At 56.7% G+C, this 550,251-nt stretch overlaps 19 protein-coding genes, 1 long non-coding RNA gene and 1 other non-coding gene across 55 annotated transcripts in view; 12 read left to right on the top strand and 9 right to left on the bottom strand.

Moving 5' to 3' along the window:
• The window catches only part of RAI1 (retinoic acid induced 1), a 103,659-nt gene extending 20,645 nt beyond the window's left edge, over positions 1-83,014 (top strand). Inside the window, exons 2-8 of one of the 7 annotated variants that reach the window (XM_042255737.1) lie at positions 14,523-14,656; positions 55,096-55,248; positions 55,347-55,434; positions 70,664-76,169; positions 79,842-79,935; positions 81,339-81,388; positions 81,684-83,014. In XM_042255737.1, the coding sequence (XP_042111671.1) occupies positions 70,680-76,169; positions 79,842-79,935; positions 81,339-81,388; positions 81,684-81,698 (5,649 nt within the window). In that variant the 5' untranslated portion in view covers positions 14,523-14,656; positions 55,096-55,248; positions 55,347-55,434; positions 70,664-70,679 and the 3' untranslated portion in view covers positions 81,699-83,014. Of the gene's footprint in view, positions 1-14,522; positions 14,657-15,239; positions 15,422-16,331; positions 16,468-55,095; positions 55,249-55,346; positions 55,435-59,555; positions 59,606-59,825; positions 63,415-70,663; positions 76,170-79,841; positions 79,936-81,338; positions 81,389-81,683 lie in introns of those variants that run through there. The other 6 variants (XM_042255738.1, XM_042255735.1, XM_042255741.1 and 3 more) reach the window with 6 other exon arrangements.
• Positions 62,409-62,481, top strand: TRNAE-CUC (transfer RNA glutamic acid (anticodon CUC)). The gene has a single exon. It is a non-coding gene; the product is annotated as a tRNA-Glu (tRNA).
• A 472-nt stretch (positions 83,015-83,486) lies between the features above and the next one.
• On the bottom strand, positions 83,487-99,598 carry SREBF1 (sterol regulatory element binding transcription factor 1). 3 transcript variants are annotated; one of them, XM_027974786.2, is made up of 20 exons: positions 99,337-99,598; positions 92,633-92,686; positions 90,914-91,345; positions 90,366-90,553; positions 90,144-90,281; positions 89,826-90,044; positions 89,094-89,208; positions 88,702-88,922; positions 88,270-88,471; positions 87,979-88,157; positions 87,475-87,736; positions 87,230-87,396; positions 86,924-87,092; positions 86,317-86,425; positions 85,968-86,077; positions 85,737-85,869; positions 85,422-85,587; positions 84,775-84,975; positions 84,571-84,679; positions 83,487-84,241 (listed from the first exon to the last, which is right to left on the bottom strand). In XM_027974786.2, the coding sequence occupies exons 1-20, from the start codon at positions 99,482-99,484 to the stop codon at positions 84,012-84,014; spliced, it is 3,552 nt and encodes a 1,183-aa protein (XP_027830587.1). In that variant the 5' UTR covers positions 99,485-99,598; the 3' UTR covers positions 83,487-84,011. The 3 variants fall into 3 exon arrangements, with proteins under 3 accessions (XP_027830587.1, XP_042111678.1, XP_027830585.1); XM_042255744.1 differs by having other exon boundaries at positions 92,633-92,727; positions 99,394-99,598; XM_027974784.2 differs by lacking the exon at positions 92,633-92,686 and having other exon boundaries at positions 99,394-99,598.
• A 4,662-nt stretch (positions 99,599-104,260) lies between these two features.
• Positions 104,261-176,830, bottom strand: TOM1L2 (target of myb1 like 2 membrane trafficking protein). 5 transcript variants are annotated; one of them, XM_027974787.2, is made up of 16 exons: positions 176,699-176,830; positions 136,438-136,522; positions 132,227-132,305; positions 128,629-128,778; positions 126,777-126,911; positions 125,738-125,872; positions 124,885-125,001; positions 120,023-120,156; positions 117,908-117,956; positions 117,572-117,695; positions 116,840-116,957; positions 115,934-116,009; positions 113,868-113,933; positions 109,594-109,653; positions 108,139-108,175; positions 104,261-107,575 (listed from the first exon to the last, which is right to left on the bottom strand). In XM_027974787.2, the coding sequence occupies exons 1-16, from the start codon at positions 176,748-176,750 to the stop codon at positions 107,427-107,429; spliced, it is 1,566 nt and encodes a 521-aa protein (XP_027830588.1). In that variant the 5' UTR covers positions 176,751-176,830; the 3' UTR covers positions 104,261-107,426. The 5 variants fall into 5 exon arrangements, with proteins under 5 accessions (XP_027830588.1, XP_027830591.1, XP_027830589.1 ...); XM_027974790.2 differs by having other exon boundaries at positions 113,868-113,957; positions 115,937-116,009; XM_027974788.2 differs by lacking the exon at positions 113,868-113,933.
• A 545-nt stretch (positions 176,831-177,375) lies between these two features.
• On the top strand, positions 177,376-196,922 carry DRC3 (dynein regulatory complex subunit 3). Of its 4 annotated transcripts, XM_004012739.6 has the most exons (14): positions 177,376-177,567; positions 177,890-178,000; positions 180,693-180,854; positions 181,625-181,741; positions 183,170-183,336; positions 186,258-186,404; positions 187,859-187,978; positions 188,504-188,616; positions 189,782-189,956; positions 192,072-192,203; positions 194,296-194,366; positions 195,520-195,643; positions 196,522-196,653; positions 196,758-196,922. In XM_004012739.6, exons 3-14 carry the CDS (start codon positions 180,698-180,700, stop codon positions 196,869-196,871), a joined length of 1,569 nt encoding a protein of 522 aa, XP_004012788.1. In that variant the 5' UTR covers positions 177,376-177,567; positions 177,890-178,000; positions 180,693-180,697; the 3' UTR covers positions 196,872-196,922. The 4 variants fall into 4 exon arrangements, with proteins under 4 accessions (XP_004012788.1, XP_012041198.2, XP_012041194.2 ...); XM_012185808.5 differs by lacking the exons at positions 195,520-195,643; positions 196,522-196,653; positions 196,758-196,922 and having other exon boundaries at positions 177,376-177,457; positions 194,296-195,135; XM_012185804.5 differs by lacking the exons at positions 195,520-195,643; positions 196,522-196,653; positions 196,758-196,922 and having other exon boundaries at positions 177,376-177,823; positions 194,296-195,135.
• A 500-nt stretch (positions 196,923-197,422) lies between these two features.
• On the bottom strand, positions 197,423-210,052 carry ATPAF2 (ATP synthase mitochondrial F1 complex assembly factor 2). 3 transcript variants are annotated; one of them, XM_027974792.3, is made up of 8 exons: positions 209,748-210,052; positions 203,458-203,502; positions 203,070-203,215; positions 202,259-202,356; positions 200,853-200,933; positions 199,056-199,168; positions 198,561-198,676; positions 197,423-197,840 (listed from the first exon to the last, which is right to left on the bottom strand). In XM_027974792.3, the coding sequence occupies exons 1-8, from the start codon at positions 209,878-209,880 to the stop codon at positions 197,703-197,705; spliced, it is 870 nt and encodes a 289-aa protein (XP_027830593.1). In that variant the 5' UTR covers positions 209,881-210,052; the 3' UTR covers positions 197,423-197,702. The 3 variants fall into 3 exon arrangements, with proteins under 3 accessions (XP_027830593.1, XP_027830594.1, XP_027830595.1); XM_027974793.3 differs by lacking the exon at positions 198,561-198,676; XM_027974794.3 differs by lacking the exons at positions 198,561-198,676; positions 199,056-199,168.
• Positions 210,053-210,234: 182 nt separating this feature from the next.
• Positions 210,235-224,560, top strand: GID4 (GID complex subunit 4 homolog). Its single transcript, XM_027974796.2, has 6 exons — positions 210,235-210,661; positions 215,133-215,192; positions 218,831-218,938; positions 219,014-219,115; positions 219,782-219,912; positions 221,828-224,560. The coding sequence occupies exons 1-6, from the start codon at positions 210,473-210,475 to the stop codon at positions 221,889-221,891; spliced, it is 654 nt and encodes a 217-aa protein (XP_027830597.1). The 5' UTR covers positions 210,235-210,472; the 3' UTR covers positions 221,892-224,560.
• A 3,317-nt stretch (positions 224,561-227,877) lies between these two features.
• On the top strand, positions 227,878-236,631 carry DRG2 (developmentally regulated GTP binding protein 2). The gene is made up of 13 exons (XM_027974797.2): positions 227,878-228,028; positions 228,726-228,886; positions 230,450-230,539; positions 231,027-231,087; positions 231,357-231,447; positions 231,961-232,033; positions 232,148-232,238; positions 232,370-232,467; positions 232,707-232,783; positions 233,752-233,840; positions 234,427-234,485; positions 235,543-235,596; positions 235,881-236,631. Exons 1-13 carry the CDS (start codon positions 227,965-227,967, stop codon positions 235,965-235,967), a joined length of 1,095 nt encoding a protein of 364 aa, XP_027830598.1. The 5' UTR covers positions 227,878-227,964; the 3' UTR covers positions 235,968-236,631.
• A 5,731-nt stretch (positions 236,632-242,362) lies between these two features.
• On the top strand, positions 242,363-288,768 carry MYO15A (myosin XVA). The gene is made up of 65 exons (XM_042255733.2): positions 242,363-246,022; positions 247,961-248,043; positions 248,567-248,630; positions 249,219-249,328; positions 249,653-249,727; positions 249,855-249,945; positions 251,738-251,743; positions 251,915-252,018; positions 252,104-252,167; positions 253,060-253,173; positions 253,678-253,839; positions 254,825-254,938; positions 255,469-255,527; positions 255,601-255,724; positions 256,582-256,677; positions 257,101-257,232; positions 257,744-257,869; positions 258,567-258,644; positions 259,109-259,257; positions 259,351-259,396; positions 259,551-259,675; positions 260,153-260,270; positions 260,570-260,745; positions 261,197-261,281; positions 262,109-262,162; positions 262,260-262,341; positions 262,417-262,547; positions 262,969-263,064; positions 264,443-264,678; positions 265,950-266,113; positions 266,353-266,425; positions 266,580-266,768; positions 266,938-267,050; positions 267,200-267,294; positions 267,476-267,590; positions 267,782-267,849; positions 267,936-268,013; positions 268,169-268,349; positions 268,434-268,566; positions 268,863-268,968; positions 269,072-269,144; positions 270,171-270,292; positions 270,401-270,460; positions 270,883-270,958; positions 271,239-271,354; positions 271,455-271,573; positions 272,902-273,043; positions 273,506-273,617; positions 273,706-273,780; positions 274,182-274,360; positions 274,894-275,009; positions 275,244-275,316; positions 275,597-275,669; positions 275,890-275,963; positions 276,183-276,265; positions 277,970-278,100; positions 279,097-279,191; positions 279,333-279,410; positions 279,721-279,817; positions 281,410-281,570; positions 282,541-282,674; positions 284,382-284,515; positions 284,799-284,932; positions 286,081-286,221; positions 288,198-288,768. Exons 1-65 carry the CDS (start codon positions 242,495-242,497, stop codon positions 288,297-288,299), a joined length of 10,443 nt encoding a protein of 3,480 aa, XP_042111667.1. The 5' UTR covers positions 242,363-242,494; the 3' UTR covers positions 288,300-288,768.
• Positions 288,769-293,564: 4,796 nt separating this feature from the next.
• Positions 293,565-311,544, top strand: ALKBH5 (alkB homolog 5, RNA demethylase). The gene is made up of 4 exons (XM_004023544.5): positions 293,565-295,062; positions 302,452-302,532; positions 309,024-309,179; positions 309,922-311,544. Exons 1-4 carry the CDS (start codon positions 294,293-294,295, stop codon positions 310,097-310,099), a joined length of 1,185 nt encoding a protein of 394 aa, XP_004023593.4. The 5' UTR covers positions 293,565-294,292; the 3' UTR covers positions 310,100-311,544.
• Positions 311,545-319,981: 8,437 nt separating this feature from the next.
• On the top strand, positions 319,982-334,798 carry LLGL1 (LLGL scribble cell polarity complex component 1). Of its 4 annotated transcripts, none has more exons than XM_027974802.2 (23): positions 319,982-320,111; positions 323,283-323,380; positions 325,173-325,254; positions 325,345-325,475; positions 326,502-326,660; positions 326,754-326,916; positions 326,997-327,129; positions 327,418-327,472; positions 327,563-327,717; positions 327,789-328,012; positions 328,178-328,245; positions 329,202-329,355; positions 329,438-329,542; positions 329,912-330,204; positions 330,331-330,475; positions 330,550-330,703; positions 332,017-332,312; positions 332,717-332,981; positions 333,063-333,177; positions 333,381-333,490; positions 333,682-333,802; positions 333,948-334,034; positions 334,238-334,798. In XM_027974802.2, exons 1-22 carry the CDS (start codon positions 320,031-320,033, stop codon positions 334,024-334,026), a joined length of 3,186 nt encoding a protein of 1,061 aa, XP_027830603.1. In that variant the 5' UTR covers positions 319,982-320,030; the 3' UTR covers positions 334,027-334,034; positions 334,238-334,798. The 4 variants fall into 4 exon arrangements, with proteins under 4 accessions (XP_027830603.1, XP_027830604.1, XP_014954163.2 ...); XM_027974803.2 differs by having other exon boundaries at positions 326,994-327,129; positions 333,387-333,490; XM_015098677.3 differs by having other exon boundaries at positions 326,994-327,129.
• FLII (FLII actin remodeling protein) lies at positions 334,759-346,705 on the bottom strand. Of its 3 annotated transcripts, none has more exons than XM_042255729.1 (30): positions 346,615-346,705; positions 344,994-345,104; positions 344,534-344,643; positions 343,366-343,446; positions 342,963-343,048; positions 342,719-342,880; positions 342,469-342,572; positions 342,075-342,250; positions 341,834-341,991; positions 341,194-341,278; positions 340,704-340,851; positions 340,408-340,544; positions 340,056-340,268; positions 339,742-339,921; positions 339,061-339,143; positions 338,871-338,945; positions 338,573-338,656; positions 338,297-338,468; positions 337,700-337,804; positions 337,418-337,609; positions 336,961-337,149; positions 336,744-336,883; positions 336,425-336,656; positions 336,157-336,311; positions 336,005-336,065; positions 335,800-335,928; positions 335,568-335,674; positions 335,371-335,476; positions 335,196-335,261; positions 334,759-335,110 (listed from the first exon to the last, which is right to left on the bottom strand). In XM_042255729.1, the coding sequence occupies exons 2-30, from the start codon at positions 345,058-345,060 to the stop codon at positions 334,976-334,978; spliced, it is 3,738 nt and encodes a 1,245-aa protein (XP_042111663.1). In that variant the 5' UTR covers positions 345,061-345,104; positions 346,615-346,705; the 3' UTR covers positions 334,759-334,975. The 3 variants fall into 3 exon arrangements, with proteins under 3 accessions (XP_042111663.1, XP_014954162.2, XP_027830601.1); XM_015098676.3 differs by having other exon boundaries at positions 344,534-344,605; XM_027974800.2 differs by having other exon boundaries at positions 340,408-340,541; positions 344,534-344,605.
• MIEF2 (mitochondrial elongation factor 2) lies at positions 346,304-351,597 on the top strand. 2 transcript variants are annotated; one of them, XM_042255732.1, is made up of 4 exons: positions 346,304-346,408; positions 349,026-349,183; positions 349,338-349,518; positions 349,905-351,597. In XM_042255732.1, the coding sequence occupies exons 2-4, from the start codon at positions 349,037-349,039 to the stop codon at positions 350,957-350,959; spliced, it is 1,383 nt and encodes a 460-aa protein (XP_042111666.1). In that variant the 5' UTR covers positions 346,304-346,408; positions 349,026-349,036; the 3' UTR covers positions 350,960-351,597. The 2 variants fall into 2 exon arrangements, with proteins under 2 accessions (XP_042111666.1, XP_004012785.2); XM_004012736.5 differs by lacking the exon at positions 346,304-346,408 and adding an exon at positions 347,417-347,492.
• A 1,922-nt stretch (positions 351,598-353,519) lies between these two features.
• On the bottom strand, positions 353,520-373,753 carry TOP3A (DNA topoisomerase III alpha). 5 transcript variants are annotated; one of them, XM_027974804.2, is made up of 19 exons: positions 373,486-373,753; positions 367,633-367,692; positions 366,506-366,579; positions 365,675-365,750; positions 364,866-364,974; positions 364,214-364,357; positions 363,942-364,112; positions 363,685-363,785; positions 363,207-363,281; positions 362,068-362,150; positions 361,341-361,548; positions 360,310-360,495; positions 360,102-360,231; positions 359,027-359,140; positions 358,779-358,944; positions 358,044-358,184; positions 357,329-357,451; positions 356,092-356,780; positions 353,520-355,051 (listed from the first exon to the last, which is right to left on the bottom strand). In XM_027974804.2, the coding sequence occupies exons 1-19, from the start codon at positions 373,663-373,665 to the stop codon at positions 354,873-354,875; spliced, it is 3,009 nt and encodes a 1,002-aa protein (XP_027830605.2). In that variant the 5' UTR covers positions 373,666-373,753; the 3' UTR covers positions 353,520-354,872. The 5 variants fall into 5 exon arrangements, with proteins under 5 accessions (XP_027830605.2, XP_060250826.1, XP_060250828.1 ...); XM_060394843.1 differs by lacking the exon at positions 359,027-359,140; XM_060394845.1 differs by lacking the exon at positions 366,506-366,579 and having other exon boundaries at positions 373,365-373,570.
• A 177-nt stretch (positions 373,754-373,930) lies between these two features.
• SMCR8 (SMCR8-C9orf72 complex subunit) lies at positions 373,931-382,894 on the top strand. The gene is made up of 2 exons (XM_004012734.4): positions 373,931-376,793; positions 379,034-382,894. Exons 1-2 carry the CDS (start codon positions 374,431-374,433, stop codon positions 379,485-379,487), a joined length of 2,817 nt encoding a protein of 938 aa, XP_004012783.2. The 5' UTR covers positions 373,931-374,430; the 3' UTR covers positions 379,488-382,894.
• On the bottom strand, positions 382,722-409,419 carry SHMT1 (serine hydroxymethyltransferase 1). Of its 4 annotated transcripts, none has more exons than XM_027973956.2 (12): positions 409,311-409,419; positions 391,638-391,752; positions 390,604-390,749; positions 388,997-389,112; positions 388,527-388,687; positions 388,072-388,153; positions 387,455-387,667; positions 386,382-386,498; positions 385,440-385,562; positions 384,448-384,564; positions 383,865-383,975; positions 382,722-383,642 (listed from the first exon to the last, which is right to left on the bottom strand). In XM_027973956.2, the coding sequence occupies exons 2-12, from the start codon at positions 391,731-391,733 to the stop codon at positions 383,470-383,472; spliced, it is 1,455 nt and encodes a 484-aa protein (XP_027829757.1). In that variant the 5' UTR covers positions 391,734-391,752; positions 409,311-409,419; the 3' UTR covers positions 382,722-383,469.
• A 20,629-nt stretch (positions 409,420-430,048) lies between these two features.
• On the bottom strand, positions 430,049-433,413 carry LOC121820593 (uncharacterized). The gene is made up of 2 exons (XR_006061180.2): positions 433,364-433,413; positions 430,049-430,220 (listed from the first exon to the last, which is right to left on the bottom strand). It is a non-coding gene; the product is annotated as an uncharacterized LOC121820593 (long non-coding RNA).
• A 200-nt stretch (positions 433,414-433,613) lies between these two features.
• On the top strand, positions 433,614-454,076 carry PRPSAP2 (phosphoribosyl pyrophosphate synthetase associated protein 2). 3 transcript variants are annotated; one of them, XM_027974810.3, is made up of 12 exons: positions 433,614-433,712; positions 438,150-438,244; positions 438,467-438,617; positions 439,475-439,527; positions 440,038-440,104; positions 441,892-442,064; positions 443,723-443,838; positions 446,434-446,489; positions 447,595-447,743; positions 448,777-448,847; positions 450,039-450,185; positions 453,330-454,076. In XM_027974810.3, the coding sequence occupies exons 3-12, from the start codon at positions 438,499-438,501 to the stop codon at positions 453,486-453,488; spliced, it is 1,110 nt and encodes a 369-aa protein (XP_027830611.1). In that variant the 5' UTR covers positions 433,614-433,712; positions 438,150-438,244; positions 438,467-438,498; the 3' UTR covers positions 453,489-454,076. The 3 variants fall into 3 exon arrangements, with proteins under 3 accessions (XP_027830611.1, XP_027830612.1, XP_060250824.1); XM_027974811.3 differs by lacking the exon at positions 438,150-438,244; XM_060394841.1 differs by lacking the exon at positions 438,150-438,244 and having other exon boundaries at positions 452,931-454,076.
• A 4,587-nt stretch (positions 454,077-458,663) lies between these two features.
• Positions 458,664-515,253, top strand: SLC5A10 (solute carrier family 5 member 10). Its single transcript, XM_027974813.3, has 15 exons — positions 458,664-459,949; positions 462,902-462,973; positions 463,225-463,329; positions 463,632-463,691; positions 464,330-464,434; positions 468,966-469,071; positions 469,335-469,415; positions 470,959-471,164; positions 476,580-476,715; positions 508,250-508,357; positions 510,765-510,915; positions 514,107-514,275; positions 514,392-514,607; positions 514,752-514,809; positions 514,926-515,253. The coding sequence occupies exons 1-15, from the start codon at positions 459,836-459,838 to the stop codon at positions 515,030-515,032; spliced, it is 1,794 nt and encodes a 597-aa protein (XP_027830614.1). The 5' UTR covers positions 458,664-459,835; the 3' UTR covers positions 515,033-515,253.
• FAM83G (family with sequence similarity 83 member G) lies at positions 468,754-500,012 on the bottom strand. The gene is made up of 6 exons (XM_027974812.2): positions 499,975-500,012; positions 498,919-499,517; positions 486,366-486,533; positions 479,114-479,238; positions 477,214-478,459; positions 468,754-471,708 (listed from the first exon to the last, which is right to left on the bottom strand). Exons 2-6 carry the CDS (start codon positions 499,423-499,425, stop codon positions 471,301-471,303), a joined length of 2,454 nt encoding a protein of 817 aa, XP_027830613.1. The 5' UTR covers positions 499,426-499,517; positions 499,975-500,012; the 3' UTR covers positions 468,754-471,300.
• Positions 515,251-536,389, bottom strand: GRAP (GRB2 related adaptor protein). 3 transcript variants are annotated; one of them, XM_012186735.5, is made up of 5 exons: positions 536,226-536,389; positions 530,259-530,356; positions 525,656-525,778; positions 518,158-518,326; positions 515,251-516,389 (listed from the first exon to the last, which is right to left on the bottom strand). In XM_012186735.5, the coding sequence occupies exons 1-5, from the start codon at positions 536,301-536,303 to the stop codon at positions 516,204-516,206; spliced, it is 654 nt and encodes a 217-aa protein (XP_012042125.3). In that variant the 5' UTR covers positions 536,304-536,389; the 3' UTR covers positions 515,251-516,203. The 3 variants fall into 3 exon arrangements, with proteins under 3 accessions (XP_012042125.3, XP_060250825.1, XP_014954160.2); XM_060394842.1 differs by having other exon boundaries at positions 515,251-518,326; XM_015098674.4 differs by lacking the exon at positions 525,656-525,778.
• Positions 536,390-550,251: the final 13,862 nt, after the last annotated feature.

Genomic DNA, 550,251 nt, shown 5'->3' with positions numbered 1-550,251 from the left:
CCCACCAGGTCCGTGCGGGAGACCGTGAGCCGTGGAGGAGATCTGGCAGAGAGAACATTGTCACTGGCCTGTTCCTGGAGTCTGTCCACTCACAGTCTGATCTGTTCATCTTCTCACTAGTCATTTCAGTCATTCATTCATTCAGCAGTGTCCTTTGAGCACCTGTCCACTGGTTCAAGGGAGCCCACAGGACACTGGGGAGCTGGAGATCGTTGTGTGGAGCGACAGTGAGGGATGGGTGGAGTGGGGAACCTAAAAGGGTGGTAGGCACCAGACTCTCAGAGTCAGGCAGCGGGTTCTGTCCCAGAAAAGGCTGAGAGGTGGCAAAAGAACTGGGCAAGTTGGGTGTGGCCAGCAGGGCTGGAGCCAGGTCACGGCCAGGCTGGAGGAGACTTTGGCCTTTGGCTGAAGGACGAGACTGAATCTTGGGTGAAACAGAAGACCAGCTCTTGGAGAGGGAGACCAGGTAGGAGGCTGAATGGAGGACCCAGGTGGGCAGGGGCCAGACAGGGTCTGAAGAAGAAAGGCAGGCAGAGCCAGGGGGGTGGCCAGTGGGTCCTGGGGACACCCTGCACAGGGACAGGGAAGGTTGGGGGGCCAGTGTGGTCAGTGCCTGAGCAACGTCCAGGGGTGACGTCCAGGATGCAGGTTCGTCAGTGGACTGAAGGGAAAGGGTGACCACCCTTCCAGGCCCAGATCTGACCACTGGTTTGGGGACAGGCCTGGGCTGGGAGGGGCAGCACATGTCTTCCCTGGGCCGTCTCGGGAGAAAACCGATTGGTCCTCCGGCAGGGGGAGCGTTATAAAGGTTTGGAGTGGAGGCTTTCCTCTCCCAGAGAGCAGGTGTTCTACCTGTTCCCATGTATTTCTTGGGGCTTCCCTTGTGGGTCAGCTGGTAAAGAATCCGCCTGCAATGCGGGAGATCTGGGTTCAAGCCCTGGGTTGGGAAGATCCCCTGGAGGAGGGAAAGGCAAGCCACTTCAGTATTCTTGGCTAGAGAATCCCCATGGACAGAGGAGTCTGGCAGGCCACAGTCCATGGGGTGGCAAAGAGTCAGACACGACTGAGTGACTGAGCACAGCAGAGCACGTGTGTTTCCTGAGCCCTGCCCTGGGCCAGGTGCCACTCAGGGTGCACGCTGGGAAACAGAATGGGGGTCCTGCTCTGCTGGAATGTCTGTTTTAGGGGGAGGATGTCAGAAGGTGATAGATGCAGTGAGAGAAAAGCAGTGCAGGGAAGGGGCTCAGGACTGGGGAGACGTTTGCAGCGTTAAATTCAGGCGTCAGGAAAGGTCTCACTGAGCAGGTTGCTCGAGGGAGGCCAGTGGGCCTGGGGAGATGTCTGGGGGGAACGGCCAAGCAAAGGCCCTGAGGCAGGAACGTGTTTCCTGTGTTGCACAAACGAAGGAGCCAGTGTGATGGGGTGGAGTGTGGGGGCGGGGGGTCTGGACTTGGGAGCGGCCTCCAGGCCCTGGCTGGACTCCGGCTTTCACCCCAAGAGCTGCCCTGGGCTCACAGGCTCCCTGGGGACTAGAGGGGTCAGCAGAGCCCAGAGAGCAAGAAAAGGTTCCTGAAGCCCTCAGGCCCTGTGGCCACCCCGTTCCCCAGCAGGGACCCTGCCCTCCCAGGCCTCACCCCACCACCTCGCCCCCCTCCAGCTTCCCTACACCCTCCTCTCTGCTCCCTTTGACCCCAGGGCCATTCAGCCTGTGGGTCTGCATCCTCTCCAAGTGTGCCTGACCTGGGGGAGGCAGCAGGGGTGGGACTGGCCTCTCCAGGAGGAGACCCCTTGATGAATGTGAGTACTCACAGCCCAGATCGCAAGGCTGGGCTCCTGCATCTTCCTGCCTGCTCCTCCGGCTGCTCTCCCTCCCCATTGAGGCTGCAGATCAGGCAGAACTGAGATCTCAGTGCTCCTGGGAGGGTCTGTGGAAGAGGGGGCGGTCATGGTCTCCCACGTCCTGCACACCTGCTGTGACGTCCCCAGCAGATCATTGTTTGTCACGCTTGAGACTCAGAGAGGTTCTGTGTCCCTGTGTCCCTGTCTTTCAGGGGTGGCTGTCTCTACCACACTCCCTTTTAGGGACCAGGGATTCCAGACATGGTGAGGGACACAGGGCGATGGCCCAGAGCCTGGAAACCGGGCCCCTGCCCTGGGCCGGGTGCCAGCCCACTCACCCGAGCCTGTGCTGTCTCAAATCCTTCGGCCCTGACAGAAGCGCCCACAGTGTCCTGACCTTGCAACTGTGGGAGGTGGGGTGAGCCCTGGGCCCCTGCCCCCAGCTCCAGGCACGGGGTAGCACTCGAGATGGGCTGGGCTGGGCTGCCCCTTCTATGAGAGGGGAGACAGGTCCAGGGAGAAGGGGCTTGCGGCAGGAGTGGGGCTGCAAACTGGGGTTTCCCCTGTGCTCCGGCCTCCACCTAAGGACGGTCCTGTCCCAGCCTTTGTGGAGCAGAGCTGGGAGTACCCCTGCCCCTCGCAGTTCCTCTGGTTCAGCCATTCCCGCTCCCTCAGAAATGCCCCTTCTCCACCCCAGCCGCCTCGGCCCCCACTTCCTCCTCCTGTGGGCCTCTTGGCCTCCAGCTCCTGTTACCCCTGTTTCACCGCACCTGTAAGCTGACCCTCCACCACATGGCTGCCCCCCATCCCAGCCTGGAGCAGTGGCTGAGCACCCCAACTGCCCCCCAGTCTCTATCCTGTGCAGCCCTGGGTGTGTACCCGCTCTGTATGCCCTTGCAGACCCTGACTTCCCCACTCTGGACCAGGCTGTGGCCTCCAGGCCTGACCGAGGACCAGCTGGACTTTGGGAAGGCAAGTCGCTTCTCTGGCTCCTTGAACCCTGGTATCGGGTCCAGAGTGGCGTGTCTGTGGGGTGCCCGAGCACAAAGCCTGCAGCTTTGCTCTGAGTCTCAGGGGCCCCTGGGTACCAGCCCTGGGCCTGGGGCATACGTGTGGCTGAAGCTCCTGGGGAGGGGATCTGCTTATCCTGGAGCCAGAGGGTGGGAGCCTGAAGAGGCAGTTCCAAGACTCGTTGTTTCAGGAGAAAGCCCTCCAGCCCGCACTCCCCTGGTCGCCAGCTGTCCCCTGCCACTGGTCAAGCTCAGGGACACTCACACCCCTCCCACACCCTGCAGGACTTTGTGTACAGACATGCAGCTGGCCTTGGCCACACAATCACACGCACACTTGCTGGGCTCTGTGGCCCCTAGAGCCCAGGGAGGCCTGGTGGCCGCGGTGAAAATAACTCAAGCAAGCTGGTCACTGAGGAGCAGGCCTTGGCTCGTGCGGGTGCTGCTCTGCCCACAAACACGTATGCACACCTACATACAGCCAGAGGCTTGCTCCCTGCTGCTGCTGTGGGGATTCTTCCTCTTGGCTTTGACCGTGTCTCATCACCCCCTCCCCAGAGCTGGGCTCTGCCGGGAGACCGCCTCATGCCTGGCCCATGGAGAAGACCTGCCCAGCGTTCTTGATGTAGGAGATGGGCCTTTTGCTGGAGGCCCCGCTGGCCCCATGTTGGGCGCGACAGGCCTAGGCCCTGTGACTGGCACGGGCTGCTCCGCCCTCACCTTGGCACCTGCCCAGCAGCACCTGTGCCTACCGAGGACTTGCCCCCCCTTACCTCGGAGGTGGAGAGACAGACAAGGAAGTGGGGAGAGGCTGCTTCAGGGAGCTGGGCACACCCCCCCCAACCCTGCCTCCTTTGAGACTGCCCCCTGGGAAGCCTGTGCGTTCTTAGATAGGACCTTCAGGGCCGTTTTCTCCAACTGCCAAGAGAAGGCAAGTGTCTTGCCGAAGGTCACACAGCAAGTCCATGGCACAGCTGACCAGACTTACACCAGAACTCTGGGGGCCCCGTGTGTGCATGGTAGGGGTGTGGAGGGGCAGCAGGCGGGAGGGAGGAGGTGGGGCTGGGTTCCCAATGAGCCTCCCCTCCCCTCCCCTCCCGTCCCCTCCCCTCCCCTCCCCTCCCCTCCCCTCCTCTCCTCTCTGCTGCTCTCCCTTCTCTCCCTCGCACGGTTTGTTTGGAGAATGACTCACAGGAATGCAGCAAAATCCTGATGGATGAGGAGGCAGGGCTGCAGTACCGGAAACCTCTCCAGGATAGGGAGGCGGACTGAGCTGGGGGGCCAGGGAGGCTGGCAGTCAGGGGGCCCTGCGTGCAGGTGGGGAGACCAAGGCCCTGGGAGAGCTCCAGGCGCTGGCCACCGTGGAGCCTGCTGTCATGCGTGTAAACACGTGCATGTGTGTACATGGACACACTGGCAGATGCATGCACAGGCACATGCATACACTGGCACACATACACACTGGCACACAGGCGCACACATGCACACACACAGGCACGCCCACACACATATGTGTGGGCCCAACTGCAGCAGCACCTCTGGGCTCCAGCCCTCCCACCTCTTCTCTAGATCTGACCCCCCCCACCCGCCGGGCACCAACCCCGAGTTTTCCAACACTGTGCCTCCCACTGGCGCACAGTAGGTAGTTGACAAGTGTGGGTGCTGAGCTTGACCCCAGCTGGACCCTTCTCACCCACACGTCATAGCAGAACCCTCGGGGCAGGAAGCCTGCCTCCTAAGGAGCCCTACTGTGCTGGGCGTAGCTGAGGCCAGGGGAGGCCAGGTGGACAGGGTGCCCCCAGCTCTGTCAGAGAGGGTGTGCGGGGGGACCCGAGCAGGCAGGTCAGGTGGACCCTTTAGCAGGGCTGTAAGAGCAGGCACAGGGCACAGCAGCCACCAGCGTGGCGGGGGCTCTGGGGGCCTGGGAACGGACTGGGCTGCATGTCCGGAGGCCCTGCGGCCCAGGCGACCGGATCCGAGGTGTCAGGAGAACCCCTGGCAGGGTTAGGAGGGGCACTGCGTGGTCTATACTGGGCGTGCCCACCAGCAGAGACACTGCCAGTTCATCCAAGTGCCCTGTGGGTGTGTGGGCTTAGCATGTGCCTGTTTTACTGGAAAAGTGAAAGTGAAGTCACTCAGTCATGTCCGACTCTTTGCGACCCCATGGACTGTAGCCTACCAGGCTCTTCTGTCCATGGGATTTTCCAGGCAATAGTACTGGAGTGGATTGCCATTTCCTTCTCCAGGGGATCTTCCCAACCCAGGGATCGAACCCATGTCTCCCACATTGTAGACAGACGCTTAACCGTCTGAGCCACCAGGGGAGTTTTACTGGAAACAGCCCAAATATTCACTGACCTCTGACTCCGTGCTAGGTGCAAGCTGCCATTTTAGTGGAAAAGGTGGGACAGAAGGAATGTCAGACGATATGTCCTGGTCAAGGAGGGGAGGCAGGCGGAGCTACTGGGAGAGGTGGGGAAAGCAGAGACCAGGAGACACAGGTTCTAGGTGGGACCTGGTTGACAGAGGCCAGTGTGGCTGAGGCAGAGGAAGCCGGATCACACAGGACTGGGAGCCACTGATGGTTCTCGGGATCTGACTTGAATCTCAGTGGATCCCTTGGCTGATGGAGGGCTGGAGGGGGCGCGGTGGGCACTAAGAGGCTGGAGGAGGGGGCGCCCTGGCCCCTAGAGATAGAGAGCAGATGAGTGGCTGTGGGGGGCTGTGGCACTGGGGAGGAGGAGGTGACTGCTGCGGGGTGGGGCTGCTTTCCTTCTGATGAAAATGTTCTGGAAATGGTGGTGATGGTTGCAGGACTGTGTGCAGACACCAAAAACTGCTTTGACGGTGAATTTTACAGTATGTGGATTCTACCCAAGTTTTAAAACTTTGGAACCCGTCAGGACTCTAAGCAAAACTGACTTAGTGATAATTGTCCCAGGGCGAGGGGAACCCTGGATTTTTTTCCTTTCTACTTTCACATACCTTACAACTTCTAAACTAAAACTAGGAATTTCCCTCTGAAAACTAAGTGCTCTGTGATGAGGTTAGGGACTCGATGGAGGGCTGCTGGGTGCCTTTCTCTGGCCCACTGGGCGCCATCTGTAGTTCTGCGGGCTTTCATATGGCTGCTCTGGGCTTCTGGAATTCCATGCCTGCTCACGTGGCCTTGGTCGAGTCACAGGACTGGAGATGCCCACGGCCCTCCCCTGGCCTGCGTGGTGTCCCCACCCGGAGACCCCCTTCTGCTTGCACGCTGTCAGCCGCAGGCGGCTCCCCACCTCCAGAGGCAGCCCGTTCCGTTCCTGGGCAGCTCTGCTTGTGAACAGACTCTTCCTTATATGGAGGGGACGCTGTCCTCCTGTTGCTTCTCCTCCCCCTCAGCTCCCTCTCTGAGCCCCCGTTTCTGGGTCTGTGGCACAGGGGCCCCCCAGTCCCTCCCGGCCCTCACTGGGCTGCCAGAGGCCATGAGGTTCTGGGGTGAAGCGGGGCTGAGGGGCCTCTGCCCCAGCAGGTAGCTGAGTAGGGTGTGCAAATTGCAGCCTTTGAATGTCACTGTGAAAGTGGACTTTGATCCTCATCCCAGAGACTGAAAACTCAGCTCTCTCCATTGACCAGAAGGGGTAACTATCCCCAGAGATCAAGCAGGCAGATCCCCCGGCGACTTCCACACGCTCATTTCCATTAGCTGGCACAGCCGGGCCCTGCTGCTCTCCCTTTTGAGAGGTGAAAAAACTGAGGCTGAGAAAAGCGAGGGGAAGCAGCCAGTGGTCTCTTGCCACGTGTCCTGGGGGTGCGTGGGACCATGTTGGAGGCTGAGCAGCACTCAGCCTCCGTTGTGGCTGCTTCAACTCTCTGGGCTCCGTCAGCCTGTGGGAGGGGCTAGTCCTCGAGTCTGCTGCAGCTGCTGCGGAGTCGGGGTGATTGTCCGGGTCACAGACCATGAGCTTTGTGCTCAGTTTAGGGAGAGAGGCATCAGCAGCCTGCTGTTCAGCCCGTGTCCCCCCACCCCATCCACCTCTGCCACCTGCGAGCAGGAGCATCACCCCTCTTTCTCAGCTGTGGAAACCAGGCTCAGAGAGGGTGTGGGGCTACCCAGGGACACACAGCCAGCATGTGGCAGAGCCAGACTTGCTCCTGGGGGCCGGCAGGGGTGGTGCTGTTCCTGGTTCAGGGTATGTGGGAGGGTGCAACCTCAGCCCCTAGTAAGGACATGCCACCGCCGGCCTGGTCTAGGTAGGCACGGACAGGAGGGCTCGAGAGGGAGAGCAGAGGCCCCAGGAGCCCTGAGCTGAGCTAGGAAGGGGCTGGAGGGGTCACGTGAACCACCAGAGGTAGAGACACCTGTGCGCGTGGGGTAGGAGACGGGTGAGTCAGGCGGGTGTGGGCGTGTGTGCGCGTGTTGCCTGCACAGAGAGGAGGCTCTGCGTATCCTTGCTCTGTGCCCCTTGCATGTGTGTACATGCTTCGTGTGCGTCTCCTTGCCTGCATACAATGCATGTGTGTGTCTGATAGGGGTGTGTGTGTGTGTGTGGAGGTCTCGATGGCCAGGATCTACTGTGTGATGTGGGCAGCTTCTCTCCTGGAAGTGGGGGGTCTGAGGGAGGTTGCAACGCTCAGCCTCTTGCTGGGCTCCCACCTCAGCAGGCAGAGGAAGCCACTGGGGCCCAGGGAGGGCCCGTGAGAAAGTATGGGCTGTCTGGGGAACCCCTGGGCCTAGGCAGGAGGGCTGTGTGGCCCAGGGAGCGGGACGAGGGGCAGAGACAGTCTGTGTACACACGTCTGTGTGTCTTTGCATGTCTGTTGGGGCTGTGCCCCGGGCCTGGTTATGTGTGTGTGTCCAGCCTGCACTCACTGGCCTGGGCAGGTCTGGGGCCTTATTGGGGGGGCCACTCTAGTTGATGGTGCTTCTTACCTGGGGGGTGAGTGGCCCTGAAGTGGGCCTTTGCCCTTCATCCCACATAGTCCCTGGAGGAACGTGTCCACGGGACGGTCACTATGGTTTGCCTCTGCCAGCATCTGGGTTCAGGCTGGAGTGGGGTCAGAGGTCAGTCTGTGGCTGAGGTTGGGTGGGGGTGCTGGCACTGTGATGGGGGTCAGGGGTCAGTCTGCACTGGAGCAGAGGACTGGTGAGTCCTTGGCCACACCGCTGCCCCTGCCTCTTGCTGAGCCCCGCTGGGCACCAGGCAGGCATGAGGCTGCAAGGTGCTGCTCCCAGGACCAAGTCGGGACCCCAGCCAGGCCAGAAGCACTGGGGGCAGGTGACCACGGTCATAGTCAGAAGCCAAGAGTGCCGTCTCCAGAGAATGCAGAGTGGGATAGGGGCCTGGAGACCCCTGCCCGCCCTCTCCTCCAGCCTCCCTTCTCCCTGTCCCCACTGCCCTCCACTCTGCTCCCGTCTCTCACCCTCACTCCTTTCCCCACCCTCTGGCCTTCATCCATGCTTCCCAAATGTCTGTCTGTCTTCCCTCTTTCCTTTCATTCTTCTACTGATTCCTGTCCTCAACCACCAGCCTCTGCCCTCAGAAGGCAGGGCCGTGCAGTCTCCAAGCTCAGCGAGATGGTCCAGCATCTCAGGTGCTCTGGACGCTGAGAGAGGATGGTGGGGGAGGGGTGCTTCAGGTGTGCTGGCCGAGACCCCCCAGCAGAGGGAGGCTGGGGATCTACCAGTAGGGGTGTGTGTGTGAGAGAGAGGTCAGGGGCCTCCCGGCTGGGTCCCATGCCCAGGGGACAGTGTCCGCAGCAGGTGATTCTGCCCTGTCTGAGTCAGAAGCTATACTACCTCATCTGGTAGGCTCTAGTCTAGGAAGGAAGGATGGACAAACAGAGCGATAGCAGAGAAAACCCCAGCCAGCAGAGATCAAAGGTTGTTCAGAACCAAGTGAAAGTGAAAGTCACTCAGTCGTGTCTGACTCTTTGCGACCCCATGGGCTATACAGTCCTGGAATTCTCCAGGCCAGAATACTGGAGTGGGTAGCCTTTCCCTTATCCAGGGGATCTTCCCAACCCCGGATCGAACCCAGGTTTCCCGCATTGCAGGTGGATTTTTTATTAGCTGAGCCACAAGGGAAGCCCAAGAATACTGAAGTGGGTAGCTTATCCCTTCTCCAGTGGATCTTCCCGACCCAGGAATCGAACCAGGGTCATCCTGCATTGCAGGCGGATTCTTTATCAGCTGAGCTATGAGGGAAGCCCTTATAGATCAAAGGCAGGGGAGAAAAAACTGGCCTTTGGCCTGACATTCAGCAAACAAGGTGAGCAGACCCCAGCCCAGCCAGCCCCCAGGGCTGTGGGCCTGCCCACAGATGCATGAAAGGGGGAAAATGAGGCTCAGCATGGACACCGTGGTAGATCAGGCAGGCTTCCAGCACACCCACTAGAAGTGAGGCTGGCTAAGCTGACAGATGGCCAGGAGGGTCACTGACAGTCACAGGGGTAGGAGAATGGTCCGCCTATGGGAGAGCCCACTCCACATGCCCACCTGGCTGCCCACTACAGCTAATGCTGTCAGCCCTTCCTCCAAAATAAACCCAGAACTGGATGCCCTGTTGGCTCTCTGAGCCCTCACCCTGGCCAGGCCCCACCCTGTGAGGCGCCACCCCTGTGAGGCCTGCTCCAGAGATACTTCATCTGTCGCCTCAGGAGACCCGGGGGCCTCACAGATACGCACAAGGGCCTGTGGGTGGCTCCTGTCACTTGTGTCCCCGTCTCCTCCCACGTGCCCCTTGGCTCCTGCACTCCAGCCTTGGCGGCTCCATGAGGGCTCTCGCCCTGCCCCAGCTTCGGGCTCCACCTGTGCTGTCCTCTCTGTCTGGGCAGCTCTGCCCCCAGGTAGCTGCTTGCCTCCTGCCTTCGTCTTTCAGGTCTGCTGTCACCTGTTTCAAGTGCCAGTTCCTGGGCACCGACTGGAAACCAGCTCCCCCACCCCGTACTCCCAGCCCCACGCTCATGCTCAGTCACTTAGTCGTGTCTGACTCTCTGTGACCCCATGGACTGTAGCCCACCAGACTCCTCTGTCCATGGGATTCTCCAGGCAGGAATCCTGGAGTGGGTTGCCATGCCCTCCTCCAGGGGATCTTCCCGACCCAGGGATCACACCTGAATCTCTTATGTCTCCTGCACTGGCAGGCAGGTTCTTTACCACTGTGTGACCTGGGAAGCCCTCCTTTATTTATTTATTGCAGCACACCTCACCTAAGTGACTGTGTCCTAACAAGGAAGAAGGGGAGCTCCATTTTGCTCCTTGCTCTGACTCCTCACACGTAGAACGGTCCCTGGAACATAGGAGGTGCCCCATAAATACTGCCCAAGTGGTTGGGTGCCAGGGGCCAGTCAGCCATCTGGCCCTCAGAGACCTGGCTCTGAGATGGGAAGGGTGGCCGAGCTGAGGACAAGATGGAAACTTGAAATTGCTGGCGCACCTCTGACCCGAGGCCCACGCACCTGCAGACCAGGCGTCCAGTGCCGCATCCTTTCCTCCGCGAGCCACAGCCCTCCAAGCCCAGTAGGCCTGGGAGTCACCACACCAGGGCTGAGCTTGAACGAGACATCTGGGTCTTGGTAGCACCTGCCGGGCCTGATGGCTGGAGTCTGTGTCCCTCTTCTCTGCCTCTCGTGCCCACCAGGAGGGTGGGCCCTGGCTAACCCCTTCTCTGGTGGCCTGTCAGTGAGCCCAGCATCTGGCAGCCCCCCGACTGCATGATCTGCCTGGGCGGCCCCCCTCCTCGGCCCCTATTTATTATTTCACCCTGAACAGCACCTGGACACTGGGTCTGCAGGAAAGTGGCTCTGCAGACAGTGCTGAGCAAGCGAATGGGCACCATCCTGGCCCAGGCTCTCAGGCTCTGACCACATCTCTCCCCAAGAAACAGCTTCCCCTCACCAAGACCGTGAATGTTCACCCTGGCCCATGGGACTCTCCCGCTAGCCAAGTGCAGGGTTCCCTTTCCCTGCCAAGCCTGGAGCAGGACTCACATGGCAGGGCATGGACTCAGACCCCTGGCTGGAGCAGGGAGCCAAGCAGCCAGGCAGCCTCCCCTCAGCATGGACGAACAGACCTGCTGTGTGGTGGGCCCAGCCTACCATCCTGCAGATCCCGCTGGTAGGGGCTGAGGGAACAAGCAAGGGGTCCAGGGCTGGGCACACCTCAGTCTGAATCTTGGTGCTGTTGCTTCATTCATTGCTTTGCTAAGAGCATCCTGAATGCCTGCTCTGGGCCTGGCACTGAGCCAGAGTCTGGAAATTTACAGTCAGGTGGGGATCAGTTGTCCTGCTGTGTGTTCTTGACAAGCCCTCTGATGGCTCTGATCCTGGCTTCAATCAGAGATGGGCAGAGCCCTGCCTTGACAGCACTGGTGGAAGGGCCTTGGCCAGGTGGGGGCGTCTGTTCTCTGCCTGGGAAAGGGCTCCGTTCTCCTTTGGGATGAGCAGCAGCTCCGCCATCTCCTTTCTCCCAACCCCTTGGACACGTGATCGGAATCCAGAATCTATGAAGGGCCCTCGAGTGACCTTGGATGAGTCATACCACCTGTCCTTGCCCCACTGTTCTTCATTCTCTCCCATTGTTCTCCAGAGGGGCCCTAGGTTCAGAGAAGAGGAAGCGTCTGGATCAGGCTCAGTCGTTCAGTCACCAGATACTTATTGAATCTGTGCCAGGCACCATCCCAGGGATGGAGGAGGCGCCAATGAGCAGACAAACAAAAGCGCCTACAAAATACATTACATACGGTACATTAGAAGGTGGGGAAGAGCATTCCAGGCACAGGGATCAGCAAGTGCAAAGGCCCCGAGGTGAGAATGAGACAGTGGTGAAGGGCGCAGGGGAGTGAGTGTGCTTGTCCTTAGGGAAAGTGGGCATCTACCACCACCCTTTCCCCCACCTACCACCTGGCCTGTTGGGGGGCTGCCTGGAGGAGATGGCTGAGTCAGGATGTGACAGAGACAGGCTGAGGGTCAGGCAGCGCTAAGGTTGAGTCGGGGGTCCCAGAAGGAACTGGGACTTTTTGTTTTAACGGTGCATGCAGTGGCCTCAGGACTGAGTAACCCTGGTTCCCAGGCCAGATAATTGAAGACTAAGCATCAGCATATTAGAAGTGGGTGGGGCTAGAGCCCAGAGGTGCTTGGGGTGCTCAGGGTTGGCTGGGGGATCTGGCACCTGCAGGTTTTGCTGCATCCTCACCAGGTGAGCCCGGAGTCAGCAGAGGGTCTGTCTCTGGGAGTGGTCTGCTCTTGGCACCAGGCAGCCACCCTCAGGACTGGGCAGACTGGAAGCTGTTCCTGGCCAGTGCTTCCCACGCCTGACTGCTAGATGCTGATTCCCAGGCAGAAGGAACAGCGTGGAGGGGCTCTGGCCACTTGGATGGATGAGGTCTGGGCTAGAGACCAGGAACTTATTTTCTTCGTCCTCAGTTGACAACCTACAAATGGCAGGTTTGGGGTGACTGTTCTGGCCCCTGGGGTCCTAATGACCCCTGGACCACTAGGACCTGCACAGCCTTCTGCCCAGGACCTGGAGGCAGGGCAGTCCTTCATAAAACCCCTTCTCGATGTTCTCTCATCACCCCCACCCCGACTTCGCTGCTCCCCACCACCGCCTGCCGAGCCCAGAGGGGCTGGGCTGAGGAGGTTGTGGGCTGAGGAGGCGCTCCAGCAGTGGTGTGATGTGGTATTGGCCCCTGCCCTCCAGGGAGTCCGGCAGGGCGGGGAGAAGCCCTTATGTACAAAGCCCTTAGTGGAGGGGCGGTTAGTAGGTGGGGACAGGGGTCTGGCCATCACTGAAGAGCAAAGACCAAGTGACAGAGGTCGTGGGGTGCGCTCCTCCCTCCCGCCAGACAGACAGGGGCCTGGGGGGACGCGAGGTGGGGGCCAAGGAGAGTGGGACGGCCAGGCTGGCGGGCAAGGAAAGTGGAGAGAGCCAGCGCTGACGCGTCAGTGTGATCCCTGGCGCGATAATCGGGTGGACGGACGACAGGCCGGACACGTGTTTGGGTAGAAGGTGGGTGGATGGAGAGAGAACGGATGAATGAATGAATGGCTGCGTGGGCGGTGAGCAGCCCGGCGAGGGGCGGGCCGCCAGGCGCTCAATCACAGCCCCGGGGCGCGGCGCCCGCCGGCTACGCGCAACCCTCCCCCCGCAACCGCTCGCCCCACACCTTGGCCCCGCCCGGGACGCGTAATTCCGCGTCCCTGGGGCTCTGGGGCCGCTACGGCGGCGGCCCGGGACTGGGGCCAGGAGGGCCCGCCCCTCGGCCGCAGGGGAACCGGAGGTACGGTCCCGCCTCGAGGCCCCGGCCCTGCGCTTCTTTGTCTCGGCCTGGTCCTCCACCGTCTCCGGACCGCCACCCGGCTTGGCGGGCAGTCCTCGCCGCGCGCTTCTGGGCTGCTCACGGATCTCCAAGCCTCGGTCCCCGCTGCCCCCAGCCCGTAGGCGTCTCCCCGGCCCGGTCGAGTCCTCCAAACCCGGTGCCTCTAGGACCGCGGGGCCGGCCAGTGCCAGGAGCTCTAAACTGCGTCTGTGGAGCGGGGGCGGGATGCGGGTCCCCGGGTCTCCGCCTTCTCTCCTCCGCCACCACTCGCCGCGCTGTGCTGGGACCCCTGAGCGGCCTGTTCGTGCCTCTGCGGCGGTGCGGCCCCTGACGCCACGCGGCCCCCTTCCTCCAGCCAGGCCTCGGCCCCGCACGCAGAACACTGCCCCGTTGGCCCCACACAAGACCGCGTGCGGGCGCTCCCCAACCCCTCGCTGGTCCCCCGCCCCTACAACCGCAGCTTCACGCAAACAAGCCCTCACGGAGACACGACACCCCTAAGACACACTCGGGCCCACGCAGACACAATCCCATACGCGCACACCCTCACGCAGACACGGCCCACACAGGCGCAGTCCCGCAGCCCTTGATAAACAATCGCACACAAACAACCCCACGCAGGCAGCGCATCACTCAGTCCCCCCGAGATCCAGAAGCACATTCACAAGCTCGCAGCAGGCCCCCCCGCCCTGTGACATTCACACGGGGGGCAGACCAGAAATACACAGCCACACTAATAAACACACGGACCCGAGCGCGCAGCCAGGAGCTCACCCACGGGCTCGTAAGTCACTGGGAAAATATTAAAGCGTCCCCTCCCTCCCCTTCCTTCTCTGACACGCGCGCGCGCGCGCGCGCGCGCACACGAAGACACTTACCACCCCACCAACCCCCGCCCGCCCCGGGTCCCTAAGCGCCTCGGAGCTTCCTAACCAGTGACCCCGAGCCCCGCGGTGAGAGCCGCCGGAGCGTCTCCCCGGCGCCCCCTCCTCCCGCTCCCTTCAGTTCCTAGTCCTCCCCCGCCCCCTCCCTCCTGCCCCCTCAGCCTCCTCCCCTCCCCCGCGTCTGGGGCGCGGGCTGCGCGCAGCCAAGCCCCTCATCGCGCGCCCCTCCCCGCGCGCGCCCCGCGCCCGCATCGCGCTCGGCGAGTGGATGCGGCCATGGGGCGGTCTCTACCTCCTGTCCCCCGGTGGCCCGTGAATAATGGCTACTGAGGGCGCTCGCAGGGGCTGCTGAGAAGGAAACACGGGGCGCGAGAGGCGCGGCGCGCGCGGGAGCGCGAGGGAGAAAAAAGCGAGCCCCCGGCCGCCGCGAGCGGCGGGCGGAGAGAAAGGAATCGTGCGAACGCTCACATTTTTTTCTCCCAAAGATCTCATCCGGCCGCCGCGTTCTGGAAGAGACGAGGGGACAGCGCACGCGAGCAGAGGAGGAGAGGCGGCGCGGGGAAGGGAGGCGGCGAGACGCGCAGCGCCCGCGCCCGGGAGACCCAGGAGGAGCCCGCAGGTATTGTTGGCGGCGAAGCTTTGTATCTTGGTGGGTGGGGGGACGATCCGGGTGCGAGGGCTCCTGAGGCTGCCGGCCGGGGTCTCCGCCCGCCCCCGGCACCCCTCCTACCGCGCCGCAGTCTTGGCTGGAGTTGCAGACCTGCCTGTTTGGGGTTTTCCACACCCGTTGTGGGAATCGGTCTCAGAAGGAATTTCTTTCTTTTTTTTTTTTGGCCGCAGTTTGGTTGTACCGGGGATTTCCCCCTCCCCTTCTCTCCACCACACACTGGTGAGAGGTCTTGGCGACCGTGGCACTGGCCGAAGGCTGAGGGCTGAGATGGCGGGGCTGGTGGCCGCGGACCGGAGGGAGGGACGCGGGGAGGAAGGAGTTTTGCTCAAGTTCTCAGTGTGCGCCGCGGAGCTGGTCAGGCGGGGAGGGTCGGCTGCGCGCCCCGTCCTGCTCCGGGCCACCGGTGGGAAACTTCCCTAGAGCGCAGCCTCCCGGGGGACTCGGCGCCCCCGACGCCTCGGGCGCTCACTCCGGCCGCCTGGGCCCCGCCTCGCTGCTCGCGAGCACCGAGGTCGCGCTCTCCCCGCCCCCGCCTTCCTCCTCCCCCGGCGGCTTCCGGATCTGGACTGGGCAGGAGAAGCGGCTCCGAACACTTCCCCCGGAGACCCCTCCCCACTGGCCGCTATAGTCCCCTGCCCTGGCACCCCCGCCTCGCGCGCGCCCCAGTGGACAGGCTGACAATGAAACCTCGCGCCTGTGCGGTTGTGGGGAGAGGTCGGAGCTTGGTCTCTCGGGGGGCTACTAACCCCAGGAAGCCGGAGGGGGGACTCTTTGGGGGTGGGGCTTGTTTAGGTTAGAGACGTTGACATCGGGTGGGTCGGGCGGGGTGGGGTGCGCGGTGGCGGCCCGAGGCTCGGGTTCGGGGGCCGGGGTCGCGGGTTCCAGCCTCTCTTGGGGTTGGTGATTGGCTGGTGAGTGCAGGCATGTCGAGCCTCCCTCCCCCCATCAGCCACTCCCCCCCTCCTTCCCGTACAATGCGGGCTTCAGAGGTGATCCTGAGGGTGGTGTGAGTGTGTGTGTGTGACGGGGTGTTTGTCTCCTGCGGTCCACAGCAGGCGCTGCTCCTTGACCCGGAGATCCGACCCTCGCCCCTCCCCTAAGGGCTGGGGGCGGGGAGAAGGGGGTGGGAACTTCTCCTTTCCCGCCTGGGCACTGCCAAGCGAGTGCTACCCCTGAGAATTTCTGGGGACCGCAGGCCTGGGGGCACTCAACGCAGAGTGGGGGCCGCGGGGTCAGCGGGGTCTCTGCACACAGAGCGCTCCATCCCTCTGTGCCTTGCGGGGAGGGGCGGGGTGGAAAGGGCCAAGGCTAGTTTGAGTGTGAGTGGGGGCAGAGAGCCGGTGGAAATCTGTATTCATTACGTTCCAGGGAGCGGCCCCCCTTTTCTTCCTGGGGTAGGGAGCAGGCCCAGGGATGGGACTGCCAGCCCCGGCAGGTGAAGGAAATCCTTCTATTCAAAGAGGGGATCCTTGCGGGGGTGGGGGGTAGCACAGGAAGGCTGTTCTGTGGCTCCATCCAGGCGTGGAGAGAGTTAATCCTCCCCGACCCTGTCAGCCCCCACCCAGGAGGCTGCAGTGGGGACCCTCTGAGCTCACAGCATGTTCCCACCCTGTATTCCCACCAGGTGGAGGGGTGCCTTCTCAGGACCCCCCTCTGAGCCCAGAGAAGGTGCTGCAGTGGGAGAGCCTGGGAAAGCTGGTGCAGCCGGAGCCTATGGCCTCGTGGGGGGACTCTCCCCACTCCACAGCCCCACCGTGAAGGTCGGTTTCTGACCGAAAGGCTAGACCTCTGAGGGCCAACCTGGGAGGTCACAGGGAGGCAGGATTGATTTCTGCTCACTAGAACCCCTGTAGGGTCCATGTGGGTGCATTCCTCGGGCGGGGGGGGGGGGGCTTCCTCCTCCCCTGGTTCCCTTTCCTGCAGGTGAGAGCCGGACCTGGCCACAATGGACACTGGGCTTTGGCTGGACAGACACAGGGATGAATGAACCAGTATTGAATGAATGAATAAATGAATGGAAAGGGAAAGTTTCTCAATTGGAGGTGTTCATTTTTAAGAAATAATTTTCAATATATATGTTTTAAAATATGATTAATGGGAAAATCTGAAAAATCGAGAAAAATAAAAAAGGTTGTGGACAGTCTCAGTGGGCTGTGACAGTGTTAGTATTTTGATGTCGTTTTCCGCAGTCTTTTCAGCTTGGTGGCTGGGTTGTTTTTTAGAGACTTGTCGGCACTCTCTCTGTTCAGACGTATATCCTGCTCTCTTCGTTGGCGCTCATGGGAGCCTTTTCCTGTTTTGTAACCAACTCTTCATAAACACCGCGGTTAATGTCTTCAGGCTTTTCCAATCGGGTGGATGCACCACCATTTACTTAATATTACCCTTTTGTTCCATGTTCTGGTTGCCCCTGATGAACGAGGTAGTGGATTTCTTCATGAGGACAGCTTTTTTTTCCCTTTGATGTTTAAGACGATTTCCTCAAAATGACGCTGCTCACGCCTGCAGTGGGAGAAACAGGCTCCTCATTTTTCCCCTGATAAGTGGGACACTGTTACACTTCCTCCCCACGATCCAGAACCTTCTTTCAGAACTGAAAGAGCCTCGGCAGTGAATCACCTGTCTGAACCCCCTCCTTTGACAAGAAGGAACGGGAGCCCAGAGAGGGAAGTGAATTCCAAGGTCACATAGCAGCCAAGAACAGGCTGCTGATTCGCCTTTTGGTTTCCAAATTCAGGAAGAGTGGGTCCTGTAGGCTGGCCTTGCCCATTTCACAGACGGGGGCACTGAGACCCCAGGAGAGGAGGAGCACCCACTCGCCTCTGATGTTGATGTCTGGAGCACCAGACAGGCTCCTTAGCCCTTGTGTCTCACACACTGGCTATGGCCATGATGTCCGTGGTGCCTGGGGCCACCCAAGGTGCCAGCCTGTGATTGACCAGCAGTGGATTCCCTGCTGCCCCTGCCCCATGGCTCCCCCTTCCTCTCTGCCATCCCATTTTCCAGAAGAAAAAGCTGAGGAGCCAAAGCAGATGCAGAGAGAGAGTGGGAATGCAGATGTCAGAGGACGCCCTTGGTCATGCCCCTGCCCTGGCCTTCAGTCCTAGTAGTTCTGTGTCTTTTCTGGGGCTGGGGCGGGTGTTGGCACAGACCCTGCAGTGGGGAAGAGGGGAAAGACCAGCGATGTCTCAGCTGCTCCCTCTGGCTCGGCTTGACCCCAGGAGGTCCCTGGGGAGGAAGGGAAAGGGAGGGGAGAAAGAGGAGAGGGAGCAGAGATGCTTGGAGAGAAAGGAAAGAATTAGAATGGTGGGGGAGAAAATGGGGAAGGAAGGGATCTGGTTAAAGAAAAAGGAGAGAGGAGGTCCCTGCCCCCCCCAGGCCCATTGGGCACCCTTGGGAGCGACTGGGGGCAGGGTTCCCAATGGGGGAGCTAGGGCTGCTCAGAGCTGTGTGGCCTGGGTCAAGGTGGAATGGAATAGCTCTTTAGAGGGGCCCAGGAGGATCCAGACCAGGTGGGTGGAAGGGAGGTGGCAGCTCCTCTGGTCACGGATTCCAGTGGGGCAGGTGGTGAGGCACCCCAGGTCAGAGGCCAGGGCCAGGGGTGTGCGTCAGGTGAGGCGATTATGGCTCTGACTTCCCATCGCCAGGACAAGGGCCTTGTGTCCCCCCTGGAAGCAGCCCTTCCGTGAATGTGGGTATTTGGGCCTTTCTTTGGTGTCTCGACTTGGACGCCTTCCCATGTGCCTGCGTGTGCATATGTCTGTGTGTCTGATCCTGTTTGTGTATTCTTGGGGGTCGGTATGCCTGCCAGCCTGGGTGTGTACGCCCGTGTATTCTGTGTGCCTCGGGCCCTGTTTTTATATTCTTGGGCATGTATGCTTGCATGCATACCTGTGTGTGTGTGAATCTGTGTGTGTCCCTGTGTGTACATGTCTGTGGGTCTCTGATCCCATGTGCGTTTCCGGGGGACAGTGTGCCCTCGAGCTCGGGCACGTGTGTGTCTGTGTGTGGGCACACACTGCTCCTCCTAATGGCCCCCAGAGGGATGCAGGCACCAGGCTTCTATGCCGTTTTCAAGGTTGCAGCTGGGTGGGTGAAGTGGGGGGCGGCCTTCGACTGGGAGGGGGGTGGGGGGAGGCAAAGAAATTCTTAAAAGACCATCTTCCCTCCGGTCTCCAAGGAGATCAGCCTGTGAAATGATCCGCACGTTAATTAAAAACGATTATATCCTGATTGAGCCATTCCTGCTCACGTCCCCCAGCCGGGGAGAGGCCGGGGCTGTGGCCAGATAGGCAGGACGTGGCAGGGTCCCAGGGTCCCACTGCGACAGGGCCGGCTCCGGCCCATGGCCCCTGGAGGGGGCAGGTGGCAAGGCATTGAGGGTACGTGCCCACAGCCAATTTGAGCTTCTGGTTTGAATTTTGAAGACACCCACTCCCCGGGTGTGTCCTCTGAGGTCCGTGGAGCTCCTGCCAAGAGGTTGAGGTTAAGAGCTGTCCTCCTGTGAGTGTGGACATTTGGGCATTTTTGTGCTGTGTCTTCGTGCTGTGTGTGTGCACACCTATTTGTGTCTCTCTGTGAGTCGGGATGGCACCACCAGCCCTGTGGATCCGTATTCCTCTGTGCCGGGCACTGAGCCTGTTTGCCCAGATCCTGCGAGTCAGCGTTTGTGGTTCCGGCTTTTTAGAGAAGTGGCATGCTTGAGGTCACAGAGCCAGAGGTTGGGGACCAAGTCCTCTGATCCCAAGACCCAGACCCCCTTCTAGCTCCCAGCTGCCCCCAGACTTCCATGATGAGCGGTGTTCCCTCTGCATGACCCCTGGGAAGCTGAGGTGCCCAAGGGTAGGCCTTGTCATTCTCACAGTGCTCCTGATGTTGTTCATTCGGAGGTCCGAGCTGCATGGGGTGCAGGGCTGTGGTGTCCAGACATGTGGCAAGCAGATGACTGGCCAGCTGGAGTGGGCTGTGCTCCTCTCCTTCCCACGGCCATCCACTCTGGCTGATGACCAGGGCAGACCAGCTACAGGTGCCCTGTGGGACTGCTGGCCACCAGGTACCCACACTTCTGGGTCCATGCGGCCAAGCCCTTTCTGGAAAGGTCTGGATCAGGTCCCACTGCCTGGCCTGGTTGTCTGGCTCCCATTAAGCCCTGCAGTCATGGAACAAGTAGTCATAGGAAGAAGAAGGCATGAGACCCTCAGTCCGCACCCCAGAATCAGGTGGTGGTGTGGTTCACGAGAGGGAGGCACTCAGGTGAACCAGGACACCTGGTGTTTGTGTCCAGAAGGTGGCCTGCCATCCTGCCCCTTCCACTCCACGCAGTGGGCACCAGCCTATGTGCCCAGGAGCCGTGAGCACACAAGCCAAGGCCTCTCATGCTTCCTTGAGCCTCAGTTTCCCCTTTGTACAGTGGGAGCATAACTCTTTCCTGACCAGACTGTCAGGAAGGTAAGAAAAACCAGGGCAAGTCTGTTCAAGACTCATCCCGCAGAGGGGAGTGGACCGGAGGGTACTTGGCTGCAGCCAGATGCACAGGGAGGCGCGTCTGCCCCTTCAAGGCACCGGTGTGTCACCTCGGCAGGGGCCCTGGGCGTGGTGGCCTCTGGGAGGGAGATGCACTGCTCCTCCCTCAGGGTTTCTGGGAGGCCGACTGGGGTTGAGGTGGCTGTCGTCTCAGTAGTGCCTCCAGGGGACTCAGACGTCGCTGGACTCACCCGAAGCTCCATTACCAAAGGGAGAGAGTCTGCAAAGGGGGGCGGTTCCTGCTGGATCAGGTCCCACAGTCTGAGGGAAGCCTGGCCAAGGGAGGGTTGTGGGGCCAGAAACGGCGTCATGAGGAGTTAGAGGCACGGATGGGACCAGAAAGGTTCTCTGTTGTTTCTCAAGGGCAGCACTCAGGGAGACAGAGAGAGGCAGATGTCGGCTCCTCCCAGGAAAAGCCTTTTGTCCCAAAGCTGGAGGAGACCCTGCCTGCCTATGTGCCCCTGCGGGGTTCCGTCCCCTGAGCACCTCACCCCACGTGGTATCAGCCTTCTCGCCTCTCCCAGGGCCAGAGGTGCGTCCTGTCCCCTCCGTCACTCTCGCGTGGAGGCCCTGCTCATCTGCAGGCGTGTCACCCCGGGGGAGTGACCAAGGATGAGCTCGAGTCTGCATAGCTCCGGGGTCTCCACCCTCCAGGCCCCACGGGGACAGTGGGTAGAGCTACTGAGGGCGGGGGCCACAGCTCAGCTCTCCCAGGTGGCCTTTGGGGATGCAGCCCAGGAGCTGTCCCCCACCTTCTTAGGAACTGGAACTCAGATATTCACGTGATGTCTGGCTTGGGTGTGCTGTCACCTAGTCTGGAAACTCACCTGAGGCCAGATTCAGAGCGCAGGCCCCGTTTGCAGCCTCCAGGTTCATCGCTGTCACCCAGGGGTCACTGTCACTGCCCCCTGTCCAGCCTTGAGAATGGTGCCAGCCTCATGCACACGCGCCCCGCTCCCACGTAGAGTGAGGGTTTGTGAGTGGAGGGCACACTGGGACCGGACCAAGCGCCCACCTGCCCTGTTCTCCTGCACACACAGCTGGGGTCCCAGCTGCTCCCCCAGCCAGGCTGGGCGGGCATCTGATGGGCGCCGGGGTCACAGGTCAGGCTCATTTGCTTCCTCGGGCCCTGCCCCCAAGGAGTCAGGATGGTCTCCAGGAGTCGGGAGCACACCTTTCAGCCGGCCTGGAGGTAGGACAGGGCCTGGAGCAGAGGGCTCTGGCAGCAGGAGAGCTGGAGGCCGGGGTGGAGGCTGAAAGGAGCCTGGGCCCAGTGGGGTCCCGCTGGAGCAGAGCGAGGACCAGAGTGACCCGCCAGGGCCTGAGTGTGCTCCCTCAGAACGCCGCCTCCTGAGTCCTTGCTGGTGGCACGCGGACCGGAGGGAACTTCCTCCTCCTGCGGCCTCCTGCCCCCGGAGCTGGGAGCTGCTGTGCAGACCTGGGGCGCCGTTCCCCAGGGAGGCGGAGGCCTGCAGCTGAGCCTGTGCCCTAGCCAGAGGGATTACAGAGTCTCGGCTGGCGAGGGAGGTGGTGGGCCTCCGGGACCAGTAATTAAAGCCCAGCAGATGATAATTCCCTAAAAGAAAGCTCAGCAGGAAGAGGGAGGAGGGGCCCAGAGAGGGCAGGCGGAGGCAGGGTGGTAGGCTGGGGGAGTGGTCAGAGGACTGGAACCTGGAGTCCTCCCGTTCAGAGCATCCTCTCTGTGAGACCTCCCTCTCCTGGGCCCCAGCACTTAGCTGTTTCCTGTCTTCAAACTCCCTGTGAAGGAAGATTTCCTGTTGTCTGCATCTTACAGAGGAAGAAACCGAGGCCCAGAGGAGGCCCCTATGGGACAAGGTCCTTGGGGCCAGTAAGAGTCTTGGCACGGATAACCAGGATGACGTCCAGGCCAGGCAGATCTTCCCACCCCTCCCTGTGTCTGGGGAGGGGCAGGGGTCCTGGCATCACGGCTCACAGTGTGGTGGCTGGAGGGGGTTGGCTACCCAGCATCGCCTGCCGTGCAACAAGGCAGGATCGCCCCTCCGTGGGGGGGTCTACACACCTGTCCGGGGCTCCGATTGTCCTGGGGTTTCCTGTAGCCTAGACAGTAGGGGTGGCCAACAGGGCAGACCCTGCGGTGAGGGGGGCTGTGACCTCTGGGACTTCCTCCCCCACCCCCACTCATCCTGCAGGTCCCTCTGAACCTCTCGCGCTGCGTGGGGGGGCTTGACTGTCACCCCATCTGACAGAAGAGAATCCAAGCCATCTCCTAGAGGTGAAAAGCTTTCTGCTGTCCTGCCCTGCCCACCCCCCACTTCATACCCACCCCCACACTCGTCTGAGCAGACTGCCTACTCCGGAGGGGCCAGAGACTCAGGCTGAAGACCACAGACCAGATCAGAGCTTGTCCCCGGTGACACCTTCAGGTGGGCACTATGTGGCCTGCCACAAGGCTTAAAAAATAATACTGGGCTTCACATAAAAATCCCACTTTCCGCTCCTCTTACAATTGGAAATCATAGAGCTGCAGACAGAGTTGAGACAGGGCTGCCCACCCCTTGGGCCTCTGCAGACCCTTCCCAATCTAGTTAACCTCCACCCACCCCCACCCCACCAGGTTTGCCCCTCACCCCATTTACATCTGGGGCTTCTCTGGTGGCTCAGTTGGTAAAGAGTCTGCCATGCAGGAGACCTGGGTTCCATTCCTGGGCTGGGAAGATCCCTGGAGAAGGAAATGGCAACCCACTCCAGTATTCTTGTCTGGAGAATCCCATGGACTTAGGAGCCTGGTGGGCTACAGTCCACAGGGGGTCACAAAAGAGTCAGACACAACTGAGTGACTAACACACACACACCACTTAACACCTGGGCTCCCATCCCGGCACCCCAGCTTTCGCTTATCTTGGGTAGATTATATCTTGGAACTCCTCTGTAAAATGTCCAGTGAAAGTGTCTCCAGAAATTCTCCAGGTGAAAATAAGTACAATAAAAGGAAGGGGGTGCCAGGAGGAGGCTGCCAGAGAGGGCCGGAGGTGGCAGGGGCCCTGGGGAGCGTCAGCGAGCTCTTCCTGCCCTCACGTGCCTGCTGGGCAGCACCTGGGCACCACCCTGCCAGCCTCTGCTGGCTCTACACGTGACCGTGACCCTTGGTCTAGCCTCAAATCTGCAGCACCCCCGCCCCGCCCCAGGGCCTCTCTGATGGAGGGAGGAGGGCTGCAGAGAGGTAGGGGGCTCCGACAGCACCCTATTCTTGACTCCCATTCCAGCACCCGTTCTCATCTCAGATACTGTAATGTTGGCTGCTTGTTCATGTGCATTTAAAAAGAACACTCTTGTAGTTAATATGCGGGAAGGATTTTGATGTTCTCGCACATAACCTTTTGCTGAAGTGACATCGTGCGGTGAAAGGGTCCCGGGAGAGTCGGTGTAATTTGGGCTGTGAGGGGCGGAGAATACCAATGCAGAGACCTCTCCAGAAAGCCCGGAACCAGGAGCCCCGGGGACCCCCACCTGTCGTCCCACCCGAGGCCTTGTCCCCTACTCTCCATCCTGGCCCCAGGGACTACAGTTCTTTCAGATTCATTCATATTTGGGCTTGGCTGTTGGGCTTTTCCCTCTCATGTCTCTGGTCTCTGAGTGGAATGAATTCCGGGGGAGGGGTCCTCCGTGGAGAGAGAGGGATGGAGTTCAGGGGGGACAGATGGGGAAGCCCCCATCTGAGCAGGAGCTGGCCAGTAGGGGCGGCAGACAACCGGGCCCTCGCTTCGGGAAATCGAAGGGCACGCTGAAGATCTGTCGTGTCTGCCCTTGGCCCCAAAGGATCAGTAAGGGGGTTTGAGAGGTTCCAGTTAATTGAGGCTGAGTCTAAATCGGAAGGCTTAGTAAATGGTAATTATCCTCCCGTGGGAGTGGCCCAGAGCTCACTGATGCCACAGCAGTGGGGACCGGGGTCGGACCCCTTCCTCTCCTGCCCACCTAGAGGCTCTGAGAACGGCTGTCCGAGGTCTCAGGGACAGACCTGGTATGGATGGGCCACCTCCTCCCTCCCCCAGGCGGGCTCAGGGCCTGGAGGTGTTTGGCATGCCGGCCTTCCACCCATCTGTCTCCAGTACCCTCCCATTCGCTGGGGATGGGTGTCTCCACATGGAGCCTCAGCGGGACATAGACTCTGGGATTCCAGAGAGCAGCACCCGGCCGTGTGGACAGAGGTGACTGCGAGGACTTTCAGTCGTACCCCGAGGGGAACTTTCTGTCATTTAAAGTGGCCCAGAAGCAGCCAGGCTGCTCCAGAGGGTCTGCGAGCAGATCCAAAGTGTGCCTTCCTCTCCTGTGCGGTCCTTCCTGATCTCAGAGGCCTGGGCTATGGGCTTCCCTGGGTGACCACACACAGCAGTTAACTGAGGCCACCGTGGCCTCCTGCCTCTCCGGGTCCCCAGACCTGCCCAGAGAGGCAGGGAATGTGGGTGAGGGTGGGAGGGTGTGTCTGTGTGCCCAGCAGGGTGGGGTTGAGATGACACGATGCTGTGTGCGTGTGTGGCTCCCAGGGCTGGGAGGGGGGTGGCTGTGAGTGTGGGCACCTGGGCCAGTGGACACATTTGTGCCGAGGGGAGGGGTATGCCAAGGCCCTGCCCACCCTTCCTGGTTCAGACCTTCCCACCCAGGCCCCTCACTGCCCCTTCCTCCAGATCAGACCCGGGAGGCTCCCAGTCTCTCCAAACACTGACCAGCCATTCTCCCCTCTCTCAGGGACCTCTACACCTGCCAGCCCGGCTCTTACTTTATCCTTTTTCCCAGGATGAGAGCAGGTCCTGTGGGTGGCCGGGAGGTCCCAGGGCACCATGGGGACAAGGAGGGGGAAGGAAGAGGCCACCTGGTCACTGCTCAACTCGCTCCCCGCCCAACCAGGAGAGCCTGAAGAAAGTGGTTCCTAGGTTTTCACAGCATCTGGGCCAGATGGGGAGGCCTCTGTGGATGTACTGTGAGCGTTTGCAGACGCAGATGGAGCGTGTCCAGAGGTGGGGTGTTTTTAGAATTGAGACATGGCGTGTCTGGGCCAGGCTTTCTGGAGGAGAGGCATGCAGCTGGAAGGTGAGACAGGGGCACTTGGGGAATAGAAGGCATTTTCTGGGGTGAGGATGAGGCCTTTCTGGATTCCAGACATTGTCAGAGCTGAAACATTTCTGGAAAGGGACTGTTTCTAGAGACAGACTGTAGTACTTCTGGAAGCGGGGTGTTTGGGGGGTGATGCTGGAGTATTTCTGGACGTAAAATAGGGCATTTCTGGATCTGAGGTATTTTGGGAGCTGAAGTGGAACGTCTCTGGAGAAGGGATGTGATATTTCTGGAAACGGAGCATGTCTGGAGCTGAGAGGAGCCTTGATGGAGAGCACTGTCATTTCTGGAGACGGAACATTCTGGATCAGACAGAGGGTTTCTGGAGAGGACATGGGCCACCCTCAAAGTGGGGGCTGGAGTGCTTCTGGAGATGGAGTTCTTGGAGGTGACGGTGGCTCAGTTAGGGCAGCCATGGATACCTCTTGAGAAGCGGGTGAGGTGGCCTCGGAGCCCAGAGGGCCCGGCCTGTGACCCTGGTGTTGTGGGATGGGCTCCTGCCTAGGCCTACCCTTCCTCAAGCCTCCAGCCCTGCTTGTGGGGCCCCAGCCCCACCCTGTGGGCCCTGGCAGTGTCCAGGTTCACTGCAGGCACAGGCTGTGGCTGAATGGTTAATCTCACTTCACTCAGCTTCCTGGGAGCCACCTGGGCTCGCTTCCCAGGCCTCCACTGGGGACCCCCCACCCCCTACTTTTGAGCAGCCCTGAGGTTGGCCTTGTTTCAGCAGAGGGGTCACAGGGTATGAGGCCTGAAGTGGGGGCAGGCCAAGTCCCTGCTGGGCCCAGGGTGACCTCAGGGTCCTGGCCACCTCCCCCCACCCCCCAACTCCAGGGGCCTGGATTTTGAGGACTGTCACCACTTGAGCTGGCCCGGAGCTCTGAAGTAATTATTTCTCTTCCTTAATTGAAATTTCAGCCTCAGTGATCCCGTCTCTGGATCCCAGGGTGGGAAAAGGCAGGGAGGCCCTGCCCAGAAAGAGGGAGCCAGTGCCTGCCCTCAGGCTCTGGGGGCCACCCCACACCTCGGATGCCAGCCATGGGCATGGGTGGAGAAGCTGCAGTTTAGGGAGACAGGGGTCTCAGGCGGTTGTGGGAAACTGCAGTTAAGAGGCTGAGCCTTCACCCCTGACAGTCTAGGGGAGAGCTGCAGGGGGCCTGACCCAGGCAGGTGTGGGTCTGGGGTGGCCTGTGTTGGGGCCCTGATCCAGGGTAGCAGGAGGGGCCAGACTACTGGGAGAACCATCTCCTGGGGTCCGGGGGTGGGCCAGGGGTCTGGCTCATGCCGAGGCAAGGAAAGCAGGGGACCAGGTAGTGCCTGCTTCAGGGCTTGGTGAGGTGCTGGCCACGAGGGGTGGGCTGTGGCTGGGGGAGGGGCGCCAGGGAGCCTGTTTTCCCAGCTGCGGTCAGCTGGGCGGACACACACACACACACACACTCACTCTCTTGCTCTCTCCACCTGGGTGGTCCCTGCCTCCTCATGGGCCCTGTGGGCCTGTCTGCCAGAGGGGACAGCCGGCCCCAGGGCCAGCAGGAAATGGGGAGAAGGGTGGGCTTCCAGGGGGAGAGGGCCTTCTGAGGTTCTAGGAAGCAGGCAGGCCTGGCCTGGTTCTTGCGGGCCCTGGGGATCTCAGTCTTCCCCATCTGGGAAGTGGGGTTTGTGGGCATTCTTGGGTGCGGTTGCCCTCCTCGCTCCTGGTGTTAACGTGCGGGGTCAGTGCTGGGGGTGTTTTCCTGGCACCCATTAATGCTTGGGCAAGGACTCCCCCACCCCCAAACCCTCAGACAGGCTATGACAAGGGACAGTGGGGCCACTTGGAGTGAGGATGGAGAAAACATTATTAGGATGAGAACCACGCTCAGCAAGGTTGCCTGAGCCCTGGCTCTAGAAGCACACAGCCGCCTTTGGTGGGAGACACCTGGGCTGGGCTGCCCTCCAAGGGTAGGGGCCAGAGATGGGTGGGAAGGGGCATGCAGCCCTGGGAGCTGGGGAAGTGAAGACGGGGTGCTTTCTGAGAGTGAAGAGTGTCCAGGCAGGGGCAGCAGGGGCTGTGGCCCCTCCGCCTGCTGCCCTGTCTCAGCCCTAGACCATCCTGCTACAGCACCTCCCCGCCTGACCCCCAGCTGCCCCCACTGGCCTCCCCTTGCTTAGGAATTTTGAGGCCTTACACCACCACCCACCCTGAGCGGAGTCCTGTCCTCCCTAGGGTGGGGGGCCTGGAGCCCCAGAGGCTGCCTGGGGTGGGTTCCTGGTGCCTACGCCACTGGCCAGTCAGCTTCTGAGCTGACCTCCTTACCTCGGGCCAGATGGGGCAGCCCCTCCCCCAGGCACAGAGAGCTCAGTCACCTCATCACCAAGGGAACAGGGGGCCTTCCTGATGCTGCAGCTCCCCAGGGATTCAGATGCCAGGTGAACCCCTTCCAGGTGGATGGCCAGGGGCCCAGGCGTCAGTGCTCCAGAGGGCATGGGGACTGCTCACCGCAGGGGCTTGGAATTGATGTCCACCAGAACCTTGGGAGACCCTCCAGGGCCTCCACCTGGTGGGGGGGCACATGGACTTATGGGACGCCGACTTTTGGCACCTGGGCCAGGGCCCCTGCCCACCCCTCGCCATTCCACGGCCTCCGTTTGGGAGGACCCTGGCCAGGGGGGTCCCAGCTCCTCCTCCACCTAGAGAAGCTCTGGGTCCCCAGCTCAAGGACCTGCCGTCTTCTTCAGAAACCTCCCAGAGGCTATGGACACTGCGCATTCGCCCCTGGGGAGCTGGTGTCATTGCGCCGCATGGAAAAGTGGCCCCTCCACTGTCAGCCCGGGAGCTGGCCGGGGGCTGGGGGCGGAGAGACCTGACGCAGTGCCAGGGCTTCCTACAGGTGAGGCCAGCAAGTTGGGCAGAAGAGCGAAAGAATTTGCCTTAGGCCACAGCCCGCCCCCCATGGTGCCCAGGCAGGGATGTGACTGGACTGCAGACAGGTGCCCTTGTGGCGGTACTTCCTGGGCCCAGACGTCCCAGGAGAGAGGTCTAGGCAGCGCAGGCCTGTGGGCCACATTCTGCATGTGTCTCTGACCCCTAGGCTGTGGCCCGTCCGCAGGCTGGGAACGGGCCCCCATCTTGGCTTCCCCAGAACAAAGCGAGATGAGCCACAGTGGAGGCTGCATCTGAGCAGGTGGAAGGGGCTCCATCTGCCTTTTGTTACCGGAGGAAGGAGGGCCTGTTGGATGTGCCCTTGAACAGGGAGCGGAGGAGTGGGGAGGGCTGGGGCCGTGGGGAGGGGGCCGGGGCAGACACACCTGAGACAGACATCACCCCTGCCCCCACGCCCGTTAGCACATCGAGAGCGTGGTCACCATCTTAGCATTCAGCACACACACACACACGCTCACACACATGCCCCTGTGCGCACATACACACATGCTCACACATGCCCCCCACCATGTGTGCGCGCGCACACGCAACACACCCCTTCACGCACATCACTCCCAGCTTCCTACACCCTCCCCTGAGGTTCCCTGTAAACCAGGAAGGTAGCCTCTGACCAGCAGAGAAAAAGAAAGAAAAGAGGAAGGGGGCTTTGGAGGAGAATTTGGCCCTGGAGTTCCCTTAGTTCCAGCTCCAGTGACTCGTGGGGCGGGCTTGGCCACCTTCCTGCTCAAGAGGACCCTCCCCCCGGCCCCTCCATCACCCCATTAAGAAGACGGGGCCCTTGTTCCTGAGTTCTGCGGCAGAAAGGGAAGAATCAAGGACTCTTCAATAAGAGAGAGCTCCCTGGGTGGCTCTGAATAGTTGCTTTTTGTGTGGCGGCGAGGGACGGTCCTCTGCTCGGCGCGCTCTGCCCTGGCTGCCTCGTTCTGTCGGCAGCCGCCACTCCTGGGTCTCCAGGTGACTGAGCTGGTTCCTCGGGAGCCTGGTCCTTCATTGTTCCTCCCTTTCCCTCCCGACACCCTCTAGCCTAGCCAAGGCCACGGGTGCCTGTGCATCTCAGGAAGGCAAGAGGAACACCGAGGTGATTGTCAGAAGGCTGAGACCTAGGGAGGCTCCTGCCTTGTTCCAGAGGCTCCCCGCATCCGGGTGCTGGGCCGGCCACCTCTGCCAAGCCCAGGGCCAGGCTCAGTGCCCATGGAAGGGGCTGGACTGGAGGGAGGGCTGGCCCCGGCGGGGGTGACGGTGGGAAAGGAGGCAGACAAGCAAATCCGTTTCATCAGACGCTGCATATCTTAGGAAAGCACATTTCAGCTCTTTTGGCTTTTGGCAAGCTGGTCCCAGCCTTTAATTTTCTAATAAAAAGGAATTACGTTTGCTGAAAAGACAGTAACCAGTTCATGCCAGTGTCTCTCCCAGAGACGGTAGTTCTGTTTTGGGTGCCTGCCGGGCCTGTTGGATTAGGGGTGGATGGTGGGCTTTTGTGGCCACAGGGATCTCAGGGGAACATTGTAGGGGCAGGTAGGACCTGTGCATCCCAGGCTGCAGTGCCAACCCTACCCAGAGGCCCAGAGACCCACGGCAGTTGTTCAGTCGACCAGTCATGTGCAACTCTTCGCCACCCCGTGGACTGCAGCACTCCAGTCCTCTCTGTCCCTCACCAAGTCCCAAAGTTTGCCCAAGCTCATGTCCATTGCATCAGTGATGCCATCCATCCATCTCGTCCTCTGACGCCCTCTTCTTCTGCCCTCAGTCTTTCCCACGGCAGACAGGAATAAATACTTGTGAATGAACCCTCACTACTGAGGCCTGGGCTGCTGGGTCAGACCTTTGCCCTGTGAGTCACTGCACGTGTACACACGCACTCCCCAGAGTCTGCGGTCACCTATCTGAAAGGACTTGCCAGCTCCGCACCCCCCAAGCCCCTGGCACCGATTCATTGGAAGCTTTGCCAAAAATCATATCCTTTAAAAAAAAAAAAAAAAACCAGCATGCATTCATTGTTTGGGGAAAAAAAAAAAACAGAAGTGTGTGAACTTGGAAGTTTATGTTCCCACAGCTCCAGGCCCGAGCTCCCCAGGGGGATGGGGTCCACCCTCCCATCACTGGAAATTCTGTTTCTCAGTCCCCACTGGGGTTTCACTCCATGTGACCCTGAGGGCCCCTCCACTGTCCACTGCCTGCCATGTGGATGGCTTTTCTGCTGTTAAAAATACCTTCATTCCTGTCCCAGTTTTATTATTTAAAAAACCTTTTTTAGATTTATTTATTGGCTATGCTGGGTAGTTTGTGGGATCTTAGTTCCCCAACCAGGGACTGAACCCAGGCCGCTGCATTGAAAGAGCCGAGTACTAACCACTGGACCACCTAGGAGGTCCTCAAGTCCCAGTTTTAAAGGAGCCCAGGTAGGTGGAACACATGATAAATGCAGCCTTTGTGACTCGGAAGGACTCTGTACTCAGTTCCCTGCCCCAGGCATTTCCTGTGCCCTTCTGGGTGCCAGGCCCCTGGCCCAGGACCCCATGGTTCCAGAGGGGTGAGGAGGACCCTGAGCAGCGTCCAGGGGCCCAGTGTTCCCGCCCCTAGTGTGGAGGTGGCCCCCCTGCCCGCGTCCGCTCCGGGCACCAGGCCACTGCTCTTCAGCCGGCCGACTTGGGAGCCGCCTCGGGCTCATCTGGTCGGGCCCTTGGGCCAAGAGGCACAGGAACGCCAGCACAGCGTCCCTGTCCTTGGCCTGCCTGCACCACAGTCCCCAGGGTAGCCCTTAGGTGCTGCTGCCAGCCAGGGCCCCATCCGCTTGGCAGCACCCTGGCAGGGCACTGAGGCATCCCGTGGGCATAGGGGGTGGAAGGGAGATGCAAGTGAGAATGGCAGTGGGACCAGTCACCTGTGCCCCCTGCACAGTCCTATACACAGTGCCTGAGAGGTGGCTCACTCATGTCGTGATGGCGCGGGTGGTCCTACGTGCTGCCAGGACCCACCCCTGCCCCTCACTGCCACCAACTTGCCCGAGGGAGACCCGGGCCGGTCAGGGTCGCAGGGGATTGGGACCCACCTCCCTACACCTGGCCTCTGAGCCAAGCTGCCCCATTCACCTAAGATGGCCTGAGGGCAGGGTGCAGTGTGGTTTTCATTCATGAATTTTTAATTTTCGAAGGAATGGTAGCTCTAACTAGAGAAGGAAAAAGCAATAGAGGTGTATCAGACAATAGGTAAGGTCCGCCCCAGGTTTCCCCAGAAGTCATTCCTTTCAGTTTAACGTGGCCCTTTGGATTCTTTTTTTTTTTTTTTTGGTGGATTTGCACACGCACACACAAGCCCCTTCACTGAGCACCTACTGTGTATGGAACCCTGAGATCTAGGGTTGATGTGGGCCTGGGCCCTACCTTTAGGGGTGCCCTTGTCCCGCTGGGGGTGATGGGGATAAGGGCCTCAGGGAAGGGGCTGCAGGGGGGCATCAGGAAGGGCCTCCCGGTCTTCAGGAGGGGAGGTGGAACACCCGGCTGGGAGCTGGTTTGGGACACTAAACCTAGGGGTCAGCCCTTTTGCGCACAGCATGGGGGACTTGGCAGCAGGACATGGGAAGGCCAGGGGGGTGGCGTGGCCTTCGTCATGGGTGGGAGGCCCTCTGCCGACATCCTGGTTGGCAGACCAGTGGGTGGTGATGGAGCACCAGGTGCCTCGCTGGTGCCACAGCCCCCACCTGCCACCCTTTGCTGCTCTCCAGACAGACAAACCTTGGCACAAAGTTGTGGGGGGGGACGCGCCTCCACAACGCGGCCCATCTGGGAGCCAGCGTTATTTTCTGATTCAAGGAAACATCTGTTCCTGCCTCTCCTTTCAGAGCGGGCAGGCAGCAGACCCAGGGCCCAGAGCCCCGCCTGCCCGCACTGGGCTGGGAGTGGGGATTGGGGCCAAGCCCGGAGCCCTGTTCTCTGTCAGACTCCCACCCGCCACTGCCACCTCCAGGGACTCTGGGCCAGGTGCAACCGAGTCCTCCCCTCCGCCCCCCACCAAGATGCCTGAGGCTGTCACTGCCTCCCACCAGGTACAGGGGCTCCTGGGGCAAACACACAGCTGCCCCCGGAGTGCCACGTGTGTTTATTGAGGGACCCCCTCTGCTATTTCTCACACACAGGAGCCGTGTTTTTGAAAGATATGGCTGCCAAACAAGCTGCATTTATTACATAATGATTAATTCATTGCCCCCATTTCTTATTAATCAAAGACATCCATAACTGCCTCCTGAGCTTTGGGTGGGGCGAGATGGCCAGTGGGGCCTCAAGCTGACAGCCTTCTGGCCCAGAGCAGGGCCCTGCTGGATTTGTGTCAGCCTGGCTGTGTTTGGGGTAAATGCACAGCACCCTTGAGGTTTCTAGAAGAAATGGAGACAGCTCGCAGACCCCCACCCGTTGCCTCCCTCGGCTCCTGGGGCCACCTGGGATATTTTATCGCCGCCTCTCCAGCCAGCCCTGAGCTTGGGTTGGCCGCTTGGCACTTGGCCACCGCTGATCGGCAGCGGTCAGGGTGAGGGGGTAGAGTGGACTGGCCCCCCCTCCACGGAAGCCGCCATCAGTGCAGCTTAGTGGGGTGAGTCAGGGCCTGGGCCGAGGTCAGCACTACTCTGTGCAGGGGACTGCCTGGCAGACTGGTCTGAGCGTGGAGGCTGAGAATCCTGGGGTTCTGGGGCACTTGAGAGGCCTGTCCTCTCACCTTCCAGGGCAAGACAGAGGAGGCTGCTGTTGGGCCTGTGCCATTCAACGCTTCTTTCAACTTCTTTGTCTGACACTGACTGAGGGGCCTGGCACCCGCCGGGGAAGACACAGCCTACTGGGGCTGGGGCAGAAGCCAGACAAATCATTGCCATTCTGTGGGGTGTCAGGCCAGGGGATGCCCAAGGAGTGAGGGACCAGCAAAAAGGCTTAAGCCAATACAGGAGGTGTGGTCAGGGAAGGCTTCCTGGAAGAGGTGCTGCTGCAAGAAGTTGGTTGTGTTTTGTTTTGTTTTGTTTTTTTTGCAGGGGGTGGGGAACTTTTAAAATAACAATTGTGTTGGCCAAAAAGTTTACTGAGTGACTGAACTGAACTGAGGGGAAACGAATGAACTTTCTGGCCACCCCAGTGCTTGATGCCGTTTGCTGTCAGGTGCTTTTCACATACGTTGTTGTGTTTAATTTGCACCACCAACAACAACCCTGTGAGGTAAGAAATAGCATCCACATGTTTTCAGTGAGTAAGCCACGGCTTAGAGGGGAAGTTGCTCGGCCAGCTCACTCAGCCAGGTTTAGAACTCCGAGTGGCTCTTAGAAAGATGATAGGAAAGGTGGAAAGGGATGGGAGGTAGCCTGGCACGCTGGCAGAAGAAACAGTGAGTGCAGAAGCATGGCAGAGGAGCAGCTGTGGTGCAGAGGCAGGCTGGGGTCCTGGGAGCCTAGGTGCTGGCAGCAGAGAGCTGGGGAGCCCAGGCGGGTATGTGAGGGTGGGAGGCTCTGGTCGCACCTCCCTGCCTGCCTGGCAGCAAGCACACCTCCCAGACCTGCCGTGTCCTTCCTGCCCCCGATCTCAGGAGACAGCAGCCAGGCTGGCATGGGGCAGTGAGGACGTGCCCGAGACATGAGCCCCCCGGGACCTCCTAGACCTTCCCCTAGACTCTGCTTCCCATCCCCTGTCCAGAAGGAGGCTGAACGGCTGCCAGCATCTGCCCGTCAGCAGAGTTCCCGCTCTCAGCACCAGCTCCCTGAGCTGCCTCCAGGGACGATCTCACCCGCCTCCCTAGAGAGCCAGCACTTCCGCTGCTGCCTGATAGCTCTAGTGGCTGGAGACGCTCCTTGACGTTTAGCCCGTGTGGCAGGAGCCTTAATAGCAGCAGCCCTGGCCCCTTGACCAGCCCTGCCTACCTCCTGAGCCCATGTCCCTGCACTGTGCAGCTGCAGGCAGAGACCTTCCTCCCGCTCTGGGTGATGTTGGGATGAAAGGGCATCCGGGGACATTTCAAGTGGCCTTCTCTCCCCTGAGATCCAGAGATTCCCTGTAAGACCATGTTATTAGCACCATGTCCATTTTAGAGATGAGAAAACTGAGGCTCAGAACTGGGAGATGTTGGGAGTCAAACAACTTTGGCCGCTTCTTTCCCCACCTGGGTTCCTGGAAGTGGATTGTGTTCCTCAGGCAGAAGGGCTCCCACCCCTGCAGCCTCTCCCTTTCGCTCCCCTCTCCTTGAGACCCCATCTCAGGGAAGTCTTTCTGCCCCCAGCTCCCTGCCCTAAGCACTTGCTGAAAACAGCCTTTGTTAACTAGGGAGCTCCACAACAGTGTCCCCAAAGACCCTCATGATATTTACTGAAGAGGAAATGGGTGAGTGGGTTCCCAAGCTAGTCAGCGTGAGACTGGTTGTAGTAACACACAAGCCCAGACATTTCCAGAGCCCAAGAGTTTCTGGTCAGCAGGTGGTGACATGGCCCTGCCTTTCCCTGTGGCCTGGGCTTGGTCCCCCATCTGGATGGGGCACCTCTCCAGCGCTCATATGCCATTGGCTGGAACTCAGTCCTGTGCCCATCGCTCATTGCAAGAGATGCAGTCCAGCTAGGGCTCCAGGAAGAAGACACAGGATTTGTTGACTTCATCAGTGCGGTTTTCACAGTGTTACTATTGACCCTGTTTACACGCTAGGAGGCTGAGGCTCACGTGACCTGTTAGGGCCAGAGCTGGCTCAAGGACCCGCGTTGTCAAGTGCTGCCCTGCCCTGCTTCATCCTAAAGGCCACCTGTCCAAAGGATCTGGCTGACGCTCTCACCCCGAGTCTTGACACACCAGACACGTGGCCATTTAAGGAGGCAGCTGTGTGCAGCCTGGGCTGTAGGTACTGGCTTCCCCTTTTCCTTGTCTTGTGAGGCTTTGTCCTCGCCTGGGGTGGGGGGGGGGGAGCGGGGGACATTTTAGCTGTGCGTGTTTGGACAGCTTCTGCTTGTTCCTGAGTCACCAGCTCTGGGCCCGTGGGGGGGCTCCTGTGCGTGGAGGCTGGAACAGAACCCACCCTTCCACACCGGGGAAGGTGCACACGTGCTACTAACCACTGGCCATCAACTTCAAGGCCTGTCTTCCCCGCCTGTTATGACTTCAAGGGCTTTGCTGGCCTTTCTGCCACTTGGCAGCCACCCCCTGCCTGCCACCCATGCAGAGAAAGGACAGAGGACCCACGAGAATGCTGAGGGAGGGTGTCGGTCAGGGTCCGAGAGGGTCTGTATGGGGGAGAGTTCCTGGGCTTCCTGGAGGAGGTGACATTTGTTCAGGCCTTGAGGGCTAAGGCGGGAGTCTGTCAGGTAGAGCTGGGAAGAGCGTTCCTGGCAGAGGGAACAGCTTATGCAAAGGCTAGCAGAACCCCAGAGCTTGGTCTGCTGCCCAGACCAGTGACCCAGGTCTTTCTAACCTGAGCTGAGGGAGTGTCTTCTGGTCCTGGAAGGAGGAGAAACAGAAGGACAGCAGGAAAGGAAGGAGGGGAAGGAGTGGGCAGCGGCTGAGGGAGCACCTGTCCCGGCCTGTGCTGGCACCTCTCGGCTGGTCCCTCTCCTCCCGGTTCTCAGCTACGCACGCGGGCCTCCTTGCTCTCTGGCCAGCTGGTGACGCTCAGGGCCTTCGGGCCGGCTGCCCCTCTCTTCACCGCCACAGGGCCGATTCCTCCCCCGAGCCTTCCCTCAAGTGTCACCCGTGTAGGACGGCGGGCCCTGACAGTCCCGCTTGCTCCAATCTGTTTTACCCAAAGAGGCGCTTAGTCACCTGGTCTTGTAATTTACTTATGTCTTTGCTCATTGGCTGCCTCCCTTGTGCACTCTCTCCCGATTTTGAGTCTGGCCTATTCAGTGGCGATCTTTAGCCTCTGAACATAGTAGGCGCTCAATAAATGTTGACTTAATGAGCAAATTCAGCCCTGGGCAAAACGTGAAGCTGTGCTGAGCAGGCCGCGGGGGGGGACCCCTACGGGCCCCGGGCTCGCGGGCGCGTCCCCGGCTGCGCGCGGGGCGGCGCGAGGGCGCCGGTAGTCATGGTTACAGCGCCCGGGCCAGTGTGGGTTTCTGGCCTTTTGTGTTCGCACAGGCCTCGCCCCCATGTGGTCGCCACCCCTGATTGGCCGGCATGATGCGGAGGGGCGGGAGTATCCCGGGCCCGGAAGTGGGCGGGGCGGTCTGCCCCTCTGGCGCGCGCGCGGCTGGGATGGGCGTGGCTTCCGGAAAGGCTGCGGAGGTTGGGCGGGTCGGGGGCGTATTGATGGAGGTAGTGAGCGTGGGCCGCGATCCGAACAAAGGCAGCCTCGGCCCGGCTCCGACTCTGGTCGTTTTTTGTCGTCCTAAGGGTCTGGCATTGAGAGGGCCGACTCCTTATCCTGGTCTGTGCACTTGATGGTCCGCTCCGCCGACCTGGCCCCCTTCCTGCCACAGGGCCTTTGCACGTGCGCTGTCTGTTCCAGGACTCTAAGTCATTTTTCCTGGCCAACCCTCACCCCTCCTGGGCAAGCTTTCCACACAGACCACGTGTCTGGTCTGCTTTAGGCCATGTCTCCCGGACGGTTGTACCTTTAATTGTGCATCTCCCTCCCATACCCAGCTGCCATCCAGGCAGGGCCTACATGTGATCTGGCACACAGTAGGTGCTCAGTTTATACTTTTGAATGAATCCATTCATCTGGCTGCCCCCAAGGCCTCCTTGGTAGGCCAAGTGCTGGACACTAGGACTCAAGAGGAGAAACAGACGCCCCTTGACTCCCAGACACAGAAGGGTTTATGTCCAAGGCCAGACTGCCTGGTGAGTGTCTGGCTGGACCCTGGGCTGGAGAAGCCTGGTTTGGTGTGTGTCCGCTGTCAATGGTCCCCTGTTCTGGCCACATGAAGAGCCGTAGGGCTTCCCTGCCTCAAGAGGCAGCGTGGTACAGAAATGGGCTGGTGAGGGTTACTCAGGGGACACCTTGGGGACAGAGACCCTGGGAGGCCTAGGGTCCACTCACTCTGCCCGGAGTGGGGGTGACAGAACTCTGTAGCCTCTGCCCGGGCACTCCCACTGCTCTACACACTGCCGTGAACACTGCTCTGCACACACTGCTATGCTCACATTGCTGTACACAGATCCACCTTTTGGGGTTTGGATGAGGTGTGGACATTGTTCCCCACCAATACCAAAAGAAAAAATACCATGCCCTGCAAAGCCAGTAGTAGCGGAGTATTAAACCAAAGCTTCTGGAGCATTGGTTTGATCCAAACCTTGGAGTTTGTACCTCAACGGATTCCTGGGCTCAGGCCACCCCTAAACCACAGATCTTAAGGGAAGCAGCCCAGAATCTGCCCCCTTTTCAAGCCTGTGTGGTTTTAGTGTTTGAGAAACAGAATGTCAAATATTTGTGTCCCCAGGCTGTCCTGAGACCCCTGTCTCACACTTCATCCCAGACCCTGGGCCCAGTCCAGATCTTAACTACAGGGCTTCTGCACACTATATGAATTGGAAAAAACTCTTGTTCTCCTTAGAAAAATGTGCTTGTACATGCACAGATACACACAATTTGCATTTGATTTCAGGTAGTTCTCACACCTGGGCTGAGTGGTCTGAAAGGCTGGGGAAACCTGTTTGGGAAAGGTCTCCATGCTGGCACTCACTTGAACCTAGGGCCAAAATGTACAGTTGTATAGGTTGTATACTGCACAAGAGTGCCCGACAGAAATCCAGCCTCCATTCCACTGAACAAGATGTGCAGCCTGGCACCTAGAGTGTCTTCTCTTATCTCGTGCATACGTAACATATGGCCTGCCCCCAACTCCTATCCTCGCCCTCCTGCCTCTCATGATAACTCAGGTTAGGAGCAACAACCAAGTGACAGAAATTATGCTCATTATCACTGATTAGCTGGCTTTCGTAAATTCCATCACTAAAGGCATGACGAATGACCTGGCAGCCCTCACATGCTGATGCTTGGTTCCTGGTGCTCCCAGAGTCTTGGGCTTGTGTTGTGTAGTGGTTGGGGCTGCCCACAGGTCTCGCTTGGGGTAGGAAGATGGTCCATGAAGTTGACCTCTCAAGAGAGTGGGGGAGAAGATGAGTAAATATTTCTTCAGTTGACATGAGTGATACATTGGGTCCATTTTATGGGTCAGGAAAACTGAAGCTCAGGGAGCTAATCATTTGAAGTGGAGAAGGCCCACCTCTCTGGGGAGACTTGATGAACAGAAGCTTTGCAGTAGGACAGGGAGGAGGTCGAGGACGGGGAGAGGAAGTAGACAAAGCCACACCCCACAGCACCTCACATCATGCAGCTGACCAGTCTAAGTGACGCCACCTCCTGGAAGCCTCCCCGATCTTTGGGCTGGCTAGAGGCCTCTGGGCTCACACAGCCTGGGCTTTTCCATCACAGTGCTGTCACCTTGGTTTGGCGGCCTGTTTATGCAGCATGTCCCCACAGCCTGGCAGCACCCAGTTCTAGGCTGTCAGCCCTAGACACAGGGCAGGGCACACCGTGTGAATGATTATGAAAGATCAGTGGCCAGTTAAGTGGGCTCTTGGCTCCTCACAGCTTTGCTCCTAGCCCACCACAGGCCCTAACCTGAAATGGGGTCGGGGAGGCTGGGAGGCCTGGGTATTGGCAGCTGATGCAGAGAGGAGGGTTGCAGGCTTGGAGTGGACCAGGGGAGTCAGCACTCAAGCCCACTCAAGAGTGAGCTGGAATTTCCTGTTTGCCAAGGCCCAGCCTGCAGGCCACCTTTGCTGCCCTGCCCTCCAGCTCAGCCTGGCTGGCAGGCGGCTGGCAGAGCCCAGCAGTGAAGCTCCGGAGAACAGAGGCTGCTGGACGCTGAAGCAGAGGTCCCCATGCAGGGATCTTTCTCCACTAAAGATCCTCGGGCCCTCAGAGGAGCGATGCCCTTCCTGCCCACAGGCTGGACAGAGTCCTCTCAAGGGACACCTGCCTCTGGGGAGCGAGCATCCTGGAAACACTGGGAATCCATGACCCTTTAAAGCCCCCTCCCCAGGAAGCACTCTGAGTCCCTGTCATCCAGGGTTCCCCCACACCAGGGGTGTTTCTCTGAGCCAGAAGAGGGGGTATTTCCCAGGCCCCTGGACCTGCCTCTCGGTGTCCAGTCCCTGTACCCTCAGGTGTGACTGAGACTGTGGCCCCTGGCGCCCTGCAGACCTGCTCCCCACACTCTCGTGTAGACAACAACTTAGTGTGTCTCCTGGGGCTCCCACGTGGGGACCAGGCCAGACTCCCACATGTCCCCAGTGTGTCCCCAACAGGGCCTGCTCACAGAGGGGCCTTGGTGGGTATCTGGTGACTGGAGAGCTGAGTGAAGAAGGGGCTGCTGCTCCTGGGTCCTGCGGGGCTGACCTAGAAGAACACCTCCCCACCTCACCGTGGCAGGACTTCCTCCCACTGGGCAGAGCCCCCCCTAGAGACCTCCTTATTGCTATAGGTGCCCTTCTTGATGCAAGTGCCCAGCAGGACAGGCAGGGGCTCTATGCAGGATCCAGGGGAGCAGCCCTCCATCTGGGGTACTGGGGGTATTCAAGTCCTGCAGCTGGGTCTGTGTGTCCTGGCTCTGGGGCTGCCTGGCTCCAGCCTGGCGGAGAGCCGGTTGGTAGTGAACCAGGTGGGCGGCGGGCCGGGTGGGGGTCCTCCCAAGGCCATGGTCTTCTTGCCTGCCCACGGGGTGATGTGCCCACCCAGTGAAGATGGTCTTCTGGTGGTGACTTTTGTGTCATCGCTCTTAGCAGGGTGCTCATAGCCCCAAGGGGTGTTGGTGGCAGGGTGGTGCTGGGGGTCCTCCACATTTCACCTGATTCCCGAACCAGGAAATGAGGGCCAGAGAGGGTGGGGCTCTCTCATGTTCTTGGAGCAAGGGTCTGCCAGGACTTTGGGCCTGAGGAGGGAGGCGGGAGGACCCCCTGTTTGAAAGTGGGAGATGACGTGACTTTGGGGGACAGCTGTTGAAGTGAGGGGTCACAGTCTGGGTGTGAGGGTGCCTGGCCCAGGGCCCCATTTCTTTGGCCCAAAGACTGGGGTCTTGGAAATCCAGGGAGGACAGGGCCTGTCTGAAGACCTTCTGGCTTGGACAGAGAGGCCGTGGAGGGTTGGAAGAGGCCGGGCAGGGAGGTCGGGGAAGCACCCTTCTGAAGACCAGCACCAAGTCGCCCCAGTGGGGGGCAGCCTGGCCCAGGGGAGGCCTCTTCTGCTCCTCCTCCAGCCTTTCGGGTGGGGTGGTGGGCCCGGCCAGCAGCCCTGCTTCCTGCCTGCAAGGCCCACTCCCCTCGGAAGACTGTCCGCCACTGGCAGGAGAAGGGAAGTTGGGGCTTGGATTTGCCTCTGTGGAGCCAGTAACCGACAGCCCCTGCCACGGGCACCATCAGCACAGCTTCCGGAGCCTACTCGAGACACACCTGCTCGCGCTAAAAGGAGAAGCAGAAATCCATCAAAACAACCCAGGGCGCGGGAGGGGCCCAGACCTCGGCTCCCCTCTTGAAGTCGGGGCTGCAGGCATCTGCAGGCCCCTGGCGTCCCCACCTCTGGGCCTTGGTTTCCCTGTCTGGCCAGGTGACAGGGATACGCTCCCAGCTTGCACCTCTAGGCCTCCTCCCTTGCCCCCACCCTCATCCTTCCCTTTTCAGAGACATTATAAATCAAACAGCTTAGAACGTAAGGCATCAAAAATTCTGAAACCTTCATCTATTATTAACGCTGACAGTAAATCCCCCCTCCGAGCGTTTTACATAGCAACTGTTACCAAGACTCGCTGGTGGGGCTGCGGCTCCAGCCCGCCGCATCCCACGGCTCTGGGCGGGATAGCGGCCGAGCCTGGACCCGCCAGGCCGCCACCTGGGCACCCACCTGCCCTCCCCAGGAGTCGGGGGGTGCCATTCTGGCAGGGGAAAGTTTCCTTCCTGCTGAAAACAGGAGGAGGGGTCCAGGCTGCTCCTGGTGAGATTGCTGGAGGCTCCCAGCGAAGCGAAGCTCCTGCTCGGGTGGAGGGGAGGGGCCTGGGTCCCCTAGGAGGCAGTGCCCATGTTCAGGGCTGGGGTCTGGGGCCTTTGCTCCCTGCTGCCCTGGTGGAGGAGCCCAGGAGACACAGGACGGGAAAAGCCTTCGTAAACTGTTAAGGGCTGTGCAGATGTTGTTTACCGACCCATCCACCTGTCAGCTAGACATTCCCGAGTGCCTGTTTGTCTGCAGGCAGTATCTGGGCATCAGGGACTTAAAACAAAGACAAAAGGCCTGGGCCCTGTCGCGTCCAGTTTGGAAGGAGACAGACGTGCCAGCCTCTAATTGCATTGAGTGCAATGATCAATCTGTGTACAAGATGGACTCGGTGGGGCGGGGATAGGAGGCCTCTTCCCATGGTTTTGATCAGAAGGATGAGCAGGGGCCAGTCTGCCTGCTCTGGACAGAGGGACTGGCATGTGCAAAGGCCCAGGGGCATGAGGCAGCCCGGGTGGCAGGTGTGCTCTAGGTCAAGCCGTTTTGGTAGAGGAGGGGACCTGCAGGAGGGAGCAGGTGTCAGAATGTGCAAGACTGTGGATACAGAGCTGAGGGAGGTGATTCGGGGACACTGAGGGGCTGTGGAAGGTTTTAAACTGGGGAGGAAGAGAGTTGCATTTGGTTTATGAGAAGCCACGGATATTGTGTCTTGTTGCAGTGTTTCAGGGCCCCAGGCTGGGGGATGGCATCGCCTGTAAGTGCCGGAGAGGAGAGACCGCCTGCATGGGTGGGAGGCAGGGGAGGCAGCCACTGTCTGCGAGCTGTCACTATGCACTTGCTGTGTGCCCAGCCCCATGTCACGCTTGTGGTCCCTGCCCAGGGGACTTTGCCATAAGTGGGGGCCTGACCAGCGCAGACCCCACAGGGAACAACATGGACCGGGAGGGGGTCTGGAGAAGCGAGCGGGTCACAGGGCCCACATGAGAGGAGTGGTGTCCCTGGTTGTCTGCCACTGGAAAGCAGGACACAAACCAGGACAGACCTGGGCCCGGCCGAATGGGGGCGTCGGTGGGAGACTGTCCCCCGCCAGTGACTAATAATATATGTTCATTGTGGGAAACTCAGCAAATAAGCAACGACCCTGAGAAGACGAGGCCCCCCTCACCAGGATCTCACCACCCATGGATGCCCTGGCTGCATCATGGGTCCAGTTACTCTGGAACCAGACACAGTCACATGTTTTTTAAAAGCAAGCGGCATCCTTCCCTCCTGCACCCCTGGGTGACCGGCTGTTCCCGCTGAGTGTGCTGGGAACAGCTCCTGTCTCCCCATGTGTCTGGGGGTTTGTCAAGGGCGCAGCTCCCCAGAGGGGCCCGATTGGACTAGGATGTCCAGTGCTTCTTTGGAGGCCAGAGGCCAGGGCTGTCCTTCTGCCGCATCAAGTGGCCAGAACAGAGGCTGACACCTGGTAGGTGCTCACTCTTCTAGCTGTGGGGAGTGAGCCCTCTGTCCCCAAAAGTGAGTGAGCAGAGGTTGGGTGGAGGCCACAGGGATGCCATGAACTGGATCTGGCATTAACTGGAGGTTTGGAGTGAGATCTGTGCTTTAAGGGTGTGCCGTGGCCAAGGTAGAGGGAACAGGGTGTTCAGAGAGGGCTTCCTGGAGGAGGTGAGCCGTGGGATATTACAGAAGGGCACACTTGCATAAGGGCCTCTCCTGTATGGACAGGGCTGGGGACCCAGTTAGGGTTCTAGCCACACGGGGCTGCCAGGCTTGGGAGAGACAGATAAATGCCTGGAATGAGTGGTATGGGTTCAGTGCTATGATGGTGGAGAGATGGACCGCAAAGGCCCAGTGATTCAGGGCAGGCTCACCATCTGAGCCAAAGGCACCCAAACTGTAACCAGAAGTTTGACTCAGTCCCTTGTCCCTTGGTCCAGGGGCTCCCGGATGCTGATAGCTGATGGCAGCTCAGTTGGTGCCTTGGCCTCAGGTTCGCTGCTTTGCAAAGTAGCCCCCAAACACAGGGCCCACACCCAGAGTCCTACCCCAGAGTGATCCCACAGCCCTCAGCCGGCAGCTACCCATGGACCTTCTTGGAGCAGAGGTGGGAACTGCCTGGGAATGTCCCCCAGCCTGGCTGAGCCTGGGTCGCCTCAGCTGTCTATGGTGACACAGCCCACTGGGCCCACCCTGCATGGCCCAGGCCGCCTGAGCCAGGCTGGGAAAGGCTCCTGAGGGGTTCCTACCTCCCGGTCAAAGGATTTGGGGATGGACTGAGGGAGGAGCCATCTGGCAACAAGGCGGGGCCGTAGAGAGCAGCATGGGGCAGTTTGGGAGGGATGCCTGACAGACAGCCCCTCTCTGCAGCCTTCCAGAGCCTCCTGGAATGGCCAGCTTCAGGGCTCACAGCTCCTCATAACTGAAGAGCATGTGTTTGAAAGTCAAACAGACCTGGGTTCACGTCCCAGCTCCTCTGCTTCCTGGCTGTGTGACCTTGGGCTAATTCTTTGTTCTCTCTGTGCTCAGCATCCTCACCTCTACTTTGAGGATAATAACAGCACTGGTGTTGACTCGGGGCTGGAAGAGGTGATCCACGTGTGAATGACTGGCGTACAGCGAGCGGATGAAAGTGGCTACTGTCACCCTGGTGCCCAGGGAACCCACAACAGAGTCCTTGCTGGTCTCCTTAGAGGCTCGTGTTCATCCTCCAGCTCCGGCCTCTGAAATCACAAGGCCCTGGTCCACTCACCAGCTCACATCACTCTTTTTCTGAGCACCTACTATGTGCCGGGTGCTGGGTCACTCTGGGAGGCAAACGGTTGTCAGTCCTGGTAGGCAGACTGCTGGCACAGTGGACAGCAGGGTCCAGGGAGGGAAGTCACACGGGAGTGGAGAGGAGGTGACCCTGAGCATTTGTTAAGATGACTGAGTCCAGTGAGTGCAAAGTGGGGGTTGGGGATGAGAGAGCTGGTGGGTGCATGTAGTGCCCTGTGGTTTAGTGCTGCTGGTGAGGCTTGGGAATTGGAAAGGTGGGCAGGGGGCACCCCTGGAATCAGGCTGGAAAGGTGAGCCAGGAGGGGTCTGAGCATGGGGAGGGCTGGGAGTGAGGGAGTGGGCTTGAGAGGAGGGCAAGCAGGTGCAAGGGGAGGGAGGGAGTGCTGTCGGCAGCTGGGAGCCTGTGGGCTGTGAGGGTGGCCTGGAAGCTGGAAGCAGCTGCAACCTGGCCTTTCAGCATGACAGGCGGGACCCTATGCTCATGGCTCACCGTCCATGGGGACTCACCATCCATGAGACTCATCATCCATGGGGGGCTCACATCCACAGGGTACTCACCATCCATGGGGGGCTCACATCCACAGGGGACTCACCATCCACAGGGGACTCACCGTCCACAGGGCTCACCATCCATGAGACTCATCATCCATGGGGGGCTCACATCCACAGGATTCACTATCCACAGGGGACTCACCATCCATGAGACTCATCATCCATGGGGGGCTCACATCCACAGGGTACTCACCATCCATGAGGGGCTCACATCCACAGGACTCACCATCCACAGGGGACTCACCATCCACAGGGGACTCACCATCTACAGGGGACTCACCATCCACGGGGCTCACTATCCACAGGGGACTCACCATCCATGGGGGCTCACCACCCACAGGACTCATCATCCATGGTGGTCTCACATCCACAGGACTCACCATCCACGGGGACTCACCATCCATGGGGCTCACCATCCACGAGACTCACCATCCATGGGGGGCTCACATCCACAGGACTCACCATCCATGGGGAACTCACCATCCATGGGGACTCACCACCCGCAGGACTCATCATCCATGGGGGGCTCACATCCATGGGACTCACCATCCACAGGGGACTCACCATCCATGGAGACTCATCATCCATGGGGGGCTCACATCCACAGGACTCACCATCCATGGGAAACTCACCGTCCATGGGGACTCACCACCCGCAGGACTCATCATCCATGGGGGGCTCACATCCATGGGACTCACCATCCACAGGGGACTCGCCATCCACAGGACTCAACATCCACGGGGGAGTCACCATCCATGAAACTCACCATCCACGGGGCCGACAGACAGAAGGGAGTCCACAAATACAGGAGGGAGGTGATTGCAGAGAGCGGTGAGGGCCATGGGGGCAGGGGCTCCTATAGCTATTGAGTAATCACAGAGGGCCTCCAGGAGGAGGTGGCTTTGGGCAATGAGAAGGTTCAGGGGACTAGTTATCCAGGCAGAGGGAACAGTGTGTGCAAAGGCCGGGAGATGCCTGCTGTCCCCTCACCGCCCCCACCCACCCCCGCTCCCCGCCAGCCTGTGCCGGGAGGGCAGGGTGGGAGATCACACAGGAGAGGAGCGCCCCCACGTGGGCAGTGCAGGCCCAGCTCAGGGACTCAGTCTGAACAGAGGGGGTGGGTCTGCCTGCTGGCAGTGAGGGGACCCGCCCACCAGGCAGGAGAGCAAGCCCCCAGCTTTGCTTCCCTGTGTGACCTTGACCATGTCACCCACCCTCTCTGAGCTCCTGAGTTCTGTGTGGTGCTCAGAGGCAAGGAGAGCGCCCCCTGCTGTGGCTGCTGCCATCACCTTTGTGCCCCTGGAGAGGAGCTCCACAGGGCCTGTTCTTTTGGCAGTGGGTTCGCTCCTTGATGCACTCAGAGTCCTGCCCACGCTGCCCCGCCTTGGTTCTCCTGTCACCACGACTGGAGACTCAGCTGAGGCCCAGGGTGGATCCCAGTGGTGGCCATTCTGAAACCCTGCTGCTCCAGGCGGGTCCCCAGCCACTACTGGGTTTGCAGTACTACTCAGTTTGCAGCTGAGCTGAAGTCATTTCTCTCATGGCCTCAAACAGAGTCTTCTCTGGAAAAGATGTTCTCTCCCTAGAACTGTAACCCGCATTACCCAAAATAGGCTACTTGGTGGTGCCATCTCCCCTGAGTGCCCCCAGATTCTTCCTGCACCCTGACTTTCCCAATGAGAGGCCCTTGAGATTATGGCCATCCTTAGACACCACAGGACGGAGGGTGGGTTTAAGAGCACGCTCACTGGCTCTGCAGGTCTGGGAGGGGTCCCAGAGCTCAGCTGGGGTGTCCGCAGCCTCCTGAGCCACCCCTGGCTTTGTGGTCAAGACCAAGCCTGTGTGCCTTTACCCCCTGCTGCTCCTGGGGGAGACGATGGATGCCTGACCGCATGCCTCCCCACGACGGAGCCCCTGAGAAGATCAGGAGAGGATGATAATGAGCTGGGGCCATGGTGTCCAGAGGGAGCAGCTGGTGCTGCCCAAGTGCTGGGGCCGCAGGTGGCAGTCCTCTCAGGCAGAGCAGGCCAGGGAGATGGGTGCCGGGTGGAGGCACGAAGGCCTAGGACAGGAAGGACCTGGCTGCGTCTGAACTGCTGAGATCACAGTGTGCCTGAAAGAGAGGCCCCGTGGGGTTCACGGCCAGCGCGTTTCTGATTCTCGGAGCTAAAGAACTTGTCAGGGACCAGACCACAGAGGGCCTGGGAAGCCTGGAGTGTTAGTGAGGACCAGAGGGCTCCCGCGTAGTGAGCATCCCCAAAAGGTCAGCCCCTGGAGACAGGGCTCCACTCCCTGGAGCTGTGTGTTGCAATTGGATGGCAGAGGGATGGCTCTTGGTGGTCACTAAGGGGCCCACCAACCACAGAAGCCTCGTGAGGGCTGCACGGCCCAGAGGGAAGAAGACACTTGGGCTCACAGAGCTTCTTATAGTGACATGTCACTTTCAGTCCAATTCCACTGACTAAGGCGGGCCTGTGGCCACCCTGCCTCCTTGGTGGGGTGGGGGATGGGGCATGCAGGCTACCATTGACCGAGGAGAGCAGGGAGTATTTGGAGGTGAGCTGACCTTGACCCCCAGGCTGAGGAGGGTCCTATACTTCATTCCGAGTAAAGCAAGGCACTTCTGGAGGCCTTGAGTAGAGGCTGAGGTCTCATTGGTTTTGTTTTTTAACTGTTTATTGATCCCGTGCAGAGAAGGGCACGTATCCTGAGTGGCCGGCTAATGAATTACTACTGACTGGACACACCATTGTCTGACCAGCATGCACATCAGGAGGGGGCATCACCAGCCTCGTGTCCCCCCAGGCCTGGCCTACCTGGGATCCAAGTGTCAGCTTGGGAACTTCGTCTGTGTGGTCTCGCGGGTCCAGTTGTCTGACACGCCTGGGCTGCATGGAGCCAGCGTGGTTATTTCCTCCTGCGTAGTGTTCAGGCGCGCTGTGTGGCACCCCAGGAAGTCCAGGCAGTTTACAGCCTACGACTAAGCCTGCCGGGAACGTCCAGGAGCATTGGGAATGCAGGGTCTGGGGGCGGTGTGTGGCACTCGTGTTGCTGTGTTTCTGGAGGTGGGATTGCCATGATCTCGGGGTTAAGAAGGTGCCCCCTGGGCTCAGGAAGAGAGGAGATCAAGGGAGGACCCAGAACAGGAGAAGAAGGGCTGGAGGGTGGGTTGGACCCTCAGCCCGCTTGGCCTCAGAATGGAGAGATGTCCCCAGTGCAGTCTCATCTCCCGTGGGATTGGAAGGTGAAGGTCACATGTGGTCAGTGAGGTCACATATGGTCAGTGCCCCCAAAGTCCCAAGAAGCAAGGCCTGGACATGGGCTGCACGTTCAGCCCCACAACCACCCATGGTGACGCACAGGCCTTCCAGTGACAGTGCGCGCTCGAGGGTGGCAGGGAGGTCGTGTGTCTTAGTGCCTGGAACTCTCTTGCGCCAGTGCACATGTGGGGAGCACCCGAGCCCGTCTGACACTTGGGGAGACTGCGGCTGGCCAGGAGGTTGGGGTCCCATGCACTCCCTGACCCTGGGTGCATGGGACAAAGGTCTGGGGTCATGGTTTACAGGGTCACCTCTCCAGATGGTATTTCTTAAAGGGGCCAAGAGAGGGTGATTCTTTGCCCAGATTGAAGCTGGGAGCACAGATGGTTAGGCCCCGGCTTGTCTGGGACCCTCACCTAGAGCCACCCCAGCCGTGAGAGCAGACACTGCAGCAGGGGCCGAGTAGTGAGCCTGGGTGGTGGTAGGGAGCAGAGTCTGGCTCCCAGGCCGGGTCTGCAGCGTGGGTAGGTGACTCGCTCTGTGGGGCCACTGTGTCCTGCCAGCCCCCAACCAGCCCCCTGTCCAACCGTCTGCCAGAGCAAGGCTTCGCTGAGATCCTCGGGCCTCTGGGCCCGAGCCCTTCAGGGTCGGCTGGTGTCAGGTTTTGTTTTAACAGACACAGTGTGCCTGTTCCTGTGACTGGCCGCCCCTGGCCCCATGTCCGGGTGACCTCAGCACAGGGTGCTCCCTGAAACCCACACTCTCAGGGAAGCATGCCAGGCGCCAGCGGGGCATCTGGGGAGGCTGGGGCCATGGCCAGTCGTGAGAAGAAGCGTCTTTGTCGCAGATGCACGTGGGGCTCTCTATGAAACCGTCTCAGTGCCGCACAGGAAGAAGAAAAATGGGGCTTTGATGTGGGCTGCCTCTCGTCGGCCGCCGCGATGTCACTCAGGCGCGTCTGTGGCAGCTTTTATTAAGGAGCTGTCAGCTCTTCTCAGCCTGAGACCCAGGGGCTCTCAGGGCAGGAGGCGGCCCAGAGCTGTCTGCAGGAGGCCTGGCATCCACATGGGTGGGAGGGACCCTGGTCCAGTCCCGCCTCCCGGGGGCAGGCAGGGCCCAGGTGGATCCCTGGGCACCACTCTGGGCCAGGTAGGGTGGCGGGGGTGACCTGCTTTGGTGTGGTCCTGATCCCGCTGTGCAGCTACCACGTGGCAGGGAACTGGGTGCAACCCCTGCTCCGGGCTGAGGAGAGGGCTTCAGAGGCCTGGAGGCAGCGTCCAGCACCAGATGATGAGGCCAGAAAGGGTGGCTAGGGGCTGGAGGGGAGCCTGGTCTTGTGGGTATTGGGGTGGCTAGGATCCACTGGGCTATGAGCAGGAGTGCAGGGTAGGGAATGTTTGGGGGGGGCCTCAGGAATGTGGGGACCCCTCAGGGAAAGGTTGGGACCAGCAAGATCTGGAGTAGGGGTCCAGCAGGACAGTAGTCCAGTGGATACCAGCCCTGCTTCCTGACCGGCCAAGGGGATGCCAAGACTTGCCGTGAGCACCCTCCTCAGGGCCTATGGCTTCCTGAGCACTCAGGTGTCCCCAGAGAACCAGGCGGGGTCATCCCAGGGACAGCCCAGGACCCCCCAGCTTCCATGAGCCCTCTAAACCCTCAGTGACGAAGGGAAGGAGACCCAGACACCAGGGGCCCGAAAGCTTTGGGCCTTAGGAAGCAAGTAAACCCCGCTCTGTATCCACAGTATCTCCATTAACAGGACTCGGTTCCACAAATCTCTGTTCCTCGTTCATTCCCAAAACTGTGAGCTGTTGATCATTTCAAAAATCTCAGCTTGCTGGAGAAAATACAGAAAATAACCAAGAGTGCAGAGAGAAGAACAGACGTCACTGCCCGGCCCTCCAGTGCGGCATCTGTATGTGCCCCCCTAGCTTTCACATCCTGCCCAGTTCCTTGTGCACCAGTTCATGAGTGTCTGCCTGGGTCTTTGGAAACAGGGCTGCTGAGGCTGGGATCTGGGGTCGTGCCATGCTGTGTGACCTTGCAGGAGTTGGACACCCTCTTGGAGCCTTCGCTTCCGCATCTCTGCACGTAGGGAGAGGTTACGGTGGTTTCTTGGGCTCCACTCAGAGCTGACATGGGGGGTCTTAGTGGTTCATCAGCACGGGTTCAGTTGGGAGCCTCATCCTCAGAGCAGAGTTCATCGTGCCTTTGGAGAGGGGTCCTGGGCAGATCACACCTCCCTGAACCCCCGTGAGCCGTGGAGTCTGGCGGTCTGCTGACTTAACATGTTCATTGCTCTCAACACAAAGCAAGTGCGCAGTTGATAGGAGCCATCCTTACAGGCGTGACCAGCGGGTCAGACCCTGGTCTTCATGCTGCGAGAGAGGCGGCTGGCCAGGTCACCTCCTCGGGCTGGCTTTGTGGGCTTGTGTTCAGAATACCCTGCACTTGCTCTTGTATGGCTCTGTTGCTTTTTGAGCTGGAACTGGATTTTTCATCTTGCACTGGGTCCCTCAAATTACGAAGCTTGCCCTACTCTTAACAACAGGATTGTAGGGAGCAGAGCATACGATGGCCTGGGCCAGCACCCCACGCCGTGCTCCAGGGCTGTGTGTGAGGGAGAGGCGGACCAGGGGCTGCCCGCATGGCTGTGGAACCTGCCAAGGGCAGGAAGTCTTGGTGGGAGGTGGGAGGTGGGAGGTGGGTGGGTTGGGGGGACCTACCAAGCTGTGGCCAGACACCCCGGGGGATGCAGAACAAGGTCAGAATCAACTGAAACCGAGCCGAGCGCCTGTGAAGAGGAGGATGGGCTGCAACATCGGCACCCACGCCCCGGGGATGCGACTCCCCCGCCTCGGGATGCAGGCTCAAACGTCCCAAAGCACCCACCTGGGGAGGGGTGGCGCCTCGGTGCCCGCAGGTGCAAGGAAGGGGCAGGTTGGGCAGGAGGCCTTTGGTTGCAAAGGCAATTCAGCTGAGAGGAAAGTGGAAGTTAGAGGGCCAAGGAGGAGTGGCTCTACCTCAGGAGGTGGACAGGGCATCAGGCAGGTGGGGGGCCACCCCTTCCTCTCTGTCACTCCTGGAGGGCAGGAGAAGGGGGTCTGGAAGGCTCTGCTTTCTGGCATCCCGAGTTGGCCTCTTTGAGGAGAACTGGCCTTGCGTGGGCCCTGGGGCACTGCCCTCACAGCGGTGGGGGAAGCCGGCTCTTGAGTGGCAGCTGCCTGCCCCAGGCACTCAGGGAGCCAGGCGTCCAAACTGGGGCAACCAGGGGCTCCATGATCCACAGGGGCCACGGGAGGGCATTGCGGGCACCCAGAGGCAAGGGAAGGGCTGCTTCTTGCTGACGAAGTCCTCCCGCCCTGGGTTTGGCCTGTGCAAGTGGGGGTGGACGCCCCGGGAGGGCTGAGCGGGCCTGGCGAGGGGCAGCCCCCGCTGGTCTCATGCAGGAGGCCAGGGCAGTGGGAGCGGCGCACTGAGCACGGGGACTAAGCAATGGGGAGCCAGTGAAGGCTGTAGGGCCAGGGAGTGCCTGGGGCTGGGCTTGTGAGAGGCCATGTGGTGGGGAGGCTGGGAACCCGTGGCCAGACCTGGGCTGTGGTCGTGGAGACAGGAGGGGGGCCCTGAGGACTCTGAGGGGCCTCCTCACAGATGGACCATGAGGAGACGGGGCAGAGGATGAGGTGTGTACGGAGGGGGTCCTTGGGGTGACATGGGTGCGCTGAATCTGGGGATCTGGAGCTGCAGAGGGGGGTTGAGGCAGGGGGCTTTGCCCTCAGGAGTGGCCGAGGCTCGGGGAAGAGCAGAGCCCACTCAGGAAAGGAAGCCAGAGTCTGAGGGAGACTGGGCCTCACCAGGCTCCCTTGCACCCTGGTGTCCTGTGTCCCTGGGGACGGGCAGGACGAGCCCTGTGATGAGAAGCCACAGGACTGGGACGGGGATGTCCAGAGTGAGCACTCAGCCCCCCGTCCACCTGCTGGGGGAGGGCAGCCCTTCTCCCACAGGGCGGTGGGGCGGCCAGGCCTCAAGGACAAAGGCAGGCGGGGGCAGGGGAAGGAGCTTGTGGCTGGGAGCTTAATGGCCCCGAAAAAAAAACATAAAACTGGAGAATTATGGGGAGACATAAACAGAGCTGTCAGGCATTAGCTGCAGGGCGACGGCTCAGCCCGGGAAGAGATGCCGGCGGCTGAGCTAGGTTCTTGCGTATGCACGGAAGGACAGAAGTTATCAAAGGAGGGAGATTAGGGAGATGCTGCCTGCACGCTCAGCTCCCTAGCCCAGCTCTTCTCACGCTCTGGCTAAGGCCCGGCCACACGCTGACCCTGGGGGCTGGGCCGGGGCGGGGGTTGGGGGGGCCTCCAGGGGCTGGGGGTGGGGGGTGGGACTCAGGCCCAAGGACAGAGGCGGGCGCCGGCCCCACAATTTATGGTGCTCGCACACCCTGCCATCTTCATTCTCACTATCGCTGCTGATGTCATTAGCCAGGCACTAATGGGCTTAAATTTCACCTTAAACCGTCCCTGTGTCCCCGTGGATGACAAGCATCCTGCTCTCCCCAGCTCTGCAGAGCTGCTGGGCGGGCTCAGCAGGCATGCAGCCCTCCTCCTCACCTGCCTTCCGGGTCCCCAGCAAGAGGTCCCCAGGGACCCTGGGCACACTTGTGGGTCAGGGGATGCTGGGAGCCCCAAGCGCAGGGACAGGGCCCAGGAAAGGGGGCTTCTTGATGAGCTCTGGAGGCCCTGGGATGACCCACACAGCAAGGTGCAGCTGGGGTCCAGCACCTCTCCCCGTGCCCCTCCATTTCTGGGCCCAGGTGTCATGACAGGGGTGGTTGCAGGGGGTCCCTAGGACCCTGGAAATTGCCCGCCATGTTATTTTTCTTCTTTGACTGCACCCGGTCTTAGTTGTGGCATGTGGGATCTTCCTGGATGAGGGATAGAATACGTGTCCCCTGCACTGGCAGGTGAATTCTTAACCACTGGACCACCAAGGAAGTCCCTGCCTGCCATGTTCTTTAAAGCCTTGAGGAAGTCTTATTTCGCTCAGGCTAAAAAAAGGTAGCAATGGCATTGCTTGGGGTTGGAATTCCACCCGCTGCCTGTCTGCCCACCCACCCATCCATCCATTCATTCACTCACTCAGTCATTCGACAAACACAAGGCCCATGACCCCTGGCTTGCTCATGTCCATCAAAGGCCTAATTAGCTTTCCTTTTGCACCTGTGAGAGGGAACACATGGTGATCTTTAAATACAGGGTGTTTGGAGGACAAAACCTTCCTCACGCTGGCTCTGCAGATGGAGGGAACTGCTGGGAGCTCTGGGGCTGTGGGGGTGTCGCGTGGACCTGCGGGCCTGTCCAGTTCACTAGGATCAAGTTTGCCTGAGGAGCCAGCTGGGGCTTATCCACCATCAAAGCCGGCTTGCAGGGGCCTCTGCTGGAGCCAATCCTTTCCCATGGGAATCTCAGGCCCTTGTATGTCTCCAGGGGCCTGTCCTTGCTGTGCTGGAAGCTTCGTCCATCCATACCGAGATAGCAGTGCCAAGGAGGTCTTGACTGGAGGGAGACCACCACCCCCTTGGTGTCAGACAGTCCCTGCACTGGGACAGGGATGGGGACGAGGCTGGTGCAGGCCTGTAGGCATGAGAAAGGAGGCCAGAGATGGGGGCCGGGGGAAGCGGTTCCAAGCCCCTGTGCTGTGTCAACCCCTGCCCTTGCTGGGCCTCAGATGTGCAATCTGTCACACAAGGGTGTTGACCCTGCAGCCACTGGGGACGAGCTGGTGGATGTACTGGAGGTGGTGTCGCCTGGTGGGTTGGAAGCGTGGGCTCTGGGGAACCCCGAAGCTGTCCCTGCTTCTCCCCGTCAGTGTTTGGAACCTGCTGCTGAGTCGGTGCTCCTGCCTGACACTTCCAGACCCTCACCGCGGCCCCCAAGGCCTCCTGCCACGCTCCTGCCAGGGAGGCCTCTGGGAAGCCTCCTCTGAGCCTGAGTTCCTGCTCAGGTGTGATTAGGGCCCTATCTGCCCCGCCTGCCCTCCCGGACTAGCCAAAGCTGCCTCGGGAAGTGTGCAGCCTGGCCATCCTTGACCCAACCCACAGCCTTGAACTATAATAAAATCAGGCCTCACAGCACTTTGCTATCATGGTGCTTCTGGTCCTCACAAGCTGTGCAGCTCTGGACAAGTGCCCTAATCACTCTGAGCCTCTGTCGCATCATCGGTAAGAGGAGTTAAAATACGTAGACTGCTTCTTTGAACAGGGCTCTGCACACGTAAGCATCGTGTGAGAAGCAGCTACGAGGGTGACGATGACAAAGCACTTTTCTGTCCATGTTCTCATTGGCTCTTGCTCAACCCCGTGAGGTGGGCCCAGTCTCCTGGGTGAGGATATAGAGGCCCAGAGAAGTGGGGTGGGGGGGGGGGGGGGGGGGTGGGCGGCGCTCACCCGAGGTCACACGGCGAGTCAGTAGCAGCCTTTGGGTATTTGATGCTCTTTCCAAAGACACAGGAGGCTCTGGTCTGGAAAAGAGCAGCCCAGAGCCAGGCAGACAGAGGGGCCTTTCTGAGTCCTCTTTCCACAGGCCCGGGCCTGCAGAGGCCTCCAGCCAGCCAGCCAAGTCTCTTTTACCCAAAGTGCCAGCTTGAGAACTCAGACAGCCAGGCCTCACTCTGGCCACTGCCTGCCGAGACAGCATGGCCGCCCACCCAGGCAGGCACCAGCTGCTCCTGAGGCCAGAGCCCGGTTCCTGCCACCCTAGACAGCTCCCAGCTTCCTGACCCCACTCCTCAGCCAGCACTAGGACTGGTCAAGGATTTTCCCAAACTTGCCCTCTATTATAAAAAATCATACAAATGTTTTCCTCTTAGAAATAACAACTTGCTTATTGGGCCCTGCTCTGCCAGGCACTGTCCCTAGACACGCTGCCCTCCAGGGACTGACCCCCACGCCTGCTCACGACTGAGGTACCGAGGCCCAGCCCCAGGGCTCGCAGGCGGCCCAGCTGGGACTCAGCCCAGCATTCCCAGACGGTCAGCCGCGTCCTCACAGCCCCTGGGAGCCAGAGACGCCTCTGCCCTTATCACGAGTGTTGCCTTTGTTTTGGTGATTGGAGGGGAGCAGAGTGCTGGTAGAAATGGAGTGAGAAGTTCGGTGTCCCACAGACCAGGAGCCATCCCTGTGAGCCCCAGGCCCCGTTCATCAGGGGCCCTGGCCGTGGCAGCTGCCCCCGAGGCGGTGCACCCAGAAGCAAGGTCATGGCCTCTGTGGGGGTTCAGGCCTGTTTTCTCATCGGTAAGATGATGCATGATCGCCGTGCTGCCTGTTGCAGGACTCAGTGAGGCTGCCTCCTCTTGGCAGCTGGGCTTGTCCCTCCTGCTGATGGCCACTGCCTGCTGTAGCCTGGCAACTGGAAAAGCGCCGGGCCAGACGGGAGCCCGGCATGGGGCGCACTCTCCAGCCATCTTCAGAGCCAGCCTGGAGGGTAGGTATTTATCCACCGTGTAAGCTTAAAATCTTAAGTGCGTATCACAGGCTCATGGTGAAAAAAGAAAAATCAAGTACCCCTCCTCTTTTATACAGGTGGGGCCTCTCTGCGCACTGTCCACACTGTGGTTTGCTCACCAACCTACAGGCTGCACCCCATCCACACACGAAGCCCGCATCCACGGTACAGACCTCCGCACATGTGTGTCCCTCAGCCCCTCACGGGGACACACGTAGGATCTCCTGGCTTTGGCTTCTGCACACAACACTGCAGCTCATGTTCTGCAGACCGCTCTGGGCCTGGCTGGGCCGGGGCAAAGGCATGGCTGGTTCCTATTTACCAAAGAGCTCTCTCAGTGGCTGCACCGGCTTACCCCACCTCCATAACTCGACCAGGGCCTGCTGCCGGCCAGGGAGAGACAGGCATCATATCCACACCAGCACTGGAGGGGCCAAAACGAGTGGTTTCCCCAGAGGAATCCTCCGTGGTCTGGCACGCCTCCGGGCCAAGCTGGCCTGAGAGAACCCAGGTCTGCCCCCGGCCCCTCCTCCAGAGTGTGGCCCCGGGCGTCAGGTCTCTGGGCTCAGCGCTGTCATCTGTGAAGCAAGGGTGGTCATGGGACCCACTCGTGGGACTGGCATGAAGATGAAGTTTGCTGTGAAAGTGCTTACTAGGGCAGCGTCGGGCACGTGAGGTGGTGAGGATGGTCTGGGTGAGCCCTGTACCCACCCCAGGTCTACAGCTCCTGGGGTCGGTGCTGGGGTCTGAATCTGTTGCCCCAGGGAAAGGGATAGGGTTTGGAACCATCAATGGAAAGAGGGGATGAGTTTAGCCCAGTTTCCCACTGCCCTGACAGGGACACTGAGGCCCAGGAGGCCTGGACCTGAAGTGACCGTGGGTTCAGCAGCATGAGCTGCCCTTCAGTGCCGCCAGGAAGCAGGGCTGGGTGCAGAGTCTGGGGGGCGGGGGGCAGAGCTGCAGGACCCCGGCTCTGAGACAGACGGCTCAGGAACATGGAGCCACAGGCTAGCGCCAGGTCCTGGACAGCCCTCGTTGGACAAGACAAGACTCAGAGGCCCTCGCCGAGCCCAGCCTCCTCCAGGGGCTGAGAGCTTGCTGCCCTCTGCAGCCCCCAGGCCAGCAGGCAGCCTCACCTGGGAGCTCGTTAAGAGTCACAGAAACCCAGACTCTGCCCTCCACCCAGCTCACGCACAACAGCGGCACTCCAGCCGAGAGGACGGCTCATCTGCTGTGGGTGTCGGGACACGTCTCAGCACAGACCTTAACCCTGGGTCCCAGCCCCCGGCCCTGACCCCTTCCTGAGGACCTGCTCTGTCCCACCCTTAGCTCCCTGGGAGGCAGAGGCAGTGCAGGGTCTGGCTCTCGCCCCGTGGGCAGCGCTGGAAACCGCTGCCACTTGTGCTGCCTCCACCAGGCACCAAGCACGGTATCTCCGCCAGTCTCACAGACCCATGTTGGCGTGTCAGGGAACGTGCAGGCGTCAGCTGGGGAGCATGAGGCTCAGAGAGGTGAAGTGAGCGGCCCAAGGTCACCCAGCATGGTGTGCAGAGCTGTGTGGCATCAGAGCCCAGGTCTTTACGAGATCGGGACCGAGTTGGGCCAGGTGACAACTCCCAGTGCTCCAGAGCCACCAGCGAGCCCCCACAACTGGAGGATGTGACTCTGACATCTCTGGAGCCCCTGTCTTGGGAGAAGACTGCCCTCTCCCTGTGGTCAGCACAGAGCTGGCCAGCAAAGATTCTCCCGCAACTTTCCAGAACAGGCTCCCTGGGGTCGGGCTGAGTTCACTGCGAACAACTGAGAAAGGCGCTTCCTCCAGACACCTAGTGACCGGAATCTGGGACGGGCTGGGAGATCTGGTTTAGTTGGAGGGGAGGCCTGAGAGGGCCAGGCCTGGGGAGAAAGAAACACGCTTTCAGCTACAAGCACAGAGAATGGGCAGAAAGTATCCTGTCCGTCCTGGGAGAGAAACAGACTGCTGTTCAGAACAGCTGGACGCTGGACTCAGACAGCTGCCCTCCCCCGGTTGCGCCCCCTCCCCCCCCAGCACCTCCACGTCTCACGGCTGCATGGAGGAGAGGAAAGTCAGCCAGGACAAAGCAGCAGCTGAAAACCAAAGGCAAATATTTTCCATCCTGAGGAGAGTGGTCCCGGGCTGCCTCCGGATTTGAGCTGGCAGTGCATTCCCCAAAAGCCAGTGCTTCTGGTCACCAGGCGATGTGTTTAGGGGAGCTGCCCAGGATCCACTTGGTTTTGGGGAGAGCCAGGAGTGGGGGGCAGAGGGGGCAGCAGCTCATCCATCCAAGCCTTGCCCAGAAATGGAAGCTCCCTTCCCAGCAGAGGGGCAGCAGGGGAGCCCGGAGCACAGGGTGGCCCCAGCTGTTCATCTGGCAGAGTCCCCCCAATCCAGAATCCAGCCTTGAGATGGAGACTCCCTCTCATATCAAAATAGGAGCTGCCTGTTGTTTGGGTGATGCAAAACTGCCAGGCCCTATGTGAAGTTGTGGTTTGTCCTAACACAGCCAGACACGTGTGAAGAGCTTGTGACATTCACATCTGGGCTGCACATGAGGTTCCTCCTGGGACCTTCAGTAAGACCCCATCCCCAGAGTGGTTGGGTCTGAAGGGGTTGGGAGGGGCTTGAGGGGAGGAGATGGATGGGGTAGTTGGTGGACGGTGTGATTTCTCTCCAGCTCTTCACCACACCAGGCCCCTGCCCTTTTTTTCTCCCAAGAAAAACAGTTTTCTGACATTTTCAAAGGAGCAAACCAGGGCCTCCCTTCTCATCCTTGGCCCTAGAATGGGAGGACTCCTCCCACAAGCTGGGGTGGGAGGAGCTAGGAGCCCTCTCCCCATCCCCCACTCCAGGGCTCAGTTTCCCCATCCGTGAAATGAGAGGTCACATCACCCTCCAGATGGCAGCTTGAGGGTCAGCGGTATGATCTGCCAAGGCCCTAGCAGGGGGCCAACACGCTGTCCTGCTGTTATACCTGCTTCCGGGGTCTGAGGGTTACTGAGAATTTTCAAGACCTGGGGGAAGCCCCAGGCTCTGTATCCAGGCTGGTTGAGGAGAGAAGCCCCGTGACAACCCCCCTTTGCCCTGCTAGGCTGTGTGTGTGCCCAGGGGATCCCTGCTCTGTCCTCAAACCTCCTCCTGTCCAGGCCAGGCTGGGCCTCCCAGATGGCCCAAGGGTGTCAGCAGACCAGCTGTTCTCACATCTGTATTCCACCCCAGCTCCAACCGGCCAGGCTTCTTACCTCTGCAGTAATTTTGGTCAGAGGCTGCTACCCTAGGGTGGGAGCCTCGCCTGCTTGCTCCCCCCACCCCGCCCCCCATCTCCGTGCCCCACCCCCACCCCGCCCCATTCAGCTAGTCCTGGGAGAGAAATCTGGCCCCAGTTCCCAAATATGCCCTGTAGTTTGCTGCTACTGGGCCAGCACTCCCGGCGGGAAGGCCCTTTTCCCCCTTCCCAGCAGGCCAGACCTCCAGTCTACCCCCCACCCCTGGAGGCTCTGCAGCCGTTTTCTCTCGCCCCCCGCCCTCCCCTTAAGGAGGGAGGTGGTGAGGGGGTCGATGCCTGAGCAGTCTGGAAAATGTCAAGTGACTGATCCAGCCGAAGCCCCCAGGGGTTTCTGGGTCCAGCCCTATCCTTAGCCGCCCCCCTCTCTGGGGCGAAGGACAGGCTGGGGTTTGGGTGGGTGGCCTTTTGGCGAGCAGGGTAATGGGAGTGGACGTGGACTTCCTGTGCCTCAGGCCTCTGAGGAAGGGGGCGGGGGTCTGGTCTGCTGGGCCTGCCGGGGAAGGGGCCGGGAGGAGGGGGGAGGCTGGGGGAGGAGCGCGGCCCCCCCCCCCCGCCCCGCGCCCCAGGCCCGGCCTGGCGGTCCGCCTTGAAGTCGCCGGTGTGCAAGGCCGCTGCTGTGTAAATGGTGTGTGTGTTTGGAGCGGCTTAGGGAGGAGGCTGGAGATGGGGGAGGCAGCGCCCCACTTGGCGCCGCCGCTGCCGGAGGGTCCGCGTGTTAGAAGCTCCAGCTTCGTCGATGATTGAAGAAGGGTGGGCGTTGAGGAGAGAAGGACGAAATCCAGAGGGGGTCTAGGCGCCCTGACTTGGCCGCCGTGCGTCTGCAGAGGGAGAGCTGAGCGAGCGCGGAGGGAGGCGAGGGGACGAGCGCGCTGGGCTCCCCGCCCCCAGCCCAGCCGGTTCCAATATTTCGCAGAAAGGCACGCGGCTCCTAATCGGTCCTTTCCAGGCTGAGATTTAGCCGCGCGATGCCCGTGCAGGGGCGGGGGCCGCGGGCCGGGGGAGGCGCTCAGAGTCCGGAGGCGCTGAGCGAGGTGAGGAGCCTGCGTCCTCGGCTGCTTGGGCGTGGGGGGGGGGGGGGGGTAGGCGGACGGGCGCGCAAACCCGAGAGGCTGGGAAGGAAAGGGGGGCAGGTTAAAAATAACCCTCTCCGGCTGGGAAGCTCGCGCGCGCTCTCGCCTCGTTCGGTGCCAGAGGACTCCAGGGGAGGTGGCGTTGGGGAGGGCAGAGCGGGATTCCCCCTCCTCGGCGGGCGGGGTGCCCGCCTGCGCGCCGCGGCTGCACGTGTGCGGGGCCGTGCGCCCGGGCCCCCGCGCCCGGCCGGGGCGCCCCCTCCCCGGGACCGGGCGCAGCTGGCGGCGGAGGGAAGCTTCGCTCCATTATTCATTATTTACGAGCGTTAATAGGTTTGAGGCGCGGCCGAGGGCACGGTGGGGACCAAGGCACTCGGGCCCGGGATGCGGAGGGAGGGCCGTGCCGCCGCGAGGAGGGGGTCTTCACATAGGCCTCGGTGTTGGGGGCGCTCCTCTGCCTGGCTCCTCTCCGCCCGCATCGAGGCGGCGCGGAGCGCCGAGAGGGGAGTGTGTGGGCCTTTGATTGCGGCCGTCGGCTTCTGTCCTTAGCGTCCTCGCCCTTCCCGGGGCGCTGGGAGGGGGTTCGGGTTGTACGCCCCGCCCTGCGCGCCCCTCGCGGCCGCCGCCGCCGCGTTCCCGACGCAGCCCGGGCCTCATTTATCATCATCTTTGGTCAAGTGGAGTGTGCAAGGAACAGCTGCTTCACTCGGCTGACTTCCGAGGGCGGCTACAGCGGGAATCAGGGAGATGAATGATGGGGGCCGGGGGGGGGGGGGCGCAGCCCCCGGGGTCCCAGCGCGGGCCGGAGGGAGGCGCGCGGTGTCTCCGCCGCCTCCGCCTCGTGGCGAGAAAAGCGCCCCTTCCTTGCTCCCGGCGCCTGCGATCGCGGGACTGCGGCCGGGGCGCCCCAGGAGGGGCCGGCGCGCGGCTGGCGGAGCCCGAGGTCGCCGCGACCTTGCTGGGGTCAGCGGGTTGGGCGGCGGAGACGGCGGCGCGGCGTCTTTGGTGGCGCTTTCCGGATTGGCGCAGAGGCCGGGAAATCGGGCGGGGGCGGGCGGGGGAACACAAATAGAAGGTGAAATTTTACCTGCCCCTGAGGGAGTCCTGCGGATTTTCTCCGGCAGCGGCAGGAGCTCTGCCTTTGTCTTACACGCCTGAAACATCTGTTGCGGGGGGAGGGGGGGGGGCGACGAGGCCGCAAGCGCCCCCGCACGCCCCCCATCCTCGCCCCATCCTCCGCTCGGCGGGTGCCCGCGCCGCGTTAACCCTGCCGACGCTGGGGCGCTCACCCGCCGCCCCCAGGGCTGCGTGGGAGCCGGGGGCGGGGGCGGAAGGGTTAACGGCCTAGTCGCAGACCCTAATTGTCAGACCTGGGCCCCGCTTCGTTTCAATTACCCTAAGTAGAGACTGAATGCGCAATTAACGAAGTCAGCTTGCCAACTGGAAAGCCGGGCCGCGTTCACGTTGAGAATACTCCACCAGCTGACTCGGACTAAGCAATTTCCTTCTCTCACTCCCTTTCTCTCTCTCTCTCTCTCCACCCCCTCCCTCTTTTTCTCTCTCCTTAATAATAAAATTATACCAAGCAGTTTGCGGTGTGGCAGGCGGCCAGAAAAGCGTTTCTTTAAACGCCGCCGTCTCACAATTAGGCAGCAAGAGGATTTGACACGCCGCGGCGGCCTGACAGGCGGCTTCCTCCCCTGGGGCTGGGGGAGGGAGGGGCGCCACTTCCCGGCTTCCCCAGGTGGAACCGCGCCGGGAGGGGCTGTCAGGATGCAGCGGAGAGGGGCTGTCAGGCAAGGAAGGGATGGGAGGTTCCTGCCCAGGCCGGGAAAGGAGGGGGTGTTCTAGGACCCCTGGGATGCTGGATGTCCAAAAGAAGGGTCTGGACCCCCACTTCTGGCCTCCAGCTCCAAGTTGGTTTTCTGGTGGCTGGGCATTCTGGAGCCAACGATCTGTAGAGGTCTCTCAGCCCAGAGGGACCTCCTGGACAAGTCACGGCCCCTGTCTAGCCCTAGACGGCTTCCACTAACCCTCTGCAAAACGAGGAGGTGGCTTGACCTGGAAGGCTTCTGGTGGCTCACTGCTCACAGCAGCTGGCCTTGCTGGCGGTGCGGTAGAGGGGGATGCTGGCGCCCTGGTCAGAAACAAGCCGGGAGACCCCACTCCAGCTTTGTAGACCAATGGGCCCCACAGAGTGGGGAGAGTGGCCCTTCCCTGGGAGCAGTGAGCAGGCAGCAGCTATAAATGGCAGGTGACTGAAGGACTGCTGGAGGGCAGGGGAGGTGGTACCAGGTGAACAGTGGGCATCTGACTCCCCATCTGGGAGGGGTGGTAACTGGGACCACCCACCTGGTCAGCCCTGCCTCCCATCAGTGGGCCCCCTCCTTCTAGCTGGCCCTGACCACCTCATTTCCCCACCCCCAGAGCCCCTTGTGGTTGTCACACCCCCACAGTCATCTGCCTGTCTGATTGCCTCAGGAGGGCAGAAGTCACTGCTTTTTCCTCTGGATCCTCAGCACCCAGCTCTGCCCCTGCGCAGCCTGTAAGAGACAGGCTTGGTGAGCGAGTGAGTATGGGCACTCAGGGCTGTGACCCAGAGGCTGTGGAGGGCAGAGCAGAAGCTCTGTCGTCCCTTCCTGGTTGGCTGCTGCACGTGTCCTGGCCTCCAGGCCTGCCATCCACTGTTAGGGCTGTGGTGAGGGTTAGGTAATGTACTTTTGCCCCTCTGTCCAGGCAGCATTTAGTAGGCATCTACTGGGACTTCCTGGTGGTCCAGTGGCTAAGACTCTGCACTCTCAATGAAGAGGGCCCTGGTTCAATCCCTGGTCAGGGAGCTAGATCCTGCGTGCCGCAACTAAAGATGCCGCCTGTTGGAACGAAGACCCAGCGCAGTCAAATAAAATATTTTTTTAGAAAGGCACCTACTTGGAGCAGTTTCTAGGTTTAGAGCCTAGGACGCAGCAGATGAAGCCCTTGCCCTCCTCAGGCTACTTTCCAGCAAGGCAGACACAGGTGAAGTGGCTCATTAGACCATTAATTATGTAATTACCACTGTGATGATGCCATCAGGGAGCCGGCAGGGACCCAGCAATGTTGCGGGGCGGGGGAAGACGGCAGGGCCTCCCTAATCGGTGCTGGGGTGGGGCTCCAAGGAGTGTTATAAGCACCTCTGTGGCCTTGGGCCTCCTACCACCAGCCTTTGCAGCCCCCAGAGCTCTGGTCCCATGGGGCCTCCCGCTGCTCACAGTGCTGCCCTCCACCCGGCCCCCAGTGCTCCACTCCACAGCTTAAGTGGATAGTGCTGGTCTCAGGGCTTCTCCCAGAGTCCAGGGAGTGTTCTGGGGGCTTCTGTTCCCACCTTTTCACATCAGGCACCCCTCAGGTGCCCAGCATTGCCCAGGCCAAGTGCTACCTTGGTCTGACACCGGGGAGCTTGTGAGCAAATACAGCCTGAAGCCCGGTTCTCTTGGATCTCTAGGGTGTTAAACTTTTTTGCTTGGTTGATAACATTTTATTAAATTTTATAGAAGTCTAGTTGATTTATAATGTGTTGATTTCTGTTTTACAGCAAAGTGATTCAGTTATACATATATCTATTTTTCAGATTCTTTTTCATTCTGGTTTATCACAAGATACTGAATACAATTCCCTGTGTTCTACAGCAGGACCTTTGTTTATCCAGCCTGTATGTGATAGTTTGCATCAGCTGATCCCAAACTGCCGATCCATTCCACCCTTACCTTTTGGCAACTACAAGTCTGTTCTCTGTGAGTCTGTTTCTGTTCCATAGATACGTTCGTTTTTGTCATATTTTAGATTCCACATGTAAGTAATATCATGCTGTATTTTTCTCTTTCTGACTGACTTCACTTAGAATGATGATCTCGAGGTCCATCCGTGTTGCTGCAGATGGCATGATCTCATTCTTTTTTATGACTGACTAGTATTCCATTGTGTATATTTGCCACACCGTCTTTATCCATTCCTCTGCCAATGGACATCTAGGTTGCTTCCATGTCTTGACTGTTGTGAATATGCTGCTATGATCATAGATAGGGGTGCATGTATCTTTTTAAATTAGAGTTTCCGTCTTTTCCAGATACATGCCCAGGAGTGGGATTGCTGGATCGTATGGTAATTCTGTTTTTAGTTTCTTGAGCAGCCTCCATACTATTCTCCACAGTGGCTGCACCAATTTACATTCCCACCGACAGTGTAGGAGGGTTTTCTCCATACCCTCTACAGCATTTGTTATTTGTAGACTTCTTAAATGATGGCCATTCTGACAAGTGTGAGGTGGTATTATACCTCATTGTCATTTAGATTTGCATTTTTATAATAATTAGCAATGATGAGCCTCTTTCCATGTGCCTGTCAGCCATCTGTAGGTCTTCTTTGGAGAAATGTCTATTTAGCTCTTCTGCCCAGATCACATTTTTTAAAATGAGAGATTCTTCTATGAAACACTCAGAGGCTCTGGCACCTTGGATCCTGCATCCCACAGGCAGCAGTCAGCTGGAGCAGCTTCCCTCCCTCCTCACCTGCGCCCTTCACAGGTTCACTTTCTGCCACCCCCCAGGGAGATCTTTGTCAAATGAGTGAGGAGGTGCAGCCACAAGCCCCTCATCCCCACCCAAGTGTGCTCTGTACCTGTACCCAGCCTTGTTCTGGATATTTTCATACTGTGACACTTTATGTATGTATTTATTTTTAAGCAATTAGACATTGGATTTTGTTTTATTAACTGGCAGCATCTGAGATCTTAGTTCCCCTACCAGGTATCGACCCTGTGCTCCCTGCAGTAGAATGGTGGTCTTAACTACTGGACCAGCAGGAAAGTCCCATGTGACATTTTAAATAATATACATTCAACAATTATTGTTCAGTCATGTCCAACTCTTTGTAGCCCTGTGGGCTGTAGCCCACCAGGCTCCTCTGCCCATGGGATTCTCCAGGCAAGGATACTGGAGTGGGTTATCATTTCCTTCTCCAGGGGATCTTCCTGACCCAGGGATGGAACCCACATCTCTTGTGTTTCCTGCATTAGCAGGTGGGTTTTTCAGCACTAATGTCATCCACGAAGCCCTAGCTTGGGATATGGGTGCAAACAAAACAGGCAAAATCCCTGCTTTCATGGAACTTCCTTTCTAAAGAGGAAGCCAGCCAGCCCTGTGGCTAGTTACCTTAGAGAAGTAGGGGTGGTGTAGGGGAGATGGAATGTGAGTTTCAAACACAGTGGTGAGGGTCAGCCACCTGAGAAGGTCACATGAGCAAAGGCTTGCAGCCCAGGAGCCAGAGGAGCCATGGAGATCCCTGAGCATGGTCTTCCCAGCAGAGGAAAGGCTGTGCAAAGGCCCCGAGGCCTGGGGAGATGCTGGACTGACTGCCAGTTCAGTCCTTTGGTACTTGCTCTTCCTCAGGAGGTCACAGTGGGTGGGGCACACAGGGTGAGAGGACAAGACTGGGTTGAGAGGTGAGGCTCTCTCCTTGCTGCCTTTGGTTCCCCTGAAAGCCAGCAGACAGACAGACTCTCTGGCATCCGTAGCGTGCAGCCACCTGCAAGACCAGCAGGGCACCGGGCAGCTGGGGAGCCCCCGACGCCAGCCTCTGCACCAGCCCCTTGTACTTGAGTGCGTGGTTGACTGACCCCGGCCCTCTTAGCTGTCTGCATCCCAGCACCACCCCGTTTTCTTTTCCTCATTTTGACAGAGTTGGGGAAAGGGGGTTGCTTTTTGTTGAGTGGTGGATAAAATGATGCAAAAGCAGCCACTATCTACAGGAGACCGATGGACGTGGAGCCCCCTCGCCAACTGCCTCCTCCCCCCAGAGGGCTCCAGGAGGCCAGCAGCACAGCGGCTCTGACCCCTTCCTGCTGCACTACACCTCACAGCGGGGAGGGGGCTGGCTGGCCATCTGCCTCTCACCCCCTGGACCATGGGCCCCTCCAGCCCAGCTGACCCAGATCTCTGGACCCACTGGCCCTCACATCCCAGAAGCTGCACCAGGGGCTTCAGCAGGCATAGCTTTAGAAGTCAGGGAACGGAGCTGAGAGCTTAGCTTTGCTGCCTGTGGGCTGTGCTGTGGGAATTCAGCAGGTTACTCCTGAAAGTGGGGTCATGGCTCCCTTCCTGGGCAGGGTACCTTAGGGAACTAACAGAGCAGCAGGCCCACAGGCAGTGCCCTGAAGTGCCCAGGATAGTAGAGTGCTCCGATGGGGCACTACATCCTCCTGGTGGCTGAACCCCAAGCAGGGGCTCTGGTCTGGTGGCTTAGTAGGTCATGGCTGCTCCACCGGGGGGTCCTTGGAGGAAGCAGCTTGGTGGGCTTCAGGAAGTGCTTTCCAAACATCTGCAGAGTCCAGAAGCCCCACCCCCCCATTCCAACATTCTTCAAACAGCCCCCTCCCCTGGGACCCCAGCCTCAGCAAAGGGGCCTGGCTGTCTGCCTGCCTCTCTCTTGGGCCCATAGAGTGGCATGTCAGACCTGAGGGGCTCTCCCTTGGGTGCCAGTGAGCGAGGGCTGCACAGCGTTTATGGGGGTGTTGCCCACACGGGGCGGGGGGCTGCCTTGTTCTCTGTAATTCCTTTTGCCCCTGGATGGCCCCCTCTTCCCCAAGCAGACCTCCCCCAGTGACTGACCCAAGGGTCTTCCCTGTCCAGAGGCCTGGGGGCACTGGGCTGTCTTGTCTTGGGGCCTCCTTGGAAGCTCATTCCCCCCCATTCAAGCCAAGCCCTTGGGACTCAAAATAGACCCCATAGAATAGCCGTAAGTTTGACTAGCGACTAATGGTTTTAATCAAGGTATCCTGTTCACAGTCTTCATCACCTACAACTCAGAGGGAGGCCCAAGGTGGTCCCACCGGCTCTTCGGACACCCCCACCCCAAGCCTCCTGGTTCCCAGGTCTTGAGGGGGTTGGGTTTTAAAGCTTTTCCCCTGCAGCTACAAGTCAGAAAACCAGGTCACAAAACCACCCTGGGTAGGCAGGTGGGATGCTGCAGCCCCAGAGCCAGCTGGGGTACAGAAGCTCCCTTCTCGCCGCCTCCCTCCCTCCCCAGCCCCAGCGGAGCTGCAGTAAGCTCCTGCCTACGCTGTCAGGCCCATCTCCCTGACCTGAAGCCTGACCCTGGGGGCTGAAGAGGCCGTGGACCCAGTGAGTTCTTTCTGAGGCTGCTCAGCGTACAACAGGCAGCCAGGAGTGGACTCCCTTGGGTGGGCCCAAGCCGGCTTCTGGGGCCTCAGAGGTTGCAGAGGGGACATTGGAACCCCCTTACCTCGTCGTGCTCCAGCGGCCTTCCTCTAAAGTGCGAATTCTCAGTCCACACTGCTGCAGCGTCCATCTGGAAAAGCTTCCTGTGGGTGGCTCACAGGCAGGTCCTGGCTTTTCTGAGCCTCCCATTCTCTGTAACAGGGCAGGAGGGTCAAAGCAGTGAGTATACAGAAGGGGGGAACAGGCCTCATGGCTAAGGCTGCCCCTGGGCTCCACAGTGCCTGCAGGGGGACCACAGAGACTTCTGCTCTTTGCCAGAAAGAAGGGCTGAGCCCTGGCTCACCTGCTACCAAACCCCTTGGGGGGCTGCTGGTCTTGTGCCTGGGGTGGGCTCTGGGGCTCATCGCATCCCCTTGCAGGGCAGGGATACCTGTCACTGAGGTAGAGAAGCCCTGGGGCACAGGGTGGGCAGGCCAGCTTGCAGGAGTCACCGTGGCAGGTGATCTGGAGCTCAGGACTGACCTTCTCCCTCCCTCCTTTTCCCTCTTCCTTTGCTTCCCATTTGGCTAGAATTTCAGAGATGTGCCTTGACCTAGTGTCTGGGAGAAGGGGGAGGGGAAGCAGGGATGGGGAGGCCAGGCTGGACTGGGGAGTGAAGGAGTGTTGGCGGGCGCTCTCCTGACCCCCAGCTGGTGCCCTCCTGCCCGCTCCTTCCCTCCCAGGTTCGGAGGTCACCATCTACCTCCCGATGCTGCCCACCCCAGCTCTCTGCCTGCCTCTTTCCCTCCTGTTCTTTGATGGTGCTCTTGAAAAGTAATCATAATCACAATAATTAATAACAACAGAGCCTGTGGCAGGCCAAGGCAGCTCTTAAAGAGGCCGAGCCCCACTTTGTCCTGGTGGCGCTGGTGGGACAGGGCCTAGTGACAGCCTTTGTTCCTACACGGGTGGCAGGAGCCCACCCCCACCAGGCTGGGGGGCGGTGCTGGGGTGAGCGTTCTGCTGCCTTCTTCATCAGGCGCGGGGCTTCTCGTATTTTAATTGAACTGTCTTTTCTTCGAGATAGATGCTCTCACCACGTCCAGCTGCTCCTGTGTGTCGGAAAACCCGCTGTAACATGGCTTGGCGACATTAAAAGATGCGGCAGCTGGACTGATTAAACAGGGAGGGGGCGCTGGTCAGAGCATGCTCTCTTTTTAAATAATGTTTCTGGTAATGCATTTTGGGGGAATGTGAAAAAAGTATATTAAAAAAAGCTGTAGAAATGTTAATGATATCCACAAGACACTCAGCGGGAAATGAGCGCGATCTGGGACTAATAAAAGCCGGGATGTAATTTGTGCAGAGAGACGAGGCAAAGCCTCCCAAGCCAGCCTGGGTGTACAAGTTCCGGGCTTGTAACATGGCCGGGGAGGGCGGGGCAGGGCCCAGGGGCCCAGCCAACCTTGCCTGCCCACAGGGGACACCCTGAGCAGAGGCGCCTCCACCTACCTCTGACAGCCTGGGCAGTGGGGGCCGCCCGCAAGTGCTGCCTGAGGGCAGCAGGGGGCGCCCACCTGGGAGCCCGGTGTGGGGGCCCCAGGGCTGCCCACCTGCAGGAGCCACCCGTTAGAACCAGCACTGCCTCCAGCTCTGGGTCACAGCAGGCACTCCTGTCATGTTTGATCCAAGCCGCGGGATGGACTGAAGTGGGTCAGAGGGGGGCCTCCACATCAGGGCGCCTGTGATGAGCCAGGGAGAGGCCATGGCCATGGGGCTGGCCCTGGAATGGGCTGTGGGGCCCTGTGGTGGGCTTGGGGCCCTGGGGCTGAACCAGCCAACTGCCAAGGGCAAGGAGGGCCCTGGGCTGGGCTAATGGGGCTCCTTGGGGCTGTCCAGCTGCCCTAGGCTGGACTTGCTCAACTCAGGCCCCTCCCAGGTCAGCTGCCCTCTGACCCCCACAACTGCATGAGGAGGTGGGAGCTGGGTGAAGACAGGGTGACCGAGACCCCCGGGGGAATGCTTCTTCCCTTTCACATCTGCATGTCGGCCCCCCTTCTCTATGCCCCCTCATTTTCCGTGCCTCACAAGCCCTGGAGGCTCAGAGCACACGCCAGGCCACCCCTTCCTCTTGGGTTTGGAATGGGCCCTGAAAAGTTTCCTGTGCCCTCCTGGGGGCCTGGGCCCTGCAGGTGAGCAAGGTGTGGGTAAACCCAGAGGCCAGGATGCAGGCTGCCACCAGCCCTTGCTGTGCCTCCCTGTGAGCCAGGGGTGTCCTTGCTCCTTCCTCCCTCCTCGAAGGGTCTTAGGGGAAGGGAGGGGGGCCACTAGCCTGGATGCTACAGCCGGCCTGTTATGTGACCCTATGGTTCTGCCCTGAAGGGCCCCCCCAGCCCCACCCCCACCCTGGGGTCATTTCCTGACCCAGGATCTTGCGTTGGTGCAGGCTGGACCCCTTGTGTGCCCAGCCCCGAAAATCATAAACAGATGGGCTCTCGGCCCGGCCCTGACCCGGTGCAGGCAGGCGAGGCTGACCTGGAGGCCCAGGCGCCTCAGGCAGCGGGACTGCAGCTCTGCCCCATCTCTGCCTCATCAGGGCCGCACAGCCTGTTTACGTGCCTGTAACACCAACACAGAAGGCAGGGCCACTGCTCGCACCCCTGGGAGGGACAGCTTATGCCCACAGTGGCTCGGTGGCCCCTCCTCAGCGTCTGCCAGAAGCAACAGACAGCTTCCAGAGGGCATAGCAGTGACAGAGAGGGGGAGTATGTGTGTGTGTAATAGATGGGGAGTGTGTGTGTGCACTGATGAAGGGGTGTGTGTGTGTAATGATAGACAAGGGGAGTGTGTATGTGCAGTGATGAAGGGGTGTATGTGTGTGTGTATAACAGACAAGGGGAGTGTGTATACAGTGATGAAGGGGTGTGTGATGGAGAAGGGAAGTGTGTGTGTGTAATAGACAAGGGGAGTGTGTGTGTGCACTGATGAAGGGGTGTGTGTGTGCAGTGAAGAAAGGGGATGTGTGTGTGTAATAGACAAGGGGAGTGTGTGTGTGCAGTGATGAAGAAGGGGTGTGTGTGTGCAGTGATGAAGGGGGATGTGTGGGTAATAGATAAGGGGAGTGTGTGTGTGCAGTGATGAAGAGTGTGTGTGTGTGTAATAGACAAGGGGAGTGTGTGCACTGATGAAGGGATGTGTGTGTGTAATAGACAAGGGGAGTGTGTGTGTGTGTGCAGTGATGAAGCTGTTTGTGTGTGTGCACTGATGAAGGGATGTGTGTGTGTGTGTAATAGACAAGGGGAGTGTGTGTGTGCAGTGATGAAGAAGGTGTGTGTGTGTGTATGTGCGCGCACGCATGCTCACGTGCGCAGACTCCAGGCCTCAGTGAGTGGTTTCTGGGGCAGGGCAGGCCACCCCCCGTGCCATGCACACACACGCACACACTCACGAGCTGGGTCACGCCTGAACACTGCTGCGCTGGGGCTAGATTACCGGATCCAGCAGCCCCAGGGGACAGGGGAGCGGGAATGGCTAAACGATTCTGAGCCGGCGGGGAGGGGGAGGGGAACTGGTGGCAGGAGGGGGCAGCTCCCCAGTGGCTGGCGCTGGGCAGCCGGGCTGCACCTCCCTGTCCCCGTCAGAGCAGGAATTACAGAGCACACGGCCCTGACACACAAGTTGTCAATATGTGCACAGCTGGTGGGGCGGCTGCAGGAGGGGGCGGGGCGGGAGGGGGCCGGCTTTCCAAGGGAAGGAAATGGCCTGTCTGAACCCCGCCCGCTCTGCCCTCCTCTCCCCGCCCTCCCTCTCGCCCTTTCTCTTTTCACAGATAACCAGCCCAAGTCATGCAGTCTTTTCGAGAAAGGTGTGGTTTCCATGGCAAACAGCAGACCTACCAGCAGACCTCACAGGAGACGTCGCGCCTGGAGAACTACAGGCAGCCAAGCCAGGCTGGGCTGAGCTGCGACCGGCAGCGTCTGCTGACCAAGGACTACTACGGCCCGCAGCCCTTCCCCGGTTACGAGGGCGGCGCGGGCACGCCCGCCACCGCGCGTGCCGGCAAAGGCCTGTCCTCGCCGCAGGCCCCGCCGGGGAGGCCGGCCTTCGCGGGCTACACCGTCCAGGACGGCAGCCCATACCCAGGCCGCTACTCGGGCGAGGAGGGCCTGCAGGCCTGGGGGGGCCCCCAGCCACCCCCGCCTCAGCCGCAGCCCCTGCCAGGCGGGGTGGGCAAATATGATGAGAATCTGATGAAAAAGACGGTGGTGCCCCCCAGCCGGCAGTATCCAGAGCAGGGTGCCCAGCTGCCCTTCCGGACTCACGCCCTCCATGTCCAGCAGCAGCTGCCGCAGCCCCCACCATCCCTGGCATACCCCAAGCTCCAGAGGCAGAAACCCCAGAGTGACCTTGCCTCCCCCCTGCCCTTCTCCCAGGGCGGCCACTTCCCCCAGCAGTCCCAGTCCTTCCCTGCCTCCTCTACCTACTCCAGTGGCCAGGCCAGCGGGCAGGGGGCCCACTCCTACAAGAGCTGCACGGCCCCCTCCGCCCAGCCCCACGACAGGCCGCTGACCGCCAATGCCAGCCTGGCCCCTGGCCAGCGGGTCCCGAACCTTCACGCCTACCAGTCCAGCCGCCTCAGCTATGACCCACAGAAGCAGCAGCAGCAGACCCTCCAGAGCCGTCACCATGCCCAGGAAAGCCTGCACTACCAAAACCTTGCAAAGTACCAACACTATGGGCAGCAAGGCCCAGGCTACTGTCAGCCGGACGCAACTGTCAGGACCCCAGAGCAGTACTACCAGACCTTCAGCCCTGGCTCCGGCCATTCACCCGCGCGCTCTGTGGGCCGCTCACCCTCCTACAGCTCCACCCCGTCACCACTGATGCCCAACCTGGAGAACTTTCCCTACAACCAGCAGCCACTCGGCCCTGGGGCTTTCCCCGCCGGCCTCACCGACCACAGCCACTTCATGCCCCTGCTCAACCCCTCCCCGACGGATGCTGCCAGCTCTGTGGACACCCAGGCCGCCAACTGCAAGGCCCTGCAGAAGGACAAGCTTCCTGAGAGCCTGCTGTCGGACCTCAGCCTGCATAGCCTCACGGCCCTGACCTCCCAGGTGGAGAACATCTCCAACACCGTGCAGCAGCTGCTGCTGTCCAAGGCGGCCGGGCCTCAGAAGAAGGGCCTCAAGAGCCTGGTGGCCCGGACACCGGAGCAGCACAAAAGCCAGCACTGCAGCCCTGAGGGCAGCGGCTACTCGGCCGAGCCAGCAGGCACACCATTATCGGAGCCGCTGAGCAGCACACCGCAGTCCACGCATGCTGAGCCGCCCGAGGCCGACTACCTGAGCGGCTCTGAGGACCCACTGGAGCGCAGCTTCCTCTACTGCAGCCAGGCCCGCGGCAGCCCCGCCAGGGTCCACGGCGGCTCCAAGGCCAAGCCCGAGTCCGTATCCACCTGCTCCGTGACCTCACCGGACGACATGTCCACCAAGTCTGACGACTCCTTCCAGAGCCTGCACGGCAGCCTGCCCCTCGACAGCTTCTCCAAGCTTGTGGCTGGCGAGCGAGACTGCCCGCGGCTGCTGCTCAGCGCCCTAGCACAGGAAGACTTGGCCTCCGAGATCCTGGGGCTGCAGGAGGCCATAAGCGAGAAGGCCGACAAGGCCTGGGCCGAGGCGCCGGGCCTGGCCAAAGACACCGGCAAGCCGCCCTTCTCTCTGGAGAACCACAGCGCCTGCCTGGACCCTGTGGCCAAGGGTGCATGGCCACGGCCAGGGGAGCAGGAGTCCCTGCCCGAGGCACTGCAGCTGGACAAGGGCAGCAGCGCCAAGGACTTCAGTCCGGGGCTATTTGAAGACCCCTCTGTGGGCTTCACCACCCCTGACCCCAAGAAAACAGCCGGTCCCCTCTCCTTCAGCGCCAAGGCCACCCTGGGGGCTGCGGCCTCAGACCCCACCGTGGCTTTTGACTGCTTCCCAGACACGACCTCTGCCGGCTCGGGGGATGGTGCCCACCCCTTTGCCTGGCCCGAGGAGAACCTGGGGGATGCCTGTCCTCGGTGGGGGCTGCACCCCGGCGAGCTCACCAAGGGTCTGGAGCAGGGCGGAAAGGCCACAGACAGTGCCAGCCAGGACGGCACCCGGGAGGCTTCGGCCTGCCTGGGCTTCCAGGAGGAGGCACCCCCTGGGGAGAAGGCTGCAGTGCCCCGGGACTCCCAGCAGGAGGCGGCGGGCGGGGTGAAGGAGGAGGCAGGCGGGCTGCTGCAGTGCCCCGAGGTGAGCAAGGCCGACCGCTGGCTGGACGACAGTCGGCACTGCTGCTCAGCCGCCGACTTTGGGGACCTCCCACTGCTGCCAGCGCCGGGCCGGAAGGAGGACCTGGAGGCCGAGGAGTACTCGTCCCTGTGCGAGCTCCTGGGGAGCCCTGAGCAGAGGCCGGGCCTGCAGGATGCACTGTCACCCAAGGCCCCGCTGCTGTGCGGCAAGGAGGAGGTGGAGGAGGTGCTGGACCCCAAGGCCGGCTGGGGCTCCCCGTGTCCCCTCTCTGGGGACTCAGTCATCTTGCTGGGCCCCACCGTGGGTGCCGAGTCCAAGGTCCAGAGCTGGTTCGAGTCCTCCCTGTCCCATATGAAACCAGAGGAAGAGGGGCCCGATGGGGTGCTGGCTCCAGGGGATTCTGCTGCTGTGACCCCAGAGGCCTCTTTGGCGCCAAAGCCAAACAAGCCTGCTGTGCCCGAGGCCCCCATTGCCAAGAAAGAGCCCGTGCCTCGCGGTAAAAGCTTGAGGAGCCGGCGGGTGCACCGGGGGCTGCCTGAGGCCGAGGACTCCCCGTGCAGGGCACCGGCACTGCCCAAAGACCTGCTGCTCCCTGAATCATGCACGGGGCCCCCCCAGGGACAGATGGAGGGGGCGGGGACCCCAGGCCGGGGGATCTCAGAAGGACTTCCCAGGATGTGTACCCGCTCCTTCACAGCCTTGAGTGAGCCCCGCACACCCGGACCCCCAGGCCTGCCCACCACCCCTGCCCCCCCAGACAAGCTGGGGGGCAAGCAGCGAGCCGCCTTCAAGTCAGGCAAGCGGGTGGGGAAGCCCTCCCCAAAGGCAGCGTCCAGCCCCAGCAACCCGGCCGCCTTGCCCGTGGCCTCCGACAGCAGCCCCATGGGCTCCAAGACCAAGGAAACGGACTCGCTGGATGCACCAGGCAAAGACCAGCGGTCCATGATCCTCCGGTCCCGCAGCAGGGCCCAGGAAGCCTTCCACTCCAAGCGCAGGCGGCCCTCGGAGAGCCGACTGCCAAACTGCCGTGCTGCCAAGAAGCTCCTCGCCAACAACCACCTGCCCGCCACGTTCAAAGTTGCTGGCAGCCCCCAGAAAGAGGGGAGGGCAGGCCAGCGGGCGAGGGTCCCCAAGCCTGGTGCCAGCGGCAAGCTCTCAGATCGACCCCTCCATGCCCTCAAAAGGAAGTCAGCCTTCATGGCTCCTGTCCCCACTAAGAAGCGCAACCTGGTCTTACGCAGTGGCGGCCTCGGGGGAGATGTGAAGGAGGAGGGGGCCGAGGGCTCCCCAACCCTCTTCAAGAGGATAACGTCTCCCAAGAAGGCGAAACCCACCAAGGGCAATGGTGAGCCCACGGCGAAGCCACCGCCCCTGGAGACCCCAGACACTGGCCTCAAGCTGGCCTCACGGGCGTCCTTCCAGGGGGCCATGAAGACCAAGGTGCTGCCACCCCGAAAAGGCCGAGGCTTGAAGCTAGAGGCCATTGTGCAGAAGATCACCTCGCCCAGCCTGAAGAAGTTCGCGTGCAGAGCACCAGGGGCCCCTCCTGGGAATCCTGTGAGCCCATCCCTCCCCGAGAAGGAACGTGGGCTCAAGAGTTCTGGGGGCAGCCTTCTGGGGTCAGAGGAAGGTCTCTTAAATGTGAGCCCCGGGCAGAAGTTCCCAGCAGCTCTGGGGGCTGAGCCATTGTGCAGAAATCCGACCAATAGATCCTTAAAAGGCAAACTCGTGAACAGTAAGAAACTGTCCTTGACCGATAGTTTCAAAACGGAGGCCTTCACATCCCCAGAGGCCCTGCTGCCCGGGGGCACTGCCCTGGCACCTAAGAAGAGAAGCCGGAAAGGCAGAGCTGGGGCCCTTGGACTCCCCAAAGGCTCCTTGGAGAAAAGGCCCCACCTCGGCCCAGCTCTGCTGCTAACTCCCCGAGACAGGGCCAGTGGCACGCAGGGGGCCAGTGAGGACAGCTCTGGCATAGGAGGCAAGAAGCCAAAGACGGAGGAGCTGGGCCTGGCTGCCCAGCCCCCAGAGGGCCGGCCCTGCCAGCCCCAGACGAGGGCACAGAAGCAGCCGGGCCATGCCAACTACAGCAGCTATTCCAAGCGGAAGCGCCTCACGCGGGGCCGGGCCAAGAGCACCACCTCCTCACCCTGTAAGGGGCGTGCTAAGCGGCGGCGGCAGCAGCAGGTGCTGCCCCTGGATCCCGCCGAGCCTGAAATCCGCCTCAAGTACATTTCCTCCTGCAAGCGGCTGCGGGCAGACAGCCGCAGCCCCGCCTTCTCGCCCTTCGTGCGGGTGGAGAAGCGGGGTGCGTTCACCACCGTGTGCACTGTTGTCAACTCCCCGGGAGAGGAGCCCCAGCCCCAGAGGAAGCCTTCCTCCTCCTCGTCCTGCTCCTTCTTGGACACGGCTGGGGCCTCCCTAGCCACGCTCCCTGGAGGCATTGTCCCACAGCCTCGGCCCTCCCTGCCCCTCTCCTCCACCATGCACCTGGGGCCCGTGGTTTCCAAGGCCCTGAGTACCTCTTGCCTTGTTTGCTGCCTCTGCCAAAACCCGGCCAACTTCAAGGACCTCGGGGACCTCTGTGGGCCCTACTACCCTGAACACTGCCTCCCCAAAAAGAAGCCAAAACTCAAGGAGAAGGTGCGGCTGGAGGGTACCTGTGAGGAGGCCTTGCTGCCTCTCGAGAGGACACTCAAAGGCCTTGAGTGCCCAGCTGCCGCGTCTTCTGCTGCCACCACCACCACTGGGAAGCCCCCCAGGCCTGATGGCCCAGCTGATCCGGCCAAGCAGGGCTCTCTGCGCACCAGTGCCCGGGGCCTGTCCCGGCGGCTGCAGAGTTGCTACTGCTGTGACGGTCGGGGGGATGGCAGTGAGGAGGCAGCCCCAGCCGACAAGAGCCGCAAGCATGAGTGCAGCAAGGAGCCGCCGGCTGAGCCTGGTGGGGACACCCAGGAGCACTGGGTGCATGAGGCCTGTGCCGTGTGGACAGGCGGGGTCTACCTGGTGGCCGGGAAGCTCTTTGGGCTGCAGGAGGCCATGAAGGTGGCCCTGGACATGGTAAGAGGCCAGTCCCGCTGGGTGGGGTCCTCGGGTTCTGTAGGCAGTCAGGCAGGCCTTCTTTCCAGTGCTGTGGCGTGGGCCAAACAGACCAAGTCACAAAGGAGTCCAGGGGCTTAGCCAGAGAGCAGAGGCACCCCCAGGCCAAGGCAGGACACAGTTGCCCACCCTATCCTAGACCTCCCTGCTGCCCGCTCAGCCCGTACCCACCACACACTCAACCGACCCCTTCCAGCTGCAGCCCCTGCACCCTCCTGACACCTGTCTCCAGTAATCAGCTGAGACGCTGAGTCCCCAGATGACAAAGGGCCTCAGAACTGCCTGCCTCTTATGATCTGAGGTGGATCGGGGCCTCGGAGAAAGAGCCCCTCCAACAACAGGTGGCTGGATGGTCAGCCCTTGTCGGTAGGGTGGTTCAGGAGTCTTTCCTGCAAGGCCCTGAAACATCCCAGAGGAACTGCAGCTGCTGTGTGCCTCTAGGCACGTAGCCTAACCTCTCTGTGCCTCCGTTTCTTCATCTCTAAAGTGGGCATAACAGTCCCATCAAGCTGTCACAGCTGTGCCTGGCCTACCCACGAGCCCATGACTTATCTGCTGGGGCCGTGACAGCGGCAGCTCTCCGACGATACTAGCATGTCGCGTCCCAGCAGTGCCTGTCACTCTGGTTACTACAGCTCTCTTGCTCCACGAGCTCCCTGCTGTGGACCATGCTCCTGTCCCCTCGCCACACTGCTGTCCAGTGTCTCCTGGGCAGGCACCCACCATGCCACCTTCCAGCTCACTGCCCTGCACCTTCCCTGCCTGCCCACCTGCTCCCTCTGGTTCCCCACTCCCCCGGTCCCCACGAGCAGTCCTGTGCTGGCTGTCACCAGGGAGATGACTTTGCTGTCCACCTCTCCCTGCTTCCTGAGCCTCTGCTACCAGGATGTGGTCCAGGACCTCTCCATGCCAGGGCAACCCTCCGCCAGCCTCCACCCAGATGGAGGAAGGCCCTCCTGGCCTGACAGTCCGGGGTCCCTGTGCTTCCCTGCCCAGTTCTCCTTTCCTCCCATCCTGTGTTTTTGCTTCTCTCTCATCACTGCCTCATTCCCAGCTTCCTTGAAATAGGTTCAGGTGTTCCCCTCCATTGAACGATAACGCCCACACTCACATCCCCTCCAGAAAAGTGCCGAGTGGCGTACCCCCGAGGTGCACATCCTCAAAGCCCCGACCTGGCTGTGCTGCTTCTGCACCTCGTCTGAGCCTCGGTGGGGGCCAACCCTGGTCCTTCCTCAGTTGCCTATTCCGGGCGCTTTGGTCTGACGTCCTGCTGGACTGAGGCAGACGCAGGGGGTCTGAGTGGCCTTGTGCTTTCCTGGTGTCACATGGCTATTAAGTACTGGAGCACTTGGCCTGGTGGTCCCATCTCTGCCAACTGTGCCATCCTCCATAATGAGTCCCGAGGCCTCCCACCCTGGGAGCGGCCCTGGAAGGTTGGAACTGGGTGGGGAGGGATGTTCACTGGTCACTGCAGCAGCGTCCGCTCCAGTTACTCAAGGATCAAAAAAGCCTCCCTGCTAGAGAGGTGGTCCTGGGCTGAGCTGGCCGGGACTAGCAGCCAGCCAAGCCTCCGAGGGGCTCACGGGAGCAGCACCCCGCCCGGAGGACACCCTGGGAAGACAGGCAGTGTCTGGCGCTGCCCAGGTCGTGGTTCATCCCCTCCCCTCTGACAGCCCAGGCCTCCAAGGGCCACCTGCCCCCCTGAAACCCCTTCTGCCTCGGAGCTTGGTGGCCTAAGGTGGTCTTGGAGTCCCAGCTCAACAGGAAGCCAGTTCCATGACCCCCGCAAGCCACTGTCCACTGTGAGTCTCAGGGCACCAAGCCCATCAGCAGGGTATGACCACGTGGATGGCCAGATAACCCCTGCACCCACACAGCAGGGGCCCTTGCTCTCACCTTCGTACCCATAGTGCTCTGCTGGATCAGAACTCCCGGGCAGGCCTCCAGGGGCACGTCCTTCTGTGTCCCCTGCTGCAGCCCCCACATCACCTGTCAGCCCTGAGCCACACCGTGGCCCACCACCCAGGAGTCTGCCTCTCCCTTGAACTGCTGGGGCCCTTGGCTGCCCCTAGGGGGACAGATCAGAATGTGCATGCTGGGTTTAGGAGGGCCTGAGGCCTTGCTCTGCTTCCACCTCTAGAGGCCTGTCTCCAGGGTTTGAGGGGCCTCAGTGCAGATGGGGTGCGAGACGCCGTCAGCCAGAGGAGCCCAGTGTCCCTCTTCAGCCATCAGAACATCCAAGGGCCGCTGTGGGTGGGACACTTGGGTCAGGTCTGGGGGCCTGTTCCTGCCTCAACACCTCTTTGTGAGCCAAGAAATGGGGGGCCTGGAGACTCGGCCCTGATTAGAAAGACACCGCCATGCAGAAGCATATGATCACTGGTGTTCCCCCAGCTTCCCACCCTGCACTCCCCACCCCAGCTGGGCACCAGAGGGAACATTCGCAGGCATGAATTAGGCCCAGGAAGGGTGGAGACCATCCCTGGCCTCCCCCCTCCTGCTGGGAGTGGGTTCCCCCCAGTCCTGGGAAGGAGCCCACCCGCCCCCGCCCCAGCAGCACGGCACCATGATGGCCAGCCTGTGCCCCAGCTCCATTGCTGGGCTCAAAGTCCTGTCCAGCTCTTCCTGAGCTGTATGCCCTCAGGCAACTCACTGGGCTTCTCTGAGCTCTCATCACTCACCTGGGTAAATGAATGATGATGCCAGCGCCATCAGGTCGTTACAAGGAGGCGGCCTCCACACGGACCTGGTGCGTCAAACCTCAGTTACTGGTTTCTGTGACTCGGCCTCCTGGCATGGGCCTGCTCCCTTCTCTGCTCTCCTCCCCCATCTCAGGCCTCTGCTGCACTGGGGGCCCGGGGTCTGTGGGATCTGGGGTCTGTCCCTCCCCAGGCCTCGGGTTTTACTTTGCTCTTCCAAGGGCCTTTTTAGCGTCGCCATCCTCTCCCAGCTCGTCCCCCTGCAGGCAGCCCTCAAGCTCAGCAGACCCATTTCTGAGACCCAGAGTGGCCCGGCTGCCCTGCTGGCTGGCCTGGGGTTCACATGCCCCCCGCATCTGGGCACCAGCTGTGTCACCCCTGGTGAATGGCCCCTCAGGGTGGGGCCTCTGACTTGGTTCAGCGCTGCTTCTGCCCCCAGAATGGGCGAGAAACAATGCTCACCACCTTTCCTGGAGCGGGAGGGAGCCCCAACTTCACTGTAGAGTAGGCCCATGAAAGCAGCCCACCTGGAGGGTGTGGGGAGGAGTTGGTGGGCAAGGGCATGGCCGGGTGGTGACTGGCCTCGTGAGTTCGTGTCACCCGCTGGGCCCCCAGAGTCCCTCCTTCAGTCTTTGAGACCATCCCGTAAGGTAGGAGCCGTCCCCACTGTACACACCAGGTGGGAAGAGCTGTGTTGCTCGGCTGACGTCATGCAGTACACAGTGGCCAAGCCGTCACTTGCCCACACCTGCCAGAAGCAGAGACCCCTATGTTTATGCATGAGGTGTCCCACCTGGAGAGCTCCCCACCCAAGGTGCCAATGACCATCCTGAGCTCTCCTACAGCTGCCTTTCAAGGGCCTGTTCAGAGAAGGGTGGGGGCCTCCCGGGCCCCTCAGCTGCAGACTCACCTGTCTTCCTTCTCTCCTCGCCAGACGTGTTCCAGCTGCCAAGAAGCGGGGGCCACCATAGGGTGCTGCCACAAAGGATGCCTCCACACCTACCATTACCCGTGTGCCAGCGACGCGGGTAAGAGCCCTAGCAGACAGGTCAGGAGATGTGGGCACAGCTCCTTGAACCAGCCCCACTCAACCCCTGCCCTGAGCTTACCTCTTCTGCCCCAGCAGTGACACTTCTGGTGTCACTCAGACAGGCCCTCTGCTGGGCAATGCTGGCGAGACACCTCAGTCCCCAGCCACCTGCTGGAGAAGCATAGCCTACAAGGTTGAAAGCTGTATGTGAGCTGCTGTTGCCAAGGGGTGCCTAGAGCTGGGGAAGATCTCAGGCCTCAAAGAGCAGGGCTACCAGGCTGGGCCTTTGAAGTCTGAATGGGAGTTCACTGGGTTGGGGAGAAAAAGGGGAGAGAGACAGTTCAGTGACAAAAACTGAGTGGGATGGAAGGAAAGGAGATTCAAAACAGAAGCTGTGGAAGGGGGAAAGTAGGGCCATGCCAGGCTCCCGCACCTGCCCTGCTCTTTCCGCTCGCTCGCTCATCTGTTCTGTGGGCGTTTATCGAGTACCTACTATTGCCAGGCATGCAGAGCACAGACTGCCTGCCAGAGAGCCTGGAACCCCTGATCCTGGTGGCATCCTTCATGTGTGGCTTGGGCACGTCCCTCCATGCCTGTGCTGTCAGGGCCCCATCTGTGAAGCAGAGGGGAGAGTTGTTTCTTTCTGTAGCTCTCTGGGGCAGGCAGTGAGGTCATGCACACAACCCAGAGAGGGCAGCACTGGTTCAGTTCCGGGAGGCCCCAGGACCTCTGTCCCCCGTCCCCTGCTGCCCTGGAAGGGGGTGAGGGTATGACAACCCTGCCACACGACAGAGCAGAGGCCTCCCCTGCCAGGGCCCTCCCCGCTCCCACCGCCCTGGGAGCCCCAGAGGCTTTGGCACAGGAAGCAGGGCCTGCCGAACTAGAAGGATGGCGAAGAGGGAGGTGGCCAGTGTCCCCAGGCAGGGAGCAGGCCTGAGGCAGGGCCTCCTGCTGTATTAGCTGCATTACTAAGTCTCAGGAAGGCGCATAGGGGTTGGCAGGGGGAGCCCACCCAGGTGGCTGTGGTCAGCTAGCAGCTCAGCTGAGGTTGCTGGATCCAGACGAGGTTTGGAGCCTTCCCAGCTCTGCTCCCACCCTGTCTGCCTCCAGCAGAGCCACCCCCAGTGCCGGCCAGGGTGGGCAGGATTGTGCTGTTGCATTGGCTTGGCTGTTTGCAGGGGGACAGGCTGGAGAATTAGGGGAGGCCTCCCTATGACTAGAGGGGGTTTCAGGGGGAGGGCAGAGTAAAGGACAGGCAAGCCAGCGGGGCTGGAGGGCAGGCAGAGTTTGACTTAGTCTTTGAAAAAAACCGGCAACAGAGGGCGCCCGGAGCGGTGGCCGCCCCCCTCCCGGCCACACACGACGCCGGTTCTGACCGCACGAACTTCTGTTTGCTCATAGGTTGTATATTCATTGAAGAGAACTTTTCTTTGAAATGCCCCAAACATAAGGTGAGTGACCGCGAGCCCCCCTTGGAGGGGTCCAGGCTGGAGAGCATACCCCGCCGCAGGCCCATGGGCTCCAGGCAGACCTAGCGGTGGCGGCTGCGCACGCGAGGGCCCCGGGCCACTTACTCCCGCGTGCGCCGGGGGCGGGCCTAGCCCGGGGGCGGGACGCGGAGGCCAGCCTCCAGGCCCAGCTTCTGGCGGGGTTTCTCTCACTGCGAGTCCGGGGCGAGTCTAGAGGGGTTGACCCCTCAGCACGTGCACCGCCATAGGCAGCGCGCCTCGTGTCTCTTTCCTGCAGAGGCTGCCGTTGTAATCCACTCCCGGCCGGAGGAGCCGCCAGAGCCAGCCCGCCCGCCGCCGAGGAGAGGAGCCGCAGGCGTAGCCCCCGGGCCTTTGCGCTGCTTCCGGCGCGGGTCCTGAGTGGATCCCTGATCCGAACCGAATCTTGGATCTGGCCGCCCTGGGCGGAAGCTAGTGGTCCCTGGTTGGGTAGAAAACATGCTCCGGATCCGTCTGCTCCTGGCACCGGACGGCACAGGGCTTTCTCGCCTCCATCCCCCCGCCAGGCTTGGAGAGGGGTTAGCCCGCGGAGCGGCCAGACCCCTTGGGACACCCAGACTCTGACGGGGCTGGGAGGTTTGTAGCCTGGGGACACACTTCTCCCCTGAAAGTTCCAGGATGACGTGGTATACATTCCACGTGGGTCGGTCGTGGCGCGCAGCCGGACACCCTGGGGGTGGGTAGGGATAGGGGATTGGCGAGTCCTGACCCACGCAGGAGGGGCTGGAGCTGGGCGCCCTAACTGCCCAGCCTCGGCCAAAACCTGCGTTAAGGTCTGGAGGGCCAAGCATCTGGGGCCTGTGCTCGAGGGATGCGACCTTCCTGGGCGTGGGCAGACTTGCCCCCGCTGGCTTCTGCTCGTCCCCCTTCCAGCCCACCCCATCCCTGGAACCCAGCCTGGGAGCGCAGAAGGAGTCTCATCCCCGACAGACGCGTGACCAACCCTCCGCATGACCACCGTCTCCAGGGGCCGCAGCGCCACTCGCACAGGAGCGGAGACAGCGCTAGATCCATGTACACACCTGTGTGCCCCTCTATATATATGTCACATAGAATGTATATATGTTGGGAACATGCTCGCTTCTCCGTGTGTCGCCACTGTGCGTCGTGCGCCCCTTAGCACGGAGCCCTTCCTGGGAAGGTGGCTCCAGCGCTGCCCCCTTCCCCATGCAGCCGCCACCGCCCTGGGCCAGTGCCCACCAGTTCGTCCGCCTGTCTGTCCGTGTCCTCAGCTCTGTCCACGCTTTGATAGGCCTGACGCAGCCCCAGCCTGGGGCCGCCCTAGCAACTTCCTGTACATATGACTGTAAAATGGTGAACGTGTGTATTATATCCAGCCTCGTTATATAGTGTATATATATGTATACATATACATATATATAATATATATGAAGACTGTAAATGTTAAGACGACTAGTGTTCTTATTAGTATATTGCTTCACACTGAAGATTGTGTGTATCGAGCTGTTTCTAAAAGATGTTTATTTTCCTTAAGAGTAAAAAAAAAAAAAAACAGTCATTGCATTCAGAAAAAAAAAAGTCAATAAAGATACAACGATTGTTTTGGAATTCTGCAGCGTGGATTCTGACCAGATTCTGCTGGGAGAGGGTCCAGGCTTTAGGGGAGGGCTCTGGGACAGGAATGAGCAGTAGGCAGAGAAGCCCCTGCTGCCCTGCCACAGCTGTGTGGCCTCAGATGAGGGGACAGGGGTCAGGCAGGCGACACACCCAGACACACAGGAAGACCCAGGTTGTAATTCCTCCAGTCACTACAGATTCCCAAGAACGTGTCATTCCGGGACCTGAAGGAGGCAGAAGCTGGGTGGGGAAGCAAGAAGGAAAAGCTGAGACCACAAGGGCCCTAAGGGTCAGGAGATGAGAGAGAGGGCCAAGGGCCCAGGTCAGCGGGAGGGAATAAAGCCAGGCTTCCCAAACACAGAAGGGCAGGTGGGAACGGGAAGCCTTTGCCTGGGTGCTAGGGGGACAGAAGGCCCAAAGAATCCCCTCTGGTTTGCCTCTCCCCAAAGGAGCAAAACCCAGATTATAAATAATTTCATTTTTTATTCTCTGTACAAAACTTCTCAACCTATGAAAATAAAGTCTGCAAAAGGCAAAGTAACGCTTGAGCCTTGGAGGCCAGGAGGCTGGTGCACTCCGATCTACACTATGCACAGGTCTCCCTAGATGGGAGGGAGGCACCGGGGGTAGGGTCCCTCGGCTCGGTGAAATGCACCCCTCTCTTCTCTCTGGAGGGAGGGTGAAAGCTGCGGACTGGGGGCCCATGACACCCAGGAGCGGGTGTCACTGGGAGCAAGTGACATCCAGCGGCGGCAGGCCCCGGCAATCCCCCAGCCGGCCACCAGGGGCCAGCACTATCCTGGCCACCGCGCGCCGAGTGCGGGAGCGGGCTGGGGAGGCCCGCAGGTCAAGAGCAGACGTCTCCGAGGGTCTCCAGCCCCCCAGGGGCCGTGCAGTCCGTGGGCTGGGCGTGAGCCCCGGATCTCCGGCGCTGCTCTCGGCCGCTGATACGGAGACCAGGCTCTGGGGCAGGCCCGCCGGCAGGAGTCTAGCTGGAGGTCACAGTGGTCCCGCCGCCCAGGCGCATGAGCATCTGCTGACAGTCGTGCAGCAGCCGGCGGTCACCAATCTTCTCGAGCGTGCGCGCCGCCTCGGCCAGCATGCCCACGCGCTGCCCGGGCGCCGACAGGAAGCCAGGCGGCAGGTAGCAGGAGGCCAGCAGCAAAGCCTCGGCCTGCTCCCGCCTCGTGGGCCGCGACTCCAGCTCCACCGCCGCGCCTGCGCACGCGCACAGGAGCGCGTCAGGAGCGGGGCCGCGCCTGGGGTGGGGCTCGGACCCCGGCCCTGCCCCTGCCGCCTGGTCCTTTGTGCACCCCCACACCTCTGGTCTTGGGCTGCAGGGCTGCCATGCAGCTGGTCCCTTCCGCTCCTTCCCCTGGAGCACAGAGTGAGCGCTCCACAAAGGACAGTCGTCCCCTGAGTCTCAGATTAGGGCTCCCATCAGGGGCCACCTCGAAGTCCCGAGGCTCCTGTGCATCTTACGGTCTCCCTCTGCAGCCTTCACCTGGCCCGTGACCCTTCCCACCTGGGCCAGCCTGCCTTCTCACCTCCTTTGCAGGGGCCGACCCTCCTCCTCAGGCTACGGTCCAGAAGCTGGTGTGTCCGCGCTGGGCTGGCCCCTGCCATCAGTCGGGCAGTGGCTTCATGTAGGAATACCTGGGCAGGAGGGGCCAGGAGAGGTTCAGGTCACCACTCCCTTCAGACACCTCATGCCTGTCCCCATCACAAGTCAGGGCCCCGTGGGCACTCACCCTCCGCATGGCAGGCCGGACATTCTGTGCCAGACGCCTCAGGCCACTCAAGTCCCTCTGGAAACCACGAAGCTCGAGGGCAGAGGCCTGGGCCCCACCTCCAGGGCCCTGCGAGGCCTGGGTGGGTGCCGGCAGCTTCTGCTGCTGCCAGAGGCTGGTGCGCGCCACAAGGAGCAGGTCACACAGGAGCAGCTGCATGGCCTGGGGGTGGTGGGTAGGGCAGGGCAGGGCAGGGGTCAGGGCCTCTGGCTGTGGGAGAGAAGGCTGGGGGCCCGCGGTGCCAGGGGCCGGCTCCGGGCTGCACTGCCGAGGCACTGCACCTGCCTCACACATGCAATGCAACAGCAATGCACCGCGGGGCCGCCCGCTCTCCAGGCCCCCATACCCCCACCGGCCTGCGCGGCAGCCTCCAAGGAGGGCCCTGCCACATGTTCACCCCACCCTCCTCCTGGGGGGGCAACACTGAGGCCAGAGGGAGCAGCCACTCTCCCCTGGACCCAAGCCTTTGCCAGAAGGCAAGGCCGGCTGGTCACCCGTCCTGTGCTGTTGGCTGACCCTGCAGTCTTCTGCAGCCCAAGGGGGACCATCCAGGGAGTGGAAAGGCCAAGGCCCCTGAGACGGGCCAGGCCCCCGGCCCCAGCCCTTACCTTGTCAATGGAGCTGTCAGCTGGTGTGGTGGCCAGGCTGTCCTGCAGGTACCCACTGGCCTTCTCACACATCACCAGGCTGGCTGGGCCAGACTCAGCCTTCCCGCGGCCTAGGATGGCCCGGGCAGCCTTGAAGGAGTGCAGAGCCGCCCTGGGCAGGGGTTTCCTGTTGGGGCCAAGATAGAGGTGTCATAGTTGGACCTCCCTCTGCCCTGGTTCTGGATTCATGGGAAGAGCATGGCGGGACCCCAAGGACATAGAACAAAGCTGGGGGCAGGGTTGGGGGTGGGGCACGAGCATGCAGCCTGTGCTCACTCGGACTCCTGCAGGGCACGGGGCAGGTGCTCCACCAGTGGGTACAGCCTCTCAGCTGCCTCCTCATCCCGCCGAAGCCAGTGGGTCACCACAGCTGTCAGAGAGGCCCACCACTTGGCCACCGGGTCTGTGCCTGCAAAGGGGGCACAGGAGGCAGAAACTCAGCCACACTGCCCCCGAGGCTGAGCTGCTTGGCACTGGGGCTGAGGGCGTCACAGGTGGGGAGCTCACCGGGGGTGGCAGCCATGCTGGAGCTGATGGAGAAGCTGCAGGCAGGAGCTCCGGCCATATCCGAACAGCTGTTCAGCAGCTGCAGGTATCCGAGGGCATCTGAGAACTCCCTGTGGCAGGAGAGGACAGGCGGTCAACATGGCTGGCAGAGGTCCTCACCTCCGCACACAGCACAGCCTGGCCTCCTGGCTCCTCTAAGAGCCTCCGTCCCCTCGTGCCGGGCTGGTGGGAATCTGAGGCCCAGAGAGGAACCGAAATGCACCTAAGGCCACAGTGGCCCGGCTCTGGCCACCCACAGGCTCCACTGGGCAGGGGGCTCTGGTCTGCTGAGGCGCATGGAGACACTCACTTGTCCCCCTCGGCTGATCCAGGGCTAGGGCTGGGCTGGGCCACGCAATTCAGTGCTCGCTCCAACAGATGTTCGCGGAACAGTTGAGTCACCTGGGCCAGGGGATCCACTGTAGAGAAGAGTGGGTGAGTGGAGGGGCGAGAATGGCCCCAACCCCTCCTTTGCACACGCACCTCCCTGCACTAGGGATCTTTTCTGGGCACGGGTGGGCCTGGCTCTGAGACAAGTGAAAGCTGGTGGATAAACACTCCGCCCACCAATGGACAGGATAACCCACCTGGGATGCACGCGCTTTCCCACCCTCCTCACTGCATGGTGATGTTGTCTGGCACCTCTCAAATCAGCCCCCTGGCCCCCTGCCCCTATCTTCCTGTTTGCCTCTGAAGAGCCCCAGCTGAGACAGAGCCAGACTGGCGTCCCCATCTGCACATCCCCATAGCCACACCAGATGGCGGGGCAGCAGGCCAGGGTGGGCAGGGACAGCAGAGAGGCAAGGGACAAGACACTGACCAGGGATAGGCATGATGAATAGGAACGGGGGACGGAGGAGGCGGCCAGCTGTGGGGAAAGGGGTGGGCACAGAGAAGGGCCCAGGGTGAGAAGGCACCTGGGTTCCCAGCCACGCTGTACAAGCTGTCCCTCGGGGCGCTGCACAGGGCCCAGTTGCCATCCACGAAGAAACGGTGGCCCACAGGGTGGCAGAGCCACTGCATGGCAAGGGGCACTGAGCCACTCTGTGCCAGGCAGGCCTGGCGGGCACTGCTCAGGAAGAAGCGCTGTTGAGGAGGGAATGGGCCATCACACTGAACCCTGGCCGAGACCCCAGAGGGCCCACAGCCGCCCCCATAACCACGTGCCTTTCTGTGCAGCCCTCACCCACCCACAGAGCCCCCACTGGTCACCATCTACTCACTGTCAGAAAATGCAAGGCCCGGGGCAGACTGGCCTTGACCCTGAGCGCGGCGGCCACGTAGATCTCAGCCAGTGTGGCCACGGACACAGCATCTCCCGCACACTCGGCCAGGTTCAGGGCACTCAGCGCCAGGTTGGCAGCAGCGAGGTGCCCACCTGAGTACTTCCCTGGAAGATAAGAGGGCGTGAGGCCAAGGGTGGTGTGGAGGCAGCAGGACCCCAGGGGCCCAGCCCTCACCCGCATACCCATGGTGTGCAGCTGGTGCAGCTTGTGGTAGACGAGGGCCGCATCGCGGGCACTGGTGCGAGCGTCTGCCTGTAGGGCCCTGTCCCTCCGTAGGCCCCCTGCCCAGCCGGCCAGCCAGCGGCCCACCCAGAGACGCTGCAGCAGGTGGCGGATGAGGCTCCAAAGCAGGCTGCAGGCCAGGTCCAGGTGGGAGGTGGGCAGAGGCCGGCCCAAGGCCCGCAGGGCCAGCCACAGCTGCTGGGCAGCCTGGGCAAAGTCCCCCTGGGGGTGAGGGGTTTTCAGGTAAGAAACGTGGGGCTGTGCTACTCCTCCATCTTGGGCCCCCCGTGAGGACCACACCATCCCCAGCAGCACAGGCCGGGCCCCCAGGGGTCCACAGGAGTTGGAGGGGTAGACAGGAGTAGGGAGAACAGGGGAGGTCCACGGTATGCCCAGCACCTTCCCAGGCACTGCTCAGGGTCCCAGCCTTGCCTGCTCCCATCCCCCAGGGTCTGGCCACTTACCCTGGCCAGGTCCAGGTCGGCCTGCTTGCGATGCCTCCAGAAGTGCACGGCAGGGCGCGAGTGGGGCCGAGTGACTGGTTCTCCATAGACAAAGAGAAGCGCCAAGGAGAAGAGCACCAGCAGCCCATTCATCAGCCAGACCAGTGGGGGCAGCAGCCACGGGGCCCAGCCAGGGCCATCTGGGGGCAGACAGAAGCTGGGGACACAGAGGCTGGGCACCCAGGAAATCCAGGGCCCCAAGCCCACAGGACGGGATCCACATATGCGAGAGCCCCCCTCCTACCACCCTACCTCTGCCCTCAGCACCCAGCATGCTGCGCCCAGGACGGTGGTTGATGCTGGTGGTGTCGGAGGGGCCAGCAGGACCCCGGCTACCCAGCAGGGAGGCCAAGGGGTTGCAGGAGAGACAGAGGAAGACGAGCGCACACAGGGCCAGGCGAGAGCGGTCCAGCATGCCCTGGCTGTGGGGGGCGGGCAGCAGCTCTGGATTCACCTGGGGGGGGGGGGCGGGCAGGGCGGTGAGAACGGGGTGGCGTGACCCAGAGAGCACAGCTCCGGGAAGGAGGGGTCAACTCTGCCCCCTGCCTTACTGTGGGAACCCCTCAGCCTTGTCTTTCTTCTGTCTATGAAAGGAGAGGTGGGATATGTGAGGGGCCTGATCCAGTCCTGGGGCTCAGAGGAAGTTGCTAGATGACAAGAAAGGGACAACACTGCAGGCCCCACCTGGCCGTCCTCAAAGACCGGGCTGTCAGGCTCCGAGTCACTGCCACTTCCACCGCTGCTACTGCCCCTGCTGCCAAGGGACAAGGGGCTGCTCTGGGAGGGTGAGCCGGCGTCTGAGGGGGGGGGGCTCAGGGTGTCCACCACCTCGGGCTTCATGCCCTCCATGGGCACATCTGTGCTACCTCCACTGCCGCAGGCCGACACCAGGTCCTTCAGTGATTCTGCAGGCCAGAGAGGAGCAGACTGGAGTCAGCTCCACACCCCACTTCACCCCAAATTGGAGCTCAGGACCTGGGGGAGCTGCGAGCCTGGGAGGGCCAAAAAGAGGGTGAAGGGCCTTTGCAGGGCAAGAACTTCCAGGGACACCAGGTGTGGAGGGGGCCAGCACTCACTGCTTTTATGGACAGCAGTGCGCAGACTCAGGTTCTCCTGCTTGAGCTTCTGGTTGCTGTGCTGAAGGAAGCGGATGTAGTCGATGGCTTTGCGCAAGACGGCAGATTTATTCAACTGCAGGGGTTGGGTAGGGGGGAGATGGCACAAGTGGTCAGGCCAGCTGGGCACTGAAGCAAGAGGGCAGAGCTGCTTTGCAACACAATCGCCTCAGGAGATTTGCATCTGCTATTCCTACTCCCTGGAACATTCCTCCCCTAGAACCTGCTGCCTGGTTAAGTAAGATACAGACAACAGCACCTGGCTGGCTGCTGTCAACATCACTCCACCTTATGCCTCACCCTCTCACCTCCTCCAGGCCTCTGTTCACACATCACATCACCTTTGTGAGGCCTTCCCTGACCACCCAACTCAGGTTTGCAACTTCCCCCATCTCACTTCTCTCCAACACAGCACTTATGCCACCTGGCGTACCCCAACCCAGGTCTGTTGGTGCCCCCGCACCATGCTAGAATGTCAGCTACTCAACAGCAGGATCTCTGTCTGTCCTCTGCTGAATCCCCAGCACCTGGAAGAGCCTGTGCCACCCGGGGCTTCCCTGAAGCTCAGCTGAACAGAGCTGCCAGGCCCGAGGAGGCTGGGGCCCCAGGACTGTCTGCCCAGCCCCATCCTCCTCCTCCTCCTCCCAGGTGCCTCCTTCCCCAGAGCTGCTCTATTAGGGCCTCAGCCCACACCTTGGCCTCGGTGCCCACCACCAGGTCCTTGAGCTCAACGATCTTGTCATTGATGGAAGAGCGGTAGCGTTTCTCGATGGCGTTGTGGGCTGTACGCTTCTCGCCGCGGCTCTGCGCCGAGCCTGGAGCCTTGCCACCGGCAAGTCGGTTGATGGGCAGCTTGTCAGTGTCCACTACCAGTGGCACAGTGGCCAGGATGGCCCCGCCACTCACCAGGGTCTGCAGGGCCAGGCAGAGTTAGCAGGTGGACATGTGAGCAAACCTTGTCCCTCCCCACCCCACCCAAGCCACCACCCCCACCCCACCCAAGCCCCCTACCTGCAAGGGTGCTGCCTGCATAGCAGTGCCAGGGCCCAGGGAGCGGATGCCCGCCGCTTTCAAGGGGGCTCCCACATCTGTTTTCATGGTCGTCAGGAGCAACGAGTCTGCCTTGATGAAGTGGGGCTGCAGCAGGACCTAAGGACAGGAGGGGCCTCAGCCATGGGCTATGGGTCTGGGCCCAGGGCCGCCACCTCCCTGATGCCAGCCAGACCGCCTCACCGGGACCTGCTGTATCTGGGAGGTCACAGCAGTTGCTCCAGGGGCCACCGTGGGGGTGGCTATGGCTGTCAACAGCTGCTGGGGGGCCGCACTCTGAACCTGGCTGTGCAAGGAGACAGGCGGGACCCCTGGCAGGGAAGCCAGTGGTGGGCCAGCCAGTGGCTGCGAGCTGCTCCCCGGAGGGGTCCCTGCAGAGATGAAGGCTGGGGCTGAGGACACAGGCTGTTGCAACCCACTTCCAACCTGTCCCCCAGGTCCTCATCACCATGTGACCCGGGATGAGTCACTACCCCTGTGGCCGCGGGTTCCTATCTGGATGGCTCTGCCCTGGACTCTGATGCAAGTATGCCAGCCTCCTAGCCAAGAATCACTCTGTGGAAGGGTAGCTGGTGTGGACCCCGGGCAGTAAGGGAAGTGCTTCGTCCACAGGAGCCCGAGAACTGCTGGTGAGCAGGCGCCTCCAGCCACAGAGCAGGGGCCAGACTGCTAAAGCCTGCAAACTCCTCTACCAAGAGCACCTGAACCCCACCTCCACACTCCCTCCTTACCTGTGGAGAAGCCTCCCGGAGGGCTGGGGTAGCCTACAATGGGGGCAGAGCTGAACTGCGGTGGGGTGGTGGCCGCAACACTCTGCGGCAGGAGAGCTCCGGGCAGGGGCTGGGGTGGGGTGGGCTGGAGGATAGTAAGGGGCGCTGGCTCCTCCTTGATCCCAGGCCCCGGGGAGAAGGCAGGCACAGATGGGTACATCTTCAGGGGGGTGGGTGCAGGCTGGGGAGGAGACAAGGGTGGGGGTGTCGCCTTGGTCGCCCCCAGGAAGCCTTCAAGTGAGGAGCTCATCGTGGAAGGAGGTGGGGACAGGCTGCCTGGGGAGCTGGCATCGGGACTGGCAGGGTCTGTGGTCCCTGCTCCACCCCCAGCGTAGGGCGGGTCAAACAGGCCCGGGAAGTCGCTGTCTTGGTTGTTGATGAGCTGAAGCATGTCTGCAGGGAGGAGGAAAAGCCGTGAGCAGCCGTGGAGCAGGTGTCAGGTGTCCTGTGTCTTCACACCCCACCCCGGCCCCGACAGTGTACACGTGGGAGCAACACCACAGAAACAAAAAAGCCACCCCCAGGAGCCCACGCTCACAGACACCTGGGACATCTGGAGCTTTGCCCAGTGCATCAAACAGCCTTGCGACACTGGACAATGCCAGCGGCCCCCAAAGCAGAGGTCCACGACCGCTCAATTCAGAGCTGCTTTTGCCAACCCATTTCTCTGTGCAATAAACTGAGACTTGGGGCAGAGTCAACCGCTGGCCATATGTGTGTCAACCAGTGTGTCTCTGAATGTTCTGGGCACAAGCCCAGGCCCTGTTTGCAGCCAAGCAGCTCGGGGCCGGCCATTCAGGCTTCCGTCTCCCCTCAGTGAAAGCCAACGCCGTCTGTCCTGACTCTCCTCCTCATACAGACTGGACACATGGCCCACAGCAGCCCAAACTGGCCACAAGCCCTCTCCCCCAGCTGGCAACCAGCAGCCTGGCTGGGTCAGTCCAGGGCCCTCTAACCCACTGAAGGAGTCATCCACTGGGTCAAAGTGCTCTGCAGGACCCATGAGCAAACCCTGGGAGCCCCAGGTGTCCCCCAGACCCCCAGCCTGGGCTTCTGGCGCCTCTCACTGGGCCTTAGTCTCCCCATCTGTACAGGACAGACAAAACACTTTGTGACAGGACAGACAAAACACTTTGTGACAGGACAGCTGCACGGAGTGGGGCCTCAAGGTCACCTGAGTCCCTCCAACTGACAGGTGCCAGGCAGGAAAGTGACTGCAGGGGACGACCTAGGCTGCCAGGAGAGCGCAACAAAGGATGGGGTGGGGGTGGGGATGGGTGCCAGGCTCAGCCCTCCTGTCCTCAAACACAAACATTTGGCAGGCCCTCCAGGTCTGCACAGGTCATAGTGCATAGAGTGCTTTCTCCCGCAGGACCCCCTACCCCTTTGATAGTTGGAGAAACTGAGGCTGAGGGAGGAAACTGGCTGAACCCAGGGCTCCCACTGTCAAGCCCAAGATGACCCCCAAAAGGGAGCCCCAGGAGACAGAAGGAAAAGCGGTCCTCCTCCCTGTGGAGCAGATGTGGGAAAGCTATCCCCTTACTCCGGACGTTGGGGTGGGGAGCCTACACCTCTTAGAGCAGGGAGTGCGCACAAACCTCCCCTCAGGGCACCGAGGATGGAACCCCGCTGAGGAAATGAAAGCTCTATAATAAAGAGGTGGAGGCCTCCAAAAAATACCTTCGAACGTGCAGTCCATGGTTCCGCGGCCCGGGCCCGTCGCCACTCGGGGCGTCCAGGCGGCTGGCCTGCCGGTCTCCGAGCACAGAATTCACCTGCAGGGCCGGCGCACTTTAAAGCTGCTGAGCGATAGAGCTACCGCCGGCCCCGCCCCCGCTGCCTGCCCCGCCCCCGCCCCGCCCCGCTGGCCAGCCCCGCCCCGCGTAGCGGCGGGCCGGGCATGGGGTGAGCGCGCGCAGCCAATCAGCGGCCGCGCCACCGCCTCCTGGGGCCCCGCCCCGGCCCCGCCCCACCCCCACGGCACGCGGCTCGGGTTGCGCTCCGCCGCGCCGCAAGGGGGCCGGGGTTACTAGCGGACGCTGGCCCTTAACCCACTAGGCGCCGACGTCTGCAGGGGTTACTGGCGGTCAAGTCGGAGAAGAGCGGTAGAACGAGAGGCTAGGGGTGCCCCAGCTCCGCAGCTAAGTCTCCGGCTCTCTTGACACCCTGAGCCGGTCTCGACCACGCTCAGCCTCAGTTCGCTCTTGGAAAATGGGCCGAGCACGATTCAGGCTCCGACGGGGACAAGTAAAGGTGTTACTGGGTGCAGTGCTCAAGTGAGACCAAGGGCCACCAGGCAGTGGGTGTGGGGACCTCCCCTTCCTGGGCCGCCCCAGCATGGGCCACACCCCACCGCACGGACCCCTGGCAACAGTCACTTCCCAGGGAAACTGAGGAAGGGAACTCATACCCCGAAGTGATGGCCAGTAACAGCTGAGCCCCAGCTGAAGCCCCACACAGACATCCCTTTGAAGAGGGGCCTGGATCTGGGACGGGGTCAGTGACACCCCCAGCCCCAGCAGTCTCAGGGTGAACCTGACTCACTTATTCACTGCAGGGTCCGGGGAGGCCAACAGGCAGCCCAGTCCCTGGGACAGAAGGTGAGGAAGTCCTGGGGTGACAGGCTCTGAGGGTCTCTGGAGGGGCACCCAGGCCCTCTCCCCTTCTGTGTAAGGTTCGAGTTCTACACAGATGAACAAAGCCTGGCCAGCAGCCCAGGTTGCCAGCTCCAGCTTTTGTGGCCAAGTGGACTCCAGGCTCAGGCCAGCCTTCAACTGCGGCCAAGCCCACCCACAACCCTTTCTTGGTGTCCAGCAGCCTCAGAGGGTGTTGGGGGCAGAGACCCCCTGGCCCCGATGGCTCTCACTTTCCAGGAAGCTCCTCTCCATCACGTATCCACCCTTCTTTGTCCGGGTCCTTCCATGGCCTTGCAGCGGGTGCCAAGGGCAACTGAATTCTCCACCCCCCTCCCTCCTCAGCTGGTGGGTGCTCACACCCTCCCTTACCCCCCCAAATCAAGACATTGGTGTTGGCAAGGCTCCTACCTCACTTGAGACTGGGAGACACTGAGGCCTGAATTCCAGGGCTGACCCACACCTGAGCCTCTGCAGGGCCAGGGCCACCCAATGTCAAGCCTACCTGCTCCTGACCATCCCTCTCCCTGTCTCACGTTCTCTCGGCCCCTTTGTTTCCCATTTCACATGTCTTGGCTCTGTCCCATCTAGACCAAGGACGTAGAAGGGAGAGGCCCATGGCCGATAGGGTCAGGAACAGCTGCCAAGAGGAGGGCTGGCCTCAGGGACATGATCTAACAAAGACGCAGCACAATCTGGTGGCGAACTCACGGTCTGACTGGGGCCCCTCTCACTCTCTCCTAAAGCCAGATCTGGGTGCCAGAACTTCCCTCCACCCTTTACTTGCTGTGTAGTCCCAGGCAAGTCACTCTCCTCTGAGCCTTCACCTCTGGCCTTGGAGCAGGGGATTCTAGGAGGCAAGAGAGCACCCCCCAACCCCCACCAGGGTGCAGTTTAAGGAAGCTCCCTCCAGTCCAGTGGGTCTGAAAGGCTGGACAGGGCTCCCACAGTGGGGACTCTCTGCTGGTGAAGTAAGCACTCGCATGACCTAAGACTCAAGGCCTGCGTGGCTCCTGCACCCACTCTAGGGGAGAGGAGAGGTGTGGGCTCAGCCTCAGAGGGCCCACCTACCCCTCCCCAAGCCTGGCTTCATCTTTTCCTCTCCTGCCCTGATTCTATCAGGGCCTAACAGGAAACCTGAACCCCTCTCCCCACTCCCTGGCTCTACCTTCAAATCTCCCTCTGAAGGCAGATGTGGGCCTTTTATTCTAGGACCTGTTTATCCTGTGAGGCCATGACAGATATCCTTGGGGGACCCCCATAGCGCTCACCCACAGGAGCCCAACTCTGACTATCACAGGAGCCTATGACCCACAGGTGCTGACACAAGGTCTTGCACCCCAAACTCTTCTTGCATGCCTCCTGGGACAGGGAGCTCACCACCTCCCTCATATGGCCTGGCCCATGAAGCGCAGATGTTTCTCTGACAATATCTACTGCCCTCTCCTAAATGTCAGGCCAGTGCCAGGTGCTGGGGGTGCAGGAACAGAGCGTGAAGACCTCCCAGTGGAGCTTCTGTTCCAGTGAGGGAGGCCAACCGTCTACTAATCCGTGGAGGAAGGGGGTGCAGGTGATGAGCATCGTGAAGAAACAGAGGGAGTCAGGGCAGGCCTCTCTGTGGAGGGGGCATCTGCGTAGAGGCGAAAGGAGGGAGTGGGCCAGGAGGAAGGAAGGATGTCACAGCCACTAGGAACAGCAAGTGCAAAGGCTCTGAGGTGGGAGCAAGCTTGGTGCACTGTCAAGACAAAGAAGAGGCTGGTGAGACTGCAGAAGAGGGGGTCAAGAGGGAAGAGGGTCAAGGAGGCAGCCCAAAGCTGGAGTTCCAACCCACGTTTGTCTGTCGCCTGAGCTAAGAACACCAATTCTCAGGGAATGGGCAGAAAAGGGATTTGTGAGCAGGTCACAAAGTCTGCAGCAGACAGCACAAAGCAACAGCACCACTCCACCTCTGGCTACGTGAGGGAGGGCACAGGGCAGCAGTGGGGAACGGGCTTGCACCCTGCCAGCCAGCCCTGCTGCTCCCACCAGCATCTCCTGGAACCTCCCGAGAAGCATGGTTGGCAGGTTCACATGTCCTCAGCCGATCATGTGTGCAATGGGGGTACAGGGTGCCTTTGTGTGTGTGTGGCTGCCCAGGGACGTGGCGGGTGCCTGCTCTTCCTGGAATGGGATGGCCCCGGGGCCAGAGCCCCAGGGGAACCTGAATATGAGCCCTCTAGCCGGAAGAGGCCACTAAGGCTCAGAGGGAGGCCATGTGCCCCAGTCCTCCGACTGCCAAGCGAAGAACCTAAGACCTACACCCAGGCCTGCCAACCCCCCGAGCCCACAGCCCCCAGCCCCGCCTGCCAGGGGCAGGAGTGAGCCCTGAGGCCAGCCTGGCTCTGTCCCAACTTGTTGCCACCACTCATCCCAGGTCAGGATGTGCGTGCAGAGTGCTACGCAGAGGGGAGGCAGTGTGAAGCTCCAAGGCTCAGCCCTGGCACTGCCCCCTCTGAAGTGTGTATGTTGGTTCAAAGGCAGCACACTGCTTCCAAGCTGCCAGGCTGCTCTCTGGAACAATAAACCTCCTTACACTCTCCCTTGCAATATATCACGTTTAATCAGAGCATCACCAGCACTGGGTTTTATCGTTTTTACCTACTTTGGGGTGCTTTCCTTAGTCCTCACAACTGTGTGAATGGAACCTTGAAGGTGCTTTACTTTGCATCTCTGAGGCTGCCCTGAGGTGGTTGTGCAGCAAACCATCAACTATGGCCAGAGACCCAGAAACACATCCTGGGCTTGGGCCCTCCTCTGCCAGCTAGAGATGGATTTACTGCAACGTGTTCTGGGCCTGGGAGGCAACCTCCACTAGGCCTGGCCTTCCTGCTGCTCCCCACACCTCAGCTGGGCAGGTGAGGGTAGTGGACATGTCTGCCCCCAGTCTGTATACCAGTGAGGAGATGACCGTGGCATTTCTGAGGCTCTCCCTTCCCCTTTCACAGGTGCAGGTATGCATGCCCAGTAGGTCCCAGGGTCAAAGGGCACATCCATGGGGCCTGTAAAGACACAGGACAGAGGCACTTGCTCTGGCCAGGAGTCATTGCCACCTGGCCTGCCCCTATCAGCTGGGCGAAGTCCAGACCCAGGCCTCTGCCCGGTGGTGACCCCACCTGAGGCTGGGCAGGTCATCTAGAATGTTTTCATCCAGTGAGGTGACCACCAGGCAGAAGGTAGCTCCCAATTGCCAGCCCACCCGCCTCCCTGGACTGCCCGCAGCTCTCCCCATCCCCCTCACAGGTGCGAGGGCTGGAACTCAGCGGGGCTCATGGGCAGCCCACCTATGGCCTCACCCCAGCTTTCCAGGGCAGCCACTGCAGCCTGGAGAGAGCACACGGCCATACCGGGAGGGCCTCTGCTTCCTGCCACCTGGGCACCCAAGGCAGGAGAGGGATGGAGAGGTGCCGTGTCCAGGGGGAGAGGCCTCTCCCAGGCTCTGCCCTCAGGACCTCTGGACGTGAGGATGAGGCAGGAGTGCCATGTGGGGGCCGAGTGTGTCCAGGGCATGGGGAGGGCCTGAAGGGAGGACAGGACTTACCACGGGAGGGCGGGCCCGGCCCACCTGACAGGTCTCAAACACCACGCTGAGACAAGGGACTGTATCTTGGGGTTCTGGGGAGCCATGGTGGTTAGGGAGCTGAGCAGGTATATGCTGTGGCCAGAGCAGGGCTGTAAGCCATCTTGAGCTTGTTTTCTACGGAAGGCCCATGCTTGGCAGCACCAGGGAGAGAACTGGGCATGAGAGACTGTGGGGAGTGGCCTGGTGGGGGGCAGGTTGGCCCCCATGTACCTCTTTTAGCAGGCTGGCCTGGAGCCCAGGAAGCCAGGTCCCTGTTGATTTAGGGACTGGACCGAAGGCAAACACCCGGACTTCAAAGACACAATGAATTGGGAAGCCCAGGCAGAGGTGACTTCCAGCTATGCACCAGAGGCTCAGGCCACTCCTTGACCAGGCCCACCTGACCAGCAGCCTCCTCCAATCGCCTCTTCGTCACTGAGCAACACAGTGCAGTGTATGAACCAGCGGGAAGTAAGGCCCTCCACGGCATCAACACAATCCCAGCACTCATGCAAGGCGGCTCCCACATACCCTCTCTCATGGCCACAAGGGACCCCAAAACAAAAACAGGAAAAGGAGGCTGGGAGCACGCGGATCTACCCGGAGTTGTCGTGCAGTGCAGCCAGGGCCTGGCCTGCAGCACAGGACTTGGGGCTCCTAGTGAGGGCGCTGGTCACATGACGGAGTCTGGCCGAGCCACATGCCCAGGCTGGGTGGGGCTCAGGGACATGGGCGGACTCTTTGATGCCAGTCCTCCGTCTCATAAGTCAAAGGCTCTGGGCTAGGATGGGGAGGTGGCCGTGTGACCTATGACCCCGTTTCGACCCACTCCCAAGCCTCCAGCATACCTCCATATAGAGCAGCCTCCTGAGTCCCCTGCTCTATGGCGTCATACACACACACACACACACACACTCACAATAGCGTTTAAGAGTGTGGCCTCTGGAGCTCCCATCCTGGGTTTGAATTCTGGCTCTACCATGCTCTGCTGTGTGACCTGGGACAAGTCACTTAACATCCCACTGCCTCTGGGATGCAGCTCAGCTCTCAGCCCTGAGTCAACGCTGCCTGGCCCTCCTCTCAACTCCCCTCCAGGGGACCTGGCAACTCTTGCGCCCTACGAGCTGGGTTCCCAGCGAGCCAACCAAAGAGTGGTTGGCTCAGATGTGTCCATTTTGCTAACCCTAGGGCGGGCATAGGCTCCATGGATGAGTCCATCCAGGCTGTGGGAGGTTTGGGTCCTGTGCTCAGGGCCTGTTATCCCCATCAACCAAGTGCAAGGTAGCCAACGTGGCTGAAACTGCATAGGAACCTCGGAGGCAACTTGTGGAGGCTGGAATGTGCTCTGTGCACCGTGGGCAACAGCCTCCTGACTGGCCCCGCTGCAGCTTCGCCCCCAACACTCTCTTTGTAGAACAACCAGAGCAGTGCTTCCAGGTGTGTGAGAAAGCCCGCGCTGCTGCTCCCGCCTTTTCCTGCCAAGTCCTCTTCCACCCACCTGCCCAGTCTCACCTGTGTCCCTCCAACTCCTCGCCGTGCCCTCCGTGGGGAAGACATCCTTATCGGGACTGAGCTCAGGTCCCACCCCACCGCCCTATCCGAAGCAGTCGCCCTGCCCCAGCCCCACCACAAGGTGTAAATATCTGTTTATGGGTTTCCTTAGGGTGGGTTTGTGCTTCCAAGGAAAGGGGGAGCCCAGGTCTATGAACCTCTGGTGCCTAGAACCGGGCCTGGCATTCAGTAGACGCTCGATAAACGTGTGCCGAACCGATACCGGGAGCCAGCTAGGAGAATCAGGCCCTGGTCTGTCAGGGTCCGCGGGACCGCGGCGCGCATGCGCAGGAGCGCGAGCGCGGAGCTGAACTCTCGGGCCGGAGGGAACGACCGAGAGTAACCTCCCGCTGACGTCAAGGCCGGGGCGGGGCGGGGCCTCGGCGATGCCGGCTGCCCCGCTCTCGCCACTGCCGCCTCCCGACTGAGGACTCGCTGGCCGCGGGGTGCGGGCCGAAGCGCCCAGAGGCGCACGTGCTCAGCGCCGAGCCTCCTACAGGACCCGGTGGGCACGGGCAGCTCCGCGGGGACAGAACCGCGAGGCCCGCAGCCCTCGGCGCAGAGACGCGGAGAGCTCCGCACAGAGGCCGCGCCCCCGACCCCCTCCGCGCCCCGCGCCCGGCGCCGCCCGCGCGCGGAGCCCAGTGGCCCTGACCCACCTTCTATGTCGGTCAGCAGCGCCGCGTCCAGCTCGCACGGCTCGGCCAGCGCCAGCTCCAAGGCCGCTTCGTTGAAGGGTGGCTCGTCCATGGCGCAGTCACCTCCTCTCGGAGGTCCGCCGGGCCCGCCGCAGCAGCTCCGCGCGTTCGCGTCCCGCCCGGAACTCGGTGGTGCCCAGCGCCCGCGAAAAGTTCCTCGGAAACTGGGTTCCCGGCGGCGGTTCTGCGGGGCAGGCGGGGCGGGGCGGAGACTTGCAGGAGCCCCGCCCCCGGGTGGACGGTCCCGCCCAACCTGAGGAGCGTCAGGCGGCTCCGGTCCGGCCTGCGCACCCGTCCCCTGGCCGTTCCATCCCCGCGCGGACTGCTGCGGGGCTCCCGCAGGCCCCGGCTTCTCCCGCCCTGAGCAAGGGGGCTGAGTGGAAGCCCCGGGTTGGGTCCGTCCCAGATGTCGCTGAACTTGGGGCAGGAAGTGACCCGACAAACCTCATTCCGAGATTTGGGCCTTTAGAAGACAGACTAGTCCAAGACCTGCTGTGTGCCCTCTGGCCAGTTACCTCACCACACTGTTCCTCAGTTTCATCAGCTGTAACGGGGCTTGATGGTGTCTCCGCATAGGCTGACTGGGACGTTAGTAACAGTGGCCGGCTGGGCCTGTGAGATGAGCCTGCCCCTCCTTCTTTAGATCTTCTGAAAAGCCTGGAAGAGGCTAGAATTTCCCACTCTTTCTCTGGTTTCCTCCCAGATCCAGCTGTGGGACTGACAGAAGGGCTGGGGGTTAGTGGGCCCAGTCTGGCTGCTGAAGGTGGGCTGGCCTCTGCACCCAGAGTTTAGGATCTCACCAGCACAAGCTCACTCAGCCACCTGGAACTGTACCAGGACTGGACCCCGTCCCCAGAGCAGCTGGGATGAGGTAGGGGCAGTCTGTGCTTTGGGCCTGGGACCCCTTGCCCTGGATCAGGACAGGCTCGAGCAGGTCAGAGGAGACAGCTAGGCTGGGGAGAGGGCTGGACCAGGACGCTGGGTCCTGTGGGTTGGGGGCAGAGCTAGGTGCCAAGGGAGGGTCCTAATGAGGTGGACTGAGATACTAATATGCAGGTGCTGGAAGTGTGGAAGCAGTGAGCAGAAGCACCCTTGGTAGGGGGCAGCCAAGGAGCCTTATTAGAGGTCTGGACCCCCACCTCCACCCCGACTCCTCAGTGAATCCAGCCATCCTGAGTACTGCTTTGCTCAGATTCCAGATATAGCCTGTCTGACCACACCCTCTGACAGAGTGACATTTATGGCGCACTTTGGAAGGGGGGTGTTGCCCAGGCCAAGAGAGGCCTTGGAGGCCCAAGTCCCTGGGGCTCAGACTGGACACGCAGGGTTCTTTGTTCCCCTCCCGGAAGTGGCTACGGTGGAAAATTACCCAGAACAGAGATGGCCAGGTCCCGGGGGACCTCCAAACCACATCTGTTTCCCAAGTGGTCCTGCCCAGGGACCCTTGGGACCTGGCCCTCCAGATGAACTTCTGTGGGGGAACAGCCCCCTGCATCCTGATGCACAGGCCCCACCCCCCAAGTAGGAGCCAAGCACCCAGAGGGCCCTGGGAATCTGGGGAATTCCCTGAAATTTTCAACAGCCCTTCCCAGGGAGGGGAGAGGGTGCTGTGTGAAGCCTGAAGACCAGTTTCTTAGAGTCAGGAAACAGGTCTGGGTTTTCACCTGCTTGCTGTGTACCTGGAACATCTGACTTCACCTTTCTGGTGTCCGTAAAATGAGAACACTCCTTCCTGCTGTAACCCTGAAGAGTCTGTTGGAGTCAAGGTCAAGACAGACGTGCCTGCTTGTCTTGTAGCCGCCTAAACCGCATATGTAAAGGCCAAGCTCAGTCAATATGCACGTGTAACTGCAGCAGTTCAGGAGAGAGGGTGATGAAGCAGTGCTCAATGGAGACCCGCAGCCAGCTGAAGTGAAGGCTGGCTGAAGCCCCCTGTAGGGCCCAGTCGTGGGAGCGGGGAGGAATCTGCCACCAAAGATCACTGCTTCACTGGGCAGCCTGAGACCAGCTGGGCAGGGCAGGCGTCCAGGGGAGGGTGGGGAAAGCCGGGTGGGGCTGCAGCTCTTCGGGGAACATGGTCCTCTGAGCGCCCCTCCCCTGGCCTTCTCGGGGACTCTGCTGCCGCGCCGCACCCGCACCGGGCGCCAGAGCTGCGCGCCTCGGCGTTAACCCTTTTCTTCCCGGAGGATGGCATCCCATTTCACAGGTGAGCAGAGCGAGGCGGAGGGGACGCGCGCCTGGAGCCGCGGAGTGGCCGCCGGCCGGCCGGGCCCCGCCCCGGCCCGAGGCGCAGCCAATGGGCGCGGGGCCCCGGGTGGGGTGACGTGGCGTCAACGCCCGGCTCCCGGCGGCTGTGTCACGTGCGCCGCCCGACCGACCCGGCGCCCCGCCCGCGCCGCCCCGCCCAGAGCCGGCGTCCGGCCGGGTCCCACCTGAGAGGTGGGCCTCGTCTCTGCTCCTTGCCGCTGTGCGGTTGTCTGAGAGGCACAGGGGAATCTTCTGTGGGTTCAGAGCCCTTTGGGGCAGGTGTCCAGCGCAGGCAGGGCCGAGCCATGTCCTTGATGCCGGAACTCAGGGGCGGGTGGCAGGGCAAGCTCGGGAGCTGCCAGGGCTGCCGGCACTGGGCAGTGCCTCACAGGCTACGCAGACCCCTCCCGACTCCTGGAGCCCCCTGCCCCTGGCCTGCCCGTTCGTGCTTCATTCTGCAGTAGCTGAGCTGGGACCTGCCCAGCTTGTGGCCGAGGCAGCAGAGAGCTTGCAGGGAGCACTGAGTTCCTCCCAGCTCCCCGTCTGGTCATAATGGAACCAGATGGCCATTGGCATGGCTGGTTCTGGTCTTGAATGACCCTATGTTCTCATGCCAGTTTGGCTTCTGCTGGGTACTGGACAAGTCATTTGAAGCCCTCTCTGAGCTGCTCTGGGGGTACACCGGCCAGGGAAGAGCCTCAGGAGCTCAGTGAGGGCTGGGGCTTACAGGAAGAGTGAGGCATCAACTGACACCACGTCCAAGTACACGCGGGTTCTGATTCTGAGTTCACTGTCAAGTGTACATTTCACTGAAGGCTGCATCCCTGGCTTTTCTTGAAAAATGGGAGTTGAGCAACAGCAGGCTACAGTGGCCTGTGAGCTTTTCTGGTCCCCTCTGTCCCTGGAATCCACCCAGGCATGGCCCTGGAGGCATCGGGTTAACTGCGTTTGACCCTATTTCTCACATCACGGGACACCCTGCCTGCAGCTCCGAGCAGGGATGGGGAGGGAATAGCTGGTCCCTAACCCTAACCCTGGTGCTGAGGGCCTGGAGCCCCTGCACAGACCCTCTGAAGCCACCCAGCAAGAGCTGGCAGGGGTTCCACTACAGCAAACGGCACTTCTGGGTGAGTCCTGCATGTTCAAGGCCTCTTATCTGCCCATGCCCAGCTCCTCAGGGCCCCAGAGACCTTTTCCTTGGAAAAGAGGGGGGCTGTAGAAGGATTTCTCCTCAGCTGTCTCAGTGGGGGATTAGTGGGCAGTGGGCCATGGGCCATGACCCATGAGCTGACCCACAGGGCTCCCCACACTGCCCCCACTTCTGGCTGCTCCCCAAGACCTCCCCGCCCGCAGGCCCTGGAAGAAGGCTCCAGGGCTTCCTGGCTGCAGAGTGTCCTTAATTCTGAGAACTGGACTGGAGCTGCCCCTCCCCTCCTGGCCAATCTGGCATCCCACAGGCTTGCCATGGGATCCTGGCACATCCACGGTGATGTCTCAGGGTCACCCCACTTTGCACCCCACTCAGGGACACAGGACAGTAACCTCTGATACACAGATGACACCACCCTTTATGGCAGAAAGCAAAGAACTTAAGACCTTCTTGATGAAAGTGAGAGTGAAAAAGTTGGCTTAAAACTCAACATTCAGAAAACTAAGATCATCGCATCCGGTCCCATCACTTTATGGGAAATAGATGGGAAACAGTGGAAACAGTGACAGACTTTATTTTTGGGGCTCCAAAATCACTGCAGATGGTGACTGCAGCCATGAACTTAAAAGATGCTTGCTCCTTGGAAGAAAAGCTATGACCAACCTAGACAGCATATTAAAAAGCACAGACATTACTTTCCCAACAAAGGTCTGTCTAGTCAAAGCTATAGTTTTTCCAGTAGTCATGTATGGATGTGAGAGTTGGACTATAAGGAAAGCTGAGTGCCAGAGAACTGCTGCTTTTGAACTGTGGTGTTGAAGATGCTTGAGAATTCCTTGGACTGTAAGGAGATCAAACCAGTCAATCCTAAAGGAAATCAGTCCTGAATATTCATTGGAAGGACTGATCCTGAAGCTGAAACTCCAACACTTTGGCCACCGGATGCGAAGAACTGACTCATTGGAAAAGACCCTGATGCTGGGAAAGACTGAAGGCAGGAGAAGGGGACGACAGAGGATGAGATGGTTGGATGGCATCACTGACTCGATGAACATGAGTTTGAGTAAGCTCCGGGAGTTGGTGATGGACAGGAAGGCCTGGTGTCCTGCAGTCCATGGGGTCACAAAGAGTCAGACACGACTGAGTGACTGAACTGAACCGAACAGAGACACAGAGCAGGCCTCTTTCGGGGCCCATGGCACCTTTCACAGGGGGACACCCTTCCATCCACAGAGCTTGGGGCCCCCACACTCTGGAAGCTGCTCCCAGACTCCCCTGGCATGGGGCCTTGATCTCATTCCAACTGCCACCCCCGGGCAGAGTGAGCAGGGCAAGCTTTCCCGGCAGCACGGAGGCCCACGCTGCCTCTGCTTAGACAAAGCCGGAGGTCAGCTCTGGCAGGCCCGACAGAACAGAGATCGCACAGCAGCAGTCTGTTGGTTTGTTTATTGTGGAGTATTTTACATGCAAGATCCCAAACTAGACAGACGTATCTAGGAGAGCTCGTGGGTAGACAGACGCTCTGGTGTCACTGACTCACCCTCCAGTCCTGCTCTGCCGGCAGAGACAGACAGTGACAGACCGCTAGGCTGGGGGATGCCGACAACAAACCTGAGAACCCTCACAAATCAAGTGCAAACTCGAGGGAATAAATATTCACCCCCTTTCCTCCAGGAGCACCTGGAGAGATGCCATGAGCCTTCTGAGTTGACAGCTATTCTCAGGGCGCCCCAGGGACAGGAAGGGCTGAAGTTGGGCATGGGAGAGGCGAGAGGCGAGGGCCTTGGGTGTCTTCTGGGTGGTGAAGCTGGCTATGCCCACAATGGGGACAGGGACGGGGGCCCGGGCCTGGGGACTGCCAATACAAAAGGCTCCACTGTCCTCCACAGGGTTTCTTCCTCACTGGTCCACAGCCCCTGATCCCTCCGGAAGGCTGGGTTGGACTGAGTTAGAAGTGTGCAGAGGTCAAGTGGGGCTGTGGTGGCAGGGCTGTGGTGGCAGGAAGGAACAGAAGGAGCTGGAGTCTGGGCACCTGCTGCCCTGGGTCCTCACTCGCCCCACCTCCCCAGGCTCCCTTCTCTGGACCTCAGTAAGGAGGGGAAGGGCAGGGCGCCGAGGTGGGATCCAGGGCCGACAGCACGGTTGATCACACTGAGGGGCTGACAGACAGATGGGAGGACAGATAGCAGACGGCCACCTTGCCCTCTGGCCTGGCCAGTGAAGAGCCACTGCAGCTCTGAGGCCCTTGTCCTTATGCACACAGATAAGCCAGTCGGTCACATTCCCCCGGGGGTACTGGGCAGGGGCTGCTCTGGAGCAGGCTGGCCAAAGGCCCACCACTGCCTGGGCACATGAACTCAGTGCTGTTTGCTGCTGCCCACTGATCAGAGAGGCAGGAGAAAGGGGTTAGTTTTCACATCTCAGCACACAACACAGAAAAGGTTAAACACATCCCCAAGAAAATATTTTGACAAAATAAATATTTTAACCTATAATCAGGTATAATTAGTGCTTATAAGGAATCCCAGCAATAATTTAGTATAATTACATACTGGATCTGCGGTCTCTAACACTGGTGGAGGCTGGTGGCTCGGAGGGTCTCACTCTGCTGGGCAGAAGGCTCTGGCCAGGGTTCCCTCCTGGGAGAGCGGCCCGAGGGCCGAGCCTCCCAGACAGAAGGGAACCAGTGAGATGGGCCTGGGCACCTGGGGCCTCAGGACGGGAAGGGCGAGCAGCACCCGTCCTGGGCACCTGCTTCCTGGGCGTAGTGGGGGCAGGTGGGGCAGGCTGCTGTGACCTGATGGGCGAGCGGAGGGGTAGCTCCAGCCAGGACAGCTGGTGAGGCCACCATCACTCACCACCCTAGTGGCTTGGCCTCTCTAGACCGGGCCTGGCTGAGCAGCTGGAGCTGGGGACGGCTTTGTGGGGTCTCCCCGGGACAGGCACGTGCTCCTGCGACACCATCCGCCCAGGGACCCCCGGTAGGCTGGCCCCTCCCTCAGCTGATGCTAGGCCCGGCTGCTGTGACTCCCGAAGGACTGACTGACCACCGGAGGCCCACTGTCCACCCTGGGCTGGCAAGGCAGGCTCCACCCCACAGAGACACACCCCCAGGCTACACTAGAGGCCTGGGGATACCAGTTGGAGTGGCCAGGCACAAGCAGGCCACCTGCCCTGCAGCTCATCAGCTGGCTTCGGACGGTTCAGCATCCAAGGCTAACTGAAGACGGGAATGGGCAGCGGGGAGGCGCAGTGTGGAGGCCCGGCCGGGCAGGGTGCAGCAGGCTGACCCAGATACACGAAGGGGCATCCTCTGAGGAGCTGGGGTGTGAGGTGCCAGCAGGACCCCAGGCCTCCCCTGTGGAGGGAGCTGCGAGGGGGCCAGGCCAGGTGTTCCCCCAACGGCACCTTGGTCTCCACCACACCTGCTCCTGCTGGAGCCCCACACAGCCCCCAACCCCTCCCTGAACGCTCCCAGAAGACCCCAGCTTTGCCCTGATGCTGGGGAGTGCCTGTTAGAGCTCTGAGCGGGGCTAGGGCTCCTGGGCCAGTGAAAAGCTGCCCGTGTGCTCTTCTGGGCACCGGGCAGCTCAGGCTAGACCAGGCTGGGGCCAAGTGAGGACCCAGGATGGAGTGGGGCTCACCAGTGCCCACCCCCCTGCTGAGGTAGCCTGAGGGGTCAGGCTTCAGGACAGTCTGTGGGGGAGGCTGAGGCCTCGCCCAGGAGCCTTGGAGCTGCGCTGGCCGCTGGGTCACTGGAATCTCACTTGGGGTCAAAACCGCTTGCTGCTGTGGGCCCTGAAGGTGGAGGCAGAGGCTACCCTGGGCCAGGCTGAACGAAGCACATTCCGAAAGGTGCCTAGCTTTCCCAGGCCGGCCAGAGCCAGCCCTCACCGTGCAGGCCCCTCCACAGATGGGGTGGCATACAGAGTGGTGCATGGGGGCAGCGAGGCCACTGCCATGTTACCTCTGCAGGCTCTGCCCACACCGGAGCCATGGGCCCGTGGCAGACCCCTTGGTCCCAGCTCAGCAGTGGGCCTGGGCTAGCAGTGGAAAGTGAAGAGGGTCAAGCAGGTGGTAGATGAGAGACGCCACTCGCAGGCACCACAGAGCCTACTGAAGTGCCATCACTTGTCAGGGAGCAGCAGTGGGGAGCGAGACCAAGCCCACGGCTGCAGACCTGCCCTTTCTGGGACCAAGGAGGGCACAGGAGGGCAGGAGAGGCCTGCTGAGCTGGGCATGGGGCTGGGGTCCGAGCCCCTTCTCTGTGGGTAAGTGACCAGAGGAACCCCAAAGGGCTGGCCCGGCCTGGGGCTGGGCCAGCCACCAGCTTTTCCTGGAGGAAATAGGCAGAGGGAGCAGGAGGGCAGAGGCTGAGGGTCTGCAGCTGCAGCGACATTGTCCCACCTCTCAAAGAAAAGGTGGCTAAAGCTGGGCCCAACGAGTGGGAGGCCTGGGAGCAAACACAGTGGTGTTTCCATGGAGACACAGCAGCGCAGGACCAAGTAGGGGCGGGGGATGGGAGAAGTGGCCAGAGCCTGGTGTGGACCAGGGGTGAGAGGTGACCTGCCATGGGGGGGCCCAACCACAGGACAGCTCACAGAGCAAAGAGGGCATCCTCTGACCGCTCTGGCTTCTTCCGGCCTGAGGGATTCGAGGCTGGGGCTGGAGTGTCCGCTGGGGGAGAGGGGAGGCTGGGAACCATTTCAGCAGCTTTGGCCCTTTCTTCAAGGAATTTATCGAACTCTGCAACACAGAACAAGGCTCAGCAGGGATGGGTAGGGGCTCAGCTGCCACGCCTGATCCCACAGGGGAGGGCCCCTTTCTTCCTCTGACACCACCAGGGCAGGCGGGAAGCCCAGCCACAACCCAGGGGGCGTGAGGGAAGCGGGCAGCTATGACTCTTGCCCCACCACTGACTTGGTGCTTTTCCATCATCCAGATCGGCTTTGGTGGCAAGGCAGGAAGAGCTGGAGGGGCAACTTCCTCCTTGACCTTGGCAGGGACCCCAACCCCGGCAGGGCTCAGGGCCTACAGAGGGCCCCAGACCGGCACCCGCTGTGCTGACTGCATGGCATGTGTTTTGTCTCGGCTACAATGACCATCCGGAGGTGGGGGGCAGACCAGTCAGCAGTGCCACCGGTCTGGGGTCCCATGGACCTGGGATGGCCGATTGTGCCTGCTGGCACCTCCCACGTCAGCAGGTGACCTGGATGGACAGAGCCCAGGAGCGGGGAGGTGCCAGGGCGGCAAGGAGGCTCTCAGAGCCTGGGAAGGGCACAGCCACAGTGGGTCGGAGGCAGGCCTACCTTCGCTCGTGACGCCCTCCTCCAAGTCATCACCCTTCTGTGGGAGAGCGGAGAGAGGGTGTTAGTGCTGTCCATGGCCGCTCTCGCCCGCAGCCCACCCCCCAGGGCAACACCTAGTGACACTTCCTACTTCCCATCCTGAGTTCTGCAAGAGCATAATACTGCTCTCATCTTATTGGAGAAACAGAAACTTTTGTTTTTAAAAAGTAAAACCAAAAAGCTGAGGAGGCTCTAGATCCTCCAGAAAGGTCAGAAAGAAAAAACTGAACTGTGCAGCTCCTTCCCTGCTAAAACTCAGGGCAGGACCACAGAAGAGCCGGGAGAGGCCGGGCTCCGGGTGCCCCTCCACTCCGCGGACACTCACGGGCAGCTGCATGGCACTGGGTGGTCAAGGCCACGCCAGCAGCTGGAACCGTGTGAGGCCTGGAGACATGGGGGCTTGACCCCAAGGCACCCCAGCAGGGGGTTGGCTGAGCCCCACCCTCCTAGGAGCAGCGCCAGTCTCTTCCCGTGCCCTGATTCAGACACTGAGGACGCTCTGGGCAGTCAGTTCTGTTTGGGGGATGTGGAGGTCACTGGGCCCTGCACAGACAGTGATGGGTGGTGGACATGGCCCCAGCCTCCTTCCTGCTTCCACCCCTGATCTGCCCTCGAGTGCAGGTCCCCCTTGTGAGGTAGGGGGCCAGGCGTTCTCTTGGGAAGGACCTAATGGGTGCCTCTTCCCTCCTGGCATGGCCCCCAGGCAGCAGCTCGAGGGGTAGAGAGTGCCTCTGGAAAGCCTGTCTTTGGGGTTGGGTGGGTGGTGTGCTGGCCCGGAGCGGCAGAAGATCCTCCTAAGGTCTACCCTCCTAGTTGGGGGCCTGACAGGAGGCGACAAGAAACAGGAGATCAGGTGTACCCAGTCCCGTCAGCCATGATGTGGGCAAGCACCCCTTTCCATGGTGCATTTCTCCAACAGCCCCCCAGGGGATAACAGTGCTTGGCAGGGGGCCAGCACAGGGGCGGGGCGGGGGACGGGCCAACGCAGCCTCCCCTCTCAGAACCTGCTGCCATGGGGAGATGCATGACATCCTAACCTCCCTGCCCATCTCTGGAGGCAAAGACAGTGGCCTCTGGGGCCAGTAAAGCCAAGATGCCAGGCTACGCTGGGGAAGGGTGATGACAATGACGGAAAAATAAACACCCACTCACAACTGTGAAAATTTCACAATTAAAAGAAAAAAATGAAAACCAAAAAAATTAAAATTAAAAAATGCACAAAAACCAGAAGAATCCAAGAGCACACACCTGGAATCACAGAGTGACTGGGAAAAGTCAGGGTGCATCCTGGAGGCGCCTGCCCAGCCTCCCTCCTCCACTCCCCAGGGAGCAGCCCCTTGGGCCCCCAGGCCAGCCCCAAGGGGCCCCGGCCTGGGCCTCGCCACTCCCCATCAAGACAGAAACGTGGAGTCTCACCAGGTCGGTCCTGAGCCACACCTCAATGTCGTCCATGACCGAGGGCTGCACCACGGGGATCTGCGGAGGCGGCAGGCAGCGGCCAGGCAGCCCCCAGCCAGGCAGGGAGACAGAACAGCGGACACGTCAGTGCAGGCAGCCCAAGGCAACCAAAGGCGCACAGAGCGGGACACGCGGGGCAGGCGGGCAGCAGCCGAGGGAGGCGGCGGGGAGGAAAGCAGCGGCTCTAAGAAGCGGGGCAGCGGCTGGGTGGGCGCGGGGAGGAGGTGCAGTACGCATTCTTCAGTGGATAACTTTTTGACTAGTGTGTCCACCCTTGGTCCCAGGGCCCCGGCAGGACAGGGAGGCTGCACAGTGGTCCATGGCCCAGGGTGGCGCAGGGCGCGGGGTTGGCACGGGTCTGGGCTCTGCTCACTGAAAGGATCCTGAAATTCGTCCTGGGGCATTTCCAAGTGAAAAGGGCACCCAGGCCTAGGGATGGCCTGGCCCACAGCAGCCCAGCACATTCCTCCACCAGCAGACACAGGCAAAAGCAAGCACTCTGATGATCAGAGGGACTGTAGGCTGTGGTCATCTGTGTGTCTCTTTAGTGGGAAAACTGCGAAGCAGCCTGAATGCAGCAGCCTCCTCTCGCTCCACCCTCCCCTCCCAGCCTTCAGCACTGCCTGTGGCCCCCTCCTCCCCCATCAAAGGGCACCTGAGAGCAGGGGAGGGGCGGGGGAGCAGGGGAGGGGGCCGGGGTCCTGAGAGAAGGAAGGCGTCCAACCATCGCCTGGGCCTTGCCCATGCCAGGGCTGCCTGTGCCAAGGGCCCGAAAATCTATTTGGCTGGAAACAGTGAAGCTGCTGGCAGATGTCATAAGATAGTAATGTGATAAGAAGTAAGAGTAACCTTTAGTCCCCCTGAAGTCACGCTAATGAAATGTTGGCTCCCTGCCTAGAGAAACGAGTGGACGGCCCTTGACTTAAGTGACCTGTGTCCTCACCTAGGCTGGCCCATGAAGTACCTCTTGGGACCCACTCGCAAGCCCACTGTTTCTAGAAAACTCTCCAGCACTGTGTCTGCAGCTGGGTTCACACCAGGGCCACACAGCCAGGCTGGCAGACTCCATATCCGGCCTCCACAGGCGTTTCAGAGACGTGCAGGCCAACCTCCACCAGATTATTTGTATTTATTTGACCTACTGGGACCTTATGAATGCTGGAATGAAAAACCACCCTGAAATGACGATGGGGCTGAGGGACACGTGGTCCTTGCTCTGCAGGGCAGGCCGCCATGGGCACTGGCAGCACCCAAGGCCCCTTCCCTCCCGAGTGAGCAGGAGCAGGGGCACCCGGCGCACGACCTGCCAGGTTCACGTTTGCCAGCAGGGTTTCCACCCGACACATTCTCATGACAGGAGATGCAAGTTTTCATTACTGTGATTCTTCTAAGCCGGGATGCCGGCATCAGGGAGGTCTCCTGCCACCTGCCACATTGCCAGAACCCAGCACGGAGAGTCAGCACGTCTCCAGGGAGAAACCGGCAACTCCAGCTGCTGGAGCAGGGGGTCCCTGACGCCCACCAGCCTCAGCCTGCCCAGGACGAGCAGAGAGACTCCTCAGGTTGCAAAGCTTGAAAAAAGCCACTAAAGGGGTCATTGGCTTTAAGCCCTCTTTACTGTTCAGAATTGATCCCCTGGGCTCAGGAATCATGCCCTGTTTTCCCCTCTGGACCTATCTTGAGAGCCAGCACGCTCAGAAGATAAACACTGACCTGTGAGAAGCTCCTCACCCCTCGAGCTGGCGGAAGCAGATCTCCCCTCCCCGGGGTGGACTTGCCCCTCTCCAGGAGCTACCTGCCTGTGGGCCCCGGCCTCATCTGCGATATGGGGCGACAGCTTCCACCACTCACCACCCTGGAGCCCTTCACTTCTGGGCTGCTCGTTCTGTATCTAATTCAGAAACCCAGGGCTCGGAGCCCTGGGCCTGACCCCTGACTGAGAGGTGCGGAGTAGGTCGGGTGGGTGACAGGACAGCTCACATGACCTTGGCATGGGCTGCGCTGCCTGGCTGGACGCAGCGTCTGGGCTCACGAGCCACCTGCCACGTGGTTGATGTGGGAGCACTGCGCCAGGGCAAAGTTTCTGTGAAAACCAGGCGTGTCAGACACGCTGGATACTTGGCTGCCCTGTGAACAGCCCTGGCCGCGGGCGCATCCCCAGGCCTGAGGACTCTCAGTGTTCTCACCCTGAGCGACCTGGGCTCTGGCGTAGTCTGCGGGGAGCACCTCCTGGGCAAGGGGTCTGCGGAGTGTGAGGTGGAGGAAGGAGATGGAAAGGAGAGAGAAACAAAGGCACCTCTTATGTGGGGACTCTAATGAGGATCTGCACCCAGACTCCCTCACCCAGGAGAGCTAGATGAGCTGTGTCCTCAGCCCTGATCTGCACTGGCTGCTGGCTGGCGGGTGGCTCGCTCACCGGCCCAGGAGGGAGGGGGCTGCCACCAGCTCAGCCACTGCCAGGCACCCTTGGCTGCATCTGGGGGCTGCGGGTTCGCACAGGGAGCCCCGCCCCCGCCCCAAACCTGGAGCAGACTCTCTGCTGACCTACTGCGGTTCCCGCTGTGCTTCCCTGGCTCCCCCCGCCGCTCCCCACCCGTGTGCCCTCTGACCAGAGCCAGGAGAGGCAGGAAGACCCTGAAGCCAGATGGGGCACCTACACTGCCCCCCACCCCCCCAGGCAAGCTGCACCAGAAGGTTCTCAGGGCCTCTCCTCCCCACAGGGAAACCTACGCTGTTTCCAATGAGGCTGGAGCCAGTGGTGTGCCCAAAGGTGATATCCAGGGGCTGTGGACCCTCCTGACAGCCCGCCCTCCACCTCCTCACCACCATCTACAAACCTTTGGTCTCACTCAATAGTACAAAAAGTTTCCAAGCAAAGAATTTGTACTCAGGCAGTTTGGAAAGACTTGGGTTTCTACTCTATGGGAAATAAGGCAAAGCAATTAATATACATTGTTTTAAAAAAAAAAGAGCAAACACACTGCAGTCAGACAGGTGAGATGCAAGGTTAGTTGTTAGCCTGGCTTATTTCTGAAGTCGGAGCCTGGAGCTCTAGGTGGGGCCAGGTAGAAGCGGCGCCACCACCGGCTGCCAAGCCACACCGCGCGTTGTGGGCAGTATCCTTTTTTGCAGGATTAACAGGTCCAAGGACACACGATGGATCCTCCCAATTTGGACAATGGAGGGAACATGCTCTAAGGAGTCCTGCTCTAAGGCCACTCACACGTATGGGTGGAGCCCCAGCCTGCCCCAAAGAAGCAGATGAGGGCCTGCCTGGCCTGTGTCTCTAAGGTTGGCCATAGGCCTGGGGCAGCAAGCAGGGCTGTGGAGGAGTGGGCGATGACCCCGAATGTGGCTGGGCCCAGTCACCAGCTCCAAGCTGGACGGGCAGACACCCTGGTCCGAGCTGTAGTGGTCCTGCCACACCTGGCTCTGCCAGGAGACCTTGTGCCACTCACAGGCCCAGGCGTGCTGGCCCAGCCTGAACAGCCCTCCACTGGCCCATCCTGGCCCGGGCCCCACGAGTCAGTCCTGCTTCCTCCTGGAGTGTCCAGCGTTTTCTGCTCTGGCCCCATTGACACAAAGACCTCTGGTTTCCGCGGTAGAGACAGGTAGCCAGGGGGTGGCTCCGTGAGAGGTGAGCTGCTCTCTGCCTGGCAGGCAGGCTGGAGCGGGCGGCCTCTCTGTGCACAGACTCGGGCCACTTGATCATGAGGCAGGAGGGACCCTCCCAGGCTCTGGCTGCAGACGCCCTACTTCCCAGGGCTGACTGCCTGTGTGATCCCCGTGCCCTCGCCCCGGACTCCTCTCGTTCTGTTCCTGTCGTGTCTGTGTTTCTTCAGGGGCTGCAGACCCTTCTGGGGGACCCGGCGGGCACAGACCCCACTGGCTGAAGACGGCCACGTTCACAGCAGGGGGCCCCCCGCCCCCCAGGCAGAGGCCACAGGACTCGTTCGTGCTCATCCTGCAAAGTGAATACTGCCCAGAGCTCCAGGGACAGTGAAGGGGGAAGGGCCCTCCCCTCACTCCTGCAAACGCCCGAGCTCAGCAGAAAACCAGAGCTGTGTTTCTGGGGCTGGAAGTCTGTGGCTTAAGGAGACAGACAGGAGGGGGAGACTGGGCACCCGCTGGGGTGGGGGGTGGCCCTGGACTGTCCGACTCACAGGGGCTCAGCAGGCGACAGAGGGAAGTGCTGGGGGGACAGGGGGTCAGCGCGGTTGATGACCGCTCACCATTCCTTGGGCTATGAGCCAGCTGTCTATGGGCTCCAGGGCGGAGTCCCCACCTTTACCTCTCTTCTGGGTCGAGGACAGAAACGTCCCAGAAAGGAAAGTCACAGCAAGACCCATGGTAAAGAAGGCAAGAGCCGGTGCCATAGAAACAGAGAAGCTAAGTCACCGAGGAGCTGGACCCAGCACCCCACCCCCTCCCAAACACCCCTCGACTCCTGCATAAAAGAAGGAGTTAAGTACAGGGCATCCCAACAGGGCAGGGCACGCTCAAGCCTTGTCCCCACCCCGGGGAACCTCTTGAGGCCAGCGGGGATGCCCTCCTGCCTGGGACTCTTGGGGTCACCAAGGGGTGACGTCACAGAAGCAGCTGTGACATAATCATTTCTATTTCTTCTCATTTCTGCTTTTTTTCTTCTTTTTCCCCTTTCGGTTACCTGCGTGCTCCTTTTCCAACTCTTAATGTGAATGCTGAGTTTGGGGATATTGCCTTTTTACATAGTAAAAGTATTTAAAGTTAAGACTTCTGATTTGGATGTACTGTGGAGGTGCGGTTACACAATTTTTCCCCTTTTGTTGTGTTCTTAATTTTACCCTTGGCCCAGTTTTCATTTTCAGGTCAGCACTGTTTAGAATATGAACAACAAAACCTGAAGTACAGGCCTGAAGACGCATGTAAGTGTGTGTGTGCACGGACACACCCACGGACACAGACATACAGACACACACAGAGACAGGGATACCCACACACAGACACACAAACTCAGACAGACATGGACATGCACAGACAGGCATATGCCCCCCCACAGCCGCACGCACACACACGCACACACACTGCTCACGGGAACCCTGCTCCCATGCCCTCCATGGAGCAGCACACATGGGGAGCAGCCTGTCTCCCGCAGGTGAAGATGCTGACAAGACGGAGGCGGCCAAGCCAGGCACCCGCCTGCCTAGGGTGAAGGGTGAGAAGCTGGCCACGTTCCTGAGCTTGAAGCTCAGGCACTGGCGCTGGGACACACCTGGGCTGGGGGGGCAGGGCTGAAGGCAGAAAGGGAAGCTGACCAGGCCAGCTTGGCTGGGGGGCCAGGGGAGGGGCCTCACCAGCTCCCTGGGCCCCTGAGTTAGGGGGAGGCGCCCTCAGCAACAAGAGATGCTGGACGGTGACCACTAGAGCACGCAGCAGAGCTAGCCTCAGGGGTCTGAGGGGGCAGGGCATTGAGAGCCACAGCCGAGCTGGCACTCTGGTGCCCCCTAGGGGCCGGTGAGCAGAGATGCATGACTCTCACCAAGCTGCCTAAACCAGAAGGGACCAGGGGAGCAGCTTTCCTGCAGACAGCAGGCCACAACACTGCTGCCTGCTCGGGCCACCTGGACAGGGGCTGCTGGAGGCCAGGGGCTGGCGCTGAGGAAGCGCTGCCCCTTGCCAGCCCAGGACAGGCGTGGGCAGCTGTTCTGGGGCTACGGTTCGCCCCACATGCATTCATTCACTCACAGCCACACGTTTCTCAGTTAGGCAGAAAGAGCCATCGCGGCATCTGGGGCCCCAACAACCCGACTTCCACCCTCAGCGCTGCCCATCCCCCTGCAGCCCAGCTCCCCAGCCAGCCCAGAACTCCAACCCCCTTCTGATGGAACAGGTGGGTGGGCCTACGGGACCTCCTATCCCTTCCGTGAGGGTCTCACCTATCAGGGTGCTGCCCAGCCCAGGGCACTACAACCTCTGGGGACAGATCTTCCCGGACCACAGGAACCCTGAGAGCCCAGAGCCACCTCAGGGGGCACAGTGGGGCTCCCAATCACCCTCTGCAAGGGTGCAGCCTTGCCCACTGCCTACTCTCGGGCTGCCCTCGAAGTCTCCCCGTCTCGGGGCCTGTCTCCTCCTGGAAAACTGACACCGGGGTCTCCCACAAGGTGGGGGTACTCCATGAGCTGATGTGGCTCACCCAGGTCTGCCCCTCTGGCCTGCTCCCACTGCCATCAGCTCTGGCTAACTCTCTAGCCACCTTCACCACCCACCCTACCCCCCGGCCTTCCCTCCAGGCAGAAAAGCAGGGTTCCACACCTACCACTTCGGAGCTCTGTTTCCGACCATCAGCTGCCACAGCAGGTACTCCAATAGCCTGAGGGTCCTCGTAGGTGGGCCTGGGACAAAGGAGCACAAACAGGGAAGTCATGGGGATGGATGAGGTGGACTGGTCATCTCCTCTGGCCACAGGACCTTCCTCACAAGTGCTCGGCAGCCTCGGCATTTAGGCTGGGGTCGGAAGGCAGCTGAAGCCAGGAGGTCCAGCTGCTCACTCCCTCTGCATCTCAGTGTCCCCCTTTCAAGTAACAATATGAGGCATCTCTAAGGCTCAAGGACAGGGTGCTGCAAGGGAGCAGCCATATGAAGCAGAGCAGCGACCTTGGGGGCATCTGACAAGTGAGGCGGTCTCTGGGTCTAGGGTCAGGGTCTATCACTCATTGTGAGGCTATCTCTTCTACTCCCCAACTTCTTGTGCTGAAGATGCATCAAGACGCTGGGCCCTAGGAGGTGGGTCAAGGCTGAACAGAAGGGTCCCAGAAGCAGATGCAGAGGGCTGTGTGTTTTGGAATCAACTCCCACAATTCCACCTGGCTCACTGTGGTCAGAGTCGCTGTCAGGGAGGCTGCTCCCCACACCCCTGGAGCGAGGAACCAACTCTTTGCCTGCCTGCCACATCCTCTTGCCCCCCTCGCACCCCCACCCCCACACACAGGCGGTTTCTGCAACCACAGTGCTGAGCAGGGGGAACAGAAGAGCCCAGACTTGGACAGACTGACATGGCCAGGATGCCGGCCTCACGCAGCATCAGTCTCTCCAGCCAGGTTCCAGTAGCCAGAGTGTGAAGTCCTGGCCCCGGCAAATTAAAGGCCCCGCTGTGCTAGCCATGAGGCCAGGCCAAGGTCAGCCCCGCAGTGTCCCCAGAGCCATCAGAAGGGCCCCCGCGTACGGGTTGCGCTGCTCAGCCGAGGCACTCCCTCTGGTCTGGGCGAACACATCGAAGCTATCCTGGGGCTGGCACTGCTGCAGCGAGCTCAGGGTGCCGCTGACACTCTCCGTACCCAGGTCTGCACACAGAACACAGCACAGGTGACCACACATGTGGGCCTGACCTCGGGAAGGACCCCCCCCTCCCTAGCGGGCTGCCCCTGGTGGGTGGAAGTCCTGAGGGGCAGAAGGGTAACAGCCACAGCCCCACAAGCTGCTCCCAGACAAGGGCAAGCAGTGAGTAGGCGGGCCCTGCAGGGCATGCCAGGAGCCAGTCACAGTGGCCATGGACCAGGGTCCTTTATGTGACAAATATTACATAGGTGCCCACATGCCACCAGTCAGCCGCCGACCCTTCCAGGCCTGGTGTGGCCTTAGCAGCCTTCGGGGCCGCAGGTCCAGCACCTGAGGAGCTGACACCAGTCTGCCACCGTGGCCCGGCTGACGCTGAGAAGGAGATCACTTGGGCCACACAGGATGTCTGTGTGCGACACAGCAGCCACCTATCCCCAGGACCAAACAGCCTCCAGTTCCTTGGACCACCACCCCCCAACTCCAGGTTTCCAACAGGTTCAAACTCTAAGCTTAGGGAGAAGCCTTGAGCTGAAGCTGGCACAGCAGGACCCAGCCCACACTGCCCCATGGACCCTCGCTCCCCAAGGCCAGGAGGTGGGGGGAGGCCAGGGACACTCACCCAAGCCGGCAAGCTGGGAGGAGAGGGAAGATGGGGGTGCTGTGCTCCCCACAGTCGGGCTCACCACGGCTGGAGACCCCGGGCCCAGGTCTATGAGGTTGTCCTCTGTCACTTCGCTCAGCACCTGCCAGGCAGGAGACGTGCCGACCCAGAAGGGAAAGCCCACAAGGTCCCGGGGTTTCCCTGCACCTACCCACCAGGGATGTTCCCCTAGCCTCCCCCTCAGAGTTTGCTCTCCCATCACCCTAATATTTCAACTACAGTTAGGAAAACCAGAGGTAAGTTCAAATCCAGGCCAGTCTCCTAGCCCCCAGGCAGGGGAGAAGGAACACTCACCCCATTAGTGGCATTTTGAGCAGATCGGCCTGACCTGTATCGTTCGAACCTAAGGGGGAAGGGAAAGTGGAGTAAGGAGGGTATGGGGAGGTGGAGCCATGGTGCTCGCAGGCCCAGAGGCCAGTAGAGACCCAGGCTCATTCGGGAGCCTGAGAGCAGACACCCCGTACACACACAACTTTGTCCTGCCTGCCTCTGTGTGGCGGCGACTGGGGTGGGGGTCAGCCTTCCCATGGGCACTGCAGGAGAGGGAGGAGGTGCTGGCTGGCACATCCAGGAGGCATCAAAGCACACCCTGGGTTCCTCTGGCTTAACTCTCATTCACTGAGCTCCTGTGGCCCCCCCAGACCCCAGGCACCTCTGGGCCCTGAAGGGGAGCTGGGTCAGCCATCTTCCCTGGGGGCATCCCAGATCCAGATGAGAGCTGTCACCCTCCCTGTCGGGCAGCTCTGCTGGGGAGTGAGGAGCCGAGGTGATGGAGGAAAGGGTGGGGCCCATGGGCTGGCACTTGGAGGAGGAAGGCAGGCTCAGGCCCTAGCAGCTGCATGGGGGTCAGTCACCAGAGAGAGGACCTAGCCTGACCAAGGACAGACTCTCCTCTCCTGCACTCCAGGCATTCTGTCCCAGGCAGGGACCAGCATGGCAGCCCAGACACTGTAGACTAAGATCTCCTACAGCTGGGGCTCTGTGGGGCTCCTGCCCCTCAGTGGTCCCCAACACATGCTGCAGTCACGCCTGGTGAGCAGGGATTCCGAGGACAAGCTGGGATGCAGTTTGTACCCAGTCTACACAGACAGGAATTTGAACCCGCCTGTAGCTTGTGTGCTAGAGCACCTCCCCCGTGCCCTCACTGACAGTCAGTCTTGTCAGAGACTCTCTGGCCAGGTCTGCCAGCCCTGTGTATTACTGTTACCCTATTCCTGAGATGCGTTTACCGGGTGAGACGCTCAGTCCATCGAGACTGAAGACACAGGAGACGCAGGGCAGGGCCCAGGGCTCTGCGGCTGGGAGTTGAGCTTCCCCCGACCCGGCTCTACTCCTGTGCCCGCTGGCACTTGGGGCCCCGGATGGCCCCACATTCCTACTGTGGTCGGCCTGTCACCCAACTGGAGGACACAGGGCCACTCCACTGCTGCCGCCAGAGTCGAAGCAGAAACAAGGCCCAGAGTTGTGGCACCCACAGCAAAACCAGCCTGAGGCCCAGATGCCCATTGGTCACATGGACCTTCTGTGATGCCAGGTCGTCCAGCCAGGGTCTGCAACCCGGAGGCCACCTCATTCTGACGGCCAAACACTGGCCTGGCCAAGGTGCTTCCTAGGGCTGTTGCTGCTGCTGCTAAGGCACTTCAGTCGTGTCTGACTCTGTTCGACCCCATAGACGGCAGGCCCACCAGGCTTCCCCGTCCCTGGGATTCTCCAGGCAAGAACACCGGAGTGGGTTGCCATTTCCTTCTCCAACGCATGAGAGTGAAAAGTGAAAGTGAAGTCGCTCAGTCATGTCCAACTCTGCGACCCCATGGACTGCAGCCTACCAGGCTCCTCCATCCATGGGATTTTCCAGGCAAGAGTACTGGAGTGGGGTGCCATCGCTTTCTCCAGCTTCCTAGGGCAGCCCCCTCCAAATCTAGGGTGGGAACACACTCACCACCACCTGCCTGCTTAACACTGCCTGGATCCCACACTTCTTCCAAAGGGAAGGCTCAGGGAAGGGAGAGAATATGCAGGTTTGCTACCTTGAACCCCAAACTGACTTGTCTGCAGGAGGAGAGAGACAGTGCCTGTGGCAGCAGCGACCGGTGGCATTCACACCCCTTGCCTCAGAGCCTCTAGACACTGACGTTGCAAAGGAGAGGACAGTCTCTCTTTCTAAATATGGGAAAGAGAAAATCTTCCCTGGTAGAGATTTCCCCCCTTAATTCTTTGCAGATTCAGGGGCTCCTCCAAGGAGCAGGTGCAGGAGCCAGGGGTTCCCGGCCTTTCTCCTTCCTGGGCCGGAGACACGGGACCAGCTTGAGGCTCACGGAGGGCAGCACCTGCCTCCGCGCCCCCACCCCGCCCCCTGCCCTGGACTGCCCCGCCCCAGGCTCCGCCCCCGCCAACCCCCACCCCCCTCACCTCTCGTAACGCAGGAAGACATTGTTGAGGTCGTCGTTGACGTGCAGCAGCTCCTCCGTGACCTCCTCGTTGCACACGCGGGAGATGAGCTCCACCACGCGCTGCTGCATGGCGCGGCAGGTCCGGTGCAGCTCCTGAGGACATACGGCCCGGCTACCACGGGCTCGCTTCGGAGGGGCTCGTGCCGACTCTAGAAGCCACCCGAGGGCCAGTGCTCTAGACGCCACCACAAGGCCGGGCGTGTGCCCGAGACCCGGAGGACCTCCCCCCACCCCCACGCCCCGGCCCCCGAGTAGATGAACAAGCGTCCTAATGTGCGCTCTGCTGTGCGCGGAGAACAACTTTACATAGACCGCTTGTAAAACCTGAGAACACGATTCCCTGCAGTTGCTTCCTCTCTTCAACAGAACATGCCAGACGTCACCCCATCACTTGGGACAGGCTACCCCATCCTCTATCCCCACGCATCTCAATGCTTTCTGGGCACCTGCTAAGACTGCTTGTGCCCTGTGAACACGCCCCACCTCAGCGCCTCCAGCATGACCCCAGCTCCCCCTCACCTCTAGTTAGCAAAGCTGGGCTCCCACCCACCCCAGCGGAGGCGCCACAAGCTCAAGAAGAACAAGCCCCTCCAAGGACTGCAGGCAGTGGCTCCAGCACCGGGCACAACTGCCTGAAGAAGGGACAGCACCTGCCTGAAGAAGGGACAGCACCTGCCTGGAGAAGGCAGGACTGCAGTCAGTCTCCCCTGGAGCCCAGCCCCTGCGGGGTGTCAGGGCTACAGCAAGCAGTCCTGACCCTCAGCTGTCCCAGACGGAAGGGGGTGGAAGAAGAGGTGAAGCTCTGCCCAGAGCCCTCCCACGCCCAAGGCGCTGCCCCCCACCCCCCACCCAGGGTTCTGGCCCCGGCCACAACAGCCAGGGTGCCTCATCTGCTTCCACTTGTTTAATATGCTAGGGGTCTCTGTAGAGTTTTACTCCTGGAGGAAGGGTTCCCTGACCCTACAGAGCATTTGGGAAGCACTAGATGATTTCTGAAGGAGGAGACCCAAAGCTGTGCATTAGTGCCTGGCTCCTGTGGCCTTCAGCTGAAGCAGAGGGGGCGAGACAGCCCCCGACCCACTGGCAGGGCCTTGGATGCGCCACACCTGGGCCAGCACCCGGGGGCCCCTCATGGAGCTTCACCTACACATGGACCCAGATCAGGGGCCTCCTGGGGTCTCTGCAGAGAGAAAGTTTTATCTTCTCCTTGCTTCAAACTTTTAAGTTATTATCTTAGAAAATTACAAAGGAAAAGAAAGAGAGAGAGAGATTATATAAGTGAGAAAGACCAGAGCATAAAGATTTGTGCCACCATGGACACCTGCCGGCCACCCTCAGGGCCTCCAAGCGATCATCCACAGCCAGACGCAGTGGCTCCAGGCAGACCTTCCTGCCTCCCTCCAGCTCCATGCCACCCAGACAGACACCTTCTTCTGGTCCTGAGCTGAGACAAGGCGACCAGAGCCTGTCACCAGCCCCAGCTTAGACAGGAACGTCCTCACCACGGACAGTCTCTGTCTGGCCTCCTGGGTCTGGTTCGCAACAGTGGGATGAGCAGCTGGTCACCGCTCTTGGTGCAAACGCCCTCCATCCATCAGAGCACCTGGCAAAATATCCTTTTCCTGTCTAATTAATCCCCACACCTTCATCTTTTCTTCAAGGAACACTCTCATCCCCACCTTGCAGAACAACCTTTTAATCATCTTGCTAGGTTCCCAGGAGCAGGGAATGGGGTCCTGCAGATCTGTGCTCTGCAGGTGCAGAGGAGACGGAGGAAGAGGAAGTCTTTGTTGACGACAAGAGGGGAATAGTGAAACTGAACACATAGTCAACTAGGTTTCTCTGGAGAAAACGGTCCCGGCCATCTTGGTTTCTATTGAAACGAGATGCAAGAAGCAAGAGGGGATAAACCATCTGCTATTTGAAGAGACAATGTTGGGCAGGGAGCCTTCCAGGAGCTGGGGGACAGCTGTGAAGGAGTGCTTGTTCTGGGCACCACTGGATTAATTAAATGTTATCGCTAACTGCAGACAAAGCTGCAGAGGCTGGTGAGGGGGCAGAAGGGGCGTGGCTGTTGGCACCAGGATCCCAAGGATTCCAAAGGCTGGACTCCCACATGTGACTGAGGGCCGAGCTCCAGCAGACAGAGGCAGAGCCTCAGGTTTCAGGCCCAGACCTGGAGCCCATACGCAGCCAGGAGACATGGCTGGAGAGCTCTCAAGGGAGATGGAGGTTCCCCAGCACTGCCTCCTGCTGTGAAACACCAGCGAGGGAGGGCGGCCGACCACAGCAGTGAAGGACTTGCCCCACAGGAGATGAACTCGTGATGCTAAGCTGGTGGGGCTGCTAGGCAGGGGGTGGACGTGGATGAACAAGCATGCACAGCCCCACTGGCTCTGACAAGCTGCGCCTGGCCCTATGCTGGTGACTTCTCAGCTGCTTCCCAGTCCTTTGCCAGGGCAGCGATTACTCCAGGCTCCAAGTCACCAGCTCCTGGAAAGGCACCCGGGAACCCCTCAGCTGCGGCTCTTCTGCTCTGTCAAGCTGCTTCCCAAAGGCTATACGAATCCTGTGTTTGGAGGAGGAGGTGCTTCCCAGGCCTGTCACTGAGGATGTTCAGGAATGAGGGTGCTAGGCAAGCTGCCATTGGGGGGCCAGCATAGAGAAGGGCTGGACCAGCTGCCAGCAGGTCTCTCCAGCCCAGAGAGAGGCCTCTGTGCTACTCCAGGCCCTGGCCTCACCATCCCAGGGGGAATCGGCCTCGCCTCGCCCACGTTGCTCCAGTCCCTGCCATTCCACAGGTCCTTCGTGAAATGCAGGAAGCCACTGGTCACCCTCCCAGATGCTGGTCGCTGCCGTGGTGTGCCTCGCTAACACCTTCTGCCTCCCTCTTCCCATGTCCTCCACCTCCTACCCAGCAATTTACACTCAAATCCGCAGCAGCTTCTGCTGGCGTGAACATCTGGGCTGATGACAAGCGCATTTATTCCCATCGTGAGCTCTGGACAGCTCTGCCCTGAGCAGTCTGGCTGCCCTCCAGCCCGACCCTTTGCCAGCAGACTGTGGCACTTTCCCACGTGGAGCCTTGCTGTCCGGAGCAGCCTTGACCCCCGGGAGACCCCGCCTGGCTGGCTCCCAGCTGTGGGGGAGGAAAGGAGGGGGGCATCGGGGACAGCTTGAAAGGCACAGCCAGCAGCCAGCAGACCTGCTCATAGCGCTGCCAGCTTGTGAGTCTTTCGTGCCAAGAGGACAGCCTCCCACTGGCACCCAGGCCCATCCTTACTGTTTGGTTCATAAGACAGCAGCGAGTGGGCAGGCTTGGAGTCAGAGAACAGAGGGGAAGGAAACGTCATGGGAAGCAACCTATTTTTGAAAACTGTGAGCTGACGCCAAGAGATCAGGTTCTGTGTGTCTTGGCTGACAGGCTTGTTTGAACACACACACATACATGCACACACACACGCAGAGTGCATGCTGTCTGGTCGGCCCTGGCTCTCGTTTGAACACACACACACACACACTCACGCGCAGAGTGCGTGCTGCCCGCTCAGCCTTAGCCGTCTTGTTTGAACACACACACACACACGCAGCGTGTGTGCCCTCTGCTTGGGGTTGGCTTTGTTCCACGGTGCCCGCTGCCAGGACCTCCGTTCTGCCCACTGCAGACCGGTCAGCAGGAACTTGGTGCTGACACAGGACAACGCTGTCTCAGGAGGCCCCTCAGTCCTGGAGCCTCGGTAACACCTGGAGGATCCCCTCAGGCCGCCGTGTGGCTGGCACGTGGGCGAGCTGGGAGGCCCTCCACTCCGTGTCCAGAGCAGCCGGTGGGCCTGGGCCCAGAGAGATGGGCTGCCCACGGTTGAGTGCCTCCAGGGCAGGGACCACAGCCCAAACACCTCTAGGCTGGCTTCCCCACCCCCTCCTCGGGCGCTGGAAGGGGCACGACCAGCACCACTCAGGCCCAGACAACTGGTGTGGGCTGTGTGTCCTCCTGAAAGAGCAGCAGCACGCCCACGGCAGGTGCAGTGTGGCCCTCAGGCACCAAGACCGGCCGCCCTGAGTGGGAGGTGTGGGAGGTGCTCCCGCGGGCCACGCCGTCAGCTCTGCCCTGTTGCCCAGGCATCTGCTCCTGCGGGAGACACTGCCTCACACCACGTTCTCCCCACCCCGAGAGGGGCTCCCCCTGCGGGCTGAGCTGCCGCCACTTCCCAGACACCAGAGACTCTGAGATGGTGTGGGGAGGGCCAGGTCCCAGCTCTGGGCTCGGTGGACATGGGGAAGGAGCCCTGTGGGCCAGCCATACTCCTAGACCCCTTTCTGCCAGGCTCCTGGACCTGCAGGTGGCCAGTGGGCAAGGATATGAGCCACCCTGGCCCAAGGACCTCAGTATCACCCCAGATGTCTCACAAGGAGCCCCTAGGAACAGGAAGAGTTGATGGTCCCTGCACATTTGTGACAACATTGAGTGACCAAAACAAAACGTAAAATTATACACGTACTATCACCTCATATGGAATAAACACAGAAAAAATGTCTGAAAGAAAATTCACCAAAACCAACAGTGCTTATATGTGGACACTGGGATTAAAGGAAATCATTTTCTCCTTTGTACTTCCTTTCTTTTTCGATGGGTATATAGCCTACAACTGGCATTTTGTAACCAGGAAAACAGTTTTTTAAGAAAGAAAAAAGCACCAGGGATTGGCCTCTGATGGCCCCAGGATGCATGGAGCTGATAACGGGCTTCCCCAACTCGGTCCCTCTTAAGGATGGGCCCAAACCCTGAACCACCTCCTGTGACCCCGGCCCAAATGTCCTCACCTGCAGCAACTCCAGATCCGATGAGTCCTCCTGCCCAGGGACCATCTCAGTTAGCATCTCAGACATGACTTTTGTGTTTCCTCGAACAACATCCAGTTCACTCCGCAGCCTGGCAATCTGTGGGGCCGGGGAATGGTGGGGGAGCAGGGAGTGGTCAGCGAGCTGGACATGGCCTCTCTCGTCTGCCTGTGTGGGGGTGCCAGCAGCTGGGGTCCCTGGGGGCAGCACCTGGATGGGGCAAGGGGGCCAAGCAGGGCCTGCAGGGGACACGAGCCTCTCAGGCCCGTTTCTGTTCCTTCACATGCTAGTGAACGTGGCACCCAGGGTCCCTGCAGGGCTGGGGGCCTTGTCCAGGAACCTCACAGCTGCAGACTCTGGCCAGGGAATCAAGGTCTAACCACAGCAGCCAGCATGAGCCACGCCTTCCCCACCAGCCCCCACCCAGGGAGGGGGCAGATCCCAGCTGCCAGCTCCCCAGCACAGCCAGCCAGTCAGGAGAGGGTCTCGGTGGCCATCCGCCTGCAAATGTGTCCACCTTCCCTTTTCCCAGGGCAGGGAGGCCATGTGCTGGCCATGGTCGGGTCCCTCCCACCTCTGCCTCCACAGCGGGTAGCCTTCTCACCGGGTAGATCTGAGCCTCTGCAGGCCACACAGGGTCATGACTGTTCACAGCTCAGCTCCTGCCTGATTCCTGCCCACCCTGCCCTGGCCATGTGCTTCCACTCCCATCCCCCCTACCCCCTCCCACTTCCCCACCCCCTCCTCCAGCTCCATCCAGAGAGGCCTGGTCTGTTTCCTGGGAGGGGACCGCAGACAGCTGGCAGGTCACCTGTGGCCCCAAGTGAGCAAATACCTGCTCAGAATTGGCAGTGATGGGGCCCGCAGTGCTCAGAGCCGGGGCCTGCGGGGCCGAGTAGGAGCCACTGCTCGTCCTTGGCTGCGACTGGGACTTGGGCGTGGTCGTGGCGGGGTCCACCTCTGGGACGCTCTGGCAGGGCAACCACAAAGCCTTCTGTCAACCCAGATCACCCATGCGCTGGCCTGGCACTGATCCCCAACACTGCCCCCACCCTGGGACTGCATGTCAGCCTGACCCCTTTGCCCCCCATCTCTCCTTCCCCCACTAACCTCTCAGGCACCCCACGCAACCCAGAGAGGCAGACCCCGCAGCCTGAGGGCTCTGGCTGCCCTCCCTCTGTCAGGACCACCACTGGGTCTGAGCAGAGGGCCCGCTACTATGGAGGAGCCCCTCAGGAGCCCTTACGTGGTACCAGAAGATGACTTTTTGGCCTTTGCAAGTAGACTAATGTAAACAGTAATCATGCAATTTACCGACTGTCCTCTGTAATTATATGAACAATACCATTCTGTTATTACTCAAAAAATAAAACATGTCTGTGTACCCCACAAAGCATAGCCAGGGGCCTGGTGGATCCACGCGAGAAACTCTGGAAAGTCCAGGTCCCTGTGCTCCCTCCGAGCCCCTGATGGCCTCTTAACCTGGCCTGAAAAGCCTGAAAGCTCTTCTTTGCCCTGTGACCAGTGAGGCCATCAGCTCCTTGCCACCTGCAATGTGGAAGTGGAGCCAGAGGGGCTCGGGCCCCCAAGGAGATGCAGTCCCCACACCAGACACCCTGCTTGGACAGCAGGCACCTGACCCTCCTAGGATGGAGCAGCCACCTCCTGACAGCATCCTCACTGAGGTCCCTGGGGTCACAGCCCTCATAATGGGGTGAAAACTGGGGGACACTGCTGCCACTGAGCCCCCACAGCCAGCTGTCTCCCTCTGGCGCTGCTTTATTGTCAACAAGAGATGCCCTGGAGCTCTAAGGAAGCTGCTGACAAGCTGAGCAATCCAGAGAATATCTGCAATGGGCTCCTGGGAGGCTCACCCGCTGCGGTGTGTGGATGGGGGACAGTGCATCCAGGTCGGCCATGGGAAACTCCACACCCTTCCTCTTCAGCTCCTCATAGGCATGCACAACCCCCGTGAGGTCAGGGCTGCTCCGGAAGGCATCGGCCCACGCCTGGAGGGGAGGACGGACCTGTTAGTGGCACCGGACACTCAGGGCTGCAGCCCAGCCACTCTGCTCCTATTGCCAGCACTGCCAGGCTAAACGCAGATGGAAACAAAGCACAAAAGCGAGTCCAGCACAGGGTGCCTCTTAGAGCAGAGACAAGAAACCACTCCCCCCACCAGCCGAGTCCCAGGGCTGAGCCCAGGGCCTGACCACGACCGGCTGCAAACCATGGGGGACAGGAGTGTGGCCTCCTCACTCTGCACGGGGAGGTCCAGGCTGACCCCCGGCTTCCTCAGCAGGTCAGGGAGCCCAGAGCCCATGCTGTCCGCCACCCGTCTGATGGGCAGGTGCCTGCAGCCAGGGCAGGAAAGCAGGAGCTGCCCACAGCATCAGGGGACGTGTGCCCTCATGGGACAGTCCACAGGGAGGCTTAGCCACCAGGTTCTGTTAGATCAGACACAACCCAGAGAGGAAAGGACACACACGTCAATAGACTGCCACTCATCACTGGTTCATGGAACTGTTAATTTTTTTTTTTTTAATTCTGTTCTTCAGAAGTTACAGAATATATCAAAAAAAGAGGTACCTCCAGAGGACACCTCCAAGAAACAGGCCCAGAGGAGGAGGCAGAGCTGCTCCGTTGCCAACTCTGTCACTGGCACAGGGCACAGCTGCCTCCCTGACTCCAGAAGGATTCCAGCCAACCCAAGGTCAGAGATCTGTCCCTCAACAGCTGACCACCAGAAGCAGCAAGGTCAGTTTCCAAAGAGACTCGCTCAACTTCGGCTACTACATCTCACGAACCACAGACCCTGCCAAGAGCCCGGCCTCCGAGGTCTGCTTGTCCTGTCTGCACCTGCAGGGACTTCATGCCCACGTCAGGACGGCCTGCAGTGGCCACACTGCAGTGTGGCCTGGACGCTGGCAGGCGGCAGGGCCACAGAGGCAGCACCGGCAGGAGAGCAGGAGCACCCGGAGCCCCTGTCTCCACCAGCTGCCCCGGTTGCACCACCTGATTCAAACCCAGCTCAGTCCTGCAACTCCACCTTCAAAACGGGCCAGCTTTTGGTCTTAGACCTAAACTTTAGGATCTCAAAACATCCCACAGCCTCAGTGGAGGTCGGGGAGAAACATGGGTGCGTGGCTACTTCCGGCATGGCCTCCGCCATTACTTCTGCAGGAGGGCTCCCCCCACAGAAGTGATGTTGAAGACCTCAACTGTCCCTTCCAGTCGGTGACACTCCTCAGGGCACCTGCCCAACAGCCATCAACAGGCCCCTGAAGGCACTGGAAGGCAATGTGTGCCCAGCTGCTGGGTCAGGTCCTCTCTCCACAGAGCCTGGCCAGGCCCAGGGTGGGGCTGGGCTGCTCTCTGGGGAGACACAGGCCTTGGGAGATGGCCACGAGCCAGCGGGACCAGGAAGGAAGGCTAAGGACCCCATTAATTCTCTGTCTGCCACCTGCTCTCCTCCATGCAGGGTGGCTGTGAGCACAGGACAAAGTTGTTCAGGGGAAACTGAGTCTGGAGGGGATCAGACTTCCCAAACAAGCCACTAGGGCCACCTGCAAGTGCCCACACCTAAGGACCAGCCTATGGCTGAGCGGGTCACCCAACCAGCAGGGGTTTTCCAGAACTTGGTGGGGGTCTCAGACTGGCAGTAGGGAGGCAGGGACCAGGCGCCTTTACAGAGGAGGTGGGAGAGGCCCAGGGCCACCGACCCACCTGGATGAGAGCAAGCACCTTGTCCTGCACAATGGTGGGGGGGCTGTTCTTGGGAGAGATGACCTTGACCAGGACGCTGTCAATGAAGTCCCGGTTGGCCACGAGCACGTGGAAGCGGTGGCCGCAGTTCTTCACACACGTCTCCAGCACCTGATGCAGGCAGGAAGAGAGATCACCACCGGGACAGAGGGGCAGCAGACAGCCACCTCCTGCCTGGACTGTCCTGCCAACCGGTTCCTCCAGAGGCAAACTCGAGGCACAGGTGCCCCTTGCTGGCCAGGGTCCCTGGGCTGCACAGCAGTCAGAAGGCACCAGCTCTTGCACAAGAAGGATGCTGGGGTGTCAGTGGGGTCAATGACTGAGCGTCCCCAGAAACGAGCCTCTGAGTGGACAGAAATGGCCGGTGGACACGAGCCCTCCTGGGAGAAGGCCGCCGGGACGGCCTGCAGCCTCCTCTGAGCTCCCATCTCCGCCTGCCCTGAGGCATGGGCCACCCTCCTCCAAGATCAGCGAGCTCCTCAGATGACAGGCAACCTCTGCCAGGGTCTTGTCCCCTCATCTGGTCCTTAAAGTGCCCTGGACAGAGGCAGTGGGGCCCCAGAGCCTAGCAGAGCAGGAGCTGCAGAAGGAAGGGGCCCTGGCTGGCACAGCCCACTGCAGGCTGCTCTGCCAAAGAAGTGAACCCCTCCCCCATGGCCTGAGGGCCCGAATCACATGGGAAGTTTCCAGAATGCGGCCAAGGCCCACGAGCAGGCAAAAAAAAAAAAAAAAAAAAAAAATTCAGCAAAATAAAATCTGATAAGGTGTTAATATCCAAAAGTATATAAGGAATTCACGCCACTCAACAGCAAAAAAAAACAAACCATCCTATTTAAAAACAGGCAAAGGACTTAAGTATTTCTCCAAAGAAGCATACAGATGACCAACAGGCACCTGAAAAGAAGCTCCACATCACTGCTCATTAGGAAAACACAACGCAGAACCACAATGATGGAGAAGAAAATGACAACCCGCTCCAGTATTCCTGCCTGGGACATGCCATGGACAGAGGAGCCTGGAGGGCCACAGTCCATGGGGTTGCAGAGTCGGACGTGACTTAGTGACTGAACAACAACAAATACACAGACAGATGGTGATCTGGGGAAATATCTCTTCATGAAAAGGTGGCATAAAATGGAGAGTGAAGTGATGGAGCAAGATGCAATGTAGAGTTTTGTAAGAAACTTGTGTATAGAATAAAAGCTGCAAATATTCAATAATAAAGTCCATGGCTAAAGAGGAAAAAAACACAATGAGCTATCACCTCACACCTCATCTGTTGCCTAATTAAAAATATATTTATTTATTTGACTGCACCGGGTCTTAGTTTTGGCAAGAGGGATCTACTTCCTCGACCAGGGATCGAACCCAGGGCCACCTGCATTGGGAGCGTGGAGTCTTAGCCACTGGACCACCAGCGAAGTCCCTATCTAATTTTTCAGGTTGTGAGTTAATTAAGTGGTTCTTAACATTGCATTTTTTGTTGTTGTTTGTTTTATTTGAAAAGAGTTTAAGAAAAATCTATATTCTATTGAAACATCTGAGGAATGTTGAGGACAAAAGAGGTACGTGTTGGTGAGGGTGTGGAGAGAAGGGAACCCTTGTGCACTGCTAGCGGGAATGTAAGCTGGCGCCACCACTACAGGGAGCAGACAGGAGGCTCCTAGGAAACTAAAAACAGAGCTACCGTGATCAGCAATCCCGCTCCTGGGTGGACATCCAAAGGAAATGCTTTCAGGTTATCTGAGAGACACACGCACCCCGACGCTCACAGCTGCCTTGCTCACAACAGCCAAGACATGGAGACAACCTAAGTGTCCACTGATGGGTGAATGCACGAAGAAAATCAAACAGGATACACACATACACACACACACACACACACACACACAGGGAGATTATTCAGCCATAAACAGAAGGGAATCCTGCCCTTTGCAACAACAGGGATGATTCTCAAGGGTATCAGGCTAAGTGAAATAAATCAGACACAAATAATGTACAATATGACTTACAGGTGGAATCTAAAAACTCCAAACTCAGAGACAGAGAGTTAGGACAGTGGATGCCAGGGGCTGGGGGTGGAGGAGATGGGGTAAGGCTGGTGAAGGGTACATCTCAGTGGTAAGGTTGGGTGAGTCCTTTCGTCCACAGAACATGGTGACTATAACCTATAGTACTGCGGTACACACTCGGAAGCTATGCATGTATTTATTTTGGCTGCTCTGGGTCTCTGTTGCTGTGCACAGGCTCTTTCTAGTGGCAGGGAGCAGGCTTCTCTTGCTGCAGAGCACCGGTTCTTGGTGCTCAGGCTTCAGCAGTTGCGGCTCATAGGCTCAGGAGTGGTGGCGCACAGGCTTAGCTGCCCCGTGGCATGTGGGATCTTCCAGGACCGGGGATCGAACCCATGTTCCCTGCATTGCTGCTGCTGCTGCTAAGGCGCTTCAGTCGTGTCCGACCGTGCAACCCCATAGACAGCAGCCCACCAGGCTCCCCCATCCCTGGGATTCTCCAGGCAAAAACACTGGAGTGGGTTGCCATTTCCTTCTCCAATGCATGAAAGTGAAAAATGAAAGTGAAGTCGGTCAGTCGTGTCTGACTCTTCGCAACCCCATAGACTGCAGCCTACCAGGCTCCTCCGTCCATGGGATTTTCCAAGCAAGAGTACTGGAGTGGGTTGCCATTGCCTTCTTCGGTTCCCTGTATTGGCAGGCAGGTTTTTAACCACATTTGATAAAATGTTAGGTTTCAAGACAGAGATAACACCCGAAGCCATCCCTTTTAATTTTCTGACATCTTGTGTGCATGGCTAAGTTGCTTCAGTGGTGTCTGACTCATTGCGACCCTATGGACTATAGCCCACCAGGCTCCTCTGTGCTTGGGATTCTCCAGGCAAGAATACTGGAGTGGGTTGCCTTTTCCTTCTCCAGGGGATCTTCTTGATCCAGGAATCAAACCTGTGTCTCTTATGTCTCCTGCATTGGCAGTGGGGTTCTTTACCACTAGTGCCACCTGGGAAGCCCTCTGACATCTTAAGGACAGGCAAAAATCTGGTCTGTTCTTTCCTGAAAGGAGTGACTTGCTGATTTTCCCAAGACCCTCTGCAGTGATGTTCAGTTTTTACCCCTTAATCCAGTCGGCACCTCACAAGCTGTGACATCTGGGCAAACCTTGGGCCTCTCCGAGCCCGTTTCTTCATCCTTAAAAGCGGATGAGGAAACCTACTTGGGAGGGTTTCTGGAAGCAAGTGTATAACATCTGGGCAGGTGCTCAGAGGAGTCGGCACTCTCACAGGGAGGGAGCTGACCCCAGAGGAGCAGCTGGCCTCAGTGTCCCATGGCAGACTGGTGAACAACAGGGACCCATGCCCAGGCCTGGGGCTTCTCTGCTGGGGGCTTCTACTGGACAGCACTGTCCACGCCTCATCCCTGCTAGCACGTCATCAGACTTGGGCTCACGCATCTCAGAGGGCAAGACACTGGGGCAGCAGCAGGAGGTACTGCTGTCTGGGCCAAAGCTCCTGGCCATGCTCCCACCCTGGGAGAGGGACAGGGGCACTCACAGTTAGAGCCAGCATCACCTCCCGGTAGTTCCGATTCCCGTTGAGCCGCTTCTTCAGGGCCCGAATGGCGTCCTTTGGCCTAGAGAAGAGACAAGTGCAGACCCTGCCAATCCTGCCTGGGCACTGCCCTGCAGAGTCAGGGCCATAGTGTCAACAGCATTTCCATGACCTTATTTGCCAATGCCCATTTGTAAACGAGAAAGATTGCAGACAAATGAAATGCCCATCAGCGCGAATCAGGTTAAATTAAACCATGCTTCTCTACACAATGGAGTACCATGCAGCTGCACTGAAGAACACAGAAGCTCCTTACACCGGTCCAAAGATAAGGACCAGCATCGTTTGCAGAGCCGGGCAGAGGGGACGCTGCCATATGAGCTCGGAAGGACAAAGAGCACCCGGCACACATGTCCGACATCCACGGGGAGGGGACCCTGGAGGGATCTGCCCCTGGGAAGGGCATGGGGCTGAGGAGCAGGGACTGTTCCTAGGGTCACATGCAGGCTCCAGCCCCCTCGAATTCTGCATCACGTGCAAGCGTGGTGCTCCCTGAAGAATGACCAGCCGGCTGGCACATGGGCTCAAGAAGGGAACCTGGCCAAGTCCCTGTACAGGCCTGGATGTCGAGCCTCTGGCTCTGGGGAGCACCTTTCTCCCTGAGAAAACTGAAGTAAGTCTCCTCAAAAGTTCAGAAGCTGTGGGTTTGAGGCTCCAGATCTGACCAGGCTTCCTGGGGCAGAACTGCAGGGCCTCCAGCTGACACGGCTGCATCACATGCTGACCGTCCAGGACACACTCTTCCTGACACCTCGGACATGGCCGGGAGAAGGGTCCCCAGCCTGCCCAGGAGGGCAAGTACTGGGTGCAGCCCTGTGTCTAACACATTGTGTCATTTACTCTCAGCCAGGATTCAGCAAAGCTGTGGTGCCAGGAGTGACCTGGGCACAAAATCCCCACCCCCAGCACAACATCACCTTCTCTCAGGAGCCCCTGCCCTCTGCTGCCAGAACTGGGCTCCCACCTGCAGGTCAGCATAATCTAGGTCTAAGCTGGGGCCCTCCTATCTTGATAGTTCAGAAATATTTGTTACCTACTTGCCAAACAAAAATGTCCTTTTAAAGTGCGTGAGAAAGCTGGGGGAGGGGAGGGAGCAGCTCTGCCAATTAAGCCCAGTTAGACAGAAAGCAGAGGCTTCCAGAAGGAACAACACACGCCAGCCTGGAATCAAGCTGCCCACAGGAGTCCTCTGCTCCCAGGGAGGGGCCCTGTCGGAGGTGTGTGTGTGTTCTGTGTGTGCTCTTGTGTGCAGTGTGTGCACACAGTGCGTGTGCCCTGTGTGTGTCCTTGTGTGTGTGTGTGTGCTGTGTGTGCCCTGTGTGTGCTCCTGTGTGTATGAGTGCTGGGTATGTGTTCCTGTGTGTGTGCAGTGTATGTGTATGTGTGTAGTGTGCACACACTGAGTGTGCGGTGTGTGCTCTTGTGTATGTGTGCCCTGTGTGGTGTGCTCTTGTGTGTGCGCTCTTGTGTGTATTGTGTGTGCATGTGTGGTCTTGTGTGTGTGTGAGCCCTGTGGGCGCTCTTGCGTGTGTGCCCTTGTGTGTGCTGTGTGTGCTCTTGTGTGTGCAGTGTGTGTATGTGTGGTGTGTGCTCATGTGTGTGCTCTGTGTGCTCCTGTGTGTGTGCCACGTGTGCTCTGTGTGTGCTCGTGTGTGTGCTCTTGTGTGTGGTGTGTGCTCTGTGTGTGGTGTGTGCTCTTGTGTATGTGCAATGTGTGCCCTGTGTGTGCTCGTGTGTGTGTGTGCTCTGTGTGCTCGTGTGTGTGCAGTGTGCCCTGTGTATGCTCGTATGTATGTGCTCTGTGTGCTGTGTATGTGTGTGCTGTGTGTGCTCCTGTGTGTGTGCAGTGTGCCCTGTGTATGCTCATACGTATGTGCTCTGTGTGCTGTGTATGTGCTCATGTGTGTGCAGTGTGTATGTGTGCAGTGTGTGTCTGTTTATTGTGTGTGTGTGCTCTGTCTGTGTGTGGCTGCAGCAGCACTGCCATGGGGAGAGGCCCTGCTGGAGGTGTGTGCAATGTGGCAGCAGTTCCTACAAGGGGTGCTGATTTCTGCAAAAAGGGACTTGACAAGCTCTTGCTTTTGAGGACTTTGTCGACCTGAGCTGGTGGAGCTCCATGGCCACAGGCCAGGAGCATGATTGATTTCTCCTGTCTCAAAGGCTCCATCAAGCAGTCTCATCCCCTCCCCTTGAACTTCCACGGAGCACTAAATGGGCAGAGCCACCCAGGGCTGTGCTCATTTGTGGCTCAGGGAGCACAGCACACAGGCTCCCAATGGGGGATGCATGGAGGGAAAGCAGAGATGATGTAGCTCCCAACTTAGAAAGAAGATGCTGCCTGAGAGGGAGCACAAAGGGAAGTATTATTTACCCTTCTCCCAGGGAGAAGCCTGGAGATAGGATCCATGTCCTGTCGGGGGCCCCACACAGCTCCCTGCAGCAGCAGATCAGCCATGAGCCAGGAGCAGGGGAGCAGGGACCCAGAGGCTGAGAGCAGGAAGGGGATACCACACCTTGGCTTCTGGGGGAGAGATCGGGGCCACAGGAGCTGGCCTCCCCAGAGTCCCCACAGACCTCAAACTCCTCTAGTCATCCTGAAGCCAAGCCATCTGGTCCTTCGGCACCAGGACTGCCACTTATAAGCTGCTTCCTCCCTGTCTCCCAGGAGGACGAGGCTGCACCCCCTTCATACTCTGGACGCCCCCACTCCCTTCCTGCCACCCCTCCTAGCTGTTCCCTTGCTCCACCGCAGTTTTTGGGCTCCTCCAGCGTAGAGGCTGGGCACAAGGATTCTGTGAGCTGGGGAAGGTCCGAGACGGTCATAAAAACGACCATGATCCTCACCAGAGCCACCATTCGACTCTCCTGGGAGTGTTCATCAAACCCAGGTGCCTGCACCTGACTAGTAGTCCAGGGAGGCCTGGGAAACAGGATCTAAGACATCCGGTTGGGAGTTATGATTCTGCCAGGCACTGCTGCTTAGTGACCAAGGGCCCAGGGCACCAGAGGTGGCCACACAAGGCCCCAGGCTGGAGGTTACCTTAGGCTGGGCATCAGGGCAAGCCCAGCAAGGGACTTGTGGAAGAGCACATCAAACCTGTGCCCACCAGGACCCCAACCTGCCAGGTGAGCTCTGAATAAATGAAGGAAGCATATCCAGGGTTTCTGGGTTGGAACCGGTCAGCAGGGCTTGCGTCCTGCATCTACCCTTCTGAACTGTGCTAACCTTGGGCGAGGGCCAACCAGGGCAAGCTTCAGCTTCCTCAACACTCAAAGGGGCTGGGCCCTGTCACACAGGCTGGCAGAACCAGGGCCAGACACAGGGTAGGGGCCCAGGGAAGGGGCAGCCCCTTGCCCCCATTGCCTCCCGGCCTCCTTGGTGACTGTGCAGAAGTGGTCATTGCCCTCTCCTCCCCAGCTCAGCTCTGCACAGTCGAGTCACCAGCTGACCAGGGTGTCTTGTTCACGGCCTGCCTCCCTGCTCTGGAATGTCAGTGCCGAGCGAGGGAGTCCGTTTGTCCCCTGGGGCTGAGTATGAGATGGTCACTCAGGAAATATTTGTTGAGTGAAATCAGGAGGCTGGTCCCCAGCCTCCACATGGCAAGGCCAGTAAGGACAGAGCTCAGGGCAAGGCTGGAGCTGCCCAGGTCTGGGGGTGGTTTATGAGGGTGCTACTAGCATAAATTCCATTTTTATGGAGCAGATAGAGAGTCAAAGACCGACAAATTTGGAAGACGTGCATGCAGAACGCAGCTGTGATGATGATGCAGAAGAGGATGTAAACACAGCAGCAGAACAGACCAGGCGTTACAGGGGTGGGGGGTCCTGGGCCTCGCAAGTCTTCCCTGCTCCACTGCCCACTACACACCCTGAGGGCTCTCTCCTTCACGGGGCTCCGTCCAGTCCAGCAAAGCAGGGCAGAGAGCCCAGGGCTGCAGAGGGTTGGGGGAGGGAGGATCGGCTGCAGGGGACTCAGTAACCAGGCAACTTCATTTTCACTTGTAATTAAAAGTAGGTTATTAAAGAGGGGGTCACTGCTCTGACTCCAGCAGCACCTTTGGGGGCACCAGCGGGAGGGCAGAGCATCCGAGCATTGCCAGGTCAGACACCATGGTTGACGGGCCACCTGCCCAGGGGGCAGAGGGGACACGCACCCTTCCTCCGTCTCATTGATGATGTCGCAGATCTCCATGTTCAATGTCCAGTCCTCACTCTGCAGGGAGCCATCTGTTGCCTTTTCTGCAAATTCAGAAAGAAAGCTGCTTTAACATTTCTCCTGGAATAAGGGGCCTGGCAGGAAAGAGTGGGGACCGGATGCACCCCACTGCCCACTCCCCAAGCAGATGGGCTGAGCTGACAGCAGCTCTAATACTGTTCCTGAGAGAACACCTGGGACAGGGGGTCAAGGGGTGACCCCCAATACTGTCCTTCAGTCACTAAACTCCCAGGAGTTGGAATTCTTAGAAGAAAACGCAGGGGGAGGGCTTCACGATGTTGGTGTGTGGGTGCTAAGCCACTTCAGTAATCTCCGACGCTCTGCGATCCCATGGACTATATACCCTGCCAGGCACCCGTGTCCGTGGGATTCTCCAGGCAAGAATACTGGAATGGGTTGCCATGCCCTCTTCCAGGGGATCTTCCCGACCCACGGATCAAACCCTCATCTTACATCACCTGAATTGGCAGGTGGGTTCTACACTACTTGGGAAGCCCTCATGATATTGTATGTGGCAATAATTTCATTCATGGATATGACACCAAAAGCACAGGCAACAAGAAAAAACAGACAAACTGGACTGTATAAAAACATAAACATTTCTGGGCATTAAAGGACACAATCAACAGAGTAAAAACAGAGTAACCTATGTTCAGAATGTTAGAAAATATCTGCAAAGCTGATAAGGAGTTAATATTTTTTTAGGATAAACAAAGAACTCTTACAACTCAAACACAACAAAAACCCCAATTTAAAAATGGGCAAAGGCTCCCAGTCCCATCACTTCATGACAAATAGAAGGGGGAAAAGTGGAAGCAGTGACAGATTTTATTTTCTTAGGCTCCAAAATCACTGGGAATGGTGACTGCAGCCATGAAATTAAAAGATGTTTGCTCCTTGCAGAAAGCTATGACAAACCTAGACAATGTCTTAAAAAGCAGAGACATCACTTTGGTCTGTACAGTAAAAGCTACAGTTTTCCTGCTAGTCATGTATGAATGTGAGAGTTGGACCATAAAGAAGGCTGATGGCTGAAGAAGTGATGCTTTTGAACTGCGGTGTTGGAGAAGACTCCTCAGAGTCCCTTGGACAGCAAGGAGATCAAACCAGTCTATCCTAAAGGAAATCAGTCCCGAATATTCACTTTGGCCACCTGATGCGAAGAGCCGACTCACTGGAAAAGACTCTGATGCTGGGAAAGATTGAAGGCAAAAGGAGAAGAGGGCAGCAGACAATGAGGTGGTTGGATGGCATCACCGACTCAATGGACATTAATTTGAACACACTCTGGGAGATAGTGAACAACAGAGAAGCCTGGTGGGCTACAGTTCATAGGGTTGCAAGAATCGGACACAACTTAGTGACTGGACAACAACAACAACAAAAGGACCTGAATAGATATTTCTCAAAACAATAAAATAAAACAAAAACCTATATATGGGGACTTCCCTGGTATTCCAGAGGTTAAGAATCTGCCTTGCAATTTAAGGGACGCAGGTTGAATCCCTGGTCCGGGAACTAAGATCCCACATGCCTCAGAGCAACTAAGCCCACATGCCACAACAAAAGATTCCGAATGTCATGACTGAGCCCCGCCACAGCCAAGTTAATTAATTAATTTTTAAAAAAGATATACAAGTGGCCAACATGTCCCTGAAAAAAAAACGCTATGTATCACTAATCATTGCTGCTGCTGCTGCTGCTAAGTCGTTTCAGTCGTGCCCGACTCTGTGCAAATCGAACCCACAATGATTTATCACTTCACACTCTCTAGGATGACTGCTATCAAAAAAAAAAAAAAAAGGAACATAAGCAATGCTGGTGAGAATGTGGAGAGACTGGAACCCTTGTGCACTGTTGGTGTGGATGGAAAATGACGAGCTGTCCCTGTGGGAAACACGGCAGGTTCTCAGAAAACTGAAAACAGAACTACCGTATGATCCAGCAACTCCACTTCAGGTCCACACCCAGCAGAGCTGAGAGCAGGACCTCAAAGAGATATGTCTGCACTTATGTTCACAACAGCTTTATTCCTAACAGCCAGGGAGTGACCCAGGTGTCCAGACACAGATGACAGCCAAACAGAATGTGCAGATTCACACAGAGGAATATTACTTAGCCTTAAAAAGGAAGGAAATTCTGACACCGGCTCCAAGATAAGTGGACCTCCAGGGCATTATGCTGAGTGAAATAAGCCAGACACAAAAAGACAAATACTGCATGATTCCCCTTATGGGAGGTTCCTAAAGCAACCAAATTCATAGAAAGAAAGTAGAATGGTGGGTGCCAGGGGCTAGGGGAGGGAGTGGGGAGTTACTACTGAACTGGGGACAGAGTTGATGATAAAGGTCCAGAGAGTGAGGTGCACGACCACGTGAATGCGTTCAATACTTAAGAGTGGTTAGAATGGCACATTTTGTTATACCTATTTTAATAGGTTTTTAAAAATCCTAAGGCAGGCAGTATTCTCTCCCATATTTAGAGGAAGTGAGGCTCAGAGAGGTTGGGATGCTGGCCAGGATCACACAGCTGAATAGGCCCTGACATCTGGTCTTGGGTCTGTCTAATGCCTGGGCACTTGCTGATGTGGCCCCAGCTGTCAGCACTGTGAGTTTGGACCCAACGCTGCCCTGTCCAAACTGTTTAGTTCTCCACAGAGACAGTCAAGACAGTCACCGGCCTCTTTAACAAAAACTTCATACAACATGCATGTCCACTGACAGCGTGAACCCCACGACCTCTGTGCACACTGGAAGTGGCTGGTTCCGCTAGACGCAGCTGCGGGGAAGGCACGCTTGTTCTGCACATGGAGCCCAGAGCTCACACTCCATCGACAGCGGTCCTTCCCAGCGGTCATCACACTCCAGGAACCCGGCCGCGGCTCTGGACATCAGTGCGCCAGCCCGTGGTCTGTGTGGATGACCCTAACTGCTTCAGTCTTTACCAAAAAGCAAGTATCCTCAACCTCTTCACCCTCTTTACTCATCACCCTTGACACCCAAAGACTCTCCACCCCACAAAAGGAGCAAGCCCACCCAGGGGCGAGAGTGGCTGGATGAGGCCCTGTGTGCGGGGCGCTGGGTGGGGGCCAGGGGCCCTTCAGTAGGGCCCATGGTGCCACCTGGCTGCAGCAGAGGCAGCATTTGATGAAACCCTCTCCTCTGGGGGGCTTTTCCCAGTGCCTCAGCAGTAAAGAATTTGCCTGCAATGCAGGAGAAACAGGAGACGTGGGTTCCAACCCTGGGTTGGGGAGATCCCCTCGAGGAAGGAAATGACAACCCACCTCAGTATTCTTGCCTGGGAAATCCCATGGACAGAGGAGACTGGTGGGCTACAGTTTGTGGGGTCACAGAGCGTCAGACACGACTGAGCACGCACACAGGCACCTCATGGGGGAGGAAAGCATGGGGAGAGAGGAAGGGAGGAGGAGCCAGGAGCCTGTGAAGAGAGGCAAAGGTCAGGATGGAGGAGAGGCCATGCCACCCAGCCGCAGGCAGCACCGCTGGGCCCTCAGGGGACATCTTCATGGGGGTGGGGCTGGGGCAGGCACTCAGACGGAACGGTCAAAGCACCGTCCAGCCCAGAGCCGGGAAGACTGGACACAGAGGCTGTGTGAGGAGAGGGCAGCGTGAGGCAGCATCGGGAGGGTCCGCGACGAGACCCTTGCCCCCTGTTCACTCTACCACTTGGATCTCTGAAGGGCCCACCCCCAGAGGAGGAGACCCCCCCCCACACCTGGGGTCACACACAGCAGGGCCTCTGCAGCCTCCTAGTAAAGCCGCTCACCTGCTACCCTTCGGAACCAGTGAGGGGACAGGCCAGCTGGCCAAAGGGCCACAGTCCGCCTGTGGTCTGTCCCATCTCAGCATGGGTCACACACAGACTCAGGAAGACAGAACGGGGGACACCAGCAGGGCCCAGGGGACACTCTCTTGGAGGCTTGACGGAGGAAACTTCCATCAGTGAACCTCCCCATCCCTCCTCCCACCACCAGGAAGGGGGTCAGAGGCGTGAGAACCTCTCCTCGGGGTTAGCACCCTCTATTCAATCACTGGGCTCTGAGTTCCAGCAAAAGATAGAGGCTCCTTTTGATTATAAAGCACTGACCCCATAAGAATGCCTCTTTATTTCCATTTTGCTGGAAATGCCACAGACATACAACTGTGGGTATTTGGCTCGGCTGAGACAGAAGAAGGAGGGAAGGCTGACAAAGGAGCTCAAATCGCTTCTCAGTTTCCTTTCCTCATAAAAGAATTCCCGCCATGGGACCAAGCTGGGTCTGATTGCCCTCCAACTGTGGCCACTCCCATTGGCTCCCTCCCCAGGCCAGAGGACGCCAAGTTCAGGCTCATTTCTGTTATCACGTAAATTGTCAAAACCGAAGATAAATAAATCCTGGTGCAACAGCAAAAACACAATGCTCCAGAGGTCAGGGAGCAAGTCATTCCCGCCAGCCAGCCCTCAGGATGGAGACAGATCAAAGAGCCAGTGACCCGGGCAGCAAAGGGCTGACCTTCCAGAGGTCTCCAGTGATATGCTAACGGCCAGAGGCAAGGCAGAGCTGGACAGGGTTGTGCAGGGCTGGGTGGAGCAGGGGCAGACACAGCGCCCATTAAAGCTTCAGAGCCTGTCATCCTGATGCTGTTGCCATGGCGTTTTCTCCATTCAGAAAAGGCTGCCCCCTGCCTGGTGTGAGCTGGGGTCCAGGGTGCCTTGAATGTCAACCCTGGGACTTCCCTGGCAGTGCAGTGGCTAAGGCTCTGAGCTTCCATCCTGGTCGGGGTGTACAGACCCTGATGGCAAGGTTCTTTTCCAGCAGCAGCCCATGCCCCACCACAATGTCCCTCCCACATGCTCTGAAGTTCAGGGCCGTGATGCTGGGAGGACACTCCAGTCCAGGGGTTTGGTTTCTTGGCTACTGATTTCTACACTTTGATGTGAAATACAGCAACGTCAGAAGCAGCCAAGAGGGCTGGGTTAGCATTTTTGCATTCAGCAGCAGCCTCTTGGTGAGCCTGGAGGAGAAACAGCAGAATCTTCCACCTCCTCCACAATCAAGAGAGTGAGAAGGAGCCGAGAGGGACTGGGCTGCTTCCTGTCGAGGGTGGAGAGGAGAAAAGGAGTCTGCAAGGGTGGGACTCATTCGACAACATGCCCCATCAACTTCAGATCAGCCTTCTGGGCTCTGGATGGGTTCAGGCCAGTGAGGCAGGTGAGGTGGACCAGACAGGTGGAAAGGAACTCAGTCCCAACACTGCACTCAGAGCAGTGGATGCCTCTGCTCTGAGTCCCTGACCTGGTGGATGTTAACTGCAGCTGCTCCCCTTTCACTAGAGACTCCCTCCATTTCATGGGGTGTCCCCCCGTTTCATGGGGTGTCCCCCATTTCAGGGGTGTCCCCTGTTTCAAGGGTGTCCCCATTTCAGGGGTGTCCCCCGTTTCATGGGGTGTTCCCCGTTTTGGGGTATCCCCATTTCATGGGGTGTCCCTCTGTTTCAGGGGTGTCCCCCGTTTCATGGGGTGTTGCCCGTTTCAGGGGTGTCCCCCGTTTCACAGAGTGTCCCCCTGTTTCATGGGTGCCCCTCGTTTCTTGGGGTGTCCCTCTGTTTGGGGGTGTCCACCCATTTCATGGGGTGTCCTTTTCTACAACAGGGGGTCCCACTCCTCCCTCACCCTCTTAAAAGGCAGAGGAGGGGCCAGAAGAAGGTGCACAGAGTATAACTTGACCAGCCCACAGACTCCAGAGGCAGCTTCCTCTGTAACTTGGAGGCAAAATAAAACACGGTGGTCCCCAGGCCATGGATACAGATTGGCAGCCTGGGGACCCAATCTCCAGAAGCGCTGGTGCCATGGAGCCGGGAGGAAGTGAAAAAGACCTCCTTGGCCACACACACACACACACACACACAGTGACAGACCACAGCAGGCCCCTGCAAGCAGGGCACACAGGACCAGACAAGCCGGGAAGAACCAGCCAGGGCTAATGTGAAGTCCTCAGGGACTGGGGCAGCCCCTGTCCCCACCCCACAGCTGGAGAGGGCAAGGGCAGGGGCCTGATGGAGATCGTGCTCTGGACCTTGGCTGCAGGTGAGGCAGCCCTGCCTGGTCCCACCCTGAGCCTTCCCATCAGAGCCTGGGAGCAGAAGGCAGGTGCAGACATGCTCCCAGGGGTGGGGGTGGGGGGCCCTGGACAGGGCCATCCAGCTGATGACTGCCGAGGGTCGGGCACTGGGAGGCAGTGGGAGGCAGGCAGACCGCGTCCCTGCCCCACCACCCGCAGACTGGGCTCAGTCCCGCTCTGCCACGTCACCCCTGGGCCCTGGACCCAGCCTACTCCGCTTCTTCCTCTGAGCACTGTTTCTGTCAAATGAGGTAGGGGGTCTGGTGATCTCTGACCCCCTCAGTCCCCCACTCTGCTCTGACAGCACACTGGCCTATGGACACTTTTTCTTCCTTTCTTGGTGACTTTTTTTTTTTTTTTTACTGTGGTAAAATATACATGGGCTTCTCTTATAACTCAGTTGGTAAAGAATCCGCCTGCAACACAGGAGACCCTTCTTCGATTCCTGGGTCAGGAAGACCCAGTGGAGAAGGGAAAGGCTACCCACTCCAGTCTTCTGGCCTGGAGAATTCCATGGGCTGTATAGCCCATGGGGTCGCAACGAGTCGGACAGAACTGAGCGACTTTCACTTTCACAATATACGCAACATAAAATGTACCACCATAACTGCTTCTCAGTGCACAGCTCAAGGCCATCAAGTGCAAGTACACGTACCCGTCCCCACCACCACCTCCAGAAATGATGCATCTTCCCAAACTGAAGCTCAGCCCCCTGAAACCCTCACTCCTCACCCCTTCCCCAGCTGCTGACACCCACCCTTCTACTTTTTGTATCTCAACTTGATCCTCTAGGAACCTCACAGAAGTGGGTATTAATCCTTTATCAGATACGTGCTTTGCAAGTATCTTCTCCCACTCTGCACTGCTAAATCCAGGGTCATGAAGTTTTCTGTTTTCTCCTAAAACATTTATAGTTTTATTAATAGCTCATGTTTAGCTATTAATTGATTCATCGTTGAGTTTTCTAGATGGTAGAAGGTGAGGTTCCAACTCCACTCTTGTGCGTGTGGACACCCAGTTTTCCCAGCTCCATCTGTTGGGAAGACTGTCTTTCTCCCACCAGCTGATCTTGGCCCGTGTGTCAGACATCAGCCGAGCATCCACGGTAAGATTTGCCTCGGGGCTCCCTGTTTCGTCCCATGGTCTCCATCTCTCCCTGTGCCAGGGACACGCTGCTCTGATGATGGTGAGTTCTGAAATCCGGAAGTGTCAGTCCTTCTACGTTATCCCTCTTTCTTTTAGTATGTTTATTTTTATTTGTTTTTGAAAGAAATATTTATTTGGCTGTACGCAGATCTTCAGTCTTTCAGTTGCGGCATGAGGGATCTAGTTACCTGACCAGAAATGGATCCCAGGCCCCCAGCATTGGGACTCGGAGTCTAAGCCGCTGGACCACCAGAGAAATCCCAACTTTGTCCTTCTTTGTCAAGGCTGCTTTGGCTATTTGGAGTCCCTAGAGATGCCGTTCTGGTCCCATCACTTCATGGGAAGTAGATGGGGAAACAGTGGAAACAGTGTCAGACTTTATTTTGGGGGGCTCCAAAATCACTGCAGATGGTGATTGCAGCCATGAAATTAAAAGATGCTTACTCCTTGGAAGGAAAGTTATGACCAACCTAGATGGCATATTCAAAAACAGAGACATTACTTTGCCGACTAAGGTCTGTCTAGTCAAGGCTATGGTTTTTCCAGTGGTCATGTATGGATGTGAGAGTCAGACTGTGAAGAAGGCTGAGCGCCGAAGAATTGATGCGTTTGAACTGTGGTGTTGGAGAAGACTCTTGAGAGTCCCTTGGACTGCAAGGAGATCCAACCAATCCATTCTGAAGATCAGCCCTGGGATTTCTTTGGAAGGAATAATGCTAAAGCTGAAACTCCAGTACTTTGGCCACCTCATGCAAAGAGTTGACTCATTGGAAAAGACTCTGATGCTGGGAGGGATTGTGGGCAGGAGGAGAAGGGGACGACAGAGGATGAGATGGCTGGATGGCATCACTGACTCGATGGACGTGAGTCTGAGTGAACTCCTGGAGTTGGTGATGGACAGGGAGGCCTGCCATGCTGCGATTCATGGGGTTGCCAAGAGTCGGACATGACTGAGCGACTGAACTGAACTGAGAGATGCCATATGAATTTTAGGATGGAGTTTTCTATTTCTGCAAAAAAAAAAAAAAAAAAAAACATGCTGATGGGATTTTGAGTGAGATTGCATTGAATCTGCAGACCACTTTGGGTTAGTACTGTCAGCTTCAAAGTATGAAGTCTTCAGTCCATGAATATGGGATGTCCTTCCATTCATCTATCTTCTCTCATTTCTTTTGGGCTTCCCAGGTGGCTTAGTCAGCCTGCCAATGCAGGAGATGCAAGAAATGCAGGTTCAATCCCTGGTTCGGGAAGATCCCCTGGAGGAGGACATGGCAACCCACTCCGGCATTCTTGCCTGGAAAATTCTGTGGACAGAGGAGCCTGGTGGGTTACAGTCCGTGAAGCCAGGAAGAGTCAGATACGATCGAGTGACTGAGCAACAACAAAGACATTTCTCCCAGCGATGCTTTGCAGTTCTCAGTGTACAAGTCTTTCACCTCCTGGCTAATTCCTAGGGATTTTATTCTTTTGGATGCTATTAATTTCCTTTTTGGATTGTTCGCTGTGTAGAGAAACAGCTGAGTGTTGACTCATATCCTGCAGCTTTGCTGAATCTATTTATTCATTCTAACAGGGTTTTTTTTTTTTTTTTTTTCATGAAACCTTTAGGGTTTCCTACATACAAGGTCACATCATCTGTGAATAGAGATGGTTTTACTTCTTTCGTTCCCACTTGGATGCCCTTCCTTTCTTTTGTCCTATAACTACTCTGGTTAGGACTCCCAAGACTACGTTAAACAGAAGTGGTGAAGTCAGCATCCTGGGCCTGATGTATGGCTTTACCAAACCTGACCATCGCCTGAGAGGAAACCCAGGGATAAGAGGACCTAGTGGAGCTGAGTTCTCACCTCAGGGAAAGGTAGATCACCTGCCTGAGGGTGAGCGCGGGAACCCCAGCAGGGGCTTGAGGACTCTGCCTGCCAAGGGGTCTCATATCTGCATCCAGCTCTGAGGAGGTCACTGGGACTTCTCTAGCCTGGAAAGCCATGCCCCACAAGCCTGCCCAAGGACAGAGCCACCCCATGGCTTCCCCGTGCCTCCTGCCATAGGATCTCAAGGGGCGCTTCTGACGGGCACTCGTACTTGATGGTATGATCTACAGTCCACATGAGAGCCGAGTTCTCAAGGCCTCCCGATGCTGTTCTGGGAGCTTCTTCCCTTCTTACGGCCATTGGGGGGACCCTGGCTCTCCATCTAAACTTGTGGGTGAGCAAAGGGCCTGTGCTACTGAGCAGTGGTGACTGCACATCCTCTGGGGCCCGAGGTGGCCTGGGGAGAGTGGAGCCAGGCTCCAACTCTCCCCAGCGTCTCCCTCTGGGCTCAGAAGCCAGAGAATCGGGCGTCATAGTGGAGTGGGAGTTGAAACCCCGGCTTTGGCGGGTTCAAACTTCAGCCAATTACTGTGTGACCCCAGGAATGTGACCTCTTCGAGGCTTTCTGTTGTCTATAAGATGTGATAATCACAGCAGTCTTCTCACAGGGCTGCTGGGAGGTGAACTCAACACGAAACAGGAAGCCCTGCGGAGCCCCCTACACAGCCACACAGAGGCTGGAACCCCCACCCCCACCCCCGCCTCCCCAGGGCGTCCCTCGCTTTCCCGTGTCACCACTGCCACCTACAGGTAAACAGAAGTCCACAAGCCACCCTGGTCACTCAATGCCCTGGGAACCTGCAAACACCGAGCTGTCTGATTCGAGGCTTCTGCACCACAAGGGTCTCCCTCAGAGGTAAGCCCCACAACAGCCTGGCCCACGTGCAGGGCAGAGGCACCGCTTCCTCAGGGATCCAAACGCTGAAGCTCCCAGGTCTCAGAGCCCAGCTGTAAGGTTCCCCACAAGTCACTCACAGTGGACATCATGTTTCCCAACTCTGGACGTGGGCCCTGGGGTAGGGGGCCCAGAGCACTGCCTGCGCCCCACCGGCCACACCGCTGACCCCAAATCCCCCAGCCACTGAAGTCACTCCTCTCACACGAGGTCGAGAGAGCACACCATGGCCTCTTCACAGACACCCTCTTATGCGCCACCCCGCTCCGAGGCAGCCCTTGTCAGAGGGGAGAAAAGGGAAGCCGAGGGGTGAACCGCCCAACTGCACACGGCTGGCAGGGAGCACCAACCAAGGTCATCCTGGCGCATGAGGTCTCGGACTCTGACACCCCGGGCAAGGCTGGGCCTTGAGCACACCTGGGCCCCCAGCCCCTGGACACAGCTGTGTCCCCCCAACCCCTGATCTCTCAGGTGAGCTCAGAAGGGCTGGCTGAGAAGCATGAGAGAACAGGGTGAGGGGTCAAGTGCAGTCAGCTGCTCCCCTTGTTTTTTTTAATTCGTAAACTGTCAATACTGGAATAATTTCAGACTTACTGAGAAGCTGCCAAGATAGTACAAGGATCCCCAAGGGCTTGTCTCCCAATTTCTGCTCATGTTAACATCCTTCAGGGCCACTGTTCATGTGTCAAAACTGAGACGCTAACAGCAGCTCAGGACTACTAACTCCTATTCAGAGTTTTCCATTTTTTCCACTGAGATGCCCTCTTCTGTCCAGGATCCAGTTCAGACCAGCATGCTGCATTTAGGTTTCTCCGCACTTTAAACGTCTACTTTCTTTAAAGACTGGCACATTCATAAAATCCTGAGCTCACTCTCCCACCCGCACAGCTCAGTTCCGAAGGGCAGTGCCCTGCCAGCCGATCCCACACCCCGTCCCGGCCGAATGAGGACACCTCGTCCTCCCAGGCCCCGACAAAGGAGCCCTTCAGGGCGGCCCAGCAGCAGAGAACAGAGGCTGGTCATCCATGCGGGCCTGGGCTGCTGGTCCAAGTTCTTTCTAACTGGAATTCTCCTGGAAGACGGGGCGGTTTTGGCGGGGGGGAGTCCATAGCTTTAAATACATGTTCTCTAGAGGCAGAGCCTGGAAAATCCCATGGAGAGAGGAGCCTGGCAGGCTACAGTCCATGGAGTTGCTGAGAGGTGTACATGACTGAGTGACTTCACCTTTTTTCTTTTTTAGAGGCAGAGCTACTGGGGTCTGGATGGGGGATTTCCCCAGGTCTTATAAACAAAGGTGTGGAGGGGAGCTGGGGGAAACATGGGCCTAGGGCTGGGGGGCGGCAGAGGGCATGGGAGGAGGCTGGGCGGGGGAGGGGGTCTCCGGCTATTATCCGCTGGGCCAGTTGACAGGAAGAGGTCTCTCAGGGGCCAGGGCTCAGATTAGGGCTGTGCACCCTGAGGGCAGGGGCCAGGGGAGAGCATCGGGCATCCAGTTCAACCCCAACCTGACTGCGAGGCGTCCTCCCACTGCGCACTGACACCAACCAGACACAGACACAGACACACACAGACACACAGACACACACACAGACACACAGACACACACACAGACACAGACACACACAGACACAGACACAGACACACACAGACACACACACACACAGACACACACACACAGACACACACACACACAGACACACAGACACACACAGACACACACACAGACACAGACAGACACACACAGACACAGACACACACAGACACACACAGACACACACACAGAGACACACACAGACACACACACACACAGGAAAGGCACAGACTACTCCTCCCTGTGACCCAGCCAGACAAGCCCTGAGGAAATGCTGAGCGGAGAGGGAGCTGATTCGGCAAAGGTGCCTAACTGAGGAAACCTCTGCTGTTCCCGCAGACGAGAGGACGCCGTTTGACGAGGTCTATCCACAAGGCCTTTTAAAAATGATAAATGCCTCAGCCTCGCCACCAAGTGAAATCAGTGTAGGAATGCTAAGTGAACATCTGGAGCCAAAGTGTCCCATGCAGACTGATCTCCACCAGGCAGAGACACGAGCTCGTGGGCGAGAACACACAGCCAGTCCTCTCTGTGCTGAACTGACCCTGCTTCCCTCCCTCTCTGGTCCCCCCACAGCCCCGGGGCAGCGTGGGGGCCCCTCTTGGAGCCCAGGGACTCCATGGCACAGATGTTCTCCAAGCAAAACAATCTAAACGGCCATAGTCCAGTCCAAGGTTCAGTCTGGTTTGTTCTGTGGAGCCATTCCCACCTGCAGGGACCATTTGGGAAAGGCGTCCAGCTTGGGAGGAGTGCGGACAGAACCAAACCACACTGGGCCAGGCGAAGCCGTGCTGTGCCCCTGCCAGCCGGCCCTGGGTCTCCGTGCCCATTTCCCAACGCCCATGCCCCAGGCACAGCCACCCGAGGACAAAGACCACCCTCCATGCCATGCCCCAGTGCTGACTCTGTGTCCCCCAAGGCCTGGGTGGCCCTCGCTGAGCAGCAGGCTTTGGGGGACATGCTTTGATACGGATATTCAAGAGAGAAGAGAGTCAGAAAGAAACCCAGAGAAGGCCACTTTTCAGGGCAGTGGTTCTTGGCTCTTTCTGGATGGAATGTTAAAGAGTAATTCCCTGTGAGCATCTGGGAAGATCTTCCAGAAAAGTGCGCAGGTACTTAACTCAGCACACACTCTAGACGGGCTCCCCAAGAGCACCACCCGGGTTGGAAAGCACCCTGACCGGGAGTATCTCAAGCGCCTCGCTGCCCTGTTCATAAGAACACCTGCAAAGCTAAGCAGAACATGAATGTCCAGGGCAGCCAGGCGGCTGCAGCGCTCCCAGGAGGGCCCCTCTGGGCAGGCGGGCGGACTCTCCACTGGGGGTCTCAGCCACTGGACCAGGCACAGCGGGTCTATGGGACTGGGATGCTGACCTCACTGTGCTGTGGTCTCCCTGATGGCTTCCTTAAGTGCCCCGGCAGCCAGGAGCTGCCCCCACACAGCCTTAGTCTGTTCTCCCAGGAAGAGCTGGTCCCAGGGTTCCAGGGAACGAGTGAGTCACCAATGACTGTGATGATGCCTCCCCCACACCCCTACATACTCGGAGACTCCAGGATTCCCAGAGACCTGCTCATCCACTCCTGGGACAGGACTCGCGGTCCTGGCAGCCTGTGGCCCCCAGTCCATCATTGCCCTGTCCTCCTGGCCCTTTGCGGCCACTCCCTGCGACTGTGCGAGGAAGTCAGTCCCAGTTTCTTCTCACCGAGTGCTGGAACACACGTGAAGGCCTGCTTCCAAAAGGAACTTGGGGTCATTTTTATAATAATTTATACTCAAGGAAAATGAAATGAAGACTGGAAACCACGTGGAATAGAAGAGGAAACGAGTTATGACGACTCCTGGCACCCTAGGTAAAAGGGACAGACAAGGAGCCTTGGTCCTCACTGTCTGACTGAGGGCAGAGCAAGCCACACTCCACCAGCAGGGTGGCCATCTTTTCCTAATGTTGAGGACTTGGAGGTGAACGTACTGCCATCACTCCTGTACTGTGCAATAATGAGCAGGGCCACATGAAATGTCTTGAAGACAGCATCACATAAAACGCAAAACATTCTCCCTCCGCCTTCCTGGCATCCGTGCCCTCCCCGACTCGCCCCCACCATCTCCCCAGCTCCTCCAGGCCCCCTCGTGACGGCACGGCTCCCCTTGGCCGGGCTCCTCCAAGTTCCCAGAACCACTTCGACCTTCCCCAGCTCCCCTGCACTTACTCTAGATCCTGCCTCTTCAAAGATCTCCCCGACTCCCAGTCCAGAGGCCTCCCCCAGCATACCCTGGCACCCCCACCTCTGCCCAGCACCCACACCACGGAGGCAGGTCACACGGCCTCACGATGCCTGTGCTCAGGCCAAACTGAGCCCCAGTCTGACTTTTGTGGTTATTGGCTGTGTGACCTTCAGCAAGTAACTAAATTTCTCTGAGCCTCGGTGTCTACATCTATGGACTAGGAACAGCAACATCCACACCATGCGAAGCTTCTGCGAGAACTAAGGCTGGCCCAGAGCAGCATGCAGAAGTAGGGCAGGCATGGCTGCGCCCGTGGTTGGCCTGTACTCCAGTTACTCAGTCGTGTCTGACTCTTTGTGACCTTGTGGACTGTAGCCCACCAGGCTCCTCTGTCCGTGGGATTCTCCGGCCAAGCACACTGGAGTGGGTTGCCATGCCTTCCTCCAGGGGATCTTCCCAACTCAGGGATAGAACCCAGGTCTCCTGCATTGCAGGCATATTCTTTACCATTGCCCACCTGGAAAGCCCAATACTGTGGAGACCCCCAGCAAAGGTGGTCCCTGAGGGCGACTAGAGGAGCATCTCCAGGATGCCCTGCACCATGGAGCTCAGGAACAGGGCTGCCTGAAAGTCTGACTGTGTAGAATCAGAGACCCGACACACGGTGGACTCATGCAGGGCCCAGGTCTGGAACATGGAGCTCCTGACCCCAGGCCACGCTTGGTCCATGGGACACTATCAGAACTGCCCCAACCCCAGGGGCTCAAGGGCACTGACCTCCTGCGTCTCAAGGCAAAGACCCTCGTCCCTGTGAAAAGATCACTCTCATCACGCAGATCACACTATTACAACCTGGGCAACCACCTCGCCCGGAGAGCCCCTCTAGGGGACCGGGTGTGCACTTAATTGTTACGAATGTGCACTGCTGACCAGAGCCTCAGTGAACTGCAGATACAATCTATCAGCTCTCGATGGCTAATTTGGTAGAACATGAATCCTGTGAGTTCTAATAACTCACAGGAGACTCCTGGAGCACTTACACGCTATATGTCTTCCACACTCATAAAACAACCGTAATTACCTTTCATGGGTGAGATGGTCTAGTTATTCTTAGGTGATTTAACCCTGAGAAAGTCTACAGAAAAAACTAATTTCAAAGAATTTTGTCTCAAAAGAAGAGGACGAGACCAAGAACTGACGAGTCTGTTTTTTAGCCCACCTGGCCTCATCCCCTGGGGACACATGCATTGCAGGGACTCAGCCCCGGATAGCCGTGCAAAATTGTGTCCAAAACAGTTCTGAATTTTCTGTTTTGGAAGTTCCTTTCAGAAGTCCTGTGACTGTGAGGGGAAGCCAGGACTTCCAGGGGCAGGCTGGGGCAGGGGGTGGGTGCTCTTTGGAACCAGACAGTCATGGATGCAAGTCTCACTTAAAAACACTGCGGAAATAACCTAAATGGGAGAATTTGAAAAAGAATCGATACACGTATATGCATAACTGAATCTCTTTGCTGTATACGTGAAAGTAACACAACATTGTTAATCAATTATGTGTGCTTAGTCGCTTAGTCGTGTCTGATGCTTTCTGACCCCGTGGACTGTAGCTTGGCAGGCTCCTCTGTTCATGGAACCCTCCAGGCATCAAAAGTGGGGAAAACAAACAAACAAACAGGAGGGACTATCCCTGATGGTCCAGTGGCTAAGACTCCATGCCTGCAATGCAGGGGGTCTGGGTTCAATCCCTGGCCAGGGAACTAGATCCACATGTTGCGACGAAGATCCTCTGTGCTACAACTAAGACCTGGTGCAGTCAAATTAAAAGAAAACACGCGTGAAACCGACTGGTATCATTTCCAGGGCTCAGAAGAGCTCTGGGACCATAGTCCTTTATGTCTCAGTGCAGAGAATTCAGCAAGAGCTGAACGGAGGTGGATAAGAAGGGATTTATTACTGGACTTCCCTGGTGCTCCAGTGGCTAAGACTCCGTGCTCTCAGTGCAGGAGGCTGGAGTTTGATCCCTGGTCAGGTAACTAGATTCCACATGCTGCAACCAAGAAGCTGCATGCCACAACTAAAGAACCTGCATGCCACAATGAAGACCTGTTGTAGCCAAATATATAAATAAAAAAAATTTTAAGTAATCTATTAGAACAGGACGCTTGTGAGGTTTACTAGCAGGCAGGCAAGAAAGGCCATACCCTGAGAACTTAGAGAGCTACAATGTTCTAATCAAAGGCAAAGTGGGAAAGGGAGAAGAACCTCTTTGTTTTTCTCGAGTAGATATCACGTTTCCATCATCAGTTCCTCCCCCAGTTAGGACAAGGAAGCTTACTTGTTGGTCAGGCCAGGACTGTTATTAACACTTTGGAAAAGTATTTTTCAGGTCTCAGTACAAAATGAGGGTCTTTCATTTTGAAAAGTCACCTTCCTGTAAATGATTGCTTTTTGTGTGCACAGAGCCTGTTTTGGGGGTCATTAACTTGATGACACCATGGGGCATTTCTCACCTGCCCTTATTTTCTACTACTGTTTTATTGTTTGGGGGGTGTTGTGCAAAGAACATGTCTTAGGGGCCAGAGAACATGTTTTGGGGGTGACTAACTCACTGAGCTCACCAGGCAGGATATGGGCCTCATGCCACAATTCTTTTGTTGTTGCGGGCATGCCTCCTGCTTCTGTTCTATTGTTTTGTTGCTAAGCAAACCTGCTTTCTTGAGTTATCATTAACTTACAAGGGTCTCCCATATTTTTCTATTTACAATCCCCTAGGGGGATTAACTACTTAATCACCTATTTTGTCCCTTCATTCTATCCCTACGACTGGGATGTTTTTTAACCTCCTTTCTCAGTGTTCTCCTATATAAAATGGGGACAATATTAATGAATATGGAAATGATTTACTGTACATCAGATCATTTGGGGAGTTTGTTAAAAATACAGATATGTGAGTCCCATCCCTAAAGATTCTGTTTCAGTGAGTCTGATGTGGGCCCGGAAATCTGTGGGGATTTAAATTATTTTTCATTTTTAATTACACAATATGTAAATACATTTCCCCCTTGTAAAATATTAAAACATTACCTTATCAGTTATGATTGCATTCAGCTGCAAGCAATTAAAAAAAACTTAACAGTTGCTTAAGCAGATGGGGGTTACTTTTCTCATGGAGTAAGAACACTGGAAGCAGGCAGTGCAGGCGGGAGCAGCACCACCAGGCCCCCAGGCAGGATGGGATCCGTTGGTCTTCCTGCTCCACCAGCACTTCTGTCCCTGAACCCATGAGGTGGCCAATGCCCAAGCAGACAGAGTCCTTGAAGCAGTCAGGAAGAAGGCACAAGGGCCAGAGGGCTTTGCCATTTACTGCTGAAGAGGTGCTGTTTCTCTCAGAGGCCAGAATTGTGCCCTATGCCATGCGTAGCTATAAGGGAAACCAGGTGAGAGAATGTTCCAGCCGGGCCCAGAGTCCCACCCCAGTCAGGAGGAAACGAGGGGTGTCCAGCACAGCCAAAGTGACAGCTGCATCCTCTGGCCCTTGTCCCCAGGCTTCGTCCGTCCCGGCCTCACGGGCATGTTTTTGCCAAGTCCCCTGGGGTCTGAGCACGGCCACCGCGCTCACGAAGCTCTCGCCAGCTCAGCGCTGGGTGGCCAAGTGCCCCAGGGGCCTAGGGACCACGTCCTCACCTCTCCCCTCACCTGCAGGTCAGCCAGGAAGCCTGCTCTCCTCCACTGCAGCCACATCTCAGGTTCAGTAATATGAAGCATCTGAAGAATGTGACGGGGGCTCCAAACCTGGCTGAAGCCATGAGGCCCTGAGATGACGGAGTGTCCCCTGAGGGGACCGAGGCCTGAGGAGGCCAGGCTGCATTCCTGGACCCACGTGGCTGCTGGGCAGGTGGTGACCGTGCCCAGTGGGAGAAGGTCAAGGTAAAAATTGTACACACAGTTTTATGTTAACCACTGTGCCCACATAGAAGGAGAAAGGCCTGGAGTGTTAGCCCAGGTTGTAACCAGGTGGACACCACAGGGTGAGAGCAGCCACGTCCAAGACTACTTTGATATTAAAAAAAGAAATTATTGGGTTTTGGCTGTGCTGGGTCTTTGGTGCTGTGTGGGCTCTTCTCTGGTTGTGGTGATCCAGGGCTACTCCCTAGCTCAGCGCACAGGCTTCTCTTATTGTGGAGCACGGGCTCTAGGGAGCACAAGCCCAGGCGCTCTGCAGCTTGTGGGATCTTCCCGGGTCAGGGATTGAACTGTGTCTTCGGCACTGGCAGGCGTCATCACTGAGCCACCAGGGAGGCCCCCGCTTTGTTGCTCAGGGAAGAATTTTTCTATAAAAATGTGCACTTCCCTTGTAACCAGGTTTAGGTCATCAGGAATCTGAACAGTTTGGGGAGGGCTCTGGTGGGTCAGGCTTCCCAGGTGGCTCAGTGGTAAAGAATCCGTCTGCCAATGCAGCAGACACAAGAGACTGGGCTTCGGTCCCTGGGTTGGGAAGATCCCCTGAAGTAGGAAATGGCAACCCACTCCAGTATTCTTGCCTGGGAAATCCCATGGACAGAGCACCTGGTGGGCTACGGTCCATGGAGCTGCAAGGAGTCTGACACGACTGAGCGGCTGAGCACTGGTGGGTCAGCTCACCCAGTTCTGTTCTTCATGTAAAATTAAATGTCAAAGAGTGGGGACTCCGGCCTCGGCAAAGGCACAACCTAGACAGGGCCCGGCCATGATGGTGGCCTTGCAATCCCCTGACACTGTTCAGATTTCACAGGGAAAGGGCTCAAGGCCCCTGTGGTTCCCAGCCAGAAGCTGCAAAGACAGTGGGGGTCATTACTCTGCCACCACGCTGCCTGTACCCCAACTCAGCAACCCAGCTGCACACGGCCAGCCAGCTCCCTCAGGGGGCCAGGCAGTGCAGAGGACCTCGTGCCCAGAGGCAGCCAGCTAGGAAGCGGCGTTTTCCAAGAAGGGTATGCTCTTGACCAGCATCCCCCATTTCCTCAGGAGGCTTCCAGGGCATCAGAAAAGCCTGCAATAAACCCATTCATAGATGAGGTCTATGGGCTGGATGCTGCTCACCTGCAGAGGCAGGCGGACCGTGAGCAGGGCTGAGAAGAAACCTTGTCCCCAAGGACTGTTCTCACTCAGCTTCTCTGCTCCAGCCAGTGCACATGGCCTGCAGGCAAGACCAGCCTGGACGGGCTTTTCCTCAACAAAGCTGCCCCCGGCCACTGGGGACCGCTGACCCAGCTAAGTCTGGTGCATCCTGAACCCCTTCCTCAAATGTGATGGCAGAGAAGTGACCTCCATGGCCACTCATCCTGCTCTCTCGGTCAGCAGACCCTGAGTGTGCCCTGGTTATAGGGCAGCTCAAGAAGCGCCTGGGCCCCACCTCCCTCGCTGGGTCTCTCAGGGCTCCTATGCAAGGCTGAGCCATGAGTCTGGCCTCACCACCCGCAATGTCCACAGTGGCAAGCCTTTGGGACCCACCGAGTCAAGTCACAAAATGATGAAACACAGTTGGAAAAATCAACATAAAAATATCCAACCTCAGCAGGAATTAAAGAAATGTGAATTTAAGTGAAAGGCACTATCTCCTGCCAACTTAGCCAAGTCTGTGAGGAACCCTCTCATATAAGGGGCTTAACTGGCTCTGTCCTGTCCACCCTCCGCCTGGTGGCCAGGTGACCCAGCACATAGGCTCCTCAGTCACTGCCCTGCTTGGAGCCACTCCCTGGTTTTCCCTTCCATTTCAGCAAAGTCTAGGCTCTGTCCCCAGGCCTTAGTTGCTCCCCTCACCCCTGCCCCTTCCCCTCCCATCCCTTCACCCACCTCCTCTGGCCTCAGCTCCCCCAGGTCCACACCCAGCGGCAGCTCTGGTCTCCCCCACCCCCCATATGCCTCCACCCTCGGTCACTATCAGAGTGTGCCTTGCGAGCCCTCTCCCAGGAAGTCTTCCCAGCCCCATGCACACCTGAACCCACACTAGGTCCCCAAAATGCTGAGAAAAGAAAAGGCAGTGAAGCTTTCAGGGAGCGAGACCCTCAGAAAGGAGCCACCTGTCTCACAGGGTGATTCCGGGGAACAGGGGTTCCCTATCACAACTGGAAATGCAGACAAAGACAAGTTCTCCCAGGGTTTGTTGCTGCATTAATTGTTACAGCCAGGAAAAAAAGGCAACAACCTGAATGCCCAGCACTAAGGTACAGTGAATCACAATACAGCCACATGATGGAACATGGCGTCATCATTTAACGCCTGGCCAGGACCCCATGGGAGATCCCCTGTGCCCCCATCTGCACGCCTGGGGCGAGGCTCCGACCTGCAGGGCAGCAGGGATCAGCTCTGGCTTCTGAGCCCAAGAGGAGGTAGCACAATGCAGCTCCCAGGGTGGGGTCACAGCGATGCTGTGAAGGACCCAGACAGGCAGACTTCCTCTGAAGGACTTGTTTTCCCCGATAATCGTGGCTCTTCCAGCTGGTCTGACCTCTTCCGGGCTGCAGAGCGAGGCCAGCCTCTCCTGCCACACACTGTCCGCAGTGGGCTCTCAGAGCTGAGAGGAGCTGGAGCTCTCACCCGGGGCCACCCGGCCACCCCAGCGCTCTTCCTGCCTGCCGCCTACCGCCCTCCCATGCAGGGGGCTGAAGGAAAGCACACAAGGGCCAAGCCCAGGCCAGGGCCTCCAAGTCAAAGGGACCATGTCACCCTTCTCCCGGGGAGACCAGTCAGTGAGCAAGGACGTCAAGGAGAGGCCGGAGGGACATAGACTGGCACCAAGTCTTATGAAGCCTTTTGTGTGCCCTGCCCTGGGACAGGCCCTTGAGGGAATAGAACCCAGTTTGGAAACCATCTACAACCCATAAAGCAGGGGATCCAGGCCCTGATCAGTAGTGGTTGTGAAAGTCACAGAGAGACAGCAGAGGCCCCTGCCTCCTTGGGAAATTCAACCTGAACTTGGTCAGTCGGAGGTTTACAGGAAACATGGGAACACGTGGCCACATTAGACGACACCACGAGATGCAATCAGCACAATCCAGGCCGTGGGAAACTCAATAGGGCCAGTGACCTGGTTTCTTCGACATACAAACTGCAGTGAAGTAAACAGGGAGGAGGAGCCTACAGACTAAGAGACAAAAGAGACACACCACCCACCTGCAAGGCGGAGCTTATCAGAGCCTGTTCAAACAGACTTTCACACAACGTGTGACACGACATCAGGAGACAACTAAAAACACGACTTGCCTGGTGGCTCAGACGGTAAAGAGTCCGCCTGTAATGCAGGAGACCTGGGTTCAATCCCTGGATTGGGAAGATCCCCCAAAGGAGGGCATGGCCAGTATTCTTGCCTGGAGGATCCCCATGGACAGGGGAGCCTGGTGGGATACAATCCACGGGCTTGCAAAGTCAGACACAACTGAGCGACTAAGCACAGCACAGAAACGTGAATGCTGACTGAATAAGCAATATCGGGGAATTATTATTAATTCCTGAAGTACAACAATGGTATGGTTGTTTTTAAGAGTTCATTTTCTTTTAGAGATACACATTGAAATATATGGCTGAAATAATATGATTTGGGGGATTTACTTCAAAATAATACAGACCAGGAGAGTGAGGAGATGGGAATGTTGACAAAACAGGCCATGAGTTGATCACTGCTGAAGTTATAGAAAGGGTTGAATGGAGTTTCATTATACTATTCTCTCTCTTTTAAAAAATGTTTAAAACTCTGCGTAAGTCAAAATTTAAAAAGTAAACACAGGTTTGAAGAAAAGATTACCATATTCAATGTTATCAGAGAAAAGTCAAAGTGAAAACTAGAGGGCAGGGGGAATTCTCTAGCAGTCCAGTGCTTAGGGCTCTGGGCCTCCACTGCAGGGGGCACGGGTTCAGTCCCTGGTTGGGGAGCTTAAGATTCTGCAAGCTGGGCAGTGTGGCCAAAAAACCAAAAACAACTAGAGGGCAGAAGATGGCAAATATAACGGACGTTTCGGTGTGAGAGAGACTCAGACTCCATGAACATCCACTGAGTGCCTGCCTTGTGCCAGCCTCTACAGTGGGTGCCTTATTAACCAGCCATGTGATCCTGGCCCCTCAGCCTCCTCACCTGTGAAGTGGGATGTTAAGGACTCCGCCTCACCTGCCAGTTACTAAGATGAGATGGAAATGTGCTTACAGATATCAAACACTTAAGAGTAGTGCGTGGCCTGCAGCAACGGCGCTCAAGACCAGCTGTACCTAACTTCACGCAACAAACACTCACGGCCTCATTTGGAGCCCAGGCTCCAGAAGCAGCCCCCAGCTCGCGAGGGTGGGGGACCAGGGCTGCTAGGAGCATGCAGAATGGTCGTCTGGAAAGAAGCTAGCTCTGACCCTGGATGGAGAGCCCGGGACTGAGACGAGGCTGGAAGAAGCCAGGAGGAAAAACACCGGAGGCCTCAGAATGCCACTCTGATGACGTTCAGGGCAAATTCTTCTCCTAATTAAAGACTGGCCTCCACAGCTGTCACTGGAGCGACCTCGCTAATTCAAATAAACAACCACAGGGTTTCAGAGGAACAGTTTTAACCCCACTTTCCCATAATAAGCATTCTGGATTTCAGCCCAAAGCTTTAGCTGGTTACGTGTGGGGGTCATTCTAACAAACTGTTTTTCTGGCTGGGTCCCAAGAGAGCCAGTCTGTCATTCCAGCAACGAGGTGACCGGTTTTGCTTTCCTATCCAAAGTGGGGGCTTCTCCATGGGGCTTATGAGTCCTACCTGTAAGGTTTATAACCTCTTGGGCTCTCCACCTTCCCCTAAAACCTGTTCTGGGGCCTGGTTTGGGGAAACTACACTGGTGAAGGTGGCTATCCAGACGTGACACACCAGGATACATACCCCCAAAGAAGAGAACACTTCTCCAGGGAAAAGCCATCCTTGCCTATCCCCCCCAGGGTGGCCGAGCACCCGGGGAGGAACCCCCGGGCCTGGCGATCCTGCTGCTCAGTGACGGAGATCCAGAGGCCTTGGTGGACGTGCAGGAAGAGGACTGGATGTGGCCTAAACATGCCCTTCAAGTCCCTGCCTTGCCCTCCAAGGGTCTGCTCAGCTTCCTCATTTGGTAATGGAGAACCTTTCTGAACAGGTGCACAGAGTCAGACAGGAAGCTGGGTCCTGGTCTGGCGATGCTGGCTCCCATTAAGCCAGACCCTCCAGAAAAGGGTTCCAGGTCAGTGGGTCCCCTTGCCTAATCTGGGGTGTTTGCGGGTCCAGACCAAGGCACCGGGGAGCAGTGGGACTGGACGAGCCTGGGTCTTATGTCCAGTTCGGCAACATCAACCTCACACATTCCATTCCCAGCAACTTTACAGTTGGAACGTCCACCCCTCACTATCCTGACTGGAGAACAAGCCTCCACAGGTGACCAGTGACCCTCCTGAGCCTCAGAGCTTGCCTCTTCCCACTAAAACTGAGCAGGGAAGGGCTGCTGCACCTGTGCTTGACCTGCCTGCCCAGTTTCTCTCCACGGCAGGGCTGAGTAGCACTACCCGCGAGAGAAGTGGGAAGCAGGTGGGGGATGCAGGCAGGGGTCTGCGGAGACCCCTATGTGGCTGTCAGCTTCCAGGAATCAGCACTGGCTGGAACGCCAGACAGAGGCAGGACCACGTGAAGTTAGTCTGCTGACCCATAGCCGGCCCCTTCTCTTCTCAAGGTCGCAAAGCTCGGTTCACTGATTAGCCACCATGAAGGAGGGGGCTGGGGGGGTAGTCCCACCTGGGCTCAGACCCCTGGCTCTGTAATTCATTTGCCCCAGGAGCTCAGGCATGCTACCTAACCTCGGTTTTAAACCTCTGTCATTTGATTTGTAAAATGGGGATAGTAGCTAATACCCTGTAGGATTCATTAGTGAAAGAATGTTCATGATAAAAGCTACCGAGTGCTGAATGACTTGCATACAGACACACATTGTCTAATCTAAATCTTAAAACCAGCCTATGAAGGAGATCTGCCCCCGTTTCTATTTTTGCTATTATTTTAAAAAATACTTATTTGGCTGTGCTGGGTTCTAGTTGTGGCCCATGTGGGATCTAGTTCCCTGACCAGGGATGGAACCTAGGGCACCTGCTTTGAGAGCTCGGAGTCATAACCATTAGACTACCAGAGAAGTCCCTGCCCCTGGTTTTATTTTTTCTGAGATAGGAAGAGATTTAAAGTTTAAATCTCTTTTTAAAGTTTAGGGCTGGGTGTGCGGCAGGTTGCAGAGGAGAGGGAGCTATGAGGTTCTGGTAAAGGCATCTCTAAGAGGCCTGCTCGCAGCAGCCCTGGGCAGAGAGCGTCCTCACCCACCGGACTGGTGAGAGGGCTGGGGCTCATGGAGCCCAGCCAGAAGCCCTGACCTTCAGAGACGCGCACGTCACAGTCACGTGAGGCCTGGAACCAGCTTCCAAACCGTGAGGTGGGAAGCATCCAGGAGGCAGGGTGGGACCGGCCAGCTGTTGAGAACTGCTGAAGCCCAGTCATGGAGCATAGAAGCTCTTTACACTGGTTCCCCTATTTATGTTTGAAATTCTCCACAGGAAAAACTAAAAACATCGCCTCCTCTCCTGGAGAATGTGTTAGGTAGAGGAGGGGCTGCCTGGCGAGCAGAAAGGTAAGGACGGTGGACATGGAGCAGAAGGCTCCCTGGGATCTGCTGGATGATGGCTATGAAGACTGGCCCCTCTCCTGCTCCGCACAGGGCCCATCCCCCGGGGACTCAAATGAAGTCTGGAGCAAAGTCTCCACCGAGGGCCCTTGGTGCCAGGCAGCCCAGCCTGCTGTGGCCCCTGCCCCGGGGTCCCAGGAGGTGTCAGAAGGGAAGCAGACTGGGTTGGGTGCAGAGGCTCTGGGCAGCAGTGGGGATGAAGGAATGGGGTGGGGTGCTGAGAGCTGGAACAGGGCGGAGGCCCCCCTTGGCCCCTCAGGATGGGATGCTGCTGCCCCTCTCTGGCAGGGCCCCCCAACACTCCTTCCCCTGAAATGCATAAGCACCACCCATTTAAGACCGCCCAAGCTTCCCCCACCTTTTAAAAAATTTTACTGGATTTACAATGTTGTGTTAGTTTCAGGTGTACTGCAAAATGAATGAGTTACACACACGCATATACCTGCTCTTTTTTAGCTTCTTTTCCCATAGGTCACTACAGAGCATTGAGTAGAGTTCTCTGTGCTGTCCAGTAGGTCCTTGGCAGTTACCTAGCTTGTATATAGTAGTGTGTTTATGTCAGTCCAAATCTCTCAGTTTAACCCTCTCCCACCTTACCCCTGGTAACCATAAGTTTGCTTTCTACATCTGTGACTCTGCTTCTGCTTTGTACATGAGTTCATTTGCCAAGCTTCCCCCTTGACTCCAGACAAGGTTCAAGCCTGACTCCCAGGGTGATTATCCTCGCTGCCCTCCGCTCCAGCTCCCCACAAGACACCCAGAACTGTGTCCTCGCCCAGCCTGCCTTCTCCCTGTAAACCTCTGAGGGGTCCAGCTCCGAGCACCTCCTCACTGGGCCCACACAGCCTGTGCTGCTCTTGTTTCCAGCCAAGGCAGGGAGAGGCCCCCATCAGTACAATGGGCGATGGAGACCAGGTGACCATCATGACCTTTAGTGACTTTTAAGAATGCAGCCCCTGGGGAGGAGGTGGGGGCGGGCGGTGGGGCTGAGTCATGTGCCTGGCTGCTGGGAGGGGCTGCCTGGCGAGCAGAAAGGTGAGGACGGTGGGACATGGAGCAGAAGGCTCCCTGACCTCGGCTGAGGCTGCCAGGCTGCGGTGCCCTTCACGCGTCCGTAAAGCCTGGGGCCGCAGCAGGCATGAGCAGCGCCTCAAATGCTGTAATGGTTTCCTTCCAAGGGTTCCAACAAATGGAAAATGATAGCGACAGCTTGCCGCTCCCATTACCTCCGTGCCTGCAAACCTAAAGAATATTTATGATCCGTGGGATCAGAGATTTGGTGTCTTAGCAGCAAAGAAAGGTCACGAAATGAACTGACGCAGGCCATCTGCTCTGAGTGGGGACAGAGACACGCCTAGTGCACAGCACCTGCTTCTCCCACACCAGGCACCAACCAAAGGATGCTCTTTATTTAACTGAGAATAAAGCCGACGACCCCCACGAGGGGCAAACACTGAACAAAAACAAGCTGGTGCAAGGGCAGGGCAAGGCCCCGCAGGACGTGGCCCTGGTGCTCCTGCCCCCAGCCCCTGTACTAGATGCCCAGTGACAAGGCTTAACAGAGGAGAACAAACGCTCTCGGAGATGTCCCCGTGGCTGCGAGGCAGAGGCACTTCCTGCCTCCTGCATTTTTCATACGCCTGCTGCCCCTGCGTCCCAGCGCCCGCTCCTGACATTACAGCAGATGCCGTGGCCGCCGCAGTCATCCTTCATCCTCAGGGGCCAATGGGAACGTACACTTCCCCGTCCATCAGGGCCGCGAACGCCAGAACAGCTCATCTGACCTTTGCAAATACCAAAGGGTGGGTTTAAGGCAGAAAAAGGTAACGCAAGAGTCTTTGGCTTTCCTTTTGAAAATGATTTTATGTCGTTAGCCAAGAAATGGGGCCTACAGCAGGAACGCGGTTGGGTAGAAAAGAGTCAAATGGGAAGTGAGGTGGCCGCCGACATTTCGGCACACACACATTCCTTGATGAATTATTTAACATATATTAAAAATATATATGGCTCAGAAATCTCTGGGCAGGATTGAAAACAGCGTCAAGCTGGGAATGAACAGGTCTCAGAAAGGACATACGCACATGTGTGAGTGCGCACATATACACACATGCACACACACACACACACACACACACAGAAACAAATGTGGATTCCGATGCCCAGCACCAGCTGGACTCCATCAGACAACAACAAGCTAATCCTGCTGCAACCACGGATCTGTGTGGAGGTGGGACCAGGAGACAGCCCACGTCACAGTGGGGCAAGTTCATTATCAAGCTGCAGCACATACACACCCAGTTTCCTCTCTATTTTTAGCCTGCAAATCTTAGTCAATGTTGATATTTTAGGAGCGAAAGTGACCCCTTAATATTCCAGGGAGATTTTCTTTGCTTGGCTATGACTCAGCACCGCACAAAACTAGATTCCAAGTAATCTGCATGACTCTGGGTTTTTCCACTTGAAAAAAATAATAATAATTACAGAGGACAGAGGAGAGAAGGAAAGCCACTCACACTGGCATGCCACCACCCCAGTTCAATGTTTTTATAATGGTTTTACGGAGACAGAACTCAGGTGCCATAAAGTTCACTCTTTGGAAGTCCAGAGGACTTCAGTACATTCCCAGACCACTGTAGCCACCACCACCAAACTCCAGGATACTTCCTCCACCCCAAAAGGACCCCTGGCCCCTGGCCCCCACACCCACTAACCTGCCCTCTCTGCGCACATGGTCTCTCCTGGACATGCATGGAAATGGAATCACACCACACGTGGCTTTCGGTGTCTGGCTTGTTTGTCACAGCATCATGTCTTCACCTAACTCAAGATTTTAAAATATTTTAAAATTTTTATTTTTATTTATTTGGCCACCCTGGGTCTTAGTTGCGACATGCAGGATCTTTTATCCTTGTTGTGGCAAACTCCTGGTGCAGCCTGTGGGATCTAGTTCCCCAACCAGGGATTGAACCTGGGTCCCGTGCAGTGGGAGTGCAGAGTCTTGGCCATTGGACCACCAGGAAAGTCCCTACCTAACTCAGTTTTCATTAGGGCTTTGCTAGTCTCCCTTCCCATCTGAATTCCTACATATTCAAAGTGTAATCCTTTGTTAACTTGGTAAGTTGAGTAACAACGCATTATTGACCTTCAGTTGGGACCAGGCTGAAGGCTTCGGTCTGGTCCTCCGAGTGTGAGCCTATCGTGCTGGTTTAATCGTAACACAAGGAACCTGGGGGTTAGAAGACTGCACAGCTTGCCAGCCACAGGACAACCAGCACCACATGCAGTCTGCCCAAGAACAGAACCCAGATACCCAAGCTGAACAGGGGGGTGAGCGGCCACCCATGGAGCACTGTGCAAATGTCAGGGGTCAACTGAATGCCCCTAAATTCATATACTGAGTGTGGCTGCACCTGGAAGAGGGCTCTTTGCAGAAGCAAAGAAGGTACAAGGAGGCCCTGAGGGAGCAGGTCCTGGTGCAACCAGCCCGGTGTCCTCCTAAGAGGAAGCTGGACACACAGGGAAACACCAGGGAAACCTGCACACAGACGAGATCAGGAGAGGGCACAGCAAGAAGGCGGCCTTCTGCATGTCAAGAGGAGGCCTCAAGAGAGACCAACCCTGCTGACACCTGGACCTTGGACATTTAGCCTCCAGTTTTTCCACACCCTAGCCTGCACTTGTTTTGCCCGAACTTGTTTTGCCCTGGGGTTTTGTCCATGGGGTCACTAAGAGTCTGACACAGCTGAGCGACTTCACTTTCACTTTTCACATTCATGCACTGGAGAAGGAAATGGCAACCCACTCCAGTGTTCTTGCCTGGAGAATCCCAGGGATGGGGGAGCCTGGTGGGCTGCCATCTCTGGAGTCGCACAGAGTCGGACACGACTGAAGCGACTTAGCAGCAGCAGCAGCATCCTTGAGGGTGTGAGGAGCCTGCACACTTCTGGGTGTGCCACTGAGCGCCACAGAGATTCAGGGCAGGACACGCACAGGGAGAAAGGCAGAGCTCCAGGAAGGGTCCCGGGCAGCGTGTGCATCTCTCAGTGGCTCATGTTTGCTGACTGATGCCGCATGGTTGGAACTGTAACAGAATTGCTTTCTGGGACCCTCCCAGAAAGGATGGCCACTGTCTTTAGGGATTTCGGGGCAGTAATGAAACACAGGGACTTGGGGTGGCTTGCAGCTGAGTGACAGAGCAGCAACCACAGCCCTCAGTTGGGCAGGTGGGCAGCAGCATCCTGGGCCTTCACGAGCAGATATCCTCCTGGGTCAGAGGGCTCCCGACAGGCACCAGGGGCCTGGCTGAGGAGGATAGGTAGGAGCTGGCCAGAAAGAGAGAAGGGAACTGGCAGAAGGAGCCTTTCAGCTTGAACTTCATCAAATGCCCACATGAGGGACCATCCTGAGGGGTCTTCAGTTTCACACCTTCAGAAGCTTAGGGAGAAGGCATGAATGGTACCCGCCTCAGAGCCCCCGAGGATGGGACAGGGCAGGTCAAAGGGGGGCAGACTCGGGGTCTGGCCTCCACGACGCCCTGGCAGCCCCACCTTGGTGGTCAGGGGTTTCCTCTGAGGGAGCAGCAGGGTCCTCCTGGTGCCCCATGTGTGGGGTTAGGGTCTACCCACAGCAGAGCTGCATCCACAGCCCTGCTCATGAGACAAGAGGTCAGTATAAAGTGAAATGACGTGTACGCATCCTTGTTTAAAAATCAGACAGCACGGACATGACACAAGTCACCTTGTGTAAAGTGCGAGGTCCCCTGCCCCATGACCCCATCAGCTGCTGAGTGTGGGTCTTGCTCCGTGAAGCTCATGGTATAATGGGATCCAACCCCGGGACTCACTTTACACCCGCTTATGCACCTGGCTGTGTGCCCGCCCCTGGGGGGCACACACTGTCCTCCTTGGGGAGATGGGGTTCCGTCCTCAGAAAACTGCTGTGGCCGGACGTGCATCCACCTGACATTTCTGTGGATCAGGTCACTAGAGGGCAAGCCTGGGTCAGGTTGTAGAGCATCTGAAACTTCGACAGTGATGTCAGTTCCCCTCCAGAGGGATGTTGTACTGGATGCCCTCTCCGGCTACACTCCCATGAGCCGGCCCCGCAGGACCAGGATGGAGGGCCGGATGTGGGTGAGGGGAATGGCCCGGCCTTCAGGGCTCCCATTGGAGTCTGGATGAAGAGCCCCTTCCCTCAGCTCAGAGGCCCCCTCCACACTCAGATCTGTGCCAGGACGGACACATGAAGACAGTCCCCGGGGAGTGACTGGGGCACCTGAGTGGCTTTGTGAGACGTGCACACACCATCTGGGATCCTGGTGCTCCACCTTCCTCCAGACACATGTCCTGCACTGAGTTCTGAACAGCACTGAGTCTCTGGGTCACACCCCAGATGTGTGCACCCTCTCACACCCTTGAGGATGGCTCCATCAGAACACCAGGACATAAGAAATGCAGGCGAGGATGAGGAGAGACTGGAGCCCCTTGTGCACTGCTGGTGGGGGTGGAAAATGGCACAGCTACTCTGGAGACAGTATGGAGGCTCCTAAAAAAACACAGAAACAGAACTGCCACATGGCCACACTACACAGCAAGGCTACTGCCGAGTATGTACTCCAAAGAACTGAAAGCACGGTCTCCAAGAGAAACCTGCACACCATGCTCACAGCAGCAGACGGTGCAGGCAAGCCATGTTCAAAAACGGATGGATGGATACACAACACGGCCTACACATTCAGTGGAGCGCTGTGCGTACTCAGTTGCTCCGTCGTGTCTCACCCTTTGTGACCCCATGGACTGTGGCCTGCCAGGCTCCTCTGTCCACGGGATTCTCCAAGCAAGAATACTGGAGTGGGGAGCCATTCCCAGTCACTAAAAGACATACTGTTTGATTCCACTGATATGAGGTCCCTGGAGTCGTCACATTCATAGAGACAAAATGTAGAAGGGTGGGTGTCAAGGGCTTGAGCAGGGGTGGGGGGGATAAGACTTACTGTTTAATGGGACAGAGTTTCAGTTTTGCAAGAAGAAGGGTTCTAGATGTGGGTGTTCTTAATGCCCCTGAGATGTTCACTGAAAAATGATACAGATGGTGAGTTTTGTGTCATTTAATTTTTGCCCAATTTTTAAATTTTTTATTTAATTTTATTTATTTATTTGGCTGTGATGGGTCTTCGTTGTAGCACACGAGATCTTCAATCTTCATTGCGGCACATGTGGGATCCAGCTCCCTGAATAGAACCTGAACTTCTGCATTGGGCACATAGAGTCTTAGTCACTGGACCACCAGGGGCAGTCCCAGCACAAATTTTTTTTTAAGTTCGCAGAGCATCGTTCAGTGCCCATGAAAGTGAATCATGGAGGCTAAAGTCTAAAGAAAAACTAAAAGCTCCTTTGATTCAGGTCTTAAGCTTCAGATGTAGAAATGAACTTGTTCGATTTGCCCTCGTTACAGGAGTAAATGGGCTGGACATGGCCTTTCCAGAGTCACATGGCAAATCAGTGCAGGACTCCGGCCAGCCCCAGACTGCCTGCGTCCTGCCTGGGGGCAGCCCCTCTGTTCTGGACAGAAGCCAGATAAAGCAGGTAAAACAGAAGAGTAAAGGGGAGTTTATGAACTAACTTTTTCAACCAAACCTGGAACTAACCAGTCCCATGTGATTAGACTAAACATGATTCAAACAAAGCAAAAGTTATCTTCTTTTTTTTTTGGCCACGTCGATCAGAATGCAAAATCTTAGCTTCCCGACCAGGGATCAAACCCATTCACCCTGTAGTGGTGGAAGTAAGGAGCTTTAACCACTGGACCACCAGGAAAGGCCCAGAAAGTTCACCTTCATGAGTCAGAGTCCTTGATGACGTGATGGATGATGAACTCCCAACCTCCCTCACCCCACTGTGGACACAAACACCCAGGTGACTGGCAGGGCCCAAGGTCAGGAGAAGCCACCAGGCCCTTCCCCAGTGGCCCCAGGCTTCACTGGTCAAGGCCTCTCCTGGGACACAAGGAGACACACACATTTGACCTTTGGCCCTGTTCCCAGCCCATGGCTCCTGACACCCTCAGACTCTCCAGAGCAGAGAGTACCCACTGGTGGCCAGCCCTGGGCAGCTCTGCATGATGGAGCCGGATGCCAGAGAGACTGCCAGCAAAGGAAGGTGTTTCCTGTGTCTTGCGAGCCATGCTGGCAAATCCTCAAACCTGGGCAGGGGCTCACAGGAACCCCCATCTACAGCCAGTTGGTCAGAAGTGGTGGAATCAAGCGGGAGTGGTCAGTGAGGCCGAGCCCCTACGTGGTGGCCTATGACAACCAGGGGCAGGCAGGTCAGAGTACACTGAACTGGACTGGATTGAGGATACCAGCTGGTGTCAGAACTGACCGGTGTCCAGAAAAACCCACAGGTCTGGAGTCAGAAGTGTTGTCTGTGTAAGAATAGCACAGACCTGCCTCTTTGGGCTTCCGTTTCCTCCCCTATAAGGGCCAGGTGTTTGGGCTAAAGGCCACAAAGGCCCTTCCAGAGTTTGGTGACCCTCAGAACTGCTGGTTAAAGGGTTTCCAGAGTTAGCAGGAAGGAAACTCCCTCTCTGGAGGCTGACACCAGGCTCGCCCCTCCCCAGGCTGCATCTCCTGCCTCAAGCTGGAGCTCACGCGTGTCTCTCTTGGGAGTAGCAGAGACCTCCACGGCGTCGACCCCAGGCCCAGGTGTGTCCCAGCTCCCAGAGGCGTGGGCCCCAATCCCCTGAGATGAGGAACCAGCCTCCCTCCTTACTCTCCACTCTAAACCAAAACCTCAGACAGAATTCTGAATGCACCTCCCAGAAGACAAGGCCTGTGCTTCATTCCCAATTAAAGCAACAGCTGGTGAGCCTGGAAAGAAAGCTGGCTACATGGAGAACTTGCGTGTGTCCGCCTTTCTTCCTCCTCCCGACACTGCAGATCCAAAGCACATCCGAGGAGAATGGAACCCCAGGAAGACTTGGGTGTGCGGTGAGAAAGCACTGCTTCTCACCAAACTCCCCAGAAACTGGGAGGATGAGGACAAGCTGCCTAGACTCACCCTGGGACCAGGTGAACAGCAAGGGACACCCAGGTGGGTCGGAACTTGAGACGACCAGTTGCACACTTTGAGCTGCAAGCACATTCACTCGACTCCACAGACAACCCTGGTTTAGGGGTAGGGACTCACAGACTGGGCGCAAGTTCCTGCTCTGCCACTGGCCGTCACAGACCCCCTGGGAAGGACCTACCTGCTGAACCATGGCCTCCTCTTCCATCACACATGAGCAACAGTGCCGCCTCCAGGGTTGCTGCCTGGGGGCTCTCAATCAGCACCTGGTAAGGAGTCAGGCTGACCAGCCCCACAAGTATCACCCTGCCTGTCCTCAGGGCATATGCCAGACTCTCTGAGAACACAGGCAGGAAACCAAAGGCACAGGCAGCCACAGAGAAACAGACACACCACGCTTCACTGAGAGACCTGAACAGCAGAGTAAAAAGGCAAATCTAGTATCTAGTAAGGGACTACTATCCAAAATATGGAGAGAACGCCTAAAACTCCTCAACGACAGAAGTAACCTGCTTTTTAAAATGTGCAAAGGTTCCGAATAGACATTTCTCCAAAGATTTACAAACGGACAATCACCACGTGAAAAGGTGCTTAATATCAACTGAAAACTATGGTGAGGGACTTTCCTGGTGGTCCAGTGGCTTAGACTCCGTGCTCCTACTGCAAGGGGCCCGGTGTGATCCCTGGCCACAGGGAGAGATCCTGCATACCACCCAGCATAGTGAAAAAAATAAATAAAAACAAAAAACTGCAGTGAGATACCACTTCACACCCACTTGGATGGCTACCATAAAAAAATTAATGACAACTGTTGGTGAGACAGTGGGGCAACTGGAACGCTACACATAGCTAGCAGGAGGGTAGAAACGTGCAGCCACGGTGAAGGGGCACCGGACAATCACCCCACCTCCAGGTTTGTATCCAGAACAACTGAAAGCAGGGACACAAACACAAACACGGGACATCTGCTCACCCGTATTCGCAGCAGCACTATTCACAACGGCCCCAAAGTGGAAGCAACCCAAGTGTCCACGGATGGACACGTGAACGCACAAAATGAGTTCTACACACACACCAGAGGAGTATTTGGTCTTAAAAAGGAAGGAGATTCTGAGACAGGCTCCTCCAACATGAGTGAAACTTGAAGTCACCCTGCGGAGTGAACAAGCCAGTTACAAGAGGACAGACCCTGCTGGATTCCTTCACAGGAGGTGCCTGGAGTGGTCAGGTTCAGAGAGAAAGTAGAAGGGTGGGAGCCAGGGCCTGGGGGGGAGCAGGGAGTTAGGGGTGGGGGACAGAGTGCAGTCTGGGAAGACCAGAAAGTTCTGAGGATGACGGTGGGGACAGCCGCCCAACAAGGTGCGTGTACTTAATGCCACTGAACATCATAAAATAGAAGGGTAAACGTGTGCCATGCATGTTCTTCTACAACTTTTAAGAAGTAAATAAAAAACGAGTGCCATCATGGAGCATGCGTCTGAATGACGCCTGGCAAGAACGGTAAGGTGATGGCACATTTCCCGAAGAAGAAGTGGCAGGGCAGCCTGCTTGTCACACACATCCCTTTCCTGGATCCGCTCAGTGGATCCACACGCGGGCAGTCGCACACAGAGCTGAGACAGGACTGACTCTGACCCCAAACGCAAGGTGCCTGTGTCAGAAGAGAACAAGCAGGAGGCTCGAGAACACACAACGGGTCAGCGGAGGCCCCTTCTCGTCTACAGGGACTGGCCAGGCTCACGGGCCACAGAGTGGCAGCACAGAGCTCTGGAGCCCTGCCCCGCCTGGGCAAGGCCCTCAGCCCCCCTAGGCCTCCAGACGCTGGACAGGACAGCACTGACTGACGGGAGCTCCTGAGGAAAAGTGTCGCACGCGACACCGTGAGGATGGCACTTCGCAGGGCGTCCTACTTTCCCGTGCAGGGCCGGAAAACGATGGCCACTATTTTCAGCTTTGACAGATGCTGAAAACAAGCCTGAGAGAGAGGAACCTTTGGAGTGAGCAATGTACAGAGCAGACTCTACTGCGTGCTGTGAAGATCATGGGGAAACAGAAGGCATTCATCCTGCCCTGAGGAAGACAAGGCCATAAACAGGACGGGACTCGCAGCAAACAACAGGAAACAGCACGGCAGGAGGAAGCGGCAGCGTGCAAACTCTGCTGGGCACCCACTCACATTCCCTCCGCTGATCTTCAGGAACCCTGGAGGGCGAGACCAAGTGCATGAGCCAGACAACACACGCGGGCGTTCAGAGGAGACACGGCACCACAGGCAGGGTGGTCTCAGGAGGCTGCTTGGAGGAGGTGGTGAGTGCTGACAGCCAGAGGCTTAAGGGCTAAATGGAGGAGATCAGAGACTCTTCTAGGTCAGGGGCGTTCGGGGAAGCACTGAAATAGGCACCAAGGCCAAGGCTGGTTTTTAACAGGCCTCTCCTCAGGCCACAATGAGCAGGTCAGCACGCTATTTTCTATCCTTGCAGACTAGTAGGTTAACCTGAAAATTCTGAGTGACTTCTAGGTCAAGAGCAACAATGCTTAACTGATGCCCCTCTGGGCATTTATATCCCCTCCCTTACTTGACACCCACTCGCCCCCAAAGCAGGCATATTACACAGAAATGACTTTCCTGGTGGCTCAGATGGTAAAGAGTTCACCTGCAATGTGGGAGACCTGGGTTCAATCCCTGGGTTGGGAAGATCCCCTGGAGGAGGAAATGGCAACCCACTCCAGTATTCTTGCCAAGAGAATCCCATGGATAGAGGAGCCTGGCAGGCTACAGTCCACGGGTTGCAAGAGTCAGACATGACGGAACGACTGAGCACAGCACAGCATGTCACACAGAAATCGGCTAAGGGCACTCACACAACGCTGCCTCTCCAAGGCCTGAGAAAACAGACTATGAAGTACATGGCACTCTGCTTACTCCATTCACTCTGTGAGATGAGAATCGCAAAGGGTTTGTAAGAAAGCACATTATGGTGACTTTCTCCCCCCTTCCCATAACTGTATGTTTTCAAGCTTTCTGCAGAGGTCAGCACTGTGTCTTTAAAAAAGCACATTTCCATGGAACTGCTCATAGCCCCATCACAGCCTCTAAGCAGGGCAGCGACCTGGCCAAATCCTGGGAGCCTCTCAGCTCGGGTCTGAGTGTCCAAGCATGGAAAGCAGGGGGGCGTGAGCAGGCTGGTTACCCTTACAACCATCCCAGCAGTTAAGGATGGGTGCTCTCAGAACCCCAGACTTCCACCCGTGCTCTGCCCACCCACCTCAGCAGGTACCCTCTTATCTCTCTGGGGGCTCCCTGGAAGGGCCCTACCCCAGACCTCGGGGAACTAGCACTGCGTGCGCTGACTCCCTCGTCAGACCCCTGCTCTGCACAGTGGAGGCTTTCACATTAAGACAGAGGTGGCCTTTCGGCAGCTGCCAAGGGAACCCTCCCTGCCTCTGTAATGACAGCCCGGCCACTACCCTCCACAGAAATCATCCATGGCTCCTCAGTGCCGCCAACAGAAGGGTCTAAACCACGCGGCCGACACTGGAAGCCTCGTCAATCAGGCCGGACACTGTCTGCCTGGCCTCTCCCTGCTCTCCCAGCTGGTCTTACCCCCACCCCTCCACAACCAGCCTTTGCTCAGAGCGCCCTCCAAGCCTCCTTCTCCTCTCCAATAGGAGCCAAATCCCACCCCCTGAGTGCCAGTTCCTCCAGCCCCTGGGATGCCCCTTCTCACCACCGCCATCCCCCAGGACAGCAGCTGCAGAGTCAGGTCGCGTCTGCAAAGCAGAGAGAGTAGCACACTCCCTGCAGTGTTGTAAGAACGAAAGCAGCACGAGACCCAGAGCGCACCCACTGTGGCCTCTGGCACACGGTAAGCCGGCCCCATCTCTAAAACAGCAAAACCGCTAACCATTACTACTACTGCTGTGGAGGATCCCTCCTGTCCTCCATTTCCTTCGTTTCTCTCTCCAATCTGCTGCCAACACTTGCCGTCTTATCTGATTTAGGTCCCTGTCTCAGCTCCTTTACTAGACCAAACATCCTAGCAAGTGTTTAGCGTGGTGCATACTGAGAGGTGACAGAACCACCAAATGCATGAATGATTCTAAATAATCAACCCTATAGTCTGTCCACAAGAAAACTCACATTTACTGTTTGAAGCAAGATTAAGAAGCAATTACAGGAGCAGAACTTTTCGTCAAAAGCAACAGTTCTCAAAGTGTGGTCTCCGGACCCAGAGTGTCAGCATCCTCAGACCTTGACAGCCCACCCCAACGGACCCTGCCACCAGCTTCGACCAGCTCTCCAGGGATTCTGATGACCCTGACTCGTGGGGTCCGCAGGGCAAGAAGCAACATGGCAGCCCAGAACGAAGCCCAGATCAGGACAGGATTCTCCGCCGGACTCTGGCCTTGACCTGGCAGGAGTCTCTTAACCTCCAGGAGCTCCAGTTTCTTAGAAGCGATACAGGGATGATCATCACACTCAGGATTCAGGGAGATCCCATGTGCAGTTCACACCAAGTAGGTGCTTAAAAACTGTAAGTTCCTTCCCGTTCTCATCCTATCTCACAGGGTTGGGAAGACTAAATAAAACCCTGAAGCCGCCCCCTCGCACTGGTAACTAACTCCTCTCAGAACAAACACTTTGGCTCGTCAAGCTCACAGCCATCTCAGGAGACGGGGAGGCTCCCGCAGCAGTCAAGACCCCACACCACCCAGGCCCCGGACACTGATCCTGCAGCGAGTGGGAGGGAGCTGGTCCTCCAACACTCGGGTCAGGATTAACTAACTCCTCACTGATCTCATCTAAATGAATCCAAACTTTACTCCTGGAAAAGGATGATCTGAAAACATTTTTCAGTCAACACAGGAGAGCTGTGAACCTGCTGAGCACCCTGGACCTGGCTTGTGGTTCCCGGACACAACAACTGTTAACACAGGACCCCCTAAAACCCATTTCAGAAGAGAGCATCAGGCAGCACTCAGTCTTTCTGGGTACTCCTCAGCCATTTACACCATGGCGCATCCGGGCTCAAAGCCATGGCCTCTACTCGGGAACCACCTCCCAGGACAACGGGCAGCACGGAGACCAGGAAGCCCCGGAAACCACGTCAGATGTCAGCTGGGGCATGGCTGCCAGCTCTCCGTGTGTCTGACCCAACAGTGCCCAGGAAGCATGCGGCAGGCCAGCCCCAAGGCAGCGCAAACGGCCAATCCACCCACCCCCAGACAGTGAGCCCAAGGCTCTGCGGCTCAGGACACCTGGGGGGGTGCCTTACTGCTACAGAGGGCCCCTCGGAGCAGTGTTTTGACATCTCTATCCTGGGGCCTGGCACCCAGCACCCTGTCAACATGCCTGCTGAATTAGACGGATGGGGTGAGTTAGTTACAAGCCCCACAGCTGTTGAGGGAGGAAAACGAGGTCCAGAGAGACCGAGAGTTGAGCTCAATAATTAATGTGGCCTTGATGTCACCCACCCAGGACAGGGCTCCATCCTGGGCCCAAACCCAACTTGCCCCTGTCCCCCGTAGCCACCCCTGCTCCGCTTGGACAGGGGACCACAGAGGGGGGCCACACTGCCACTCGCCTCCTCCACCCGTCCCCGGCACAGGGGTCTCTTCTCTGCGAGTGCGGTTCCTTCCCCTTCCTCACCATCGGCCCAGGCCCCGCACTCCACAGTGTGCCAGCCTCCTGACAGCTCTCCCGTCCCCACGGGGCGACTCGGCACTGGCTATGGGGGCCTTCCATTGGTCACCACTGTCCCCCAAGTCTCTGTTCCTGGTGGTGACCCCATCAACCCTTTGAGCGCTGGGACAGCTCTGTAGGCTGTCCTTTCACCCCACTAAGCCTCAGTTTCCTCATCTTAAGGTGAGAAGGATAATAAAACTCACCATGCAGAACAGCCTCAGGAGAAAGTCACGGTGGTCAAATTGCTTCGTGTGGGGTAAACCTGCTGCTCCTACTAGCCAGCTTTGTTGCTGGGGCTTCACTCCTGCGTCTCCCTCCCTTCTACCAACCCCTGGCACATATACCTCTCAAGAACATGAACAGCACTAAACGTCATGAGGGTCACTTTTACACTTTGTCCCAACAGCACAGAACACATGTCAGAACCTATTCTGACCTCTAATCGCTTATCTGAACTGAGCTGCGAAATTCTCAAGGCCTCACCTGCAGGCTCACTGGCTGGCAATGAAGGGGCCCCATTCTCTTCATGGTCAAGCGTCCTAAGGGACGGTGGACTTGGGGCCTGGTCACAGATGGGCCTGTGGTCCCCCATCTCCTCTCCAAAGTGGAACTGAGCCAATCTCCCCACCCCAACCAGAGCACAAACTAAAAAGCTCAGGAGGGCTGCACCATTTTTCAGGGCCCCACAGCTGAAATGGGAAAAGCGACATTCACCCCAGGTCCTCCTGAGAGAAGTGTCATGCTCTTTTCATTGCTACCCACCCATACATCCCTTCTGTTTGTATATTTTAAAATAAATCTCCTTTTAACTTATACCCCTCATCAGCTACCTTGGTGTTTCAAAGGTAGTAACAGAGCCTCCTATTATAAAGGAGACAGAAAAGGGAAAAAAAATCCCCCCAAGTTTACTGGCTCCCTCCCACAACTGCCTGGAATTCAATACCAGAAATGAGTTTCTGGAATACGGATGCCGTGAAAGAGCACCTGAGGAAGAAGAAAGGGAGGTGGGAAACTCCAGAAAGGCAGGAAAAGACCCTCCAGGGCCTAGTGTCCATCACCCCTTATCAGAGACCCTATACCAGGGAGCAAAGGCAGGCTCCCAGGTGCCAGTCAGCCAACGGGAGAGGCGTCAATAATTTCACAGGCCCACTAAAGGCTGAAAAGTAAGCTGGAAATTTACAAAGCAGGAAATAGGCAAATCACTCCAGCCTAATCCCGCCAGGCCCATAAGGACGCCAAAGGTCCCTGCTCATAGAAGGCGTTTTACCAGTCCTTCCACCAACAAGGAGGAACCCAGTTTTAAAAGAAACCAATCCACATTCTTGACGGATCACGCCTGGCGTGAGCTCCCGCCTTGGGTGAAAAGGCACGTTGCTCATCAGTCAGGAAATTCCACGGGGCGGGTCTCTGGTGGTCCTTCACCTCCACCTCGGGCTTCCTCACCGGGATGCTGGTCATCCCGGTGCCCGGAGCCCCCAGAGGGTTTGCACTGCCGAGTAACGCCCTCTCCACCTGTCCCCAGAAGGCCGGCGTTGGCAGACTTGAGGACGCTGGGAAGTGACAGCCACCAGGCAGACAGTGGCTCCAGGGACATGAGGACCGCCTCTGACAGACGGAACTTCAGACCTGACAGGGCAGCGACTCGCACAAGGTCACGGGGAGAGTCGGCAGCAAGGCTCCCCGGTCCGGGCTCCGGTCGTCAGCCGGCACGGCCGTCCTCCCCACCCCCCCGCCAGCCTTCCCAGGGCGCGCCGGCCTCCCCGCTCCCCGCCGCGGAGAGTGGCTCAGCCCGCCGGGCCCGGGGCAGGGAGCCCGCTGGGACCGCGGCGGCCGGGTTGGGGCACGGGGCTGGGCCCCGCCGCGCAGCAACGCGCGGAGCACCGCCCAGCCCTCGGGACGCCGCGGTGGGGGCCTTACCGAGGCACTGCCCCACCGGCGTGCTGAACGGGTTCCCCAGGAGGAACTCCATCTTGGGCGGACGGCTCGGCAGCAGCCCGCGCGCGTCAGCCGCCGAGTCTCCGCGTCCCCTGACGTGCTCCCGGCCTGACTGACACTTGCCCCCACCCCACCCTCTGGAACGCCGGTGCCCGCCGCTGGCCCCGCCCCACCTGTCCCTATTGGGTGAGAACTGCCTTGCCCTCTTCCCATTGGTAACCACACCACCCTACGCGAGGTCCCGCCCACCCCGCGGCGTCCGATTGGGCGGGGTGGCTAGCTAAGTCATAGGAATTTCCGTCACCTCCCCTGGCCCGCCTCCCGACGAGAGACTGTGTATTTTGATTCGTTTATGTACTGGTCAATCGAGTGAATCCTTACTGTTACTGGACAAAAATCAAATCATTCACTCAAAAAGAGGGCAGGGGAGGGCGGGGCTAGTAAGTTCCCCGCCCAGGGAGAGTGCTGATTGGACAAGCATTTGTTTTCTCTAAGGCTGGTTGGTGCTGGGTGACATTCCCCGCCCAGAAATATGATCACGTGGCCGTCAACTTTCACCCAGGATGTCTACTCCCTGACTTCCCCCTAGCAACGGAGTGCGGCGCTTGGTTCTCCTAGCAACCCAGCTCAGCTACCAGGAACAGGTGGCAGACTGTGCCAGAGAAGCTGAGAGCCCAGAGCCGAGAGGCTGCTGAAGGACTTGACCTTTTCACGAAGGAGCCTGCTGGCCGCCCCACGCCGGTCAGGGCCTTCAGGCCTCGTGGGGAGAGAAGCTCGGGAAGGGTTTCCTATGGGCGCAGGCCCCAACGAGACCTTTAAGGTCCCACCCCCGGCCTCCGGGCCAGAGAGAGGTACCCGGCCCACTGATCCCTCTTCAGGAGGACATCACTGACCATCTGCCCGACCTCTCAACTGCTGCTACCTTGTTCCTCTTCCTTAGAGCTACCCTTAGTGAAGGGTTTTGGCCTGGAACGTGGATGCCCTGTCAGCAGGTCCCTTCCCGGGCTTCAGTTTCCCCGTCTGGACAGTCAGGGCAATAGGGCTCCCTTGTCTGCTGGCTCCCAGACCAGACCTGTAATTTGATCATGAACGTTACTCCAGAGCATGGTGAGCATTCAGAAGAGGGTGGTTTTCTCTTATCAATTCACGGCCAATAGGGGCTCCATTTTTCAGGTCCAGGTGATGCCAAGTCCTTGTTTCGCTGGATGATTCAGGATCTGGTTCTCTGTGAGGAGGTGTAAGGCTCTTGGCTGTTCTCCCCGCCCGCAACAACACTACTGTCAGGCAAGTCAACAGCAGCCCCAGCTGGGTGGGGAAGTACTGATAAACCCCCCGGGGGAGGACTGTCCTGGTTTTGGGCCAAACCTGGAACAGTTAGGAGAAACAGTGTGAACTGTGACAATGACCCACAGCATGCGGGTGCAGTTGAGTCTGATTAAGAGCCTGAGCTCTGCATGCCTGACCTGCCTCTGCATGCACGGGATGTGTCTCTCAGCATAGGTGTCACTTGACTTGCTTAACCAGCTTCCATTTTCTTACCTGAAAACTGCAGAGTCAGTCCCTCACATAAACTACGTTTCTAGAGGTCTCTCAAACCCACTTCTTACCTGCACCCCAATCACCTCTCGACTCTTGACATTCTCAGTGCAACAAGCCAGAATGAGCTTCTTCAAATTAAACTCTGATCACGTCACGTCCTCATCATGCCTTGGAGCTTCCTAGGGATCCTGGGATGATCACAACACCCCTGGAGGCCTTGCCACTCTGGGCATCCCGGTGGAACCTGCCTCCTCCTCTCCCAGCTCAGGACCCTCACCCCAAAGACCCCTCCTCCTTCTCTCCAGGTCTCAGCCCAGGTCCCCACAAGTATGTTGTCATAGTTCCCTACACCCACAGACTTGTCACCATTTATAATTAAAGGTTTGTATGATCATCCGAGTTGGGTCTGAAACAGGGGTAAGGAGGTCTATGAATCACAATACTCCTAAACCCACTAACCAAGTCTTATCCACGCATGTAGTAGCTATTCATTGCACATTTGTGGGCTAAATAAAATGATCTTAAACAAATATTGGAGGAAGGAGTTATCTGTCTTTTACAGATAGGCGGTCGAAGACTTGGAAAGCAAAGTCAGTTGCCCAAGGGTGCGAATCCAACTCTGGTGTGTGTAACAAACACAGATGTTCCACACTGCCTGATGACTGTTGGGCCTGTCTGGAAGCAGGCTCGACCCGGCTCAGGGACCAGGCCCTTGTGTGACAGGAGTGATGAGAAGTCAGCCAAAGTTTTGAAATCAGAGTATGAATCATTTCTCAAAGCACAGCACTTGTCTGTAAAGGAAAAAAAGGGTTGGGGGAAAAGCACCAACACTTTCAAGTAGCATCTGCCAAATATGGCACATTAAAATTTCCCCAGAGAGAAGCTGGTGTCGAGTTATGGGAAATTTTAGAAAAATTGTCTCCAAAGAATGGGGAGATAGAGAGAGGTAGAGGACTAGAAATGTCTTTCAGGGGTTGAGTCAATCAGCTGAAGGACATGAGAGAATGTGGAGGGACCCAGGAAGAGGGGAGACTCAGAGAAGTGGGTGCAGGAAGAAGGAAGCTGTGCCTGCTCTGGGGCCACTGGGATGCACAACTGCACCAGCTGCATGGCTGGGTAGGGTAGAGGCACCCAGGCAGGGGGTCTCTGAGACCAGGTGCAGGATTGCCAGGCCCACCCCACTTTGCCCAACAACAGGAGTCTCCCCAGCAGCGCTCGCTGGAATAAAAAGGCAATTGCGGGGCTGCATCATCGGACCAGTGGGGCAGGGAGGCCGGGTGTGGGCACGCAAGGGCCAAGGTAGGAGGTGAAGCCAGCAGGCAGGTGAGAACAGAGTGGAGAGTAGGGGGAAGACTGACCGTCCAGAGCATTCCGAGGCAGAATCAGGGCGTTTCCAGTAGCATGTGCCCTCCCATGGGGTCCAGCCCTTCTGGGTGTGCTAGGACGGCTGGTAATGATGGACTGTGGTCAAACTGCCCAGGACCGTGGCTCTGTCCAACCAAGAACAGCAGTGTAGGTTCGTCTGTGACCCACTCCGCTGTGCCTCAGCCAAATCCCTTTGGACCAGTAGCAACAGATACCTCCTGGGTTAGTTTAGGGAAACGAGGATTTAACTTGTGAAGTCAGTGCCCTGTCTAGGGGCCTGGGGTCAGAGGTCCAGGGGCCTGAGGTTGGAGCAGGAGGGGCCAGGAAGCCAGCAAGGGGAAGGCAGCCTCTGTCTGTCCTTTTGTCTTTTTTCCTGGATCAAGTTCCCATCTTGCTTCTGTCTGTCCATCTTCCACAGGTCCTGTTACTCTCTCACTCACCATGTCCCTGACCAGCCCTTAGCTCCCAGTGCCTTCCAAGCCAAGTAGCCAGCACTGACGGGTGCTTTGTCCTGAGGCCGCAGTTCACATCTCTCTGGGGAGGGTCACAAACAGCCAGCTTGAGTCCGTGTGTACCAGTGGCTACACCCTGGGCACCTGTGGTTGGGGGTGCTTACAGATATGGCCACCTTCAGAGGGTGAGGCTCTCAGGGAAGGGGGGCCAGGCCTGGCGGGCCTGGCAGGCCTGGCTGGGACCACCAAGGACTGTGATCAGTGGTTGGTGCCGAGAAACCCAACAAGGGTGGGCACAGAAAGCCAGAGGCCCAAGATGGCGATCGATGGCTTTGCAGGCAGCTGAGCTCCAGAGGCTAAAGGGACCAGTATGGATATCGGGGTCGCGGTTAGGGTCACAGCCTGGTTGTGGAGACAAGGGGTGCACCATTGTTGGTGGGCACCAGGCCAGCGGGGGTCTGGGGAGGCCCAGGTTTAGCAGCCAAGAGTGGGAGGGGCCTGCCTTCAGAGTGTCATGGCTGCCACGCTCCCCCACGATGCAGTGAAAGGATACTGGCCAGGCCCCACCCTCAAAGGGAGGCAGGAGAGGCGGCCTCAGCCAGGGTGTTGGTGTTTTACAGGAAGGATGAACCGGCTGTATGACATGGAGCCCAGAGTGATGGACGATGAGATGCTCAAGTTGGCTGTGGGGGAGCAGGGCCCACGGGAGGAGGCTGGGCAGCTGGCCAAGCAGGAGGGCATTCTCTTCAAGGACGTCCTGTCCCTGCAGTTGGACTTCCAGAGTACGTGTCCCGGGCGGGGCCAGGCAGGGTGGGCGCGGGCAGCCCCCAGTTCCACGCACGGTCCACAGTCTATGGTCCTTGGTCGCATTCGGGCCACCTGGGTTGAAAGGCACAAGACCAGCATGCGTGGTTTTTAGACTTGGTATCAACTGAGGGTGGCACTCTTGGTGGCCGTGACAGAGGGTCTGCCTGCCTCAGGAGCAAGGGGGCAGTCAGCCGCATGACAGGGAGCTGGTCTTCAGAGGACTCGGGATCAGTGATGCGAGGAGCCCGCCTCTGTGTGGGCAGTTCTTCCCCTCATAGTATATGGGCATTCGGGGGCCATTTCTCTGCCTCTTATGGGCCCCCATCTTTGGGCAGACACACAGCGTGCAATTCTAGGTAGAGACATGCAGGGTCCTTGTGGCCAGAGCAGCCCACAAAATGCTCAACGGGCCATCCCTGTAGCCTTGACTCCCTTTGTCACCCCGGGGGGCCCTGCTGCACCCTCTGACCGAGCCCAGGCATTTCAAGGGGGAGCCGTGTGAGTCCCTGCCCTGGAGGGCCCACCTACCTTCACCTTGCGGTGTAGCCCGTGGTAGTCCCGGCACCAGCACTAACAGGGACTCTGAGTTCCACGGAGCTGGGTGCACACCTCCAGGGTCCCCGGCACTCCAGGGAAGGAAACAGGGCTTCTGGGGCCCCTCCCACAGTCAGCATCCATCATCCAGCCCCCATGACACTGGTACTAAACCCTGACACCCACCTGGGCGCACCCTCCATTGTTTCAGACATCCTCCGCATCGACAACCTCTGGCAGTTTGAGAGCCTTCAGAAGCTGCAGCTGGACAACAACATCATTGAGAAGATCGAGGGCCTGGAGAACCTCACGCACCTGGTCTGGCTGGGTAGGGCCTCGCGCGGCCCTGCTTCCCTGCTGGCTCCCTCCAGCAGGTGCTCCATCTGCTGGAAGCAGGAAAGCCTCTGTCTAGTGATGGTCACCCAGGGATGCGGCCAGAGCTGGGAGGAGCTGGGCCCTGGGATGCAGGGGTGTGGGGTGAGGAGAGGGTGTTTGATGGTTCAGTGCACCCACAGCACCCCCTGAACCCATAGCCGCCCCCTACCTGCACCCATAGCCCCCTGCCTGCACCCATGGCCCCCTACCTACAACCACTGCCCCCCTGTACCCACGGCCGCCCCGTACCCACTGCCCCCCTGTACCCATATCCCCCTATTGCACCCATGGCCCACCCCCCCTGTACCCACGGCCCCCTGCCTGCACCCATGGCTCCTGCCTGTACCCACAGTGCCCCCTGCACCCACAGCCCTGCCCTGCACCCACAGCACCCCCCTCGCCTGTACCCACGGCCCCCTCCTGTACCCACAGCCCGCCCTGTACCCACAGCCCAACCTCCCTCCACATGCATAGGCCCTGCTGGTGGCCAGTCAGCTGTCGCAGTGTTGAGGGTAAGCTGAGGCCAGCCAGTCCTGCTGCCCACGTCTTGTCCCAACTCTACACTCAGGGATGCCCTGTTGGTAGCCTGACACTGCAGTAGGAGTATTTACACCACAGCAATCTGCAGCTGCTCAAATCCTAGCTGCCTCCCCCCGACCCCTTTGTTGAGCATCTACCAGCTCAGTCTGCAAAGAACAGAGCCTGGCAGGAAAGGAAGAGGGGGAACCCAGTCAGGCCCTGCCCTGCCGAACTGCTAATGAATTCTGGATATGTGAACTCAGCTCCCGCACCTCACTTTCCTTATGTGTTGTTGACCTTGGGCACCTGGCACCCTTGAATCTCGGCTCCCTCATCCCTAAGACATGGCGATGACAGCTCTGCTTGTGAGGGTGAAACAAGGGAAAGGCTCAGGGCGGTCCTGGCATAGGGAAAGTGTCCCAGGACAGCCTCCTCTGAGGGGCCGGGGAGGCTAAATGACTTCTGGAGCTCCTTAAACATCAGGGCTTTAGCTGAAAGCTCATGAAAAGTTCCCACTTTGGGTCTTGGGGCCATCCGTGTTCCAGGACAATGTTGCAGCCCCGATCCCCTCAAACCCAATCCTGCAGTGGGAAAAAGCAGTTTGATTCCCAAAGATGAGAAACCTGGAGTAGAGGGGGTCCTCAGGTCAGCTGGGGTTGGGCCTGGAGTGTGGGGCAGCCTGGCCTCAAGGGTGTCCCCCTCCCCAAGGTGTGCTGACCCCACCCCCAGTGAGTTTCCATCCTGTATCGCGGGTCGCACAGATGGGAGCCTTTGCCCACCTCTGCTACCGGGAAGGAGACAGTAGAGCCGAGGTGGGGGTTCAGCTCCAGGACGGTGCCCCTAAACCAGGCCTGTCCTCCAGACCTGTCTTTCAACAACATCGAGGCCATCGAGGGGCTGGACACGCTGGTCAACCTAGAGGACCTGAGCCTGTTCAACAACCGCATCAGCAAGATTGACTCGCTGGACGCACTGGTCAAGCTGCAGGTGTTGTCGCTGGGCAACAACCATATCGGGAACTTGATGAACGTGAGTGTGGGCACCGGCAGGGGCCAGGGGGACCATGGGGGTAGCTCCCCGCCACCCCCCACCCCATCCTAGAAAAGCCAGAAATCCGGATTCAAGGACATTCAGATACCAGCTTAGCCCATGGGGGCCTGCATGTGGGTGCGTCTGTGCCCCACCCCCACCACTCACTCAGCAGACATTGCTGAGGGGGGCCCTCTTGCCTGTGGGGCGTCTGGCCTGTGCCCAGTGGGGACAGAGACCAACAGCAGCCCCAGGTCGCTGGCAGGGTGGGCAGAGGGTACAGGGCAGTGCCCCAGGCAGAGCAGCTAGAGCAACGGACTGGCGAGGGGTGAGGCCCTGGGCTGGGAACTCAGCATCCAGGGCTCAGTGCCCATCTGTTCCTGAGGACAAATAGCAGTCCACCCCACAGGCCATCGTGAGGGTCAAGTCTGTCCATGTAGAGCAGCTGCAGCAGGACAGGGCGCAGAGGGGCTATGGAGGAAATGGTGCTTATTCAGGAATTTTCAGTTAAGGGTAAACCCCAAATAGCCCCAAATCATGCTTGTGGGAAACTTTCTGAGTGTTTAGAGCTGCTGCTGCCTGGGTAGGTCCAGCACCTGGGAGCCTGTATGTGAGTGGACTGCCTCTGACTTGTCATCCTCAGACACTAGCCCTGGCCCTGAGCAGATCCAGGCCTGGGCAGGGAGGGGAAACCGACTCAGGCTGTGCCCCACCCTGCTGTGAACACCCACCTCCCTCCCTGGCCTGGGCTGTTCTTTTGTCCCCATTTCCCCAGGGCGTGCTGGGTGCCAGGCACGCACCCCCCACCCCATGAAGACAGGAGAAGCAGGTGCAGCTGGTCCCCAGAGAGACAGGCAGGGGGCGCTGGCTTCATGGCCGACAAGCCCAGAGCATCTCTGGTTTCAGTCCTTGCCTGCCCTGAGTTTCTTATATCTGATTATAGACTTTCCTGTTATATATTTATTAGGCTTGTTTTCATTTTGTTCACTGAATTAAAAGCAAGTGGCTGACTCAGCAGAACTCAGGGCACGCAGAGCAGAGCCCCTCGCCCTTGACCTCTGCCCCTGTGTCCCCTGCCAGAGGCCGCAACTGCTCCTAAATCGCACATGTGTCTTTCCGGGCATCTTACTGTCTAAATGTTTCACACGATTGTCACACCTGTCTGGCTACTCTCCAGAGCCTGTCTTGGGTCATCCCCGCCCCCCCACCCCCCGCAAGTCATCGGTGTCCTCTACACACCACAGGACATTCCATTGCTTAGATCCTGCAGGATGGAGTTCTCCAGCCCCCATGGGTGGACACTGAGGTGTTCTCCAACCTCATGCCGTCATACACAGGCTGTTGGGGATGTCTTTGATAGAGGCTGACTGTGCACCTGGATGAGCCCCTGTGGGAGATGAATTCCTCCAGGTGGAGTTGCTGGGTCCGAGGGCATTTTCTCATTGTGATGGGTCTTGCTGCATGGCCATCTACAGAAGTGGAACCACCTACAGACCCAGCAGCAATGACAAGAAGTCCTGTCCCTCTAACCACCCACAGCACACTTTGCTCCCAGACCTTTCTTGCTTTGATGATCCCAAAGACAAAAACTGGAATCCCACTGGGAGAGCTCTTAAAATGAAATCAGGTCCTGACCCCCCGCCCCACCCCACATACCCTGAAAACTCCAACAGCTCCCATTTCCCTAAGACAGCTTTCAGACTCCTGACCGCCGCCCACCAGGTCTCAGATGAATCAGGGCTGGCCTTGTTCTCAGTATCTTCTCAGATCTCCTGGCCCCTCCCTGCTTACTGGCACTGGTCACGCCGTTTCCCATGGCGTGGCCTTCGTTTGTGCTGGTTTTGCTCCTGGGAGTACACTCGCCACTGCTCTTCCTGCTGCTTCCTCAGAGTTCAGAGGCTCAAATCCTAACAGAACCCCACCCCTATCATTGTCCCTAAGGCTCCCTCCCTACCTACCCCCTCGAGTTCTTCGAGCGCTTATGACCAACAGCAACGTCTCTGACTTTTAAAAAGCATTTATTTTTGGCTGTTCTGGGTCTTTACTGCTTTCCTCAGGCTTCCTCCAGTTGCGGAGACGGAGGAGGCGGGCCTGCTCTCCAGATGCGGCGTGCTGGCTTCTTATTGTTGTGGCTTCTCTTGTTGCAGAGCACGGGATCTAGGCATGTGGGCCCAGTGGCCTTGGTGCGCGGGGGCTCCGCTGCTTGGTGGGATCTTCTGGGGCCAGGGATGGAACCTGTGTCCCCTGCATTGACAGGCAGATTCTTATCTGTGGTGCCCCTAGGGAAGTCCCTCTGCTGACTTTTTTGAAGCATTCCTGTCCCCTGCCCTTAGAGTGTCAGCTCCTGCTCTGAGGGCTCTGTTCCCACTCTGTCCCCAGGCTGGCAGGTGCTCAGTGATGTTTGCTGAACAAATAAACAACTGACAAGGAAATCCCTTCAGGAAGGAAGAGAAGCAGGTTTCTCTTCTGTCTTTCACACAGGGGAGGAGATGCAACAGATGAGGGGCTGGTGGTCTTGCTGAATGTCCCTCGTTACTAACAACAGGAAAAGTAAATGGTTGTTAGTGGTGGTCCCACCAGCTGCCACCCAGTAGATTCAGGTTTTGCTGAATTTCAGGGCACAGGGCCTTTCAGAGCACGGACGGGTGGAAAGGGTGCCTGTGCTGAGAGTGGAGGGTGGAGGGACAGCGGGCGCTTGGGGAGCAGGTGCCAGCCCTCTTCTTGGCGCTCCTCGCAGCGTTGGGTCCTCTCAACACCTGCGTGTGACACCCCTGCGGCCCCTTCACAGATGGGGAGACTGGGTCCCCAGTGAGCGTGGGACCCCATCCACTGGCCCTGGCAAAGACCACGGCTCCTCATCCTCGTGGCTTCCCGGTGTGGGCAGAGGGCGGAGAAAGCACACAGGCCCGCCTTCCCCTCAGGTCATCTACTTGCGGCGGTTCAAGGCCCTGCGCACGCTCAGCCTGTCCGGGAACCCGGTGGCCGAGGACGAGGACTACAAGATGTTCATCTGCGCCTACCTCCCTGACCTCGTGTACCTGGACTTCCGGCGCCTCGACGACCACATGGTAGCGTCTCCCTTCAATGTGGGCTCTGTGGGTCAGCGTCCAGGCCCTGGGCATCTGGGGAGGGCCACGTCCACGGGAGGAGAGGAAAGCAGCCCCTCCTGGAGGCTCCTGACCCTAACGGCCCCTGTCACTGTGGTGCACGTTCTTGGCTGGGCCCTGTCCTGGGCCTCCTCCCGCCTCCTTGCTGCTGTCCTGCTCTGTCTGCTTCTCCGTGGACAAGTCTGGGAGACTGAGTGAGAGTTGGCCCTCAGTGGGCTCAGCAGCTCAGGGCAAAGTCAGGACTCACCCCCACAACAGGCAACCCCAGGAGTGACACTGACAGGTCATGGTAGCACCCCAAAGTGCCAACCTCGCTGACCCCAGAGGGATGCCCCCAGGACCCCACAGCCGAGGTGGCCAGCAGAGAGCTGGGCTCAACTGCAGCAGAGCCAGGGTCTCTGGCCTGAGGGAGCCTCACCCCAGGTGGAAGGCCCTGCCCCTGTCCACTGCCTGGCCAGGCCACCCCCGCCTCTGTCCTACACCCCTGCCTCTGTCCTATACCCTTGCTGGGAGCTTTTTACCCTTTACCCTGTGACCAGTTTGTGGGTGCTTTGCCCCCAGGGGAAAAAACCCCGCCCGACAGGGAAGGCCTCTGGCAGCAGGACGGGATGAAAGCAGGGTATGAGGAGGTGGGGGACTTGCCACCCTCCAATGAGAAGCTGCTGCCTTTCCTGGGAGGAAGGAGCCTGTGTCTGGCATGGGGGGAGGCCCTAAGGTGACGTGGGGGCACCGGGAGAGCTGGCTGGTCCCCAGGTCTCCATGCTGACCCTGCTGGCCTGGCTGCTGCACCACCTTCCAAGTATGGAGCCCTCTGCTCGCAGGAACCTTTCTGGGGGTGTCCACAGAGACCAGTGGGGATCCACAAAGATCCAGGGGGTCCACAGAGACCCAGGGGGTCCACAGAGACTGGGGGTCCACAGATACCAGGGGGGTCAGAGAGTTGCCCCTCCTTCCCCAACCATGCCCTTCTCTTGTCCAGGAACAGGACAGGACTGTGAAATTTTGAATTTCAAGACTCTCAAGTCTTATTTTTTGCATTTAGGCAATACTTTGAAGGGCAACGGGGGCTCAAATGCTGAGAATAAGCCGAGAGCGTTGTGCCCAGGCCTGTGGCTCGCACCCCCCACTGCAGCTCTTCCTTGTGCACCCCTTAAAGAGGGCCAGAGCCCAGGCAGGGAAGGTGTGGGAACCAGTGGGACTGCGAGGGGGCCTCCACCCCAGGGACGGCCCACATCCTCACTCAGCCTGCCCTTGAGGCTCCCACACTGATTTACCCGAGGCTCAGAATACTTGGGAAGGGTGGGGGAGGGAAGACAAGCCACTCCTGTCCAGGCCCTGCCCATGCTGGGGAGGCCAGCGGCTGTGAGGGACCCCTGGTCCCAGAGTAACGATGCCCTTTCCCGCTTCTCCGACAGAAAGAGCTGGCAGAGATGAAGCACCAGTACAGCATCGATGAGCTGAAGCACCGGGAGAACCTGGTGCAGGCGCGGCTAGAAGACGAGCAGGCCCGGCGGGAGGAGCTGGAGGAGCACAAGGTTCAGGGCTGCCTGCGGGAGACCCGCTGCCCCACCCACCATGCCCGCCCAGTCCCGCACCAGTCTCAGGCTGGTTTGTGAAGGTCGGCAGAGCCCAGGCCTCAGAAACCTGTCATTTGATTGAGAACAGCTGGTACCCAGGGTCTCTGGGCCGCTGGAGCCTCAGTTAGGACAGTCATGCTGACCTGTCACCCCCACTCCCGACTCTGTCCCACGGCCCCCAGGCCCCGCTCTGGCCCCGCTCTGGCCCCAGGGCCAGGGACTCTGTGCCCAGCCGTTTTTCAGAGCAGTCCCTGGTCCTTAGGCCCACTGGTCAGTTCCCCGGGAATGCTCATTTCTCCCAGGGTGCCCCCGCTCAACAGGACCAAGCTGAGGGCACCCTTCAGTTTTCTGCCTCTGTAGCTCTGGCCTCACCCAGCCCATCACCTGCCCATCCCTGCCTGCCTTCCCAGGGGCTGGGCACGCACGGCCCCAGTGCCCAGTACAGGGTCCTGCCCAGTGAGCCCACTGTGTCTCTGACCACAGGCAGCCTTCGTGGAGCAGCTAAACGGCACCTTCCTGTTCGACAGCATGTACACTGAGGACGTAGAGGGCAGCAAGCTCTCCCACCTGCCTGGCGTGGGCGAGCTCCTGGAGGCATATCCTTCCGGGTCATGGCCACCCCACAGGGCCTGGGCATGGGAGCCCAGGGGGAGTCCCCTTCCCCTCTGGGCCCCAGGATGGTGCACCCAGGGCAGCGAGGAACACATGGGGTGTTCCTCAGCACAGGGGAGGAACACATGGGGTGTCTGGTTAGCAGGGCCCAGGTTGCCGGGGATGCAGCCTAGCTGTTCACAGGTTCCTGCTGTGTGCTTTGCACTCAGTGTTTGAAACTGTGTCACCACCCACGGGGTCTCAGACCCCGGCTTGCAATTGGGGAGGTCGAGCTTGCAGAGGGAGACGTGTTGCATGGTTAGGGGCTACGGGCTGGGCCTGATCCCTTCCCCCAGAGGATGTGACTGATGGGCACTTGTCACCATAGCCGCCTACCCAGGACCCTCCCTGAATTCTCAGGCTGAGGGTGGAGACACCTGATCACCACCTTATACTCCATCTCAACTGTGGCTCTGCCTCCAGGCCCGCATGCCACCCCAACCTGGCAGTGCCCCCAGGCAGCCCCCCCCCCAGGCAGTCCACCCCAGGCAGCCCACCCCCAGGAAGTCTACCCCAAGCAGCCCACCCCAGGCAGTCCACCCCAGGCAACCCACCCCCGGGCAATCCACCCCAAGAAGCCCACCCCCCATGCAGTCCACCCCCAGGCTGCCTACCCCCAGGCAGCCCACCCCCAGGCTGCCCACCCCCAGGCTGCCTACCCCCAGGCAGCCCACCCCCAGGCTGCCTACCCCCAGGCAGTCCACCCCCAGGCAGTCCAGCCCCAGGCAGCCCACCCCTCAGGAAGTCCAGCCCCAGGCCACCCACCCCCCAGGCAGTCCACCCCCCAGGCGGTCCACCCCCAGGCAGCCCACCCCCAGGCCGCCTACCCCCAGGCAGTCCAGCCCCCAGGCAGTCCAGCCCCAAGCAGTCTAGCCCCAGGCAGCCCACCCCCAGGCAGTCCATCCCCAGGCAGCCCACCCCCCAGGCAGCCCACCCCCAGGCAGCCCACCCCCTAGGCAGTCCACCTCCAGACAGTCCAGCCCCAGGCAGTCCACCCCCAGGCAGCCCACCCCCAGGCAGCCCACCCCCAGGCAGCCCACCCCCCAGGCAGTCCACCCCCAGGCAGTCCACCCTCCAGGGCAGCTGCAGGCTTCCTTAACAGTAGTTCACCTACAAGGATAAGTTTGTCATCATCTGTCTGAACATCTTTGAGTATGGCTTGAAGCAGCAGGAGAAGCGAAAGGCAGAGCTAGACAACTTCATGGAGTGTGTGCAGGAGGCCATCCAGGAAAACCAGGAGCAGGGCAAGCTCAAGATTGCCAAGTTTGAGGAGAAGCACTTGCTGGTGGGTCCTGTCCCCACCTCCCGCTGCAGGTGCCCACCTGCCAGAGGCCCACCTCCCGCTGCAGGTGCCCATCTGCCAGAGGCCCAGCTCCTCCCCTCTGATGACCCAAGCCCCTCGATCATTGTCCCTGTTCACCAGTTCACCAACTCAGGCTGCCCCACCCACTCTGGCTCCTCCACTATCCCAGGCTCACGGTGGGGTCACCACAACTTTTTGCCTCAGTGGTGTCATTACCCCGGTGGTCACAACAAAGAGGATGACCACTACGCGTGAGTGCCAGCCTGGGAAGCCACCCCCAGCCAGGCCCCCTCCTCTCCTAGGGGTCAGCGCTGCTCCGGGCACCTCTCCTGGGGCTGCATACAGCAGGGTGAGCCGCAGACTGTGCAGAGGGGCCGCACCGCAAGCAGGGACGTGTGTACTTGGCAGAGCGGTTTCAGTTAACCTTGCTTTTGCAGACAGGATTACTGACCTGCTCCAAAGCTATGGACTTTCCTTTTGTCCAGAAACCACTGGCACAGCAAGCCCGTGAGTGCACACGGCATCCAGGTTAGAGGAGCGAGAAGCTGGTTGAGGACTTAGTTTAAAGAGGAGGAACCCCCCGCCCCCCACCGGTGACATGGGTCAGGCTGACAGGGCTCCCATTAACAAGAGCCACCTTCAGCCAGAGCTTCAGACCTCAGCGCAAGAGCTCGTTTGTTCACACATGTGTTGCGTGTGGCCTGAAGAAGGTTTTAAACTGTTTGAGCATTCTTCTGACATTGAAAACGGGAGGATTTCACAGAACTGTGGTTGCCAATGTCCCTGGCAGCGGCTGCCCCTGGGCCAGCCGAGTCTCCCAGTCCCCGTCCCCATCACGTTGGGTCCCTGTAGCCACTGGGCTTGGGATGTCTGGACGTCCTCCAGCCGGTGCTCCTGGAGCCCCGGGCAGACTGGTTGACCTAGCTACCAGGTCTGGGGTGTGTCTTCGGGGAGAGCTGATGCCCCCCACCATGGTGATGCTCAAATGTCGCCTCAGATAGGCAGCTGATCCGAGCCTTCTCTTCCGGGGTTCTTATAATATGCCCTCACCCATTTGGTTTTTGATCTCTGTGTTTCTGTCTCTTTTTTTGTTTGTTTTGTTTAAAGATTACTTTGTAGCAACTCTTTATAGATTGGGAAATTAGCCCCATGTCAGTGAAATGAGTTGCAAATATTTTCCTGTTTCCTATTTGTCTTGGCATTATGTCTATGGCACTTCTGACATTCAGAATTTTAAAAAAATTAATGTAGTAGAAATTATCAATCTTTTCTTCCAGTCACACCTAGGAAGGATTTCTCCACTCTGAGATTATTTATTAAAGGCCCCCCCCCTTTCTTTCTTGAGGTACTTTTATGGCTTTATTTTTTACATGTTAATCTTCCCTCTGTCGGGATTTGCTTTCACATCAGGCTTGAGCTAGGGAAGAAGCCTGACCTTCCTCCAGATGGGGCGGCCATGACCACAAGCACCCTTCACCCCTAGTCTTGCTGGGTCACTTGCTGGTCTCTGACATTGCATCCAGCCGCCGAACTCCCAGGCCCTTCATTAGTGAACGGCTGGTACTGGGTGCGGCTCTGACTACCCATGCTGTCCAGTCCACTAGCACTTCTCTTCACAGATGGACCTCTGTCTGCTTACCGCTGGCAGCTACATGCTCACGGGGCACTGTAGGGGTCCAACCTTGTGTTATAACCCTCTTCACTGCCCCGCTGGTCCTGGGCCCCTCCCTGATCAGAGCCCCACTGAGCCAAGACCTCAGAGATGCCACCCCATCCCCTGGCTTTGTGATGCTCAGGCTCTCTGCCCCTGCACCCAAGGAGATGGGAGTCACTTGAGGTCACACAGTGACCCAGCCTGGTCCTGATTCAGGTCCAGGTGACTCTGAAGCCATTGTCCCCTCCACCTCCAATAACTCCCCAGCTGGTGGAGCCTCTGCTCTGACCACCTCCATCCTGCATGGAGGGGGCAGAGCTGACACTTGAGTGTGGGCCGACCCCAGAATCCAGGTTCCGACCCACAAAACCAAACCACTGCCTGTCATTTCAGGAATTACATTTCATCGTAGATTTCTGCCTAAAGCACAGTTTTGTTTGCAGAGTTTAAACGCGATCCGAGAGGAGAGTGAACTGAGTAACATCGAGGCAAAGATAGTGCAGTATAGCGAGGACATCACAGAGCTGTTCAACGTGCTTATGACGCTGGAGATGCAGCTGATGGAGCAGCTGGAGGTGAGGTGGGCCTGGGTGCAGCTCCAATGCAGGAATCGGATGAGGGGCCTGGCGTGGCTGTGAGCATGAGCCACAGCTGCAGTGAAGGAACCCACCAAGGCCACACCTCCTGGGGGCCAGATCCCTCCGGTGCGAATCGGCGGCCCACATGAGAGCTTTCTGTGCCTCCAGCACTTTGCAGTCACTGAGATGCCCAGTGGTCCTTGTGCAGCACAATAATTGAGCTCGTCTCTCTGGAGTGAGCGCCCGACCCAGGAAGAGCCCGGAGCCCCGGCAGGGAGAGTCTTTGCTTAGATCCATGGAGCTGTCAAAAAACAAAGTGGGCCCCCACTTTCCACCCACCCCACACTCAATCTGGAGATCTGGGATGGAGCCAAGGCTGCCGGCACTGCCACTTGTAGCTACCGTATCTCAGGGCAGAGCAAGGAGCCTAACAGCACTGCTGCCTGATCTGGGGCAGCCAGACCGACCTGTACATTCAGCAGGCAGCCAGCAGCCAAGGTTGGGCCCTGAGCACAGTGATGAACAGAACAGGCTGGGCAGAGACAGTGACCCACAGACTGGGAGAGGTTCCTGCCGTGTCTCTGAGAAGAGCTTGCTCCCCACGGGGGCTCTGGCACCGCTGAAAACGGCCCACCGGTGTCAGGGCTCAGGCAGTAGCTCCCAACCTTCCCAAGCAGGGAGCCCCCTTTCTATCACCCACCCCAGTCCTCCAGAACTTGTGCTTGTCTTACTAATGGCCAAAAAGCTATCAAGTAGAGCCCTTGCTTTTCAGTGTTGTTGTTCAGTTGCTAAGTTGTGTCCAAATCTTTGCAATCCCAGACTGCAGCCTGCCGGGCTCCTCTTTCCTCCACTATCTCCCTGAGCTTGCTCAAACTCATATGCACTAAGTCAGTGATGCCATCCAACCATCTCATCCTCTTCTCGCCCGCTTTTCCTCCTGACCTCAATCTGTCCCAGCAAAAAGGTCTTTTCCAAAGAGTCAGCTCTTCACATCAGGTGGCCAAAGATTCAGCTTCATCATCAGTCCTTCCTAAGAATATTCAGGGTTGGTTTCCTTTAGGTCTCATCAATGACTCTATTTTCATTTATTACAAGTGTTAACACACATTTGAAAGATGTATATTTAGCTCGGCTTCCGCAGTCCTCAGACTCAACCTGCACTCCCTGTGCTCTCAGCCCACCCTGCGGCCCCTGGAGTCTAGGGCAGGTCAGGGGCGTGACCACCCTGAGACTCAGGGGCAGCAGCCCTCCCCGTGGCACCTGGGTGAGGCTGGATGCCTTGACGAGCACTGGATGCAGCTGTGCAGGGTCACCCTCACAGAGAAAGGTGGGAGCCTTGAAAGCAAGAGGCCTGTGGAGCAGCCGGCACTCCCAAAGGTCTCCTCTTGCCAGGTGCCTCCCAAAGCATTTTGTGTAAAGAAGTCCATTCCTGCTTCACCACAACTTATGTGGAAGAAATCCATTTCACAGAAGAGAAAGCTGAGGCCAGGGAAGTTAATGACTTCCCCTGAGTTGCAGACAGTGGTGGAGCTGGCAGGCAGCCTAGCTCCTAGCAACTTCTTCCTTTTGTTTCTGTGGAGGTGATGGAGGCAGGGGGCTTCCCTGATGGCTCAGACAGTAAAGAATTTGCCTACAATGCAGGAAACTCAGGTTTGATCCCTGGGTGGGGAAGATTCCCCTGGAGAAGGAAATGACAACCCATTCTAGTATTCTTGCCTGGAGAGTTTCATGAACAGAGGTGCCTGATGGCCTACAGTCCACAGGGCCAGATGCCACTGGGAAGCCCCAGAAAGGGCAGACCTCTGTGTGTGCATACTTGCGGGGGGTTGGGGGGGCGAGCAGAGAGACAGCACAGGCTAAGGCCTGGAGAAGGCACCTACTAAAGCCCTGAGGTTGAGGGGTGAGCAAGAGAACAGGCTGGAGGGTGACAGCTGAGGGAAGGTGGTCACCACCCCCTGTGAGGCCAGGCGGTTGGTCTTCACCCTCAAGGTCTTGGGTCACCACCCGGTAAGCAGTAAGCAGCACTGTGGCTCTGGTGTGAAGTCAGTGGAGTTCACGTCTAAACACACATGTTCTTTATCATTTCCAGGAGACTATAAACATGTTTGAAAGGAACATTATCGACCTGGTGGGACTCTTTGTGGAGAATGTCCAGAGCCTATATCCTTTCCTTGAGGACCCTCTGGGGAGGCACTGTGGGCCAGGGGCTCCTGCCCACAACATGGTGCCTGCCACCAGACCCACAGGGAGGTGCCCACATTCTAAACCAAAGACACAAGAGGGTAGAGCTTCTGCACTGCTTACGAAAGATGAAAATAAGTGGGGTCTCTTCCAGGTGGCTCCCTGTGGGTTCCCATGCCTGCTCCTTCCCACTGCCACCAGAGCCCTAGACACACTGGCAAAGAGTAAAAATCCAGCGCTTTATTATAATCAGACTTCACATTTTACCAGAACTGCCTATACCCCTTTTGACTTACAGGAAGATCTGTTATCTCCGCCAAGGTGAGATTAAACAGGACCCTGTTTAATGGGCATCTCCATCTTTGAAACTGGGGTTGTAAAACCTCCCATTCTCACCGAGGAAGGAAGCCCACCTTCAAGAGGTGGAGGTTTGCCAACTCTCTGGAGCGTTTAAGGAGTGTTTCCTGACCCCCAGCACAAAGGCGCCTTGTTAGAGCAGAAGTCCAGATAGCGGGTTGCTCCATAGGCTGCTGCCTGCAGCACGAGTGACCTCACCTGGAGACCGCACCCCAGAATCCTCCCCCGGACCAGCCCATGCTGCAGGTGCTGGGCCCAGGGGTAGTCAACCTCTATGCTGATGCCACTGACAAGTCATCCGTAAGCAGATCAGTGTCAGGTTAGGGGCTGACATGTGGGGCATGCCCAGCCTTTTGTCACCTGCACTCAGGGCCCTGAAGTTCACCTCTGTCCTCCTGGGCCCAATCCTGCTGTCAGAGCGATGGCAGCAGCTGAGCAGAGGTCGGGACTCTCCCTGAGGGAGAGTCCACTAAGTGAGGACCAGAGGGTGAGCCAGAGGGATCAGCTGGAGAGGTGGGGAGGACGTTTCTGGCTCAGGGGGCAGCAGAGGATGGGGAGAAGTGATTCCGAGAGGAGGCCTTCAGGATACAACGGAGAGTGAGAGCTGCAAGCAGCAGGGACAAAGGGCTGTGGGGGAGGGGACCAGAAGGGACCCCAAGGGGTGTGGAGGGAGCCGGAGGACTCGGAGGGCCCGTAAGGGGAGGACAAGCTGGGCCAGCGCAGGGGAGGGTGCCCCAGCCTGCTTGGCCCGGCCTTGGCTTAACTCTGGCTGCACGATGGCGCAGTGCCGGGACCTGGAGAACCACCACCACGAGAAGCTCCTGGAGATCGCTATCAACATCCTGGAGAAGATAGTCAAGGGCGAGATGGACGAGGACCTGCCAGACGACGTGCGCTCGGTGATTGCGGGGGGCGGGGCTGGAGTCCAGCGGGCGGAGCCCGAGCCCGGTGGGCGGGGCTCCTGGTGGGCGGTGGCGTCGTGGGGCCCGCCCCCCGGAAAGCTTGAACCCCTCCGGGAGCGTTAATTTAGCACCTGCCGAAGGGGAGATAGGTAGGTGACAGGATAACAAGTAAAGCACCCAGAGCGGCCCCACTAAAGAGGAGCTCCTGACCACTATGTGGTTTCAACTGACAGGTTGGTTGAAACCTTTTGGGTTTGGGACAGCCTGCTTTCCCAAAGTGGGGGTTCTGGCACTTTGTAAGACGCAGTGACTACAAGGGAGGTTAAGATCTGAGATTCCCTCTAGCTACTGGAAAAGCACTGCGGAGGTCTGTCTGCCCGCTCCGGGGACCTCCAGCCAGGCCCGGGGGGAGCACCGACCCACAGTGTCATCCACAGTGGGGAACCGGGTGGGAACATGATGGCAGGAGCCCCAGTAGGAGCTCAGGTCGACTGGGTTGACATGAGAGCGGCAGAGACCCATTGTCGGGCGTATGGGGCCTTCTGTCCTCAGAGCAGCCCCGAGACCCCCGGCTGGCCTCACATTTCCCACCTGATGGCAGGTTTCAGGCAGTTTGGACTTGAGAACCTTGGTGAAGTCACAGGGCTGGTCCTGTCTTTGGGGGAAGGGCACGCTCCCTACGGGGACTGCTTTGCTGCCCAGGGGCCCTTGCCCCGTCACTGGCACTGCTGGGCCAACAGCAAGGAAGTGGGGACACAGAGCAGGCTCTGGCTCCACCCCCAGGGACCTCAGCCCCTCTCCCCACCGGCTCAGCAGCTCTGCGCTGAGGGTGGATCTAGGCCCCTCACCCACTCTTTCCACTCTTTCCTTCCCAGCTCTTCGTTGACAAAGACACGATAGTTAACGCAGTTGGGGCCTCGCATGACATCCACCTCCTGAAGATTGACAATCGCGAGGATGAGCTGGTGACCAGGGTCAACTCCTGGTGCACACACCTGCTGGACAAGGTGAGCAGATGTGTGGCAAGGGCAGGTGGCAGGGGGTGGAACCACACGCGGGTGGGGGTGGGGCAGACTCAGGCAGACAGTCTCAAGATCCGCCTTGCCCTCAGATTCACAAGGATGAGATCATGAGGAACCGCAAACGTGTGAAGGAGATCAACCAGTACATCGACCACGTGCAGAGCGAGCTGGACAGCCTGGAGTGTGGGGACCTCCTGGACTAGGGCTGACCCCCACTCCACAGGTAGAGAAATAAAACACTTCTGTCAGCTTTCTCCATCCTCTTTGTGTCTGCATCTGAGCAGCTGGTGACTGCTTAGAGTGGCTCCTAGGCTGTTGGCTGCCCCTTCTTGTCCAGGGCAGGCCCTTCCTCAGGGGCCCAGCTGGCTTTCCAAGGTGGAGGCTGTGAGGACCCAAGGACCCTCCAGAGCTGAGAGTGCAGCTGGTGTTATCTGTGAGGTGGGGAGGTGACAAGCACCTCTTCCCAGCACACTCAGGGTGTGGGGACAGTGCTGGGGAGGGGAGGCAGGTGAGCAAGGCTGGGTGGCTCTGGAGCCTTTGTGCCCGAATCTTGCAGACTCCTCCCGCTCCCTCACTTGGGCCCAGGCACCTGAGACCCCTCTGTGCCAGGGCCCTGCAGTGGCTCCTTGAACAGGATGTGTGCGTGTCAGGTGACCTTGCCCAGGCTTTTAACCCAGGAACAAAAAAGATTGTTTTCTGTTTTCAAAAGTAAATCACTTTGCTAAAACAGTAGGAAACAACAGAAACAGACAGCTTCACTTTAAAAGTTTGATTAAAAACCAGGGGGAAAAAAAGGTTGAGGGCCACTAATACCTCCCAGACAAGAAAGTCCTGGTGGGTAACAAGTGTCCTGCAGGTCAGCGGGGTGGCCTCCGGGACCCAGACATGACAGTAGGAACAAGATGAGTGGCAGCTCCTCTCACTTCCAGGCGGAGAAACGTTCAGTATAACCAGTCACTGGTACCCGCGCTCTGGCTCAGCCCAAACCAGCCTCCACTGGCCACAGCATCTCCATCTCAGGCTGAGGGCCGGCGTCACCCCTGCAGCAGCTTGTGCTTGATGGCTGTGCTCTCGGAGCAGAGATGCACGAATAGGGTGCCGGCGGCCGTGCGCGCCCGCAGCTCCTGCAGCTCGTAGTCGTGGGCCCACTCGATGTTGCCCCACTTCTGGATCTGAGGAGAGGACGGGACAGGCTGCAGAGTGACTGCCAAAGCCATGACCCGCCATGGCTGAGGGGAGGAGGCATGTAGGGGAGCGGCAGGTGAGAGTGGAGGCCTGGCCTGCCCACCCTCACACTTGGGACCTGCCTGCATTCTGGGTGTCCACAACATCTGAAGAGCGTTTTATACTCAGAGAACTGTTTGTCAGGGAGAAAGTGAGGTTCAAGGAACAACGGCCCCGCTTGGGTCCTGCAGCCAAGGACAGAGCCCAGACCAGAAGCCAGGCTTCCTGCTCCTGCTGCCCGCCCCCGCTCCCACCCAGCTGGCCCTGACACCAGAGTTGCCAGCTCTCTCGTGACACAAACCAGCTTCTCCCCCTGACATTTTTCCAAGCAGATAACTAGACCAACTTGGGAAAAACTGTCATTACAAAAGGCTTTTCATCATGCTAGGAGTCAATTTGTAATAGCAATTAACCTTCTGAGGCTGGAGAAGTAACAAGGGAACTGCAGAGAACATGGTGATTCTGAGTTAAAAAAATGCCAACGGCAGAGCAGCCAAGCCTTGTTCATTCTGAGCCACTACATCAGACATGGACTCGAAGCAGCCTCGGTGACCCAGGGTGCCTGTCTGCGTGTCCAGGCTTAGCCTCCGTGAGCACACAGGCGGCCCCAGGGCACCTGGGGGGCCACCCGGAGCCTCCACCACAGTGGGGCTCCAGCTCCGCCTCACCTGGTACTCCTCCTCCAGGCGCGACAGTAGGACAGCCTGCTCCACCGTCAGGTGCAGGTCCATCAGCCCCAAGGTCAGCACCAGGGACTTGAGCTGGGTCACCACAAACTCAATCCCTACGGGGACACAGCCAGGTTGGCCCCGGGGTCCTGCTGTGTGCAGGGAGCCGCCAGGTGGGGTGCCAGCCCCTCCACATTCTCAGGAGCCTCTGCTCTCCTCAGGAGTCCCTCCTCTGCCCCTGCCTGGGAAGGTACCAGACCTGGCTCTGCCCGTCAGAGGGAGCGCTCCACCCCCGTGACTATAGCCGGGACAGGGGGACTGGAATGGAGGCTCCTGAAGAGGAGACAGCCACGTCCTCCTGGGAGGGGTGAGCCTGCCAGTCCATGAACCAGGTGACAGCGTCTCCCCCGCCAACCCAGTGCTCTGGTAACCTTGGGCTCTGCACACCATGCCCATCATGCCCACCCTCCATGGCCCACAGGAAACACCACGCACCCTGCAGGGCCCACATGTTGTAAGAGGCCAAGTGGCTGACCAGCACCTCCCGAGTCCGGGCAGGGATGCTGGGCCCCGTAATGCTGGTGGAAGAGCCGATCTCCACGCCGTATCTAGAAGGAAGAGGCCCCGCGTGAGTCTGTCCAGCTGCACAGCCCCGCTACTGCCCAGAAGCAAAGCCCCGGCCTGCCCAGCACACACAGGCCCCATTGGGGGTTTTGGGAGCCACTGCCATCAGGCCTCCTGACCTATAACCTTCTGTCCCTTAGGAGCAGAGGACAGATCAACTATGCATGAAGCTAGGGCTGGCAAGTTAGGAAGCAGGGGCCACAGGCAGCTCCTGAAACTTGAACTCATTGGCATGAAGGTCCATCAGAGCTGTGGGCTGCCTGCTTTTTAGAAGGAAGTCTTCACATGTGAACCATAAAAGGCTTCTTTCAAATATTGTTTTCCTTACAATGGTATTTGTATACATCCTGTGGTTGGTCACTAAGTCGTGTCTGATTCTTGTAACCCCATGGACTGTACCCTGACAGATTTCTCTGTCCATGTCCATGGGATTGTCCAGGCAAGAATACTGGAGTGGGTTGCCATTTCCTCCTCCGGGGGATCTTCCCCACCCAGGGATCGAACCTGCATCTCTTGCATTGTAGGCAGCTCCTTTACCGACTAAGCCACAATCCTGTATCAGTCAATTACTTTTTCACACGTTTATTAATAAGCCTCCATCACACACACAAGGCACTGTCCCAGCGGGCATGAGCTGGCTTCAAAAACAAAACATTTTCAAGAACAAGCATAGCTATGTAAAATGCAGGAAAAATGTAATGAAATGAAAGCAATTTTTGTAATTTTCTTTCATATATCGCTGATCTTTCTCATCGGTTTAGAAACATTCTTCCTGAAGTTTCTAGTACAAATGAAACACAGGAAGGGGCCACATTTTCCTATAATCTATTAATATTATAGGTGAGAAATCTTAACTGCCACCAAAAGTGGACAACTTCTTGCCACAGCAAAAACCTGCAGGCACCGAGCTCATGTCTCACGTCACCGAGCTCCCCAGTGAAATGGCATCGCATCCTCACGGTTCTCTCATGGCGTCCAGTTGTCAGGTTTTACCTGATCCTTCAGTGCGCTGGCTCCGCCTCTTACTACAAAACCAGAGGATGCCGACACATCATGGGTGCTCAGGAAATGTGTACGGATGAAAAATGCTATGTGCAAACCACTCCAAGTGCGCAAGCTTACAGAACACCAAGGTCAGAGAGCCCAGGCTAGGAGCCCTTCCCAACAACCTGGGATGAAATAAACCTGACACATCACTGGTCTGTCCACTCTGCACAAGTGTCTTCCTGGGAAGGAAGCCACTGGTCCTCACCAGTTCCTGGACTATCCCTCCACAAGGCCCTGCCCAGACTGTCCTCCATGTGTGTCCAGGTCACACACCTGGCTCTGATTCAGCCACAGAGCAACTGTGACAACAAGCAGGATGGTAGCGGCCAGTGTAGGCACCACTGTGTGCCCAGCAGTGTGCAGCACTCCGTGTACTCCTTATGACACCCAAGGAGACAGGGGTCACAAGCCCCACACACAGAAAGGGAAGCTCAGAGGAATCAGGTCATCACCCCAAAGTCGCACAACCAATGGGGCAGAAGCACTTTAGCTGCATCTACCCTCAAGGGGGCCTGTACTGTCCAAGTCCCCTGGTGCCCTGAACTCAGAACGTCAACCAGCTCAGGGCCCTGGCTGTCCAGTGTGGCCCGGACCCCAGCTGCCGGGTGTGGGGCATCTCACCTCCTCTCGGCCCAGCTGATGACTGGGTCCCACTCATTCCTCTGCAGCTCCACCAGCGTCTCTGGTTCTTCCACCCTGTAGCTAATTCAGTGCAAAAGTGTCTCCATTAATAAAAAAGTACAATTCTCTCATCCAGTGACAGATACAGAAACATGAAAGGCAACAGCACAAAACCTCTCCACCACCACCCCTCCACCCCTGCCTTCCCTCTATATTAGCAGGGCTCTCAAAGAGTGGCCCAGGGCTTATCCAGGACCTGTTGGAAACCCACACCCTCACAGGACGGAGACCAGGAGCCTGCAGCTTCATAAGCCCTCCAAGGGTTCCCTGGACCCTTGACTTTGAGTCCCACTGTCCCAAACGTCCCTGGTTATTGACCAGTCAGGGCCCACAGCGCTGCCCAGTGCTGCTTGCACACTACACTGTCCTGACTCACACCCCGGGTCCTAGGATTCTGTGCCAGCTCATCACTGCATCCTGCCGTCCCCTCCTCTCCCAAGAGGCGGCGAGACCCAGCTGCCTGTGCACCTCTTGCAAGCCTGCCTCCCTCCCAATTACAGATGCAGCCGCTGGTGCCCCCTCAGGCCAGGCCACTGTCCTGACCAAGAGACAGAGCTAGGGTCAGCTGAGTTCAAGGGTGTCGCAGACAGGACCCCAACGGGTGAGCTCAGGGAGGCCAGGCTGGTGTGAGCACAAGTGGCAGAGAGGCAGTGGGGGTGCAGAGGGATGGAGGGGGTGCTGCCCAGTGGGGAAGAGCGGGCCTAGGGCAGAGGGAGGCTCCCATGGCTCTGCTGAGTTGGGATGCTCCCAAGAAGACCCCCTCCCTGAGCTGGACTGGAAGGGCTCCCTCCCTGTCACCAAATTGTCCCCAACACAGACGGCATAGATATTCCAACAGCAGCACCACGGCCTCTGCAGGGGCCTGCTCTGCCCCTCACCCCAGAGCAGACCTCAAGCGCCACCTGGGCGGTAACCCCAGAGCATCTGGGGGGCGCAACTGTTCCTTCCACATCCAGTCAACACCCTAAGAACCTGGCTGCGAAAACGAGCCAAGGAGGAGACCAGCTTCTGGATGCCAAGGACAGACCATCTGCAGCCCAGGTGAGGAGCGATGACCATGCCTGTGAGAACCTGCTAACAGTCAGAAGTGACCCCTGGGCCGTGGAGCCTGCGACAGCCACAGAGGCCAACAGCCCCTGCGTCCCAGGCCAGGGGACAGCTGCCGGGCTACAGGAGAGCTGGTCCCGACACTGGTGCAGCCGTCACGTCCTCTCTCCCAGAGTCTGCAGAGCAGTAGAGTGCTGAGGAGTCACAGGGTCCACTGCTTCCTCCATGGAGACCACTCTGAGCAAAAGGCCCGAGGGACTTGCTGGGGCCCTGGGAAAGGCTGCCCACACGTCCATTACCAGACAGTGTCGGTGTCCAAGAACTTCACGGCCGCCCGGATGAGCTGGTCCTTGTCCCGCTGGGTGGGGTTGTCCAGAGACGTGTTGCACAGTGTGGTCTGGATCAAAGGCACAGAGAGAAAGCCCGTCAGCATCCTGAGGGCCTTGCCCAGGCCCCGGGAGGAATGAACTCCCTCAAGGTCTCAGGCTCTGTACCACCAGGCCCTGTGGTATTTTCCAGGAGGTGCTACCACTGTGACAGCAGTGATAGCTCAGAGCCATGGACACCCAGGCCCAAGGAGACCAGAGTCAGGAGACATGAATGCACTGCTGGATCCGGGCAAGTCGCTCACCACCCGGCCCCCTGAGCCTCAGATGGCGGGGGACAGAGCTGCCAGGCCAGGACAGCTTCTCTGGATCCTCCCTGTGGACTGCAGGCTGCAGAGCCCCTCTAAAGCTCCGTCTGCAGCAGTCACCCCTGCTCCCCCACAGTCCAGGGGAGGCTGGCTCACAGGCCTGAGGCCAAGGAGCCTGCCTAGGGCCTGGGTCCACGTGCCAGGAAACATGGACTCTCCACACGTTGTCTCTTCCTGACCCAGACCACCACAGAGCACAAGAGCCAACCAAACAAAGCATGGCTGCTGCAGCAGAAAAGTGACCAGGGAAGGACGTGTGCCCCAAGAATCTGGAAGAACCAGGCCCGGGCTGGGAGTGGGGTGGGCTGTCTACTGGGGCCTCCCAGAGCCTTACTGGAATCAGGACAGGACCCATACTCCTGCCCAGGGCCCCAGGAAGCCTGTGGTGGCCACAGGGGCGGGCTGTGACCTGTTACCAGGTGCATGGTGTACATCTTGATGGTGTCCTGCTGGGAGTCCCACTCAGTGGCCACGGCAATGGCCAGGGCCTCGCTGGGGACAGTGAAGAGCTTGCCCTGGGGCGTCCTCAGCTTCCTGTGGTCCAGGTTGATCTCGAAGCCACCTTGAAAGATCGAACGGAAACCTCTCAGGTTGATAGGCAGAGTGGAATGATCACCTCTATATTTGGCTACTTGATTTGATGCAAGACGCCACAAGTCCCTTCGTGGGGAATGGCTTATAGAAACATACCCAACAAGAGCGCTGGGACAAGCTCACTAAGGAGCTGGCTGTAGGTGAAAAGTGTCCCTCACCTCCCATTCACAGAAATAAAAACAAGAGGCAGAGAAAATTCCAGACACTCACCTTCACCCTGTGAGATGCTGACATTCTGATAGAACTTCTTCCTTTCTGTGGGAAAGATTTTTTAAAAAGGGCAGTTAAAGGAGGAGTGGAGGCGCTCATGACCTCACTGCTGACACTGACTGACCACCCAGACTTCCATGGCAGCGCCCGGTCTCCTCGCTCCACATGGTCAATAGCTACTGGGTAAAGCAGGGGAGGAGCCACAGCCCCACCAGCTCCCAAGGACAGTGGCTGTGTCATGAAGCTGCAACTTGCCTGACTCCAAGACTTCTCCAACACCCCTCCACCCCCCAGCACAACACAATCGAATCTACAGGTGGTGTGACCACCAACATGATGAAGTATTACGATGGCAAAATTTACCACCTTTGTCTGAAATCACAATAGTAATTCTCTCATACCTTTGACCCAAGTAGGAAGTTCCCACTGCCCAATGCTTTATGTGCCAGCCTGGTCTCACTCAGACAGTGGGTAAGACTGAGTCCAGAGGCCCCTGCATCTGTTGGGAGACTTGGGTCAAGGCGTCCAGACTACGTTCAGCATGTTTTCCAGTGCCTAATAGGGCAGCAAGTCCAAGGCCAGATCCAGCAGGAAGCAGAGGGCTGGGGTGTGGGGATCTGAAGACTCTGATCCATCTCTGGGAGAGGGGCCCACCCACCAGCAAGAAGTGCCAGCAGAGCATTCTACACATGCCAACGGCTGGAGATGGGTTGAGAGACCTGGGGGTTGAGGGGCAGCTGGGGGTGGGGGTGGGGGTGGTTGGAGGCAGAGATGGATGACAGAGCCTGAACCACACAAAGCTGCCGGGATAGCGAGGTCTCCCTCGAGGGGGTCTTCATCCTCTGCCTACCTCCTCTGCCCCGGCCAGGCCACTTCTGCACCTGATCGGAGATGTCAGCCAGTGGGCTCAGGGCTCTGCTGGGGGGAGGAACAAACTTGCTGAGGAGCAGCCCCCTCCCAGGGCAGGACTCAAAAGCCACCCCTGAGGTGCATCCTGTCTCATGGGACAACGGACATTAATCTAGGCGAACAATAAAGCAACCGTGGATGCCAGAAGACCAGACAAGCTGCAAACATGCACTGGGAAGGCTCGTCTCATCTGGGCTAGAGGCAGACCTCCTCACAGCCAGATGGCACCCAAGAGCCGCAGGAGAGTGGGCAGGCCCACCTGCACTGGTGGCTTTCCAGGGCGTGGGGGTGGGGAGTTTCCAGGAGAAGGAATAGTTCACAGGAAGGTGCTGGGCCTCAGAGAGAAGGTTTCAGAGCTAGGAAGGTGGTGTGCAGGGTAAGCCTGCAGTCACAGGGCAGAGGATGGCTAGAGAGGCCCAGATCTGGGGAGGAGCCTGGCAGGTCACCTCAAGGAGGGCTGATGAAGTAGGGAGTCACGGTAGGGGTTCACACAGGTGCTAAGAACAGGATCCGGAAAACTCAATTGGTGGAATCCACACTCCCCAATTTCAAAAGACGGAGGTTTTCTGCCTGGACCCTCCCAGGTCCTGGGTCTCATGAGACAAGTCATGAGACCAGGAGCAAGTGAAGCACCCACATGTTTAGTGATGAGGTGAGCTGACAGCAATGGAAACCCCATCCTTGGAGATGGGAGAGACAGGCTAGTCACAATGAACCCTTATTTTGAGCATAAATCACTCTCTTTACAGAATATCTGTTTCTATGACAAAACCACACTTCAGTTCAGTTCAGTTCAGTCCAGTCACTCAGTCGTGTCCGACTCTTTGCGACCCCATGAATCGCAGCAAGCCAGGCCTCCCTGTCCATCACCAACTCCAGGAGTTCACTCAGAGTCGCGTCCAACGAGTCAGTGATGCCATCCAGCCATCTCATCCTCTGTTGTCCCCTTCTCCTCCTGCCCTCAATCCCTCCCAGCATCAGAGTCTTTTCCAATGAGTCAACTCTTCGCATGTGGTGGCCAAAGTACTGGAGTTTCAGCTTTAGCATCATTCCTTCCAAAGAAATCCCAGGGCTGATCTCCTTCAGAATGGATTGGTTGGATCTCCTTGCAGTCCAAGGGACTCTCAAGAGTCTTCTTCAACACCACAGTTCAAACGCATCAATTCTTCCGTGCTCTGCCTTCTTCACAGTCCAACTCTTCCATACATGACCACAGGAAAAACCATAGCCTTGACTAGATGGACCTTAGTCGGCAAAGTAATGTCTCTGCTTTTGAATATACTATCTAGGTTGGTCATATTTTTTTCCTCCAAGGAGTAAGCATCTTTTAATTTCATGGCTGCAATCACCATCTACAGTGATTTTGGAGCCAAAAAAAAATAAAGTCTGACACTGTTTCCACTGTTTCCCCATCTATTTCCCATGAAGTGATGGGACTGGATGCCATGATCTTCGTTTTCTGAATGTTGAGCTTTAAGCCAACTTTTTCACTCTCCACTTTCATCAAGAGGCTTTTTAGTTCCTCTTCACTTTCTGCCATAAGGGTGGTGTCATCCTGGCAATTTTAAGGACTACAGATACAAAGAAATGCGAATGTGGAGAAACACTGAATTTTAAAAGCTGGGCAACAGAAAACTGGCTGTAGAGGCAGAGAGTGCTAACAAGCTGCTGTGAAGAGAGCCTAAGTGGAAATTGATGTCCACGGGGCTCCTTTTCCCTGCAAGGTTGCTCCAATCCATATAAAGAAACAAGTGATTTTCTGTATCACCTCCCCGGACACTCCTCGTCCTGTCCCAGGCTCCCCGGGCCAGCTAGTACTCTTTTCATCAACCTCATTCTCCCGGCAGGCCTTTGCTAGGGACATAACTGCAACCCCCACAATGCACCGCGAGCGGAGGCCGCGCCTCCTCCGAGCGGCGTGACAGCGGTCTCTTTCTAAACAGCGGCACCTGGCGGGCCTTACGCCTCACAGCAAGATTTTGACTGCCCACAATCCTGGGGCGGCTCGGGGCTAACTGGGGGGGCCCAGTATATAAAAACCCCTCTCAACTCAATAATAAACAGACAAGTAACCCAATTTAGAAATGGTCAAAGCATCTGAATGGACACTTCTCCAAAGAAAATCCACTAGTGTCCAAAATGCACCTAAAAAGATTTTCTTTGACATCATTCATCTTCAGTTCCGTTCAGTTCAGTCGCTCAGTTGCGTCACTCTTTGAGACCTCATGAATTGCAGCACGCCAGGCCTCTGTACATCACCAACTCCCAGAGTTCACCCAAACTCATGTCCATCAAGTTGGTGATGCCATCCAGCCATCTCATCCTCTGTCATCCCCTTCTCCTCCTGCCCCCAATCCCTCCCAGCATCAGAGTCTTTTCCAATGAGTTAACTCTTTGCAAGAGGTGGCCAAAGTACTGGAGTTTCAGCTTTAGCATCATTCCTTCCAAAGAACACCCAGGGTTGATCTCCTTCAGAATGGACTGGTTGGATCTCGTTGCAGTCCAAGGGACTCTCAAGAGTCTTCTCCAACACCACAGTTCAAAAGCATCAATTCTTTGGCACTCAGCTTTCTTCACAGTCCAACTCTCACATCCATACATGACTACTGGAAAACCATAGCCTTGACTAGACGGACCTTTGTTGGCAAAGTAATGTCTCTGCTTTTGAATATGCTATCTAGGTTGGTCATAACTTTCCTTCCAAAGTCATTCATCCTCAGGGAAATTCAAATGACAGTCCTTCACACCAGCTAGGAAGGCCATAGTCAGACAGATATGTCGGTAAGGGGGCAGAGAAACTGGGACCCTCACACACTGCTGGGGAAATATAAAATGGCGCAACCACCTTGGAAAGTGGGGTGGCCAATCCTCAGAAAGTTAGTTAGCTACCGTTTGATCCAGCAAGTCTGCTCTTGCGTGTGTGCTAAATTGCTTTAGTTGTGTCCAACTCTTTGTGACCCTATGGACTGCAGTCCACCAGGCTTTTCTGTCCATGGAATTCTCTAGCCAAGAATACTGGAGTGGGTTGCCATTCCCTTCTCCAAGGGCTCTTCCTGACCCACGAATCAAAGCCGGGTCTCCTGCCTTGCAGGTGTATTCTTTAACCCTGAGCCACTGGGGACGTCCTATTTATTTTTAGGTACCTCCTATGAGAAACGAAAACACATTCTCACACAAAAACCTGTATTCAAGTGTTTACAAAGGCATTCAGAACAGTCAAATGATGAAAACCACCCAAATGTTCATCAATGACTGACTGGGTAAATAAGACATGGTGTGTCCCCAAAACTGAATATTACCAGTTATGAAAAAGAATGAAGTACTGACATGCGCTAACTCTAGGACAAACCTTGTGAAAGTGAAAGTGAAGGTGCTCAGTCGTGTCCGACTCTTTGCAACCCCGTAGACTGTAGCCTACCAGGCTCCTCCGTCCATGGGATTTTCCAGGCAAGAGTACTGGAGTGGGTTGCCATTTCCTTCTCCAGAGGATCTTCCGGACCCAGAGATCGAACCAGGGTCTCCTGCATTGTAGGCAGATGCTTTACCGTCTGAGCCACCAGGGAAGCCAGGACGAACCTTGGATATACGCTAAATGGAGAAAAAGACCACATTCCATTTATATGAAATGTCCAAAATAGGGAAATCTATAGATACAGATCTCTGGTGGCTCACAGGTTAAAGCATCTGCCTGCAATGCGGGAGACCCCGGTTCAATCCCTGGGTCAGGAAGACCCCCTGGAGAAGGAAATGGCAACCCACTCCAGTACTCTTGCCTGGAGAATCCCATGGAGGGAGGAGCCTGGTAGGCGACCGTCCACAGGGTCGCAAAGAGTCGGACACGGCTGAGCGACTTGACTTCATAGAGAGTGAAGTAGTGGTTGTCTAGGGCTGGAGGGATGGGGTGGGGCAGGGGGATACTCAGAGTGGCAGCTAATGGGTACAGGGATCCTTTGGTGTCATAAGAAGGTTCCAGAACTGATGGCAGCAGAACTCTGAGTATACTGTGCTTAGTCGCTCAGTATGTCCGACTCTGCAACCCCATGGACTGTAACCCGCCAGGCTCCTCTGTCCACAGGGATTCTCCAGGCAAGAATACTGGAGTGGGTAGCCATGCCCTTCCTCCAGGGGATCTTCCCAACCCAGGGATTGAACCCAGGTCTCCCGCAACAAGGGTGGATTCTTTACCATCTGAGCCATTAGGGACCATTAAACTGTACAATCTAAGTGAGTGAATTCTAAATGCATCATCTCAGTAAGGCTGTTTTAAAATTCTTCAGGGCAAGTGTATCTACCACAGCAATTACTATAAACGGGCCAGATGACTAAACACTTTTCCCCAAAACCGCTCTAGCATCCACAGCACTGCTGGCAAACTTTTTCTGTAAAAAGCCAAAGTGTTTTAAGCTTTGCAGGCCATCCAGTGTCTGGCACAACCAGCCAACTCTGCACTGTAGTGAAAACAGCCTTAGGTGTGTGTCAGTGAATGAGCGGGCCTGGGTTCCTGGAAAACTATTTACAAAAACAGGTGGCAGGCTGGCCTCCCTATCTACAGCATCTCCCTCAATCCAGCACAAGCTGTCTCTTTAGAGGAGGCAGACAATGAGACGCTAAACCACTTGTGCAGACAAGACAACTTGTAAGCAGAGACCCCCAGCTTTGACTTCACCGGTGTACTCCTCAGCTGGACAGGCAGGCTCTCTGAAGACCTTTCTTCTCTATGCAGCTGATGGCTGGGACAGCTGGTAGGGGACTGGAGGCCACACGGGCGACCTCGGAACAGCTCCAACACCGCAGTGACCTTCTCCTCACCCCCACCTTCAGCACAGTACTAACTGGCAGGAAAGAAAGCGTTACTGTCTTCACTCACTTAAAGTCAGTCCCACTCTTATCCCAAAATCTTTGCCTAGGAGTAAGAAAGATCCGCTACAGAAAGCCTCATCCGAGTCGGAAGTGCAGGAAGGGGGCACGGGGTGTCAACTCCTTAGAAGAGGTGGCAGGTGTTCTGGGAGGGCAGCAGGAGGCAGGGCCAGGACAGCTGTGGAGCAAGCGGCCGGGATGGAAGACTTAAAGCCCGAGCTTCAGGCCCCTTCAGTGCCGGTCGCGGGGACACAGAAAGCAGCCTAGCAGACTGGCCTTTGCCCCGCAAACCTCTGAGTCTGCTTCGCGCCTCTAGCGCAATCCCGACCCAGAAGTCGAATTTCCCCGCCTGAAAATAAGGATGACCTCTGCTTCCCCAGTGAAAGAGAGAAAAACCGCACCTGCCAAAAGGAAACGACGCGCGTGTGCCCTGGAGCGATCCCTGCCCTCGCGGGGAACTTCCCTCCCACCGTGTGACCCTGCATGGCCGACCCCTCAGCCTGCTCCGCCCTGGCCTCTCTCACCTGCCGGGGGCACGTAGGCCCGGAAGGGGATAGGGGGCTTTCGCCCCAGCCCCTCGGAGGCGGTGAGGCCACTTCGGGGCCGGTTCAGGAGGCGACGCCCCCCATCCCGCAGCCGAAGGCAGCTCCTCCACATCGCGCGGGGGCCTCAGAGAACGACCGCTCGAAACCAGAGCTCGGGGAAAAGGAGCGGAGGGACCACACGCCGTGTGCTCGAACTCCACAAACCTCCTCACCAGTCGCCGGCACCCTCTCCCTTTTGGGGCGCCGCCATGTTGCGCACGACACTCGTAGCGCGCCGCCGCCGCGCGCCTCAGCGCACGCCGCAGCCAATCAGCATCACAAACGCCCCGGCCCCGCCCCCGCGCCGCGCCTCGGGAAAAAGACTACAAGTACCAGAGGGCCTCGGCTCCCGCCACGTGCTTTCCCCGCCCGCCAATGGGCGGAATCGCCGAGCCAGCCTGATCCCGCCCCTCAGCGCGCCCGAGCCAATCGGAAGGGGTGTGTGTGCGAGCGCAGGCGGGGAGGGGGTTCGCTCAGGACCCGGAGGCCCTGCTCGCAGGTCCCGGGGTCCCGGTGGTGGCCGGAGCGCTCGATCTGCTTGCGGCCGGCGGGTGGACCCCTCCCGCCCTACGCGCGCGCCGGCTTCTCCTCCGTCTGCCCTCGGCTTCCGCGCGGCGGCGGCGGTTCCTCCCCCTCCCCCAGCCCTGGCTCCGGGGGACCCCGCGATGCCGGTCCGCACCGAGTGTCCCCCGCCGGCCGGTGCCTCGGCCGCCTCCGCCGCCTCGCTCATCCCGCCGCCGCCTATCAACACGCAGCAGCCCGGCGTGGCCACCAGCCTGCTCTACAGCGGCTCCAAGTTCCGCGGCCACCAGAAGAGCAAGGGGAACTCGTACGACGTGGAGGTAGTGCTGCAGGTGAGCCGGCGGCCCGGCCTCTCGAGACGTCCACGGACCGGGCCACGCCGCCGCCCCCTGGGGCCCGCGGCCACGGACGGGCCTGCTGCCCGGGCCTGCCGGGGGCCCTCCGGCGCACCCCAACCCTGCGGGCCCGAGCCGGGGACCGGCCGCCTCAGATCCGGCCCTGCCTCCCCGTGGCCTGTCGCCCCGGCAACAGTCTTTCTTTCAGTCCCTCTCGGACCCCGTCCGGGAAACTCTCCAGGGATTCCCTCTGACTCTGGACGCTCCCAGGCCCTAGACGTGCCTGCTGCCTCCCACGTTTTCCTCGGTCCCATGAACCCCAGGCCCTGGGACCCGCCTCCTTCTCCGGGGGTTTCCTCCCCGGCAGAGCTTCATCCGCCTCCTCTCTCCATCAGCCCCGGGACCTGAGGGCCCCCATCCCACCTGGACTGCTGGCCCATTCCTTAGCCTGGGCACTCACATCCTAAGTGGGCTCCTCACAGTCTGTTAGAAGCTGATCTCCTAGCCCCCAACCCATAGTCTCTTCCTGGCTCAGACTCTTGACACTCCCTACTCCCCACCCTCTTTCCACTTCCAGTCCACTCCTGTTCTGTCCATCTGTCTGCCCAGACCTCCCCATCTCTCTGTTCTCCTCCTTCCTGGCTCTAGGGGACCCTCTTACTGTATTTTTAACTTTGATCCACATGTCAGGGCTTCCTTTGTAGTCTCTGATACTCATGCTAGGAAATGTAACTCACCCACTTTTATTTCTCATATGGTATTTCCTCCCCCCATCTGACCTGGATTTCTGAGAACCTGCTGCCAGCTCCTAATGGCTTTGGAACTTTAGCTTTACCTGTCCCAGCTCCTTCCTGCACTTCACTCCTCTCATGTCGATGGGAGCACACTTGACATTTCCTCCCGGCCCAAGGAGATCGGCAGTGGTTAATCCTCTTTCTTCTCTGCCTTCTTGGAAAACTGTTCCTCCTGTCTATCTGCTCAGGCCTGCAGCAGGACCCACTTCCTCCTCCCTTCGCCCTGTTGTCTTCAGTCTGATACCTCACCTCCTGAGCTGTGCCTAAAAGCTCCTCCAAACACTGTCCCCTCAAAGGTCTTGCAGAAGCTTTGATGTTCTGTCTGAGGACAGAATGTAGGATGTAGATGTAGAATGTAGGTTGTGTGAGGACAGAATTTTTCTCCTGTCCTTTGCTCTTTGCTGATTTTAAATCTCAAACAGCCTCTCTTCTCAGCCTCTCTTCTCCCACCTTAAAGACAACGGGGATATGTTTTGTCTCCACCAACTGCCGATTCATCTGCCTCTTTTTATCTTACTGCTTTGTGGGAGTAAGTCTTTTACTTTAGATCAAGAGAACTCCATCTCTGTTAATTGTGTCTCTGGTCTACAAACTGAAATTTCTAACATGAGCTATGATGTTTATCGTAATTAAAAAGATGGGCATTACCTGGTGGTCTCATGGTTAGGATTTGGCGCTTTCACTGGACTGTGGCCCAAGTGCAGTCCTTACTCGGGGAACTGAGATCCTTCGAGCTGTGAGACAAGGCCAGGAAAAGAAAAGGGTCGTAGCTGAGTTATTTCAGCTTTCACCATTAGACGACCACTGTGGCAATCTCCCTTCTCTTCTGCTCCAAATGTGAGAATTGAGTAGGAAGATACAGACTCTTTTACATTTTGCAGCTCATCATAAAATTCTAGAAGTGAGATGCCTGGTGTGGGTCATGTTTGGGATGATCTTGACTTGGGCCTCTTGTTGAGTTTGATGGTGTCTAATGGGGTTGGGGACCAGTGGCGGAGCAGCCTGGTATCACAGACAAATCTTGGTTCCTGCGGCAGCTCCCCTCCCTGTCCTCAGTGTGTTGTTTCTGAATTCCTGCTGGTGCCAATTCCCTTGTGAACTGGTGGGAGTAGGGATTGGGTTGGTGCACAACTGGCAGGTCCCAGGGTGGCCAGAGTGACCTGGCCAGTGGCTGGAGGCCACTTGGAGTCGGCCCTCTGCTGGTGGGGGCGGCAGTCACACCCAGGAATGCTGCCCTGCACCTGGACCTGGATGGGTGAGTGTCTTACTGTCGCAGAGTCTGGCCTGTGAGTTGCCCAATCAGCTGGTTTTTCAGCCACAACTGGGTTCTTGGGCTCTGTCATCTTAGAAACTTCTGAGTTTTGTAACTCCGCCTCTTTCCTGCTTTCTTTCTATTTTTCATAGGAGCTTTATTGAGGTATGATTCGCCTGTCACACAAGTCACACATGTAAGGTGTACAGTTCAATAGTTTTCAGTGTGGTCCCAAAGCTGTGTAACTGCCACTGCAGTCTAATTTTAGAACATCTTCATTACCCCCAGAAAGAATCCTTAGGTGCCACACCCCTCCAACACTATTCAGTTGCTAAGTCATATTCGACTCTCTGTGACCTCATGGACTGCAGCACGCCAGGCTCCTCTGTCCTTCACTAACTCCTGGAGGTTGCTCAAACTCATGTCCATTGAGTCAGTGATGTTATCTAACCGTCTCATCCTCTGCCGCCCCTTCCTCCTCCTGCCCTCAATCTTTCACAGCATCAGGGTCTTTTCCAACGAGTCAGCTCTTCGCATCAGGTGGCCAAAGTATTGGAGCTTCAGCTTTAGCATCAGTCCTTCCAATGAAGAGTCAGGGTTGATTTCCTTTAGGATTGACTGATTTGATCTCCATGCAGTCCAAGGACTCCAGCCCTAGACAACCCCTAATTTTTCTTCCCCTAAGATTTGCTTATTGGGGCCTTTTCACGTAAAGGGAATCATACGGTAACTTTCTGTGTCTAGCTTGTCACACTGAGCACTGTGTTTTGAGGTTCGTCCACATCACAGCAGGAGCCAGTGCTCCCTCCCTTTGTGTCGTTGTGTCATCGTCCCCTAGTGGCTCTGCAGCATTCTGTTCCTGTGCTGATGCGTAGATGGCTGTTTGTGGGTGTTTCCTCTCTGGGGCTGTCATGAACACGCCACTGTGCACATTCACGTGCGAGTTGTTATGTGTACATTGTCCGCATTTCTCCTGGGTGTCTCCCTACCAGTGGAATAGTGGGTTGTATGGTGACTGTTTAATATTTGGGAGCTGCCAGGCTGATTTCCAAAGTGGTTGCACCATTTTCCATCTCCACCAGCAGTGTCAGAGGCTCAGTTTCTCCACGTCCCTGTCACACTTGTCACGGTCCCTCTTTTTGATTATAGCCTCACCCCATAGTGGGGGTGAGGTGGCATCTCTTGTGGTTCTGATTGAACTTCTTTGATGACTAAAGATGGGCCTCTCTTCATGTGCTTCTGGAGTGCTTTCTTTTCCCCTAAAATTGCAATTTAAAGAATTCTTCAAATCTTTGTAAGGTTCCGACCTGGTGGTGGTGGTGGTGTTTTTTATGTTACTGTGACTACTCTCTTTCTCCTCTGCCATCCAAGAAGCCAAGAGTGAAGTGAGGGCCGGGTCACTGTAGGAGGAATATTAGGAAGAGCAGCTGTTGGACACAGCTGTGCTTCGAGCACCTTCTTGCTGAGGCCTCTGCCTTGTTCTCTCTCACTGAGATGCTGGCTGGCTGCTGGGTCGACACTCCCTTGGTTCAAAAAGATCAATTCGGGCAGAGAGGGAGAGACACATGGTTGGATGGAGGCCAAACTGAAATTCTGATTCTCAAGCATGTGATAATCCATGCAAAATGTTAGCCAATTTAGTTGAGTTTTTAATCTTATTAGAGAGTATCCTTGCCACCTGATACCCTTTCTGGCAGCTGTGAAACCCAAACTGTATTGAATTTGGTGAGAATCACACCCTTGAAACAAGGCTTCGGGTTCAAGCCATGGGTCCTTGAACACAGCTTCCTTGCTGACCCCTGTAAGTTCAGGTTGGCTGCTCCATTTTGTCGGATGCCCATGTTGGCAGGTGAGGACATTTGCAGAGCTGCGGTGCTTTTCAGGTGCAGACCTTTGTCCACTGCACCAGACAGTGGGACCGCTCCAGCTTCGTGAAGCTGCATGCTTCGGGCTGGCCGAGCTCACTGCAGCTTTGAAGCACCACTTTGGTGTTTGGCTCATGGTGCACTGGAAGGTATAGGGTCCTCAGATCTGAGGAATGCAACAAACGTTCCTAGTTTTTTTCTTTTTTTAATATGTATCTATTTATGTGGCTACACCTGGTCTGCCTTGCTGGCATGCAGATCTTTAGTTGCAGCATGTGGGATCTAGTTCCCTGATCAGGGATTGAACCTGGGCCCCCTGCATGGGGAGCGTGGAGCCTTGGTCACTGGACCACCAGGAGAGTCCCCCTAGTTTCTTAACACGAGGCCTTACTCAGCATTAAACACTCAGCTTGCTGCTGGACTGGGGAGACCCAGCTGTACCAGCCTCCAGGCTCCCTCACTCCTCGGCCTCCAAGGGGCCTCTGCATGCTGGACATGCTTCTGCTGTCCCTGGTGGACCCTGCATTTGTAACAAGGCTTGTGTCCTATCTTTTCAGCACGTGGACACGGGGAACTCCTACCTTTGCGGGTATCTGAAGATCAAAGGCCTTACTGAGGTAAGTGCTCTTCCCGCAGGTGGGGGCCTGGTGGGGACAGCATGTTGGGACCCCGGGTGTGAAGGGCCAGTGAGCTCCACTCTGCAGGCCTGACTCAGGAGCCCCATATCTTGAGTGCAGTTATTGTAAGGGAGCAGGAGCAGGCAGTGTGGATGTGTGCATTCACAGATGTTTAAGTTTATCAAAAGGTCACCATGTGACCAACACTACTGATTTTACTTTGAGCCTTTTTGAGGAAAACAAAAATATCAGAGCATCACTGCTGCCATCATGGTTAGTTTCACTTTCTGGAGTGAGCAGCACCCCTCCGAGACCATGGCCCTGGAGGTTTCTCCGGCAGAAGGAGCTGCTCCCTCCCTCAAGGCCAGCTTTTCAATCTTCAGAACTCAGGAATGTCACAGGCGAGAGATAGCACCCTCTGTCTTCCCACTGGCGAGCAGGAAGGGGGCCTGGCCACGCTGCTCAGAGTAGTGAGGGGCTGACGGACACCCTCGCCTCCTCCTGCCCCACAACCTTCACCTGTTTGTGTCAGTTGGCTTACCTGTGAGGTGAGGGCTCCAGGTGCCCGTTTCAGGGCCCGAGGGGATGCGGCATCAGTGATCAGGCAGCTCTGGGAGCTGCTGACCCCCAGGCTGGGCCCCCCACAGTCGGAAAGCACTGGTTTCCGTCTCCCTGCCCCTCTGGTTCTCCAGCTTTCCTATCAGATGTCTGAGAGTCTCCTGAGAATTCAGTTGTTGAGACAGACCTCTGGAAACATATCACATCAAGTCGGGGCAGCAAGTGACAGCACGAGGAAGGACTCTCACCTGGGTCTGTGCTGCAGAAGACCGAGCAACAGAACATGCTCAACTCGCAGGCGGCCATACGTGTGTGTTGAGTGTAGAACAAAAGTGTTGAACTTCATAAGGAAGCCAGCAGAGTCTGTAGTGTGGAATGGGGACCTGATTCCAAATGGTCACAGCAAGCTGCACACAGATGGTGGGCAGGACTAAAAACCCACAGACGGAAAGGCTGCGGTGGCCTTGTGGGGGCAGGTGGCCCGAATGCAGGGTAGCGCCCCAAGCCACCCAAAAGCTGCTTTCCCAAGGAGGGGAGTGTCGCTGCCAGCTCTTCCCACTCGGAGCCACCTTCGTCAGAGGGGGCTGTGTTTCCTGAGGGTCTGTCATCCTGCCGGAGTCTTCCAAGTCTTTTAATTCACCTTTTTTTAAACTCTTTTTAACTGAAATATAGTTCCCATAGCACAGAATTCACCCATTTAAGATGTACAACCTGAGACTTCCCTGGCAGTCCAGTGGTTAGGACATCACGCTTCCACTACTGGGGCTTGGGTTCCATCCCTGATCAGGGAACTGAGATCCCATGTGCCGCATGGTGTGGCAAAAAAAAAACAAAGCGCTGTTTTTGTTTGCCTTTCCATTTATAGTTGTGGAAATAGCAGATATCTGACTTATTTTAACGTGACTAATCAGCCATGGTCTTCCTCATGTGTACGGAAATAGGGAAAACTAACTACATAATTGGAGATAACTGGCCTCCTACCTGCCTTGAGTCACCAACACAGTTTGGGAAGTTTTGTTTGCCTTGTGGAGACTGAATCCCAAAACTGTGAAGAATGGGTGTCAAGTGATACTCTCTTTGCATTCCCAGCCAGCCACCTGTAGGGAGAGGGGCATCTCTGGGGAGCCCAACATAGGTGGCTGGGAGCCCACCGGGAGGGTGTCAGGCCCACCACACACTCCCCCAGACAATGCTGGGCACTCTGAGGCTGTGCTGGGTTTACTTGGAACACAGGTGGTCACGCCACCAGATGCAGAGACTGCCTTACTGGTCAATCAAACGTGGATATTCCAGAAGATGGGTCTTCACGGAAAGCTGGACTCACCTCCAGGCAGGCAGATGCTAGCCGTGCCCGCCCTCCCTTTGTGAGCCCCCTACCCCTGGCTGTAGTCAGAGCTTGAATGTCCTTGCTTGCCCTGCGAGGGGTTTTGTCTTTTGGGTTCCTTCTGTTCCTTCATTCATTCATTCATTAGATATTTATTTTATTTAATTCTCAGTGTTTGTGGGTACCTAGTGGTCACCCTGGTAGACTGCCTGGAACATTTTAGAGAGGTGGGTGCAGAATCACTTGTTAGGAAAACTCGTGACTTGACGGTAAGCTTGTTCTTTGTTATTACATAGTAGGACCACTTGATCATTCATCCTTCTCTCTCTTTATGGACATCTTGATAAAATACGAAGATTCAAAACTCAGGAAGTCAGTATACTGTCTAGCCGTTAATTTAACGTCTCAAGTCAGCTGCCAGCTTACAAAGCAATTTTTCCCTTGGCAGGTCTTTCTCAAATGATTGCTATAATTTGGTTTATACCTTTAAAAATCAGGTTTCCGCTTAGGCAGTTTTGGTCTCTACAATTTTTTGGCTCTGTCTGTGTCGGTATGTGTTTGAGGAACGCAGTGCCACCATTGGGGTGAAGATTTCAGTTTTAGGGGGATGGCAGATCTGCCGTGTTTCAAGTTCACTGCTACAAGGGCAGGCTACTTTGGCGTGTGCAGTAAAGTGGTCGTGGCCTTCCTTTAAGCCCCAGGCCAGTGAGGCTGCAGTACCCTGCGGGGGTTCCGAGCCACCTGGCAGGCAAGCCGGCAGAAGTGGCAAAACCTTGGGAATGTATTTAAACCGGTAGATGTTTAATACTGAGCAAGAGGGGCTGACGTAGGGTGTAAGGAAGAGAGCAGGTCCTCCGTGGTCTCGGGACATCAGGATGGTGACCTGTGCTCTGCTGGGTGGGGGTCGTCACAGCACCCCCAGGAATGACCCGGGCTGGCGGGCAGCTCTGAGGGGCTGCCTGGTGACACTGAGGGGTGGCCTGGTGGGTGGGTTTTTACAAATGCAGAGAAATGGTAAACTTTTTACAGTGATTACTTGTTCTTCCGTTAACTTTTTGCAAATCTTTTGTATGAGCAGAGGGACAAACAGCAGGGTTATTGGGAGTATTAACATTTCAGGCACCCGGTCAGGATGACCACTCGTTTGCTCTTCTGGTGGTTGTGGTTTCCCGGGGCAGACATGGTCATCAGTGTTTCCCGTCATGTAAGTTGTCTTAGCTCACATGATACAATTACACGAGTGCCTCTCACATCAGGCTATTTGACAGCCCCTTCCCTGCCCCTCAAACCTGAGAGCTGGCGCACCAGGGACAGACCGAGCCAGTCTGAGAAGCGATGACCAGGCTGAGCCATGAAGACGAGGCTGTGATTCCACAGTCTCTCTGGGTGTTTTCCTTGGAAAGTACAACCTATCAAGTTACCATCTGCTCTGTATGCTAGAATATTCAGAAGTAACTTGTCCAAGTTCTTTTCTGAGCCATCAACACATCACAAGCGCGCCAAAGAAGAGTTCTCTGCTTCTGGCAAAGTCCCCAGAATCCAGGAGACATCCCACCCCCACCCCGGGCCCCTCAAGTCAGGCTCCCTCCTCTGCCGTGGGTGTTGCTGCACCTGCCTCTGGTCTGGGTGGTCGACCAGCACTGTGGTCCTCTTTTCAAAGTTCTGGGGAGAAATAAAAGCGAACTTGGTTTGTTCCTTTGTGAAAAGTTAGAACTCCTGTTGGACATCTTGTTTGATATTTGTGTTTTTGCCACAGGAGTACCCAACCCTCACGACCTTCTTTGAAGGAGAAATAATCAGCAGGAAGCACCCTTTCTTAACCCGCAAGTGGGACGCTGACGAGGACGTGGACCGGAAGCACTGGGTGAGTGCCTCGGCCCCGCCCCCAGGCCCACGGCCCCGCCCAGCCCTCATCCTATGCTCTGCTTTTGGCTTTCAGGGCAAGTTTCTGGCTTTTTATCAGTATGCAAAATCGTTTAACTCAGACGACTTTGATTACGAAGAGCTGAAGAGTGGGGACTATGTCTTCATGAGGTGGAAGGTAAGGGGGCCCGGCCTCACCCTCTCTGCTCTGTGACCCCTCCCCCTGCTCTGTGACCCCTCTCCCTCTGGCTTCACCTTCCACCCTGCAAGCTGGGTCATCCTGAGGGTCCCATGGACTTGGGAGACCCCTCTTCTTAGCCCCTAAGTGAAGTGACCTCCCTGGCCAGCCTCTCACCCGGGCTGCGGGCCATCACAGTGCCCCTGGTCCCTCCAGCTCAGGGAATGGGGGTGGGTTTCCCTTTTAGCTCCTGAAGAGTCTGTCAGGTGGGCTTCCTCTGGTACTTCCTGAGCTAGAGCCACGGGTACCAAGTTCAGGAGGTGACTTTGTGAGCCTCCACCTACCTCCAACCCCAGGCCCCCAGCCTGTGGGAAAAGCTGTTTTATTTTGAAATCTCGCCAGTGTTTCTACAGACCAAAGCCTGTAGCATCCTCCTTCCCAGGCTCTGTGCTGAGAACCAGGGCCAGGGCTCGGCCCAGACCTGAGTCCCACCCCACAGCCTGCTCCCGGCTCTGACCCTAGCAACCTTGAGATATGGGGGCCATGCTTGGTCTAGAACACACAGGTGGCACATGGTTCACGGTCACCCAGTGAGGCTGAGAGCCAGCTGCAAGGGGCAGGGAGGCCTGGGGCCGGAGCTGCGACACTGACCCTCTGTGCATGCAGGAGCAGTTCCTAGTCCCGGACCACACGATCAAGGACATCAGCGGTGCTTCCTTTGCGGGCTTCTATTACATCTGCTTCCAGAAGTCAGCGGCCTCCATAGAGGGCTACTACTACCACAGGAGCTCGGAGTGGTAAGGACTGAGAGCTTGGCCACACTTCCCGAAGTGCTCACATGGGGGCTTGTTTGCCTCCCCAGAGCGGTGTAAATGGGTGCAAAGGTGAAGTTCTGGGTACAGGCATTCACTGCTGAATGCTTTCAAGCAGCCCTATTTTCAGCTACGTTTATCTCAGGCTTGTGGGTCTTGTCTTCATTCCTCCCAGACTCAGTAGTTAAGAGTGTGAGATCCCATGTGAACTCTGCTGTCGGCGGCCTTTCTGATTTTGTGCTCACCTTCCTGCTCAAAGTCGGTTGGTAACCAGGGCCCGTGGGCCTTACGGGCCTGCCTTCTGCCAAGGTGACAGCCACGTGCTCCTGGGTGTGGCCTTTGCCACTGTTGTGGGGCCTCTCATGGCTTTTTGAGCTTCTGTAGGTGCCCTATCCACCTGAAGGGTGGCTGTGCCCTCAAACACCTGATTTCTTCTGGATGTTGAAGCTCTTTATTTCCTGTCAACTCTTGCATGCTTTAAAGGTTCATGAAGAACACTGCTCAGGGCTGACCAGCAGTGGCCAAGGGCCCAGGGGTTCCATGCTACCCTGGTTTCTCTGAGAACAGACGTTGGGATTTCAGCACCTGTTCAGTTTTCAAATGAGTGTTTAAAACTTTTGGTCTTCTTTTAAAATCACCAGGTTTATTGAGAAGCAGCTCACGTGCCATCTAATCCCCTCATTGAAAGTGTAGAGTCCAGGGGCCCTTCATGTCAGCACGGTTTTGTCACTCGATTTCAGAATGTTTCCACTGGCAGAGAGGAAGCCCTGTCCCCCTAGGAGCCGTCACCCAGCTCCCCGCCCCTACCAGCTGCAGGCACCACTAATTTGCTCTGAGTATAGGTTTGCCTGTTCTGAGCGCTTCACGAATGTGGGCCCGTGCACTGTTTGCCCTCTGGGTCTTGTCATTGTGTTTTGAAGACCCCATATTGCATGTTGAGTGCACGTCAGTCCTTCGTCTTTATTGCTGAGCAATTTCCTGTCATGTGGATGGGGGCCACATTATCTTTATCTGTTGATCAGTGGATGGACCTGTGGCTCATCCCCACCTTCTGGCTGCTGTGGACGTGGGTGTGCCCAAGCCTGTCTGGGGCCTGCTTTCAGTTCCTCGGGGTATGCAGCTGGGGCAGGTTGCTGGGTCATGGGTGAGTCTGCGGTCACTTCTTAGGGAACCGTTTCCCTCAGCAGTTGCAGCTTCCCGCTCCTGCCAGGGATGCACACAGTTCTGCTTCTCCTGCGTCTCCACATGCCCCCAGCACTCAGATGTCTTTGTGATGCTGGCCAGCCCGCCGGGAGGGGAGAGCTCTGTTCTGACGGCTAACACGATGTCCTTCCTTGAGGTGTTGGGGAGAGAGATGAGCCACTTTTCCTGTGCTGTACCTCACTCCTCTGTGGACAAGTGAGGGAGCTGACACACCATCCATGCTGGGTGTCCCCAAGTGGGAACTGTCCCTGCCTGTTTCTCTGTCCCCTGTTTCACTCCTGAGAGCACCCATCACGGGGTCATACTCCCTGCAGAGCCCCTGATGCTCTGGAGTCTCACAGCCATGTCCAGGGAGGAGGAAGATGGAGTCGCTGAGGTTGGGGGTGTGGCTGTGATGTCATCATTGCAAGCCCTCCAGATTCTGGGCGGATCAGCACGTGCCCGGGTTCCCTGGGAGCTCTGAGGGTCACACGACTTCAGAGGGAAGCAGGGTGGTGGAGCAGGCAGAGGGCCTGGTCTGCATCCTCCCCGAGAGGACCAGCCTCTCCTTGCCTAAGATAGGCTGTTGCTGGTTCAGTTCCCCTGAGGAAGCTGAGATAAGCATACATTTCATCTGGGTTTGGGGTCTCCTGGGGTCGGGTTCCATATTCTGTGTGGTTTTCAGGATGCTCTAACTCCTCCGCCTCTCCTCCCGCAGGTATCAGTCGCTAAATCTCACTCATGTTCCAGAACACAGCGCCCCCATCTACGAATTCCGGTGACAGCGGCTCGGAACAGTAACCAAACAAACTGAACTTGGCAAAAAAGAACTTTGCCGGGAAAACCGGGTACCTGCCAGAACCGGGAGAACATGTGTTCCTGTTTCTTCACGAGCAGACTTGCATCGAAAGCATGAATGTCAGCCCGCAGCATCCGAGGAGCGGCCAGCCCACGGGGCAGGTGGAGGGCGACCTCGGCTCTTCCTCCCTCCCTGTGAGGTTTGGTCATGAGCTGTTCCTAGGCTGCCGTCAATGCACTTTTCCTTCCTGCACAGCTAACTTCTGTATCCCTGAGACGCACAGCCCTTGCTCCACCCCTGCCTCCAGCTGCATAGGTCAGCCCCAGCCCCCCCGGGCCACGGTGCTCAGTGGTCCCCACCCAGGGCCCCTGCCCCCAGCTGCTTAGTCTGGTAAGTCAAGAGAAGGCAGAGCCCAGCTCCCACGTGCCCCTGGAGTTCCGTGCGGGGCGCAGGCCAAGTGCTCAGCGAGGGCGATCTAGCCAAGCTAGCCTGTGGTCAGTGGGTCCCTTGGGCCTGCCGTTGGGACCACAGGGTTTGAGGCTTCCAGGTCCCTGGCAGGAACAGACTCCAATCCTGCCCACTCAGCACGTTTGCTCCAAACTTTTGAACTTGAGGGCAATACTAAACTTTAAAAAAAAGAAAAGTTTTTTTATTACAAAATTATTTTTATGGTTCCTTTAGCAAGGACCCTATGGCAAATGCACAATTATTCAGAATTACATTTTATCGTTTTCACATTGAAAACAGCAAATGTTGACTTAGTAATTTTTATATCTATATGTAAATGTATATTTAATCAGCCAGCAGTTTGAAACTGGTCACCTGGTGAGACGTTCTGCAGCATTGCATCCATTCTAGTGCTAAACGTGAGGACCATTCTGGGGGCCAGTTTAGCACTTGTTCCTCCTCCTCTCGCTACTCAAAACAGCAGCGCTTCCAGCAACCTCTCCCATCAGGCAGAAGGGGCCGCTGCAGCCCTAGACCCGCAGCTCAGCGGTGTCGGGGCATAGGAGGGGCTGAGCTTGAACACGCTCAAGTAACCCGAGGCTCATGTGCCAAAGTATGTGTGTGTGCGCACACAGGCGTGCGCTGCTGTTTTGTTTTGTTTAAATGTTTAGAGAGCTTCATGTGGCATCCGCTACAGCCCCCATATGCAGCAAGGCCTGGGAGGTTTGGTGACTTCTGGTGATTTACAGACTCACTTGGAACACGAGAGGGAAAGCTTTAACCGAGGGGTAGTGTTGCCATAACCCACAGGAGCAGAACTGGCGCAGGGGACAGGTCCAGGGCGGAGGGAGAAGGCGCGAAGCCCTCCGGTCTAGGTGAGCGGTGGGGCGGGTCTCTTAGTCTCAGAATCCTTTATCGAAGTACGTGTTGTATGTTGCTGAGATTGCATGTCAGGAGAAGCCTTAAGGAGAAGTATTGGGAAGGTGGCTGCAGCAGAAGGATGGCTCACGTCCGTCTGGAGAGATGAGTCAGAAACATCCTCTTGATTTTAGAGCCGGCTGGCAACATGGGGGCCAGGTGGCGTGGGCTCCCTTTCCCTGCCCCCAATTTCTCAGCGAGTAACCAGCGCCTGCATTTTGCCAGCTCCTTGAAGGGTTCAGGTACCCCTGAGGGAAAGGCGCCCCGCCCCCAGCCTCCTGGAGCTGGTCGGGGCCCACGTGTGTGGCCGTGAGTGGGCAGCCGGTGGGCTGGACAGGGTGTCGGCATGTTGCTGCTGCTTGGCGGCCCAGGTGGGCAGGGCTCTGCTGTGGGCTGACTTCCTTGCTGAGCCAGGGGTCAGATGCAGTAGTGTTTGGGGATGAAGATGTGGTACATTTGTCAGCTCTTTGGGACACAACTGTGATAAAGGTTGGTTCTCGTAAAATCCTGACTCTCAGGGGTGCAGAAGCAGGGGTTTCTCTATCCCCCGAGGAACCCCCAGACCCTCCACCCTGACTTAGTTCCCGGGGGAGCTTGGACCGTCACCCCCAGCTGTGGTCACTCCCGAGCCTTCTCAGTAATCCATGCATCTCTGGTTCTACGTGCAATGCTTCTGGTGGACACTCTTGTTCATCACTGAGAAACCAGTGCGGGTGCAGGCTCCCCACCACCTCCCCTCCCCACTCAGGACCCAGCTCCTGCTCCTCTGCTCCGCTCTGCACGCCCAGCCTGCCTCTGCCCGGAGCCCCCTCCTCCCACCCATTGCCCTCTCCAACTCCACATGTCTCACCTGTGGACGGACAGACTGGCGCCGCCCGTGCAGCGCTGGTTCCATGGGTGACATGCACAGCAGACTCCAGGGGGCAGAGGGGCTTTTCAATGTCTTTTGCTTTCAGAAACAGGGAATTTATATTCTAAGGCCTTGAAATGATTTTGTTTTTCCTCATAAAATAGTCAGATAAGCTAATTTTTAAAAAGGAAATGCCATTGAGTATGTGCATTGTGGTTTAAAATTACTAACGAGTTCTGGGAAAGAAAAGTAATATTTGATTTTGAATCTTACATGTTTTTAAAAATTAGATTTGAATGGGCAAAAGGATGAGTATTTTGTTTCTTTGGGGAGGATATGTGGAAAGGGTATGAGAGTTTGGGATGGGAGAAGTATTTTGCAGAGCTATCAATGTCCAAATAATTTTTAAAAAGTAATAAAGGTATTTAAGCTTCAAATCTGCCCTATTTCTAAATCAAGACAGTTCTGGTGGATTTTCAGCCTTCCAGTTCAGGAAAGTGCAGGTTCCATCTGTGGTCAGGAACCAAGATCCCACCCACTTCGGGGCAACTAAGCCTGTGTGCCACATCTACTGAGCCACCACAAGGGGCCTGGGTGCTGAAGCTAAGACTCGACACAGCCACAAATAAAATTTTCAAAATAAAAATGGTCCACATCAAAAAATCCTGTAAAAATTTACCATTTTAGCCAATTTGAAGTGTACAGTTCAGTAATGTTAAGCACATTCATAGTGTACAAGCTTCACCACTGTCATCTCCAGAACCTTCCCTGCTTCCCATAGTAGAGCTCAGTCCCTGTTAAACACCAGCTCCTCACCCCCAGCCACTGACATCCACCACTCTACTTTCTGTCTCTATGGATCTGACCACTCCAGGGACTTTGTGTACGTGAGTCACCAGTATTTGCCCTTTTGTGACTGGCCTGTTTCACTTAACGTGTCTGAGAACTTCCTTTTTAAGGCTGAAGAACAGACCACTGTATAGACCACTTTCGTTTATCTGTTCATCCATCAACGAACGCTTGCGTTACTCCACTTCCAGGGCATTGCAAATAATGAACATGGGTGTACCAATTCCTCTTCAAGTCTCTGCTTTCACTTTTGGATGTATACTCAGAAGTGGAATTGCTAGATCAGATGGCAGGTCTATTTTTAACTTTTGAGGAACCTCCATACTGTTTTCCACAGTTGGCTGCACCATTTTACATTCCTACCAACAGTGCTGGAGAAGGCAATGGCAACCTGCTCTGGTATTCCTGCCTGGAGAATCCCATGCACAGAAGAGCCTGGTGTGCTACAATCCATGGGGTTGCAAAGAGTCAGACATGACTGAGTGACTAACACACCAACAGTGCCCGAGAGTTTCAATTTCTCCACGTTCTAACCACCACCTGTTACATGTACATACATTACACACATCCTAACGGATGTGTGGTGTTATCTTACTGGTTTTGACTTGCATTTCCCTAATGGCTAGTGGTGTGGAGCACCTTTTAACATGTTGGCTGTATTAATATGTCTTCTTTGGAGAAATGTCTACTCAAGTCTTTTCTATGTTTTAAAAATCAGGTGGTTGTGTTCCTGTTGGTCAGTGACTTCTTTATATATTCTGCTTATTAACCCCTTATCAGGTACCCGGCTGGCAGATATTTCCCCCCACATCTTGGGTTTACTTTTCACTCTGTTGATATGGTATCCTTTGATGCACACGTTGAATATTTTCGGAGATCCAGCAGCAGCCTGTCTAGAAGTTTGTCAACTCTCAAAGATTACTCAGGCGAGGGCCTCCCCTGGTGGTTCAGTGGTTAAGAACTCACCGCAATGCAGAGGATGCAGGTTTGCTCCCTGGTTGGGAAACTAAGATTCCCACATGCTGCACAGCAACTAAGTCCAAGATTCCTCGGGTGATGTGAACATAAGAGGTTCCTAGTTGGCTTCCCAGGCTTGGGTCTGGAGGACCCAGACATTCCAAGCAGGAAAGACTGGTTTGATCTTCAGGTTATATCCTGGGAGTGGCCTGATTCCACATTATTTATGAAGAAAGAGACCCTTTGGAGACTGCGAGTGAAGCAGACTCAACAGCAGAGGTCCCAGGGTTCTTGGAAGATGAGTCACATTTCAGGACATTTCTGTGTCCCTGAGTATAAACCGATAGCACACCTCCATGGGCACAAGTGTGGCAGTGGGAGCCAGGAACTGCCTCTGGGGCAGAGACCCCCTCTCCATGGGCCAGGGCTCCACACCTGCCTGTACCTCTCAGTTCCCAAAGGCTCTCCCCTCCCATCCCCTGTGAACCTCACAGAGCCAAACATGTAGGTGTTCTCCCCACAGTCTACCTGTTACCCTGCAGTCACTGGACTTCACATCTCAGCCCCGCTGTTAATAGCTTGAGCTGCTGGGTCAGGCACTTTACAGGGCTCGTATCGTGGCTTTGTCAGCAGCGGAGGAGAAGAGCAAGCTGGGCTTACAACACCCCTCTTCAGCCCAGAGCCTTGTGCATAATGGTGTTGGCAAACATGGGCTGAATCTGGGGAAGATGTAACACCACCAAGGAGACTCGACTGACAGTGGCTCTGGCATTCAAGGAGGACTTTCGAGCAAGCAGATTATTTCACTTTTACAACAACCATGTTATCCCTGTTTTTAGAGTGTAGAAGAGGTTAAGAATTTAACCAAGCTCACAGTTAACCTTGAATTTGAACACAGCATGATTTCCAATATACTGCTCCCCACTCCCAACCTTGTATTAAAAACATACAGAAGGGAATTTCTTGGAGGTTCGGTGGTTAAGACTCTGCACTTCCACTGCATAGAGCCCAAGTTCAGCCCCTGGCTGGAGAACTAAGATCCTGCATGCCTTAAGGCCTGGCAAAAAAAAAAAAAAAAAGCATCCTCAGAGAGTTGTGCCTCTGTCTCCCCTCTTTGTCCCTGTGCAGACTCCCGGAAGAAAGGCCATGTAAGGACAGGGCAAGAAGGCAGCGGTCTGTAAGGCAGGAAAAGGGCCCTCACTAGAACCCAGCCATGTTGGCACCCTGACCTTGGACTTCCAACCATGGGGTCACAAATAGCCAGACACAACTGAACGACTGAACAACAACTGTAATATCTAACAGTCTATCCAAAGTCAAAATTTCCCCAATTGTCCTCAGAATGTCTTCTCATAACTCCTTTTAAAAATTTCAACCAGAATCCAGGCAAAGTTCACACGTTATATTTAACATCTTTTGATCTGGTACAATCCTTCCCCCATCCCGTCCGCCTATATCACTGACAATTTTGAAGACAGTCCACTTGTCCTATAAAACGTACCACTTTCTAGTTTGTCTGATGTTTCCTCAAGTCTAAACTCAGATACAGCATTTTCAGTTAAGGATTGCACTTAGGAGATGCTGTCTCGACTGCATCCTATGAGGCGGCATCTGATTGGCAGGTAGGAAGGCGAAGTTGGGGACAGACGTTTAACCTCAACGCAAAAGAAGCCACTAGGCTTTCAGCTCGGCGCCTTTTCCTTACACCAGCAAAGCCGGCTGAGCTGGGGACCCGCAATGCGGAGTCCATCAGCTGAGGGTCCCTCTCTACCTCCCACGCCCCATTCCTGCCCTCCATCGCCTGGCCCCGCCCCGCCGGCCGGGCTCCGCCCCGGTCCGGCCCATCGCGCTTCCCCAGCCCCCGCCAACCCAGGGGCCGGAACCAATATCGCTCCCCTCGACGTCTCCCGCCCGGACTCTGAATCCCCGAGCTCCGTGGGCTTCCGGCGCACGCTGGTCTGCCGCCGCTGACGGTGCCAGAGTTTACGGGTCCGCTGCTGTGTCTCTGGCTGGTGCGCCCGGTTCAGCTGCCGCCATGGGAATCTTGGAGAAGATCTCCGAGATCGAGAAAGAGATCGCCCGCACGCAGAAGAATAAGGGTGAGGGCCGGTCCCGCGGGGCCTCTCCCGCCAGGGCTGCGGGCGGCGGGCAGGAGCCATCGGGGCCGGGCGGGATCAGGGCCGGACCACAGGGCCGAATGGAGAACCTCAGCTCTCGGAGCAGCGTCCGACTTGGATAGGCAGGGTCGAGATTCGAACCCGGGTCTCCTGGCGGCTGGGCCTGGGGAGTTAGCGCTCTGCCCTTTAGTGGGGGGCCGTCCAGGAGGAGACCCAACAGGTACATCCTTGCCGGCAGCCTGGAGCCGTTAGGTGGATGGAAGCGGTCCTGACTTGAGTCTGGTGGACCTGGGTTTGGGCCCGGTCTCCAAGCTTGGGAAGTCACCTCACAGTTCTTGGCTCTGCTGCACTGAGTCACACCTTGTAGGCCGCTGCCTGATGAATACTGAAGGACTTCATCTTCCCAGCAACAGCAGAAAACAGCCCCAGAATGTCCCCAGGAGTGGTACCGCTAGGGCTGAGAACCCCTGACAGTGGGTCTCCAGGTCTCAGTAAGGAGCTTTTGTCCTAAGTGAAGTGAAAAGCCAAGGGCATTTTAACTGAGCGTGGTTTTCTTCTCCTCTGATCTTGACAACGATTGCTACCTGGCTCTGGGGCCTCCTGGCCAGCATTCAGAGCATATGGGTCCCTCCCAGCCCGCCCTGGACACTTACCTCCCGTCTTGTGCTGTGTCTTCTAGCCACTGAGTACCACCTTGGTCTGCTGAAGGCAAAACTTGCCAAGTATCGGGCCCAGCTCCTGGAGCCGTCCAAATCGTCCTCATCCAAAGGAGAGGGCTTTGATGTCATGAAGTCGGGCGATGCCCGTGTGGCACTGATCGGATTTCCCTCTGTGGGTAAGGTCAGTGATGGGCAGCGTGGGCCCCAGGAGGAAGGCAGCTTGTCTCCACTCCCACCTGGATGCACCTCTTCCCTGCCTCTGAGTCGACTCCACAGACGGAGGAGAGTCAGCCTCTCCAGGGTCAGGCTGCACCCCTTTGTCAGCCCCGCGGGGGTGTTGTCACCTCCCAGTCAGAGAGGCTCTGCTGGCCTTGGCCTCATTTACTGAGTGTGCACCACGTGCCAGGCACACTCTGTCCCTGCTCCCTCAGAGCCCCCTAGCTGGGAGGTGGGGGCCAAGAAAGCGGGAAGGGCAGGTTTGGGAGCTGGGGCAGCTGCTCTATGAGCAGGTGTTTGAGCCCTGAGGAGCAGACCTTGAGGCGGAAGGCAGAGTAGGCTCACGGGCCCAGGTGGGGCCTGGGGTGCAGCAGCAGTGGCAGGAGGGGAGGGGGGTGGCAGTGAGGCCTTGAACTGGCCGGGTGCGACCTCGGTGCCCAGCTGCCCCCAGGCAGGCGGCCAGTGAGCACAGCCAGGCTCCGACTCATTGAACATTGCTGGGGACTCATTCATCTTACCCTTTTCCCTCAATCTCACTTTCCAATCTGTAAGGCATTCTCTCCCGGATGAGAAGCCCAGGCTGGAAGGAGCCACTCTAGTGACCGGGGGCTATGCTATTGGGGTCTGGGCCCTACTGGGAATCAGGGCCCTGAGCACAGGAGGGCCCAGACCGCCCACTGCAGGGGTCAGACGGGTTCAGGGATGTCCCCCAGGTTGACCTCTGGCAACCGTGACTCTCAAGGCTGCCTGTCTGCCCACACCTGTCTGCACCACCAGGTTTTTATCTTTCCTGAAGTTTCTAAGGGGCACCCTGTGTGGAGAATGTGTGACTGTGATTCTTTCACAAACCTCATTCTGGGGGCCTGAGGGTGTGTAAGTGAGCTGTGCCCGGCTTCCTGCTGACTAGGATGGGGCTGCCAGGCCAGGTTGCCCTCTTGGCACGGCCCACTGCTTTGCTGGCCTCTGGGCCATAGCATCCATCACTAGGGTCACCGTGCTCCCTGTTTTATTGCCTCCTTCATGAGGTTGGTATCAGGAGGAGGTCCAGGGTCCTCCAGCAGAGATGAGACTGAAGGTCAGGTCTCTCAGTCCACAGAATGGACTGGCTGCAGGGTCCATCCAGACCCTTTCCCGCTCACCCTCCCCCACAGTCAGCTGTCTCAGGCTGGAGGATCCCTATCTCCTTACCCTCACTGGAGTAGCAGCTTTGTGCCATGGGGCTGTCACCCAGTTCAAGTCTGCCAGGCGCAGGAGGGTCTGAGGGTTCCGTGGAGCTGGGGACGGGCCCTGATACAGAGCGGGAACCCTCTTAGGAACCAGGTCCCTTTGTCCCTCACTCCAGACAGGCTTGAGGCCTTGGGCACAACAGGGCTCTCTGATGTCCAACCCCCACTGGTCAGGGCCCAAGGTGACTTTTCCAGCTACTGTCATCACACCCCAGCTAGGGTGATTGAGGGGGCCGCCCAGTGTGTGGGCTTCTCAAGGAGGCAGGGCACGACTCGTGCTGCAATGGCCTTCTCTCTCCTAGTCCACCTTCTTAAGTCTGATGACCTCCACCGCCAGCGAGGCTGCATCCTATGAATTTACAACCCTGACCTGCATCCCTGGGGTCATTGAAGTAAGTTGGGGTTTGCTGGGTCCCAGGAGGGAGGGTGAGCTTGTGTGGGGGAGGGGGTTGGTGGGGGGAGACTTTTGGCTAAGCTGCCCTGGCCTCAAGCATGGACACCTCTGGGGACTGGGGCTGCTGGGACCCCAGAGATGCCTGGCCCATCCTGCAGTCCAGGCTGGTTCCAAGGATCTGCCAGTGTGAAGCCCTCCCTGGTTCCCTGAGGCTGGCCAGCCAGGTCCTGTTGGCCGTGAAGCTTTGGAGCTCTGGGCAGCCGGGGTCCTGTAGCCTTGGACCTCCCACCTACCCCATGAAGTGGTTTCTTTGAAGCGCTGTCACCACCAGCAGTGACTACTGTGGTTCCCTCCCAGGAGGCTTCCCCACTCTCAGGACATGGTCTGCGCTGGGCTGGCTGGGGTGGGACGAGGCTCAGACCTGGCCCTGGGGCCAGGCCCTTCCCAGCCTGCCGGCTCCACCTCACTCCTCTCCCGCTTCCTAGTACAAAGGCGCCAACATCCAGCTCCTGGATCTCCCTGGAATCATCGAAGGCGCAGCACAAGGTGGGGGCAGGAATGGGCAGTGGGGGTGGAGGCTCAGGCCTTGGTGGGGGCACAGTGGGGAGCACTACTCCTCCCCAGGTGCTGATGTCGGCTTCCTCCTAAAACTCACATCTCTATGAGTAGGACAGGGTTTAAGAGACATGCCTGCTCCAGGATGACAGGTGGCAGAGTCCATGTGGGTCTGTAAGGGGAAGAGTCTGGGCTCCCTGGGCTGGGGGTCCCACAGCCCTGCACTTGTCACTGTAACCAGTACCCCCCTTTCTGATCAGGGAAAGGCCGTGGCCGGCAGGTGATTGCTGTGGCCCGCACAGCTGATGTTGTCATCATGATGCTGGACGCCACCAAGGGCGAGGTTCAAAGGTCTGTTGTGGGGCAGGGCAGGCTGGCATGCCCAGGGAAGCCCTGGGGTGAGTGGCGGGACACTGGCTGCAGCTTTTGTGTCCCTGAACTCCTGGTGGGTGGTCCAGGGGCACTTGGCCTTGTTACACATGAGAGCAGGGCAGGGTGGTCCACAGCTGCACCCAGTGTGAGTGGCCTCCTCAAGAGGCTTCTGTGTGGAGGCTGGGGCTATGCCATGCCAGCCTGGGTGTGCCGAGTGCTGCCCGGAACCCACCAGGAGCCCAGCCCCAAGCAGCAGAGCCTTGATCACGCCCTGACCTGTGGCTGAGGGCACACCAGCCCGTCTCCCCTTGGGCTGGCCAGAGTGTCCAGGGCTCTTCCTTGTTGTCTCTGGTGGCTAGAAGCGACGTTCGGGAGCTGGTGGTGTGGGGGAGAGGGCTTGTCTTTGTCCAGGTATGGGGTTGGGGGCTGACTGTGATGTGGAGGCAGTACAGCCTGCCCGGTACCCTTGTGAAGGCTGTGGGGCTCCACCAGGTCTCTGCTGGAAAAGGAGCTGGAGTCGGTGGGCATCCGCCTCAACAAGCACAAGCCCAACATCTACTTCAAGGTGAGGCCCATCACCTGTCACCTGGGTGCGAGCTGGGGGCTAGGCTGCCAGCATGTGGGGTAGGGCGGGGCTGCAGCTGCCCCTCCATCAGTGGTGCCTCCTTCTCTCCTCCAGCCCAAGAAAGGAGGTGGCATCTCCTTCAACTCCACGGTTACGCTGACTCAGTGCTCAGAGAAGCTGGTGCAGTTGATCCTGCATGAGTACAGCATCCTCGCCAGAAGGGCAGGAGGAGGGGGCGGGGGTGGGTGATGCAGACTACCTGTATGGGGCCTCCTGGTGGGGGTGGGGGGCGAGGGGCTGCTGATGCACAGGTCATCCTTAACCTGAGCCCCTCAGAGATCTTCAACGCTGAGGTGCTCTTCCGAGAAGACTGCTCCCCAGACGAGTTCATAGACGTGATTGTGGGCAACCGCGTGTACATGCCATGCTTGTATGTAAGTGGCGCCAGGCCCTCTGGGAGGAGGAACCCCCACCCCAGCTGACCCGGCAAGAGCCTCACCCCAGGGGCTGCTGAGTCATGCAGGCACATCCAGCCAGACCCCTGGTCTCTGGGGGCTGGACTTCAGGCCCCTTCTGCTGCACCCCCCTCCCCCTCCCTGAGGCAGCAAGGGGGTCTGGTCCTGCACAGTGTTGCTCCTCCCCTCCCCAGCCCCCTCTGCCTTTCCAACCCTAGGTCTATAACAAGATTGACCAGATCTCGATGGAAGAAGTGGACCGCCTGGCCCGGAAACCCGACAGCGTGGTCATCAGGTGAGGCTGAGCAGAGCCAATCTGGCCTCTGCGCAGCCCGAGGCAGAAGGCCGTCCTGGGGCTGCTCATGACCTGGGCCAGGTCCCACGCTGACCAGGCTGGGACAGGGGGTGATGTGGGGTGCACTCTGGTTCAGGAAACAGAAGGACTTCGTCCACCGAGGTCCGTGGTGAGAGTGGTTAGGGCTTCATGGCTTAGCAGTTAACCAGGGAGCCCCAGGCTGCCGCTGAGGCCCTGGGAGACGTGGCTTCTGTCATCTCCACCAGAAGGGAAAGGTCCCAACATCCTCAGGTGGGGCTTCTCTGAGGGGTGAGTCCCGGGGGCCACCTACACCCCGGCCTACCATGGCTGCAGAGGCCTTGCAGGGGCAGCCTGGCCTCATGCCCCGGCCCCCCTGCTGCACACTGGCTCCACCCACATGCTCTGTAGCACCACAGTGAGGCTTGGCTCCTGAGGAGTTAAGACCTCGGGGACCAAGAAGGTGGTCTGGGCCCATGAGAGGACCGCTTCCTGGGCGTCCCCAGCATCCAGAGAGCAGCAGGCACGAGGGTCACTCCTCAGGACACCTGCTCCCCTCCTGCTGCCACACCTGTGCCGCCAGCCATCCTGATGTGCTCACTCTCACCTTGGGGGAGGGCGGGACTCCACTCAGGACGGTGCAGCCGCAGAGGACCAAGCCAAGGCCCACTCAGCTGCTGAAACCCCTGCTGGGCTGCCGTGGGGGAGGGCTCTGTGCAGTCATCCTCTGCCCCCAGCTGCCCTGGCCGTCACAGGTGCCCTGGGCCCTCCAAGAGTGCTAGAGGGATGGCCGGGCTCTGTGGGCAGGAGCGTGATGGTGACGGGAGGCATGGCAGCTGAAGAGCCATCGGGCCCACCGGTGTGCTGCCCTCGAGCACCATCAGGGCCGTGCTAGCCTGGTGCCAGGAACCCCAGGGCCGCTCTGACCAACCCCTCCTTCCTCCCGGCAGCTGCGGCATGAAGCTGAACCTGGACTATCTGCTGGAGATGCTGTGGGAGTACCTGGCCCTGACCTGCATCTACACCAAGAAGAGAGGCCGTGAGTCTGGTGCAGCCGCCCTCCCCCTTTTGCTGACCCTGGCCTAGCAGGCTCTATGTGAGAGCCTCTCCTGTTTCCAAGCCAGCATCACCCTCTGCCTGGGCCCTAGTGGCACAGGAAGCCAAGTTCCAGGGGCCGCTGAGGGGGAGACAGCCCAGCAGTGGCTTCCCCAGTGGTAACAGGCCCCACGTCCAAGCTTTAGGGAACCAGTAGCACAGGAGCCTCCCCCAAGTCCCACCCCTGAGCACACGCCTTGCAGCTGAGTCTGGGCAGTTAGCATCGGCAGAGGGAGACGAGCTGCCCAGCTGGAGCTGGTCCAGTCCAGGTTCTCCTGCAGGTTCCCTTGGCCAGGGCTCTCACGGCTGACAGTCTTGCAGGGGTCTGCACCTGGACGGGGGTGTGTTTTGATTTTCTGTGTCGAGTCAAGGCTGTAGACCCTGCCTGATCAGGACTCTTAGTGAGGGTATGCTAGAGAGTAGGGGGGCAGTTGGTGGAGAGTGGAAGGGCCCTTGTTCCCTGTAAAGAGAAGCCTTGTGGTATCGCACCCTGGCTCTGCTGACTCTCACCCACCCCACAACCTGTGCAGAGAGGCCAGACTTCACGGATGCCATCATTCTCCGGAAAGGGGCTTCTGTGGAGCACGTGGTGAGTGAACCTGCCAGGGGTGGGGAGCCCCTCCCGTCCCCTCAGGGTCCTGTCTGATGTCCTCCGGGCACTCGGCCGACCCTCAGCCACGTGCAGTCAGGCACTGGACGTGCATCCCACCACCCAGCTGCAGTCAGGCATGGAGCAACGCCCACGGGTTGGGCACGGGCTCGCTGCCTGGCGCAGGGACACCCGAGAAGCAGTGGTCGTCACCATCCTGTCACACCGGAGCTGCCAGGTCCTCGGGGCCCTCCAGATGTTCAGTCAGGAAAGCTGCCAGCCTGGGCAATTCCGGGTGGTTCATTCCAAGTCATGTACCCCGAATGCTGGCCCTTCCACATGCCCCCTACCCCAGGGGGCTGAGTGCTTCCTGCACCCCATCACCAGGGAGAGTCTGTGCTGAACAAAGGAGCCCTGCTGCCTGCCAGAATTGGGTCCTTTGTGGTCTGCAAACTCCAGTCCCTCAATCCTGGAGCTAAACAGTCCCACACGGGGTGGGGACTGCAATGACCAGGGGCTGGGGCCGCAGCCTGTTAGGTGCCCTCGGGAGCTGGCCCTCCTTGTTGCTGCCCCCTGCATCTTTGCAGGGGGCACAAACCCCAGCCCTTTCAGGCCCCTGGCTACCAGCTCTAGAGGTTATGGGGCTTCAGCCATGCCAGGAAGGAAAGTGGAGAAGCTGGGAGCAGAAGGGTATTCCAGGCAGTGGGTGGCAGGTGCAGAGGCCCAGAGGCAGGAGTGACCACAGGGTGTGGGCTGTGTGCTGCCAGCTGGCACGGAGAGTGCAGGGGCGAGGCTTGCTGCAGAGGGGTCTGGGTCTCAGCCCAGGGAGGCCTGCCCTGCAGGGCCTCCCTTCCTCCTGGGACACTTGCCCATCTGAGGGAGCAGCTGTCAGCGCTGCTGCTCTGGCACAGGGGCAGAGGGCCCCTTCCGCTAGGACCCAGGTCCTCCTGTGGCTGTGGCCCCACAGCCTGCAGGTGCCCTGGAGGCAGGAAGCGGGAACATCCAAGTTGCTGTGAGCTGAGGCTTCATGAGGCTCACTGTCCCACTCTCCCTCTAGTGCCACCGTATCCACCGGTCACTTGCCAGCCAGTTCAAGTACGCACTTGTGTGGGTAAGTTTCAGGGAGGGCGGCCCCATCCTCCCATGTAGGGACCAGGGTGTCCATCAGCCCTGCTATCCAGATGTACAGCACACATGCTGACCCAGACAGGACACGGGCCTCCTGCTTTGGGGTCCAGGGCGGTCTGACTCCTGGGAGTCCTGCTGTCGAAGCTGCACGGTTTGCCTGTGCTAGGACCCCCACTTTAGACCCCAGCACCGCCCCGCCCTCCCCCTGCAGCTCCGTCAGCCTCAGCTGGGTGCTTCAGAGGCTGACGAGCCCCTCCCCACCCCCAGGGCACCAGCACCAAGTACAGCCCGCAGCGGGTGGGCCTGACACACACCATGGAGCACGAGGACGTCATCCAGATTGTCAAGAAGTAGTGCCCCCACCCCCACCCGTGGGATTCACTGGAGCCCAAACCAGCAAAATACACACCCACCCTGGGAAGGGGGCTCATGTCTGCTCTTTCCACATTTCTTCAGTGGGCAGATGATAAGGAACTCGCTGGGCGGAGGATGAGGTTGGGTGGACTTGGCCGGGGTATTTCCTGTGAGACGGGCCCCGGAGGGGTCCTGAATGTGGGTCCCTGGGCCTGTGCCCACTCCACTCCTTCTGGAGCAGAGGGAGGTGGTTTCCCACCTCCCTGTGCTGGGGCCCGTGCAGAAGCTGGCTCAGTGCTGGGCAGGGACCCAGGTCTGCCTGTGTCCTGGGGGCCTCTCAGCTCCTGCCTGCTTCTCTGGTTCTCAGGGAGGGTGCCGCCCCAGACAAACACCCATCCCTACCCCAAACCTGCCCAGGACTGCCCTGTGATGAAAACCAGAGATCTGGGGCTTTAAAAGCACAGTTCATGCCCCCCCCATGGCCTAACCAGTCCAGAAGGGTCACCCCTTCTCAGGGCAGCCCCTGCCCAGCACAAAACCCAGGACCCAGCCTGGTTCATACCCCTAGGGTAGGGAGTTCGGAGTCCGGACACTGTTTTCTCTCCGAACCCCATTCCCTCCCCAAATCTTGGCTCTCCTTTCTGAAATAAAAAGGTAACCATGACTCCTGTTTACTAAGGACAATGTGTTAAGTTTTCAGAACTCAGGTGCCAGCTCTAGTTAGGGGCAGCAGTAAGCGGGTGGAGCCTGGGCTTGGGAGGAGCAGGGTAGAGGGGGAGTGGGGGCTTCTGCAGGGCTCTGCCCCAGGAGAGTGGCCAACACCCTGGGAGGCTCTGCAGTGAGAGCGGTTTGGCTCCTGCTGCTTCTGCAGGCAGGGTGAAGGGGCCCCTCCCCGGGATGGGGGGATGGTAACAGACTTGGGGGGATAGCCCAGTGCTGGCTGGCAGATAGGGGCAGAGCCACAGGGGGTCTGGGGAGGGGCTGGGGTGTGGAGCACGCCCACAGCTCTGCTCTCCCTGCTGTTCTTGGCTTCTCTGAGCTGCTCAGTCTCCTTTCCAGTGACAAAACAGGAATAATGGACATTATTAAATATGCATGGGGCCCAGGCGGGCAGCGGGGTGGGCTGGGCTTCTCTCCCAGGCCAGCTTTTCCACCGGCAGCTGCACTCCTGGGGCCTGGCCACAGGAACCCCATCAGGCGGCATGCAGGCAGGGAGTGTGCCACAGGACCCAGGTAAAGTGACTTGGCCTGGGCCCTTGGGGTCTGCCCCCAGCCCTGGGTGCAGGGGTAGGGGGTGCAGTGGCTGAGCTGGGGCCTTGTCCTGACCCACTGTGAGGTCCATCTTGGCCTTGGCTTTCTTCGTCTGTGAAACGTGCATGATGCTCAAGGCCTAGTACAGTTCTCTTGGTGATGGTAGGCTGCCCACCTCAGCCATGAGGTCCAAAGGGAGGGGTTCTGCCTTGGTGATGGTTGCCTCATGTGGGGAAGGGCCCTAGGCTCACAGGGGTCACCTCTAGGCCTGTCTGTTCCCCAGTTGGGCTGGGGAAGGATGAGGATGAGGCCAGAGGTCTGGGTATCCCTGGACAGTGTCTGGTTGGGAGGCATGACTGGGGCTGTGGGCAGTGGCCCCCCACATCCCTTCCCATGGGTGGGCTTGTTTCCGGGGCAGTCTGGGTGTCTGTGTTGGGTCCTGGGCCTTCTGGATCTGTGGTCAGCAGAGTTACGCTGTCTAGTCTGTGTGAGGCTAGGTCAGCATGACCTGGCCCTTCACAGATCCTTATGCTGGGGAGGTGTCCCTGGGGCTGGAGGAGCCTCAACACCCACCTAATCCTCCTCCATGACTCTCCACCTGGACCCACGGTCACCCCACACCTTCTGCTTCCCAGACCAGACTTGTCATCTCCCCACACCTCCCATTTCGCCTCGGGCCCCAGGCCAGCCCACACAGCCATCTCTAGGGCTGCCACTTGACCTGAGCATGTCCCCTACCAGAGCCAACCCAGGCCCAGCCACTGTCCCTCTGCCCTGTCTCCACACAGTGACCCAGAATCTTTTGTCCAGGACAACTGCATAAGGAGCAGCTGCTGAGAGCACTACACTCTGCAGCCAGGGGTCCAAAGCTCCGAGACCAAACCTCCCTGAGACCCGTTACAAACCCGCATCTGTGGGGGAGGTGTGAGATCTGGGGCCCAGCACATAGCACATTTCAGCACACTTGGTCACTTCCACTTTCAGAACACAGATAGGCTTGCAGCACCCAGAGAGCTCAGAGCCTGGCCGTGTCCCCCGCTGCTGGAGGGCTCACAGTCCCACCCCAGCCCCTGGCCTCACTTGGCTCCTCCACCTGCCATCATGGCTACTTGTCACTTGCACTCCCACCTCACTCCATCCCTCCTGCCACCTGGTCTCTGCACATGTTATTCCATCTGCCTGAAAACTGTTCCCTCTTCCATCAGAACTGCTCAGATCTTGGTGAGCCCTCCAGGCTTCCCCTGCAGCATCCACGCCGCCCCCACCCCCGCCACATCACAGCCTGGCCTCCACAGCTCTTCCCGTGGCCGCAGTCCCCCCTTATTGGTGTGGCTTTCTGCTTAATGTCCATATATCCCTGACGTTGGGAGCTGTGGGAGGGTGGAGGCTGTGCCTGGTTCTGCTCCACTTTGTGGGCTCTAGCCCTCATGGTGCCTTGTAGGTGGCAGGTGACACGTAAACGAATGAGACTTGTTCCCTTACGGCCACTCTTTGACTGTGGCCGAGGCTGGGGACCCTGAGAGAGAGGTGGGACCCTCAACAGCTAGAAAGGGGCCCCCCTTTAGAGACTACAGGGTGCCACCCCGCCCCCAGCTCCACATGAAATTTGAGGAAACAGGTAGGGAAAGGGGCCCAGGGATCCCTCCTGGAGCCACACCTCTGCCTGCCCACACTGGGTGTCCTTGGCAGCTTGGTGTGTGTTTGGGAGGCCCGCACTGGAGTGCAGCCATTGACTTGCCAGGCAGCAGGGAATCTCAGGTCCTTGGGCTCCAAAATCCACTGTCCAGATGAAGAGACTGACATTCAGAGAGGCAAGCCCAGCCATAGCAGAGCCCATGTTCTCAGAGAGGGACCCCCGGGATTCTGGGGGTGGCTCAGAGCTCTCGGTCGGTCCCATTCCCATCTTGGGTCTGATACAGCGAGTCACGTGGACTCTTCCCTGGGCTCCTCGACTGTATGCAAGCATGGGCGCTGGGGCACTCCACTTCCGCGGCTGGGGGGAGCCTCCGTGTGATGAACACAGAGCCAGGCAGCTTACCATTAGTATCACAAATGCAGTTCCTCCAGGCCACGGCTCCCATCTGCTCTGGGGAGGTGGCCTGGGTGACGCTGACGCAGGGTCTCCCCACACCTCCCTCTGGTCTCTGCCACTGCTCCGGTCCCCAGCAGTGCAGCCCCAGGCTAGTGCCATCTTGCCAAGCTGCGACCTCAGCGCCACCCAGACACCACTGACTGATGGCTGCTGTCAGCTCCGATCCGTGCAGTTCCTGCCAGCTCCCCGGACAGGGGATGGCCCAGACCTCCATGCATAGGGCTGACGTCCAGTCTCTCCCTGCTCTGCCCATAGGCTTCCTCGTCTGCTGGCAGCCTCTACTCTCCTGCCCGGTTCAGTGAGGAACCCTGGCAGGCACTCTCATCTCCACCTGCAAACACATCGGCATCCCCCGCCTGTCCTCGGCACTGCCCCAGCCTTCCTCACGCGGTGGCTCCCACAGCAGCCTCTGCAGTGGCTGTAGGGACTCTGTGAAGACCACGGAGGTCCGATTCCACCCTTTCTCTGCTACAGCTCTGGCCAAGTGCTCACCCGTGACCTCCGAACCCACCCCCACCTCTGCCCCTCACTGTGCTCTGTTACCCTGGCTCTGCTGCTCCTCCAACACGTCGGGACCACTGTGCTCCCCCCAGGCCTCCCTCCCTCCCCTCCTGCAGCTCTTAGCCCGGGTATCATTTCTGAGGCACCTCGCCCAGGCCCCTTTTGGTGCTGCCTCCCTGCGTTATTTCAACACCAATACTCACACCATCCGACTGCCTGTATCTTTCACTCACTCACCTTATTTGTTGCCAGTCCCCCTGCCCAGAATGTCAGCTCCACGAGGGCAGGTTTCTGTTTTCTTAGCTGCATCCCCCGTGCTTAAACAGCACCTGGTGCAGGACAGGCTTCTAGCAAACACTTCTCAACCAGTGAATGAACAAGTCAGTGTTCGCTGTCCTGAGGGACTGGTGCCAGGCTGGGGAGAGGTCCAGGGGGTCCCTGAGCAGGGACAGGGCCTAGGCAACTCCCACCGGCACTGGGCCCTCGGCCCCAGAACTGGAAGGCCAGCTGAGTCCCTGCTTGCACCCAGTGTCTGGAGCTTCCCCCTGCCACATGCTACCCCAAGCACCCAGGAGCCCTGAGGCAAGGGTGACCTAGTAAGAAGGGTGACTCTGGACCACCAGACCTGGGTCGGAGCCCAATTCCACCATCCCTAGCTGGTTGACCTTGAACAAGTCACTTCGCCTCTCTGTTTCCTCATCTGGAGAGTGGAGTGGATGGTCCCCACCTACAGCCGGTCGTGAGACCCTCATGGGAAAACAGTGGCCTGGGTCTCAGTTGGAAACCACCTCCAGGAGAAGCAGTGGGGGGTGGGGTATTGGCCCCTCTGGGTTTAGAGTGAACCCCTGCTCCATGTCCCCTCCCGTGGGCAGTAGCCACAGCCCAAAATGAGGTCAGGGGAGACAGTACCAGAGGAGGTGATGGGGGTGGATGCCCCCTTGAGATCCCACCCTGTGGGGGCCCAGTTCCTGCGTGCCACACCCCCCGCCAGAAGCTGCCTGGCTGCTCTGGTTCCCACTCCCTGGGGGCACCAGCAGCCACTGGCCTAGCCCTCCACACCATCCCCTGAACTGCTGGGCACCAAAGGGCTCTTGGTGAGTCTTGAGGGAGGAAAAGCAGAGGCAGAGAAGGAAGCGAGGGGGCAGAGGGAGTGAGAGGAGGGGAGGATGGGGGTGCATCTGCTCACACACCCACCTCTTGGCTCCTCTCCTCTGAGAAGGGCCTCTCTGTCCCCATTTCATAGCTGAGCAAACTGAGGCTCCAAAGGGTCGGCAAGTGGTAGGCCCAGGACTAGAGCGCCTCTGCCCCAGGGTCTTCTAAGGAAAACCTTTAGATAATCACAGAGTTGGCTGTGGGGCGCGAGGACTAAATGGAAGTCCAATGAGTGGAGAGCCTGACATTAGCTGGAGACCTGTCCTCCTGGGCAGTGGTGGGCGAGGGGAGAGACAATACCCAGGCCTTGGGTCCCAGAGGTGCAGCCCCTAAATTCTCCCGTGGCCCCCTTCATCTAACAAGCTTTAGCCCCTGCCTCTCATACTGCAGGTTTTTTAAGTGGACTGGTCACCAGCCAGATAGTGGGCACATGGCTTTGGGTTAAGCGGCCACCCTGGAGGAATCAGCTGTACCTGGAGAGGGCAGGGACCTCAGGGCTGTCTCAGCATCGGCAGAAACCAGGAGGAGCGGCAGGGCCAGGAAGGGGCCTGGGACATGGGCCACACGCATGGTGTCCCCGGTCAGGGATCCTGCCCAGCAGCTCTATCACATCTTGTTTCCTCCGTGTGAAGGAGACAGTGGGGTCATCACTCATTTCAGAGGAGGAAACAGGCCCAGAGAAGACAGAGGGCTCTCCGGAGACCACACAGCCCATTGGCGGCAGAGCTGGGGCCAGAGCCAGGCCCCACCCACCCTCTGCTTTTGCTCCTCTGCACCCCTTGCCCTGGCCAGGCAAATGGCCTCATCAAGCCCCACTGGAACTGAGATACCCCCTTCTTGCCCTGCCTTCTGAGCCAGCAGCCTGGTTCTCCCCAATAAATTATTCACACTACTGAGAGCTGGCCAGCTCTGGTTACACTGACAGCAGTCCTGGGCACCTGCCTTGCCCACCCTCCCCGTCCCTCACACAGGACCTGGAGGGTCCCAGCTTCCCCTTCAGGATTACTTGCTGGCCTTTAAATGTCTGGCTCTGGCTCAGGAGATGGGGCTCCATTTGTAGCCCGGAACAGACTTGCTGTGTGGTTTAGGGCAGGAGGCTCCCCATCTCTGGGGCCCAGTTGACCCAAGCACTCACTTCTGTGAGTGGGTCGGCAGAGGCTTGGGGAGGGCTCAACTGGGGTCAGCAAGGTTGTCCCTGTGGAGACTGTAAGGCCAAGTTGTCGCCCCAGCACGGGCCTCCCAGGCCTCCCTAACTTCCAGTAAACAACACCCAGGCACTTTCCACCAGCCTGGAGGGTGAAACTCTAGGCGGAGCCTGGAGGAAATGAATTATGAATGTGCCCCCTTGAAATCCTGGTCCTGGCCAGAAGGAGCTTGGCTGAACCTTCCCAGGCCACGGGGCTGGTCCCAGCTGCTCTGAGTCAAAGGAGGCTGCATGTCTAGCCACAGGCAGGACACTCGGCAAATCCCCGTGTCCCCAGGGTCCTGAGCTTGTGACACCAGACGATCTGGGAGGGAGCAGGTGACCACCATGGCAAAGGAAGATGAGGATGAGAAGAAAGCCAAGAAAGGGAAGAAGGGGAAGAAGGCTCCGGAGCCGGAGAAGCCCAAGCGGAGCCTGAAGGGGACGTCACGGCTGTTCATGGGATTTCGAGACCGCACGCCCAAGATCTCCAAGAAGGGCCAGTTCCGGAGCGCGTCAGCCTTCTTCTGGGGCCTCCACAAAGGCCCCCAGAAGACCAAACGCAAGAAGAAGGCGCGCACTGTGCTCAAATCCACGTCGAAGCTCATGACGCAGATGCGCGTCGGCAAGAAGAAGCGCGCCATGAAGGGCAAGAAGCCGTCTTTCATGGTGATCCGCTTCCCTGGACGGCGGGGCTACGGCCGCCTGCGCCCACGTGCCCAGTCGCTCAGCAAAGCGTCCACGGCCATCAACTGGCTCACTAAGAAGTTCCTCATCAAGAAGGCCGAGGAGTCGGGCAGCACGCAGGCCTCACTAGATGCCTGGCTGGACCGCTCGGGCTCCCGCGTGGGCTCGCGCAAGCTGCCCTTCCCGTCGGGCGCTGAGATCTTGCGGCCAGGGGGCCGCCTGCGCCGGTTCCCGCGCGCCCACAGCATCTACGCGTCTGGCGAGCCCGTGGGCTTCCTGCCCTTTGAGGACGAGGCCCCGTTCCGGCACTCGGGCTCCCGCAGGTCGCTGTACGGGCTTGAGGGCTTCCAGGACCTGGGCGAATACTACGACTACCACCGCGAGGGCGATGACTACTACGACCAGCAATCGCTGTACCGGTACGAGGAGGAGCAGGAGCCCCTCCAGGTTGCCTATGGCCCCCATGGCCCAGCCTGGCCGCCCTACGACTACGCGCACCGGTACGTGCCTGAGGACCCCTACGACTACTACGGCCCTGACTACTACAGCGGCTCCTTCCACCCCGACTACACCTTCGGCTACCGCTACGGCTACGACGACTACGAGCCCCCCTACGCGCCCCCGTCGGTGTTCGCGTCTCCCTACAGCTACTACGACGCCTACGCGGGGGAGGTGCACCCGCACAGCTACTACCCGGAGACCTATGCCCCGCCCGAGGCGCTCTACCCGCCATACCCACCCTACGACCTGGGCTACGAGCTTCCGTATGCTGCACCCCACCTGGATCCCTACGCGCAGCCCTACGGTGTCCCCTTCGCGGAAGGCACCTACGGTGGGGCCCAGGCAGTCTACCCCCCCGAAGGGCCCTATCTTCCGCCCCAGCAGTCGGCCTTCGCATACCCGTGGGTGCCTCCACCCATTCTGTCACCCCACAACCCATACGCCCACCCGATGGATGACATAGCGGAGCTGGAGGAGCCCGAGGAGGCGGGCAGCGAACAGCCGGCCACCTCCTTTCGCCTGCCCAGTGCCGCCTTCTTCGAGCAGCAGGGCATGGACAAGCCTGCTAGGTCCAAGCTGTCCCTCATCCGCAGGTTCCGCCTCTTCCCGCGGCCCCAAGTGAAGCTGTTCGGGAAGGAGAAGTTGGAGGTGCCCCTGCCGCCCTCCCTGGACATCCCTCTGCCCCTGGGGGATGCAGATGAAGACGAGGAAGAGGACGAAATGCCGCCGCTGCCCCCGGGCCCTTATGGCCACCCCTTCTGGGGCTTCCTCACGTCGCGCCAGCGCCACCTCCAGCGCGCCCTCTCGGCCTTCGGCGGCCCCCGGGGCCTGGGCTTCAGCCCTGACTTCAGCCGCCACACACCACGCCCGGCTACCTCGCTGGCGCGGTTCCTCAAAAACACCCTGTCGGAAAAGGAGCCCATCCCGCGGCTCAGGGGCAGCCGGAAGGCCCAGGCGCGAGGCCCGGCGGTCAGGGAGGCAGCTTACAAGCGCTTCGGCTACAAACTGGCAGGCATGGACTCCGAGCGGCCCAGCACGCCCATCGTGCTGCGCAGGGCGCAAGCACGCGCGCGCAACAACAACAACTCCCACCGCCCTGCGACCCCGCCGCGCACCTCACGTCTGCGCCCCAGCCCCATCCCTGGCCCAGCGCCCACCCCAACCCTCGCCCCGCCGCTCGGCCTGGCCGCAGGCCTGCCCCCGGCCATCTCGCCCTACAGCTCCCTCCGCCTGCACCCGCCACCCTGGGCCGCCCCGGCTCACGTGCCCCTCGCACCCCAGGCCAGCTGGCGGGCCTTGGCAGAGGCCCCACCCCTGATCCCTGAGGGGCTCCCAGACCCACTGGCCTTCCCCGGACCCCGGCCATCCTTCAGGGGCTCTCGCCACCGGGGGGCTGCCTTCGGCTTCCCTGGACCCTCACCCCAACCCTCACTGAGGAGCCGGCCCGGTTTGGGCTACTGCTCGCCCCTGGGGCCCCTGTCCCCCCAGCCCTCCATCCGCGCCATCCCCTTCCGGCCGCCCTTCTCGCCACCACCCCGCCGTCCCCACTCGCTGCGGGAGCCACCATCCCCACGCCGAGCCTCACCACGCTCTGGCGCACTCCACTCACCTTTGCTGGGCCCCCCGCGGCCGCCTTCACCGCCCCCTCTGTTGGGTTCCGGCCCGCGGCACCGCTCGCTCAACCTGCCCTCGCGCCTCCCGCGCACGTGGCGCCGCCTCAGTGAGCCGCCCACCAGGGCCGTAAAGCCCCGGCCCCGCCAGCCCTTCCTGCTACCGCAGGGGCCTGGGTCTTGGCATGCGGCTGCTGCTGCTCCTGAGCGCCCAGAGAGCCAAGGCGAGCCCGAGGACTCAGAAATACCCTGGACAGTGCCCCCGCTGGCCCCGAGCTGGGATGTGGACATGCCTGCCACCCAGCGCCCACCCTCACCCTGGCCCGGAGGCCCTGGAAGCCTCCGTGGCTTCTCCAGGCCACCCCCTGTGCCCTCGAGCTCCTTCCTCCAGCACGGGGGCCCAGTGCCCTCCCCTGCTTTCCAGGCTGAAGACCTAGCCTCTGACTCAACCCGCGTTTTCCTGGGGAGACACCAGGACCCAGGACCTGGACAGCTGACCGAATCAGCCAGCCCCAGCCCCAAGAAGCCTGAAGAAGAGGCCTTCCCAGGGGATGCCCAGACACCAACAGAGCCTGAGCCCCCAGCCCCAACACCCTCCAGGGATGTCCCCTCAGATCAGAAAGCACTGAGGCTCAGTCTCTCCAACCCGCTGGCTGCTTCTGACCAGATGAGAGCCACATGGCCACCATGGCGCCGGTGGGGGACACTGCCCAGTGCCCCAGCCCCCTTGACGCCCAAGGAGGCCCCAGGACCTCTGCCCAAGGCGGGTGAACGGTTCCAGGCAAGTCCTGGGCGTTTTGCAGTGGTCATGCCTCGTATACAGAAGCTGAGCTCCTTCCAGCGAGCTGGTCCTGCCCCTCTGCAGCCCCCTGTCCAGCTGACCCAGGAGCCAGAGCCCATCCCCAGGCCAAGAGCCTGGAGTCTGCTCTGGTCCCGCCTCTGGCTGCCTGTGGAGGCCCACCAACCCCAGCTGCAAGTACCCACCCGCCCCCTGTCCTGTCGCCTGGGCCCTGGAGCTGCTGGCCTGCCCCATGGGAGCCCCTTGGAAGAGGTTGGCACCAAAGGCTTGTGGAGCAAGGTATGGGGGCACAGGTCAGAGGGAGGGCTTGGGGTTCCTTCCTGGAAAACAGGGCAGGAGACATTCTCAGGACCTTGGAGAGCGGCTGCCTGCTTGGGCCTCGGTCTTCCCATCTGTAAGATGGAAAGAACAGCTTAGAAAGAACAGCCTCTTGGAGCTTCTGGAGGATTAAATGAGGGGCTGGATGCCCGGCACAGGCAAGCAGAGGACAGAGATGCCAGAAACTCCTTGCAGGTCATGTGGAGAAAGGGATCTTGTCCATCCTGGGCTTCAAGCAGCCCGGTCCTTGTCTGACCTGGATGGCACATCCACCCCCAGCTCCCTGCAGAGATCTTGGTTGAGCACAAAACTAAAGACCCTGCCTACCACCCTGTTCCACTCCCATTCACATACATGCTCTTCCTCTTGCCAAACTGGGGTCTTTGCTCTCTTGGGGGCTCCTGCTTAAGGACAGTCTCCTGGGCTGCAGGGCATTGGACTATCTGAATGTGAGGGCTTAGGACCCAGGCTTCCAGCCTCTTTACTGCACAGGGCAGGCAGGTACCAAGACCCAGGGGTCACACAGTGTTTCACGCTGAGCCAGGAGTCTGTCTGGGCCCCTGTAGGGTGTGGGGCAGGCAGTTTGTCTGAGGGGTGCCAAGTCCATGCTTGGCTGCCACGCTTGAGGCAGAAAGCGAGCTCCGTGCTGGCAGCCTTCAGTGGAGGGGGGTAGTCACTGGAGCCTCCCCCGGGAACACCTGGGGTGGGCGGGGCATGCAGTGGCCGCGTGTGTTTCTCAGCCTCCGCAGACGGGGCCTGGTGGAGTGGGTGGCCAGTGGCCCAGCCATGGCTACTGGGGCGGCCTGGCTGCTGGGGGGACCCTGGCCCCGGCGGCGGGTGCCTCGTGCCGTGTGGGCCGCAGCATTGCGGGAGCGGGGAACAAGGCGCCCAGGGGTGAGGGGCAAGGATGCCTGGGCCCTCCTCACCCTGGAATATGTGAGTGGCTGGCGCACCTGGGCAGGTGGGTGGGCGGGAGGCCAGGGCCTCTGGGGTGATACATGCTGTGCCCTACTTAGCTCGAGGGCTGCCTCCCGGTGTCCCCTTTCCTCACCTCTGAGGGGTGGAGGGGTGCGAGCTGGTTTCAAGAGGCAGGAAAGGCGGGTGCCCAGGTGTGCTCTCAGTTACGCGGGTCACGTGCAGCCCTGGGACAAGTGCTCAGGCACAGCACAGCCAAACACGGAGAGCGCATGACTGCATGTGCCATGGCCCAGGCAGACATGGCATCCTCAGGTCCAGTGTGCACACTAGATGTGCACAGAGGAGGCCCTGCCGCCCAGAGCGGGCATTGGGACTTTTGTTTTGAGACCCCCAGATGCGGGGACACGGGACACAGGAGAAACTGTCAAATGGAAGTTGAGAGTGTATGCTGCATGTGTGTGCCCCCATCCATGGACCACAGGCCGGTGTGCATGTCCACAGGCACCCTGCAAGACTGCGCAGGCTGGGAGAGAGCCTGAGTGGCAGGCAGTACTGAGCCTGGGTCTGTGTGCGTGGCTCTGAGTTTGCTCAGCGCTGATCATGGGATGTGGTGTCAAATGGGAAAGTCCTCGTCCTTCGAAGGGCCCCAGGCAGCAGACATGGATGCTAGTCATCACATAAGCTGACTTGGGCATCAACATGGAGAAGAGGGTCAGCCCCAGGAGCATGTGAGGCAGGAGGCCTTGCTTCTACAGGCATGTGCTGACCTCCTGGGCAGGACCCTTGGGAACGTGTGGGAGCACTGAGGCCGGATGTGGGTCCCTGGACTAAGGGTTGCATTCCGAGGCGGGGGTCCCGCAGGACCCACCCAACCTGGCCTCAGGGTTCCCACTCCTGAAATGCGAGTGGGTCCTGGTCGTGTCCAGGCCATGGGGGCCGGGGGCTGACCCTCGCACGGCTGACCGCTGGTGTCTCCTCCAGATGCACTCCATCCGCAACCTGCCATCCACGCAGCTCCGTGAGCAGCAGCAAGAGGACGGCGTGGAGGACATGACGCAGCTTGAGTGAGTGCTCGCCATGGTCACTGTGCTCCCAGCCAGAGCACCACCTCTTGCCCAGGGCCCCCTCACCTCCCGGAACATTTCCTCCTCTGCAAAGCGAGGGTCAGGCAGTGTCACAAAAGCCTGACAATTTGGAGGGGCTGTGTCCAGACCCCAGCCCTGGCCTTTACTGGCTGGGCCCAGGTGGTTACTCAGCCTCTCTGCCGTGGTTTCTCACCTGCAGGATGTGGGGAGGCTGTTGTGGGGTGCCGGCACAGCGGAGGTATCCCAGATGTGAAGGCTGTGCTGGTCAATATCATTATTCAACCATGAGGACAGCCCTTACGTCTGCTACCTGAGAGTATCCCCACCTCGGAGACATGGGGACAGTGATTGTTATGCCCATCGAACAGATGGAAAAACTGAGGCACAGAGAGGTTAAGTAACTTGCCCAAGGCATCACTGTTGGTGTCAGAGATGGGACTTGAACTCTAACCTGCCTTGAGGGGAAGGTGGCCCCTGACTGCCCCTCTCCATGCCTTCGCAGAGACCTCCAGGAGACCACCGTGCTGGCCAACCTCAAGACCAGATTTGAACGGAACCTCATCTATGTAAGGCCTGGGGCCAGCCCCTCCCTGGGCTGGGATCTGAGGGCTGTGGCTCCCCTGACTCCTGGGGCTGCAGTGGACAGCATGGATTTCTCCTGCCCACCCCAGACTGGAGTTTCTACTATTCAGGCATAGCATGCAAGAGCTGGGAGCACTAGCACCTAAAGTCCTAGATACAGAGTCTGAAAATAGTGGGTGCCAGGAGCAGAGACCTGGAGACAGGGAACCCAGAAGTATGTGACCCCCCACCAGGGGTCCAGTGGATTAAAGCTTCCAGACACCCAGGTTCCAGAAGAGGCAGTCGGGGGCGGCCCCACCGGTGAATGAATGAAGCAGGCAGCAGCTGCCATGGCCATCCTTGCAGCATCGTGGCTGTGGGGCTTTGCTCACTCCAGCCTTCTCTGGCCTCAGCCTGGTCAGTGCCCGACACTCCACCACCAGAGCAGATGACCCATCAGACTGTCAGGGGCCAAGGTGTAGGCACCAGGGCCAGGCAGCCAGGCATCTGTCCCCACAAAACAGGGATCCCGACTCCAGGAGTAGGGGAGGGAGGGATGTGGACAGCCACTGAGGCCGCTCTCTGCCCAGCAGACGTACATCGGCAGCATCCTGGTGTCAGTGAACCCGTACCAGATGTTTGGAATTTATGGGCCAGAACAGGTGCAGCAGTACAGCGGACGGGCCCTGGCTGACAACCCCCCGTGAGTGTCTCTGGGGCTGGGAGAGGGGGAGAGCCTGGGGTCTCCTGGGACCCTGTCTGAGCTGGGGGTCGGGGCAGGTGGTGGTGGGCCGCCCAACAGCCTCTACCCAAGCCTGTCCATAGCCCCCTCTGGGCTGCAGGCCACTGTTCTGCAGAACTGCAGGCTCAGTTCTGGACAGGGAGCCTTGCAGGAACATTCTCCTAGGAGTGGGTGTGGAGCAGGACTGGCCACTTGGCTGGGCAGAGGTGCCCCCTGCCCGCCCACTGGGTGGTTTGGGGTCATGGGGCAAGGCCTGCCCAGGAACCCTTTGGCCTGTCTCTCCAGCCACCTCTTTGCAATCGCAAATCTCGCCTTCGCCAAAATGCTCGATGCCAAACAGAACCAGTGCATAATTATCAGGTGAGCAGGGGTGGGGCTGGGGACCAGCCTCCTACCTGTGTCCTCCTGTGTCATGGCGGGGTCAGAGGAGCCTGGGGGAGGGCACTGTGAGCAGATGGCAGCTCACTCTGCTTCTTTGCCTGGGCAGCGGAGAGAGTGGCTCGGGAAAAACCGAGGCCACGAAGCTGATCCTGCGCTACCTGGCGGCCATGAGTCAGAAGCGGGGCGTCACGCGGCAGGTGCATCCATCTCTCACCTGCGTGGTCTGTCCATCTCCCCCAGCCCAGCACCCAGGGATGCACAGGGAGGGCTCAGAGGACTGGGGGCTCTTTCTGCCTGCCCTCCCTGGGATTTCCTTCCTGCTCTTCCCCCCTGCGTGAGCTCTATGTTCCAGCTTCCCGGAGCGGCCCAAATAGAGGCTGTGTGGGCCAGGGGCGCCATCCACACTTCCCGCCTGGCCTCAGCTTCATGGTCGTGAAGGAGGCAGGACTGGCCCGAATGTGCGGGCTGCAGGCAGGAGGTGCTGGGACACTGAGAAGGGCTGCGTGCCTGCCTCATGCCAGGCACCAGGAGGAGGACTCACTCTAGATGCCTTCAAGGGGCACCCAGACTAAGGGATAGTACAGGCCCAACCCCAGGTGGATCCTGACTCCTGGAGCACCCCCCGGGTGCGTGCCTGGAACATTAGCCCCACAGGCAGGAGTCTGTCTGCATGTGCCTGGTGCCTAGCGTCCACACAAGATCTGGCACTTAGGAGGCCCTCTACAAAACATCTGCAAGGGGGCCCAGGGCTGCATGCCTGCCTCATGCCAGGCACCAGGAAGAGGACTCACTCCAGATGCCCTCAAGGGGCACCCAGACTAAGGGATAGTACAGGCCCAAGCCCAGGTGGATCCTGACTCCTGGAGCACCCCCAGGCTGGCCCCCAGACCTCTCTGGGCCTCAGTCCACTCCTCTGTGTAATGGACAATATTTCTAGGACCGAACTAGACTGTGAGTGCAGGGAACTGGCCCGGTCGCCAGGATAACAGGTGTCACTTCTGTGTACCCCGGGCCCTCCTGCTTCACCTGAGAGTTCATCCCAAGGAAACAGTGCAGCCAGAGAAAACGCTGCCTACACCACCAAGCTCCGGCTGTGGGTCCTCACTTTTCTGACCCTGGAGTACCAGGCATGCGGCACACCTCTCCCAGCCTCAGCTCCCTGATCTGTAAATGGCTGATACTAGCATCTACCTCGTAGGATCATTAATGATGCTGTAATTGGGACGAAGGGTCTGGCATGCAGTAGCTGCTTACTAAGTGGGCACTGTAATTCACTATGCCCTGGTGGCTCTACTCTTTAACCCCTATTTCATCCATTCAGCAGATTCTTTCTCTTTTTTTGGCTGCAATGTGTGGCACACGGGAATCTTAGTTCCCCAACCAGGGATTGAATCCGTGCCCCTTTCAGTAGAAGCATAGAGTCCTAACCACTGGACCTCCAGGGAAGCCCCCTTGCAGATGTTTGTAGAGGGCCTCCTAAGTGCCAGGTCTTGTGTGGACGCTGGGCACTAGGCACGTGCAGACAGATTTCTGCCTGTGGGCAGCAGCTGACGCAGGCACAGTCAAGGGGACTGTAGTGTTGGGCAGAGCGAGGGAGGGGACAGGAGACGAGGCTAGGCTGTGCCAGGCCTTCCAGCCCAAGGGGTGGGAGCTATGAGGGGCGGGGGCAGGACCTCACTCAGGATGCAGAGAACCCCAGGTGGGAGCTAGGCAGGGCAGGAAGGAGGCCCTTTCAGGACACTGGGGCACATAGACATCCTCAGGGCCCCCAGCCTGGGACCACACCTTGGTCCCTGAGCCCAGACACCTGGGTCTCCAAGGGGTCTGCTCTCACCTGGCGACTCTCCTGCCCGCCAAGGAGTTGGAGGGCTTGGCCAGTCCCTCTATGATTCGAGGCACCCCACATCCTGGGGGAGCCAGTCAGCCCTGTAGGTGACCCACTTCTGTTCTTGTCCCTCTCCTCCTCCTCGGTCCTGGTGGCTCCTGAAGATAAAGGTACTGGGTGTGTGTGCACATGCATGTGTGGGGCAGTGGGGCAGCAGGAGGCAGGGCAGGGGGGCCTGGGCAGCCTCGGGGGCCTTCAGGGAACCCACCGCCCTCACGAAGGGGAACCTGGGCTGGTTCCGCACGCTCCCCACAATGCCCACGTTGTCCTCCGGCACTCAGATCCTGGAGGCCACACCCCTCCTGGAGTCCTTTGGTAATGCCAAAACCGTCAGGAACGACAACTCCAGCCGCTTCGGGAAGTTTGTGGAGATCTTTCTGGAAGGGTGAGTGGGCTGGTTAAGGAACCCACAGAGTCTGTGTGCACTGTGCCGGGCGCAGCCTGACCCCTGACTGTGCCCACCCACCCAGGGGCGTGATCTCTGGTGCCATAACCTCCCAGTACCTGCTCGAGAAATCCAGGATCGTGTTTCAGGTGGGCTGGCTCTCCAGGCCTGTGTGTCCAGGTGAGGGGCATGCAGACCCTCAGAGCCTGGCACCTGGCTGAGCAGTGTATCTGTGTGTCTGTGTGTCTGTGAGTCTGTGGCCCATCTCCTTGTATGTATGTGTGTAGGTGTACGTGTGTGTCTATGTGTGTATGTATGTGCATGTATGTATCTCTGTATGTGCACACGCATTTGTGCATGTGTGTATACGTGTGCATGTATGTGTGTATCTGTGTGTATGTGTGTATCTCTGTGTGTGTATATCTGCTTGTGTATATCTCTGTGTATCTGTATATGTATCTGTATGCATGTTGTGTGTGTGTGTGTGTGTATGTGAGCCTGTGGCCCATCTTCTTGTCATGGAAGCACACCAGGCACCATCCTGCTGCAGGGCCTTTGCACAACTGTTCCTTGTAACTGGAGCACTCGCCCCCAGACACCTGCCAGGCCAAGCCCCTCACCTCGAATCTTCCCCAGCATGCCACCTGCTCAGGGAAGATCCCCCAGTGAAAATGCAGCCCCTCCACCCACCAGGCCTGCCCACCCACTGCTGCAGCATTTCCTTGCAGAGCACTTCCCCCCACTCCTGGTGGTCTGCCGGGAGTCTGTCTCCCCACCAGCAGGTGGGCTCCACAAGGCTCCGGGGCTCCTTCTACCTTGTGCTTATTTCTCCAAAGTTAAACCTGCTCAGAGCTCCTTCCCACCAGCATGCCAGATCCCCCCAGCCCTGCCAGTGCCAGGCTGGGGTCACTCGACACAGAGGCGCCAGTCTCACCTGAGGCCCGTGTGTGTGTATTTGCGGGTATACCTGGGCTTGTATGTGTGTCTGGGGGTCACCCGGGTGGGTGGCTTCCCTCTGTGCACCCACCCACCACTCTGTAGGCCAGAAACGAGAGGAACTACCACATCTTCTATGAGCTTCTGGCTGGGCTGCCTGCCCAGCTCCGGCAGGCCTTCAGCCTTCAGGAGGCCGAGACCTACTACTACCTGAACCAGGTGAGTGCCAGCAGGTGTCTGAGGGCCCCTGGCCAGGTGCCCCCACCTCATCATGCTGTATGGGCCCAGAGAGCCGTGTCCTGATGAACAGTGAAGGTGTTGGGGTCTTGAGGGGTGAGTTCCTTTGCAGTGTCTCATTGTGGCAAGGGTGACAGGTGTCACTGGGATCCAAAACCAAGGTGGGGGCAGCCTACTTGATTGTTTTTCTGGAGTCTGGAACAGAAGTCAGCGGCCTGTAGTAACCACACTTCCTTCCAGAGCCTCACTTTCCTGTCTGTAAGATGGGGACAGAATAGTTCTGCATTGCAGGGCATGTGAGGGTTAGTTGAAGGGAATGTACTCAGAGTCTTCAGCACAGGGCCTGGCATGCAGGGCCACTCGAAGCCCCTCGCCCCTGGGAGTGGATTGAGAGCTGAGAGCTCAGGCCAGGCTGCAGGCCAGGGCAGAGCAGGGACCCTGAGGCCCCCACCCAGGGTCCTAGACCCCCACTCTGACCTTGCCCAGGGTGGGAACTGTGAGATCTCAGGGAAGAGTGATGCGGACGACTTCCGCCGGCTGCTGGCCGCCATGGAGGTGCTGGGCTTCAGCGCGGAGGACCAGGACAGCATCTTCCGCATCCTGGCCTCCATCCTGCACCTGGGCAACGTCTACTTTGAGAAGGACGAGGTGAGGGCGCCGCGCCACAGGACAGCTTTCTCAGGACATGGCCACCCCCCACCCCCCGCTCCCCGAGGCTGAAAGCTACCAGCTCACAGCTGGAAGCGCTTGGTCCACAATTTGGGGTTATTCATCTTTTTCTCATTGGTATATAGAGCTCTTTATATATGTTAAGGAAATCTGTAGGAATTGCAGATATATTTTCTGATTTATCATTTATGTGTTGACTTTATTTACAGGTGTTTTGGTGTTTTGGATTTTTTTTTTTTTTGCTACAGAGATTTTAAGGATTATTTTCAGAAATTTCATTTATCAAGTTTTTTTAATACAAATTTTAGACTTCATCATTTTTAGATAATAATCTCTCTAAAATTATAAAAGCCTTTTTCTGTAATTTTTTTCGAGATCGCTTAGGGTTTCTGTTTGATTTTTTAAAAACATTTAAATCTCTGGTTCATCAGAAACTTAACCTTAGGAAGGTACAAGGTAGGGATCCCAGGTGGTTGTTTTTTTAATGGTCATTCAGTCTCCCAACTTGAGAAATACATATTTATCATATGCTCAATGCCTGTGTCCTTTTGTGTCCGATTCCACACTTTTTATTGTGCTTCATTGATTTGTTCATGAACGATGTGTCTGACCCCACAGTGTTTTAATTATTCTAACTCTATGTTTTATTATCTCATAGAGTCCCTGGAATTCCTACTTCAGAATTTTCCTGGCTGTTCTCACTTGTTTCTGTATTTGTACATTGTTGTTCAATCGCTTGTGTCTGACTCTTTGCGACCCTGTGGACTGCAGCACGCCAGGCTCCTCTGTCCTCCACTATCTCCTGGAGTTTGTACAAACTTATGTCCATTGAGTTGGTGATGCCATCCAACCATCTCGTCCTCTGTCATCCCTTTCTTCTGCCTTCAATCTTTCCCTTTTTGGGTATGAATTTTATATAAAGAGCTCATCTCACTCAACAGGCACTCCTGTGGGTGTTTTGCAGACGGATGCACAGGAGGTGGCCTCAGTGGTGAGCGCCCGGGAGATCCAGGCCGTGGCTGAGCTGCTGCAGGTCTCCCCCGAGGGCCTGCAGAAGGCCATCACCTTCAAAGTGACCGTGAGTCCCTGGTGGCTGGGGCCGCTTCATGCCCCATGCTGTGTGGGCCCCCTGCCCCTCTCCCCTGCTTCCCACTCCTGTCCATCTCTGGGTTGGGCCCAGAATTGGGTACCTCAGACCCCAAAGGCATTACAGCCTCCAGGCCTTTGCATAGCTGTTCCCATTTTCACACCCACTCAACCTTCCAGACCCAGCACAGACATAGCCTGCTCCAGGGAGCCACCCCTGACCCCTGGCTGGGCCTGTCCCTCCCGCAGCCCTGCCCATTCTCCCTTCCCGAGGTTGACGTCACTATGTGTCTGCTTATACAAGCTCTTGTCTCCCTGACGGTGGGGGCAGCCCCCACCCCACCAGCAAGCCAGGCAGCAGAGAGATGAGGGTATGCGTCCTGCCCCCTGGTTGTGCCTGAGACCGGTCACACCAGCTCCGCGATCCCCGCTCCATGCCCCCCCTCCCCAGTTCTCTGGGGACTTCCCAGAGGTGGTGGCCAGGGCACTGTCACTCAGAGCCCACCTCCCCCCACACCCCAGGAGACCATGAGAGAGAAGATCTTCACCCCCCTGACGGTGGAGAGCGCTGTGGATGCCAGGTGAGGCCACAGCCCTACCTGAGGCCCTCTGCCTCCTCACTGTGCCTGCCCCCTCAACACCTCTCTGCTCCAGGGATGCCATCGCCAAGGTGCTGTATGCATTGCTCTTCAGCTGGCTCATCGCCAGGGTCAACGCACTGGTGTCCCCACAGAAGGGCGCGCTGTCCATCGCTGTCCTGGACATCTATGGCTTCGAGGTGGGGCTTCAGGGGAGGCTCTACTGCCATCAGCTGTTCAGGGCCCTCCCCCATTATTATCTCCCTCCATTCACCCACAGCACTTCCTGGGGCTTCTGGGTGCCAGGCTCTGTGGGTGACACCAGGGACCCCAGAAAGGACCAGACCTGGACACTACCTTTAGGGTGCTTCCAGGAGGTGGGGTTCCAGTGGACAGACGTGGACAAACACATGTGGTCAGAGCCATACCAGAGGCATCCCGGTACTGGGGGAGCCTGGAGAAAATCCCTAGCTGGTTCCTTAAGAGCCAGTCAAGGCATCTGAGGTGGAGAGAATAGTCATGTAAAGCCTCAGGGGTGTGGGGAGCTGGAAGTCATTTGGGGGGTTAGAGTGGGGGACGTGGAAAAAGACAGGCAAGATCAGAACAGCAGAAGTGGCCGCTGAGCTTCCCATGACACCTGTTACGTGCTGGCTGCTGTTTTGAGCTCTTGGCTTGTTACTCACTTAATCCTGACAGTCGCCTGGGAGATGGGGACTGTCATCCCCATTTTACAGATGGGGAAGCTGAGGCACTTGGGGTAGAAAGTGGCAGACCCAGGGTCGGAACCTAGGTAGAAGGTTCCAGGGCCTGGGCTTCAGCCACTACCTGGGCCACCTCCCATGGTTCCTGAACCACTAGGCTCTCACCTGTGCCCAGAGGGAGCCCCCGAGGGGTCTGAGCAGAGCGTCTGTGCGCAGGGTTTCAGCTTGCTGAAGTTGTGGTTGTGGAAGGCGGGGATAAGCCTGCACGGGGAAGGCGGGGTGGGTAGGCCCTGGGTGGGGACAGATGGGCTGCTGGCCACAGAAGTGCAGGGCCCAGCCTCTCTACCCTCTGGCAGGACCTGAGCTTCAACAGCTTCGAGCAGCTGTGCATAAACTATGCGAACGAGAGCCTCCAGTACCTCTTCAACAAGATCATCTTCCAGGAAGAGCAGGTGAGAAGCCTCTGTCTGCTCTCCGTCCTGTCCTGCCAGCCGCTGGGCCTCCTCAGAGACAGAAAGGCTGTGCTGGCTCTTTAACGACAAATGAGAGGTTGTCCATAGGCCCAGTGGAGGGCGAGGCGCTCTGAGCTAGGGACCAGCATATGCATAGGCCCTGCTCTGGAGGGGCAGGTGCAAGGGTGCTGAGCCCAGAGAAGCCCTCCTGTGGTCCTCCTCACCCTCGTAGGGCCATCCAGGCTGGGGACAAGCAGGGCCCAGAGGTGGTTCGTGTTGTGCTGCCCTTCTGGGAGTGAGCTCCCTGTGCTGGGAGGGGTGCAGGTGGAGGTTCCCTGGTTGGGCCCCTCTGGATGGTGTCCACCTGGGGGACAGGGCGGGAGGCACTGGGCAGGGCTGGAGGCCGAGGACCACTGTCCACAGGAGGAGTACATGCGCGAACAGATCGACTGGCGGGAGGTCACCTTCACTGACAACCAGCCCTGCATCAACCTCCTCTCGCTGAAACCCTACGGCATCCTACGCATCCTCGATGACCAGTGCTGCTTCCCCCAGGTGTGCGCTGAGTACGCTGCTTGGGGCGCGCGGCACTCTGAGCCCACATCCCCACTGGGCCCAAGTCCTGCACTCCACTCTGCTCTGGACTCAGGTCGGGGGCTCAGGACACCCAACCTGGGGTTTCAAACCTGGGGTGATTGAGGCTGGATGGGGGCTCTGGAGGAGGGGCTTTGCCAGCCCGTGAAGTCACAGAAGGCTTCCTGGAGGAGGTGACCTTGGGGTTGGGCCTCAGATTCTGATTGGAAAACACAAGCGTGGTATGGGTGCTCCGGTCAGTGGGACTAGAGAGAGCAGAGACAGAGGGGCTGAAGGGAGGGCAGCTGGGAGCCCACCCTTCCGCAGGGTCCATTCAGGTTGTCCATACTGAGCAGCGGGCAGCCAGGGGAGCAGGGACTTGCTCCTCCTCCCTGCAGCTTGCAGGGCACCAGTCAGGGCTGAAGAATTCGCCACCAGGCCAGCTACTGCATGCCCGGGCCTTGCCCACCTGCTGACTCCTGCCTGCCCCCAGGCCACAGACCACACATTTCTGCAGAAGTGCCATTACCACCATGGCGCCAACCCACTCTACTCCAAGCCCAAGATGCCGCTGCCCGAGTTCACCATCAAGCACTATGCGGGCAAAGTCACCTACCAGGTGAGATCCTGAATGGCCCACATGGCCTCCAGTCCCAGTCCCTGTGCCAGAGACACCTGGACCTGTTGGCAGTCTGGCCCTGCTGATCCTCAGCTGTGTGATCTCGGCCAAGTCCCTCTACCTCTCTGAGCCTCAACCTTCTCGTCAGAAGAGTGGGGACAATAGTGCCCATCTCCCGGGGTGAGTGAAGAAGTCCAGGGCTTAGCAGATGGTGAAGAGGAGCACCTACCAGTAGTGATCGCTGTTGCTACTGTCATCTTGGCTCTTTCCTGCCCTGAGGTGTCTCAGACCAGGATTCGAAGCCTCTGTCCCCACTGGGCCTCATTTTCCTCATCTCTAGAATGGGCACAGGACAGAGTCCTCACTGAGGATGGGCCACGACGTGGACTGGGCATATGGCTACTGCCCCCTCTCACCCTCTCCAGGGATTGGAGAGGACAGTGGGACAGGAAGGGGGGAACCATAGCAGGTGGAGGGGCGCATCCCTCTCAGGACAGATAGGGAGACCGAGGCCTAGGGGGGGCAGGGCCAGGGTCCCCTGGGGCCGTGAGTCCCTAACCCACTGTAAGGAGGAGGGGAGAGGAGTGGAGCGGGCAGTGTACACCCCCTGCGAAGGGTCAGCCTTCCGCCCTGTCTCCCAAGCCGGTGGGGTAGGGTGGGGTCCACACCGAACTGACCCTCCCCTCCCCTTCTCCAGGTGCACAAGTTCCTGGACAAGAACCACGACCAGGTGCGCCAGGACGTGCTGGACCTGTTTGTGCGGAGCCGGACTCGGGTGAGCGAGCCTCGCCGCCCCGGCCCCCCGAGCACCCAGCCCACTGTCAGACCCCTTCCCCAGCTTGGTCCAGCCTCTGGCTCACCCCAGCCTATCCCTCCCTGAGGGGTTCTCCTACCCCCCATCCTTTCGGCCTCCACATCCCCCCAGGTCGTTGCCAGAGTTCATGGCCAGGTGTGCCACAGGCCCCCTCGGGGCCAGGCATGGAGACAGTGCCCCATGTTCCCCCACAGGCAGGCCACTTGGAAGGTGTGAGCACCCTGACTTGAGGAGAATGCCAGCCGAGAGGGCATGGCCTTCAGTCAGGGCAGGGGTCCAGCGGTCACTTTCTGATCCCCGGGTCCAGAGACCGATGCCTTTTGTTCTTCCCCTTTCTCTTTCTCTCTGTCCATTTCCCTCCTTGTTTCTGCCTCTGGGTCCTTCCCTTCCGTCTCCTGGCACCTTGACCTTGACTGCTGGCCCAGGTGGTAGCACACCTCTTCTCCAGCCATGCCCCGCAGGCTGCCCCTCAGCGCCTGGGCAAGAGCAGCTCCATCTCCCGGCTCTACAAGGCGCACACGGTGGCTGCCAAGTTCCAGCAGTCACTTCTGGACCTGGTGGAAAAGATGGAGAGGTGGGTGTGGCAGCTGTCCCCACCCTGTGACCCTGAGGGCAAGCACCCTCCATCCCCAGGGCCTCACACTGCCCTCCTCTCGACTCTGCCCAGGTGTAACCCCTTGTTCGTCCGGTGTCTGAAGCCCAACCACAAGAAGGTATGTGATGGCAGGGGCCCCTGGGGGAGCCATGCTGTGTGACCTTGGGCGAGTGGCTTTGCCTCTCTGGACCTCCCATCTGCCCAGCCCACCGCAGAAACCATTGCATATGTTTGGGCCAATATGCAGGCTTCCTCTCTGGGCCTTCCCCTAGGAGCCAGGCCTCTTTGAGTGTGATGTGGTGACGGCCCAGTTACGCTATTCAGGGCTGCTGGAGACTGTGCGGATTCGAAAGGAGGGCTTTCCAGTACGACTGCCCTTCCAGGTGTTCATCGACAGGTACCTTGGTCTGGTGCTTCCTGAGCTCTGCAGACCCCTACCAGCCCCCCATGGCCCCAGGAATTCACAACCCAGGCAGAATAGGGCTGGCCATGCACAGTTGCTCAGATTGTACACTACACAAGACCACCACATACTAGCTGTTACGTGGCAGATATATTTACTACTTTGCATTTTTCATAGTTCTATTATGTATGTGTTGATCCCAAAGAGAAGTGATTCATAGCTATTACTAATATGACAAGTTTCCAGAAGATGGCGCTAAAGCATTTTCTTCTACTGAAACCATTTATTATCGTTTAATGCTCTTTTCAAGTAGCCTTGGGACAGAAAGCCCTTCTCTGGTTAGAAGAGACTATGAGTAAAGGCTCTGCTGGGACCTAGGCCTCCCGGAGACAGGGGTTGGGTGGTGACCCTGAGGTCTAGCAGGCAGCTGGATGGGTCCAATAGCCCCACGCTGGGTTTGGGGGTCTGCAGGTACCGCTGTCTAGTGGCCCTCCAGCACAACCTGCCAGCCAGTGGGGACATGTGTGTGTCGGTGCTGAGCCGCCTATGCACGGTCACACCAAACATGTATTGTGTTGGTGTCAGCAAGGTGAGTCCTACCCACGCTCAGCCCCTGGGTGCCCTGTGGCTGGAGACTGTGGGCTCAGAGGTGCTCAGGCGAGAGGCCACCCAGCCAAGCTGGGGCATGGATGCTGATCCCACCTCCAGACTCTGCCTGGCCGCTCTCACTGTCCGATTCACCATCCTGCCTTCCCCACCTCTCCAGACTTGGCCGTCCTCCGCCCGATCCAGGGCTGACCTGTCCTCTGTCTCCAGGGACTCCTGGGGAGGGCGGGCCCAGGCAGTGCCCGGGGGCTCTCAGCCTCAGCACTCGCCTGCTGCCCCCAGCTCTTCCTGAAGGAGCACTTGCACCAGCTGCTGGAGGGCATGCGGGACCACGTCCTGAGCCTGGCGGCTGTCACGCTACAGCGGTGCCTCCGTGGCTTCTTTGTCCAGCGCCGTTTCCGCTCCCTACGCCGCAAGATCATCCTGCTGCAGAGCCGGGCCCGCGGCTACCTGGCCAGGTGCAGGCCCAGAGTGGGCAAGGCTCCCTGGGTTTCTGTGGCCAGGCCCCAGGAAGGCCGAGCCTGAACTTGGGTAGTGAGTTCCCCATTCCCAGAGGCATGCACCCTTCCTTTGTGGGAAGGGTGATCAGATTCTGTGTGTCCTTCCCTCCTACCTCCTGGTCCTTGTGACTGATAGGTAGAAATCCATCCAACCAAGAGGGGCCCCACCCTGCATCTCCCATACTCTGGGACAGCCAATAGGCCCTGCCACTCCATTTGCTGTGTGACCTTGGCCAAGTCGCTGCCCCTCTCTGAGTTTGCTTCCCTTTTTGCATTGGGTCCCAGAGTGAAGTGTGGACACTGACACCCCAACAGGGCAGGTGTAGGCGTCTCTTCCCCATGGTCACCCGTGACCCTTGCCCCCCGGCCCTCCTACTCAAAACCCCTTCTCCTCTTCTCCATGCCCCAGGCAGAGGTATCAGCAGATGAGGAGGCGTCTGGTGAAGTTCCGGGCCCTGGTGCACACATATACGAGCCACCGGCGTTACCTCAAGGTGCTGTAGGCTGGGCTCTCATCCCTCCCCCTGGAACCAGGCCTGCCCTGTCAGGGTCCATGGGGCGGCAGGGATGGGGAGGAGGCATTTGGCCTGGACAGGCTTGGGTTTGATCCCTGCTTGTCCCTCTCTAACCCTACTCTCCTCACCCACCTCTTGGGGTGTGCAGGGGTTGAATGAGAGGCTGCGGGGAGGGTGTGGCCCGGCACAGGGCTCACAGCAGGGCCTAGTAACTGGGCACGATTCGAATTTGGCGACCCGAGCAGCACTTGCTCTAGTTTTGCCCTTGTCTTGGTGCTGGTCTTGGCCTGTTGTCACATTTCCACAGCCAGACAAACATAGCCCCAAGGAGCTGCGTGCCTTTCCTGGAGTTTTGTGGGGCAGCAGGGAGGTGCTTCTCTGGTAGCTCCAGGACGGTAGAGAATCCACCTGCAATGTGGGAGACCCGGGTTCAATCCCTGAGTCAGGAAGATCCCCTGGAGAAGGAATTGGCAACCCACTCCAGTACTCTTGCCTGGGGAATCCCCGGAGAAAGGAACCTGGCGGGCTGCAGTCCATGGGGTGTCACAAAGGGTTGGACACGACTGAAGGACTAACACTTTCCAGGGAGGGGCCCCAGAATGCACCTCTCTGCTGCTGTCCGACATCCTGTGCGTCTCTCCTTCCCCAAAGCATCACTGCTCTGCCCTCTGCCTGAGTCTCTTGCTGTCTTCCTCCCACACCCATTTCTCTGGCCACACCACTGCCTCCCCCGTCTGTGAGGTGGGCCTGGGGCCTCCGTCCCCTCTGCCCGCCGCTGCCCGCCTTGACCGTCTGCTCTCCTGCAGCTGAGGGCGGAGCGGAGGCTCCGGGTGCAGGAGGCATGGCTGCGGGAGCAGGAGGTGGGTGTGGGGTCCAGGCGGCTGCGGGGAACAGGAAGGGAGGCCGGCAGGTGGGGGTGTGGCAGGCCTGTCCCCTCACCCTGTGCTGACCCCCCAGGAGCTGAGCAAGCGCCAGGTGGTGGCTGTGGGGCACCTGGAGGTCCCGGTGGAGCTGGCTGGGCTCTTGAGAGCCGTGGCGGGTACGTCAGTGCTGGGCGCTGTTAGGGGGCGGGCTGGCCAGGGGGCCAGGCTCCTCATGCCTCCTCTGTCCACAGGCCTCAGGACAGCCCAGGGGCCCCGGGTGGCCCTTGTGCGGACTCCCCGGCTTCGGGCCGAGCCCCGGGTCACGCTGCCCCTTGACATCAACAACTACCCCATGGCCAAGTTTGTCCGGTGCCACTTCAAGGTAAGACCTGGAGGAGACACAGTGATGGCTGGCATTGTCCTCTGATATGGCCGACTCCTGGTCACGCCCTTTGAGAGCAGGCCCGAGCCCCCCAGTTGCTGGGTCATGAGGAGTCTGGGGACTCCGGGGGCCTGAATGGTGGTGGTGGGCCCTCAGGGGCTTGGGCAGTGGCTGTTTGGAAACATTTCAGAAACCTGACAAGCAGTGAGTGGACCCACAGCGTATCACCCCTGCTGCTCATCTCCTGCCCTCCGGGTGTGTCTTCAGAGGGCTCTGCCCTGATGCGCTGAGTCTCCATCTGCATGCTGGGGACCAGAGCCTGGGCGCCTCAGGCTCGTGTGCCCCTACCTGGCCTAGAGCAGCAGATGTGGAGGTGCCCCTGCCTCCTAGCTCTGTGCCAAGGTGCCTGCTCTGTGCCCAGGAGCCTGCCTTCGGGATGCTGACCGTGCCCCTGAGGACACCCCTCACGCGGTTGCCGGCGGAGTACCACGTGGAGGCCGTGGGCATCTTCAAGCTGGTACGACTCTGCACAGTTCAATTCAGTTCAGTTCAGTCGCTCAGTCGTGTCCGACTCTTTGCGACCCCATGAATCGCAGCACGCCAGGCCTCCCTGTCCATCACCAACTCCTGGAGTTCACTCAGACTTGCGTCCGTCAAGTCAGTGATGCCATCCAGCCATCTCATCCTCTGTCATCCCCTTCTTCTCCTGCCCCCAATCCCTCCCAGCATCAGAGTTTTCCAATGAGTCAAGTCTTGGCATGAGGTGGCCAAAGTACTGGAGTTTCAGCTTTAGCGTCATTCCTTCCAAAGACCACCTTCTAAATCACAGCCCCAGCCCTGAAGCCAGACAGGAGACCCCTGTGCTGCTCCCTTGGACCCTCCACCAGCCCAGGCCCTGAGCCTTTGGAGGAGGGACTTCTGGGAGGGACTTCTGGGAGTCAGTGTCTGTCTTCCTCTCTGGGGTGGGGTCTGGGGATGGGGGCCTGTCTTCTCACAGTCGTCCCGGCAACATGGCTGCCTCCCAGCCTCTCTGGAGCTTCCAGAATAGAGCTTCGTCCGAAAGGGGAGGCAGAGAAGACCTAACAAGTAACCCACTCCTGTGGACAGAGCCTGGGATGGGGGTCGGGGAGCCCAGACAAGGTCCCTCATGCAGCCCTGGGCAGAGTCAGGGAAGGCTTCCTGGAGGAGGGGGCATTTGAGCTGGAGAGGAAGGTGGCAGCAGAGTCTCCCAGCCAGGGCAAGTGGAGGGGTAGAGAGAAGAGAAATTGCCATGGTCAGAACAGAGACTCAGGAGAGTAAGGCCAGAGGGGCAGGAGGTCTTGACCAACAAGCCCAGAGCTGAGGTTGGGCTCCCAGGGACCCAAGGGAGCCACAGATGGTGCTTCCATGGGAGGATGTGGTTGGGTACGCATGCTCGAAAGTGCCTTCTGGGGCCTGGATAGAGCCAGAGGTGAAGGAAGGCTGTAGAACGTTCATGAGCAGGAGAATCTTGACTTTCCCCAAGCCCTGGTCACTTGGCCCAAGGTAAGCCAGGCTGGCTTCCTAGGTGGCACTAATGGTAAAGAACTCGCCTACCAATGCAGGAGATGTAAGAGACGCGGGTTCAATCTCTGGGTTGAGAAGATCCCTTAGAGGAGGGCATGGCAACCCACTTAAGTATTTTTGCCTGGAGAATCCCATGGACAGAGGAGTCTGGCAGGCTACAGCCCATAGGGTCACAAGAATCAGAAACCATTTAAGCGACTTAGCATGCGCAAGCCTGTTACAGTTTTACTGCGGGGGAATTTTATATGGGCAGGGGGACTGGGAAAGGACATGTGAGGGATGCATATGAAGGGGTGGGGACCAGTGGGAACAGCCCTCTGAGAGGCTCAGGAGAATCTGCTTGTGGCCAGATCCTACGTTTCATGGGCGACCCCCAGCTGCACGGCGCCCGGGACTACGTCTTTGGGAGCTACATCGTGCAGAAGGGACTGGCAGTGCCCGAGCTGCGGGACGAGATCCTGGCGCAACTGGCCAACCAGGTGTGGCGCAACCCCAGCTCCCACAATGCCGAGCGGGGCTGGCTCCTGCTGGCCGCCTGCCTTAGCGGCTTCGCACCATCCCCGCGCCTGGACAAATACCTGCTCAAGTGAGTGGAGCTGGGGGGCCAGGGCCCAGGGCAGATGCCAGGCCAGGCAGGAGGGAGGCTCTGTGCCTGGAAGCTCAGGCTCGGGGGCTGGCCCAGGGCTTCACGTCAGAGGGCGTGGGTCAGACAAGACTGGATACAGGACTTCCAGAACTCAGTGGTGGCCGGACCAGGGTGTGGGGAATCTGGAAGAGAGGTGCTGACCTCTCGCGTGGTGAGCAGTGGGTTGCAGCCGGGTTGTTAGGCGTATAGATTCCAACAGTCTGTGTTCAAATCCCAGCTCAGCCATAAGCTGTGTGACCTTGGGCAATTTGAATAACTTCGCTGAGTCTGTTTCCTCACCTATAAAATGAGCATGGTAAGAGTACCTGCATCAGGCTGTGTGAGGATTAACCATGCAAACACGTGTGAAATGCCGAGAGGACAGGATGGTGGTAAGCGCTGTGTAAGCATGGCTGTCGTCAGCATCCTGATCACGTTAAGGTGATGGTGATGTCCCCCTCCTTGGTGACGAGGTTAATTTGCATGGGAAAGAGCTCAAGCAGGCCCTCAGTGCGAAACCTAGCTCTGACTTACCTGTTGTGTGACCTGGCACGACTCACTGCCTCTCTCTGAGCCTCTTTCCTGACCTGGGAATTGGGAATGGTAACAGGACCCACCAGTGGCTGTGAGCTGCAGAGCGTGCAGAGCCTTCCTGAGCTCAGCGCAGTAGGGGCAGCTCCCTGGGACTCTGCTGGGGGCAGGGCCACTACCTGCCTGCTGGGCTTCCCGTGGGCATGGCTCTAGCTTCCCTGTGGTAGCCACAGGACACCAGCAGCTGGGAGGGGCAGGGAGCTGGGTATGAGGAATGCCGCCCCGGCAGGGAGCAGGCTGGTTGACCCTGGGTCAGCTGGAACCCCGACAGCCATCTGTGAACTTGGTGTCAGTCTCAGAGAGGACTGATGACCACCCGGGTGGCCTGGTAAAATGGAGCAAATCCCCGGAGGCCAGGTCTTTGCTCACACCTCCTACAGGCCCCATCCTGGAAATGACATTTTGCTCTGTTGAGCTTAGTTGGGCCTGCCTGGAACCTTTTTGGCATCCTTGGACTCCTGCTGGCTTGAGGTACCCCTGGCTGGCCTGGATGCTTTCAGCTTAGCCTGGGAGCTCCAAACTGCCCTGATCATTGGCAGTCCAACCTCGGAGCTCTGGGCTGGCCTGGGCATCCCTGACCAGTCTCAGGGTTTCCCCCACGTCTGGCTAGCCTCATCCTTGCTCCAATTCCTACCTGCCAGGTTTGTGTCTGATCACGGGCAGGGTGGCTTCCAGGCCGTGTGTCAGCATCGACTCATGCAGGCCATGGTCTCTGGGGCTGCCCGCACCTTCCCTCCGACTCAGCTTGAGTGGACAGCCACCCAGGAGAAGGCTGGCATGGCACTGGATGTAGGCTGCTTCAACGGTGAGCTACCCTCCCCTGCCTCCCATGGCGGGGCAGCAGAGCCTGGGGTTAGGAGAAGCTGGGTGGCTCTGCTGTGAGCAGCCTGGAGAGAGGTCACTGCGGGGGCAGGGGGCAGGACCTGGACTGGGGCTGGGAGCAGGGCCGTGAGGATGCGCAGTCAGGGCCCAGGACGAGATCGGGGAGGCGGCAGGACGGGCTGCAGATGCTTGGAGCCAAGCCCCGCCCCCGCTGCTGCCCAGGTGACTTGTTCTCCTGCCCGGTGCAGTCCTGGAGTACAGGGGAGGAGGTGGCCGGAGACATTCTGAGGCACAGGTTGGCTCCTGGGATGCCCCGCCCAGCACACCCCTGCACACCCGGGAAGGAGGAAGTGGGGGTGGGAGGCCAGGTCTGGTTCCATTTAGGGTCTCCCTGGGCGGTACCTCCGGGCGCCATCCCTCATTCCCATCCCTCCACGTGCTATCACCAGGGGGCTGGTTGATGGCTGGCGAGGCTGGACAGTGGCCATGAAGAACGGGGTCCAGTGGGCAGAGCTGGCCGGCCACGACTACGTGTTGGACCTGGTGTCAGACCTCGAACTGCTCAGGGAGTTCCCTCGACGGAAAGCCTACTTCCTCGTGGGTGCGGAGGGGCCCCCAGCCTGCAGGGGAGGCCTCAGGTAGAGGTGGCCTCTCCCAGCCCGAGGTCCCCCTCCTGCATGCTCGTGGCTGTGAGCTGAACTTGAACTTCAAGTTCTCGAGGAAGGGAGCCTACCTTCAAAGGGAGAACTCCAGGGTACAGAGGCGGGTCTGCTGGGGGGCTCAGCTGCTGTGTTCCCCATCCCCCAGGGTCTTTGGAAACAGCTGGGACTCGGACGATGATGCACCTACCAAGCCCCAGCCCCAGGGGCTCGTGCCTGTAGTGGCCGACTCGGATGGGTACTGCAGCCACAATGAGAACGGTACAAATGGGGAGACTGAGTCTTAGAGAGGGACAGTGACCCTCCAAGATCCACCAGCAGTGGCCACTGTTTCTGGTGGGGAGGGAGCCTGGGGACAAGAGGGGTGATCAGCAAGAGGAAAGAATTTGAATTTCCCCCAACCCAACCAGACTCAGACAGCCTTGGAGAGCCCGCTGTGCCCCACAAGGGGCTGGACTGCTACCTGGACAGCCTCTTCGACCCCGTGCTGTCCTGCGGGGATGCGGTAGGGATGCGGGCCTTTGAAGGCCAGAGCAGGGTGCATGCATAGGAGCCTCTTGCAGCCGGGCCCTGGGGTGGCCGGAGGGGGGCCCCTGGAAGGAGGCGGGGGTGGTGTCAGGTGCCTGTTGCCTTGGAGTCTGGGGAGCGTGGCATTGGGGCGGTCACTTGAGCCATCTGCCCGCCAGGACCTGGAGAAGCCAACAGCCATTGCCTACCGCATGAAAGGGGGAGGCCAGCCTGGTGGAGATGGCAGCAGCAGCACTGAAGGCCCCCCCAGGAGACCCCCAGAGCCAAAGCCAAGTCAGTGCATCCTCCAGGTCGGGTTCAGGGCTGGGCTTGGCGGGGCCCCGTGGTGCTCAGGGCAGCTTCAGCCCTAGAACAGAGGCAGCCTCAGGCTTGGGGGGGTGAGCCAACAGGGTGGGCAGGATAGGGAATTCCCACCTCTACCTCTCTCATCTCTGGATCTGTGCCCCCTGACCCGGTCACCCCAGTTCCAGGCCTGGACGCCTCCACATTGGCCCTGCAGCAAGCCTTCATCCACAAGCAGGCCGTACTTCTGGTGAGTGCCAGGGGGCTGGGGTGTCCTGCTGGGGGGCCCTGTGGGGCCCAAGCCTGGGCCTACCCGCTCACCCCGACTCTCTGCAGGCCCGGGAGATGACCCTGCAGGCCATGGCACTCCAGCAGCAGCCCCTGAGTCCTACCCCAAGACCCTTCCCCCCAGAGGTGAGCCTGGCCCTCCATGAGTGCTGTGTTGCCCCAGGGCATTGCTGCACCTCTCTGAACCAGGAGCCCCCTCCGCCTCTCCTGGGCCAACGTGGGGTTCCTGAGAGCAGACTGATGTGACCCAGGAAGCCCTCCTCACACTCTGCTCTCCACAGAAACCCTTAGCGTCAGAGGCCCGGCCGAAGTTCGTAGGCACTGGACTCCCAGCCAAGCCCGTGCTCCTGCGCTCTGCTCCGAAGCCTGTGGCCCCTGCCCCTCTGGCCAAGGCCCCAAGGCCCCCCACCAAGCCCGTGGCTGCCCCCATTCTGCCTCAGGGCTGGGCTTCTCCAGAAAGCAGTGAGTGTCCTATTGCAGCAGGGGCTTCCCAAGATGGGACGGGAGGGTGGACTCACCTGCCCCCTATACCATGCCCTGCCACAGCCTCGCCCTGCCTGGAGCTGGTCCGGTCCTCGACCCTCAACTCGGAGCACTTCCCGCAACCCACACAGCAGATCAAGGACATTGTCAGGCAGCATCAGCAGCTGCCCCGGGGGTGCCAGCCGGAGGCCCTCAGGTCAGCCCACCCAGCCCTCTGGCCCTCTTGCGTGACCGCCTCCCTGTGTGCCTGTCTGCTGGGCTCACAGCACCCTGCCCAGCAGCCTTTAGGGAGCGTCTGTTCACCCAGGTGGTCCAGATGAGATGCCCCTGCCAAGGGCAGAGGGAGGCCAGGACCGCTCTCTAGGGGTTGTGTGTGACCCCATGCCTGTCTCTGGTCCTCTTGGGGTTATCGTGTACAGTGATGGGGGGAGAGGAAGTTCCTGGGTGGGACTGTGTGGCTGTGAAGAGGAGGCTCAGCGTCCCGCTCCCCAGGAAGGACGGCGGGAGGGTGTTCGTAAAGCGGCCTGATCCCCATGAGGAGGCCCTGACGATCCTGAGGGGGCAGATGAGCCCCCCAGTGGCAGCACCCGGCACCCAGGTGAGGGGCTGGGGCTGGTGGGGCCCAGGCGGAACAGAAGACAAAGAGGGGGGCCTCTGGGGGAGCCTCTGTGTACTGTGGTGGGCCGTCTTTGTGGGGACAGGTCCCCAGAGAGGCCGTGGCCTTGGTGAAGCCAGTGACCAGCACACAGCGGCCATCCGTGGGGCCCGCTCCAGGTGAGGGCCAGGAGGGAGGGAGGGGCCGGAGGGCAGGTGTCTGAGTGCAGGAGTTAGTTGGTGTGAGCACAGGTGGCGTGTGTGTCCATGTTCCTGGGCCTGTGTGGACATACTATGTGGATGTTTGTGCAATTGTATCAGCATTTGCATGGCACTGATTTCAGGCCAGGCCCACTCTAAATCCTCACTCAGACTCTTCAACGCAGTACTGTCTGTGCCCATAGATGTTACAGATGAGAAGACAGACACAGAGAGGTTAAGTGACTCACTCAGGATCACACAGCTCTTAAGTGTCAGACCAGGGACAGAATCCCAGGCCTCCTGACATCACAGCTGGAGTCCTAACCTCTGCATCTCCTGCCTTATGGTAGCCACGGTGATCAGTGATTGTAACAGATCAGTCAGTTCCCATCCACCTGCCAATGACATTCCAGCGGCCCCTGGGATGAACCCCAGGCTCCTCACTGTGGCCCACCCCTAGCCTCACCTCCTCCTGCTCACTGCCCCGGGGCTGTCTGCTCCTCACTGTTTCTGGGCCTACCAGAATTCAGTCCTGCCGCAGGGCCTTCATCCTTGCTGTTCCCCCTGCTGAGAATGCTCTTCGCAGAAAATCCTTGCATGCCTGGCCCCTTTTCATCAAGAAGTCTCAAACCTCACCTTCTCAGGGAGGTCTGCCCGACCGCCAAGACCACAGGCCCCTCACAGACCAGCCCCCAGATTTTCCCAGGTCGCCATTTGATTTCTGCCCCAGCTCCCAGCACCGAGAGCTCTGTCCTTTCTGAATTGTTTCACCCACCTTACCAGGGCCTCCCTCCGGGCAGCGCTGGTCTCTGCTGCTCCAGGTACCCCCGGCCCCTACCCCCACCCCCACCACATTAGGACTGTAGGGCTGGGTCTCTGTGTGCGGGAGGAAGGCAGGGCTGAGAGAGTGTGCCCACGTGCCCGTGTGATCAGGTGTGTCTACCCTCGAGGCAGGAGGAGGCCCCTCTGCTCCAACCTCACCCTCCCTGGGCCCTGCCTCCCCAGCGCTGCCCTCGCGGTCGCTGGAGCCTCCTGAGGATTCCGTGCAGACACAGCTACACCGCCTCCCAAACCCCGACTTCTATGGCTACCGGGACACCCCCTGGCAGATCTTCTTGCGCAAAGAGGTGCTGGGGCCCTACCAGGGCTGGAGGGGGCACAAGGCCTGACAGGGGCAGGGGGTCACAGCACAGCTGGTGAGGAGCGTGGGGCCTCATGGTAGCCCTACACCGCAGGTGTTCTACCCCAAGGACGACCACAGCCACCCTGTGCAGCTGGACCTCCTGTTCCGCCAGGTGAGGGCCTGTCCCGCCTCCCGGCCTCGAGTGGCAGCAGGGCAGCAGGCGTGTGGATCAGCTGTCTGTCAAGCCTCCTGCTCGGGTTTGGGGTCTTCGCCCACAGTGAGGACAGGGAGCTGGTCTGCTGCGCCCCCTGCCGTGGACGGTCTTGGGGAGCCCACATCCCATCTAAGCAGACTCACTGCTGGTCTGAGCTCATGGGGCCCAGGGTCCACCCCAAGATCCCCTGTGTGGATCAGGAGACTAGGGCCTGGGGAGGGTGGAGATGAGAAGGGTGAGGGTCCTCAGAAGTGGGGTCTGATTTACAAGGTGCCCTCACTGCGTGGAAAGCGCCCCATCCCCACTCATCCTGACACAGTCCAGCTTGGGCTCCAGGTTTGGGGAGCCGTGCAGCCGCCCGCCTCATGCCCCTCCCACAGGTCCTGCATGACACACTCTCCGAGGCCTGCCTGCGCATCTCTGCGGAGGAGCGGCTCCAGATGAAAGCCCTGTTTGGTACTGCAGGGTGTGGGGAGGGAGGGGCAGCCTGCTGGAGCCCCTGCCACTCTCTCTGCTCTGCTCCTGGCCTCTCCCTGGGGCCCGGCTGCAGGTCTGGGTTGGGCTATACTGGCCCGGCTGCGGTCCCCACTGTCCTGTCTGTGGATATCAGTTTCCCAGTATGGACGCTGAGGACGCAGTGGTCTGACACCTCCTTGCTGAGGGTCAGTCTCCCCTCCCTGCACTGCGGGTCAGCAGGGGAGGGGGCCCCGGTCCTGACCCCACCCGTGTCCCTTAGCTCAGAACCAGCTGGACACACAGCGGCCTTTGGTGACAGAGAGCGTGAAGCGGGCCGTGGTCAGCGCTGCCCGGGACAGTTGGGAGGTCTACTTCTCCCGCCTGTTTCCTGCCACAGTAGGAGCCCCCTGCCTGTCCCCCTGCCCACTCTCTACCTGCCCAGGGGCTCTGGGAATGAGCCTGGAAGACCCACACGTGCCCCTTGTCCCCTCCCCAGGGCAGCGTGGGCACCGGGGTGCAGATGCTGGCTGTGTCCCACACAGGCATCAAGCTCTTGCGTGTGGTCAAGGGCAGCCACGAGGCGAGCAGGCAGCTGCGGGTACTGCGCACCTACAGGTGAGCAGCAGGCGGGGGGAGGGTTCGCACAGGGCATGGGCGGGGTGCGGGTTGGCAGGTTTCAGGGCGTGGGCTGACACCAGCGCTTCCTCCACGCACCAACTAGCTGGATGGCTGGCGGCTGAGTACAGTCAGCTCTCTGTGTTCACAGGCTTCACATCCTCAGATTCAACCAATGGTGGATGGGAAATACTCAAGAAAAAAAAAATTCCAGAAAATTCCAAAAAGCAAAACAAAATTTTCACTCACTGGCAACTATTCCCATAACATCTATCTTGCTTTTATAACTACCTATACAGCGTTTACATTGAATTCTCTGATAGCTCAGTTGGTAAAGAACCTGCCTGCAATGCAGGAAATTGATTTCTGGGTTGGGGAGATCCCCTGGAGAAGGGATAGACTACCCACTCCAGTATTCTTGGGCTTCCCTTGTGGCTCAGCTGGTAAAGAATCCGCCTGCAGTGTGGGAGACCTGGGTTTGATCCCTGAGTTGGGAAGATCCCCAGAGTATTCTGGCCTGGAGAATTCCATGGACTGTATAGTACATGGGGTCACAAAGAGTTGGACATGACTGAGCGACTTTCACTTCACTTCAAGTGTTAAGAGTAATCTAGAGATGATTTAAAGTAAATGGGATGTGCGTAGGTTATATGCAAATACCAGGTCATCTTATGGGAGGGACTTGAGCACCCATGGATTTGGTTGCCCTCCAAGTGCCCTGGAGCCAGTCCTCCATAGATACTGAGGGATGACTATACCTACCATGTGCCCGGCTCTATGCCAAACCCTTTAATCAAGGAAACAGGCTCAGAGAGAGATGTTGCTTGTCTCGGGTCACACAGCCAGGCAGTGGTGAGCTGGGAGCCAGTATCCCATCCCCAGCTTGGACACCTCTGAGGTCCCACCCCAGAGCCTACTGAGGGCAGGGCTACGTATGTGAATAGCCAAGTGCAGATGCTTGAGTGTGAAACCTTCCTGCATCCTCCGACCCCTCCCTCCCAGCAGCCCATGGTCCTTTATGCCACAGCACGGGGAATCTCAGGCATCAGTGAGGTGCAGGCTCCTTCCTTCCAGAGTCTGAGCATTTGCTTAGTGAAGGAAACAGATTTGTGGGCAAAATCTGGGGGGTTGGATCAAGAGGCAGAAAAATAAATAAAAGACAAAGCGTAGGGGTGCTGGGAGGTTGTGGGTTCACAGAGTGATGGGCAGGGCGCTGGAGCCGTGGGCAGGAGGGGAGGGGAGGCAGGCAGGGGCCAGAGGTGCAGACAGTGGTGGGGGGGCGTCCCTCTGGCCATGGTCCTCCCTCATGCCACCTTCCCCTCCTTCAGCTTTGCGGACATCCTCTTTGTGACCATCCCCTCCCAGAACATGCTGGAGTTCAACTTGGCCAGTGAGAAGGTTATTCTGTTCTCAGCCCGAGCTCACCAGGTCAAGACCCTGGTGGATGACTTCATCCTGGAGCTGAAGAAGGTCAGGGCCCTCCTGCAGATGCCCGCAGCAGGCTGAGGGCCTGAATGTACCAGCGACGCCCACCTGAGAGGCGTGGATACACCTGTGTGTCTGCGACTGTGTCTGCAGGCTCTTGCTCGAGCTGTACCTTCCAACCTGGGGCCTATGACCCTGCTGCCGGCCTCTCCAGGGTCCTTCACTTAGGCCTCTGGGCTCCACAGCAGCCTCATTCCTCCCCTCCTGCAGGGGCTGCACTGCCCGTCACTGACCACCCTGTGACCGCATCCAGCCCCATGCTTCCTCCAAACCGGGCAGTCCCCAGGCCTGGCACCTGGCCTCAGCGCTGAGGCTGTGGGAGGGGTAGGGGTGGGTCAGGTCTGTGGCCGTGCTCTCATGGCCTGTATGCAGAGCAGGGGAGTGGGCCCTGGCCTCTGGGAGGAGGGCATGGGCCCGCAGCCCTCACCCCGCCCCTGACTGATGCAGGACTCGGACTACGTGGTCGCTGTGAGGAACTTCCTACCTGAGGACCCTGCGCTGCTGGCCTTCCACAAGGGCGACATCATCCACCTGCAGCCCCTGGAGCCGCCTCGACTGGGTCAGCGCCGGGGGGTACGGGGTGTGAGCGCTGGGGCAGCAGGGCGGGGGGCCTCCCTGGCAGGTGCTGACGTGGGCCCGGCCTGCAGGCTACAGCGCGGGCTGTGTGGTCGGCAAGAAGGTGGTGTACCTGGAGGAGCTGCGGCACCGGGGCCCTGACTTCGGTGTGTACCCTGGGGCCCCCATTCAGCTGCCCGAGCTGCCAGACCTGGAAACCCCAAACAGAGCAGATGCGCAATGCAGGTCCTGCGGTCCCCAAGGGTCTCGCTGGGCTGTAGCTGCTAAGATGGCCATGCAACCCAGCCCCTGTCCACACATCGGGCTGACGGGTCTCCGTGGACATTAGTGTCTCTGTGTTGTGGCCCAAAGGTCCACAGGCGCTGTGTTCTCCATTCTGCAGACCCCCACTCCAGCCCGCCGCTGAGGGGCTGCCTCCCCTTCCCTGAGCCAGTGTCCTTCTGTTCGCCTCCATAACTGGCCCCATGGCATACCTCCCTCACTGACTCTGAACCCCACTCTTCCCCAGATGACACCCTCTCACTGCTCAGACCCTTTCCTCCCCTAGGCTGGCGGTTTGGGACCATCCACGGGCGCGTGGGCCGCTTCCCTTCTGACCTGGTGCAGCCTGCAGCTGCCCCTGACTTCCTACAGCTGCCTGCCGAGCCGGGCCGGGGCCGCGCTGCCGCTGTGGCCGCCGCTGTGGCCTCCACTGCCGCTGCACGGGAGGTGGGCCGCAGGAGGGAGGTGAGAACTCAGGGCTGGTCAGAGGAGCGGACGCAGCAGTGGGGTCGGCCTGACTGTGGAGGTGGAGCGGAGTGGGGTCAGTCAAGGGCAGGCCATCCTGGGACCGAGCAGCCTGGTAGGGACAGCCAGACATATGACCTGAGGGATGTGAGCCGCCAGATGTGACCAGAAGCGGCTGGAGGTGTGGCCAGTCAGGTAGGGTGGGTGCGGTCAGTGGAAGAGTAAGTGACCAGGCCAATGGGGCAGGACCAGCCTGGGGCGGCCAGATGGTGAATCCACCTTCGACGGGGCAGGGCCTGGTGAGTGGGCCAGGTTGGGTCCTGTGGTGGCATGGAGCTCGCTAGGGTGGAGGAAGATAAAGGGGTGAGGGATAAGGTCAGCTGGACCAGGCCATCGGGGAGGCAGTAGGGCCACATGGGGCAAGGAGTGGCCCATGGGGAGGCAGGGCAGGCGGAGAGGGTCTGTGCACAGTCAGGCTGGGCTGGCGTTGGGCAGGCTCTGACTAGCAGGAGTAGCAGATGCCCCTCTTGCAGGGCCCCCCAGTCAGAGCTGGCTCCATGGACCGTGGGGAGGACGGCCTCGCTCTTCCACCGTACACAATGCTTGAGTTTGCCCAGAAGTACTTCCGAGACCCTCAGAGGAGACCCCAGTGAGTGGTGGCCCGCCCTGAGGAGGGTCTTTCTGGGGTGGGGCTTTTCCCAGCCACCCAAGCAGGAGGCCTCAGGTCTGGGAGGGAATGAGAAACCCTGGGAGGGGGCTGGTCTGCAGCCTCTGCCTCAGGGACCTTGCTGCCAGGTGGGCTGACACTGGGTCCAGCACACTTCTTGTGGGAAAGGCTGTCTCAGAGGCAAGACTGATCAGTAGCGTCCACTTCCCCTTGCAGGGATGGCCTCAGGCTGAAATCCAAGGAGGGTCGGGAGTCCAGAACCTTGGAGGACATGCTTTGCTTTACGAAGGTGCCCAGCCCCAGGTCCCTCTGAAATGGCCATACAAGAGTGCATCCCAGGCCCATGGGCCAAACAGCCTTGTGCCCAGTGGGACCCCCACCACTGGGTACCCCGAAGGCCTGGATTCCTCCAAAAGGAAGTGTCTCATCTTCTCAAAGTTCCACCCACCGCCTTCTGTGGTGTGGACTCTTCTGCTGTTAAGATAGGACCCTCCCCATCCCCTCCCCTCCCCATCCCCTCCCCTCCCCTCCCTTTTCCTCCTGCCATGACCCAATTTATCTCCCCACAGACCCCGCTCCAGGACTCCCTCATTGAGTTCAGCGACAGCAGCCTCAACAAGATGGCTACAGACATGTTTCTAGGTGTGGGGGTGGGACAGTGGCCAGGGCCCCAGGCCAGGAGGGACGCCGGACTGTGACCCTTGGTGACCACTACCCCTTCCCTCAGATGTGGGAGGAGAGGAGGAGGCCCCTTCCCCCTACCGGCCCTGGCCATAGCCTCTGGGGGAGGGGTCCAACCCAGGGTTCCTGGTGGGCGGGCAGCTGGGAGACCAGTGGCTGAATGGGACAGTGTTTCCTCCAGCTGTGATGCGATTCATGGGGGATGCCCCGCTGAAGGGCCAGAGTGAACTGGACGTGCTGTGCACCCTCCTGAAGGTCAGTCCAGCTCCTCCAGGAGCTCCCTTGCCTGCCCTGTGGCTCGGTTCGCCATCTGTCAGCGGGGGCTGCAGCCTTTGGGGTGGGAACCGTGTGGCCCAAAGAGGAGTGCATCCCGCTGGTGGGGAGGGTTCTGGAGAAAGGACGCCAGGCCTGTTTTCAGGAGCCCACTGTGTTCCTGTGGGCATGTGACCTGTGACCTGGCCCGCCCTCCCACAGCTGTGCAGGGACCATGAGGTCATGCGGGACGAGTGTTACTGCCAGGTCATGAAGCAGATCACAGACAACACCAGCACCAAGCAGTGAGTGTCCTCCCCTCCCCACCATTTCCTGCTCCGGAGGGGCCAGATCAGCCTCCCATCTCCCAGCCTGTGCCCTCCCCGCCTCATCCTCTTCCTCACGCCAGAGACAGAGCACATATGTTCGAAATTGCTTGGTTTGGGACAAGCCCTTTCTGGTCTCTGAGCTTCAGTCTCATCTGTCAAATGCACTGATAATGGGTGAGTCCAGGTTCTTGGTTGCAAGTGACAGAAACCCAGTTCAGTCGGATTTAAGCAAAAAAGGGGTCAGGTAACTGAAAAGTTTAACAGAGGACTTTAGGCATAGCTGGATCTAGGTGTCATCAGGAAGCAGTCTTTCTCTGTACCCTGGACCTGATTTTCTATGTGTTGTTATTACTCCCAAACAATATATCTCATAGACTGGCAAGATGATAGCTCTGGGGGGACATTCCCCAGCTCAGCAATCCCAGGCAAAGCAAGACTGATTGAATATTTGCAGCAAAAATTCCCAAATCCAGCCTTATTGGCCTGTCTTGGTCCCATGGGCATCTCTGAGCCAACCACAGAGCTCTGATTGGCTAGACCTGGATCATGTACCTGTTCCCAGACCAATCACCATAGCCAGAGGGAGGATGAACTCTAACTTGCCAAGCCTGGCTCCCATTTTTTATTGTTGTTCAGTCACCAAGTAATGTCTGACTCTTTGCAACCCCATGGACTGCGGCACACCAGGCTTCCCTGTCCTTCACCATCTCCCAGGGTTTGCCCAAGTTCATGTCCACTGACATGAACCAGTCACTTTAGCCAGAGGCTTCAGGGTTCTAACTGGCCAGTCCTGGCTCTCATGGGTACATATGTGCATGCTAAAGTCACTTGAGTCCTGTCTGACTCTTTGTGACCCCATGGACTGTAGCCTGGCAGGCTCCTCTGTGGGATTTTCTTCCCACAAGAAAATTGTGGGATATTCTTCCCACAAGAATATTGTGGGATATTCTTCCAGGCAAGAATACTGGAGTGGGTTGCCATGCCCTCCCCCAGGGGATCTTCCAACTCAGGGACTGAACCCGTGACTCATGTCTACTGTGCTGGCAGGCGGGTTCTTTACCACTAGAGCCACTTGGGAAGTCCCCTGGCTCTCATATGCACAGGGACCTGGGGAGGGGTGGGTGGCTTCCCAAAGGAAGCCCAAGTGCTGTGCCCAGACACCAGAGGTTCCCACAAGTGAAACCCGGATACAGGGTAACACAAAGGTAAGCGTCCGTGTCTCGCACGTGACTAGCACATGGTGGGGCCCAAAGCCTGTGCTGCTCTTGTTAGCACTGGGCCACCCTCCTGTCCACCTGCTCGCGTCTCCCAGGAATTTCAGAACCACTCAGCGCATCCTCCTGCCCCTCCCACCCAGTCTTACTTGCCACCAGCTCTGCACAGGGTCCCTGGCCCCCCTTCAGGGACCGTCGCCCAGAGAGATGCCCCCCACCCCAGGAAGACTAATTCTCTGTGCACAATGGGTATGTCAGGGGCTTCACCCCCTCCCTTCCCTCCCACCCTCCCTCCCACTCAGAATTCCCAACAGAATGCACCTTTGGTCTGACTCTGTGCCTAGCGGCCCTGCTTTCACTGGGCAGGGGCAGGGGCATCCTCAGGAGAAGAGCCTGGTGGGCGGGGAGACTCCTGGTGTGGCTGCAGAGCAGTGGCCACTGTGATGGAGCCTGTGTGTGCTCGCAGGGACAGCTGCCAGCGAGGTTGGAGGCTGCTGTACATCGTGGCCGCCTACCACAGCTGCTCTGAGGTCCTCCAGCCGCACCTCACCCACTTCCTCCAAGACGTGAGCCGGACCCCAGGCCTGCCCTTCCAGGGTGAGGGGCAAGCGAGTGGGGACCCAGGGCCAGGGGCTTGTCTGCACCATACGAGGGCTGGCTGGGCAGCCAGCAGGAGGGCCTAGCCCTTCTTGCCCAGGCAGTGCTTATTAATATCAATCCTGTCCCCAAACGTTGGCAGAGGTCCCACAGGGGCTGATGCCATAGGTTGTCTGATATGACAGGGAGGATGACATATCAGGGATGGCTTCCCGGAGGAAGTGTTGCTCTGGGTACTGAGCACAGAGGAGGGATTTCTAGATGAACTCAGTAGCAGGCATAAAGACCGGAGATGATGCGTGGCATGTGGGAGAGGAGGAGGCGGCGGCATGGCCCTTTCTCTGGTCTTTGGGAATCAACAAGGGTCTTGAGAGGGCGCCATGGCTGGTGGCAGGGTCTTGGCCTTTTCCCTGTGGAATTTAGAGGAAAGGGGCTGCTCCTCAGCCTCACCCAAAGTCTAGCTTCCAGAGGAACCCCTGGGTCCCCCTAGGAGAGAGGTCAGGGCACTTGTGGTTACCATGGCAGCCATGGAGGAGATAGGAGACTTCATCCTCTCTGCCTCTGAAGCCTCCTCTTCGAGTCAATCAACAAACACCCCTGCATCAGCTCCAGGGAAGGGGGTTGAATGTGCCCCCAAACTCTCTAACTTGGCCCCTCCCCAGAGTGGGGCAAGGGCACTGCTTAGCCAGAGAAATGGAGAAGCAGATGATGCGGTCTCTTGCATGGAGACTCTGGACACAGCCCCCAGGGACGAGCCCCCGGCACCAGCTGTCTCCGGGGACTCATGGATAACCGAGGCGTGCGGGCCTCCGAAAGGATGTGGGTTCAAACCCAGCCCTTGTACTCTGGCTCTTAACCTTGGGTCAGTCACTGCCCTCTGAATGGTCTCTGCGGCCACTGGAGGGAGAGCAGCCCCCACCAAGGGGGCTTGGGGCTGGGGCCAGAGGAGCTCTTCTGCTGGGCCTGCCCCAGCCCCGCTAACCCCAGTCTCTGCAGGGATTGCCAAGGCCTGTGAGCAGAACCTGAAGAAGACGCTGCGGTTTGGTGGCCGCCTGGAGCTCCCAGGCAGCATGGAGCTGCGGGCCATGTTGGTGAGCGTAGGCGGGGCTTGGGGAGGGGGACGGCCTACCGAGAGACCCCTGTGCCGGCCTGGGCACGCAGGCGGACAGGACCAGGGCTGGGTGAGACCCTGGTGAGATCCCAGCCTCTCCTCTCTCTGCACCTTCCCCTAGGCCGGCCGCAGTTCCAAGAGGCAGCTCTTTCTTCTCCCTGGGGGCCTGGAGCGCCATCTTAAGATAAAGACATGCACTGTGAGTGAAGGAGTGTCTGGGGAGTGGGACCCCAAGGGTGCTGAGCCACCCCCTACCTCCCCCATGAGTCAGGACTTAGCTCTCTGTTGCAGCCCAATCCCGAGCCTAGGGGAGGTGGGTGGCCTTCAGCTCAGAGTCAGGCTGCAAATGAGAGATGGGCAGACTTGGGACCCACAACTCCGGAAGCTGCGTCCTTCCCTGTGTGGGGCTGACCCAGGGCCCTGGGAGCCTAGCCTCTGCAGGGGGGCCAGGGAGGGCTCAGGGCAGAGGTCACCTGCCTGGCCCAGCCTCTCACTTCCCCCATCCACAGGTGGCCCTGGACGTAGTGGAAGAGCTTTGTGCTGAGATGGCTCTGACCCGCCCCGAGGCCTTTGATGAGTACGTCATCTTTGTTGTAACCAACAGAGGTGAGCAGCCAGAGGATGAGGCAAACTGGGCCCATGGCCCCCATCCCGACTGTGAGGCCCCGATTAGATGCCTCTTCCTCCAAAAAGCCCCCCGCCTGGGTGCAGGAGCCTCTGCACCAAGAACCCCCAGCCCCCCATCTGACCCCCACCACCCCACTTCAATCTGTGTGAGCTCATCTGGTCTGTCAGGCCGCGAGATGGTGGAAGACAGGGCTCCCCCACGCCGCCATCTGCCCCCCAGAGTGCTCAGTAGGCCCTGCCCTCTGGGAGGGCAGGACTTAACAGAATGTGGCTCCTGTAACCCACACGTGCAAGTACTTTTTCCTGCCTCCTCTGTCCTCATAGCGGCTGAGAGGAGCCCAACCCTCGGCCTCACCTGGCCCTTCTTCATGAGGCCAAACCCTTTCCCCCTGCAGCCCACCTGCTCTAGAACATGGCTGAGCTTCTGCCACCGGCCGGTCAGTCTCACCCAACTCCAGCTGGCTCTCGGGCTACTCAGCTCTGAAACACATGTCCTCAGCCCTGCCTGAGTCTAGCATGACATGGGGGTGGAGAAGGCAGTAACAAAATAATCTTAGTAAAGGAGCTCACAGAGCAGAGGCGACAGCTGACAGCACTTAATCCCATCAACTATCCCACTAGGACCCCATGAAATGAAATGAAATGTGTTGTCCTTCCCATTTACAGATGGGAGAACCAAGGCCCAGGGAGCCTGTATTAGTCTCTTGTTGCTGCCATAACAAATCACTTGGTGACTTCAAACAGCACACGTGTATGATCTTATGGTTCTGAAAGTCGGAACGTCCCCAGGGCTGAGTCCTTCTGAGGCTCTAGGAGTCTGTTTCTCGCCTTTTCCAGCTTCCACAGGCACCCAAGTCCCTTGGCTCATGGCCCTTTCCTCCATCTTCAAAGCCCGCAGCATAGCCTCTTCCAGTCTCTTTTTGTGACCCTCCTGCCTCCTTCTCATAGGCCCCTCGAGACTGTGGTGGGTCCACTTGGGTCCCTGTGATTATCTCCCCTCTCAAGACCCTTAATCACACTCCACGTCTCCTCTCCATGAAGGTGTGCGTTCACGGCAGGTGGGGATTAGGACGGGGGCATTTTGAGGTCAGGCTGTTTATCAGCCTGCCAAGGAGCCCAAGGGACTTGCCCAGGGTCAGATCCAGGACTTTATCATCATACCACATCCCTGTTTTCAGTAAAATTTTTCAAAGGTGTGGGACAGGGAGCAGAAATGTCACTTCAGGAAATAAAAACTTATGGCCGAGACCCACTCAGTGCCAGACCCGCATCCTCCCCTCACCCCTGGAGAGCCCAGCAGGGTTCTCCCCATAGGAGTCCTACAGAAGAGGACCTAAGGCCTCTTGTGCTTCTCTGGGTACAGCCTCCTCTAGAGAGGGAAGAGAGGCTGGGTGTTCTCTGAGCAGCACCTGGGTGGGGCACCTCCCTAGGCCCAGGCGAGCTGAGCTTTGAGCGTTATTCCCACCTGGGGGCACAATTTCCACAAATCAGGGCCCCCCGTCCTGTTCACCAAGGAAGCCGTGCCCCAGAGCAGGGAGGGGGCTCGCCATGTTTGCCCGCGCTCCCTGCAGGCCAGCACGTGTGTCCGCTCAGCCGGCGTGCCTACATCCTGGACGTGGCCTCGGAGATGGCGCAGGTGGACGGCGGCTACGCACTGTGGTTCCGACGTGTACTCTGGGACCAGCCACTCAAGTTTGACAACGAGCTCTACGTGACCATGCACTACAACCAGGTCCGGGCTTGTGGCCGGCTCCAGAGGCTCCGGGCTCCCCGGGGCTTGGCATCCGAGGCCTTCGTGATTCCATCCCCAAGGCCTCTGGTCCCCATGTGGGCATGTCACTGTCACCCTCACTTCCTAATTCACAGGCCTCTGTCACCCGGGCCAGCCTGCTTTTCCTATGTCGCTGCTGGTCCGGGCCCCTCCAGCCAGGCTACCCAGGTGACACGTTTTCAGGCCGTTCTGACCTCCTTCCTCCTGCTCCCCTCCAGCGCTGAGCACCTCGCCTGTCCCGTGCTCAGTAGCATTGTTTTTTGTTTTTTAATTTTTATTTATTTGACTATGTTGGGTCTTGGTTTCAGCCTGCAGGCTTAGTTCTCACGAGGCATGTGGGATCTTAATTCTCCGATCAGGGATTGAACCCATGTCCCCTGACTTGGAAGGCAGATTCTTAAACACTAGACCAGCAGGGAAGTCCCCCGCTCTGAGACTTTGCCAGGCCTTTTCACACTGGGGCGCTGTCACTCCCCTTTTGGACTAGGTCATCTCAGTCAGGGCAGTGGTCCTGACAAAGTCGGGGTCTCCCTCGTGTGCGGACCCTCGCAGACGTGCTGGGTAGAGACATCATGCTTCTCAGAAGCTGGCGCCCGAAGCTGCGGCCATTCTGTGTCCAAGGCCCGTCACTGGGCTCTTGTGCCTGTGGGCCAGCCAGCAGCACCCCTGGGACTTGTGGAAATATGACCCCTGGGTCCTGCACTCTGCAGAACAGGGGCCAGCACTTCCCCAGTTCCTGTGGCTTCCAAGCCACGGCCCTCCCCGCTCACCATCCAGGTGCTTCTGTCACTGCTCCCCGAAGCCCAGGAAAGTGAGTGCCCCCCTCCCCAGAAGCATGACCCTGGCACGGCTCAGCATCTGTGTCTGGACCTCCCGGGTAGTGTGCCTGGCCTTCTGCAGCCCCTCGCCTACATTCTTCCCACCCCTGTAGGTGCTGCCTGACTACCTGAAGGGCCTTTTCAGCAGCGTGCCGGCTGGCCGGCCCAGCGAACAGCAGCTTCAGCAGGTGTCCAAGCTGGCTGCGCTGCAGCACCGGGCCAAGGACCACTTCTACCTGCCCAGCGCGTGAGCGCCCTCCCACCCCTGCCCCACCCCTGAGCTGCCCACCCCCCCTCAGCCCAGCCTATTCAGCTAGGACCCTGCCTCCCAGCAGGACAGGTCACTTCCAACTGGTATTAATAGCTCAGAGCAAACAAGTGATAAAATGCGTTCAGGACACATACACTGTGGCCCAGGAAGTACACTCGGCCCTGCAGAGAGCGTTGGCCACAGGAATGTCCACTGTGATGGCGTTGACAATCTCCAACAGCAGAGGATGCCTTAAATTGTGGGGTGTCAGGTGGCCTTTAAACTGATGTTCTCAAAGCCATGGGACCTCGGTCGTCCCCACACTCTCCATCTTTTTCCTCTTGAAACTTGGGCTCCAAAGAGCTGCTGTGTCTGTGGGTCGTATCTATTGATATATTTACACTATTCAAAATGAAAACAGAAACTTAAAATACTGATTTATTAATGAAAAACAAGGACACTACATATTAATGTTAAGATAAATGTGGACATATGATAATTATAATACAAATAGTATAAGGTAACATTATGTGTTAATATAAATAAGTCATGAAAACACAAGTGTATTTTGCCGGGAGTTCCAGTGAGAGCTGCTGCACTGGTTTACCCTTTGCAAATCTGTACCATCTGGCTTAATAGCTGACAGCTGGATACCCGTCCCTGCTTCTTGGTCAGTCTGTTGTGACCGCACAGGTCATGTGGCCTCTGCACCTGCACTTGTGAGAGAACTAGGGGGAGGCAGATAACCGCTCAGATTGTTACGGAAGTGACTTTGCCAGGCCCTCGACCACACTTTGAGAGCCCCTGCTGTGAATAACTGTAAGAAAGGCAGTGTGTGGACGGTATGTCCCGCCGTAAGGGTGCAACACTCACACCCTTCTGATGCTATGATGGAAGGAAAGTGGAGGAAGCACATACAGGTGTCACCAGGCCCGGATGGAGACAGTTGTGGCACCCTTACTGTCTGCGTCGCATCTGCACGCATCGCTCTGGCAGATGCCCCAAACTGCACTCTAATGTCCTCTCTTGCAGATGAGGAAACTCAGCCCCAGAGAGGGGATGTGGCTTCCCCAGAGTGGGGCGACCAGGATTTAGACCTAGGGAGGGTCCGGAGGCCAGGCTCTTACCTAGCAGTACAGAGAAGGAAAGATGTAGCCTGGAGACTCTTTTAGGGGTTCCCCTGACATCCCTCCCTACCCCAGTGTTCAGCCCAGACTGGTACTTGTTGGCATTTTTCAGATGTCCTGAGGCCAGAGCTGCCTTAGGGCCGCCAGCATATGGTCAGGGGAGGCCTAGACAGGTAGGAGTTGAGGGTCCTGGGGGTCATCTGGAGCCCACTGCTCTGTTCTGCTGACCACTGCTGGGGTTTGCTTTGCTGCCCTGATGTTTCCCCCACCCTGTGCTTCCTTCTTACCCCTCTGGCCTGGGCTACTCCCCAGGGGCCAGGGACTACAAAGGATGAACCCATGTGGGGTCACTGTATGACCCTGGGTGAGCTGGTGAACTCCTCAGAGCCTGCGTTCCCTTGTCAGCAAGCAAGGAGCCCAGTGGTGTTGGCCTGCGGTTACTGAGCGCGTGCTGTGTGCCCAGCCCCACTTGTACCATCGCCCGTCCCCACCCTGTCGTCCGCGCTCCCCCAGCGTTCAGCCGTCAGGAGGTTTGGTGGAAGCCCTGATGGTCAGCCGGCTTTTCCCTGCCCGCCAGGCGGGAGGCCCAGGGCTACATCCCAGCCCAGCTGTACCGCACCGAGGCCAGCTCGACGTGGCTCCACCTGCTTGGTCAGCACCGGCAGCAGATGCAGGCGCTCAGCCCCCACCAGGCTCGGGCCCAGTTTCTGGGTGAGAAGGAGTTGGGCTGGTGAGGGAGTCATGGGGACCTGGCTGAGGAGGGTGGCGAGGAGGCCTTTTCCTTTGCACAAAAGCATCTTTGGTGTCAGGTTTCTAAAGGCCTTCCACGGCCCCACCTAGGCTAGAGGGCCCAGCGGGGATGGAGGAAGGTGCAGGGTGAGCGGCAGCACTGGCAGGAGGGGCACCAGGCTGGGGGCTCCTGTGCTGGATGGGCTGTGGGGGAGGGGTGGGCTTATGCACTGATGAGCCCTTGTCGCCTGACCACCACCCCCAGGCCTCCTCAGTGCCTCACCCATGTTCGGCTCCTCCTTCTTCCTGGTCCAAAGCTGCAGCACCGCGGCTGTGCCAGCCCCCTGCATCCTCGCTGTCAACCAGAATGGCCTCAACTTTCTCAGCACTGAGACCCATGTGAGTGGCTCAGCCTGGCCCCGCCCCACCCCTGCCCCCAGGGACGTCCAGCTCCACTGCTCACACCTGCGTGACCTTGGGTGAGGCTCCGCCCCCGTCTTCCTCACCTGGGAGGATGACGCAGGCTGTTGTCCAGGCAAACGGGAAGTATGCTGACCTGCAGAGCCTGTGTGGCTCTGCCAGAGCCTCAGCCAAGAAACTGTTCCTGTGAGTCTGGAGGCCGGATGGCCAAGATCAAGGTGCCGGCAGGGTCAGCTTCCTCTGAGGCCTCCCTCCTTGCTTGTAGATGGCCATCCTGGCTGAGTCCTCATAAGGCCCTTTATCTGGGGTCCATGAATCCCAAGGTCCTCTTCTCATAAGGACCCGTGGGATGGGAGCCCACCCTAGCCTGATTCCCCTCTTCAAAGACCTATCTCCAGGTTCTGAGGGGGTGGGTCAGGATTTGGGGACACAATGCAATCCAGAACAAAAGGAACCTGCTGCCCCCATTCTTAGTTCTTCCTCGGGAAGTGGACCTTGACACGAGGGCTCCGAGGGCTCCAGGGCAAGTGGCTTGTGTGGAAACAATGGAGCGAGGAAGAGAGACCAGGAGGAGGTCACAGCCAGGGGGACACAGCCAGGGCAGGGCCTGTGAGCATCCAGGTTCCCACTGTGGGCACAGGGACTCAGTCCAGTGGGGAGCACCAGCCTCAGAGGACGCCCCGTTCTGCGGGTGGGAAAGCTGGGGTATCCGTCTGCTCTGTCCATCTGTCACAAGGGGCTGCTGGCTCTCATCACTCTGGCTTCTCCTGAGGCGAGCCGGGGAAGCTCTGCGTTAGCTCCTGGGGCCAGAAAGAACGCTCCCAGCCAGAGGGGTGGGTGTGAAGAGGCAGGAAGGTCAGGGCACACTGGCATTACCTGGAGCTCCAGCACTTAGAGTGGTGCCTGGCACGCTGCACGCACGTGCATCATTGTTGAAGTAATGTTACAGGTGAGAAGCTGAGGTCCAGAGAGGTAAAGCTGGTTGCTCCGGGTCACACAGCCGGTCACTGGGGGACAAGTGCTCGAACCGGGGTATCTTGCCCCCTGCATATCTGTCCTTTAGGACAGGGGTACCGGTAGGTGAGACTGTCCCATCCCCAAGCCTGTCTGTTCCCCATCACCCCCAGGAGCTGATGGTGAAGTTCCCCCTGAAGGAGATCCAGTCAACGCGGACCCAGCGGCCCACAGCCGGCTCTAGCTGCCCCTATGTGGAGGTCGCGCTTGGCGATGTCACTGCCCAGCACACCGTGCAGCTGCAGCTGGAGCAGGTGGGCCCCCAGGGGAGTTGCCCAGCCCCACCCCCCCCACTCCCAAATTCTGTGTACTAGGCTCTCCTCAGCTTGGCCAAGTTCTGGGGAGTGTCCAGTCCAGCGCAGGGGACAGAGCTAAACCCACACTACACAGACCTGTGGGTCTCGGGGTTGTCTTGGAGAGGTATCTAGATGGTGGGATCCTAGAAATGAGGACCCAGGTTGTTTGCAGAAGAATGAGGTATTCGATGGGAAACTGGGGAGGTCCTAAGTGTCCTTGAATATAAAGCTAAGAACCTGGGCCTCCTCCCGAGGGCACTTGGGAGCCATAGAAGGTTGCTAGAAGGGCAGGGACATGGGCAGTTCACCTGGGCTAAAGCTTGGAGGCTGGACTGTGGGGCCAGGGCTTGACAGATGGAGAGGGTTCTTCTCAAAAGCCAAGTCCTCTAGGTCAGCCGGGTCCATGTCTCGTAGCCCCCGGGGCAGGGCCAGACCAGAGTTCTCACCTGCTGGAGAGGGGGCTGAGGTCCAGAGAAGGGGATGAATGGGGCTGGGCCCACCTGTCTGTCCTTGCCAGCCCACTGCACCCCTCAAGATGTGGGCCCAGAACTCCCTCACCCCAAGGCAGGGCCTATATTAGTTGGGCTGCTTTCCAGGGCACGAGACAGTGGCTCCCACCACCCTAGCCCTGCCCCTGAGGGTCAAGGCTGGAGCACGGCCCCTTGTCATGCTCCTTGGGGAGCCTGCGACTGGGGATCAGTCTGCTTTCCACTGCCCCCAGTCCTGTTCCTGCTGAGGTCACACTGATCCTGGCCTCACCTGGACTCAGCCTGTTTCCTGGACTCCGCCAGAGACCCCACCTCTTCAGACCTGCCCGTCTGTTGCTTCCTGGGCCCCTTCTGGAGCCCCCTTCCCTGGACGACCTCTAACTGGTGCAAGGCTGGGCCCTCCCCCCAGGGGAGGCTTTCATAGCTGCTCTGCGAGACAGCCTCCTATTTCTCTCCCTTGGTGTCACCCTTGGAGGCCAGTAGGCCTCTGCCCTCAACCTCCAATGCTCACAGGCTTGGGCCCCAACCCAGCAGTCTTTCTTGTCCCTGCCCTCTCCTCTTTTTACCTCTGTGACCTCAGCTCCCCCACCCTGCCTTGCCCGCTCCCTGCCCCAGAACACCCTCTTATTGCACTCGCTGTCCCCTCTGCCTGGGACACACTCCCCCTGCATCACAGGGCTTCTTCCCTCCCTTTATTCCAGTTTCAGCACAAACATCACCTCCTTCTTAAAGCCTGCCCTGATCCTCCTGATAATTCACTCTCTCTGCCTCAGTAGGTCTCATATGGCTTGGAAGTCACTTCGTTATTAGTTCTGAGGTTGTCCTTCTCCCCATTAGAACGGGAGCCGCAAGAGGGCAGGGCGGTGTCCACACGGTGTTCATAGCACAGTGCCCAGTGTGTAGTGGATGCTTAGGAGGTAGCTGGATGGAGGAGGAGGAGGAAGAGGCAGCCTTTCTGGCTTCTCTACTTGGTTGCAGCACTCCCTTCCCCCCACCCATGGGAGCCCTGAGGCTGGGGCCCAGTTCATTCTAGGCCGTGGGTACCAGGTGGTAACTGTGGCAGCTCATTTATTGACAGGGCTAATAGTTTTTAGATGTGAAGGATTTACATGTCTTGAAGTCTCATGTCATCCTCGCCACGACCCTGTGAGGCAGGCCCTGGGAAACCGAGACCCCAGGGACAAGGCCGCTGAGAGTGAAGGAGGTGTGGTAACTGACCCAGGTTACATGCAGCAGAGCTGGTGAATGTGTGGGTCTCCACCTGGCTCACCGCTTCCCGCCTGCAGTGCAGAATTCCTTTCCAGCTGCCAGAGCTTCTCCTGGGGCCCTGAGGAGGTGGGGACGAGGGTGGGACCCCAGTTGAGGGAGAGTCTGGCCTCCACCTCTCTCCTAGCCATGTCTCTCCCCGGGAGAGCTGCGCAGTGTGGACTCATGTCTCTCCTACAGGGCCTGGAGCTGTGTCGGGTGGTGGCCGTGCATGTGGAGAACCTCCTCAGTGCTCGCGAGAAGCGGCTCACGCTGCCCCCCAGCGAGATCACACTACTCTGACCCAGCCCCCAGGCCCCTGCTGGCAGGAGGCTGGCTGTATGGTCCCAGAGGAGCTACTGGGCCAGAACCTTTGGAGAGACCAAGAGGCAGTAGGGGGAGAAGCCCAAGTCCCCAGGAACCTGAGAAGACCAACTGAGAGTTGGGATGGAGTTACAGCATGCAAACCTGGGGTCAGATAGCAGGAGGAACTTCCAGGGACTAACCAATGGGCCCTCCTGCCACCTACCACTGTGGCCCTGCCCTGACCCCTGCTGCGGCATGGTAGCCCCACACCAGAAGCCTAGGCAAACTGAATCTGCTTTCACTTCTCCTGGGGTCTGATGTTCAAATCTGCTCCATCTCCCTGTCCTAGCCCCTCATTTGTCCCCCCCCATTCCAGGTGCCCTCTGTACTGCTGCTGAGCTTGGATTCATGGCTCTTGGTCATTTCAGTGCAAATAAAAGGTTCATCTGGCAGCCTTTTCTCCATATAGTTGCTGTTCAGTCGCTCAGTTGTGATCAACTCTGTGACCCCATCGACTGCAGCATGCCAGGCTTCCCTGTCCATCACCAACTCCCGGAGCTTGCTCAAACTCATGTCCATCGAGTCAGTGATACCATCCAACCATCTCATCCTCTGTCATCCCCTTCACCTCCCAACTTCAGTCTTTCTCAGCATCAGGGTCTTTTCCAGTGAGTCAGTTTTTTGCATCAGGTGGCCAAAAGATTAGAGTTTCAGCTTCAGCATCACTCCTTCCAATGAATATTCAGGACTGATTTCCTTTATGATTGATTGGTTGGATCTCCTTGCAGTCCAAGGGACTCTCAAGAGTCTTCTCCAATACCACAGTTCAAAAGTATCAGTTCTTCGGTGCTCAGCTTTCTTCCTAGTCCAACTCTCACATCTATACATGACTACTGGAAAAACCATACCTTTGACTAGACTGATCTTTGTTGGTGAAGTAATGTCTGCTTTTTAATATGCTGTCTAGGTAGGGCTTCCCTTGTGGCTCAGCTGGTAAAGAATCCGCCTGCAATGCATGAGACCTGGGTTCAGTCCCTGGATTGGGAAGATCCCCTGGGGAAGGGAAAGGTTACCCACTCCAGTATTCTGTCCTGGAGAATCCCATGGACTATACAGTTCATGTGGTCACAAAGAGTCAGACACGACTGAGTGACTTTCACTTCACTTCACTTTCTAGGTTGGTCATAGCTTTTCTTCCAAGGAGCAAGCATCTTTTAATTTCATGGCTGCAGTCACCATTTGCAGTGATGTTGGAGCCCCCCAAAATAAAGTCTGTCACTGTTTCCATTATTGCCCCATTTATTTACCATGAAGTGATGGGACTGGATACCATGATCTTAGTTTTCTGAATGTTGAGTTTTAAGCCAGCTTTTTCACTCTCCTCTTTCACTTTTATCAAGAGGCTCTTTAGTTCTTCGCTTTCTGCCATAACGTTGGTGTCAACTGCGTATCTGATGTTATTGATATTTCTCCTGGCAATCTTGATTCCAGCTTGTGCTTCATCCAGCCCGGCATTTTACATGATGTACTCTGCATATAAGTTAAATAAGCAGAGTGACAATATACAGCCTTGACCTACTCCCTTCCCAATTTGGAACCAGTCTATTTTACCATGTCTGGTTCTAACTGTTGCTTCTTGACCTGCATACAGATTTCTCAGGAAGCAGGTAAGATGGTCTGGTATTCCCATCTCTTGAAGAATTTTCCAGTTTGTTGTGATCCACACAGTCAGAGTCTTTGGCGTAGTCAATAAAGCAGAAGTAGTTGTTTTTCTGGAACTCTTGCTTTTTCGATGATCCAACAGATGTTGGCAATTTGACCTCTAGTTCCTTTGCCTTTTCTAAATCCAGCTTGAATGTCTGGAAGTTCTCTGTTCAAGTACTGTTGAAGCGTAGCTTGGAGAATTTTGACATTACTTTGACATTACTTTGAGATGAGTGTTTCCCCATCTATTTGCCATGAAGTGATGGGACTGATGCCATGATCTTAGTTTTCTGACTGTTGAGTTTTAAGCCAGCTTTTTCACTCTCCTCTTTCACTTTCATCAAGAGGCTCTTTGGTTCCTCTTTGCTTTCTGCCATAAGGGTGGTGTCATCTGCATATCTGAGGTTATTGATATTTTTCTCGGCAATCTTGATTCCAGCTTGTGCTTCATCCAGCCCAGCATTTTGCATGACGTATTCTGCACGTAATAAACAGGGTGACAATATACAACCTTGACATACTCCTTTCCCAATGTGGAACCAGTTCGTTGTTCCATGTCCGGTTCTGACTGTTGGTTCTTGACTTACATACAGATTTCTCAGGAGGCAGGTAAGGTGTTCTGGTATTGCCATCTCTTGAAGAATTTTCTACGGTTTGTTGTGATCCACACAGTCAAAGGCTTTAGTGTAGTCAATGAAGCAAATGTTTTTCTGGAATTCTCTGTATTCTTTTCTGGAATACGGTTGTTGAGTGACTCGAAAATGAGCCTAAGGGAGGCACCAGGAGTTGGAAGCCCCGTTATGCTTCTGAACAGAGCTGTCAGCAGAGACATCCATCCTTACCTCTCCCTGCAGGCCCCTGTCTCCCAACCTTCCCCCACTTTGGGTAGTCCCAACCCCAGGTCCTTGTCACGGGATGGGCCACACAAGACTTGAGATGGTAGAGAGAGAGGGATGTCCCACATGTCAGTGGCTGAGGAGGCAGAAGTCTGGGAAAAGGCTTCCCAGAGAATGGGATGTTGTGGTTGGGTTTTGAAGGATAAGTAGGAGTTTGCTAGGAATAGATGGAGGAGAGGAAAATGAACATTCTAAACAGAGAAAACAGTGTTTATTCCCTACTGTATCCTTCAAAGCCTAAGACAATGCCTAACACAGAGTAGGTGCTTACAAAATATTTGTCATGTGAATGAAAGAATAATTGAATGAATGTTGATGGAGAGTGCTAGTGCTTTGAGGAACTTGTTGGGGAGTGGAGCACTAGGCTTGGGAGAGGAAGACTGGAGGGGTGTGTGGGGTCATAATCGGCTGGAGCCATAGTGTCAGAGGAAGGATTTATTTATTCATTCAGTACCTATTAAGCACCCACTGTGTACCAAGCAAATGCCAGGCACTGGGAGTTGCTCACAGTCGCTCAGTTAGTGGCTCTGCCCAGGTGAGAGGCCTCTTGGGTTGTAGCATGCAAGCAGGCCATGTGAGTGAGGCCCCAGCTGAAGTGCATGGGACAGGGAGGAGCCTCCGGGCCCAACCCTGGGCACTGCAGATTCATGTGCTGGGTGGTGACAGGTCTGAGTTTTGAGAGGTTTGTTGCATAGAATCAGACAACCAGAACACTGGAGCTTTGGAACTTCAGGATCTGGGCCTTAAGGGTGAGGCTCCTGTTTTTACAGCTCTTCTGGTGCTTCTGTGGCAGCAGCAGCAGGTTGACCCCTTGTCAGAGCTAACGACCCGAAGAGGTACAGTGGGAAAACTCAGGGGTGGCAGGAGAGTCAGATCACTCTGTATTCCCCAGACCCAGGAAGACAGGAACTCCAGGTGGTCGTGGGGACAGCAAGAACCGAAGGAACCCAGCCCCAGGTGGAGTGGGGTGGGGTGGGGTGTTAACAGGAGACACGCCTGGGAGGCGTGGAAGCCTGACACACTCTTGTCCTGTCTTCCTGGGGTAACTAAGACCCCAGAGATGAAAGGGGCAACTAACTGGTCTGGCCTAGAGGCAAACACAGGCAGTCTTGTTCCAGAGCTTCTCCCTTCCCATTGAGGCTCAGATGGGAGAGAGAAGGGCCCTGACTGCAGAGGATGGGAAAGCCACCCAGAAGGGATATCTGGGAGCCCTGGAAGAGGAGGTGACTCCCACATTTGCCCAGAGTGAAGCACTGGGGGGCTCTGGCAGGACTTTCTGACAACTGAGGTAGTGAACTCCCTGCCACCAGGTGTGTGAGCAGAGTCCAATGCCCCCTCTTGGAGGGTGGTTGAGAGGTGGGTGCTGGGCTTCTGAAGGGCCTGAGCCCTTGCAGCCACACTGCCAGTATGCAGGTAAAGGGGCCCTACCCAAGCCTTCACCTAGAATGGCTCAGACACGACTGAAGCCTGAGCCTAGCTCCCTGGCTCTGGCCTTGCCCACTGGCCACCTTCACACCACATGCATCTGCCTTCCTGCCACTACTACAAGCGATGCCCACCAGCTTGAGTCAGAATAGGGCCAGAAGCCATTCCCTACAGGCTCCGTGCCTGTCCCATCTCCCTTACACCTGCTGCTGCTCGCAAGGGGGTTAGGGCCAGAGTCCCAGGTGTCCAGGCCTTCCCATCCCACTGGCCCTGCTGTCCTGGCCTTGCCAAGTTACCCCACTACAGGCCCCACTTCACAGCAGAGACCGTTAGGCCCTCAGTTTAGGACGTGGAAACAGGCCCCAAATGGAGGTGAGTGGTCCTCTCTGCTTAATGGACAGGATATGGGACTGCATCTCAGCCGCGTACCCACCGCACGTGTGGGCACTGATGTCATTCCCGCCTCCAGAGCTTGTCGGGGTCCTAAGCCGGAGGTAAAAGTCCAAAAACACGACTGCCGGGTCGCAGGGTCCGGAGCTCAGGCCCTGACAAGCGGAGACGGTGGGTGGAGAGGGCGCAGGGACAATGGGGCGGGCGCACAACGGTCAGAAAGGAGAGACTACGAAACCCAAGATGCATTTCATTCCAGAGAAAATCTGCGGATGTTGCTAGAGGGGTGAACCGAGCCTCCAAAAACCACAATGAAGGCGCGGGTGGGAGGGACTGGGCCCAAGAGCGTGACCACGCGAGCAGGCCTGCGGGTCAGGCGGGGCCCGGAGGGTCTGAACAAAAGGCTAGGCGCCCGGTAGAGCGGCGACTCCCGGGTCCCCGCCATCCCCGGGGCACCCTGCCCAGGAGGGCCGCGCACGCGCCGCCGCCTGGACGTGACTCGGGCAACGTCCACGCGGGGCGGCGGAGGGCGGGGGGTGGCATCTGCGGCGGCCGCCGTCGGACAGGGGGCTCGGCCGGGGCTCTCGACCCAGCAATCCGAGTGTTCCCTTGCGCGCAAAGGGATTCACTTCGGTCAAGTCTCCACTCAGGCACTCTTTTAGCCACCCGGTCATCCTTCAGGGGTCCTTGTATCCCGCTCGCGGCTAATTAGGGGGACGGACGCAGTAGCCAAGGCGACCGTCGGATGGACAGGCACGCGCGCCAACCGGCTTCCGGAAGCTGCCGTCTGGTCCCGCCCGGCCCGTGGCGGGTGGCCCAATGACAGACTCAGAAGCGCCAAAGGGGCGGTGCCCGGGCAGCCTTGCTTGTGGCGGTTCCCCGGTGATTGCGCGCTGGGGGCTGAGGCGATTTTGGTCGTCCGGACGATGCCGTGACGCAGCGTGGCGACAGCGTTGGTGGCGTGAGCGCATTCCTGTGGAGGGAGCCCTTCGGCCGCGTGGGTGGCGCGGCGAGGAGGCAGGCTGCTGTTTGGGGCGTTCGCGGACCCCTTCAGTGGGTGGGGGAGGGGCGGCGAGCGGCGAGCGGCTTTCGTCTGCGCGTGCGCCTACCTCTCCGCTGACCCGGCCTCACGCACGCGCATGCTCTGTGCGCGCGGAGCCGCGGTGGCCGGCTGTACTGCGCGTGCGCTCGGAGCAGTCCGCTGAGGAGCGGCGCTGGCGGACGTCGGGCGGGCGGCCGTGACGTCGTGAGGAGCGCTTTAAAGTGCGGGCCGGGCCGGGCGTCTGAGGGTCCGGCCGGGAGTCGGGCCGAGCCTCTGTGGCCGCCTTGCGCGGCATGAGGCCCTGCCGGCGCTCCTGCCCCCCCGGACGCGGAGGAGGAGGGAGTCCCGTCGCCCCCGCCGCCGCATGACCCGCAGCCCCTGAGGCCGCCCCTCGACGCCCCAGCCGGGCCGCGCGGCCTCGCTCGCGGGCTTGGCGCTGAGGGCCCCTGCGGCCAGGGGCCCGGGCGCGTCCCCCAGAGCCATGCCCGGCCGCCCCGCCCGCAGCGGAGGTCCCTAGAGCAGCGGCGCGGGCCATGGCGGCCGCCAGCGGCTACACGGACCTGCGGGAGAAGCTCAAGTCCATGACGTCCCGGGACAACTACAAGGCGGGCAGTCGGGAGGCCGCGGCGGCCGCTGCCGCCGCCGTGGCTGCTGCCGCCGCCGCCGCCGCCGCGGCCGAGCCCTACGCGGCGTCCGGAGCCAAGCGCAAGTACCCGGAGGACTCGGACCCCGAGCGCAGCGACTTCGAGGAGCAGCAGCTGCAGAAGGAGGAGGAGGCACGCAAGGTGAAGAGCGGCATCCGTCAGATGCGCCTGTTCAGCCAGGACGAGTGCGCCAAGATCGAGGCCCGCATCGATGAGGTGGTGTCCCGCGCCGAGAAGGGCCTGTACAACGAGCACACGGTGGACCGGGCCCCGCTGCGCAACAAGTACTTCTTCGGCGAGGGCTACACGTACGGCGCGCAGCTGCAGAAGCGCGGGCCCGGCCAGGAGCGCCTCTACCCGCCCGGCGACGTGGACGAGATCCCCGAGTGGGTGCACCAGCTGGTCATCCAGAAGCTGGTAGAGCACCGCGTCATCCCCGAGGGCTTCGTCAACAGCGCCGTCATCAACGACTACCAGCCCGGCGGTTGCATCGTGTCCCACGTGGACCCCATCCACATCTTCGAGCGCCCCATCGTGTCCGTGTCCTTCTTCAGCGACTCTGCGCTCTGCTTTGGCTGCAAGTTCCAGTTCAAGCCTATCCGGGTGTCGGAGCCTGTGCTTTCCCTGCCGGTGCGCAGGGGGAGCGTGACTGTGCTCAGGTAACCGCCTGGGAGGAGGGGGCGGCCACGGGAGCCTCCGCTTTCAAGCTCTGACCCGGGCTTTTGTGTGCTGGGCGGGGGTGGGGATGGAGAAATGGGGTCTGCGTATGAAACGCGGGCAGTAAGAGCGGCGGAGCTAGAAAACTATTCCAGGGCACCTTTGTTGAGATCGATGACTTGAGCCTAGAACTAGTCTAAAGGCATTTTTCCAGAAGGCTAATTTTAAGAGTCTCATAACGTTCCTCATTTGAACAAGTCACTTTTCCATTTGAGGTCTCCAGCTCCAAGTGTGTGTGTTTTTAAGAAAATTTGTTGGAATTACTGCCCAACAGTCACCCCAAGTCTGCCGTTTCTGGTCTGTCAGAGAACGTGTTCGTGGATTCCTTAACAGAGGAAGGCCCCAAGAGGATTTAACTGATGGCGCTCTCCATTCCCAGGAGGGGGAGTGGCTGCCCTGGAGCTGAACACATCAGTGGTTGGGCCAGGAGAACAGACTTAAAACGCAGCCCCCCTTGGCTGCAGGAGAGCCTACTGCTGCTTTGTAAGATGTGGTGCCTGTAATCAGGACCAGATGAAACACAGTAAAGCTTGTCTTTTTACGTGGTGTTGGGCTGTGTAGTTGTGTCAGCACAACTTGGGCTCTTGGCCTGTTTGCATTCCGGGATCCTGCTGAGAATTACCTCAGTTCCCTGGTCCCCAGGAGGAGATGGCCTGCTGGAACACCTTTGCTGTTTCTATGAAGCAGAAAATGTATTTGAAAGCTGCCTCTTTCCCATACTGAAAGAAGCACATCTAGCGATGAACTTAAGTAATCCCCAAAACCTCTTAGGAGATCTAGATTGCAGCTATTTAGAGCAGCTTGGTTGACCACCAGATTCTAGTACAGGATCAGGACACACTGTGGTTTTGTTGTGAGCCACTTTATCTCTGAAGCTCAGTCAGTGCCATAGGCCACGGTTATGGGTAGAAACAGGGTCGCTGGAGTTCTCTTAACATCATGAGGCAAGTCTTCTGTATTCATTGAGGGGAGCAGCAGAGGCTGCTTTCCATTCTAGGAATGTCAGCAGAGCTGAGTGATACCAAGGTCTCCCCAAGGGAAACTTGGGAAAGTTAGCAGCAGAAGCAGCGCTTCGGCTTCATTGTGCATCAAAAGACAGAGGGCCAGCCGCTTACCTCTCGGGTGCCCACTTGTCACCTGGACCCCGAGCTTCTCAGGTTTGTGTGGTGCTTCCAGATTGAAGTCTTAGTGGAGCCCTGTAGGATGGGATTTCCAGGGCAGACTCTCTCAGGTGGCCTGCTGTGTCAGTTTGGTGCCTGACTTCACTGAAGGGCTCTCTGTCCTAAAAGGGTTTCACTCAAGGGCCATTTGGTATCTTCATGGGATACTAGTGTCTCACATAATCACGGAATCTCTGGGTTGTCAGCTCAAGGTCTCACAGTGATCTGATGTGTAAAGGGTAGGGGCACAAGAGGCAGTTTGTGACTTTGAGAGTCCCCTTTCCTCCCACACACACACTCCCTGTACTGAAGAGAAGTTTCAAGTTTTTAAAGTGCAGGTCTGTTAATGATCAGCAGCAGGATTGCATCACCAGGAAAATTTTCTTCATCTTTTCCTTAGAAGAGTATACAGTCCTGAGGTTTTCCCAGTCCCTTCCTCCTGGGTTCTTACTTGGCTGAGGAGTCAGCATGGGAGGCTCAGCCCAGTCCTGAAAAGTGCTGCCTCAGAGCTTTGAACCCAGCTGTCCTCTCATTTGCTTTGGCATCTTGTGGGTGTTCTCCGAGCTGGCTTTTACGCCTGCAAGTGGGGTTGATGTCAACTTCCAAGGCCTGTTAGAACTAAATCTCGTGATTTAGTGTCTCCTAGAGGGCCCAGCACTGGGTGGGCCCTTACCTGGGTGCTTTCATACACAGGATGACAAGTGTTCCCCTGCTTCTTGTGGGAGAGCCTTTAACAGGGTTCTTCCCCTCATGGAGCTCTTGGCCCGGGGGAGGCCACAGACAGTTAGTGACCGCCCAGGAAGGTAACTATCCACTCTGGAGGGTGAAAGCTTTCAGGAGGGAGTAAGCGGCAGCTTGAAGGGTGACTTGGAGATGACTGGGAGTAAGCCAAGCAGAGAAAGTATGAATGGAGTGAGTGCTTGGGAAGTAGCTGTAGGTGAGGAGCTATGGCTCGAGGCTGACTAGGGGCAGATGGCGCTCATTATAGTCCTCAGAGCCAACCTGAACCTGAGGACGGGGGCTCTGGTGCGGCTGCCTCGATGAAGCTCTAGGTCCAAGCTTCTCGGCAGCAGTGCTGTTGGCATCTGGGCTGGTTCATTACTTGTTGCTGGGGGCTGTCCTGTGTGGTGTGGAATGTCTAGCAGGATCCCTGCCTTCTGTCCACTAGGGCTGGAAGCACCTTCTGTGACAGCGAAGAACATCTCTAGATGTTGCCGTATGCCTCCTGCGGGTAAAATGTTCCCCAGTGAAAAGCCACTACTCTTGGGCTCTGGACACCCCCACTAATTTAAGCCCTCCAGCACCTGCTCGCTTAGCTTTCTCAGCTTGCTTGCTGTGCAGGTGGGTGAACACCTGCCTGTTGGTGGTGCCTCTTCAAGTCCTGCTTGGGCTCTTCCCCCAGGTTGGTGGGAGAGGAGCTTGCATTCACTTCCCAGTGTGTATCCCAGCCCAGAGCTGTGAGCTGCCCATAGGAAGGGGCTGGTGAAGACAGTGGTTCTCTACAGATGGGGAGAGTTCTAGTCACTCTCATCTGACTCAGACTTGTGTTGTTCATGGCAGTGGGGGGGTGTACCCGTCCAAGGCAGAGTGGCAGGAGTACAGTTTTGTATTTAACAGTTGTCGGCATGGATTTCAGTGTGTGGCAAACATTGATTCAGCAGTGTCCAAACGTGGGCATTTAGAGCAACGCTTCACAGACCCTTCTGGAAGTGCTTTTGTAACCTTTCCATGTTGGGCCTCAATAAGTCCTCTCTTAACGTGGTTTTCTAAGGAAATATCTTTTATCTCTTCTGTTTATATATCAGTTAATCCCATATTCCTTCTCCTGTTCTCTGTATAGTAAATGGCAGATTAAAACAGATTTCAGTTGGATTAACTGGAATAATTACAAGGCTAATTGCTTGCTTGCGCTATTTCTAATCACTGCCTCTTGGATTGTGGTTGTGGTGGCCACATGCCCGAAGACCCAGGCCTGTCTGAGGTGGCAGGGTTGCCCGGCCACAAGACATGCTGCGGTGAGCCCAGCCTGTGACCTCCAGATAACAGTTGATGTTGGGTGGAGTGGGCACCCTGTCAGTTCTGGGCAGAGGACTGATTTTGTTAAGCTGGTTGAAAGCAAAATTTAGCTTTCTGGCTTAAAATAGTCGGGAATGTAGGGCAGATAGGTCTGGGCCACATCTCTTGTGTGGAGTCTTCTGATTCCATGAGATGGGGAGGGACCTCAGGAGGAAGTCAGGGCTGTTTATTCTCAGGAGGAGTTCTGGGCCAGGGCTGTTGGCTGGCCTTGGTTCTCCCAGGCCTGACTAGAGGCAGAGGGCAGCAAAGGGAAGGAAGCAGGTGGGCTGGTGACAGTCTCAGTCATGAAGCGCAGCAGAAGCTCTAGAGAGCCGTTTTCAGCTGGGCAGTTGGTGTGTAGCTGATGCTAGCTACTCAGAGGCAGGGGTTCACCTTTGCGCACTTCTCTGAGAGTGGTGGGAACACCTGTACTCTTTGCTGAGGTCAGTGAGGCGCCCCCCCACCCCAAGACAGACTGGACCTTGTCACTGGGAAACACAGATGGGCTTTTCTTCCTCTCCCTCCCCACCATGCTCCCACCCAAAAAGTAAAAACCAGCGTAGTGGTGACACTGAAACCAAGAGTTTGATTAGAGTTTCAGTGCCACCACTTTAGCTGTTTGCCTTTGGGCAGATTACTTAATCTCTCTGGCCCTTAGTTTGCCTCCGCATTGTAGGGCTATTGACATCCTAGAGCTGTTATGAAAGATTGACTCTCTTTCACAGTACTGAAGCTTGAGGTTTTGGTGGAGCCTCTGGAGATGAGCTGCTTCTGTGCTCAGCTGTGTTCTATTTATACCTTGATGTGTATAGAATTGGGACCTGGAGCGGGTTGACTGCCTTCATTCTGGGTTCAGAAAGGCCCAGGACTGCTTCATCGTACTGGCTATGTGTCTTCTAGGGGGTTCAGGTGTGGTCATAACTTGAGCCTGAGTTCACAGTTCTGCTCCTGTGCCCAGGAGGCTGGCCTGCTGCCCCTCCCCTCCCCACTCCCTAAGCCTCAGGGAGGTCTTTGTAGGCCTCTCACAGGTGAGGCAGGTTCATGAGGGCTGCCAAAGCAGCTAGCCCCTGTTGGAGGGAGGCTGTCATCAGGCAGTACCTCCATCTCTGGTTCTGTCTGCCCTGAGCAAAACTGTAGTAGATGGGCAATGACAGCCACCTTGGAACTGTGCCTTAATAAATCTGTGTGCAAGACTGTCCCCTTGAGGAGAGGCGTGCAGTCCTGCACAGTCCCTTATAAAGAGTCTTCCAGACTCCTCCTTTGACCTGCACCTAATCCTCTGAGGAAGGACTAACTTAGCGCAATCTCTGAGTCTTCAAAGCAGCAGAAACATTGAGCTCAACACAGATGTCATTTAGCATGTAGAGATGTGGAAGGCCTTTGCAGAGCTTTGTCTTATAGGGAAGACAATTGCCACAAGCCTGAACAGTAGTAGTCAAGAGACTTGGTGAGCAGTTTGGGGAAACCCAGCCTAGAGGGTTGGGCAGAGCTTCCCAAGGGAGAAGAGACTCTTGAAGAATCACTCTGAGGTGCAGCGTGGTGGGTGGCAGCCAGGCTCTGGCTCTGTGTGCTGGTGGTGCACTGGTTACTGCTGTGTAGAGAGGGCCGTGAGGGGCCCTGTCCAGGCACATACCATCCCAAGGTGCTTCCTCTTCTCCCTTCCCTGTGAAAACAAAAGGGCGGGAGGCGCCAGCACTTTTCTTCACGCCAAGGGTAGGACTGGACCCAGGGCATATTAGATTTCAGGTTGGTGGAATGAGACTTTCAGTTTCTCTTATAGCCAGTAGGTTCCTTGGCAGTAAATAACCTCCTTTGGTCTCTGCTGAACCATTTCTGCTGAAATTCAGACTAAAGAGCTTCCATTGATCAGGACTTTGAGCCTCCCACTTCCAGTGGAGCCTGATACTGAGGAGGGGTCAGTAGGTTGTGTCACAGCTGCTAGAAGTTCAGGAAAACCAATGCTAGTGAGCTGTTGAGGTGGAGTCCGTGCAGTACTGCCTCTGTCCTCGTTCTGAGGTTGGGCTGGGTGGCAGGAACCTGGCCTGGCTTGCTCTTCTTTCTGAAGCCTTTGGGAGGTGGGGCCAGGTAAAATTTGATCAGCATCTGGATTTGCAGCTTCTGTGTTATGGGATGCAATTCCTTGTTGAAGATGGGAAGTCAGGGCCCTTGGCAGCTCCTGTAGCCAAGTCAGATGGGTTAGTACCACTAACCTGTTAGCACAAGTTAGGTCCTTCCTGTTAGCACAAGGAAGGTTGCCTGCAGCCAGTACTGCAGATCTTGGCCATAGAGATGTGCCTTGGATTGCTTTTTGGAAAGTCCTGGATTTACATGGGACTGTCTCACAGCCCGTACCTGTGCTTCCCCAAAGTGGAGTGACAAGAAAGCACAGGACGAGGTCTAGAACTCCCAGCTCTGGGAGGGGGCCCAGGAGGCCTCTGCTGCAGGCAGAGCCTGGATCTAGGTGGTCCAGGGCCTCTGGCTGGTGTCAGCTGCTTGGTAAGCGTGGGGCGCCAGGCACCCCACATTGTCAAACTGAATTCTCACAGTCGTCCTGCAAGTGGGCCTCCCACTACTCCTCTCCAGGGTGCCAACCAGTAAGACCTAGGACATAATTCTGCTGGACAAGAGGAGGCACTGACCTCTTTTTAAAATCTTACCATAAGTCACCACTAAGGAGTCATAAGTCATAGAACACAACCACACCAGTACCTGAGAAGCTACTACTGTCCCTGCGCATGGAGGCACTGAGGGTTCAACCCAACGTGCAACTCGGCTGAGGTGACAGAGCTCAGGTTCTTCCCAGGTCCCTTCAGCTACGCCATCCTGTATGGCATTTCTCTCTGGGCCTCCAGATATTAATAGGTGTTATTTGAGAGAACGTTCTTTGGTCAGTGCTCAGTTAAATGAAGTCAGCAGATTCTTTTGCGGTAGTAATTCTCAGATCCTTTAACGTACCGATGCTTTTTTAAACTCATCAGTGTTTTCAGATTAATTTGACTGTGGATATTTGTCTGTAATTTCTCGTGGGACTGTTATTTACAGAGAAAATTGAAAAACTGGTTGAGGAACAGCTCAGAGGGGAAAATTCCTAACATAAGGGTCCTTTCTTCCACCTTCAACATGGCTTCAAATTAGATCTTCGTATCAGGCGTGGTTCTTTCTTGGACTTCATTTGCTCTTGCATCCAGTTCTTGCCCAAGTTGGGGCAGCCTGGCCATTTTGAGAAGTCCTTCAGAGGCCTGCCCTGTATCTGACAGCTGAGAAGGAGCTGACTGGCTGCTGAACACAGGATGGTCGGAGGGCAGGCCAGGGGACCCTGAGCAGGAGGAGGAGGCCTGTGGCTGAGAGTCTTTCTGACTGTGGCACTCCCTGTGCTTAGTTGGGTAACTCTGGGTAGGGGTGCCTTTTGGCTGCCAGGCCCCCAGTGAGGGCATGTGCTCAGGGAGCTGAGTTTGCTTCCAGAGTTCCAAGTTGGAGAGACATTAGCTGTGAGGAGGACAGTCATCTACCCACACTCACTGGTCTGAGCAGTTTTAAAAATCATGTAGCTTGATGAAAATAAATAGATACTTGAATGTGATGGGAATTCTTAAAACATTCCAAATACAGCTGTCATCAAGATTTTGGGTCCCCTAAAAAGAAGGCTGTGGAAAGCTTTTTTTCCCAAGTAGACAAATTCTCTTTTTGCCGTAGTTCTCTCTGGTGACTCAGTGCTGTCAGCGTCTGCTTTGGTCTCCTCTGCCAGCCCAGGAGTGGGGTGGGGGGAGGGGATGCGGTTCTTCTCCCTATGGTCTGGCCTGAGTCACTCTGCCTGCCTCCAAAGCCACTCAAGGTGTGCCCTCTTGGGGGCCCTTTGAAAGAGCTTCTTGCTTGTGCAAGGAGATTTCCTTCTGGGCTTCTGCTTCACGACCAACCTTTACCTCATCCCAGGTTTTCCCTTAATGATTTCTGGGCAGAAATATCATGAATCTTAACACATTATTTCCTTCCGTGTAGATCCTTGGACCTCTTAAGTAAGAGGGCAGAGTGTGGCCATAAGACCAGGCCCCTATTTCTGCTCCCTCACCCCTGGGATCTTTGGTTGTCCATCCATGCTCACATGCTATTTCTTTTCAGTGGATACGCTGCTGATGAAATCACCCACTGCATCCGGCCTCAGGACATCAAGGAGCGCAGAGCGGTCATCATCCTCAGGAAGTGAGTGCCCTGGTGTCTGGCTCCCTCTGTCAGTGCTCTCAGTGTGAGAGCTGAGCAAAAGCACACACTCCCAGGGTTTGTGGCCTGGGTCTTAAGACAGGGTTTGGGGAGTATTCCTCCAGACCCTGCCTCTCCCACCTCTTCCTTTCCCTTCCTCCTTGGTTCCTATCTGTTGGGTGTGCGTCTCACTGAATATTTTTAGGTGTGCCTCAGCAGCTTGCTATAAAGTTGCCTGAGTTTTCACTTCTGTGAGGAGAAGGGAGTGAGGAGAGGGGACGAAGGTAAGTGGCTGGCCGTGTGTTCAGCAGGCGCGTGCCTTGTGGCTGTCCCTCCTCTTTGGCCGGGGGTCAGGGAAGCAATGATCAACATGGCCAGTCCTGGCATCTCCAGCACTTTTGTGTGTGTGTGCTCAAGTGGTGCTTGGACTGAGCTGTGCAGACATTGGGTCAAGACAATTCTCCCTGGATGGAGGCTGGCATCTTGAGAGGCTGGCTGATTGCTCAGGTTGTGTGGAAATCAGTGAGCAGGGCGGGGCCAGTGCCTAGACCCAAGCTGGAACAGAATGTCCTATAACTTGCCTAATTTTTTTTTAATTAACCTTATTTTTTTAGAACAGATTTAGATTACAGAGGCATGCAGACAGCAGAGCGCACTCTGTCCCCTCCTGGTGACGTCTCACGTCAGTGTGGCACGTTCATCACAGTCGGGAAGCCAGTAATGACCTGGATGATTAACTCAAGTCCGTCCTTCATTCACACGTCCCGGTTCCTCCTCACGTCCTCTTGTGTCCCAGAAGGACATATGGTGGTCATGTCACTTCTGTGTCACGCCTGCTGTGATACCTTTTCAGACTTGCCTAACTCGTAATAACACTGACCTTATTCGTGGTAACACTGACCAGCCAGGTATATGGCAGAAGGCCCTCAGTTGGGGAGTATGCGGTGTTGCCTCATGGTCACACTGGTTGTGGGTTTGGCAAGGAGGCCGCAGAGGGGCGGTGCCCTTCTCGTCACATCACATCCCGGGCACAGGGCCTTCCATTGTCCACACTGACCTCAGGCGCCTGGCTAAGGTGATGTTGGGTTTCTACCTCTACATTCACTGCTGCCCCCTGTCCACAGTGTCCTCTCAGTGAGGATGTCGCTATAGGTGGCCCACACGTGAGGAGTTGGGGGTGAGTGCCACCTCCTTGAAGCCCACTTGGGATCTTCTGCAGGAGATTGTTCTGTCCCCTTTGTTTACTTCTTCGTTCTCTTGTTTGCTGATGGCAGCATGGACTCGTGGTATCTATTCTATGCTCAGCTTGTTTCCCCTTTGGCCACTGTACATCCTCACTTTCTGGCCTACCATCTTTCTTTCTAACTTCAGTTTATAACTTCACCATCTTGGCCCTTTGGGTCCAGAACTCCAGAGTATTGTGATGGTGATGTCTTTTTGACATGGCTCTGCCACTTTGCCAAATCAGAACATTGAGTCTATCATCTGTAGAATGGAGCTGTGGACGGTCCTGCGGTGCAGGCAGAGCCCTGGGCACCAAGGGGAGCACCAGACAGCAGTCAGCCTGGCAGCCTCTCTCCTCTGGCCTAAGGATATTCCCAGAATCCATCGGAAGAAGGTTTTTCATCTGTCTTATGCTTGGGTTTCCTGTGGTTCCGAGTATATTCCAGAATCCATGACCTGAAAATGAGGCAGCTGAGTGTCGCTCCTTTCTGGCCTCCCTCCCCAGTGATTTCTTGTCAGATGTGCCTGGGACCTCCAAGAGTTCCGGAGATAGGATTGGTCTGGGAACCGGGCATGGGGGGGAGTGGAACCAACACGATGCTTCCCATTGTCCCTCCCAGCCCATCATGATAGCCTGTCCAGGGAGCTCTTCACTGGAGGTGCGGGGCAAAGTGGCTAGAGGCCAAGTCATCCTTCCTTGCGCGGTGGCTCCTGTACCTGGCTGCCTGAGCTGTGTGCTCGGGCTTGGTGGGCTAGGAGTCTGCACTCTGGCCAGCTGAGCCCTTGCCAGTGTTCTGACCTTGGAGAGTGGCCGTTGTGGATGACTGGGGCTCTTTGACCTTCTGACCTGAGTGGGCCCAGGAGCCAGCCAGGGACTGGGTTGGAGGACAGAGGCACAGACCTTGGAAAAGGGGCAGAAAGGGGTGGGTGGATGTGCAGGGCTGCTGAGGCGTGCAGTGCCCAACTGTAAGCAGCCAACTTGGGGAGCAGAGAAGAGGCAGGGCCGTGCTGTCACCTGCTGAGTGAGAGTCAGGTCCTCTTTTAGTGTCTTAGCTGTTTGCTCCCTTGCTGCCATTAAAGGACCCGCAGCTCCAAGGATGGCCTGTGAGCTGATGTCCCAGGCTCTTGAAGCAGTGGCCTCTGTTGGGATTACTCTCCCTTTGAACACATTCACCTTCTGATCCACAGCCACCCCACTCCCCACCCAAATGACCCACGTCTACACACTGAAAGTTGGTTAATCTAGCTGTCCTTCAAGACTCAAAGGTCAGCCATTTTGACACTCGGAAAGCAAAGGAGCCTGGGAGAGCCCTGTTCATCTGGGCCCTGGCACTGAGGTGGTCCAGAGGACAGCTCTGGCCAGTGAGGAGCAGCACCAAGTGGAAAAGGACAAGCTGGCGACCTGATGGAGAGGGGAGCATGCTGGCTTAGGTGCTGCCAGGGGTCACAGATGTGGCCTTGGTGAGTGTCCTTCAGTAAGGCCCCTTCGGGTGGGCTATGGGCACTGATCCCCGCCCTGTTCCCTGTAGGTAGGTAGGGGAGCCAGCCCTGCCTTCTCTTGGGTTTGGATAAAGATCACACAGGCTGCTGAGAGTGGGCCAGGGGGCTCTGTCACCACTTCAGGCTGGTCAGCACTAGGGTAGTCTTTCTTAAGGCCTCATGGGGGAGATGGGCAGGCAGTGACCAGGTGCTCTCTGATTCAGCAAAACACGGCTCCGTTGCAGGTGGGTGATGCTGAATCTTCACTTAGGACGTGGTGGTGTAGTTTCTTGCCTGGAGGCTGGGAGTGACCTTAGGAGAGCCTCCCTGAGTGCGTTCCTCAGGCTGCAGCTCAGTGTAACAGTGTGTTGGGGTCACAACCAGTAAATGGCTGAGTGCGGCCTTGGACCCTGGTTTCCTGGTGCTGGCTCTTGTGGTCGGCGATGGTTTGCACAGTGGAGCACCCTGAGCCCCACCCTGGGGTGGGTGCTGTGAGTTGAGAGCCTGGAGCCTTATACAGAAGGGCTTTCTTGCCTCTGCTGTACTAGTAGAGAACTGGGGGCTGAGGGTGTTTTAAGTGGCAAGGGGGCTACCCTCCAGGATGTGGGGTGAGGTCGCAGCTGCAGGTTGGTCAGCCCCTCAGTGCCCCCAGCCTCCTTGCATGTTGCTGTTCCCTAGTCTGCCCAGTGCAGGTTTCCCAACTGACGGGTTGGGGTCATGGCAAGGATGCTGTGCTCAGGTGCAGGGAGGCCTGTGTCTTGAGGGAGGGGGGCAGGAAGCCCTTACCAGAGCTTCAACTGGGGGATCACTGTGCGCCCGTCATCTGGGCCCTGTGGTGTGGCTGGGCTCTGTGGAGCCTTGCCTCCTGGGGCTCTGCTTAGGCTCGTGTGGTGTGGCATGGTGGTAGCCAGGCTGCACGACTGGAGGAAGCTGCCCTCAGGGCCTGGATGTTCTATAGGCCTGGGTCTGGGGGCCAGTCTGCTGGAAGCCCAGGACAGCATATGTGCTTGGGCTGCTTCTCTTTTTGGGGAACTGCTCAGGTATCCTTGTGGCCCCCTGACCACAGCAGGCTGCTGCAGCACCTATCTGAGGACTGCTGGGGGAGGGACAGGGCGTGGACTAAGTCTGATGCTTAGAGCGGCCAGGGCACTCAAAGATGAGGAACACTCAGACGCACCTGCCTTGGTACCCCAGTCTCCTTGCCCCCTTGGAAAGGCCAGGCTTTGTGGCACAGGTCGGGTTGGGGCCAGAAGTTGCAGGTGGTTGGCAGCGGGGCCTGAAGAACAGACTGTTTCCCTATCTCTAAGAAGCCGTGGTCCGTCTCCAGGAACTGCTCTCAGCTCTGCCCCAGTGAGGAGGGCCCACCTGGGCCTCAGGGCCACCCGGGATAGCCGCTGTGGACTGAGTCCATTGACTGGGTCTCTGATTTTGCGTTCTTCCCCAATCTGAGGGCAGTGCCTGGGACAATCAGCCCTCTCACTTCCCCTCAGGTCACATGTTAGCATGTTCCATTAATGTTTGGCCATGTTCCGTTGGTTCTGGCTTCCCCCGTACCTACACCCAATCTATGCTTTGTCTCGGGAACTCTCCTGACATACCTGGGGTGTCCTGCTGTGACCCCTGGACGTTGACTCAGATCTATAAGGAGGGTCTTTGTTTCTGCTACCACTGGAGGAGGCCCAGGCCTCACTGCTAGAACTGGACTTTCTGCTTCCAAGCTTGTGGCTCTGTGCACTGAATCCTGGCCTGTGCCCTTTAAGAGGGGTGGGTTCTGAAGGTACACTGCTGGTGGGCTCTGGGCTGGGGGTCTGGCTCTAGCCTGGCTTCTTGCAGCTTGGTGGGTGTTGGAAGTAGAGCTCCTCCATCGGTTGTGAGATGTACTTGTCATAACCTCTAGGGAGTGTCAGGAGCCTTCAGGGCCCCAATCTCATAGATCCCCAGAGTGGGTCGGGAGACTGGCTCCTGGTAGAGCCACCTCTGATCACCCCCTCCCTGTGGGCTGATGTGACAGTGGTGGAGTGCGGGTGTGGGAAGCTGCCCTTTGCTCTTCTCCTTCTTTCAGGCAGCTAGAGAGAGACCTGGCCCGTGGCCCTGATTGGTGTCCACTCTCAGCTGGTCCCACCTGTCTCCCCACAGCCCCAGTGGTCGTGGGCCCACGGTGAGGGCCCCCCCACTGTTCAGGCCGGCCGTGGTAGTCCCAGCAGCTCAGGAAGGGTGGGGCCCACAGGCTCAGTGACTGCCAGCCCTGCCTGCGTGGTGGGGTGTGCCTTCTAGCCCCAGAGGTGTGGGCCAGACTCTCCCCTGGCCATCCGCGCTCACCTGACAAAACTACCTGGCGGTCCTGGGCCCTCAGTTCTGCCCACACGGGCTTTCCTGCCCGGGGGTGTGCTCCCAGCGCCACTTCTTCCCCGTGCCCCTGGCCTTGAAGGAGGAAGCTTGTCTTGGGTCTCTGGACCCTGAGAACTGAGAGAAGCCTTTGCTCAGAAGGGGAGGGATGTGACTAGCTTGACTCTGAGGGTAGCCTCAGGGCTGCATCTTCCTCTTGTTACCAGATCCTGTCGCCCGGGGTCCCCAGAGGGGAGGCTGAGACTGGTGGGCCAGTCGGTGCAGCCAGGTTCTTCTGGCTTCTCCATATGAGAGACCAAAGCAAAGGGACAGGGACACTGGCCCTGCCTGCCTGTCCACCAGTTTGGGTCTGATGACATCAGAATACTGGTTCCCTGCTGCAGAGGCATCCCCTGCTGACCTCTAGAGAGTTACCCCAGCCCAGGTTTGGAGCCCTGTGGCTCCTGCTTGCCAGGCCTGGAGTCACACCTAGACTAGTGCTCTCTCTCAAGACTTCTGGGACACATGACCTCCCTCCTCACTGACCCAGTTTTCTTGTCTGTTGTGAGGACTGGATGCAGTTGTTCCCAAGAACCCAAGGCAGCTCTCATGTTTCCCTCTGCTCTCTTCCCCCAGTGTTCTCGGGAGGCTGTCCTTTGAGCCCTGCCTGGCCACAGCACCTTCTTCAGGACCCAGTTGTCCTTTGTGCCCAGCAGCCCATGGCAAAGGTGCCTTCAGGGCCTCCTGCCAGCTGCGCCCCCAGCTTCTCTCGCCACCTGACTTGCTGGCTGTCTCTGATCACGCAAAAGACCTCGGGCTTCTCGGAGGCTTCCCACACCAGCTTCCCCCGGCCTGACATCATAAAGGACTTGGATCGCTGCCCTGGGCTGCCCCCCACCCACCTTCTCCATCCTTTCTTCCTGCGTCCTTGACTAGGCACTGTGTTCCAGTGCTCGGTGGGGGCTTTGCCTTCAGAAGCCCTCTGGCCTTTGGTTGGTCGGTGTTCAGGAACCAGCAAAGGCTACCAGGTAGCTGTGGTGGGACCAGAGCCATGTGTGAATGTGGAGCTGGGCCTAGGCCTCCTTGGGCTCTGCCTCTGTTCACTTCCAGCCCTTCCACACGCTGGACCTGGGGACCTGCCTGTTGGGTCTCCAGGCAGGGGTGGGCATGTCTGGGAGTGTGGGACCCCAGTCCTCTGGCAGGTGCAGCACACGTCCCTGGAGGGTCTCTAGGCTTGAGAGGGGTGAGGTGGGGCCGCCCCATCTGGCTGAGAGAGCCCTGGGGTCCTTTTCCCTGGGGCAGCAGGGTCTTTGCAAGTCAGCTGGACCAGTCCCTAGTTGACCCACGAGGAGACGGGAGCATAGAACAGAGAGTGCTGGCCTCACCTAGCCTGGCCAGAGTTGGTCTGATGGGGCCATGTCCTCCCCAGAGCCCTGCGGGTGACCCCACATGCGTTTCCTTTGCAGGACGAGATTAGATGCACCCCGATTGGAAACCAAGTCCCTGAGCAGCTCCGTGCTGCCACCCAGCTATGCCTCAGATCGTCTGTCGGGAAACAACAGGGACCCTGCTCTGAAACCCAAGCGGTCCCACCGCAAGGCAGACCCCGATGCTGCCCACAGGTACTCAGCTGTGGTCCCTCAGTGCAGGCCAGCAGAGCGGTGCCACTACCTGACTGCAGAGTGAGATGGGTGGGTGGTCTGGGGTAGGTGGTTTGGAGCCTGCCATCGCCCACTTTTTCAGAGCCTTCTGTCTGCTTTGCTGCAGTTGGTGGTGTTCCCAGCTAAGCCCTGACTACCTTCCTGTGGGGATGCTGCAGGCCTCCCCTTGTTCAGGACACGCTAAGGTGCTCCTGTGGGTTCTGTGGGAGTTGGAGGGGAAGTGAGGGACTTGGAAGTTTGCGGAGCAGGGTTTCCTCCCAGTAGGGTTCTGAGGAAGCTGTTTACACCAAGACTGGAGGATGGGATGGTATGTAGGAAGGGCAGTACGGTCAGAAGGTGCCATGTAGGCTGAAACCCCAAGCCAGGAAGAGCTTGGTAGTTCCTCGGGTAGTGGGGCTGGTGAGCAGAGAGGGAGAGTGGGCATTGAGGAGGACTGAGAAGCCAGGGAGGCAGCAGGACCAGGCAGGGTCTCAAGGCTGCGATGGGAAGGCCACCTTGTGTCCGACAACCTTGGTAGTGTCCTGGGGTACAGAGTCAGAGCCCAGCAGACCCACGGGTGACTGGGGCGTATCTCAGAAACTGGGTTTGGGGCACTGGCATCTCGTGGGGCCAGGGCACGGGGCAGTGCTTCTGCCAGTGCCGCCCCACAGGGAACCAGCCAGCGGGGGTGGCTGGGTAATGCCTCCCTGATGCCTCCCCACAGGCCTCGCATTCTGGAGATGGACAAGGAGGAGAACCGGCGGTCTGTGCTGTTGCCCGCACACCGGCGGGCGGGCCGCTTCAGCTCCGAGAACTACCGGCGCAAGTCCTACGAGCCCGGGGAGGACTGCTCGGAGGCGGCGGGCAGCCCCGCCCGCAAGGTGAAGATGCGGCGGCACTAAGGCAGCGCCTCCGGACTCGCGTGATCCTCACTAGCTGCCCCTCCTTTTGTTCTGTTTTGAGGGTCCCCCCCCCTTTTTTTTTTTATTCTATTTTTTTCCCCTTGGTTTGTTGCCTGTTAAGGCTGAAGAACGGGATTGGCCAGGACCTGGTTCTCTTGTTCTGGGTTTCCTCCTGGATGGAAAGGCTGTTGGCATCTGTAGGCACAGAAGCGCACACTGGAGGGGCCAGTAGAGGCGTGGAGGGCTGTGTCAGGCTGGGTTATTTAAAAACAGCGAAATGTTTTGGTTAAGAAAATTCTTGTTTTGCTTTAAATGTAAATCTTCTCAGTGTTGTAAATGAAGTTCTGTCTCCTCCCTCTCCTCCCACCTATGTCTGCACTGGGGTGAGGTCCTGCTGGCTTTGCAGGGGGCCTGCTGCCTTCCTACCGCTCACCTGCTCTCCAGGCCCAGCAGCTCAAGTGGATACCCCTCCTGCCGCTGTTGGGGAGATGACAAGCAGAAGCCTGGATGGTGTCAGCCCCTGCTGCCGTAGAGCTGTTACTGGCTGAGACCTCGGGCTTCTTGCATGCCCTCTGGCCTGCTCTGCCCACGGGTCCCCGGCTGCCAAGGAACCGGCTGCAGTGGTCCTGACCTCTTGCTGGGAGCCTGCCTCTTTGCTGGTCGCTCCTTTCAAGCATATGCGTGCGATTGTACGGAATAGTTTTAGACTTGCCATGTTGGGCAGTTTTAGGAGTTGTTTCTAGCTGGAGGGACTGGTGTCCTTCCAGGTCTAGCGTTTGGGGTATGGAAAATTGTGGTGGTGTGTGGTAGGGTTTTGTTTTCTTTTGTTCTGAGTTTTCATTTTTTTCCTTTGGCCTCCTGGCTTTTTCCTTTCCTTTTCTTTTCTTGTCCATCGACCAGCATGGGCCTTCTCCCTGTGTCATCCCCCTAGGAAGGGCCCTCCTGCAGCATGCGTCCAGGGCCAGAGGTTGGGCTTACAGATGGGGTGGGAACCTCCTCCACCTCGGGCATCAGACCTGGGAAAGGGGCTTTTAAAAAATAACAAAAGGGGAAAAAAGTGAAGTTTTTGGCAGTTTCCACCCACTCATCCTTGAGGGCTGCAAGGTTTTGCTGATCGCGGTTCCTTAGGAATGTCTCCTCGCCAGCAGGCCTAAGACCCAGGCCCACTGAGAGCAGAGCCCCTCCCAGTCCCCAGGCTGCCCCGTGCAGGGGCTGGTCCAAGAGGAGGCTGCAGAGAGCTGGGCAGCCACCATCAAGAAGCCCCTTTTGGGGCCAGAACTCCTTTGCCAGCGTGGATTCCTCAAGTTGGGACTTCGTAACTAAAGCAGTTGCAGTTGTATTTTTTTTACAGCTTTTTTCCCAAAAATGATTTGTAGTTGTGTGTGCAGCACTTTGCCCTGATATGTGTGCTCTACAATAAAAACCAAATCTAATATATTTTGAAACAGTTGTCTGATGCTGTTGTAAGAGAGGATTTGCCTTTCTTCCTTAATCCCTTTGTTTTGCCCTGAAACCCTGAAGAGGGTGGGAGGGCAGAGTCCATTGCCCACCAGGGCTCCAGAGGAGGTGAGCAATTGCTAACCCAGGGCTGAGGACTGGCTCGCCCACTGTCTTTCTCAAACTGCAGTGAGGATGGACTTTGTAACCCATGTGTCCAGATGCCTGTTGTGGGCACCATGGACCAACAGGAGCCAGGATCCTGCTCTGCTGAGTTGCAGATGCCTGTCTTTTGGAGTGATCAGAGAGGCTGCAGGCCAGTGGAGGAGGAATAGCATGAGCAAAGGCAGGGAGAGCCTCGCCTTTGTAGCAAATGCACTAGAAGTTTTGTTCATTGAACAAACTGTCAAAGTCCTGCTGTGTGCTGGCCAAGCCCTCACTGTGGCCCTGTGGTGAGCACAGCCCTTTGAGCCCCTGCTTTCGGGGTGAGTGTGTAGAGCTGAGGGTGCAGTTGCTGGGGCCCAGGGGCTTCTAGTCCCTTCAGATCCTGGACCAAGCAGAGTCACTCTGCTTGGCCGAATTCTTGCTGTGAATACCTGGCAAGCCACACAGTTCCTCATGTAACAGGGAGAGGAGAGTCTATAGGGAGCAAGCAAGTGAGGGGCCAGGGCTCAGGCCTGCTGGTTGGTGACAGGATGTGAAGTGGAGATGAGGTAAGCAGAGCTTCCCTGTGGTCTGTGGCCAGTTGAGCCTGCAGGGGTAGCTACTGGGCTGGGCACATGGGCCCTGGCCGAGCTCTGGAGCTGAGAGGACGGTCATCCAGAGCACATGGGAGGGGCAGCTCCCTGACTCGGGGGTCACAGGATGGGCACTTCTGTGGAGGACTGCGAGAGACTCCGGACTGCGAGAGACTCCCCACTGCCACTGTGACAAAGCCAGACCTGGGTCCTTCCCAGTCCCTGAGTACTGAGGCCCTTTGCTTTGCAGGACTGAGGGATGAGGCCGGAGGACGGGGTGTCCAGCCCTTGGAGGTCCTGCTATGTCTCTGGCTCTGGTTTCTGTCCCTGTACAGTGGTTCCGTGGCATGCCATCTCTGAGACTGTCCCCAGGCAGGTGGGGGGCCCTATATCCAATTCCCTGAATCAGACTGTCAGTGTCTGGGCCATGGGCCAAGTCCCGTCTCTGCCCCTGCGCTACCCTGCATACAGTAGGTGCTCTAACATCTGACTCCAGCCCCTCCCATCTGGGCAGCCCATCCCATTTCCACAATCCTGTTCTGTGGTGAGGGAAACTGAGGCCTGACGTCACATCCATTCATTCAGAAAACATCTGCGTGTCTGCCTGCTGAGGGTATGAGACCATCTGGTGTGTGTCACACACGTGAGGTTTCTGTAGGTTGTGCTGATAGGTGAGCAGCACCTACATTACCAATAATGGAGCACACAGCACTTGTAAGCTCTGTTTAGTCAGTTGTTGCTCACAGGATGCTTGTATTTGTTGTAGAATTCTTATATCTGGAGCTCACCCGTGGTAACTCAGCCACAGTATGGTGAATGGAGTTGTACTCCATCTGCCTGCATTGCTTTCCTGTGGCTGCAGCAACAAACAGCCACAAACCTGGTAGCTTAAAACAACAGACTTCGATTTCCTCACAGTTTGGAGATCAGAAACCCAAAATCACTACCCCTGGGCTAGAATCTGCCCATTCAGATTCAGTTGTCTTCAACAGTGCCTCATGGCTGTCGACATTGCTTAACTTGTGGGCACGCAACTCCAGTCTCTGCCTCTGTGGCCACATGGCCACCTCCTCTTCTGTGTCCCACACTTCCTCTGCCTCTCCCTCATTAGAGCCCATCTGAATAACCAAAAATAATCTCCCCATGTAAAGAGCTATAATCACATCTGCAAGGTTAAAAGAAATGTAAAACAATTTACATTCTGGGGATTAAGGTCTAATAACCTATGGGGGCCATTGTTCAGCCTGCTACACCTCTCTTCCCAATAAATGTGTCACTAAATTTGATACATGACCTATGACCTCTCATCATTGAACAAACTTACTTGGGTTGAAATGTTTCAGTCACCACTACTTTCCAATTTAATCTGCATCATCAATACCTTCTTCATTGAGTCTTAAGTTTAAACCTGTGCTGTCTAACATGGCAGCTGCTTGGCAGCCACTGGACAACCTGGCTGAAATGTGGCTGGTTTGAACTGAGAGGAACTTGAAATGTCAAATATACACCAGAATCTGAAGAGTTGGTGCGAAAAAAGGATGTAAGAAAATATTATTAGTTACTTTCTACTGATTACATTGAAATGATAGTATTTTGGACCTACCTGGATTAAATAAAAATATGCTATTTAATTTTAACCTGTTACTGTTTTAAGTCTGGCTACTAGGGAATTTAAAATTACATATGTGGCTTGCATTGTGTTTCTATTGGGTGGCACTGGTCTAGAAAATGAAAACCAGCCTGGCTGTAGTGGTGGCTTGTTTCCGTGGCGTGAAAGTCGCTCAGCCATGTCCTACTCCTTGCAACCCCATGGACTATACAGTCCACGGAATCCTCCAGGCCAGAATACTGGGGTGGGTAGCCTATCCCTTCTCCAGGAGATCTTCCCAACCCAGGAAAGGAACCGGGGTCTCCTGCATGGCAGGGGTAGTCTTTACCAGCTCAGCCACCAGTACTCCCTTCGGGTAGACTTCAGCTGTCAACGGGGTGGCTGTGAGCATTACTACGGTGTTCCCATCACACAGATGCCGTTAGTGAAGGAAGGGCAGCAGACGAGAAAAATTAATTAAGAAAGGAAGTGCTTAGTTCTGAACTTTACCTTTGTTTTTAACTTTTAAGTAACAGCTGTGTCTGACCACTGACTCACAAAAATTCGTAAAAGGTAATAATTGGCTGTTGGGAGCGGCTTCACATGGAGGGTTTTGAGCAGTGGAGCACTTGGGCAGATCTAGAGTCCCGCGGGCTGCAGGGCTGAGTAGTAAGTAACAGGCGCGGATTAAGAGATCTCAGAGGCTAGGGCCCTCCAACTGGGTGCTCCCTGGCGCACTTCCACTGGTGCCCACAGAGTGGCAGCAGAGCCCCAGTGTTGGTGTCTCGAGTGGGTGGGGGTGGGGGGGCAGCCCTCCTTCAGTGTAGAAGGGGAGCTGAGGCCCCAGGGGAACAACGAGGGCTCCCTGCTGCTGCTGCCTGGCTCAGCCAAGGCCCCAGGGGTGGGTATGCAGGGTGGCCCAAGGGCTTGTGGGTCAGGGTTACCCCGGCTCCATGGACCTCCAGAGAGTTCTCTGTGACCCAGTGCTGCCACTCCAGGCTGGGACCCAGAACCTAACTCCCTAATTTCCACCCTCCCTGGACTCATTGTGAGTGAGGCCCTTTATGATCTGCCTGATTTAATTCTCATCTCAAACTCTGATATATCTTACCTGGGGCCCAGGCTCAAATCCTGACATTGCCATGTAAAAGCTCTGGGTGGATTACTTAAGCTCTCTGATCTTGGTTCCTTCCTATGTAAAACAGGCATAGGATGAAAGGAGTGACTATGGAGCCTGGCACAGATAAGTGTTCAGTGGTAATAAATGGTAGGAATTAACATTCGCCCCCATCTTGCAGATGAGTAAACTGAGGCCCAGAAAGATGAAGTGGCAGAGCAGGATTAGAACTTGGAGCCACAGAGAGAGACAAAGTACAGAACTCCACCTTCCAACAGGTCTGTGACAGTCCCCTGGAACCTCAAACCTGACACCCCTACAGGGAGAGGACAGGTACACCCAATCCCCCAGGTCCTTCCTATGAGCCAGCTGAGTCGACAAAAGCACAATGCAGACCTGGCTCAGGACCAGTGTCAGGGCTGGAGAGGGAGCCCTGGGCTGGAGGTCCGAAGACCCTTGGTGTGGTCCCCTACATGACCTTGGGGGGTCACTTCCCTGTAAAAGGAGGACAGGCTGGGTCTGCCCCCACCTCCCCTGCCAGGCCTTCCTTCTCTGGGGCCCCGCACACTGCTCACCCTCTGTGGGCTGATGGACCCAGAGCTGCTGCTCCTCCCCTATCCGGGCTGAAACCCACCATAAAGGATGAGGGCTACCCCAGCTTGGGCTCCCAGTACTCTCAGTCAGCCCCCCAACCCCGCTAGAACCCTCATCATCTTCTACCTCCGGCCCTGCCCGCCCGCCCCACCCCCAGCCCAGATTCCACTCCTGGAATCCTGGGGCTTGCCAGGCCCCTGGGGGAGCCGCCAGGAAGAAGCTGCTTGTGTGGTTTGGGCAGCAGAGGAGGGTCGTGGCCTTAGCCGGGATCTGGGCCAGCTCCTGGAAGGCAGTCCCGCCTCCCGCAGCCAGGCTCTCCAGACCGTCCTCCCATCCTGGGCTGCCCCTGTTCGGCCTCCCTGGGGGGCTTTCCTACCACCCCTTATCCCTGCCGTCTCAGCAGGTGGCCTTGGACCTTAGCTTCCATTTCCTGTCTATAAAGAGGGTTGTCCTTGTGACTACCTCCAGTGTCACCGCAAAGATCCAAGCAGATAAAGCACAAATGCAGAATCTAATGCGGTGCCTGCCTCTGAGGACACCCTGGATGCACGTCAGCCTGGCTCTGGGACACCCCTACTCTCCCCACATCCATCAACCACCAAGTCCTATGACCTTTGACTCCCAGTGTGGGTTATTTGCATTTTATATTTTTAATGCAACATTTAAACCACACTGAAAAATACTTAAGCCACATTACCACCCACATGTGTTAACAGTTTGTCACACTTGCTTTCTGACTTTTTAAGATTAATGAATTCATGTATTTTATAAATGTGTTGAGTATCTGCTGTGTGCCAGGCACTGTTCTAGGCACTGGGGACACAGCTGTGAACAAAAGCATTCAAAACCAAGCCCTCAGGGAGCTCATTCTTAAACTGGGAGACAAATAATATATATAGACACTGGGTAAGAAGAGGCAGGCAGAGAGGAGCAGGCTGGGGAGGCGTCAGAAATCTAGAGGCCCTGGTGGCATGAGGTGGGGAATGGGTTCCTTGAACAAGTGTCATCAAGTCAGGACTAAAAGGAGGAGAAAAGTAAAGTGAAAGTTGCTCAGCTGTGTCCAGCTGTTTGCAGCCCCATGGACTGTAGTCTGCTGGGTTTCTCTGTCTGTGGAATTCTCCAGGCAAGAACACTGGAGTGAGTTGCCATTCCCTTCTGGGGATCTTCCGAACTCAGTACTAGAACCCTGAATCTGTAGGCGGATTCTTTACCATCTGAGCCACCGGGAAAGACTAAAAGGAGGGGAGGGATTTGGCAAAGCATCTCAGGCAAGGAAACAGCAAGTGCAGGTCTTCTGAGGAAGAAGCCCGCCTGGTACCTGTGAAGACTGGAGAGGTGGCCAGTTCAGAGCCGGCTCACCAGGGACAGATTCTGCCCAGCCTTGAGTTCCACTCCTGCTTAAATCATCTCACTGAGTCCTTACTGCGTTTTACAGATGGGGAAACTGATGGCCAGGTAAGATGGCTTACCAGAGGGTACCCAGCTAGCAAGAGGATGTCTTGGGATCTGAAGCCAGATCTAGGTCCCACCTCAGAGCTGGGCAGGGCCCTGGGATGGCCGAGGAGGAGGAGGAGGGTGTAGGGAGAGGCCACCCCACCCAGGAAATGCCTAGAAGTCCCAACCCGTCCCTGGCCCGAGGCTGACCTGAGGCTGGGAGGCTGCAGGACGGACCAGCTTTCCCTTCCGGTGCTGACTCAGGTGCCCTCCTGCTCCCCCACCTCCAGGACAGGTACAGGGGTCACCCGAGGTCAAGAAGACCCTGTGTGCATGCCCTTACCTCAGCTCCCCTGAGTCTGCTTCCTGCTCTGAGCAGGCTTGGCCCTGCTGCCCCGGGGCAACCGTGGTGATCACAGGCTGGGCCCAGGCTCTCGGGGGAGGGGAGGCACAAGCAGTCCTTGCTACCCCAGACCTGCCCTGTGCCTCTCCTAACCCTGCCCCACGTCTCAGTTTACCCATTTAACTCCTTTATAACCAGATCGGATGGGGCCAAGTTGGGGCCTCAGAGTCACCTGGTAAAGGGCTGTTTTAAAAGTCCAGACTCAGGCCCCACTCCATGGACATTCACACAGGTGTCGGGGAGCTCTGGCATTCTGGGAACCCCTGCTTGCCTGGGGCCCTCCTCTCTCTCCCTCCTGCCTTCTCTACTGTTGAACTGCCCCTCTCCACAACACCTACTCCGGGTCAGATGCCTCTTCTGGACTCCCAACACCCCCGGCATTCCCAGTATAGCACAGCAAACTCCGGGTTGCTGTGATCTTCACTCAGTTCTGTGTCCCTCTAGACTGGAGACTGAGAAAGGGCAAGGACCAGGGTGACCGAGGGGTGGAGCTCAAACAGCAATTACCAAGAACTCTAATGACAGCTGACTCCCACATGACACTTCCTGTCTGCCTGGCACAGTCTGGTCTCAGGGCTTTACAAATACTAATTCACCTCTTGTTCATAATGACCCTCTAAGGCAGGTAGAGGCTGAGCACCACAGAATTGATGCTTTTGAACTGTGGTGTTGGAGAACCCTTGAGAGTCCCTTGGACTGCAAGGGGATCAAACCAGTCAATCCTAAAGGAAATCAACCCTGAATATTCATTGGGAGGACTGATGCTGAAGCTCCAGTCCTTTGGCCACCTGATGTGAAGAGCTGTCTCATTAGAAAAGACCCTGATGCTGGGAAAGATTGAACGCAGGAGGAGAAGGGGACGACAGAGGACGAGATGGATGATATCACCAACTCAATGGACATGAGTTTGAGCAGGCTCCAGGAGATGGTGAAGAACAGGGCAGCCTGGCATGCTGCAGTCCATGGGGTAACAGAGTTGGACATGACTGAGCCACTGAACAACAAAAACAAAGGCAGGTACTAGGATTACCCACATTTTTTACAAATGAGGAAACCTGAGACACAGCTTAAATGTCTTGCTCTAGGTCGCACAGCTTCTAAAGGCGACTAAGGATGTGAATTAACACCTTCCTGACACTTCTCTGTGTGAGGCCTTCACTTTGCAGAAGAGGCCACTTAGGGCTCAGGCAGTCAAAATCAGCCAAGGGTGGGAGGGCAGGCACCAGAACCCAGGCCTCAGAGCACCCAAGTTGGGTGTAGGCAGTGGCCGCAGAGGCCTGATGCTTCTCAGTGCAGCCAGCTTGCCCCTTTGCCTGTGACCATCTGTCTTAGCTTCCTCCTCTAGAACACCGGGCTTTCCTCCCTCTCAGGACTGTTGAGAGCACTTAATCAGCTGAAACCAGGAGAGGGTTGTGAACAGTGCTTGCCACATCTGTGGACACTCAAGCCTTGTTCTTATCATCTTCCCTCCTCTCACCTCCCTGCTCCCCAGCTCATCCTTTTTCCAGATCCAACCCCAAGGAAGGGCTGAGCAGGGCTGACATGGGTGGGGTGCGGGGGTTAGGCCTGTGCCTTGGCAGATGCCTGGGGTCACAAGTCAGGCACGCCTCCCTTGACACAGCTGGTGGGGTGTGGGCCAAGTCTGTCAGCCCCACCTAAGCTTCTGGGACCCTGAGCCCAGAGCAGCCTATTCTCAGCCTTGGAAGGGAAGGTTCAGCCTTCAGGCCATTGTCCAGATGAGAAAAAGAAGCCTGGGAGGTGGTTAGGGGATAGGCCATCCTCTCTCAGAGTCGAGGGGGTGCAACTTTGTTTAACAGTTCTCTGCGCAGGGAGGCCCTCCCTCCATCTTGGAGAAGGCCGGATCCAATCTCAGGACCAAATGCCAGCTCCCAAGGAAAGGTCTCTACTCCCAACTGGGTCTCCATCCTCTTCAGCTCGTGGTGCACCTAAGAATCCCCCGTGAGGCCACCAGAGCTTCTTAATGTAGAATCCTGGAGGTGCAGTAGTTCCCCAGGGGCTGGGGGCGGAGGAGGGCATTCCCGACCGACCACCCACCTGGGACAAGAGCATGGCGTGGGCGGTATTCTGGCCCACTGAGGTCCACGTCGGATCCCGGGAAACCTGTCAAACATAATACAACTAGCCATCACTGGGCCAGTAGCGCAGATGGGGAAACTGAGGCTGGGGGCTAGGGAGTGGCCCTGGTCAGAGCTTTCTTGGCTTTAAGGACGGGGCTGCCTCAACCTGGGTGTGCTTATCGCTGGCTCCTGGCAGGAAGGGAAAAACCTCCTCCGCGTTGGGGAACGCGCGCTGCCGCTTAAAAACCAGTCCCCTGCCGTCCACGCCGAAGCCCCGCTTGCGGACTACAAGTCCCGGCAGGCCCCGCGCCAAGGCGCACGCGCGGTGGGGCGTGCTCGCGAGCGCCCACTGAGTGCCAGGCAGGGGCGGGGGCGGGCGGTGTGAGGGTCGTCCATTGGCCGAGCTGCGCGTCCGTCGGACAGCCCCGCCCCGTGCAGGCCCTGCCCCGCCGCGCCCGCGCCTGGCTCCCGCCCGCCCGCGCCTCAGGACCGGCGGGGCCGCGCGGCGCATCCTGCGGGCGGCGGCGGGCGGCCGGGCGCAAGATGATGAAGTTTCGGTTCCGCAGGCAGGGCGCAGACCCGCAGCGCGAGAAGCTCAAGCAGGAGCTCTTCGCCTTCCATAAGGTGCGGCGGCGGGCCGGGGACAGCTGGCTGGGGGCGGGGGCCTGGCCGGAGCCACGTCGGGCCGGGGGAGGGGGCGCACGCCGGGCCGGGCCGGGCCGCCCAGCTCCGCTCCGCCCGAGCCGTGCGCCTGCATCCCTGCCCTCCGCTTCCCCAGCTCATGTCTCCGCGCCTCGGACTTCGCTGCCCTCTCCCCGAGGGGCCTCTCCGCCTCCGTGCGGCTCTCAACTCTCTCTCTGGTTCCACTCGCTGCCTCTTTATCTCTTTCTTGGGGACCTCGGCGCCCCTGCGCAGCCCTTGGGCCCGATTTGTTTTGCTTTCGCACCCAGGCTGCTGGGGAGGAGTGCTGAGTGGGGGCAGATGTTGGGGGGTGGGGCTGGGAAATCCCTTCCCGGTTCCTCCTCCCTTCCCCCACTGCCTGGGACTCCCGCCTGAGCTGTGCCCGGCCTGCCCGGGGCTCCAGGGGGGATGCCTGGCCGTGTAACCAACTGCACTTCGAATCCTGGGGTCTCAGTTTCCCTTGCGATGAAATGGGGCCACTGTCTTCCCTGCTGCGGACTCTGTCGCGGGGGCAGCCTACCCACCGATTCTGGAGCCTTGGCGGAGGTGGGGGTGGAGGGCTGCTCCTCCCTTTCTTTCCTGGGTAGGGCCAGAGGGGCCGCGGGAAAGGGGCTGCCTTCAGCCCCGCCTCCCTACGCTGGTGTGTGGTTGAGAGAGGCCCGGCCTGCCCCTTGCTAACTGCCCCCAGGGGTGTCACTTCTGGCTTCAGTTTTACACCCAAGCCCTCTGATCACAGGCGCCCTTGCTGCTCTTGGGGCTTCGAGTCGTTATGCTCACATGAGGGTGGCAAAGTTGAGGTTCACAGAACTGACGACTTGGCCAGAGACGGAGTGAGCGGGGGCTTGGTCTTTGTGCGCCCTTGTCAGTGGGATTTGACTTCAGCTTGAGAGCCAGGGCCCCTTGGAGGGGCTGCTGTAGGTCCTGAGCGGCTGGCAGGAGACCCTGGTCCAGGGAGACGCTCTTTGGGCACTGCTCCTGCACTGGCCGAGGCCGGGACGTTTCTCAGGGCAGACAGGGTTTCCCAGGTGGCAATAGAGGGTGCCAGGATCCTCTGGCTTGCTGGCCGAGGGGCCCAGAGTGGAGTCTAGTGCTCAGGGGTTCCCAGGTGGCCCCTTCCTATGCTGAGTGACTGAGGGTGAGCCCCTCGAGGTGAGAGGACAGTGTGGTGGGGCAGGTGTCATGCTAAGGTGTCACTTCCTCAGCCAGGGAGTCGAGGTGTGAAGCTGGGGCCCCAGAAAGGTGGAGGGAAGGCGCTCCCCCATCTGGCCCCTTGTGGCAGAAGCTGGGCTCCATGCTAGGGTGGGCAAGGCCGCATTCTGAGTGGGCAGCAGTGGTAGGAGGGGGGTGGACTTAGGCAGAGGGTCACTAGAGGGACTGGCAGGTGATCACTAGAAAATAGGTCCCAGGGACTTCCCTGGTGGTCCAGTGGTGAAGACTGTGCTTCCACTTCCTGGGGCTCGGGTTCGATCCCTGGTCCAGGAACTAAGATCCCACATGCCGTGTGGCAACACCAACAAGCAAAAACAAAAGGCCTCAGATTCCCAAGTGGCCAGGGGTGGAGGGTGGTGGGGTGAGTGTGGACTTTGGACTGTCTTGGGTCCAAATCCCAGCCCTGCCCCTGGTTGCCTGTTGTGTGTCCACTCTGTGTCATCTTAACACATACTGCCTTGAGGGGCCAGTGTCCTAGCTGGGGAGACAGTGAGAAGATGAAATGGGGAGTGGGGTGTGCAGCTGGCAATGGCTGGGCTGGTGGTCAGTGCCATGGAGGAAGTCAGGCAGGTGAGGGTGTAGAGGGGCGGCTGCTGAGCCAGCGGTTGTCTCCTGAGGTGGGGGAAGGCTCCACAGTGGGGAGGGCACATGCCAGGTAGAGGGATTGTGGTGGGTGTTCTGGTCCTGAGACAAGAAGCTTCCATGGTGGACTGGAGGAGAGCGGAAGGCCAGCAGCCAGGGGTCCATGGAAGGGAGGTCGGAGAGGGCCAGGTGGTAAGGACTAGGCTTTTGACTTGGAGTGAGCTGGGGGTCCCTGAGGGTCCTGAACAGAGGAGCAGGCCACAGGACCTGGTCAGGTCCAGTGTGGGCACAGCGGTGCCAGTGTTTGCCACCCCTCCCTGGTCCAGTGGTCCACTCTGTCCTCAGGTGGGATCCCCAGTGCCTGGATGGGAAGCTGAGGCTCGCACAGTGCTGTGACTTGCCCAGGGCCAAGCCAGCTGCTCAGACAACTCAGTCCTTGCCTGGATGGGCTGGGGCTGGAGAAAGACACAGGCCTCAGGGGACTAGGGGTTCTTATAAAACCTGTGTGTTGATGACGCAGTGCTCAGGAGGAACTGGCAGCCACATGTGGTATCCCACCTTGGTATTGGAGGCTGGGGCCCAGAGGTGCAGCCCCTGGGGAGGGCTCCTAACCAGGCCTCGGGGTTGATTAGGGGTTCCTTGTGTCGGTGGGCGGGTAGGGGAACCAGGGCTTTGCCAGGAGCAGGGAATCCGGTGGGAGCTGTTCCATCAACACCCCCAGTGTGCAGCACTGCCTACTACCCTGACCAGGGATGGGTGGGAACCATGTCCCCCAGTTTCCAGATCGGAACCTGAGTCTGGGAGGTGCGTGACACCTTCAGGGACTGGGCAGGTAGCACCCTCTGTCTGGGCCCCCCTCTTCCTGTCTCTGGGGCTGGGAGTGGGGAGCAGCCCTGGTTCAGGGGAGTCAAGAGCCTCTGCCTAGCCAACCTTGGGTGCTGGTCTCTGACCGCCATGCAGAGCCTGTGTGTGTGGGGTACCAAGGACTGCACCCCAGTTCAATCTGCCTGGGTGAGTGGGGTGCAGAGCCTACCCTGTGGGGCAGCTGGGGTTCGCATCTGTACCCGCGCATCCTCCCTTGCGAGCCCCATTCTGTTTGTTGTCGTGGACCCAAGTGTCAAGTGGGATGGGTCTTGGCTGGGAAGGCCTGTGGTGGGGCCAGGGCTCAGGCCCTTCCTCACCCTCTGGAAGTTGGTCATCCATCTCGCAGCTGAGGACACTGAGGTCGGGGGGCCGGGCATGCAGCAGGGACAGAGTTGGAGACTGCCTTGGGTGGGCCTCGGGTGGGGGCTGTGCCTTGCAAACACCCCCACCTCCCTGCAGACCGTGGAGCATGGCTTCCCCAACCAGCCCAGTGCGCTGGCCTTTGACCCTGAGCTTCGTATCATGGCCATCGGCACCCGGTCTGGGGCCGTCAAGATGTATCCTTTGGGATTGTGGCTAATGTGCGGGGCGCTGGGCTGGGCCCCTGGTGGAGGTCGTGCAGCTGCTGCCCTGAGGCGGCGCCTCAGAGATGAAGGGGTCCACAGCTGCCCATCGCTGCAGCCAGTTACCTCGGCAACCCTCCCGTTGTCCCAGCAGCTGTGACTGGGGAGGTGGGCCGGGGCTGGCAGCACACGGTCCCCAGCAAGGGTGGCGGGAGGACCAGAGTCACAGCAGGCCTTACCCTTGAAACCGGGTGCACACGTGTGCCGGCCTGAAGACACGTATGTCCAGCCGAGGGCTGGGGGCAGTGCCAGGCTCGGCGTGGCGAGCGCAGCGCAGCCCCCACCTGGATGCTGGCCCCGCACAATGGGCCTGTGAGCCGCACAAAGGGCCATTTTCCTGAGAGCTCCAAGGGGAGGGGCGGGGCGGGGGAGGTTGGCAGCTGGATGCCTCCTTCCTGCTGTGGAGCAGCCCACCCCCACTGCAAGAGGTGAGTCCCCCAGGTGGGGCCCAGGTGCAGGGTCTGGCTGGCCACCACAGGGTAGGATGGGATCTCCCCATCCGGGACTCGGGGCACCGGTCGGGCAGTTGTGAGTTTGCCAGCTCCAGGGACCAAGTGGAGGGGCTGGGTCTAGGTGCCCCCTCCTCTTCCGTGGACACCGAGGCATCAGTGGGACAGGGAGGAGACGGTCCCCTGGTCGTCTGCACCAGGCTGCTGCCTGCCCAGGAGGCCCCTCCCTGCCTGCTGCTCCTGCCTCCAGCTGCTGCCTGCCTGTGGGAGCCGTGGTCCCATGGCCCCTTCTCCCTGGCACAGTGTGTCTCTGCAGGTGGTGGGGTCTTTCTAGTGCACCAGCCCCTCATGCTGACAAAGGATGGGCAGCCAGACGGCCTCAGAGGAGGACAAGCCCCCCGACCCCAGACCGCTCCTGCCCATGCCCTGGGTTAGGAAACTGGGGCTGCCCGCAGGGGCCATTCCACCCCCCAGTCTGGCCCATCTCCCTGGCGACCTGGTTCCCGCCCAGCACTCCTGCCCCTCTTTTGTCCCGTTGTCTGTGTTCTCCCGGCTCCAGCTCCAAGCAACGGCTCCTGCCTTGTCTCCCAGCAACGTTGCTGACCCCAGCCTAGTCCTCCCCCTTGGGGCCCCTCGGCCCGCCGTCCACAGTGAAGCCTGAGGTTGCTGGGACGCTGGCTCTCACACCGGGCACTTGTAGTCAGGCATCCACCTCTCCAAGTCCCTGGGGCCTCTCCCAACTCAGTGGGGGCTGCCAGCCCCACGAGGACATGAATTTCCTGGCCTGCAGCTGGCAGCGGCCTGTGGTTGTGGAGAGGCAGCCTGGACTCTGCTCTGTCCCCGGCTTCCTGGGCCTGGCATCTCTGCCCATGATGCCAATGTGCCAGGCCACCTCTTGCGCCCACAGACCCGTGAGGCTGACACAGGGCCATGAGCTGGGCCCAGGCCAGGTGTGCCGGGAGAACTTGCGTTCTTAGGTGTCCTGTGTCTGCCCCAGGAGGCAGGCGAGCAAGTCACTGGCCGGTTTTACAGATGAGGAAGGGAAAGCCATACGCAGCACTGACTTGCAGGACTGAATGGGTCTGCATCCTGAGTGCAGTGCTTCTTCCAGAGAGGAGCCCCCAAACCTGGGAGGGCCCCTGGACAGGGCTAGGTGACACCCCTCCCCGTGTCACCGGGGGCCTGATGCAGTGGTCCTGAGGAGGCGGGGCTAGGTGATCCCTGGTGTTGGTGTCCTGGCCTGTGCCTGCTTTCCACCCTTGACCCGTCACCCTCAGCTACGGTGCCCCTGGCGTGGAGTTCACGGGCCTGCACCGAGATGCGGCCACTGTCACCCAGATGCATTTCCTGCCTGGTCAGGTGAGCCTCGGCCCCGCTACCGGCCCCCAGAAACCCCCTGCCCCGTCCCCGACCCCAGTCAGCTTAGTCCTGGTCTTACTCACCCGCCAGGGTCGAGTCCTGACCCTGCTGGATGACGACAGCCTCCACCTGTGGGAGATTGTCCACCATGACGGCTGCGCCCACCTGGAAGAAGCCCTCCACTTCCAGGCACCCAGTTGGCCTGGCTTTGACGGCGCCAGGTACCAAGGGGCTTGGCCAGCTGTGGCTGCCAGATGTAGTGAGGGGCCTGTGAAGGTGCAGTGGGGACAGGAAGCTGCCCCAGGGCTGGGACTCGGGGTGGGGTGGTGCACGTCGGCCTGGGCCTGGGTCCAGAGAGCTGCTCGGTGGACTTTGTGGGCGTCCCAGGTGAGCCCATGGTCAGCAGGGAGGGTCTGTGCCCTGGCACTGCCGGGGCCCAGGAGGCCCTGGGTTGGGGAGGGTGTGTCCCAGAGCCTGGGGAGTGGCCCTGTGCCCCTGCAGTGAGGGGGGCATCTGGGGCAGGAACTGACCATAGCACCGGTCCTCTGAACCCTTAAACAGGGGCAGGACAATGGGCCCTACTGTGCAAGGAGGAGAGGGCAGGTCATAACAAGAAGGGTTTCCCTTGGTTGTGAAGTGCTGGCGGGACGCCCCGGGGGGCAACAGCATGGGCGTCAACGCTCAGGGGGAGAGGAAGGGGCCTTGTGGTTCCTGGCCCGCAAGCCCTTGTTGGAATGGCTGCAGCAAGTCTGACCAGGACACAAGATGCCCATCCAGCTCAGAAATAGGCTTGTCCTGCTTGGGCTTGGACCCAGTGTGGATCGGGGTGTTCCAGCTCTTGCAGGGGAGTGATCGGAGGCCCCCTCCAGGGTTAGGGAGATGTCTGAAGACATGGGGCTTCCTGGTGGGGCTTGGAGGCAGAGTCCTGGAGCTTGTGGTCCCTGCCTAGGCAGGAGCTGGTTCCTGCCGCCATCCCCTCTGGGTCGGGGGAAGAGCTCCAGGGCCTGTCTCCAAGACCTGGGGACCTATTTTTATCCCTCTCCCTGCCGACGTCCTGGTGAATAATTGAGTGAGCTGGCTATGGTGTCTGCAGCCACCACCGTGGCCTTCCTGGGCGCCAGCCCCCTGCATGACCAGGGCCCAGCAAGTCCAGAGGGGCTGTATTGAGCTGACAGTCACGGGCCCCCGTGCCCTCCCCAGCAAGTGTGCAGGCTCCCACCCTCACCTGCTTCCCCTCGGCGCCACAGCGGCCTGCCCAGCCTCGCCCACATCACAGTGGTCCTGCTGGTGGCTGTGGGTGACATGGCTGCCCTGGGCACCGAGGGCGGAAGCATCTTCTTCCTGGATGTTCCCACCCTGACGCTGCTTGAGGGGCAGACCCTGGGCCCAGACGAGGTTCTGCGAAGGTGAGAGGCCACCCAGCTTCCCTGTGCCCCCTCCCCCAGCCCCCCGCCCCCTCACTGGCCACCCTGTCCGCTCACTCCCTCTGCCGCCTTCAGCGTGCCTGATGACTACCGATGTGGGAAGGCGCTGGGCCCCGTGGAGTCACTCCAGGGACACCTGCGGGACCCCACCAAGATCCTCATCGGCTACAGCCGGGGCCTGCTGGTCATCTGGAACCAGGCCGCTCGCTGTGCCGAGCGCATCTTCCTGGGGAACCAGGTGTGTGGGTGAGGCTGGCGGCCACCCGGGGCCTCTGCTCATGGCCGCCAAGCTCACGCCTTTCTCCCGCCCCACAGCAGCTGGAGAGCGTGTGCTGGGAGCGCAGTGGCCACACAGTGGTTAGCTCGCACAGCGACGGCAGCTATGCCATCTGGGCCGCGGACACCGGTGACTCCCCAGCAGTGCAGCCCACCGTGGCCACCACGCCCTACGGTGAGTGTGGGGGACCTGTGTAGGGTTGGCTGTGACCCCAAGCTCCAGTGCCTCAGTGGGGGAACTTCAGGGTGGATGTGTGGAAGGTGGCAGGACTAGGCCAAAGGTGAGACCATCCCCTCTGCCCCACATTGGGTAGCGTGCCTTCCCCTTGGGATGCAGGGAACAGCCACCCAGTGGGGATGATGGAGGCAGGAGGGGGATGGGGCAGTGGTGAGAAATGCGATCCAGGGCCCTCAGGTCCCTGCCTGAGAGCCTGCAAGTGAGGCCATTGCTGTCCCCCTACAGGCCCCTTCCCCTGCAAAGCCATCAATAAGGTCCTGTGGCGAAGCTGTGCGTCTGGGTAGGTGGGGCCTGCCTGGGGGTAGGGTCGTGGGGGTAGGCTCTCCCGGAGCCCCACCAGCTGCTCACGTGGCTTTCTCACCCTGAGCAGTGAGCACTTCGTCATCTTCAGTGGTGGCATGCCCCGCGCCAGCTATGGTGACCGCCACTGTGTGAGCGTGCTCCAGGCTGAAACCCTGGTGACACTGGACTTCACCTCCCGCGTCATCGACTTCTTCACGGTGCACAGCACGCGGCCTGAGGATGGTGCGTACCCAACCCCCCCAAGGACCCAGCCCCGCACGTCTGCGGCTGCGCTCACCCACCCTGTCCTGCAGAGTTCGATGAGCCCCAGGCCCTCGCTGTGCTGCTCGAAGAGGAGCTGGTGGTGCTGGACCTGCAGACACCCGGCTGGCCGGCTGTACCCGCCCCGTACCTGGCCCCCCTGCACTCTTCCGCCATCACCTGCTCGGCCCATGTCGCCAATGTCCCTGCCAAGCTGTGGGCCCGCATTGTGAGCGCCGGGGAGCAGCAGAGCCCCCAGCCGGCCTCTGGGGCCTCGGTGTGTGCCCGGGGGGGAAGGTGGGGCAGGGGTCCCCTGGGGGTGTACTGCAGGCTGGGCCCGAGGAGGGGATGTGGCAGATGTAAGTGGGACACCTGCTTGGTCTTTGCGTCCTGCACGTGGCACCTGGCATGACTTCAGCTTACACCCGTCTCCATCCCCCAGAGCTGGCCCATCACTGGGGGTCGGAACCTGGCTCAGGAGCCATCCCAGCGAGGCCTGCTGCTGACCGGGTAGGTGACACCTCTCCAGCCCAGTTGTGACGGGTGTGTGAGTGTGTGTGTGTGGGCTAGCAGGGTCTGGTGGCACCTGCGCAGGTACAAGAAGGCCTGTCCTGGGTCTGGCGGGTGCTGACCTGCCCACTGACTCAGGCCTGGCCCCTGGTGGGATCAGGTCACCCTCTTCCACCGGGTGCATCAGGTGAAGCCTCCCTAGACTCTGGTTTAAGGCCCATCCCTCCTTCTTGATGAAACTGAGCTCCACCCACTCAGCCTGCCCCGGGACCGGAAAATCTGGGCCAGCCCACGCCTAGCTGCCCAGGGCAGGTGCCGGAGAGCCCAGCCTGGGCCTGGCGGGCGCCGACGTGCCCGGTGACTCAGGCCCCACCTTCTTGCCCAGCCCCTGCCGTCTGCCTGTGCCGGGACCCTCAGGCCTCTGGAGGTGTCCTGGCCAGCCTGCAGACTTTCAGCTTTTCCCGCCCTGGCTCTGGGCTGCTGCCACCGACTCGGGCCCCTGACCTGGGCTCTATGGCTATGTCCTGGGCTGCACCCCCAGCTTCATCTGCTCCTTCCCTGCTTCCTTCTGGCCTCCCCAGGTTAAATGCTCCTGCCCTAGCACACTCCTCTGCTCTGGGGCATCTCTGGTCACGTGTTCTGGAGGCCCCTGGGGGCAGAACCCCCATGGTCCTCTGTCCTCTGAGTCACTTCTCCACACCTTTTCTCATTATTTCCAGTGATATTTCTGCACCTTCTCACCCTCTCTGCGGGGAAGGGCCCAGGCGCTGTGGCCTGGCATACAGTAGGTGCTTAGTACTTGCTTGCTCTATACAGTTGGTGCTTCCTGTTTGCTGTATGCAGTAAGAGTCTAGTCAGTGTTTGGCCTAGGTGCTGGGGGCCCAGTGAGCGGTTGCTGGCTGAATGGACGTGAAGGGGTGGGGTGGGGCCCTGGGCCTGATGCTGCCTCTCTGCAGCCACGAGGACGGCACAGTGCGCTTCTGGGACGCCTCCGGTGTGGCCCTGCGACCGCTCTACAAGCTCAGCACTGCTGGCCTCTTCCAGACGGACTGCGAGCACGCGGACAGCTTGGCCCAGGCCGCCGAGGACGACTGGCCACCCTTCCGCAAGGTGCGAGCCCCCCACCCCTTCCCGGCCCGGGGAGCCTGGTCTGGGCTCTGCCTTGTCACCAGTTCCCCTCCCACCCCCGCAGGTGGGCTGCTTCGACCCCTACAGTGACGACCCGCGGCTCGGCGTGCAGAAGGTGGCGCTCTGCAAGTACACGGCCCAGATGGTGGTGGCTGGCACTGCGGGTCAGGTGCGGCCGAGGTGTTGCCAGGGCTGCGGGGCTCGAGGGCTTCTGGCGGGTCCGGTAGGGTGCTAGAGCAGTCGGCCTGGCAGAAACCCAGAGGTGGAAACGGGGGAGGCCAGCTGGGGCCTTGGGACCCTCACAGGGTTGGGGCCGGGGCAGGAGCACCTGTGTTAAGTGAACCCTGGGAGGGCGGGGCCTGCAGGTTTTGATCTCCATGGTGTTGCTCAGTGAGGGCCCTGGTATACAGTAGGCACCAGTCAGTGCTTATTCAGAGGATGCTCTCCAGACACTCCTGGAAGCACCCTGGCAGTGGTGTCACTGGCTCGGGCTGGGTGGGGGTGCCCTGTCCTCCAAGCTGACTGCCCCCCCGACCAGGTGCTGGTGCTGGAGTTGAGTGACACGCCGGCAGAGCAGGCGGTGGGCGTGGCCAGCCTGGACCTGCTGCAGGACCGCGAGGGCTTCACATGGAAAGGCCATGAGCGGCTGAGCCCGCGCCTGGGACCGCTGCCCTGGCCAGCCGGCTTCCAGCCCCGCGCTCTCATCCAGTGCCTGCCACCAGCCGCCGTCACAGCCGTCACACTCCACGCTGAGTGGGGCCTCGTGGCCTTCGGGACCAGTCACGGCTTTGGCCTCTTTGACTACCTGCGCAGGAGCCCCGTGCTGGCCAGGTGGGTGTGAGCAAGCCCCTCCTGAGGTTCACGGGGGCACTGCCAGCCTCGCAGGGCCCCGCTGGGGGAGTTCTGCCCCTCGGCTGCTGGACTTGTGCTTCCCTGATGGCTGGCCTGCACCCCCAGGTGCACCCTGCACCCCAGCGACTCCCTGGCCATGGAGGGGCCGCTGTCCCGTGTGAAGTCGCTCAAGAAGTCGCTGCGCCAGTCCTTCCGGCGCATCCGCAAGAGCCGTGCATCGGGCAAGAAGCGGATGGTCGCCGGCAGCAAGGTGGGGCGGCAGGCAAGGCGGTCAGGGTGATGGGGGCGGGGGCAGGATGGTGGCCCGACCTTGCGCCCCTCCAGTTGCAGGAGGCCAACGCACAGCTGGCGGAGCAGGCCGGTCCCCAGGATGTGGAGGTTACGCCCGTGCAGCGCCGCATTGAGCCCCGCTCAGCCGACGACTCCCTCTCGGGTGTTGTGCGCTGTCTCTACTTTGCAGACACCTTCCTTCGAGATGGTGAGACTGGGCGGGGTGGGCAACCAAGGGTGGTGTGTCCTTGGTCCTCTGGGAAATGGGTGATGGGGTGGACCTGTGCCTTCTGGAAGGCTGAAAAACAGTGTGCCTCCTGAGTACCAGGCTGTGCTGGCGACAGGGTGCCCTGACCCCCAGCAGCCCCTGGAACAACCAGGGTGAGGCTCGGTGAGTGGGTGGGGCGGGCCTTAGACCTGGGCAGAGAAGGGAGCCCAGGATCTGGGGAAAGTACGGGCTGTAGCCCCAAGGCCTAGGCGGATGTGACTTGCCTGGGCAGTATGACTGGAGCAGAGGGCAGGCCTGGGAGGAGCTGGTTTTGACCCCAAGTGGCCAGAGCTCCGGCAGGTCCTACCTAGGGCAGTGGTGCATTGGGGTTTATGGACAGAGCTGCAAATCAATTTAACTTGGTAATGGGGCATTTCAGCCCCGCACCGACTGCCCACCTGTTCTACATACATCGTGTATCTTGTAAACACGATTTAAACGTAACGAAGGTCACTGGGCAGCTCAGGATGTGTCTGGTGGACGTCACTTCTGGCACAGGGCCTGTGTCAAAGCCCGGAGTGTGGCTACTGATGACTGGCTACTGTTGCCTGTCACCCTCGGCCCACAGGGGACCCCATTCATCTCGGAAATGCCTTCTCAGAGTTGGGATGGGGTCAGCGTCCAGCTCGCGTGTGCGTGGTATCTCTGCTTCTTTCCTCCTCCATCTGGGAGGGGAGCCCCCCACTTCTAATGTCATTTGTTGAGGGCCCCTTTGTCTGGGGGATCTTACTACTGTCTACATGTGGCAGCCCGGGTGACCTGGTTCCACTGTCTCCCTGAGAAGCATGGCTTCCTGTTGCTCACCTGTTTGTTGCTCGGGTATCCCCTCCATCCCAAGATTGTTGCTGAGGCCACCAGGCCATTGAGGGTGCACATTGTGACTGCCCGGTCCACCCGCACCCCAGTGTTTTTAGCTCACTGTCTACTCAAGAGCCTTCCCTTTCCTAAGGGAGTTGAACTGTGTGGTGTGCATCCTGGATGGGCCCGGGACTTGGTGCCTGGGTGCTCTGAGGGTGGGGCCCAAGTCCAAGTCTTTGGGGGACTGGTGATGAGCTGCGTCACTGGGATGCTAGGAGAGGTCTGAAAAGGTCAGGGTCCAGTTTGATGTGCCTGTGGAGAGACCCTAGAGGTCACTCCTGTGCCTGCAGGGGCCGGCCGGAGTCACCAGGGATGTAGGAGAGACAGTCCAGGATCCCAGGGCACCAGAGGGGAGGGGTGGCACACACCCACCTCACCAGCCTGTCTCCCCACAGCGGCCCACCATGGCCCCACCATGTGGGCGGGCACCAACTCGGGCTCCGTGTTTGCCTATGCACTGGAGGTCCCAGCGGCAGTGGCGGGTGGTGAGAAGCGGCCAGAGCGGGCGGTGGAGGCTGTGCTGGGCAAGGAGGTGCAGCTGATGCACCGTGCCCCGGTGGTAGCCATCGCGGTGCTGGATGGGCGCGGCCGTCCACTGCCGGAGCCCTACGAGGCCTCACGGGACCTTGCACAGGCGCCTGACATGCAGGGTGGCCACGCCGTGCTCATCGCGTCTGAGGAGCAGTTCAAGGTGATTAGTCTCCAAGACCCCTTGGGGTTCTCGTCTCCTGGACACCCTGGACCCTTGGCCTGCATACATCCCTGCTCACTGGGACCTCCTGAGAGCCTCCAGCCGTGGCAGAGGCACCTTGGGGAACCCTGGTGCCCCTCAGGACCCTTGAGCACTCCCTTGGGTGGTCTGGAAGGAGCTTGTGGTGTGGGGTACTGGCTTCCAACTTGACCACCCAGCGTGACTGGCTTTGCCACAGGTGGAGGGGCCTGGGAGGTTTCTGGGCTGTGGAGCTGTGGTCAGGGTGGCAGCTCCGGGTGGGTGGTGCCGGGTGGAGGAGGTGGTGGGGGCCAGGCTAGACTGGGGATACTGGGGTGTGTACTGGCCCGGGCTCTGCTTAGTACCCACTCCCCACCCACCTCCAGGTGTTCACGCTACCCAAGGTGAGCGCCAAGACCAAGTTCAAGCTGACAGCCCATGAGGGCTGCCGCGTGCGCAAAGTGGCCCTGGCTACCTTTGCCAGTGTGGCCTGCGAGGACTACACGGAGACCTGCCTGGCCTGCCTCACTAACCTGGGTGACGTGCACGTGTTCTCTGTGCCGGGCCTGCGGCCCCAGGTGCACTATGCCTGCATCCGCAAAGAGGACATCAGCGGCATCGCCTCCTGCGTGTTCACACGGCATGGCCAGGGTGAGGCGGGCAGGCGGCTACAGTCAGGGCTTCCGGGAGGCAGGGACATGGCCCTTTACTGTGCTTCCTGCCCCCTCCTAGGGTTTTACCTGATTTCTCCCTCGGAGTTTGAGCGCTTCTCCTTGAGTGCCCGGAACATCACCGAGCCACTCTGCTCTCTGGACGTCCGTTGGCCCCGTGATGCCACCTGTGTCAGGTGCATGAAGGGGTAGCCCCTGGCCGGGGGTTGCAGCGCTGGGATCAAGGCTGGGCTCATTCCATCCCCCAATTGAGCAAGCAGCAGGGTGGCCCTCCCCGGTCATCCCTCTGGCCCCAGGGCTCAGGAATGGGAGGGCGGGGGTCTGGTTCTCAGGCCATGAGATGCCTGCCTAGGGTCTGCAGCACAGCCCATCTCTGCAGCCACAGGTCCCGAGAGTCGCCCAAGCTGAGCCAGGCTAACGGGACCCCGGGCATCATCCTGGCCCCACAGAGCCGTGATGGAAGCCCCGATCCCATCTGCAAGGAGGCTGGTGAGGAGGCCGCGCGTTAGCTGGGCAGCTTGTCTCATGGCGGTGGGGGTGCTCTGCAGGAGGCAGCTCTCCAGAGGGTCCAGGGAGGGGTGGGTTGGTGCCATGGTCCACTGTGGGCTGGTTTGGGGCCAGGTCAAGTGTGGACGGGGCCTTGGAGCCCTAGAAGGACCCTGTTCACTTCCTCCCTGCAGACACCCTAGAGCCACCTGAGGCCATGCTCTCACCTATGTCCATTGACTCGGCCACCAGTGCCGACACCACACTGGACACAACGGGGGACATGACGGTGGAGGACGTAAAGGATTTCCTGGGGTGAGGAGCTGGCTGGGTCCACAGGAGGGGCTGGTCGCTCCCAACTTCCCTCCCCAACCCTTCAGCCAACCTCATACCCCAGCTGGGCATGAAGGACCGAGGAGGGCCTGACCCCAGATCTGCTGACCGCTGCCCCTCCCTGCAGCTCCTCAGAGGAATCTGAGAAGAACCTGCGGAACCTGTCAGAAGAGGAGGCTCGAGCCTGTGCCATCCTGATCAAATGAGGCTGCAGGTGCGTGGCCTGGTCCTGAGTCAGTACCTCCCCAGCCTCTCCCGACACAGACCCTGTGGCTCCCTCTGTGCCGGGGTCACTGCTGCCCCCTCCCTTGCCTCGGGGTTCAGGCAGTTGGAGACTGGTGGTGGGACACGTGTGGCCAGGCTGCCTGCCCCGTTGGATCTCCCTGGTCTTCTGCTGATCTTGTTTCTCTCTGCTAGGGAGGCCAGAACTGCCGGGTCACCCTGCCCTGCTCGGAGCTGGAGCCAGGGGCCTGGTTCTCCATGCAGACCTGCACCTGCTAACTTCGGGGTTCTGTGGGGCTTGCCAGCCTGGCCCTGAGCCTCAGGACTCCACCAGGCCCTGCCTGCAGGCAGAGGCCACCCGGAAGGTCAGGCGCCACAGGGGAGGCCGCAGGGCTCACGGCTACCACCTCCCAGGCCATGTGCCGTCCCCCCTTCTCCTTTTACAAAGAGTATTTTTCTAACGCCTGTGCCGGGCACCACAGTCATTTCTAAAACTATTTTGGTACTTGCTCCTGGGCCAGCACCCCCTCGACCCCCCTGCTGCGTGCAAGTATGTGTGTGAGAGCTCCACTTGGGAACCAGGACCGAGGCCTGGCCTTGTGTGCGCGCGTGTGTGTGTGGTGGGGGGTCAGGATGGGTCTCCCGTACATTGTACTTTGGGGGGCTTTTTTTCTGTCATTTTTGTTAAATTAGCATTTTAAAATTAAAAATACTGATTTTTAATATTGAAAATAAAAGCATTTAATATCTCTTAAAGGGCAGCCACACCTGCTTTATCCCTGGCAGAAGAGGGGAAGTCACACGTGAGCTCAGAGTGGAGGGAGATTGCCTTGCCAGACCCCTGGAGACACTGGTTAGGGTCACCCCACTGGTGGCGCTGGGGACGGTGGCACTGGGGCACTTATCCCTCCATAGAGGTGGAGTGCGGTGGCCTTAGGCCAGGGCCTGGCGGAAGGTGCTCCAGGCGTGGAAACAGCGGGTGAAGGCGTGCTGCTCATTGCCCTTGCGCACGAGGCGCAGGCGGCGGGGCCGCTCGTGCTCCTTGGAGCGCATGTGCTGGATGTACACCTGGGGGGGTGGGCAGGGGGTTGGTGAGGGCAGCCCCAGCCTCGGCCCCTCCGCCAGGCCCAGCCTCGGCTCCTCCCCTGCTCACCTGGCAGGCCTTCAGGCTCAGCTTGATCTCCACCTGGCTGGTCTGGGATCCCACCCACATGTAGACCTGTGGGGACAGCAGGGTACGTGGTCTCCTAGCCTCAGAATGCCTCTTTACGGACGGTCAGGCTCCCAGCATGGTTAGAGTCGGCGGGGGGCGGGGGGGGGTGTCTCACCTCTTGGCCGTTGTCTAAAAGCATGATGTCGTCGTCTGCCAGGTCATCTTGGCAGAAATCAGAGCACTTCTCAGTCACCGCGAAGTAGCCCTTCTCATTGGAGCATCTGGGGGAAGTCAAGGGTCAGGGAGAGGCTGAGGGTCATGGCAGCAGGGCCAGGACTGAGGACGCTGGGAGCAGTGGCGGGGTGACCTCACCGGAAGAGCCGCGTGTGCTTCATGTACTCAGCGTCGTCGTCGTAGGGCTTCTGTGCACCGATGCCCACCCAGAAGAAGTTCTCCGGCTCCTCGCCCTCGTTGATGACCTGCGGGGAGAAGGCTGGTCAGCTCAGGGATCACAGCTTGCCTGCCCCCACCTGGTCACCACCCCCTGCCTGGCCCCCGAGTGCCCCCTCCCTGTTACCTGACCACCTGCCCCAACCCCGGTCACCTGCTTGCTGTAGGAGGTCTCAAACATGCTGTTCAGGATGTCCTCTGCCAGCTTGGCCTCGTCGGGGTCTGACGCCCGGCCCACCCACGCGTACACAATTCCCTGGTTGTCCTCGCTCTCAAAAGGAACCTGGGTGTGTGTGGGTCAGGTCAGGCCCACTCTGCTCCCCATCCTGCCCCTGAGTCCCAGCCACACAAGACCCCACCTTGAGAATGAAGCAGAACTCCGAGTTGAGGAGGCTAGAGTCCGTGTTGATTTGGATGCACCTGGGGGAGGGGTGGGGAAAGAGGGAGGGGTCAGCTGGGAGCAGCCAGGCCCGCCCCCTGTGTACCCACGCCCCGCCCCGCAGCCAGGCACCGGGTGCAGAGGGCGCTGCCGTTGGTGCGGATTTGGTACAGGCTGGGCTGCAGGGTGCCCTGGGCAGCCTTCCTCTTGCCCCGGTGTATAATGAACTTCCTCTTGAAATGGGACAGGAACTTGGGGTTCTCCTGCTGCTGCGTCATGCGCACCACCTGCAGGTGTGGAAGCATCAGGGGCAGCTCCCTGGACCCCCACCCTGCTCCCAGTGGGGCAAGCCTCCCCAGGAACGCCCCCTGCCCAGGGCTCTGGGGCAGGGCCCCCACACCTCCAGCTTGCCAGGGAAGAGGCTCTCGAACTTCTTCTGCAGGCTGAAGGTGAAGGTCAGCCAGCCCATGTTGGAAGCCTCGCGGCCCTGCCAGAAGTACACGATGCACTGGAAGTCCTCCTCAGGCTGCTTCTCCTCCGCCTCCGCTGCCGCCTCCTTGCCCTCCTTGTCCTCGGTCCCCGCCTTCTCCTCCTCCTTCTCCTCCTCCTCGTACTCCACGGGGACCCAGTACCTGCAGGGTCATAGGGCGGTGGGCAGGCCTGAACCGAGGCCCCAGCACCGGGGGAGGGTCGTCTACCTGCAGAGGAAGGCCGTCTACCTGCAGAGGAAGACGTAGCAATCCTGCGTGTAGAAGTGGCCGAACTCCTCTTCGGGCAGCCGAGCGAACTTCTTGCCCTCGAGCACGAAGCCCTCCATGCCGTCCAGGTCCTCGTTCCACTCCTCCATCAGCTGCTCGGCCTGCGTACGAACCCACCCGTCACGGTGGGACCGGCACAGCCGGCCCTCCCGTCCCGCGGCCCGGGGCTCGTGCCCACCTCGGCCAGAGCCATGGGCGGCTGCCGCGGCAGGAAGAGCGCCGTGAGGTCTGCCTTCATCTGGTCTTTCTTCTCGGCATCACGTTTCACCTTCCCCGAGAGCCCCGGGCCCTGCTGCATGGCCTCTGCATTGCGCGTATAGTCCACACTCAACACGTCGTCCCAATTCTTGAACTTGGCCTTGAACACCTGAGAAATTACAGCCGGAGGAGACGGGGTCCGTGGAGCAGGGCGGGGCCTGGGACCTGGAACGGGGTGGGGCCGGAAGGGGGCGGGCTGGAGGGGTGTGGCCTAGGAGTGGGAGGAACGGGTAGGAACGGGGCTGGGCCGGCAGCAGTCCTGGAAGCTGTGCAGGGGGTGTACAAAGTCTGTAACCTGTTCATGGGGCGTCAGGGCAAGAATGCGGTCGCAAGACCTCGGGCAGGAAGCCTCCGATGGCGGCTACATTCATCCGCACCTGTGCCTCAGTGCCCTCGAGGCTGCGGCTGACCATGGCGTGGCGTGGTCGGTGGAGCATCCCGCACAGTTCCTGGCCCAGCTTGAGGGCTGCAGCACGCACCAGGCGTGGGGACTTGCGGCCAAGCCAGATGAACACGTCGGACCAACAGTCCAGGATGTACACGCAGCGAGTGTCCAGCAGGCTCTGCAGCTGCGGGGCCCCAAAGGCTGGAGGTCAAGGCCAGGGTCATCCAGCAGGGAGGGATCTCGGCCCAGGGGCCCAACTCCCTGTGAGTCTCACCAGTCGCATCCGAGGCATCAGTTCCACTTTGGGCCTCTTCTTATGTTCCACGGAGAGCTTGTAGTTGATCTGTGGCAGCTCCAGGTAGCCCAGGCCCAGGCCTACCTGGCAGGAGCAAGAGGTGGGTTTAACTAGGGTGGGTCTGGGGAACACAAGACCAACTCAGCAGCCCCTGGTCAGGCTGGCCACTGTGCTCAAGTCTACAGCCTGCTCCTCTACAGACTAGTCTCCCTGTACCCCAACCTCCTTTCCAGGAAATCCTACCAGCGGAAGGGTTGTTAAACCTGCCTTCCCTCTCTGGGTCCTTACAGATTTTCTAACTGGTCCTTTTCCTGCCCACAACACCCCCATCTTCCTGTCACCCACAGAGTCAAGACCAGGTGCTCAAGCCAGGCACCCATGTGCTTCTCGGCCTTCCTCTCCAGTCCCACCTTCCTGGAACCACAGAGCCTGATGCTAGTTTCCATGGCCCCTCTCAGACCCTGGCACTTCCTGCCCAGGAGGTGGCACCCTCTCCCCACCAAAGTCCAGAATGAGACCACAGCTACCGCAGTGGTGCAAAGGCCTGCCCATATCCTGACCACTGATGAAACTCACCTTATACAGCTTGGGCTGGGGTGGCCAAAAGTCATCAGGCACATGCTTCTTGATCTCAGAGGGCTCCCCACCCAGCGCTTCCCAGAACTCTGGGGGCTCCTGGCCCTGTACCAGCAGTGAGATCTCTGCCTTCCCTTTTCGCTCATTCTTGTTAATTTTCTCTGCAAAGAGCCTGAGGGCAGATGCAAAGCCTTAGTAAGGCCCATACCTCCTCAGGTGACCATGTTCCTTTGCACAAAGCACTCAGGATGTCTGGGCAGGGTGCAGTCCTCTTACCTGGCCTTGGTAGTGCTGCTCAGCGTGGCCTGGGCCCCTCGCCACACGTAGATGTCCAGCCCTCTGTCCAGCAGGAAAACAAACCTGGACAGAAGGGGTGGGAGGGGCTGCAATGGGCCACATGCAATAACTCCCCCTGTACCTCTGACCTCTCCCCAAATCCCTCCTTTCTGGCCTCCTGCCAAGCAATGTGGGACAAGGGCTGGGTGGCCTCTTATCTAGAGCCCAGCTTTGTCCCCCCACACTGGTGGGGAGAAGGTATGGGGTTAAGCACGCCACCTCACATCATGGGGCTCACCTTGGGTCCAGGGAGGCCCCCTTGAGAGGCACAGGCTCCAGCTTGATGTTCTTCTTCCCATACACGCGGTACATCCTGGGGGCCAGAGCAGAAGTGGCTTGGGGGGGCACCAAGGGCAGATTTACCCCAATGCCCTCCCCCATCCTTCCCAACTGAGTCCAGCTCAGTGCCGCTCACACACAAGCCTCACCTGGTCACATAGTGCGTGTCCTCCACAGTGTAGAAGCCACTGGCTGTTCCACCTTCAATGTAGGAGATGTCGTTGTCAAATACCTGTGAGAGGGTACGTGACCTTTTACTGAGCTGCCCCCCTACCCCCACCAAATACCACCTGTCAGGAGAAGCAGAGTTGTGTACAGATGGATCAAATGCTATGAATCTATGACAATGTTAAAAAACAATATAAGACTATGCCTGCAGACAAACACACTTGGGGTGTTAGTATACACACAACCATGAACCCGTTTGCTCCTGTGCAAGACACAGTATGGTAAGATACAAGCGTATCAGGAGACAGGATGGCAGGTTTACAGAACATGGCAAACTTAGGTAAAAGTACCCACAATCTTGTGCAGGTGTCTGCATGTAACCAGCTGGTGGCAGGCCAGCATCCCTCACTGACCCAGTTCACTGGATGACTCTGGCCCTGCCCTTGGCCCCACCTCCTTGGTAGCCAGTCCCTTTGCAACTCTTGCTTCAATTTCCCGTCTCTCCTGGCTACACCCCCACCAAGCAGATTCCCAAACCAGCCTGGCCTCCTCATCTTTACCTGACCCAGCACCCAACTGTTGGTCTCATCTCACTCCTCTGACCTCACCCCATCTGTCCCCACACTGGACACATCCCTGTCAGCCCCGCCCCGCCCCCGCACCTGCAGGAACTCCTCGCTCTCGTCGCCCATCTCCTCGCGCACCGTGCGGCACTCGGCACCCAGGTAGTTGCGCAGATTGACGGCGTGGATGGCAGAGCAAGCCTTCTTGTCGAGTGTGGCCTCCCCGCCGATCCAATAGTAGATCTCCCAGTTCAGAGAACCGCTGTCATCCAGAAAGGTCTGGAGGCCGGGGCAGCGTCTGGGTCAGCCCCTGCCAGCGGCACCGCCACGCGCTGCAGAGCTCTCCCTTCCCACCCCATCCAGAGCGATCCAAGAGACGCCCCCGCAGCCCCTCAGAGCATCCAGACTCGCACCTTGAGCACGATGTAGCAGTCTGCCTCGTAGAACTTGCCGTGGAGGTCTTCCTCCACCAGCACAGGCACAAAGTTCTCGATCTGCCAGATGGTCAAGCCAGGCAGCTGGCCCACGTCCTCGGTGAAGAACTCCGAGTAGTCAAGGCGTGGCTTCTCCAGGCCCTGGTCCCAGCGCCGCACCTTGCCCCCAGGCGCTCCAGCCTCAGCGCTCTCCTAGTGGGGGCGGGCACAACATTGGCTTGACTCTGCCCATGCCCAGCTCTGGTGGAGTGGAACCCTTCTGCCCTTGTCCCCTCTCCCACCGGGCCTGGGTCCCTGCCGAGCAGAGCTGAGCCCTGGTCCAGCCGATTACCTCCTGCTTTCTGTTTTTTTCCTGGGCCACATCTGACATGCCCTTCAGCACCTGCTTGGCCTGGTCGTCCTGGGCCGAGTCCTTGCGCCTCCGAAGCCGCATCTTGCGAGCCAGGGGGTCCTTGGGCCCACTCCCTGCTGAGTGGAGGGGCACATGGCTGACCCGGCTGGCTCCGACCCCTTCATTCCCAGGGCATCCAGCCAACCAGGGGCCAATCCCACACCTCCTATCCAGAGAGAACATCCCACCGTTTACAGATGAGTAAGTTAAGGCCCAGAGAGGCGTCCTATGCTCACCAGCAGCTGCCGCGGCCACCGTGGCAGGGGAGGCACCCGCCAGCCGCAGCTGGTTCTGCAGCGAGAAGTCGATGTTGTACCACTCGGCGGCACGGTCCACAGGCTTGGGGGGCATGACCAGGCTGGGGTTCTCCCGCACGTCCAGGACCTGCCTCGCGGGTGAGCAGAGCGAGCGCTGAGCCCCGGTTCCCCTCAGTGCCCCCGAACCCCATCTCCACCTCTGCACCACCAGGGCCAAAGGGCCCAGGTCCCCACCCTGCCGCCCCCGTGGGCCTGGCTTCCCCATCTGTGAAGAGCAGCCTCACAGGCTGGCTGTGAGGCTTAAGTGACAATGCCAAGTGTGATGTGGATGCCGGATGCACGTCACCCCCTCCCCACCCTGGCACCAGCCACCCCTCCAGAAGCCCCTGCTGCCCTCTCCCCAGGACCCCATTGCTTGGTCTTTCCTGGGGGTCTGTCCCCACCCCCCAGTGCCAGCTGCCCGCCCGACCTCAATCTCCGTCAGGAAGTGGATGGCCTCTGGGAGGGTCACCAGGCGGTTCTTGTTTAGGACCAGCTTCCTCAGCTTTGTGCACCTGTGAGGACACAGTTGGGCCTCAGGAGTAGGCAGACAGGGGCCTTCCAGTCCTGGCTTGGGGAGGCAAGTAGGACCAGAGGGCCTAAGCAGCCCGGCCAGTTAAGAAACCAGCCAGCTCCAAAGCGCCCAGAAGCCTGGGGGCGGGGTGAGTTCCTTTGTGGCTGAGTGACTGGAGGCCCTTTCTGTGGCTCCTACAGGGAAGCATCCTCTACTATGGCCTTCCGAGAACCAGAGACCCCTGGACACGAGCAAAAGGGCATCAAAAACCATGCTCTGCCCTCAAATTAGCTCAGAAGCTGCCAGGGGTCCTCTGTTCTCACCGCCAGGGACTATGCTAGTGGATGCTGTGACCTCGGGGAGCAAAGGCAGCACAGCGTCTCAAAGGAGGCAGCAGCACAGTCCCTCTGGCCTCACCCCTTGTCCCTGCAGGGTGCTTGGGGAACCCACTGGCATGAGCCCAGTGTCTTTATCCACAAATGCAACTCAACCCCTCGTGTTCTGTACAATGCACAGAGACCACGGGGGCAGGGGAGGCCCCGCCTCAGCCCAGCACCTGCAGAGGCTCTCAGGGATCAGCTCCAGCTTGTTGTTGGCGGCCATGAACTCCTCCAGGCTGGACAGCTTGCCAATGCCTGAGGGTAGCCCGTCAAAGTCCAGCTTGTTGGAATTCAGGTACAGCCTCTTCAGCTTGGTCAGTTTGCAGATGGCCGACTGTACAGGACAGCAGATGTGGGGTCAGAGGTGGGTGCCAAGATGGCCTGTGGCCGCCCCACCCTCCCCAGACCTGCACACACAGGCAGCGAGGTCAGCTGGTTCCGGGACAGGTTCAAGGTCTCCAGGTGCACCCACTGGTCGATGCACAGGGATAGCTCCGCGATCTGGTTGCTGCTGAGGTTGAGGCGCCGCAAGCCAGGCAGGGCATACAGGCACTCGGGTACACGCGTCAGGTCATTGCAGGACAGGTCCACATCTGCGCACAGGTGAGCATGTCAGCTGGGGCCCCTAGCGGCTCCAAGGCAGCTATGTGAAGCCTGGCTACTCCAGCTCTGTGGCCTCAGGCACGTGATGGGTGGGAACCACACCCCTCCCCGTGGAGGCACCCCTCCCCCTAGAGGCTTTTAGGGAAGCAGGGTCCAGCAGCCTCCTCCTGAGGAAGGAAGGGCCTGAGGGCTCCCAGGGACCACCCACCTGCGAGGTGGCTCAGGCCCTCCAGGCTGGTGGGCAGGTTGCTCTGGGTGCGCTGTGTGTTTCGCAGGTGCAAGGTCTGCAAGGCTGTCAGTGCCGGGAGCTGCCTGTGGGGGGATGTGGGGAGACACTGCTTCAGGCCAGGGGCAGGGCCCGAGGGTGGGTGTGGGCAGGGCAGGCAGGATGCCTGGTGTTGACAGCTAGGCAGGCGGGTGTCGACCCAGCTAGGCCAGTGGGGAGGGCGGGCGCCCACCGGAGCTGGGCATGCAGCAGCGGGTTGCCATTGAGCACAAGCGTCTGCAGGTGCACGAGCCGGCGCATCTGGGGGGGCAGGCTCTCCAGGCGGTTCTCGCTGAGGTCCAGGTACAGCAGGTCAGTGAGGTTGATGAAGAGCTGGTTGGGGATGGTGTCGATGCTGTGGGCAGAGGGCCAGAGGTCAGGGCTGCGCTCTGCTTCCAGGGTCAGCCGTCTCCCCAGCCTAGCCCAGCACGCGGCACCTGTTGTGGCTGAGGTTCAGCACCAGCATGTTCTTGGCGTTCTCCAGCTCCCGCGGGCACTCTGTCAACTGGTTGTAGCTCAAGTCCTGGGGAGGGGGTGAGGCCGGGTCAGGGGTAGCAGGGCTGGCCCCACCCTGCCAGGCCTGCACCACGCTCAAGGGTTGGGGTGGGTGCAGAGAGGGCAGCAGAGGAGGAGGTTTCCAGGCCAAAGGGAGACAGCGGGACCCTGGGAGGAAGGGGCCTAAGTCAGGGAACTGAGCAACCTTGGGCAAGGCACTGTCCATCGGACGTCTCCAGTTCCTTCATTTGTACAATAGGAAAACCATGGCCCCAGGGACCAGGGCGGTGGGGGGAGGGTCACTGAATAGTAGGGTTTACTGCCAGGTGGTGGGTGACCACTGACCAGGACTGAGAGATCATCCAGCTTGAAGATATCATCAGGGACTCCTGAATTCTTCAGACTGTTGGCTCGAGCCACAATGGCCTGGGGATAAACCACAAGAGTCCATGAGCCCTGGCTTCCACTCCAAGGAGAAGCAGAGGTCAGGGAAGGCTACCTTCTCTGTCAGCCCATGGGAGGCCAATCCTGAGTGCTCTTCCACTCTGGCCTTTGCTTGTAGTCCCTCTACTGGGCAAGCCCTTCCTACTCTTCCAATGAGCTCCTATTCACACTTCAAAGCCCAACTCAAACATGCCCCACAGCCCAGCACACAGAAACACAGGGAACTGTTTCTGATGGAATAACCCCTCTTCCTCCCAGTTCCATAGAGCAAGATAGGGATGGAGCTCTGAGTCAGAGTTTCTGGCACAGATGGAAGAAGGCTGGACCAAAAGCATCAGAGTATAGACACACAGCAAGCCTGTCTTCTGTGCCCTTAGGGCTGAAACCTGCTCAGGCTTTCATGGTGCAGGACATTAGGGCAGGATGGCCGAGTGGGGCAGAACAGACCAGGGGAAGGCACCATGGCCACAACTGACAGAAGGAGAAACAGGAGCCACCACTGCGGCTCCCTCTCTGCCCAATGTCTGTGTGGTGACACTTTGCCACTTCACGGTGGTCACTGAAGGGCCATCTCGGAAAGTGCAGAGCTCAGCTTTAACCCGACTCCAGAGGTGTGCCCTTCGCATCTCAGGGCTCCAACCTTAAATGGGAACGACCACTGGAATGGCCTGAACATCTGGGATGGGAGGTTCCATGGAGAACAGCAGGGGGAATGACCCATCCAGACCACCTCCCCTGCCCTGCCCTGCCCCAGCTTTATCACTGGGGATAAACCACAGGCAAGTGACCTGCCCCCTTGGTCAGTGTCCTCTCTGTGAACTTGGTGGAGGTTGGGATCACATGAAAGACCCTTGAGAAATAGCTGGAGTGCTGCTCAGCCAGGATCAGCTATCACAGCAGTTCAAAATGGATCAGACTTAGGTTTTTTCACCTTTTCTCCTACGTGTTTCTCAACTCAGGTCATTACTGCATGCTCTCTCCCCACAAACCCCTGACACCAGGGTGGACAGAGGGGTTGGCCTTGCCCCCAGTCCCCACCTTGACTTCTGCAGTCTTGGGCAGCACTCACCCGCAGCGATGGTAGGCTGGACAGCTCCCCATGCAGCGTGGTTAGGTTGTTGTGGCTCACGGACAGGTGTTCCTGGGCCGGCACAGGGTGTAGAGGCTCAGCAGGGTGGGCTGGGCGTCCACAGAGCCTCCACTGGCACCACAGCCTTCCCCTGTCCAAGGACCCTCCCACAGAGCCCCCATCCACCACCAGGGCCTTGCCCCACCCAGGGATCTTCCCACAGAGCCCCTATCTGCTACCACAGCCTTGCCCTACCCAGGCACCCTAGGCCACCCAGGTCCAGTCCACTCTTGCACCTTTCTTCTTTCACACACCTAGTCTTCTTGCATACCTCCCAGGACAGGGTGCTCATCCTCTCTCCACCAGTTCTGCTTGTGACAGGCAATGTCCTGCACAGGCTCTGTCCACCTGGCTAGCCCCATCCACCTGGACCCTCCCCTTCCTGTCCAAAGCTTCTTACCAGCTTCTGCAGGGAGGCCAACTCCTCTGGCAGGTAGCAAAGGCCGGTGCGGTTTAGCTTCAGCCATCGCAGGCTGGTCATGGCCTTGACGTTCTCAGGGAAGTAGCCACCCTGCGGGTACGTCACAGTGAGGCTGGTCTGGGACATGGTACCCTTGCTCTGCCACCTTGTGGCCCCCACTGTCTGTGGGAGCCTTTGGGGGCAATAGTCATTTCTAGTTGTGTGTGTGACCCCAGACACATCACTTGGCCACTCTGTCTCAGTTTTCTCACCCGTAGAATAGGGCTGATGAAAGCCCCCTGATGACAAAAGCGTCCTGAGAACCCACTGGTGATTAGGATGGCTGCTGACCTAAGCCCCGCCTCTCCTGCTGGCTTCTTGGCCCAGGAAGGCTTATTCTAGATGCCACCCCAGAGTCAGCTGTGAGGTCGGATCAACTCAATGTTTTTGCCTTGCATCCAGGCCCTGCCTGTGCAATTTGTTGAACTGCACTTTGTGCCTCTGCCAAGGCCCCACCTGTGCCCTGCCACCCACCCCCTGCATGAGGCCCCAGCTCCCCACCCTTTCCCACACAGGCATAGCTTATTCATTAGTTCACTCACCCATTCGTCCCCCAGACTCAAATGCCCACCTCAGGACCCCAGCCCCGTGGCCAGAAACCTGGGGAGGTTAATGCCTTCAGTGCTCTGGGCTAGTGCCCCTTCTCCCTACGGCCACATTCCCTGCTGGTGACTCACTCTCCTAGACTGAAGAGGACACTTGGGGACTCCAGGTGAGGACGGTGGGGATGGAGGCAGAGGAGTGTGCACGGTGGCAAGTGTGGGTAAATACAGGAAGAAAGGGCCTGTCTCCTCTGCCCTGACCCCAGCCACTGCCTGGACCACTGGACCCTGCAGACCCAGGCTGATGCTCCACTGACGCCAGCCAGGGTCAGCCCACTCATCCACCCTGAGGACCCTCCTGGAACCAGGCCATCTCTCAGGGCCTCCTCTCTGGTCACCAGCCCTCCGGCCTCACTCTCAGTTCTCAAGAACCACTGTCCCGCCCCGAGGCTGGGCTGGTGTTCCCAGCCGCCCTGGTCCGCCAGTTCGGAAGCTGCTCAGACAAATGGCACCCAGGGCCTCGCCCACCTGCCCAACACGTCCTCCACAACTAATCCCCGCCTCCAGGGGTTTCAAGGTAAGCCTCTCCACCAGACGAGAAGACGAGGCTCCGAGAGGGGAAGTGACTTGCCTAAGACCACACAGGATGGGGGTGGCGGGTGCGGGTAGCGCAGAGCCGGCGGCGTAACCATGAGTCAGGGCCCGGCTTGGGCTGTGACCTCACAGGGGCGGGGAGGGCTGGGGAGGCGCGAGCTCGAGCTCCGACCGGGACCCCCGGCCGGCCTGCTGGGGCCAGGCGCCAGGACCCAGCCGGTGAGCAGACCCCGCGCGCCCCTGCGCAGCTCCGGGACCCTACGCGCGCCCGCCCGCCCCGCCCGGCCTGGGCTGTCTTCGCGGGCGCCGGGCGGAGGCCTGGGACGTTGGGCCGGGGCGGGGTCCGGGCAAGCCCGTCCGCGGTCCCGGGCGCGCAGGAAGCGGAGGGGCGGGCTGGGGGTCCCGGCCGTCGCCCAGAGGCTCACCTTGAAGTCGTTGCCGCTGAGGTCCACGCCGCGCACGAACGGCAGCACCCCGGTGCCCTCCATGGCGGCGCTGGGCTGAGGGGAGAGGACCGCGGGCGGGGCCCGGCGCTCGGGGCGGGGACCGCGGAGCCGGCGGGGCGGGGAGCGCGTCGGCCCCGCCTCTCAGCCCGGGGCCGCTCGGGGCCAGCCCTGGGGCGCGGGGCCTCGAGGAGCGCTGTGTCCCGGTGCCCTAAAGGGCCTTCTCGGCCCCCGGCTGTTCCTGAGCTGGTCAACGCCGGGGACCTGGGTGGTTCGGGCGGCAGTGGCAGTAGGACGCCCGGGTCCTCGTCCGGAGCCACGAGCCTCCGGGAGACGCTCCGGGGCCAGTGCCCACACTCTTATGCGTCCTGGGTCGGAGGCCAGCCCGGGTGCGCGGTTACGTGCCCGCTTGCCCCTCGAGGGAGGCCTCCCTGGGCCGGCACATAGCGGTCCCAGTAAGTGACAGGACCAGTATACCCTTCACGGGAGAGGCGGCCGCAGACTACAGTGACCAGGAGCCCCACCGGATGCTTCCTTTGCCAGGAAGGAGCTCACGTTCCCACCTGCCGAGTCCTGGAGCGTGGCCCTGCGCCTTTAAGGCGGAGCTTGCCGAGGAGCCACGCCCCGAGGGGCGCTCGGCCGCCATTGGCCGAGGCCGCCTCAGGGCGGCACGTGGGCACTGGCCTTGAGCGCTCTGATTGGAGTCGGGGCCTGTCCGTCTGCGAGCCTGGGGCCCGTGCCCGCCCCAGGCCTTGGCGTTCGACTCCCGGGTCCTGCACGTTCCATTCCCAGGCGGCCCCGGGGCGCGGCCCGAGCGGCCCCCTGAGTCCCCTGGCTGGGGCGCCGAAGCCGCGACGCAGGTACGGCCGGGGCACGGGGCGTGGCCTCTATCGGCCGCGCGGTTCCGGCCGGGAGAGAACCGGCTCGAGCCGAGTTCTGGTCGCTTCTTGGGCCCATCCTGGCGTTCCCCGGGCCTCGGTGTCCTCGCGGCCGGGGCTTGGAGGAGGCTAGGGGAGGCGTGGCCTTTCCCTCTCCCCTTCCCTGGTTAGGGTCTGCGGGCCCCAGGTCAGACAGGCAGGGGCTTTGAGCGCTTTACAGTTTGGAGGCGGTTGGCAGTCCTGATGAAGGAAGCCGCCGCCGGGCCATGCTGGGTCAACCCCCTCCGCTGTCTTTCCTATTTTTAGCTTGGGAAAGGGGGATGGGTGCGGGGCTGCAGGCCCCACTTGGCAACCGGGCTCCGGCACCCGGTTCTGGGAGCAGGGCAGCCAGAAGTCATTGGGGCTGAGTTGGCTCTGAGCTCAGCGTCATCTGTTCAGGCATCCTCAGGGTGACAGTTCTGCCTGGCCATCTGACTGGTCCCTTGGGCTTGTCCCTTGGTCACACACCCCCCTCAGTGCTCAGGGCCTGAGAGCTGGGGCTCAGCCTGCAGGGCCTGGCAAAGATGCCTGAGGTCCCAGCCATCTGTACTTCTGGGTTCTGCATGTCTAATGGTTTCTCGTGGCACCTGCTCCATCTTACAGACAAGCTAAGAGTATCTGGCACACTCAGGCCCTCAGCTCACCTGCTGTGGCCTGGGCTCTCAGCAGCTGAGACCCCTCCCCACCCACTGTTGTCCCGAGTCTTAGAGGCCCTTGTCCAGGGCACTGGACCAGCCCTGTTGTGGTTTTTAGAGTCCCCTTACACCCTGTCCCCACAGTGGAGCCTTCAGCCTTGTCTGACACATACCTGTTGACAGCCAGCGCTTGCCCCCAGGGCATCCTGGGGCATCTCACTTGTCCTGTTCTCTGACTTGGTGGCCCTGCCTCTGGGGGCTGCCCTGCTGAGATTTGGGGGTAACTGTGGCCCCCTGAACTTCGCTGAGGTTCCCTCAAAGGCCTGAGGCTGTCCAGTGCAGGCTGCCTGGGTCCCCAAGCCATGGTCTTCTCTGGGCCTTGTTTTTCTCCTGCAGGGCCTGGTTAGGAACCAGGATAAGGCTGCTTCTGGGACCTGGTCATAGGGTGGGTCTGAGTCCCCACCACTCATTGTGTGGTCCGCAACCTATTTCTTTGTAAATGGGGATGGTGCTGATAAGACCCACCTCATGGTCTTTAGTGACATTAGGGGGCCTGGAAGGTGGGATCAGGGAGATTGTCTCCCTTCTCTGACCTCGCCATGGGTCTTAGGGTCTTTCTCTGTGAGCCCCTTGTCATACAGGTGGGTTGTTTGTAGGTTTTGGTTGGGGGAGGTCTCTGGGCCAGCTCCCAGTCTCCTCCCAAGAAAACCTGCAGGTGGCCCCTTTCTCATCGGAAATTCTCTGGAAGCCCCCTTGTGACCCCAACTCTGACCATAGAGCACCTGCTGGATGCCAGGCCGGCCCCTCACTGAGTGGCCCCTGCACCCTGGCTCCCTTACAGGCAGACTGACCATGGCGGAGTTCTCCCAGAATAGGAGCAAGCGGCGTGACGGCGAGGTGCTGGGAGGCGCTGTAGACTTCCTCCTGGCCAATGCCCGCCTGGTGCTGGGAGTGGGCGGAGCTGCGGTGCTGGGCATTGCCACCCTGGCCGTGAAGCGGGTAAGGCTGGCCTGGCCCACTGACATGGACTCCACAGCAGGGCTGGGGAGGTGGGACTGCCTGAGACTGCACCTGCCCCCGCCCCTCCGCCTGGTTGGCTCTGCCGTGGCCGCCCAGGCCTCAGATGCCCTCACCTGTGTCCCTCTGCCTGCAGCTCATTGACAGGGCCACCAGCCCCCGGGATGAGGACGACGCCAAGGGGGACGCCCCATGCCTGGAGGACAGCTGGCAGGACCTGAGCCTGCTCAAGGCCACGCCACGCCTCCAGCCCCGGCCTCCGCCCACTGCGCTCAGCCAGCCAGTGCCACCTCCAGCCCCCTCACTCTCTGCCCCAGGTGAGCGGCACCCCTTCCACTCTGACCTGGGTGGGTCCCACTTCGGCAGTTACCTTCGGGAGATGTAGCCCAGGCCCTGCCCTGGTGACCGTGTGGCCTGCTCAGGCCCCTGCTCCCTGCGGGCTCCCTTGTGGTGTTGGGCGCCTTCTCCCCCCTGCGTGGTGCCAAGGCTCCAGCCCCCAGGACGTGAGACCATGGAGGCTGGCACCAGAGCGAGGTGGCAGCATTGTGATGGCGGGGCCCTCACCTGGGGAACTGAGACCTTGGGTTTCAGCCTCAGGGTGTTGGGAGGGGTCTCCGACGGTGAGAATTCGTCACTGAGCTCAGTGCCATCTCAGGTCCCATTACAACCCCTCTGACTGGCCCCCGGTTCCTTCCTTCTTCAGAAGGGTCTGCTGACGCAGGGCCCCAGACGTCGCCTCAGCTTAGCTCGCCGGCACCACCTCTGTGTCTGACGTTCCAGGAGAAACTGCTGGCTTTTGAGCGGGACCACGTGACTGTGCCAGGGGCTCACGTGTCTCTGGCCAAGCAGCTGGCGGGTGACATTGCCCTGGAACTACAGGCCTATCTGCGGAACAAGTTCCCAGACCTGCCCTTTGGGGCACTTGTGCCCGGCGGACCACTCTATGAGGGGCTGCAGGCGGGGACTGCCGACCCTGTGCGGCTCCTGGTGCCCCTGGCACTGGAGCCAGGCCTGTGGAGCCTGGTGGCCGGCTTGGACACTGTAGCCCAAGACCCTCGCTGCTGGGCTGTGCGTAGGACTCAGCTGGAGTTCCACCCCCGTGGGAGCAGCCCCTGGGACCGCTTCCTGGTGGGCGGCTACCTCTCCTCCCGGGTCCTGCTGGAGCTGCTCCGGAAGGCCCTGATCGCCTCCGTCAACTGGCCAGCCATCGGCAGCCTCCTCGGGTGTTTGATCCGGCCACGCGTGGCCTCAGATGAGCTGCTGCTGGAGGTGCAGCACGAGTGCCTGGAGCTCACCATGGCCGTGCTGCTGGCCGTGGCTGGAGCCCAGGATGGAGACCTTTTGCTGGCCTGGCCCTTGGAGGGGTTAGCTGGGAACCTTTGGCTGCAGGACTGGTACCCGGCTGAGGCTGCCCGGCTGCGGGCCCTGGATGAGCAGGACGCTGGGACCCGCCGGCGGCTGCTGCTGCTGCTCTGCGCTGTCTGCCGCAGTCACTCAGCTCTGTGGCGGCTGGGCCGGGACCGCCTGGCTCAGGTGGTTCTGCACCTGGGTGAGCAGGAGGCTGACTGGGCCGAGGAGGCCCTGGGGGAGCACTTCCTGCAGGCTCTGGAGCTGCTTCTCAGCAGCCTGGAGCAGGCCAGCCTGCCCAGCCACTTCAACCGCGGAGTGAACCTCCTGGATGGCCTGCGGGAGGAAGAGATTGACGACTTGGGCTTTGCACTGTACCGTGGCCTACAGGCCCCCGAGGGGCTGCTCTAGAGGGCGGATGCAGCTGGGCAACAGACACCACTGCTTTTAGCTGGAACGAGGGGGTGTGGGCCGCCTTCGGCTTGCAGGAGCTGCCATGAGTCCCAGGCAGGGATGAGGCCACTGTCATTTCCTGTCCCAAGGGTATCATGCTTCCTTTGGGTGCAGGGATCTCCAGGCTGCTGGTGCTTGGCCGTGGACACTCTGTTTGGTAACCCCCCGGGGCTGGAGTCACCTGGGATCCTCAGAACGTAGCTTTTGGCTGACCCTCAGGCCTGTTTTCTGTGCTATGTGCCTGGTTTGCTCTCTAGCCTGGACTAGCCGGGGCTAACCTGGGGGAAGGCCCTTCCGCTCTAGCCTTGGAGGCCCTGGGCGGGCTCTGTCCTCACTGGGGGAGCCAAGGCTGTCTATGCTGCTCGCCTGGCCCAGAGCCTAGGGTGCCCCTGGCTGCTGCCAGCCCGGCCCCCACTGTGCCAACACCAGCTGTCCTAGCTGACCCTGTGCTCTCCCTGGAGCTGGTGGGGGCTTGGGCCAGGGGGGTGTTGTCTGCCTCCCCTCCCAGGCATCTCTCCTCTCTGGTATCCTTCCTGCTAAAGTAAAGCTATGCCACAAGGACTGTGAATGAGAATAAAAAACAAAAAAGTCCGTGAGACGCGTGTTGGGCTCTTCCATGCAGCCATTTGAGGCTCTGTGAGCTTGGCCAGAGGGGCTTGGGCTCAACCTGGAACCAGGAGACTGACCTGGAGTGGCATCTAGCTTTAGTAACAGGCACCAGCTGGTCAGGGTTTTCTTTCTTCCAAAAAGCCTGACCCCTGGAGCCCTGTAATCTCGCGGATGGGCGGGGCTCCCGGGGCCCCTTCGGCCAGCAGTGGTCCACATGCAGAGAGACATCCTCAAGGGGAGGGCAGGCTCCCTGCTTTGTACAGACGGGGACGCAGGCGTGTCTAGGTGTCCCTGTGGGAGCTGTGGCTCCCACGTAACCCCATGTGGCAGACGAGCCAGGGAGGGCTTGGGGCCACATGGGCTTGGGGTGAGGCCCCCACAGCTGTGCCAGGCCCCTCCTTGTCCCATGTGTCCTGAGGCAACCCCCTCCCAGCTGGGACGTGGGGACAAGGCTGGAGGTGCTCTTGGGCACTCTGGTTGCAGGGCCAGTGGCCTCTGCGGATCAGGAAGGGCCTGCCTCCCAGGTGTTCCCATGGGCTCAGTGGCTCTGGAGAGGCAGAGGGCAGGAGACTGGTTTCCCCAAGTGCTGTTAAGTCACATGGTTCAGGAGCTGCTTGGCCTGAGTGCCTTCGGCGGTGAGCAACTATGATGGTAGCAACAGGACAGGCTGGGGGTGGGGTGGCCTTGGCCTGCTCCCTGTAAGATGAGGGTTCCAGAATACTTACTTCACAGGTCAAGGTGGGGTGTTAACCCAGTGCTGGCACAGAGCAAAGCGCCCTCAAACCAGTGACCGAGACAGACAGTCCAGTGTCTGTCAAAAGTTGGGGGCCTCCACAAAGTCTGTCCAGACAAGATAAGTCCTTTCATGGATTAACTTGCGAGCAACCCCTCAGGACAGTGCATCACATCCAGAGCCGACCCAGCCAGGGGTTTCAGGCTGAGCAATTACTAAACAGAAAAAGCCCTGATGGAAGTCTGCATGGGCACTCTCTCGCTGAGGCTGGACTGTGGCCTGCTAGGCACATCCACCCTCAGGTCCCTGGGGATCTCACCAAGCCTCCAGACGGGGTTGTAGTCAAGGTCCAAGGACCCTGACAGGCCAGGCTGGAGCCGGATGGGAGGGGGAAGCCCTCGCCTCTAATCCAGGACCACTGCTGCCCCCAGCCTGGTCCCCTCCAGGATGAGCAGCCTTCAGCCTGGTTTAAGTCACATACATCTGACACATTTCCATTTTTAAGTGTATTCTTTTATAATCAGGATAGTCTTTTAAATACTGTCCAAATTTAAAAAAATTAAAAAGTTAAAAACCCAAGTAACATGACCGTTTGGTGGCACTCAGTTCACTGAGGACACCAAAGCTGGTGTCACCAGCCCAGTGCTCCCAAGGCTACCACGGGGCCTGGACGCTGCTCCGAGTGTTCTCAGCAAAGCCACCCACTTCCTGAGCCAGCAGTTCAGCTAGTGGGCCTCAGGCTCGCCTGCCTGTATGACCTCAGGGAACTTTCCAGGCCAACCCTGCACCCCTGCGCAGCATGAATACTGGTGGAGACAGGATGGTGCACCCCTGCCCTGCGGAGCAGGCCCCTCCCACCTGTGAGCTGAACACAGACGCAGCTCGGGAACCCGAGACACAGGTCTGGGGGGGAAGGTGGCCAATGCACCCTGAGGGTAGCGGGGCCTCTGCCCAGCGTCCTGGGAGGCCTGTGTGTAAAGCTCCCTCACAGTGTCTGCCCATCTGTGTGTGATGGTCTCACCACCTGGGCTGACAGCAACCCTGCGCCCAGAACCCAACCACCCTGTGAAGGCCCAGCCCAGGACCCCCAGTCCCACCTAGGATTTCTGGTCCTGGTGGGCACAGGGGCTCCCCATGGAGAGACTGCAGCCACAGCAAAAGCACAAACAACCCCACTGAAAAACAGGCAAAGGTCTTGAAAAGACCTTTCATTTCTCCAAAGAAACATGAAAGGCCACGTGAATGGTGAAAGCACGCCCAACGTCAGTGGTCACTGGGAATATGCAAGTCAAAGCCACGAGATACCACTTCAGGCCCACGAGGATGGCAATATGAGCAAGGGCACGATAGCAAGGACGTGGAGAAAGGGGAACTCTGGTGAGAAGGTAAAATGGTGCAGCTGCTGTGGAGAGCTTAGTGCATAGAAGTAAATGACCCAGCAACCCCACTCTTAGGTGTGGATCCCAAAAAATACAGGTGTTCAAATAACTTGCACACAGAAGTTCACAGCTATAATGCTCCCAACAGCCAGATGGTGGAAACACCCCCATGTCCATCAACTGATGACGAGTGAACACGGCAGACTAGCTCAGTCAGAAAAACACCCAAGGCACCGATGCATGACCATGAGGGCCACCGCAGGAGACAAGGCGCCGAGAGGGAAGCAGAGGGGGCCACAGCTCTTCATGTGAGATGGTCAGCCCAGGTGAAAACCAAAGGGACAGAGTGGGCTGGGCCATTGGGCTAAGACCAACACCCAGCAACCAGACGCTCCAGGAGCAATTCTGCACAGCCCGCTGTCCAGTCCCAGTGCGAGGGCTGCTCTGAAGGAAGTGTTTGGGGCCAGGAGTCCCAGAACAGGTTGCTGCTTCACCAGCCATACAACTCAGTCATGCTCAGCTTACTCCTGCTTATCATCTGAGCTGCAGAGCAAAGTCCACCGACTCCCGCTCAGCTCCATGGTTCTTGGGAGGCCGGAACAGCAGCATGTGCACCAGTTCTTCTCTGCCCCAAAGGACAGTGGTGGAGCTAGGGGAGGCCAGGGAGGTCAACACTGCCCAGTGTCCTGCCAAACTTCCCCAGACACTACACCATCACCTGCCAGGGTCAAGGGGCTGGATTCTTTACTGAGGCACCTGAGCTGTGGGGTGTCCTGGCTGCAGCTTCTTAATAAAGAGGCAAAATCCTTCCGCAGACACAACCTCCAAACAGGAGTCTCTCCCTGGCATCCCACCCTTTCTCAGGCCATCTGTAGATGGAAGCCCCTTGGAGACAGGGCCAATCTCCACCAAGGCGCTGACAGCACAGCCCCTGTGAATCACAGAAGGCAGCCTCTGTGGCTTCTCAGCCGTAGACACGGCTGTTCCTGGGTCCCGCACACAGGGCCACTGTCCAGCAGAGAGGTCTGGGCCTGGATTCAACACACAGGCCAAACCCCAAGAGCCGCTGGTAGCCCCTGAGAAACAACTTGCTTCCTAAGACAGAAGGGCGGGGAAGAAGGTCAGGTGGCCCCCTCAGCCTGATGCTGCCTCATCTGTTCTGAGGACAGAAGGGACGGGTATGTCCAGGCTGGTGGCAAAGGCTGCACTTCCGGGGTTTCTTGGCTGCAGACCCCGTGTCTGAGGAGCTGGCCCGAGCCCTTTTGCTTCTGGCCTCCAGCCCCTGGGTTCCTCCCTTGCTTCCTGGCCAGAGGGGGCCTCCGAAGGTCCCTGTGGGGAGAATGGGAGGTTGCTGAGTGCAGACGGGAATGCCCTCCAAGAGCCTTGCCACCATGGTCTTGGTTAGGGGCCCATGTCACCTCATGTGCAGAGACGGGGACCTATTAGGAAAGCCGCCTCATCGCATGTGGATGCAACAAAGACAAGCCGGCTGTAACCAACACTTGCTCCCACCTGCCATGCGAGAAGCCCAAGCTCTGGACCCTCCCCGTCCCTCAGGAGCCTCACAGCATGGACCTCCCCGTCACCCAGGACCAAAGATACCACCTCCTCCCAACAGGAGACCCTGACGCCCGCCGTGCGGGAGGTGGCCCAGCCCTGATGCCTCCTACAGACTGCTGCCTACAAGGCAGACGTGGGTCCCTTGGAACAGTGGTGTCTCCAACCCCTGGCCTGCACCCAGGCTCTGGGCTCTTCCTGTGTGTGCAGACCTGCCACGTATGTGTCAGGATCACAGCTGTAGGCTAACAGGAACAAGGGAAACAGAGAAGGAGCCTATCTTACTGAGGAAACAGGCCGAGAAACCACACCCAATGGTTCAAGGACATACAACCAGGCTCACCACGAGGCCATTTGGTCTCTCAGACACACGACCAGGTATCTGCTGTGTCCCAGGATGGCCAGGTACCTTCAGGTACCGTATCTACCTTGACCCTCCGTCCAGGCAGTGGTTCTCCCCACACCCATCTGCAGGGGGCCGACCCAAACTGCATAACCTGGGGCAGGTTCCAAACGTCAGGGAGGGCTTCTGTCTTACTACACCAGGCCCCGACACAGACCCTGCCAGCTTCACAAAGGTAGGACGGGCTCCCAGGTCAGGCCCGGCTGTGGGGATCCCAACAGGCCACGTGGCCAGCATGGGCCTCATGGTCCCTGTCTGGGAGGCACGAGCACAACCACCACCCGACGGAGACAAGAGCAGCTGTGCATGCAGTGCTGTTCAGTGCCGGGGCATCTGCCTGGGCAGAGCAGGCTGCCCGTGACCTCGCGGGTGTGAAGTCCTGGTAGGGAGGGCAGCCCCACCCCCTCACCTGGGGCCACGTTCTCATCCACCCACTGGAAGAAGCCGCACTGCTGCTCACGGGGCTGGGCACATGTATGGAACTGGCGGCCCTGGTTGGGCCCCTCCTTCTGCACGGTGCGTGTGACAGCCGGCTGGCCACACAGGCAGGACGTGCCAGCGCTGCCAGCGCTGCCGGACCTGCTGGACCCGCCCAGGAGAGTCCCGGAGCCCGGTGGGCGTCCCAGGGGGCCGCCTGGAGGTCTGGACGCTGAGGAGGGAGGCCCGGCTCCCGGGTGGCCGCTGTCAGCCCACAGAAAGAAGCTGCAGCCCCCGCCGCTGCACTTGTAGAACTGGCGGCCTTGGTTGGGCCCCTCCTTCCGGACGGTGAGCAGCAGGGCCTCCCGGCCACAGTTGCAGGTCACCGAGTTGCTCTCGCTCTCAACGGCGGGTGGGGGCAGCGTCCTGGTCAAAGCCTTCGAGGGCCTGGTGACAGGGGGCCGGGGCTGGCCCTGCTGGCCACTGTCCATTCTGTTCAGGGACTGGCTAGCCTGCAGGTAGCCGGAGGTCTGGCTGGCGGGCTGGCCGACTCGGGGGGCGCCCTGTGAGAATCTGAGGGCCAGGATCTCCCTCAGGGTCTCGTCACACCCGCCGATGCAGCCGACAAATTCCAGGGGCATGGTTGGGGGCAGGCTGCCTCGTTTAAACTTGAACTTCAATCTGTGAGGACAGAAGATGACAAGGCACTCAATCCTTGGGTTAAGAGTCTTCCCCTGGGTCCACAGGGGGCTGTCCCACACCCCCACCCCAGGGAAGCCACATAAGGCACAGCCACCTGGCCCTCCAGTCGTCACAAGAGGAAGGAGGGGGCTGGCGGGGGGTGAGCCCTAGGACCCAGTCAACCTCCCACACCAAGGTGCCTCTGAAAAGTGCCCGTCCTCGGGCCCCAGTGCAGCAAGGTCCAGGGCCTCTTGGTGTATGGCTTGGCAATGGCGCCCAGCAACACTCGGGCTCTGTTCTACTGTTAAGCCAGATGTTACTCTGGCAACATCGCAACACAACCTGTTCTCATTTTTTTGCTTTGAAAATAAATAAATTTTATCCTTAAGACCTGTTAGTATGCAATTGTCACAAATTAACAAATATTTTAAAACCTGCTTTCACTTTGAAAATGTGGTAAATCTTCATAAACATAAGTTCTCTGAGATCCTTGTGATTTCTGACACGTGACCAAAGGTCCAAGGACCAGTCCTGGGCATCCATCTCACCTGTAAACGGGGCGTGGCTGACACACTGGGCACACGCTCGCATCCCTGCTGGCCTCCAGCACACTGTCTGGGAACCAGACAGCCGACCGACACTCAGGGAAGCCCGTGCAACTGAGGTAAAACCTGGGGAGCAAGGCCAGGTCAGATGGGCGTCCCCGACCCTGGGACGGTGCCATCGGTGGAGACACTTCTGTCTGATCACAGGTGATACTCAAGCTTCTGGAGACATGGTCCGTGACACCAAGTGATGGGAGGCCCAGCCTGTACTTGTGTCCCTGAAACCCCCTCAATCACTGCTGATGCTGTCTCCTGATGAGAAACCACCAAGCCGCCACCAGCGCCCAGACTGAAGTGGGGCCTGGCTGCTCAGGGTGCCCTCCGAGCCCCGAGCTGGACGCGCCTCAAAGAATGCAGGCCTCACCCTCCTGCAGCTCTGTGAGGAGCAGACGGGCTCAGTAGGTCACTGATCAGGAGGCCTGTGCCACCGTCCACACATGGAGCATTGTCCATCCCCAGGGGACAAGCCCTGCCTCCACCAGCCCTCAACTCCCACGAGGCCTCACACCTCTGAGGCCACCATTTCAGCACCAGCACCAGGTCCGGGAACTGGTGAAGCAGGCCTGCTTTTAAACAGGACACAGAACCAAAGGATGGGCCTACATGGCAGTACTGGGTCCCGGGCGGGGGTGGGGGTGAGGCATAGCCAGACACCGACCCGCCGCTCTTCCTGGTCTTGAGAACCATGTCCCGGCCGCACTGCGGACACTTCCTGATGGGCTCGGACACAGCCGGCAGGGCTTCCTGTGGGGCCACCTCTGCAGCTGCCCCGAAGTACTGGGACAAGGCTTCGTCCAACCTGAAGAAAACGGAGAGCATTTCAAGTCAGGCACCCACCATGCACGTGTGACTCACACAGCATTCTCCCACAAACGGGGCGGTGTGGGCCACTCGGCCTGCTCCTGAGGTGGCCGCTCCTGGGAGTAATCCAACTGCAGGCAGGTGCCCCTGCCTCACCACCTGCCCCATAGCAAGCAGACCTTAGGCCATGCACACACTCGAGTTGGTCTGGAATCAAGTCTAAATGGCTCATGCATTTCTTTTCAAAATTGGCGTGGGGTAAAAAAATGTGTTATTTCCAACAGAATACACAGACACGCTACCGGCGACGGGCACCCCCGAAGGCCCAAGAAAACAGGGCACACACCCACACCTGGTGCACCCACAGGCAAACTGCCACCTGCTAACTCAGGATGGGATGGAGATGGCGTGTCTAAAGCCTAGAACGACTGGACCAGACCCTCCTGGTTGCAGCTGCGAGGCTGACAAGGCTCTGGGGTGAGGAGCCAAAAGAGGGGAGGAGAGAGGGGAGACTGCAGGCGGGCCGAGTGCCCGGCAAGGCCACAGTGCACGGAGCCCGTCCCCAGGGCCTAGCGGGCCGCCCAGCACTCACTTCCTGGCTTTGGCCACGGCTTCGATGAACACCTGCTTGTACTTCTGCACCTGCTGATGCAGGACCACCAGCTTGTCCTTCTTCCCCTCGCAGATGAGCTTCAGGTCAGCCTCCAGCTCGGCCCGCAGGTCAGGCTTGGACATCTCGTAGCCCATGGAGTCATAGCCTGCGGATAAGAGTGGTGTCGTGTGGCCTGGATACACTGTGGGGCTTCATGACCACCACCCCCAAAGCCCCCAGCTCCTCACCTTCCACGAGCCCCATGCCCAGGTGCCCAGGGAGAAAGCGCTTGTCTGGTGTAAGCCCAACATACATCCGGGCCTTGATGGTCTCAATGTGCTCGGCGTGCGTGGCATCCGTACCTGCAGGCCACTCCCGTCACTCAGGCTCATCCTTAGCCCCCAGGCCCACAGGCCCCTTCCTCTGCCTGGACTTCCTACTCCAGGGGACACACCTCCACTCAGAGCCAGCCGTGCAGAAGCCTCGTCAGCAACCTCATCTCTCCTTCACACCGACTCACTCCAGCAGTCACGTCCCTCTGTAAACCCCTGTAAGCTCCTCCCCCACCTCCCTCTGCAGTGAAGGCTGGGGCCCTGACCCGCTCCACCTCTCCCTATAACCCCACCCCTTGTGGCACTGGTTGCCCTGGACTCAGCTGCCCTTAGAGCTGTGAAAACTGACAGGCAGCAGGTCAGTCACAAGGGACCCACCTGTAAAGCCTGGGCCACAGGACTAATGGGACAAAGTATTCTGGCCCAGTTTCTTAAAAAAAAAAAAAAATCTGAGTTTTATACAGCTACGGGAAATACTTTAACAGAAGCTAAGCACGTGATCATCCATGGAGAACCCAAGAGGCAGACTCAGATCGCACAGGGGCCCTGCACGTGCTGAGCAGGTGAACAAAGCCAAGCGTTAGTGCCAGAAAACCACCACCACTCTCGGTTGCCAAGCTGCCAACCACTGATGCTCCTGAAGATAAAGGTACCCGTTTTTACGTGGGTCTTCAGTTTTAAACGTTGGTACCTTGCTAAATGTAAAACAAAACCCAACAAATCCCTGTGAGGGCCAAGAACACTGGTCAGCGTGGCCCAGGTGAGCCTGAGTGATGGGGAGTACCTGTGTCCACATGTGGACGCACAGGGCTGCGGCCAAGGATGCCAACTGTGGCATCACCTGGACCCAGGGGTTCACGGCTGACACACTCTGTGCCCTGAGGCAAGTTCTTCACTGCTCCTGAGCCACCCTTCAGCTACAAAGTACGGAGGAAAAGACAGCCTCCCTTCAGCTAGGAAGTACCAGTTCCCATGACGACCAGCTACTGACCAATGCCGTGCTTCTCCATGAGGGCAATGAGGTCAGCCTCGGTGAGCAGCTGGGGGGGACTGGTCTCCCCATCCACCATCTCCACAGTGCTGGGCTGAAAGTAGGTGCCTTCCTTGTAGACAGGGAGGGTCTACAGGGCCAGAGACGCAACAGTCAGCCCACCTGGCCTGAGCCAGGACTAGGACAGTCCCCCGCCCAGATGCGTCACCTTGTCACTCCAGCGATCATACGGGTACACATCCAGATAGTTCCGGGCCAGGATCATGAGGCCATGGGCCACGAAGCGCTCCTGCGCGATGTCGATCTCCACAGTGGTCTCCTGGCCCTGGGCATCCTGGGAGCAGCAGGCCAGGAAGTGGCGGACGATGAGCTCATACAGTCGCTGTTCATCCCCCTGCGGGCAGAAGAGGAACCCAAGCTCCTCCAGACGCTGTCTGGCCAGTGCTGCCTCCCAGCCCAGAGCGCCACACCCTTGTGCAGGGCAGGCAAATCCCCGCTGCTTGTGGGTTCAGGCCCATACACTTCACAAGTGGAGTTCCCTTCCCTCAAGACTGGAAACCAACTCCTCTGATGTAAAGCCTGTCTGAGCAGGAAAAAAGGTGAAAACAAGTTTCCAAGAGGGCCCGTGTATGCAGGACATGCAGAGTGAAGAAACTCAGGCAGCCCCAGACCTACCATAAACACAGGGTTCACGGCAACCTCTGCCCTTTCAGTAACTAGAGATACAGTGAGGCCCCCTGGCAGGAGCCTGTAAGACATTCCCACTCAGATCCCAAATCCTCCTCTAAGAACATCTGCAAGGGAGACGTGACATCCACACACATAGCCACTGTGCAAACGACTGTCGAATACAATCCTTCAAAGCAAACCCAGCGAATACAGCACACGCACACGACCATCAGACATCATGCTGCACGACCAGCCCGGTCTCAGGGGGAGAAGGTGGGGGCTGTGTGACGGCTCAGCGAAGGGCCGCTTGGTCCGCGGGAGGGTCAGGGAAGCAGTGGAGGGAGGGGACAGCGTGCGGCAGGGCCTGGATGGGCCACAGCCCCTGTGGGATCCCTCAGTGAAACCAGGCGCAGACTGTGGGAAGAGTGTTGATATGACATCTCTTCCCCACAATGAAGACAAATTTTCAGTCACGCTGTTCCTAAAGTCAGAGCCCACAGAGCAGATTGAACCCAGGCCTGAGCCCTGACCTCCCTGTGGGTCCCGCGGCAGTCGGCCAGGAATACCCACCTGCAGGCTGTCAGTGTATTTGGTGGGGTGGATGGGAGGGTGCGCTTGGTCAGACTTATTTCCATTGCGTGGGGTGGGGCCACCGCGCTCTAGAATGTTTCGAGCAAAGGCCCCCCAGCGTGGATCCGGGATCTGCTGCTCCACCAGTGCCGCCAGGTCTAGGTCTTTGGGGAAAATGTTCGTTTCAGTTCGAGGATAGCTGATGTACCTAAAGAAGGCCAAACACACACAATGAGAAACAGCTGAAGTGGTCGAGAAACTGAACTGACCTAAGGACACTGGTGACCCCAGTAGCAGCCCATCTGATCCAAGACATCGTGGTGCCCAACGCTGGGGAAGTCCCGAGACGAGGTTCCAAGGGGAGGAGCAGCAGGCACTCCTGTGGGTCACTCCCAGGGGTCAGAGCTGGTTCCAGGCCGCCCATTCCAGCCCCGCCCTCCCACAGGCACACAAGCGCCAAATGTGCTGCCCACCCCTGCCAGGGTCCCTGTGGCCCATCTATGAGAGGTCAGCAGCGGGATCTGAACATACTCTGTGGGTTCTTATTTTAGGTTGTAAGTGACTCTGACATGCCTTTTCCATCAGAAAAAAAGACAAGGCCAAAATCTCTCCATGGAGAGCTGGTGAGATCTAGACAGTCTGGCTTCCCCACGAGCTCAAGTTCTAAGATGCTTCACCCTGATTTAGACGCATCAGACTCTCTTCCCAAATGAGCACTCAGGCTTACCCTTGGGTGTAGAGCTTTTCTGCAATCCTCATGGTTTCTTTAGCATTTATCCTCAACTTCCGAGACGCCAGCTTCTCCAGCTCCTGTCAGACGTGTGGCAGAGCATGGGTCAGAGAACACAACATCCACACCCTCTTCTTCAGCACCCCTCGGCCATCACCCCGGCTGCGTCACACACATGTAAAAGGCTGTGCTGGGAAAGGATTCCGGGCCTGTCGGGCATTCAGGCCACCGCCCAGGGGTTGTCAGGCTCTGAGTGCAGAAGCCAAAATGAGTGGGTACAGGAGTGGACACACTCCTAGGCACAGGCAGTAGGGGATCTGACAAGGAAGGCTGGACAGGGGCGGGGCCAGGAACTGCGTTTCTAACAATGGCTAAAGGACTTATTCCGCTGCCGCAGTCTGGGACCTGCACTCTGGGGACACCATCCAGATCTTGGGGCCTCCCCTGGTGACAAACATCTGTGTAGGCATTCAGGGGGTCACCAGCTATCCTCTCCCTTGGTGGGGGGGGGGGGGCCTCTGAAAACAATGCTGGCCACACGTCTGAGCATGTCAACCAGCAAGGGATGACACACTCAGGTCCACTGCACACAGCCTGTAACCCCCACTGCCCCTGCTGTCCCACAGGCTCCATCTTCAGAGTGACCACACCTTGGACTCTCCTGGAGAGTGGGGACTGAGAAGCGGCACCCTAAGGCATCCTGCTAGGCACCTTTTCCTGGGGTCACAAAATTTGAGATGCCCTATTTGGGGGCAGGTTCAAAAACTGGGTATACAAAACGAGGTTTACACAGATTTTGCAGAAACAAAGAAAATGCTTTTCCACTTCGGTGGAAAAAACTAGCTACTCCAATAACAACGCTTAAAAAAGACAGGGAAAACAGAGGACAACACCAAAACCACAGCGGCAACCACCTAAGGACGGGTCGGTGACTTCTCTCCCTGCTTGTTCCCCACACCCCGCACAGAGCAGTTACGCCATGTTTATTAGCTGCTCGAGCAGGTCCTGCTCTGGGGTCTGTTTTCCTTCCTGCGTGGCACCAGGAAGACAGATGCCCCTGGGCACCTTCTGCAGCAGAAGCCGGTGCCCCCCACGGACGCCAGGGCTCCCCCCACCAACTCCCATCCAGAACATACCACAGTGTCCAAAGCTTGAGGCCTCCACTTGCTCTTGGCTTTGGACCTGACCTCTACCACCGTCGCCCTGGGATCCTGGGAAGATAGGGAAAGCTGACGTCACCGTGACTGGCCAAGCATCTTCCCCAGCTATCAGGGCCTGCAGAGGACCTGCTTCTACCCAGTTCCCCAGCTTCCAGCTCCAGGATCTGTGGTTCCTGGCTGGCCTAGTGGGTCCTTATCTGCCTCTGGTGAGAGTGCACTGCTTGGGGACAGATTCCAGCTACACATTTATTAATACTCCTGGTTTCACCTGAAAGTTCTACAAGTCTTTCCTTCCACATCAAAACTGTTTTCATGGGGTCTTACCGGTGCCAAAAGCTAATGCCCTGAGATGCACGCTGGAAACTGCAGTCCCGTGGGACATGGGACAGAGAAGAGCAGCTTGGGAAGTCCCAGGACAGTCGTCCCAGATCACCACCTTCTTAGACCTTCTCACCTCCATGCATAGCTGGTAGAGGACGAGACACGCCGTGTGGTTGAAGAGACGATGCCTCTTCCAGCTGAACTCCACCACGCCGTCCCTGTGGTCATGAGTCACTGTCGGGGACACAGGAAGGCCATGACTTGGGGAGAGAGGCCCATCACAGGGAGAGCAAGAGCCACCTCAGACACATGACAAGGGGGCAAAGATGGCAAGGCACAAACCACCCCCTGGACCAGCAGCCGAGCTGCCCCACAGGTCCTGGCCCAAACCTCGGATCTTGTGGAAGACTTCTGGCACAAACGCCTGAATGGCTTTGAACCTCTCCACCACGAACCCCAGGGTGGGGAACTGGCAGCTGCCGTAGCTGATAAGCTGCTCCGCCAGCACCTCGGGGAAGATCTTCTGCAGCCGCAGCGTCTGGAACCTGGTGAAGGCCGCCCCTGGCAGAGAGGACGGACGGAAGGAGACACCGCAGATGGCAAGGTCACAGCTGGATGCGCGCCCGAGCCCTGGCCCCCCACCCTCACAGCCCCCTCCTCACCGATCCGCAGGTCCAACTCCTGCCTCACATCCACGGCGTCGCTCACTCTCTGGTCGGGCTCCGTGAGGTTTTCACATGCTGTCCGGACGGCGCGGGCAGTGATCTCAGAGAAACGGGCTCGCAGCACCTGCAGGCTGGGCTTCACTGAGAAACAAAAGGGGCACAGGGCAGGGCTGGTTACAAGGGCTCGCTGCTGCCAAACCACCCTGAACCCTGGCGGGGGTGAACCAGTCCAAGAGGCTGTGGTGTCCAGCTTCACTGGTTCAGTTAAATTAGCCATGTGCCGCCTCAGAGGGAAGCCTTGTGGTGGCCAGGCTGAGAGCTGTCAGAAACAGGGGCTGAATGCATCTCAGCCACCAGCTGAAGCAGCCTGGTGAGCCTCGCGAGAACGCCCATGTCCCTTGTTGTCTTGGGCCTTTAGGGAAAAGCACCCCCACTCTCTGAAGCCCAGCAGTGGCCTTCAAGTCACCCTCTCACTTACCTGAAATCATTCAGTGGATGTCAATGGTTATTTAATTTCCAGGTATCGTACAGCTTGGACCAAACAGGCAACAAGCCCCGGGCTGTGGTGGCCGAGCCCCTGACACACGGCTGGTGAGTCTGGCAGGGTGACCTGGGCTGAGCACCACCCACTGTGGCCTCAGATACTCACCAGCCTTGCACACGTGGATGACCTCAAACCCAATGTTTTCACCCTCTCTGTCACAGTCGGTCCAGATCACCAGGGCCTGGCACTGCCGGGCCTCTCGCTCCAGAGTTTTCTGAAATGCCCGGTTGGGATAAGAGGGTAAGAGCAGGACCTGCAGAGCGACCACCCGACAGCTCTGCACTGGACCTGCCCAATGCTGCCGAGGCTCCTCGAGATGCCAGCTCGGTGAGGCCTGTCCCCACCGGGTGCACTGAGGAGGCTAGGTCACCAGAGCAGCCAGCCTGCCTGGGAGCTCATAGAAGACGGGGTTTATATCACGACACCCACGTGAGGAGCCCTGAAACTTGGCTCTAACACACACTTTCAGCTCTAGGAGTTCTGACCATGTCCTGGGTTTAAAAAAAAAAAAAAATCAACCCTGAATTGAGACTCATCCCAAGAAGGGCCCCTAGTCGGGAGTGGACCAAGGACAGGTGCCCCAACAGCCTGAGAAAGCAGAGCTCAGGACCAGACGGCCACTCAGGGGCTGCAGGCTCTCCCTCCAGTGCGGCCACAGCAGGAGCTGCTCTGACTGAAGCACGCTCATCCCCGAGATCTCCTCGGCGGCCACAGTCCACACGAACGCTCACCCGGGCCCTAGGCCACTTAGCCCAAGTGGCTTCGCCTCTACAGAATGGACGGGAGTGTTTTAAACCATGGTGCCTTGTTTAGTGGAAAACCTCAGTTCTAATGCCATCAAAATACAGAAATCTCTCCGTTTAATTACGTGGTGGTTATTCAACTGCAGGGCCACGCGTCTCCCAAGATCCTACCTTGATGTCTACAAAATTCTCTGGGCAGTACTTTTCAATTTCTGCTTCAAAGAGGACAAGAGGATTGCAGCTCTGCCTGGAAAGGAAAACACAAAATCCTAACTCAGCGCAGGAGGGAGAAAGCCATCCCAGAGCCCTGGTGGTGCGTCCCCCCCAGACACAGGCCCCGAGAAAAAGCCAGAGGACATGAGTGAGACTGTGACCTTCGGAGAAGCACTTCCCCTGGGGATTAACAGGATCTGCTGAGAAGAAATTCTGGAGCTCTTTCCTGCATATCCGCAACAAGGTAAATGCAACCCAAGGTCTGGGTGGAGAGTTCCCGAGTTGTCCAGTGGCTAGGACTTGGCATTTTCACTATACAGCCCTGGTTCAATCCCTGCTCGGTCAGGGGTCTGGGTATTTTGGGGAACACACCTGAAAGTGTGTATTTATTCTAAGCATGTGGTGAAAATTCACAGCAAACAAGTTAATCCTAGGTCACTGCCATGGTATCTGCTGTTTGTGTCTTCCTAGATTCACAGGCTGGAATCCCAACAACTGTGGGACGTTGCCAGAAGGTGGGGCCTCCTGGAGGCCACTTGAGCTCTTATAAAGGACCCTGGCCGGCTCTCGAGACCACCCAGCACTCCAACCTCTGGCCTCTGTAAGTGGGAGAAATGTGTTTCTGTCCTGCACAAGACACCCACCGCCTGTGTTTTGCTACAGTAGCCGAATGGACTCAGTCATCTTACTGCTGTAAGTTACCTAACACTGACATGCCTCAGACTTCCCGTGATGCTTTACAGGTCACTGTAATAATCAGAATGTTCTGCCCCCAGGGATTGAACTGACCATTTGCGAAACTGCATCCGGAAATCATGGGCCAGCAAGTGTCCTGAGACTGAGGTCATTACCATGGTGACATTCTGAATGAGGACAAAATTCACATTAGTCTTGTTTTTCTTTAAACGTCAAACTTTTTATTTTGAATTGGGGTACAGCCAATTTAACAATGTTGTGACAGTTCAGGTGAACAGGGAAGGGACTCAGCCACACACAGACGTGTATCCATTTCCCTGCCAAAGCCCCATCCCATGCAGGCTGGCACATAATATTGGGTAGAGTTCCACATGATACACAACAGGTCTTTGTTGGTTATCCACTTTACATCAGCCTTTTAGCAATTAGATTTGCCAAGTCAAAGTAGGGAACTTGTATAACTTCTATCAAAGAGAAAAAAAGTGGTTGTCGGAGGGTCGGGGGAAGGGAGGATGAATGGGCAGAGCACAGGGGCTTTGGTGGCAGTGAGAATACTCTGCATGGGGTCATAACAGTGGGTACAGGTACACATTCACGCAAACCCACAGAATGCACAAGAGCGGGGTGAACCCTAATGTCAACTTGGGACTCTGGGTAAAGATGATCTCATGTATCCTGTCAACTGTAACAAAGGTGCCATCTGAGGGGGTTGTTGGGGGACTGCGTTGAGGCAGGGTGTGTGTGGGAAACCTCTGTACCCTCCTCTCAGCTCTGCTGTGAAGCTAAACACACATACACACCCTTCCCAAACCAGCAGATTGAAAAGAAATAAACAAATACAGCTCTTCAAAGCCAAAGCCATAGTGATATGAACACCATTCTAATTCTGGCTCCATGATGCCTTTTATATTTAAACGACAGTACACTAGCTTGTCTCGTCATAGACAGCTAACATGGGGACCATGTTTTATAAAAAATAGACTTCCTTAAGAATTATAAAATGATAACCTGTCACCAGTGATCTTTAGGTCATAGAAACAGTTTTTCTTAAAAGACATTGTATTGTCTACAATGGTCAGGCTAATCTTCCTTGATTAAATAATTCTAAAACACAAGCTCTCTTTTCAGCCATCACTAACACCCCAAGAAATGTACAGCAAGACGGTACGTGGATCCAAAAGCACCCTTCAGCCACAGGATAGAAGCCCTGCAGCACCTACCTGGCCACAGAGATGATAATCAAACTCATAGATCTTGTTGAATCTTGAAAGTCCTTCCCTCTAGAAAGCAAAACAAAATTAGAAAAAATCTATAAAGCACATAAAAGACAAACTGACTCCTCACATAAGGATCTAGCAAACTCCTGCAGAATATTAAAAATGCAACAGAACTTCCTAGAGATAAATATGAGGCGAGATCACTAGGCCCATTTGTGAAGTGGCCCCTCCACACTCAGGGAAAAGCAGGGACCTGGTCATGTCCACTGCGGTCAGTGAACATGTTTCTACAGGTGAGACTGGACTTGTCCAAGATCATGTGACAATTACTCCAGACAGGATTATGACGTGTCTCATCAGTTCTCTGTTCTTCACACACATCTCTACTTCCCAGCCATACAACTGCACCAATAAACTGGGGACCGTGGGCAAGTCATTCACCTTTCTGAATCTCACTTTATTCTGAGTAAAGTCATCTATAAGGTCCCTCTGGCTTTGAAATCCAGCGAAGCTGTGAGTCCCAGTCAGGGCTGGGAACCAGCCTACACCTGCTTCCTTAGCTGTACTTTTCCGTGAATGAGACCCTCTCAGAGATCCCAGCCTTCAGAAAGGTGTTAAAAGTAACTACATGTGTGAGTTTCACACCAACACAGCACAGAAGACAAGACACAGGCAAAGTGGGACTCTGGGAACCTGCAAGCACCAAGAAGGAGTGTGTCTAGAACATTCTCCCCCAGCCTCACACGAATTTTCTGTATGGAATGAGTGCAGATCCCTTCAAGGCACAATGGCAAACTTAAAGTGGGAATTTATTTTCATATCTGATACTTGAGTTCACTGGGTCTAGTGCCATTGCTGCTAAGTCGCTTCAGTCTTGTCTGACTTTGTGCAACCCCACAGACAGCAGCCCACCAGGCTCCTCTGTCCCTGAGATTCTCCAGTCAAGAACACTGGAGTGGGTTGCCACTTCCTACAAACTGCAACTGCTGGTTAAGCCCGTTTAGTCCAGAGAAGAGAAATAGTTGAATCAGCAGCATTTCTACCTCTTTCTAAGAACGCATTAAAGCTTCTCAGACAAACTCCTGCATGGGCTCTGATACGTACCAAGGCCCAGGCTCTCTGGCTGCCACAGGCTGAGTCCAGCCAACAGCCTGGCCCCAGCCCAGCCCCCGTCGTGTGTGTCCATGGTCCTCACTCCCCTGGGAAAGGTCTGGAAACTGTGTTCTAATCCTCTTCCGGAGGATGACCTGTCTAATAAGATGTGTGCGCCCCAGGGCAAGGCTCTTCCAGGCAGTCTCTGCCAGTGGACGGTCCTGAGGAACTAAAACGTTTTGCTGGCAATTCAAACTTGCCCCTGACCGACTTCCCTAAATTCCCAGCTGAGGACAGCTCTCAATTATGCATGATTCCATTGTCTGGGTGAGGTGCTCAGGAGTGGGCTGCTTAAATTCCAGCAGAGTTCTGGAGCCTAGAGAAAGAAGAAAACCGCGTATACAGACCAAGAAGGTGGCTTCAGTGATCTCTCTGCAGAGCCATCCATGTCATCAAAATTAGAGAAAACAAACTTCCCCCAGACGCCAGAGCAGTCCCTGTTCTAAGCACTCTGCAGGAAATGATAACGTTGCTGCCACTGAATTTACAGGACTTCTTCTGAATATAAATCCTCAAAGATCTATGAGTTACTAACAGTGGTTACTGTCGGAAGTGGGGCTGCTCTGCTTATACACATTTATGTTCTCTGAGCCATCTTCAGTAGTTACTACCGTTTAAGCACTACTGTTGAGGAAAAAAAAGATTTTATTTTAATCGTGAACTTCTCTCAAACATATATATGTTTCTACATACGAGTCTTTTCCATGATGAGTATCTAATTACCTATCATACTACAACCTGATTTTACCCCCTGGTGCTGTTACTTGTTACTTCCATTCTTTTCTATTACTAAGCTGCAAAGGCCATCCCCTGATTCTGAGCTCTGAGTGTGGATGTCTGGGCTCCTCCTTCAGAATTTACATCCCTGAAAGGCAGGGATTACGTCATGGGAAGAAACCCCTGTGTGATGGCTAAATAAGTGAACAGACCCATCTCTGTCTTAGAGAGTGACACACAGGGGAGAGAGGGACAAGCAGCTGGAGGACGTGATCCAGGACAGAGATCCCCAGCATCAAGAACTGTGAAAATGCATCTGGAAACAGAGATAGAAATGGATGGAGAGGAGCGTGAGGAAAGACTTCACAAAACAGGTTACTTTACATCACCCAGAAAAATTAACCCAAAATGGATCAATGACCCGAATATAAGAGCTAAAACTCTTAGAAGAAAACACAGGGGCAAACCTTCATGATCTTCAGTTTGCCAATGGTTTCTTAGACATGATAGTAAAAGTATGACCAACAAAAGGAAAATTAGATAAACTAGACTTCATCAAAATTAAACTTTTCTGTATCAAAGAACACTATCAAGAGAGAAAACCACCCACAGAATGGATGATAACATCTGCAAGTCATACATCTAAGAAGGACCTAGTATCCTGAATATAAAAAGAACTCACAGCTCAATAACAAAAAGACAACTCAAAGCTGGGCAAAAGACATGGACAGACATTTCTTCAAAGGTGACACAGTGGCTAAGAAGCATATGAAAAGATGGTCAGTGTCATCAGTCACTTGAGAAGCACTAACTAAAACCACAAGATATTTCACACCCACTAGTATGGTGATGGTTTTGACTATGCCAAAGCCTTTGACTGTGTGGATCACAACAAAATGGAAAATTCAAGAGATGGGACTATCAGACCACCTGACCTGCTTCCTGAGAAATCTGTATGCAGGTCAAGAAGCAACAGTTAGAACTAGACATGGAACAACACACTGGTTCCAAATCGGGAAAGGAGTACATCAAGGCTGTATATTGTCACCCTGTTTATTTAACTTATATGCAGAGTACATCATGAGAAATGCTGGATTGGATGAAGCACAAGCTGGAATCAAGATTGCCAGAAGAAATCAATAACCTCAGATATGCAGATGACACCACCCTTATGGCAGAAAGCAAAGAAGAACTAAAGAGCATCTTGATGAAAGTGAAATAGGAGAGTGAAAAAGCTGACTTAAAACTCAACATTCAGAAAACTAAGATCATGGCATCTGGTCCCATCACTTCATGGCAAATAGATGGGGTAACAGGGGAAACAGTGACAGACTTTATTTTTTGGAGGGGCTCCAAAATCACTCTGAAGATGACTGCAGCCATGAAATTAAAAGATGCTTGCTCCTTGGAAGAAAAGTTATGGTCAACCTAAACAGCATATTAATAAAAAGCAGAGACATTACTTTTCCAACAAAGGTCCATCTAGTCAAAGCTATTGTTTTTCCAGTAGTCATGTACAGACTGAGAGTTCAACTATAAAGAAAGCTGAGTACTGAAGAATTGATGCTTTTGAACTGTGGTGTTGGAGAAGACTCTTGAGAGTCCCTTGGACAGCAAGGAGATCCAACCAGTCCATCCTAAAGTAAATCAGTCCTGAATATTCACTGGAAGGACTGATGCTGAAGCTGAAATTCCAATCCTTTGGCCACCTGATTCAAAGAACTGACTCACTTGAAAAGACTGTGAGGCTGGGAAAGATTGAAGGCGGGAGGAGAAGGGGACGACAGAGGATGAGACGGTTGGATGGCATCACCAACTCAATGGACAGGAGTTTGAGTAAACTCTGGGAGTTGGTGATGGACAGGGAGGCCTGGCATGCTGCAGTCCATGGGGTCACAAAGAGTCGGACACGACTGAGTGACTAGACTGACTGAGGATGGTGATAACTGGGATTCCCAGGTGGTGCTAGTGGTAAAGAACCCGCCCACCCATGCAAGAAACTTAAGAGAAGGAGTTCAATCCCTGGGTTGGGAAGAACCTTTGGAGGAGGGCATGGTAACCTACTCCAGTATTCTTGCCAGGAGAATCCCACGGACAGAGGAGCCTGGAGGGCTCCGGTCCAGGGACTTGCAAAGACTCAGACACAACACAACTGAAGCAACTTAGCACACATACAGAACAGTGATAATTCAAAAAAGAAAAAGTGTTGACATAATATGAAAAACCTAGACCATCAATGGAGAGAATATATAATGTTTCAGCCACTGTGGAAAATAGTTTGGCAGTTCCTCAAACAGTTAAAGATAGAATTAACTTATGACCCAGCAATACCACTGCTAGGAATTTACCTCAAAGAACTGAAAACGGGTATTCAAATGAAAATTTGTGTGTAAGTGAACATTTACAGCAGCTCTATTTCCAAGAGCCAAAAGGTGGAACCAACCCAAATGCCCACCAACTGATGAAAGGATAAACAAAATATGATCTGTTTATACAATGGACTATTATTCAGCTGTAAAAAGAGATGCGGTGCTAACACACGCTACAATGTGAAGCTTCCAAAAATGCTAAGTAGAAGAAGCCTGACACAAAAGGCCATGAATCTCTTCATATGACATATCCAGAACAGACACATCTTTGGGGACGCAGGGCAGATTAATTAGTGGCTCCCAGTGGCTGGGAAGAGTGGGGAAAGGAGCGTGACTGCTTAATGGCTACGGCATTTCCTCTTGGTGTGTGATAAAACCTGGAACTAAATAGAGGACAAAACTGGGGGTGTAGTGAACACTGATGAACTGTACTTTCAAGACAGTTGATACTCACCCATGAAACATGTGGCTCTCTCATCCTCTCTTGCTATGCCCACTGGCTCCTTCCCCCAGCACCCCACGCTCTCATCTTTCCAGTTTTGAACTTGCCAAGCTGTTTCAAGCCAGTGGTTGCCCTGTGTACATGTGGTTCTCACTGCATCTCTTTTTACAGCTTCAAGACTGAGGTCAAATGTGCACCTAGAAGTGCTGACTGAGGGCCTGCTGTACTCCACACACATGTTGGATATGAGGGATACAGCAGGGGACCCAACAGCCACAGCTCTTTCCTTCAGAGCTCAGGGTCCATGGAAGGGGGGCGGGGACTCGGATGAGATGAGCAACTTGCACAGCACATTATGGAACTGTAACCAGGAGGTGCCTTCCAAGTAGAAAGGGACACAGTGACAGTTTATCACACTGCACCCTGACCCTTCTGGGGGAAAGAAACGTGAAGAAAAGGTTCCCCGAAGAAGAGACACTTAAACGGAGGCCGAAGGATACGGAAGATAGCTGTGTAGACAGGCCAGTCTCAAGGAGCCTGGAGCCCTAGGAGTCGGCATAGTCTGGGGCTGGTCACCAGGACACTCAGCTCTGGGAAAAGGTGATGCTGTCAGCCAGCACCCGTACAACCTCTGCTCCAGTTCCCACCACCTACAGGCGAGAAGCAGAGGCCTGAGGACCCTGAGATATAAGAGAAAGGAGAGCAAGGGACTTCCACCCGCGCGCTGAGAAATGTCCAGAAAACCATTTCGAGGCCCACTTTTGTAACTGAGAGAGTCCTGAACAGCTTGTAAGGCCTCCGGTCACCCCATTCCCAAACCTTTTCACCGTCTCTCTCCTCTGCGCCTCCCGTGGTCCAGAACAGACCCGAGCTCCACCTCGCCCGGCGGGACAGGCACTCGGGCGGGTCGCCCCGTCGGATGCACCCAGACGGACGACCGCTCAGGCTCCAGAACAAGCCGGGGGAGTTCGGCCGGCGGTTCCGCGTCTCAGACCGGCTTGGCACCCGCCGCCGCGCAACGCAGACCCAAGTTCTCCAAACAAACTAGACATTACCTCCGTTTCTAAACGCCCGTCGGTCGCAGCAGGCGCCCGGACGCCCTGCCCCGACGGCGGGGACGCCCGGAGGGAGCAGCAGCCGCTCGTCCCCGTCCCGCCCGCCCGGGGACCTCCTCACCCGCCGCATGCGGCCGCCGGACAGCAGGTCGGCTATGCCCTTGGCCGCGTCGTTCTTCTCGGCCACGCAAAGGATTTTCCGCACCCCTCGCAGGGCCACCTCCATGGCAGCGCGAGTCAGGGCCCGAGCACCGGGCCGCGGCAGCCCCCGAAGAGCGCGGCGGAGGGCCGGAAAGATCATCCCCGGGCCCAGCGCATCTGTAGCGCCCGCCCCGGGAACCGGGAATCTCCAGCAGGCCCGCGATCCCGCGCACAGCCCACTTCCGGCCGCCTTCCAGCCACTTCCGCCAGCGCTAGTCGCACAGCCCCGTGAACTACAACTCCCAGGCCGCCCTGCGCGGCAGCCTCACTTCCCTGCCTTCCCGCTCCGCTCTCGGGAGACGCAGCTCTCCGGTTGGGAAGTTGACGCGGACGCTTCCGGGTCACGCGGCACGACAGCTCGAGTCATGTGATACCAAGATGGCGGCGCCGCGGTAGCTGGATCCGGGTTGTGGCGTCCGAGGAGCCGCGACGGTTTCTGCCTTCGGGCCGTGGGAGTCGCCACGCTTGGCTGGTCCGTGCGGCAGCCCGTAGCCCCGCACTGGGCAACCGTCCAGAGGTGGGGCTGTTGCCGTGGCGGTGTGCTCGGGGGAGCGCCGGTGACCTCGCTGCGGGTGCCCTGCGCCCGCCGCGGTCGCGGGAGGAGGCGAAGGGCAACCAGTCTCCTGGGTCTTCCTGACCTGCGGAGTTCCTGAGGCCTCCGGAAGCCTTGAAGGAGCCATACCTTTGAGGGGCTGCGGGAGCTCGAACCTCCGGTTTATGACTGGCAGCCGCGGACTCCTGAGGGCGCAAAGAAGACTGCTCCGCAGGGACTTTGCTTCCTCCTCCAGAGGCCTGGCTCCCCCGCGTTGGCTGCCTCCGCATCTGTGCTACGTCCTCTCCATGTTCTTCCCATATACCTGGAAATATGATCAGCGCCCCTGACGTGGTGGCCTTCACCAAAGAGGACGAGTACGAGGAGGAGCCTTACAATGAGCCAGCACTGCCCGAGGAGTACTCGGTGCCGCTTTTCCCCTTTGCCAGCCAAGGAGCCAATCCATGGTCCAAACTGTCTGGGGCCAAGTTCTCTCGGGACTTCATCCTTATTTCCGAATTCTCTGAGCAGGTGGGACCCCAGCCCTTACTGACCATCCCCAATGACACCAAAGTTTTTGGTACTTTTGATCTCAATTATTTCTCTTTGCGGATCATGTCTGTGGATTACCAGGCGTCCTTCGTGGGGCATCCTCCTGGCTCTGCCTACCCCAAACTGAACTTCGTGGAGGACTCCAAGGTAGTGCTGGGAGACTCCAAGGAAGGGGCCTTTGCCTACGTGCACCATCTCACCCTGTACGACCTGGAGGCCCGCGGCTTTGTGAGACCCTTTTGTATGGCTTATATCTCGGCAGACCAGCACAAAATTATGCAGCAGTTCCAGGAGCTCTCAGCTGAATTTTCCAAAGCATCAGAGTGCTTGAAGACAGGCAACAGAAAGGCTTTTGCCGGGGAACTTGAAAAAAAACTGAAAGATTTAGATTACACCAGGACAGTGCTACACACGGAGACAGAGATCCAGAAGAAAGCTAACGACAAAGGCTTTTACTCATCTCAGGCCATCGAGAAGGCCAATGAACTGGCCAGCGTAGAGAAGTCCATCATCGAACATCAAGACCTTCTGAGGCAGATCCGCTCATACCCTCATCGCAAGTTGAGGGGGTCCAGTTTGTGTCCTAGGGAATCGGAGCACACCCAGGATCCACCCAGCCAGGCAGCCACTACCTCTGACCCTGAAGAGTCTGCTGACACCGACCATTATGCCTGCAGACCCTCCTACACCCCGAAACTCATCAAAGCAAAGTCCACCAAGTGTTTTGACAAGAAGCTCAAGACCTTGGAGGAGCTCTGTGACACTGAGTACTTCACCCAGACCCTGGCGCAGCTCCGCCATGTTGAGCACATGTTCAGAGGGGACCTTTGTTACCTCCTGACCAGTCAGATTGACAGAGCACTCCTGAAGCAACAACACATCACCAGCTTCCTTTTTGAAGACTTGGTGGAGGTCGGCAACAGACCGGCTGAAAAACAGGAGAGCACAGTCTCTAAGCCCCATCACTACGGGCCGCCTTCTGAGTCTCCAGAAGACTGTTTGGTTCCTCAAGTGTTAATCAGCGTAGGCTCCTACAAATCCAGCGTGGAGTCCGTGCTCATCAAGATGGAGCAGGACTTTGGAGATGAGGCATCAAGGGAAGCGGCAGTGATGGAATCAAGCAGTTTTGACCTCCAGGAGAACTTGGACTACCTGGAGATGGACATGAAAGGGAGCGTTAGTAGCGGAGAGAGCATCGAGGTTCTGGGCACAGAGAAACCCACCTCTGTGCTGTCGAAGTCTGAGAGCCAGTCCAGCCTCACAGTGCCCTTGAGCCCCCAGGTGGTCCGGAGCAAGGCGGTCAGCCACAGGACCATCAGTGGGGACAGCATCGAAGTCCTCAGCACCTGCCCTTCTGAGGCCCTCATCCCCGACGACTTCAAGGCCAGCTATCCAAGTGCCATTAACGAGGAGGAGTCCTACGCAGAGAGTGGCCAGGGGGCCATCCACTTCCAGGCAGGCATCAGCCCACCAGAGCTGGGGGAGGCTGAGGAGGGCAGCTCAGGCCTCACTTCGCTACAGACAGATGCCTCCTGCTGCATCGGGAGGGAAGCTGGTGCTCTGCTGGTGCCACTCTCCACCCCAGGCCACACACACTCCGATGAGGATGGGGTCGTGAGTGTTCCCCCACAGCGCTACCGGCAGAAGGACCAAGGATTCCACGTGGACTTCTCGGTGGAAAATGCCAGTCCTTCTTTCCGAGACAATAGTTGTGAAGGCTTCCCTACTTACGAGCTGGACCCGAGCCACCTGCTGACCAGCCTAGACGGCAGTAAGACCAGCCTAGATGACCACTCCGACGCTACCAGCTATGGGAGCAGTGTAGCCTCCACCAGCTCTGACAGGACTCCCTCCTCCGTGCCTCCTGCTGGCCCCTCTTCCGAGAGGCACAAGAAGAGGGCAGGCCAGAACGCCTTAAAGTTCATCCGTCAGTACCCATTTGCCCACCCAGCCATCTACTCCCTGCTCAGCGGGAGGACGCTGGTGGTCCTGGGGGAAGAGGAGACCATGGTCAGGAAGCTGGTGACTGCACTCTCCATCTTTGTCCCTGGCTACGGCCGCCATGGCAAACCCGTGAAGCATTGGCTCTCCTCCCCTTTGCACATCACGGACTTCCAGAAGTGGAAGCTTATTGGCCTGCAGAGGTAACTGGTCACGGGGTGGGACGGGCCCTGTCCATGAGAGATGAGGTATCCGGTGGCCGTCCCTTGGGGTGAGGTTCATGGGTCCTGTGGGGGCCCCCACACCAACTCACTGTGTCACTTTGGGCAGATCCTTTCCAAAGGGACTTCAGTTGCGAAGTGGTTCCCGACCCTGGTCTGTACCTTGTTGTATCAAAACTGTTGGGAGCATTTTCTAGAATCCCAGGCTCCTTGGCCCCACTTGCAGAGATTCTGATCAGGTTGGCTTGGGGTATGAAGTGGAGTTGCGTGGTTTGCAGCAAGGTTTGGGAATGACTGGACTTCTGGATCTCAGGTCCCTGCTGAGTCTCTAGTTCACACTATGGTGTAAATGACTGAGGCGAGGTCTGGGTCTTAGGAGAGTAGCAGTGCTGGGAGAGGCAGCCTTCCTGGCTCCCCCTCCACTGTCCTGTCGGCTGCGGGAGCGGATTCCTCCGCCTCTTGAAAGCTGTCTGTCTCCGCTTCACTCCCTTGTGCTTTAGCAGTTCCTTTTGGCGTTTTCCACTCTGTTTGTCTGGCTTGAGAGACTCCTGCCCTTGAGTGTGCTCTGGGCTCAGCCTCCTCGCTCCTCTACCCACACCTGCCTTTGCTCACCTGCGACATGCGGGCATTGAGAGGGGTGATAGCTGGAGTCCAGTCCCTGGACCATAGAGAAGGGTATGCTTGAGTTGCTCCCTTGCAGTGGGCACCCAGGCAGGGCCCTCCTCCCTTTTGGGGAAATAGGATGGTTGTGTCACTGAGCAGTCATTTGCCAGATGTTTACTGAGGCTGTTAAGTGGCAGCCACTGTGCCCAAGGCTGGATTACAGATGTGTCCACAGTGGGGCGTCCCTGTGACAGGCTGCCCTGCTCCCACCCCAGCTGTGACCTCTCCGTGGGCTGGGTGTTGGGCCAGTTGCGTCTGATCCCTGTCTGCTGCTCTCATGTCCCCGTGGGGTGAACACCTGCCCTGAAGAAGGTAGGCTGGGTGGCAGGGGCGGAGCCAGGCCCTAGTCCCTGGCCTTGTAGCCATGGAGGGTCCCTCCAGGAAAGTGGGAGGCTCGTCAACAGTGACAGCTGAGACCTTGGAAGTTGTCTGATGACTCGTGCCGTGAGCCCTCCCTCCCAGAGCTCCTGAGTGCACAGGGGTTGAGAATTGGGACATGTGCCCCCAGAGGGTCCTGCTTGGGTGTGAGCCACAGTGGACAGGCTGGGGGCCTTGCTCTCCAGGGCACCTGTCACTGGAGGGTTGACCGAAAGACCAGGAGGAGAGTGGGGACTGGCCTTGCTGCAGCTTCTCTAAAGGTGTCCCAGGAAGTGAGCAGCGATGAGGTGGGGGGCACTCTGAGGGGATGAACCAAGGCTAGGGCGGGGGTCCTGCAGCTGCCCTTCAGAGCAGGAAAGGGCTGCCCCCTGGGATGCATGTTGAACCCTGGCCCCAGGGGTGCTCAGAGCTGAGGTGGGTGGTGAGCCAGGCCGGCAGGCAGGTTGGACACTGAGATAGGAGGCAGATCGAGGCCCCTGAGGGTCAGTGCTAGAGGGTCCCAGCAGAGGGTGCCTCTGTGTGTCCACTGGGCTTGGTCCCATGTGCTAAGTCAGTCTGGAATCTGAGAGCTGGACCCAGGACAGTCCCTCCCCTCCTTCCCCTGGCACTCCTTCCCTCACTGAGCGAACCCCGCCCACCTTCCCGCCTCTGACATGCAGGGTGGCACATGAGTTACAGATCGGAGTCTGCAGAAGCTCCTGGCACCACGCTGGTCAGCACCAGGCTGGGGGTAAGAGCCAGGCACTGTCCTGAGCACCCCGGACTTGGCCTCTGAGGTGACCCAGTAGCTAGGACCAGCATCTGCCTCACAGACAAGGCTCAGAAGTGAAGGAACTTGACCAGGTCACAGAGGAAGAAATGTGTGCACACGGGGGTCAGGGAGGCTGGGTGAGGTTTGAGTTGTCATAAGCCAGGCACAGCAGGAAGCTTGGCATGGCTGCAGGGGAGTCCCTGGGGAAGTAACAGCTGGGCCTCAGAGACCAGCAGAAAGCGGGTCATCAGAGCTTCATGGGCCGCACTAGGATTTGACCTCCATTGTGAGGGCTGAGGAGCTGTGGAAGATCGTCGTGACCACATTCGCCTTCCAGAGAGCACCAGCGAGTGGGGCTGGCCGGGGCCGGCCTCTTGAGAGGGGGCCCCACCCCAGCTTCTGCCCCCTGACCTTGATCTGTGTGTTTCAGGGTGGCATCCCCCTCCAGTGCCGGTGCCCTGCACGCCCTGAGCCGCTACAGCCGCTACACGAGCATCCTTGACCTGGACCGGAAGACCTTGCGCTGCCCACTGTACAGGGGCACCCTGGTGCCGCGGCTGGCAGACCACCGCACACACATCCGGCGGGGCAGCACCTACTTGCTGCACGTGCAGAGCATGCTCGCACAGCTGTGTGCCAAGGCCTTCCTCTACACCTTCTGCCATCACCTGCACCTGCCCGCGCACGGTGGCGAGGCCCCAGAGCTGGCTGCCAGCCGCCAGGCCAGCTTCCTGCAGCTGACGCTGGGGCTAGTGCACGAGGATGTCAAGGTGGTGCGGTACCTGGCGGAGCTGCTGCGGCTGCACTACACGCAGGAGCCACGTGGGACCAGCCAGCCCGCCCTCAGGTTTGACTACGTGCCCAGCTTTCTGTACAAGATCTGAGTCCAGCCCGCCTCGGTGACTGAGACCTGTGACCCAGGGTTGGGGAGGGGCTGGCGTGACTGAGCGGTCCTCTGAGCTGTTCGGACTCCTGCTGTTGTCAGCGGGAAGGACACCAAGGCAGCAGCCATGGTTCCCAGGTGCCTCTGGGCAAGGGTGGAGGGCCTGGCCCTCTGGCAGCGTTGCTTGGAGGAGAGTGGTTGGGGTCGGGCCCAGAGGCTGGGACAGAAGAGTCTCGGTGGTGGATTAGGGCAGCGGGGCCGAGCCCATGTGGAGGACCACGCTGGTTGCGGGCAGCTTCTCTGGACACTCACACAAGCAAGATCGGGGGGCAGCTGTTGCCTGGAGGACACAGTGGGAAGCAGGATGAGGCCCTTCACTTGGCTTCGTGGAGCTGCCTGCTCAGGGAGGCCCCTGAAGGCACCCTGCCCAGGCCTCCCCTCCTGACCAGGCATGGAGGCGCCTGTCTCTGGGCTCCCCAGCTCAGCAGGAGTGAGCGGAGTCACTGGCACCCCATTTTCAGATCTGTTCTTGAGGGTGGGGAGCCCTGGAGACAAGGCCACGGGGTTCCTCAAGAAAGAGCCAGCCCTGTCCACCCTTCCCTGGCCAGGTGATTCTACTGTTTTTTCAAAGGGTCTGCCGACAGGCTGATGCTCAGTTGGCAGAGGTCACCCCAGGCCTCACACCCACAGCAAACCTTTGCAACCACTTCACTACCTCGTGGGGTGTCGCAGGCCTGGCGGCCGCTGGGTCCTACTCAGCCAGCCGCTAGGCTGGGGTCTCCAGGAAGGCTGTGTGGCAGTCTCAGTGATCTGCCTCAGGGCCTGTGCTGGCCTGGAGCATGGGCACCTTACGGCAGCTTGCTCTGCTGCACCGCCCCCCAACCCCCTGCTGAGTCCCCCACACCTTCATCCACCAGGACCCCCGAGGCTCTGACAGTTACCCCTGATGTATATAGACGGATGGTTTTTGCAATCTTGAGACTTTCGTACCTTTTTTCCTTATGCTGTTTTTCCTGAAGTAGAGAGAACTCTTGGTGTTACTGCTTTACGTTTCCCCACATTGTGATAAACACAGCTGAACCAGCCACGGTGGTTGCTCCTGAGCGTGTGTGTGCAAGTCTGCTGGGGCAGCATCTGTGGTGTTGGCTCCATGTCACCTCAGTCCCGTGGCTTCTCCCTGCCTGGGCTTCTGCTCAGGGTCTCCATTCCTGCTGGAGGGCTGTGACTGAGGCCCCTGGGGGGCATTGTGTCGCCTTGTCTTCTCGGCTCTGTGTACCTGTGCTGTCACCTGTGTTCCCCCAGAGGCGTCTCCGGGGATGGCCCGGCAGCTTTTAAACGTGCAGTGTGGGCGCAGGCAGGAAGGCTGACTACCAGCTCCCCCTCCTCGCGTTCTGAGGCTACTTTGTTTCCAGGTAGGTGGCTGATTGTGTCTACTTGGGCCTCCTGGGACACGAGCTTTTGTGACACCTTACATCCAGGGAAGATTGGCGGGCCATGGGTCCCCAGTGACCAGATACTAAGTGATCAGTGGCCCACCTGTTTTGTTCCTGGGCCATCAGCACAGACTCAGCAGTTCACATCTCTTACTTGGGAAGCTGGGAGGGGCAGCAGGTCAGTCACACTGGCCTCCCTGAAGCAAAAGTCCAATTCTGGAGAGTATTTGTGCAGAAGCTACACCTTAAGTGGTCAGGAGACCCCCAGGGTGTGGAGGGCAAGCCTGGCTGGTGTAGAGCAGGCCTGGCCATGGGGCAGCCACAGAGCGGGCACCCGGGAGCCAGTCCCTTGAGCTGTGTCTTCACTGAGAAGTAGCCTTTGCTAACTAGTGGTTGAACTCCAACATTTAAATTTTGGTTAAAAGCCAGCACTGCAGTGTGGCTGTTTCACAGGCTGGCTTGATAGCAAGTATGTTTCTCTTTAGAGGACCTCTAGTGGGAACCAGGCCCTCCCTCTCCTGCCATAGTTCCGGAACTTGCGCAGTGTCAGACGCACCCAGTCTGAGCAGCGGTAGCCTGTGCAGCAGCTCATCTTGTTTGCCCTGTAATAAGTGTTCAAACACCAAGACACTTAGGAAATCAGGGTGTCAGCGCCCCTTCTTCAGTCCTGGTGTCACCTTGGAGGCCCAGGCACTGAAACCTTGAGGTTGGTTTCACCTTCACTTCCAGTCTGTTACATACACTGTGCCCCCCCAGCCCCCACCTTGTTAAAGCAGTCCAGGTTATGAAGAACCTGCTCAAGCTGGCAGTTAAGAGATTTCCAGAAGCTCCACACCCGCCGAACCCTTTTACAGCCCCTGGGGGTCTTGCTCCTTCAGTAGAATCTGATCCCGGGTCATTTCCCAGTTGGTTCTTAACATCTTGTTTTAGGTCAGTTACCATGTGCAGAGATTGTAAATTTCACCCCCAAACTAGTGACAAGTCACAGGAAGGCTGATAGATTCTCCCCCAAGTGCCAGCGCTGCTGCAGCTTGTGACACGTCCCCGGAGGCCAAGCAGTCCAGATGACCCTGCACGCAGCTTGCCGCCCCATCCCCAGCCTTATGTCGCCTGCCTGGCCAGCTTCTCCACTCAGTCCATGATGCTGCTGCTGCCACGTGGTCTCCACACAGACAGGAGCCCTCGACTAGTGGACAGCCTTTCCCATCTCCCTGGAGGCTTGAGAAAGTGCCTTGGCTCGTGTTGTGAAGCAGACCAGCTGGCTTTCTGGCTTTTCCCCAGTGTTGTGATAGAAACTGCTAAAACTGGAATTTTTAAGAGACACGGCATTAACAGACTGCAAAAAGGAAAAGCATCAAATCTCTACTTCTGCCCAGAAGGAAAACCAGCTTCAGCTAGGGTTTGAGCACACTGGCCCTACCTGAGGAGGTTTGGTTACCACTGCTGTGGGGAGGAGGGAGCAGGCGTGTGGGGTGGGCGTGTGGCGCCTTTGTCTCAGGCTGGGCAGTGTGACAACCCCATAGCCTCCAGAGGTGGCGGCTGCCCTGCCCACTACGCTGGAGCCCCCACCCACAGCTGCGTTCAGGCCACAGTGAGAAGCAGAGGGCATGACAAAGTCGCATTTGTCACTTTTTTAAAGGCTATTCTATCATTGCATGTTCCTTGTCATGTGTGAGCGTGGGTCCCCCGGGTGAGCTGTGGGCACTGCAGGGTGAGAGCGCACTGCACAAGTGTGTGCCCACGGCTCTCGGTGTGGCTGCATCAGTTTAACCAGTCATGCCAAACAAATAGTATGAAAAGTGTACTTTTTAAGAAATTAATTTATTTGAGTTGAGATATTTTTGAAATATAAAAATTGGTTGTATTTTTTAAAACTATAATTCCTGTGGTTAAAAATTGACTGTGCTTATTAAAAATGGTCATCTATGTTTTGCACTTGAGATTTGTGGAAAATAAAGTTTCTCTGGGAAGGTGACCTCTGGTTTCCTGATCAGGGGAGGGAGATGGTCGTCTGGACCTTGCCCGTTCCAGACTGGGAGAGGAAACCACACACGTCCCCTGCCTCCCCAGGTGCAAGAGCCGGACTCCCACCTAGCTGGGTGGCACCCGAACAAAATCACCTGACTTGGGATTCTGGTTGAAAGCACAGGCCAGGATGCTCCCACCTTGCCCACATCAGAGCTGAGCCCTTGTCTGGCGTCATAGCAGCTTCTCCCAGCTGCAGCTCAGTGCTTCTGTTTGTCGCAGTGTCAGGAAGCCCAGGGGATCAAGAGGGGGGTAAAGGTCCCAGTGTCTTCCCAGCAGCTGTGCCCACACTCATCTGGATAATTAAGGTGGAATGGCTAAATTGTATTCCATTTTCCCATGATAACTATTTGCAGCTGCGAGAAAGTGAGGTTCAGATTTATACTCCTTCATAACTTGTCCCAGAAGCTTTAAATGTTGATTTGTGAAGAAGGTAAAAAAGGTAGCAAATTCTGAAAAGAGGCCTCTGGGAGGGCCTGTGTGGGGCCCGCAGGGCGCTGGGTCCCTGGGCAGGCAGGCGCTCCTCTAGAAGCCAGGCAGGCCAGGCAGCGGGAATAGGGTGGCGAAGCTCTCCACCTCTGCTCTGAGGGCTGTCACAGCCCGCTGGTGCTCCTCGGCCCCTGCCAGCTTCTCCATGAACTCCTTCAGGGTGGCCTTCACTCCTACAGCATCCTGGATCTGCAGGGTCAGCTCTATGCCTGTGCCAGCGAGAGACACCACTGCCCATGTGCCCAGCAGCCAGCCAACTGCTCTGCTGTCCAGGCCCCAGTGTGCCTCCCACCCACGCCCGCCACCCTCTCTGCCCATGTATTTTGCTGGGCGAGGCTCTGTCCCCTGGCCCATCACCGGCCCTGACGCAGAGCAGTCCTCCCCACCCCATCTCACAGCCCAACGTGGCCAGTAGCCATGCCTCCCCTCACCTCTGTGAATGAAATGGGCAACCTTTCGGAAATCTTCTTCCAAGAGTCCTCGGGAGGTCAGTGCTGGGGTCCCCAGGCGCAGCCCACTGGGCCGTAGTGCGCTTTTGTCACCTTTAAGATAAACAGGCTCTGTCCCCCACTGATCCCACTGAACCAAAAAGGGACGCATGGGCAAAAGGAATGGGCCTGAAGATAACAGTTCAAGCGGACACAGCCCAAGGGGGCCAGAGCAGAAGGCAGAAGCCAGGACGTGGAGCCAGGTGTCTGCACTACTTTAAATACAAGGAAGTGACCTCCTGGACGTGGTCCTTGCTCCTGACACCAGGCGTTCACGTCTGTATCTGAGATGCATCTCCCACATCTTATTCATGAATTGCTGAGAAATCCAGTTTTCCAGAGGGCCCCCGCCTCCCGCACCCTCTCCTGCTCTGTCCTGGGTAGAGTCAGTGTCTCATCAGAGGGGGCAGGTGGGGTGGAGTGAGGGGGGGAGCCTGGCTCCTGTCCCACACAGCACATCTTGTCCCCAGAGCAAGTCACCATCAGTCCCAAGAGATCCAGACAGGAGAGGACCAAGGATGCTCACCTGGGCAGGTATTCTTGTTGCAGGCGATGGAGCAGGCTTCCAGCACCTTCTCTGCCCTGCCGCCATCTGTGCCTTTGGAGCGGAGGTCCACGAGGATCAAGTGGTTGTCAGAACCCCCTGGAAACCAGGTGGGAGGCATGGAAGGTGATCCTATGCTGAGCACAGGGATCCCTCTTCCAAAGAAGTGGCAGGGTGCAAGGGGTAACAGCAGGTGAGGTCAGGAAGGTGACCCCACCACGTGTCCTGCAGGGCTGTCATCACCTGCTAAAGACCCAGGGCCTCAGGGTTTGAGATAAAGCACTGAGTAGTTTAGAAAGGGAACCCGAGGATGCAGAGGGGGGCTGAGGGCATATGGCCAGCCCGGATGGCCCATGGCTGCATCCCAACCCACCAGCTCCTGGAAGCCTGTCGGGGTGACGACCCCCCTTGGGAATTTCCCACTTGTCTCTAGATCCATCTTCAAGGCTCCCTCTAAGGGGCCTCAGGGCAGCAGGCAGGAGGCGATGGAGGTGCCAGGGTAACTGGCACGTCAGGTGCTTTACCCCTAATCCTGCCAAGGTGATTATATCTTCAAAGTGGTGTAGGTAAGGGTATGGAAGAACTTTCTGGAACAGCCCCTGGCCTCCCAGACATCTCTCAAGCACCTGATCTTCACTGTGAATGAACCCTGCTTAATCCCCAGGCACTGACTCAAAGATGCTCATGGCCTAAGCTGACCCTTGGCCCTCGACCCATCCTCCCAACCCTACCCTCACTGCCCCCAACTCCAGCAGTCATGTGGCTTTAGGAACCTCAGATGCCCATTTGTAAAACAAGACCAGTGATTCGCAAGGCTGTTTCAAGGTTCGAATCCAGAGGTCATGTGTCCAGAGCTGGGAAACCTGAGTCAGCCCAGAGCTGTGGCCACCTGCCCAGGCCATGACCTACTGCCACACCCTGATGGAGATGGGATGAGGAGTAGGGCCACCCCATGGGCTCACTTCCGGCTGTACCTGTGACCACTCTGTAGCCCAGTCCCATCAAGGCCTCAGCCAGAGCCCTGCAGTTGGCCACAACCTGGCGCTGGTAGGCTCTGAACTCCGGAGTCATGGCCTGCTTCAGAGCAACCGCGACCCCTGGCAGAAGATGAAAGGCAGACCATGAGTCAAAGAAACACCTGTTTCCACTCAGGCATCCAAGCTTCTCAGTGTCACCAAGGCAGGGTTACACCTCCTCCCGAATGATCCCATTTTAACACTGCCGTTCCCTGGCTGGCTCTCCAGACCTCTCTGAGCAGGAGTTTTTCAGGCAGCCCCCGTCCAGCATGAAGTTCCAGGCTAAGATCGCCACAGGAGAGCTGCTGTCTATCCCCAGCAAGGTGGATGTGGGACATGCTTCACTTAGCTGCCACTGCTTTGATGTGAAGTGAGGCAGCTTTCAGAGCAGAGCTGGGGAGAGGAGTGGCCGATCCACCAGGCTCCTCTGGATTTGTTCCATCCCAAGGGCTGCTTAAAGGGGCACCGAAGATGGAGGAGGATGCAAGCTACCTTCCCGAGTCCTGGCACATTAGCCTCCAGTCAGCATGTGGAAAGGGCTAGAGTGGCCAGTGGATGGGCACTCCACCATCTCAGAGCTGGGGCACCTGGGCGCTGAGCTGGGGGTGTAAAGGGAGCCAACCCGCCCAGCCCAAAACCTAAAACTCGCCCTTCACTGCTTCCTCCACATCCCTCCTTGCAAACACCGGTTGAAAGGGAAGTGACACCTCGACCCCGGCTCTTCCACCAACTGCTTTTCTCCAGAGATGGAGAAGTAACTCTGAGGTCATCACAGATTCTCTAAGGCTTGTGTACCACCAGAGAACTGCTTCTGCCTGGGGTTGGGTGGGGTTGTGAGCAAGGTGGGGATCAGGCTGCGGGGGGGTAACAGCAGGGAAGCCATGGGGTAGGGTGCGTTACCAGCAATGGCGTGGTTGTGAGGTCCCCCTTGCAGGCCTGGGAACACAGCAGAGTTGATGAGCGACTCCAGGTTGTAGCGAGTCTCTTTGCCTGTCTTGGGGTCCACACTGCGCACTCCTGGATGAAGGACAACATGGGACATGGGACAGGCCGTCCCCTCTGTCTTCTCCCTGCCTGGACACAGACCTGGCCCATCCCCCACTCCTGGAGCTGACACTATGGACCAGGGAGGGTGCTTGCTCCTGAGGGGTTAGGGGAGGGGGAACCAAGCTTTAGAGATTAAAGGAAGGATGAAAATGTCCCTTCATCAAGACAGGAACAAGGGGTACACCTTGGGCAGTTTCTCAAAGAGCCGTCCAAGATAATGCCTCTGGAGATGGGGCTCACTCATCTCAGAAGCTTCCTTTCTGAGAAAAGTTAAGGATCAGGGATGGGAGCTGCCAGCATCTCCACTGAGCTTCTTGTGAGCCGGGAGCTGCTCTGAGCAGCTTCCCTAAACTCATTCATTTAATCCTCACAACAGCCATCCCAAGGGACAGGCGCTATTGCGATGATCTGGAGGTGAGGAAACAAGGCACAGAGGAGCTGCACAAGTAGCCCAAGGCCACACAGCGCTTCTGTGGCAGAGCCAGGCCCTGCTCTGCGACTGCGTCAGTCAAACACCACCAACATACAGCAGGGAAAACAAATGTCTCCCAGGTGGGTGGGAAAGGCTGCTGGCCTTGGAAAGCTTCAAGCAGCTGGGGAGGGGCCTCCAAGGAGCAGCAGGGCCCTGGAGGCCCAGTGGGCAATGGTGTGTCCAGCCTTACCCAGGGGCTGGGAAAGGGGGTCTTGCAGGGGTCAAAAAGACTCGGTCCCCAGAGCGGGTTGTCTCTGTTGACGGAGCTTAGTCACTGGTACCATCAAGGGCTGAAGGACCGTGGGACCCTCATCTGGCATCTCGGGAACGGAAACCCCAAACAAAGGCTCCATCATCCAGACCCCTCCCCACCCTCCTGCCCCATGACCTGGACTGCTGTGCTCTCGCCCCCTGCTCTTCACGGGACCCTGACACCCCCCAGGGATAAGCGCACCCTTCCTGTAGAAGATCATGCCGGCGCGGCAGCCCCGCAGGGTCTTGTGGGTGGTGGTGGACACCACGTGGCAGTGCTCGAAGGGGGAAGGCACCACGCCGGCCGCCACCAGCCCGCTGATATGTGCCATGTCAGCCATGAGGTACGCCCCATTGTCGTCAGCGATCTTGCGCAGCCGAGCGTAGTCCAGGTTCCGGGAGTAGCAGCTAGTCCCTGAGACGGCAAGGGTGATGTGCAGTCACCCTTGGAGAGACCTTGACTGGCAGTCAGCTCCAGTGCAGAGCAGAGCCCCGACCCTGCCCACCTGGGGTGCCTGCCTGAAAGCCAGGGCTGCTCCCTCTAAGGTTCAAGAAATCCCATCTGTGCCAAAGGCAACCCTGCCCTCTGCTCCTGTGTCACAGGGTCGGGGGGACAGGTTCCCCACTGTTACCACTCCAGCTCGACAGGGGCCAGTGTGTCCAGATGCTTCTGGAGAGCAGGGCAGTACTAACAGCCCCGAGAGAGACAGAGATACTCAGACCCGAGCAGCCTGGCTGCACAGCAGAGCCTGCAGGGACCAGTACGTGGTGGAAGAGCACACCTCCCATGTGGGGGCTGGGGCCCTGCCCCGCTCTCACCTGCAATGATCAGCCTCGGGTGGAAGAGGCGGGCGTTCTCCTCCAGCTGGTCGTAGTTGATGTAGCCGGTATCGGGATTCACCTGTGGATGTCACGGAGACCACTGCTCCCTCCAGCCACACAGGCCACTCCGCCGGAGCACGCCCATCCATTGAGGGTAAGAGGACTCCCTCCCCTTGCCTAGACCCCTCTGCAGCCCTCACCCCTGACCAGGACTCGAGGGCAAGACAGGCACAAGTGTTTAAAACAGTTAGGTACATCACTCTCGGACAGGACGCCCTGGGGGGTTCCAGCGAGCCATGAACACCCAAGGGTCCCCAGAGCAGGGAGATGAGAGACAGTGATGACGAGACTTCCTGAGGTGCCTTGGAAATGAAGCTCCTTATTCCTACAGGCATGGCCAGTGAGGAAGCTTTGAGAATCAAGCCACAGAATGGAGACACACACACCCGTACCTTGTAAGGCATAGATTCAAAAAAGATGGACGTGGCAGAAATCTTCTTCTTATCAGTCATGAACCCATGGGTCAGGTGGCCCCCATCCGGCAGGTCCAGGCCCATGATGCGGCCATGGGGCTCCACCAGGGCCGTGTACACTGCGAAATTTGCTGGGGAGCCTGGAGTGGACAGACCCGAGAGGCACAATTTACTCCTGCCCACAAGGCCATTGATCACAAGTGGCCGCAACAGCCTGGCTGCTGCCATGCCCTCTCCTGGACCCAGGTGCCCCTGAGTAAGTGGCAAGGACATTCAGAGATAGGGGTGGGGTACCCAGGAGGCATGCGTGCAGTAGGCAGGTGAGGGTGATGGGGGAGACCTCATCTCCCCCATCTGGCAGGGTGTCCTGCTTATACTCCCCTTTTCAGGGAGCCCCAGGACGCTGGCAGGAAGGGGACCACCCAGGCCTGTCTGGACCTGGCCATTACCTGAGTAAGGCTGGACGTTAACCCCCCAGCACTCGGGGTCCAGGCCATAGACCTGCAGCGCTCGCTTCTGACAGAGGACCTCTAGCTCATCGATGAATTCCGTCCCACCATAGTACCTGTGGAGGAAGGCGGGAGGTATAGGCCCACTGGCGCCACTTCTGCATGCAGGACAGAGGCCAGGCTCCTAGTGGGACGAAGGAGCAAGGGTGAGAACACGCACCCTGAACCAGGCCCAGGTGGCCGTGTCTCGCCATCCGTGGGGAGGTCTGACCCCACAACTCAGATGAACCCTGAGGACACTGTCACAGCCATGTGATGGCCTGTGCCAGCTGCCCAGGGATCAATTCATAGCATGTGGAGCAGGACAGTGGTTTCCAGGGGCTGGGAGAGGGAGTTACTGGTTTGGGGGGATTTACTTTGCATTTCTAATAAAATTTTATCTTTTGTTTAATAATTGCATATCACAATGTATGCACTTATGTTTTTTTATTATTTGTGACTAGTTTTGGCCTGGGATAGAAGCCATGCTCTTCAAGTCGACTTGACCTGCCAGAAAATGGGTGCCCCTCTCTCCTGCCGTTGTTGTGGGAACAGAGCTGGGGGCAGGGGTGGTGTGCCATGGTCACCATGCCCTCAGTCCCAGCAAGAAGCAGCAAGACTGCAGCACCACATCTCTGGGCAGAGGCACCAAAGTATCTCCTCCAAGGTCAACTGGAAACACTGGGACCCCAGGCAGCCTGGGGTTTGAACACAAGCTGGGTGTCTCACAATTCCACCTGGTTCCCATACTGACCACCCAGAGTCAGTGCAGACCGACATGCTGAGGGCTCAGACCCACAAGACTGCCCCTCACTTCAGATGCCAAAGGCAAGTCCCTGGTCACTGGGCTACCAGCATTGCTGCCCCAGTTGGCTACAAATGACCCCCTCAGTTCCAGTAATTCACTTGAAAAACTGAAGACTCAGGAAAGCGCCTCACTCATGATCCCTGGTTTATTGTGAAGGACTCAATTTGTGAACAGGACAAGGTTCAGGAGGGCATGTGATCCTACAACCCCCTTCCAGGGGGATGGGTGTGGGGGTCCAAAAATTATGACCCTCTAATCAGTGTAGAACGGCAGGTGACCCTCCCTTTTCCGTGTCCTCTGGGACACAAGTGTGCAATTTTGCAAAAACCACGTGTTAAATTCTGTCATCACCATCTCTGCCTGATGACAACTGTAAGAAACACAAATGAATATGACTTCTCCTGTTTCTCAAGAGGAGAAGCTGACTGAAATCTCTTGTAGGTAAACCCAGTTTTAAAACACTGACCCAGTTTCCAGTGTGGTGGGTCAGTCTCATCTTGGGGTCCCTACTCACACAACCTTCCTCTGGAGGCTCAGCTGCAGCCAGCAGCTGCTCCTTCGGGCCTGGTTGTTATTCTAGAAAGGCCCAGGGGGACTGTGCAAGTGACCCCAAGTATCTTGCCCCCAGAACAGTGGTGCCACCACCCGCTAGGAATCGTTAAGAGAGGAGGAGACAGGAGGCCCTGCCATTGAGAACCTGGCTGTTTTCTGAAATGTCCACTCCCTTCCTGGGAGGCTGGCCTGGATGACACTCACATACCTCTGGCCTGGGTACCCCTCAGAGTACTTGTTGTTCAGGCAAGAGCCTAGGGCCTCCAGAACAGCCCGGCTGGCAAAGTTCTCGGAGGCGATCAGCTCCAGTCCAACCCTCTGCCGGTTACTCTCCTTCTTAATGATGTTGTAAACCTGACAAGAAGAAAACAGGAATGGGGACACTGCAGTTTAACATCTGCTCTGATCTGAGCAATAACTGAGCAAAGAGAAGAGACACTTATCCTTTCATATTTTGCCCTCAGAAGCCAAGTGTAACCAGAATAAGATGACCCCCACAGCACCTGAGGAACAAAGGAAATACTCCTCAAAGCTTTTAGGAAGGAATTAATAGAAAGTGAATTAAGGAGAACAAAACGATGGAAGAAAAGATGATCCTTAAAACACGCATCCCACGGAATTTTAAAATTCTGTGCCATCTTGTTATTTTCATCCCTAGATTTCACCAAGTTTCCCTCCTGAACTTTGTTCTTTATTCCTTTCCTTAAAATAACAGATACCTAGATGAATCCACAGAGACAGAAAACAGACCAGTGGTTGCTGAGGGTTGGGAATCTGGGGGATGGAGGGGGGCAATTGCTGATGGGTTTGAGGTCTCTTTTGGGGGGATTAAAATGTTCTAAAAGCAATCATGAATACACTAAAAACCACTGAATTGTGTACTCTAAATGGGCAACTTGTATGTTAAGTGCATTCACTTATCTCACATGTAAAGCTATTGTAAAAATACATAAATAAAAGATGCTTCTAGAAATGCTCCCCTGAACTGTAAGAAGAGGGTCAAGTCTCAGTGACCCCACCCCTTCCCCTTTCCTCAGCAGCAGCCAGCACACTGCTCTTCACAGAAACTCAGATTTAAATGCACCCTCAAAGGACTTGCAGCCACTTTGCAGCCACTGCCTATAAACCAGTCCTGTATCCAAACCACAAGGCTGTCCCAAACACAGCTCATTTCTGGTGAGAATCAGAGGCCTGAACAAGGACCTCCAACAGCAAAACTTGCAAGAACACCCACAGCCTCACCTCGACATCGTTGTCCTTCAGGGGCTGTGCCAGCATCTTCTCATGCAAGGACCACAAATCGGCATCTCTGGGTGCCTTGTTGACTGGAGCTGCCATTGTGCTGGTTCAGAGGCACCTAAAAATGGAAAAGCTTCAAATATTAAACTCAGTCACAGCTCATCGTCACCTGTCAGTTCCCAAGTTGCTGAAGTACTGACACACGTGTGGGCCTTGTCCCAGAAGCGCCTGGAGAACATGAGAACTCTGCTGCAGATCCACCACATGGGACCACCTGTGGATCCCTGCAGGTCACTGGCTCCTCAGGAGACCTGCCCTCCTTGCCTCGAGGCTGCTCCAGCCTCGGGGAGCCCAGCACCCCCTCTTCCTACCTGAACTTCTCCTGGTTGTGGCTTAGCTCCCCAACTAAGCCAGCTTCCTGAAGGCAAGGGCTGATGGTTACTTTGTAAAAAATTTCCCACAGTACCCAGCGCAGCCATATGAGAGTAATATTTACCAAATGAACAAGTGAATTGCTGACTTATGTACTACTTTTTCTATTTCTCAAGTAATGAAAAGGAGACTCAGAAAAGTATCTTAGTGGAGGGCCGCACAGCCCACTGGCCTTGGAGGAGAGTCTCAAACCCCGCAGAGGCTCCACCTGGTGTTCCGCGGCTGGGGCTGCAGGACACGCTCTGGGTTGACCCTGGGCCTCTGGTCAGGTCCACAGGCAGAGGTACACACCTGGACTCGGCATCATCACAATACAGCAGGCTTGTGTCTTCACATACATCCCCACAAAGAACAAGAGTCTGAGCTCAGTGGTATTTCAGCTAAAGGGACAGCATAAATGTTTACAGGAACTGACCTCCTTTAATCGATGGTTGGCAACTTTCAGTACTTTCTACTAATTAGATAAGCTTTTGTTTCAAATTCATTCCCTTAACAGTTACTTATTGAGGCCCTTCCCCTCAGCAGCAGCCACAGGTCGGGACTGGGAACACAGTGAGACCCAAACAGACCGAACCTTCATGGGGCTTCCTGGGGGAAGGTGAGCAGGAAGCAGTGAGCACACTGAATGCAGACAGATAAGCGGGCCCACAAGGACAAGTGCTGGGGGCGACCAGAGGACACCAGGCTGAGAAGGGGCCCACCTGCAGTCTCCTGAGAGCACCATGAGAATATAAATAGTTATACACACACACAGGTCCCTGCGACTTCCCAGTGACAGGAGCATCTCTTGTTCCAATGATGCAACTCAGGGTGGGAGGCTACCAAGTTGGGGCTGGTCCCAGAAAGACCAGGCCATGATGAGAAGCATTTCCAGCCCCCTCAACTCTACCAGAGAGGGAAAGGGGCTGGAGTTAATGACCCCCTCACAGGGTTCAGGGAGCTTCCGGGTGGTGCACCCCAACTCCACGGTGACCCTCCCAGCCATCGCCCTGAACATCTCTCTCTTCCTCTGGCTGCTTATCTGTGTCCTTTGTCATATCCTTTAATGAACTGGTGAACGTAAGTTAGTGTCTGCCTGGGTTCTGAGAGCTCTTCTAGAGCACGTGTGAGTCCAAGGAGGGTCCTGGGAGCCAAGTCAGACAGAAGCTGTGGGTCCCTTGGGGACCTGATACTTGTGACTGGCATCTGAAGTGGGGAAGGGCGGCTGTCTGGTGGGATTAACCTGTAGGTCTGTGCTCACTCTGGCTCATGTCAGAACTGAGCTGAAATGAGCAACACCAGCCAGTGGGGCAGAACTGCTGGGTGAGGGAAAGCCGGCTGGTCATCTGGTGTCACAGTGCCATCAACAGCAGCTGGGAGAGTGCAGAGCAGACACAGCAGGAAGAGCATGGATCTCTTGCACAAGGCGCACATGCAGTATCACTTGCTAGACACACATACTCACTAAACAAACCAGCCACACAGTCCCCAGTCATAGCAGCCTCCTTAATCTCTGGGGAAGCAAATATCTACCAGCAGGAAGCTTTAGCCAGGAAATCCCAAACTGGGGTTTTTGAAGCAGCCATTATTTTAACATAAGCACAACGGGATCAGAAACACGGCCACTCCCGCAAAACCAGCAGTGAGTGCAGGACTTTTAGGCCACAAATGCGTCTGAGGCAGAAGTGGCCCCAACCCCGGTGCCAGGGCCTCTGCCACACCCCCAAGAGGTACAGGGAGACGAGGTAGTCTGGACACCTGGCTGATGGCTTCTCTCAACTCAATGGCTGCTTCCCATGTGCCCTCAGCAGGTGGTGGTAAACCCACAGAAAACCAGAGACCAAAAGGGTACACTCGTCCTACAGTTTTTTCAAAGAGAAAAGTTTCTTTGAAATTCCAACTGCTCAAGGTTAAAAAGGATTCAAGCAACACAGAGCAAGTATTTCTCAAGCACCAAATAAGTAACTAAAGTCCCTTTGGAATGCTTTCTCTCCCCTCTCCCAGGAAAGTTAGATCTGCCTCAGCTCCTAGAGGCACTCAGATCCACTCGGCTCCACCTCCACCTGTGGCCTCAGCATCTCCTGTCAGCATCGCCACCCGCAGCCCTTTGCCCTCATAGCAAACTCTCTTTTATGGCTGCACCGCAAAGCATGTGGGATCTTTTGGGATCAAACCCATGCCCCTGAATTGGGAGCATAGAGTTTTAACCACTGGACCACCCAGGAAGTGCCAACAAACCCTCCTCTCATCTAAGATGTGAACTTGGAGTCCCAGTTCCTTCTCAACCCCTGGGTGAGGGCTGTCTGTGTGGTTGGCCCCCCTCCAAGGCTAGCAGGGGCCCCTTGCTCCTGCTGCCGCTCTCTGGGGGTGTTTCCCACCCTGCATCCTGTTACCACTCAGGTCAAGTCACCCCCACCCACAAATGGAGTGCTCGGTTCACATTCATTAAATCCACCCAACTTGAGTTCTTTTTAAAGTTCTTTTTTTAAAAAAACAAAACAAAAATCAAAGAAGTCTGAATTCTTTATTAAAACAATAACTTCAGTATTCTTTGTTTTGTTTCAGTTAAATTTGTAATATCTATTACAGTATAATGCATATCTTGCAGCATTCTAAATTACAGTAAGAAAGGCAGAGATCCTGAAAGTGATGGTTAGCTCACACATCAACCTGGCAGGGCCTGGGGGGACGCCCTCACAGCTGGCAAACAAGTGAGACAAAGATCCCGAGACTGTCCTCTTTTACATCAGAGGGAAGACCGGAAGATACACTGAGCACCTATCCTTCAGGTCTGGATGTTGGCTGAGAAACAGGACACCTTGCACTTTTCTCACTTTTTTTTTGAACTGTGACAGAAGTGCACAGCTCAGTGACATTAAAAAACACCCACGCTGTCATGCAGCTCCACCACCATCATCTTCAGAATGCTTCCACCTTCCTAAACTAAAACTGTGTCCCCATTAAACATGCTCCATTCCCTTCCCTTCCAGCATAGGGTAGCAACTATGCTAGTTTCTATCTCTATGAATTTGACTACTTCAGGGATCTCCTGTAAATGAGGTCACACAATATCTGTCCTTTTGTAGCTGGCTTATTTCACACAGCACAATGGCACCAAAGATCAACTGTGTTGGCGCACGTGTCAGAGTTTCCTTCCTTTTAAAGGCTGGATAACAGTCCACTGTTCAGAGAGACTACGTCTTGTTTATCCATCCACCCATCCATCTGATGCCTGGGCTGCTCCCACCTCCCGGCTATTGCAAGGAACACTGCCGTGAACACAGGTGCACAAATATCCAGTCCCTACTGTCAGTTCTTTTGGGTTTATACCCAGAAGTGGAATTTCCGGGTCATACAGTAATTCTACATTTAATGAGAAATAAGCTTTTGATATTTAGGAGCTTTACTTCACTATCATTAACCTACAATGGATTCATTCGTTCCTTTAACAAATATTTATTAAGTGACACCTGTGTCCCAGGCACTGAGTTAGGAGCTCAGAATACAAGGGTCAACAAGACAGAGGCCCTGCCATTATGAGAAGCAGGATCTAAAAAAGTAAATAAGTTCACAAGAGATAGCATCAGGGACTGATGACTGCTGCTGCTGCTGCTGCTGTCGCTTCAGTTGTGTTCGACTCTGTGCGACCCCATAGATGGCAGCCCACCAGGCTCTCCCGTCCCTGGGATTCTCCAGGCAAGAACACTGGAGTGGGTTGTCATTGCCTTCTCCAATGCATGAAAGTGAAAAGTGAAAGTGAAGTCGCTTAGTCGTGTCCGACTCTTCGCGACCCCATGGACTGCAGCTCCTCCATCCATGGGATTTGCCAGGCAAGAGTACTGGAGTGGGGTGCCATTGCTTTCTCTGGTGATGACTGTTAGAAGGGTAATAAACAGTCAGAGGGCTTGTTTAGACCTGCCATGGAAAGCGCCTGCGCTGAGATCAGAACAGTGGAAAGGAGCCAAGCTTGTGAGACATGGGGCAAGAGCAAACACCAGTCCAAAGGCCCGAAAATGGGAAGAGGTTTCAGTTGTCAAGGGTCAGAAATGAGGAACACAACAGAGACGAGGAGATGAGATTCAAGGGCCTAAAGTCCAGTCCAGGGATGAGATAAGATCCTCACCTTGGCAGAATAGAGCTCACAGGTTTCAAACTGTGCTCAAGGACCTAGGTCTCATGTCGTTTCCCAATGTACCTGTTTGAGAAATACCTGTCTGAAACTAACAACTAGAGAAACCCGACTGGAGAAGATCAAGGTTCCTTTCGGGAGAGCAGTGGCCGTTCCATGGGTCGGACCCCCGCTATGCCCCACTTCCCATCAGTGAAGGTCACATCCAAGGGAGCTGTACTGAACTCACTGCAGAGCCAGCCTGCAGAGTTTGAGTCCCGCTCTCCACTTCCTAACGAGCTGTGGATACCTGTTTCTCAGTCCCCTTGTGCATGACACAGGGATGACCACAGTCCTGAGCTGGTTGGAGTTAAATGATGTATATGACACAGAGCACTCACACAGGACCAGGCAGAGTGACTATTCAACAATCAGCAGCTACAGGACATCACCAGTGGTCCAGTGGTTAAGACTCCATGCTTCCACCGCAGGGGCCATGAGTTCCATCCCTCGTTGGGGAACTAAGGTCCCACATGCTATGTGGTGTGGTCAAGAGATTAAAGAAAGAGAGAGAGAGCAGCTACTGTTATTATTAAAGAGACTTGGGTACCTTAGGGCCATCTTTACTACCTCTAAGCACCCTGGGAAACACAACCCATTGCAGCTGTCACTGTGTCATGCTGTTGGTGTTTCTGTTAGAGAAATGTCACTTACCTGTGACACTGTCCATGATCAACACCTCAAGCCCAGGGAAACAATCCGAGTAAGTGAATTCACTTCCCAGGGTTACCATCCTTCCCACACCCCCCAGATCTTTCCTGGGTCTTTGTCACACAATGGGATCAGCCCCTTGTTGGTCCTGAGGAGATTACTGTCTGTGTGTGTGCCCTACTTATAATATAATAGTGGCATATAATAGGTGGCATATAATAGTGACAGAAGGAATCTGAACTCTTTTCCCTGACTCCCTGGGAGCCTGGTGGGCTGCCGTCTATGGGGTCGCAGAGTCGGACACGACTGAAGCGACTTGGCAGCAGCAGTGCTAAACAAAACCATAATCACCCACGTCCACTGCCCGTTCTGTCAAGTAAAAAGATTATGAGCCCATAAGAACGTGAACTGGTGTTTCCAGTCTGCCAGCTCTCATCGCGTTTGTGCTTGCCTCAGTTGACCAAAGGTCGCTTAACTTCCTGGACCTCGACGCTCAGGGCCCTGGGCCACGAACCCCACAGGGCAACGCTTGTCTCCTAGGCCGGGGTGAGGGGTGGGGAGGCCAGGCTCGCCGCCCACCACCATCCCCAGGGGGGCCGCAAGTGCAATGGGACCGCGCGGGCTCCATCGGGCCCCCTCTCTGAGCCTCCCCTTCCCCGTCTGCGAAATGGGCTACAGGGAAACACCTGGACACAGCCGCGCCGGAAAGATACTGGGACAAGGTGACGCGCTGCACTGATATCTAGAGTTCCACAAGGAAGGCTGCCGCCGGCACCTGCACCGAGCCTTCGAGGTGCGGTCAACGCAACCGCACGGGTCTCGACCTGGGGCCGCGCGCCCCGGCCCCTCACTCCAGGCGCCAGCAAGGCGCTCTGCACTCACCCAATCCCGCTTCTCGAAGCCGCGAGGGAGAAAGCACAGCCAGAAACACCAAGCTCCCGGCTGCTGCCACCACCACCAGAGTTGGGACCCGCGCGCTAGCCTCCACGTGATCCGCGCTCGAGACCGCTCCCAAACTTGGCGCGCCCCGCCCCGCCTCGGCCCCGCCCCAGAGATACCCAATCAGATCGCGCATCCTGGAGAGCCCCCGAGTAGCCCAATCAGGACGCGGAAATGGGAGAGCTCCGCCCCCAAGAGGAGCCCGCGCTATTGGCTACCGCGGGGTCGGGCCTCGCCCAGTACAGCGAGCTGTGTCTTGGCTCACCTGGGCCAGGGGGCAGAGTGCCATCCCCTGGGGCTGCAGGCCAGGGGCTGAGGTTTCCAGGAAGACAAGAGGTTTAGAGGTGAATTCTGTTGCTTATATCTGTCTTTTGCATTGTCCTACTTACAGGTTACCACAGTGGATATTTAAATAGGACAAAGGGGGGGTTCCAACTCCGACACTATTACTCTGCACATATGGAACCCTAGACCAGTCACTTCGCTTTTTGAGTTTCATATTCTCATCTTTGAGTTGGAGATAACTATATCTTCCTGACAGGGCTGTGGGGAGGTTTTGTAGATATATCTAAAACACTTGACTTTGTGCCTGACACACAGCAAGGGCTCAATAAATAAAAACCATTGTTGTTATTCAGTCACCAAGTCGTGTCCGACTTTCTGCCACCTCTTGAACTGCAGCAGGCCTGGCAGGCTTCTCTGTTCTTCACTATCTCCTGGAGTTTGTCAATATGTTAACATTTTAACATTAAACCATTGTTAAGAATAATAAAACCAAGGGTCTGCACAATATAGGGAACAAGCTGATGAAGATTCTCTAACTGAAGGAAGGCTGACTTTTGGACTTTCCTTTTTGTCTCTGTGTTGTCAGATTTCAGGAAGAATCCTGCTAAGTCAGTTTAAACAGAACAGCCCACTTCTCCATATCTGATTGGATTCCTCATCTTCTACCAGCCTTGGTGATGTCTGATCCCCCAGGCCTAGTCAGCTCGGCCAGAATTCCCTGTTTCCTGATGTTTCCCTTCGCAATTTTCCATCCACCCACCTCATCCTGCTCCTTGCTATATAAATTCCCACTGCCCCTGCTGTATTCAGAGTTGAGCATAACCTCTCTCCCAAACTGCAAGGTTCCATGCCAGTGGTCCCTACACCAATTGAAATCATGTGCCCCGACACCCTCGCCCCCCACCACTGAATAAGATCTGTCTTACTGTGTCATTGAATATTTTTTTTTATTTAACAGCTCTGGATTTTTCAGTACTCAGTGTACCCACAACACTTTACCTTTTACAATGTCAAGCAATTTCCAAAATATTGTAACAAATGTGGCTAAAATGCACCAGTGAATGGATTCAAAATTGATTCAGAAAAGTCCAAGAAAAGACAGTGAGAGAGTAAGGATCCATAAGAAAGTCAAGAACCTTTAGTTCCTTTTCAAGGGCTCTATATAAAATCCTGAGCCATATCCTTGAGCTGTTGTGCAGATACTGAAACCCCCACAAGGTGGAAGAAGTTAACAGCATGCTGACCACCAACATGTAGACCCCACACTGGTTAAAGCCAAAAAATTGATAACCAAGATTCCCAAAACGCCACCCTGTTACCACGACCAACTAAGAAGAATGATCACGAGCTGATCACACACCCTTGAACCCTCACCCCTAATGTTGTCTTTGAAAGCCTTCCCAAAAGCCACTGGGGAGTTGAGTCTTTTGAGCATGAGCTGCAGTAAACTTGGTCCTGCAGTAAAGGCTGCATTTTCCTTCAGTATCACTTGGTGCCAGTAGGTTGACTTTGCCATGCATCAGGTGAACAGATGCAGGCTTGGTTTGGTTATGTCTGTTGTTGTTGCTATTCAGTCTCTAAGTTATGTCCAGCTCTTTGCGACCTCATGGACTGCAGCACGCCAGGATCCCCTGCCCTTCACTATCTTCCAGAGTTTGCTCAAATTCATGTCCACTGAGCCAGTGATGCTATGCTGCTGCTGCTAAGTCACTTTAGTCGTGTCCGACTCTGTGTGACCCCATAGACGGCAGCCCACCAGGCTCCCCTGTCCCTGGGATTCTCCAGGCAAGAACACTGGAGTGGGTTGCCATTTCCTTCTCCAATGCATGAAAGTGAAAAGTGAAAGTCGCTCAGTTGTGTCTGACTCTTCATAACCCCATGGACTGTAGCCTACCAGGCTCCTCTGTCCATGGGATTTTCCAGGCAAGAGTACTGGAGTGGGGTGGCATTGCCTTCTCCAAATGATGCTATAGATAGATATTAACAACATCTCTTTGAAACATATATAAATCCATTTGAAGATTAGATAGGCCTTTTGTCAAGTTTATGACCCAGGAATGTCTTTGTCAAGAACCTGGGAGCCATCACTTTAAAAACAGAAATGTGAAGGATCCAGTAGCCATATCTCCAAGTGTCTGTCACTGTGTAAGAACCTCCTTCTAAGATGCAGAATTACTTCCTGTCATAAAGATAGGAGAAGGTTGTTATTCCTCTTGAGACAGGTAGGAAGGGGAAGCGCACAACAATTAAAAGCAGTTCATGGGGTCGCAGAGTCAGACATGACTTAGCAACTGAACAGCAGACTTTGAGGATACAACAAAAGCTAGTTGGAACCAATCAGGTCCAAGATAGTGGAAGAGTCGACTTCCAGCAGACTCTGAGCCTCAGTCTATGCTCAATGTAATGCATTAGCATCTAAATGACACACACACAGGCAGCATGACAGTTTTGAGGCTGACCATAAGAGGGCAAAAAGTGAGCAGTGGCCCGGTTCCTAGAAATCCTGCCCCTTCTCCAACCACTTTACTCTTAAATTCTTTCCTGTGTGAAGCCAAGGTCCCTCACTTGGTGACTCTCTAGAGACCTTGTTCACTCCTCCCCACCCTTCTCCTGCAACATCTTTTGTGGCAATCACGAAAGGGACATCAAAGGGCATAACCTGGATCCATCTACTAGGCTGTGGCTGCCCACTGCAGAGGACGACTGGGACTTAGTCCTGAAGATTTGAGTAGCCATTAGGTGGCAGCTAATGCTGCCTGGGAGATCTAGTGGAGACCAGCTCTCTGGCCCCGAAGGAGTCCACCAAGCCCAAGGCTCTTCTCTTCATGTTTGTCATTCTCCCCATCACTCCATTTCTTCGGACCTGAGAAGATCCACAGGGTCCACCACTTGGACTTCCAAATTAAGACTGTGGCAATTGGCAACGTGACTGGGTTAGTTTCCCCTCACGGCTCCTTAAGTCTGATTCCTCCTCCCTCCTCCATCTTAGTCTTGGCCCAGTTCCAGAATGTCAGAACTGCATCAGGGGCCCAAATAAGGAGACAATGGGAGTCTCCCAGTACATCTGTGGCCCAGCCCTCTCTGAGTGCCTCTCAGGGCTCACAGCCTATTGCACCCCTGGTCACATGTGAGGGTCTCAGACTTTATCAACCCCCGAGCAAAGGAAGTGATCAAGCACCCTCCTCAGAGGGGCTGTGAATCTCTGGCTGAGGAAGCGTCCTGGCTGGGCACCTTCTCTCTTTGCCCTGGATTTCTCTCACATCCTCCTTGTCTCATCCCCTGATGGTTTCTTAGCCTGTCTACTGGCCCTTGCACCTCCCTGCCAGCTTTCCCAGTGGGTGGAGGTTATCTCTGTCCTGCTCATATAAAGAAGTGCCCATCCTCAATAGCACAAGGACAACCTCCCAAGGAGGGCTTTGACCTTGTCTTGTTTCCATTTTCTGGCTTCTGCTCTACCCTGCAGCTCTGTTTGTTTGAAAAGTGAAAGTGAAGTTGCTCAGTCGTGTCCAACTCTTTGACCCCATGGACTGTAGCCCACCAGGCTTCTCCATCCATGGGATTCTCCAGGCAAGAGTACTGGAGTGGGTTGCCATTTCCTTCTCCAGGGGATCTTCTCGACCCAGGGATAGAACCCGGGTACCGTCTGAGCCGCCAGGGAAGTCTCTTTGTTTACATTTTTCTTTCTCCGAAAATGAAGGCAATCTGCTTAGTGACACAGGGCCTAGGTCTCCTCCCTCTCTCCCTGAAGGGTGTAGGACTTGGGACTCTAGTCACTTTTTCTGGCTCTTGTTCCTCCCCTTGACTAACCCCAGGGGTCTCCTCAGGCTCACCAAACTGACTTTGGGTGCTTACAGGGCCCTCGCTGTTGTCTTTGCAAGACAAACCTTTTCTCATGGTCTGATGGCTACAAGCCCAGTTTCCCCTGCTTAATTAGACACCTCTTCTGCCTCGATCCCCTAACCTGATCAGTTTGTTCAGTCACTCAGTCATGTCCGACTCTTTGCAACACCATGGACTGCAACACACCAGTCCTGGACAGCACTTCCCTGTCCATCACCAACTCCCAGAGCTTGCTCAAACTCATTCCCATAGAGTCAGTGATGCCATTTAACCATCTCATCCTCTGTTGTCCCTTTCTCCTCCTGCCTTCAATTTCTCCCAGCATCAGGGTCTTTTCCAATGAGTCAGTTCTTCGCATCAGGTGGCCAAAGTATTGGAGTTTCAGCTTCAGCATCAGTCCTTCCAATGAATATTTCAGACTGATTTCCTTTAGGAATGACTGGTTTGATCTCCTCGCTATCCAAAGGACTCTCAAAAGTCTTCTTCAACACCACAGTTCAAAAGCATCAACTTTTCAGTGCTTAGCTGTCTTTATGGTCCAACTTTCACATTCATGACTACCAAAAAAACCATAGCTTCGACTATACGGACCTTTTTCAGTAATGTCTTTGCTTTTTAACATAACATTTAGGTTTGTCATAGCTTTTCTTCCAAGGAGCAAATGTCTTTTAATTTCATGGCTATAGTCACCATCTGCAGTTATTTTAGAGCCCAAGAAAATAAAGTCTGTCACTGTTTCCATTGTTTCCCATCTATTTGCCATGAAGTGATGGAACCAGATGCCATGATCTTAATTTTTTGAATGTTGAGTTTTAAGCTAGCTTTTTCACTCTCTTCTTTCACTTTCGTCAAGAGGCTCTTTAATTCCTCTTTGCTTTCTGCCATAAGAGTGGTGTTATCTGCATATCTGAGGTTATTGATATTTCTCCCTGCAATCCTGATTCCACCTTGTGCTTCATCCAGTCCAGCATTTCACATGATGTACTCTGAATATAAGTTAAATAAGGAAGGTGACAATATACAGCATTGATGTACTCCTTTCCCAATTTGGAACCAGTCCATTGTTCCATGTCCAGTTCTAACTGTTGCTTCTTGACCTGCATACAGATTTCTCAGGAGACAGGTAAGGTAGTCTGGTATTCCCATCTCTTGAAAAATTTTCCACAATTTGTTGTGATCCACATAGTGAAACGCTTTGGCATAGTTAATGAAGCAAAAGTAGATGTGTTTCTGGAATTCTATTGCTTTTTCAATGATCCAACAGATGTTGGCAATTTGATCTCTTATTCCACTGCCTTTTCTAAATTCAGCTTGAACATCTGGAAGTTCTCTGTTCAAGTACTGTTGAACCCTAGCTTGGAGAATTTTGAGCATTATTTTGCTAGCATGTGAGATGAGTGCAATTATATGGCAGTTTGAACATTCTTTGGCATTGCCTTTCTTTGGGACTGGAATGAAAACTGACCTTTTCCAGTCTTGTGGCCACTGCTGAGTTTTCCAAATTTGCTGGCATATTGAGTGCAGCACTTTCACAGCATCATCTTTTAGGATTTGAAATAGTTCAGCTGGAATTCCATCACTTCCACTAGCTTTATTACTAGTGATGCTTCCTAAGGCCCACTTGACTTCACACTCCAGGATGTCTGGCTCTAGGTGAGTGATCACACCATTGTGATTATCTGGATCATTAAGATCTTTTTTGTATAGTTCTTCTGTGTATTCTTGCCACCTCTTCTTAATATCTTCTGCTTTTGTTAGGTCCATACCATTCCTGTCCTTTATTGTGCCCATCTTTGCATGAAATGTTCCCTTGGTATCTCTAATTTTCTTGAAGAGATCTCTAGTCTTTCCCATTCTATTACTTTCCTCTATTTCTTTGCATTGATCACTTAGGAAGGCTTTCTTATTTCTCCTTGCTATTCTTTGGAACTCTGGGGTCAGGCCAATAAATGCCTATAGGACTTATCTCTGTGACAATCCCTTGAAGAGCCCCACCCACTAAAGTCCCTGGCAGCACACTCCTGTCTTACATTTTGGGCTATCAGTGAAGAGTAAAAGTGTGTCTGACTTTTTGTGACCCCATGGACTATAGCCCATCAGGCTCCTTTGTCCATGGAGTTCTCCAAGCAAGAATACTGGAGTGGGTAGCCATTCCCTTCTCCAGGGGATCTTCCAGACCCAGGGATCGAACTCAGGTCTCCTGTGTTGCCGGCAGATTCTTTACTGTCTGAGCCACCAGGGAAGTCCTAGTGGGCTATCAGGGAGAAAAATAAACTGCAGCTCCCATGCCTGCACCACCTCAGGGCTACCTTCCCTTGTGAAAACTCATGGGAAGGACAGGGTCCAGGAAGCCCGGATTGGAGCCCTGCCCTGTGGAGAAGGGATGTGTGTGAAGTGCAGCCAGGAAGGCTACTGGAAGGATGAATGTCACCCGTGGGGAAGAGGGCCACCAGGACCCTGTCCAAAATATAAACAGGAGGATCACTGGAAGCAGGACTGCCCTCAGTCCTGAAGGGGACTCAGGGCTCCAGAAGACTGACAGGGCCCAGGACCCTCCCTGGCTCCCAGAGGACACCTGGTCATTCTCCAGGGGAGCTGCAGCAGCCCTTGATGTGGCAGGTAGGAAGATTACTTTCTATTAGGTACAGGGGCAGCCTGCTCTGTGCTGACTAGTTTCCCTGGACAATCCGGTCTGATTCTCAGGAATGATGTATGGCCTCAAACCAAGCGATTCAGAATCCCCTCTTCCCCACCCCATGCAGCTGCTTGTTAGGGTTTTACCTCTGCACATCAGTCTCTGCTCATGCCTGAGTGCCACCCCACCTCAGGGATCACTGCCTTGTCGTAGCAAAGGGGCTTGCATAGCTCAATGAAGGTATGAGCCATGTCATGCAGGGCCACCCAAGACGGACGGGTCATAGTGGAGAGTTCTGACAAAACACGGTCCACTGGAGGAGGGAATGGCAAACCACTCCAGTATTCTTGCCGTGAGAACCCCATGAACTGTATAAAAAGACAGAAAGATGTGACACCGAAAGATGAGCCCTCATGTTGGAAGGTGTCCAGTATGCTACTGGGGAAGAACGGAGGACAATTACTAATAGCTCCAGAAAGAATGAAGCTGCTTGCTGGGAAGGGACCACTCTATTCCAAATGATACGCCACTCTGGAGACCCTCATAGAGAAGGCACCCAGCCATGCAATCTGCCTTAGTCCCAACCAGAGGAGGTCTCCATTCCAGCCCACATTATTTCTCAAGTGGACCCCACTGTCTGGGATGCTGAAGTCCTTGGGAAAGCTACTAATCTGCTCCCAGTTCAGAGCCTGTTAAACCCAATGCTGATTACCCATGCAAGAGACTCTGATACCTGAGGCCCAACAAGGCATCCAACTTCTAATAACCAAGTTCTTAAAATATGGTCTATGACCCTGCCATTTGGACAATTCACTTGTGTTAGACAAAGCCCACTCTTGGGCCCTGGAAGGAGTCCCCTTGCCTGCAACAATTCTGCTTATAAAAAACAGTGGAGAATACAGGTTTGTTCAAGTCCTGAGGATGTTACTGAAAGCCCAGCTTCTCTGTACGCTAGCACTGAAACAAATCCCAGAGACAGAGTTTTGGATGAAGTCAAAAAGGACAGCTTTATTGCCTTGCCAGGCAAAGGGAGGCACACCAGGCTTCTCCTCAAAAAGCCTGTGTGCGTCTACTTCAGAGAACTGGATGAGGGTTTATGGCAGTGGGCCAAAGGTGGGGCCAGACAAGACCAGGGGTCTCCCAATCTCAATGAGCTTCCTGAGTTCCTTTAATCTTGCCTTAGCTTGTTTCTTGGCTGCTCCTCCCTGAATTAGCAACTGTTCCAATCTGCCTTTTGGAACTCCAGGAAGGTCAGGGAGGCTGAAGTCTTACCTACAAGAAATGGGGGACACAAAGACCTCTATGCCTGGGAGCCCCACAGAGTCCAGCTTGGTTTTAAGGGCAGTTAATGGGGCAGTATTCCCGGTTCATCTGATAGTCCCCCTGGGGAACTCCCCTGGTGGCTCAGCTGGTGAAGAATCCACCTGCACTGTGGGAGACCTGGGTTCAAGCCCTGGGTTGGAAAGATTCCCTGGAGAAGGGAAAGGCTACCCACTCCAGTATTCTGGCCTAGAGAATTCCATGGACTATATAGTCCATGGGGTCACAAAGAGTTGAACACAACTGAGTGACTTTCATTTAGCCACATTTGTACTGAAGGAAATCAACCCTAAATATTTATTGGAAGGACTGATACTGAAGCATCACCAACTCAATGGACATGCATTTGGGCAAACTCTGGGAGACAGTGAAGGACAGGGAAGCCTGGTATGCTGCATTACATGGAGTCAAAAAGAGTTGGATGAGACTTAGCAACTGAACAACAACAGTAACCACACCATATTGACTAAGTTCCAGAGACTGTAAACTGATTCCCAGAGCTGGACCTAAAGGATGCTTTCTTTAGGATTCTTCTGCACCCAGACTCCCAACACCTCTTTGCTTTTGCATGGACAGATCCAGACAGCCACATAATGCCGTGAATGCATTCACTCTGTGGCATTCAAGCAGAGGGAAGCCATGCAGTTCCAGGATCTCAGTCAACCACAGCCTTGTCCACTACTGCTGCTTCATCGACGTTCAAGGGTCACATGGTGCCCAGCATGGACTAGGCCAGGGGCCTGTGTCTGCTTCTACACACATTATTGGCATCCACAGTGCATTCATGGCCTCGATCCCTAAGGGCTACTCTGTGTATCACACCGTGTACCCTCCTACCTCTTTGGCTGTGTAATGCCTTGTGCCCTCTCCCCTATGCCCACCCCTTCGGTGCCAGCCCCCTGACCATCTCTACTCCACAGGGTAGACTCAGACCCCTGGGTCTTGCCTCTCCCTGCTCCAAGGCCATCCAAAGCTATCTGGGGTCTCCATTCACCCACTCCCCACACTGGCCTGCTCCACAGCTCAGCGAGGGGCAGAACCCTTCGCAGGAGCCTGGTGTGCCCTTCTGTTCCCCTCCAGACTGCTTCTCTCTCCAGCCCAGAGAAAGTCCTCTTGTTTTAGAGGCTTGGTGGAATGGAAAATCGTCTGGCTCACTAGTGTATTCCCTACTCTAAATCACAAGGAGAGGAGGCCTTTGTAACCCCAAGGCCTCCTCTCTGCCACTAAACCCTTTTCTCTCAAAGCATTTGCTCTGTGAGGAAGTTCCCAAACGATTTGAAACTCAAGAATTACGACCTTTCTTCTCTCTGCCTAATCTGCTGGCTCTTCCTGATGCTATAGAGGAACAAGGACCTGGAGTCTCAGCTCACATTGGGTGATAAGAGTACACATATGTAAGTAGATCAAAACACTACCTTCCAGGGGAGGAGGTCTTACTCAGAGTGGATGCTAGCCAATTAGGAGAGGCCACACAGCTCAGTGAGAGTGGACGCCTTTGATTTTGCTGCAAAGGCACATCGAGGCATGCAAGGTCAATGTGCTGTGTGGCCTTGAGTAAGATGTTTGACCTCTCTGATTTTTCATCACGTCCACTTTGGACTCCTCTCTTCCTCTGCTTTCCTCCAGGCTGTGGGCTCTCCAGATATGATCTATGATCTTCATTCTCCTACACATTCTCCCAGACCAGCTCATCTATTCCCAGGTGGTGTTGACCATCTGAGTGAAGTGTTACAGGTGTTGGAGGAGAAGGAGAGAGAAACTCTAGGGTGGGGGAGGGGCGCAAGGTGGGAGAGGAGCTGGCAAAGAAGAGACCCATTAACTCTGCCTGTGGAGGGTAAGGAAGCCTGCCCCAAGGAGGGTCACATCAGACTCACAGGTCTGATTTCTCTGGACAAAAGGAGGTGGAAGGGAGGTAGGCAGGACAGAAGAGCAGGCAGGATGCTGGAGTTCAACCCACTGTTTCCTCCTAGACATCAGGCTGCCTCTGTAACTTTTTCTTTCTCCCTATTTAGCAACACTTAAAACAAAAAGGAACTTAAAACTCCACTGTCATCACTTCCCTGTGTTTCCACGTAAAAGCATTATTTTCAGAATGCTAAATATATGAAACAGACTTCCTCCCCCAAGCATGATACGGTAGAAAAGATCGCACTTAACCTTCCTTGATAACTTCCTTGCCTAGGAACTGGGCAAAACCTATCAAAGAGCCCCTTGCAGATACTGAACAATCAGGGGTTGGGGGTTTGGACACTCCGGGAAAAGTGGGATCTTCCCTGGTTGGGTGTGTGGAGACGATCCTTGATGAGGGGATGGCACAGAGGCTGGTGGTCTCGGCAGGTGGAGGGGGTGGAAGTCAGGGCTGGGGAGAATGAGGCATTGCTTTGTGTGTGGAATTCCTTTGAGTCTGCCAAGTATGTGACTTGCATGTACAGAGAAAAACTCTTCAAAGAGGCAGAACAGCCAGGGAATTGTGAGCTGACAAATCCCCAGAGTTAACAGGGAAAGATGTTCAAACTCTGAGCACCCAGAGGAGCTTCGCCAGTGATGGCAGGGGCCATGGGGTGGACACCCTGGAGCCAGCATACCTGAGTAGTAAATCCAAACTACCCCCAGATGGAAGCAAATCTACTCTCCTCTAGCAAAACTTTGAAATAAGCCTCAGGCAGAAACCAAAGACGATACTGAAGGATCCAAAGCTGCCCTCAGCTGGCTCAGTCCAACAGACATTTATAGGACATGCCACGTAACAACAGAACAGGAGATTACACGTGCTTTCAAGTGATGGCAAACAAATACCAAGGTGGACCACATCCTGGGCCATAAAACAAACTTCAAGAAATTTAAAAGAATTGAAATCAGAGTGTGTTCTCTGATCACAATAAAACCAAAATAGAAGTCAATAACAGGAAAATAATAAAATCTCCGACAACCTAAATGCCCATTGACAGAGGAATGGATGAAGATGTATAATACACAGTGGAATATCACTAGGCCACAAAAAGAATGAAAATTTTCCATTTGCAATAACATAGTGGACTTGGAGAGTATCATGAAAAGTGAATTAAGTTAGACAAAGACAAACATTGTATGATATCAATTATGTGGGCTTTAAAAAATAAAACTAGTGAAGATAACAACAATAACTACAACAGATTCACAGATGCAGAGAACAAATTAGTGGTTACCAGTGGGGAGAGGGAAAAGGGGAGGGGCAAGATATGGGTAGGAGATTAACAGGTTCAAAATGACTACATATAAAATAAATAAGCTACAAGGATATATTGTACAGTGCAAGGAAAATGACCAATATTTTATAATGACTAAGCAGAATATAACCTTTAAAAACTGTGAATCACTATGTGTACTTCTGAAACTTATACTGTACATCAACTATACCTAAATTTTGAAAAAAAGAAGTCTTTCTTACCGTAGATCTTAGCAACCTCAGCATAGGATTTCTTTCTTTCCTTATTAAGTTGAGAACTTTCACCTTTTCACTTAATGGAAGCACTGTACAGTGTCTCTTTGGCAGATCTGAGTTGCAGCATCACTACTCTCACACTTTGGGGGCAGTTATTAAGGAAAAAAATGGTCACTTGAACACAAGGTCCGTGACACTGCGGCAGCTGGTCTGGCAGCTGACACAGGACAAAGGCATGATTCACGTCCCAGGCAAAATGGCGAGAGATTTCATCACGCTGCTCACAATGGTGTGCAATTTAAAGCTTATGAATTATTCATTTTGGGAATTTTCTTATTCAGTGTCTTAGGACCGTGGAAAGTAAAACCATTATAGGGAAGACAACCACATATGAATCTATACATGTGATAAAATGGCACAAAATTATACATACATGTATCAACGTTAATTTCCTGACTTTGATACTGTACAACAGACAGTTGTGGAAGAAAACTGGGTGAAGGGTTCAATGGGCCCACTCTGCATGATCTTTGAAATTTCCTGTGAATCCATAATTATTTAGAAATAAACTATTTTTTAAAATCTCAAAGAGACTGAACACATCACGAATAATTTAACTGCTTTTCAGAGCAAAGTCCAACACCCTTTAAAGGAAGACACCAAAGTCCAGATATTAAAAAAGTAACACCTACAGTGTCCAATGTCCAATAAAAAATTAGGAGGCATGCCTGGAAGCAGAAGAAGGCGACCCATAACTAGGAAAAAAAATTAATGACTAGTAACAGATCCAGAATGACAGAGGTGCTGAAGCTAGCAGACAAGGACATGTCCGACTCTGTGTGACCCCATAGACGGCAGCCCACCAGGCTCCCCCGTCCCTGGGATTCTCCAGGCAAGAACACTGGAGTGGGTTGCCATTTCCTTCTCCAATGCATGAAAGTGAAAAGTGAAAGTGAAGTCTCTCAGTCATGTCCGACTTGTAGCGACCCCATGGACTGCAGCCCACCAGGCTCCTCCGTCCATGGGATTTTCCAGGTAAGAGTACTGGAGTGGGGTGCCATTGCCTTCTCTGGACAAGGACATTAAGACAGCTTTATTTTATTTTTGGCTGCACTGTGCAGTATGCGGGACTTCCCCAATTAGTGATGGAACCTGTGCTCCCTGCAGTGGAAACAGAGTGAACCACTGGACACCAGAGAAGCTCAGGATAGCTTTTTCTTTTAGTCGATTACTTTAATGAAAACCCCAAAAGATGGTATGGTTCCCATGGGCTTAACACCTTTGTTAAAAAACTAAAGATAGTTCCAAAGATCAGGTCCATGGAATATGCTTGTCTAAATCTTCCCCATCCTCTGCGACCACCTCTGTGTTTTCCCTTGGGCATGCACGACTTTCTAATTTCCTCTGTACTGCAGTTGTTTTTGAATATCTTCTTTTTTAAAAAAATTACACTGGGTCTTTGTTGCCATGCATGGGCTTTCTCTAGTTGAGGTGAGCAGCAGTTATTCTTCATTGTGATGTACAGGCTTCTCAATGTGGCGACTTCTCTTGTTGCAGAGCACAGACTCGAGGCACACAGGCTTCAGTAGTTGTGGCTGGCAGGCTCTAGGGCACAGACTCAGTGGTTGTGGCTCACCGGCTTAGTAGCTCCAAGCAGCATGAAGTAATCTTCCTGGATCAGGGATCAAACCTGTGTCCTCTGCATTGTCAGGTGGACTCTCATCCGCTGAGCCACCAGGGAACTCCTGGATGTCTTATTTTTCAATGTCTGGGTCACAAAATGAGGAAAAGAGAAGAAATAAAGGAAGGGGAAAAAAGGCCTGGTCCTTTCCATTCCCTGGAAGTCGCTTTAGTCAGAGAGGATGTGGCTTGCAACACTAGGTGGAGGAGCAACAAGAGCCCTGTCTGCACATCTGTAATCAGAAGCAGCAATCGGTGATTAGAGAACGGATGTGCAGTTCCTGAAGAATGTGGTTCTCCCCTCTGCCTGGCTCCTGCCAATCTCATACAAGCTGCTCTAAACACCCATGCACAGCTGCCCGCCACAGCACTGGTGGGTAGGAGGTGGGAACCGCTATTCTGCTAAGAGCTAAAATTTACTCTGATTAGCCACCCTTTTCTCTCCAAACCTTTACTTGGACGTTACAAGCCTCCAATAGACTCCGGAGTTGCAAGAGTTACCTGAGACAGAGTTTGCCTGGGCAGTTCTAGGTGGGGTGACAAATTTCTGGCTCTGCTACCTCTCTAACTTTTCCAAATTCCTGTATTTGATTTTTGACAATTTGAATATAATATGCCTTTTGTAGATCTTTTTGGATTTGTCATACTTCTAGTTCATTGAGGTTTTGAATATGCAAGTTATGATTTCATCAAATTTGGAAAGTGTTTTGGCCTTAATATCTTTAAATATTCTTAACTCTGTGTGTGTCTCTCCCTGTCTCTCTGTCTCTCTCTCCCTCCTGGGTTCTCATCATGCATCTATTGATACATATAGTGATGTCCCATACACCCCTTAGGCTCTGTTCATTTTTCCTCATGATTTTGTGTCTATGCTCCTCAGACTCAATGATTTCACTTGCTCCATCTTTACATCTGCTGATTCTTATCTTTCCTCAGCCTGCTCACATCTGGTTCTGATCCCCAGCGAAATTATTTCAACTGTTGTACTCTTCAGCTCCAGTATTTCCATAGTGTTGCTTTTCATAATTTTTACCTTTTTAGTAATATTCTCCATTTGTTCATACATCATTCTCCTGGAATTCTCTAGCTTTTTAAGTACATTTAAGACAACTGATTTCAAGTATTTGTCTAGTAAGTTGAATATCTGGGCTCTGCCAGGAACAATTCTTGTTAATTTCTTTTTTTCTGTGAATGGGACATATTTTTCTTCCTTTGCACTGCTCATCATTTTTTGTTGTTGTTGAAAACTGGACATTTTTAGTATTATAATGTAGAAACTCCAAAAATCAGATTCTTCCCTCTCTTCAGAGTTTGTTGTTATTTATTGCTAAAAACTGACATGTTCTGTTTGTCTTTGGTGACTTTTCCAAGGTACTTTGTAAAAACTATATTCTTTGCCATGTGTCATGACTGAACTCTCTGTTCTATTATGTCAGTGGACAGAGATTTTCATAAATGCCTGGAGCCAAGGAGAATAAACAATCCTCCTCCCAATCTGTGCAGACTGGATCTGAGCTGGATGCTCCTACAACCTTGGCCAGGCCGCCTAGGACTTTACTTCATCTTCTGCTTATGCAGAGCCCAAGGGTCCACTAGATTTGTAAGCCTAGGACCCTGGGAGATCTTTTCTGTGTATGCATCTGGCCCTGGGCATGCTCTTTGTAGTCCAAATACCCTCATACATGCCTCAGTCCTTCAAAGCCTTATCCCATTCACCGTCTTTCTCCTCAGCCCCCTTCCTCCCAGGCCTTTCAGTCCATCTGCTGCCATTTTGTCCACTCACCCTTGCCCCAGATGGCTTAGGGGACTCTATATCTATAAATGCTTTTGACTGTCACTTCCAGGAAAATGGATTTAACCTGATGCGGGCAAAATCAAGAGACATCTTGGCACCAGGACCTTAGGGAACTGCCAAACTGGTTAAAACATTCCAGGACAGTGTTTAAGAACAAAGTCCACACTGACCCTTTACCCAACAGGCCACACCAGGAACACGGGCTGTGGTTTCCACAGCCGCCTGTGGCGATAAGGGAAGCAAAAACACCACAATCCCCTCATTCTGAAACTTAACCCCCGCCCCCGCCTTCATTAAGCACTCCCCTGGTTGCTGTAAGCACTTGGTTGGATTCCAGAGTTCCAAAACAAGTTAGTTCTGTTGATTTTTGCTTAATGGTTGCTCTATGGAGGGGCTGGTCCCTTGAACTCCCTATACTTCTATTTTCTGTTGCTGTCATGCTCTCTTCCTTTGCTTTTTCAAGACTTTTTAAATTAGTCACTTGTTTTCTTTCCAATTACTTCCTATCATGAATAGTGCTATTAAAAACATCTGCAGAAAAACTGCATATCTTCCCCTGGGGAATCATTTCCTTGGAATATATTCCCAGATGGGGAATTTCCAGGCCAAAGCAAAGAACAGCTGCCCAGCTCTTGTTAAATATTACCAGTTACTCCAGAAGGATTGGCTCAACTTACCATCCCGCCCACACCTCCAATTTTTCTGTTTTTCTCTCCAATCTGTTGACAACGGTCTTATTTTCTATTTTTCTCATATTTACTCTTTACTGTCTAATACGTGCTGAATGCCTTTATCTGCTATCTCTAAACACATCTCCTCAAAGTGAGCATTTTCATTTTTTAATGAAAAAAGCTTGGAAAGTTCAAGCCACTTGAGGTCACATAGCCAAAGGCAGATGAGGGTTCACTGGCCAGAACATTCCTACAGTCTTTATGAGCCCTGTGGCTCCCACACTGGGTGACGACCTGTATCAGGAATGAAAAAATATGCAGATCCAAATTAAAGCCCAGAGGGAAGAGTCCTGGATGATGGTGGCAATGTTAGTGTAGTATTTAAATATCCCCAAATTCCTACATAAAAACAGTTCAACCAGGAAAGCACACCAAAATCTCACAGCCTAGATCTACAACCAAGCCAGGTAGCAGGGAAACTGTCATGACGGTACAAAGACTCAAGAGGGAGCAGTGTACCTACCAGCCCTTGTCAAGGGAACCTATCAGAACCTTTTTGGAGGATTAAAAATGGCCCCAAATTTCTTTCTTTCTTTATGGCTGCGCTGCGTTTCATTGCTGCACTCTGACTTTCTCTTGTGGTGAGCAATGGCTTCTCTTGTTGCCGAGCACAGGCTCTAGAGCAAGGCTCAGTAGTTGTGGCACTCGGGCTTATCTGCTCTGTGGTATGTGGCATCTTCCCTGACCAAGGATGGAACCTGTGTCCTCTGCATTGGCAGGCAGATTCTTATCCATGGTACCACCAGGGAAGTCCAAAAAATGCCCCAAATCTCTTTAAAACCCCTCTCACTGAGGAGTTATGTGATCTCTCCTTCAACTCAAGTGGGCCCTGCAACTACTTCAACCATTAGAACACCAAAGAATGATGATAATGTACCCATTTCTAGGCTCAGGAGACAAGAACCCTGAAGTTTCCACTTTCTGTGTCTTGGAACACTTATTCTGGAAAAATCTATCTGCCATGTCACAGGGCAGACTACTCTAAGGAATGTGGAAAAGTAGCCACGTGGAAAGGTTGCATAGAGAGAGGTCAAGGCCTGTCTAGTCCCTGGTGGTTGTAGCCATCCCAGTCGGAGCATCAGACAGGTGAACCCAGGTGAGCAGCCTTAGGAACATTCCAGCCCCAGTCACCATCTGTCTGACTACAACTGCAAGAGAGATCCTCCATGGAAAAACCATCCAGCTGAGCCCAGTTGACTCGCAGAACCGTGACATGGAAACAATTGTTTTTCACGGCTCTAGGTTTTGTAAAGGTGACATAGCAGGAGATAACCAGCACTGCCTTGCTACAGCAAGTTTGGTCCTAAGACCAGCAGTGCCAGCATCACCTGAAAGGGCATGAGAAAGTTAGGTTCTCTGAACTATACCCTTAGAATCCAAATCTGCACAGCAGCCTGACCTCCAGTCACATTTACATTCCATGCTCCGGGCAGCCCTGCCACGACTTGGAGTGGACACCTGGGCACAGCTGCTCTGGCTTCCTTTTGTAGGCAAACTCCGTTTGTTTTTGTCTATTTCTTGTCTCTAAGTACATTCCTATTGCGACCTACAGGGTGGTAAGGTTTTTTTTCCCCCAAACTTTAAAGCTTTTATTTTGTATTGAGATATAACTGATTAACAATGTTGTGGTAGTTTCAGGTGGACAGCAAAGGAACTCAGCCATACATATACATGCATCCATTTTTCCTCAAACTCCCCCTCCCATCCAGGCTGCCACATAACATTGAGCAGAGTTTTATGTGCTATACAATAGGTCCTTGTTGACTTCTCATTTTGAATATAGTAGTGTGTACATGACCTTCCCAAACTCCCTAACTATCCTTCCCCAACCCCAGCAACCATAAGTTCATTTTCTAAGTCTGTGAGTCTCTGCTTTGTAAGCAAATTCATTTGTATCACTTCTTTTTAGATTCCACATATAAGAGATGTCATATGCTATTCCTCCTCTATCTGACTTATGTCACTCAGTATGACACTCTCAAGTCCATCCATGTTGCTGCAAATGGCATTGTTTCACTTTTTTTAATGGCTGAGCAATACCAGGGTGGTAAAGTTTTCGTTTTTCTTTTTGAAAAAATTGAGAAATAATCTGTATACTGTAAAACTCACTACCCTAAAGCATAAAATGCAGTGGTTTTCAGTAGGTTCACAAGGTTATGCAACCCTCACCACGATTCAACCTCAGAACATTTTCATGATTCCCAAAAGGAGTTAGTAGTAATCCCCACTCCTCACCCCCTTCAACACCCACAAACCCAATATCTAGCAACCGCTAATCTGCTTTCTATAGCTATGGATTTGCCTGTTCTGCACATTTCACTTAAATTAATAAAATATGTTGCCTTTCCTGTCTGTCTTCTTTCATGTTACATAATGTTTTCAAGATTAGTGTTCATTTCAATGGTTTAGTAAAACTTTGCTCCTCAACAGCTGCATCCTCCCCCTCCTTCATGCTGTTATTGTCACAAAGTACATCTTTGTACATAATATACCCACCTGCATAGATTGCTAACTATTGCCTGATGTAGTTGTCTTTTCAGAGAATAAAAAGGAGAGGAGTTACAAACCAAAAATGCAAGAATTCACCAGTGTAGCTCCCAGGATGCAGAGCGGTGCAGAGAAGGGTGGGGAGTCACTGAGTTGCTGCATGGGGAACAGCTGCACGCAGGGAAGATCCAGGACTATCCTCCCTGGCTGCAGAAATGTCTTTCCACCCTGGACTGAATGAGAGGGGTTGTCACCCTGTGACTGCTGACGGTCAGGGAGGATGCTGACACGAGGGGGCGAGCCTGACACAGCACTCCAACACTTGGGCCAAGCAGCCCCTCTTGGTAGGTCTCTGCTGCCTAAGCCTGTCAGCACCCCACCACCTCTGCTCCCCTCTCTCATCTCACATGGCCACGGCCAATCTACGGCTAAGCCTTTGCACCTGGAATTCTCCTCACTTGGAAGCGCCCCCCCCCCCCCCCCCGCCAAGCCCATCTGGTACAAACCTAATTATCCCCCAGTATCCAAACCTCCCAGCTCAATCAGAGGTCCAGGACACTGCTGCTGTGCCTACGCTATGCTGTCATGACTGGTTCTGGACTGGGGGCTCATACGGGGAAGGGCTGGGCCCTCAAGCTCCAGCACAGAGCTCAGCACAGCGTTCTGCAGGGGTCTTAGCCGTGCTGATAAATGCTTCCTTTTCATTACTGTATAAGGTCCCATGACACTAGACCATTAATCTACATTCTCCAAAGTCAGCTGATCATGGATGTCATTTCCAATCTTCAGTTATAACACATAATGCTGCCCAGAACATTCCTTTTCATGTATTCTTGTCTGTTCACTGGGGTTTCCTCTCAGCACAAAGTGACAGAGACATGAACAACAGTGGCTGGACACTGCTCCCCAAAGACATCAAGTCTTCATCCCTGGAGCCTGTAAATATTCCCTTACTTGGTAAAAGAAATGGCAACCCACTCCAGTATTCTTGCCTGGAAAATTCCAAGTTTTCCATTCTTGCCGGGAAAACTCCTCCTAGACTGAGGAGACTGGTAGGCTACATTCCATGGGGTCACAAAGAGTTGGACACAACTAACCAATTTCACTTTCACTTGGTAAAAGGGTCTCAGCGGATAGGATCAAGTCAAGGATGTTGAGATGAAGAAATTTTCCTGGATTATATATGTAGACCCTAAATGTAGTCACATATATCTTTCTGAGTGGGAGCCAGGGGGAGATTATACACATACACACAAAGTTGGCAGCATGTTGTTCAGTTGCTAAGTCGTGTCTGACTCTGCAACCCCGCAGACCGCAGCATTCCAGGCTTCCCTGTCTTTCACTATCTCCCTGGATTTGTTCAAACTCCTGTCCATCGATGCCATCCAACTTTCTCATCCTCCACTGCCCCCTTCTCATCCTCCCAGTCTTTCCCAGCATCAGGGTCTCCAAGGCAGAGATCAGAGTGATGCGATCACAGTCCAAGAAAGGCTGCTGCTCCCAGATGCTGGCAGAGGCCAGGGGCAGATTCTCCGTTAAAGCCTCTGGAGGCAGGGAGGCCCTGCTGATTCCCAGACATGGCCCAGCGATGCTGAGTTCAAACTTCTGGCCTCCAGCACTGTGAGATAATACACGCATGTGGCTTTAGTCCACCCCTGGCGATCCGGTACACAACCACAGACAGAAGCTGGTGTGTCTCACACATCTAAGTCCAAAAGTACGGACATCCCTGGCTGCTATGGTGTCTCCACAGACAACCATGATTCAGGCTGACTCAGCAGTTTCTGCTCTCTCATCCCCGGGGTGCAACCCTAACTTCATGCTCCAAGAAGGCACTCCAGCACCACATCTGATTTCTAAGCAACAGACAAGAAAGGGCAAAGGGCACCCATGAGCTGTTGTTTGAGAGAACTTTCTAGAAACTGACATGTAACACTTGCACTTCATCCCGCTGGCCAGAACTTAGTCATGTGGCCTCCCTCACCATCTGGGAACTGGGAAGTGTAGCCTCTACTCCAGGTGACAACCTGACTAGTTGAAAATCAGGAGATGTAAGATGGAAATAACAGATCCTGGGGTTGGCAACAGCTCTCTTTGGGGGCTATTTCCTTGCACTTGTTTTCCTTTTACAACACCATGCATTATTTGACTATTTTAAAACAATGTTTGAAGTGAAAAATGAAACAAAAAATTAGGTTTAAAAAAGTTTTTAAAATATCACCACGCAGTATACACAATGAAATGTTTGAAAGGAAAACAAAGAAAAGTTTTTTAAGTTTATAAAAATCACCATGTGTTATTAGTGTACTTTAAAAGTGTTTGAAATGAAAAGGAAAGGGGACCTGGGGTGTAGTGACTCTCTGTGTCCAGGGCCTGGCCCTCCCAAGGCGGGGCTGGTCTGGGTGCACCCATAGGAGCTGATTCTAGAGGAAAACAGATTGAACACCCAGGAGATATGATCTAACAGACTTCCTGGACCCCCACCCCAACTCCATCAAGGTGATTTTCACACCAAAGCCAGCAGCAGGCTCCACAGTGAGTGCTAGCTCAGAGTACAAGGAAAGGCAGGCATCTTCCAACAGGCTTTCTGAGCACTGTATTGGGCTGCATAGTGGCCCTTCTCCAAATTCCTGTCTCTCTGAAACCTCACATGTGACTTTATTTGGAAACAGTGTCTTTGCAGGTGTACTTGGTTAAGATTAAGTTATACTGGGGTAGGGGAGCCCTAAATCCAATATGACTGGTTCCTCAGAAGAACAGCAGAAACACAGAGATGCACACACAGAAGCTCCCTGTGATGAGAAGGTAGAGACTGGAGTGATAAAGCTACAAGTCAAGGGTCACGATGGACTGCTGGTACTGTCACAGTGAGCAGAGGCGAGAGGACCTCCCTGCCGGCTTCAGAGGAAGGAGAGCCTTGCCCACGCCTTGGCTTCTGACTTTGAGCCTTCAGCACTGTGAGAGAATACAAGTCTGTCACCTTAGGCCCCCCAGCTTGGGGCACTTTGGAAGCCTCTGAGACACTTCTCAGAGCCCAAGACACACAGTGAAGAAAGTCAAGACCCTGTCCTTGCTGCCCTCAGTCTAGGAGGGAGGCAGACCTGTATTAAAGCCCAGGAGGTTCTGGGGGTAAAGGGCAGAGACTCCTATCCAACCCTGTGGTTGGGAAAACCCCCAAGGTTTGGAAGGATGAGCTCTTCTTTGGAAGGTCATTGTCCCAGGTGGTGGTCAAGCTGATGTCCCTTCCCTGTTGTCTTACACTTTGCCCCTGCTCCCTCCCCACATTTGCAGTTAAAGTGTCAGAAACCCTTGTCACTTTCTGGGTCACTGCACATCCCATGCTACTCTGTACCTCCCCAAGATTACAGCAATCAGGTTATGTCTGACTCTCTCTAGTCTGCAAGGACCAGGTTTTCCTGATTTTTCAGTTATTCATATCGCCTAGAAAAGTGCCTGGCACCAGACAAGTGCCCAAAGACTGTTGAAGAAAACGAGGTTAAAAAACAAACTAAAAAGGGCATGAGGGGTCTAGGAATGATGGAAATGTTCCATAATTGATTCACTGTGGTGATTGCACAAGTTTACTTAAAAGTATTGATTTGTACACATAAAAACAGGTGAATTTTACAGTATGTCAATTCAATCAAGCTGTTTATAAAAAACCTATTGAGGGACTTCCTTGGTGGTCCAGTGGCTCCCAATGTAGGGGGTTCAAGTTCGATTCCTGACCAGGGAACTAGATCCCACATGTCACAACCAAGACCTGATGTGACCATATAAATATTACTGCCCCCTCAAAAAAGAAAACCCTATTGAACTTGAATGGTTAACAAGGAAAAGACAGAGAGTACCCAGTGCAACTGGACCCTGAGTGCAAATCTGCTCAGCCTCCTTGGAAAGGGTGTGGCAATCAGTATCCACTGACACTAAAAAATGTATACAACTTATGGCCCAGCAATCCCGTTCACAGGGGTACACCCAACAAAAATGCATATATATGTGTCCACTGAAACATATGTGAAAGGTTTCCAGTGGTATTATTTATTCATAATGGCCCAAACCAGAAGTCACCCAGATGCCCATCAACACTAGAGCAGACAAATGAACGCGAGGACCGCAGAACCTGAGAAAAAATGTGTTCACACGGAAATACACACAGCGCAGGGGAAGCTCACAAGGGAGTCCATACTGTAGAGTGGCGCCAGTGTAAACGACACCTTGTGAGTCAGGGGAGCATGGGCGGCATCAGGGGGCTCCTGAGGCCTCGGTCACTGGCCTCGCAGATTTGTCCAGTTTGTGAGGACTCATCGACTGCACGAGGCGCTTTTCCATACACAGTTAAAAAGCAAAACCCAAAGGACTGACTTGGTGATGGACAGGGAAGCCTGGCGTGCTGCTGTCCACAGGGTCATGAAAAGACATGACTGAACACCTCCTTGGAAGAAAAGGTATGCCCAACCTAGATAGCATATTCAAAAGCAGAGACATTACTTTGCCGACTAAGGTCTGTCTAGTCAAGGCTATGGTTTTTCCAGTAGTCATGAATGGATGTGAGAGTTGGACTGTGAAGAAGGCTGAGGGCCGAAGAATTGATGCTTTTGAACTGTGATGTTGGAGAAGATTCTTGAGAGTCCCTTGGACTGCAAGGAGATCCAACCAGTCCATTCTAAAGGAGATTAGCCCTGGGATTTCTTTGGAAGGAATGATACTAAAGCTGAAACTCCAGTACTTTGGCCACCTCATGCGAAGTTGACTCATTGGAAAAGACTCTGATGCTGGGAGGGATTGAGGGCAGGAGGAGAAGGGGACGACAGAGGATGAGATGGCTGGATGGCATCACTGACTCGATGGATGTGAGTCTGAGTGAACTCTGGGAGTTGGTGATGTACAGGGAGGCCTGGCGTGCTGTGATTCATGGGGTCGCAAAGAGTCGGACACGACTGAGCGACTGAACTGAACTGAACTGAGCACCTGAACTGAACTGAAAGGACTGAATGGAGTCTTGCCTCTCGCCTCTCCATCTCCCCCTTACGGCCTCTCTTGGAACTACAGCCCCAGCGGCGCGGCTCCTGACAGGACTGAGCCGAACGGAACCGCGTTCACCAGGACTCTCAGGAGAAGACAAATTCAGCCCCTTTGGCATCCAAAAATCATTCTGGGGACTCACAAGACGAAAACCACTCAGAACCAGCGAGCACCTTAATGGCCTCTGAGGTGGACTGGACCATGTCACCAACCAGGTCCCCCACCCCCACCCCACCCTCCACCGCATTTCTGGCCTCATCTGTGAGATGCTGGAACCCCAGCGCGAGTCACCTGCTTCCTAGAGTCACCTGATTCCAAATCTTCGAGGGTCGCTGACATCGCTGCCTCGTCTCAGGGCCAGGTGTGGAGCATGTGACCCAGACCCACCAATCAGGGCCAGACATTCCCTGATTGGTGGGCATGTGATAAGCCTGCCCAATGAGAGCAAGCCTTGGGACTTTCGCTGAGCATGCTGCAGCAAAGGCTTCCGCAAGTCCCTCCAGAAGGAAGCGTGCCTAGGAGCTGGTAGCTGCTAACTTGTAGTGGCTGCAAAGGGAAGCCACCCCGAGGAGCAACAGCTATGTGATAGGGCTAGAGCCGCGGGGCGTGGCCGCCTGCTTGGAACCCTGGGTCCAAGCCTGTCTGACATGGAATCTAGGATTATTTGGCTATGTGGCAGAGTTTCCGTTTTTTCTTTTTCTGTGCCCTGCAACTGAAAGAAGGCAACAGGAAGAGTCCAGAGGAAATAAGCACTTGGATTGGAGGGAGGGACGGATCCTATAGTCGGAGTGGGGGAGGGGCGCTACATAAAAGAGGGGAGATTTGCGCTATGACTTGAGAGCAGGGAGCTTTAAACAGACGGAATTAACTTACCCGTAAACTACACAGGAAATGAAAGCAGGTGGTGGACACCTCCATTTTAGATTTTATTTCTTTTGATTTCCTATCATAAAAATTTTCAAGCACTGAAGCATAGTTTGATAAACTCATCTGGCTTCAGCGAGTGTCAGCCGTTTTGTCTTATTTAACTTTTTTGTCCAGTGATTTCAAATGTTTCAGGCATCCGTGACTAGAGGGAGAGCTTTCACAGCTGTGAATCCCTCCTCCAGGAGCTGACTTGTAGTCTGAACTCAGATGGTGTTCCTGTACGACCTGTGTGTGCTGTGCAACTGCTGTTGAAGGCTGCCTCTTGGCTTGCTGTTCTTGGCTGCTGGTGTAACTTGTCACTTCAGCCGTAGCTCTGCTGAAGAATGCATGTGACCTCTTACTGTCACATTGCCACCAGACAAGCAGGGAGCCACAGAGCCAGTGGGTACTCTTTGCTGAATCCTCTGGGGCTAGAACGTAGCCCATATGCAGTCATCAGAGCCATGGAGAGCTGTATAGAGTGCTGCTGTACTTCCTGTTCCATATCCTTTCTAAGTCAGCTAGGTGCTGCGTGAGCAGTTAGTATTGTGAGTTTGGATGTCAGCCCTAAACCAAACCCACTGCTGTGGTCTTGTGTGACTTTTCACCTCTAACTAATTAGGCATGCATCTCTCTCTCTTTTCTTTTGGCTGGGTTTTCGTTGCTGTGCTCAGGCTTTCTCTAGTTGCGGTGACCAGGGCTACTCTCTAGTTGTGGCGTGCAGGCTTGTCGTGTTGTGGAGCACAGGCTCTAGGCAAGCGAGCTTCAGTAGTTGCGGCTCTCCAGCTCTAGAGTGAGGGCTCAGTGGTTGTGGCACATAGGCTTAGTTGCCCCATGGCATGTGGGATCTAGTTCCTGGAGTAGGGATTGAACCCGTGTCTGTGCACTGGCAGGTACTTAACCACAGGACCACCAAGGAAGTCCCGGGCATGCATCTGTTAAATGTAAGGATATCCTATGCAACCAAAGTGTCATTATCACATGTAGGAAAATATAAAATTCTATAATACCACCTCACAACCAGTTTATTATCAAGTTTCCACAACTGTTCCCAAAGTATTCATTATAGCTGCTGTTTAAAAATAAGGATCCAAAGGAATATTGGCAAAGATTCTCTGCTTGACCAAACTTTACTCAGGCTCCTCTGATCCTCTTTGGCCCCATCCTTGGGCGTGTCCTCCAAGAGTCTAGTTTTAGCAAGAATCCTGCCAGGTCAGTTTGGCCAGAATTTCCCATCCTTGATCACCCACCCTGGTTATCTGACCAAACTTCTCTTCTCTCAGGTGATGCCTGAGGTGATACCCTGCCTGCCTTCAGCAAAAATCTCGTTTAGCCAGAATACTTCTGTATCCCTGGTGCTTCCTTAATAATTCTCCATCCACTGGTCCCCACCCTTGTGTTCCCATGGCTTCCTCTTCATATTGGGAGTTGAGCCCAGTCTTACGATGAGGCCTCTTTCCCCCTGCTCCAATAGTTCCTGAGTAAAATTTGCTTTTACCACTTTAGCTACTGGCAGGCTCTGGTTTTCTTTGATGTTGTTGTGAGATTGGAGCGTTTTATGGACCAAGCCCTAAAATGGTGTAAATTACTTCTGCTCACATTGCATTGTCCAGAGTACCGTCACACAGTCCCACTGGAATGAGACTGGGAAATGTAATTTATCTGAGCGCCCATGAGGACACTAGCGAGGTGTCACTTTTACTGCAGGAAGAACAAATCACAGTGGTGAATGTTAATGGCTATTGCTGGTCATTTCCCTAGTACCCATTGTCCTCCATCTAAGAGTACCCTAGTTTTTGTATTCTGAGGGAAATTGAGCCTGCCTTTGAGTACAGCTGGGAGAGGGGACAAGGTGTTCAGATTCCACCTGCGAGGTTGGCAGTTAGAAGCCACTACAGGTTCTTATGTAGACAAATGACATAAGTAAATGTCACTTATAAACGATAAGTGAGAAAGTAATTTTTTAAAATTTTATTTATTTACTTATTTTTTTGCTATTCTGGGTCTTTGTTGCTGTGCAGGCTTCTCTCTAGTTGTAGCAGTTGGCATGGCTTCTCTTGTTGCAGAGCATGGGTTCTAGACGCACAGGTTTCAGTAGTTGTGACATGTGGGCTCAGTAGTCGTGACAGTGATTTTTTGTTTAAAGGAACTAATCAAGATTCACGCATAAAATGTCTTTTCAATCTGAGGCAAGTTACCTTCATCTCATGCAAATAGGCTACCCCAGAAGAGAGATTTTTGTGCCTCCCCGCACCCCGACCCCAGCTGAGTTAGGCGGCCTTTCACACCGGTTTGAGGGGCAGGTGTGTGAATCAGAAACGATTCAATGGAGGGGAGGGAGAAGGGACTTCTGATGATCTCCGGCACGTGACTTCCCCTCTCCACCCCCCGAGATGCGGTTGTCTGAGACCTAACAGGCAAGACAGCTGTCTTGGGTGGGACCTGCTTTACAGAGGGTTGTCTTCAAGTTTCTCTGTCAGAGGAAAATGGTAAAAGGCTGTGTTACTGTTCACAAGCACCCACTGCCACTTTCTGGAAAACTCTCCTCCCCGGCCCTGTTAACAATCATCTTGGTCACTTGCCTTCCTTTGGCCAATGGATGAGATGAGTTAAAGAAGAAAAGATTCATTCTGACTCTTGTTAAAGAGTGGTAAGGCAGGCTTTATTCAAGAAGGGTTCTCGGGATAAGTGGGGGTTTGCAGTGGGAGAGAGAGGTTGGACTGACTGAGCAGAAAAGTGGGAATTTATAACCGAGGAGCAGGATAGAGTCACTGGATGGAAAATTAATCAAAGGAAACAGGAGTACTGGAGGATTCTGTGTGTGTGTGCTCAGTTGCTCAGTCATGTCTAACTCTTTGGGACCCCATGAACTGTAGCCCACCAGGCTCTTCTGTCCATGGAATTTTCCAGGCAAGAATACTGGAGTGGGTTGCCATTCCCTACTTCAGGGGACTTTCCCAACCCAGGGATCAAACCATTATCTCTTGTGTCTCCTGCACTGGCAGTCAGATTCTTTACCACTAGCACTATCTGGGAAGCCCACAGGAGGTTTCTGATTAAACAAGATTTTTGCTGGAGCCAGGTCAGGGAGATGGCACATAACCTGGGGGATGGTGAAGGATGAAGAACTTGATTAGATGTGGAGGGTAGTCAGATATGGAGGATGGGGAATTCTGGCTAAACTGACTTAAGCAAGATTCTTGCTACAATTGGACAATGCAGAGATGAACATGGAAGTCCAAAAATAAAAACCTAGTAGAAAAAGAACTCAGAGGAGCCTAAGCAGAATCTGGTCAAGGGGAGAATCTTTAACAGATGTGAGCAAATGTGACATGCATCACTTCCCAGCAGAAGCGCTAATGGCTGACACACAACTAGCAACAGTTCTCTCATTTTCCCTCCACTGCACCAGGGACTGTGCCCTGCACAGCCACTGCTCCTTCAGACTGGGCATTGAGTGCAGGTGATGTGGATTCAGCTCCCAGGAGATTCATGATGGACTCAGAGTGTGGGGAAGGAAGGACTCTTGGTTGGTAGAAAGCAACAGTGGTTTGGGGCTTATTTGTTACTGCGGCAGAGCCCAGCCCTTCCTGACCTAGACAGAAATCTACATTTCTATCCCAGTGGTGCCTCCTCGACAGGACAGGCCTTCTGTTGGCTGCTGTGACCACCTTCCCGAGGCTGAGACAAAACTTGTTTCCCTGCAGTCTCTGCCTTGGCCCCAGCTCCAGCCCTGGCCATGAACAGGGCCCAGCTGCTCCCTCCCATGGGATCACCCTGCAGTGATGTATAGATGAAGGAGCTTCTACATGGTGCGCACCCTCTGTCTGCTTTTGGGATAAGCTCCCACTTCATCTGGCAAGCTCTTCTGGCACCCAGTCCAGGACTTAATGACCTTTTCAGAGTTTTATTTATATTTGATACCTAAAAAAATTTACACATATGAATTTTTTTTAAACTGCAAAACCAAGATTAACAAATGTTTAATTAAATGCCTATAACATATAACATTATAGTCAATTTTCTCATCATTAAATTTCATATTCATAAAACTTTCAGGACAGTCAAAAACATGTGGCTTAGATTTTCTCACATTGCCAGAATTCCTCATAAAGTAAGAGGAAAGATGTTTCCTTAGAAATCCCAGTTAGTCATAGGTTGATTGGCCGGCTTGTGCCAAATGATTCGGGAAGCAAAACCATAAAAATCCTTTCAAATATTATTTTGCAGCAAAGGGTTATATTTTCTGCAATATGTGGGTGACTTTTACATATTCAATAGCGGATGTGGAGCAAATGTCCAAAGGGAAAGCCTTGAAAGAAAGTCTTTTGTTTGTTTACTGCAGCACTTGTCTTCACAGTGACATGTTGCTGGGCCTCATGTTCTCACGTGACTATATAACACCAAAATTTCTTGTCATCTCTTAGGAACTGAGGATTGAGTACAAAAATCTTGCCTAAGTTAAAAGGTTGAATAAGTTTACAGTGGTAAATGAAAGCCGTTTTCCACGGGAAGGCAGATAACAGTCCATGGTGCACTGGAGGGAAAGAGCAGGTATGAGAAGAATGCGGGTCCCGAGGCTCAGACCCTCCCGACCATTGCCAGGCCGGAAGGACAGAAGTAGTGATTGGCTCAGGACTCTTGCCAGCCTCTAGAGAAATCCTGGAATAAGAGGCTTTAGAAAAAAAGAAAGAAAATTATTTACTTGGTTACACTGGGTCTTTATTGCGGCATGTGGGATCTAGTTGCCTGACCAGGGATCTAACCCCAGCCTCTTGCATTGGGAGTGCAGAGTCTTAGCCACTGGACAACCAAGAAAGTCCTTGGGATCGGCAATCCTGACATATTAATCCTCTACACAGACAGAGAGATTCGAGGTCTCACAGATTCTCATCCAGCCAATGATACTTCTTCCAGAAACAGGTTTTCATTTCAGCCACGAAGTGATGGAATCACATGTAACTAGGATCTTAAACCAAAGATCTACACAAGGTATTAAACATATACCAAGGGGGGCTTCCCTGGTGGCTCACTGGTAAAGAATCCACCTGCCAATGCAAGAGACATGAGTTCAATCCTAGATCCCCCATGCTGCAGAGCAACTAAGCCTGTGCACCACAATCACTGAGCCTGTGGTCCAGAGCCTGTGGGCCGCAACTACGGAAGCCTGAGAAGCCTAGGGCCAGTGTTCCACAACAAGAGAAGCCCACCGCAGTGAGAAGCCTTAGCACCAAAACTGGAGAGCAGCCTCCTCTCGCCACAACTAGAAAAAAGCCTGTGTGCAGCAGCGAAGACCCAGCACAGCCAAAAACAAACAAACAAAAGATACACCAGGGGAAGTGTTGAATACAACATCAAAATCAGCAGTAAGTTCTACAGTCTCAGATACAAGTTTCAAGGACAAATTTATTTTCAAACACTTATTCCAGTTTCAGGAGGCTGGCAAAGGTGTGCGGCAAATTTATCCTGAATGAACTTACACGGCAAGTGCTATGTGTCTGAAGCATTCTCACAGTCTAGAAGCATTTGTGGAGAGGCCGGTCCTGGTGGTCCACCCACATCTGTTGGAAGATGGACTGTGAGGCTGGGGTGCAGCCCACTCCCCACCAAGTACTTGTGTCCAGAGGAGTGAGGGTCATGATCTCCATCCTGCTGGGGGCCAGGGCCCTGATCTCCCTCTGCATCCAATCCATGATGCCGATGTACACAGTGGTCCCACCAGACAGCTCAGTGCAGACAGACAGGTCCTTCTGGACTTGTACATTACCCTTACTGATGGAGCTGAAGGTGTTCTCGTGGATGCCACAGGACACTACACTCAGGAGGGAGGGCTGGGAGAGTGCCTCTGGACACAAACCTGCTCCTCGTGAGCACCTGACTGTTGGGTAGCTTGCAGCTCTTCCGGGGAGGAGGACAGGATGGTTACTGCCCTGTCCCTCCATGCACCTGGCTCTGGGTCCCTTGTAGCCCAGCCTCTCCTCAGCTAGGGCCTCCCTCTCCTGCCCCATCCACTGACTTGCCAAGGTGGTCTGGCTGGCAGGTTATGCCTCTAAGTGCCCAGAGAGAAGTAAAAGTCACATGACAGGGAAGTCATGTGGGATGAAGAACCACTGAAGACCTGGATTTGCAATGGGGTTGGGTTCAGTCTCTCGGTCAGGAAGACCCCCTGGAGAGCAGAGCAGGGAGGGGATGAGCATGAACAAGAATAGCAGAGGGAAAGCCACGGAGGCCATGGAAGCCAGCGGTGGAGGTGGGGTGTATGTGTGGAAGGAACAGGCAGGAAATGCGTGGCGACAAGCGCACTGGGACCAGCATGTAGGGCAGAGGGTCTGCCCTCGGGGCCAGCAGGTTTCTGTAGATACTTTCTGGAGGCGTACATACACTGATACACTGATGCTGATGCTGATAATTTGGCCATACGATGCAAAGAAAAGACCCTGATGCTGGAAAAGATTGAGTGCAGAAGAAGAATGAGACGGTTGGATGGCATCACTGACTGAATGGACATGAGTTTGAGCAAACTCAGGGTGATTGTGAATGACAAGGAAGCCTGGTATGCTGCAGTCCACTGGGTCACAAAGAGTCGGATATGACTTGGCGACTGAACAACAACAACAACTCTACATAAAGGCTTCCCTGGTGGTCCAATGGTTAAAAATAAAAACAAAAACAAAAACACCTGCCTGCCAATCCAGGAGCCACAGGAGACTCGGGTTTGATCAGTGGTTTAGGAAGACATCCTGGAGAAGGAAATGGCAACCCACTCCAGTATTCCTGCCTGGGAAATTCCATGGACAGAGGAGCCTGGAGGGCTACAGTCCATGGGGTTGCAAAGAGTTGGACATGACTGACTGACTAAACAACAACAAATAACAACTCTACATAAAATACAGTATTACCATTGTATGAACTGCTGTCATGCTATATGATGTGATAGAACTTTTGCGTCTTTGTGAAAAATTCCTTCTTGTTCCTTTGCAGGCCTCCCTGACCTGCCTCCTGTCACCATGGATTAGTTTTCCAGGGAATCCCCACAAAGGGAATCACACAGTCTGCAGTCTCCTTCTCTCTTTTGGCTGCACCTCATGGCTTGTAGGATCTTAGTTCCCTGACCAGGGATTGTTAAGGGGGAAAAGGAGGTTAAAAAAAGTCAAGCGCTTATCTCTCCATGATGAGATAATGACAAAGATATTTTTAATTTTTTCTTCTGGCTTGTTTGAGTTGTTTATAATATGTAAATATTAATCATCATGAAAGATAACGAAGACTTTTTTTTCCCCCATGGGGGGTTGTGGATTAAAAAGGAGAAAATCCAGAGGATGAAGGAAAGGACACAAAGATGGAAACTTCCAAGTTTCCCTTATCTAGTGACCAGGCCCCTGGCCTCTGTAGCCTCGCCTAGCTGAACAAGCTGCCATCCTCCTCCGCTTGCGGAGAAACTGAAGCTTCATTTGTTCATTCCTGATGGCCAGAGATATGAGGGTGGGGAGACAGCTGCACAACAGCTTCCTCTGGTGTCCTCTCCACCCTCTGACTCCATGGAAAAGTCATCCTCCACCTGGAATCCATATGTGACTGCTAATCTTAGTGCCCATTTTTCAGATGAGGAAACCTTCCCTGAGAGAGGTGCCTTCAGCTCTCTGGCTGAGGTCATTTCTGTGGAGGAAGCTGGGTACAGACCCTGGTCAAAATGACTGACAGTCAAGTCCCTCTGTTTTTGTTTCAATAGTCATTTGAAGAAGTGTGTGTTTTCTGGTTTACCACCCTGCTGAAAACCTTCTATAAAATTTTAGCAAAGACGCTTTTCAGTTCCTTAAAAAAATGTTGAAGGGCAATGTCTTAGGATTGAGTGTCTTGATTCATATTCTATGTGCCCTTGAATGTGGTCAGTGACACGATGCAGGCAAACTGAGGATCCATCATGTGCAGGCTCTGCAAGCAATTATCAAGCTCGGAAACAGACTAACCAAAAACTTCATTACAGTGAAACTGACCACAACCTTTAGATTCTGGTTCTGCTCCTTTCTTGCTCATTACCCATAGAGGTGTGTCAAGACATTGACCAAAAAAAAAAAAAAAAGACACACACACACACACACACAAAGACACCACCAAGGGCAGCGACTTAGTACAAAGTTTTATTATTATCTCTCAATTTTTTGTGGGTTGAGTTTGCTCACCTGGGTGGTTCTCATTTCGGTCTCTCATGCAGTTGAAGTCAAGTAGTGACTGGGGCTGCAGTCACTAGTGGGGCGTCTGGGCTGGATGTCCATCATGGCTCCCTCCCATGGCCTAAACCCCAAGGATAAAGAAGGAGGGGGAGATAAGGCATCAGCCTATGAGGGATTTCAAAAGAGTTTGGAGAATGGAAAGTGGATGGATAAGTGGTAACTGACATAATAGAGCAAAGGAAACTGAAAACTACATGCCTGCAATGAGGAGTAACTAATGAGAAACTGGCAATTTCATTGCCAAATCCTGGGAGCACAATATGTGGGAGCTAGCTCATACTGACTTAGTGGAGACGATTTTTAAATTATCAGGAATATTGTCCCTGTGAGGTGCTATTGCCCACCTCCTTTCCATCGGGGTGGAGGTAATTCTGAAGTCACCCTCAGACATTTCTTGAGTACTACACTTGTGCCAGACACTGTGCTGGGTACTGGGAAACAGTGATCAACAAAAGAGACAAGAACTTGCCTGCCGTGTCTGGGATGGGAATATTTATAAAATGACCACACACACAAATACACAGTTAGCAATCACGATAAGCCTAAGGAAGGAAAAGTGCATGAATTTTTTTTTTCCTTAGAGAAGGTGAGTGGTTTAGGAAAGGCTTAAAAATGACAATTGCACTGAGATGTAGTTTAAGTAAGGAGTTGATGGAGGAGAGGGCAGCAGGAGGGAACCTGTCCCCAGAGGCAGAAACAGCATATGCAAAGGCCCTGTATTTCAGGGATAGGGGAACAGGCTAGTGGGGAAGAACAAAAAGAAGTAAACAGAGGAGAACAGCCAGGCCCCTGTGATGATGGAAACTCAGTCCACACTGACTTCAGGGATGGAGGGAAGGAATTCAGTGTTCCATATTCAGGATCCTCTAGTTATTCTGACTGCATCAACTGGAGAGGTAGCCCACTGAGGCTCAAGCATCTTCTGGGCTCCCATTGGCTCAGATGCAGATGATACGAACATTATGGCATGCAGATGACAGATGGTATGCAGATGACACCACCCTTACGGCAGAAAGTGAAGAAATAAAGAGCCTCCTGATGAAAGTGGAAGAGGAGACTGAAAAAGTTGGCTTAAAACTCAACATTCAGAAAACTAAGATCATGGCATCTGGTCCTATCACTTCATGGCAATTAGATGGGGAAACAAGCGAAATAGTGGAAACAGTAACAGCCTTTATTTTGGGGGGCTCCAAAATCACTGCAGATGGTGACTGCAGCCATGAAATTAAAAGACGCTTGCTCCTTGGAAGAAAAACTATGACAGCATATTAAAAAGCAAAGACATTACTTTGCCAACAAAGGTCCATCTAGTCAAAGCTATGGTTTTTCCACTAGTCATGTATGGATGTGAGAGTTGGACTATAACGAAAGCTGAGTGCCAAAGAATTGATGTTTTTGAACTGTGATGTTGGAGAAGACTCTTGAGAGTCCCTTGGAGTGATGCTGAAGCTGAAACTCCAATACTTTGGCCACCTGATGCCAAGAACTGACTCATTTGAAAAGACCCTGATACTGGGAAAGATTGAAGGCAGGAGGAGAAGGGGATGACAGAGAATGAGATGGTTGGATGGCATCACCAACTCCACGGACAAGAATTTGAGCAGACTCCAGGAGTTGGTGATGGATAGGGAAGCCTAGCGCGCTGCAGTCCATGGGGTCGCAAAGAGTCGGACACAACTGAGTCACTGAACTGAACTGAACTGAACTGAACTGAACTGATTGGCTGAGGCCTGCCATTGGAGAGAGTCATCGAGCTGAGAGAGATGAGTGGCCCTGATTGGTCAGATCCAGTCACTTGGACCGTGGAATGCTGGGTGGAGCCAATGCAGACCCAAACCAGGAGGTGAGAAGCGTCAGGGCTGGGTCAGTGCAGAAGCAGTGCATGAAACCAAAGCACCCTAGAAGGGGATTCAGTTTTGTACACGAATCTGTCTGTGGGCTCACTGGCCTTGTTGTTCACAGAGGTAAGACCCTGTAAAGCTGTCAGGCAAAGGAAATGACTCCATATCAGAAAGTATTTTATAGTTAATTTATAGTTCGTAAATAGAGATGCTTGTATTCCACACTGTAAATTAGGAGGTTGGACTGTGAGGACCGGCTGCTTTTAGCTGGCTGTGCTGCCTCTCGTGAGTGATTTCAAGCCTCACTCTAGTTAAAAAGTCGAAGCAGAACTGGAGCTGGGGCATGGTATAGGGCCTGACTTAATGCAGACCATGCTGCCAGGCCACCTGGATGGAAGTTCTTGTTCAGGTTGTTTGTTATTTTGTTGTTTAGTCGCTCAGTTGTGTCCTTCTTTTGAGAATCCATGGACTGTAGCCCACTAGGCTTCACTGTCCATGGGATTTCCCAGGCAAGAATACAGGAGTGGGTAGCCATTTCCTTCACCAGGGGACCTTCCAGACCCAGGGATCGAACCTGTGTCTCCTGCATTGCAGGAGGATTCTTTACAGCTGAAGCCCTTGTCATTAGGCAATTTGTTTAATGTTAGTGTTTCAGTTCCCACAACTATTAAAATGAAGATTATAAGATCATCTCATACTTCTGTGAGGGCTAAATAAGCTACAGTGTTTAATACGTGGTAAGCACTTCACCTGACACACTCCACATGTGTTTGCAATTATTATGTTTTATACATATATAAAACATACTCACATTATAAGGAACACAGGCAAGCACCAATTCCTTACTTTATGATAAAAGAAGAAAGGACAACAAAGCAAATAACTGTAATTAACCACAATAGAGGGTTTACTATACGCAAGGACTGTGCTGGAAACTCAGTAGGTGTTATTTTGCTTACTCCTCCCAACAATCCCTAAGATGGGTGCTACTATCATCTCCACTTTTCAGCTGCGGAGACTGAGGCACAGAGAGGTGAAGTGAGTTTGCCCAAGGTTGCTGCTGCTGCTGCTGCTAAGTCGCTTCAGTCGTGTCCGACTCTGTGCAGCCCACCAGGCTCCCCCGTCCCTGGGATTCTCCAGGCAAGAACACTGGACTGGGTTGCCATTTCCTTCTCCAATGCATGAAAGTGAAAAGTGAAAGTGAAGTCGCTCAGTCGCGTCCGACTCTTCGGACCCCATGGACTGCCGCCTACCAGGCTCCTCCGCCCATGGGATTTTCCAAGCAAGAGTACTGGAGTCCAAGGTTACAGGCCAGTAAAGACTTGAACCCAGACATTTGTAATTCCAAACAGCAAGTCCTTACCTGCTTTCGCGTGTCGGTGATGATTGCGTTCCTCTAGTACTGGAGGCTCTGCCCCGCCCCTCGCCTGATCCGGTCCCACCCCTCCAGTCGGCCCCGCCCCTCGCCCGGCCTAGCACTTTCCTGCTGGACTCGAAGACCCCGCCCCTCTCCTCGGTGGGTCCCGCCCCCGCAGAGGGTCTCTCCTGAGGCCCCGCCCACGTGGCCCCGCCCCCAGGCCTCGCTGTCGCCGCGGACGCCGTTCTCGAGCTCCGAGTCGCCATTTTGCTCCTGGACCGGCCGCCTGGGGACCGGCGCTCTCCTCCTTCGGCAGCGGAAGCTGCGGCGGGGCCGGGGCTGGGGTCGGGGCCAGGTAGGCGGGCGGGAGCCGGCGACGGTGGTGGCGCGGCCGGCGGGCCGGGCCTGTGGGGCGCAGGTGCAGGGGCGGGGGGCTCGGCGGGGGCCGGCCGCGTGCCGCCCTCAGCGCGGTCCGGTCTGTCGGGGTCCGCGGGCCTGGCGCGAGGCCGGTCCGGCTGGTCCGGAACCTGCGGCCGCGGGCGGAAGCGCGGTGCGGGCCGGCCTCTGTCGCCCGGAAAGATGCTTTCTTCCTCTGCCGGCGCTCAGAGCCCGAGGGCGGCTGGGATGTGGCTGCGAGGCAGGCTTCTGCTCTTCAGGGTCCCCCCCACCCCGACTGCACAGTGATGGTGCGGATTTTTCCCCCTTTTATTGACACTGACGCGGTTTGGGTGTGCAGCTTTTGCAAGGAGTAAGAAATTCGGGATGGAGATTTGGAGTGAGAAAGTGTGATTTCTCATGTGTGAAGATGTTCCGTACACAGCGAAAGTGATTCGCCCACATTATTGAACCCCACAAAGTCCCGTCTCCTCCCTATTCCTGTCCCGACTTGGTCCATTGCCCTTATCACCCAGTTCAGCTTGGAGGAGATGCAGTTCCGCTCTGTACCCGCTTAACATAAGCACTTTCACACAGTCTCAGATATATACCGTTTTTTATTCTATTGAATGTATATTCAGAGTTTTACTTAATTGCCCCCATTATGTAACTTTTCCATATGTTCACGGTCGTCCTCCTAGAAAAACCATGCAGTGGCCATCATTGAGCTTTTTCCTTCTTTCCCTACAATAAATTCTCCAAAGGGGAAATACCGAGTCATGTGTTCTTTCTTTGGCACGTGATATAAATTGTTCTCCAAACAAGGCGAGTTTTCTACAGACGTTTTTTTAACCTGGTGTTTGTCAGGTCCTACCCGCCTGTAACTCTGAGTGTTAGGTCACCCTCCTTGGTTTTGGGAGACAAGCTGAAGCTGACCTGGTGTCCCCTGCTTCCAGGAGGGCCGCCTGGAGGAAGTATCTTCATCTCCAAGCCTCACCCTGCCCCCTAGCACAGTGTCTGAAAGGGGTTGACTTGCAGTGTAATACCTGCTTTATTGAGTTGTCGTAAGAATTCAGAGCACTCAGGAAATGGTATTTAGCTGAAAGAAAACATTCTGATGGAGAGACAGCAGAGTGCCTGGGATCCCAGAGGCTTGGGGACTTAATTTGATCTAATTACAGGCTTTGCCCTTCTAATTCTCTTAGAATTCACATCCCCAAAATGTGAAGAACATCAGAATAAAAATAATAATTCTTTATGGCACCTTTGAGCTTGCAAACTACTTTCAACTCTGTGTGTTAATCAGTGCAGCTCAATGAGGCAGGCTTTATCTGACCAACATGTGTTATCTGCAGACATGTACTGAGCCTCTCCGTCTGCCAGGTGCTGTTCTAGGCCCTGGGTACACAGCAGAGAAAAGCATAGTGGAAAAAGTCTCTGTTGTCCTGAGCCTTAAATTCTGCTGGGGAAGCTGTTTTTAACAGGCTTCTATCTCTTGTCCAGAGGGGAAAGCCAAGAACGCGTAGCTGGTAAATGGGGAGACAAATTGGGTATTGACATTGCATCTCTAACTGTCTTCAGATGGAGGGTGTTTACACACCTTGATGCCAGCCTTTCTCATTTGAGGTGTGGATCAGTTTTTTTTATGATGACTGCTAGCACTTACAGAGCAAGTGGTCTTTCAGTGAGGTTTGGTTCATGAGACTTAGCAGATTGCCCCGTCTCATTCAAAGAGAAGTATGACCCACTTTGTGTGAGGTGCTGAGATTCTGTGGAAAGAGTGTGTTTTCATGTGTTGTATATAATTCTCACACATTCCAAAGTTAATTTAGGATAAATGTAAGGGCAACTGAAGTTTATGGGGGGAGAAATGGGAATGTTGTCTTTACGCTCTGTTCACACTAAAGCCTTGTGCTAATGAACTTTCTGCCCCCCCCCATCCCGGTGATTATCTTGCTTCTGAGGATTCTCTTTAAAACTCTTCCTGAAGCTTGGTAAAGAACACAATTTGAATTTACAGTAGGAAAAGGAGAACTGAAACTAGCAGCTAGTTCTGTTGTTTGACAAGCTCTTGAGATGAACAGTCAGAGAACATGGCTGTATTGATACCTGTTCCCAAACAACCTCCCTGCCTGTGGTATGTTGGGGTCTTAGGTTTCCACTATTGAAGCCTGGACTGGAACCCTAGAGAGCATGGTCAGTGATGAAGGACTTAAACCATGATCAGTAATGCCAGGCCCAGGTCAAGAGTGCCATCTTGAGATAGGCTGAGGACTGCCTAGGGGAGAAGGAATTTGAGGCTTCCCATAAATCTTCAAGGAAAGGACAAAGCCCAGAGGTGGCAGCTGCCAGGAAAGCAATCATTGTGTATTCTGAGGAAGGATTGGAATGGCTGGGACATCCCTCAGGGTGTGGGCATTGGGTCCGGGCTGTTCAGATGTCTGGAGTGGCTCATTGGTAGGAGTCCTAGAGATGGACTGAGTTATTTCTGAGGACTCTTCCTACCCTTCAGACACTGTGATTCTCAGTGTTACACGTCCACTCAAGAACACTGTTTTCCTTTAAGAAGCTTCTTATTTGAAGACTGGGGGATGCATAAAGGTTGCCACCCCCATGCATATTACGTGCTTGTTCAGTAGATAGTTAACATATTACAAGCTGACTCCTCATAGCTTCTATTTACCAAGGGTATCCTGTATGTGGGGCAGTGTGTTAAGTGCTGTACAGGAGCTAATCTTACAGTGACCCTATAAGGTCAGTATTCAGTGGCATGGATGAGGGTGAGAGAGGTTAGTTTATGTGAGATCTTGCAGTAAGTTGAGGGCAAATAGGAGCTAAGATGCAAACCTGGGTTGACTCTAAAGCCTGTGTTCATAACTACAGGAGGATGAGTTTTATTTTTGTTGTGGTTTCCTTTTCCAGACCTCTGTTCCTAAACACAGCTGTAGAGGGGTTGCAAGATGGTGATAGAAGACAACCAGGATCTCCTCCAATTCTGAGTGTCAGGGGTTAAATAGTATTCTTTCTTTCATTTGCACCAGCCCCCCTGCCCGACTCAATGCTATAAAGCTGGGTCAGCATGCATTTTCTGTAGGGGGCCAGGTAATATTTTAGGTTCTGCAGCCCACACCTAACTCTACCATTGCATCCACAGTTTGTAAACAGTGAGCATGGCTGTGTTCCAGTATAGTTTCATTTACAGAAATAACCTGTTTTAGCCTGCATGTACCTTGCTCATCCCTGCTCCAAAGCCACTTTCCGCTATACCCACCAGTGGTCCTTCGTGGTCTCCTTAGGGCTTTGGCCAGTTGTTCACATGTTTCTGTTTGCAATTAATAGGCCAAGTCCAGCGGGATGGCCCACGTTTCCCATTGTGGAAGGCCTCTGAAGAGGAAGTGTTTTCTCCTAGCCTGCTTGTGGGACCATGAGTCACCCACCTGTGCCCCCTTGGCTCCCCCTGGCAGTTACTGCAGAGGGAGACGCATGCACAGGGGGGCCTGTTTGGGTTAGTGACCTGCCAGTGCAGCCTGGCTGCACCAGGGGGCACTGGCAACAGTTAGAAAGTACACAATGGGTCTATGCTTTCTCCTTGGGTTCTCAAATACATTGTTTCAAAATAAAGCAGATTAGAGATAGAGTTGTATGATGGTCCCTTTTTATGTTACAAATGAATTTTTATACTTTTTTTTTTAATGGGGATCACATGTATGAATGTGTAAACAGCCGGATGGTATCTGTATCAAACCAGTAATAAGAACTGTCTTTTCGGGGGAGGTGGGTGGGAGGAGCCTGGGATCGGATCCGAGCTGGTGACGTTAGTCTAAACTCTCCTGTTTCAGCTTTTTACAAGGAGAATGTACTTGTGTAATTAAAATTTAAGAATAACAAAGAAGATATGGGCTCCAGACTTTTCCTCCCTCCACCAGCCTTCCAAGAGCCAGCCACATAAACATAACAGCTGCGTTAATGCAGCAGGCTTGCTCTGAAGACTCTTCCATCCCTCCAGGCCTCCTGGGCTGCTGATCCTGCACCCAGTCCTTTGCCTGCCTTTCTCCATCAGAACACTCGCCCCAGAGTGGAAGGAGGAGGAACATGTGGATGACTCTGAAAGCCTCTAGGCCAGGGTCTTTCTGTGTGCCCTGCTGCTGGTCAGTTAAGGGGCTGAGTCACTTTCCTTCAAGATTATTGTAATCTGCTCAACCTTGTGTTAACAGTTGAGGAAAGTGCCGATGACCAGGTCAGGCTTAGACAGGACCCAGGACAGCTGCAAGGCCGGGGGCGGGGTGGGGTGGGGGTTTGGAGTAAACAGGTATTACAGGGAAAGCTGAGTGTGGATGGGTTATTTATTCATTGTTTAAGGGTCAGTCAGTTCGTGTCCTTGCTAATGGCTCTGCCATTTTTCTGTGTGTTAATCCAGGAGGAATTTTGTTGTCAGAAACTAAAAGAAGGTTGTCGTAATTGACTTTAAGCAGCAAACAGTAAAACACTGAGCTCTTCAGCTCCACCTTTCTTGTAAGTTTATCATTTATTCCCAGTAGTCATGAAAATAACTGAGTCGTATGATGACATCTTTCCATAAATTCAAGTAGACTCCCTACTTGTCCATATACACGTTCAATGTGAAAGACTCCATTATGGTAAAAACTAATTTCCTTCAGCTCATTTGCTGTTCAAAAATATTCAGGTGTATTTCATCTCATATGACAGTTTTTAATATATTTGGTATCTTTCTAGGTGCTGAGAATTGGAAAACCAAGAAGGTTTTGATGTTTTGTGTGGCGCCACCTGAATCAGAAGCCAAGATGAACATAACCAAAGGGGGTCTAGTGTTGTTTTCAGCAAATTCGAATTCATCGTGTATGGAGCTTTCAAAGAAAATCGCTGAGTGAGTATAATCACGCTGTGAAACCTGTGCTTGTTCAGTGGTGGTTTACGTTTAACATGCATATTGGTGCTGGTGTTAACTTTGACAGCAGCTATTTTACAGTGAATCTGCATGTCATCAGTGCACCAAGGATTCACCTTTTGTAAACTGTCATCACTCCTACACATGGATTCAGGAGACATTTACCAGGACTCCTGAGTGCCAGCGATTGTGTGAGGTGCTACATTTGTATAGAGCTATTTGAATACAGAGAACAATGAAGGGTCTATGCTATATGAAAGTAGTTCACAGGTTACAGTTCAGTATAATTTTAGTAACTTATTAAATAAATATTGAACCCCTGCTGTGTACTATACTTTGATCTAGATACTGGGGTATAAGAGTGAACAAGCCGGTCAGAATCCTTCCTTCTTTAGTGGAGGCACCAGACAAGGAGAAAGTCAACAAACAGACAAACAGGATAACTTCAGGTAGTGATCTGCGCAGGAGAATCAGAGAGATGGGGCAGGTTGTGCCGCCTTAGCTCAGGTGCTCAAGTGCCTGTAAACCTGTCGGTGGAATGTGAATTGAGAGACAGGAAATGGCAGCAATTGGGAGTTGGGGCAGAGTCCTCCAGGCAGAAAGGAGACAGCAGGAATGTGGCCGGAGCACAGGGAGCCTCAGGACAGGGTAGGTGTGGGGTGGAGGTGTGATGGGCTAGGTGACCAAACAGTTTGAGACCCACTTTAAATGTGATAATAGTAATGTCTCTATTTTTAAAATTTGTTTTATTTTCATCAATTTCTAAACCATCTTAGTAGTAAAGATGTTGTCTGTTTTATTAATGTTTCCGCTCTGTCCCTCTTTCTCTTCTCTAGGCGGCTAGGGGTGGAGATGGGCAAAGTGCAGGTGTATCAGGAGCCTGACCGAGGTGAGTGATCCTGTGCCCTTGTGATGGCTTTTTTGTGTGGTACCTGCCATTCCAGCCCGGCCATAACTGAGCAGTCAGCCTCAGTGTCCAGTGAGTTCTATCTGCAGGAAGGCAGACAGGGGTGGGCCATCATGGTATTCCCACCCCCACTAATACCAGCTCCATAGAGAATATGGGGCAGGTCACAGCTGGGGACTTAAAGGTTCATCCTCAGACCTCACCCAAAGGCAGTTGCTGTCAGCTGACGGAAGCATGAGCTTGGCCTGGGTTGAATCTGTCCCCTGAGGCAGAGTGCATGTGTCTGGTGTGGCCCTAGTGTCAGGTGGCGTTTTCAAAGTGTGTTAATCAGTGTTTGTTATCCTCCATGGAATCTAAAGCCTTGTAGTGAGTTTGTAACAGTTCCAGTTTCCATAGTTTATAACCTTGGGGAATGGTGCAGATTTTCTTGTGTGTTTTTTTAAAATGATGTGCCTTGTTCACCCTTCTTCTCTTTTCCCCTTTTCCTGCCAGAAACAAGAGTACAAATTCAAGAATCTGTGAGGGGAAAAGATGTTTTCATCATTCAGACTGTTTCAAAGTGAGTAGCTTATCCACCAGAAATGTTGTTGCTTTCTGGGTCTCTGTTTGGGTTTGAATGTCTAGTATAATAAGAGTTACCCAGACAAGAAGGACTAAGATTGTTTTAAAACTAGCCCGATGTTACTCAGCTGATCTTTCTGACATAGCTGCTGACTTTCCTGTGTCCTTTTGGTGTGGGGATAGCCACGCACTGGGGGAGAGGCATGGGACAGTGAGCACCTGTGGCATTCACTGTCAGGAGCCAGAGTCTCACGGAGCTTATAGGGAAGCTCTTCTAGTTCCCAAAAAGAATAAGCAGCAGGAGAGATGTTCGCTTAGTTGGGTTCTTAAAGCTTTTCCTGTGGATAATTTAAATGTGGTCACTGTGTGCTGTCCTGCCGCATCATAAGTTAAAGCAGAAGAGAGATGGTAGTGAAGGCAGATGTGTCTTTGTCTGCCGTGACGTCTGGGAGCCGTGTGTTCTAGAAATTGTCGAGCCACAGGTGTGTACACTGGGTAGAAGATAAGATTCAGTGCAGTGAGGTGTCTGCACCAGTCCTTTATCAAACGCCACTCTGTTTACACATGTCCCTGAAGGCCTCTTAGATGAAAATTTTAACTCAGCAGTTTTTAATAATGTCTAGAAATGAGTTTGTATAGTACATCAGTTTTTAGCCTAGAGATTCCAAAAATTGCTGCATGCTAAATGTGCATTTATATGTAAAATAAGTGCCTCTTTTTACTAAAAGTATAAGAAAAATTTTAAGTGAAGAAAATTATGTCCATTGACTTAAGTTTTCTGTAATCCAGAGAAGCTGCTCGCCTGAAAGCTCCAGGCTTCCCATTGCTCTTTCAGGTACTCGCTTATTCACAGACATGTGTCAGGTGTCTGCCGTGTGTCAGCCGCTGTTACAGATGCGCAAGAGGCATAAAAGATTAGAATAGATCACAGACCCTGCTCTTCATGGAACCTGCGTTCTGTGACGTGCAAGTGACGTAATGAACAAGTAGATCATCCAGTTTGTCAGGAGGTGATGAGGGCTCTGGGGAAAACCAGCACAGTGTGCAAGGAAGCAGGCGTGGCGGTGGCAGGAGGCTGGAGTGAGGGTCGATCGGTGGGTGACCTCTGACAAACACTGGAAGCTGGTGCCAGCTGGCAAGGAGGTCATTCCGGGCAGGAATGGGGGCCCCTAGACGGAGGGCCCTCAGGTGGCTATGAGGACTGGCGTGGAGGAGGAGTAGGGTGCAGAGAGGGAGTGGGGCAGATCTAGAAGGAGCCTCAGGAGCCCTGTGGGGCCTTGGGCATCTGCCACAGGCCAAGTGGGAAACCATCCCTGGGTCCTGGGCAGGGAGTCTGTGATCTGACCGTGACTCTAAGATCAGCCAGGTACTATTCAGAGAGTGGCTGCAGACAGAGTGCCAGGGACAGGGGGAAGGGGCAGGGAACGTATGGGTGCAACTGTAGCCATCCGTTGGGGAGGTGGGCCTCAGCCAGGGCAGCAGTGGAGTGTGAGATGCTGCCAGTGTCTGGACAGGAGGGCAGCTAAGGATGCCTCTGGAGCTCTGTCCTGAGTAAACTGGAGTGAACAGTGCTGTTCTTGGTGGGAAAGGAAGTTGAGTCATTGGCTGAGAGGCAGCATGGGGGCTTCTGATGGAGGCCGGAGAAGAGTGGTATTTGTCTCTTCTGTGTGTCTGGAGCCTTCTTGGCTGAGGCGGGTGTGGCATCTTGCTGATGCTTAGCTGGGACTGAGAGAGGTCATGGCAAGTCTGATACCCTCCCTGCTGGTCTTTGCCCTTGGGCTGCAGGGATGTGAATACCACCATCATGGAGCTCCTGATCATGGTGTATGCCTGTAAGACCTCCTGCGCCAAGAGCATCATCGGTGTGGTCCCCTACTTCCCCTACAGCAAGCAGTGCAAGATGAGGAAGAGGGGCTCCATCGTTTCCAAGCTGCTGGCCTCCATGATGTGCAAAGCCGGTGAGGGGCTGGCATTGATGGTTGATGGGGGTCTGGGAGTTGCATTTTTACCTGAGGAATCATAAAGCCTCATGTTCACTTACTCAGAGCATTGGACAGAGTGCCCAGAGTGATGTCGCTTCCAGATGGTGAATCTGTAACAGACGCCCATGCTGACAGTTTGCTCCTGGTCCAAACTCTCTGAACACAAAGCTCATGAGGACAACTTATTTTTTCCTAAATTCTTTGTTTAAAAGATTAAAAAGTTGAAATGGCAGGTGGCAGTCCTATTAAGGCTGTTTTTAAATTAGAAAAGGCGTTGGAATCAGCTACTCTAACATAGAAACTCTCTTTATTTTCACCTCTTCTCTTTCCCACGACAGCTTGTCATATTTTGCAAATCCTATGTGTTATTTTGTGTTGTGCATTTTTCAGTAACATCCTAACTGTCTCCCCATGTTTCTCAATAATTTCAGAGTTGTTACTTTGTGTGTGTGTGTGCACATGCACACAAATGTGTACTTGTGTATGTGACTATAAGAGGCACACATCACAAAGAGTTTGCACAGAGAGAAAAGAATAAAAAGTCCCCATATACTACCTTTTAACACAATTGCTGCAGAATAAATTTCTCCTGTAGCATTTCAAAGAAGGCAAAACCAAAACAGAAAATGACCAGAGACCTGAACCCCAGTGACCTCCAGGCACACCCTGTTGAGAACTTTGCTGAAGGGAGCAGATGGGCCATCAAGCTCCCGAGAAGGTCCCCTGCCCTCCTAGTCTTGCTCATGATGGGCCACCAGACTTTCTTGCTCTTTTGGGAAAATTTTGCTTTAAAAATTTTTTCCAATTGAATTATGTGTGTGTGTGTGTGTATTTCCATTTCAAATATCCTTCAAGAAGCCAGTGGGATGAAGATTCTTCGTTTTTTCTAGTTACAGGCATGTGAGGTTTACCTTAATATCTGAAGACATGTCTTAATCTGGCTTTATCATGCCTACTGACACAACTTCAGGGAGAGGGAATCTCTCTCATAGAATTATTAGAGGCATTTCTTCATCGCTGTGATTTTGGCTGTTTTAAATTGGTGTGAAAACCGTGCATCTCTTTGTAAGAAGAATCATCAGTCTTTCCCTTCTGAGGAGGGAAAGCCCAGGTCCCCACTTGCTTAGGAGAGTATCCGTGTTCACCACCCAGGTACTCCCCAGAGCCCTTGCTCTTGGAGTTTCAGGGAGGCGTGGTCATTCGTCAGCTCCATGTCCAGTGCCTCCCCCTTTCTGGACAGTAAGGGTGGGAAGGCTGGTAATGCCAAGCTTCCCGTCAAGGTGACCAGCCATGTCCAGGAGCCATGTCCATGTTCAGAGTTTTCAGGAGCTCTGTGTCAGATGGGGTCACAGACCAGATGTGACAAGAGAGGCTCCTGGTGCTCTTAGCACTGAGGGAGTAACAAGGGGTTAGGAGTTCTGTCCTGGGGGCAGAGACCAGCGTTTATATTTTCTATTATCTCATAATCTCATTGTACCAAGAATCTGAGGAATAAAGAGGCTGAGTTTTTGATGAGAGAGTAATTTTAGATAGTAATTTGTTCCATATGGTATCTTATTTTATGTAGTTCTTATTCGTACAGTGCAGCTGGTCATGAAACAATCTGTGTGTGTGTGTCTGCTTTGTTTTCAAAGGTCTGACTCATCTCATTACTATGGATTTACACCAGAAGGAAATCCAGGGCTTCTTCAATATACCTGTTGACAACTTGAGAGCATCTCCCTTCCTCTTACAGTACATTCAGGAGGAGGTGAGTTAGCTCAGACTTCTCAGCCTTCTGTTTAAGGCTGAAATATGCATCTCCATCTTGGGCTTGATGAAGAATTAACATTGACATGTTCTGCTTAAAATTGACTTTATGAATGTAACTGGTGTACTTGAGACTCTTCATCTGTGGAGCTCTGAAGTTGCTCTTTTTCTCTTGGAGCTCAGGTGCCTAGAATCACCAGCCTGGGCCGGACTCTCTGCAGGGCACCTCCTACCTGCCTGGGGTGTGTCCTGAATCCTGAATCCTCTTAGTACCTTCTGAGTTTACCCTCTCTCCCTCTACAATGTACACATAGTTGCAGATATCAATTTGGGGCGGGGAAGAGTTGATATATTATTTGTGTTCTGAAACTTTGTTTCCTTTCCTGTTCTGTAACTGTCTTTCCTTTCCCCAACTGGTGTCTGGTGGTCTTTCCATGTTTAGATATATAGGATTACCTCTTTTCTTCATGATTGCTACACAGTATTCCAAAGTTCAGACCAACTGTAATGGATAGAACTTTCTATGCCGGTGAAAATGTTCACTCTGCCTTCAGAATGTCAGCTGAAGTGCCCAGTGTGACTGGAGAATGGAATCCTTGATTTCATTTGAGTTTAGTTAATGTAAATGTAAGTAGCTGCCTGTTTAGGTGTTAAAGCACAAGTTTAAATGAGCCACAGGTTTTTCATCCATTTCCCTCTTGGCTGGATATTAGGTAGTTTAAATTTTCATTCTTTTAAGTGAAATATTTTATTTAAAAAAAAATTTTAAGTGATGTTGCACTGAAAATTCTTTTTTCAGTACTTCAAGTACTAAAAGCAGTACCTGCTTTTCTCAGTACTTAAACAAGTGCTCTTCTGAAATATACTGGGAAGTGGAATCATGATTGAAAAGTATCTACATTTTTTATATTTTACTAGATACTGCAAAAATTAAGGTTGTCTGAAGGGCTGTATTAATTTGCACTTGGACAGAATTACCCATTTGAGATAGTGCTTTATCTCCTTGCTGTGGTTTTGAAATCTCCACATGGCATGTCTGTGGACATCTATGACCCATGAACCAGCATCCAGTGAGATGAACCATCTTCATCCATCTCTGGATGCTCAGTGGGGCCTTTCCATTCCCTACAAATTTTGTTTTCTGTAATTTGGATTTTTCATTTCTTTCTTCAGGAGCTACTAGATGTTGAAATCTTGTATCTAGTCTATATATTATTTAACTGTTTTTTTGTTCAAGTTTTGCTTTCTCCTGTGCTGAATTGGTTGGAAAATTCCATGCCTTGCTCTTGCTGACATTTTCTTGCAGCCGCGTCCATCCTGCCCCTGAACCAGCCAGCTGCTGACCTTCTTACTTTGACCATAATAACCTCCACCTTCATAACAACTTGTTCTTTCTTTATGCATATGATTTCCTGTTTTGAGTCCCGAGGAGGAAGTAGACCTGTTTTTATTTTAAAAAGTCCTTTCTTTTAAAGTTTCCTTTTCTTTGCTTTAGTAACTGTTCCTTCATTAGTTATTTCTCGTCTTGGTTGGGTTTGGTGCTGTTTGATGATATTCAGTGAGGCATGGAAGTACATAAAACAGTTCATAAAGACTCCCAGGAAAGATGAGGAACATGTGAAAATGAAAATATTTTGTGCTATTTATGTGTGTAGATGGACCAGATGGAGAGACATCTTATCCAATTAGGTATATCTATAATAGAACCTTCTTCAAATTCATCAGGGTTCTGTTTGTTTACTAAGTATTGGTTATTTAGTTTTTTCCACATGCTAGGCATTGTGCAATGTGCTAGATGGTGGTGAGTGCTTATGTTCCAGTTCACCAAGCTAGCATAATTGTGAGAAATCAATGGGGATATATCTGAATGGAATAACATAATTTAATGAATTGATTAGATTTTAAGCACATGGTTTGAAAATATTGCCCAGATGAAATCAGAAACAGCAAACTACTGCTCAGCTGAAAAGCATTGCTAGTCCTGTCCTGTGAGCTCTGAGGAGTTGGTACTGGGTGTCTCTTCAGTTGTCATCATCTTCATCCAGGTCAGTCAGATGCTCAAAGTGAAGGGCTTCAATGTAGATCGACATTTGCTTATTTTCTTAAGGGCTCTTAGTATCTTTGTAAAGAGTGCTGGGCTGATTCCATTAGCAGGCTGGTTTCTTTCTTCATCAGCTGTGACAGTTACATTAAGTAATCACTTGTTTAGAAGTTGACAAATGCCTTCGATTCAGGTCCAATGAGTATCATCCTTGGGCTGTGAAATTACATGTAACAGGGGTCCATGAGAGGACTTCCTGTTGACTTTATAAAAACATCTTTGCTGCCACTTAGATATGAGCTTATTACTGATTAACTCTACTTTTTTTCTTAAAATAAGTCTATAAGATTCATGTCTTGATGATAATTTTTTTCCTTAGGTAGGCATTTCTTCATTTTCCAAAGAGGAAATTTACTTTGAGTTTTCTTTTTGGAAAACGTTCAAGTGACCAGCTGACATTTCTGAGTGTGTTGGGGTGTTGCTTTTTATTGACTGTGGAGCTGGTGTGAGCAGCCTTTGGAGACATGGCAGTCACCCAGCCCCTCCTCTTCTCAGATCCCAGACTACAGGAACGCCGTCATCGTGGCCAAGTCTCCGGCCTCAGCCAAGAGGTAGGTAGGTGCTCACAGTTGCTGTGTAAAACCACACCTGAGTCCAGCCCGTTGAATCCCAGTGTTCTGGGTCGCATTGCAGCAGCTCCCTCTCTGGCCCTTGCTTTTTGACCTGGGAGCTGATAGTGCACAGCCTGTCTGCCGATTTCATTTATTAGGTGATGGTTCATCGTCCTCCCTTGTCCCAGTCCCCGTCTGTGACTGCCGGTCACATTTCCTACCAGGAAGTGTCCAGGACTATAGAGTCCCAGCCCTGCCCTGGGGTAGCTGCTGGTGGTTCATCTTCACATCTTCACCAGCAAATATATTTTGAGGTTGTTTACTGCCTTTTATTCAGAGAACTCAGTAATTTATTAACAGATAATTCTATCCAGCCAAGAAGCCACTGATTGGTATGTGTTAAAAAGTGACATTTTACAAAACTTTCAGACACTACAGGTGTGCAGATGGGGCAGTGCTGAGAGTTCCATGTAACTGGAGTAACTGATGAGACAGGGGCGCAGAACCTGCAGTTGTGTTTGACTGAAAGGATGTCAGGCACAGACACACCCTGGGGGTGGTGTGGGTTCCAGAAAACAGTGTTGCTGTAAAGTGAGTCACATGGACGTCTGGTCTCCCAGTGCATCTAGAGTTATGTTTATACTACACCGCAGTCTATTCAGTGTGCAGCAGTGGTATGTACCACCAACATTGTACATCCCTGCATCTAAAAACACTTTATTGCTAAAAAATGCCCCCCGTCATCTGAGCCTTCCTACTCTGCTGAATCGTTAGCGCGCTCTGCCTCACGTGTTGGTTCTCACTGTTAACCAGGTGAGCAGGGAGAGTGCATAGCTCCAAGCGAGGAAGCAGAGGCTTCAGGGAGGTGAACTAGCCTATAGCACAGGCTCACTCGCTGGCTGCATGCCCACAGGCCCTGCAGGGGGACGTGTGTCAGGTGGGTTCTCCACACTCTGTCCTGGATTCCCAGAAGCTGAGGTTGTTTCAGTCTCCTTTTTCACTAATCCTTTCGGAAACTTCATTTTCTGAATTTCTGTGATACTTCTCCGTAGACATGAGTAGAAACCACTTTGCATGGCTGTGACCCTCCTCCTGTTCTCCCTAGGGCCCAGTCTTTCGCCGAGCGCCTGCGTTTGGGCATTGCGGTGATTCATGGAGAAGCACAGGACGCTGAGTCCGACCTGGTGGACGGGCGGCACTCCCCGCCTATGGTCAGGAGCGCAGCCGCCATCCACCCCAGCCTGGAGATCCCCAGTAAGCATGCAGCCCTGGGTCACTTCCTCTTTGCCTTTAAGGCTGACTTAATCTCTTTATTGAATGTGAAGTACTTCTTGTCTATTTCTTAAATTGGCAAAAACTGGTACCTTTTTCTGGCTGTGACAAGTGCATCTCTGATGGCCCCTTAGCAGCACGGCCTGTCTGATCCCAGCAAGACCCATGAACATGCCTAGTTAAGACTCACTTGTGGCCCATCAGGGATCACATTCATCCACTCAGTAGTATGTGCTAGAGCAGAGGTTAACACGGGCAGAAAGCTCTAGGTGCACAAGTTATTCATGGTCCTGGTATTTCTGGTGTAAAATACTAGACAAGTAAATGGTTCAGAGGGGAGGCCTTGGTGAAGAATGTCTCATCAGCACCACTCATTATGCAGCCCATTGAAAGAATTGACTGGAAACAAGAGAAAACTTGAGGAATGTGTGTGAATAAGGCAATGTCTTATTCACTGTCTTCTGCCTGGGCCAGGAGGGAACATGAGGAATGTGGCTGTGACTGGCTGTTAGAGTTGTGCATAAGTTTGTTTTTGTCTTTAAGAAACTTCTTTCAAGCTTTAATAACACCTTTTCAATGGGAAAAAAAATACTGCTTTTGTTTAAGTCTGTTAGGGAGAAGAAGCTTTTCCTCTAGCCTCTTTAGGTTCACTGCTCAGGAGGCTGCAGTGAAATAAAACTGTCAACAGACAGATTAGCAAGAGAGAAGACAGATTTTAGGAGAAGGTTGGAATTTGGGGCTTAGGTGAAGGGGAGTAGGGCAGGGGCACCGAGGGGAGGACGAGTGGCTCTTTCAGGAAGGGCTAGGGGAGACAGGGCCGTGTGTCTGTCTCCATGGCGATGTCCATGTAGGAGCAGCACTGACCTCTGGTCTGGGTGATGAGAGCCAGTCTTCTGTGTTATTCCTGGATCAGGATTTATGGCAACTGAATTCTTTTGGGGGCTCTGCTTTTAGGCAGATAAAGGGATGTCAGGAAATCAGATGCAGAAACGTGTGTGTATTCTCTTCTGACCAGTGCTGATTCCTAAAGAAAAGCCCCCGATCACAGTTGTTGGTGACGTGGGAGGCAGGATCGCCATCATTGTGGTACGTGCACCTCTTCTGTCGCTACTGGTTGTCGTATTTACCCTCATTAGCTTGTCAGCTCACCTTGTTAATTGTGCTGAGGATCGTGCTATGGCCAGGTAAATATCACTTAAGTTGGTGGGTGTCTTAGGCTAAATGTTTGCTTTGGTCCAAAAACTGGGAGTTGTTAGGTGACCTCCAACTTCTGTCTGACATGACTCCCGGGACCCTCCTTGGACTCGGACATGTCCTAGAACAGCTCTCAGAACCCAGGCAGACACTAACTTAACGTTCAGCAGTTCATTAAAAGATGTGATGTAGGACTCAGATGAGCAGCCAGTGGAAGGGAGAGATGCTCAGGGCAAGAGCTGGGAGGGTCCCCATGGAGTTGGGGCGCACCACCTGGAAGCTCCCTGAACCCTGTGAGGGGGTCATTAACTCCATTTCCAGCCCCCTTCCCTCTCTGGAGGAGTTGAGGGGGCTGAAAATGCCAGGCTTCTCATCATGGCCTGGTCTTTCTGGGACCAGCCCTCGCCCAAGAGCCCTCCAGAGTCACTGAGTAAAGACAAGAGACTCTTGTCGTGCTCTGATTACTGAGGCATCTACAACCACTTTAGAAGCCTGCTGTCAGGATCCAGGAACAGAAACCACCATATGTATTTTCTATTACCTCATACTGGGCGTCTGTGAGATTAGAAACCACTAGACTGTGTATTTTGTTGATAGTATTTTTTGTCTTCCCATTATACAAATATATATATATAAGACCCCATTTCCCATCCACCCAGTGGAGAAAATTCAGAAAATAAGGAAAAGTAGCACCAAAGGGGAAAGAACCTGGTGGAGTCAGAGCATCTCCTAACAGGTGCCGTACTGGGCATGAACTTACGGGTGCATGTTCCTGGAGCCCCTGCCTGGTGGGGCGTTGCTCTGGAAAGTAGGGACAGAAAGACAAGGGCCCAGGAGCCATGAAGTGACAGCTGTCATTACTGTCCAGCTGGGAGACCCAGAGAGAACACCACGGAAGCCAGTGACCTCGCTGTCTGGACAGGTCCCCATGGACAGCGAGCATGTCATAGTAGAATTAGCCCCTTCCCTCTCCCCATGGTCTAGACTCACCTTTGCAGATGTCTTCAGTCCCTCCTCTCTCCCCATGGTCTAGACTCACCTTTGCACAAGTGCTCATGTCTTTTGCTGCATCTGTAATGCCAGGATGACATCATCGACGATGTAGACAGCTTCCTGGCCGCTGCAGAGACCCTAAAGGAGAGGGGTGCATATAAGATCTTCGTGATGGCGACCCACGGCCTGCTGTCCTCCGACGCCCCCCGGCTGATCGAGGAGTCTGCCATCGATGAGGTAACAGAGACAGGCCACGTGTGGGCACACCTGCTGGTGCATGTGGGCCCCTGACCTGAGGTCACGAGAGTAGGTGGAGCGTTAAGAGTGGATTCCTGGCATGAGTTCTGTTTTGTTGGTCACTGGCTCTGACAGTGGCAGTGGGTGGTAGTTTTAGTAACTTCTATTGATGGAGTACACAGTCCCTGTAAGTACTGCCCGGGGTCAGGCACACACCCACCCTGAGCTTCGACACACCCCTGTGGGGAGAGTGAGAGACATGCAGGGACCTCAGGTTGGGCAGCCATGAGGCGCACGTGGGTTCAGACCCTATTTGCCTGATGCTGAGGCCCAATTCCCCCTGGACAGATGCCCCTGACATGACAGAGAAGAGGCCATGCTGGCCATCTTCCTACGTGCCTGTGGCGCCCAGCTGAAGTGAGCCGGGCAGGCATCCCTACCCTGCTCTGTCCACCTTGGCCCAGCGCCTGGCTGGTGAAGTGAACCGAGCCGGCATCCCTGCCCTGCTGTGTCTGCCTCGGCCCAGCGCCTGGCTGGTGAAGTGAGCCAAGCAGGCATCCCTGCTCTGCTCTGTCCACCTCGGCCCAGGGCCTGGCTGGCTGCACAGTGATTGTGTGAATCACATGCTTATTATCTTTTAAGAAATAAAAGTGCTGTCTCCTGTACATTCCTGGAAGATCAGGCAGAGAGCCAGTCTGAGTCCTCACGGTGGCCAGGTGATTGCATTCTTAGTGCTGGTTTGGCATGATCCCTGACTGTCCCATTCAAGTCTCGTGTGTGGACTTTCTTGTTATGAACTATCTTGAGGCTTATTTTGGAAGTAGGAAATATGTATTATAAATAATAACTTGAGAAGTATTTCTATTCTCTGTTTTTTTAAAGAAGGCTGAGGTGTTTTTTTTTTATAGCCTTTCAAAGATGTTTGTTTCTCCTTTTTTAGATGTTTTATCAAATCTTAACTTTTTAAAATATCAGCTTTATTGAGATACACCAGAAAGTGAAAGTCACAGTCGTGTCCGACTCTGTGTGACCCCATGGACTATACAGACCATGGAATTCTCCAAGCAAGAATACTGGAGTGGGTGGCGTTTCCCTTCTCCAGGGAACCTTCCCAACCCAGGGATTGAACCCAGGTCTCCCACATTATAGGTGGATTCTTTACCAGCTGAGCCACAAGGGAAGTCCAAAGTCCCCACTTATCCACAGGAGATGGGTTCCATGGCCTGCCAGGGGATGTCCAAAACTGTGCAGGATAGTACTGAACCCTGTGTGTAGTCTGTGATGAAGTTTATTAGTTAGGCACAATAGGAGATTAACAATAACTAATGATAAAATAGAACTATTATAATAACATACCCCATTGTGCAAATTTAATGCCTTTTTCGTCTTAACTAAGCACTTACCACACACTGTAGCCATAACTTTTGTGGTCTGAGGTGCAACAGCAAAACCAGCATGAATTTGTTTCCTTCTACATAATTTCACAGATGGACGATTCATTCTTACCATGGATCTCCACAATCTCAGCGCACAAAATCTTTTTCTTTCTTTGAGAACTTTTGCCTTTTTGCTAAAGGAAACACTTAGCAACTTCTCTTTGGTGTATCTGAATTGCCAGTATCACTGCTCTTGTGCTCTGGGGTCATTATTAAGGCAGATAAGGGTCCGCTGGTCACAGGCACTGTGAGTCACTGCCTGGGGTGGGATCTGCCGGACAGAGGGATGAGCCCCCTCCCAGATGGGGAACCACGGTGTGAGGTTTTCTCACACTACTCGGCTCTCTGCATGATTTAAGATGTATGGGTTATTTATTTCTGGAACCTTCCATGTAATGTTTTCAGACCGAGGTTGACCAGGGGTAACTGAAACCATGTAAAGTGAAAGCTTGGATGGTGGGTGGGAGGAAGGTCTGTAATTCACATGCCTTATGACTGGCCCATTTAAAGTATGTGAGAAAGACAAATGTCATATATTGCTTATATGTGGAGTCTTAAAAAAATGGTACGAATGAGCCTATTTACAAAACAGAAATAGTCACAGATGTAGAAAACAAACTTGTGGTCACCAAGGGGGAAAGAGGGAGAGGGATAAATTGAGAGATTTGGATTGACATATACACTCTATGATGTATAAAATAGATGATCAACAAGGACCTGCTGTATAGCACAGGGTACTCTACCCATCAGTACTCTATAATGCCGTGTATGGAAAAGAAGCTGAAAAGGAGTGGATATCTGCATATGTGTAATTGATTCACTATGCTGTACAGCAGAAACTAACACATCATAAGTCAACTGTACTCCAATACAAATTCATTTTAAAAAGTAAATATATACAAATCTTCAATTTTTCCACAGAATTGTGCAACCATTACCACCCTCACTTTTAGAACATTTTCAGGCTGCCACAGTGGAACTCCTTACCCGTTGTCTGCCTGCAATTCTTCTCAACCCACTCATCTTTAGGTGGCCGCTAATCTGCTGTCTGTCTCTGTAACAGGTCTGCCTGACCCGGCCTTCTCATGTAAATGGAATCGTGTAATACCTTTGGTGTCTGGCTCCTTTCACTAGCATAATGTTTTGAAAGTTCGCCCGTGTTGCAGCAGGTGTCAGTACTCCATTCCTTATTTTTGCCTAATGGTATTTCATTGCCTGGATGTAGCACATTTTGCTTTCTATTCATAATTTGGGTTGTTTCCTCTTTTTGACTATTGTAAATAACACTATTATGAACTTTTATGTACAGGTTTTCCGATGGAGATGTTTTCATTTCTCTTGGGTGTCTACCTAAGAGAGGAATTGCTGGGTCACACGGTAACTCTATGTTTAACCGTTTGAGGAACCTCCAGGCTGTTTTCCGACACAGCTGAACCAGTTTGCGTTCCCACCAGCAGTGAGTGAGCCTTCCAGTTTCTCCACGTCCTTGCCCACACTTGCTGTCATCTGTCTGTATAGCTGTCACAGTGGGTGCAAACCTTAACCTCAGATGCAGGTTGTGTTCACACTGACTGAACTCATGCTGAAGGCAGAGTAGACCCCAGTCCTGGAAGTAGGACTCAGAAGGGTGAGAATGGGTCACGTTTTCAGACCCATCCAGGAGGCTACTTGGTGTTACGACCTCTCCTTTCTTCCTCTTGATTGGCAGGTGGTGGTTACCAATACCATTCCACATGAAATCCAGAAGCTCCAGTGCCCCAAAATCAAAACTGTGGATATCAGCATGACCCTCTCAGAAGCCATCCGTCGGATTCACAATGGGGAGTCTATGTCCTACCTTTTCAGAAACATAGGTTTAGATGACTGAACACTGTTCTTTTAAAAAGTCCCAAGGGTCACACTGGAGTCGTGAGCGTCCGTACTCTGAGGCGCATGCCTGGCTGGATGCATTTCACGGGGGCCGGCTGTGTCTTGTTCCTTCCTTTTGTTAATTTCTATGAAGACAGATCCACTTTTTATGTCCATTTGGGTGTTTGTGAGTTTGAGGGGCAATTTTTATAAAAGAAAAACTATATTCTCCTCTTAAATAGAATAAATTTAAGACCTGGTTGTATTCAGTTTAACCGTTTAAAAAATAACTTGGAAAAAGATTTTTAAGCTCACAAACGGCCTTTATCGAAAGTTGCTGCAGCCCAAGTGCTTTTAAAAAGTTAGTAAAATAAAATGATCTGCTGTATGATACTGCAGTTGAAAAGCCAAAAAGATTATGCTGTTAAATCCAGTAAATTACATTTTTAGAAATGCTTTTATAGACAAGCATATGGAATATGTGACGGTTATTTATTTTCTGCAACAAAAGAAGGAATAAAAACATACTCTGTTTGTGTGTGTTTTTTTTTTTTAATTTTGTGTTTTGGCAATTGTTTTATAACTAAAATAAAGTGGAAGCTGAATATCCACGTGTGGATGTTGAAGTGTTGGTCAGCTTGTGGGGATTTCTGCAGCTTTGTGTGGTGTAGTTGTGTCTTTGGGATGTAATGTTCCCTGTTCTGTTTGTCCAGGGACCTGCACGTTCATGGCACATAGTCACTTGACTGCGGCAGGAGAGGAGTTGGGACACCAGCATGAGCCTCTGGGGTCAGGTCAGGAGTCGGCATGAGCTGCCGTCTGCATCTTGGCGTGGCTTTGTTCTGCCCCTTGTCTGATAGCACAGTCACACTCTGAACACAGCGCACCGCTGCATGCTCTGGATGACAAGGTGCTGGAGGGAGGGGCTTCCCGAGGGCAAGCGCTGTGACCCTGGTCAGTGTCGAGCATCTCGTATTGTCCGTCAGAGTTCAGAGCCCAGCACTCTGCCTTAGAGTTTATCAGGCTGTGAGGTACTGGGGTCATCTAACCACAGTCCCCTCCAGCTCATGTACACAAAAAAAGACTTTCTTACAAAGAGAAAAATTGCTTTTTTTTTCTTCTAAAAAACCTTAAACCTTTGCTTTCTGAGCATGTGCTCAGAAAGCCCTGAGAAAGCCATAAACTTGCACCTCTGTCTGACCTTGGGTTTCTGTGCCAGCAAGAAGTGAGAGCCCCAGTGGGGTTGTAGATTTCCTAGCTGAGCGTTGATGGCATGCCCAGGACTCACAGCCCGCCTGCAGATTGGGAATGCTGTTCTCTCTCTTCTTTTTTGGTTTCAGGGTTTTATGGAAGTATGTGATGACTCACTAAGCTGACTGTCCAGAGATTTCAGTTGCCACAAACAATGAAGAATGCAGACTTTACAGAATCAGTTGAGAAGAGCAGACAGACCCTGTGGATAGAGAAGACCCTGATTTCCATCACATTATAATATTAGAAATAGCAGTTTTCAACAACAACAAGTTCCGAGGCATCTAAAGAAACAAGGTTGCACCCGTATACAGGGTCTTCCTTGAGGAAGCTCAGACTTTAAATGTACTAGACAAAGACTTTAAATCATTTATTTTAAACATGCTCAAAAAACTAAAGGAAAGTATAGGAATTATATGTCACCGAATGGAGGATATCAATATAGAGGAATAATAAAAATGAATCAAATGGGGAGGATTTGTGGAAGATGGTAGAATAGGAAGCACCAGGAATCTCCCCATCTAAACAGTGGCAAATCCATTTAATGATTTTGGAACTCTGGAGTCTTGAAGGTTTGCAACTTCCAGGGTAAGTGTTAGACAGTAAATGTAGCTAACTTTTGTCAAATCCAGCTCTTAGTAAAGTTGCCGATACCTGACCCACACTTCCAACCCTGTGGCAGGCAGCTCTGTAGAAAATATAAATCAAGAACAACTCTCCCAACTCATTACTAATAAGTGATTATAGCAAGATTGTAGGATAAAAGTCAATTGCTTTCCTGTATACCAGCAAAGAACAAGTGGCATTTGAAGATAAAAATACAAAACCATATACACTAGCACCACAAAAATGAAATATTAAGTATAAATCTAATAAAATAGGCATAAAATCTATGTAAGGAAAACTACAAAACATGAAATAAATTTTAAAAAACTAAAAGGAGAAATAGCCTATGTTCATGGATAGGAAGACATGTCAACATGTCAGTGCTTTACAGTTTGGTCTAAAGATTCAATGAAATTTCAGTAAAGATTCCACCAGATCATTTCTTGAATTTTGTCAAACTGATTCTAAAGTTTACATGGAGAGGTAGAAGACTCAGAATAGCCAAGGCAATAATTGAAGGAAAAGAACATATTCACACTACCTCTCTTCAAGCCAGCTGTAAAGTTGCCATAATCAGGAGTGTGGTGGGACTTCCTGGGTGGGCCAGTGGTTTAAGACTGCATGTCCACTTCAGGGGGTGTGGGTTTGACCCCGGTCAAGGAACTAAGATCCCACATGCCCTATGGCAAAGCCAAAAACAACAATATTGTTGAAAAGACAGATCAGTTGAACAGAATAGAGAATGCTCATAAACAGACCCACAGAAATATAGTTAACCAATCTTTACAAAGGACCAAAGGCAACATAGTGGACCAAAAATATTTTCAACAAATGGGGCTTAAATAACTGGATGACAGTGTGAAAGTGTTAGTCACTCAGTCATGTCCAGCTTTTTGCGACCCCAGGGACTGTAGCCCCCCGGCTCCTCTGTCCATGGAATTCTCCAGGCAAGAATACTGGAGTGGGTAGCCATTCCCTTCTCCAGGGGATCTTCCCAACCCAGGAATCAAACCTGAGTCTCTGGCATTGCAGACAGATTCTCTACCATCTGAGCCACCAATAATTGGATATTCACATGCAAGAAAAAAAAAAAAAAAAGGAATGCAGACTTAAATGTAAAAGTCAAACTCCTAGAAGAAAATCTGGACGACCTTGGTTATGGCAATGGTTTTTTTCAGATATAGCACCAAAGGATGATCCATGAAAGAATTGATAAACTGAAATTCACTAAAATTAAAAACTTCTGCTCTATGATACTCAGTGTTAAGAGTAAAAGACCCGTCATAGACTAGGACAAGTCTTTGGAAAACAATCATCTGATAAAGGACTAGTAAAAAGAACAATTAAATCTCCATTAGAAAATAAAAACCTGATTAAAAGTGAACCGTAAAACTTGGAAGTGAGATTACAGTATGCTTAGATTTAGGTGATTTTTAGAAAGGAGAAAATTCCAGGATTGATTTGTTGTTATTGAAATTCCACTAAGACAAAGTCATAGGACTTTGGTTTTTGATCAGTTAAATAGACATCAATGTCAACAGATAGAATTCTTTTTTCTTAAAACTTGTTCACATATTTTGATCCATTTTTCTGTGGCATTTGGGACAGGAAACCTTTTGAATTTATATTGAAAAAGGGCCAAAGACCTTACACCTCACTAAAAAAGGTATACAGATGGTAAGCATATGAAGAGATGCCTTCAATCGTATGCCATCAAGAAACTACAAGTTAAAACAACGAGAAACACTGCACACTTCTTAGACCGACATCTGGGACACTGAGAGCATCGAATGCTGATAAGATGGAGCAGCAGGAGCTCATTCATCACTGGTGGGGATACAGAAATGACCACTTGGGAAGATGGTTGGGCAGTGTCCTGCAAAACTAAACACACTTACCATGTGATCCAGCAGTGATGCTCCTTGGTATCTACTGAAAGGAGTAAAAAACTTATGTCCACATAAAAACCTGCACATGGAGTTTTATAGCAGTTTTATTCATAATAGCCAAAACTTGGAACCCATCAAAATGTCCTTCAGCAGGTAAATTGATAAACTGTGGTGCCTTCAGACAATGGAATATTATTCAAGCAGAAGGAAATGAATTATCAATCCATGAAACAATGTGGAGGAAACTAAAATGAATCTTAGTAAATGAAAGACAATCTAAAAAAGCTGCTGCTGCTAAGTCACTTCAGTCGTGTCCGACTCTGTGCGACCCCATAGATGGCAGCCCACCAGGCTCCCCCGTCCCTAGGATTCTCCAGGCAAGAACACTGGAGTGGGTTGCCATTTCCTTCTCCAATGCATGAAAGTGAAAAGTGAAAGTGAAGTCACTTAGTCGTGTCCGACTCTTTGTGACTCCATGGGCTGCAGCCCACCAGGCTCCTCCATCCATGGGATTTTCCAGGCAAGAGTACTGGACTGGGGTGCCATTGCCTTCTCCCCTAAAAAAGCTACATACTATGTAATTCCAACTATATGACGGTCTGGAGAAGATAAAACTGTGGACACTAAGAGATCGAGTGTTGGTGGGGAAATGGAGAGAGTAATACACAGAGCCTAGATTTTTAGGGCTGTGAAGATGCTCTGTGATACTGTAATGATGGATGTGTGTCATCATGCTGCTAAGTCGCTTCAGTCGTGTCTGACTCCGTGCAACCCCAGAGACAGCAGCCCACTGGGCTCCCCCATCCCTGGGATTCTCCAGGCAAGAACACTGGAGTGGGTTGCCATTTCCTTCTCCAATGTATGAAAATGAAACGTGAAAGGGAAGTGGCTCAGTCGTGTCCAACTCTTAGCGACCCCATGGACCGCAGCCTACCAGGCTCCTCCATTCATGGGATTTTCCAGGCAAGAGTACTGGAGTGGGGTGCCATTGCCTTCTCCATGGAACACACGACAGCAAGAATAAACCCTAATGTAAACTCTGGACTCTGGATGGTGATGGTGTGTCCATGTGCAGTCACCAGTTGTGACTTTTTGGCTGGACAGAGGTTTGTCTTCCTGTCCTGGGTGAGCTGGCCCAGAGGAGTTGGATCTGCGAGTGTGGTCAATGGAGGCTGGAGGAGAGTGTAGACTGCGATTGGACTGCTGTGTGGAATTTCTTCTCCATTCCCTACCCTGCCACCCTCCCCCTGGCCCCATCCATCAGCGCATGTCGGCCGTCTCTCCCCAGGTCTTTTGATCAGACAGTGGAGGGGGTGGAGGACTCTGTCTAAGTGGTATATTTCCTTCTGAGACCCAGGCTATGGAGAGGGGACCAAAGACTGTTCTTTCAACTACTTCCTCTTTAGGAGACCAGTTTAATAAATCTGGACATTACCCAGTTGGGTCCCTCTGCAGTACGAAGTGACCTTTTGAGTCACGATGCATTTCCAACAATGAGTAAGACATCTGAGAACCTAGCTGGCTGAAGGTGAGGGTGGCTGGAGAGGACGGTCTGGGCCTGCCTGAGTCCACCGTAAGCAGCGACTTACTTCTTCCCAGTCGAGTCCTGCATGTGAGGGGAATTAATCTTCAAACCCTCCGCCTCGGTTACCAAGTAACAGTCACGGTTGGCTTTGCAAGCCCGTGTTCCCAGTGCCAGCCACTCACTCATTAACACTTCTGGAAGGGCTGCATGTTAGGGTAAACTCCAAATGCTCTGTGAAGCCACGGGCCATGTCACCGAGAGCTGCCCAGCTGCACACACTGATTTAATCAGTGAGCAAGCATCTGAGCAGGAGGGACATAGTGGACCCAAGCCATCACTGCCACCACTGCAGAGCATCTAGGATTGGGTACGGGGCCGAAGCCCAGCTCTGGCCCTCAAGTGGCTGAATGGAGGCAGGTGGCCACCCTTCCGCCTCCTTCCCTGACTGTGACACACAGCACTTACTCTGAGCGCAGAACGGGTCAGTGAGCAGAAAGGTTAAGCATGGCCCAGCCTCTGGCAGATGCTTGCTCAATGTGGGGCCCAGTATCTGTGGTGCTGGGAGACAAGGGGACCCAAGGGGATGATCAGGAAGGTGCTCTTGGGCCTGGTCTAGAAAAGAGGACAGGAAATGTGATGACAAGCCTCTAGTGTCCAACAAAGCACGTTCTAGGACCAGGACTGCTGTGGCTGGAAGTGACCCAAGAGATGCAAGTCACTGCCGAGGGATACTGTCTTGGCAGTAGCCCCAGAGGAGGGGCATTTGCCCCCAACCCTCCTGCTCCTTACCTGAATTGCATGCATTCGGTAACAAGCCCTTTCTTTCTGGGACAACTCTGGTTCCTCTGGGTCCACTAGACCCCTTTACATTTCCCAAGTCTCCTTTGTGTGTAAAGAGGTGCCCCTCCCCCAGCGGTCCCCATGGGGCAGGGGAGGGGGTAGGGTGGAGAAGACCCAGCTGCACTTTGAAGCGTGCACCGTGGGCTGGAATGTCACCGCCGTGCTGGTTTAATCATAAATTTACTGCCTGCCAGGAAGCCCTCTGCTCTGGTCCAGCCCTCAGTCCCACTCGCTCAGAGCCGGCCCTGCTGCAGGATGGCTGTGGACAACTCCACCAGCGACCCCCATACCCCCAGGCCGCAGCTGACCACAGTGGACATTGCCATCATCACCGTGTATTTTGCCCTGAACGTGGCCGTGGGCATATGGGTGAGAGGACAGTGGTGGCACAGGCTGGGGCGGGCACTGGGGCGTGGGAAACATCCGGAATGTCCCTGGGCATGGCATCCTCTCTCTGGAGGCCTGATGCCCTTGGGCCCTCCTCCCAGCCACGGGAAGATTTGCCGGAGACCTTGACCAAGCCCCTTTCTCTCTTTGGCGACAGATTCTCAAGTCTCTAAAGTGAGGAACAGGAAGTATCTCTAAGGGCAGGTCGAGCAGGACGCTGGGGGCTTCTGTGCGGCTGATAAGCTGGGCGCTTGGCGCAGCGCGCAGTCTTCTGGCCTCCCCTCCGAAGTCAGATGGCCTCACAGAATCACAAGGGTTCTTGGTTGCTCCCACACCAGCTGAGCCAAATCCAGGGCGGGGCAGTGGCATGCAGGGCCTGGGGTCTCTGTTTTAACAACGCTGTGTCCGCCAACCTTGCCTAGTTCATAAGCCAGTTTCTTCGGCCTTTGAGAAGAGAGAAGGGCTTTCGGTCACCACAGGCTCCAGCAGCAGTGGGGCAACCGCTACGCAGGTGCTGTGCGCATTGCACCGCTCAGCCCCATTGCAGGTGAACCCCAGGGCTTCAGGGGGCAGGGACTTGGGCACTGAACCCAGGACCCTGCCCGGAGGGGAGGGCCTCCTCCATCTACTCCTACTCCTGGGTGGGAGGTGGACACAAGCCAGCCAGTCTTGTCTCCAGAGCTCGCCCGGCTGGCACCCCTGAGCCCTGACTGGCAGTGGTCTTCCTCTCCTGCTGGAGAACGAGGGGCCCCTCTTATCTTCTCTGGCCATGCCCCCAGTTCTAGAATCCTTGGAAGTTGCTCAGCTTTTCGACCTTCAGGGTCTTTATCTGTAAGACATGTATCACCTGCCTGGTCCTAGGTCCCAAGTTCCCAAATGGGAGAGGTCTTCTACTTGAGGTGACCACATGTAAGGGACCCTGCTGCTGCTGTCGATCCTGTAGTAGAAAGTGCAAGTGGTGGAGCTAGGGGTGGAGGCGGTGGGGTGGGCGGCGGTGGAGATGATGGTGGAGGCAGAGGAGGGGCTGGTGGCAGTAACAGCCGCACTGACTGGAATTCATTCTCCTGTGATTAAATAGTAACTCTCAGGCAGCCCAGTGCTGAGTGTCAGGAAAGTTGGGTCTGTGTGTTCTGGGAACAGTTACTTAACCTCCTATTTCCTTAAACACACCCCGTAGATCTGTATACTCGCCTCTCACAGCTGTTCCAAGGAGCACAAGAGCCCAGTGGATGTGAAAATCCATTCCAACCATAGTATGCTGTGTTCTTGGGAGCACTGTGCTGGGGGTCAGAGGAGGGGCCCCTGCAGTGGAGGCTTTCTTTTAAAAAATATAATCATTACTATTTATTAATTTATTTCCTGGTCTTAATGACCCAGATAACCACAACAGTGTGGTGACTCACCTAGAGCCAGACGTCCTGGAGTGTGAAGTCAAGTGGGCCTTAGGAAGCACTGCTACGAACAAAGCTAGTGGAGGTGATGGAATGCCAGCTGAGCTACTTCACATCCTAAAAGATGATGCTGTTAAAGTGGTACACTCAATATGCCAGCAAATCTGGAAAACTCAACAGTGGCCACTGGACTGGAAAAGGTCAGTTTTCATTTCAATCCCAAAGAAGGGAAATACCAAAGAATGTTCAAACTACCAGACAATTGTGCTCATTTCACATGCTAGCAAGGTCATGCTCAAAATCCTTCAAGTTAGGCTTCAACAGTACATGAACCGAGAAATTCTAGATGTACAAGCTGGATTCAGAAAAGGCAGAGGAACCAGAGATCAAATTGCCAACATCTGTTGGATCATAGAGAAACCAAGAGAATTCCAGAAAAACATCTATTTCTGCTTCATTGGCTATACTAAAGCCTTTGGCTCACAACAAACTGTGGAAAATTCTTAAAGAGTTGGGAATATCAGACCACCTTACCTGCCTCCTGAGAAACCTGTATGCAGGTCAAGAAACAACAGTTAGGACTGCACATGGAACAATGGACTAGTTCAAAATTGGGAAAGGAGTGCATCAAGGCTGTATATTGTCACCCTGTTTATTTAACTTACATGCAGAGTACATCTGAGTACATGCAGAGTACATCTGAGTACACGCAGAGTACATGAGGAATGGGACAGGCTCTGTGACTTAGGTGGTTTGGGACCCCTGGAGCTGGAGTGAGTCAGGACCACTCAGTCAACCACTGGGAAAGATGAGGCCCTTGTAGGAAGGGAAAATGATGTGAGAAGGCCGTTGGCAACATCTATTACATCCTTGAGGATAAGAGAACACGACAGAGAAAAGCAGGGGCTAAGACCAGGGTGGCTCCGGAGGTTGTGCAGTGCACCACCTACGCAGCTGGACGTGCCATCCTGGCAAGATGGTGAGAGTCCTCAGACTGTACTCTGTTCAGTGTGGCTGGATCATGAGCACAGAGAGAAAGCAGAGGTCAGGGGGGTGTAGTGCGACAGGCAGCCAGCAGTCATATCAGAAGCTTCGAGTGGTGGGCCCAGACAAACCAGCTTAGTCATCCTGACCATCTGGGCAGCAGACAGCAGGCAGGTGGAGTCTGGGAGAACCAGGCCTGCATGTTGATGGACCCGTGTTTCAGCAAGTAGTGGTGCCTCTTCCTCTCGGGGGCTGGGCGATGGTCTGTGGTGTGGCTGCATGTTTGTTCATCCGTCCATCCATCCATTAGCTGATGAGCCTTCAGGTTGCTTCCACCCTCAGGACGCGGTGCATTACACAGCTGTGAGCAGCCCTGTGGGGGTCATCCAAGCACCTGCTCTCAGCTCTCCCAGATGTAGCCGGGATGTAACTGCTGGGTCTTGGGACACCTGTGTGTCCCACTCTCTGGGGAGCCAGTGCACTATTTCCTGCAGTAGCAGCCCATTCTTCCCTGCCTCTGGCCCAGCGAAGGCTCCAGTTCCTGCCCCTGTCTTTGCAGTCCTCCTGCCGGGCCAGCAGGAACACAGTGAGCGGCTACTTCCTGGCCGGCCGGGACATGACGTGGTGGCCGGTGAGTGCCCCCAACCCCTCCCACCCCTCCTTGCACGGGGGCCACATCTGACCCCTAGGTCAGCCTGCATCTGCATTCTTGCCGTCACTGCCTGTGTCCTCCTCACACCCAGGGTCAACCCCAGGCCGGGCCAAGGAGGCAGAGATGGGGCCGAGGCCGGCAGGGGTCCCTGAGCAGCGGTGGGGGGGCAGGTGGTAGAAGGCATGGAGAGGGCAGGGTTGATGCTAGCTCCTCCCCTCTCTCTCCTCCAGATTGGAGCCTCCCTCTTTGCTAGCAGCGAGGGTTCGGGCCTCTTCATTGGACTGGCGGGCTCGGGAGCGGCTGGAGGCTTGGCGGTGGCCGGCTTCGAGTGGAATGTGAGTTCCAGAGGAGGGTGTCCGCTGTGGGTGAGAGTGGGGTGGGGTGGGCAGCAACCTTGATAGGTGCTAGATGGTGCTCATCAGAGCCCACCCCTCCATGGCGAGGGGCAGTACCCAGGAACCCGGAAGGCCAAGATCCAGGCAGGCAGGGTTGATGGGGAAGTCGGGTCTACAGAATGCTGCAGGCAGGGAGCCCTGAGCCTCGGCCATCATCCTTAGTGTTCAGGGCTGCAGAGAGGAGGCGAGGACAGTTCTTGACCCTGTATGTCCCTATCCTTACCTGCCTTGGTCCCCCGCAGGCTACCTATGTGCTGCTGGCCCTGGCATGGGTGTTTGTGCCCATCTACCTCTCCTCGGAGGTGAGTCTGCTCAGGGACAGCCCAGCTGGGGGCCTCGGGACAGCTGGGCCTGGGGTGGAGTGGGTGGTGGTGATGGGCAGGACCCCTGGCTTCGCACATGAGTTGGTAAGTGAAACCATAGTCTCAGCTCTGGGTTTGTTTCCAGTCCTGCTTAACGTTCCTATCAACCCATGGAGTCAGGTCCCCTGGGCCCTCAGCCCAGGTGCCTTGTCTGTTGGTCTCTACTGTACCTGCCTGTTGCATCTGGAGGAGGATGCTCCATCTACCTGAGCACACAGGCTGCACACCTGGGCTGCAAGTCGCATCCTCAATTGCGCTGCTTCTTTAGTCCCAGCCGGCGTCACTAAGCCCGGTGGTTCACATTTCCTGGATGTCTCAGTCTCATACTTCCCCATCTAGCCAGAGCTCACCTGGATTTGTTATAACAGCCTTCCAACTTGTCCCCTGCCCCCAGCCACAGCCCCCCATGCATCCCTCCAGTCTCAGCCTGCTACGGCCCAGCCTAAGCCCCTCACCATGTGATTGGAAGTGTAAGCCTAGAATTCTAGGCCTGGTGCTGGGGCTGTGAGATGCTCCGGGCCTAATTGCTAGCTGTGGCCTTGCAGCAGTGAGCTTAGCCCCGCGGCCTGTGCCCCTAGATCGTCACCATGCCTGAATACATGCAGAAGCGCTACGGGGGCCAGCGGATTCGCATGTACCTGTCTGTCCTGTCGCTGCTGCTGTCCGTCTTCACCAAGATATCGGTGAGCCACCCCTTCCCCCACCAGCTTCTGGCCAGCTTAGCCGGAACATCCCTGCTCTGGGGCCCTCAAAGCGACCTGACAGCCCCTGATTTGCCTCTTCCTTGTCTGACAGCTGGGGAGACCAAGGCCCAGAGAGGCACATTGACTTGCCCAGGATCACACAGCTGCACCAGAGTCCTGGGAAGGCAGAATGCAGCCCTGTGACTCCTGCTTTGCCCCTGGGTTCTTGGCTGGGCTCTGGTTCCCGGTTCTGGCCAGCCAGGAGTGCCCACTAGGGGGCGCCCAGAGCCTTCTGTCTCTGGCCCAAGGTGGCAAGTGGCTGTCAGCTCCACTGCCAGGCTGACCCCCCTTTCCCTGGGGGGCCTGGCTGGGCACATCATGTCCACACCCTGGGTCTCACAGGGAGGGAGACTGAGGCCAGGATGGGGGGAGCTGGTCCCAAGCCCATGGGGCCTCCATGGCCACTCCAGGCCTGTGTTCTCCCTCCTGAATCCCCATCACCAGCCTGTCCCCAGAGGCCATCCAGCCGCTCCAGCTCTGGCAAGGCTCAGAGGTGGACAGCGGTCCCTGCACAGACCGAGCCTGGTTCCTCCCTCCTGCCTGGCAGCTTCTGCAGGGTGTCCAGGGCTTCCTCCTCCACTACCCTGGGAGCCCCTGGAGCCCCGGGAGCCTCGCCTCAGCCAGGCCTCCACCTGGGTTGCCAGGCCCCTGCTGGGTGGGAGTGGGTTTCGGAGGAGGGGTTGGTTAGTAAGCAGGCCCCGCCTTTTCTCCAAAGAGGGTCTCCCCAGGGCTTTCTCCTGGAGGGGGCGCTGCTGCCCTCCAGGACAGCTTCCATGTGCTTCCTCCTCCCTCTCCTGCCCCTCCTGAGCCCCCGCCCCTCAGGAAGCAGGGACTCAGCACGGTGGGGGGGTGCAGATGTAACACAGGGGATGGACCTCAGAAGAGAAGGCAGCGTTCCTGCTGGGTGGCACAGAGCTGGGGTCTAGTGGAGAAAAGGATGCTGATGGGGAGGGCAAACGCCAAGGAGGCAGGGGTGGTGTGGGATGCTTTGGGGGTGGTCATGGTGGGGGGCTCAGACCCCAGGGGTCAGACACCTCAGGACCAGAGGAGGAGGCGGTTGGGGGTGACAGGGAGCAGTGGGCCTGGGACTGACCAGCAGTCACACAGCCAGACCGAGGCTGCATGTCGCTCTTGGGGGCCCCTCCCATCCCAGGCCAGAGGGCTGGTGAGAGGTGAGGAAGGGATCTGAGTGCCCAAGGGACCCAGGGGCTTTGCGCAGGTGACGTCAGGCTTGTGTTAGTGCCGCCATCTTCCCCCACCAGAGGATGCACTTGAGCAGACAGGGGTGAGAGGCGAGGGGCCAGGGTGGGGTCTGCCAAGGCCAACCTCTGGGCGTAAGGGTCCCCCAGCCCATTTGTCCTATTGGTGGCTCTGAGGCAGAGTTCACATCTCATACTCAGAGCCTGGGCAGGGTGTCCAGAACAGTGGGGGAGTAAGTGGGGAGAGTCCTTAGAGGACACTTTGTGCACAGCCCTGTTTACAGACAAGACGATGGAGACCTAGGGAGTGGTCTCGGTGAATCAGGCAGAGACCACGGTTGGAGCCCAGAGGGCTGATCACTGCCCCACTTTGTGATGAGGTGACTCAGTTGTCATCATTCAGTCGCTCAGTCGTGTCCAACTCTCTGTGACCCCATGGACTGTAGCTCACCAGGCTCCTCTGTCCATGGGATTCTCCAGGCAAGAATACTGGAGTGGGTTGCCATTGCTTTCTCCAAGGGATCTTCCAGACCCAGGGATCAAATCCTCATGTTCTGCATTGGCTGGTGGATTCTTTACCACTAGTGCCACTGGGGAAGCCCCAGGTAACTCAGTTTACCCACCTATAAAATGGGAGGGAACCCATTGATGTCAAGGCTGGGGTTTCTGCACTGAGGCTGGGGCTGCATGGATGAAGCGGGAGGAAAGCAGGGGGAATGCTGATTGCCAGGCCAGGCCTTGGAGGGACTGGGTTCCCCTGACCAAGGCTTTGGGCTGAAGCTATTTGCAGCTCTGGAGCCCAGCAGGGCCCCTGAGGCCCTGACCCCACTGGGCGGAGCCCCTGAAATGCCCTGTGTGTCCACATGCCCAGGACTGACCTCAGCTCCAGCCTGCTCAGAGACCATAGGGCCCACCTGCTGCCAGCCCCAGGCAGGGACACTAGTCTGCAGAGAGAACCGCCAAATGACCCCAGGGGGCCTAAAGGCTGGAGGGTAGCCGAGCTCCATCACTGTGTGCTCCAGGCCGGTCACTTAACCTCTAGACAGTAGAGAAACCCGGTCTGATGCCCTGGGTCATTCAGGAGCTCGAAGCCAGTTGCTTCAAACCTATGCGCCTGTGCGCCCCTCTGTGGAGTGGAGCGGCTCCCTCAGGGGTCCCACCTGCCCCACCTTGGCTTCCCCTGCTCTGGGTCTGCAGAGGTCAGGGGGCTGGTGGGGGCTGAGCACAGTGCTGGTGGTGCTCCACACCCACCCCCCACCACTTTACAGACAGGGTCCGTGGGGCTCAGGAGGTAAGGTGACCCGCTCACCAGGGTCACAGACCCAGGGCTCTTAGCTCCTACCTAGCTGCAGCTCGCCTGGGCCCCCAGGACAGAGTTCAGCAGAAGGAGAGGTCTGATGGGGCTGGGGGACAACCTGGAGCCTGCAGCTGACCGCACACTTTCCTGGCCTCTAGCAGCACCAGGAGCCTTTACGGAGGCCACGCAGGGTCCCCGAGTCCCACCTCCACACCCATGCCTGTGCTGTCCCCGCCGCCCAACCATTACTCTTGGAAGGAAGTCCCTGGGCTGCAGAGCAGTTTGGGAAGCAGGGCATCGGGGGCAGGCTGAGTCCTGAGTGATGCAGATACAGGGACGTTCCCAGACGGAGGGACCTAGCTGAGCTAAGGCCTGGAGGCAGCAAAGTGCTGGGCATGGATCAGCAGCCAGTCTGGCGTGACCAGAGTCACTTGGGCTTAAAGGCAGAGCCTGAAGGCTGGGCACACAGACCAGGGCTCCCTTCCAAGGTGACTCGGGTCTGGGGAGGGGTCTTTTTTCTTTCTTTGGCTGTTCTGGAGTTTGGTTGCTGTGCAGATTTTCTCTAGTTGCAGGACATGGGCTTCTCACTGCTGTGGCTTGTCTTGTTGTGGAGCACAGGCTCTAGACACGCAGGCTCAGCAGTTGCAGCTCCCGGGCTCTAGAGCACAGACTCAGTAGTTGTGGTGCACGGGCTTAGTTGCCCTGAGGCCTGTGGGATCTTCCCAGACCAGGGATAGAACCTGTGTCTCCTCTACTTTCTAGAACCAGCCCCCTGCTCCCTTTGCCTGGTCACTCCCATCTCTGATACTTGCCAGGGCCTGACCATGGGGAGGTCCCTTCACCTCCCTGTTCCTGGTCTGATGGAGCGGGGTGAGAGGGGTGGGGCTTGGAGAGACCTTCCTGCTCTTATATTCAACAGCTCTGGGCTCCTCAGCTTGGGCTGCACTGGCTCACTGCCAGGGGTGGGGGCAGAGTGAGGGGCCACTGTTCTGAGAGCAGCTTGTCAGCATCCCCACACTGGCTGGTCTCTGCTCCAGGAGAGGGGAGGGGAGGATCCTGGGTAAACAGGGGTCTGAGAGCCTGACTTCAGCAGAACTGCTGGGCCCCTAGCTGGGCCGGTGTTCTGGTCTCACGCAGACTGTCCCCCATGTGGCAGCTGACCCGTGGCCTTGCCCAGCCTTCTCAGAAGTCTCTTGGCCCCACAGGCTGTGTTTTGGGGTATCTTCCTGACGTGAAGCAGGTTTGGACACTTGGGGGGTGGGGCCCCTGGTCTAGCCCCTAGGTCCTACAGAACGGGATCCTCCCTCCTTTTCCAGGCACCCACTGCACAGTGAAGGTGTGTGTGTATGGTCTGTAAGGCCTGTTCCAGCATTGATATTCTCAGGCTCACCCCAGAGCCCTGACTGTCCTGTGCTCCCCAGAGTCTGGGATGGCAGGACTGAGTCCAGTTCAGCCCCTGGGAATAAGCTCCAGCCTGAGACGTGGTCCTGGTTTCAGTTTCAACCCCATGGGGAGGGTTCAATAAGCAAGAGCGGCCCCCTGTTCCCCCAGCCTGGCCCGGCGTAAGTCTGGTCTCTTCTCGGGGGCCCTGCCTAACAAGGAACAGACCATAGGGACCCATTTTACATAGAAAGACGTGGGTCTGGAGACTGAGACACAGGGTCCTGTTCTCTGAGACCCACTCCTCCCCCAGGAAGCCCTCCAGGACTCTCCTCCATCCTCAGGCAGGAGCCAAAATGAACAACAAGCTGCTCCCTGGTGGGTAGAGGCTGCTAAGGACTTTATTAACATCCACAATGTCCCCTGCCCACCGTTGTCTACAGCCAGGATGCACCCCTGCTCAGGACAGCCCCTGGTGGGTGAGGCGGTCTCCCCTTCCTCGTCAATGAGGCACCAAGGCCACTGGGCAGACGCGTGGTGCTCTGGGTCCTGGGGTCACCTTGGGCCTCTACACATGCTTCTTTCACTTCCCCAGATCGACCTGTATGCGGGGGCCCTGTTCGTGCACATCTGCCTGGGCTGGAACTTCTACCTGTCCACGGTCATCATGCTCGCCATCACGGCCCTTTACACCATCGCAGGTGCAGCACCCAGGGACACACGGGAAATTGGGAGGCTAGCTGGTGGGGGTTCAGGGCACCTCCTCCTGTAGCCTGGGACCTGGCCAGTTTGAGCCAGGCACATGGGCCTCTGCAGCTGCTCAGCCAGCCTGGTTGCTGTATCCACCTATGCAAGAGCAAGGGGCATGGGTGTGGGACAGCTATCCCTCCCAGAGCTCGGTTGCCTCCCCCATTCCTCCCCCGTCGAGGCCAGGCGCTTCTAGCTCTGTCCTCTCCACTTGCAGGGGGCCTGACTGCTGTCATCTACACAGACGCCCTGCAGACGCTCGTCATGGTGGCGGGGGCCGTGATCCTGACGATCAAAGGTGAGGGCCGTGGGCCTATCCATGTAGCAGGCCCCCATGTCGGCACTGGGGGTGGGTGTCCCCACAAGGCCAGGCTGTGGGGCCCTCAGCCCCCTGCCAGCCTCCCCTGAGTGGCAGAAGCCTGTTCCCCTCTCACCCCAGCTGCCCTGTGGCACTTCTGTCACCAGCTCAAGCCAGCTGGTGTTTGGCTGCAGAGCTGATGCAGGAGGCAGGGCCATCCATATCCACGCTGGGTCAGTTATGGGAGGTGGGGCTGTGGGTGGTGTGCCCCCACACCACTGGGAGACCACGTACTTGCCTGGACATCTGCCCCCACTGTTTGAAACCTTGTACAAGACCCCAGAAGTGCTGTGGCAGGCAGGACAAAGGCAGGGTGGGAAGAAAGGGGAACAGGGGTAAGCTTGGGGTCTGTCCTGGAGGTAGTGAGCTCCTCAACCTGGGAAGCATGCAAGAAGAGCCAGGAGGAGCCCATAGAGGGCAAACAGAGGCCTTTACAGTCTCTTCCAGACTCAGACTCTAGGACCCTTATTTAGTGTCTGTACCTTTGCTCTGAGCGCTCACCTCGGCCTGGCCTGGGCTCTGGGTGGGAATGATGCTGGGGGCTGTGGGGAGAGGGTGGGGAGCGGGGCCTGGGGCTGTCTGGGCTTTGTGTACCTGCCTCCTCACAGACCAGGGGCCTGTGTCCCCAGAGCCCACTGCAGGAAAGCACCTGGGCAGCCAGGCCCAGTCTGGTTAGGGGTGGTGGGGCAGTGATCACAGACAAAGCAAAAGCCACAGGCTTCCCTGGTGTCTCAGCTGATAAAGAATCCTCCTGCAATGCGGGAGACCTGGGTTCAATCCCTGGGTTGGGAAGATTCCCCTGGAGAAGGGAAAGGCTACCCACTCCAGTATTCTGGCCTGGAGAATTCCATGGACTGTATAGTCCATGGGGGTCACAAAGAGTTGGGCACAACTGAGGGACTTTCACTTTTGGGCCAGACCCCAGGGCAGACAAAGAACAGTGAGTGGTGAACATGATCTCGGCTCTGGCCAGCTGGCTGGCAGTGTGGCCTTGGTGGCTCCCCTGCCCTCTCGGGACTCTGTTTCCCGTCTCAGAGCCACACCCACCCTGCCCCCCAGCCACTCAGCTCCACCAAAGTCTCATCCTTTGGAAGCCCCTGGGTCAGGACATTAGCCCTTTCGACTACCGGGGAAAGTCCTCGAGTGCCAAGGAAAAGACGCAGCTGCGTCCTCGAGTCGACCGTGAGCCTAGCAGGGGGCCCCCTCCTGACCGACGGGCATCCAGAGGTTGCAGGACATGGGGTGCCCACGTGCAAAATGTTCCTTTAATATTACTTTAAATACAAATAAAATAGTCTTTTGAATTCACTTTTTTAAAAAAACCCTCTGTCTCCACACCTTTCCAGACATTGGGAAAGGTAATGGGAAAAAGCTGAGTCTCCTGTACTTGTGAGACTCCTGAGTTACTTGTGAGACGAGGGCAGTGGGGCCGGGAGTCACAGCCACCGGCCACTGACCATCACCATCCCACCCGCCCCTGCAGCTTTCGAGCAGATTGGCGGGTACGAGCAGCTGGCAGAGGCCTATGCCCGGGCTGTCCCATCCAGGACCATCTCCAATACCACGTGTCACGTGCCCCGGGCAGACGCCATGCACATGTTCCGAGACCCCCACACTGGGGACCTCCCGTGGACTGGGATGACCTTCGGCCTGACCATCATGGCCGCCTGGTACTGGTGCACTGATCAGGTGAGGGTCCATGTCACCGCCCTCCCCAATTCCTGCCTTCCAGGGTGCCTGTGGAGGTGTGGGTGGCCCAGGAACCCCTGCACAGTGAGCCCAGGCTGGGCAGAGGCCATGGACGGTGTGGCCCGGGCACGGGGTGCTAGGGGTCCTTGCGGTCCCGGGGGGCGTGGGCTCGCCGTTTAGAGTCAGATGGGGCCCACTGGCTGCCACCCGTCCTGGCCTTCAGGTGCTTTGACTGGGACAGTTTGGAGTACGGGATTCCCAAGGGGCTGGGGTGTTCCTCGGTGGCCCTGCTGTTGGCCAGGGCACTGGCATTTCGGGCTGGCCTTGGGCTCCCAGGACCCGGCAACATGCGGGGCCCTGGGCCGCTCTTGGCCTGCCAGTGCTGGGGGCTTGCCACAGCTGGGCCTGCTTTCCTGCTGGAGCTCTGGGTGCCATCGGCAGTGGGGCAGAACCGCGGCGGTCCCAGGGTCCTCAATGGCCGCGGGAAGCCGTCTTTCTCCCTGGTGCCTGAGGCAGGGGCTCCGTAGTGGTGAAACCGCTGGCCCTGGTAGAGAGAGAGCAGACAGGTGAGACCAGGGGGCTGGAGGCAGCTCCATCCCTTCGTGAGGGCTCTGGCCTGCAGCGAGCATGCCTGGTTTAGCTCTCTGGCCCTGGCCCCCACCAGCTGGGGGTCCTGGACACATTTCCTTCCCTCCTCCGTGCCTGTTTCCCCACAGGTACTACGGGAGTGATCCTGCCCTTATGGTCATATCAAGGCCAGCGCCTGCTCCTCCCCAAGCCCCTGCCCACCTCCCCCATCTGTAAGGGGTCAGATAGGCCTCCACCCGGGCCAGGTCTCTGGTGCCTAGGGGCGGGGTCCCCCTCCCAAGCTGGCACCAGGTGGCCTCAGGGGGCCACGCTCCCTCCCTGGGCAGAAGCAGATGATGCCCTGCCTGCCTGAGGGCTGTGGGTACCTTCAGGCAGCTCTCGGGTGGGAGGGGCCCTCAGGGGCACTGGCCTCACCACTGTCCTTGATTCTGGACCATGGCCCGAGGACCTCACCCTGGAAGTGAGGCCACCTGGCCGGGAGTCGACCCAGCCAGCCACAGTGGAGTGAACGGGGACAGACTTCCTGGGAGGCAGACCCGGCAGTCCATCCACAGGACGGGACACTGAGGCCAGGGTGGGTGCCAGCCGGTGAGGGGCAATCTGCATCTCCCAAGTGTAGGTGTTCCATGTGCTCGTCAGGAGACCCTGTCTGGGCTGTGACTGTGGGACGCAATCCAGGTGGGAAGGATCCTGGGCCTCAGTTTCCCCACCTGTGATAAGTGACGTGACATGACATGGTCACATGCCCAAGAGTCCCTGTAGGCTGTACCCACTGCAGGCGTCTGCCCAGTACCTGAGAGGACTGAGGCCCATCCCAGCTGAGTGAGGGTCTGGATGAAACGCCAGCAGTGGAGGGTGGGCAGGGGGTGCCTGGCAGCCCTGTGGACCAGTCACAGCCCCTTCCTCACTAGGCACCTCTCATTCCCTCCTCGCTCAGCGTGGGCCTGGCATGGCCCTGCGTCCAAGGGCAGGACAGCACTCAGGAGATTCTCCCATGAAGGCCGAGTGAGTCAGCACACAGCCTGGCCTGGAGGTCAGGGCTCGATCAGCCCCCTTCCTGGATAAGAAGGTCACATGGGGAGGCAGAGGCACTGCTGACCCCATGGAGGTCCAGAGTGCCAGGAGCTTGGGGCCATGCCTGGCCTCAGCCCGACCTCCCTGTCCCCCTCCTGCTCAGGCTGGGTCTACCCAGGGAACCACTGGGCCTCGGACCAGATCCCCAACCACGCAGGTACCGGTCCACTGGGTCCTACTCAGCCCCTGATCCAGACAGCCCCACGGTGTGGTCAGCGCCACATAGCAGCTCTGTGTGCTGGGGCCATGAATGCTTTTCACCTTCTTCAGACATTTCAGTCTCACAGCTCGGCCGCAGCGTGTAGGTGACACTCAGAACCCAACAAAACCAATGAAATAGGAGGTGGGGGCTGGCCAGGCACTGGGCTCCTCTCTGGATGTTGCCGTACCCTCCCACTGCAGCTGCACAGCAGGGAGGCGCACAGACAGGAAGGGCCCTGGGCCTGCCTACTCCGGCGGTGCTGGAGCGCACTTGGTCTCGTCGCAGCTGCAGTTTCAGATGGACCGTCCCTCTTGGGCAGCAGCTGGGTCTGTCTGCAGAGGCCACAACCTCCAGGATCTGCTGCGGACCAGGTGCCGTGTTGAGTGCACAGCCCGTCACCCTCGTTCCCACGAGCTCCTCTCTCGTCCCCATCTCACAACCGAGCATCTAAATGCTCCTGGGCCAGCACAGGGCCACGGGTGACCCTGTGGTGACCCTGAGAGACGCCCACCCTCCATGACTCGCCACCAGTCAGCCAGAACTGGGCTTGACGGTCCACAAGCGGCCTCATCCAGGATGTGCAGCAACCGTGAGGGTCGGGGGTCACATCCCACCTTGCAGGCGAGGACACAGCACTTCGGTGCAGTCCTGTGGCTGAGCGGGGAGAGGGAGCAGCCTTAGGCAGGGCCTTTGTGGCAGCGGTGCTGATGCTGCTGGGGACGGGGCGGTGGTCCTGACCTGGGCTGCGGGGGCACCACTTCTCCAGCTGCGGAGTGGGGCAACCATGACTGTCCCGCCCCCAACCTGGGCCTGGCCACCGAGAGAGTATGGAGTGAAATCACAGAAGACGGCAGGGATTCAGGGAAACGCTCCTGTGAAGAGTGCAGCCCCAGCTCTCGTAATCACAGGACATCAAGGGGAGGGTCTACAGAGAACCACAGCTCACCCCTCAATGCAGACAGGGAAACTGAAGCCCAAAGTGAGGAATGGACTGTCCCAAGTCAGAGCTGGTGGACAGGAGGTGGAACCAGCCTGCCCTGCAGCCCCCGTGCTGCCAGCCTGGCACTGGCCATGTTTTAAGAAAAGCAAAGGCAGTTTATTCTGAGCTGCAGCAGGGGAGGTGGCTCCCATCCCTCACATTTGGCAGAAACTCAGAGGCAAGCAGAGGAGGAGGAGCCTCTCAGAGGCACAGAGGGGAGGCTGGGGGGGCGGGCACTGACAAGAGGCCACCAGCCTGGGGACGCAGGAGGCAGGGACTGAAACGGGACGCCTGTGAGAATGCTCAGGGTGGAGGGATGAATTGGAGACAACAGTTAGAGAGGCTGCCAGTTATTAATTAGGTCCTGGTCACCTGGGGCTGATCGTTACAAAGTCACCGTGCAGCTTCCTGGGCAGGTGCTGGAAACAGCCATCTGCCTTCCCGCCTGCCTCTGAGAGACATCAGGGCAGTGGTTTCCCAGGCAGGTTGCCGCAGGTCGTGGATGAGAGTACTATATTTTTTTTCTATTGGTCGAGCCACAAGGCTTGTGGGATCTTAGTTCCTCAGCCAGGGCCTGAACCCAGGGCTAACTACTGGCCCACCAGGGAAGTCCCAAAGTTCTATTTCTGTATGCAGCTCAGCCACCGTCCATGCGCTGTTCAGTCTGTATGGGATGGGCTTCCACAGTTAGTATGTGTGAGTATGCCTCCAAGGACATGCTTTCACTTTTGGATCTTGAGGTGACTATAACAAGAAAATTGCACCGAAGCCTAAATTTTCAGGGATCACCATCTCTGATCCAGAGCTCCTTTATCGAGCAAGTTTACAATCTTCAGGGCATTTTCTGAGATGTTTAGAGGGACCTCTGAAGAAGCTCATGAAAGTTTCTCTTAAGGGCGCCAAACCCAAATGGGCACCTAGAGGCCTCTAGGATGGACATTTGCAATTTCTAGTCTTTAGAAAATCCACTTTCATCAAAGCAAAGGTTTACCCTAAAACAAAGGCTGTGTCCATGCCTATGCACAACACTGTGATTCTGCACTTGCTCCCCAGGATGTTAACTGTCCCCAAGCAGCAGACATTAGATCAAGTGAGGAGCAGTAGGCACCTAACTACTAGGTACTTGATACCTTCACCCAAGCAAGAACCTGGGAAAAGATGGAGAAAGATCGCATGGAGGAAGCACCTGAGGTCCTTGGTGAAGAACAGGCTATAGGGGCTTCCCTGCTGGCCAGTGGTTAGGCATCCACCTGCCAATGCAGGAAACACAGGGTCAATCCCTGGTCCAGGAAGATCCCACATGCTGTGGAGCAACTAAGCCTGTGCCTGAGGCCCATGCGCCTAGAGCCTGTGCTCCACAACAGGAGTAGCCCCCGTCTCGCTGCAACTAGAGAAAACCCAAGCATAGCAATGAAGACCCAGCACAGCCAAAGATTAAAAAAAAAAAAAAAAACAGTCTGCAAGCCTCTATTTCCCACGTGTGTCCTTCCCGCCCCTTTGCTTTGATGTTAACATAGGTAATTTTCTTCAGTTGATGAAAAGGTGCTGGAGGATGAGCCAGGGAGGGTGGAGTCACCAAGTGAACCCAAGGAATGTTCTAGTGGATTCCATTGGCTGCACCCTTAGAGCTTTGTAAATTGCTCTGTCCCCGCCTGATTTAGCAGGAAAACATCTATTTTAGAGCTCACCCTGACTGGGACCCTGTAATTAATTGCTTCACCAACAGCCAAGTCAGAGGCAACTGCTAGGAGCCACTTGTCAAACTCGTGTGTTTGAAAAATAAGTGAAAATCACAAAGAATTTCTACTTCTGAACTGCAGGAAGTAATTTAAACTGCAGAACAGCAACCAAAAAATACTTGCATTTAAAAGTTATAGACTGCACAACTGTGAACATACTAAAAACCATGGAGTCGTATGCTTTACGTGGCTGAATGGTGTGTGAATCATATCTTGGTAACACTGTTTAAAGTCCCATGTTCTTAACAAGTAGAATCGTGGTGTCAGAACTGGGAGGATCTCAGATGCCATCAGTTCCAACTACCCCTCCCATTCTGCAGATCTGGAAATTAAGGCCCAGATAGGCGTCGCCTGCGGCTGCATGAAAAATTGCCCTCATGTTGCAGCTTCTAGATCCTTCCACAATTGACATGCAAGCTTCCCGAAACCCAGGTCCTAAAGCTCCAGACCTCTGCCTGGGACACAAAACACAGCTGGAACCAGTGTCTACTCCTGACACATGCATGAGCCTGCTGGCCTCTCATGCAACGCAGGAGGTGGCAGGAGGGTTGTGGGGGGTTGGTCGCTGACACCGCTCCATGGTCTTCTCCAGCCCTGACAACTGCCGGAGTGACAGGCCGGGAAGGACCAACACTTCTCTGCTCGACAGATGGGAAGACTGAGTCCTGGAGAGAACCTGGGCCCCAGATGCTCAGACAACCAGCAGGGGTGCAGTCAGGGCTCAGGGAGGGTGCATCCAGGGCTGACAGGTCAGCTTCTATCTCACACACTCCCTGAGCCCCGCGGAGGGGGAATCCAGGGCAGCTGGGACTCACCCCCTCCCCTGCCCCCAGGTCATCGTGCAGCGGTCACTGTCCGCCCGGGACCTGAACCACGCCAAGGGGGGCTCCATCCTGGCCAGCTATCTCAAGATGCTGCCCATGGGCCTGATCGTCATGCCGGGCATGATCAGCCGCGTGCTGTTCCCAGGTAGGACACGCTCCGGGGCGGGTTGCAGGATCCGGAGGGCACCAGGAGGAGAGGCCAAGGACAAGCAAGCTGTTTCCCGGCCTAGGGGAGCGGGGAGGGGTGTGGTCCCTGGGCCACAGTCAAAGGGATCCACACGGAGGTAGCTGGATATGAGGTCTGAGCAAAGACCACCTACTGCTGTGTGACCTCAGGGTGTGAAGGAACACCTCTGTACACTGCCATCCCCTCCTCACAAACTCGGGAACAGACCACCCGCATGACCCTGCACGCTTGTCACTTCTGGGCATGCTACAAGTGTCTTCTTCTGGCTCTTGGTCCCTGGCTCAGGCTGCCTCTGTGGGATGCTGGGTAGTGACCTGCCGCATGTGAGCCCTACCTGGTTGCTACCACCCTCCCACTGTAAGATTTCCCCGTAACACAGAAAGCCATCAGTACCACGCATGCCCAGCAGGTGGCACCTGTGGGTGCTCAGTCCTGGGGATCAGAACCCCGACCCACCTGTGCCTCCTGGTCCACCGGGCGTGCGGCCTGCATTCTCCTCTGGGTGCCCACCTCTTCTCTCTCCTGACCCTGGGCCCATGAGGAGCCACCCAGGGCTCCACCAAAGGTCCCACGGGTCATATGGGGGGCGCTCAGCTGTCGGCGGGGGGGCTGGGCTGGCCCGTTGGCGACCTGCTCAGAGTGGCGCCTCCGGAGACAGGCCGAGCGATCCGTCACCTCAAAATACTCATCTGACACGGAGGAGGAGGCCAGTGAGGCCCGCCGGGGGCCAGGGCCATGGTCGGAGCTGCCCGAGAGGCTGTCCTGGTCACTCAGGGTCACGTAGTCATCGTCGTCTTCCTCCTCCTCCCCATCCAGCCCGTTGGGGACCACCTGCCCCCCGCCATCAGGGTCATCCGGGGTCACAGGTAGTTGCCGCTGAAGCACGGCGTGGCCTGGGCCAGCCGTCCTGGGCAGCCCGTGGTCCATCCCGTTGTGGGGTGATTCCTCCTCTGGAGACTCCAGGGCCCAGCCAGCACCACCACCTTCCTGGGCGAGCAGGTCTGCCACTGGGACCGTCCGGGGCTTGGGCACAGGCGGCTGTGGCTGGGCGTCCCCCTGGGGGAGGCTGTTCTCGGCAGGGACGCTGTCCGGCAGGGCGCTGGACTGGAGGGCGGGGCCGGGGTCCTGGCTCTGCCTCCACAGCTGAGTCCCTGCCTGGGACGTGTCTCGGATCTTGATACGGTTCATCTGACTGGGCTGAGGGTTCCAGATGTTGGGGTCAATGATGTTGATGTATCCCAGGATGTCACTGCCAGGCTCGGGATCGGGCTCCACCCACGTGGGCAGGTAGTCGAACATGTTGGCCCGCTCCAGGTTGAGCAGCCCTGGGTGCACGGGCAGAGGAGGCTCAGAGAGGTCTCCTGGGCGCTCAGCGAGGGCCGCGCCCCTCACCCCCGGAGGCTTTGCCGTGTCTTGCTTCTCGGACGATGACTTGGCAATCTCGTCGGCACTCTTGGCCTTGACCAATGCGTACTTGGGGTTGACAAGCTTCTTGGCCACAGTGCCCGAGGGCACCAGCGGGACCGAGGGGGGCAGCACAATGGGCTCGGGCTCAGGCTCCTTCTCCATGGGGATGTCCTTGAGGCAGACGCTGTGCGACATGAGGTACAGCTCCTGGAACTGCCGGTCAAACATCTCCACCACCTGGCCCGACAGCACGGAGATCACGTTCCGATCCGTCCTGGCAGCCGACCACGTGAAGCTGCAACACACAGACTTGGTCAGGTGTGGGGTCTGGGCCCTGGATGAGGGAGTCCTCCCCCGCCCCAGTGCACCCAGAGGCCAGTGTCCATCAGACTGCAGCCACAGAAGGGTTTCAGGAGAAGGGAACAGAGGCAGAGGAGGGGGCCGGAGCCCCAGGGTCAGGCCTGGTGTGGGACCTCAGGCAGTCCCATGCACCAAGCCCCTCCTGGAGGTACAGCCTGGACAGGGTGTGTCATCCAGCACAGTGACTTATGCCACCATCAGTATCTGCTCGCCCACCTTGTGTGGCTGTGGGCACCTCCCAGCTCCCTGTCCCTGCTTGATGGACCCAGTAGAGCTGGGCCCCGCCAGCCTCATTCTGCCCCCACCCTTGAGAATTTCTTAGAGTGACCGCCCTGTGAGCCTGGCCCACACTCCACCTCCGGGCTGCTGACACCTTGAGGCTGGAACAACAGTCTGGCGGAGGAAAGTGTCATTCTGCCTGCTTCTGAGACGGCCAGGCAGTGTGCGGGCGGGCCCAGTGCCACTCACACCTCAGCAGTTTGGGGACCAGTGAACCAGAATAACCGGGGTGTCACAGGCAGGATTAAGGGCAGAAACCAGCTGGGAACCGGAGCCGCCTCTCCCCCAGCCCCCAGAAAGCCAGAGTCACCTGTAAGAGCCACAGATGGCCCGGTCGCCATCCACGAACATGAACTTCTGGGCCAGGGCACCCTTGAACTTGGTGGCCGACCGCGTGAAGAACTCGGTTCCTCCACTGCTCCGCACCCTGAGATTCTGGGTTGGAGACAGGAGACGGAATTACACCACCCAGCACTGAGCACCCTACCTGGGCCTGGGGAGGGATCCAGGCGAGCGTGGACAGGAAGGATAAGACAGAGGGAGGGCCTAAAGAAAGGGGTAGTGCATGTGTGGGTCCTGGCCAAGTGGGTAGGGGAGGTGGGTCCAGCCTGGGGAATGCTACTGCAGGTCTCCAGCAGGAGGGGGAGGTGGACACGTTTCAGGAAGGTCCAGCGGGTGGCTGGGGGCTGTGTAGTGGGGTATGGGGCTGCCCTGAGGGACCTGGGTCCTGCACTCAGGCAGATCTGTGGCCTTCCCAGCATGGGTGACCGCTGTGCCCACCCCCGCACCCCACCCCCATCTCCCTGTCACCACGGTGTCCCTGTTCCTTGAGCCCTGGAGGCAAGGATACTGGCAACCTCCCCCTCTTCCCACAGAGCCAACCCCCTGCCTGGTTCCCAGGGTGGTTCAGGAAATGGCCATACCCCTCCTTGCTGGGCTGGCACAGTCAGCTCAGGAGCCGGCCAGAGAGGTCCCAAGAGACCACAGAAGGGGAGCCAAGACCCAGAGGGAGTAGAGGGTCACCCAGGCGTCAGAGGCAGACCTGGTCCAGCCCAGCCCCGTGTCAAGGCTAGATTCCTCCTGCCTTTCTCTGGGCGTCAGAGCCCTCCCTCTCTGCAAGTCTGTGGATATGCCGGGATCTGGGGACAGGCTCCCCTCCCATCAGGAGAGCTTCCTGTTTGGAGGGGAGAGCAGGCATGAAAGCCCAGTGGTGGGGAGACCCCAGGGTGGGCAGGGCAGGCCTGGCTGAGACCTGGGGGTTGAAAGGACAACTGAGGGCACCCTGACGTGAAACCTCAGGGCAAGAGGCAGACGGGCTCAGGGGGTGCAAGCATCGCCCAGCTCGCGACTGTCCCAGCTCCCACTCTGGAGGGCTGAGCTCAGGAACTCCATTTTTAACACAAGCCCCAGGGAATCTGAGCCTGAAATCCTCTGCGTGCCCCAGTGACTAGCTTCTTACTCCCTCCGGGGGGGCCCTGTTCACACCGGGGGTGCTGGCCTGTCACACCTTCTGCGACACCCCCATCTGTTGCCCTCGCCCAGTGACAGCTTACTAAGTCATTCACTGATCCCTGCCAAGGTCCCCAGCCCACAAAGGGGTGACCGTGACAACAACCCCGTACTGGAGAGAGGGGAGCAGGTGGATAATGACCCTGGCTGTAGGCAGCCTCCAGGGCAGGCTGGCATCCAGGATGATGTGTGACAGATGAGGACGAGCTAGTCAGGGTGGGCAGAGGGTGAGGCACACCAGACTCAGGACGACAAAGGTCTGACTGAGAGCCGGGAGGGCTCTGGGGGAGAAGGGTGGGCTATGGAGCCTGCAGAGTGGGGCCAGCCAGATGAAAGACCCTATGGGGCAGAAGGGAGCCACAGAGGAATGAGAGTAGGGATCGGGGGGTCCATCCAGGAAGAATGTATGCATTCACAGGGTGCAAAGGCTGACAGTGGCGGGGGCAGGGTTCTGTGCCTGAGGGAGGTGGGCCTGAGTCCGGCTGGACAAAAGAACTGGAGGCTATCTCCACTCCAGCCCTCGGCCCTGGGTACTCCATGTCTGTCCCTTCTGTGACGGGTCGCAGACCCCTCACCTGGGGAGCCCCAGGGTAGGACCTGCAGAGGTTGAGGGGCAGGTTCCGGGGATGCCCACCTGGCCGTGCAGCCCAGCCCAGAAGGCAGATAAACCTCTGCTCCCAGGCTGGCTTCCCCCACTGCTTGTCTGCATACAGCCAGCTCAGCAGGAAGCTGGCCGCGGCCCAGGACAATTAGTGCCCGTGACTTTGCACCAAACACAAAACAGGCTCAGGGACCAGAAGTCTGAACAAAGCTCCTGGAGGCGGTGTGAGGCCTTCCCCTGTCGCCTGTGCCTGACCGCAGCCCTGCTCCACAGCTTCTGTGGGTTCCTGGCCCAGAGCTTGGCACTCTCAGGCCGCAGCTTCTCCTCAGCCTTCAAGGACTGAGGACTTGAAGGACTCCCCTCCCAGCCAGGACTCCCCTCCCACCAGTGTCTGCCCCCACCCTCCCCAAAGCTTGTCCCATGAAGGGCTCAGAAGGTCACCACCTACAGCTCAGAGTGACTCAATCCGTGGGGGAGGCAGGCCTCAGCTTCGCCCGATGCTTTGTATGACTCTAAGTGACTCTGACCCTCTCTGGGCCTTAGTTTCCCTGACTGCATGATGGGGGCCTGGCCTACCACTCCAGGCCTGTCCAGCCCTGGGGCCCAGCAGCAGGCAGGGGCTTGTGGTGGCTCCCCCGCATGGCAGCGCCTGGCTGTTTGGTCCTGGGTGGGGGTGGGTCCGGTCCCATCCAGTGGGGCCGGGCCCAGATGAGGTAACGTCTCAGGAGCTAGGGCTCGGGCGAGCAGAAGTGGAGGATCCACAAAGCCGCATTGTCTCTGAGCCTGGGATGCCCCCAGCAGAGTACACAGCAGGCGGGGGACACAAATGGGTTGCCCTGGCCCTGGGTGATCCCCGGATCCTTGGGAGCCTATTTCCTGATACGTGCGGGGGCAGTGATGGGTCAAAAGAGGAAGATGGCTGGGCAGAGCTTCATCCACCGCCCCAAGGGTGCCACCGCCCCAAGGGTGGATGAACAGGGCAGGGTGTGCTGGGCACGAGGGCTCCACGGAGTCTCCTGTGTACACATGGGGCTGGTGGAAGGCGGGGGAACCAGCCCAGACCCCCCTCTCTGAGCAAGTGGGTCACTCTTGAGCTCTGGTCAAACACAGCCCAAGTCCTGGTGCAAAGGGATGCAAGCTGGCCTCCCCCCGCCTCAGTGTTCTCAGCTGTGAAATGGGCCTGTCCACCCCCTGATGCTGTGAAGATTGAGTGCATAGGGGGAGGGGCTAGGTGCTCAGTGCTGCTCCCTAAACTGGAGGGGACAAGGGGAGCTGTGCCATGCAGTGCAATGGGAGTGGCATCTCCCTTCTCTCTCCCTTCCACTCAGAAAGAAGGAGCAGGAGGGACACAGAGGAGTGGAAAACATCTGGAACGGTGTGGACTCGGGCCCAGGGAGGCAGGGATGCTTGGCCATACACAAGGGTCAGGTGGCTCAGGGAGCAGACTGATTTGCCCAAGGCCTCCCAGAGGACAGGGTCCAGCCCCTAGGGACTGAGGACAGCCTGCACCTGCACCCTGCGGCTTTCACCCTCCAGGCCCTGCTGGCACTTTTTGGGTTGGAGGAGCCATGGGGAGGTCCTGAGACCACCCTGAGCAGGCCTGACGGGTGACAGCAAGTTCAGGCCAGGTTGGGGACAGACAGCTGTGTCCGGGTGCCTTCTTCTAAAGGGTCTGTTTTATGAGGCATGGGGAACCAATACTCCCCCTGGCATCCCCCAGAATAGTGAAGCTGGGATGGGATGCAACCTTGGGGGCAGGGGACAGAGCAGGGGTGGGGTGCTCCTGGCTCCTCCCTGGGGCCAAGCCGATTGGCTTCGTGACATGCTAGGCCAGGCAGTTCTCTGTTGGGGGCTGTCCTGCGATCGCTGAGCAGCATCTCTGGCCGCCACCTGCAAGATGCAGGTATCATAGTGCCCTCCGGGTCACGGCCAGCAAAAAGTGCCCTGAGTCCCTTGCAGAGCCAGGCCAGGGTCTGAGAAAGCAGGTCAGGAGAAGGGGAGGCCCTAGTACCAGGAGAGGGCGGGGACCAGCCTGTCCAGGAGGAGCTGGAATCCGTACACCCTCACCCGGCACCTTCCCATGGCCACCCTGCCTGGGGTTCCTTTGTTCCTCAGAAATGGGTCTAGCCTTCGCCCAGGCGGCTGCTGGTTTTTCCAGTTCAGCTGCACAAAGCCAGCTATCTTTTCCAAGCAGCCAGGCATCTCACAGCTCTGGTGCCATCCTAAGTGGTAACCATGAGCCCTGGCTCCCTGGCCTGGGCACCCCTTAGCACCGAGTCACCCTAGATGTCCCCAGCCCTGGGCATGGGGTCAGAGGCTGGGGTTGTCTTCTCAAGGCCTGTTTCCCATGTGTAGTGTGGGCACTTGTGCCGACGTCCCCTGGGCCTGGGGGAGTCAGGGCCCAGCTGAGCAGGCAGGCGGGGGTCTGGAGACAGCTGGGAGCCTCAGGCTGGGGAGGGGCTGGCGCCAACCCTCCCACCTCCTGGGAGTGGGCTGAGTCCAAGCAATACTGCAGCTGTTTTCAGACTGTGTTGTGTCAGCTCAGGGGTTCAGCTAGGGGGCTGCCCTGAGAGCTAGACGTGAGGGGTCACCAGCCAGACCACAGCTCAGAGGGGCGCAGGGAGCCCTATGGCACTCACACCAGAGCTGGGGCCACGGCTGCCCCAACTGCAGACAGGACGGAAGGAAGTTCAGCACCCAGTGCCCTGCCCCCACAGGCCTACCTAACTCTTCATGGAAGCCCTGCCAAATAAGTGACAATATTCCCAATTTTCAGACCAAAAGGCTGAGGCCCAGAGACCTCAGTGTCTCTGCCCAAGGTTATAGTGCTAGAGGGCAGTGCTGTGGCCCAGGCCTGGCTCCTGGCGTTGCCCTCAGGCTGGTGCCCAGCACGTCCATGGTCGTGCGTATGACCCTAGCAGGGACAACCTGCACCCTGGGTCCCATGACCTGAGGGCAGGTCACTGCAGAGCTGGGCAGGGGCGGCGAGCCCGAGGGCGGGCCCCGGGATTACCGGCAAAGGAAGTGCTCCTGGGACAGGTCTGGGCACAGCCAGCCTGCGGGCAGGGAGGCAGGCTCTCGACAAGGTGACACTTGGCCAGGGCTGGGCCCACAGGAGCCTTTGGCTACCTGCCCGAGCTGGGAGGGGGCAGGCTCAGAGGCGAGAACGAGGCGGCCAGGGTCACACATTCCTTCCAGTGAAAATACCCCGTCGACCCACAGTGTTTAGCTCCAGAGTGTGTCACCCTGTGGACCCGCCACCTTCTGCAGAGCAGGGAGGGGGGAGGGGGCAGGCTGGGCCACGCTCTGGGCTGGAGCCTCACTCCCAGCCTCCTGCCCTCGGCCCAGGGCCCGGGGTTTGTAACTCCTGTTGCTGCCGCAGCCATGTGTTTACCCGTCGCTCAGAGCACCTTCAGAGCCATCATTCATCTGCTTTCACCCTCAAACCACCCAGCGAGGCATCCTGGTGGCCATGGAGCCCTGGAGGCTCTGGAAGGTGGGCCTCACACCAGGAGGTTGGCAGCTGCATGGCCAATACCAGGGTGACCCCCTGCCAGGTGCAGCCTCAGTCCAGGACACTGGGCACCAAGGGTGTATGGCCCCGTCTCCGCCGACCTCCCATCACTGGCTTTTAAGTTCAGCTCCAACTTGGTGGAATGCCTCTGGGCGAGTCACAGGCTCCCTCTGGCCTCAGTTTCCCTCAGCGTCCTGGGAAGTCTGGTCTAGATGGCCTGTCCCACTTGCCCACTTCCGGGAGCTCCAGACACTTCCAGGAACCTGCATCTAGGGTTTCCCTACTGAAAGAGCAGGGGCACTGGAGCCTCTGCACAGACTAGCCTCCTCCCTGTTTCTTCATCTGTATGTGGAGGGAGATACTCAGAGGGTAGACAGCTGTGATGTGTTCAGGGTCCCTGCCGGGCATGGGGCAGGGGTGCAGCAGGAGGGGGCTGGTTGGCCTCTGAGCACAGGAGTGGGCTGGACGAGAGCCCTGAGGCTCTGTGATCTGCTGCCCACAGGACAAGGCCCTTGCGGTCACCTTTCAGAAGCCACCTCCTCTACACTCTGGACCTCCCAGCCTGAGCTGTCCACCCCAGGAATTGGCACTCAGTGCTAATTACACGGCAGGCAGCACAGCAGGCCAACCCCCCAGCGAGACCACATAAAAATGTCCCAACAGCCAGAGACTCACACTGCCCAGACAGCTCACACCCACTTGAAAGGACTCAGCTGGGACAGGGGTCACTGGACAAAGCCGACTAATTATGGGCGCTGGAGCCCAGCCCCTTGTTAAGCAGCCTGGCATTGCCCACGGCATTCTGACCCATCGGAAGCTATGCTCAGCCAGAGGGCTTGTGCTGGCCCTGCGCCTATGCCTTGCTCACTGGCAGGGGTGACACCTGGCAGTGCCCACATCCCCGATCAGTAACGTGGAACGGCCACCCCTCCTGCCGGCTGCCAAGAAGGGGGCCTAGTAACTATATCAAGGGCCCAGGGCAAGGGATGTGACAGGATCCACTGTCATTGGTCTATACGCTGGGGGTTGAGCTGCACACAGGTGCCAAGCAATGGCTCCCTCCACCCCCAAAGTGTTCATCGCTAAGTGATGTCTGACTCTTGTGACCCCATGGACTATAACCTGCCAGGCTCCTCTGTCCATGAGATTCTCCAGGGAAAAATACTGGAGTGGGTTGCCATTCCTTTCTCCAGGGGATCTTCCTGACCCAGGGATTGAACCCGGGTGTCCCACATTGCAGGCAAATTCTTTACCGTCTGAATCACCAGGAAGGCCTCAAGTAAGGCACCAGATGCCATGGTGTCTGAGCAGAAGAGCCCAGTCACACGGGCCATCGACCACTCCATTGGACCACTGAGATCCTGGAGCCCAGAGAGGGGAGGTCACGTGCTCCAGGCCACACTCAGCAAAGCAGTGCTGGGAACCCAGGCCCAACCTGAGAATTCCACCTCCACCTCCGGTGTCACTCCCTGGAAGGCCCTTTCTATTCCACTGGCTCCTCAAGTCTGTTTCAACTCTGCAGCCTCCAAGGGAGCCCTCCCTGACCTCAACCCAAGGAAGCTTCCTCTGTTGGGTCCTAAAGACTATGGGTGGATGTGATGTGGAGACAGACTCGGGCTTAGGACTTCCTGAGTTGAAGTTCTCCAGCTGGCATGTGAGCTGCCAGAGCCAAGAGGTGAGCACCCTGTCGCTGGAGGTGAGCAAGCAGAGACAGACAACCACTGCGGCATGGGCTGCTTTGAGACACTGGTGAAGGAGCACCTCACGTGGGCTTTGACACCTGGTGGCAGGTAGTGTCCTGTCCCCAGGGCACTGAAGCAGAGGCCATGTGACCACTTGGTGGGTGGCCCTAGACACAGAACTCTACATGCTCGGCCCCAACCCACATGGCAGCTACTCCAAGAATTTGTCAATGAACTGAAAGACCGGCCAGCTCACCTTGAGGTGTCCCAGGTGCATGCGGGCCCGCTCACACATGTGCAGGAAGTACTTGACATTGCTCTCATCCACAATGATGTACACAGCCACTTTCCTTTTGAAGCCAGCGTCCAACAGGTCCTTGAAGATGTCCACGTCGGTGAACATGTCCATGACCACAGCAATCACCTGTGAACAGGAAGGGAGACCGTCAGGCCAAGCAGCCAGGAGGACAGGTGCCTCCATGCCCACCACCCTCTCCCACACCTGCCCACTCTGGCTCTGCTTCCTGCGGCCTTGGCTTTCCTGGCCCTGAGGCTGCAGGCGTAGGACCGACACTCAGGGTGCAAGATGCCCAGTGGGTGGCACAGGCTGGACTCTCTGGACAGCAGGGGATGGAGGCAGGCCCAGTCCTGCCTTTTCCAGAACACCAGACTGCAGAAAACCAAGCCCAGTGACTGGGAGGTGAGGAATGTGGAGGGAAGGGGAAGGTGCTAAGGAGCCCAGAGGAGCTAACTCAAGGCCCCGCAGTGGGAAGGGGGCAAGTTCTGGGGTTCAAGCCCTGGCCACCCCCACAAAACTGGGTGGCCCTCCCTGCTCCCAGGGCTCAGAGCTCAGTCCTGTTTCCCCTCCTGGGCTGCTTTCCCAACGCCTTCCACCCGCCACCTCAGGAAGCTGAGATGAGCCAGACGTGTCAGCACCAGGGAGGAAGGCGGGGGCTGCGGCCGCCCACCGGTCATCAGTCCCTGGACAGGCTCCCTCGCCGCCACCTCTCCAGTCTGGTTTGGACAGAGTCCAGAGTGCATGTGCTCTTCCTGTCCTCTGACTACATCTGTGCCACAGCAGCAGACCTCAGCCTCGGGACTGGCTCTGCGTAGGACCGAGAGGTCAGAATGCACCCAGCCCAGTCCAGCCGAGACACGCCCAGGCCTGGCATGCAGGGGCCCTGGTAGTGCAGGGCCAGGGAGTGGGGTGGTCAGCAGGTGCCGGGCCTGGCAGGGCTCAGTGGTCAGCAGGCTCTGGCGCTCAGTCTCTCTCCTTTGCCCTCCCCGCCCCACTGGGCAGCAAGGGGAACACAGCAGACCAGGGCCCAGTGCTGCTGAGCCCTCCCACCTGCTAAGGCCAGTGCCACGGCTCCATCCTGGGTCTGAGAGCCCCCTGGAAGAGTCTTCCATCGAAAGGCAGGCAGGGTTGTGCACTGGGCCGCACAGTGAGCTGGGCACACAGACAGGCTCAAAGCAACCAGGCCCAGGGGAACCAGAGTTCCCCCACCCCTGCTAGGAGGGTGGCCTGGCAGGTGGCCCAGGGCCTGCTAGAGACGCGCCCGCACACTCCTGTGAGCTCATGCGGCCCTGCAGGCCCAGCGGGGCTCCTCCCGGGCCCCGGGCCCCTGCTGACGCTGGCCACACGTCTGCACCAGAGCCAGTACTTCTGGGGGCCCCTCCCTGCCCCGCCCACTCTCAACAGACACGCACCCTTCTCACATGGGCCCAGCCAGGGTTCCTGGGGGACCACAACTCGCCATCTGAGTCCCTCAGGGGTGTTTCAGGCAAGCCCGGGGAGCAGAAATAGTCTGTGCAGGGCTGAGGGGCCATGGGGCAGTGGTAGCACCAGCTGAGGGACATGCTCTCTGGCCCCAAATAGGCTGGGGTTTTGAGAGGAAGTGAGCGCCCCGTCCCTGGATGTGTGCAAAGGCCGAGACTGCTTGAGAGGGTGGACGAGAGGACAGATGGGATACAGCATCAGAGCTGGTGGGCTCAGCACACCCTTGGGCTCCACCAGTCGAGGGTGACGGGACCCAGGGTGGGGTAGGGATGGCAGCAGGGACCCTCTCGCCTGGACAACCCCCCACCCCCCGCCCCACGGTGACTCCAGCCCTTCTGCAGGCATGGCCTCACGTGCCAGCCTAGGTCCAAGCTCCACCAACCTTCCCAGAAGGGGACGTACCCTGGGCCCAGGCTGGGGGACATGGCCCAGCAGGACCCACCCTACATGCGCCTTCTCCGTGACACCCGGGCAGGTAGGTGCCCGGTCTAGGCCGCCTGCTGTCAGGCTGGGTTTGCTGGGGCCTGCCCCTCTCTCCCCAGTGGAGCCCCATGGGGTCTCAGGCATTGGGCTCAGTGCCAGGGGTCAAAGGAGGGCTTGTACAGGTGCCAGCAGAGCTGGAGAGGGGTCTTGGTGCTCGGGAGGGTGGGGTCTGAGGCTTGTCCATGGGGGCCACCACCTTTCTCAGAGGCCTGGAGACCTGAGTGTCTGTCCCTAGGGTCAGAGACTCCAGATGAGAACTTGGGGCCCTGTGCCCCACCCGAAGCAAGTTCTGCCCGACAATCGCTACCTCGTCCAGTCCTCAGACATGCTGCAAGGAGCGGGTCATTGCCCCCATTCTACAGACGAGGACACTGAGGCACAGAGCCACTCGTTCACTTGCCTAACGACCTGCTCAGGTGGCCTGGCAGGAAGAGAGATGGAGCTCTGGACCCCAGTCTGCTGTCCAGGATGGGTGAGCTGCAACCTCTCTGGGTCTCAGTTTCCTCATCTGTGAAATGGGGACAATGGTGGGCATGATGCCCAAGGCTGTGCCTGCTGAGCAACCCCAAGTTCCTATGCCCGGTCTGGGTGTTCCACACAGCCTGTCCGGGCAGGCCGCAGCCTCTCGCTGTGTCCACGGGTTCTGAGAGGCAGCTCTGACCACTGCTGCCCCACCTCCCTTTGCACCACCAGCTCAGGGCTCCTGCCTCACAGGCTGACTCTCAGCCTGAGGCTTCTGGCACCCCCGCCGCTGCTCATGAGACCCCACCCCCGTGACCACAGAACCCCTCTTGGGGCAGAGGTGCACTGTGGGCAGGGGAGGGCGGGGGAGAAGGGGCAGTGGTGAGACGACCCGGGATCTCCACGCTGCTGGAAGACCACGGCCCAGCCTCTGAGCATCTCTCCCCAGAGGCCCAGAAGCCACAGGGGCTCTGACTCCACCGACCCCTCCCTTCACACCCCAGGCCTCGCCTCAGCCGTGCCCACCGTCCTCCTGACCAGGCACCTTCCCCTCCTCCTCCACGCCGGTAACATCTTCCCATCCTTCAAACCCTGACTCAAAGGCTGCTGTGAGCAGGCCCCACGTCTGTGTTTCTGGAGAAGCCATAGCAACCCACTGAGTGGCACGCCGTCTCACCAAGACCTGAGCCTGAGCCCCAAGACTGCATGGGCAGTTTCCCTCTCTACTGGTCCTGCCTGTCCCCCACTCCAAAACCACGGAGATGCCTGCAGAAGCTTAAGGGGCCAGCAGGGGTCTCTCCCCTCAAAGTGCTCCCCAGAGGAAGGGGAGACAGTCACACCCACCTGCCCTGGAGCCCGGAGGTCACCAGAGACATGATGCATGGCAGGCAAGTCCCCAGCATTCACTGGGCACTTTCACACCTCGAAAAGCAAGAGGTGGGTCTGGATCTCTGGGTCTGTCACTAAGGCTCAGGTGGACACAGGATGGTAGCAGTGTGGGCTCTAGACTGTCTTCCCAGAGAGCTGTGTGACCTCAGGAAGGGCCTTAGTTTCCTCGTGGGGTGATGGTAGCACCCACCTGCATGGCTATTGGCAGGTGAAGTGAACCAATGCAGGCACAGTGCCACTCGGGGTCCAGAAGCTGTGCTCAGCAGACGGAACCAACCCCAGCCTTCCAGACCCACAGCACCCTCAGGTGGACAGGCGGGAGATCACTGCTCACCATTTCTGCTTCCTTTTCTGCCAACCGGAGGGCAACCCATAGGAACACTTGGGGCTCGCTGCAGACTGTCCTAAGAGTGGGCTCAGTGCCTTCAAGACCTGGGATTCTACTTCCAGCCACAAGGGAATATCAGAGCCTGCAATTACCCACCTGCCTTAGCAATAAACACCAGGCAGAAAAATCTGTGAAGCCGTGGCCAACAGGCAGCACAGTAAGTGCAGGAACCCTGAGCACAAGGGAGACAAATGAGGTCAGCTGCAGGACTTCCCCAGCCACCTCCAGGTCACAGCAGAGTCCAGGGGGCTCCCAGAGTTGAGGAGATGAAGTTTGCTCAGAGCCTGGAAACCAGGATTTTCAGGACAGAGGAGAGAAGAGGGCTGCACAGAGCAAATGCCACAGAATTGCCTCTTGAGGATTCAACTGGAGACTGAGATGCACACACATGGGAGGAAACCACCAAGACTGGAACAGAACTGCTGGAAAGAAGCGGCTGGAACTACGGCTGGTGATCACACAGGACCAGGAGTCACTTATGTTCCCCCAACAGAGTACAGGCTCTAAGGACCTGCAAGAGGGTCCCCAGAAGGATGCCACCTACATGATGGGCAAACATGCCCTGGACCCAAGGCCATGAGGTTTTTCTACAAAGGCCAGGTAGTTCTCTTTTCACCTTCATGCATTGGAGAAGGAAATGGCAGCCCAGTCCAGTGTTCTTGCCTGGAGAATCGCAGGGACGGTGGAGCCTGGTGGGCTGCCGTCTATGGGGTTGCACAGAGTTGGTCACACCTGAAGTGACTTAGCAGCAGCAGCAGCAGCAGCAAATGTCTCAGGTTTTGCAAGATATGTGTTTCTGATACCCCCTTCAACTCCAAAAATAGACACAGACAACTCATAAACAAATGTATACATCTCCATTCCATTATTTACAAAATCAGGCTGTAAGCCAGATTTGGTCCATTGTTAGCCAACTCCTATAGTAGACTAAATCTGCTTTGCTGCTGCTAAGTCACTTCAGTCGTGTCCGACTCTGTGCGACCCCATACCTAATAAAGCTTAACAGCAAGCCTCAAAGTGTTACATTGTTTCCAAGAACTGTATCCCAAAACAAAGCTCCAAAATATTTGAAGGAAAAAAACACAAAAACTCCCACAACATAAAATTTTCAAGTCTAGTATCCAATCAAAAATTACCAGGCATTCAAAGAAACAGGAAAACAATGAGCCTCAAGAGGAAAAAAAAATCGATAAAAGTGAACCCAAAATGAATACAAATGTTAGAACTGGCAGACAAAGAAGTGTGAACAGTTATAACTTCATCCTATATGCTCAAAAAGTTACTTAGAGACACAGAAGATTTTTTTAAACAAATACCAAATTGAAACTCAAGAGGTGAGTTTCAGCATTTAAGATGAAAAATACAGTGGATGGGACTAATAGAAAATTAGATACTATAGGAGAAAAGATTAGTGAGCCTGAACGCCTATCAGTAGAAATTATCCAAAATGACACACACAGAAAAGAAAAGAAAAAAAAAAAAAAAAAGACAGAACAACCAAGGCCAGAGTGTCGGTGAACTTGGACCAACTCCAAAGTCTAGAGTATGTGTAACTGGAGTTTCAGCAGGTGCTGAGGCAGAGGGTGGGGGAGGGAGGATAAAAAAACATTTGAAATAAAAGGCGATAACATTTCCACATTTGATGGAAACCACTGGGCTTCCCTGGTGGCTCAGACAGTAAAGAATCTACCTGCAATATAGGGACCTGGGTTCGATCCCTGGGTCAGGAAGATCCCCCGGAGAAAGGAATGGTTACCTGCTCTAGCTGTTCTTGCCTGGAGAATTCCATGGACAGAGGAGCCTGGTGGGCTACAGTCCGTGGGGTCGCAAAGCGCCAGACACCACTGATCAACCAACACTTCCACTAGACTTTTCATTTATTCCCAAGTCCAAGAAGTTCAATGAATTCCAAGCAGAGGACACATGAAGAAAACACACCACGACACATCATAGTCACATCACTTAGCATCAGTGACAAAGAGAAAACCTTAAAAGCAGCCGGAAGGGAAAAGACCATCAGGCAGTGAGGAACAAAGCAGACGTCTCAGAATCAACGCAAACCAGAGGACACGGGAGCAACTGAATGCAGAAACCATTAATCTGGAATTCCCTACCCAGTGAAAACAGCTCTCAAACCAAAGATGAAATAAGGACTTTTTCAGGGACACAAGTGCTGAATTTACTCTGGTCAACCTGCACTGCGGCTGTCACCAGCCCTACGCAGGTGGAGGGGCTGAGGCCTGGCCCAGGGGAAGCCAAGGCTGCCCTCGCTCACTGGGGTGTGGAGCACCTGCCCCCAGCCCTGCTCCAGCAGGGTTGGGCAGACCCGGCCGCTGTGCCTCAGTTTCCCACGATGCGACATGGTGCCTCTCCCCTCCACACCCTGATGCTGAAAGGACCTGCAAGGCCTGGGGAGGAGGCCTCCTGGGAGCCCCAGCCTCCCAGGCAAATGGGGAGGAAGTCTGTATACAGGGTGACAATGCCAGCTCAAGCCAGGGCCAGCTTGCTGATGCTCGTACTGCTGTCTCTTCCTGGTAGGGGGCAGGGTGGGGGGTGCTGTCACCGTCCCAGGGTTACACAGTTGGCTGGTGACAGAGGCCTCCTGCTCCTAGCTCCTCTCCCAGAAGGGATCCTGCGTCCATTCTAGCTGCGACTCCACCCGCCACCTCCCAAAGCCCACCCTGGGTCCTAGAACAAAGCCCTGGCAATCAGCACTGCCCAGAGAGTCACTGCCTGGGCCGCCCAGCTCTGCTACACTTCACAGTGTGTGTGGGGGCTGGGGGGTCGGGGAGGGGAGGCTATGGCGCAGCGCTTCCCTCCTCAGTCAGGGGGAGTGGACTGGAAGACCTGCGGTCCCTCCCCTCTGACAGTCATCAGCTCTGGCACCTTCCTTCTGCACAATTAAGACAGAAGCCTCATTAAGGCCAATTAAAGGAGATTCAGGCCACCCAAGCGCCAAATGGCTGCAGTGGGCCAGGGTCAGGAAGCACATGCAGGTCCCACCCAGCCCAGTGGCGTGGGCCCTGCCCTGAGTCTGATAGACATCGGCCACATCTCAGGAATGCTGCAGAGACCAGAGGCCACAGAGCGTGGGGTCAGGTGACCAGGGCTGTGCCCAGTGGACGGGACAAGAGGACAAGCCCCTCCCTCTTCCTGCCGCCCCCAGGGGCCTCCAGCTTCCAGGTGCGGGATTCAGACTGAGGCCCACACAAGCCAAGAGTTTTCAAACTGGAAAATCTCAAGTTCATCAATCTGAAACACGTTAAGAGCTCAGCTTCTCCAGGATCTAGGAGCAACAGGCACGGTGGGGTCATGGAGTGTCCTAAACCCCCAGCTTAGGGGGCCTGGAAAGGACTTGCCCGGGGTCACAGAGCCAGCCCCACAGGGCAAGGCTCCTGAGCCACTGGAGGCCCGTGTCCTCTCTGCTGTGTTCCATGGACCCTGCTTGAACTCCTCCAGGATGGGGGCTGGGGGGCTCACCACTTCTCAAGCCAGACCACCCTCAGGGAGAGGCCGTCAGGATGACAGGGCCGAGGGAAGAGACCTGGCATTTACTGAATCCGTGCCAGACACCGTGCTTTTCCCATGCAAATCTCACAGCCCCTTTGGGGCAGGTGCTGGCATCAGATGGCGCTGAGCTGGAAGGGACGGAGGATCAGAGAGGTGGAGTGGTTACCTTGGGCAGCATGGCCTGACAGCAGAGCTGGGCTCAAGCACGGGCCCCCCGAAACCGAAGACTGTCTTCCCACGGCCCCATGAGGCATTTAATCTGGGGGATCACTCGGACCTCACAAAGGAGGCTGGTGCAGCCCACCAGCCAGGGCCTGCCAGGATAAAGGAGGTGTGGCCCCAGTAGGGGGCAGTCCAGCCCCGCACTGAGCATTCTCATGCTTATTAAGCATTCTCATTCTCACTGCCTTATTAAGACCAGTGCCTAATCCCCATCTTACAAACAAAGAACCTAAGGCCCAAGGTCATTCAGCAAGGGGGTCTCTGAGAGGCCTGGTCCTGCCCACCTCTGAGGGCGCAGGGGAAGGACCCTTGGCTGCAGGGCGAGCCTGCTGGACCCCCAAGACCAGAAGCTCAGTGCAAGCCTGCCACTCAAAGCCCTGGTGTGGTGGACTTCCCTGGTGGTTCAGTGGCTAAGATTCGGCCCTCCCAGTACAGGGTGCCTGGGCTCAATCCCTGGTCAGGGAACTGGATCCCCACATGCCACATGCCCCAACTAAGAGTTCACATGCCACAGCCTGAAAAACAAAGACCCTGGTGGAGCTTCAGCAGGCCCTGGCCCCTCTGGACGTCGGCTGTCATCACCTGTGACCTGGGAGTGATGACAGGCCCTGGCTCCCAGGGTCGTGGAGAGAGGGCAGGGTCAGCTGGTATGGGGCAACCTGCCCGGGCGCTCTGGAGCCTGGCGTGCACCCAGCCCAGTGGTGCCAGCCCTCCTTCCTGGCAGAGTTGCTCCTCACTCTCCTCAACCTCAATTAAGACACGAATGCTGCTGGGTAGGAACCTTTGAAGAAGACAGGAGCCAGCACCTGGGATTATATTATCAGATGATTCCCCAGCTGGGGCTCTGGACTGGGAAGTGCTCCCCAGACCCACTGCATGAGGCTGGGTGGTGCTGCCCCTGGAAGCAGCTAACTGGGCCACCCCAAGGCCTCTCACAGTGTCAGGGCTGTGAGGGTATCGCCTTGTTTGGGGATAGCGAGAGTCCCTTCCTGGTCCTCAGGGGCCTTGACTTCCCGTCACTTTGTGCTCACCAGACCTTGGGGCAGTCAGACTTCTGCTCCTGCAGGAACCCAGAGTCTAGGAGCCTCATGAAAATACTTTTACTGCCCTGAGTCAAGCTGAGGGCCCGCAGTGAGGCTCCACGGCTCTCACGAGGGGCAGGGCTCAGAAGGAACAGCCAAGACACTGCTCCTCCAGGGAAAGGGGGCTTAGAGCCCCCAGAGCTAGGTCCTAGGAAGGCTCCCTCCAGTGTTGGCTGGGTGACAGGTCATTTGCCCTCTGCGAGCCCCTCGTCTGCACAGAGGGGACCACACCTATGCTGTGGAGCTGGGAGGATCCAGGCAGGCAAAGTGCCCGCTCAGCACCTGGGGTACAGCTGGCATTTAATAAATGCCTCATTAAGCTCTTTTATTCTCCTGGAGCCAAGCTGTGAGCTAGGATGGCAGCGTGGGAAGGCAGGGGCCAGACAGAAAAGACGTGAGGTCACTCGGGCACCATGGAACCTGGTTCCAGTCCCTTCTTGCTGTGTGGCCCCAAGCAAGAAACAACATTTCTGGGTCTGGCCCCGGCCTGGCAGGCACAAGATCTGGTTTCAGGTCTTGGCTTCACCCCTTACTCTCCTTTGTGCCCCCCACCGATTCCTCACCCACACATGATCCAGCCCTGCCCTCGGGGCCCCAGATGAAGAAGTCCCGTGGTGGAGGGGCATCCCTGAATGAACAACCTGCTAGAGCATCTCCCCTTCTGCTGGCCAAGGCGGGCCCTCCACAGCCCCAGCCCGCCCCAGCCCGGCCTCACCCCTTTCGCACAGGCTGCAGCCGCCCAGGCGTGATGCTACAGGCCCGGCTTCTGGTATGCAGTTAGAACCCCATGGCAGGTTTTTCCCCAGATAAATCCCTGGCTCCCAGGGGCTGGGAGAAGGGCAGGCAGATGACCCTCCATCTCTGGGCCTGCTCAGGGCCACCTGCCAGTGGAGTCAGACCCTGGACCCACTAGTCTTTGTACCAGAGGAAGGTCAGAGCGGGAGAAATCCTTAAAAGGCCCCAGTGCCTTGCCCATTTCACAGATGGCTTGACCGGGGCTTGTGCCGGGTCACAGGTGGTGGAGGAAGAGCCGGGACCTGACCAAGTACTTGTGGCTCCTGGGCTGTGGCCCATTAGTTCCATGCTCATCTCCTGGGAAAAGGGGAGAACTCAGTGTTGGCCCTGATGGGAACAGGGCCACTCCCGGCGAGACGGGCTGAGTGTGTGCTGTGTCACTTCCCTGCCCCGGGGTCGGCCCGCTGCTGACGACAGTCTGGGCTGAGGAGGCGGTGGGCTGGGCTGTCCTGACTCAGCGCCACCAGCCCCAGCCCAGAGGCCCAGGTGGGCAGGGGGCCAGCGTTTTGGCCAGGCAGCTGGACCGTGGTGTCTCCATCCCAGGTGGGGAGAGGGGGCGTTCTCCCTGCACTGGTGCTGGGGGCACTAGGAGGATTCGGGGGTGAGGGAAAGAGAGGTGATTCATGGGGAGAGAGAAGGCGGGTCAGGCTCCTGGCGGCCAGGCGGGCGGCCCAGGCAAAGTGCCCTGTCAGCACCCGTCAGCACCTGCCAGCGTCACGGCCCCGCCCTGCGAGCCAGGAGGCAGCAGAGCTGGGAAATGGGAGGGTCCCAGGCAGCTTGGATGAGCGGCCCCTCCCTGCTCTGCCCCTCACTGTGTCCTTCCAAGGCCTGGGCAGGACAGGCAGGGGACCTGCCTAGAGTCTGAGGACAACACCAGTCTGGTCCCTTCCCCACCTCTCCACCCAAGAGCTAGCCAGGTGACCTTGGTAGGGACTAACCTGCTGAGCCTCAGTGACTACATCTGGAAAATGGAGCAGATAACACTACACAAGACTATAAAGTGTCTGGTACCCAGTAAACAGCAGCTCTGGTTATCAGGACCACTCCTCCACCTTCCACACACTATGTTGGCCGTGGGTCCTGGGGTGGACGTGGCAGGGAAGACATGGGCTGGAAAGCAGCAGCAAGGCTCCCCATCAGGTGTGAACAAACCCCCCGTCCTCTATGTCTCGGTGTCCCTGGCCAAAAGAGGAGGCCCTTGGCCTCTGAGGCCCCTCCTGTTGAGCCCAGGGCTCACTGCCATGCCGTATGAGCATGGTCAGTGAGCCCCTACCCTGGGAGGGATGAAAGCAGGGCCAACGCCCACCTGTTGGGGGCTGCAGGACAGTACCGACTGGGACCACACAGACCAGGGTGCAGGCCTGGGTGGGACTTTCTCCTGGCTCTGTCCCTTTACACAGGTGATGCTGATAAGCTTGGAGGGCTTTGTGGGGAGCAGACAAAGTTACAGGGGGCATGGGGCTGCATGGGATGGCTGGGTCTCAGCCCCGGACACAGAGACAAGAGAGGAGGGAGGAGGCCCTGGTGCTCAGCCTGGCCCCAGGCTCCCCTGTCTGGACCTGGCCATCTGTCTTTCCATCTTGGGGTGATAAGACTTTTCAGCTGTTCCTGAGCAGTCTGGGCTCTGGGATCTACCTCTTTCCTACTTCTACTGGGGAGGAGAGGCGCCCCAGCACGGCAGGTCAAGCCCCCTCTACCAGGGTCTCAATTTCTCCATTTTTAAAAAGGGGGTGGAGGCTGGGTAATGGGATCCAACAGGCACTCCTAGGGAACTGGGATCCACGATCTCAAGCCTGGCACCCACGCCAGCAGCACCCCCCTCCGCCACAGCAGGTTATTCAGTCTGAAAACTGATGGTTCCTCCATCCCACCTCTTCCTCACTCTGACACCCGACTCCATCCTCACGGCTTTCATCCCCGCCACCTCCGTTTCACAGAGCAGAAACCCAAAGCCCCAAAGCTGCCTGGGATCAGGCCGAGAGCCAGGTTCCCCAAGATAGGCTATCCGACCCTGCCAGCCCCCTCAGGAAACAGGGACTCCACCTTTCCAGAAACTTAAGCCATGGCCAGCTTGTCAGTGCCTGACCCACTTCTGGTCTCTTTGCCCAAAAGCTCCCCTGGGCCCTGTCAGCCAGGATGATTCCCCAAGGCCACTGTCTAGGTTTTGAGCGGGCCCAGAATAGTGAAGGGGCTCGACTCAGCTAGAAATACCTTGCCCTGCCGGGCCAAGGCCAGAACAGGCACTGCTGATCACTTACTCCTCTCTACTGAGTCCAGAGCTGGCTTTTGAATCCTCAACCCTGCTCATGAGGCAGGCTTTATCAGTCATCTCAGAATGTGCCTTGAAATCCATGGAAGCAAGAGAAGGCCCCGCTTATGGTCACGGCTATCCAGCAAGGGCTTGGCTGCCTGCCAGTGGAGAAATCCCTTCTCAGAAGGTATGTCAGTGTGTCAGCTGAATGGATATCCACAGCGGGACAAGGCATAGCTCGGCTGGGGTCGCTCCGAGGGAGGTCCAGACAATGCCTGAGGTCCCTTCAATCCAGGTTGACAACCCTCACTGGGACCTGCTCTGCTTCCACCCCCAGGAACACACCATCACCAGTCCCCACCTCCCACTCTGGGAAGGTTCTGCCACTGCAAAGCTTGCAAAGAGGCTCAGAGAGGGAGAGCTACTTGCTCTCAGTCACCCAGCACAGCAAGGGAAAAGGCACAGTTGAACTTGGATCTCCAGGCCAGCCTCAGGCTACTTCTCAGTCTCCATGCCTACCCCAGGTCCCAGACTGTTTCCACCATCCATAAAAGCAACACCAGAGCACTCGGGAGCACGTGTGCGCAGGAACCTCCTGCTTCTCAGAGCCATCCCGGCGGACAGTGAGGGGAGCCCTGTGATCCTTCCTGCCCCACCCAAGCACCTTCTTCTGGGGAACCTCCTCGCCAAGTCTGAGGAAGTCAGAAACACCCCCCAACGATGCACAAAGATCCTTTGAGCCAGAGCAGCCTGCTGTCAGCGGACAGGGGATCCAGGTGCCCGCTCTGCAGAGAAACCGAGGATGCCGGCGAAGGCAGCAGGGAGGCGGCCCAACAGGCAGCCGAAAGCCCGGGCTGGGCTGAGTGCACCCGTGTGGACGCCTGAGACACCGGGACAGGTCAGGCCTGCCCGGCTGCGTCTCTTGGGGACTCTGGCCGGCCGACTCACCTTCTGGGCCTGGCTGATCATCTTGCGCACCACCTCCTTAATGTGGGCCTGCCCGTCGATGGGGGGCTGCATGTAGACGCTGGCCCGGGTCACGCCCCGGTAGGCGATGGTGTCGGGCCAGCCCAGGTCCAGCTGTGGGATGGAGCGGTCCGACTTCTGGGGCCAGTACTCCAGCGAGGGCAGCGGTTCGGCCTCGGTGGGGGTGCCCTCGGCCGCGCTGGCCGCCTCACCATCCTCCGGCCCGCGCGGCTGCGCGCCGGCGCGAGGGTCCTCGGAGCCGGGGTCGTACACCTCAATGGTCTCCAGGATGCGCCGCAGCTCCAGCTCCGAGAGGAAGTCGCGGATGTTCTCGCGCTTCAGCACCTCGTAGAAGGCGTCGCGGCCGCTGGCCGCCAGCGCCTCCAGCGCCAGCCGCTGCTCCTCGCTGTAAAAGAACTCGGGCTTGGCTTCGCTGGAGCGCCAGTTGACGTGGCTGTCGTCCAGGCACTGCACCTGCGAGAAGGCCATGGCGGCCGCGCGCTCCGCAGCTCCGGGCCGTCTCCGGCTGGGCGCTGAGCGCTCTGGGGCCTCGGGCCGCCGCCGCTCCTCTGCCCCGGGACCTGCGGGAGGGGCGGGCCGGCAGGGTCGGGTCAGAGTGCAGGCGGGGCCGGGGAGGGGCGGCCGCGCCGAGGAGGGGCCGGCGGGGGGCGGGGGCGCACGCCTCCCGCCCGGGTGCCGGTACCTGCTGGGGGCGGGGGCGGGAGCCCGCCTCCCGGGGGATTTTTGGAGTTGCCAAGGTCCTGGCGACTTCTGGGGGGAACTAGGGGCGGCGAGGGACTCCCCAGAAGTTCCCAAGAAGGAGGGTCCGAAGTCTGCTCTCCGACGACCTCTGGCCCTGCTCGGCGGCGCCCCGCATCCCCAGGGCTTCCGGGGTGGGAAGGGGCCCCCAAAGCTCCCAGCGCCGCGATCGGCACCCCTTGGGGTCTGCGCGCAGTAGGTTCAGGCCGGCGCGTAAGCGGGCGGGTCTCCCCGGGGCCTAGGGTCGGGGGTCAGGGGCGCGGGCCGAGGTTCGCTTACCGGGCGCGCGGGCGGCGCGGGCGCTGGCTGCGGTGACTAAGTGCGGCCCCGCCCACCCCGCTGCCGCCACCTGCGGTCACGTGCGGCCGGGGGCGGGGCCGGAAACATTCACCCCACCCCCGACAGACAGACGTCTGGCGGGTGTGCGAGTGTCTTCGCCGCCACCGGCCCCAGATGGCGGAATTCTGAACCGCTCAGGGACCAAAATCCAAGCGCTTCTGGGCCATTGCGGCCCAGAGAGGGACAGTGTTCTCCTGAGGACACACAGCAAGGCGATAGCCTTGACACGCCCCCACACTGCTGGTAATCCTGGTCCAACCCGACTGTTTCCAGTTTTCCAGGTGGGACAGAAAGCATGCACAGATGCTCACCCGCTGTGGAAGGAGAGTTGGGGTGCTGGGCTGGGAGCCTCTGAGGCAGGAGCTGGGCCGCTCTGACCCAGCCTCAGGGGCCCTCCCACAGCCCGGCGTGGACAGGGCAGGCACCCAGTTCTAGGTCCCAGCCCTGGCTCCCTGCTGAGAACAACACCCCCCAACCCCCAGGAGTGGTCCTGCATGATGAACCGCGCCAAGGCCCTGGGGCGAGGAGGGCCCGAGAGGGCAGCTGTGGGCTGGGGTCAGGCCCAGCTTTCTGTCCTGCGTCCCTGGGGCTTGGGACCCTGGTGACGGGGGTGCGTGGGGACCACATCTGAAGGCAGGCTGCCAGGGTGGGGACAGCAAAGCCCATTAAACCTCACCAACCACAACCCCCACCCGTCGCGTGCCACAGCCAGTCAGCCAGGCATCTGGCCCAGCCTTCCCACCCCCTCCCAGCCATGCACCGGCTGCTTGTGCTCCGCTGGGCTTGGGGCGCTGAGGACACTGCTCTGTGATGCAGAGGGTTGGCTGTTGACATCTCTAGGCCTGGGCCCTAGAAAACCGGCCTCAGGACCCTCTCCACCCGCTCCCACCCTGTCTGCCTGTCAGGCCATCTGCCCTGGGCCCCTCAGCAGTGGTGCTGCCTCCCGGCCCAGTGTCTCTGTGCTCCCATCACTGTGTCCTGCCCTCTGCCCTGGCCCGGGGGCTTCACACTGTGTCTGAACACGGTGCCCCTTCAGGTGCCCCCAGCACCTCCCAGGTAGGTGCACACACACCTGCCTCCCCACCCTCACCCCACACAGTCAGACTGGGAGGGAGGTGCCCCCGGGGTGAGCACGGCTCTGGGAGCCCTGAAGCCTGGCTAATGGCCTCTGCAGCTGGGGACCCAGACAAGACTGTCTCTGGGCCTCGGCATCTCCTTTTGCTCTTCCCCTGCTCGGAGGCCCTGGGCTCATGAAGGGAGTCCTGGCTCTCAGGGCTGAAGGGCCTCCAGCCCTCCAGTTACCTGCCCATAATTTTAGAATCACAGGAAGCTGTTGAAAAGCCAACAGAGAGCTTGCAGACACTCTTCACCCAGTCTCCCCCAGTGGTGCCATCTTGTGTAACCACTGTGCGATAACCACAGCCAGAGAGCTGGTTCAGATTTCCCCAGCTGACGTGTGCCTGTTTATGTGCATGTGTGTACAGCCTCATCACACGCGTAGGTTTGTGTAACCACTGTCACAATCTAGACAGAGAACTGTCCCCCTGCAGTCAAATATCTCCACCCTAACTCGCCACCACTGGTCTATTCTCTGGTGATTCGTTCGGGTCAACGTATATCAGTAGGTCATTCCTGTCTGTTGCTGACTGGTAGTCCATGGTATTCTAGTCTTTATTTCTAGGGGTTTGGCATTCTTAGCCTCCACATATAAGGGATATCATATGGTATTTATCTTTCTTTGGCTTATTTCACTCAGCGTAAAACCCTTGAGATCCATCCACATTGTTACAAATGGCAGGATGTCTTTCCTTCTCATGACTGAATAATATTTTCTTTTCCAATATTTATTTTATTTATTTGATTGCACTGGGCCTTGGCTGCAGCACGTGGGATCTAGTTCCCTGACCAGGGATGGAACCCCCACACCCCACATTTCCACATTGGAAATGTGGAGTCTTAGCTACTGGACCACCAGGGAAGTCACTGAATGATATTTTCATATATATCTATATAAGCATCACATCTTTATTCATTCATCGAAAGTATTGTTCAGTTCAGTCCCTCAGTTGTATCCAACTCTTTGCGACCCCATGAACTGCAGCACACCAGGACACCCTGTCTATCACCAACTCCCAGAGTCCACCCAAACCCATTTCCATTGAGTCGGTGATGCCATCCAACCACCTTATCCTCTGTCGTCCCCTTCTCCTCCTGCCCTCAATATTTCCCAGCATCAGGGTCTTTTCCAATGAGTCAGCTCTTTGCATCATGTGGCCAAAGTATTGGAGTTTCAGCTTCAACATCAGTCCTTCCAATGAACACTCAGGACTGATCTCCTTTAGGATGGACTGGTTGGATCTCCTTGGAGTCCAAGGGACTCTCAAGAGTCTTCTCCAACACCACAGTTCAAAAGCATTAATTCTTCAGTGCTCAGCTTTCCTTATAGTCCAACTCTCACGTATCTTGGCTATTGTGAACAATGCTGCAATCAGCAGGAGTGCAAATGTCTCTTCAAGGTGGTGATTTCATTTCCTTAAAATATGTACCTAGTTGTGGGACTACTGAGTCATATAGTAGTTCCGTTTATAATTTTTTAAGGAATGTCCATGCTGTTTCCATAGTGGCTGTACCAATTTACATTCCCACCAACAGTGTACAAGTGTTTCCTTTTCTTCACATCCTGGCCAGCTCTTGTTATCTCTCATGTTTTTATAATAGCCCTTCTTGCAGGTGTGAGGTGATAGCTTATTGTGGTTTTGATTTGCATTCCCCTGATGATGAGTGATGTTGTACAGGTACTTTACACGTACCTGTTGTCCATTTTTTCCTTTGGGAGACGGTCTGTTTAGTTCCTCTGCCCATCTTTAAAGCAGATATTGGGGGTTTGTTTGTGGGTTTTGGTCTTAGATACTGAGTTGCATGAATTCTTTACATATTTTAGATATTAACTCCTTATCGAATATACAATTTGCAAATATTTTCTCCCATTCTTCAAGATACCTTTTCATTTTGTTGATTGTGTCCTTTGATGTGCAAAAGTTTTTCAGTTTGATGTAGTCCCAGTTGTTTTACTTGTTTGTTTTTGCTTTTCGCTTTTTTTTGCCTTTGCTTTTGGTGTCAAATCCAAAAAGTCGTGGCCAAGACTGATGTCAAAGAGCTACCACCTATGTTTTCTTCTAGGAGTTTTATGGTACCTGGTCTTCATTCAAATCTTTAAGGCACTTTAAATTGATTTCTGCATGTGGTGTGAGACAGGAGTCCAGTTTCATTCTTTTGCATGTCACTGTCCAGTTTTCCCAACACTATTTATTGCAAAAACTATCCTTTCCCCATTGTATATCCTTGACTCCTTTGTCGTAAATCAATTGACCATGTATGTGAGAAGATCTGCCTGCAAGTCTGGAGACCTGGGTTCGATCCCCGAGTCAAGAAAATTCCCTGGAGAAGGGAATGACTACCCACTCCAGTATTCTTGCTTAGAGGATTCCATGGACAGAGGAGCCTGGTGGGCTGCAGTCCATGATGTCACAGAGTTGGACATGACTGAGTGACTAGCAGCTTCACTTTTGCTTTGCTTCTGGGCTCTCTCTTCTGTTCCGTGGAGCTGTGTGTCTGTTTGGTGCCAGTACCACACTGTTTTGATTACTACAGCTTTATGATTTGGTTTGAAATCAGGGCCTGTGATGCCTCCAGCTTTGTTTTTCTTAAAAATTCCACTGGCTACTCAGGATCTTTTATTGGTTCCATCCAAATATTTTAGGATGGTTTTTAATATCTCTGTGAAAAAATATCATTGGAATTTTGATAGGGATTGAATTGAATCTATGGATCACTGTAGGTAGTATGGATAGTTTAACACTATTAATTATTCTCATCTGTGAGCATGGAATATCTTTTCATTTTTTGGTGTGTCTTCTGCAGTTTCTTTCAGTGTCTTATGGTTTTCAGTGTACAGATCTTTCATCTCCTTGGTTAAATTTATTCCTGCTACTGCTGCTGCTAAGTCGCTTCAGTTGTGTCTGAATCTGTGCGACCCCATAGACGGCAGCCCACTAGGCTCCTCTGTCCCTGGGATTCTCCAGGCAAGAGTACTGGAGTGGGTTGCCATTGCCTTCTCTGAAATTTATTCCTAGGTCTTATTTTTTTATGCTATTGTAAATTTTTTGTGTATTGTAAACAGTGTATTTACAATACATAAATGGATAGCAATTTTTTATATGTTGTAAATAGCATTTAAAAAGAATAAGATTGTTTTCTGAATTTCCCTTTCTGACAGTTCACTCTTAGCATACAGAAACAACTGATTCTGAGTATGGATCTTGTTTCCTGTGACTTCATTGAATTTGTTTCTGTAGCTTTTCTTTTCATCCTTTTCACTGATGATGTTTTATAAAAGCAAAAGCTTTAGTTTTGTTTGTTTGTTTTTCTTCTTTTTGGTTTTGTTTGTTTGTTTGTTTGGGGGTTTTTGGTCACACTGTGCAGTTTGTGGAATTTAGTTCCCCCACCAGGGATTGAACCCAGGCCCTCAGCAGTGAGGGCTCAGAGTCTTAATCATCGGACCTCTAGGGAAATCCCCAGAGCTTTAGTTTTGATGAACTCTATTTTGTCAATTTTTCATTTTATGGATTATGCTTTTGATGTTAAGTCTAAAAACTCTTCATTTTGCCCTATGTTCTGATGATATTCTCCCTTTTTTTTTTCATTGAAGTTTTATAGTTTGCACTTAAATCTGTAGTCTAGTTTGAGTTAATATTTGTGTGAAGTGTGAAGTTTAGGTTGAGTCATTGGCTGTGGATGTCCCCAGAAGGGCTTTACCAAGGAGGAAACAGCCCAAGAACAGTTTCCCAGAACCACACAGTACGGGAGGCTTCCCAGGTGGTTCAGTGTTGAAGAACCTACCTGCCAATGCAAGAGATGTGAGAGACGTGGGTTTGATCCCTGGGTCAGGAAGATTCCCTGGAGGAGGGCATGGCAACCCACTTCAGTATTCTTGCCTAGATAATTGCATGGAGAGAAAAGTCTGGTAGGCTACAGTCCATGGGATCACAAAGAGTTGGACACGACTGAATCGACTGAGCAGGCACACAGCATGGGTTTGGGAGCACTGGACCCAAACGCAGGTCTGTGTGCTTTTCTTTTCTCCCACTTCCTCTTGCAACATCAGTGTCTAGACTGGCTCCCAGGGATGAGCCAGGCTGGACTGGGAGTGGGGAGCACCCTGTTTACTCCCTGGGGTGGTGTGTCAAGTGACCAGCTTAGAAGAGAGTCATTCAGTCAGTCAACAAACACAGCCACAACCTGCCACGCGTGGGCTTATGCTGTGCACGCCTGGGGCCCAGGCTCCCCAAGGGGCTCCTGTGGTATCGTCTCTGGAGAGGCAGGAAGGCGCCCTTGGAGGGTGATGCCTTAGAGATGAGAGGAGTCAGGAGGAGCTCCCTGGATTTCAGAAGGGTGTTCCAGGGAGAAGGAACAGCAGACACAGAGGCCTGGAGTTGTGGGTGAGATTTTGGTGGTAGTTAGGGTGGCCACGTGAGCAAGAGGCTGTAGTGCCCAGCTAGAGCCCCTGTGTGGGTCGTTCCTGTGGGGGATGGGGGCCACAGGAGGCTGTGAGCAGGAAGGAGTGTGGGCGGACTGATGGTCCTAGAAGCTCCCACAGGGCGTGGGTTACAGGGGCTAGGTGATACAGCCCCCTTGGTCCCCAAGCCCAGTGACTGGACTTGGCACTGGCTGAAGGGAGGGAGGACATGGAGGGCAGAGAGGGAGGCAGCCCTCAGGCTTCCAGCGTGGGCCCCTACTGGGTGGGGGTACTGATGTCAAGGTGGAGCCAGTGGGCACACCCTGGCAGGCCTGCAGAGTCCAGCACCAGACAAGGTCAAAGCCTCTCACCGAGGCCCCTGGCCCTGCCTTCGGCCTGGGGCTGCTCAGTCCTGAGTTGGCACAAATGGGGGCTGCTGTTTAAGTGGCAACGACACCTCTGCTGCTGTCACAAAAGAGGGGAGGTTCTTTCCTGATGCTCAGCACAAACCCTGAGGTGCCCAGAGGCAGGGCCCCATCCCGGGAGCCTGCAATGGGCTGCGACAGGCTGAATAAACCTGGGCAGAATCTCCTGACTCGGGCTTTTCAAGCCATTATGTGGCTGTGACTCTTCACCCGTCCCTCCGGGAGGGCTGAGTCCTCCAGGTGCCGGAGCCAGCCAGTCCAAGCCCAGAACCTGTTGGGAGGGGCCAGTCACCTGTCCTCACCTGGACCCAGAGTCCCTCCAGGGCACCCCGGGCTGTATCCTGGGTCTGACTATGTGTCCTAGGCAAGTTATGCCCTTTTTGGTCCTGAGTTCTCACATCTATACAGTGGTGGGCAAGGCAGCTGGATCAAACAGTGCCTGAACTCCCCCCGGGCTTCATGGGCTCCTTTCTCCCTTTCCTCCTGGCCTTCTGTGCCTTTCCCCTTCCTCCAACCATTCACTTATTTACTCACTCATTCATTCACAGATGTTCACAGAGTAGCTTCTCTGGGCCCAGCCCTGGATTGGGTGATACCTGGGAGCGGAGTTGATTCAAAGCCAGTGTCCGCCCTTGGGGAGCTCCCAGTCTGGTGGAGGAGATGAAATATGCAAACAAATAATTGTGATTCAACCCTGGGCTTTAGGAGGCCTTGGGAGGAAGCTGCTCTGCCTGGGAGGGGTTGGGGGGCAGTTATGGAAAGCCTCTGAGAGCAAGTCCTTTGCAGCAGGCGTGAAGCAGGAGGCAAACAAGGGTAGGGACAGAGTAGGAGCAGTGGGAGGAGGCAGTCCAGCCGCGTCTGCCCAGGCACAAAGGCGTCGGGGTGCTGGGTGTGTGTGAGAAAATACAAGCAGGTCAGGGTGGCCGGCACCGGTGCTGGGAGGACAGGACCTGGGCCCAGCTGTCCAGGGCCCAGCTGTCCAGGGCCTCAAATGTTGACTGTCTGAACGTGGAAAGGAATTTTTTTCCAGGAAGCTATGGGCTCCAGGGTTGGGGAGGGGGCTCCTGAGAAGGAAGTGACAAGAGCAAAGCCATGGCTTTGAAAGGATGAGGCTGCAGAGGGTGGAAGAGGGCCAGTGAGAAGACAGCAGCAGGTGGAGGGAGTCCAGTGGAGGGGGCGGGTGATGGGAGGAGCCCCCATGGGCTGGAGGCTGGTGGACTGGCAGTGGGGGCATCCTACAGATGTCCTAGGAGCCTGGCGCTCAGGAGAGGCTGGGCTGGAGACTGGCTGAGGATTGTGGGGGCGGAGTGATGCTACTCCCACTGGCTCAAGGGAGGAGACCCAAGACCCTCCGTGGTGGGTTGGGCATCTAAGGAGGGATCTTAACCCAGGAGTGCTCGGTCCATGAGGAAGGCTCGGTGACAGAAACGTCGATGCTACACGTGGAAACATTCTGACCCCAAACAGACCCCTGTGCTGAGTGGCTGCACACCCGTTCCCTGCGTTCTCTCTGAGCGCACGCGTTCTCTCTGCCTTCCTCTGCCCCCCTCCCTGCCCCTGCCACCACTGAAAACCCAGGGGTCAGGGCCGATGGTGCTGGGAGGGAGGCAGAGACTCCAGATTCAGTCTGGATCTGGGTCGAGGCCCTGGACGTCCACTCAGAGGGCATGCAGTAGGCGCTATCTCCGCCACGGGGAGTGTCTGCAGCAAAACCTGGGTTCCATCCTTATGGCCCAGATGGAGGAGGTGACTTTTGAGCACCCCCTGGGAAGGCCTGGGAGAGGGAGGTTGGGTCAGGGGGAGGCTGGGACGCCGTGAGAGGAGGGTGCAGAAGACCGGCCTGGAGGAGCCTGGCATCTGGAGAGTCTTGTTGAGGGGGGACTCCATTCTTGTTTGAAGAGTCCTCTGGAAGCTGCTGGAGACAGTCTGAGGGGAGGGCCTTCACCTGCTCTTCTGGGGAGAAGGGCTGGGGGCAGGAGGTAGGGGGAGGGAGATAGCAGACGGTAGCCCTGGCCCCACGTGGGGACAGGGAGCCAGCATCGTGGATATGGACAGGCTCGTGGTAATGGACAGGAAGGCAGGGAGAGAAGGTGTCCAGGGACAGAATAGTGTCTCAAGACCGGCCCCCTCCTTGTCTGTCACCCTGGCCAGGAGACTGAGGCCCAGGGCTGAGCAGCAGCTGATGGCAGGTGGTAACAGAGCAAGTCCAGCCAGGCTCCTTGCCCACCCCAGGGTGGGGGGCAGGCCGAGGACACTGAGGATCCTTCTCCTGCAGATGACGTGGGCTGTGTGGTGCCGGCTGAGTGCCTGCGGGCCTGCGGGGCCGAGATCGGCTGCTCCAACATCGCCTACCCCAAGCTGGTCATGGAGCTGATGCCCACAGGTGAGGCCCTGGCTGGGTCTGACAAGGGGCCCTGCGGGTGGTGGAGGCCACTCTGGATCCAGCGTGATGCTGTGTGACACCTGGGTGGGATGTTCCGCTCCTGGGGGAAGAGAGGAAAGGAATCAGAAAGCACGTAGGGCACCCACCATGCACCAAGCACCATGCCCAGGGGGTCGCACAGGACTGACCTGCACCTGCTTCTCAGGAACCCTGGTGCTCTAATCATCATACCCTCTTTTTCTTTTTTTTAATTTTTTGCAACCCTGCAAGGCATACGGGATCTTAATTCCTCAACTAGGGATAGAACCTGCACCCCCTGCGGTAGAAGCACTTCCAGGGAAGTTCCTTATCATCCTAGCTTTACGGATGGGGAAACTAGGACCTAAGGTGCCCTGGACTGCCAGGGAAGTCCCTTATCATCCTGGCTTTACAGATGGGGAAGCTGGGACCCAAAGGTGCCCTGAACTGCCAGGGAAGTCCCTTATCATCCCAGCTTTACAGATGCAGAAACTGGGACCCAAGGTGCCCTGACCAAGGTCAGGTGACAAGCGAGCTGCAAAGCTGGAGTCTGAACTCAGGGCTGGGGGATCCTCTTAGCCTGTGCTGGCCCTGCCCCCAAGAAAGGCTGCCATGCTCTCATCTTCCAGGCCTGCTGGGTGTCAGGCCCACTCACAAACGACCTCTCCTATATGTTATGAGGCAGAGTTCTTAGCTGTGTTTACAGATGTGGAAACTGAGACACAGATGAAGGCGACCCGTCCCGGGCTTGTAGCTTGTGGCTAAGACACAGAGCTCGGTCTCTCTGGCCCCCAAGTCCGCTGTTGACTCTGCTGGGACCCGAGGCGCCCAGCCCTGCCTTGAGCCTACAGCTTCTGTCTCCCTGAGACCCTGCAAACCAGAGAACATGGGCGTGTTTTGGCCATTTCCACATTCCTGGCCAGTGTGATACAGGGTGTGAAAGCAGAGCATGGTGAGGGGTGTGGTCCCACTGAAGCAAACGGAGGAGACGGCTGTCCTCTGCTGGCTTCACCTCCGAATTCTCAGCGTCCCACTGTGGGAGCTCGGACCCCGCCCTGCTCCTCTCTCCCTCCCTCCCTCCCAGACCAGGCCTGGGTTCTGCCGCTTGCTGGCAGAGATATTTGGGGCAAGCCTCTTCCCTGCTCACAGCTTGGTGTCCTCATTTGCAAACTGGGGATAATGATGCCTACTCACCCGTCAGAGTGGTTGTGGGATTAAGCACAGCACAGGGAAACTGACTGGCACAGGGGTTGGCTGCCCTGTGGGCTCGCACCTTGGGGCGTCGTCTGCCTCTACTCTTCTGAGGAGCTCACCACAACCCCTAGAGATCCAGCTCCAAGGTCTTGAGCTCCCCACGTGAGAAATGGGAGGAGAATAAACCCCAGGGTAATCCACCTCCCTGAGCAGGAGAAGGAGGTTGGAGAAATGTCTGGGGGGAAACCATGGTTTAACTCACTTTGCTTTGGGCCACATCTCAGCCAGTCTAGTGAGCAGAGAGGACTATGAGATTCCTGGAAGTCACACAGCAGGTCAGACGCAGAACCAGGGCCAGGCAAGCAGCGGCATCTCCAAGGCTGAGCCCTCGGATGAGGTGGCATTTCCTGGGGTCAGGGAAGGGTGTATAGGTGTTATGGGGGTGGAGGACAGACAGGGAATCTGCAGAGGTGGAGGAGGTGCTTAGATGCTTGAAGAAAAAGCACAGGAAACTTTGGAGACAGACTTATGGCAAAGCCCAGAGAGGGAGCCAACCAACCCAAAGTCACACAGCACTGAGTCCTCTGTACTCTCAGCCCCTTTCGAGCCTACAGCCCCAGGAGGCCTTGCACAGCAGGGCTTTGCCCACCTCGATGCGGGCCCTTCATTCATTTTCAAGGGCTTTTATCCCCCAGTTTGGCAGCCTTATCTCCTCTCCCCTGGAGCCAGCAAGACAGGGGCCCTCAGCCTGCCTGGCAGCCATGCACAAGAAGTAGCAGAAACCCCAGGCCCTGGGCCCCTGCGCCCTGCACGGGGTGTAGGCTCCAGGCTGAGGGTCCCTTGTCACTCCCCCACTACACCTGGGTTTTGCCTCTGGCCTGCTGTGCCTCCCTGGGCAACTCTCTTCCCCTCTCTGAGCTTCCACCTCCTCACCCATCAGATGAAGTCTGGGTGTGGAAGCACTCTGTCAGCTGCAAGCTCTGTAGAAAGAAGAGGCTGAGAACAGACACGTTGCCTGCAGCTGCAGGGGCCCACTGTCAGCCCCAGCCTCCCAAGTCAGGGTCTTCCTCCCACCACCTTCTATACCCTCACCCCCACCCTTCTGGGCCTCTGCCTGCGGACACTTGGAGGGGCCTCATCGGCAGGGCCTGGGAGCAGCCCAAGGAGGTCACAGCGGCCTGTACCCCTCCCCCAGGTCTGCGGGGGCTGATGGTCGCTGTGATGATGGCTGCGCTCATGTCCTCGCTGACCTCCATCTTCAACAGCAGCAGCACCCTCTTCACCATGGACATCTGGAGGCGGCTGCGGCCCGGTGCGGGCGAGCGGGAGCTGCTGCTGGTGGGACGGTATGGGGGAGGGGAGGGGAGGAGGGCTTCCCCAGCACACCCTCAGCCCGGGAGGAACCCCCAGAGGTGGGCATTGAGGGATGAACAAGAGTTTGCTGGTCGGAGATAGAATGATGCCAGGAAGGAGAGGAGAGGAGAAGCCAGAACATCCTGCCCCCACCTTCCATATCCGGCCCCTGGCCATGCCCATCCTGGGTAGCTCTCTTATTCCAGTCAGGACCTCTGAGGGAGTCTGCTGGGAAAGCCCCCTTCCCCAACATCCAGAGATGTCTTCCCTGGGCCTGAGCCCCTAGTCCCCTGTTGTATCCCAGTTGTTGCAGAGATGCCGGGAGCCAGTACTTGGGAGTGGCCACACCCAGGGTGTAGCTGTCCCTCTGGCCCCACCGAGCTTCTGCCCACATCCTCTGAGCCCTGCTTGTCCCATCCTTATCCCTCCTTGACTCATCTAATCTTTCTAGAATCTGTTCAAGTGCCCCTCCTCCTGGCAGCCCACCTGATACCCCCGGGCAAGGACTGAGTCCCCTCCCCTGGAAGGCCCCTGTAGGAACTAGAGCCCAGTGGCTCCCATAGATCAGGCAGGCCTTGTAGGTCCCGCTGGTGTTCTGACACCCCTCCTGTGGGTGTAGCTGTGTCTGGCCTGGCCCTCCATCCCCAAGCTCGGCTAAGTCCCCAGGAGCTCCCGGGCTGAGACTCTGTGATTGGTGAAGGGGACCTGGTGCCCTCTCAGGGATCCTGCCCCCACCTATCTCCCTCTGAGCCATGTGACCCCCACTTTGTCCGCCCCGGGGACCCTGCTCTCTGGTGCTGGGCTTGACCCAGCAGGGCTCCCTCCAGCTGAGAGCACGTGGCACCCATCCTCAGGGTGGGGTCCCCTGAGCTCCAGGCAGCTGTCCCGTGACGCAGCACAGCTGCCTGTGTTGGGACACGCCAGCTGGCAGGTGTGGGCTCCCGCATGGCCCGCGCCTCCCCCAGGGCAGGGAGCCCCTCCCTCCACTCCCAGGGTTGGCACCTGGGCCACCTTTCCCAGCCAGGTGACTCCCTGAGCCCCTCCAGCTCCAGCCTCCCGGATGCTGGGACTGGGCCTTCTCCTACTGCTCAGGGTGTGCCTCCCCCACCCCGGCTGGACACTGCAGCCCCAGGGGCCCTTTGGTGGCTCCACGGCCCCTGCCTGCTGTTTCCTGGCCAAAGTCCTGAGCTGGTCTCCCCTCCATGCAGCCCACCCCCGACACAGCACCCTTGGCCCACCTTCACGCCCATTGACTCAGGCAAGCCCACCCTGGGCCCTGTCAGCCTGCCTGTGGACGCACAGCTGTGTGATGTGGGCCTGGCTGCTCACCCTCTCTAGGCCCCAGGGCTCAGTCCTACCATCCACCCTCTTGAAGCACCAGCACGCCCCCAATACCTCCAGCCTGCTTCCTGCCTAAAACAGCACCACTCAAGCTGTGTTTGCCCCCATGAGGGCTCTGGGTCTCTGGAACCCCAGTCCAAGAAGAGACAGGACACAGGGCAGGGCAGCAGGAGTCCCCCGGGAGCCTAGCATTGCCTCAGGTGGGGGGCTGGAGGAGCCACCGCAGGTCTCAGAATGTGATCACTTCATGACCGGCGTCCCGAGCCTCGCTCCCTGGTCCTCCCTGCACCTACCCCTGCTATTCAGTCTGCTAGTGCCGGGCCTCCCTGGGACCCAGAGAGGTCTCAGAGACACCTGGCCTTGTGGGGCTCCCCTCAGTGACCGCAGCTGCAGCCCAGGGACAGTGGAGAGGGCCTGCCCACCTGAGAGCAGAATGCAGTGTGCGGCAGGGGACAGGAAGACTTCCTGGAGGAGGAGGGCCTCGAGCTGGGCTTTGGAGGATGAGGAGGTTTTGCTGGGGGAGGAGCTGATTACGGCATTCCAGGCAGAAGGAACAGCCTCTGGGTTTGGGGTCCCTCTGGCAGCCTGGTAGGGGCTGAGTCAGAGGAGCAAACCCCAGAGGCCGGTGAGGGCCAGGGCCACACTTTAGGCCGGCTGCAGAGGCCCAGCCTGTGAGAGATGCTGAGTCTGGTGTTGGACGCAGGGCCTGTGCAAGGAGGGTGGGGTGCAGCCTGCCCGTGCCTTTGAAGAGGGCAGCGCCCGCCGCCTGCCAGGCGGAGGGTTAATTAGCCCTAATCAGGGGGGCGGCTCCTTCCTCCACCCTCTCCCTCAGGCCGGGAAGGGGAGGACCCACCCAGGTGCACACATGGCCTCTTGCTGTCCTTTCTGGGGTCCCGGAGGGTCCCACCCGTCACCCACCTTGGGGGTGAGGGACATCCAGGTGACCCAGGATACAGGCAAGGGGCCCTTAGGCAGAGAAGAGCACATGGACACCTCGCCCCAGTTCTGTCCCCCAATGCCACAAGGCCCCCTCTTCCTGGAAGCCCCCCTGGATTGGTGCTTCCTCTGGGCTCCTTTGGCCTAGCCCTGAGCACACGATGACAGAACACCCCACTCCAGGTGCAGCACAGAAACCAGGCCCGCTCCTCACCGAGACCCAGCCCTAACACCCTGTCCTTCTCTTGGGCAGGCTCCTCATGAGTGCTTCATGGAGGAATGAGTGAAACACGTCCCTGCTGGGGGAGGGAGGGGCGGAGGTGGCTCACACCAGCCAGAGGTAGGCAGGAGCTGAGAGGAGGTGTCCACACAGGGGGGCAAGGGGAGGGGCTCCAAACCTCTGCTGTGTGTGCAGAGGGTGAGGTGTGCCACCAGAGGTCCCGACTCCTTCAAAGGCCCGCCAGGGTTTGAGGAACCACCAGGGGGTCAGTCTGGCCTGGATGTGAGGGCAACAGGTCATTCACAAGTGTGTATTGAGCGCCTACTGTGTGCCGGGAGGTGCAGCAGGGAACTAAAGGATGAGGCTGCTGCCACCAGGAGTGGGGAGATGGCAGCAAACCTAGAGAGGCGGGGCCAGGCCTTGAAGATGGACAGGAGACCAGGGGGAGACAGCAGGGATGACTGGGAGCACGCAGGCCGAGTCAGGGGTGGTTCCTGCAGGCAGCAGGGAGCCATGGAAGAGTCTGGAGAAGGCAAGGCCAGCCGCATCCCTGGAGGAGAGGACAGGGGCCGGGGAGGAGGCTGGAGCTCTGGCAGCAGGGGACAGATGGATAGCCAGCCTCAGTGACCCAGGGGAGGTGGGGAGGGGTGGGAGTCTTGAGGATGGCCCGCCCCCTGCCGCCTGCAGGCTGGTCATCGTGGTGCTCGTCGGCGTGAGTGTGGCTTGGATCCCCGTCCTGCAGGGCTCCAACGGCGGGCAGCTCTTCATCTACATGCAGTCGGTGACCAGCTCCCTGGCCCCACCAGTGACTGCAGTCTTCGTCCTGGGCATCTTCTGGCGGCGGGCCAATGAGCAGGTGGGATGTGGGGAGAGTGGGAGGCTTCAGGGCTCATCTCCCCTGGTGCCTGGGTGCCAAGTGGGGGAGGCCTCGCCTTCCTCCCGAGGCCCCAGCAGCCCTGCCTTCTCCTCTAGGGAGCCTTCTGGGGCCTGATGGCAGGGCTGGCAGTGGGTGCCACAAGGCTGGTGCTGGAGTTCTTGCACCCAGCCCCGCCCTGCGGCCACCCAGACACGCGGCCCCCCGTCCTCCATGGCGTCCACTACTTGCACTTCGCCGTGGCCCTCTTCCTGCTCAGCGGGGCTGTGGTGGTAGCTGGGAGCCTGCTGACACCACACCCCCAGGGCGTCCAGGTGAGCCTACCCTCACCCCTGGCCTCTGACCCTCTCTGACTCAGGAATCTTCTAGGTCTTGACCTGTAACCCCATCTAACCCTGGTCCCTGCCCTCTTTCCGTCACTGACCCCTGTCTGGGCTCACCCCTGCCCTTCTCTCTAGATCCAGAGCCTGACCTGGTGGACTCTGGCTCAGGACCAGCCCTCGGGAGTGAAAACAGGTGTGTATGTGTGACCCTAGGCCCCCCTCTTGCTCCCACCTGTGGCAGGGCGGCAGGCAAGGGCACTGGGTGGGACCCTGTGGCCCTCATCTGCCCGTTCCTCCCACCACCCCCAGGTGATGGCCGAGCATCCCAGAGACACGCCTTCTGGGCTCACGTCTGTGGTGTCAACGCCATCCTCCTCATGTGCGTCAACATCTTCTTCTACGCCTACTTCGCCTGACGCTGCCCCCAGAGCAGCCCTTCTCCCATCAAGAACACCGAGGGCCAGAGGAGGGCAGCGCACCTTGGGCCACAGGGCAGGCCAGTGCCTAGCGAATGGCCAAGCCAGCCAAGTAGGAGCCCTGAAAAATTAGGGAGGAAATGGGAAAAAAAGAATGTCTGATACTTTAAAAATAGTAGTTGTAATTGGAAGGAAAATGAGATTTCTCACGGACATCCTTATATTCTTTCACTGTATTTATTTTGAGTTCATGGGCCCAGGTCATGAGCAGCGAATTCACCAGAGCTCAGGCCTCTGAGCGTCCCGGGTTGTATGGCGGCGCCATCCGCATAGACACCCAGCCTCTCCTTAAGCCAGGCCCACCGAGGCTGCCCTCATCCTGGATGCTGCTGGACCTCAAAGCCCAGCTCCTGCCCCAGCTCCCCACCTGGTCTGCAGTGACCCCTGCTTCCTGAAGCCCTGGTCTGGGCAGAACCTGGGCCTCAACAAATATAGCAGATGCAGCTGTGTCTTCTAGGGGGCCATGTCCAGGGCTGCCCCCTTGGAGTGCATCCGTCCCATGGGGCCAGTGGCAAAGAGCAGCTGCCTCCATTCCTCCCACCCCTGCCCTCCTTCCTCTGGACCTTGCCTCTACCCTGCCCTCCTCACTAAGTGTCTGCAGTGGACAGGGGTGTTGGAGGCCTGTGGAGCCCAGAGTCTTCAAAGGACAGCTGAGAAGTCGCTTTCCACCAGGGTCTGTCCAGCAAGTCCAAGCCACCAGTACACTGGGCCCTGGCCCCCTCCCCAGTAGCCAGCCCTTGGGGCTTTGAATGGAGGGACAGGCAGGCCCAGCCTGTGGTTCCTTGGCTTCAGGCCCCACTCGGGTGGAGCCCGAGTCTTCAGCCCTCCTGGGGCAGGGCATTGGTGTTTGGGTTGGACGGGTCCTGCTGGCCATCCTGTGATGTCAGAGGCCAGTGGAGGCCCTGGAGCCCCCCAGACTTGTGGGCACTGCACGTGGCAGTGGTTCCAGGGCACTGGGCCCATCCCAGTTAGCATGAAGCTCCAAAGGCCAGCCAGACAGTCAAGACACCCATGCTCCTGTCCAAAGCCCTGTATTGGGGGCGCCAGTGTCCTCTCTCCACATGCCTGGTGGACGGCGGGTCCACTGACTCAGCCCCTGGGCCCACTCCGGTCACAGGTGCACCGGCTGGACGTAGCTCCGCGGGAAGAAGCCGATCCGCCCAGAGAGCCGGCCCCGCCACCAGCAGGGGTCAAGGCGCTCCAGGACCTCAATGATATCACCGTGACGGAAGCTGAGCTGGGAAGGATCCTGGGCCGAGTAGTCAAACTGGGCCTGGGCGAAGCAGGCCCGGGGCGGCTGCGAGGGAGGAGACGATCAGTGGGCCTTCAGGAGACCCCGGCTGGGCTGTCCCCACGGAAGCGCCAAGAGGAGGCAGAGTTGGGATTGAACCCAGCTCTGTGTCCAGGTTCAGATGACAGCTATCCCCCCACCCTACCCCGCCACGGGCCTCCCGCTGCCCACTCCCTGCACATCTGCAGCACAGACCCTGCATCTCCACAGGGTCTGTCCTGGCAGCCCAGCTGGGATCACATGGCCAGCAATCAAGGGACCAAGTCCTGGGCCTCAGCATGGGACTCTGGTTAGATACCTGCGCGTCTTGGGGGCTCTCTCCTGAGCTTTTGACTCCAGGCCCCAGACCTACGGGAACAGGCCTTTAAACTGTAGAGTGATGTGTGGCTATGAGCAGTCTGCTGCCGTTGCCTTTGGCCAGGCTTTGAGGCAAAGGATGTCACTTTGCACACTTCCGTCTTGCCGGCTGGGCTCTAGTCCCACCTGTGCCCCAGTGGCTCTGGTGAGCCCCTGACCTCTGTGGGACTTGGTTGTCCCCTGCGAGAGGCTGCTGGATGAGAGCTCCCCTCCGGGCACGTCAGCCCGGCGCCGTGATATCACACCCAGCACCCTGGACCTGCCTGCCCACCAGGCACCCTGCTCCCAGCCTGCAGAATCTGATCTGGGCAGGTGATAGGATCATGGACAGGCTGTAATCAGCGGTTCTATGCCCAGGACAGAGGAGGCAGCCTGGGTCCCAGGGGCCGGGCCTGCTCTGCAGTCGCCTCGCAAGGTGGGTGACCTCAGAGCCAGGCAGTGGGTGTGGGAGAGCCCTCAGGGAGCCCCCAGCTCCCTCGTGGCCCCCTCACACTTTCTAAGGGCAGAGCTGGCCTGGGCAGTAGACCCTCTGGGGGACCCATCCCTGAGACTGAGCTCTGAGTGGGCCAGGCACTAAGTGTGCTGATGGAAGGAGGGTGCATAAGGCGGGGGAGGGGGGTCCTCTGAAAACACTGTTTACTCTCCTGTCAGCTCCCAGGGCTCATCCTACTGGCCCCAGGGGAAACTGAGGCCCACGGGAGGGATGAACTGGCCCTAAGCTCTCGCCTGGCCAGGAGCGGGGGTTGAGGGGCTAGGAACAGGGAGGACTGGAGCAGCAGCCTGCAGCCCCCTCTCCCTCCCCCACAGAACCCAAGCCCACTAGGCTGTGCAACGTCCCGACCTCTAGCCCCAGGCCTTGCTGACACCCCGTCCCAAGGAAAACAGTATGTCAGGTCTAATACCCCGCTGGCTGGTTTCATCACCCTAATGAGACTGAGATCAGCTCCCAGGGCCCCTTGATGAAAGAGCCGGCTGACAAATTGCTGTTATTGTGAGAACAAGGGGTGGCTAGACCCCCTCCACCAGGCCAGGACCTGGCCCATGGGCACCCTCTGCCTCACCTCCCAACCCCAGGCCAGCTGCTGGCAAGCAGAAGCCAGTGCTGACCCCACCTGGCAGGCGGCCTGGGACGAGTCCCGTTGCTCCCTGCGCCTCAGCTTCCTACTTGTGAGGTGCAGGCTCCCAGGAGGCTCAGCAGGTGGCATACTTTCACTCACTCAACACGCAACTACTGGACACCTACTGTGTGCCATGCACAGCTTCTGGCGGAGAATAAGCCAGGCTCTGCTTGCCCAGCAGTTTCTACCCGCCCTTCCCGCCTCCCCTGCGCCCCAACTCCTCTTGCCTCACGGCAACCCCCAGGACAGAACTGGAGAAGCTGTGCTAGACCCTTCTGCCACCCCCCAACCCCACCTACCTTGGGCAGGGGCTCCTCGTCCTGCAGGAAGACCTGCCGCTTCTTGGCGATGGTGGTGGTCCGGTAGAAGGCGACCAGCTCGTTAAGGGAGTTGAACTTCTCCTCCCACAGGTAGTACTTCCCTGAGGGCTCACGTAGCACCTTGAAATGCTGAACCTGGTCCCCGTAGCTGGGGAAGAGGCCATCTCAGACAGCTGCTCGGATGGGCCCTCCCCCTGCCCCCGGAACCTGGCCTTTTCCTCTCCAGGTGAGGACCGAGTCAGGAGGAGACAAGGTGGGGAAGGGGTCCCAGGCCCCACCAACGGGCTCCATGCAAGGCACAGGGAATCTCCTGGCTGTGGAGTGTGGAGTTAAGGATGCGGAGCCTGGATCAGGACACTTTTTTGCTCTGTGACCTTAGGCAAATCACCTACTTTCTCTGAACCTCGGTTTCCTCATAGTAACACCTCCCTTTTGGGTGAGTGCTCATTTATTGGCAATATTGCATGGTTCCTCTGAGAGAGGTGAGTTGACAGCACCTCTTCTCTCCAACATCCTCTCAGCCTTAATTCTCTTTTCCCTCCCCAACCTCATCCCCTCCCAGCTCTCACAGTCCCTCGAGGGGCGAGTCCTAAGACCATCCTGACTTAGACCAAAGCCTGCCAGTGTGCAAGAGGTTCAGGCTGTGGGATACTTCCTATCCACCCTCACCCCCCCTTAAGAACCTCCCATGGCTCCCCATGGCCCTTGGCCCTCGGGATAAAATCCTAAAACCTTGATCTCAAGGTCTGGCTCTGATGACCTGTCCAGCCTCAGTTTTCTTCAAATACACTCTGATGTGATCAACGTACCCCTTTCTCTTCTCCCTCCCTTTACCCAGCCTTGCATCCCAACTGCACTATATCCCACCCCTCTGCCCAGCGCCTTCCAACTGAAGGGATGGCTTGCCTCTCCCAGACTGGCCACAGGGCAGAGGGACATGACGGTCCCTCGCCGTGCTCGGCCTATCCCACGCCAGGAGGGGCCGCACAAGCCTGGGCAGCCCGAGCTCCTGCAGTGCTGCCGTCCGAGTGCTTCCATGGCCTGGACCGGAGCTCAGCGTCCATCCCCCAGCTGCCTATCCCTGTCTGAGCTCACTTCCTCCACCTGTCAGCCCCAGGCCTGGCGTGCTGCCTTGTTAAAGGTAAGATGTGAGATTTAAGACAGAGATTTGTTCCGTTCTGTCTCTCTGGGCTTGGGGGAGGGGGAATCCTCCCGCCCCGCCCAAGGCAAGGATCCCAACCACGTGTAACCTCCCTCTCCACTTTCAAGCATGCCTCCAGACCTCTGCTACATTATTTCTTCCAAGTTCTTCTTCAGTCAAATTCTTATTCATGCTTCAAAGCCTGGGTAACATGGCCCAAGCTCTGTGAGCTGCATCAGATGCCCTCCGTCAGAGTCAGGGGACTCCTTGTCTTCCTCAGCCCTGTGCAGCCTGCCTGCAACCCGCTGCTCACAGATACCCAAAGGCAGGAAGGCAGGAGTCGGCCCAGGCATAGCCCAGTTGGGAGAGGATCTGGTCAGGGACACTGTGGGGCAGCCCAGGGCATCCATGCTCACTGGCTGTTTCATTCCCAGACCCCGCTGACACCCCGCAACCCCCGCTGGCTCTGAGCCGTAGTCCCAGACCCTCTAACACACGTCACTCTGAGGGCAGCCAGCTGCACCTGCAGAACTAAGGCCAGAAAATGCTGGAGGCCCTGTGACCAGCCAGAGCCATCACACTGGCCCAAGACAAAGCCGCTCGTGTGCCGTCAGCAAGCATTGTTCCCAGGTGACTAAGCACCTGTGCTGTCGGCTGTAAGACATGTGTGTCCACTTCCTGGGATGGGAGGAGGGCAGGCGGGCGAGCAGGCACCTCCCTCCTGTCCGGCCTGCTGCAGCCTTGGTTCTTGACTCCCTTGTGCCCTGTCCCGGAGAGCCTGGGGTTCTCCCGGCCCCTGGACTGTGGCCGTGGTGCTGGGGAGGCAGAGGCCCTAATTCAGTGCCATCTCTGAAGAGGAGCTGGGGGTGTATTCAGCAGCTGTCCTCCGGGTGAGGGGCGGAGGAGGGTGTAGGGATTTTGAGGAGACCTCAGCTCTAAGTGAGCACAGTTTTGAACACTCTGGTGTTTGAAGGTTACCTTCAGTCACCCGGGCGTCACCCAGAATGGAGCGTTTCCCTGATCATACCCAGGGGAGGGGCGAGACCTGGGAGGGGGCAAAGGACCCAGAAGTTCTAGAACCTTATTGCTGTTGTTCAATTGCTAAGTTGAGTCCAACTCTTTGCAACCCCAGGGACTGCAGTGTGCCAGGCTCCTCTGTCCTCTACTATCTCCCAGAGTTTGCTCAAATTCATCAGCCTGACAACTGGCAGATTCTCAAACCTGGGAAGCTCTCGTGGTCCAGTCCCCAGCCTGTGCATGGCTCAAGATGGGATAGCAGGGCCCAGAGGGGAGAGGAGCCCGCCCACGGCTGGAGGCAGCAGGTCTGCTGTGTCTGTGAGCAGGCGTGACCCTCCTCTGAGCCAGCCCCTGGCCTAACGAGTGACCGACCCCCTTCCATGTGACAGGGCTGAGGACCTAGCACCTGGGCAGGCTCTCTCTCCCTGCCATCCTGTCTCCTACCTCCCCAGGCCCGAGTCTAAGTCCAGATGGCCCCAGAGCTAGGAGGGGTGGCCCTGCTGGGTGAGCCCTCCCGAGCTGGAGGGGGCACCAAGCCTGCTGTATGTGTGTGATGTCTGGGCCTGGTGTCTCTCCATCACACCTGGATGTGTGCGTGTCTCTCTCTGCTCTGGGAGGCCGGCCATGTGCATCCGTCTCTGAGCAGCCATGGGTGTGTGTATCCCTGTTTGTGACCCCCACGCCCACCTACCCAGGGGGGTGAGGGCTGGGCCGGGCCCCTGGGCTGTCAGGAAAGTCTAAAGGATGAAGTCAGGCCTGATGCTAGCTGCCGCTGGTCCTGCCCAGCAGGTTTTTCTGGCCTGGTGGCGGCATTAGCCAGGGTGACAGTGGGCCAGGGTGGATAAACAAGGCTGGGGTAAGGTGTCAGGATCCCCAGGACCCCCCAGTTAGGGCTTGGAGACCAGGTTGGTGGCCTGGTGGATGCCAGGTTGCTGACTGCCTACTGGGTGATTTCTGATAAGGCATGGCCCTTGTGTAGACTCAGTCTTCCCATCTATGAAAAAGGAGGGGGTGGATGACTTGTTCTGCACCAGATGTGAGATAGAATCAAACTGACCTTGGGAAGAGAGTGGAGAGAGAACCCCCAACACCAGGTTTTTAGCCTCAGGGAAGGAGAGTGGAAGGGCAGACCTGGTCTTTCAGGTCATGGGGGTGTCAATGGGCTCTAGTTCTGCTGTTTCTGACTGTGTGACCTCAGGCAAGTTACTGCACGTTTCTGAGCCTTTGTTTCTTCACTTGCACACCAGGCTTCTGGGGTCACTTCCTCCCTGTCTTTGCCTGCATAAAACTATGCTTTCCTCCAATTCTTTCTGCTTCATTTTCCAAGAGCCTTTTTCATCTTCCAAGAGTCTATATAATTTACTAATTGTTTAATAAATTATACATACACATCTCCTCATACATACATGTATAAAATTATCAGTCGCCCCAGTGGAACCTGAGCCTAAAGGACAGGGAGCTTTGTTCAGTTGTTGGCAGCTGAGTCTCTGAAACTGGGCATGGGACCTGGTGCACAGTAGGGGCTCAGCAACCAGAGGGGCAGAGCAAACAGGTTGGGACCCCAGGCACCTGAGCCTGAAAAGAAGCAAGCATCTTCCTAGTCTCACTGGGGAACAAACTGCTTCCAACCAAGGAGCCCACCGCAGCCTGTATCAGAGTGGGGGCAAAAGTTACACAGCCAGGCCGTGCGCCCCTGCCCTGGCCCGCAGGCCGCCAGCTCAGACATGCTCCCGGAGGTGGGGGTGGGGGGTGACCGCCCTCTGTAAACTCGTAAAGGGCGCCCAGCTGTGGCCACCGTCGCTCCGGGAGGCAGAGCAAGGCCTGTAAACCCCACCTCTGACAGCTTTATGAGGCTTGGCGAGAGCGGGCGGGAGATGCCACTTGTGTAGGATCAGAGGTCCCGGGAGCCCTGCCAGTGAGGTGGAAACGCTCTTGCACATGCATCTGTGTAGTCATCACCCAGAAGGGTGGCTGTCGGGTCACTGGACTTCACGACGTCCTGGCTACTGTCTCCATGGTGGAGATAAGGATGTCGCAGCCGAGGAGGATGGGATCTGCTGAGGTTACACAGAGGGAGAGCTGGGCTGCTCACCCCCACATGGCCACTGGGCTTTCTCTAACAGGCTGGGGCCATGGGGCTGGGGCCAGGAGGCACTGTGTGGTCCTAGGAGAGTTGACATGGCAATGACAACTATAGCTGGCTTTGGGGATTGTTATTGTTCATGTCGCTAAGTCATATCTGACTCTCTGCGACCCCATGGACAGTAGCCCACCAGGCTTCTCTGTCGGTGGAATTTCCCAGGCAAGAACACTGGAGTGGGTTGCCATTTCCTTCTCCGGGGTTCTTCCCCACCCAGTGATCGAGCCCGTGCCTTCTGCACTGGCAGGCGAGTTCTTTACTGCTGAGCCACCGGGGAAGCCAACACTTGGCAGCATACTCAGCCCCTTACATCAATGTTCACCTCACAGACGAGGAAACAGACCAGGTACCTTGCCCAGGGTTACACAGCTGATATTCTTGCTCAAAAGCCACTCTCCTAGCACAGATTCCCTGAGTCTATTTCCTGCTCTGAGGTCTGCCTGGTGGTCCTCCAAGGGCCCTGAAAGGCCGCCTGACAGAGCATGGACCAGAATAGGGGCAGGATCCAGGATCCTGGCCTGGGGGATGCAACTGAGGCTGGAGGGCGCCACCTTGTGGTGCTGTGTACACACCACAACCCGGGCACCCAGGGTTCTGGCTCTGAGCTAGGGGAGAGGGCTTGGGCAGGATGCCTGGGGTGGAGCAGAGGGGACAGTGTGTGTGCGGGGATTTCTCTGAGGGACACTCCAGGCCCCTTTCCCAGACGGCACTGGTGCTGGCTCCCTAAAACTGTTCATCCCCCTCCTGCTCAGACAGACAAACTGCTCTCCAAGCCCGCCTTCTCTGCCCCACCCCTGGTCTTCACACTTGCTGTTCCCTGGGCCTGGCATCCCCTGTCCTTTTTGTGCACCAAACTCCTACTCATGCCTCAGGGCCCAGCTCAGATGTCATCTCCTCCAGCCTGTGGAATGTCTGCTGCCATCGAACTTCCCTCGATCAGGCATCGTGGAGGCCCCAGTCCCTCACTCTCTGAGGGACTCCTCCCCTGTCCTACACACACACACCCCAAAGGTTGAGCTGGCTGGCCTGACCCCGTGGCTGGGGTGGCGGGTCTGCATGCCCAGGGAGGCTCCAGGAGAGGGCAGGGTGCCAGGGCACCCACGGCAGAAGTTCAGGCCATGGGATCCACTCTCAGGGGAGAGGGAGGCAGGTAGAAGCTCAGTTCAGGCTGCAGATGTGGCCAAAGAAGGCCCCTGTGCCCTCCTTTGCGGTGACCTTGGAGCTGATTCCTGGAGCGAGGCCAGACCAGCCCGCCTGGCGGGCGCCTCTCCCAGGAGATACTGGGCCCTGGGAGCTGGCACAGGGAAAACTGCCACTTCCTGTTCCTCGGGGGACCCACTGGCCTCAGGGGCTGGGCTGTGGAGGGAGGGGCAAGCCAGGGGGCTCCAGACGCTCAGGGACAAGAACTGGGGTCTCACCACCCCTGAGGCTCAGAGAGGAGGAGAGCCCTTGCCTTGGATCAGGAGCTCAGCCTGTTCCCAGGGGAAACGGAAGTGATAAAAGCCAAGACTGGTGACAAAGCCTGGAGAGGGGCGGGTGAGGGCTGTGACCCCTGATGGGGGACCACCATCCCCAGCAGCCCTCCTGACCCCGACTAGGAGAAGCCCACTTGCTGGGCTCCAGTGTGCCAACCACACACCACCACAAGCTCTGTACAGAACAGATAGGAAAGGCCTCCCTTGGGGCACATTTCTGCAAGCAGGAGCCTCATGGCTGGCCTGCTGGGAGACATGAGCTCTTCCCTCCTCTGAGCCTGGTGCCCCATCAGAAGCCATCAAAGCCATCAACATAGGTGTGTTTATCCATTGGAAAATCAGCCAGCCATTGGCTGTGACACATCCAAGTTCTAGAAGACTGGTGCCATCCAGCACACTGAGGCCACACTGCCCACAGCCACCCACCCATCCCATCCAGCTACGTGCCCAGTGCCCTCAGCAACCCTGATGGTGGTATTATTGGTGGTCCCAGTTCACGGGCACATGGCACCTCCCTGACCCTCCAGCCCCATCCCAGTGCTAATACCAGAGGCTCCGCCTGGCTCTTTCCAGGCCCCCCCTTGATCCCAGCCATCCTCCTCCTCGGTAGCCCAAGGGATCCACTTCCTTCCCCTAGTGGGGATGCTCCGTGGGGGCCTGTTGTTCTGGGGGAACCCGCCCCCTGGTTGGGACCTATCAGGCCATTCTCTCTGGATTTGACACCCCTCCCCCCACTGGCTTTGCCCAGTCACCCCAGGGGCTTTCCATTTGCTGTTCCCTCTGCCTGGAAGCTCTCCTCCCAGTCCTCACTCCCGAGGCCCCGGACAGCCTGCACCGCAGCTGCAGATCTCTGCTCAAACCTGAGGCCATCAGCCCCTGCCACCTGGCTCCTGCTGTGTTCGTTTCTCTCCTTGTTCAAGGTCTGTCTCCCCGACTAAGACACAAACCCTGAAGGACAGCAACTTTGTTTTTTCCCTGTTGCTTCCTGAGTCCCTGACGCTGCCCGGCACACTGCACACAACTCAGCGACTAGTCCTTGAATTGCTGCTCCCACATCCCCCTGTTTCAGGTGCAGAAGAGGCAGGACAGAGACAAGCAGGGCCCGACCCCCTCCCCGGTTCCTGCCCCTCCTTCCACCTGGACTCCTTATTGCCCCATTGTGACTTCTGGTTTCAGGTTCTGCTCTGCCCAGAGGCTGCTACCCTGCTTCAGTGGCAGCCACTGTTCTAACGGCTCTCGATAGAATGACTCATTTGCTCCTCGCAATAACTCATTTTACACGTGAGGAAACAGGTACAGAGAGGTTAAGTGACATGCCCAAAGTCACACAGACAGGAAACGGCTGAGCTGGAACGTGAACCTAAGCGCTCTGGCCCCAGGGTCCATCCTCTTGACTGCGTAGCACAAGGGGGACCCTGTTCAGAGCACACCCTGGACACCTACCCTGGGGGGCCTGCTGCTCTCCCCCTGCAGCCTTGTCATATCAGCTTCCCCTGGTGACTTGCTGCTCATGGAAAAATGGCTGACACTTTGGCCTGGCATGGGAGGACTCCCAGTCAGCCTCCAATCCTCACTGCCCAGGGCCACTCCCTGCAGTCACCTCACACCCAGACGATCATTTGCTTCCAGGGGTCTGTCGTTCCCTCCCCGCTCCAAGGGCCTGTCCTTGCCCACCCTCCTCCGCGTATTCGGGTCAGAACTCACTTCACAGAGACAGAGAACTCCCCTGGGGAGCTCTCGCTCTCCCGGATCAGGAAGGCTCCTGGGTGGTTTCGCTTCCTCAGAATCTCTTCCGCCAGCTGCCGGGAGATCCGGCCCGAGTACCACCTGCAGAGAGGGCAACGTGAGGGCAGGGGCCGGCCACCCTGCCCAGTGCCGGGCACCCATCACAGCCAGGTCCTCCCAGCAGTCCTGGACACAGGAGGTGCGACTGCACCCACTTTACAGACTATCAACCTAAGGCCCGGAGAGGCAGAAGTCATGTACCCAAGGTCACAGATGGTGGCAGACAGGAGCTGTACTTAGTCCCAGCATTCTGCCTCCCGAGCACAAACCTTTGCCAACACACCAAACAAACACACGGGGCTTCCCAGGTGGCGCTAGTAGTAAAGAACCCACCTGCCAATGCTGGAGACGCAAGAGTCTCGGGTTCGATCCCTGGGTTGGGAAGATCCCCTGGAGGAGGGCATGGCAACCCACTCCAGTATTCTCACCTGGAGAATCCCAGGGCTTAGCAAGCTACAGTTCACGGGGTCACAAAGAGTCAGACACAACTGAGTGACTTAACATGAGCACAGACTCAGGCAAACACACACCTCAGTGAACTCTGACCCAGCCACCCTGACCTGGGCTTTTACATTTCCTATTGTAGGTTCTTAAAAGTGAAAAAATATTTTAAAGATGACCAGAGAGAAACGGGTTTCCCTGGTGGCTCAGATGGTAAAGAATCTGCCTATAATGCAAGAGACCCAGGTTCAGTCCCTGGGTAGGAAAGATTCTCTGGAGAAGGAAATGGCAAACCACTCCAGTATTCTTGGTCTGGAGAATTCCATGGACAGAGACAGCCTAGTTGGCTACAATCTGTGGGATTGTGAACAGTCAAACACAATTTATTTTGTCTTTTTTTCAGTCAGACACAATTTCGCGAGTAAACCACCACCAAAGAGAAATATTGCTCTGGCGAGGAAGAGTCTCTCCCTGTACCCATTTCACAGATGCACAGACTGAGGCCACTTGGACTTTTCCTCACAGGTTCAAGTCCCTCTTCCTTCTGACCAAACAGAACTGGGTATATAGAAGGTTCCTTGTAAATGCACCAGGCAGTCTGGCAGAGTCTGGCTCTTTGGGAATCACCTACCCTCAGAGGGCCCAGGTGATCTCCAGCTGGCTTCTCAGCCCCAGGGTTTTAGTCCACTCTTGATGTTCACATGGGGAAACCAAAGCCCAGTGTGGCCGGAATCTCACCGTGAGACCTTGGCGCCCCGAGGCCGCCAAGCCTCCCTTCCCTGAGCCGTTTCCCTTCTCCCCTTCCTGAGTCTGAGCGCCAGGGCGGATACGAGGCGGGAATTTCCTGTCATGTCAGGATTTGACAGAGAGCTCTGCAAGCCCAGCACAGGGGCTCAGGTGCAGGCAGACAGGGTCCTGCCTGTAGCCCTACCTGCCCCTCCCCTGCCTGCCATGTGTGAGTGCTGACAGCTCCTCCGAGGGCTTTTTACTGATGTGCCCGGCCTGTGTGTGGGCAGGTTGGGCCCCCAATGTCTCAGGTGGTGACCGAGGGGAGCAGGACAGGCACCTTGCTCAGCTCATGGCGTTGGCACCCTGGTTCCAACCAGAAGGAGCAGTTTCAAGTCTCCTCCCCACTTTCCACCCCAAAATAAAATCCTGGTCCTGACATTGTGTTCTAGATGCCACTCCTGGGAGCCCATACCCCAAAAGTGAGCTTCTAGCCCACAACTGCCCCCATGCTAGGGGGTGAGGAGGCCTGGGCCCATCTCATGGTGGGTTTTTCTGGAGTGGAGGCGGTGGAAGTGGCGGCCAAGGGTGGGGCTCCAGGCTGCCTCTTAGAGCTCAGCCTGGGTCTCTGGGAGTCCCGGAGGAACCTCCAGGCTGGAGGCTGAGCTGGGACGTGGAGGGCCCGGGGCTTGGGGGTGCCCGGAACGGAGCTCCTCCGGGAAGCCCCCAGCAGGAACAGGTGTAGGTGCTGCCACGGGGGAGCAGGGGTCCAGTGGGGCCCCATGTGGGCGTTTCCCGACCCCGGTGTCTCTGAAGAACCCACAAAACCCCACAGGAGGCGTCTGTGTGTGGGCGGCCGTCACCCTCAAAGGCTTTTGCAACCGCAGTCTTGAGGAGGCTGCCCAGCCCCCTCCTGGTCCTCAGTGGCTCAAAGGACAGGATGGGAGAAACCAGCCTCCCCATCCTGACACCCCCAGAACCCACCTCACTCCTCACTTAGCCCCCATTTTACTGATGTGGAAACTGAGGCCCAAGAAGGAGCAGAGGTCCTCTCCCAAGATTTGCCCGGCAAATTTCCCCAACTTCGTCCTGGTGGGCATAGCCCAGGCCCACAGTACCTGAGGCAAACCTCCCTCCGTCTCTGACCCTGGACAGGCCACTCGTCTCTGTGCCACCATCTCCTGGCCCACAAGACACTGACGAGAGCACCCAGCTCGCAGGGCCATTGGGAGGACGAGGGCACCGCCACCTGCAGGGGTTTACCGCCACTGCTCCGACCTTCACCCATGCGGACCCCACCTCCCCCACCGTTAGCTGGTCTGCCCACACTCCTGGCAAACTTCTACTCTACCTCCCCGGCCCAGCAGACCATGCACTCCTAGACCCCCACACAACGGGGTCAGACCCTCGATGGACCCTGCCTGCGATGCCCAGAGGCCCTGGGAGTAGATGGCCTCCATCACACCTGCCCCAGGCTCCCTGGGCTGCAGGGTGGTGGTGGTGATCAGGGCCCCCCCCCGAGAACCCTGCCCTGCCACGTCCTGCACTGGAGCCCCAGGGGCTGAGTCAGTAGCTGGCTGGACTTTCCCCACTGCTATTTCAGAGCCAGGGCAAGGGTGAAGTTAGCCCAGAACGCACCTGGACCTGGCCTCAGTCAGGTGGGGGAAATGCCCTTGGTCCCTGATCTGTCCCAGGGACCCCAGGGCCATCAGACATGGAACCTTCCACGGCTGCTACCCACCCTGCTGGAGACTGGCTTCAACCACCATATTGCGCCAAAGGGCATGGCCCTGAAATCCATCAGCTTTTCTTTCCTTCTGAGTAAACCAAAGCCTCTACTTGGGTTTCTCAGTGGCCTCCAACCTCCTAGGCTCGCAGCCTTCGCTGGGCCACAGCCTCCACCTGGAGGCTCCCACTTCCACTGTGCCTTTCACTGACCTGGCACTGGCTGGTGGCCCTGGCAGGTTCTCTCCATCTGTCTCCCTTTAAGGAAATCAAGGTCACACAGCCCAGAGACCTTGCAGGCCTGGAGTCCAGGCTATAGGATCTGTCGTGGGGTGGGAGTGCTTGGAGCCCAGACAGGGGAGCTAGGTGGGTAGAGGCCTTGCCCAACACAGGAAGCCGGAGGTGGTGGCAGCTTTGGAAAGAACTCAAAGACAGATAAAGAGGAAACAGCCTCCAGGCCCCACCCTGGCCCTGCACCTTGCTCTCCTTTCACCCCACAACCACACACATGTCACACCTCCCAGCCTGCCCCCTCTAGCCTTCCCAGCCCTGTCACCTGCCTCCGCATCAGGACCCCCATCCACGCTGAAACCCATCCGTGGCTCCTCCCACCCTCCACCCAGGCTCTGAGGCCCCGCTGGCAGGCCCACAGCCAGGGGTTCTTATTGCCCCTCTCCCAGGAATGCCCTTTTCTGACTCTACGCAGCTAACTCCTACACACATCCTTCAAAACCTCAGTTTGTCACCTCTTCCGAGAAGGCCTCCCTGGTTAGTTATCTCAGTGCTGACTGCCTTCTCTTGTCATTCTTTCTTTACCTCCTGTCTCTCCCTGGGACATGGGTGCTCTGACCCGAGCATCTCAACACGTGTCTCCAGCATCACCCGGGCTGGGTCCCTGGGGCCATAGCCAGTGTTTGGTGAATGACTGTGTCTCAAGGCTACTTCAGCCTTCACTCCACGCATATCCACTTGGTTTTTCACAGATTCTTGACCACTTAGACCTGTCCCGGGGCTGAGACTAGGGCATTCAACGTTGAAGGCCTGACCAGGGACTTCCCTGGGCCAGCAGTTCCCAGGCCTGGGATTGCCTGGGCCCCACACCTGACTCCTGCTCTGCCCTGTCCCAGCTCTACCTGGCCAGTGTCCAGCTCCCCCCACTCCCCTGCTCCAGTGGCAGGGCCCTCAGGGCTGCCTCTTTCCTGCCCCTCTCCTTCCTGGCCCCTCACTCCCACCCCCGCACAGGCTCCTAGGACCCCCCACGAGTGGAGCCTTGGCCCTCCTTGGACTGCAGACAGAGAAACAAGATCAGAGAGAGCCAGGGCCTGCCTGAGGCCACGCCGCAGCCGGTGGGCCCACCGTTGAGTGCCCAGGCCCCGTCTTCTCCAGGGCCCAGTTGCTCTCTGGTGTCCCAGGTCCTCGGTGTTGTGGCCTGGACTGGCCCAGACTACCACCACTTGGGACAAGTCATCACACCTCTGTCCCCCATTTCTGCTCAGGGTACAGACAGGGGGCTCCAGACTGATGGAGGGAGGCTGAGGTGAGGCCTTGCAGGTCACTCTGTCTGGGCCAGGCTGGGAGGGGACATTTGGCAGCGGGGCAGGGGGCCTGTGGATGTGGGGGAGCTACTCACGGGTGGGGCTTGACGCGGATGTAGTTCTTAGGGACAAACCCCTCGGCGCCCCGCAGCTCGGCCTTGTACCAATTCTGGTCATCCTCCATGTTCAGGATCTGTGGGCAGGAGAGACATGGCTCCTGGTCACCCAGGAGTGTTGGCTTCCCTTGCTGAGGGGCCCCCTTCCCAGCCCCAGGGCCCGCTTCCCAGAGGAAGGCGAGGTCACTGGCCCCACCCAGTGTGATTCCATGATCTTCCCTGCCCCATTTTTTTGGAGGGGGGCCTGCCCACAGGTCATAGAGGAGGATTTGGTTTGTGAGCTGAGCTCGGGGGGCTGGAGCTGGATATCCAAGTGCTGCCACCCAGACCCCCAGCACCCCGTGGGGTTAGGGCAGACCCCGCAGCCCCTTGGTCCCTGAGCTGTGGCCCTGGGCATGGGGCCCATGGTACTACTCGACGCCTCCGCTGACCCGGGGGCGGGGGGAGTCTGAGGAACCCCTCCAAGTGGTGGTCACCTGGGGTCACCCACATTTACAAACCCGCAAGTCTGAACTCAGGGGTGACGGTTGGGTTGGGGGCTCAGACCCTGGGGAGCAAACGGGAGGTATTTGGGCTGAGATGAGGCTCGGGTCACAGGTTTCACGTCGCCCTGCAGGTGGCCCGAGGGGAACTGAAACCCCAGTGTAGGTGGGAGCCGCTGTGGGTGGCGGCGGGATGCTGGGCTCCCTCCCCTGTTGCTGGGCTGGCTCGCCACGGCCACCCCTTCTCACCCCGGCCCCTGGGGCTGCTGTCATCAAAAGCTATTTCACAGAGGAGGGCACAGGCCCAGAGAGGAGGTGAGCAGGACCCCCTCACTCTTCACGCCAGTCCCCCTTCATTCTGTCTCTGGACCCTGCCCAAGGGCCGTCTTTCCTGTCCATCCTAGAGCAGGTCCATGTATCAGCTCCAACCCGGTGGGGATGCTTGGTTGAGACAAAAAATCAGACACAGTTGAGCCGCCCAAGCAGAGGCCCCGTGGGAGCGAGGGCTGGGGCAGCAGCTCGTCTGACCGCCTGGCCCGCCAAGCCCCCTCCTTCCTGTCTCCACTGTCTGGGCCGGGCTAGCGTCCCCAGGGACAGCCGGAAGCAGGTGGCTGACTCAGGAAAACTTTTGCTGAAAACCAAACAACACAAAACAAACCCCCCCTCCCCGACTCCAGCTTAGTGGGAAGATCAGGGCTTATGGGACACAGATTCAGTGAAGGTTCCCGGGAGCCTTGGGCTCTAGAGCAGTCTGCCTGCCTCTAACTCTCTCTGCAGCCTTGGCCTCAGTTTCTGCAACCATAAAACAGGCGCAGCCTACACGGCATGTGGTGGTGTTTTGTGACCTACAAAGTCCTGTGTGGACATGAGGCTGTAACACGTCTTGTCTATCCCAGTTTTGTTTGTTTTCCTGTCATCTCCACTCCAGGGAAAGACTCAGAAATGTTCTGATGGGTTGCGGTAGCTGAGGTCTTGCTGTCAACATTGCTCAAAGCCCCCAGACCCTCTGAGATACAGGAATTGCCAACCCTCCCTGGTGATGCTCCCACTTTGGCCTGCCCCCAGATTGGCCCCTTCTCCTGGGTGCTGTCCTGTGCCACTATCCCCTGGCCAGCGTGGTCACTGAGCACCTCCTGCAGGGCAGGCTCTGTGTCCAGCCCAGTGACACAGCAGGGAGCAGGAGATCCCGCTTTAGTAGGCAGAGGCAGAGGGAGAAACAGGAAACAGACAAATAAACAAGATAATTTAATGCAGTGGGGAGTGTTCGCAAAACATACGTCAGGAAGACGTAGATGCCTGGTTGGGGCAGGGGATTGTCCACAGGGCTGGGAGAGTGGGCAAGAAAGGCATCTCTGAGGAGGTGACTGACATGTGAGCTGAGGCCCGAATTATAGGAAAGGCTGGACATGGGATGTGGGGAACAGTGTCCATGGCCGAAGGAATAGCCAGTGTAAAGGCCTTGAGGTGGGAGCGAGCTGTCCTTGGAGCAGAAAGGAAAGCTGTGTGACTGCAGCTAAGGCAGGGGCCAGGCCGTGAGGTGCACAGGGAGGGCGAGACCTGGACGTTATCGTACTCTGGTGGGAGTGAGGAGGCTCTTCAGATTTTTATTTTCAAAACCAAGACAAGTGGGCTTCCCCTGTGGCTCAGTGGTAAAGAACCCACCTGCCAATGCAGGAGACTCAGGTTCGATCCCTGATCCAGGAAGATCCCACACGCCACAGAGCACCCCAACTATTGAGCCTGTGCCCTACAGCCCGCGAGCTGTAAGCACAGAAGCCCCCGCGCCCCAGAGCCTGTGCTCAGCAACCAGAGAAGCTGCAGCAATGCGAGGCCCAAGCACAGCAACCAGACAGTAGCCCCTGTTCCCGCAACTAGAGAAAGCCCACGCAGCAACAAAGACCCAGCGCAGCCAATAAATAAATAAAATTATTTACAAAAACAAACAAGAGAAACCATTGAGGGCCACTGGGGGAAGGTCAGGCTCTGGGTTGTGGCTGTTGTGTGGAGACCAGGCTGTGGACTGGAGGGAGGGATGTGAGGAGCTGGGCCCAGGTGAGCGGTGATGGGGCCCTGGACTGGGGTGACTGAGATGTGGTCAGATTAGGGATGGTTTAGGGGGAGCTGCTGACAGGCTGGCTCTGAGATGCAGAGAAAGCAGCCAAGACCACCCCCAAATTCTGGGCCTGGGTGCTGGTGGGTGGGTGTGGCTGCCGGGTGCTATGGAACAGCTGCGGGGGCAGGTGGGGAGCAGAGGGCTGGCTGTGTCCAACCTGGGGCGCACCGGCCGTCCCCGTGGAGGTGCTGAGGCCGTGGGCGCCCTGAGTCTGGGTTCTGGGGGCCAGGCTGTCGATAAAGAGGTAAAGGTAAGCCAGCACCCACATCTTTCCTCTAGCCAGGAGAGCCAGGTACTGTGCACCCAAAGCAGCCTGCTCCTGGGATGGAGCTATGTTTTAGGGAAGTGACATTTGGGGCTTCTTGTCCAGAGGGTCGTCTAAGAGCAGAGCTCTTAGACTGGAAGAACAGCGTCCTGCCAGCTCCCAGGGCCTGGGATCTGCCTGTCCACTGGGTGCTCACAGCTGGTGCTCTGGAAACACGCTCGTGAATGGACACCCTGCATGCTCAGTCACCAAATGGGCGTTGGAGAGAGAGCAGGGCTGCCGGGCTGCAGGGCTGTAGGGCTGTTGCGTCGAACTTTTGCAGTTACAGAAATCGGACTCCAGACCACGTGAGGTGGGGGAGGCACTTTGAGTGCAAAATTTTAGGGAGCTCCGAGGATGTCACGAATCAACGTAAATAGTATTTTAAGAGAATATGTTAAAAAATCAAAATCAATGCTAAAAATTTTCATGCTGTCAGTAGTTAATGATAATGTATCCATATCAGTCTATTAAAGTAACAAATGAACCAAGTTGATACTTTAAAATGTTACCACAGGAGAGGGTGTGCATGGGTGAGAGTGGGCGTGTGGTGTCAGATGTGACTACCTCTGTACTATCCTCTCGATTTTTCTGTAAACCTCAAACTGTTCTAAAAATTAGACTGTTTAAAATTTAATGCAAAAAAAAAAAATCCATCAAAACCTTAAATCAAGGCAGAATTTGACCTGGCACCTGCACCACCGTGAGGAAGGGCCCTGTCTGACCCTGGAAGGCCCACTTGCTCATCCCTGTCCCTCAGGGAAAGGCAGGGGCATGAACAAGGAGGTGGGACTTGCTGATGGCCCGCCTCCCAGGACCAAGGACTAACTCCTCAGGACATTCTGGTGTTTTCTCCTAGGCACGAATCCGGTGCCTCTAAGAGGCTTAGCTTTCCCTTTCTCACCTGCAGAATGTCAGTTTCCCATCCCTTAAACTCAAATCTACTGAGTACGTGTGAGTTGGCTCTCTGTGTATATTCCTCTGTATTCTGCCTTTTTGCCACTTCATGTTGCCTCATGAGCATTTTTGAGTTGTTAAATGACCCCTCCCCAGATGGCGTTTTTAGGGACTGTGTGATATTTTATGCCATCGTGGAGCACGGAGCTAGGCTGAATCCACGCTGCAGACTCACTCACACCCCCACCCCCGCTGGGTGCATCTCCTCCTTCACTCTCCTCCCCCGCCTCTTCTCTGCGTGGTTGGGTCCCGCTCACCCTTCAGATCTCAGCTGAGGTGTCACTTCTTTTGAGAGACTGCCCAGACCGCCCCCCCCCCCAGTCTAAAGCTGTCCCCCTGCCCCTCCCACCCTCTGCATTCCATCTTCCCGGGTGATTGCTTCCATCCATCTGTCACCTCCTGGCATGACTCACCCTCTGGAATGTCAGGTTTGGGAGGACAGGGATTGGGCTTTGTCCACTGCCTGTGGCCTCAGCACTCAGGACAATGCTCCACAGGGCAGCAAGGGTTTGTTGCATGAAAGAAGGAAAAGGCAGCCCCTCCCATGGCCTGTCATGCCTTGAGAGGTCCCCTCCTGGGTCTTGGCTAACATCTTAATCCCGCCTTCCTTCCTCTGACACCCCGTGTTTTGCTGAGGGCCTGCCCCGTGCTGGCACTGGTTTATGTCCCTGCCCTCAGGAGCCCGGGTTAGAAGCAAACACAGCAGGAGATGCCAGCGCTCCAGCCAGGGTTAGTGGGAACTCGGCCAGTCTCTGGGTGGGTAGTGAGCCCAGGCATCCAGGAGGGAAGGGGGTGTCATAGTTTTCACAGTGATTCCCTTGGGGGACCCCACAGATCCTTCCCCGCCACACTGCCCATCACAGGTCTCAGGTGAAAAGCACTGACCGACCACCCCATTCCAAATTCCTCGTGATTCCACTTTCTCCCAAGCCCCGGAGTCTGGAACTAGAGACCCAAACTCTCTCAGACTGGCTAACAAGGCCTGTGAGCTGGACCTAGATCTCAGAGTCTCCTGCACTGGCCTGTTGGTCCTGGTGCCAACCTTCCCCGCCCTCAAGTAACCACACGTCTTCAGGTCAACACCCCCTGCAGGCCACCCAGGGGGCCAAGGGCCAGCATCCCAGCACAGATAAGGGGGAACTTCCTCAAAATGATGTGGTCTTAGAACTGTCAGCTTCTCGCCCCAGCCCAGGTTCAGGGTTCACATTCGACCCCACACTGAGCAAGTCATGGTGCCTGGGGGCCTTTCTTAGTCACCTGCAAAATGGGGCCGCAGCAGTTTAAGCGGACGTTGGAGCACACTGCCAAGCTCAGACCTGGCTCCATACATGGTCAGCCTACGGGAGGTGCTGTCCCTTCTGAGGCCTGAAGCTTGGGGCGGCGCGGAGCGGGGCCCCGGCTCAGACTGGAAGGATGGCCGGTCTCATGCCTACCAAGCCGGCGTGGAGCCTGGGGCCCACGGAGCTTCCTGAGCAGGACTTGATGGCAGCTCCAGCGCCCAAATTGTGCCAGACACTCCCAAATCAGGGCCCTGAGCTCTGCTTCCAGATGCAGGCATGTAAGCAGGGACACTTCCCTAGAGAGAGAGCCTGGAAACCCCTCTGCCCTGGAGGGTATGTGCTCCTCACAGAGGTTCCACGAGGGGGCTGCGTAGCGTTGAGGCTCATCTCACCTGGGGGTAGGCCCATGTAGACCCTTAGTCACAGTTGTTTTATCCCCGATAGGTTAGTGTGTGTACTTAATTCCCAAGACCTTCTCTCTGTCTCGGTCTCTTTGCCTCTCTCTCTCTAACTCATTTCAAATTCTTTCCTGGGAAACTGGGTGTTGAATCAGCCCCTGCCACTCACTACGCTGAATTCTCAGAATGGCTCCTAAAGGAGGGAGCACTAACTAACTCTCCATTTCTCAGATGGGAAAACTGAGGATCTGAGGCAGAAGGTGGCTTGTCCAGAGTCACGTAGCCAATGGCTGGAGAAGCTGGGCCTATCTTCCTCCAGAGACTAGACTCTATTAGAAGGGCCATCAGGGCCCTGATTTTAAGCACCCCCCATACCACATAGGCACAGCTCGGCCAGCCCCGGCCACCCTACCTTGAGCGTGTCCCCCTTGTTGAAGCCCAGCTCGTCACTCTCCGTGGCCTGGAAGCTGTACAGGGCCACAGACTCCATACCGCCGTCCCCAAGCCCCGGCAGCTGGGCTGCTAGCAGGGCCGGCAGCTTCCTGCTTCCTCCGCAGTTGAGGACCAGCTTCCTTTGTTTTGAGAGCGTGTTTGTGCTTTTGAAGCTGAGACCGAGACTTCCCCTGACGGAGAAACAGGAAGCAGAGATGTCCCAGACAGGAGGTGTGAGCCACAGGCCCCTCTCAGACTCCAGGGCGTCCCCCAGCAGCCCTGGGAGTGGGTCCTCCTCCTGCACCCACCTTACAGATGATAAAACCGAGTCTCCACAGCAGCAAGGATGCTGAACTTGTGGTCGCAGCCACTCCCACTCATTTACCAATCCATCCACCACAGTTTCTAAACTCTGATGCCCCCTGTGACCCACTATTGACCCGAAGCTCCTGGCCCAACCACCAGGGCCTTCCCTGTTACTCCTCCCCACCCCACCTCTCCAGACTCATTCTTTGTTACTCCCCTTCCCTCTGAACAAACCTGGACTGCAGCCACAGCAGGGGGAACACCTCACATGTCCAAGTCGCCCCCCAGCCTTTCCAAACACATGGCCTCTCTTCCCCTTTCTCTTCCCAGGAGACTCCTATTCATCCATCAATACCCAGCTCAGAAGGCGCCTCTTCTGGTTTAAACACTGGGCACCTTCAGTGGAATGGTGAGCCTAAGGTCCAAAAAGGATTGAAAATAAGTGTGGACCTTTGCTTAGGTTTGCTGTGGGTGGTGAGATAGGTGTGGCAATTCTGGGATGAGGCTGAGTCTCTTGGGAAAGAACGTAAACCACTTAAAGCAGTGAAGCTGTCAGAACCAAGGACGGAGGATGGAGTTTGCTGTGCAGGGAAGGAGGGTGACCACGGTCCCAAAAAGAAAGTAAGGAAGAGCCCTGGGGTGTTGGACGGGGACTGGCTGAATCAGCGTGAAGTCAGATTGGTTTTATATTTTTGTTGGAAAAAAAATAATTTTTCTTCCTTTATTTATATTGATAAGGTGACATCTTGCTTTCAGATAGTAAAGATTATGATCCATTACTATTATTTCTGCTGATGCTTACATTGTCTCAGATCTGGTCAGTGGGACCCCTTCCAGATGCCCCTTGTCCTTTTGACAAATCCCCGTGGTTTTCTGAGCACCTCCCATCTATCTGATGACACATCCCAGGCTCCTCCAGGACTTCTGCCTCAGACCCAGAACCAGCCCTTCCTGAGGGGCAGAGGGAGGATGATTTTAATGGAAAGTGATGTTAGAACCCAAGGTTGAGCCGGTATTGGGTATGCTTATTACGGTGGAGGTATCATTGCTCCCAGGGCCTCTCCACAGACAGAGACAGGAAAAAAATAATAAAATTGCATATATCCTATATATTTAAATAAATCACTATATATATTATATATGGGGCTCCCCTAGTAGCTCAGACAGCAAAGAATCTGCCTGTAATGCAGGAGACCTGGGTTTGATCCCTGGAGGGGGAAGGTCCTCTGGAGAAGGGAATGGCTACCCATTCCGGTATTATCAGCTGGGAAATCCCATGGACAGAAGAGCCTGGTGGGCTATAGTCCATGGGCTCACAAAGAGTTGAACACAACTGAGCGACTAACATGGATATTATATATAATCATTATATATATTAGAAATGTACTTCCTAGTAGACGAGTTAGTGTCTGCATATTTCTGCGTTTACCTCTATGTGTAATTACAAAGCTGTGGATAATAGATTAAAAATGATAGCCTTAACCACATGTGAATTGGCTAGTTCAGATGAGAGGGATGTGGGTGTCATGTCTTTCTCACACCTTTTCAAAGGGCTTGAAATTTTTCCATGTAAAAAGTTGGTAAGATAGATGTGACTCTACAGTAATCTCAAAATAAAAGGTTTAGTTTTAAAAAAAGAAAAAAACAACAGTTGAGGGAAAAGAAGAGGGATCTGGCAGAGCTGTTGCCTTCCGGGAGCCCCCAGAGGGCAGAGGGCAGTGACCCAGGCCCCACTTCAGGGCCTCTCCTCACCTTTCCTCCAGCCCCCTGCTCAGGGACAGGATGTTAGCAGGTGTTTCTCTGTGGCTCCGGCTCAGCTTCAGATGAGGTTTCAAAGCCTCAGAATGGAGCAATGTGGTGGAGAGGGGGAGTGGGGGCAGGGGGGGTGTCATCCACCCAGCCCCAGGTTTGAGGTGCCTGGAGGCAAGAGTGGGGAGGGCTCCCTTTATAAAGCTGAGTAGTGTCCTCTGGGGCCTGGGGGCTGGGGGGCTGGTTTATTTTGTTTTTCAAAATGCTTATTCTGTCCCAACTGTGAGTTGCTCTCCCAAGGTCTGCGGTTGGTAAGTGGCAGAGCTGAGCCCAGGCCAGAGCTGTGACCCATGGGCCATGACCCCTGAGCCATGTGGCCTCAGTCTAGAGCCAGGAGGTGGGGGTGGGGGTGGATGGGTGAGCAGCAAGTCTTGGTGGGAGGGCACATGCCCCAAACTCTCAGAGGCCCAGCAGGACCCTGGGAATGGGACTGGACTGGGAGGACCCCTTGGCGGTTCAGGCACCCCACTGAGGGTGCATGCTGGGGCCTAAAATGAGGGGGCGCAGAGCTGGCAGCTGGAATGGTCCCATCATGGCTGCAGCCGGGTCCCTGTGGGAGGCCCCTGAAGGAGCAAGCACTGGTGGCCACTGGCCATGCCTGGTCGTAGCAGAACCAGCCACTTAGGACTGTCTGGTCCTTAGGCCCCCAGTCCCCTGTTCCAGGCTGATTAACACCCAGACACATCCAGGGCCTGACCCCTGGGCCTGCGAGTGTTCCCATAGGTGACAAAAGGACTTGGCAGACATTATTAAGTTGAGTATCTCGAGATGGGGAGGTGGTCCAGGGTTATCCAGGTGGGCCTGAGATGTGATCGCGAGTGTCCCAGGGGAGGGAGATAGATGAAGCAATCACTGTGGCTGAGGATGGAGGATGGAGGAAGGACGAGTGGCCAGGGGCTGTGAGGAGTGCAGCTCTGGAGGCTGAGAGGGCAGGGAAGGGGCTCTCTCCGGGGCTTCAGGAGGAACCAGCCCCACCCACGCCTTCTCCTTGGCCCAGCGAGGCTGAGCTGGGGCTTCTGGCCCCCAGAACAGTAGAGAGTGATCTTGTGATGTTGAGCTTGTGGTGACTTATCATAGCAGCCACAGGAAATACACACCCCCTCCCTCGGGGCCGTCCCGGCGTTGAGTCAGAAATGGCAACTTGAGACCAGGCCATGAGGACAGTGAGCAGGAACTGACCGCCCTACTCCCATTCCAGGCCCCGAGCTGGGCCTAGGGCTCCAGGAACCACTATCTGTGAAGCTGGAGCTCTGTAGTTCAGAGACTGGATGAGACCCTTGGATGCTCCAGAGAGGCTGGGTGCAGCCTTCTGTTATGTGACAGTGACGGACACACCCAAGTGACCTCTCTGGGCTTCACCATGGGGTGGGGAGGGCAGGTTTACTAGGAGAGTGGAGAGAAAACCAGATGTGCTCCTCTGCCCATCATTGAGCCTCGACCTGCGCCGGCTCCAGGAAGGCTCTGTGCATGAGATGCTGACAAGGAGGCAATAGACACAGAGCCTCCGCCTTCAGAGGTCAGCACCCGCCAAGGCGAGCTCAACGTTCCGCCACAGACTTGCTGCCCATGAAACTGGTGGAAAGTGGTAGAAATAAAAATATTGAACGTTTCTGAAAATGGCCTGAAGGGTGAACAGAAATGAGGAAACATTTGTTCAAGAACATTCATGACAATTTGATAAGAAAAGTGAGAGTCTGTGGTATCTGAACCAAAACCACTCTCTCCCTTCAGCCCCCTCACAGCTGGTGAGCCTCCAGACAGTTGTGCCCAGGACCCAGGGGCCCTTCTCACAGCTCCCAGTCAGGACTTTTTCCTGGGAGGAGCACGCTGCCAGTGTCACTGAGTCTGACTGGCTGAGTGTGGTGGAGAGATGGACGCCCCTCCCTGAAACAGAGTCTCCAGGCAGAGTGCAGTGCGCAGGAGTTCCTGGCACCCTGGCCCCCAGCCCTGGCTCCTGAGGTGGTGGCTGCTCATGGTTCTCCAGCTGCCTCTCCCTCTCCAGCTCCTAAAGCAGGGGTGTTACTCAGAGAGAACATAGCCATTGTTCCCTGGGTTTTGCCTGGGGCTAGAAACCGGCCATAAAACGGACAGCTCCTACTCTCTTCCCAAAGGAACTGACCTCATTGGCAACAAGACCGAGTGAAGAAATTCAAGCCTGAAGTTCTGTCAAGAATGGTGGTGATTACGGAGATACAGAGGGGAGAGTCCACACCCAGGCTAGACTGGAAGCTAACTAGTTTTCAGTACAATACCCAGGCAGGAGCACTTCTGGGGTCAGAGCAAATAATCAAACAGGTATCAGTCGCTCAATTGCGTCTGACTCTTTGGGACCCCATGGACTGTGGCTTACCAGGCTTCTCTGTCTATGGAAATCACACACTATTCCTTCAAAGGAGCCAGAATTTGACTCGATCTGTTGGTAGAAAATGACCCAGGATGTGATTGGAAGACAACAGAGAAACAGCAGGAACTTAGTGGAGTTTAATGGCTGATGTGGTCCAGGAATGAGAGAGCCCTACCAAGTCCCCTGACATCTCACGTAAATGGAAAAGAATAAGATCTTGCCATTTTCAACAACCTGAACGAGCCTCAAGCCATCATGCTAAGAGAAATAAGCCAGATAAAGAAAAACAAATACCTTATGGTATGATTTCACTTAAAGGATGAATTAAAAACAAAACAAACAAAACCGCAACAGTGAAAACCTCAAGCTGGTAGGTGCCAAGAACAGATTGGTGGCTGCCCAGAGGTGGAAGGTTGGAGGTGACAAAATGGGTGAAAGTACAAACTTCCAGCTATAAAATAAGCCATAGCCCTTCACTTTCATAAAATAAGATATAGGGATGTACTATCAGCATGGTGACTATAATTAACAAGACTATGTTGCATATTTGAAAGTTGCTAAGAGAAATTGGACTGTGAAGAAAGCTGAGCGCTGAAGAATTGATGCTTTTGAACTGTGGTGTTGGAGAAGACTCTTGAGAGTCCCTTGGACTGCAAGGAGATCCAACCAGTGCATTCTAAAGGAGATCAGCCCTGGGCGTTCTTTGGAAGGAATGATGCTAAAGCTGAAACTCCAGTACTTTGGCCACCTCCTGCGAAGAGTTGACTCATTGGAAAAGACTCTGATGCTGAGAGGGATTGGGGACAGGAGGAGAAGAGGAAGACAGAGGATGAGATGGCTGGATGGCATCACCAACTCGATGGATGTGAGTTTGAGTGAACTCCGGGAGATGATGATGGACAGGGAGGCCTGGTGTGCTGCAATTCATGGGGTCACAAAGAGTAGGACATGACTGAGCGACTGAATTGAACTGAAGAGAATAGACCTTAAAAGTCTCCATCACAAGAATTTAAAAAAAAATTTTTTTTTTTAATTAAAGAGAGCACCCTCTTGTCAGTCCAGCAGCTCAGCCCGACTAGATTAGAGCCTGTGTTATCCAGGTGAATCCCTTCCAAATTTGTCCTTCCTGGGGTACCCTCCCTCAGCACTAAGGAACCATACAGGCTTTCCTTAGAGTTACCCTTTGATCACAGTTGGCAATTCATTCACCAAACTTCTGTTTAAACTGTGGTCTCCTGACTAGACTCTGACTGCTACTCCTAACAGTTATTACATCATTTGGACTTTCTTAAAAAAAAACAAAACTACTCAATAATAAAATCTGGTCAGTCTATGAGGAATTGATATAAAGAACTCAGAAATAAAAAATTGATGCAAAAAGGACTGAGGGTAAGTACTAAATGTCTTCCAATGGAAAGTGAAAGTATTTGTTGCTCAGTCATGTCCTACTGTTTGCCACCCCATGGACTGTAGCCCGCCAGGCTCCTCTATGGCATTCTCTCGGCAAGAATGATGGAGTGGGTAGCCATTCCCTTCTCCACGGGATCTTTCCTATCGAGGGATCAAACCCAGGTTTCCCTCACTGCAGGCAGATTCTTTACCTTTTGCAGAACTCAAACAAAATAAGGAGACTCAGGGCTGCAGAACAGGACATAAATGTATTATATATGTTAACAAAGTCAAAGCAACAGAAGTTGCCAGGGCTAAGTATAAAAAAAATTGGGGGGTCACCTTATCTTTTATTATAGAGAGACACTCATATCTAAGCTTAAAGTATATAGTTTAAAAGAAAGACTCCAGTGTGTTAATGACTTTCACAAACTCTGTCTTAACTCTACAAGAATTCTTTGTAAGGAATTCACTTTCCTTTCTCCTTCTTCCTCCTCCTCCTCTTCTTCCTCTTTTCTTCTTCTCACTCTACTTTCATTTTGAACTCACATTTCTTATGGTTACAAAAAATGATCTCAAATTTGGAATTTACTCAATTTCACTTTTCTTCTTCATATTCTAAATTGCAATAAAATTATTTTTACTGTTTTTTTATTTTAAGAGAAGCATAAGCTGGTATCATTGGAGAAGGAAATGGCAACCCACTCCAGTATTCTTGCCTGGGAAATCCCATGGACAGAGGAGCCTGGCAGGTCACAGCCCACGGGGTCACAAAGAGTTGGACACGACCGAGTGACTAACAGCAAGGCTAACATTACAGGAGAAAATCTAGATGATTGTAGGTTCCTTATGTTTATTGATGAGAAATAGAATTATAGGGAGCTTTCATTAGGTGCACGTTTTTCCTTTTTTTTCCTTTCTCCCTCCCCCCCTCCAACCCTGTATTGTTTAATCACCGAGTTCCTCTGCTCCCACGCTTTCCAAGGCAAACCAGCTAAATAAAAATTCCTTGGATTCTTCCCGCTCATTAAATGGCCCACTGCCCTTGTGGGAGGTCCATAGTTCCCATCTGAGATGAAGCTGTAGGGGGGAACGCATTCATAAACTATATGTTATATTCATATCAGTTAACCTTTCCAGGAAACCGTTTTACCGGTGGAGGGTGGAGGGGCAGCCTGAGGAACGGAGAACCGGGATCGAACCCGGAGAGCCTCTGGGTTCGGCCCCATAACACGCAGCCCCTAGGTCGGCGGCCGCGTCTGCCCTCTCATGGCATCACTCGGAACTACAGGCCGCCTTGCAATCCGAGTCGGGAGTCCGGACCTCAGGTCCAGCGCGGGGCCGAGCCACCCGGGCGGGGGTCCAGGCTGAGGCCTTTCCCTCGCGTCATCCCTGCCTCTGACCTTCCCGAACGTTACTGCTTAACAAGAACTGAAAACTTCCATGAACAGTTGCATGTTTTTGAGGACGCTTTTTAAAATATCAGTAACATAGCGCTACTCTTAAGTGGAAGTTTTGTCACTTTGTACGTAGTAACAGGGAAATTACCGTAAAAACAAGACAATGTTATAAAATGCTGTTGGACGCTGTTGCTCACAAAAGCCAGTGCATAGCCTGCTCTTTGTTCAAAGGGAAATCATGTATCAGAAAAGCTTTTTTTTCAAACACATTTTAACATTTTGACCTACACCATGCATAAAACCTGGAGAAGGAAATGGCAACTCACTCCGGTATTTTTGCCTGGAGAATCCCATGGACGGAAGAGCCTGGTGGGCTAGAGTCCACGGGGTCGCAAAGAGTCGGACACGACTGAGCGACTTCACTCACTCACTCACTCATACATAAAAATGAAACAAAAATTTCACAAAATAATACCGTTATTTTTCTGATATTTTCAATTCTGTTTTATTCTATTTTTCCCATTAAAAAAAACCAACTTGAAGTATAGGTGATTTACAATGTTGTATTAGTTTCAGGTATACAATAAAGTTATTTTGGTTTTTAATCTAATTTTATTTATTTTATTTTTGGCTGTGCTGGGTCTGTGTTGCTGTGCTCAGGCTTTCTCTAGGTGACCAGGGACTACTCTGTGCTCCGGTGCACAGGCTTCTCATTGCAGGGGCTTCTCTTGTGGAGCACGGGCGGGCCCTAGAGGGCTCAGGCTTCACTCATCCCAGCATGCAGGCTCAGTAGTTGTGGTGCACCAGTTAGCATGTACACATATACACGCTACACACGTCTCACATGTGTAGCATGGCCTGGCGTGTGGAATCTCCGCAGACCAGAGACTGAACCAGTGTCCCCTCCACTGAGTCACCAGGGGAGTCTGGATTCTTTATATATATATTCCATTTTCAGATTATTTTCCATTACAAATTATTATAAGATATTGAGTATAGCTCCCTGTGCTATACAGTAGATCCTTGTATAAATATATGTATCTATTTTATTTATGGGATTCCCTGGTAACTCAAATCATAAAGAGTTTGCCTGCAATGAGGGAGACCTGGGTTCAATCCCTGGGTTGGGAAAATCCCTGGAGAAGGAAATGGCCACCCACTCCAATATTCTTGCCTGGAAAATCCCATGGATGGAGAAGCCTGGTGGGCTACATACAGTCCATGAGGTCACAAAGAGTCAGGCACAACTGAAGGCCCTCACTTTCACTTTCATTTTATTTATAATAGTGTGTATATGTTAATTCCAATTCCTAGCTTATCCCACCCCATTTTAATATATGTATTTTTAATGTTCAAAGACAGGTAGATGCACATGTGTAAAAAAATGTTGGTGGGGACTGAACCTGAGTGATGGTACAGGGGGTTCAGACTTTCTATTTTCGTGCATGTTCAGAAGTTACAAATTAAAAGAATATCTTTAAACTCACTGGTTTGGAACTTGCTCAGCAGTCCAGTGATTAAGATTCTGCGCTTCCACTGTAGGGGGCATGGGTTTGATCCTTGGTGGGAAAAATAAAATCCCACATGCTTTGTGACCAATTAATTAATTAAAAAATTTAAAAAGAATTTTAAAAACTCATCAGTTTGGTATTCTATACATGGATTTTACAACCCACTAAGGGGTCACTACTCATAACTGGGAAATTTTGAATTACTCTAAGCTGTGCAGAAATTTACCCTGGACATGATCAACAGAGATTAACCCGGATATAATCAACAGACCTAAAGAAGGAAGTGCTTTTCCAGTGCAGTTGACCACTCCCTCAATGGCCACCAGCAACATCTCCCTCCCTGCACACGCCTGTCATTCCCACAAGAGGTGAAGCCCATTTCTCCACCCCTTGAATCCAGGCTGGCCCAGACTAGGAGAATGCATCAGAAGTGACGTTCTGGGACTTCCGAGTTCAGACCTCCAGAGAACCAGAAACTTCTGATTCATAGTGCTTGGAATGAGCTGCCAGGTCATGAGGAAGAGCAGTGGGAAGACACACGAGGAGTGCTGAGCGGCCAGTAACAGCCCTGCCAGCACCAAGCCAGCCCCGGATTTCCAAACAAGGGCTTGGCTTCCCACCTCAAGAGGCTGCCAGATAAAACACAGGCCACCAGATAAATCTGATTTTCAGATAAACAAGTCCTTCTTCAGCCTATCTCAAATATTGCATGGGATATACTTGTGCTAAAAACCAGTCATTGTTAACCTGTAGTTCAGATTTAAGTAGCAAGTCTGTATTCTCATTGGCTGCAGTTGGCAATCCACCTGGAGCACCTGAGGGCTTTCTCTGGCAACTGAGGACACTCAGCCCAGGTGAAGGGCACAGGAGCAAACATCATCCGATGAGGGCAAAGGCCACCTTTCCCAGCCCTTGATGGGAGGGACAATGCTGGGGTGAGCTCTATCCAGCCCCTGTGCCCTGGTAGCCCTGAGAAGCAGGACCCACTCCTTTGCCCTTTTTCTGTCCCCTCACCTCTGCCAGGGCTTCTGAGGGTAGCCCCCAAAGAAATTCTTGTCTCAGGTCTGCTTTAGAAGAACCGAGGAGACGACAGAGGGTGAGATGGTTGGATGTCATTACCGACTATTCAATGCACATGAGTTTGAGCAAGCTCTGGGAGATGGTGAAGGACAGGGGAGTCTGGTGTGCCGCAGTCCATGGGGTCATAAAGAGTTGGACATGACTGAGCGAATGAACAACAAACTGAGACAGTAGAGCTTGACCAGGGTTAGCTGCTGTAATCGCTATCATTATCCACTCACAGTGTCTCTCGCAGCGGAGGGAAGCAACCTGACCAGCACAGCTAACACTTACTGAGCCCTTACTGGGCACCTACTCAAGATGCATTTCCTCGCCAACACCCCTCTGAGGTGTCGCAGGTGGGGAAACAGAGGCTCGAGAACCTCAGGGCCCTGCGCCTTTTCACTGCTCTTGAGCGCCCTCGCCCGTGCGTCATCACCACTTCCCAGTCTGGGGACCAGTACGCTGCCCCCGTCCCAGGCTTGATCAGGCTCCCGGGGCTCTGTGGCCTCCCACGTAGCCCCCTCTCATCAAGCATTCATTAGGCACCTACTGTATGCACAGCGCTGTTCCAGTGAAGGAGACAGACCCCCTGCACCACAGGGCTACCTTCTCATGGGGCAGATGGATGAGAGCACGGTGAGTCAGATGTGGGACTTGGCAGGTGATGAGACATGTTGTGGAGAGGTGGTCAGGAAGGAAGAGCATTACCTTCAGTAGAGTGGTGAGGGGAGGCTTTCCTCAGGAGGTGACAAGAGCAGGAACCTGAAGGAGATGAGGGAGCCACCGGAAGACCTGGGGGAAGAGCATTTTGGGCAGAGGGAACAGCAGATGCGAAGGTCCTGAGGTGAGAGTGTGCCGCGGGTGTGAGGAACAACAAGGCCAGCGTGGGGGGAGCTAGGGGAGGGGTCGGGTGAAGCCAGGAGGTGGCAGTCGGGCAATGAGGGCAAGTTCACTGAGAAGCTAAGAAGGCTTAAGCCGCAGTGCCCTCATCTGCCCAGATGTCCAGAGCACTGGGAGGAGCCTTGCCATAAGTTCACCTGCAAATGCCTTTCCTGGAACTCTGTGTGGTTCATGGCAAACCATTAAAAAGCCAACTTAAACATCTTTTTCAAGAAACACTGGTAGGAGATGTAATGCATTTCCTTTCATAATACTTAGCTAATGTCCTGTATTTAATTCATTTTATCCTCTCAGGAAACTTTCCCGCGGAAGTGGCATATACCTACGTGCAGCTCAAGGAGTTTCCACAGTTGACTGTCCTTGCTTCTCATCTGTGTCCTGAAGCATCCGCTTCGCTCCTTCTGGGCTCTGCCCTACCCCAGGGCCCAGCTCAGCATCAGCAGCAGGAGGGATCTCTGCACATGCAGAGATGGAGCAGTGAGTGGGTTTTGGAGGTGAGCCGAGCACGGAGGCAGGGCCATCTTCCCGAGCTTACATGGAAAATGGGCAGCAGGACAGGGGCATGGCAAGGTCTGTGACCCCAGGCCCCTCTGATGCTCTTTCCAGGCTTCCCCCCTCGTTTGATGGTCTGGACCCTGGATTCCTCCCCCGCCCAACCCGGCCCAGAACCTGGGGCTGGGCTGCGTCCCGGGCGGGCGGAGGGCGCTGCTGTCTGACAGTCGCCACCAGATGGCGCTGCCGGGATGACCCTGCGGGAAAAGAGCAGCTAAGCAGCCAGGCTCCTGGGCCTCTGGGTCCCTAAGTTCCTCAACAGACCTGGCTCCACACTGCGGATAGAGAGACCCTGAGCCTCGCCTGCTCTGAGCACAGGGACAAATGTGGCTCCAGACGTCTCCTCCCAGGCAGAATGACCTGGAGGGCCCAGGGAGGGGGTCCCCTTCAGCCTGGGGACTGCTCAGCAGATGCGGGCAGCCGGCCTGTGTCCGGGCATGGTGCCCAGCTGCCTGGGTCCTGGCACTGGAGGGCCGCTGCGGACTAAAGCCCTAACTGCAGCACTCTCTGCTGCGTGGCTCCAGTCAAGCCACCTGGCTGCTCTGGCTCCCCTTCTGTAGAGCACCTCCTTTAGAAGAGTGCTGTGAGGATTGAAAGTGACGTGAAAGTGTTCACCACTCAGTTGTGTCCCACTCTTTGCGACCCCGTGGACTGTATCCCACCAGGCTCCTCTGTCCGTGGGATTCTCCAGGCAAGAATACTGGAATGGGAAGCCATTCCCTTCTCCAGGGAATCTTCCCAACCCAGGAATCGAACCCGAGTCCCCTGCTTTGGTAAGTGGATTCTTTACTGTCTGAGCCACCAGGAAAGAGAAAATAGGCATGAAGCACTGACTGCTGTTTTTCCAGGGACTCCCCTTGCGTGTCTCTATCCCTCCTGGTTCTGAAAACTCTCACCTCACCTTCAGCAGGGTGTGCACTAAACCTGGTCTCCCAGACTCAGAGACATCATAAACCAACACTTCTGAATTCTCCCAGTGGTCCTCTGGGGTTGGTATTGGCTATCAGACCCCCTCTGTGAAGGAAAAAACAGAGGCTCAAAGAAGAGGAGGAGGAAGGGACTTGCTAGAGCAAGTCAGACAGAAAAAGGACTGAAGAGTGAGTTCCTCTGTTTGTGTTTTTACTTTTGGCCTCATGGCATCCAGTTTCCCAAGCCAGAGATCCAACCCATGCCCCTCTGCAGTGGAAGCGCAGGGTCATAACCACTGGGCCACCAGGGAAGTCCCAGGAAGTGATCTCTAAGTGATATTGTTAGATATTGTAAATGGGGGAAAAAACCAAGTATAGGACAATGTATAGTACATGTTCACATTTGACCTAAAAGGGGTCCATTAGGATAGAAAATATAGGTAGAATTGCCTATATGTGCATTAAAAAATCAAACAAGGTATTATTTACCCCTAAGGAGAGGAACTGGGTGCTTGGGGTGTGTGGTAGAAAGAAGACTTTTGCTGCACACTTATGAAATACCTAAAAGGGTGTTTTTGTGTTATTTCTCTGAAATAAGGTCAGGGAGGGGAAAATAAATACACTAATTCAGGGGTGCAAATTCCAGAACCAACAAGAACCAGGAAAGAAATATGAATATGTTGAGACATTAAGGAGTGGTAGAGGAACTTCCCTGGGGGTCCCGTGGCTAAGACTCTGTGCTTCTGATGTGGGAGGCCCAGGTTTGATCCCTGGTCAGAGAACTAGATCCTGCATGCCACAATGAAAGATACCGCATGCCTCAAGTAGGAGCCAACGCAGTCAAATAAACTAATTAATTAAAATTTAAATTAAAAAAAGAAGGGAAGTGGTGGGGACTGAGGCAAACAGTCTGTGTCCCACCTGACAGGGGGAGGGCCCTGCTCCACCGCCTGGGGGGTGGCAAGGCTGGAGGGAGGGGGTCCATCAGCTGGCTGACCTATCTATCTGCCATCACCAACCCACCCTCCCCTGTGGCCTTCCACTTCAGAGGCTGGAAAAGAGAAATGACTGGCTTTCCTAGGCTCCCTTGCAGTTAGTTAGGAGTAGTCATGTGACATAGTTCTGGTCAATTAGATCTAAGGAATCTGTAGGGTGGGGGGTGGGAGGTAGGGGTAAGTTCTGGGAAATTATTTCTCTGTATGGTAAGAGACGGATTATTTCAGTTCATCCTAAGCTTAACCATTTCTCTTCCTTCCTGTCCTAAATGTAAATGCAGGTGCAATGCCAGGTACAGTAGCAGCCATACTGAAAACAAGAGGGAAAAGTCAAGCAATTGCAGAGATATGAACCCTGACATCCGTGGACTGGTAGGTAAAGCAATGCTAACCATAGCTGATCTCCAAGTTCATCGGGATGGAGGAAAATGCACTCCTATTTGCCTGAGCCACTCTGATCCGTTTTCTATTTTTTTGTAGTCCAATGCATTCTTAACTATATAGAAAATGTATATTTGATAGAACTCAGAAGGTATGGGAAAGAAGAGGCTGGCAGGAGTCTGGAGGGTAAAGGTCCAGGAGAGAGACTTTCCGTTTGGCGGTGAGGGAGGTCTGAGCACGTTTCTTTTGTAATAACCAGCATTTATTGTGCACATGCTGTGTACTCCAACAGCAATTTACACAGATCAGCTCACTTCTCACCACAGTCCTCTGAGCCAGGCCTGGCTTTATCCCCACCATCCGGAGGTAACTGGGGTCAGAGAAGCAAAGCAGATTGTTTGGAGCCCCTACAGCTACAGGCCGGACAGCAGGACCTGAGCTCAGGCAGA

The sequence above is a fragment of the Ovis aries genome, chromosome 11 (assembly GCF_016772045.2).
Source record: "Ovis aries strain OAR_USU_Benz2616 breed Rambouillet chromosome 11, ARS-UI_Ramb_v3.0, whole genome shotgun sequence".
In the NCBI taxonomy this organism is placed as follows: domain Eukaryota; kingdom Metazoa; phylum Chordata; class Mammalia; order Artiodactyla; family Bovidae; genus Ovis; species Ovis aries.
The sequence above is the reverse complement of the archived record's forward strand: the minus strand, read 5'-3'. Positions and strand labels throughout refer to the sequence as shown.

Coding starts and splice junctions, on each gene's coding strand:
- FAM83G (XM_027974812.2), bottom strand. CDS start 499,425: ATGGCCTTCTCGCAGGTGCAGTGCCTGGACGACAGCCACGTCAACTGG. Junction 486,534..498,918: donor TGATCAGCCAGGCCCAGAAG/GTGAGTCGGCCG, acceptor TCCTGTTCACAG/GTGATTGCTGTGGTCATGGA. Junction 471,709..477,213: donor CGGTGGACCAGGAGGCACAG/GTGGGTCGGGGT, acceptor TCTCTCTACCAG/GGCCAGCGGTTTCACCACTA.
- DRG2 (XM_027974797.2), top strand. CDS start 227,965: ATGGGAATCTTGGAGAAGATCTCCGAGATCGAGAAAGAGATCGCCCGC. Junction 228,029..228,725: donor CCGCACGCAGAAGAATAAGG/GTGAGGGCCGGT, acceptor TGTGTCTTCTAG/CCACTGAGTACCACCTTGGT. Junction 228,887..230,449: donor GATTTCCCTCTGTGGGTAAG/GTCAGTGATGGG, acceptor TCTCTCTCCTAG/TCCACCTTCTTAAGTCTGAT.
- DRC3 (XM_004012739.6), top strand. CDS start 180,698: ATGAACCGGCTGTATGACATGGAGCCCAGAGTGATGGACGATGAGATG. Junction 181,742..183,169: donor CACGCACCTGGTCTGGCTGG/GTAGGGCCTCGC, acceptor CCTGTCCTCCAG/ACCTGTCTTTCAACAACATC. Junction 187,979..188,503: donor AGGAGCTGGAGGAGCACAAG/GTTCAGGGCTGC, acceptor CTCTGACCACAG/GCAGCCTTCGTGGAGCAGCT.
- ALKBH5 (XM_004023544.5), top strand. CDS start 294,293: ATGGCGGCCGCCAGCGGCTACACGGACCTGCGGGAGAAGCTCAAGTCC. Junction 302,533..309,023: donor GCGGTCATCATCCTCAGGAA/GTGAGTGCCCTG, acceptor TTTCCTTTGCAG/GACGAGATTAGATGCACCCC. Junction 309,180..309,921: donor GACCCCGATGCTGCCCACAG/GTACTCAGCTGT, acceptor GCCTCCCCACAG/GCCTCGCATTCTGGAGATGG.
- LLGL1 (XM_027974801.2), top strand. CDS start 320,031: ATGATGAAGTTTCGGTTCCGCAGGCAGGGCGCAGACCCGCAGCGCGAG. Junction 329,543..329,911: donor TGGCTGGCACTGCGGGTCAG/GTGCGGCCGAGG, acceptor CCCCCCGACCAG/GTGCTGGTGCTGGAGTTGAG. Junction 330,704..332,016: donor AGACACCTTCCTTCGAGATG/GTGAGACTGGGC, acceptor GTCTCCCCACAG/CGGCCCACCATGGCCCCACC.
- MYO15A (XM_042255733.2), top strand. CDS start 242,495: ATGGCAAAGGAAGATGAGGATGAGAAGAAAGCCAAGAAAGGGAAGAAG. Junction 253,174..253,677: donor CCTACTACTACCTGAACCAG/GTGAGTGCCAGC, acceptor GACCTTGCCCAG/GGTGGGAACTGTGAGATCTC. Junction 257,870..258,566: donor CGGGCAAAGTCACCTACCAG/GTGAGATCCTGA, acceptor CCCCTTCTCCAG/GTGCACAAGTTCCTGGACAA.
- FLII (XM_015098676.3), bottom strand. CDS start 346,677: ATGGAGGGCACCGGGGTGCTGCCGTTCGTGCGCGGCGTGGACCTCAGC. Junction 335,929..336,004: donor AGTTCTGCTTCATTCTCAAG/GTGGGGTCTTGT, acceptor ACACACACCCAG/GTTCCTTTTGAGAGCGAGGA. Junction 335,675..335,799: donor AGACCTCCTACAGCAAGCAG/GTGACCGGGGTT, acceptor TTCTCCCCGCAG/GTCATCAACGAGGGCGAGGA.
- SLC5A10 (XM_027974813.3), top strand. CDS start 459,836: ATGGCTGTGGACAACTCCACCAGCGACCCCCATACCCCCAGGCCGCAG. Junction 463,692..464,329: donor CCATCTACCTCTCCTCGGAG/GTGAGTCTGCTC, acceptor CTGTGCCCCTAG/ATCGTCACCATGCCTGAATA. Junction 471,165..476,579: donor GGTACTGGTGCACTGATCAG/GTGAGGGTCCAT, acceptor CCCTGCCCCCAG/GTCATCGTGCAGCGGTCACT.
- GID4 (XM_027974796.2), top strand. CDS start 210,473: ATGCCGGTCCGCACCGAGTGTCCCCCGCCGGCCGGTGCCTCGGCCGCC. Junction 218,939..219,013: donor ACGTGGACCGGAAGCACTGG/GTGAGTGCCTCG, acceptor TTTGGCTTTCAG/GGCAAGTTTCTGGCTTTTTA. Junction 219,913..221,827: donor TACCACAGGAGCTCGGAGTG/GTAAGGACTGAG, acceptor CTCCTCCCGCAG/GTATCAGTCGCTAAATCTCA.
- SMCR8 (XM_004012734.4), top strand. CDS start 374,431: ATGATCAGCGCCCCTGACGTGGTGGCCTTCACCAAAGAGGACGAGTAC. Junction 376,794..379,033: donor AAGCTTATTGGCCTGCAGAG/GTAACTGGTCAC, acceptor TGTGTGTTTCAG/GGTGGCATCCCCCTCCAGTG.
- ATPAF2 (XM_027974792.3), bottom strand. CDS start 209,880: ATGTGGAGGAGCTGCCTTCGGCTGCGGGATGGGGGGCGTCGCCTCCTG. Junction 202,357..203,069: donor AGATGTACACCATGCACCTG/GTAACAGGTCAC, acceptor CCTTTGATCCAG/ACCACACTGTGCAACACGTC. Junction 198,677..199,055: donor CAACATGTGGGCCCTGCAGG/GTGCGTGGTGTT, acceptor GTGTCCCCGTAG/GGATTGAGTTTGTGGTGACC.
- GRAP (XM_060394842.1), bottom strand. CDS start 536,303: ATGGAGTCTGTGGCCCTGTACAGCTTCCAGGCCACGGAGAGTGACGAG. Junction 525,779..530,258: donor ATCCGCGTCAAGCCCCACCC/GTGAGTAGCTCC, acceptor CCCTCTCTGCAG/GTGGTACTCGGGCCGGATCT. Junction 518,327..525,655: donor GAGTTCTCTGTCTCTGTGAA/GTGAGTTCTGAC, acceptor CCTCTTCCCCAG/CTACGGGGACCAGGTTCAGC.
- SREBF1 (XM_027974786.2), bottom strand. CDS start 99,484: ATGGACGAGCCACCCTTCAACGAAGCGGCCTTGGAGCTGGCGCTGGCC. Junction 87,093..87,229: donor GGGCCTTGCATTTTCTGACA/GTGAGTAGATGG, acceptor CCTCCTCAACAG/CGCTTCTTCCTGAGCAGTGC. Junction 84,976..85,421: donor CTGACAGCTCCATTGACAAG/GTAAGGGCTGGG, acceptor CACCACCCCCAG/GCCATGCAGCTGCTCCTGTG.
- TOM1L2 (XM_027974790.2), bottom strand. CDS start 176,750: ATGGAGTTCCTCCTGGGGAACCCGTTCAGCACGCCGGTGGGGCAGTGC. Junction 125,002..125,737: donor TCACTGCCAATTCTGAGCAG/GTATTTGCTCAC, acceptor CCGGCCCCACAG/ATTGCCAGGCTGCGGAGTGA. Junction 116,010..116,839: donor TCGGCTGAGCAGCGCAACCC/GTACGCGGGGGC, acceptor CCTTTGTCCCAG/GCCCACCTACGAGGACCCTC.
- MIEF2 (XM_042255732.1), top strand. CDS start 349,037: ATGGCGGAGTTCTCCCAGAATAGGAGCAAGCGGCGTGACGGCGAGGTG. Junction 349,184..349,337: donor CCACCCTGGCCGTGAAGCGG/GTAAGGCTGGCC, acceptor CTCTGCCTGCAG/CTCATTGACAGGGCCACCAG. Junction 349,519..349,904: donor CCCCTCACTCTCTGCCCCAG/GTGAGCGGCACC, acceptor TTCCTTCTTCAG/AAGGGTCTGCTGACGCAGGG.
- PRPSAP2 (XM_027974811.3), top strand. CDS start 438,499: ATGTTTTGTGTGGCGCCACCTGAATCAGAAGCCAAGATGAACATAACC. Junction 439,528..440,037: donor GTATCAGGAGCCTGACCGAG/GTGAGTGATCCT, acceptor TTTTCCTGCCAG/AAACAAGAGTACAAATTCAA. Junction 446,490..447,594: donor TCTCCGGCCTCAGCCAAGAG/GTAGGTAGGTGC, acceptor TGTTCTCCCTAG/GGCCCAGTCTTTCGCCGAGC.
- SHMT1 (XM_027973956.2), bottom strand. CDS start 391,733: ATGGCAGCTCCAGTCAACAAGGCACCCAGAGATGCCGATTTGTGGTCC. Junction 389,113..390,603: donor GAGGGGTACCCAGGCCAGAG/GTATGTGAGTGT, acceptor CTTCCTCCACAG/GTACTATGGTGGGACGGAAT. Junction 387,668..388,071: donor CCCGAGGCTGATCATTGCAG/GTGAGAGCGGGG, acceptor TTGCCGTCTCAG/GGACTAGCTGCTACTCCCGG.
- TOP3A (XM_027974804.2), bottom strand. CDS start 373,665: ATGATCTTTCCGGCCCTCCGCCGCGCTCTTCGGGGGCTGCCGCGGCCC. Junction 364,975..365,674: donor AGAATTTTGTAGACATCAAG/GTAGGATCTTGG, acceptor CGGGCATTTCAG/AAAACTCTGGAGCGAGAGGC. Junction 363,786..363,941: donor AGTCTTCCACAAGATCCGAG/GTTTGGGCCAGG, acceptor TGTCCCCGACAG/TGACTCATGACCACAGGGAC.